The 465,803-nt window shown below is 40.5% G+C and overlaps 10 protein-coding genes and 1 long non-coding RNA gene across 18 annotated transcripts in view; 3 read left to right on the top strand and 8 right to left on the bottom strand.

The window, feature by feature from the left end:
• The window catches only part of LOC130555585 (UDP-glucuronosyltransferase-like), a 35,888-nt gene extending 20,829 nt beyond the window's left edge, over nt 1-15,059 (bottom strand). Inside the window, exon 1 of the mRNA XM_057335916.1 lies at nt 14,110-15,059. Coding sequence (XP_057191899.1) covers nt 14,110-14,958 — 849 coding nt within the window. The 5' untranslated portion in view covers nt 14,959-15,059. The remainder of the gene's footprint in view (nt 1-14,109) is intronic.
• On the bottom strand, nt 594-4,696 carry LOC130555586 (UDP-glucuronosyltransferase 1A5-like). The gene is made up of 2 exons (XM_057335917.1): nt 3,854-4,696; nt 594-1,038 (listed from the first exon to the last, which is right to left on the bottom strand). Exons 1-2 carry the CDS (start codon nt 4,694-4,696, stop codon nt 919-921), a joined length of 963 nt encoding a protein of 320 aa, XP_057191900.1. The 3' UTR covers nt 594-918.
• LOC130555252 (UDP-glucuronosyltransferase 1A5-like) lies at nt 11,867-12,760 on the bottom strand. Its single transcript, XM_057335309.1, has one exon. The coding sequence runs from the start codon at nt 12,758-12,760 to the stop codon at nt 11,867-11,869; it is 894 nt and encodes a 297-aa protein (XP_057191292.1).
• A 1,091-nt stretch (nt 15,060-16,150) lies between the features above and the next one.
• LOC130555588 (UDP-glucuronosyltransferase 1A5-like) lies at nt 16,151-16,990 on the bottom strand. The gene has a single exon (XM_057335920.1). It carries the CDS (start codon nt 16,988-16,990, stop codon nt 16,151-16,153), a length of 840 nt encoding a protein of 279 aa, XP_057191903.1.
• A 1,398-nt stretch (nt 16,991-18,388) lies between these two features.
• LOC130555587 (UDP-glucuronosyltransferase 1A5-like) lies at nt 18,389-19,315 on the bottom strand. Its single transcript, XM_057335919.1, has one exon. It carries the CDS (start codon nt 19,241-19,243, stop codon nt 18,389-18,391), a length of 855 nt encoding a protein of 284 aa, XP_057191902.1. The 5' UTR covers nt 19,244-19,315.
• Nucleotides 19,316-20,549: 1,234 nt separating this feature from the next.
• On the top strand, nt 20,550-36,194 carry nxph2a (neurexophilin 2a). The gene is made up of 4 exons (XM_057336958.1): nt 20,550-20,776; nt 22,373-22,870; nt 22,961-23,107; nt 33,522-36,194. The coding sequence occupies exons 3-4, from the start codon at nt 23,063-23,065 to the stop codon at nt 34,266-34,268; spliced, it is 792 nt and encodes a 263-aa protein (XP_057192941.1). The 5' UTR covers nt 20,550-20,776; nt 22,373-22,870; nt 22,961-23,062; the 3' UTR covers nt 34,269-36,194.
• Nucleotides 36,195-38,213: 2,019 nt separating this feature from the next.
• spopla (speckle type BTB/POZ protein like a) lies at nt 38,214-47,906 on the bottom strand. Of its 5 annotated transcripts, none has more exons than XM_057336544.1 (12): nt 47,729-47,905; nt 46,791-46,917; nt 46,019-46,155; nt 45,202-45,323; nt 44,955-45,106; nt 44,466-44,593; nt 43,278-43,455; nt 42,815-42,933; nt 42,545-42,667; nt 40,033-40,175; nt 39,882-39,935; nt 38,214-39,452 (listed from the first exon to the last, which is right to left on the bottom strand). In XM_057336544.1, exons 3-12 carry the CDS (start codon nt 46,094-46,096, stop codon nt 39,308-39,310), a joined length of 1,242 nt encoding a protein of 413 aa, XP_057192527.1. In that variant the 5' UTR covers nt 46,097-46,155; nt 46,791-46,917; nt 47,729-47,905; the 3' UTR covers nt 38,214-39,307. The 5 variants fall into 5 exon arrangements, with proteins under 5 accessions (XP_057192527.1, XP_057192528.1, XP_057192524.1 ...); XM_057336545.1 differs by adding an exon at nt 47,265-47,348 and having other exon boundaries at nt 46,019-46,917; XM_057336541.1 differs by lacking the exon at nt 46,791-46,917 and having other exon boundaries at nt 47,729-47,906.
• Nucleotides 47,907-56,441: 8,535 nt separating this feature from the next.
• On the top strand, nt 56,442-65,446 carry LOC130556170 (uncharacterized). Of its 2 annotated transcripts, none has more exons than XR_008963191.1 (5): nt 56,442-56,606; nt 57,378-57,546; nt 59,584-59,735; nt 60,626-60,671; nt 62,146-65,446. It is a non-coding gene; the product is annotated as an uncharacterized LOC130556170 (long non-coding RNA). The 2 variants fall into 2 exon arrangements; XR_008963190.1 differs by having other exon boundaries at nt 57,413-57,546.
• Nucleotides 65,447-94,318: 28,872 nt separating this feature from the next.
• On the top strand, nt 94,319-102,541 carry LOC130555823 (histamine N-methyltransferase-like). The gene is given in 7 exon segments (XM_057336311.1): nt 94,319-95,319; nt 95,943-95,995; nt 96,096-96,170; nt 96,242-96,390; nt 98,190-98,283; nt 99,210-99,487; nt 102,479-102,541. Coding segments are annotated over 7 exon segments (849 nt in total). The 5' UTR covers nt 94,319-95,182.
• Nucleotides 102,542-106,211: 3,670 nt separating this feature from the next.
• On the bottom strand, nt 106,212-111,990 carry hnmt (histamine N-methyltransferase). Of its 2 annotated transcripts, none has more exons than XM_057336245.1 (7): nt 111,953-111,990; nt 109,274-109,421; nt 109,018-109,070; nt 108,802-108,909; nt 108,566-108,696; nt 107,639-107,732; nt 106,212-107,327 (listed from the first exon to the last, which is right to left on the bottom strand). In XM_057336245.1, the coding sequence occupies exons 2-7, from the start codon at nt 109,408-109,410 to the stop codon at nt 106,972-106,974; spliced, it is 879 nt and encodes a 292-aa protein (XP_057192228.1). In that variant the 5' UTR covers nt 109,411-109,421; nt 111,953-111,990; the 3' UTR covers nt 106,212-106,971. The 2 variants fall into 2 exon arrangements, with proteins under 2 accessions (XP_057192228.1, XP_057192227.1); XM_057336244.1 differs by lacking the exon at nt 111,953-111,990 and adding an exon at nt 110,877-110,975.
• A 2,373-nt stretch (nt 111,991-114,363) lies between these two features.
• On the bottom strand, nt 114,364-415,871 carry thsd7ba (thrombospondin, type I, domain containing 7Ba). Of its 2 annotated transcripts, none has more exons than XM_057335489.1 (29): nt 415,704-415,871; nt 371,381-371,714; nt 363,466-363,642; nt 274,524-275,373; nt 271,924-272,172; nt 271,136-271,305; nt 261,121-261,276; nt 257,097-257,294; nt 214,929-215,123; nt 212,533-212,761; nt 200,107-200,222; nt 195,486-195,618; nt 194,758-194,861; nt 179,783-179,974; nt 171,298-171,564; nt 170,877-171,055; nt 144,762-144,895; nt 144,482-144,635; nt 141,701-141,842; nt 139,480-139,595; nt 139,070-139,187; nt 135,493-135,638; nt 129,712-129,886; nt 128,184-128,357; nt 126,716-126,811; nt 122,858-122,940; nt 121,953-122,148; nt 116,605-116,692; nt 114,364-116,210 (listed from the first exon to the last, which is right to left on the bottom strand). In XM_057335489.1, exons 3-29 carry the CDS (start codon nt 363,605-363,607, stop codon nt 116,129-116,131), a joined length of 4,884 nt encoding a protein of 1,627 aa, XP_057191472.1. In that variant the 5' UTR covers nt 363,608-363,642; nt 371,381-371,714; nt 415,704-415,871; the 3' UTR covers nt 114,364-116,128. The 2 variants fall into 2 exon arrangements, with proteins under 2 accessions (XP_057191472.1, XP_057191473.1); XM_057335490.1 differs by lacking the exon at nt 415,704-415,871 and adding an exon at nt 380,378-380,435.
• Between the last annotated feature and the right edge of the window lie 49,932 nt (nt 415,872-465,803).

Below are 465,803 nucleotides of genomic sequence, written 5' to 3' on the forward strand. Positions count from 1 at the left end.
GATTGTTTAAACGGGTCTCGACCCAGAGGCAGAGGTTGGTGAGGGAGTCTAAATCCCTAGGGGATTCGAGTGTGGCGATCTCGTCAGCAATGGACGCATTCACCCCGTTGAGAAATCGAGCACGTAGCGCTTCCTCGTTCCAGTTGCAGGCGGCCGCCAGCGTCTGGAACTTGATGGAATAATCCGTGATGGAGTTACGACCCTGGGTCAGGCTTGAGAGCTGGGCGGCCGCCTGCTCCCCCTGAGCTGACCTGTCGAACAGCCTGATCATCTCGGCCCGAAAGTCTGTGAACGAGTGGCAAAAGGGTGCTTGAGACTCCCATACAGCTGTACCCCACTCTCGTGCCCAACCCGTCAGCAGGGTTAAAACAAACGCCACCCTTGCCTCTTCGGTGGCATAGCGGCGTGGCTGAAGGGAAAACACCAGAGCACACTGGGCGAGGAAAGGACAGCAGGCATTGGGGTCTCCGTTGTAAGGCGGGGGGTTATTGACATGGGGCTCAGACTCAGAAGTCCACGAGACGGGCTGGAAGAAATTCAACTCGCAGTGAGTTCTCTGCGCAGCTCGGTGACTAGAGCTGTAAGTTCCGTGACTTGACCTACAAGATTTCCCACTTCCTGTGTAGTGGCATTCAGCCGTGTGACCTGCTGTCCGAGGGCGACCCCCTGTTGTTGCAGAGCATTGCGGAAGGGATCCATCCCCGCTGAATCTCCAGTTTGGTCAGACCGTTCTGTCAAGACAAGGTAGGAATAAGAAATTCGGAGACTCAAATGCGGGAAAAAAAGAGGGTTTTATTGAACACACAACTGTCCACCGGACCAGCTACAGGTACCTCGTGAGCCCGTGGGGAGATGACTCGACCCAGCGGCACTCACGGTAAGAACGGTAATAGAATCCAAACAGGAGAAACCTTGACTCTAACGGAAGCTCGGCGGGGAGGGGTCTCGACCCGCTGGCAGAATCCGGATGACTGTGGTGATCCCTTGTGAGGCGATGCCGGGAGGTGAAGAGAGCGGAGGTCCGAGACGCCAGAGAAACTGAGGAGGTACAGGGGAGAAGAGAGTAGCCAAGAGCAACAAGACACTGGAGCAATACTGGAACAAATAAACATGACTAAGAGATACTAAGACTTAGACAAAAAAACCTAAACAAGACTGTGGCAGTCAGAGCTGGCATTACACACGCAACGGTCTGACAAAAGACAAGAAAACAAGAGGGCTTAAATAGAGGGAACCTAATCAGCGGGGAATGAACAACAGGTGAATAATAATAAGGAGCCAGGGGGGACTGCTAATTAGGGACGAGCAACAGGAGTGTAGGTGATGAGGTGATGGAAACCCGGTGAGAGGAAAGCTTGAAGGGGAGACACGGGGACAGGGCTAATGACGTAGACACTAAACACGTGGAGAACCGTCAAGACGGTTCCACAAGAGTTTGACAAAACAAAACAAACACTCACACCAGACAAGAAGGTCACGACAAGACTGAGATCACGACAGATATACTATATAAAATGTACATTTACACAGTTCAACATTATGATTCTGTAGCCTAACCCTTGAGAATTATTATTGCTTTAGTTATAATGTTACTAATATTATATTAATATTAAAAAAACACGTTCCTGGTAGTATAATATAAATGTAAATTAAATTCAGTGAGCAATGTATTATTGACCATTATTGCACTTTTAAGCTATTTCTACTTTTTTATATTTTTTTGTTATTTTCAATAAAGGGAAAATGAACAGAAATTGTATGCAGGACTGTGCAATGCCACCATATACAGTATTGGGGTTGTGGGTTTACCTGGAAGTTTCTTTTCTCATGGAAGTTTTGGATTTTTAACAGATGAGCTTAAACATATTTAATCAATATTTAGTGTACAATTATTTTCTCATGTGATAATTACTAGCCGTAGGATAATGCATCCAGTCGGTTGTTATTGCTGAATAAACCTCTTCAGTGTTATACAAGAACTGATTCTGATCATTCTGATATAGGAGCCTTACACAATGACAGGCTGACTGTACATTTTCTGTTTTTAATTTTGATCATTATCGTCAGCTAACTTGCTTCAGCTAAGTTAGGTTGTTAATTAGGTTGCTAATTTATACATCACCCTTATCAGATTCAAGATCTTTATTGTCATACAGTATGTACCTGTAAAATTTTTTTATTTTGCAGATGGGGTAGAAAAGCAATAAATATATAATAAAGGACAAACATAGAACAAAGATATACTGCAGTAAATATAAAAGAGAATAAAATAGAAAAGTTAATTTATAGTAAAAAAGTGGCCGTAAGTAGTATTTTTGTTAAGGAAAATGTATTTATTGATTTAGAGTTTCATCTTAAATTAAATACTGTATTAGTGATTTAAATTGTGGTTTTTCCTGCCATTAGGGGGCGGTGTGGCTCAGCCGCGTGACGTCATCAAATGCCGTTCTTTCTCTCACCTCTGAGCTTTCAAGTGCACAAGTTAGTTTTGCAACAGGTTTATCGCGAAAGTAGTAGCAAAAGTCAAGGCGGGGAGATTTGAAACTGCAGTGACAGGTTTGAGAGGTTGTAGATGCCTATTTGTGGTTGCAATTCAAATCTGAATCTAGGAAAACGTGTAAATATGTGCTATGCATTTGTATCTGCCAATGTATTTTAGTAAATGCCAGTTTACACGTTTGTGACTATTTTTCTGCAACTTCAAATGCAGAAGACAGATTTGTGAGTTTTGTCCACGAGTGCAAATCTCAATATTCAACTTCAGTTTTTTATTTTACAAGTTTTGACATTAGGGCTGTGAGTGTACATTTTAGTGTACAGGTACAAATACTTACTTTACAAGTTCACAAATTAAAATCTACATGCTCTCAAGTTTTGCTACTGAAATACCTTCATAGTTTTGGGTCCATTTAAACTCCATAGAAATGTCCCCGCAGTAACAGACCGGTGTAAATTCACAAACGTGTCAAAAGTTAACAGCAACGATATGATTATAAGTTTATGCCGTGAACCTCACATACTATACAATAGAATTAAGCATTTAGTCGATCACGATGAATTCTTATAGCAACCGTTGTAAACATGACAGCTTACTTCTTAGGTCAGACGGCTTCGTGCTGTTTCCAGGCGGACCGTTAAAGAACGTGACACACATGTCTCCGGGAAATCCTGTGATATTCAACCAATCAGATGATGACTTCGAACATGCTGAAGTGTTTCCAGAAAAGTGTGCCTTATGCATCAGATGTTCAGCCAACGGTCCGTGGGCGAGACTAGTCGGTCTGTGACTAGGAACCAATTGTCATCAACCACCAACTTATGTATGCTCATACAACTGTTTACATTTATGTGCGCATGCCCAGCGTGTCTGAATGAACATGTGACATGCGTTTTCGATGGTGTTAGTTTAAATGCAGATTTTTTTTAAAACGCATGCGAAAACGGCGGTATAAACGAGGATCGTTTTCATTTTAAAAGGCCGTTTTTTGAACGACAACGGGCTAATGTAAACAACACCGAACACTAGCAGTTATTTCTGTTGCTTTTCTATCTTTTCCATACTTATATAAAAATAGCTATGTATGATGTGTTAAGCAAACTGAGTCCAGTTAACAATGTACTTGCACATTATTTCCCTTTTTGCCTATGTGATTGCTTCTACTGTTTGCCTCATTTGCGTCTGTTAAATGATTAAATGTAAATTTAACTCTACTGTATCCTGCACACTTATGAGTTATTTTGTATTCAAAAACGACAGCACACAGAGATTAAGAAAATAGGGTGCATCAAAATCACACCCAACAACCCTTCAATTATGTTATAGTGTCTTAAGAATTTAATTAGGAAGACTCACTTGTGACAAAGGTTTTGGTTTCTGGCTAACAGTGGCTCCAATCATGACCATGTTGGGCATCACCGGACGTGAGAATTCCAAGGCAAAGTCGAAACGCATGAACCAGAGAGCAGCACGACTCATTATGTCCACCACAGATGTTTTTCTCTGAAGTAAACGTGAGGCAATCTCATCTGCATGAGTAAATAAATATCCACAAGCCATAGGTTGCAGCAGAGACCTTACAGCGTTCACACTTCTTTGCCAAAAACTCATGTGGTCAGTAAACTGAGTAAAAATTTGAGGAACATAAGAGGCTGGAGTCGGGCATTGAGTGGCAAGAGTGTCCACACCACAAGGGTGATTTATTTGCATATATATTGCTGGAACCGAAAGATATTCACCAACAATAACCCCGACAGGCTCAAACGGATCCGTGAGGATAGCATCAAAGTTGAAGTCTTTCAGTTTCTTAATGAGGTCCTCGTTGAAAAGCAGACTCTCAGTGCTCCTCACGGTTAACGTCTGAAGAATGTTCAGTGAAAAGAGGAATCCCTGGAACTTGGCCAGGTCTGAAGTCATATCAATACTCAGAATAGTGTCTAATTCTTCTGCTATGTTCCCTTCTAGCTCAGCTTTAGTGTAGGGCACTGGGTAAGTAAGAGTGGTGGTATGTTCTGATGGACCCATACTCAGACTAGCCTCTGGGATGACGACCACCACCTGGTTACCTCTTCTCCCCAGCTCCTCCACAATAGGCTTCATCCCAAGCCAGTGACTGCCATCTGATGGAACAACCAACAGCTTTCCAGCTTCAGCTGAACCAAAGAGGAACAGAATCAAAAGCAACCGTACGATATTCATTCTATTAGTGGTGTGAAAAAAAGTCAACATCTGAATGAGATTAAGAAAGTGTGACGCCCACACAATGTCACCACACAGGTTAAGGTACTGCATTTCTGAGCTGTCTGGACTGTGCTTAAAGGTGTGTCAAAGTTTATAGCTGATAGGAAGTGCTGAGTCCAAATATGTTGACACTATAAACTACTTGTTACTCATTACACTTAAGTCACCAAAATGGCACAGTGTTTAATCTTACCTTTATAAATATAGAAAAAAAGTAAAAATAAAACTAGAGAAAAATATGCACTGCTCCTATTCAACATTTGAACTTTTGACTTTCTGTAAATAAATAACAGAGCATGTCCACTTACAAAATGATCAGATGCTCAATTTTTAAAGCCATTTATAGAAACATTTGTTGGTACATGATTGTTTAAACAACTTTTAGAGACACATACTATACCACACAAACTCTTCAGTAACAAAAAAAGATTGAATGTCTATGTAAAAAAAACAAGTTATGAATATTTGAAGTGTCTGATTAAAATGCCCCACTGTCCCGGGGTTGCCAACTCTGTGGTTTTCCCGCGGAATTGGGGTACTTTTAAACTGATTCCCAGGGGGGTTTTATTCCGCTGGTTGAAATTTGACATATTCATAAATTGTACTTGACCTAAATGCCTGTATTGAACTAATTTACTCTACCAAATGTGTATTCTAACAATAATAAGATTGAATCGGACAATAAATCTGTAAATAGCTAGTTCAATCAAATTGTTCTAAAAATGGTTAATCACCTTCCCTAAAGGATTTTGTTCATCAGCTGTAAATCTTGAGGTAAGATGACTTTATTCATATAAATATATGTCAATGATTACTACTATAAATATTTTCATTAATTGTAGTGTCTAATGCATAGCAGTGGCATATTTTCTATATAAAAATATGTACTTTAAGTATGAGAGTGGCATATTTTGACTTGTGGTGTTTAGGCTATTTTGGGCTAAAGTATTCTTCACTTTTATGGGTAAGTAAGGGCCAGCATAGTGTGTGTGATGAATATTGAATCATCATAATAGTCTGAGCGCACTACCGGGTTTTTGACCGCTTAAATGTTTTTTGCAGATATTATTTTATCTACATTGTGGAAAACATGTTTGTGTCTCAAGTGTTTTGACCTGCCTTACTGCTCTCACAGAGTCCTGTAGGCAAGGAAAGGTACTGCAATTTGTCACAATGTGCATGTTTTGAACACCTGTACACATACGAGTAAAATGAAGTATACTTTGCAAGGCTGTGTGTTCGACTGCATAAAAACTAAACTATAATGAAGCCATAAGGCTGTGGCCTATTTGCAGTTTTTCATTAATAAGCTTCATTAACCTTGTTTCCCTTTCTGTCGGTCTCTCGACGTTGTGTCGAACCGACAGATGGGGTTCGTCCCTGAGAACCAATCGTTTCCGACTGCTTAGAAAAGGCCAATGAAAATTGGCAAATGAAATTTGCATGCCGGACCCCGCCCCGGACATCCGGGTATAAAAGGGAGACGGCGTGCATCCTTCATTCACCTTTTGTTCTTCGGAGCCTTCGGTTATGAAGATCTTCTCTTGCTGCTTAGCAAAAGCTCTACATTGCCGGTTCTATGACGTGGTGCAGCGGACTGTCCCTTCCTGCAGCGACTTCCCCTGGGCGTCTCGGCGGTTCCAGAGGTGTTCGAGCCTGCAGACGGTGACTCACCGTCTGCATTCTAAAAGAGCTAATTTCTCCAGCGTGGCATGTCCCGCTGTTCTCTTGGGTGCGGTGTCCTCATCGAGGATGGGGACAAGCACGATGTCTGTGTCAGGTGTTTGGGGGTCCAACACGCTGAGACAGCCTTCGTGGACTCATCTTGCCCGCACTGCGGGCAGATGGTCATAGAGACGTTGCGGTCACGGGTGGCTGTTTTCTCCCGAGAATCAGCCACCACCTCGCATGCTTCCCGGGCTGTGACGAGGATGGCTAAGGCCATTCTGTTCGCCAAGGCGAGCGGCGAGGGTGATATGGGGATTTCTGCGAGCGCTAATCCGTCAGCCAAGTGCTCGCGGACCGCTCGCACCCCGTCTCGTTCGCCTCGTTGTTCCCCAGCTGGCGGTGCCACACCGTCAGCGTCCTCCTACACACAGTCGGACACGATGCGTGATGAGGATGAGATGTCCATCGCAGCATCGGAAGGCGAATTGCTGGCATCCGATCCCGATGACTCTCTGCAGCTCCCTCCTAGGCGGGGTCGAGCTCAGGAGGAGGCGGATGTCGAGATGTCGGCCATGCTTTCCCGGGCCGCCGTGTGCATTGGGTTAGAGTGTACTCCAGTGCCTCTCCCCCAGCGCTCACGGTTGGATACGTGGTTCTTGGGCTCTGAGCGCGACTCCAAGTCGCGCCGCGCCATTTTTCCCGGAGGTGCATGAGGAACTGGCGAAGACGTGGAACGCCCCCTTTTCGGCGCGTACACGTCAAACCGGTTCCGTTGCTCTCTCTTCCCTCGATGGTGGGGCGGCTAGGGGTTACGTCGACGTGCCCCAGGTGGAACGTGCAGTCGCGGTGCACCTGTGCCCGCAGGCAGCGTCCACCTGGAGAGGTCGACCGAAACTCCCGTCCAAGGCGTGTAGGACTTCGGCATCGCTGGTGTCGAAGGCCTACACTGCCGCGGGCCAAGCTGCCTCCTCTCTCCACGCCATGGCCATCCTGCAGGTCCATCAGGCCAAGGCGTTGAATGAGATCCACGAGGGTAAGACCGACCCGGGGTTAATGCAGGAACTCCGCACTGCCACCGACCTCGCTCTAAGGGCGACCAAGGTGACCGCGCGGGCCCTGGGTCGGGCGATGTCCACCATGGTGGTCCAGGAGAGGCATCTCTGGCTCAACCTTGCGCAGATGAGCGACGCCGAGAAAGTACGCTTTCTCGACGCGCCCATTGCGCAGGGTGGGCTGTTTGGTGACACTGTCGAGGACTTCGCTCAGCAGTTTTCGACGGTGAAGAAGCAGACGGAGGCGATTAGCCATATTCTTCCCCGCCGAGACTCGGCCGCCCGTAGGCCTTCGAGTTCCTGTGCGGCCTCTGCTTCCCAGCAGCCCCGGCCCCCCCACGGGGGCCTAGCGCCCACTTTTTCACAAAAAGAGTTTCCTATCTCCCTGGGTGTTCTTCACAGCCGCTCTCACCCTCTGTCAGACGGTGTTCGGCCACTCGACATTGCGTCTTGGTGAGGCGCAACATCGAATGTATTTTGCAGCCCTCAGCACTCTCAAATCGACGGTGCAGGGACCTGCATCGCCAGGCAGGCAAACCAGCAGAGCCAGTCTTCTTCCCGGGGGCTCCCCGGTGAGAGACCCACACTGCCAGCCATCGAACCACCCCCCGGGGGGTTGATGAAGCAGATCGTTCCCTTAGTCCCCCTGTCACGGTCCCTGGGAGCTTGGCTCGAGCTTCCCACACCATCACGGTGGCTGAGAAGGACGATCCGTCTCGGCTACGCGATCCAGTTCGCCAGAAATCCGCCCAAGTTTCGGGGCATCCTCGTCACCTCGGTCAGAGGCCGGGATGCTCCCGTACTACGGAGCGAGGTCGCCACCCTTCTGGCGAAGGGTGCGATCGAGTCCGTCCCCTTAGCCGAGATGTCCAAGGGGTTTTACAGCCCTTACTTCATCGTCCCCAAAAAAGGCGGGGGGGGGGGGTGCGCCCCATCCTAGATCTGCTTACCCTGAACAGACACCTGCACAAGCTGCCGTTCAGGATGCTCATGCAGAAGAGCATCCTGGCATCCGTCAGATGTCAGGATTGGTTCATGGCAATCGACCTGAAGGACGCTTACTTTCATGTCTCGATTCTCCCTCGTCATCGCCCGTTCCTTCGGTTCGCTTTCGAGGGTCGGGCATATCAGTACAGAGTCCTCCCCTTCGGTCTGTCTCTGTCTCCACGAGTTTTTACGAAGATCGTGGAGGCCGCCCTCTCTCCCCTCAGGGAGAAAGGGGTGCGGGTACTCAACTATCTCGACGACTGGCTTATCTTGGCTCACTCGCGAGATCTGTTGTGTGCACACAGGGACCTAGTGCTCCGGCACCTAGATCGATTTGGACTACAGGTCAACCGAGAGAAGAGTATGCTCTCCCCTGTGCAGAGCATCCTCTATCTTGGTATGGAACTCAACTCTGTCACCATGACAGCGTGGCTGTCCACAGTACGCGCCCAGTCGGTGTTGAACTGCCTGGATCATTTCACGCAGTCGGCGGTTCCCCTGAAACTATTTCAGAGGCTCCTGGGACACATGGCATCCTCGGCGGCGGTGATATCCCTTGGGTTGATGCACATGAGGCCGCTTCAACACTGTCTTCTGAGTCGAGTTCCTTGGGGAGCGTGGCACACCGGCAGCAGGCAGATGGTGATTACGCCTCGCTGCCGACGCACCCTAACCCCGTGGTCTTCCATGGTCTTCCTTTGGGCAGGGGTACCCCTAGGGCAGGTTATGAGGCATGTCGTGGTGACAACAGACGCCTCCCTGCAGGGTTGGGGTGCAGTGTGCAACGGGCACGCAGTGTCTGGGTTTTGGACGGGCCCCCGCCTGCGCTGGCATATCAATTGCCTAGAGTTTTGGGCTGTGCTACTTGCACTGAAGAAGCTGCAGCCTCTCGTGCAGGGCAAGCACGTGCTGGTCCGGTCGGACAGCACTACTGCAGTAGCGTATATCAATCGTCAGGGTGGCGTTCGCTCACTGCAGTTAACACGACTTGCCCGACGCCTCCTGACTCCACCCCCGCGCAGTCCAGCTCATTTGGGTGCAGTTCGGGCAGGCCCAGGTGGACCTGTTTGCCTCCCTCGAAACCACCCATTGCCCGCTTTGGTACTCTCTGACCGAGGGACCCCTCGGCACGGATGCCCTAGCGCACAGCTGGCCGCGGGACAAGCGGAAGTACGCCTTCCCCCCAGTGAGCCTCATTGCACAGACCCTGTGCAAGGTCAGGGAAGAGGAGCATCAAGTGTTACTCGTTGCGCCACACTGGCCAAACCGGACTTGGTTCTCGGAGCTAATGCTCTTGACGACAGCTCCCCCCTGGCCGATTCCCCTGGCGAAGGACCTGCTTTCCCAGGGGAAGGGCACGTTATGGCATCCCAGGCCAGACCTCTGGAACCTCCATGTCTGGCCCCTGGACGGGACGAGGAGATCCTGAGTGGTCTGCCCCCGGCGGTGGTAGCTACCATTTCTTAGGCTAGGGCACCTGCCACTAGGCGACTGTACGCCTACAAGTGGCGCCTCTTCTCGACCTGGTGTGCTTCTCGAGGAGAAGACCCACGGAGTTGTGCGATCGGGTCTGTGCTGTCCTTCCTACAAGAGAGACTCGAGACTAACCTCTCCCCCTCCACACTGAAAGTGTATGTAGCCACCATTGCTGCTCATCACAACTCAGTTGCTGGAAAGTCTCTAGGGCAGCATGACCTGGTTCATTAGATTACTAAGGTAATCTAATCAGCTCTTTGTCTGTTTCGGAGGTCAGCAACAGGGGAGAGCTGTCTCCAAGCAGAGGTTGGCCCACTGGATTGTGGACGCTGTCAAGACAGCTTACCAATCCCTAAATCGCCCGTGCCCCCTAGGAGTGAGGGCCCATTCCACCCGTGGTGTAGCCTCCTCTTGGGCCTTGGCACGGGGGGCCTCTCTCGCAGACATTTGCAGAGCTGCGGTTTGGGCTACACCCAACACCTTCGCGAGGTTTTACAACCTCCGCGTAGAGCCGGTGTCAGCCCGCGTCCTGCATGGCCACATGTAGGACCGGCAACTGGTAGGGTGTACGCCTGTTCGGTTTTTTCCCCCTCTCTCGAGTGGGTCAGTATACCGATTTTAGCCTCCATTCTTTCCCCACTGGGCGAAGAACAGGCACTCCATCCATCACTAAGCAAGCACCCCCTGGGGCGGGCTGGGCAGAGCAGCCCTGCCCCTTAGGCCGGGTATCACCTGAGTTATTTGCAGCATAGCTCTAACCGGACCTAGTGCTACCAGAGGTTGCAACTCCCCAGTAGGGCGGTTCCGTCTGATGTATCCTCTTGCTGGTTCCCACCTTGGTAACCCATGACCTCCCCGGGTGGACCTCCACCTCGCGGTTTTCTCTTCAGCCGCACTTTCTTCCCATGAGTTCTTCCCCATCGGTGAGACCATGTTGGTATCTCCACTAGTCTCCTCCCTGCGGTAGGAAGTGGTCTCTGTAGCGCATCCCCCACTTGAGGAAGTAGCGCTTACCCAGTGCCTTACGGTTCCGGGCGGCTTCTCGCTGTTAGAGAAACAAGGCCGCCGCCTGTGAGGCCGAAGGTAGGGGCCTTCCCACCTTTCAAGAAAGCTCTGGGACCCCCTACCTACCCACTGGTAGGTTACAATTTCGCGGTAGCGTTCACGGCTGACACGCCCAGGCCAGTCACCGTCGCTTCGTTGAGATTGTAACAGGGCACAGTGTTATGGCGTTTTCCATTGGAACCCCATCTGTCGGTTCGACACAACGTCAAGAGACCGACAGAAAGGGAACGTCTCGGTTACGTTTGTAACCTCGGTTCCCTGATGGAGGGAACGAGACGTTGTGTCCTCTTGCCACAACACGTGCTGTCCTCTGCAGCAGCCGTGAGAGGTCTCAGGCTCCTCAGAACTAAGGTGAATGAATGATGCACGCCGTCTCCCTTTTATACCCGGATGTCCGGGGCGGAGTCCGGCATGCAAATTTCATTTGCCAATTTTCATTGGCCTTTTCTAAGCAGTCGGAAACGATTGGTTCCCAGGGACGAACCCCATCTGTCGGTTCGACACAACGTCTCGTTCCCTCCATCAGGGAACCGAGGTTACAAACGTAACCGAGACGTTCTCTATAATTAGAGGATGCACAGTTGCATTTATTGGTGGAGGTTGAACGCTCAAATGAATCAATGCCATGGTGATTTTCCAACAACAACTATGTATGTTTCATGTTTTCACTCAGTTGGTGTACCAGGCAGTGGTCAAGGAAAATAAAGTTGTGGGTTAGTGAGACACCACCTTCGACATTTATAGTTAATCATTAGCAATTAAGACCTAAAAAATTAGTATAATGCAGTGACTCTGTTCAAGAATGCCTGCTGTAACTGGATGGACTGAATACTTTTTGGCAACTGCAGCCTTTCTGGCATTTGCAGTCTGTCAAGAAGAATCAGATGTACACAGTACTAATAATGTTGTAGATTTTATTATGAAGGCTTACTTGTGACAAAGGTTTTGTTTTTTTGGTCGCCATCCCTCCAATCATGACCATGTTGGGCATCAGCGGCCGTGGAAACTCAAAGGCAAAGTCAAAACGCATAAACCAAAGATCAGCACGGCTCATGATCGCCACCACAGATGTTTTTCTCTGAAGTAAGCGTGAGGCAATCTCATCTGCACGAGTAAACAAATGTCTACACGCCATGGGTTGCATCAGAGTCCTTGCCATGTTTACACTTCTTTGCCAAAAACTCATACGGTTAGTAAAATGAGTTAAAGGTTGTGGAACATAAGAGGATGGACTTGGGCATTTACTTGCAAGACTGTCAACTCCACATGGAAGGTTTATTTGCATATAAATAGCTGGAATGGAGAGATATTCACCCACAATAACTCCAACAGGCTCAAATGGATCTGTGAGAATAGCGTCAAAGTTGTAGTCTTTCAGTTTCTTCATCAGGTGCTTGTTAAAGAGCAGACTCTCTGCACTCCTCACAATAAAACTTTGTAGTAAATCCAGAGAAATGAAGAATGTCTGGATCCTGGCCAGGTCTGTAGACATATCAATACTCAAAATATTGTTCAGTTGATTTGCTAAGTCCTCTTCTACCTCAGCTTTAGTGTAGGGCACTGGGTAAGTAAGAGTGGTGGTATGTTCTGATGGACCCATGCTCATACTCGCCTCTGGGATGACAACCAACACCTGGTTCCCTCTCCTCCCCAGCTCCTCCACAATAGGCTTCATGCCAATCCAGTGGCTTCCATCTGATGGAATAACCAACAGCTTTCCAGCTTCGGACGAACCAAAGAGGAACAAAATCAAGAGCAACCGTACGGTAATCATTCTAACAGTGGTGTGAAAAAAGTCAACATCTGAATGAGATTAAGGAACTATGACGCCCACACAATGTTACCGTCCAGGTTAAAGTACTACATTTTAAAATGAGCCTGGACTGCATTCAAATGAATGTTAGTGTTTGCAGCTAGCAGGACATGCTCAGACCACTATAAACTATTAATATTTGATTCATCTTAATAAAACAACAAATATTTACCCCTTGCCATTATAAAGTATAGAAATATGGTTTAGGAAAAAGTGAAACAATATGCACTGCTCATAAAGTAAACCTTTCAGCATTCTGTAAATGTGTGAACAAATGCTCTATTTAAATGCTATTTTCAGAAACGTTAGAGTAGAGTTTAACAGTTGCAAAAACTCCCATATATTGCAAGAACGTTTTTACACTCACAAGTGGTGTTTTTTGAGGCAATTCAAAAAAGGAATATTGAAATAGATATTAGAAGTTTATACGTAAACACAAAAAAGCTTTTGTTGTCTGTTTATTGTAATCACCATTGATCTTAGGTTTGGCCAACATATGTACAGTATATACTAAATCAGTAATCATGTGAATGTGCAGTCAGGGTAGGAAATAGTTAACAGCAACTTTTCTCACAATGAAAGATGCCAACCTTTAACAAGGGTGAGGCTGCACTTTGCCTTACTGCCCAGAGATAGATAAGCTGCTTTAACGTATCATAGAAGAAGACAAAAAAGCACTTACATCTTTGTGGAGACATGTTTTGTTCTCACAAAAACCTGTACAATTCCAAGCCCACAGATTTTCTGGCTATTTCTCAGCTCATTTTGCAAAGACCCATTAGGGTTCAACTATTCAAACAAAACCCTCTCTATGTGATATATGTGCTGGCTAAAATATTGCTTATACTGTATGTCTCTATTTATGGAGTCATTTGCTTTCATTCAAACGCTACAGTACAAAAAAAGCCAAAGTAAGCATTGCCTGTCAAACTGTAATTGCATATCATAAATGGTTGTAGTAGCCTACGTGAATGAAGTGTCCATGAAATCCACAATTAGAATAATTAGAAGGAGTGTGTAGACGTGCCTATCAGCGGGTTAGTGTTAACAGCTCCAGCAAATCAACACCCTGCTAACTACCCAACCATTTCTGGCATGTTTCATATTACCACTTTAGGTGGGCCTGGCAGTGACTAATAAGCACTAATTTGCTTCAAATGAACACTACACTTTAGAATGTCGGCTGTAACTAGACAGAGAATTCTTAACTTATTGGAAAATGTGTGACCAAGAAAAATCTAATTTCATGACAAGCAGAAAGGTATAGCTCTGACAATTGTAATAATGCTAATGTTATTATGGAGGCTTACTTGAGACAACGGTTTTGGTTTCTTGGTTGCCATCCCTCCAATCATGACCATGTTGGGCATCACCGGCCGTGGAAATTCAAATGCAAAGTCGAAGCGCATAAACCAGAGAGCAGCATGGCTCATGATCTCCACCATGGATGCTTTTCGTTGAAGTACACGTGAGGCAATTTCATCTGCATGAGCGTGTAATACTTTACAAGCTGTGGGTTGCAGCAGGGTTCTTATTAGGTTTATACACCTCTGCAAAAAGTTAATCTGGTCTGTAAAGTGGGTATTACGTTGAGGAACATAAGAGGCTGGAGTTGGGCATTGGCTGGCAAGACTGTCGACACCACAAGGAAGGTTAATCTGCATGTAAATAGCTGGAATGGAGAGATATTCACCAGAAATAACTCCCACAGGCTCAAACGGGTCTGTGAGAATAGCGTCAAAGTTGTAGTCTTGTAGTTTCTTCATCAAGTCTTTGTTAAAAAGCAGACCTTCTGCATTCCTCACTATAAAGCTTCGAAGAAGTATCATTTGATAGAAGAAAAACAAAAACTTGGTCGAGTCAGAGTCCCACGAAATATCGCTACTCAGCAATGAGGTTACATTACCTTCTAAACTGTTTTGTAATTCAGCTTTGGTGTAGGGTACTGGAAAAGTAAGAGTGGTGGTATGTTTTGATGGACCCATGGACAAACTTGACTCTGGGATGACGACCACCACTTGGTTCCCTCTTCTCCCCAGCTCCTCCACAACAGGCTTCATCCCAAGCCAGTGACTGCCATCTGATGGAATAACCAACAGCTTTCCAGCTTCAGATGAACCAAAGATGAAAAGACTCAAAAGCAACTGTACGGTTAACATCCTATTAGTGGTGTGAAAAAATATCTCACAGGGCTTTTGCCAGCTGTAGGAGATTAAGGCAAATGAAGAACAACCAGTTCAAGTGAGCATGCAGCGTAAAGCTCTGCATATGTCTGAATGACTGACTGGTTTATATTCAGGTGAGGTGGAGACACAACTGGGTGGGACTTTATCTGTAATCCACCAATGAGGTAGAATGTTTTAAAATACATATTGACAGGCTGCAAAACGTAGGTATTCTTATATACATAGAATAATGAATGTAGACTTTAATGCCATACAGTATATGAAAAAATAGTTGATATACATATAGCTGAGTGATATGTATAAGCGGCCTTGAACTTTAACCTCTAAAAGCAGCTTTGACATTTGTACAGATAAAGATATTCTCTGTAAATGCTTCTGAAAAAAATGCTAATCATACCGAAAAGCAGAAAATGTTGCCAGATTCTGCCACACAGTTTTATGTTTAAAGAATGAGCACAATGGTTTTTAACAAAATTTGGAATTAGGAAAAAAAATCTGAGAGTGTGGTATATTTCTATATTATGTTTGACTTCATCTTTCAAAAGAGAGATTTCATAACGCTTATGTTATGAAACGGCATTGGCTGTCCTGCTCCAACTGCGTCACACGCTAAAACTTTAGTGTATACGTTTAAATGAGACGCCACTGCATGCGTTCCTGGAGCGCGATCATCAGTGATTAAAACCTACTGTGCTCACAAAACAATATTGTACATCTTTAGAAGAATCAAAATGCAACGCAACTTGTTAGTACTATTTTTATACTGTTTTTGGTGTGTGTTTTAATAAATACCCGTGGCTGACTTCTATTTGCTTGCTTGTCGGGAAGTGGGTAGGTTTAGGGTAGGAGTGGGGTTAAGTGCTCTAAAATATATATTTTGTACAAATAATATGTATAAAATCTTTTCAGTTTTACAAATGCAAAAAACCCGAGAGTGTCATTTTTAATCCTAGAGGAGGCAAAGCGTGACATGCATTTTCGAGTGGACCAGCGTGTCTAATACATGCTTTGCCATGATGGGTTGAAGCTACACTGCGGGACAGTGACCCTTCAAGAGCAAGACTGGGGACAACCTTGTTTTTAATAATGTAAAACCTAGCGTATTTTTGCACCAGTGTCAGCAAGAGATTCCAGAAGTCTATTAAATAGCATCTGTTAGAAATACTTACTTGTGGCAGAGGTTTCGGTTTCTTGCTATCCAGTCCTTCAACAAAGACGCATAGGTCATCACAGGTCTTGCAAATTCAAATGCAAAATCCACCCACATAAACCAGAGAGCAGCACAACTCATGATCTCCACCATGGAAGTTTTTCTCTGTAGAACACGTGAGGCAATCTCATTCGCATTAGTGAACAAATGTCTACAACCCATGGGCTGCACCAAAGTTCTTATGAGGTTAACACCGCTTTGCCAAAAACTCATGCGGTCAGAAAAATTTGTTAATGGTTGTGGAACAAAAGAGGGCGAACTTGAGCATTGACTGGCTAGACTGTCAACTCCACAAGGGTGACTTGTTTGCGTGTAAATGGCTGGAATTGAGAGATATTCACAAATAATAACACCAGTGGTGTCAAATAGATCTGTGAGAATAGCATCAAAGTTGTAGTCTTTTAGTTTCTTCATCAAATCCTTATTAAAGAGCACACTCTCGAGGTTCTGTGATGTGAGAAAGTTAAACATATCCATAGTGTTGATAAATCCTCTAAACCTCCCTAGATTTGTAGATATATCTGCATTAAAAAGGTTAGAAATGCCTGCATTTACCCTCTCCTCCAGATTGGCTTTGGTGTAGGGTACCGGATATGTCAGAATATGATCAGATGGACCCATACTCAGACTTGCTTCTAGGATAACAACGACCACATGGTTACGTCTACTTCCAAGCTCTTCCACCAAAGGCTTCATTCCTATCCAATGGCTGCCATCTGTTGGAATAACCAGTAACTTCCCAGCCTGCACTGAGCCCAGGCAGGAAAGACACAAGAGCAAAACCAAAGCAGACATCACACTGGGCTTATTTCTGCGATAACAACCGGCTGTCTGTACATTATCCCTTACATATATAATGATATTATAAATTAGGGGTTCCCAAGCACAGGTATAATCAAAGGTAGGCTATCTCATGGCACACCTTTTAAACAGAAAATAGGGAAAAAACACACATTCATTCCCTTACTTTTTATTTTTCTTGTCATGAATGAATCAGTTTAATTGAAATATCAAAATACCTTATTGTAGGGCTGCACAATTATAACATACTTGTTTATATTACTACCCTTGACATAGTAAGTGTGATAAGTAATGTTGATTATATTGTAATGTTTTAAAAAACGCGGCCACACGATACACGCTTCGCGCTGTAAATGCCCCGCTTGCGGATCCATTGTCCAAGCACAATAAACATGTGAACTATACAAGTCCAATTGTTAGTTTTCTGGAATAAACTTTTTAATACACCGCAACAGCAAGTGGCTTTGCGTGACCCTCTTTATGACCCCAAGTTTGAGAACCTTTGATATAAATGACCATACTGCCAGTTAGTGTAGCGGGTTGATACATTTGGGCATGAGATTACGGGTTCGCACAATCATTTCATAATTAAATAATATCCATGGTTGGATTTAGTTTGCAATTTGGTATATTCCTAATAAATGCAACGTTAACTATTTCTAAAGTGCTTATTTTATAAAGAACACTGCTACCTCACATAATGCAGTGAAGCAGTCCCTGTATAGAGTGAATAATTGATTGTCGAACTATCGATATCCATTAATTCAGCACCCCCTGGTAAGCACCTGGTAACGTGGGACGTAAGAAAGTAACCTCTTAAGGTAGACTACAGTTCGGGAAACACGCCTAGAAAAGGTACAACTGTAGTTAAGGTGTACCTTTAGAGTCTTCGTAGCATGCTAAGAGACAACGTGATCGGGAAACGCAGCCATGCAGCAATGATGTATTGTGTGTTCGTGCTTTAGTTCCACCCCCCTCCGCCCACGCATTCAGGAGGTCGCCTGTTTTCAGAAATAATCGTATAGCTGAATCTGTCTTTTATAAATGTGATCAAACTAAAGACTCTTCGAAGATACGAAGTATATACTACTACATAGATACTCAAGATTAATATGAGATTGGCAGAAACTGTGTGTTACATCTGCTTTAAAGAATGCTGGTAACCAAACAATGGTGGAACCCATTCACTTTTATTGTATAGACACAAAACCAATGCAAGTCAATGGGTACCTCTGTTGTTCAGTTACCAACATTCTTCGAAATATCTTCTTTTGTGTTCTGCAGAAGTCACACACATGTCAACAAGAAATGCCTGATATCTGGATACATAAAATCAATTTGCTTGTTGCCTTCATATCTGTGGATGATGAATCAATACCAAAATTACAACTGTTAAACACTTACTTGTGGCAGAGGTTTCGTTTTTTTGCTATCTAGTCCTCCAACAAGGACCATGTTGGGCATCATTGGCCGCGGAAGTTCAAAGGCAAAGTCAAACCGCATAAACCACAGAGCAGCACGACTCATGATCTCCACCATGGATGTTTTTTTCTGTAGAACACGTGAGGCAATCTCATCCGCATTAATAAACATATATGCACAACCCATGGGCTGCACCAGAGTTCTTAACAGGTTCACACTTCTTTGCCAAAAACTCATGCGGTCAGAAAAATGAGTTAAAGGTTGAGGAACATAAGAGGGCGGGTGTGGGCATTTACTGGCAAGAGTGTCGGCACCACAAGGATGACTTATTTGCGTGTAAATGGCTGGAATTGAGAGATATTCGCCAAGAATAACTCCAGTCGGCTCAAATGGATCTGTGAGAATCGCATCAAAGTTGTAGTCTTTCAGTTTCTTCATCAAATCCTTATTAAAGAGCGCACTCTCAAGGTTCCGTGATGCAAGAGTTTTAAGCAAATCCATAGTGCTGATGAAACCTCTAAACCTTGCAAGATCTGTAGATACATCTGCATTTAAAAGGTTAGAAATGCCTGTATCTACGTTCTCCTCCAGCTTGGCTTTTGTGTAGGGTACTGGATATGTCAGAGTAGTGGTATGATCAGATGGACCCATACTCAGACTTGCTTCTGGGATGACAACCACCACCTGGTTACCCCTACGTCCAAGTTCCTCCACCAAAGGCTTCATTCCTGTCCAGTGGCTGCCATCTGCTGGAATAACCAGTAACTTCCCAGCCTGCACTGAACCCAGGCAAAAAAGACACGAGAGCAACACTAAAGCAGACATCCTAACACTAATGTAGCTTAACACATACAGCTATAACTCTAAGAGGAAATCGCAAGGCCAAGAGATGGCTGTCTTGAAAGTTTGCAAGAACTCTTGATTTAGACTTCGCGGCACAGAGTTTTTATCCTAAAGATTGTCTTGGAACAAGCCACAATGAAGGAGTGGTCTGAATAGAACTGAATTCATTGGCAGGTCACACCAAGAGCAAAGGGGTGGGCAGAGCATGACAAGTCAACAAAGTTGAAAAGTCAATAGTTGTTGGTAGAAAATGATTTATGGCTTCACATTATATAACTTCAAATAAAAAACTGGAAACAGTATGAATTGTGTTCAAATTTTCAGTTTGAAAAGTGAGGCCGGAGAAAAGATTCACTTTTAACAAGGTCGGTCTGAGTAAAGTTCAGGATTAGATTACATTATCACTTTTTTCACATAAACCCTGACATTTATTTTCTGTTTTCTTCATAACCATTATGAAAAATGCAATATATCATCCAAACACCTTTTTCAATGAACTAAATGTAACCTTTAGTCATCAAAGTCTGGCTTCAAATAGTCCTATTTGAAAGTCCTATAGCTATTTTTACTATGAAAGTAAACGCAAGACATATTAATCGTGTTTTTACCCACAGTCTGCTCAGTAAACTAGCTGTTTTTTCTGGTTTATTTGTCAATAGACTGTATTGATTAAAATATGAATTATCCATCAAGTCTGTTTTCCAAGGCCACGTTAAGAGAAAAGTGGACTTTGTGCTGATATGAATTCTCTAGTCAACTATGACAAAGCACCCCAGAACCTCTCACACCATTTCAGTCTACACTCATTTATATGACTTGCCTGACAAGTTTTTACACAACACTTCAGCCAAACCCATGCACTGGAGAAAAATGAATCATTTGTACCTTGCTTACAATACATTTTTATAAAGTGCATGGTCATGCTTGCACTTCAGGATCCAAACTGTGTAAAATGTAAACAAGGTTAAGCAAAGAGATTCAGACGAATTACCCTTCTATTGAGATTCAGATTAATTACCCTTCTATTAGACTCTAATAGAAGGGTAATTCATCTGAATCTCTTTGCTTAACCTTGTTTACATTTGACTAATAATTAGAGAATGTGAAGCTACGTCACGCCGTGTTCAATGTTGCGCCATCTTGGGAGGATCGCTGCTAGTGCGTTCAATGCAGGGTTTTGTTTTTCTTGTTTGATTAGGAAATATAACTATGGTAGGTCGGTCATGCTGTGCTAAAAACTGCAATAGCATTACGCAGAGTCGTTCAGGAAAATCCCCTGGTTCTTTAACTTTCAACGGTGGAGTATGATACTCCCAAGATGGCTGCGCCACTGCAACATGCGACATCAGCTTCACGTTCTCTAAACTGCGTGTTGGTAAAACATTACTTTTATGGGTCTTTTATGGAGACTTTTATTAGGCGATTTTAAAAACAGCATTCATTTAAGGATGACAACTTCCCACCTTCTGTCCTGGGGCTGCTGGTGCTGCAGTTCGGAAAGTAGCCTACTTTTTGGTAAGATTTTGATGCCAAGCATTTCAGCGTTATCTTGGTTAGCATGGTCTGGTTAGCTCTGCTGGTAACTGTTGTAACTACAACAGTAGTCAGGTTTCCATTACAGATTTACACGATATTTTCAAAATGTTGATTAAAAAAGTACTGCGGAATGACTGCGTTTCCATTAAACAATGTTATGCGTTTAAAGGTGTCTTGAACTGGCCTTTTTTATCGTTTTATACTGTAGTATGAGGTCTACTTATGACGTTCACGTGGTTTTTACATTCAAAAACATCAAAAATCAATAAGTAATAGGCTATTTTTTATAATTTACTGACTTATTTCCCAGATGTGATGGCAAGGCTTTGTGTATTAGTTTGTATAGCCTATAGTTGTATGGTGTTTAATGATATATGACCGTACCTGTCAGCATTTGAGACCCGTGATCGTTTTGGAAGAAGGGATTTTATATAGACCGGAAGAAATCCAGTAGTTTTGTTAGAAGAGGGACAGGGTGAACAATAGACTTAAAATATGTGAAATATAAAGCGTTTTTTGAAACTAGAAACATGAACATCCACTGTTAAACACCCAAAAACATAATAAAAGCTTCAAAAACAGCAAAAGAATGGCTCTTTTAATGCAAATTCCTTACATCCTATCTTTCCAAAAGTTCTGCCAAAACATAGCGCGAATGGTCATGTGACTTTTTTTGTACGCCACGCGACTTGCAAATAAGACAAAAAGTGTTTCCATTGCAGTTTTGCGAAATATGCCTTTTTCGTATTGCCTGAAAAAACTAAAACTTTTTTGAAAAACTTTTTTGCGATACATGGGAGTTTTCTCGAAATGAACGTGTTTCCATCGTGCGTATTTTCAATGCGCTATTTCAATTTGCGCATTTTGAAGGTTAATGGAAACGCAGATACTATTTGCTATAAAGTACGGGGTAAAAGCATATTTCTCAATTGTCACTAAGTTGCCACGCATTCTTATGAAATAAAATGTTGTTTACAATCAACATAAAACGTGTAAGTTACATATGTTATATTAGAGTAAATATCTCGACATTGACTAATTTACTACAATTCGCCGCCATTCATGCCTCACACAGTTATGGCAAATGCACGTGCGTGCTTAGTGTAGATTATTTTTTTGCAAATGCAATTAGTAAGGTAATTATTTGTATATTATATTACACGTCGGCATGTGTACATGGTATTTTCAGTCTACAAAACAGTACAGTGTATTTTTATATATGCTGACGTGTGCATTACAATGCCACGTGGTGGTGCTATTGACACATATCTAATATGGAATGACAGTTTAACCGTTAAGTTTTATAATGTATAAAACTCAAGTACCTAATGCAATGCATCTTTAATAGCAGCTGTACTGTTTTACATTATAAGTTGCAATTTTCAATAAGCATTCATAAACGTAATGTCTTTATATTTAATACATCTATCTAATACTATACAGATTCATAAAATGTATGCTAAACACTTTGTTTTATAGATTGTACAGAGCAATGCACTACACGTACTGTACAATCTAATGTAATGCAGTCTAATAAGATATTAACTGTACCGTCAGTATGTTTTCTTTAACCAGAAAAAAGAAGAGAAACAAATACGGGACAACAACGGGTTAAAAGTTGACGTCTAGCTAAGCACCGAGTTCCTCACAGGCGCTAAATCTGAAGAGCACTTCAAAGAGAGACACTCACGTACCGTCACTCACTCACAAATCAAACTACAGACGAACAAGATGTGGAGCTTTTTCTGAAAGAGTTAGACTACTGTACTTGGAGTTGGTCTAAAACTTTAATCAGGACAAACTGCCGTAAACAAGACGACAAGGCGCCAGACGAGCGAGGAGTCGCATCCATCAAGCAGGATGCTGCGAAGACTCGCACCTTCACACTGATCGGACTCGCTTCGTGAGGCGCCGTTGCATCCCGTCCATCTATCGGCACTATTTTACGATATAACTTATTTATAAAGTAAGGCTTCTGTTTCAATCTTTACATTCATCAGTATCAGGACTTTCTTCAGCTGTACCTTGCTGGTCATCGTCACTTTTAAACATGATCAACATCTTTTGCCGAGGGTAAGAGACTTTGGTTTATGTAATCGCATGCCATTAAACACTTCAGAGTTGAATTATAAACGCATTCATTTCCTTTTTTCTTTAATTCAGGTAGTTGAGAGCAATGGCACTTTTTTGTCCTAAACCCCGTGAACTGGATATTTGCGTCTCCCACATCAAGTAAAAGTCGAAGATTATTTTTCTGTAGTCAAGATGCAAATTCTTTCAGCTGTTCTGCTCCTTTTTTGTTTGCGCAAGGTGGGTGCTTTTTATTTCTCCTGTTTCGTGATTAGTTGCATTGACATTGGTATTTAAATTTATATGGTGTAATTTGAATCACTTTTTGAATTTACGAGCAGTCTATTTTGTATTTATTTTCTATTTTGTATGTCTATTTCGTCAGTGGTAGCCTACTAAATGCAGCATGTCAAAATGACTTCTCAAAAGTGTCATCACAGAATGACACCACTTTTGAAATGTACACTATTTTAGTTTCAAAATGAAGGTGATATATTGATGGAAATGTGCTTCATTAGATGCTATAGCAAGATAATTAAAAGACAAATAAATGTAGCCTACTGTAAATGTATGTAATGAAATGTATGGGCGACGTATGGTGTTTTTTCAGTTTGTGGTATGTTTGTCTTTGTTTAAACATAATTTAAAGTGTATAGGCACATACACAGTATTTTAAATCAAAATAATTTAACCGTTATATTAAGACGAACTATGACAGGAACACAGAATATATCATATCTAAATCATATGTAAAGTACTACAACATTGTCAATGTCATGTATCTGTATACAAACACAATTATCAGACATGTACAGTTCAATGAGATGCACGTGTAAAGTAGTCGAACCGTGGACACGATCACATGTGTGCTTTGACTGTCACTTAACAGTGTGCTCTTGAGACACAGTACATGTAAGGATGGCTGTATGTCCTCAGCTTTGAACAATCCTCCAAAGACAGCCTCCCAATGGATTAGACTCCCAGCAGTCTCTCTCTCTCTCTCTCTCTCTCTCTTACACACATTCACACATACAGTGATTCAAATACTGGAGAAGTAGCCCAGCATCTGTGCTACTACCTGGGGACAGATAAGAGGGTCAGCCTTCACACTAGCAACTATTCATTTCATGACATCTGCTGCAGTCAACCTCCGAGTGCAGGACGGAGATCAGTGTGATCAGCACTAAATTCGCTCGATCACTACCCCATGTATCTATTGTTTAGACACAACATTGCTCATCTTTGTATGATGATGTTCTTTATATGGCTGAAGTCCAGCTCAGATGCACTTTGCTGTCAAAGCGCGGCTCTCTTTAACCCCTTCTGTCGTTCAACGTTTTGCTTCGCTCCTGTTCATGTTGCATGAGGGTATAAAGGCTGTCAATCTGTGCTCATGCTTGTCTAGAATACTTCTGTTGACTTAAAGAAGAAACAAAGAGCATTTGAGCATAATCATAAATCCTCACTGTTTTGCATTTGAAACTCTTGCCTTAAAAGAAATCAAAACTTAGAGGGCACATTCGAACACACCGACTTAAATGATTTACGGAGAGCCAATTTAAAGCTGGAATAATGATGTTGCAGTGAATTCTTTATCTCTAGGTCGTCCGCGGCTCCCGTGGTCTTTGTGCGCAATTAGGTTTGATTTTATTATTTATTTACTGGAGGAAAACTAGCGGTGGGGAATTTACAAAAATGTACAGTGCCGGGATTAGAAAGCACGCTTTAATCTTATGCCTCTGATAATGCGGCATGGGCTGATTGATTAGTTTTTCAGGAAGCTTATGTCAGAAAAACTAATCCGCCTTCGGATTGTGCCAGCTGTAAGGTTCTCCGCTCTGGTGCTGTATCACGGAGGCGAATTACAGAGCTGCTGGGCTGTGATAAGGCCCTCGTCTCTTTCACATGCCCGTCCCTCCGGACAATAAAAACGCTGTTTATATTCTTCAGAACCTGCTGCAGCGCGAGTCTTCACATCAAGCCCTTGCTGGATTTGCCATATGAGGGGAGAATTTACATCAAGCTTTAAGAATTGGGCCGAGGACACCAAATGAGTGCAAAAAGAAGTGACTGGAATGGTGAAATGTGTTTGTAGGTCCACTAACCCAGAAATTCCTGTGAGAGAGATTACACTAGGATTTCGCCGAGTCTGTCTGTAAATATGAGCCTTTCTCTCTAGATTGGCATTATCACTTCAGGGCTTATACAGTGATGTGTATCTGTGTCTATATTGCGGTCATTGCTGGTTTTAGGAAATCTGGCCTCGGTAATCCCTCCTAAACAATATTGTCTGTGGCATTTACAGCTATAAACATTGCCGTTTGCTGGTGTGAGGCTTCTGTTTTCATGTTTGTTAATTTTATGTGGAAAAGTGCAGCATATGAACACTATACCAAGCAGGTGCTATTTACTGTATACACGCTGTTCTCATTTTTTAAAAACAACCCCCAAACCCCGCATCTTTTTTTAAATTAATGATAAAAATAGCATTACTTTTCTTCTGATATTGTAAATGAACAATGTTGGACAAGTTGGATTTAATTATATTTGGATTAAACTCAAAACCAGACCAAACTGAAATATACATTTTACACTCGATCAAAGACATGAGCTCATATAGAAAAATGGAAACATGGGGGTGTATTTCTCATTTTCAATTCATTTTTATAACTAAATTACTTTTGACTGAGGGAATATGAACTAATAAATTCTATACATTTTTATACTATATTAGTTAGGTTGAATTAGTTTTATTATTAAATTTGATTTCAATAACATTTCACACAGTTCATGGCAGTGTCTTTTATTTTTGTCATAGCATGGCAGCGTTAATCATTACCAAAAGATATAAAATCAGCACTTTCCCACTGATAGACAGGAAATTTGTGATTTCAGAATGTTCATCCTTAAAGGACTGTGAATTTCAAGCTCAATCTAGATAGATGTGTTGGGTAGCATCTCTGTGGGTAATTTATGTGCTGTGGTCATGTTCTTGTACTTGTCAACCTGTGGTCATCTATTTACTTTGTCATTTGGCTTTTAGACGTTTTTGTTACACATATGGGGTGGTTTCCCAGACAGGGATTAGCTAAATCAGGACTTGGACTTAGTTTAATCAGGAAATTTAAGATGTTTTACCAAACATGCCTTACTAAAAATATTACTTGTGTGCATTTTTAGACAACACAAAAGCAATGATGTATTTTACGATTTGGCAGTGCAAGTTGTTTTCGATTTGGACAGCTCTAGCATTTATTTTAGTCTAGGACTAGTCTAATCCCTGTTCGGGAAACCGCCCCTAAAGTCTACCATGTGTAAAAGTTGTCTGTCCCTGGTTTCCCTAGGGTTTTTTAGAAAGAAAAACATTTTGATTTTATTATACAACTGTCCATTAAAGATTCTTTGTTACATGTCACTTTTAGAATTTGTTATATGTTATGATAGGAATAAGTCCCTTCTTTCATACTATACATGTTCTGACTGGAAGCTAAAATAATGTCACCATCATCATCATCACAATATTAGCACCTTTTTTCATTGTTAGTACATTTATCTTCCCTCTCAATTTTTCACTCTGATGTGGTGTTGTCAGCCGTTCTGCTGACAACTTTTCTTTTCTATGAGAAAACAAAAGAAAATACTTTTTTGCTGCTGCTTCATTGTCTTCAAGAGACGAGTACTTTACAATATATTTTAAAACACTTCTAATAAAAACAAAGACATCTGTACTGTCAGTTCTAACAGAGAGGAAGGGCGGAATGCATAACCTTTCACAAGCGTCCGCCTCGCTTGTTTATTTGTAAGGAGGTGTAACATACCGTTTCAACATCTGAATCATTTTCAGTCAGAATGTCCAAAGTCTTTTAAGATTCCGATTTTTCATTTTCACACATATTTTGACACTTTCTCTGCAGTTTTGTTTTTGCATATGAACCCTGTGTTCATCGCTGAGGAAACGTCAAACACATTTGTATGAACAAAAACCAGACAGATGGTATAATGGGATTGTAGAGGTGTTGATGGGATGATATCTCCACAAGCAGCTTGTGGAACAAAGAGCCATACTGACAGGTATTAAAAGGGAAAAAAACAAGCACCTCTTCTCACCTGATTATCCTCCTTGGCCTTATTAACAAATGGTGATGTACTGTATAATTCCACACAATATCACCTTGTCTGACTTCCTTTGCTTTGGTCCTGGATGCTTTTTCACATACTTTTCAACAGCTTGAAAAACCTGTTGACTTGAATATTTAGTAGAGCTTTCACACTAAGCGTGTTTTTGCATGCAGTTAATTAAACATGCTTCACGCCAGTAATTAAACAACAAAAAATTATTAACACGTTTTTCGCATTTATTCAATTTGACATTAGAAATTATTCATTCAGCTAGTTTTAACCAAACACCCTCCTTCTAAAACACACATTACAAAAATGTTAATGTTATTATGCACATATTCACAAGTTTCAGATTGACTGAAAGAGGGAAAGCTGCTGCGTGACATGTTTTGCTGTTTACAGAGATTACAATAGCAGCAAAAACATCTTGGTTATGGATAAATTCATTCCATAGAATGTGGGAAAGAATTAACATGATTTAAATATCGCAGGTTTGCATAAAGTTTAGGCTTTGTTTACTGTACTAGTGAAGCTGTGATTTTGTCAAATGTGACTTTTTTGTCCTGGGCTATGAAACACAAGCAGAAAAAAGTGCAGTGTCTTGTTTGTGAAGTAGAGAAAAATGTAAAATTGCAGAAATATTTATGTCCAGCCATAAACATTATTGTTAAACCCAAGAAATTGTTAAACGCAATTACACTAAAACATCCGGTTAATTAAATAGTGCGGTCTTGAAATGTTAGGTCCTCAATATTTAATTAAATAACTAATTTAATAAATGAATTTGTTTTTACTGCATTTCTTTTTTTATTGATATTTTGCGAGCCCTAAAACTGTAGTAGTCGTCAAAAGTGATGTCAGGAGGTTTATTTTTGCAATATTTGCCTTTATTGAGCACTCAGGTTCGATTTAACCATCAAGATATGAGGTTCATTAACTTACATTATATTTACTGTACAAAATTATTTGGCACAACAGCAAACCACAGCATATCAGGGAACATGAGTTCTCACTGGAAATAAAGCTTATATTTTATAATACTATCATTTTGATCATTTTTTTATATTTGTTGATCTTCTTTTGTGGTAACAAGTTATTCTTCTAGTCTTTCTAAACTTGTGTTGTGTGTAATTTATTGTCAAGGTTTCCTCAGCTTCCAACCTAAGCTTCAGGTTATACTCCAAACACACCAATGCAACATGCATACAGATTTTAAATGCATCTTTAATAACATATTTGAATAAATAGCAAAGACATAAATTGTGGCCACTACTGTATATACAAATATTTCAGGTGAAATATTATAATTATTTACAATATGCTTTACACAGCACACAAGCAAAATCTGAAGATATTTATACTGAAGAGTAGTAATAAATAAACATACAATGTACAGTCTGTTTTTTCCACTTTATCCTAAAAATTTATCATCAGGAAGTTTTTAAAGGGAAAGTTATTAAGCATCAAATTTAGCAAACATGTATTTTATTTGTCTCACATTACTTTAATTGCAATCATTGAAAGGACCGCGTCGGCGAGTTATAGCAAGCAACTATTGGCTGCAATCACGAGCAGATGATTCAATGGTCCGCTGACTGAAGCAGCCATGCATGAGGGTTTGGAGCTATAAGGGTCAGGTGTTAATGACAGTTAGGATTATGTGGCATTAGACATGCAGGACAAAATACAGTGCAGCGATCGGTCCCGCCTGAGGATTTCTCTCTTTGATCCTCTGCACAGAACACCTGTCATTTGTTAGCGGCCCGGCTCCTGATTAAGAGTGATGGGTTTCGGGTGTGAGGCTGTTTCACCCATCAGGGTAGCAATCTATTCTTCGGCCGTGTGTAGACTCACGCACCCACCTGCCTCCTCGAGGCAATCGGGAATTTCTATGGAATCTGCTATTGTGTGAATCATTACAAATGAAATGCTGTGTAACACCACAGAGAAACAGAGAGTGAAAGGAGAGACAGGGAAAATAAAGAGGGAAAGACGGGGTTTTTGTGGTATAGGGCTCTTAAAGCAGACTTTGGGGAAGGTGAGAGTGAACACTGGAACTAATGGAGAGGCAGTCGTGGCATCTATGATAAGTCAAACCATGCTCAGTTTGCTGTAGTTTCCTTGGGTAAAAACAATGGTTTAATAAATAAAATCCTAATAAAAAGTGTTATCTCTTTAAACAATGCTATTAACAGATCTCTGGGGCTGAGAAAAAGGGAGGAAGAACAAGAAAACGAATAGAGGGAAAATGACAAGAAGGTGCAGGTCTGACATCCAAACAGATTCATGGCCCGGGGCTGGAGAGCCATCACAGCTATCAGAGGTGTGCTATTGCCAGATGAAGCAAATGCATTTTAACAGCATCCTCATCCATGATCCGCCACTGAGATGTCCCTGACTTCTTAATAACTTTCTAGAGGGCTAGTTCTGGTCACCATGGCAATTACCTTTATGTCAAGCCTTAAAAGATATGTCCACCCCAGGGACCGGCAGACAGCTTGCTCCATAATGCTCATTACAGATGAACGTCTAGACTGATTTTTCTCCCACTTTGTGGATGTCAAATTATGATGCTGTCAGTAGGAAAATGGGCCACCTATTGGTATCAGAGACTGACACTTTGTACAATACGTTATCAAATTGCAGATATATATGGGAGGTTTACAGCCTTTAAAGCCTGTCTGCTTTGTCCAGTACGCACGTTTACATATAGACCAACCATTAAAAATATGAAACACAAGAACATGTCCTACTGTATGTGAATGACCCAGAAGTCAAAATGGATTTGTTGTGGCCTGTGAGACCGGTTTATAGTCACTGATATGACACTAACACAAGCAATATGTTGACTTCTGTAAAATATGAATTCTTACATGGCTCTTATGATTGCAAAAAGAGACATTTTAATGTCTAAATAATACTTAAGGCATCTGGTACAATATAACAAAATGTTTTGTCTTTAATCTTGATCTATCATTTGGGAGTTATTGTTACAGATTTTTTTCTTGTTTTAGCTGTACTTTACATATACAAGTCTGGAATTATATATGAATTATTATTATTAGCTATATTTTATTATGTTGAATACTTCATTTTGATCGGCTGACTAATGTTTTAAGGGTGTGCATTATTTTTCAGTAAAACGAATCACCTATGAAGTAGTTCCAGATCTGTCGACCAGATTACAGTGTGTCATATCACTGTGCCAAGTTTATGACATCACGTCGGGATTTGCATTATTTTCAAAGAATTCAACGGCTCGTCGTCATTCAGTCATATACAGTAAATATATTACATATATACACACTCCTTACTCTCTCCCTCCACCTCCATACAGTTATATGTATGGAGGTGGAGAGAGACATGGTTGCTATGTGTATATGGTTGCTATGTGTATATACAAAACGGTGCTCATAAATATATATTTTTTCTAAACCAGTCAATTATCAGGATAAATGACCATACAGATTGATATATAAATGTTTTACTTCAACTGTGGAATCGAAACTGGGAATCGATAAGCGGAATCGCTAAAATTCAAACGATACCCTAATGACCAGTAAGAGAGAAAACACAAAATAAACAAAATTATCAATGCAAGCTCAGGCAAAAACATAAATATTTTACGAGGTGGCTAATTCATATGAATTCGTTCAATCTCATTTGTACATTTTAGTATTATTCGCTTTCGCGCCAGTGACGTTATGGTTAGGGGTGGGGCTTCAGTATTGTTTTTTCTAGTAATCGTACGATTCACAACCTACGAATAAGCCACCTAGTAAAATAACTATGAATTCCCGTGAGATAGGTTGACATTACAGATTACCGATAGCGTTATTTCTCTGTATTTTAAACATGTCAATAAACATCATAATAAAATCGCTATCTTGAATTATTTTGCCCACAAAAATCATGTAGTGAAAATCTGATATTGTAACAGCCCTAATACACTCACACGCACACACACGTCTGCATATATTGTCGACTGCATATAAATGGTGCTTGTGAAAGATGAAAATGAAAGGTTATATGTCTGTCTATTACTCTAGCCTGCAGGAAAGCATTGTAGTTTAGTTTAAATATTAATTAATGTCTTCAGAATTTACCCTCAGCAAACCTTCCACGCTTTACCTGAAATACCAAAGTCACAGCTTTAGTTGACATCAAACACAAAATGTGTCGAATTATTGCTACCCCATACAGCGTGAGAGAGAGGGACTGAGACGATTGTCAGCAGAACCTTTTAAGTTTTCCTCTCAAGGCTGTACAGGGTTTTTTGCCTGTGATCTTCCACTTGTCACAGCAATTTCCCCAGTTGTTCATCATCCTTTAACTGCTTCCACATTAGCATTATCATCTCCTGCCTGCTTCACCTGAAGTTTTCTCTCACCACATTTTCTCTAAATGTGAACGGTATTCATCTTCCCTTGTCAAGTCATTGAGGTCTACCAAATGAATAATGTAGCGGCTTACAACCGAGAGCTAGAAAGAGATATGAGCAATCTGTTTTACTGAATATTGTACAAGGCCAGTGGGACATGAAAAGTGAATAAATGTTTCACAGCAGACGGAAATCACAATTTCTCTTTTCGCAAAACCTTTTTCTGATTTCCGTCGAGGATTAGCTTCTATCCTTGTGCGACACGTTGTGCTGTTTTCATTGCAACCGGTGTAGCTGTTATAAATATTTACTCAACATTTTCTTCCTATAAGTGTTATTTTTTACACAGAGGTCTTGTTTTATTTAAACTTTGTGAAGAATGATAGATGAACAGACCCCTCAATCCACGGGGGACCCATTGATTTCACATTATACCGAACTTTCAAATTACTGGGCTATTATTGGCCGTTTGCAACATTTATAATGGTGTGCATGATGATGACATGGACGTTTAACACCATGTACAACATTTTACATCCTTAACTAAAAGTTCACATGGATGGATGGTCAGAAACATTAATGTTTACGAAAGCTTTTAAACATGTATTTGATTAAGAACAGGCCTGAAATGCTGATGCCACAGTTTGGATAAGCTTTAGACTACTTTAGATGGAAATGTCCTCACGAATGTAGTTTTGTGCTGAATGAGTTCTCATATGCTGCTGTTAAGCTTACAGCAAAATTAGTAATTATAGAGAAAATACAGGGTTGCTCGTCTGTGCGATTTCAAACAGCCTTACTTTCACATCTGCTTCCGCAAATGATCCCCTCAGCCGTGCCTCAGGATGGCAGCATGCGCTAATTACCAGCAAAAGTAGTTTGGCTTATTTCGACAAATTATTAAGACTTTATCTTAAGTGGACCAGAACTCAATCCTGGAGCAAAAAGGTTATTTGGCACACGGGATCAGTGCTGCAGTGTACTGCAGGAATCATTGCTGCGGTGTTTACAGTTCTTCTGTACATTCGAATATTTTTAAAAACCGAAAAGACAATGGCAAGGCAAACATCACAGAGAACTTTCAGAGGACTTTGTTAAGTTTGCAACTACACTACAGGTCAAAACTTTAGGATCACAAGTATTTTTTTCCATCTATGCTGGACATTTATTGACAGCTTTTTTATTCATTATTGGTCCATATGTTGGTCCAAGAAATGAATATGTTGGCACTGTTATATTTTTTGTACGAAAGTAATTTCAAACATTGAAACAATTTTTAAATCATGAGAAACATTTTTTTTATCCCAAAGTTTTGACCGGTATAGCGTAGGGTTGTCAAAATATAGAAGTATTCCCCATAACCGTAACATACCATGATTATAGATATTGTGCTAATACTACACACATGATAATATAAATTATTCAGCATTTATTTAAATATTTGCCTAAAGAGCAACAATGGTTACCTCTCTCCCTGCTTCTCTACACTTGTATTTTCAGGATGATTCAGTGGCCCCCAAAAAATTAAGATTAATTTGACTGATAGCATTATTTACTTGAAATGATTTAACCCCTTAACATGCACAGAGCCCATGGGAAGGGCGTTTTTTGTTACCTTTGTTTTACATGAATATTCAATCAACTATCAAAAACTATGTGTCATTTAAAAGTAAAATCACTCAACATTCACATTCACTTTTTGCAAGTAGCAAGTAGGGGTAAGGTGCCTTGCTCAAGGGCACCTCAGTCGTTACCCGCCAGCCCTGAGGATCGAACCGGCAACCTTCTGGTCACGAGTCCGACTCTCTAACTCTCTCTCTAACAAGTCCATCTCTATCAGGACAATATTAATTCTTTAAATTGAAAATCTGATATCATGACAGCTCTAATATGGTAATAATAATCTCTTGCTGTGCATTCAAGGTTTACATTTAGCAGACTATGGGTCCAATAGATATCAAACCCCATGTTAATCTAATGCCATGCTAATCCAGATGAGTTACAGGAATGCATGATATGGGAATACATTTGCTCTGGTGCAGATTACACTGCACAAATTGTCAAGATGCCATGTTTCGTTCTTTTGAGCGTAACCCATAATGGTCATAGATTCACATCTTTGTGTGTTTCTGTATTTCTCTGTTTTGTTGTAAGGTCACGTGCAGAAGGGTCCAGATTCCTGAGGTGGGCCTTGCGGACTGGGGGGATGCTGAAAACAAGAAGAACCCCTCCCCCAAAAGCGCCAGCCCTCGTGTTCTCAACCCCCTGCGCCTTTTCACCCGGGGTTCCCCTGGGCTCAAGAGCAACATGAGGGAGATAACGTATTTGGAAAACATAGAGGACTCCTGGGACTGGTTATCTAACCAGACAGATGGTAGAGAGGCGCACAGCAGGACTAGACGCAGACCTATCGTGAAAACTGGCAAGTTCAAAAAAATGTTCGGCTGGGGAGACTTCAACTCCAACATCAAGACTGTTAAATTGAACCTCCTCATAACTGGAAAGATAGTGGACCATGGAAACGGTACGTTCAGTGTATACTTCCGCCACAACTCCACGGGTCTGGGGAACGTCTCCGTCAGTCTGGTGCCACCTTCTAAGGTGGTGGAGTTTGAGATCGCTCAGCAGTCGACGCTGGAGACCAAAGACTCCAAATCTTTCAACTGTCGTATCGAGTACCAGAAAACAGACCGCAGCAAAAAGACTTCACACTGCAGCTTTGACCCGTCCAACGTGTGTTACCAAGAGTCCACCCAGAGCCACGTCTCCTGGCTCTGCTCGAAACCCTTCAAAGTCATATGCATCTACATCGCTTTCTACAGCGTTGACTATAAACTGGTGCAGAAGATCTGCCCAGATTACAACTATCACAGTGAAACACCGTATGCTTCCACAGGTTAACGTTCATGTGGAGCAAAGCTTGGATCTTCAACGGTGATGTTCATGAGAAACAAAGCATGGTCCACCCAGTTATCACATGCTGATGTCGAACCTCATTTTTTCCATTTGATTTAAAAGCTATTAAAACACATCCAGATGTTTCGCATTAGGCTAAACTACTGCAATGTGCTTCAACCTTTGCTATTTGTGATAAAGCAGTCACAATGTTTTACTGGCTAAAAATTGACCAGATCTTTCAACAGAACACTTCCCATCCTACTCAGATTGGATTGGGAGGGAGTTTTTTTTCTACAGAAAAACACCATCTCTTGCTATTTGTCAAACTAATAAATCTCCAACCCACAGAGGATAGAGTATATGCGCGGAACGCCTTTTCATTGTGCGGTTTATGTGTGTGTTAGTACGTATGTGAGTTATATTGAGCAGCGTGGAAACTTTTTGCACTGTTTCAATGTGAAAAAAGCAAACAGTCATCTGAATTAGAGGTGCAATCGGGTCATATCATTCAGCGAAGACATCACATACAAATTGTTCTTAGTCATTTTGTATTTCACAAAAGATATGTTTAAATTGAGATTGTGTATAACTTCAAAGAGTAATTTGCGACGTCTCACGAGAGCACAAGTCAGCGGACAGGTGGATTTAGTGAATCTGGCAGCCGGTTAACAACCCTTTGTCATGGTCTCGCCACAGAGATCCACATTTCCAGGCTCTAATTAACATTAATTATAGTGGGAAATTTCACTTACAAACCATGACAGAAGGGACTGAAGCCAAAAACGGAAATTTAGCACGTCAGTCATAGCAAAGCTCTATTCATGCCAGTGACTTTGGACTGGAATAAAACTCTTATTCTTTTGACTGATATTTGTCCTCGAGAAGTGATCTCATATCATATAGAAGCGCACAGTTGCCAATTTATGCAAACGCAGAATAATAGATTAGATTAATTTAAAAGAAAATAATAAAGGATTATTTCATTTATTTTATCGAGTATACTGCATTCTTTTAATTTGAAACAGTATATGTACATATGAACTGATGTTGTTTTTGTTTACATTTTAGTCTAATGTCAGTGTGTCACAATGAACCAGTTGAAATGCCATAGTCTGATAATCAGAACTGCAATTCTCAGGTTCCATATGTGTGTGCCAAATAGATGATCCAGTTTATTTCATTCTTCCCATATCAGGTAAAATAGTCCGAATCAGACAGATAACTGTATTGATCACTCCGCACCACTGTCTTGCCACTGTACTTTAACATCAAGAAAACGTCAATATTATGATAGCTGTAATTAGTTGATAATCCAGTGTGCAATTTTGTGAATAGTTGTGACAATATAAATCGTGTGTATTTTGCCTTTCGAGAGAAAATTTAGTTTCTTTAATCTCAATCGTAGTTTCAATACAGTATGAACTTGTCCTACTTTTGGTGTTTTACAGTTGTTGCTAATAGACCGATTTAGTGATCTGGCTTGTCACAGCTTTAATTTCCAAACTGCAAATTGTGCTTTATGTTTGTCCTCTCTGTAAAATACAAAAAAAAAAACAAGGGAAAATGCTTGAGTTGTCAGCTTTCTTTATCAGTTATACGTAACCCTTTATGGTACATATAGTCACTGTCCTTCCAAAACCTCGGATGTCCAAATTCACTGCAGGATGACAAAGCACTTTTTAAATGATTAAATACTGTGTAGTCAAAGGTGACAAGCACTTTTTAATACTTAATTGCTTAAATATTTGCAAAACCCAGTGACAAACAAAGGGTGACTAATTAAAAATCAAAATATGATAATACGAGGTTTTAGAAAGACAGCAGTGATATGTTGTAACAATTGTGTATTGTTTGTCATTAGATTATTGGACATAAAACGTCTCCGAAAACTGAAATAAATGGAAAAAAATGAAAATGTTGGCAACTTAAAAAATGTATTTTTAAGTATAAATTTCTTGTAATGTTCAGATCTGCAAACTGAGTGAATCTTTATTATAATACTTCAAATTTGTTAAAAGCCCAGAACAACCTCATTTAATAGGAATTCAAGTAACACTTCAGCATGTGTCTTGCCTCTGGGTGACCCCAGAAAAAAGCCTAGGAGACAAAAGCAAATGCCATGTGGTTTCTTTAAAAAAAACCTTTAATTACAAAGCAGACACGGCTTAGCTTAAGCCAGGACTATACCTTAGTTGAATTAAGATATTTATGTCGCTTTTATAAAAATACCTTAGCAGAATACATTACTGGTGTGCATCTCGAGACAAAACAATGGCACTGATATATTTTAAGATATTTCTGAGCAAGTTATATTCAGTTAAGACAGGTCACACATTCATTTTAGTCTGGGACTAGCCTTAAGCCTTGTTTGTGAAACCGGGCCTATATGTTCTAGTTCTTTTTCAGAAGAACAGTGAAGGAAAAATTAAGTTGCCATATGACAACACTGTACTGTAGTGAGTTAATGTATTGCTTTTATTCAATATGACTTTCACAAAGCTAACCATAAAGCAAATCCATACAAAATATATGAGATTTGTAGTAAAAAGTTTGCATATTGTCCTTCATTTTTATGATCACATAAAATAGTGATCAGATAATTTGCAAAATCCTATTACCTCAGAATGATAATGATACATCTCAGGCCTATGTGCGTCTTTTCTTTGAGCTCCAATACATATTCAATAAATAATCTGATGGATACAATTATGTTATATTAGTATATATGGACAGGAATCATCAGTTCTTGCTTGTTAAAGAGGTCCAAATGAACCATTTAAAATGTATTTTCTCACACTCGTGTCATTCCAAACTCATATGACTTTCCTAAATGAAATACAAAAGAAGGTTGATGTTAATAGTCAAGTCAGGTAACCAGTGTTTGAATTCTGGCTTGTGGTCTCAATCCTCTGCTCACTATATTGTTGCAAACCACCCCAAAAAAATTCACTAGGAGATATTTAACCAAATGCACATTTTCACTATATAAAAGTAGATGGGGACCAACAACACATGAACACAGTCAGTATTTACCCCTGTTGTTCCACGATGTGCAACTCAGCATATATACAGTAGTTTCCACAATATGAATGCGAGTCAATAATGACAAAAATTCAGTTTTTCAGGTGAACTATCCTTTCAACCTTTTCTTCCGTTCGAGTGAACTGTCATGTTTTTTGACTGCATCTCTTTGAACGTGGACGCCCTCCTACCCACCGATTCAAAAAGAAAGCAAAAGAACAAAAGCCAAAACTGAATTGTCTGTATGAAGCCTCATTGTCTCATTAGCTCAGTGGTGCACTTACTAATTGTCTTGCAGACAGGAGTGGAGAGAGGTTTTCTAATAGTGAGATGTTATCACAGAGTTCCCTAGGAGCCATGGAAAATGGTCGGCATGAAGCGGCATGTTGGCGCGGGAACAGATCTGAGTTTGATAGCTCAGATTATAGACTGCATGCAGTTCGCTTTAATTAGCCCTGATTTCCCCATCATGGAGGGTGCGAGAGCAATGCGACGAGACTGCCGCAGAGACCACAATGGCCATGGCACCACAACTTGTGCTAATGTTTATCTGCAGTTTCAGGCCCAGGAACAAGTGCTGTGAAAAACAGAAATGTAAAAAATGTGATCTGAAACGAGATAGCGCTTCTGTATTCCATGTTTTGGTCTTTACCTTTTTTACACATTATTTAAAGGAACCACAGTAGGAAAACTGTTGTTATAAATTTCTTGGTTCTGTTAAACACAAAAGAAGATATTTTGAAGAATGTAGGAAAGCAAACTGTTCTGGGGCACTTTTGACAACCATTGTCATATTTCCTAGTCAATGGTGGCCAAGATCTTTGGTTACAAACGTTCTTCGAAATATCCTTCTCTGTGTTCATCGGAACAAAGAAATTTATACACTTGGAACATATCGAGGGTGAGTAAATAATGACAAAATCTTTATTTTTGGGTGAACTGTTCATTTAAATGTGTTATTATAATGGAGTGTCTTACAATGATTTACAAAACACCTCTGAATGCTGAAAAACTTTTAATGAGTTAATGCAGGAATTCTTGCAGACCGTATTTGTTTAAAAGATTGAACAAACTCCAGAATCTTCACAAAACATGTCCTTTAACAGAACAAGTCGGTATAGCATGATACCCCGTCCTCCAAAATTCTGTCAGTTTGACTGTAACTCAACCCATCCATACGACATACACAGTAATAATGGCACACTCTGATGCTCAGCATCCAAATATTTCCTGATTACAGAGGACAGTGTGTTTAAAGATGGATTGTCTCGACTACGGTTCGATCAGATTACACGAATGCAATTGTGGGCCAACAATTCACCTTACTAACAACAACTTGAAACTAGTCTGTATTGCAGACCATCTCCAGGGAAGCAACATTAAAAACATTGTTCATATTTAAAAGACTAAATGTCACTTTGCATGATTTAGTCATACGTTAAGGGGCGAGACACAAACAATAATCCCGTTTGTTACACACATCGATACAAACATCTGAAATGCATATTGTCCACAATATGGAATAGTACTAGCATTTTTCATCCCCACGAGATTAAACTGTGTCTTCACATAGAAATCGTGCCATCAATATGGGGCATATCTATCTTTTCCAAAACGATAAAGAAATGACCTTGCGCTCATCATGTTAACGTTATTAAATGTCTAGTTTAACAACTAAACATTAGGAATAATATATTATTTCCCTTCTGAAGCATTCCATATCAAAACAGCAAGACTTTGGGAACTATAGTGCAACAGGGAAGAGGCCTGGTCTCATGGGACAAGGCAGGCACAGAATAGAACTGAGAGAACGCTCCACACAAGAGTCATGGCAGATAGTTTAAGGCTGTTTGAAGTGACGGTAAGACTCGCAAAATAAAGCTCGACTGCCGAACCCATCGCTCGGGACTTTCTTTCCCAGTCGCGTGCTTTCGGCTTGGAGGACGATGGGATAAAGTTGGAACTCTGTGGTTTTCTGGCATTTGTCCCAAGACAGGCCCCAGAGAGCAGCAGTAATGTTGTCAGGACTGTTTTAGGCGCTTCCTTGGCAGGCCGAAGGGGGGGCACTGTGCTGACGCGAGCGCGCGGAAAGCCTCCGCCACTAAGTGAGGATGAGACTGGATCATTGACTTCCACCCTGCGGTCTCCATTATATCCGTGGCGTGGCTGTCAGGAAAGGGTGAAGATATTTTAGTATTAACACATTAAAAATCAATAACAGCTATGTGTACTCATCTACCCAAATGGAGTAAAGAAATAATAGATTTAAAGGTTAAAGAGATGAAATGTTTAAAGCACCGGTGGAGATGATAAATTCATTCAAAGCGGATACACAATGACTGCACTTGTTTCTAAAAGCAAGACGCCAGGGAACTATAATTGTGATATGTTTATAATGCAGAAATGTTCCCTTTCCTTGACGTTTCAGACAGTCACAGTCTATTAATAGCCGGTATCAAGAGATACGGAGGCTGAGGGTACCAGACGAACAGCTCGGGCTGCCCAGAACCTAAAACAATGAATTCTAATGCATCTAAGAGAGCAGATAAGAGCTAGGTATTAATCTTGTGTCACATATATCAGCTAATTACATACTTGCTATTCCAGTTTTTCCCATCTTTACAGCCCAGCTGTCGGAGGACACTGCACCTATGGATAAGATAGAAGAAAACACTTTCATTCTCAGGCTGGTAAACAGCCATGGCAGCAGGAATTTATCAAGCGGAGTTTCTTTGGCGGCGCTTGCCTGTTGATAAAATCTATGGCCTGTGCTTTGAGCTGCTCGGCGCTGTGCAAGTCGGCCAGGATGAGGGTATCTGCCACGTTCTCCACCGAGAGACTGTTGCAAAGGGCTTCCTCACACATGACCTTTAAACGCTCCAGAGCGTACTGCCAGAACAACACAAACATGCACACGCATGCAAGAGACTTTTAGAGAACAACACTAGAACAGGTTTTCGCTGTTAGTTTTAGCAGTATTTTGTTCATATCTCTTAAATTGTAACTGGGTACAGTGAGGGAAATAGTTATTTGATCCCCTGCTGATTTTGTAAGTTTGCCTGCTTACAAAGAAATGAAGGGTCTATCATTTTTATGGTGGGTTTATTTGAACTGATAGAGACAGAATATATAAATGTTATATAAAAAATGTTATATAAAGGTTATAAATTGATTTGTATTTCAGTCAGTGAAATAAGTATTTGATCCCCGAGCAAAACTTAACTGGAGAAAGCCTTGTTGGCAAGCAGAGGTAAGACATTGCTGATAGTTGGTCACCAGGTTTGCACATGTGTCAGGATACATTTTAGTCCACTCGTCTCTAAATCTTTAAGGTTTCTTGGCTGTCGCTCAGCAAATTGGGGTTTTAGCATCCTTCACAGATGTTCTATAGGACTAGGGTCTAGAGACTGGCTAGGACATTTAATGTGCTTCTCCTTAAGCCACTCTTTGGTTGTCTTGGCAATATGTTTTGGGTCTTTGTCATGTTAAAGGCACATCCATGACCCATCTTCAGTGATCTAGTTAAGGGGAGGAGGTTCTCGTCCAAGATTTTACGGTACACTGGCCCGTCCCTCAGCCCCTCAATGCGGTGAAGTCATCCTGTACCCGTAGCAGAGAAAAAGCCCTAAAGCAGAATGTTTCCAACACTGTGTTCTTGGGGTCATAGTCAGCATTTCTCTCCCTCCAAAAACAGGAGTCAATTTTGGTTTCACAGCAGTGCCAGCACTTTCGCCAAAGCCTTTCCTGAATCATCTTGATGTTCTTTGTCAAACTTCAGATGAGCCAGGCAGGCCTTCTTGGGCAGGAGGACCTTGCGGGTGCTTCAGGATTTCAATCTATTGTGGCATAGCGTGTTACCAATGGTTTGCTTGCTAACTGTGGTCCCAACTGTCTTTAAATCATTAACATGCTTCTTCCGTGTAGTTCTGCGCTGATCTTTAACCTTTCTCATGATCATCTTTACCCCATTGGGGAAATCTCGCAGGGAGCTCCAGACCAAGGGCAATTGCTAGTTATTTTGTACCTCTTCTATTTCCAATAATCACACCAACAGTTGTCTCCTTCTCACCAAGCTTCTGTCTGTAGCCTATTCAAGGTTTGTGCAGGTCTACAATCTTGTCCCTGACATCATTTGAAACCTATTTGGTCTTGACCATGGTGGTGGAGAGGTTGAAATGGAAGATACAGATTCTGTTGGCAGGCATCTTTTATATACATAACAAGCTGACTTAGGAGTACTTTCTTAAAGTGACAGTTATAGGCACATAACCAATCTGTGGAGCCAGAATTCTTGCTGGTTGGTAGGGGATCAAATACTTATTTCACTGACTGAAATGCAATTCAATTTTTAACCTTTATATAACATTTTTTCCTTTATTTTTTGGTTGATATTCGGTTTCTATCAGTTAAAATAAACCTACCATAAAAATTATAGACCCTTCATTTCTTTGTAAGCAGGCAAACTTACAAAATCAGCAGGGGATCAAATAATTATTTCCCTCACTGTATCGATATAAACAAACAACTCCTGAAAGGTTTACACCTATAAAAAATAACAAGTTTCCTTCCGGCTCTCAAATGAGGCACATATTTCCTGGTGGAAAACATCTGTCATGTTCATCAGACATATTAACAGATTTTACATTAAAAGCATCTGTACTAAAAGAAGCTAACTCTATAATAAGTTGTCATTTGCTAGATATAAACAGCTGTTTATTGTTCGGTAGAGTTAATATTGTGCATTAACTATTGTTAAAGGAATAGTTCACCCCAAAATAAAACTTTCATAATTTACTCACCCAGAAGTTGTTCCAAACCTATACATTTTCTTGTTGTGCTGAACACAAAGATATTTGACTACCATAGAAGGAAGAACACTACTATGGTTGTCAATGGTGCGCCAGAACTGATTGGTTTCCCACATTCTATAAAATATTTTGTTATGTATTCAACAGAAATTTATATAGAATTTATATAAAATTATGTAGCTTTGGAATAACTTTAGGGTGAGTAAATGACAGAATTTTTATTTTTGGGGGAACTATCCCTTTAACAGACACAATTTTTGATTATAAAATTGCAGCAGTAAATGTTAAAATTAACAAACTAAGATAGATGCTATCCATGTAATAAAATGTATATAATGAATTATGTACATGTCTTGCTTATTGTTAGTTCAAGTTAACTAATGTAGTTAAAAATGTTACCAAGTGTAACCTTAAAGTTAAAATATGGCAAATATTTATTTGCAGACTTACTTTATCAGCAGCGGCTAATAAACTATCAGCCATTTTTTCTAAATTGGGTGCTTTGCCTGTGTATATGAAGCCCATCATTTCTTTAAAAACCTCTGGTTCCACATCACTGATATCCACTCGGTTCTGTGAGACAAGAAACATGTGAAAAAATTATATATATACTGTATGTATATAGTTCACCCCCCTAAAAAAATTCTGTCATATAGATATACATATATAAAAGCAAAGTACCCAAAACAATATTGCAATATAAGAGCATCACATGCGTACCTTTTTACTCTCTTCCATTTCATGCTCAAACATGGCATTAAACACCGGTGATCTTGCTGCCAAAAAAGTAATAAATCTGTCAGTCAAATGATATGAGCTCCTCTCGACATATGGCCACACTACAGACAAATGACACAAATGTCCAGTTTTCATTATGTTATTCCCGACCAACAACTCTACTCAAAGACGAAAACAAAGCCAGAAGAAGTCACACCCGCTAGTCGTCCTCTACAGACATTAAAGGTGCATCAGAGAGTAGATTTTCAGTGATGAATCTAGATCTGTCATACTGAAGAATTACAACCTCAGAAAGTGAAAAATTACTGTCAAGGTCACACGTACTGTCTAACCGCACACACACAGCCCCTCATAAGGGTGGGTGCTGAGCTAGCGCAGCCGGGATAAAGGGGTAGGACGCGGAGCCGGTGTAGTCAGCAGGGCTGGGGGTCTGGATTAGACTCACCTGCCAGAATGGATTTGTGGGCTTTGAACTCCTGCCCGCCCACATAAAGAGAGCAGTCCGTGAACCTTGAGCATTCCCACAAGTTACCCAGGTCGTCGGACAACTGGCATTCTGGAACCTTCAGCATGTTCATATTGGACTGTCCGGAGATGTTCACTGAATCCTGGACAACACTCACCTAATAAACATGCATTATGAAGTAAATATACAGTAAGGTACAGCCATGCAATGTGACTGAATCGTTCAATTACACAAAGAACGCTGCAGCCACAATAGAAAAAATTACAAACCCTGTCTAAGTGCCAATGTACAAAAAAAGAGTGTTCTAGCAATCTGATTAACCATTAAAATCTTTAAGAGTTTTGAGTGAATTGATGTGAATTAAAGGCAAAATATTAATAAAATAAATTAATATATCTCTGCAGTTACTGGAAACACAATTGACACGGATCTCCTGCAGTTGTTTAATGGTTTTTTTTTCTGCAACACTCACCTACTATTGTCCAATTAATGAGGGGAAAACATATTATATGCAATTTGCAGTTAGTTTCTACTTTGCCTTGTGATATTGGTAATTTTCCTGCAAATATTATACCTCGTAGAGGATCTCACCAGGCATGCCAGCTATTTTTCAAGCAAGACTCATAATTGTGTTACAGTAAATTCATTTGACAACCCATTTCATTTGGCGCTCGAGGTGACGTCTCTATTCTGCTGGTTTCTGAAGAGGGGCAATCCGTCAAGCAACTACTAGCATATTCATACAAATGGCACAGGGCGCGCTACGTGCAGGAAATGCAATCTGCGATCTACATCAGGAGAATACTGTACTGTAATGTCACAGATGTTTTGGATTTCACATTTCTGAAATTTTGTGATAAATCACGTAAAAATCCTCCAAATGAACCCGTAAGCATGAGTGAAAGGCAGATTTGGATCAAGATCACGTGCTTGCTATGAAATTTGACTTAGATTTATAAACAAATGACAAACGATCAAGGCTCAGAAAATCTGCAAATCAGCTATTCAAAACGCTGAATGCCCAGTATGTATTATGATAACAATCTATCACTCAAGTCTAAAATGCATTTTTAAACATTTCATCAGACGGGCTTAACCTGAACGATACACGAGCTGAGGATTTGAATCAGAGATACTGAACACATTATGCAGTAAACGCATACTTGCCTCGCAGAATAATGTGAGTTTATCATCTGGTAGCAGCCCGTTTGCTTCATCAAGCAGAAAATCTCTTCTAATAAATTTTTTGAAGCCCCAGTCTTTGCCCTGGACGAACCGATAGGCTCTTTGGCTTTCTGCATTGGGAAGACAGGACACAAATGCTTAGTTTGCAGGTGTCAAAGAAACTGGAGGCTGGACATCACAAATTCAACTTTATTAAGAAAACTAATAAAAAAGTTGGGTTATTTTCAAACCAGTGTTGAGTCAAAAAGGAAAAGAATTTATATTTAACCCAAGCATGGGTTAAAACAACCCAGTAATTTGGAATTAAACAACCCAGCATAGGTTACTTTACAACCCAATGGTTGGGTTTGACCCTTTTTGAACCAACGCTGGGTAAAAAATATCGCAGAGTGTAAAATAAAATATTTTTGACTGGTCTAATACATAAACTAAAACAAGTCAACGTGTATGTTACAGTGATACGGGTCTTACCCATAGCCTTCGTCTCCTCTCTTTTAGCATTCAGTAAAGAAAACTTGAACTTGGCTCTGACTTCACTTTTCGGACAACTAACTAGTAGCAAATACAGCGATAGATAATCTTTACTTTCATCATCGAGTCCCTTCGGATTGACCCGCAGGCACCTGAAGACACATAAAAGAGAGATGTTTTAGAAGCGGTATGAATGAAAACAAAGCAGCATAATTAAATAAAATGAATAATGTTCAGATAACCTCACCATTTCATTTTATCATTAGGTCCTGAGGAGAAGGTAGAGCTCTTCAATACTTCACCCATCTCTTCTCGACAGAAGCTAAAGTTATTTATGGTCCACATGTAAGAAAACTTTACTACCTTGACCTAACAGACAAAATATCAACATCAGTGAGGTGAGATAATGGTCAACACATGACCATACAATGGTTACTATGACAACACATGCACTTCCTGTAACTACCTATTTTAATGGGATTATTTTTACTAATATATTATTAAATTATTTCCCTTGAACAGCATCATACAACTCTGTTGGTAACCGAACAACAGCGCTCTCATTCACTTCTATTGTATGGGCCCAAAACCAATGTAAGTCAATGGGAACCACCGTTGTTTGGTTACCAACATTCTTCAAAATATCTTCTTTTGTGTTCCGCAGAAGAAAGAAAGTTATACAGGTTTTAAATAGCGAGGGTGAGTAAATATGACAGAATTTTCATTTTTGGGTAAATTATCCCTTTTAGTCTTACAGGTCAAGTCATTTGTGTTGGTACCACATTGTGATAAGCAAAGCTCGAGTTTCATTATCGCTTGCACTATAAATTGTCATCCTATCTACTTTAATACACTGATTACCCTTTACTAGATCAAACTGTGCACACAACTGTAACACGAGATCACAACATGCAATTACTCAAACCACACCGTCACAGAGTGACATCACAAAATGTTTTAAACATAAACGTAATAAATTAACAAATGTTTTGAAAATATTACACATGTCATTTATTTTGCACACGGTTGCAACAGGAGTGAAAAAATGGACGCCGCGGTCTCACCTGGGTATAGCACCAGCTTTCTGCCACAGGGCCACTGCCCATCTCCCCTGGAGGAGGAGTCGTCGGGACCCCCGACATGGTCAGCTCTCCCCCCACTACAAGAAGCGCTGACGGTCCCAAAGCTTTCGCCACTAAACCTTTATGGAAACACAGAGCAAAGGCGTCGTTTAAGAAAAATAAACAGCAGCAATTTCTTCCCCTCCTCCTGACCTGAAAATATCAGATCCTTGACTTTGCCATCAGCAAGCCATTTCGTGGTCAAATGAGAGTTAGGGCTAACCCTGACTCAGGGCACAGAATTTATCAAAATACATTTAGGTATCTAAGCCGAAAAAAGGAAGCGAAGGAAAATAAGCCTTGTGAAGCCTAGGACATCGGAAGAATGCAATATCACAGTCTAGGTAAAGTGTGACAGAACACCAACATTGAAAATTATGTTTTTAAAAATAGTCTCTGAAAATGCAACCCCCCCCACCCCCCAAAAAACAAATGCTGCTGTGTTCGATGATGCCACAAACACTATGATCAGTTATGTCCTATGACGTTGTCTGATTGCTTGTTGGCACAGGCCTGATAGGCAGGCCTGTACTTGCCCTTGTTGACAAGGTATAGTCAAGGGCACGTTAGTTGTATTTTGATCAACCAACGGTATCTCAGACAAAGCCACCTGACTATATTTCACTCCTAACTGAACTATTTTGAGTTTGCATAATAAAAACTACAGCTTAATATGCAAAATCTGAGATGAAACCAGACAGGCCAACCAACTTACCGAAACTTCACCAAAAACCTTATATTTCATTTCTTAATGTCATTGTGATGTATGAGGTAAATACTGAGGAAACAAGTGTGTGCTTCACTGTGATACTACAGGTGTTCCAAAGATTTCACATCCCAACCTGTAAATAGAAATACACATCTTATCATATAATACACTTTGCAGTCAAAATAGTTTTAAAATTAGTAATAAAATGAGTTTTAATAGCAAAGTAGAATAGAAAAATAAAGCAACAAAATAGTAACGCAGAAGCAAATTATGGATAGGATCAGTACAGCATGCATGATGAGACCCTAGTAGTGAAATCATATAGTTTTATTGTGTAGTTGCTTCAAAAATCTGATTTGACATTTATAAATGTCAATACAAAACACACTTCTCATCATTCAACAAACATAATTACATATTAGCAATATTCACTGCACCATGTTTTGTAAATAACACGAACTCATCTGACTGTTTACAAACATTATTTGGATATTTGCAGAGTTCAGGGAGTCCAAATCCGGATTGACTGCTCTTACATTCAGTTGACAACCAATTCAACGTAACCTATTAAAAATAAATGTTTACTACATAAGCTTGAATACCAAGTAATAACAGATTCTGTGTTAGGTTTTTGTTAAATTAAGATTGTTTTCTAGGCTCGGCCACTATGGCAAAAGACACTGATTAGCTTTAAAGCAAACACCAGCATGAATCTACTTAAAAAAAACATATGGCCATTTCTATCGTTTTATTCTATATAGGCTGTATATCATTAACTAAAATCTCAGTAAACCAATAAAATAATCTTTCTCTGTTGGGACAAAAGGAATGAAGTCTTTTGTCTCGTCTCAGCTAGTCAGATTCTTGTCGGCTAGTTGGCTATGTGGTTAGCAGGCTAAACTATGTCCACAACATTGACAAAAGTAGATCGGTAAACCACAAACCTTTCCTCGCCATTCTGTCAATACTGTTAAAGTCAAAGGTCGGACGCTTCTCGAGGTCCTGCTATGTTTAATTGGCTCTATTTGAGACTGAAGTATGTTTGTATATTTTCAAAAGCAGCCCATCTCAATAGCTTGCAGTCTGCTGCTTATCCTGCCAGTGAAGGATACGAGAGCACATCAGTGTGGAGCACAGACGGCCGCGCTCACGTCTAATCGTGTGCAAGTACCTGTTACGCCGAGAGGGGGCGCGCCTCGGCCCAACAATACAGCTCCGTTTATACTTCCATGGAGTCGTGGATTTGGCAGATGCTTTTACCCAAATCAGTTCATCTACGATATAGTGCCCGGTTTCACAGACAAGGCTTAAGGCTATTCCCATACTTAAATGAATGTTTGAGCTGTCTCAACTGAAAATAACTTGCCCTAACATATACGTAAAATATGTCAGTGCCATTGTTTTGTCTAAAGATGCACACCGGTAATGTTTCTTTCTAAATCATTTTTATAAAAGTGACTCAAATATCCTAATCCAACTAAGGCTAAAACTAAGCCTCGTCTGTGAATCCGGGCCTTTAATGATAGCAGTGTGTGTTTTACTTGGGATCGAACCCATGACCTTTGCTCAACTTAGGAAATACTTTACGACTGAGCATTTTAAATATAACTCAAATGTATAAAGTTCTGCTAATGAATCGAAAATATATGCACAATATTTTTTAAATAAAAATGTAGGCTATTTAAAGCTGCAGTCTTTAGCCTCTATCACCATCTCTGTTTGAAAGATCAAATTACAGGTTGTTATACTGTTTAGCCAACTGTATTATTACATGTGAAGTCATACTGCGTAAAACATAGACAACTCAAATCATTTTTATAAGCTTACCATTGTGAAGTTATAAACAGGCAATTTTCAACACTGACTTTTATGTACTTGTTTAATAACTGATACTTGTTAATTTTTAACCAAACAATTACGGCTTGTAGCTTTAAATCCTTTCATTACTCTTAGGAGAGTGAATTATGAATGGTTTAAAATAGAAAGCAGTGGAAAAGGTTACACTTCCTTACATTGGTGTTGCTGTAACATGTTTCAACAGCATGTCCTAGCACTTAAATAGCAGCTAACCTGTTTGGTCGGTTTTGCGTTTTACAGTTTATCCAACACACTGTTAAACATTAATCAAAACATAGTTTTTGTTTTGTCCATTTAAAAAACTATTCACACATTAAAATAATTCACCAGTCTGCCCAATAGTAAAGCTGAGTAAACAAGTTAATCACCCCAATGTTGTGGGAACATCTTCTTTTGCCATATAGGTTTGGCATTATATTGGCTGTGTATACTTGTTGCTGACTTCAGACCTTCACTACACATCTGAAGCACAAATAAGCACTGCCTGTGTGGCAAGTTTCTCTTTTGATTTCCAGTGCTTCTGTGCCGATGCCTCTTCCCTCATTATGTCCTCTACAGCGCTCTGATGTCATTCTCCTGACAAACAAAAAGGAGCTTTGGTTAAGCCACTCTGAAACAATGTGCTGTGATTATACCCTGAGGCCTTGTGATAACTAATTCCCATTCACATCAGCAAAGAAGTATCACACTGTTTGTAATGGAATACCATTTTACATGGGTGCCAAGGTTCCCAAGGCGAATATTTCACGGGTTACATGCCTTGATCATAAGGTCCAAGTCTTTGTTAACTGTGAATAGTAAAGAATAATGTACATTCTGAGAGAAAAACAGGAGATTTTTATCGAAGGACAACATTTTCACCAGTCTATAAAATATTGATTTCACACAATGCAGTTTCACTGGAAAACTAACTACAGCAAATTAGCATTTACATTGCTTGTGAACATGTTGACATAATGTACCAATGAAACCACGTGCTGCATGTTTAACACAATGAGTTTAATAGATTCTCAAGTGATGGAAAAGGGTAAAACATTTTGTATTCATCAATGCCTCTGAATAATAATTACTCAATATCCACAAATACTGTAAAGTTGCAAATTGAAAATAAGTGAAAATCAAAGCAATAGAAATGAAGAATAATGTCGTAATTGCACAAATCAACCATTCTCTTAAACACTCAGCAGTGTGAAATGAACATTTTAAGATTGATGACAGGGGGCAAGGTCATGATGAATGTGAATACAGTTAAATGATCATCAAACAGTTTGACAGGCTTTGAAATGTCTAATTTTGTGTCTCATTGTAGGATGTAGCTTCTAACTAAACTGTAGATGTAGCAATTACAGCTTGTATACTGCTAGAGTGCACTGGTAGACAGACCGATCTCACTGCCATAAACATTTACAGAAGACTGTACATCACCACAAAAATAAATAAAAAGTACAACTAACATCTGTGCCACATCCAGACTGCACAACAGTCCATCAAGATGTTACTATTATTATTTTTGATATATAGCAAAAACCCTCTGAAAGGTTGATAAAAGGAAAATAAAAGCCCAGTGACCAGCTGACCCCAGACTGACCTAATCAAACCACAAATGTGACACGATGACAGCCAAATACAGACTTTTATCTCAAACTCACAGAGTGAACATTGATGAATTTGGAAGTACCTTTCTTTGTCTGCCTTCTTATTTATATTTCAATCTTTCTGTGAGACAAAATTCTTCAGTACCACTTTATTTTACGGTGCCCTTGTTACACGTTACATGTATTTACTATAGTATTTACTATACATTATGCATAATGACATGTATCTAACCTTAAACCAAACCTTAACCCTATAGTAAGTACATGTAGTTAATTTTTATTACTCCGTATGTATGGTAAATGTATAATTACACGGTAACACAGGCATTGTAAAATAAAGTGCAACCAATTCCTTTTATTTACAAAAGCTGACACAAAAGCTGCAAGCATAATTTAGTTTGACGTTGTTTGTAGTATTATAATGAAATGTAACAAAAAAACATTATGTCCGATCAATCATACCAGTTTAAAATGTTTCTCCTAAAATAGATAATCCTTATTTAGTCAGTCTCATGTAATTCCAAACTCATGTAATGTTATTTATTTTGTGGAACACGCAAGCATAAAATTAGAAAGAAATGTGCAGTTTTATGAATTAAAGGAATGAAAATTCTGTCATAATTTACTCACCCTGTTATCCATTTCAAACCTGTATGACTTTCTTTCTTCTGCAGAACACAAAAAGTATTTAAGAACTTTGGTGACCAAACAACAGCGGTACTCATTGACTTGCATTGGTTTTGTATCCATTCAATAGAAGTGAATGGGTACTGCCATTTTTCAGTGTCACGATCCCAGTCTGTGTTCTCCTGTTATTTTGGACTTTTATGTTATTTCCTGTTGCGTGCCATGTTTTTAGTCCTTCGTAGTTTTTCTTGTTAATTAGTTTCCCCAGGTGTTTCTTGTTTCCTTTGTTACCCCAGTGTACCTTTGTTTGGTGTCGGACTTTGTTATATTCTTCGTTCAGTGTTTGCATTACCTTGGTTTGTTTTTTGTCTTGTTTTATTATATTAAATTAAACGTTTTTCTGCAGGTGGATCTGCTTCCTGCCTGGTTACTCTCTGTTACAGGAAGATCAACCACTATGGATCCAGCAGTTGCCCTTGTCCGCCTTCGCCAAGGATCTCTCACCCTCGAGGACCACATTAAGGTTTTTTTGGACATTGCAAATGTAACCAGATCTACTGGCCCCGCTCTAAGCGGGACTCGAACCGGGTCGGTCCGGCATGGGAGTCGGGCGCTCTAACGAGGAGATTAAAGACCGCAGCCTCTAGCTTCTGTCGCTAGAGCACCTCTTGAGGTCGGGGAGTGAGGTTTACACACTGCACAGCTCTTCACAAACACTTCCAAACTCCCAGATTTTATGCTGATTGATTTCTTTCGTTATGGACTCAGTGACTTTTACAAATATAACTCATCCGTGATGGTCCTCGAGGGTCGCTTTGTGAATTTTTAGACTTTGCCCTTTCATGGGCCGGGTCCTCCTTCACCGTTGGCAAGGTGGAGGCTCCACCTAAATTTTTTTTGGAGGGGGCAGTTGTCCTCAGGCTCCGTTGGCCAAGGACCCAGGCCCACCACAGCGACCTGCATGGCCCACGCTGAAGGTGACGAGCCCTGTGTTTGTGGCAACAGCCAACCCTGAGCCGGTTCACAAGATGGCCGCCAGCCATGAGCCAGTTAGCAAGATGGCCGCTAGCCCTGAGCACACTCGCAAGATGGCCGCCAGCCCTGAGCCTGCTCGCAAAATGGCCGCCAGTCCAGAGCCTCCAGTCATCGTGGTCGCCACACTGGTGGTCCCTAGTCCGGTGGCCCTGGAGGCGACTGTTCCTGAGGTCCTGTCCCTGGAGTCAGCTCTGCCAGTTGTGGTTGCAGCTCTGGAGCCTTGTGGTGTGTCTGGGCTGTGTATTGCTCTCCTGCTCCAGAGGCCGCTGACTAGATGAACGACCTGGACTCTTCCGTGCCAAGTGCCTCAGATAAGATGGTCGCTCTGACTTCTCCTGCCACATCCAGGCTTCCAGCTCCGCCTTACCTCCATGTCGTCCAGCCCTGCCTGCGCCTCCATGTCGTCCAGCCCTGCCTGCGCCTCCATGGTGTCCAGCCCTGCCTGCCACACCCAGGCTTCCAGCCCCGCCTCTGCTCCACACCCAGGCTTCCAGCCCCGCCTCTGCTCCACACCAGGGTTTCCAGCCCCGCCTCTGCTCCACGCCCAGGCTTCCAGCCCCGCCTCTGCACCACAGCCCAGGTCTGCCTCTGCCCCATGCTCCTAGCCCTCTTCCCCTACACGGGTCTGGCCCTCCTTCCCTTCCCCTGTTCCGCCTCCACCACCCTCCTGGTCCATTGTGAGTGTCTGGAAGCCGCTCTTAAGGGGGGGGGGGTTCTGTCTCGATCCCAGTCTGTGTTCCCCTGTTATTTTGGACTTATGTTATTTCCTGTTGGGTGCCATATTTGTAGTTCTTTGTAGTTTTTCTTGTTAATTAGTTTTTCCAGGTGTTTCTTGTTTCCTTTGTTACCCAGTGTATTTAAACCCTAGTATTTCCTTTGTTTGGTGTCAGTCTTTGTTTTATGCTTTGGTCAGTGTTTGGATTACCTTAGTTTGTTTTTTTGTCTTGTTTTATTTCATTAAAATGTTTTCTGCAGGTGGATCCCTTTCCTGCCTGGTTACTGTTACATTCAGTTACCAATATTGTTCAAATATCTTTTTTTAATGCTGCGGAAAAGAAAGTCATACAGGTTTGAAATGACAAGAGGATGAGTAAATGACAGAATTTTCATTTTTAGGTGAACTATGACTGCAATGGTGTTTTATTTCAACGTAATTCTTAAAGTAATTCAAACAATATACTTGTTAAACTACATAAGACTATGCTTATGTGCTATATTGAAGTATGTGATATTCTTGTCTTCTGAAGTCATATGACAGATTTGTAAAAAGAACTAAAAATCATTAATGAAATTACTTACAAAGTAAAAAAACAGCACAAAGATTTAGAATCGCATAGCCTCGCTGTATGGACAACAGAATATTAACAGAATTGTAAGTTTTGGATGACCTATTTCATGCATTTTTCCCTCTTCTCAGCACTTTTAATCACAATATGTTGCTTGTAAAACACTCTCCCATTCTCTTCTTTTGTCATGACAAGTCACCTTACAGGAAAATGAGTTGCTCTGCTTATTCAAATGAACATTTCATCATCCTTGACATCACCAATGTCCCTTTGAAAGTTGAATTTCATTTAAATGCAATTAAGAGGAGTTTTACAACTTTGTTACACTAACTATACTGAAGGACAAAAAACAGTTAAATCATTGTTAGGTGAAAATATGAAAAAACTGAACACATACTGTACATTATTTATCCAATAAACACTCAGCATTATTAATTGTTGAGAAGGGTTTTATATTTTTATACATTCATCCTTATATGCAAATAAAGCAGCAATATGTTTCTCTTTTTTGTGTGTGGACAGGCAGTGATGTGCACAGCTGGATCAGTGGGAGACTAGCAGGCACACAGAACATTTCACACCCGAGCTGGCAGAGCCACACATACGCACGCGCGCACACACTAAAAGCTCTCTGCATGTATAATGAGCTTGATCCTGCTAAATCTATCATTCCCAGATTCCGTGCATGCAGGCCATTTAATCTCTTTAACAACTGTGTTGGCTGTGTAGAAGCATGGTAAACTGGCCCTGATCATCTGAGACTTGCCTCTCTACATAATCCACTGTATTACATTCCTCAGTTAAATCAAGGCATCTCAACATTAGAAACACTTAATGTTTTTAGCGATGAGTGTAAAACTATAAGTTTGAATTTAACACATCTTGAGCAAATACAAGGTTTGAGTGGTGAGACTAAAAATAGTCTCTAAAAATAGTCAATGGCGTCCACTTATAATTTTGATTCTTGTATACCATTAGCCATTTTTACTGATTTTTTAAAAATTGGCAGTTTACAGTATATGTTTGCATTGCTCCATTTTTCACTTACAGCCACTTTTGCAATGCTTGCATTACATTGTGACAGGTTCACAAAATGTACTAAAATGTCCCACTCAAACTTTTAGATTCAGACTGAAATTATTTGAGTAAACAATTTTTTTTGATGAATTCTGCTCATGTTTCATCAATGGGGCCATTGTTAGGTACACACCAAGTGAACACTGCAGCTGAGTGAGTCAAGTTTACTGGCCATTGAAGCAGTAATGTGTTTATATATTTAGTATTCTGTTGTTTTTCTTGCTTGGTTGCATTAAATGGTCTTTTTCGACTAAGGAAAATGTTTGATGACAATATGTTTACATAGTGCACAAAGCACTTTAATTTCAAAAGACCAGGGAAATGTTTGTTTTTATCATATGGCCCCTTTTAATATAGTGAAAACATCTGCTGTGTATCACTCTAAATACCACCAGGGAAGGAACGTATTGCAGATTAGCAAACATTAGATTATGCATAAAATAATAATTTAGACAAAAACATACACATAAAATAGCTGCCTCAGCAATGTACCGTGCTAAATGTGCTAAAGGCATGTAATAGGCCTACACAAAACAGAAACACCCAACTTTATTGACCTTTTTCAGACTGTCAAAATTAGCATCGCTGTTAAAACTTTGTAATCACATTCAGATCTTAAATTTAAACTTTTGAGAAAAGTGCTACTACGTGTATAGTTTAAGAAATGTTTAATATGGCATGAATTCAAAAATCGGACAAACATACTTTTTATGGAATATTGTGGTGTTTTGTGTGACTTATCTGCAAACTTTTTAAAAAATTCACGTGCCCTCATAATTTTTAATCAAAAACGTTGACCTCCTTCCCCGCTCGAAACGACTTCTCATCACTTCCTGTCATGACGAATGGCACGTGGGTCAGGTGAAGAATAATCCTCCACGATTGACTGCAAACTCATATTCAAATATGTTTCCATTTTGTTAGCAATGCCCATCTTCCAATGATCCAATCAGTTCTCGATGTGGGAAATCAAGTCCTGCCCTACATTTTCTTGCCATTTCACTCGGGTACAGCTGTTTCATGCCAACTTCAATCTAAAAATATATTTAAAATATTGTTTGCTTGACTCAGTATTTGAGGGGCATTCCTCTCTTTTGGACTACAACAGGGTTGGTTATTATGCAGCATGAAGAACCAGAGCAGATGCTCTATCATGATGAGATGTCCACTGACAATTACAATCATTCTTCATAGCTCATTTCCCATAGACTGATGAGAGAAATTGCACACATTGCTCCCTATATTAATAGAGCTTCTTTATATACGTAACTAGAATATTTTTCCTGGTTGCTTGTGACATAGAAGCACTGCACGACCTAAAAATATCTGTATAATTAGTAAAACATTAAATTGGAATCAACAATATAATAATTTAGATTATTAGCTGAAAATAAAAAATGTGTACAGATGTCTAACATTGCTTAAAGTGTTTTGCATTTGGCAGCTCATGCTACAGTAGGTTCAGATCTACACTGTAAAAAAGCCTGTAAAAATCAACAATTTTCTGTCAGAAATTTTCCGTAAAATAACATTTTTTCCAGTAAAATGACATGGGTTTCTTTGTTTTTTATGTTCTTTTTCTGTAATTTGAAAGTTTTTGACTTCCCACAAAAAAACGAATTTTTCGGCAGTTTTCTTTCTGTAATTTGACTGTTTTCACTGTATTTCAAAAACACATGAAAAACCTGTCAATAAAACAGTAAAATTTCGTACAATTACAGTTTTTTTGGACATTATACGTGAAAAATCTGTAAAAAGATAACAGTAAAATTCTGTAAAATTACAGTGTGTTTATATGAAATATTACAATTTTCACATGTAAAGCAATTCAAGTAAGCCATTTAATTTAATTAGACCATTATCTGTTGATCAAATTCAGTGTGATAACATCACTATCATTTCATCTAATACAATTTTTAAAAGATGTGACATTTTCATCTTGTTGTTGCACTCTTTATGCCATCATTATAAATTAATAAATGAATAAATTCTCCACATCCGTGCTCAGAAGATCAGAAATGTGAGAAGTTTAAGAGGAGTAGATGGCAAATCAAAGCCATGGCATGTGTACATCTTATTACTTAAGAAGGAAGCGGAGAGATAACATTCCTTTCTTCAGGTCTGACTCACGTAGCTGCTTCCTGCTAGGCTGACTGCACTCTGACAAGCTCCCTTCGGCTTCTCTCTCCCTCTAATCTCACACTATGACAGTTTAGCTCAGAGCCCGTATTTGTTTTGTGTCTAAATCTGTATTTCCACCCTGGAGTGAGGCGAACAGGGGCGGCTTAGAGCGTACAGTATGCCACAATGGTGTTTATCATTTGCTGCTACTGGATTCATAGCAGGTGAGAATCATTCCTTTTAATATGAAGACTGCTTTGAGGAGAAAATGAAGGTATGATGATGTCACAATAATAAATTACATGTTTCTTTCTCTTTTGTTCCCTGTATACATTAAATGCTAAATAAAACAGAATAGCAAGGAAACTGTGATGGTCTCTGTTACGGTAATGTGTTGGGTTCTGTTGATGGGATGTTCTCTGGTGGATGGGAACCAATACAACACCATTACATCCTACTGGAACAAGGCCGCCTTAGCAAACTAAATAAAGACATTTTGTTATGGTTTAAATGATAAACAGCTAATGGTTCATAGTGATTTTGGTAATGTAAATCATTAGAAGTTTTTTCAGCAGGTGTGTTTTGGTGTGCTGGTTTTTCAACAAGGCTTCTTGACCACCTTAAACAAGAAAGAATTCTTTAGTTGACCAGCATCACTAGAAAACCATGCTGGCGGTCAACTACTACTGTAGGATTGCAAGGTAGTCCTATAAACCAATATCAAACCAGTTTAACTAGTCTTTTCAGCATGGGTTACGATGTCTGATTGTATCTTTAAAATGTTCTTTGGAGAAAATTTCCCTTTTGAAACGTTCAATGTGCTGCTTTTCAGCCAATTCCATGCCCGAATTCAAACCATGTTAAGCACTAGCTTTCAAGAGTCAGCCTTTAATTTCAGATTCACATAAATGAATGTGCTTTGGTGAATCTTCCAGGCATTGGTCTTATCACAGAGAGACTGTCCCCTATAAAACATTCCTCCTCTCTCCCAACAGCTACTGTATTGGACTTTTTGCTATTGTATGTTCAGCGCTTCGGGAGGACCGCTGACAGCCCTTCAGACGGGATGCATTAATGTGAGAGTGGTCAGTGAGCAATTGCTGATCCTGGAGGGTGATAAAGAGTACGAGCCGACTGCAGAGGGTGCGGATCTGGAGGACACAGGTCAGTGGCTGTCTCCGCTACACCCTTCCCTGATAGCGAGTCAAGGTGGCCAATGGTATTTCAAGGCAAACAAAGTTATTTTAAGGGCGAAGTGAAACAACAACTACAGTACAACCCTGAACCCGAGTTTTAGTTTGTGCTTATCACGGCATTATACCATTCGGAAAAATAGCTTTTTTTGTTTTTGTCAATGTCTGGACTGAGTGGATGTCAAAGAAGTCCTTAGATGTAGAGATAAAGGAGTAGTTCACCCTAAAATGAAAATTCTTTCATCATTTACTTGCTGTCATATCATTCCAGATCTGTATGACTATTTTTCTTCTGCAGAACACAAAAAAAGAAAGTTGGTACCATTGGACCCCACTGACTTCCATTGCATGGACACAAAACCACTGACACATTTCTCAAAATATCTTGTCCTGTGTCTCACAGAAGAAAGATTCATTTACTGGTTTAGAATGACAATTTTTTATCTTTGGTTGAGCTGTCATTTTAAAAACGAGATGTGCTTGGTTGTTCGGTTACAACAATGGAAATATGAATGTTTGCCGAGTTTTCATTTTATGCTGCCATTGCAAAGAAAATAAACAATGAAACTGTAAAATATTACAACTACTTACAATTAAGTGGGTGTGGCTAAGAATTTTCTAGTAGTTAAAATGACTGAATGCACACATGAGCAGGACAAGCATTGATCAGATGATATGCAAATCTACTAATCCACACTACATCTTAGTTATCTCGGCTTTGGTACTGTATGGGCATTTCAGTGACAATCTTATCTTTGCCTACAGGGTTGCATTTTCTTGTTTTGTCAATACAACCTTTTCAAACATTGCACATGGCTCATCACTGCCAGACATATTGCCACAAGCACACATACAACTAAATACGGTGTGTCACTTTTCTTCAGTTATTGAAAGGAAATCCCATTCTAAAACATACAAATTCACTCCCAAAATATTCAGGTGCACAGTAAAAAAAAAACAGTTAAACTGTAATATTACGGCAGCTGGGGCAACTAAAAAAATTGAAAACAACATTTTAAATTACTTTGCAAATTTGCAATTTATTTTTTATAATTTAGCATTTTTAGCACATTTCAAAATGCAATTTTTACATTGTAGCGATAACAGTTATGATTAAATCCACTGTAGTATAGTGAACAGAACTAAACAACTTTTATTCATAAAAAAAACCACCACGGACTGGGCATCTGAGATGTGTGACTTTTCTTCTGGTTTAACATAGAAAATAATATACAACGGAGGTACACAGCATTTCTTAGTCTTTCCCCTCTTTCCTCTGCCCATAGAAGTACTCATTTTATTGTGTTTGTGTTTACTCTAAAAATCAAACTTATGATCTTGCTAGCATCATGCTCTACCAGTTTACCATATATCAGTTTAGCAGTTATAAATGGTACTGATGAGTAATCGGACAGTGCCCAGTAGAAGTCATTACCAAGTGAAACCCTTCCATGCCCTGGAAGCCATGTGATTTCCACCTCCATCTTATCACGTTTATGGGCAGGTGCACGGCTGCCCTCCACAAATTAAATGCGGACTAATTTCATATTGATTAATGCAGATGCCTTCTTTTTGGCTCATATTTACTACCTGGAGCCTCTTTTGGCGAAAATTACTGGTGCCATTTCAATGCACAAGGCAGCCCTTTCCAATAAGGTACTGGCTCATGTGTCAACTGGGGCTTCAGAAGTACCGCTCTGCCTGCAGGAAGCACTAAAGCTTTTAATTGCCTTCTGTGCAAATGGTCCTTTTGTATTTTATCAAGAGTCGGGGCATGCCTGGAGTATCTCTCGCTGCATGCGGGTGAGAGAAAGAGGAAAGATGGACAGAGGGAAAAAGCTGAAGAGAACAGAAAAAAAACTTTGTTATGTTCTGAAATGTATCGTTTTCATTATTCTTACATTTTGACAAATCTCAAAGCAGTATTTCCTCCAAGAAATATTGCGTCCAACACCACTGGAAATAAACAGCCTCTCCTCACCTTCCTTTCTTGCTTTTTCTTTTTAAGCGTTTACTCCAGTACGCTGGACGATAACCTGAGGTGCAGCGATAAACAATCAAAGTGCAGCTTCAGTGGAAACGATTGCGGCCAGTATCCCAGCCTGAGATGGGAGCCATTATTAACGCCGGCCCTGTCCTGACAACGCTATTCTCTGGAAGGTAATTGCAGATTCCGATCTCTGAGAGAGCCTGACTAGGAGTAAATGCCACCTCTTTAATTATTGTCTTCTCTACGTCTCCTCTATTGAGTGTCAGAGATGTCTATCGGCCAGCGGGATCTTGGGTAAAATGACTCTAATGGGAAATGACCAGTGTCTGTGAGACTGTCATAGATTAGAAGCGACAATTCTAATTGATAACAGCAGAATTCCCTGGATGGATGGCTGGGAAAGTCACTTTGGAGCAAACCTAATTGGAGTGATTTGTTTCTAAATGAGGATCACTGCATAATTTCCCCTCACAATGCACACCTCAGTTGTATTCAAACATCTTTTAAGTTAAATATTCTAATGGCTTAAAGGGATAGTTCACCCAAAAATGAAAATTCTGTCATTTATTCATCCTCATGTCATTCAAAATCTGTACATGACTTATTTTGTGGAACACAAAAGAAGATATTTTGAGAAATGTCACTGTGGTTTTAGGGTCCACACAATGGAAGTCATTTGGGACCAATGTTCTTGGGTTAGCAGCATGTTATCTACTTTTGTGTTCTGCAGAAAAACAAAGCCAAACAAGTTTGCAATGAAATGAGGGTGAACACATGAAGAAAGAATCTACATTCTTGTAACCCATTCACTTTACCCATATTGTACACAAAACCAGTGCAAGTCAGTGGTTGCCTTCGTTGTCCAGTTACCAACATTTTTAAAATATCTTCTTTTGTGTTCTGCAGAAGAAAGTAAGTCATACAGTTTTGAAATGAGATGAGGGTGAAAAAAATGATGACAGAATTTTCGATTTTTGGGTGGACTATCCCTTTAAGGCCCATTCACAGGATGATGATAACAATAACTGTAATTATAACTATAACGTTTTTCAATTTTTAGAGAACAACAGAGGTCACAACACAACAACCACAATGAGAATGCAGAGGTATGTTTTTGCTGGGATCAGTTTCAGAGCATTTTTCAGCTGATGAACAATAACACATTGATAGTCAATCAAAATCCATTCAAATTAATAGAGTTTTTGCATTTAAAATCAGGTTTAGTTATCATCCACTGATGTGAACACAAATATATAAATATAACAAAATAGTTAGCTTTAAAGTCATCACAGCTACAGTAGTCCTGATTTTACTATAAATAAAGATAAGTCAAACAATTTAGATATTTTTTGTTGATACAATATTTTCTGTATTGACAAAAATATAATTTTATATTTTACAAAAGTCTTTCTATTTTTAAGGAAAGTTTTGCCTGAATCAGTTTACTCGCCAAACTCCTTGCAATACTTTCTGACATTCTTTTCACAAAGGATAAATGTGACGGTGCCTCTGAATTTGGTCAAAACAAGATATCGTTCGGAAGAATGTTCACATCAGGGGTGTGTTAGTTGTTCTGGAAATATGGTAATGCCAGAAGCTCAGATTTATCACGTAATTGATTATTTAGTTGAGAAGCATGTGTGTTTTCTGCATAGTTAAGCTAAGCAATTACACAGCACACAGTAGTGCACAGTTAAGCTAATTAATGGAGCGACACACACAAATACCTCAACGTAATGGCCATTCAATACAGATGCATGTTTAACGCTCAATATTTGTGCACACCAATGTTTCTATCACTTAAATGCTGATAGCATATTGTGCTGTTCTGCTGTATTGTGTTAGCTTCTAACATAGCTTTTCAGCAGAAAATCCATCACGTTTGACTGTCATTTGTAAGAAATATGGTGCTCTTTTCTAAGCGTTCTCATAATATCTGACATTCTGTTGCCGCTGAGATGGACACTGTGGATCCCAAATCTCCTGCTAATGTTGAAATGACAAAACAATAACAACATTTGTCTTCTGTCAGGAGGAATTGACATAGCATCACAGGTGCCAAATTGTTTTGTGTTGTGAAGTGTGTCTTGGAGATATCTCAAAGCTCATGAGCAACTAGGATGCTGTTACCGATGTGCTTTTCTCAGCTAATGTTTAACTCAAAAGATGATGGACAGAACTCCTAAAGTTAGCCGAAGGGTTGTCAGGTGATAAAGCGTCTTTAAACTTTGCTTCAGAATCAGAAAGCGTTGTTCGTATTAAACGTCGATAAAACAGCTTATTTTTATAAAATAAAGCATGATAAATAAATAATTTAAAAACCTTTCGAGGCAAACACATCTGTATGTGCTTGTCTTAAAAGTCAATCCTATAAACCGGCTCTGTGTTCACATATAGGAATTAAAGACTTATTTTAACTCCTGTCTTCAAAGGTCAACATTCACCTCGTATTCAATAAAAATTTACTGACCTCGTCACCTACTTTGTATAGTTTGTGGAAGAGCAAATTAAGATTCAGGGCCAGGGTAATGGGAATGTGTTTTAATTTCCGTGTGACATTAAGATGTTTGTGCCCCACAGGCATGTGGTGGAGCGGAGAGCCGGTGTTCCCAACCCCCACTCCAATGTATTACTCGAACACTGCAGTCACAGGGAAAGATCAAATGAGAGACACTGGCAAATATGTAACGGAACAGTTTTTCTTCTCTTTTGTCTTATAATAACGCTCTTTTCTCTCATAACCCTTTTATCACACATGTCAATGCACAAACCCTTGGGTTTAATTATTTGCAACATTTCTTAGCCAGTGAGAATGAGTTGTTTCTGTTAAAACACACAAGCACACATACAGTACTTTCATAGCTGTGTTTAAGATGCATTTACACTTTCACAAGCCAGAAGACATTTGTTGACTTATGTTTTTCTATAAGAGAATGTAACAAAGACTTTGTTCAGTGATGTTTCTTATCGGTTTTCTCCAAAATCATGTTTAATATATTGTTGAGAAGCTGATTTAAATTTTTAACTTGCGCTGCATGATTATGTAAATTAGATATACAATCAATCTACTCTTTTTAAGGATTAGTTCACCACAGTCACTAACAAACATTAGATTTTGCTAATTAAAGCTACTTGGGGGAGCAAATTAAGCTTATATAAGATTACACAAATATTTACCTAAACAGATAAATGAACAGATTTACTCTATATGTAACTACTAAAAACTACAACACTCCTGAATTGTTGTATCTGCATCTAAAACATTGTAATGAATAGCAGCATTTATCTCAATTTTGGTGCAGATATGAAGACCTAAAATGCCATGCAGGGATTGAATTGGGTGCAACCAAATGTTTGAGATTATTATTTTTGTGCCAATATAAATGAACCCAAACCTTTAAAGGCCCAGTGTATGCAATTTAGCATCATCTAGCGATCACCTCCCTTTGAAGCACTACAGTGGCTGACATGCCACGAATGCCTAGTTTCCACTGAGCAGTACGGTTCAGTTCAGTACAATACGCTTCGTTTCCCAATAACGTTGTCTCTTAGCGTGCTACGAAGACTCTAAAGGTACACCTTAACTACAGTTGTACCTTTTCTAGGTGTGTTTCCTGAACTATCCCTTAAGAGGTTACTTTCTTATGTCCCATGTTACCAGGTGCTTACCATGGCGGGGGTGCTGAATTAATGGATATCAATAGTTCGGCAATCAATTATTCACTCTATACAGGGACTGTATCACTGCGTTATGTGAGGTAGCAGTGTTCTTTATAAAATAAGCAATTTAGAAATAGTAGAAGTTGCATTTATTATGTAGCCAGGTTTCCACGGATTAAATGCACTGAAATGCTCAGCGGATGGTGCCATCTTTGATTTAGTAAAACAATGTGCTGTTTCACTGCAGTTTGACTAAACTTCCTACCACAGTCTTTCTCTTTAAATATACTCAAAATTCTTTGGTTTGCCAGCTGATGCACCTTTAGATAATATCATTTAAAAGCTAACAACTATCAGTGTTAAGACAATTATATTCTTTGCATGAAAACACGTCAATATACCAGTGTATTTAACTTTAGAATTGTATTTGTATAGACTGCGATGTAAAGAAGCTTTTTTCACAGTGGCCACTAGCGTGAACATTTGATGGTGATAAGGTATTGCTAAAAGCGCTCCAGACCAACCTTCCGAACTTCTGTGTCTCAGTTTTATCAGCATAACCTTTTCTCCAACATTGTGGGATTTACTGTTCTTTCAACACTGTATGAAGAGGAACTCATCAGAGCAATATTTATGCTGTACACAACAGCCAACAACTAGTAGTCACAAGTCCAATACGGCTCTTGTTGAGGTCATGCTTTTCTTTCAAACCATACCTTAAAATAAGATGTTTTCCTTTCTGCGCACAGAAGAGAGGCAGCTAAGCATTATCTTGTTACCAGGCAACAACAATAGTGGTCTATAGCGAAAGGTCACGAGGTGATCCACCACTCATTTTCTACCATTAGTCTTAGAGTCATCGCCGCAACTTTAAATAAAGCAGTATTTATGACATACGGAGCAACTCAACAGACAGTTTCTGTTCAAATACTGTATGTGAATCGAAATTCGACAAAACACAAGATGCAGCGCACGGGAGCCCCCCGAAAGATGCGTCGTTCTCCACACAATTACATCGGATGGAAAAAAGTAATGTAGTGGAAAAGAGGTTAATTTGATTAGATTTCACATTTTGTTGGTAATTAACTAAAGGCTTCAGATGAGCACGATTGCTTAAAAAGAAGTAAAGAAAGCAAGAAAGCAGAAAGAAACAATATTGATAGCTGTAAATGCATGTCAGGACTAAAATAAACAAAAGCAACATTACGGAAATGATGAAATTCATCATCAATGACAGTAGTTCATTACTCTAATGGGACAACCGGGGGACAAGTAGTTAGTTGGTAACAATGGGACGATCATCGACGCCAGCGTCTGCTAAATCGAAATGATTTCCTCATAGTCAAAATACAATACAGTCTGTTTGATTTGACAAGCTCACTTTGCGCACCTCAGAGACCACATTATCCCAATATAACACTTCACACCACATTATTTTTCCTCACAAATCGGACGTTTCCATCTTTGTCTCTTTCTATCTTTGGCATATTCTTTCTCTCCGTCTCTGTGATTTTCATACTAAAAAACACATTCATTGAGGACGGAAGCAAATAAGAAAAAGTTTCAGTCTAATTAATATGGAAGGCTTGGTGGCACATCAGCTCTTCCCGAGTCTGCTTTGACTTTCTCTATGTCAGTTCTTCCAACAGGAAGTTAATGATCCTGGCAACAAGATGAATCACTCCAGACATGGTGCAGAGCAGCTCTGACAAGCCAGCGAGACGACTCCTGACACCTGCTCATGTCGAGCTGTAGAAAGAGAGAGAGAGAGGAAGACAGAGATGGAATAAGAAGGCTTACCTGTTGGAGTTGAGCTATGTCTGATCTAACCAAAACAATCATTTCTGTCTGGAATTAGAAAAAATACAAAGTACTTGAATGAGATAAGACTCACAGATCTCCAGAAACAAAATAAGGAATTAACAAGGTCAGTGATGTGAGAGCCATATTCAAGCTGAAGAAACGCTGGTCTTATGAAGAATAATTGTGTTCTTCAAAAGATGAGATTGCAAAGTCTGTGAGTATTACTTCAACTATGACCTTGGCTCTTTGGAAATTTCAATTTTCTTTCAATCTTTTTAATTGGTTCATTGGTCCAAACAAAACATACATAACAGCATTTGAAATGTGAACAGATTGTTATTATGTATTATTTTATGTATATAAAATACACTTTCAGGCTATAACACTTTTTGCAAAGATCTTAAATGATAGCTCGATTAGAAAAAATATTAAGACACATTACTGTCTGAATTGGTTTACAAAATCCTGACAGATTTTTTAAACAAATGTCAATATAATAGTTTATATTTTATAGTTTATATAATAACATTTATAAGAATCATTAGCTGTCAATCAGGACAACAAATAAGTTACATTTAAGAACCAACCCGAAAACATTTAGTCCTTGTCAAAAGAGCGCCCTAAGATGTGTCCAAAAACGCTCAAAGTGATATACGAGCCAAGGCCATCGGTCCTGGGGGTCTCCAGTGATGCATGCTGGGATCTATCATTTGCTCCTTTCATATTAATGATGAGATCATGATTTTGAGGGTCACAACGATACCGATAAAAGTGTAGTGTCAGATATTTATTACTGTCACCATTTGAGCGTTCATAATTCTTGAAAAGGATTTTTATTTTCTGTTCCAGCCCATGTTTTATGCATCACTCCCTAGTTTTAGCCAGGGCTGCGTTCAGCCCTGACAAAACGTTGCATAACGTTTTTTTAAACAGAAACGGTGGTGTGGTTGAACACCCTGTTGTGATGACGCAAGAGTTGAACTATGGCAGCTGAGAAGGCCATTTTTAGTGTTCTTTTTGAAGAATTTTCGGAGCCTGGTGAAATCGGTATAAATACGTGTTGAATGCTGCAAAATACATCTCTTCTAATATCTTCAATTGTTGCGTATACTGAGCTGCAGCGGACACATTTAAACGACTTTACTTGGACCCATTGTGCGAGCTATCTCTTTAACACCGCGTGGGTTACATACATGTTGCTGCTGATTGGGCTGACATTCTTGACACACCCACCAAACAAGAGAAAACGTATCTCAAACCCCGTTGCACACCGTTTCCAGGAAACGTGTCGTTCAACCCGGAAACCGTAGCAAAACGTTGCGCACCGGTTTGAGCTTGAACATGCCCCAGGTCTTGGTCATTTACAAACTGCAAAGGAATGTCATTTTTGAACTCAAACTGGATTCCGGAGCAAGGGAAATGAGTACCCAGAAGTTTAAACCGAAATGTACACTATTGTTAATTGATGACGTAGATTTACCATTTCTCTCTCATCCTAGTCCTGCTCCTGCTGTTTATCAGACACACATCAGGGTAATAAATGAATCACAGCTAGCTGTAGGCACATTTTCAATCATTTAGATTACCTTATTTCCATAGAAGTGAGAGCTGTGTTAAAGCTTTGGTCATTAATAAGAAGTGAGCGGGACAGGAAGGAGGAGAAGACAGGAAGGAAGTCACTGCAGACAGGAAGTCACATTACAGTAGATCCTAATGCATTTTAAACACACACTCACTTTGAAGTAACAGTTAAACAGTCAGGTAAATTTCAATTAAAATAAAATATGAACTTATAAGTAAATGTACACTCAGTTTGTCAGGGTAGAGGCAGAAGAACCCAAATGCAGAACAGCCAAGGTTCAACACAAAAACTTTATTAAATCAAAAACCCACGATGGGGACAAACTAAACAGGAATTCAACACAAAGACTTCACAGGAGGGGGAAAATAAGCAAAGTCCAAAAATAACTAAATAAATAAATTATTAATCCAAGGCAAGAACACGGTAAGACAAACCGGCGTGCATGGGCTTTATAGGGAAGACTAACGAGAGACGTTAACAATGGCAGGTGAGCAGGGCCAAGGCACGCGACAGGACACGTGGCGCAAAGTCACAACAAAGGCCACGTGTCTCCACACATAACACAACAAGCACAAAAGACATGGTACTGTCACGACCCTGTCCACAGAACTAGAAAACTACTGACAGGAAGGACAGGATCATGACACAGTTGGCCTCATTGATCAACATTATCCAGAAAAGAGAGCAGAAATCTTTCACCACTAATCTTATGCCACCGATCCCATCCTATAATGATGTTAATATATGTGGTGCCTGAAAAAATCATCATGACGCCCCCAAATGTACAGTTCGGAAGCCTTTAGAGTTTACGACATGTAGAAATGTGTCAGGGATGCGTGGAAAGAACCCAGATGCAGGCAGGCAGTGAAGGGGGTTAACTCAACAAGACTTTAATAACTAAAACACAAAACAAACACCCTCAATGGGGGAAATGAAACTAAGAGATATAAAGAAAACAAAGACTTCCCACGAGGGGGCAAAACGAAAACAAGAACAGCCAATAACAAATAAACTAACTAAAAACAATGACCAAACGTCTTACCAAAAATAACATGGAAGGGAACACAGGCAGGGCAAGAAACCAGGAACACAAAGACTTCTCCAACGAGAACGGGCACGGGCACAGGCACGGGCACAGGCACAGGCACAAGCACAGGCACAGGGTACAAGAACAGATACACAAACTATACACAACGCAATACACAGGACAAAGAAACATGAGGGTATATATAGGAAAGACAAACGAGGGACACGAGAAAACACATGAGATGTCAAAAACATAAATGTAACACGATTCAACAGAAGGGAAGGAAGGAGGCGGGAACCGGCGATCATTCACAAAACTTTAATCAAAATAAACCAACAATAATCCAAGAATAAAAGACCGGCAGCCACCTCACGGTCGACTGCCGGCCACACAAACATAAACAAACTTAACAGCTTCCGGGCCCGGGTCCTCTCACTCGATGGTCCCGGTCGCTCGTCCTCTTATGCTCCCGAGCTCCCCCGTGATGCATGCGGGGACCGGCGGTCGCACAGCTGACACTCGTTGCCACTTACGCCGCCGGCCCCGCCTTACTCGCCCCACGGCTCTCGCCCCGCCTTCCTCGCTACAATAAACATCTCATGGCTTTCTCACATAGAACCTAAGGGCTCCGTCCCAATCCTGCCACACGACTTGAAATACAGAACCAGGAAGACAGGACCATAACAAAATGTAACCCGGCTAAGACGAATTTCTCCATGGAGATTGAAACTTTAACCTTGCAAATGAACAATCGTATGTTATTTGACAGTTTTACAGAAAGGTAAAAATGTATAATAATTAATGCACATATGAAAACAATAAAATGAATTAGGAAACTGCAGCGAAATTACAGATCAATTAAGAGAAATTGATCTTACACCAAAAACACCTGTTAAACTTGTAAATTAAATAATTATTTAATATAAAAATACTTTTTCATGCCCACATAAAAAAGCTACTAATTTTCCATTTGTCAAAGTAAAAGAAAACATGAGCATCTTTATATATTTTTTCTTATTCACTGTAAAAAATAAATGTTGAGAGAAAATAGTTGAGAGAACGTAAAAAAATAACTCAACCTGATGCAGTAATTAGGCAGTCTAACAGTCTCTCTTTCCGCTTCGCATCGGGTCCTGTTCACACTGTCGGGGCTAATTTCTGCGATAACAACTGGCTGCTTGCACATTATCCTGCTTATAACACGGCTACTTTCCAAATGAGAAAAAAACTAGACATGAAATGTGAATTTGAAATATTTTGTTAGCTAATTTTTTCAGAATGCAGACCTTCCGCATGGAAAAGGCGTTTACTTTCGTTTTAAGGTAAGAAATTACGTTCAAATGTCACGAACGGGCAATTTAATCATTTGTAAATATAGTGTCATATATGTTATTAAAAGGCATACAGTATTTCTATTTAAAAAAAACCTGTCAAAATGATTTGCTGCATCCGGGTTACTGTTTATTATTATTTTTGAGCAGTTGTTATCTGGGAATAACGAACAGGCAAATGCCGCGACTGGCCAATTAGAATCAATCATTCCAACGAGCCGTGTAATAAGATTGTTTTAAACACATTCCTTTAAACAAAGGAATGACATCAATGAAGAATTCCAGTCTGGATTTAGAGCATGTCACAGTACAGAGACTGCTTTGATCAGAGTTACAAATGATCTGCTATTGGCGTCTGACCGAGGTTGTATCTCGTTATTGGTGCTGCTAGACCTTAGTGCTGCATTCGATACCATTGACCACAGCACACTCCTACATAGACTCGAAAATTATGTCGGCATTAAGGGAATAGCTTTGAAATGGTTTAAATCTTATTTATCCGACCGTTTTCAATTTGTAGCAATAAACAATGAGGTGTCACGCAAATCGCAAGTCCAGTACGGTGTACCACAGGGCTCAGTCTTAGGGCCTCTGCTCTTCGCATTATACATGCTACCTCTAGGAGATATAATAAAGCGACACGGAGTTAGCTTTCACTGTTATGCTGATGATACTCAACTTTATATTTCCTCGAAGCCTCATGAAACACAGCAGTTCCATCGAATAATGGAATGCATAGTCGATATAAAAAACTGGATGAGTAACAACTTTTTATTACTGAACTCGGACAAAACGGAAGTGTTACTTATTGGACCGAAAACTGCTATAAGTAACAACCAAGAATACTGTTTAACTATTGACGGATGTTCCATAAAACCCTCGTCGTCAGCAAAGAATCTTGGCGTTCTATTCGATAGTAATCTGTCATTTGAGAGCCACGTCGCCAACACCTGTAAAATTGCGTTTTTCCATTTTAAGAATATATCTAAACTACGTCATATGCTGTCAATCTCAGATGCAGAGAAGTTAATTCATGCATTCATGACATCAAGACTAGATTACTGTAATGCACTGTTAGGTGGTTGCCCTGCAGGCTTATTACAAAAACTCCAATTGGTCCAAAACGCGGCAGCTCGAGTTCTTACACGTACAAAAAAGTATGAACATATTAGCCCGGTTCTGTCAACCTTGCACTGGTTACCTATAAAGCATCGCGTTAACTTTAAAATCTTGCTTATTACCTATAAAGCCTTACATGGTTTAGCTCCTCAGTACTTGAATGAACTCCTTTTGTATTACAGTCCTTCACGTGCATTACGCTCTCAGGCGTCCTGTCAGTTGGTAATACCTAGAATTTCAAAATCAAGTGCAGGTGGTAGATCCTTTTCCTATCTAGCGCCTAAACTTTGGAATAGTCTTCCCTGCACTGTCCGGGAGGCAGACACACTCTGTCAGTTTAAATCTAGACTAAAGACGCATCTTTTTAATCTTGCATACACTACTCTTCCATAATATAAATCTTCAGAGGGTTTAGGCTGCATTAGTTAGATCAACCGGAACCAAAAACACAACTGATGTACTTGTTGCATCAAAGAGTACAGAACAGTACTCTACTCTCAGCCAGTCTTGTCTCATTGTTCCAAGGTTACCACAGCGAGCAGGATGCAGTTCATGGCCTGACCTGATGGTAGAGCGGAGAATGGGAAGTGGGGACCTGACAAGAGCTGAGATGATAGAGCTGGATAAAGAAGGACGCGGTCTCTTGACATGTCTTCACCACAAAACTTCAAATGCTATTAGATTATTAATGATAATCTTAAACTATAATTTATTTTATTATTAAGTTTATTTATTTTATTTAGCCTTGTTGTGCAAGTTCTCTGGAGCTTGTGCAGAGGCAGCAGCTTTTGCCAGAGGGGAACTGGAATCCCCTGGTTGGGCCTGGGTTCTCCTGAGGTTTTTTTTCTCGATTAGAGTTTTGGGTTCCTCGCCACCGTTTGCATACTGTTTTTGCACTATCTGCCTGACCGGGGGGGCTGCTTTAGAATTTTAAAGTTTTACTTAATTAATATTGCATATAGGAATTTATTATCTGTTATATTTGACCTGTGCTTCTCTCTCCTTTATCCTAAATGTGTGCTCTCACTGAGCGTGTGTGCGTACTTGTCCGTGTACGTACGTGTGTGTGTGTGTTGTGTGTGTGTGTGTGTGTGTGTGTGTGTGTGTGTGTGTGTGTGTGTGTGTGTGTGTGTGTGTGTGTGTGTGTGTGTGTGTGTGTGTGTGTGTGTGCGTGTGTGTGTGTGTGTGTGTGTGTTGTGTGTGTGTGCGTGCGCATCCGTGTGTGTGTGTGTGTGTCTGTGTCTGTGTGTGTTGGTGCGTGTGCGTGTTGTGTGTGTGGAGTGTTTTGTGTGTGAGTGTGTCTGTCTTCTGTGTTTTCAACCTTTTCTTGTTTTTGCAGGTACAACTTGATTGTTTTGCTTGTAGTCAATGTGTCTCATGTACAGTTGCTTTGTAACAATGAAAATTGTAAAAGCGCTATATAAATAAAGTTGAGTTGAGTTGAGTTAAACATCTAGCCAAAATAAATTTGTTCTTGCATGCAAACCTGATTTTTTTCATTTTGCTACCAAGTTGACCCACCTGAAATTTAAATTTTATTGAACTGTTATATTTTTGACTTAAGAGAGACCAAAAACATTTGCCAATTAACTGTTATTTGCTCTATACTGTAAGTCAGACTCATTTTGGGATAAAAGCATTATGCACTTAGATCTAAACCAGATTTTTTTACAGTGTTTCTTTTTTGGTACAAAAAATGGACTAATATGCAAACTCACAAACTTGTGCACACATGTTGAAACCTGATGTGAGATTTGATCTTACCCACTGCTCATGTCCACATTGACAAATGCCAATTTTTATTTGAAAACGATCTACAGTATCGCACAGTTTTCTGTCATGTGTTTGTTTTATATATGAGGACCATTTCTTTAGTCTTGATTGTGTTATGAACATGGATACTGTACCTCAAATTACTCTATGTGCCTCGCTGAGAAGAGCTATTGCTCTAAATGATCAAACCATAGCAAAAAGCATAGCAATTGCACCGCAATGCCCTGACCACCACACTAAAAAATCTAATATTGTAACTCGTATTTTCTTCAGATTATGCAAATGCATCTTTGAGATCATGATTGTCTGCTGTAAGGATCTGATCAAACTCTGGGTGTGTGTTTGTGTGAGTGACCTTATGAGTCACTAGTTCTGACATGTGACCTTACCTTCCGCCACGCTTCCTGAGACAACTCCTGACTGACATTTAAGTGCCTCTAAGTAATGAGAAAGGAAGTAAAAGTATTCACCAATCACTATTAAAAAACGCCAGCGAGGATAACAAATTAAGCTGTAACCTTGTGGCTAGACATGAACCGGACGTTCTCATGAACAACAGGGCTGACATTATTGTCCTGCCCGTTCATGATTAAATGGTTCACTGATTTGGTCAGCAAGTTGAAAGAAGAACCGGTGTGTGTCAAGGCTTAAACCAATATCCGTGCATCCTTGAAGAGCACATTTATTATGCCTCGGAGGACTGTCATCGTTACGGAGATACGGAGACAGTTATTTTGTAAGCTATTTCGTGAAGTCAAGAACGTAGACAAACAAAATTATTCCGACCCATCATTCCCCCACCTGTCTCTATAATAGGTTTTTCATATCTCCTACTCGAGAGTGCAAATGTAAACCACACTCTCCTGCTCACCAGACCATTACTTGGATTTGAAGCATGAGAGGAATCATGCAGCCAGTTTAAAGGAATAGCTCACCCGAAATTGAAAATTCTGTCATCATTCACTCACCCTCATGTTGTTTCAAAACCTGTGTGCTGTTATTTTTTTCTATCAAACACTGGGAATACAATTCCATGAGTTATTGAAGGATAATTTTATGGTGATTCATTATTATTATTTACTTCATTTTGGAGCTTGATAGCTACTGTTGCTCATATGGAAAAAATATGTTTAATGTCTTTCTTTAAATCAGCATAGGTGTTTGCAAGCATATTGTACAAGAATAAAGACAGAATTTCAATGTTATATTGACTATCATAAAATATTTCAAGAGTAGAGGAACCATATGAATGTCACTAGCAAAAAAGAAATGAGTAAAAGAGAGTAAAATAAAACTAGAGACACGGTTGGAGAGAAGATTAAAGAGTGTTTGGAGAGAAATGAACAGAGTTTAAAGAGAAGGTGAGAAAATGTAGCACTAGTGAGAGATATGGTCAGAGGGAGAGAGAGAGAGGGAAAATAAGCCGTTCTGCTTCATTTGTGCTTGAATTACCTGAGCACACAAGGAACAGATACAGAAAAAAGGAGACCAAACGCCACATATAGATAACGTGACAGACATAATGTAGAAATATATACTGTATTGTATTTACAGTATATATACTAAAGTATGCTTACAGTTTTTTTCAGAATTTATTACTATTTATAGGTACAAACCCGATTCCAAAAAAGTTGGGACACTGTACAAATTGTGAATAAAAACAGAATGCAATGATGTGGAAGTTTCAAATTTCAATATTTTATTCAGAATACAACATGGATGACATATGTTTAAACTGAGAGAATGTATCATTTTAAGGGAAAAATAAGTTGATTTTAAATTTCATGACATCAACACATCTCAAAAAAGTTGGGACAAGGCCATGTTTACCACTGTGTGGCATCCCCTCTTCTTTTTATAACAGTCTGCAAACGTCTGGGGACTGAGGATACAAGTTGCTCAAGTTTAGGAATAGGAATGTTGTCCCATTCTTGTCTAATACAGGCTTCTAGTTGCTCGACTGTCTTAGGTCTTCTTTGTCGCATCTTCCTCTTTATGATGCGCCAAATGTTTTCTATGGGTGAAAGATCTGGACTGCAGGCTGGCCATTTCAGTACCCGGATCCTTCTTCTACGCAGCCATGATGTTGTAATTGATGCAGTATGTGGTCTGGCATTGTCATGTTGGAAAATGCAAGGTCTTCCCTGAAAGAGATGACGTCTGGATGGGAGCATTTGTTGTTCTAGAACTTGGATATACCTTTCAGCATTGATGGTGCCTTTCCAGATGTGTAAGCTGCCCATGCCACACGCACTCATGCAACCCCATACCATCAGAGATGCAGGCTTCTGAACTGAGCGCTGATAACAACTTGGGTTGTCCTTGTCCTCTTTAGTCCGGATGACATGGCGTCCCAGTTTTCCAAAAAGAACTTCAAATTTAGATTCGTCTGACCACAGAACAGTTTTCCACTTTGCCACAGTCCATTTTAAATGAGCCTTGGCCCAGAGAAAACGCCTGCGCTTCTGGATCATGTTTAGATATGGCTTCTTTTTTGACCTATAGAGTTTTAGCCGGCAACGGCGAATGGCACGGTGGATTGTGTTCACCGACAATGTTTTCTGGAAGTATTCCTGAGCCCATGTTGTGATTTCCATTACAGTAGCATTCCTGTATGTGATGCAGTGCCGTCTAAGGGCCCGAAGATCACGGGCATCCAGTATGGTTTTCCGGCCTTGACCCTTACGCACAGAGATTGTTCCAGATTCTCTGAATCTTTGGATGATATTATGCACTGTAGATGATGATAACTTCAAACTCTTTGCAATTTTTCTCTGAGAAACTCCTTTCTGATATTGCTCCACTATTTTTCGCCGCAGCATTGGGGGAATTGGTGATCCTCTGCCCATCTTGACTTCTGAGAGACACTGCCACTCTGAGAGGCTCTTTTTATACCCAATCATGTTGCCAATTGACCTAATAAGTTGCAAATTGGTCCTCCAGCTGTTCCTTATATGTACATTTAACTTTTCCGGCCTCTTATTGCTACCTGTCCCAACTTTTTTGGAATGTGTAGCTCTCATGAAATCCAAAATGAGCCAATATTTGGCATGACATTTCAAAATGTCTCACTTTCAACATTTGATATGTTATCTATATTCTATTGTGAATAAAATATAAGTTTATGAGATTCGTAAATTATTGCATTCCTTTTTTATTCACAATTTGTACAGTGTCCCAACTTTTTTGGAATCGGGTTTGTAGGTAAAATCATTTTTTCTACTAACAATATTTCTCCCAAATGTCAAATCAAAAATATTATTTATTTGCATTTATCTGCAAAAAATTACAACCGGAGAAACCTGTCAAAATAACAGAAAAGTTTTTTCAGACCTCAAATACAGTAATATATTCACTTTTAAGCAATACAACAGTCATATTTACACATGTATTTATGAAAAGTAAAAAAAAATGTATGTGAGAACCTTGATTTTTTATGTGTCTTGTCATGCATGTATTCACATGGCTGTTGGATGACTTTGTCACTCCTGAGGTTTGATTTTGTTGAAATTCAACAGACACTGGACAAGAATAACGGCAAAACATCTAGAAATGCTAAATAATTCTTTTTTAGAATGGTCTCTTATTTTTTCTTTGGCTATATGTGTGTATGTGTGTGTGTAGAAAGAGAGAGCAATGGGATACAAATATGAGAGTAAGCATAGTGGCTGTAAGCAAGTCCAATGGGTCACTTTCCTTCCCTTCTTGTTATTTGTAGCCCAGTCAGTGACTCAATGAAGCGGATCTTTCATGAGGCCCGTGGGGACCGACATCACTTCTGAGAGAGAGATCATAGGTGGACCCAGACTAGACCTGCCAGAGATTAGCATGTCTGCCAGCAGGAGGACGGGGCGCTCCGCTGTTCCATTTGTTCTTAACTGATGAGATCATTTTTCTAATTAACCTTAAGAGCAACACTTGATGTCCAGTGTTGTTGTAGAGCTGAATGAAACACGCTGCCCTCGTCTCACTGCACGTTGAAAACAACAACAGTTGTCCGTCATAGATCAGCCTGAGGTGGTGGACAGCGTCAGATAATGGATGTGTGTTGAAGATGGGGGATGTTTGGACAAGCCTCATGTTTCACCTCTAACACACAATCCTTTAAAATAGGTAGAACAAAAGAAGTATTGATTTGATGTTAGATCTGTGCTGTCTGTGGTCACTGCTCATAACTAGTCACAAAAGCATCCAGATGTCAAAGTATTTTCAGAACTGTTTGCGCTATTTTGTGTTGGTGTGGAATATATGTGCCACAGTAAACGCATGGTAACACTTTACTTAAAGCCTTTATGTATTATGCATTATAAAGGTTTATTAAAGGGTATGGTGCATTATAATTGTTCGTAATGTGTTGTAATATATTAAATATTGTTGTAAAGAATTATAACCAAATTAAAAATGCAAAATGTAACAATGAATTTATAAATGTTATAATGGATTAACTGTATGCAAACACTTTTGGACACCGACTGCTCATCTGAGACCTTAACGGTTAGTTCACACAAAAATAAAAATTCTGTCATAATCTACTTACCCTCAAGTACTATATATAAACATGTACCTGTATATGAACACAACAAAACAAATGTGGTTAAGTGGTTTTATGTCCATACAATGGATAGTTGTAAACTATCTGTGTTTAGCGTGTTGACAAAATGTTATATGCTCTACTTTCAAGTCACTTTGGATAAAAGCGTCTGTCAAATGTAAATGTAAGTCAATTAGGTCCAATGTTATTTGGTCACCAACATTCAGCAAAATGTCATCTTTTATGTTCTGCGGAAGAAGGAAAGTCATACAAGTTGAGGGTGAGTAAATGATGACAGAAATATCTCAGAATCAGAATCAGAAAGAGCTTTATTGCGAAGTGTGCTTGGACACACAAGGAATTTGTCTTAGTGACAGAAGCTTCCAGTGCACATATAGGTTAAAAAAGTCACAAGGCACAGGTAACAAAAACGTAAAAAACCTTTTTGTCTGTTGACAGCGTGGAAAATGTTGGATAATATGGTCACTAATATTACTATTATTACTTTTATTATTACTATTAATACTATTATTATTATTTTTTTGTTTACAGTCACAAAATAGCAAAACACTGCTACTGTTGTGAATGTGATTTTGTTAGTTACTCGATACAAACAGGCTCATAATTTGAGGGATTCACTATCATATTTAAGTGAGCTTTTAACACTTTGCAATCTGTATTACTGTGTAGCCATTGAGCTGTGGCGCTCAGTTTCAATCCTATTTATTTCCCAGCCTCTCTCTACTATGCTATGAAAAAAGTGGTCTAAAATAAAATGTACATGAAATGTTTGTTTGAAAAAGCATAGTCAATTTACCTAATATTGTTACACTACTATAAACTGACAGACAAAACAAAATGAGATTCTGTCAAAGCAGGGTCAAGAGATGATGAGGACATCTTGTAAATTCCAACAAATCCCAGGCACATCTTATGTGTGTCTCCTTGTGATATATTTCCAAAACATTTGATCCTGAGGCAAGCATCACACACTTAGCAGCAAATAAATCCAGAATCGAAATTCCAAAAAAGATTTCCCCAAGCCAGGAGAAGTTCATGGTTTCGATTAACTGTGTTACGCGCAGTAGGCATCTGGCTGGAGAGCAGGAATTTGAGAATTTAATGCCAGTTCTGTTCCTCTTCTTGGAGGGGGTTACTGCTTCACAAATGGCTTCAGGCAAATGGGTTCTTCAAGTATTTGTGAAATGGTTTTAGCATATCTACGTTTCTCCTCACTAAGTTTAAATGTAATCTTGACTCCAAGCAGCCTGATATGATAAGTCTTAACTGGGTCAAGGACTAAAGTTGTTAAGTCATAATTACTGCATTTGTTGATCATTTACATTTATGCATTTGGCAGACGCTTTTATCCAAAGCAACTTACATTGCATTGTACTACACATTTGTTTCTGACTATGTGCAATCTACTGGGATCGAACCGTTGCCGTTGTTAACGCCATGCTCTAACCACTGAGCGACAGGAAAGCTGCGATTCCACAATTAAACAGAGAACACTATCCAGCTCATGCTGAGGACATGCATCTTTATGAGTGAATCTCATGTATGACATTACAGTTAAGTCCCTCCTCTTATCTGTCAGCCAAGGAGAGATGGTTGGGACTAGTGCATTCACTTATGAGCATGTACATGCAAGAACGTTTTGCTAACGTTCTTATTACATTGTGAAAACATTACAAAAAATAGTTGTGTATGTTTTAGAACATACAGCAATGACATATAATGATATTTAAATGTTCCAACATGAATATTTTTGATAACTTTTATTGAATTTGAGAGGATTTCGAGAATGTTAGCCAAAGTTCTGTGAAACTGGACCAGACTCTATGCTGCTTTTTACAATCATGTCAATCTCAGATTTGGTTTCAAAATGCTTTATAATACTAGTTTTTCTTTTTGAACAGAACATAAAGAGCCCTTTATCATCTTAGCTGTACAGTTAATGTCATCACTCGTTTACAAATTGATTAATTTATGGACTGATTAATTGATCATACACAACTATGGATTCAACTTTAAAAGAAAGTCTACTGATGTATCACAAAAGCACTACATCTTGTAGGATAAAAAGTATAATGACATCTGTCAAGGTTTCCCCATAATGGGTACAAAAATACAAGGCCAAAATAAACAGAGGCAAAAGTGAGACTGAAAATCAGTCCCATGAATGAATATTTATTTTTAAAAAAACACTTTAAACTGGGGTAGACACCAGCCCAAAAATATAACATTAATGAAAAATGAGCCAAAAGGAATCATCTTCATCCCAAAAGGGAAAGAAAATATAAATGGAAAAAATAACACAATAATAAAAAATAACCCAAAAAGTATGATGGGAAGACATTCCTAACATCAAAAATCAGGTGACAAAACAAGAAAGGCAAAACACAAACTTTACAAAAACAACTTCCTCGTTATAAAAATAGCAAAAATTCTCAAAGAAAGAAAAACTAGAAAAATACCTCTTATAGGGCCACCTCTACCCAGTAGCAAACAATCAAAAGACTTTGCCCGTAACAAAGACACACACACACTTATACTGGCTTGTTTACATTTCATAAACAAGCAATACTCCATTATCTTATGCAGAGGGAGAGAGATATACAAATTCAAGAGCAATGAAAAGGGATTGTAACAGGAGCAACTCGGCCACATTGTCCCTGAACACCCATTCTCAATTAAACAGTGCTGCAACAGGACAACAGGTATTTGACAATTCCTCTTTCCCTTTCTGTCGGTCTCTCGACGTTGTGTCGAACCGACAGATGGAGTTCGTCCCTGAGAACCAATCGTTTCTAACTACTTAGAAAAGGCCAATGAAAGTTGGCAAATGAAATTTGCATGCCGGACTCCGCCCCGGAAATCCGGGTATAAAAGGGAGATGGCGTGCATCATTAATTCACCTTTTGTTCTTCGGAGCCTTCGGTTATGAAGATCTTCTCTTGCTACTTAGCAAAAACTTCACATTGCCGGTTCTACGACGTGGTGCAGCGGACTGTCCCTTCCTGCAGCGACTTCCCCTGGGCGTCTCGGCGGTTCCAGAGGTGTTCGAGCCTGGAGACGGTGACTCACCGTCTGCATTCTAAAAGAGCAATTTTCTCCAGCGTGGCATGTCCCGCTGTTCTCGTGGGTGCGGTGTCCTCATCGAGGAAGGGGACAAGCACGATGTCTGTGTCAGGTGTTTGGGGGTCCAACACGCTGAGGCAGCCTTCGTGGACTCATCTTGCCCGCACTGTGGGCAGATGGTCATTGAGACGTTGCGGTCACGGGTGGCTGTCTTCTCCCGAGAACCAGCCACCACCTCGCAGGCGTCCCGGGCTGTGACGAGGATGGCTAAGGCCATTCCGTCCGCCAAGGCTAGCGGCGAGGGTGATATGGGGGTTTCTGCGAGCGCTAATCCGTCAGCCAAGTGCTCTCGGACTGCTCGCACCCCGTCTCGCTCGCCTCACCGTTCCCTAGCAGGCGGTACCACACCGGCAGCGTCCTCCTTCACGTATTCGGACACGATGCGTGATGATGATGAGATGTCTATCACAGCATCGGTGAGCAAATTGCTGGCATCCGATCCCGACGACTCTTTGCAGCTCCCCCCCAAGGGGGGGCGAGCTCAGGAGGAGGCGGTTGTTGAGATGTCGGCCATGCTTTCCCGGGCCGCCGTGTGCATTGGGTTAGAGTGCACTCCGGTGCCTCTCCCCCAGCGCTCACGGTTGGACACTTGGTTCTTGGGCTCTGAGCGCGACTCCAAGCCGCGCCCAACCCCGGTTCCTTTCTTCCCGGAAGTGCATGAGGAACTGACGAAGACGTGGAACGCACCTTTCTCGGCACGTACACGTCAAACCAGTTCCGTCGCTCTCTTTTCCCTTGATGGTGGGGCAGCTAAGGGTTACGTCGACGTGCCCCAGGTGGACGTGCAGTCACGGTGCACCTGTGCCCGCAGGCAGCATCCACCTGGAGAGGTCGACCAAAACTCCCGTCCAAGGCGTGTAGGACTTCGGCATCGCTGGTGTCGAAGGCCTACGCTCCTGCGGGCCAAGCTGCCTCCTCTCTCCACGCCATGGCCATCCTGCAGGTCCACCAGGCCAAGGCGTTGAAAGAGATCCACGAGGGTAAGACCGACCCGGGGTTAATGCAGGAACTCCGCACCACCACCGACCTCGCTCTTAGGGCGACCAAGGTGACCGCGCGGGCCCTGGGTCGGGCGATATCCACCATGGTGGTCCAGGAGAGGCACCTCTGGCTCAACCTTGCGCAGATGAGCGACGCCGAGAAAGTCCACTTTCTCGACGCGCCCATTGCGCAGGGTGGGCTGTTTGGTGACACTGTCGAGGACTTCGCTCAGCAGTTCTCGACAGTGAAGAAGCAGACGGAGGCGATTAGCCACATTCTACCCCGCCGGGACTCGGGATCTTCGAGATCCCGTGCGGCCTCTGCTCCCCAGCAGCCCCGGCCCTCTTCGAAGCCAGCTCCGGTTGCAGCGCTTCCTAACCAGGCGGCATCCCGAAAAAGGGCATCGAAGGGGAGACCACCACCCCGTCAGCAACCTTCTAGGAAGGTTGCTGATGGTTGCTAGGCTCCCTACGGGGGCCTAGCTCCCACTTTTTCACAAAAAGAGTTTCCTATCTCCCTGGGTGTTCTTCACAGCCGCTCTCACCCTCTGTCAGATGGTGTTCGGCCACTCGACGTTGCGTCTTGGCGAGGCGCAACATCGAATGTACTTTGCAGCCCTCAGCACTCTCAAATCGATGGTGCGTGGAGCTGCATCGCCAGGCAGGCAAACCAGCAGAGCCAGTCTTCTTCCCGGCGGCCCCCCGGCGAGAGACCCGCACTGCCAGCCATCGAACCACCCCCCGGGGGGTCGATGAAGCAGATCGTACCCTTAGTCCCCCTGTTGCGGTCCCTGGGAGCTTGGCGCCCCATCCTTGATCTGCGTACCCTGAACAGACACCTGCACAAGCTGTCGTTCAGGATGCTCACGCAGAAGCGCATCCTGGCATCTGTCAGATGTCAGGATTGGTTCATGGTAATCGACCTAAAGGATGCTTACTTTCATGTCTCGATTCTCCCTCGTCATCGCCCATTCCTACGGTTCGCTTTCGAGGGTCGGGCATATCAGTACAGAGTCCTCCCCTTCGGTCTGTCTCTGTCTCCACGAGTCTTTACGAAGATCGTGGAGGCCGCCCTCTCTCCCCTCAGGGAGAGAGTTGTGAGGGTACTCAACTATCTCGACGACTGGCTTATCTTGGCACACTCGCGCGATCTGTTGTGTGCACACAGGGACCTGGTGCTCCGGCACCTAGATCGATTGGGACTACAGGTCAACCGAGAAAAGAGCAAGCTCTCCCCTGTGCAGAGCATCCTCTATCTTGGTATGGAACTCAACTCTGTCACCATGACAGCGCGACTGTCTGCAGTATGCGCCCAGTCAGTGTTGAACTGCCTGGATCATTTCACGCAGTCAGCGGTTCCCCTGAAACTATTTCAGAGGCTCCTGGGACACATGGCATCCTCGGCGGCGGTGATACCCCTCGGTTTGATGCACATGAGACCGCTCCAACACTGGCCGAGTCGAGTCGAGTTCCCTGGAGAGCATGGCACACCGGCAGCAGGCGGATGGTGATTACGCCTTGCTGCCAATGCACCCTAACCCCTTGGTCTTCCATGACCTTCCTTTGGGCAGGGGTACCCCTAGGGCAGGTTACGAGGCATGTCGTGGTGACAACGGACGCCTCCATGCAGGGTTGGGGTGCAGTGTGCAAGGGGCACGCAGTGTCGGGCTTCAGACGGGCCCCCACCTGCGCTGGCATATCAATTGCCTAGAGTTGTGGACCGTGCTACTCGCACTGAAGAGGCTACAGCCTCTCGTGCAGGGCAAGCATGTGCTGGTCCGGTTGGACAGCACTACTGCAGTAGCGTATATCAATCATCAGGGTGGCGTTCGCTCACTGCAGTTAACACGACTCGCCCGACGCCTCCTCCGGTGGAGTCAGCAGGTGACCCACTCCCTGCGTGCCACGTATATCCCAGGCGACCTGAACCGGACAGCCGATGCGCTCTCTCGTCAGTCTACACCTCGCGGAGAGTGGCGACTCCACCCCCGCGCAGTCCAGCTCATTTGGGTGCAGTTCGGGCAGGCCCAGGTAGACCTGTTCGCCTCCCTCGAAACCACCCATTGCCCGCTTTGGTACTCTCTGACCGAGGGACCCCTCGGCACGGATGCCCTAGCGCACAGCTGGCCGCGGGACAAGCGGAAGTACGCCTTCCCCCCAGTGAGCCTCATTGCACAGACCCTGTGCAAGGTCAGGGAAGACGAGCAGCAAGTGTTACTCGTTGCGTCACACTGGCCCAACCGGACTTGGTTCTCGGAGCTAATGCTCTTGACGACAGTTCCCCCTTGGCCGATTCCCCTGACGAAGGACCTGCTTTCCCAGGGGAAGGGCACGTTATGGCATCCCAGGCCAGACCTCTGGAACCTCCATGTCTGGCCTCTGGATGGGACGACGAGATCCTGAGTGGTCTGCCCCCAGCGGTGGTAGCTACCATTTTTCAGGCTAGGGCACCTGCCACTAGGCCACTGTACGCCTACAAGTGGCGCCTCTTCTCGACCTGGTGTGGTTCTCGAGGAGAAGACCCACGGAGTTGTGCGATCGGGTCTGTGCTGTCCTTCCTACAAGAGAGAGTCGAGACTAACCTCTCCCCCTCCACACTGAAAGTGTATGTAGCCGCCATTGCCACTCATCACAACTCAATTGCTGGGAAGTCTCTAGGGCAGCACGACCTGGTCATTAGGTTCCTAAAGGGCGCGAGGAGGTGCAATCTGCCTCGTCCGCTCTCCATACCCTCTTGGGACCTGGATGTAGCCCTGACAGGTCTCACCAGGCCCCCCTTCGAGCCCCTAGGGGATGCCTCTCTTCCTCATCTCACGATGAAGACAGTTCTCCTTATGGCGCTTGCCTCCATCAAGAGGGTAGGGGACCTACAGGCATTCTCCGTGTCCCCTGACTGCCTAGAGTTCGGACACAAGGATTCTCACGTTATCCTGAGACCTCGGCCCGGCTACGTGCCCAAGGTTCCCACCACTCCCTTTCGGGAGCAGGTGGTGAACTTACAGGCGCTCCCCACTGGGGAGGAAGACCCAACCCCGTCCGTGTTGTGTCCAGTACGCGCACTGCGCCTTTACTTAGACCGCACACAGAGCTTCAGGAGCTCGGATCAGCTCTTTGTCTGTTTCGGAGGTCAGCAGCATGGGAGAGCTGTCTCCAAGCAGAGGTTGGCCCACTGGATTGTGGACGCTGTCAAGGCAGCCTACCAATCCCTAAATCGCCCGTGCCCCCTAGCAGTGAGGGCCCACTCCACCCGGGGTGTAGCCTCCTCTTGGGCTCTGGCACGCGGGGCCTCTCTCGCAGACATATGCAGAGCTGCGGGTTGGGCTACACCCAGCACCTTCGCGAGGTTCTACAACCTCCATGTAGAGCCGGTGTCGGCCCGCGTCCTGCATGGCCACATGTAGGATCGGCAACTGGTAGGGTGTACGCCTATATCGGTTCTTTTCCCCCTCTCTCGAGTGGGTCAGTATACCGATTCAGCCTCCCTTCTTTCCCCACTGGGCGAAGAACAGGCACTCCATCCATCACTAAGCAAGCACCTTCTGGGGCAGGCTGGGCAGAGCGGCCCTGCCCCTTAGGTCAGGTTCCCAGAGTTATTGTACGTTGCAACCCCCCAGTAGGGTGGTTCCGTCTGACGTATCCTCATGCTGGTTCCCACCTTGTTAACCCATGACCTCCCCAGGTGGACCTCCACCTCGCGGTTTTCTCTTCAGCCGCACTTCTTCCCATGAGTTCTCCCCGTTCGGTGAGACCATGTTGGTATCTCCACTAGTCTCCTCCCTGCAGTAGGAAGTGGTCTCTGTAGCGCATCCCCCACTTGAGGAAGTAGCGCTTACCCAGTGGCCTTACGGTTCCGGGCGGCTTCTCGCTGTTAGAGAAACAAGGCCGCCGCCTGTGAGGCCGAAGGTAGGGGCCTTTCCACCTTTCAAGAAAGCTCTGGGACCCCCTACCTACCCACTGGTTAGGTTACAATTTTGCGGTAGCGCTCACGGCTGACTCGCCCAGGCCAGTCACCGTCGCTTTGTTGAGATTGTGACAGGGCACAGTGTTATGGCGTTTTCCATTTGAACCCCATCTGTCGGTTCGACACAACGTCGAGAGACCGACAGAAAGGGAACGTCTCGGTTACGTTTGTAACCTCGGTTCCCTGATGGATGGAACGAGACGTTGTGTCCTCCTTGCCACAACACGTGCTGTCCTCTGCAGCAGTCGTGAGAGGTCTCAGGCTCCTCAGAACTAAGGTGAATGAATGATGCACGCCGTCTCCCTTTTATACCCGGATTTCCGGGGCGGAGTCCGGCATGCAAATTTCATTTGCCAATTTTCATTGGCCTTTTCTAAGTAGTCGGAAACGATTGGTTCTCAGGGACGAACCCCATCTGTCGGTTCGACACAATGTCTCGTTCCCTCCATCATGGAACCGAGGTTACAAACGTATCCGAGACGTTTTCATTAAGAACAATAAACACACAACTTAGTCTTGTGTCAATGTGTATATGTATGAATGCATGCATGTGTGTAAATGTGTGTGTGTATACAAAAGTCCAAAGTAAGAACAAAATTAACTATGTGGTCATTCCGTGACCATCACAACAACTCTGGATTCTGTCTTTTGAGGATGTTCCAGAAGGTTTCTGACCTTAGATTAGCTACGCTTAATAACAGTATACTGTCAGAGCTGTTTCCGAGAAAGAAAGCGATTTTCATTCTGATGTGTGATGTTGGCTTCTCTCTAGTGAACATATTGGCTCATACATCACCCGCGCACCATCGCTGACAAGCTTCTCTGATAGTAGACAATGAGAACCAAAGCTACTCCTGTAATAAATAAACAAATGAACTAGAATGACCATTACCACAGTCATTAGAGTCACCGGCAAACCTCTAAAATACTATTTAAATAATAGCAATAAGTGTTTCTTAAAGACGTGAGTTTTTGCTATTTTATTTTGAAGTAAATGTACATTGTTTCTGCATGTTTTACGAACACTTCCTGTGCCTTAAAACTCTTCCTTCTCATATCAATTTAAGTAGAAATCATTTAACATTGGCCTCTTATGAGTTTGAATCATATACACACTTTTAAGTACAGTTAAGTTAAATGTTAGCAGTTATTTTGGATTAATTTTATAATATATTTTTTGATATTCATAGTTGTTATGAACAAACTTTGTACTGTAGTTACCAAGAAGGCCTTTTTTTATTAAACCTTAGTATGTTTAAAAAATGGCATGACAGAAGGACAGATTAAATTATGCATGGATCAGACTAATGTCACATCCCCAGTGTAAAAATGTGAAGAGATTATAAGAAGGCAGATGTATTAATTTCCCTGAGAGATATCCACAAATACACAAACAAATATATGGGAGAATAGCTCCCTTAATAAGCTGTCACATGGCCATATATTTAGGGGACATCCAGCTGGCTGTGATTAGAAAATTTGAAAAACATTGCTTATGCTAAAACATTTTGTAAAATGTTTTCTAAATTTTATTTTCAAAACATTGCAGGTAGAAGAAATTTCACATGCAAGCAAAAAAATAACAATACATCACACATATTGGTCAATTGCTATTGGTGAATGCTTAAAGCTAAATTATTTGGCTAAAGATGCATAAAGTCATGCATTTTTATTATAAAAATACAAATTATTATTACAGATTGAAGCATTTGTTTATTATAGTTGTGCAGTTAGGTTAATTTGTGCCAGTGGCTCAGTGATTATATATATTAAATACTAAACTTCTTCCTGACAGGTTTGTGAATAATAATGTAGCAAAATACAACCCAGTCTCAAGGCAGTTCATGAGACTGTGTTGCAAAATAAGACATGGAATGGTATTATGCAATAGCTTATTGTTTTATTTATCATAACTTACGTTAAGTCATATTTCGGTAACACTTTACATTAAGGTACCCTTTATAAAGCATTTATAAATGTGTTCATTAATGATTACCAAGTCATTTACAAATGCATTATGAAGCAGTTATAACTGCATGAATAAAAAGAAGGATTCTAACGAAATACCTGCCAAATAGTGAGCCATTTTTAACTCACATGTTATAAATGCTTAATAAATGTATGTATTTATTCATTATTTATTTGACCCGAAAGCAGATTCATTATTATCTTGAAGTTGTTTACCATATAGGCTGTCAATCTTGACACTGTAGGGTGTTATGTTGTTTTTCTTATACCTGCTCACTATTTGGCAGGTATTTCGTTAGAATCCCCCTTTTTGTTCATGCGGTTATAACTGCTTTATAATGCATTTGAAAATTACTTATTAATCATTAATGACACCATTTATAAATGTTTCATAAAGGGTACCTTAATGTAAAGTGTTACCCATATTTCTCTGGTCCTGCAATAGATGCTTTCTTCTAATTTAACTTAATAGCAGACATCCTAAAATACAATTACATATATTAGTTTCACCTTGTTTAGAGGACAACCAAAGCAAAATGTGGCGCCAGTATATCTTCTCTCCCCAAGAATTAAACCATGCACAAACATCTTGTGACACCAGACTGTCTGCTCTTTCTAAAATTTATTTTTCATTAACTTTCAATACTGCATTTTTTCATTTTTCATCAATACTGAAACACTGCTGACATTCACCTATTTTAACAATATATATTTATAATAAATGCAATAGATATACTGTAATCTGTATACCATCGCTCTAGTAAAGCAGGGGATTCCAGCTCACAGATGCCCAGTTTTGAGCTACGGCTGCCGAAAAGCGAAAGAAATTGTGCTTTATTGAACTAGAGCTTGTCAGCATTTTCAGAGAGCTAGTAAAGTATAATTGTGTCATCCTTTACAAAGCAGTGTTGGGTTGACAGCAGCCACAGAAGCCTCATTACTCTGTGTTTTATAGGGCTGTTTGAGGATGGCAAGATCGTTTGGTGATGAATAATGTCTTTCTCATGGGGAGCTACAGTAAAACATACAACAGCACCGAGCTGCGAAGAAGATGCATGGATCATCTCAAATAAGATCAAGTCCACGGAGGAATTCAACATGGTTAATTGTTTCCGTCTGACACCCCTTGACATGCATATGGACGGGAGTCAGGAGTGAGTTGGCGAAGGGAAATATTTGGTGAGAGAGTGATGAAAAGACGTTTGATAGCTAAAATTGTATAGCAACAATTATCACCTGCATTTAAAAAACAAGCAAATGAGAAGAAGCTGCTGATAACAATATCACTTTTTCTGCAGAAAAAAAGAAATTCACACATTCTTTTGTCCACATAATTAAATAAAAAGCAGTATAGTTTGTATGATACATGCACAACAAAAAAAAATATTAGTTAGTGCATTATCATCAACATTATTATTGAATGTTATAGACAGTTACAAAGCAACAACATAAACAAACGTTACTGCGCATGGGCGCTTTTGTGTCCCAAACTTAATTTCTAGTAGAGTCCCTGCAGATTATTTTTGAAAACAAGCAAAAGAAATAAGTAAATTACATTAGCTAGCACTTTAAAAGCATGTCTGCCAGTAGTATTTTGGGTCATCAGCAGAAGAACCGTTACTTGGCTAAACTTAAATGAGACAAAGTTCACGACCCATTGAACAAATTGTTTATTTACAAAAAATGTTATAAAATAAAATTCAGCAAATTTTGTATACAATAATAAAATATGAATTTAAATGAATATAAATTAAATTAAATACAACAAAAATAGTTATATTATTAGCCACTAGCCAGACCGATCAACGAACACAGACCGGATGTTAACTTCGGGCCAGACGCGTGCTTCCGATGAAACCTTCTATTGTCCTGTTTAGTAACAGTTTGTAATAAGACAGTAAAGGATAGCTTCAGTCTAAAAAGTAATTGTGTAAAACTGTCTTTGTTGTGTTCAGACCTCAGTGGAGCTGTAAACAAGTCATACAAATCCAAAACAGGCTCATTTGACAGTTTAATGCGGTCTTCATTAATTTTATGCTGGAAGCACATACAGTGAGCTGAATCTGAAAAGAAGACCAACAGAACTTCATTACACATTATTAAGGCAGGGAGCCACTCCTGAGACCCCTGTCTTCAAATAATGTATTAAGTTTGAAACTTAATTTTGTGTGCACAATTGAACGGGGTCCCACAAGGGAGAATACATTTAAGATTCACAGAATGGATGTGGGATGGGAATGGTTTTTAATATAACCAAAGTTAAAACGCGATATGATTAAAAGAATGAAGCGGATCTTCCATTACTTCTTTGAAAGAACGCAGTCCTGGATATAAGATCCATTTAATGTGATTTGCTCCAGATTTCCCCCTGAATAGAATCAGATGGACTGACAGCTCCAGTGGCTTACAGATTGTAATGAAGTCTCATCATTAAAATGAAATTACCGCAAAAGATAAATGGTCTGATGCACATTGTTTCAAAGCTTCTTGTTAAGGTGTGTTGCATGGGACGGAAATATGAAGCTAAGATTTTTAGGTGAGAAGATCAGTGGAGCATTGTTAAGGAGGCTGGGAGTGCTCCATATTGACTAAAGGAACATCTGACGGTGAGTCTTAATTAAGTCAACAACACACCGGTGTGCCTTAAGAGTCGCCTCATGGCTCTCATTAATTAACTCCAGTAATGCACCATTGCTCAGCCCTTATACGCACATTAAAACCCCCAAAAGTTTCGCTTAAGTCACTGTCTTTGTAACTAAAGTGCTTGAAAATTACAAATTGGTCCAGGATTTATGAATCTCAGTTACAAATCAAAAGATAAATAGCCTCAATCAATAAAATTTGCGTGATGATTCCCGATTAATGCTTCATAACAGAGAACTACGCTAAGCCATGATATATTATTAACACATCGTAAATCATTGCAGTCTCTGTTAATCTACCCCATTCTTTCAAGCCATCCTGAAATAAATGTTTTTTCTTTTTCCTCTCAGTCTGGTTTTAGATAAATGAGCAAAGCAAGTCTAATCTTGATTTTGGTACCAGGTACTGCCATAATTCTATCCTTGGAAAACTTATTTCAACTCAGGATTTCAAAGTGCTTGGTTCATGAACCCAAGCGCGCTAGAGTTACACGGAGACTGTAGAAGCACCAGCCCATCGGTTTTTGATGTTACCGGCGTCCTCCAATAGGTAATAGAGGCAGAAGGCAGAAATCATCCATCAAAAGGCTGGTCACCATTCATAGCCATCTCAGGACGGGCACTATATAACGGCAGCTGCTAAACAGCACTAATTTCCCAGAATGAAATACGTCGTGGCCACAACGGCTATTTGCAGGATTTGTATCGGAGGCAATATTTCAAGGTCATGCTTCAGCTTCTGCCTATTAAAGCCTGTTTGAAACATTGAAGGGGCAGTTTATGTCTCGTCACAATCTCACCCAGGTCTCCACGCTGGCAGGTGCAGGGAGTGCTGGGTGATGAAAGAGAAGGGGGAAGGAAAAAGAAAAGAAACAGAGGTGGAGAAAATGAGTTAATAAATGTGGGTTAATGGACAGTGGTTTTTATTAACCGTCAATGAGATCTGACAATGGCCAATGTGAATAGATCTTGTGTTGATGATATCTTTGAGAATTTTTACTAAATAAAGATGCATTTTTGCATGCTTCATGATTGTAAAGTCTCCAGTTATTTGGTGTCAAATAGAATAAACTGAAAATTGAAATTCTTTACATTTTATTTATACTGTATCATATTGTGGTCACTAGCCATTCAGCTTTCCAAAGACAGAAAAGAAATAAAATGATGATTAAAATGAATGTTCCATTAATGCCTTAATGTGTACACGTTAAAATTAAAACCATTGCAGACCACGGCCCTGCACTACTGTGAAAACTCCCTTATCACGGTCAACATTCAGCTGCAATTCAAGATTTCACAGCACACTTTTATCAACCTGTCCTCGCATGCACCTGTTTGTTCCTCAGAACTTGCACTGGACACACTTAAGTATATACAAATTAGGGTGCCTGTCGTGCCGGTCCTGAGGACAGGTGCGTTTTGCATCACAGCAAACATTTAAGTCAATCAGGATTTAAAAAATTCCATGCACTTTCCTTAACAAAATGTTAAGCTGCTTGACACGTACCATTCTGCAGTTGTTAGAAGACGTTCATTAGGACCCTCAGTCATGCAATCTGTGCAGCAATAGGGAAAACTCAACTAAACCAATGGCAGATGTTGTTCTTATTGGAAATGACTGTCTAATTCCGCCACATAATTTCTACTAATGCGTCTGCGATTTCGGAAGTGAGGTATGAGATCAAAATTAGCTTCTTCCCAAGTTTACCCTTGTACACAGAGCACAAATGGGGCATGGAAGATATTAATTTTTTGGCTTTATTTGCAAAAATAGAGCACATTTCGAAATGTGTAGCAGAGAAATGTTTGGGAAACACTTCAACGCCACCTGCTGGCTATCATCGCAATCTCATGTGTGCCACAACCACAGCCATATGCAAACATATGGACAGGTTCCACGCCACTCATTTCAGAGCAACTGTGCTCATTCATCCATAGCTCAGAGCTGCAGTGTTTCAGACCCCCATCGGCAAAATGACCCCTGCACTACTGTGAAAACTACCCCATCACCGTCAAAATTCATTTGCAATATGAAAACTTTATAACACACCCAGACAAAGGAAACATATAAAACCTTTTTGGTCATGGCACATTAAATGTATCCTAAAATGTAGGTTTAGAAGGCACAGTAGTTTCTGCAGCACCATATGCCCAGATGGTGAAGCACTGAACATTAAAGTTTTATTTGGCTATTTTTAGACTAGTGCATAACACCACATAAACATTTACTCTTTATTTTGGCACTTTATAAACTACCTGTTTTTTCTTTTGCATTTTAACAGTTAGTTGTGACTTTGCATGATGGCATGTTTGATAATACAAAGACATACTGTATGCATTGCTTCTAACGTTGTTTGCATGGATGGGTACCCTGTAAGTTAGTATATACGTTTAAAATGATGTTTTATATGTGTACAATCTTTAGACACATTTTTTGCAAACTTCATAATTTAGTCAGGGATGATTCATTTTGAGGACCATTCATTCATTGTTTTCTATTGGGAACACTGATCGGGATCGCAGGAAAAAGCAAAAATGTAGACCTAGCAACTGAAAATACAAAATACTTATGTTACGCAAAGTTGCCAGTAGATGGAGACATGATATAGCTTATTTCGCTGGGTGTGCGCATTACAGTGTGTGCACCAGACGACTACAATCAAAATCAGCAAATTCAGTTGCCGAACGGAGGACATTTATAGCAAACTCATAGCAAATATTATTTTTATTTATTGCATACTTACATTAACAGTTATCAATTATTGTTTCATGCGTTCATAGTGCAGAGTGACTTTACAACTACAACAACAAGCTTTCAGTTAATTTGCTTATTCACAAAAAATGACTAAATATCACCGTAGATAAAATGCATAAAAGCAGAGTTTTTCTTCAAAGGAATAGCACTTAGGAAAGGATGCACACTCACATGAGATCTAGTCACACCAACCTCAATAAACGCTGATTGAACAAGACAACAAGTGCGAATTCATGTGAGTGAGGTTCACTGATTAGAATATCCAGGAATAGTCTAAAAAACACTTTAATATCTAAATAAAAGATGAAGATGATAAAAATATAGGCCTACCCGACAAATATTGTACTCGACGCCATGTTGAGATCACATGACTGTAACAAATATATTCTACATGGATAATAGAACAGTATGGATATGAAGATTTAAAGATTACAGTGGGAACTGTATTGGATTTATTAGAAACTAAACTATGGGCACATGGGGGTCTTTACTGTACTGTGTTGGATTTGAATAGTTTTCTGGCAGATAGGAACCATCAGACAACCCTTAAACCCTAACCCATTACATAAAGAAGTGCAATGGTTTTAATGGCAGTCAACTAATGTTTTATACTGTAAACATAATTATAATGGAACCAGAATTTGTATTTATATTTTCAGCAGAATGTCTTGCATCTTGACCGGTAAGAATATGGTCATTTATATAGGCTATGAATTTTCCAGTGTGGTTTAATAAAACATTAAACAATATAGGAAGATGCAAGTGCAGTGATGTATGAGGGATGACCGTAGATTGCATCACAGATGAAGTAAAGGTAAGTGGATATGTTTTTATTATATATGAAGAAAGCACCTGTTTATATTACTTTTTTATGTCTTATGTTAAATATATATGGGTCAGTGACGCTTGTGTCCCTATGGTTTAATTACATTTAAAAGGGTTATTTGCATACATTTTCTTTCTGAGGACCAATTTATTATTATGATTATTTGGGGGATGTTTGTAGAAATGTGGTGTAACTGTAAAATCAAAACCATTCAAAGAGCAATTTTGTTAATATTGTTTGTTTTGGCATGCCATGCACTCCCACCGGTCTCGTCTGTGTCCCTGCCCTCTCGTTTCCTCATGATTAATTATGTAATGATTTAATGCCCCGCACCTGTTCCCCTCTTGATTTGGTTCCCTATTTAATGCCCTTGTGTTTTCTCTCTTGTGCCTGAACGAGCACCTCCGGCCCGCTGAGATGCGGTTACTGAGGCCCCTGGGCTTCATCGAGATGCTAAGGTTTGCCATGAACTGGGAGGAGTCCAGGGTCTCAGCCACTGCCATCTCATCTGGTCCCTTGTCCCCGGTCCCAGAGGGTCGTGTCTTGGCAGTCACCACCCTTGAAAACCCTGGTCCGTCCACCTCGATCCCCGTCGATCCTGTCCCACCAGCGACTCGTCGTGACAAGCGGGGAAGAAGGAAGTTGTGGGAGTCGGCGTCAGACGCATCTGCGTCAGGACCCCCCACGCTCCCTGCCGCTACCCCGCTTCCAGCCAAAAGCCTCGTGGTCCAGCCCAGGAGGAAGATGAGGAGGGCTTCAACCCAGCAGCTTCAACCTTCCCCTGGGGCTTCGCCGGAATCTCCGCCGGCTGCCACGGAGCCGGCTACAGCAGCATCCGCCACCTAACCGGCAGCAGCAGTGGTCACTATCGAGTCGACAGCATCAGCAGCGGTACCCACGGAGTCTACTGCTGTCCTATCATTGTCTTCGTCTGCCTCAGTCTCCCCTGTGTCCTCTCCGTGCTCCTCATCCAGATTCCCCGTCTCAGTGTCTATGTCATCCCTGAACTCAACCTTTGTCCCCAGGAGCCCCGGACTTTCCCCACCCATACTAAGAGCCCTCCCTCAGTGAACTTGTGGTTCCCCCTCCCCCTCCCTTGTTTATTGTTTTTATTGTTTCATCCCAATCCTGTTATTATGTATTGTTTGCCTGTTTTACTTTTTACCATGTTCAGTTGGTTTATTTCTCTGTCTCAGGTTGTCTTGCCGCCAGGGGGCGTTCCTTGGGGGAGGGGTACTGTCACGATAATGCTCTCCGGTTCAGGTTTTCTAGTCTTGTGTCAGGATCGTGGCAGTACCCATGTGTTTATTGTGGAGAGAGACATGGCATTGTTTTTTTTGGCATGCCATGTGCTCTGGTCTCGTCTGTGTCCCCGCCTTCTCGTTTCCTCATGATTAATTATTAGGGATGTAACGATTCACCGTGAGCCGGTTGAAAATCGGTTATAATGAGTGACGATTCAAATCGGTTGAGGTGTGAACTGAATCGCAATACATTTTTTGAACAGCAGGGGCTGCTATTTTCACTGCAAATCTAAACGTGGACATGCTGATATTTCTTAAATGCAAAAAAATCCAAGAAAAGCTCAGACAGTATTAGTTTGTTTATATTATTATCTATTATTAATTTGTTATAAAATTGCAGTTTAGTTTTGTTATTTGAAATAAAACATTATTTTATTACACAAAGAAATGTGAAGCATTTAAGAAGGCATGCAAGGGAAGTTGTTCATTTCTAATTTGTTTCAACTCATTTTGTAAAAATAAATCGTGAGTACATCGTGAATAAATCGCATCGTGAGATCAGAATCGTGACTCGCATCCATCCTGAGCTGAGTGAATCGTTACATCCCTATTAATTATGTAATGATTTAACGCCCCGCACCTGATGCTCTCTTGATTTGGTTCCCTATTTAATGCCCCTGTGTTTTCTGCCTTTTGTCTGTTCGTTTAGATCCTAAGCCTTGTCAAGTTGTTGCATATTGTTCCTGCTCCATGAGTCTTGTTCCTGCTTCGTGAGTCATAGTCCAGTCTAGTTCAGTATATGTCAAGTGTTGTTTTAGTCCAGTCTAGTTAGTTAATTGTTCCTGTTCAGTCCGTGTGTTATATTCCCCTGTTGTTGTTGTTTTACCCCCTTGTGGGTTTTTTTGTTTTTTGTTATTAAAGTCTTTGTTTATTTGACCTTGTCTGCACTTGGGTTCTCTGTTCCGCACATCAACATGACACTTACATGCCCATTCCATTCCTCAATTTTGGGCCATATGGTGTGCTTAAGAATATAAAACTAGCTCTTTTTTGGGGCTGGGTTATTTTAATTGAAATAATAGTTTAACAAACTTTACTAAACTGTTGCACAAGAAGACTTGTGATTAACTCCCTGTTAACAGCTTAAATTAATTCAGGTCAGTGTTTGGTTAAGAGGAAACATGGCACATTCTAGGAACATGTATTTGTAGGTTTACTTATTTAATCTCTTTCTAATATCACCGCTCTTTGTGTGATTCAGCCAGCAAAACATGGCAGCTCTGCTCAGATCACTTGTCAAAGATTATTCAAGATACCTCAAATCATTTTAACTCTTTCTGGAACAATAATCAGAGCACCAGTGTATGCTGGACTTCATTCATAATACACTATCAGACATACTGGAAAGGTGATTTATTATTCTTAAGGATTTTTTCTTGTTACCGTAAATATGTGTCAGGATTTGGACAGGAGAAGAACCCAAATGCAGGCAGCAGTGCAAACAACAAATAAACTTTAACAATATAAAACAAAAACCCACGATGGGGAGTTAACAGGAATGCAACTAAAATATAAACAAGAAACAAAAGACTTCCCACAATGGGGCAAAACAAGAAACCAAAACACGGCAAGAAATCCAACAAGGGATGTAAATCCAACAAGGCAGGGTAGCAGGGTAACAGAGACACGAGCTTGAATGCAAGCAGTACAAAACAAATCCGTACAGGACAGAAAACACAAGGGCATTAAATAGGGAGACTAACAAAGGATAATTAACAAGGGACAGGTGTCCGGAATGAAACACTGATGGGAAGCTAAACGAGGAGATGAGAGGGGCGGGGCCAAAGACGAGACCGGAGACATGTTATGTCAGAACCAACAATAACATGTCTCTCTCCACACAAAACATGAGGTTCTGTCATGATCCTGCCACTAGACGAAGAAAGACATGACATGATGAGGCAGAATCATGACAATATCTGCCACATGTCCAAACATAACATCATAAAATACATGAATATCTCTTTTCAGGATTGGTGGAGGGAGGCCCATTTTTAATGTAATTGGAGTAGGGAGTGAAGCAGGTACAGTATACTTTTAGTAATAACAAATACATTTTTAACATTTTGTTTATATAAATATTTTAAATATTAGATTGAACACCTACATTTCTTCATTTTTTAGGTGAGATTGATCTGGAAATGTTTGCACAGCTACACATGAAACATCCACATGTGAAAGTTAATAATGAAGTATTATATATTATATACTAACTCTTTAAATTGATATATTGTAATACACCAATATTCATTCTGTTTCTTTTCTTTCACTGATTTTTTTTTATTTAGTTCGGGTGTCAACAGTGCCAGATCTTGATTGTATTATCTTTACATGGAATGAGATGACAGCTGCTGAACTTGAAAAGCACTGGCAAGAGAAACATATTGGAAAAAAGATGGACTTCATTCACATGATACAGGTTATGAGCTACCAACAGCGGTGATACTATTGAATTTGTGATACATTCATAACAAATCAAATCTTCAGCATACCAGCTTGAGTACAAAGTTATTTTGAAAAAAGAATGACAAAAATGAATTCCTAGTAGTTCCCAGGTTACCGTAATAACAGCAGGATCATAAACTGGTATGGATACCACAAGTTTGTTGAGAAATCTGATGATCCATATTTGATTTGTTCTGAAATACATCTTTATGAGATTTAAATGGTAAGTAGTAAGAGCATGGTGCTAACAACGGGAAGGTCGTGGGTTCGATCCCAGGGGATTGCACATAGCTAGAAACGAACTGTATAGGATAATGCAATGTAAGTCGCTTTGGATAAAAGCGTCTGCCAAATGCATAAATGTAAATGTAAATGAAGCAAGAACTTAACACATCACAAATGTACTACTTTTAATAGTGAGTTATCTTAAATCTTAATCTTAATATTACATGTTTGTTTTGCATCATAAAATAATTTACTTACAGTGGCAAGAAAAAGAAGAAAAAAAGAAAAAGTATGTGAACCTTTTGGAATTTCATTGTTTTCTGAATAAATTTGTCATAAAATGTGATCTGATCTTCTAAGTCAAGGGTATTGACAAACATAATGTGTCTAAAAATAATAACACAAAAAATTCTGATCTTTCATGTCTTTATTGAACACACTCATTCAACATTCAAAATGGCAGTGGAAAAAGTGAACCCTTAGAATTAATAACTGGTTGGCAGCAATAACCTCAACCAGGCGCTTCCTGTAGCTGTGGATCAGACCTGCACATCGTTGAGGAGGAATTTTAGCCCATTCTTCCTGGCAGAACTGCTTTAGCTCTGTCATATTCTTTGGACGTCTCATGTGTATGGCCCTCTTCAAGTCAATCCATAGCATCTCTATTGGGTTGAGGTCTGGGCTCTGACTTGGCCACTCCAAAAGGCGGATTTTGTTTTTCTGAAGCCATTCTGTTGTGGACATGCTCCGGTGTTTTGGGTCATTGTCCTGTTGCATCACCCACCTTTACACAGTTTCAGCTGACGTACAGACATTCTCACATTATCCTGAAGAATTGTTTGATATACTTGGGAATTCATCTTCCCCTCAATGATTCCAAGCTGGCCAGGCCCTGATGCAGCAAAGCAGGTCCAAATCATGATGTTTCCTCCACCATACTTTACAGTTGGGATGATGTTTTCATGATGATATGCCGTGTCCTTTCTATGGCAGATGTAGTGCTGTGTGTTTTTTCCAAATAGTTCAATCTTAGCTTCATCAGTCCACAAAATATTTTGCCAATACCGCTGTGGAGTGTCAATGTGCTCTTTCAAACTTCAGGAGTGCAGCAATGTTCTTTTTAGTAAGCAGTGGCTTCCTTCGTGGTGTCCTGCCGTGGATACCCTGCTTGTTCAGTGTTTTACGTATTGTAGACTCATGAACGGAGATGTTAGCAAGTTCCAATGATGCCTTCAAATCTTTGGCTGTCATTCGGGGTTGTTTCTTTACCTCATTGATGAGTCTTCGTTGTGCTCTTGGTGTCATTTTGACTCAAAAAAATGTTGTGTTATTATTTTAGACACATTTTATTTGTCAATACCCTTGACTTAGATGAAGATCAGATCACATTTTATTACAAATTTATTCAGAAAACCATGAAATTCCAAAAGGTTCACATACTTTTTCTTGCCACTGTATATTTAAATTAGACTTTCAATGTAATCAAAGACGTTTCGCCATCAGTCAATCAATCATGATATGGGTTACTATTTTATATCTGTTCAACAGATGCTGTATTATGTCAAAGATCCAGAGGCCACAGTCTCATTTTTCCGGAGTCTGTTAGATAAAGATGGGAAACTCTTAATCATTTTGGTGTCAGGTAAATGCTCTAACATTCTAAAATGACACAACCTCCTTTGGTTTATATCCATTTAAATAAGATCATCTAATCACAAGTCTGAAAACCCGGTTTGGGTAATAGAGAACTTGGCTAAGAAACACATCCTAAAACGTGCCATGTTGATGGTCCCCTTGAAGTTGGATTGAAACACTCTCATCTGTCATGGTTCTGCCTCACCTAGTCTTGGATTTCCTGGTCCTGTAGCAGAGCCATGACAAAGTCTTTGGTTATGTGTGGAGAGAAACATATTATTGTCCTTTTGACAATAATATGCGTTCTCTCCAGTGTCTCGTCATTGGCCCCGCCCCTCTCGTTTCCTGTATTGTTTCCCTTCCGTGTCTAATGTCTCCCACCTGCCCTCGCTCATTATCCTTCGTTTGTCTTCCCTATAAATGCCCTCATGTTTCATTGTCTTGTGCTCTTGGATTACGTTTGATGTGCGGTGTTCTGGTACTCGTGGTTGGTCTTGGGATTTTTACCGCTGAGTTCCTGTGTATGTTGTCTCTGCCTGAGGCCTGTATTAGTAAGTGTTTACTCTAGTGTTAGTTTTCATAGTTTGTCAAGTGTTGTATTTGGTGGTCTTGTTAGTTTTACGTAGTCAGTTTATGTGCCTGTCTTTTCCTGTTATCGTGTCCTGTTTTCCCCTTCGTGGGTTTTTTGTTTTGTCAATTGTTTATTAAAAGTCTTTTGTTTAACCCCTTCACTGCCGCTGCCTGCATCTGGGTTCTTCCTCCACGCAAATCCTGACACTCATCTATCTTTTATGATATGACAAAGCATGTGATTGCAAATGCATATGGGATTCCCCATTTTGAGTTGAATTCTACCTTGGATCTCTCCGACCTCCTAGTTATTCTGTTTTATCAGAGTTGACCTTAACAAAATCCTGTGTCTACTCTGCATAGGTGACAGTGGATGGGGAAAACTACGTACCATCAAAACCCAACTCTGTCACAGTAGGATCAGCCAGTGTGTAACTACAGGAGATATAAAGACTTTTTTAGATGCCAAAGGCATCCCCTACTGTAACTATGAGCTCCCATCCCAGATGGACATCACAGAGTGCTTTACAGAAGGAGATGAGGTTGGGGAGCTGCTGTTGAATTTCTTAACCGAAGTGATAGGGTTTAGTAAGAATGAAGGAGTGCTGGACTTACTAAGACATTCAGACTCATGGATTAAAGTGAAAAAATGTCTTCTGACTAAATTTCTTATAAGGCCAAGTCATATTCCTTTAACCGACACTTTATTTAAATAGTCAAGACCAATATAGTGTTTTAAGGGGAGATGTTTTAAATCGCTTTCATATTTCCAGTTTGCGTATTTTATAAGCTATTTTTAATCTATGAAAACGTACTTACACTAACAAATAATCAACCATCTACATAACTTAAGTGCATGTTTTTCGGGGCTTGACATTAAGCGTTGTCATGTGGTTGTCCTTCGGACAAGTACATTTGTCATAGCCTACTTGTACGAACATAAAAAAAAAAAACTTCATAAGAAGTGTCAGTATAATTGTTTCGGATTCCGAGTGCTCAAGTTTGCTTCTAAGCATTTTACCTAGTGTCTGAAGTTGGTTATACTCTTGCTATAGAACAAAGGCAAGCAGTAAATATTATTAGTGGCAGGGCTGTACATTAACTTTTACATAGCACTGGTGTTACAGAGGTTTTGTAGCACAGGCCAAACAGTCGTAGCTAGTGTTGCAGTCGAGACACCTAAACCAAGACCAAGACCAGAGGGTGTCGAGACCAAAACATGACCAAGACGTTGAATGGCCGAGACCGAGTCAAGACAAAGACTAGTACTCTCTAAAATTCTAAAAGATCCACTTTAAAAAGTCATAATTACAGAATCATGCGTTCTTATCTATTATTCAGTAGCAAAATACCACGTTTTCAGATCACGTCAGACTTTATAATATAAAGAAACTAATACAAGATCTAATACAAGTACCTTTTTTGCAATCACATCTTGGATATTGTGGACCTTTGTATTCATTTTGTTGACAGATTTCTTGTAGGACATTCTCCCATTCATCTGGCACAACAGTCAAGGCTTAACTTAAGCCAGGACTATGCCTTAGTTAAATTAGGATATTTAAGTCACTTTTATTAAAATACCTTGGATAAAAATACTGCTGGTGTGCATCTTGAGACAAAACAATGGCAACGACATATTTTAAGATATGTCAGGGCTATTTTTTTCCAGTTAAGACAGATCAAACTTTTATTTTAGTCTGGGACTAGTCTTAAGCCTTGTGTGTGAAACCGGGCATTAAAGTTTTACATCCAATCACATTAATAATGTTAACACTTAAATCAGACAATGCACCATCATTTTATTGTAATTCCCCCACAGTTGTGGTCTTGAAAAAAAATCCAGAGACCACTAAATCTGAGACCAAGACAAGACCGAGACCAAAGACCGTTGAGACCGAGACAAGACCATCACAAAATGGTTGAGACCGGACTCGAGACCAAGACCGGTCTCGAGTACTACAACACTAGTCGTAGCACAAGTATAAAACGTCTGTTGTCATCATTAAAAAATGTGCAAGTGCAGTTCATCACGTGAATAGGCAGGTAACTGACAAATGACATTAATGTTACATACAGATGGATAAATTAAGGCCATATATAATCTTTTTGTTTACCTACATTTTAGAAATATTAAATAAGTAACGTCACTGTGTTTTTAATTTTTTACTATACAATAGTGGTATATTTGTCCACATTACTTACTGTAGTATATTACAGTATTTACTATAGTAAACTGCAGTAAAATTCCTAGATACTAGTGTTTTTTAACTTTATTATAGTATACTATGCGTTTACTCTAGTTTATCAATTTACTACAAGGGTACTACAATTTTCCATAGCACATACTATAGTACACTACAGTATTTTTTCGTCTTGAGTGTTCAGTTTAACTGGACTTTTATTTTGACGACTTGTCGGAAATACAGCGCCAGAGTTAATATGTTTTTGACGATAGCTTCACTCAAACAGTACAACGCTGTTAAAATAAACTCTTAGCAACTGTGGAGATGAGATGAAGTTCATGTGTTCATATCCTCATATAGTGCAGACGCAGACAAATCCTAGACCAACACTTGTGTAGTATGTTAAATCGTGCACTTCATTCCCTCAGACACACAGCCAGATGACATAATTAAATAATAGGATTCAGTGTCGGCTAGCGATGCGCTATTGATTAATGTCACACACAAACAAGCACAACGACAAACGAACTTCACACAAGCACGTAGCTCTGTCTAATGCACATATTCTTATTATTCTATGTCGCACAGTGTTATTTTTTTTTAATTCTCTCTTCTCTCGAGCCCTGGTTGTGATAGGTAGCAGGATTGAGTCGGTGTCTGTCATGGCTCTGCTTCATTTAGTCATGTTTTTCTTGGTCCTGTAGCAGAGTCATGACAAAGCTTTTGGTTATGTGTGGAGAGAAACATATTATTGTCCTTTTGACAATAGTATACGTTCTCTCCAGTGTCTTGTCATTGGCCCCGCTCCTCTCGTTTCCTTGTGATCTTTCCCTGAGTGTTTGATTAACCACACCTGCCCCATGTCGTTATCCCTCGTTTGTGTTCCCTATATATACCCTCTTGTTTCTTTGTCCTGGGCTCGTGTATTACGTTTGTATGTGCTTGTATGCCTGTGCCCTGTGATACCACCTTGTTCGTCGTGTTCGTAAGTTTATATTCTGCCTGTTTTCATTGTTCCTGTCTCCCGTCTGTTGATTATCCCTGCCTGGTTTTAGTTTAGTCCTGTCAGTGTTTTGCCCCATCGAGGGAAGTGTTTTGTTTTCATTTATATTAGTCGTGTCCTCGTTATCCCCTCGTGGGTGTTATTTGTTGGTTTAGTTATTTAATAAATATGATCTGTTAACCCCTTCACTGCCTGCCTGCGCTTGGGTTCTTCTGCCGCCATCCCTGACAGTGTCTGGCTCAGTGCAAGTCAAAGCGTTGAATGTTCTAATCACACCGGTGTGATCGTACGTGTCAAAGGGTTAAAATCATGAAAAGTGAATTTATGATATTAAGGACAGGCGGGAACCCTGCAATTGACGGAAATCCATCGTAGACTCGCTGCAATTAACGGAAATCCGTCGTAGCGACGGAGAACTTTAATCCATGCAGACTGCAGTGAAGAAGGTGGTGGATGGCAGGATAATATTCAACAGCAACATGGACGTCTTTGTAGTTCAGCCGTAACTCCATGACACATTAAGTATGACATCCAAAGGTCATTTGTGTTAAGCATTTTATCTCATGGAAATGCAGAATATGTATATTAATATTTTCTGTTCTGTTTTTAACAAAATAAATGTTATGTTGTAACAAGTTTAGTTGTCAAACAAGCCAAACAACATTAATTGACATAAACATACTGTAGTTTTAAAGCTTATAGGAGATAAAACACAAACATACATATTCTTACCTCGTCATTATTTTACACACGTGTAAATGAAAGGATCTGTAGAGAATACAACCAGGTTACAAAAGGAGTCGCGTGACCTTAAAACCTTCCTATGTTGGTGAAACAGATAAAAACATACCTTGGTAACAAAGTGCAAATGTGTAATGACTTATTCACTGAGAAGGTCAAAGATTTTACTATGACATTTTTAAAACGAAACAAGATTAGACACAGTATTGTGAGGTGACTAGTTGCATTATTGTGACCTAAACATACAGGAGTTTAACACTTAACCAGAAATACACTGTAAAAAATTATTAACAATTTTTTGAGTTTGTAAATAAAGCTAGCAATGTCGCGTTTAATTCAATGTGTTACTTGAGGTTCCTTAGTAATTATTTGTGCTCTAATACATAAGTAAATTTAAATGAAAATGCCAAGTAATATTTACTTGGTGTTTTGTCATTCAGTTAAGTGATGTATAAAACTGATGAACGCAAGTAAATTATACTCCACACAGCCATATACACTTCGGACATTACAACTGGCGCGATGAGCCTGAGGAAAGCTTGCGCATTGAAACATTTTTTTCAGCGCCTGAGGGGATTAAATTATGGTAAGTCATTAAATGTTTTCTTTTTAATTCATGTAGTAACGTTTGCAGCATAGTGCAGCGTTAATAAACTTTATTTTCACTGGTTTGTTTGAGTTTGAGTTATTGAGTCTCGGTATTGCTAACATTTCTGGACAACGTTTGCAAACGCGGTTGTTTTTATTATGCACATTGATAATAGAATTAACGTGATGCTAAGTTAAGCTATTAATATGTTGACAGTGTTCAGTTTGCTAAACGTAGTGCCAAGTCTCGTATGTCTAACATTACGTAACTTAGACAAATAACTTAACCATGTAATGCATATTCATAAAGTTAAATCAAGTTTATGCTCCGTATATATAACCAATATATTGATAAACTTGCAGTAGCCTGCTGTATGTGAATGTTAACTTACCCTTAGCTAACTCTGCCTTAGCTAGCTCTGAACTAGCGTTGTTGTTACAGATAGAATGTTGGATCTTGAACTAATTTGTTCTAACATTTAAAAATTGGTATAACGTTAGCCTATGTTCAATGCATTAAGGTCAATAAATTCATTTGAATTATTAATGACAAATAATCTAATTGTGGCATTAACATCCATGTTCATCTGTTCCACATGTATTGGACTCACCATTCTCACCAATAAAACATTTTTAACTGATGCCAGAGGAAATGTGAAGGTGGTTTAATGGATCTGAATTGATTTATGTGATTACCTTTTTTTATTTGTTTCTCTGTTTTTTAAATAAGATGTTAAATATTTGAATTCAAACATTGAATAAAAGTATTTTTGTGAAATACCTGTCAGCGTTTTTGGTCTTCAGATACATTTTACTTAACACATACTGTATACCTCATATATGATTTCAAGTAATATTTACAAAAAACAAACAAGTAAAGACTACTGAGGAAAAGATAACTAGGACTCTTGTTAAAAATATTAAGTATATTTAGAAGCATTACTTAAATAAAATTTACAAACAAAGGATGAGTAAAATTTACTTGACCCCGTACTTGGGAATTTCTAGTAAAAACTTCTTATACATGGGTTTAGCATTTACTTGGACAGTTCTGATCAATTTACTAACATTTCCTGAGTGAAAAACGTTTCCTAGCTTTTTCAAGTAAACTTCACTCCAATTTTTTTTCAGTGTAAAGTAATCTTTAACGTTTAACATAAAGGCACTACAATCAAAAATTTTGAATTCATTATATCGAATAAATCTTAGTTTAATTTCAATTTAAAATACTTGTACAACTAAACAAACTTATAAATTACATACCAAAAGTCCTTCCTAAGTAAATATCATAGAACACTTTTTGACCTCTACGTAAAAAAACGCCTATATATGAAACATTTCTCACTAGCACATCAAATTTATGTCCATGTGGTAACAGGGACCAGGGAGGCCAGAGGCGGCCATCTTGGCGGTGGTAAGTGGCACAGGGAAGGTTTTGACTAGACTGGGCACGCACACTTAAATACCGCATGGTTTTTGTCACGCTGACAACATTTAATTACTATTTTGGGGGATGGGGTATTTGGGGTTGGGGTGCATTTGGGGTTGGCTGTGCATGCATACGTGTCTTTTGCATTCGCGTTGCATGCATTCGCATTTATAATACGTCCGTCTAAGCGGCAAACGCGTCCGTTACGGCCCCATACGTTAGCAGCCCACCGGGAAAATGCCCGGTACGCCAGATGGCCAATCCGCCCCTGTTTCCACCGGGTCTGTCCATTCGCATTTGTGGACGCATTACCACCTCGGGGTGTGCATTAACGTTCTAATAACGGCCCGTAGTCAATTATTCCTTACATACATTGGTTGATATTTATATTTTTATATATTTTTTATGTTTGATGTAGTTTTGTAAATGTTTTGTAAAATTCTAATATAAAATAACACAAAATAAAAACAATTAAAAATCTTAATAAAAAGTGAATATGAAAAATATGACTGTCAACACTTAATAGTGGGAGACGCCATGTTGAGATCACATGAATCACAGAAATTCTAAGGCATTTAAAAATAACACTGGGAATTGTTTTAATAGAAACTGTAAACTACAGTATAATGGAAACTGTACTGTATTGAATTTTAGTGGTTTTCAGACAGATAGGAACCATCAGACAAATCCTATTGGAATAACCCACTACATGAAAGAATGTTGTAATGTTTTTAATGGTAAACAATCAAGGCTTTACTGTATACTGTAATAGTATTTGTATCGGAAACCATTAGGCCTAGAATTTGTTTTTATTTTAAGCAGAAGTGTTTTGTAGCTTGACAGATAAGAAATGTGGTTATATTAAAGAGGCCCAATGCCTTATCCAGTGTTCAAGGTGGTTTAACAGAACATAAACTACAAATAAAGGCAACATATCAATGGAGACAGATTCAAGTGCAATCTGATGTTTGAGTGATGAAGTGAGTTCAATGATGTCCTAAAATGGACACAAAGATAGATCACGGCAGAACGGATGATCAGAACATTCCTGCTCATCCTTCCATTCACTCATCATTTCTATAATGGTCCCCTTTTGGGTTAACTGAGCATAGCTACTCTTGTCTCGCCTCATCCATCCACCGCACACATTAGACACTGAACTGAGTTTATTCTGCAAGTTCACAGCCCTGGAGCAGTGGGAAATAGGGCATTTTTGTGAAACTTACCCATTGTTAAAGCAATTTCACACATGTAGTGGGAGTAACTTTGAATGAAGGTAGACAGAGCAAACTACACCCTGCCGAACAGCTCTAAAGATGCTGCAGGGTAAACATGCAGTTACCCTACTTGTACTAATGTTGTCTTTAGTTACAACACAAGGACCAAGTGCCAAAGATCTCAATGCATTCACTGTTTAATGATATTAATGAAAGACATTTGGTATATAGCTTTTGTTTAGTTGTACACAAGTTTATTTGTTATGATGGACGGACACAAAAATTTTTACTGTATATTTGTTATATCAAAAGACTATTACGGGCAACAACAAATGAAAATTTGAAATTAATGTGTCCAACACATTAGAAACATTGACTTGATATAATGAATTCAAACAGTTTGATTTTGAGTTTTAAATGCAGATTACTTCAACCTTTGTCCTCCCTGGTTAAGTATTAAACTCCTGTCAAACTCACAAGAGGTGTAAGGTCACAATAACACATAGTCATCTAACCATACATCTTGTTTCATCATAAAGAATGTCATAGTAAAATCATACACTCTCAGTTAATAAGTCATTACACCTTTAAACTTTGTCACTGAGGTACGTCTAAGTTTTATTGAAATAGTTGCACATACAGGAGGTTTTATGGTCACGTGACGCCTTTTGTAATTCTATTATTATTAAATTTTGCATTCTATTGAGCATTTAATTTAAACAGTTAATACATAACGTGTAAATAATGATGCTTAGGGTATGTATTTAATGTTTAGTACAGTATACCCTTTGAAACAATACAATATGTTTATTTTAATTTGGATTGTTAATACAACTACTGTACAGTATGTTACAATATAACATATTTATTTAGTTAAAAACAGAACAGAAAATTTGAATGTACACTTTCTGCACTGCTATAAGACTGAATGCTAAACACAAGACATACAAGACATAAGGAGTTATGGCTCAACCACTAAGACTCCTAGATTGTTGTTGAATATGATCCTGCCGTCCATCTCTTTACTGCAGTCTGGATGTCTAAGTAAATCCAGCACTCCTTTCTTGAGGTCTTCAGGAGCATTCTTACTAAACCCTATCACCTCAGTTAAGAAATCCAACAGCAGTTCTCCAACCTCATCTCCTTCTGTAAAGCACTCTGTGATGTCCATCTGGGACGGGAGCTCATAGTTACGATAGGGGATGCCCTTGGCGTCTAAGAAGGTCTTTATATCTCCTGTAGTGACACACTGGCTTATCTCATTGTGACAGAGTTGGGTTCTGAAGGTACGCCATAATTTTCCCCATCCACTCTCATCTATGCAAACACAGGATTTTGTTAAGGTCAACTTTCATAACTAGGAGACCGGAGAGATTAACAAGGTGAAATGCAACTTAAATTGTGGATCCCATTTGCATTTGCACATGCAATCACATTCTTTATCATATCATAAAACATAGATGAGATTGTTTCAATCCTTCAAAGTGCCCTTCAACACCTTTTGGATGTGCTCCTTACCTTAGTCACAGTGCTTTATGACCCAAATCGGGTTTGTCAGACTAGTGATTAGATGATCTGATCTAAATGGATATATATAAATCGTGTAACTTTGAAGTTAGAGTATTTACCTGACACCAAAATGATTAAGAGTTTTCCATCTTTATCTAAGAGGCTCCGGAAAAATGAGACCGTGGCCTCTGGATCTTTGACATAGTACAGCATCTGTTAAACACATATAAAATATGAATAAATTACATGATTGACTGGGGGTCAAAAGTACTGTAGATTGCGCTGGGATTCAAAATCTAATTTAAATCTAAATAAAATGTTAGGATGCAAAATGAACGTGTAATATTAACATTCTGCTGTCATGGCTCTGCTTCCTTAGTCATGTTTTTCTTGGTCCTGTAGCAGAGCCATGACAAAGTCTTTGGTTATGTGTGGAGAGAAACTTATTATTGTCCGTTTGACAATAATATACGTTCTCTCCAGTGTCTCGTCATTGGCCCCATTCCTCTCATTTCCTTGTCATCTTCACCTGAGTGTTTAATTACCCACACCTGCCCCGTGTCATTATCCCTTGTTTGTCTTACCTATATATACCCTCATGTTTCTTTGTCCTGTGTTCGGTCATTGTGTTTGGAGTGTTTGTGCGTGGTGTCCTTGCTATGTACTCCAGGTTTGCTGTGGTCCTGTGTGCTGTGTATATACCAGTCCTAGTAAGTGTTTAGTCTAGTCCAGTCATTTAGTGTCTAGTGTTATGTTAGTTTAGTCCAGTCCAGTTTATTGTTCCTGTCTATGTTCGTGTATTATTTATCTGTTAGTGTTTAATCCCCTTGTGGATCTCTGTTTTGTGTTTTGTTTATTTAATAAAAGTTTTTTGTTAACCCCTTGATCTCCGCCTGCCTGCAATTGGGTTTTCTTCACACCACAACCGTGACATCTGCACTAACTCACTATTAAAAATGTTACATTTGTGACATGTTAAGTTTGTGTTTCAATTAAAGCTCATAAAAAAAATCAATAGTATCATCTTGCTGTTGGTTGCTCATAACCTGTATCATGTGAACGAAGTCCATCTTTTTTCCAAGGTGTTTCTCTTGCCAGTGCTTTTCAAATTCAGCAGCTGTCATCACATTCCATGTAAAGTTAATATAATCAAGATTTGCCGCTGTTGACACCCGAACTAAATGAAAAGAAACAAGAGAAACAGAATGAATATCTATTTATTACGATATCCATTTAAAGAGTTAAGATCAGTTTAATTGAACTTTGGTCAAATGATTAGTACCTTTATACTTGTGTAGCATATCTGAGCTCGGTTCCACCACTTCATTGTCAACTTTCATATGTGGATGTTTCATGTGTAGCTGCGCCAACATTTCCAGATCAATCTCACCTGAATATTAAATGAAATTTCAAAATGTGTAGACTTTGTAAGGTATTACATCTAATAGGTAAATATTAAGATTTAATAAACAAAATGTTAAGTATTAATTTATTGTACCTCCTCCACTCCCTACTCCCATTACATTGAAAGTGGGCCTCCCTCCACCAATCCTGAAGAAAGATATTAATGTATATGTAACCGGGTCACAAAGTTAATGCTAGAAACCTCTAAAACTAATTGATCCCTAGGAGGGGTATGGGTTACATAATATTATATATAATATTTAATATATAATATTTCTTTCTGGACACGTGACACATTTTACAGTCTTGACATGCCCCAAGAATAAAATTCCTTAAAAATAATGAATCACCTTGCCAGTATGTCTGGTAGAGTATTATGAATGAAGTCCAGCATACATTGGTGCTCTGATGAACGTTTCAAAAAGAGTTCAAATGATTTGAGGTATCTTGAATAATCTTCCACAAGTGATCTGAGTGGAGCTGCCATGGTTTTGCTGGCTGAAACATACAAAGAGTTCTAGGTAAACCCACAATATACATGTTCCTAGATTGTGCCATGTTTCCTGTTAGCCAATCACTGATGTGAAGTAATTTAAGGAGTTAAAAGGGGAGTTAATTCAATAACCCATTTGACTTATGCAACATTTTAGGTATGTTTGTTGAACTATTATTTTAATTAAAATAACCCAGCCCATGAATAGAGGGTATGTACGTGTCGTCACTTTACCACGTGAGCACACCGAAGTGCTCCCCCCTGGGTGGCAAAACACTCAGCAAAATGTCTGTTTACAATATCAGATAACACAATTCCGTGCAACATTTCGAGTCCAGCTTCTTGTAATTTCAGCAAATAATTGCTTGTTAGTCCGTTTCTTTGTTTCTCCTGTTCTCCTCAGCCATTTTGCTAGGTGTTTTGCCACCCAGGGGAGCGTATCCCAGGGCGTGTCCCGACATGTTCACGTGGGAAAGTGACGTCAATGCATACCCTCTATAGGAGCTAATTTTATATTTTAAATTCCCGTGAACTGAGAGTTGCGATCGTTTTTACTTCAGAGTGAAATGGAATTTCTAATGTGAAAAATTGTGGGCGTGGCTTCCGTCTTTCTCTGCAATTTGATTGGATGTATAAAACAGCCATTGCATTTTGAAAGGGAACAGACCACTGATCTATATAAATGACTGGATTGCGCCTAGAACACTAAACCAACAGCAGGAGGTAAAGCAACCGGAAGTGATCGCGCCGCCATCTTGGTATGCCCAACTGACAGAGAGCGCCATTGACTTACAGTCAAAATGACAATCAAAAATAACCAGTTTTTCAACTTATTAGGGGCGCGATACGTTTTTAGTTCACATGTGTGTTTAAATTAATTGTAACTTCTGATGTTTTTTCCAAAGTTTATTTTTATTTTAGGCAGAATAGCGATGTATAGAAATCAATGTATCTAGGTGTATTGCACACTGTTGTAATGGCACATGTGTAAATGTTTAGAAATAAAGCTTCATGACTTAAAGAACATATACAGCCTGTATTTATCTGTATTTAGATTTCTGAATAAGCGCATTTGTCATATATTGAGGTGTTAGTCTGCTGATCTGATATGTACGCTTGTCATGATTCTGCCGCATCATGTCATGTTTCTCATGGTCTAGTGGCAGGATCATGACAGAACCCCATGTTTCATGTGGAGAGGGGTAATTTTGGCCCTTATGGCCTTCCATACACCCTCTCCGGTCTCGACTCTGTTCCCGCCCTCTTGTCTCCTCGTTATCGCTCGTTTATTGTTTCATGCCCTTCACCTGTTCCCTCTTGATTTGTTCCCCTACTTAATGCCCTTGTGTCGGATCATCTGTGTTGTTACACTGGTCTTGTGCCTTGTCCTGTATCACCATGTATGTCTAGTTTAGTCATGTCTAGTGTGGTAATTGTCTTGTCTAGTTTAGTTAGCTTACTGTAGTTAGTTTATGTTCCTGTGTTCCCTTCCGCTGTCTGCACTTGGGTCCTCTGTCCTTGTATCCCTGTGTTCCCTCCCCGACCGTGACAACGCTACTGTAATGAAAATGAACGTAACTCACTCTATATCTAATAAGACCGGAAAATCCCAGACTTTAAATAATTAACCATTTACATGCTTAAGACATTTCCATTGTAAGAACGTACTGTGAGACTTTAGATGTAAAAACGGGGACTGGTAAGTTACTGTTTTATCATTAATATGTGATAACTCCCTATTCATTTAATAGAACGTTTGGGCATTCCAACATGGCAGCCCGGTAGTTTCAGTGTGATGACGTCACGAGCAATCCAGTCATTTATATAGAACAGTGCAGCAGACTGACAGTTGAAGGGGAGGAGTTAACGGATGCTCCGCCCAAGCCAAGTCTAACATATGCCATTTAAGATGTATAGTCATTACAGGAAGGAAGTGCATTTTCAGATTTTAACTAAAGATTATGAGGGCACACGAATTTAAAAAAAGAGAATGACCCACATTGATAAACTATTTACAATAAACGCTACAATATTTCATGAAAAAATAGGCATTGAAATTTTTATTTGCACTGGGACTTTAAACACACTATACAGCCCTCCACGTTTCTCATCATTTTGCCTAATAACATCACTTTGACGTTTAATAAAGCATCGCAAGGGTATGAACGAAAGAATCTCATTTAATTTCTCAACAGCATTTGTCAAGATCCACTCAACGCTGTTATATATATTTAAAATAAGACACAAAAGAAAATAGTCATATAAGCAGGTGCTTAATTTATTACGAATACGTACATATCTACTTTAGTTACAACAGGTGACGTCACATTAATAAAAAGCATGATTTTTCGTCATAATTCACCAACCGGTTCATTGAGAGCGTTGCATTTATTGTTATTCATTGTTATTTGACACAATTGTCTAATAATTGTAATGTATGCTTAGCACCAGGTGGTTGACACTAGGTATACACTGTCTCGTGTACACATTACCGGTCTGTCAATATTATGAAACAAGCAGAAGCGCAACAGCTTACCTTCACTCTCATCCGTGATAGAAATGAATGTGTGACGCTGAGCACAGCGCAACCAAAGAGCTCTCTGGTCCCGCCCACCCATACAAACCCGCCCTCTCTCTTAAAGCAACAAGATATAACATTAGACACTTTTAAATGATTAAATCACACATAAAATCTTAATGACTAATTTTTAACCGAATTATTAACGAATCAATTTTTTTTGTACATGTATATTGTGGAGTGCAAGCGTTTACTTAAAACTAAATGAAACTTTTATGTAAAACTTATAAAACTCACAAATTTAGTCAACTATTAGTCGTTAAAATGCTAATCTGTAAACTATGTAAAGTGATTAAAGAGATTAAAATCTACCGAGAGTTGGTAGTGATGCTAAACTGCATGCTTGAATTTGTTCACACACAATTCATTATTAATAATTGTAATTCAAAGTACTCTCAATTCTTCTCTATTTTTCATATCTTCTGCAAACATAAAGAAGAATTTAAGCAGCATATTAGTCACCATGCCACAAGTTATAAATGACTACAAATATTATTAAAATTATTAATTATTATTATTATTATTATTATTAAAAACAGATATTCAATTTCACTTTTGAAATAAATAATTCACAGACACAAGCTGTAGATGTTAACATAACAATTCACAAAATTCCATGAGACATCGCATTAATGCCCTCTTGTGTTCCTCAATGTAATTTCACATTACCATAACGTGTATGAAAGTTGAACCCAATTTAAACTGCATTTTAAAGTCACAAAACATTCATTGTATGTTTAACCATGTTGTTAAACTAGAACCATTAAAGAGTTAATGAAAAGACAAGGCTATAAGACACATCTCATGGACTGGTGCACTGATGACCTTGTCAAGACACTCAAAAGGCAATTTAACAAACTTAACAATGAATAATATGATCATGATAATTAGCCTACTAAATAATTATTTAATAATAATTAACGTAACATTGATTTAATATCAATTGCTTGTTCATTACATTTACTGTAATACTGATAATAAACTACTGCCTAAAAATGGACCCAGATTTATTCAACATTGTCTCTTAAAAAACATATCAATAATTAAACTGCATTCAAAGTTACTACCTTAAAGTCAAAACATACACCGTTTATATCTTTTGTGTAAGTCACAAAGTTTTATGTTTGGTTATGTCTCTCAACTGATGAATTTAAAGTTTATATGAGCAGCAATAGAAAAATGTCACACTAGTTTGGTGAGAACAACCAGAAATTTCAATGATCTTTCTTTAGTCTGTCTTTTACAATTACCCTAATACATATATGACACATGAAGCAATCTTCTGAATTCTTACCTCAGTCAGTTTGATCATGTCAAACTTTGTTAAACACATTTGCCTAGGTGAATGAAAAATTATGATTAAAACGAAAGTGTCTTTTTTTGCCAGCCCGCAAAGATTCATGGGAAATTCATTCATCTGCACTATTATTAGGGCTTAATGGATAAATTAAACCTGACAGAATCACACCATCCAGACACGTGTCCCCTAGGTGGCACTGACAAATCTATTTAAATTCATCTCATCCTTGAACAGAAATGACAGGCTTTACTAATAAAAACTGATTAAACAAAAGATTTAAATGATTAAACATCCTGGAGTGTAATGGGCTGCACTTTCAACACATTCAGTGTTTCACACAAAGTGCATTTGGCAGAGACAATGGGCAATACATTTAATATAATTATATTCTATAATACTATAACAGGACTGTTTCTGTCTTGTAATTTCCAGCTTTTGACTTATTATCAGTGAAGTGTATTTTAAGTTATGGCTAACAGACAGTTTTTTCATTTAAAAATTAGATAATGACCAATAATAAACTTTAAAAGCTATTATTGGGAATATACTGGATCAAAGCTAAGTTATTTATTCATTTATTTATGGCATGCTGTCAATATTTAGAAATATCTGAAACCTGACTCACAGTTTGTAAAACTATTAATTAAAAAGAATACTGATAGTTATGCCTTTACAATCACTATTTGACACACATAAAACATTGACTTCCACTGTATGCATGTAATGCATTTCAGTCAAAGTGGCTGACACTGTTATTTTGTGGCATACATTTTAGATTATACTATAGACCTTAAAGGAACAATTCACCCAAAAATGAAAATTCTGGCTTCAATTACTTACCCTAAAATTGTTAGAAGAATGTTCTGGGGCACTTTTGACCACCAATGTAATTCTGTCCTACTGTGGTAGTCAATGGTGGCCAAGAATTGTTTGGTTACATGTATTCTTCCAAATATCTTTCTCTGTGTTCATCAGAACAAATAAACGTATGCAGATTTGGAACAACTCGAGTGATTGTCAATGTCTGGTGCAGATGCTTTCACGAACAATTAATGAGCGTCATTTCCCACAGAGTATCACAATTTATTAGCGTTTTCGTTCAACTTTTCAAGTACACACAATTAAAACAGAAAGTAGCATGTAAAGTAAAGGTCAGTCTTTTACAGGCAACTGTATACAGTATAGTGCTGAGAGCATACTGAACATGTTAGAAGAAGCCATGTAAACAATGTCAGTGGGCGGCAAATAAAAATGAAAAATAAATAAACAAAAATCAAACAGAACACACTGCTAACTAGGAGGAAAATGCCCATAAAAACGCAAGGCCACTTTTGGAATAATCCAGTGTATGAGAAAATCAATCCAGCATGCACACGTACAATTGCGATTTCAAATAAACACAGATATATATTGCCATTTCTCCGCAGGGTAAAAAAACTAGCTATACACATTTTAGGTTTTCACAATGGTGGACTAGATTAGAAATATGCCGAAGTCTTTTGATTTCATAATTCTAAGAGAGGCAACATTCAGATGAATCTCATACAGACAGGACTGAAGCGGTTGTTGATGAAGTCTAACCAGTCTGCACTTACAAATAATATGAATAACAGAAGCTTCTCTCATGACACAACTTGGGTAAGTAAGAAAGATGAAACTGTTTCACCTTAAGAAGAAAATAAATAAATAAATGGATGTGCTGTATGTAATGTAACACATACATCACAGAGTGTACATTCTTTGTGATCAAGATGATTTAGAGGTCTCATGTAGTGAAGTCAGTCGTTATCATCTATAATGAAGACCACAGAGATAAAAAATAGTTTTTCACATTCGCAATACAGGGAGCAAAAGAAACCTTCTCGACGTTATGAAACAGACAATCAAGACAATTATGCCTGCAAGAACATAAAGTCAATGAAGCAAAACCAGCTTAAATAAATGTCAAACACTATTATTAAAATACAGAATCAGCACCTGTACTCTCTACAGCAAATGACAACATTCATAATAACTTCTTGCTCTCTCTTCCAGCATAATGCTCATGCAGACATAACAAACGCATTGGTCCACTGTATCTGTGCTAAATGAGCTCCTCTAACTGCAGCACATTGATGGAAGCCGCTTCGGAAACCCTACCACGCATCACAGGGACACAGTTCATTATCAGCCAGTCTCAGAGCAGACTTCATCCATTTTTCAGCTGCTAGGAGGTTAAAGGTCAAATGGAGCCGGACGGAGGAAACACAGGGGCAGATCGTCACCCGGACCTCACGGTGTGTAGTATAAATAAGCTGTGTTTTGGTTTACTGTGCGCATCACAAACACACATGTTCAGAGACATTCAATGATGAAAACAACAGTTTACAGCAGTCCTGTGCATCACAATGAAAAAACACTAGAAAATCTGTTTGAACACAAATCAGGAAACTACAGAATGACAAAAGCACTAATATAGTGCATAACACATCAGTCTTTTCTCCTTGTCTGTTCAAAAGTCACTTCCAGACCGCTATGAACGTGACTGATGCCCTCTGTGTTTATTTCATCTCGTCTTCCCCATGTAAGAAAAACACAGGAACGAAATGTCAAAGTCCTCCATCTGGTCTGTGGAATGTCAGCTGTGTCTTGTACTCTTGAATGTCACGATTTTCCATGTGATCGCTGATCCGAAGCGGTCACCCCTGACGCACAAAGTTTTGCACGTGCTGCAGATTTTGTCTGTCTGTTTATTGAAGAGGATCCCTCCTCGGTATTTATAGGAGAAATGAACATTTTTGAATGTTACAAGTAGTTCGGTTTGTGCTTTGAAAATACAGATGTAGAGAGCTCGATCACATGTCCACATCTCCGTCATAGGCCAGAGTCAAGGGCTTTTGTGGTGGAGATGTGCTTTTACTTTGCTTGGTTGGTTTGCTGTGATAGAAATGAGGAGAGAACGAGAAAAACAAATTCAACTCTTGCATTTCTATTTATAAGGTGTATTTCTAAATTGAACCGCTTGATGGCAGCAGCGAGTCACAAAAGGCTTTAATCAGACAGCAGAAAATCTGCAGTTGTTTCAACTTCTGTATAAATCTGTAATAAAATACCATGTTTTCTGTATATTTTAAAATTGAAAATCTGTTTTCCTGTTTTTCTCTACTGTCTGTACCACTATGTGTTTACTGTAAACAAAGTTGTGAAATGTGCTATAGCAAAAAGAGCAATACGTTTGAATTAAACATAATCTGTAGCACAAAAGTACAAGTATACAAAATATATCTTTTATTTGATCTTAAGTGTGCTAAATCTTTAGTAACAAACATACCAAAAGAGAAAGGCCACAGCAATTAAGAATAATATCAGAATGAATCCTCCAGCCGTTAACCCATAGACCCACAGTTTTATTCTTCCATCTGTGCAACCAGAAAACAAGAAGCAGTGATTAATGACCACACACACACACCACACTATTCTATTCTATTCTATTCTATTCTATTCTATTCTATTCTATTCTATCAATGAATCTTGATTAATCGCATTCAGAATAAAAGTTTGTGTTTACATATATACAGTATGTCTGTGTACTGTGCATATTGATTTTGTATTCATAAAAACATATATACATGCATATATTTAAGAGAAATATAAAACTTAATAAACATTTATACATAATTACTATTATTGGTAAATATAAATAAAAACTATTTCCTAAATATATATACATGTATGTGTATGATTTTGTGTTTATTAATACAAAATAATATGCACAGTACACATATATTATGTAAACACACACTTTTATTCTAAATTCATTTAATTGTTATTAATCGTCTAACAGCCCTAATTCTATTCTATCGTTTTTTACTGACCTTGTGCTATTTTCTATCCCTACCCCAAACCACACCAATAAACCTAACCCTCAAAGAAACCTTTAGCATTTTTTTGCTTCCATTCATTTCCATTTTTTTTTGCCTCACCTCATTTGTGTTGCTATAAGCATCTGATAATGACTAAATGTAACTGTACTTTTTAAAATAAGAATCATTTAGTATGTTTAATAATCAATTTTCCTTTTGGGGACTACTAGCCAGTTTCCACTATGTAGTTGGATCAGACTTCCTTGTGGTGACATTTGATAGATATCCCCGTAATGATATATAAACCTGCACAAACACAGACGCGTACACACTTTAAATTGTTTCTATTGCCCTTGGGTATATTGGTAATATGTGACAGTACCTTTAAAGATACACTCTACTGTTGATACTGCTACTTGAACCTTCTAAATCAGGTTGGTATTTAAGTGCAGTAACCATAGAAATACACAGGAGCATTTCATTGTTCAAAGCAGCCTGTGGTTACTGCACAGTCGCCTGTTGCTGCAGCAACAGATGGCACATTACCGCTCACGACATTGTACTTGAAAAGACTGTTGCACCATGTTCCACATCTCTAAGAAATTCAGAAGAGAGAATGAGGCGCATGTCACACGGCTTGCATAAGTGATATATGACGTGCCGAGGATTCATCTCTTACACAAAATCAAGACAAAGGCGCACAAAGAGATTTTCTTGCAACAGGCCTGATTCCTTTGAGACTCACATACTGAATGATGCAAAAACTACTCAAAGGAAAATAATGTCTTGATAAACTTAGCTAACATTATAACAGTGGCGGCTGGCCAATAGAGGGCGCTAGGGCGCCGCCCTCCCTGAGCTACACACACAAAACAAGAATTATATAATTTTTTTAATGTACATTTGCGTAATGTAATGTTATAGATAATCATCTGTGGAAAATATATGTTTTCATCATCGAAATATGGCCTCTCTGCACGTCTCAATTTCTGCTGAGGGGCGATCGAGAAATCGCCCACAGGAGGCGGGTCTTTGTAGAATTTAGTCAAATCCTGATTCAAGATATACATATATTTAAGACGTGACATGAAATGTACCCAATCAGCGTCCACAAATCTTATCTGAAATGGGCGATTTTTCTGTCGCCCCAAACTGCTAAAATCACGCTGGCCTGTAGTGGCGCAATTTCCAATTGTGTGACAATGGCGGGCGCAGGTAATTCCGGACACGAACCTAACTCTGTAAAATCTCTACTCCAATGTACGTTTGAGAAGAGAACTTGAGCAGAAAAACTGAAGGTAAAGGAGCTGGGTCCAGATCAGCCTGACCTCTTAATCAGACAGCAGACAAGTGAAAAAGGGAAGAAGTACACGCGAAGCTTCTCTTCCCGTTGGTACACGGAATAAACAGGTAACTAACGTTAGATGTTCTTTATATCGATGTTCCCGTATATTGAACCTGCCTGATTTGTCCCGTTTATTGACTGCTCCGCGGATTGAAGCAACAGCAGCAGCGGTGGTGATCAAGACACGTGCGAAGGATATTACTGAGTGACACCTGTCATCTAATCACAGTCCCTCTGACGCGCATCAGTTTACATTAAGTAGGCCAAAATGCGGCATTGTTTCTGAATCTGCAAAGCATGCATCAGTCACTCACACGCTCCCTCAGACCTCCGCGTCTATGGCAAGCCGATGGTGTCAGAATTACGCCATAGATTGAACGCGTTTATATCCGAACGCCGTTTTTGACTTTTTTTTAACAGTATTTGCGCCACAAAATACGGCATCGCGATTCCAAACGCCGTAAAAAACGCGCGAAAAGTCGTCCATAACGCCGTATTTAACGGCGTTCTAAGGCGCTCGAAAAGCGCCGCCTTTTGCGCCGCTGTCTTGCCATATGACGGCGTAAAAAACGCCGTTTTGGTTGCACAGAGCGCGCGTTATTTACGGCGTTTTGTGTGTTGTATAATGAGCCCCTCCCGCTGATTTCTGCAGCCAGTAAATTCTAACTGTTCTCACCCAATCACTGATGAACTGAGCCAGACCAGAGCAATTTACCACTGATCATTTTACAGGATTTTATTATGTGTGCAGTGTTACATTTGCTAACATTAAACAAACCATTGCTTGCTTTCCGAAGAAGCGACTTCTCTTTGGAAATGTAAAGTTACACAACGTGGTCAGCAATTGTATAAAGGCCAACCAATCCCATTGTAATGTATCCTGCGTATTACATATAGCGCGTATTGCCTACGTGAAAAGCAAAAAAGCAATCGGTTGAAATATTGTATTAGATAATTTCCAACACCAGAAATCTCTCCTGGTATAAGCGAGGTCAGCCAGAGTAAAAACAGAGTATGAGTACTGTGAATGGTGGTCTGCTGGTTAGTGTGATCGACTCGCAATCGCTGACAGTAACAAACGCAGTTTCGAGACCCTCTTGAACCATTAGCTAATTTTTACGTAGTTGGTCTTGTTCTGTTTATCTGTATCGCTTGGTCGTTTTTAGATTTATATTTCAGTACTTAATGCGTGGTCAGTATGAAAAGAAAGTCTGGAATGAGAGATCTTTTTATAAACCGTTATAAACCGTATCTGCACTTGATTTTTTGCTGCTGAACTCACACATCAGTGGACTTTCGTGCTATAAACAGGACGAACGAACAGTAATAGATTTTACATTTATGCATTTAGCAGACACTTTTATCCAAAGCGACTTACAGGGGCCTTTTAGTCTATGCATGTCTCTTATCAGTAGCCCATGTGATTTTAGTTTCCATATTACAAAAATTTATTGACTATAAGGAGACGCAATAATGTTGTGCAATGATTGTAATGTAACAAGCATGAACTTATTAACTAAAATATAACACAGCCCAAGTCAATGCCAAATGCCTTGCCATTTACCTCCGTGAAGAGACTGACGCTATCGTGCGTGGAACTGCAAAGAAACTTACAATGAAATGGAAAAAAATATTATTCAGCACATAGAAATAAGTGCGGGATTCAGGCCCGGCAACCCACTCATGCAGCCTAACCTGGCGAGAACATGGCAAAATGAGTCGGGATGCGGGCATGCTACTTACAAGCTACAGGAAAAAACTATTTTAAAAAGTTGGTTTGCACAAAGATGGTGGTTATAAGCCTACTGATCCCATCGCTCGAATAGTAGGCCTAATTAAACGTAATTAAATACACTGTAAAAAAATCCCGTTAAAACAGATGAAGTACTAGCAGAAAATTACCAGTACATTTTCCTTTATTTTACGGACATTTCCGTTAATGCTAAAATGTAATTTAATTCAATATTTCAACCGATTGCATTTTTGCTTTTCACGTAGGCCATACGCGCTATATGTAATACGCAGGATACATTACAATGGGATTGGTTGGCCTTTATACAATTGCTGACCATGTTGTGTAACTTTACATTTCCAAAGAGAAGAAGTCGCTTCTTCGGAAAGCAAGCAATGGTTTGTTTAATGTTAGCAAAGGTAACACTGCGCACATAATAAAATCCTGTAAAATGATCAGTGGTAAATTGCTCTGGTCTGGCTCAGTTCATCAGTGATTGGGTGAGAACAGTTCGAATTTACTGGCTGTGTAAATTAGCGGGAGGGGCTCATTAGCTATACAACACACAAAACGCCGTAAAAAACGCGCGCTCTGTGCAATTAAAACGGCGTTTTTTACGCTGTCATATGGCAAGACAGCGGCGCAAAACGCGGCGCTTTTCGAGCGCCTTAGAACGCCGTTAAATACGGCGTTATGGACGACTTTTCGCACGTTTTTTACGGCGTTTGGAATCGCGACGCCGTATTTTGCGGCGCAAATACTGTTTAAAACGCCATCAAAAACGGCGTTCGGATATAAACGCGTTTAATCTATGGCGTAATTCTGACAAGCGCATAGCAACATGAATGTAGTTTGTCTGTAGGACATATGCACGTAGTTTGTTACCCAGACGGACGCGTAGTCTACTATTTTATTAATTTATGTCTGAAAACAGAAACGGGAAATATATAAATGAGAAAGGTTTTATTGTGCATTTAGTTGTGATAAAATGTTAAAAACTATTAAGTATTTAGAGAGTAAATGCAAATACGAAGCAATGACGTCTTGCCTATGCTAATTTGCACTGCTGCACAGATCAAATTTTGTTCCGTATTTCATAGTAACAAACTTGGCAACCCACAGCCCCACTTCAAAATAATTTCACCAGCTACCACTGATAACAACTATATTGTTATATAGATGATGTTGAAGAGATCATTTGATGCAGATGTATAATATTATAAGGTAAAATTTATGAACCACATTTAACGTAATGTAATATTATTTTGTGTTCTGTCAAAGAAAGAAAGTCATACGGGTTTAAAATGTCATGAGGTTTAGTAAACAATGAAAGAATAAACATTTTTGGGTAAACTATCCCTGTAATAATCATCAGGATTTTGGCCAAACATCTTGAGGCTGAAATCCACAGGTAGTGGCAACCTGACATCACACAGCTGTTGTCCCACAGAGCGCTAAATTCAGTTCTAATCAGAAATGGCCTCCAGCCAGCAATAAAGAAACACTGTCTGTCAAGTTATGGGCAATACAAATCACGCTGTTACGAGACTCTGTACAATCCGGCTTTTCTCATGGCTCCAATAGGGCATAAACACTGAGACATTAAACAGACTTCTACACCAGCCTGTATCTGAGGTCTCATAAAGGCGTCCAGTGATTTTGCCGTAACTCAAAGCTAGCACAGATCTGAAGACTCCAGCGACCCAGATCAGCCTGATCTTCATCTGCATTTCAAGTACCTGGGCCGAGCGGCTGCAGAGACCATTCGCCGAAGAAGTCCTGGATCTGAGTCGTCCCTCCTGGTTTTAATCTTCCCGAGCTGGTCTTCACGTCCGCCTTCTTGTTGTCGGCCCCTGGGGTCTTGGTGCAGTAATCCAGGAACCCGTGTGTGTTCATGACTTCGGTGTAACCCCTCTCACACCCGCATACGCCTCTCTGGAAGAGACAGGGAATGCTATTTACAATGGCAGGAACAATAAAGACAATGCTGAGGAATATTTAGAGATATACATGCATAAAATACACACTTAAAGGGATACTTCAGACAAAAAATAAAAATTCTGTCATCATTTATTTGCCTCCTGTGCTTCAAAGCCTGTATGTGACTCTTTCTTCTGTGAAACACAAAAGGTGATATTTAGAAAAATGTCTCAGTAGTTTTGTGTCCGTACAATGGAAGTCAATGGGGGCCTGAGTTGTTCGGTGACCAACGTTCTTCAAAATATCTTCTCTTGTGTTGTGGAGAATAAAGAAAGTCCTACAGGTTTGGAATCACACGAGGGTGAATAGATGGTGACAGAATTTCATTTTTTAGTGAACTATCCTTTTAAGACACAGTATAGTTGTAGTAACATGCAATGCACTCCAAGTGGCAGTCAATGTCCAGTGTTGCGAGTTTTCTAATTTCATCCCTTTCCATTCTAGGCTTGCAGCAATTATGCAAATGTTACACATGCTTGAAATGCCTCTTATGATAACAATAATGATAACAATAATATCCAGCTATTCAGGTCATGACACTGAAAAACAGGTCACTGGTTTAAATTTGTGCCCTTTGTCCTGCATTCACACGGTGCAAGAGCATTGTGAAAAAACATTACTAACACGGGCCAGTATGTAGCACATGGGATGGCCGGCGGTTTACCTGCTTGCAGTGGGAGAACGGTTTGGTGCATGGAGGGTGACAGTGTCTCACAGTGGTTGGCCGGTTCTGTGGAAAGCAGCCCCCTTCCAGCAGGAAACAAGAAAGAGGTAATTATTGCCATTTCCCTATTGATAGGCAGATAAGAGCCCTGTCACACCTGATTAATGGCTTAAAGGAAGCATCACAGCTTCTGATCAATCAGTGAAGATTGTAATTTTGGAATGGAAAATTACATGTCAAAACATCAGAGGCTAATACTCCGGGCTCGGGCTTTTCTCACGCGAAAGAGATTACCTCTCTGAGCGAATATTTGCCCGAGACGATTCCCAACTCAGATAAGATCACCTTTATCTGTTATTTACAGCACTATGCACAACCCAAAGCTTTCATTCTCTCCCCGAACGCGACGGCGAGCTTGCCATCTGGAGTGCGTTTATTTCACTGGAATGAAACAATGTTTTATAATGTTTATATTGCGCCTTCGGTCTAGCGCTGGTTTATTGATGACTTCCTTTGAAACGGAGGGAGAGAAAATGGAAAAATGCGACATTAAACCATCCAAGACAAGGTCTGTCAAAATCAAACCACAAATTTTCAACCCGTTTTTCTTTGTTTAGGGTTATCACGCACGTTTTTAGTGTTTAGAGTTCTGCCTCTGTGTGATATTACAATATTACTGACAGTCGATTATTCAGGAGATAATAGAATCTGGTCATGTGAGGTTTATAGACGGTTTCAAAATAACAACATAAACAAACGTTACTGCGCATGCACGCTTTTGCTTTTGTGGCCCAAACTTAACTTCTGGTACACATCAGCAAAGAATAGAGTCCCTGCAGATTATTTCTGATAACAAGCAACATACATTTAAGTAAATGACATTAGCTAGGAAGTTAATAGTATGTCTAGCCAGTATTATTTTGGGTAACCAGTGGAAGAACTGTTAGGCCCGATTCACATTTCGCGTCTAAAGCCGCGCCTCTTTCTCTCATCAAAAGACCCGCGATGTGTGCACGGCACTCCGAAAAGTTGAACTAGGTCAATCTTGATGTGGCGCCGACGCACCTAGAAAAATGTCCTATTTGTGCGCGCCTGCCGCACGTTACATTTAAAATAATGAATATGCGCACTAAAATCACGCGAAATGTGAATCGGGCCTTACTTGGCTAAGCTTAAAGTTACAGTTACACGATCCGATTCAGTAAATTGTTTATTTAATAAAATTAATATACAGTCAAATTCAACTAATTGTTTATTTAATACAATTATTATATATACGTTAGGGCTGTCAAAAGATTAATCGTGATTAATCGCATCCAGAATAAAAGTTTGTGTTTACATAATATGTATCTGTGTACTGTGCATAATAATTTTGTATTTATTAACACATACACATCCATGCATATATTTAAGAAAAATCTAAATATTAATAAACATTTATATATAATTTCAATGATTGGTAAATATAAATACATACATGTAAATATTTCCTAAATATGTATACTTGTGTATGTGTTTGTATTTATAAATACAAAATTAATATGCACAGTACATAGACATATGTTATGTAAACACAAACTTTTATTCTGGATGCGATTAATCTTTTGACAGCCCTAATACGTATATATATATATATGCAGTATATATTAGGGCTGTCAACGTTAACGCGTTAATGCATGCGATACATTTTTTCAAATTAACGCGTGAAAAATATTTTACGCAATTAAAGCAGGATCCGTTTGTTTTGACATTCTTTGTCTAGCGTTACATTATGTAATCACGCTCTTATTCGTGTACAGCAGGGCTAGTCAACTGGCGGCCCGCGGGCCAAATGCGGCCCGTCAATCATCTTTACCTGGCCCGCCTTAACATTTCAAATAAGTGGAGAGACTTTAAGAACGGTGTGCTTTAAATGCACGTCCTCCTGAGACGCCACATCTTTAAAAGCCCAAAACGCTGCTACATAATTCCCGCGGCTCATAATGATTTACGTCTTATAAAGCGATTTGATCGGTCAGTCCAAGAAACTTAATGTTATTTACAACGTTATAATCAGCAATGCATTGCACAGCCAGGCAGGTTTGCGCACGCGATAGGTCGTATTCTAAAGCGCGTTTTCTGCCATTGAAAGTAGGCTAACTGTAGGAAGGGTACACTACGTGAACGGTTGTCTCAGATAAGGGGAAAACGGTGTTGTTTTTATTACTGCATTCATTATGAATAATGGCTATATTTATGAAAAACAGCTGTTCATCTCCCCCCAGAACTCGCATTATACAAAGGCTCTGCCTTGTGTGTGGGGCACATGAATACGATTGGAATTCACCCGAAGATGTGATAATAGCGTTCAGTTTCTTGCACAGATCAATTGACTGATTTTTAAGACGCTTATTTAACGTCACAAGGGGCAGGGATTACTTTTGTGTTGAATGTATTTGCGTTTTTTACTTTTATTGATTTAACTTTAATTAATTCAACCAAATATCTTCTTGAAAAAACAATGCCACCCACATCTTGGATGTACTGGAGAACTGTGGGTGAGTAAATTAGTAGCAATTTTGGGGTAAAGTATTGCATTAAGTAATATAATATACAGTTAAAAAGACAATTTCCTTTTTAATTTAATATCATGAAAAGGCACAAATACTGGATGCAATATTTGTGTGCATGTTTTAATATATGGCCTATAAATAACAGCAACAAAACCAGTATAAAAGGAACAAAACGAAATAAATAACAGAAATACAAAATAACAGAAGAAATGAGGATATGGTAAAAAAACTGGCCCACATCCTATTTATACTTTTGGAGTCTGGCCCTCAAAGAAAAGTAGTTGAAGACCCCTGGTGTACAGGCTTTTAAACCACTTAAGCGCGATTTTAAACAGTTGCTTTGACGCGTTCAATGAAGATAGACAGCTTCTAAACTGTGGGACGCGGCAAAACGCAACGCGAGGTCGAGTCTGGTGTAAATCGGTGAATCTCTGTCAGACAGCGCATCCGTGTTAAGTTCTCTTTCGTGCTTGAATGGATAAAACCATACAAGATTATGTCAGAGAGCCCGTTTTGTCTAGCATTTTCTTAAGCAAGACTTCAAAGTGTAAAATAAAATCTTAAATGAATGCAAAGAGTTGTGAAAATGGGAGTGCGATGACGGTCAGATCTGCGTACTGAGACAGCTCTTAAAGGGGCGACGTTCTTAAACGTGCTGCTGTGACTCCTGTCACTAATGTTAATCAAAGAACAAAATAAAAGAAGAAATCAATGTGATTTTGTAGCTTTAATGAGAATTCTTCTGCATTTAATTTATAATTTAGCATTAAAGACTGTAAAGTGTTTGAGAACGTCCTTCAATTTCTGTATATTTCATGATAGCTCTCAATTATATTGTTGAATGGCTATAATTAATGTTAAAATAATCAATTTAATAGAGACATCAGTTACAGTACTAATATCAAAATGATTTCTTTCATTCATAAAATGACGCTGTTAAAGAAATATGTTATTTTCAATTTGAAGATTAAATGTGAAATTATTAAAATGTAAAAGTATATTTTAAAATATTATTATGTGTGATTAATCGTGATTAATCACAGAAATTGTGTCATTAATCCGATTAATTTTTTTAATCGATTGACAGCACTATACAGTATATATATATAAAATTAAATAAAGATGGTTATATTATTAACCACTAGCCAGACCGATCAGCAAGCAGACCGGAAGGTAACTTCGGGCCAGGCATGTGCGTCCGATGTAGCAGTCTATAATGATGTGACTTTTGATTATGTATTTGTAAGCGTAGTAAGTCAAAAGGATATTTGTAATTCTCTCAGTCTTGGTGTAAGCTGTGGGCTACCTGTCACATTGACCCCATCAGAGCGCTGGCACCACACTGATCTTTCATTCTCATTCCAGGCACTTGTCCTCCACTCGTAACTGTGACATTTCCCTCCTGTGGCATCACAGAGTCACAGAGAGATGGTCAGGTGTTATAATAGCCTGAGAATTATATACTGATCTAAGTTTATACATGCACGCTCACTTAGCCTTTCAAAGCTAGCGTGGCTGCACTGACGACACGAACACTGAACCCGAAGCATTGCTTGACGAAACGTAGACAAGAGTCAGACATTTTCTTGGAGGTGCGATGCATAGAGCATTTACAAAGGGCATATTTTGAGAAAACCTCCAGAATACAGACTGGTGTCTAAAGGTCCGAGACAGCAAGACTGAAATCATGTTTTTATTTAAAACTAGAAATAAAAAGTATTTTGTGAAAAGTTACATTATGGAAAGTTTGATAAAACTCATGTCAGCTCCAAAAAGGCCAGATTTTTATTCCACTGAAGCACATCAAATGCTCTTTGGACATTTTGATATGCTCACCACAGGCTTGAGTGCAGCTCAACTGAATGTTTCATTACAGATAAAGTGAAACAAATACTACATTTATGAGTTTTCTGTGAACATACAGAAGACATTTGGAAACTCTGAAGCAAAATTTGTACTCAAATTGTTATGCAGCACAACTAATGCTAACAATACTATTTGTAATGAAAAATGTGGATTATGGTAGAAAAATTCAAAATGTATAGATACCATTTAAACGTTTAGGGTCACTTATTAATATTGTTCCACATTATAGAATAATTCAAGAGTTGTTGTCTGACATTTTTAAATGCTGTCTGACATTTTCCTTCTAAAATGATATTTTTTTATCAGGCTCTGATGTTTATATTAAAAGTTATTTCACTTTAATGGCAAAGGGGACATATTCATTGCCATTAAAGATAAATCATTGAACCTAAACATAAGAGCCTGATAAAATGCTAAGTTTAGAAGAAAATCTCAAACGGCACCTAAAAGCTTTTGCATTTAAATTCTTTAATTGTAAACTTACCAAATAACACAAGTGTAACTAAGACATCTTTAGAGAAGTCACCCTTTGTCTAGAAATGTATCTTGGTAATTTTATCATCCAGCTTCTTTATGTCTCTGTCTGAGATGCTTTTTGAACAGTGTTAAAGGATTTCCAAGCTGTGTTGAGCTCTTATTGGCTGTCATACATTTCAAAAACATTTTAATTAAATTAAATTATAATTTTGTACTGAAAGAAACTTATTTGCTTGCACAGCTACATTTTTATCTTCAAAATTCATTTCAGAAATGTATGCATTTGTCTTAAAATCAAAATGTTTCAAAAAGTAAAATCAAAAAGTAGAAAAAAACATTTCACTCAATTGACCCTAAACTTTTGAACCATAGTGTATGTTCCACATTATGTATACATTGTTCATTCATCATGACTATTTTACAGCTTGTACCTTTACATGGATGAGTCTCAAAGACCTGAGGAGGGCAGCTGTCTTGATTCTCCAGCACTTGTACAACAACGGCCCGTGAGCGAGCCTGACGCCCCACCATCTCGAAGCTCCGCCCTTCTAAACACGTCAGCTGACAGGAACTCCACAACGACCAATCGGTAAGGTGACAGTCTCCTGCAGATGATAAACAACACATATTAATTCTACGAGTCATATTAAAGGTAAAATTAGGAATAACAACTCTACTGGAAGAATTTCACAATTTCAGCAAGAACGAATACAAATGATTTGAATCACAGTTTACAGACTTTGACTAAGTATTAGAGCTACTGGGGTGGACTGGGGCGTTCAACAACTCCAGTAGCACTGATATAAGGTACATAAAGTAATATAATGGACAGTCAGAGGGCTAGGAATTCCTACATTCAGTCCAGACTAAAAGAAAAAAATAGCTTTGAACCTATACCTATCAAAGTGAATGTTGATACTACAAACCGCATAATGTACATGCTGTTAGCGATATGAGCTATAAGACTTAAAACTATTGCTGCTTAAAGTTCATGAATTGAAACCTTGAAGAACCTCTGCATTTATCTGCAAAAATCCTTACTTTGGCAATGCTATATAGTACATGTAGTATGCAAACTGGGATTCACCCTATGGCAGGCTTGTGACTAGTGCATTCATCAAATATGTCCCAAAGGTTCATCTCTTCTTAAAGTTACAACACCTGCACTCCGGCCATGTGCTAATGAAGAGATCTTGTGACAATCTGCCTCTAAGCTGCTCGTGACGGCTACTGAGATTGATCTTATTCTCCTGTCATGGAATCAAAGGCCTTACGCTACTCTTCAGATACATTTATCGCTACCTCAGCTGAAGGTCATACATCATTGGCCCTCCTAATCCCTCCGCGCAGGGAGCGTTTCACAGCGACAGTCCCCCCACCTGCACGCTAACGCTAGCACCTCAGCCATGACGTCCTTTTGATTCTGCAGCCAGGCTGGCTATTAGAGACAATCTGTGCGCCCAGGCATCTCATTATCCATCATCTTCATGAAGCCAGTCTATTTTCATCCCTCACCGGAGCCGCCGAAACACAATACAGTAGCGCTGCCACACACCATATGCCACCCGCAATCTTCAGACTCTCAGTTTCGTTTCTACCTTTCTCGCTTTGACTCTTTGTCGCTTTCGATTTTTCTTCCTATCTACATTCAGGTTCCATGTGGAGTCTGTCCTTCGCCTGGGGACTGTGTTAAAAGAGAGATGCTAACATACAGTAGATCAATGATACTGTAGCCTCAAGGTAAAGTGTGAAATAGGAGATCTTTCTGTTAAATGGCAATACTGTAAATGCACACGGCAATCATGCAAATAAAGCTTTCTTGGGTTATTTTACCAAACAATGGTGTGGCGATATTAAGTTTGTTATAATTAACGTTCAAACGACGTTTAAAAACAAAAGAGATCGTGCATGTGTGTAAAACACAAACATATGAAAAGCAGTTGTTTTGCAGCACTGCACCTGGACAGGGGACTGAACACGGCTGCAGAAGTTCCTGTTCGCTTTCCTTTCTCACGCGGTCTCCACACTTCTCGTCCTCCACCGCTTTATGAGGTTGGGGGCTGTCCGGCCAGTCCGTCCAATGCACCACACACGTCAGGTTCCTTTCCCTTCTGCCCTCTCCGCAATCTGCCCCCTGCACAACACCACACAGAGCAGATACGGTACATTCATCTGAATGAGGTGTGAGCAGGCAGTGGAGTTTCTGACCTTTGCCTGACTGAAGGACAAGATGGAAATGAATCACTTTAGATGAACTTTGAACTGATGACAGCTGAGGTTTAAACCAATGGTTTGGCTAAGTAAACCACTGGTTTTGCATACATAATTTTTCCAGGCAGACAATAGCTACATAATAAATAAATAAAATAAATTGTAAGTATATTGTAATGCTCCATTTTAAGCATCTTGGTTTACAGTTACATCTGCTAAAATGAAGGTTTCACCTCTCTGTGAAATACACAGAGGGGCGATTTCTCGGACAGGGCTTAAGCCTAGTCCATCCGAGGGTTGCCCCCCCAAATCATAAAAAATTGCACAGTCTATTGTGCTACATATATTTATGTATACCTAAACTAATTGTGTTATTAGAAAAAAATGCAAACGCAAAAAATGCGTTTTAAGTTTTTAAGTTGAGTTCCTCCTCCCCTGCCTTACAGTGGTTTGGCCCACTGACTGCTTTCCCAACACTGCTTTCCCAACACTCAGTTTATCAGTGGTTGTTGAACTCCAGTAAGAAGGCTATTTTATTCACTTTAAATGAAGTGATTCTCTTTAATGTAGTTGATGCTGATTCATTAATAAATTAGTTGTGGCAAAAAAGGCTGATTGCTGATGTGTTTTTCCATGAATCTGCTATGTTAGTGATTAAAACGTTACTTAGCTAGTTAACGTTAGCTTGTTTACAATAGCTTGTTGCATAGTGCGTCACACACTGCAACTAACACACCGAAGCCGTTTCCCATGCATTGTTGTATTTGTGGCGACCTGGCATAATGTTAACATTAGACCTTAACGGCCACAATTAGCCACCGATCCTTGGCATTCAGGTACCGTGTTACACACAGTCGCGCACGTACCGGTGACAATTTAGTGACTTTGGCACTATATTTAGTGAATTTCAGACCCCTTTTGTCCACAAAAGGTGCACAGCTTTCATTCAGTTGGAAAAGCTCGTTTTCTCAGTTATTTTGTGCAGTGTGTGCACGACGGATAAGCTAAACATTCAGTCAGAGGTGGACAGTAACGAAGTAAATTTACCTGAGTACTGTACTTAATTACACTTTTTGAGTATCTGTACTTTACTTGAGTATTATTTTTTTCTGAGTACTTGTACTTTAACTTCACTACATTTGAAAGACAAATATCATACTTTTTACTCCAATACATTTATAAAAAGGTCCAAAAGTAGAAAGTAGTGATGGGTCGTTCTTGAACGATTCGTTCATTTTGAACGAATCTTTATGTGACTAGGGAAGAACGAGTCGTCTCGGGGAGTGATTCGTCCAGTCGCGCATGCGCATTGCGCAATATTCTATGGGTCCTGTGACAAAAGAACGAACGACTCGAACCCGAAGACTCGAGAGGTGAACTAATCAATTCTCTTTCCGGCTCAGACGGCATTGGTAAAGCGTAGGGGGCTGTCACGTGATGAACTAACGACTCGAACCCGAAGACTCGAGAGGTGAACTAATCAATTCTCTTTCCTGCTCAGACTGCATTGGTTTAGCTTACGAAGCTGTCACGTCGTGAACGAACGAGTCAAACCTGAGGACTTGTCAGATAAGAGGTGTGGTGAGCTAATCATAGACTAAAGACCCAGGTAAACAATGAATTAATCTTTTCTGTTTCTTATAGCATTATAGTTTTGTATTGTTTGTAATGTGATCAACGTTTGCATAAGTAGTAGATGTGTTAGGAAAGTAACATGTAACATTTTAATTATATTTTGCTAAAATGAACGAAATGAATGATATGACTCGAAAAAAGATTTGTTCATTTTGCTGAACGAGACTCAAAGGTCCGAGTCAGTAAAATGATCCGAACTTCCCATCACTAGTAGAAAGTGGTTTCTATGCAGCAGGGTTTCCTGTGTGCGCAATTTATCTGGCTTGCGATCTGCCAGGACCTTTTACAAGCTTTGAATGGCTATTTGGCAGATTTTTTTACGCAAATCTGGCAACTCTGGGATCTTCCCCGCTAAACTAATGTAAACGACGGCGCAGCTACACCGTTGATAGCGCTCTAAAAAGGCAAATAGAACAATAAAAGACGAAAAAGGCACATGTTAAAGTGTGGTGTAATCTGTGGGTTACGATCAGTCAAAGATCATAGAAACATTGTCATGAAAATGATCGGCATAACGGCTAAACGGTAAATAAGCATCACATACACCTTGAGCTACGCGTGCGTGTTCTGATCTGCTTCTGTATCATTTAAAGCGATTTGGAAAATGAATGATGTTTTTACTGATGTAACTATAGTTGAAGTATTCCTGTTGAAATAAAAACAATAGAACCCTGCCCAAAATACAACATAAAATGTAATGGATTTAATGGTTATAATGGGAATTGTACTATGGATACTTGTTGTCTACTTGTATGTGATGGATTCTATTGGTGGGATGGTAAATCCTATTGGAATAAAACCCAAAACACACTACAAAGAGGAATTTAATTAAAAAATCTCATTCTAATTAAAAAATTCATTGTTTTTTTTCAGCAGGGATGGTATTTGCAGTAAAACCACAGTATCCACAAATTTACCATTTTCTATATATGAACCATACTCCAATTAATAATCTTTAGTAAAACCACAGCAACTAAATTATACTAGCTAAAGTTTATGTTTGTAGTTAAATTATGGTAATACAAATGGTAATAAATCCAACAAACACATGGCTTCTACACTTTACTATCTACAAGAACCTTACTACTTACTGGTAAATTGCTGCTAAAACTGGTAAAGGGAATATACAAAATAAAAGAACACTGCTCATAAATACATATAGGCCTAGGGGGCTAATGAGGATAATTAGGCTAAATGATCATACAGGATTATATCTAAACTAAACATATATGTGCTATACATATAAAGCTCTTAAAGGAGTTGCTCACTGCAAAATTTGCCCCCATTGACTTCATTCCCATTGACTTCATTCAAATTTTGAAGTGAACTACTCCTTTAATACAACTGATACTGAGCTACTCAGTGTATTCAGTAGGTTGCTTCAGAGGCATAAGGTATACGACAATAAAACAATGCACAACTGACATAAAGGAAATGTACTTTTAATACTTGAGTACTTTTAAAAGCACGTACTTCTGTACTTTTACTCAAGTAAGAATCTGTCTTTACAACTTTTACTTGTAGTGGAGTAATATTTGACCAGTAGTATGCGTACTTTCACTCAAGTAAGGAAGTTGTGTACTTCGTCCACCTCTGCATTCAGTTGACTGAAACTCGACGATTCATCAACGAGTACAACACAGAATTTAAGCATCTGTCACTGTTACTGGCTACACGAACATGAACATAGTACATCTATGCACATAGTTTGTTGGCGGAGGCAGTGCTCTACATGGGAAAATAACCACCACTCTTTAATGTAGATGTATGGTGACTTTGTCAGACGATGTTGCAGTATAAATCAGGATAAATTTTAAAAAGTGACTCATTGTTAACATGTAGTATCACGGTTAGTGTGTTTTTATACTTGTTTCCTGTCTTGACAACAGAGACATAAAAAATGTAAATGGAAACAGCTTTATTAGGCGTTCACTTGTATTACAGTAAGTGGCAGTTCGGTTCACTTATAATATGACTGCAAGTCTGCATGATAAACCAATGAACTTAACGCATATTGTCGCTTTGTGACGTAGTAAGTACAATTTTGACTGTATTATTTGTGTCCCCTTCAAAAATTGCTCTTGAGAAATTTTATGTTTATTGTTCCCCCCTACTGTTAAATGAGATTTACGCCCCTGGACGAGAATACTTTATGTGCGAAAAACAAACCAAAATAATGACTGTAATCAATATATTCTCCTCTGTCTTGTCAGTCTATGGTGCGCGTTCACGAATGCGCATTTCGGTGGGGGCAGACGCTGGCGTTCTGACTGACAACCCTGGAAGCGCAACTCTGTGTTTACAAGCAGATGCATGCTGTGTATAATCTGATCTTCGCAAAATGTCTGATTATTTCGTTATTGAGGAAGACTTGCATTTTTTGCCCATCCGAACAAACCGAATGCGCATGCGTCAAATTCAATTGAGCGGATGGACCAATTCAACGATGTCTTTAGTACTTTTCTGAACCTTGACAATAACTATAACCATGGTATAATATAGGAGGCCTGGAAATCTCTCGGATGTCACCTAAAATATCTTTATTTGTGTTCTGAAGACGCCGGGAGGTCTTAAAACATGTTGAATGTCGTGTGGGTGAGTAAAAAATAACACAATTTTGATTTTGAGATTAACCGTTCCCTTAAACTGTGCCTGTCAAAATGGTTTGCAGCATCCGGGTTACTTTGTAATATTAGTTTTGAGTGGTTGCTATCTGGTAATATCATACTTTGGAATGTAGCGACTGGCCAATCAGATTAAAGTATTCCAGAGTATCATGTAATAATATATATTAAAACATTTGTGGGGTTAATATAATGACACTTCAAATCATTGCTAAAATGTGCATATAACAGGAGGGTTAACCTCAAGGTAAGGAATCTAGTTTGTAAAAAAATTAGGGCTGTCAAAAGATTAATCACGATTAATCGCATCCAGAATAAAAGTTTGTGTTTACATAATATTTATCTGTTTACTGTGCATAATAATTTTGTATTTATTAACACATACACATCCATGCATATATTTAAGAAAAATCTAAATATTAATAAACATTTATATATAATTTCAATTATTGGTAAATATAAATAAACACATGTAAATATTTCCTAAATATGTATACTTGTGTATGTGTTTGTATTTATAAATACAAAATTAATATGCACAGTACATAGACATATGTTATGTAAACACAAACTTTTATTCTGGATGCGATTAATCGCGCTTAATCTTTTGACAGCCCTAAAAAAATACAATATTGTCCGCTGGTGTGGATGCTAATACAGTTATTGTTAAAGGTATCGTTTTTGGTTTAAACAAACAATATATTTATACTGTATACAGTATATATACAAGAAAGAAGTGTTATCACAGATGTTTCTGAATATTTAACAATTATAAATATAAAATCGTCCACACCATTTGCCAAAAAAGTGTTAAAAGTACGCAACATCTCTTTTGTTCATATTTAATATGGCGAGACTCTGGGGACACAGCCGAAACCCAGAGACATACAATTAAAATCCCTTTCAGATACAAAAGACAGAGAGAAGAAAATCAGCAGAAGGAAGATGAAAATCTGAACTCTGCCACAGTCCTCCTCTAATGATAAGACTGTAGATCCCTGCATGATTTTAATAAGCAGTTACCTCACGTTTCAATGACACAAAGTTCTCTTCTCCCGCACGGGCTTGGCATCTGCGCGTGCAATTTCCACAAAATTCAATTAAAGAACTTCAACGTGGTGCCAGTGCTATGTGGTGATGTAGAGCGGCTGGTCTCTATGCCACACATGGTTAAATAAAACACGGATTGATTGCCCTCAGGTCTGGTGGTGTGCAATATGCAGTTAGCGCAGAATACATGCAGATCCAATTATTATGCCACTGAATCTACCTCCACTCTGCAGGGGGACCAATCGCTCAGGAGCCAAGTGTAGCAGGGGCTGATGGGACAGGGTTTGGTCTGGGAGAGCTGGGAGGCGCACGGGCGTCCCTCCTCGTGAGCTTGCTGTAGCACGGTGCGAGAGCGAGTCATCACCCCTGCAATATTTAGAGACATCTGTGACTGTACAATAGAAAAAAGCAGATGCAGAAATAAAAATCTAAAAATAGAGAAAGGTTGCATTTAAGTGTGTTGTCTGGTGACTAGGAACAATGTAGTGGATGAATGCGTTATGTATACTGTTAAAATATTTATAAACTGTACATGCATGGGTAGGTGAAACACAAATTTTGTATCTGAATGCAGACATGATGCAGAGATGAGCTTGAGTTGCCTGGATTTTCTTTCTGACAAAATCTTAATGAGATCATTTACCCAAAAGTAAAAATTCTTTCATCATTTACTCACCCTGATGTCATTCCAAACCTGTTTGACACAAAACCACTGACACATTTCTCAAAATATCTTCTTTTGTGTACCACAGAAAAAAGAGTCACATACAAGTTTATCATGACACGAGGGTGAATAAAAACCATAAATGATGACACAATCCTTTATCCAATATCCTATTAAACACTGGTCTTTAAAGAAACTCATTTCTGAAGCTTAGACCAAAAACTGTAGCCACTTTTTTCCCTACCATCCACTTTCCTCATTTTAGGAGGAATCACAGGCTTAAGAAAAACCCATTTGGGGACTTTAACAGGCTGGCTGGTGTCCATGAAGTGCTTGAGTGGGCCTCTATCAAGGGCTAGAAGAACAGCAGTTTGGGAAGAGTACAATTGGAGGCATCACTGGAGACTGAGAAAGACAGAGCTTCCATCAGAACACATCTGAACTGACAAGGTGACAGTAGATCTGAACTGAGCGCCACTCCAGCGAGATAGACTTTAAAGAGCTCCGCTTGCAGTCCGGCATTAAACATTTAGCATGGAGAAAGAAAGAAATTATAGTCACAGCCAGCGCAACATAACGGCTCATCGAATCCGTGTTGCGCTGCCTTCAAGAGCACCCTCTACAGCTGGCAGTTTCAAGCACGCCATTCATTAAAACAGAAGCACCACGGCCAGATGATAAAGCCCCTGTAAATGCCTGAGCTTTGACAGCGGAAATATCTCTACTTGATCCTGGAGGGAGATGGAAGAAAAGAGAGCGTTGAAGAAAGAAAAAGTGATTTGGATTGTAGGCTGGGGGAAGCATTGGTTGTCTCCTGACAGAATTTCACAGACAGATAAAACACTGTATACATACAACACATAATGAACCCCAATCTCTGTCTCTGGCAGGAAAGCATCGCATTGAGGCAGGTTAGCTACAACCTGTATTTATTTCTATGTGGTAACTACAAACAAAAAGCGGAGAGAGTTTCCTGTTTGCTGTGCCTTGAGAATTCCCTGTAGATTTATAAAGTAAACTGAAAACTGATGCCTGAATGAAAATTAACGAAGATCGCTGAATACGTCTAATTAAGAGACTAACAAGCTGAACTTGTAAGAAGCTGGGTCATTTGAACCATAGGGACCCATCCTGTGCTTAAGATTAGTAATGAGCCTTTTTTATATTGCATAAAGCAACACTGTTACTCCATCAGACTGACAGCAAACAGGCCAACACCCTAAATGGAAAAAAAAGTCTTCATAAATTACTCCGTTCTCTGTAATCTTACTACACCTGTATGACTTTCTTTCTTCTGCAGAACACAAAAGAAGATAGTTTAAAGAAAACTAGAAAATATAGGCCCCCATTGACTTCCATTGTATGGATACAAAACCTCTGAGACATTTCTCAAAATATCTTATTTTGTGTTCCACTGATGGAAGAGTCATGAGCATGTTTGGAATGACATGTGGGTGACGGATTTTTTAATTTTGGGGTTAACTATCCCTATAATAATGGCAATTTTGAGAGCAGTAATGGAAAAATGTATAATTCTCCTAACTGATAAATAGCTCAGCGTGTTCAGGAAAGCAAAAATTTGTTAATTTCATCCTCATTAACCTGCAAGGTGATCCCTAAATATAGGATTCATGGCATAATGTCCATATTTAAAAAAGGATCCCAACGTTGCATGTTAATGATGGCAAACAAAATACGTGGCAACCGATGGCTTGAACCCAGGGCAAGCCGGATGTTTATCTCTGTAGACTTGTGTTAGGTAGCATGAGAATGAAAACGTGTCAACAAAACAACCACATTAAATATTCTGATTTGTTTGCATGTTTCTTATTAACAATTCTGCTTGTTGCTTTAAAGCTGAAGCATTCTCTCAGATGTTTTGTACTTCTTGAATTTTGCTTCTTAAAAAAAAATATTTACCTCATTTAAGTTTTATTTATGTGTACAGACTGTACACTGTATGTGTGTGTATGTGACAATGCTCATTTGTCATATAGGTTGTTTTATTATACACAAGGAATTGAGGTCAATAAGAATTCAGCTAAATATGTTTTGACATATGTGACCCTGGATCATAAAACCAGTCTTAAGTAGCACAGGAACATTTTTAGTAAAAGACAAAAATACATTGTGTGGGTCAAAATTATCGATTTTTCTTTTATACCAAAAATCATTAGGATATTAAGTAAAGATCATGTTCCATGAAGATATTTTGTAAATTTCCTACCTTAAATATATAAAAACTTTATTTTTGTGAGTGGATGGTCTGCCACAGTGCCCTGATTAACAACTTCAAAGGCGATTTTCTCAATATTTTGATTTTTTTGCGCTCTCAGATTCCAGAGTTTTAAACGGTTGTATCTCAGCCAGATATTGTCCTATTCTAACAACTCATATGTCTATAGAAATTTTATTTATTCAGCTTTCAGATTATGTAAAAATCTCAATTTCGAAAAATTGACCAATAATACAGGTTTTGTTGTCCAGGGTCACATATATGTGATAACGGGGCCTCACTAATGTCCTGTATGGGTCCTATTTTAAGTTATACTGTCCAGTAGAATGGAGTGGTGCAGAGATGACGCATATTTGTATGCAAAACCCCAGGTGGTGGCGACTTTGATATCCAGTGAATGTAGTGTAGTCTGTTTATAGCCTCATGTTAGCTTTTACCTTCTGGCGATTGTATTTAGGCTTCAAAAATAGCAAATATTGTGTTTATCTGTAAAGATTATCTTGATATCATAAATTTTTGTTAATCACAGATTTTATTTTTCGTGAGTTTTCAAGTCTATGGGTTTTTGGTCGATGGAACCAGTGCGGGGCTAACTTCCGGGTTGACCTACAAAAGGACGTCATCCCTGCACCACTCTATTAAAAAGTTTGTCCTTAACACCCATGAATTTAAAAGGATGGTTCACACAACAATGAACCTGTCATTTACTCATCCTTATATTATACCAAACCAGAACACAAGAGTAAATATTTTAAATCATTTTGCTGTATTTTCCATATTGTAAAAGTCTGAACATTTTTTTAGGCGAACTATCCCTTCTATTTTGAGGTGAACTAAGAATAAGAATATAATAAGAAAAGGTCCTGGTCATATGTGTAATTACATACTGCGACTCACCTTTGCTACCGCAGGTGTGTGAACACTCCGTCCATGATGACCAGTCAGACAGGATGCAATTAAAGGGGCAGTGCACCGCACAGTTCATCGCCAGTCTCCACGGCTGAGGCAGGCCCAGCTAAAACAGCGGGACAGCCATTAACCCCATGTCCCGACACCACACACAATTGCACTGATGAACCAGCCGTGAGCCGACGCGGGGCTATTACTGTAAAAGCTCAGATGAAAGAATCATTCTCTGGATATGGGCTAATACTGTAGGGAGTTAATGGACGGTCATGGCTGATTTGCGGTGCATGCAGCTAAAGGACATTATACAATCTCACAGTGCTTAATTCCCCCTCAGAGGACGCTTATCCGGTGAGGGGAGGGCTGGAAATGAAGGTTATACAGAGGTTTAGAAAGGTTACCTCTTCGCACACGCTCAGATCCACTATTTTGCCATCGCTACGGATGCAGTCTAAAAGGCGTGTCCTCGTGCCCTGGCCGCAGATGGCGTGTTCGCTCAGCTGACAGGTGCTCCAGTCTGTTCCATAAAGAGTATAAACACATATACAGTGTCATTCAATTATCACATTTTTCTCATTTTTACACAATAGTTTCTTTTAAATATGTCTAACATGATGAATCCTTTGCATACTATGTATGTAAAAACATTTAAATGTGTCAATGTCTATATCAAAACACAATTCTATACCAATTTTAAATATTTGAATATTGCCGTACTAGCTCACTGTACTATTGCTAGCATATGCTACATATATTGAAATGTGAATTGGGCAAAGGTCTACATGAAGTCTATCAAAGTGGCCTGCAAAATATAAAAGTCTGACGATATGCATTCTAAAGACAGAAACTAGTTATCCGCTCTTTGTGATGATAAACCGGCTTTATGCCAGTCTAATAGCTTAGTGGAGTGCTATCTGTATTGATATCATCAGCGATTTCATGGACTACGTGCAGTAAAAGGCTTATCGGCTCTCTAATATCGCCAAGCCCATTTCCTTCATTAATGTCTATCTGATGAATTACTTTCTATCTAGGAAATATATATCGCACAGCTGTACAAGAGGATATGTCACAGGGGGAGATAACCTAATAAACTCGATGTGGCCAACATGAAATGGCTGTAAGTGATTGGACGATACAAAGCATGGTGTGTTAGCAGTTCAGGAGTTCACATTTTCAATGGAAATATTGAATAGAGTACAGTGATGTGGTGGAGCAGTCTAATTCTTGTTAATTGTATGGTGGACAAAATCTCACAAAACAGCATCACAGATGAAACTGACTAATGTATGAGGGATGCTATTAAATGCACCGTTGAGGTGGGCCCTTTCATTAGATATGCTTATGTGTATGCTTAAACAAGTCCCCTAGGCATGATTTTAATTTCTCTTTGTTCAAAGTCTTTGTAACGTTTCATGAAAATTTGTTCAAACACTTAAGGGAGACATTTTTAGACTTGTTGAGCTTCTATGGCATTTAAATTCACTATGCCAAGACTGCAAATGACTTTAGTTTTGTTAAACGCCCCGTCCGGATTTGATTTTCATTTATAAACACTTTTGCCGTAAAGTCTTTCTCAGAAAGTTTTTCCATGATTTTCCCCTGGAACTGTCAAAACCTGTGCAAGTCAGACAAGCTCAGGTGTCTTGTTGAAGAGAGACGAAGCTCTCTAGTGTGTTTGTTTTTCATCCACAATTTAGACTGTGTTTTTAGATTAAATCTCCAAAATAAGATCCACTTTCTTAATGATAACAATAATGCATATTGATATATAGATTACATGAAACACATTTCTGATGTCAACAAGAGGTGCATTAGATACAGGGCTGTACAAAACAAACATGAACAGACATTTTAAGTATTGTTTACATTTTACAATAAGGTTGTATTTGTTAACATTGGTAAATGCGTTAGCTAATATGAACTAATAATAAGTAATATGGTCACACATTAACCACACATTGCATCACACATTAACTTTTTTAATATTTGTTAATGTCAATACAATTATTCATGTTAATTCATTGTGCATTAAATTATGTTAACAGATAGACATTTTGATTTAAAAATTTATTAGTAAATGCTCAAATTATCAAGATGTCTTTAGTTAGTTCATGTTAGCGAATGCATTAACTACCTTTAAAGGTCCAGTGTATGAAATTTAGCACTATCTAGCGGTGAGGTTGCGAACTGCAACCAACGAATCACTCGACTCCTCCCTTTTTAAAGCACCACAGAGGCTGACATAGAACTAAGATGTCATCATGTTTTTGCTTCTTTGATCACATTTACGAAACGCGCCCTGTAGAGCAGTTTATCCGTTTAGGGCTACTGTAGAAACAACTTGGTGAATTCCATGTAAGGAGACCCGCTGTGTATGTAGATAGAAATACTGCAGCTCGTTCTAAGGTACTGTAATAAAAACATAACGCTTCATTATGTAAGGTCTTTATACACCTCTGAAAGCATAGTTATGTATATTATATTGCATTTCTGTCAATAGATCCCTCAAAAAAGTCGCACATTGGCCCTTTAACAAATTCAACCTTATTGTGTATAAGTGTTACTAGTATATTATAAGCGGTTGTATAAGCAGCGGATTGTCAAGACTGAAAGACCCACTGGAGACATTGTAGTAATAATTGAAGCAGGTGGTGTTGAGGATGCATGTCTCTGTCTGGTTACTCTCTGGACACCCTCTGTCGTCCACCGGGGGGCGCACCATGTATCTCGTCCTCATTCTCACCACGCTTTCATCACAAGGCTACAAAAACATACAAATTACATCATACAAAACATGTCATAAAAATAAGCTTGCGCTCTTATTGCGCACGTATAAACTGGCAAGCCGAGTAGCACCGTTGTGCTGCTTCACATTGTTCAAGCGGGTGTCAGCAGCAGTTAGCCACATGGTCTTACAGCGCTAAGTGCACTGTTAGAAGCTGTTAGGCTGCAGGCAGCAACTAATCTACATCTCCATCACTGTCAGACACTAATGAGGCCCTTTAAACGGCTAGCTGGCCCTCTTCATGTGTTTCACTATTGGGGGGACCGACCATTATCAGGAACTCCTTTCGGTTATCGCCACATATCTGTAACACCCAGGTTTTTGGGAACATTTTACAATTATATATCGCTAATTAACCAAGCTCAATCACCGAACACGGGTGTTTGATATGTTCTCCGCGCTGGCTGAGCGCTTCGACAAAGCTGAGAGAACAAACATGGTTTGGAACGGGGAGCGAACAAGGTAGAATTGCGATCTAATGTGATTAGCACAGAGACCAAATTATACTGAAATGGGTTGGCAGTCTTGTGTAGGTTGGGCAGAGCCAGGAAAACTCATCCAGTTTGTTTCTGATTAGCCGACAGTGAACTGTGGAGCTGCACTTTAATGAGTCGGCAGCCCGATGGCGAAGCGTATCTGGGGTAACTTTTTATGCACAACATTAATTAGAATAACAAATGCTTCATTACCACTAGATATTTATCTGCATGCTGATTTCTTGGTATTCACCATTTGAAATTCTGCCATAGGAACTCTGAAGGAGCGCATCAAGATTTGACTTGTGAGAGCGTTAATGTAAAATATTCAAATGGATGCAGCACATCTTGACACTGTCTTATACCTTCGCCGGGTCTGAGAAAAGAATCTTGCAACAAAACTGTAATGTTTTTCTGTTCTTCTTGCACAGGCGGAATCATATGCCAACAAATTCTCAAGGGGAATATTTTAACAGCTCGTAAACATGACTGCATAATTATCACCTACAAAAGCAAAAGATGAAGATAATGTCAACACAACAATTGTTACTGAAAAAAGACCGGCATTCATTTTCAGGCTAGTTTATAGAGTTTACTACTGGCATGGATCTGGTCCACCAGAACAAATGTACTAACTTAAATGATACAGCTAGTCAAACTACGAACTACAGTATCTAGTACATTAGTACCACAGTAACATAACACAACAGGAAAAAGTTTAAACTTGGATGGTTTAAGCTAAAATCCTGTAAAAAAACTGTAATATTCCTGCAGCTGGGGTTCCAGAAAAATACAATTACATGTTATTTTGTATTTGTAAATGTTAGTTTACACCCGATTTGTAAATTTACAGTACATTCCTGCAATTTCTACATGTACACAGTCTATTTCTGTAATGTGACATTTCTTACCATATGTGACCCTGGATCACAAAACCAGTCTTAAGTAGCACGGGAACATTTTTAGTAAAAGACAAAAATACATTGTGTGGGTCAAAATTATCGATTTTTCTTTTATGCCAAAAATCATTAAGATATTAAGTAAAGATCATGTTCCATGAAGATATTTTGTCAATTTCCTACCTTAAATATATAAAAACTTTTATTTTTGTGAGTGGATGGTCTTCCATAGTGCCCGTGATTAACAACTTCAAAGGCAATTTTCTCAATATTTAGATTTTTTTGCGCTCTCAGATTCCAGAGTTTTAAACGGTTGTATCTCAGCCAGATATTGTCCTATTCTAACAACTCATATATCTATAGAAAGTTTATTTATTCAGCTTTCAGATTATGTAAAAATCTCAATTTCGAAAAATTGGCCCATAAGACTGGTTTTGTTGTCCAGGGTCACATATTTCAAAATACTAGGAACTAAAGCACATGCACACCCATTGCCAACAAAACACAGACATATGACTTAGTTTGACTTACCGCATGCGGTTCATGTCCGCTATCTTTTAGCGCTGAGACCGCGCCATCGATCAGTTTCAAACTATCTCCAAATCCGGCGTTATATCCACCGTTTATATAACATCCATCACTAAAATGCCGTGAACAAACAAACACACACCTCTCACTATCGCAAGAGTAACGAGCTGCAGCAGCAGGCCCACAGCGCAGCCAATCTTGATGGTAAGCGGGTCTCGCTCGTCGGTTGTCGCGTGGGCTGGCTATTTCTTTCGCCTTGCCGAGAATTTCCCAATAAGGGACTTATGTCCAACTCGTTTGTTGACAAGTTGACCATGTCAAGCATGAGAAGACAGCACGTTTAACTTTGTTAAATAAGTCAGAATGCATGAAACACCGTTGCACCACCCTGTAAATGTATCTTGATTTAAACATTTTTAGATATGTGTACTGGAAAAAAGATAAAAAGAACTAAGAATGTTTTTTTGCGGTGTGGCCTTTTAGCTAGGTTTAGCTAGTCATTCAAGTTTACAAGTGCCATTCAACAAGTGCCATTAACCCTCTAAAACAAGCAAAACAGACCAGACTAGAAGACCAACAAACCAATATAACCTGCTTTACAATATATTGGGGAACAGAAACTAAAACACAGACTTTTTTGTAACAAAGTCACCTCCAAACATTGCTGAATTTTCAAATTGTGCTTTTAGGATATATCAAAAGGACACCTTACCCTCGGACAGGTGCTCCATTGACTCCACTGGGACATCACACATTCATTAGGGCACGGCAGCGTGCAGGTCTGAGCTTGGGGAGGGATTTCGTCTTGGTCACAGAGTGTCACGTTCACACTGCTAACCTGATCCCCACCGCCTCGCCTCACACACCTGTCACAGAGAGAGAAAAGCACAATGACAATGTGGAGGACGAGGATGGCATATCGGAACGGGTCGTGGCCTCCAACAAAAGGCATGTGTGATGGGGTTGATCCATAAGAACGTGCCCTTACTCACCGGATCTTATGGCTTTGTACACCCTCTCCGCAGGCCGGAAGCTTGTCCACCGTATTAATGGTGCATACTGACCAGGGGTCTGTCACCCACTCGTACTGACCGCACTCACCCTGACAGGGCACAGCCTCATACACCTATAAAGACACACACAGACACAGATACATTACAGCCAAAATGAAATGATTACAGCAAAAGTAAATTAAGTTGAATATCTTTAATTGCTTTATAATTTGTTTCAAGCTTTGAGGAGTTGACGTGACTCAGAGAAACTACAGTATGATATATGAAAAATATGTTGAAAAGCTCTGCTTAATGTGTTTTCTTTTTAGTCTCATCCCTGTGGGCCTTAATCAGTGTAGATGCGAATAAAAACAAGACTGAAGAAAAACAATAAATGAGATTTCCATAAGATCTCAATGATAGGGAAGTGACAATACACTCAGATCATGATCTGATACAATAGTAGTATGATATTTTGAACAAAATATAATAAATTAAACTCAAATTCAAATCATATTTATTAAAAAAAATTAATGAATTACTAATAACCAAATCATTTACATTTAGTCATTTAGAAGATCACTATATTTTAATTAAATATCTATAATTTAAACAAAACTTGAACATACAATTTAGTTAGACAGAGCAAACATAAAAAAAAAACATTCAACCAATAAGGTTTTTTTACATTGTGTAAAAAATGCAATACATCATGATATATTATAATACCACAATATACAGGTGCTGGTCATATAATTAGAATATCATCAAAAAGTTGATTTATTTCACTAATTCCATTCAAAAGGTGAAACTTGTATATTATATTCATTCATTACACACAGACTGATATATTTCAAATGTTTATTTCTTTTAATTTGATGATTATAACTGACAGCTAATGAAAATCCCAAATTCAGTATGTCAGAAAATTAGAATATTACTTAAGACCAATACAAAGAAAGGATTTTTAGAAATCTTGGCCAACTGAAAAGTATGAACATGAAAAGTATGAGCATGTACAGCACTCAATACTTAGTTGGGGCTCCTTTTGCCTGAATTACTGCAGCAATGCGGCGTGGCATGGAGTCGATCAGTCTGTGGCACTGCTCAGGTGTTATGAGAGCCCAGGTTGCTCTGATAGTGGCCTTCAGCTCTTCTGCATTGTTGGGTCTGGCATATCGCATCTTCCTCTTCACAATACCCCATAGATTTTCTATGGGGTTAAGGTCAGGCGAGTTTGCTGGCCAATTAAGAACAGGGATACCATGGTCCTTAAACCAGGTACTGGTAGCTTTGGCACTGTGTGCAGGTGCCAAGTCCTGTTGGAAAATGAAATCTGCATCTCCATAAAGTTGGTCAGCAGCAGGAAGCGTCAGAAGCGTCTCGCCTGGGCTAAAGACAAAAAGGACTGGACTGCTGCTGAGTGGTCCAAAGTTATGTTCTCTGATGAAAGTAAATTTTGCATTTCCTTTGGAAATCAGGGTCCCAGAGTCTGGAGGAAGAGAGGAGAGGCACAGAATCCACGTTGCTTGAGGTCCAGTGTAAAGTTTCCACAGTCAGTGATGGTTTGGGGTGCCATGTCATCTGCTGGTGTTGGTCCACTGTGTTTTCTGAGGTCCAAGGTCAACGCAGCCGTATACCAGGAAGTTTTAGAGCACTTCATGCTTCCTGCTGCTGACCAACTTTATGGAGATGCAGATTTCATTTTCCAACAGGACTTGGCACCTGCACACAGTGCCAAAGCTACCAGTACCTGGTTTAAGGACCATGGTATCCCTGTTCTTAATTGGCCAGCAAACTCGCCTGACCTTAACCCCATAGAAAATCTATGGGGTATTGTGAAGAGGAAGATGCGATATGCCAGACCCAACAATGCAGAAGAGCTGAAGGCCACTATCAGAGCAACCTGGGCTCTCATAACACCTGAGCAGTGCCACAGACTGATCGACTCCATGCCACGCCGCATTGCTGCAGTAATTCAGGCAAAAGGAGCCCCAACTAAGTATTGAGTGCTGTACATGCTCATACTTTTCATGTTCATACTTTTCAGTTGGCCAAGATTTCTAAAAATCCTTTCTTTGTATTGGTCTTAAGTAATATTCTAATTTTCTGAGATACTGAATTTGGGATTTTCATTAGTTGTCAGTTATAATCATCAAATTAAAAGAAATAAACATTTGAAATATATCAGTCTGTGTGTAATGAATGAATATAATATACAAGTTTCACTTTTTGAATGGAATTAGTGAAATAAATCAACTTTTTGATGATATTCTAATTATATGACCAGCACCTGTACTGTAATCACCCCTTTTTTAATGTGATTACTGTAAAGGAAGAGAATACTGAGATATTTTAGGTCTACATATTCTGATCTACTCTCATAGTTTATTCCTTCTGTTTGAGCACACGACTAGTGATTGTTATAATGGTTCTCTAGGAATCAAAAGGGAAGTGTAGCATATTCTCTCATTTCCTCAGAAGACATGATTTTATTCACAAATGAATCCAGACGTCTTACAAGCCCACAAAACATCTGACATTCAAAGCATCAAACTCTTTAAGAAACTGGCTCATAAAAACAAACTAAACAAATGAGAGTGAACATGTATAGCATCCTCCCCAAGGTCTCTAACGCAGCCTCTCATAACATCCCATCTCCCTCTCCTCTCCCCAAATGAGTGTCATTGAAATTCCAACTAAAATAATCAAACAATTACCAAGACAATGCTCGACACATGAGAAGTGAATGAAAAGATGATGAATGAGATGGCCAGTAAATCTACAGAAGCATTATGAAAAGCGTGATTTCATTACCACAGATGAGTTTCAAACATAAGGATATCAGGAAATGGAATTGCTACGTTAAAGAAAAATCATTAGTATAGCAATACTTATACTTGGCAGCAAACAGATTTATTTTAAAGCATTTAATGGGGAATGTCGGCTTTATAGCGTGCCTGACAGTCTTTCTATGGCCACAATAAATATCCAAGCTGCTGTCTGACTTTTTACAATGCAAAGAAAGTGTTCGGCTATTGCATATTAAGGCACTCCGCCTGCACTTTAAACAGAACAAATAAAAGGTTCTTTGAGTTCCTCCTTTACGCCGACTTTTACTCCCTACAGCTTTCAAGCGGAGGTTATACTTTACGTGAAATGAACCAGCTATGCTGCTCCCAGGTCAGTTACTTTAACCTCTTTGAGAATGCGGCTACTCTGGACCGGATAATGAAGTCCCCCGCTTCCTCTGAAATGTCAGTCTGAGGGCCAGAGATGACATGAAAATGTACTTCATACTAATTCAAGTCTCAGCCCGTGATCAAAATAAACCATCTCTCCCTCTCATTGAAAGGAGGACTGCATCCACGGAGACCACCGGGGGCACTGGGGGTTAACAGATGCACAGGGAGAAACACAGAATAAGGCACTGACCTGAGCCTTTGTAGATGTCCGTATTAGCAGTGCATGACAAGCAAAAAAGAGAGAAGAGAAACGATATATATATTAGTTTCGAGCTGTAGCTTTCCCTTCGCAGTAGCCTGCAGCTGTTTTGACTAACTCTCCCTTCTGCAGATGATCAAAAGTACAGAAGAAATGAAACCTGGCTGTGAAATGTCTGGCTTTGTCTGGGTGTGTGTGATTATTTTTATATGATGGATGAGGACAATAATGACCATGGTAAATTACTAGATTGAAAATAAAATTACTCTTTAGATTGCATAAATAGGCAATAGGCACTAAACACAAGCTACACTAGAGGGAAATTAAATGAACTGTGATTCTAAATAGATGCTCAGAAGACGGGCATGAAAACGAATTAAATCTTCCAAAAATGCCCATCGTCTTCTCTTTGATGTCCGGTTCTCTCGCGTTGGACTTAAAAAGATAAAGTATAGTGAACAGATGCAGTCCCATGAAGTATTTGTACTCTACTCACACTTAAAAATGTATGAATGACATTGCATTAAATAAATATATATCAAACAGAGTCATTTATTTAAAAGAAAGCACATAGCTTTTAGCTAAAAAGTGAGTGGCTGTGACATGACAAAAGATGTAACAATTATCTATTGTTCAAAATAATGTCTGTGAATATACAGCTGCGGAAAAAACTAAGAGACCATTCTAAAATGTACATGTAATCAGAATTTCTAGATGTATTGTGGTCATTCAGGTCCAATGTCCGAACAAAATCAAACCTCAGGAGTGACAAAGTCACCCAACGGCAATGTGAAAGACTGACAGCATGTGAAAACGAGCTTATCACATTTTTTTTACTTTTAAATACATATAATTGTTGTATTGCTTAAAAGTGAACATGAACTTGTTTTCTTTGCAGTATTTGATGCAGTATTTTATTTTGACCTGTTTCTCATTTTCTGAAAATAGAAACAATATATTTATTTAAAATTTGGGAGAAATGTTGTTAGTAGTTCACAGAATGAAACAAAAATGATCATTGTACCTAAACACATACATACACTGTAAAAAAGTAGTGTTAAAAACAACACATTTTGTGTCCTTAACTGAACACACCTCTGTGTTATTTCTGGGACAACACATTCTGTGTATAACACAAATAGTGTATTAAAATGACCACATTCTTTTTAAGAGTGTATATATAGTACATTTTAAAACCAGTCTCTTATTTTTTTCCGCGGCTGTATATACCACCCATAATAATTACTTGAAACTTTGAATAAAAATTAAATATAAAAAAAGAGACAAAATATTTGACACATTCTGACTGTGTCAAGTGAATGAGCTGTGGTTACTCTGCTAGGACTCTTGTGTGAACCTAATGGGAACTGACTTCATACATTGACTAATGCATGAATAACCTTGGGAACAGAATAAAAGTCATTGCAAAAAATGTCTCAGAAAAGTGAAGTTAGTTCTAAGAAAAAGGTCATTTGTCTTAATGTGATATTTTGTTATAATACTGTGACATTTAAGAATGGCTATATCATTTTTGGGACCAATTTAAAGTAAAATGACATGAAAATTTAATACAAATTACAGAACTTTTTTATTTTTCAATTGTTATTTTCATACAAATTGACATCTCACAAGAATTCATAACTATTTTACAAGATAGCTAATTCATATGAAATTTTACGATCTTATTCTTACTTTTTAGTACGATTTGCATTCCCATGAGTGACATTAGGTTTAAGGGAGGGGCTTCAGTATTGTTTTTTCTAATAATCCTAATAATTCACATTTTACAAATTCATATGAATTCATATGAATTAGCTCGTAAAAAAGTTACACATGTCTGTGAGATCAAGTTAGATATTCAATACAGAAAAGTGTATAAACAAGCTGTTCACCCATTCAATAGAACCTTGAAATATGACCCAATGCATCATTATATAAAGTGTAAATAACATCACAGTATCGGAACATCCAACTACAAAACAAGATGTTTCTAAAAAAGGCACATAAATGTCAGTGACCCGAGCAAAGTGAGGGAGAGAGCAGTGTTAAAAGACCATAATGTAAACACATCTATGACACGTAATATATGCACACACGTACACCCACACACACCGAGCTCCTCAACGTGAGAGCATCTTTTGTATGAGGAACAGAGACGGTGGGGTGCTAAGCCTAGCAGGCAACTCTCGACTAGATAAATCTCTTTAAGTGTCACAGCCTGACTTAAACTTCAAACAGATTGGGCCATTACTGTCTCCTGGCCCCTGGAAGACAGACAAAACAATCGAGGCGCATCGAAACGTAGGGAGATAAACGTTTCCTCTGTGATGCCTTCTAATACACTTAAGATGATGTTGTGATACTGAAACGCTGATACAAGACAAAAAAGAGAAAGACGGAATAAAGGACTGTGATTTCAGGATGTACCTGTGGGCCAAAAAGCTGAAAGAATACGCAGTGGCGCACAAATAGATCAACCTAGTGTACAGTACTCAAGCTTCCAGGATTTAGGTGTTCAGACTCTTGTACATACCTTTTAACTGACAGCTAGTACGGTAAATCTGATAGTTCACCCAAAAATGAAAATTCTGTCATCATTTACTCACCCTCAGGTTGTTCCAAACCTGTATACATTTCTTTGTTGAGCTAAACCCAAAGAAAGATATTTGGAAGAATGTCAGTAACTAAACAGATCTCATCCCCCATTTACTGCCATAATAGGGAAAATAAATACTATAGACCCGTTTGTTGTCAATCACTCTCTCACCATAACCCGCAGAGACACAGATGAAAGTACATATCATGTTATATATGCTTACAGTATATTGTAAGTTTCATGTGAGGGGAAAACAATCACGGATGGTACACAGGCATGCCCAATCGCACATTACTATGAACGCTGCTCAGTGCTCATGCGACTCGAAGGCTCTGCTCATGCATCCAGTCTTAAAACAGTAGCGCACCGGACACGCATCTACTACTAATGCAAGAAGAGCCCGTTTTAACTTTATTAACAAAATGTGTCCTTTGAACGTTAATCAATGAATATGCTCTGTATCACATATGAATGTCCTTCTTCATAGTGAGCGTCCTGCATATCTTGATTGACAGGAGTTTCGTCCAATCAGCAGTAGCTATCCCATTCCAACAAAAGACCTACCTTTTCCGGATTGACTGATTTGTCATTGTGTTTTCTGACTTGTCGTTTTGTTTTCTGACTTGTTATTTCGTTTCCCAAATTGTTGCGTTTTATGGTTTGCTATTTTGTTCTTAGATTTGATATTGCGTTTTCAGATTTGTAATTGTGGTTTTAGATTTGTTATTACTTTTGTGATTTGTTTTTTTGCACTTGATTAGATTGGGGTTAGGTGCTCTTAAAATATCTTTAAATCCATAAACATTTATTAAACAATTAATTATTTTACAAAAGCAAAAATAAATGCTTCTTTATCTGACACAAAACGGCATATGGGGTCGTTTTCATATCAATCGCTAGAGGGCGCTTAAATTTAAAACGGGAACTTTTGTCGTAATAAGCTACATGCACAAACAACCTTTTGAGTCGTTTTTACTTGGAGGACAGGCTCGCATTTGGTGTGAACACAGCATAAGAGCAAATGTGACATGTTGATAACCTCAAATCTCATTGGTCCTCACGTGTCTTGTGACGAAATATCATATAAAAATTACACTGTAAACAATTCCGTAAAACAGGTAATATTCCGGCAGCTGAGGTGCCAGAAAAAAAACTTTGCATGTTTACAAATTGCATGTTTTTCACTTATTTTTTTATAACTTGTAAATTTGCTAAATTGTGTGAAATTTGTGTTTGTAAACAGTGTAGTCATGTCAAGAACTAACGAGATCTGAAGATATCAATGTGTCGTCATATTTCAATTTAGCTCTAAAGAACTCAAAATATTAATTGTTTTCTTACACATACCTATCGTTTCAGGAATTGTGATTTTTTTATCTTTGTGTTCAGCTGAAGAAAGCAAGTCATATATCCACATATCTGGGATGGCATGAGGCTGAGTATGAGAGAATTTTAATTTTAATATGAACTTTTTCTTTACAATCTTTTTCACCCTCAACCCCAAAATATTGTTACTGGGTATACAATTTTATTGGTAATTAAAAGTCTCCACACAACTTTCCCATTGACTTTTTGTTTTTATACTAAGCTAATAATATTTCTGTGAGCTCACATAAACATTTTTACATTTTAGATTTCATCAGACTTTCATCAATAATTTCTTATGTTTATCAAGATATCTCCCCATCACACACATGCACACGCACGCACACATACAGTTTGAAGATTAATTTCATCATTTACTGTGAAGCGCTGAACTGAGACTCATACATCTTTAGCACTTGATTCATCACAGGTTCAAACACCAGCTATTCATTCTAATACAGAGAGCTTTCAGTGGGTTAACATTCAGTTAGATTTTAAAACACAGCTGACCTTTTTTTCCAGCGAGGGGATTCTATTGCTTTCAAATGACAAGTGAACATTCATTATTTATATTATCACACAGTTCTTGTTTCGTTATTCTAATTAGTTGATAAAGCGATGGCTAACCTTTGTAACACAGTTAAACGCTCTGGGCCATCTGGACTGCAGAAGGAGTTTCACAATGCTGGAGAGACTCCAAGAGCAAATTGAGCACCACACCACCAGGGACCTTCTCAACGATATGCATATTCAGAATGATTGTGTGATGCATAAGGACATCTCCACCAGCCCGACGGTCACACAGATCATATTGGTTATTCCAGCTTTTCTCTAAAGAAAGTCTTTGACAGACAGCTTAGCCTGTCAATTCTCATACACATTTATCAGCTCTTAGAATTAGCTCATTAAGACTGTCTGCATTCTTTCAAAAATATAAAAAGTTCACAAATGAAAATGTGGAATTACAGTCATACCCGGGTTGCCAGGTTTGTTGTGATGTCCTATAGTTAAACTGGTAACAGCTTACAATAAGGTTTTTTAAAAGGAGTAGTTCATCTTCAAAATGCAAATCTGTCATCATTTATTCACCCTCTTGTCATTTCAAACCTGTATGACTTTCTTCCGCAGAACACAAAAGAAGATATTTTGTAGATTGTTGTTAACAGCCCCCCATTCACTTGCATTGGTTACAATGGAAGTGAATGGGGGGATGTGCTGTTCTGTTACCAACATTTTTCAAAACATCTTCCTTTGTGTTCTGCAGAAGAAAGGAAGTCATACAGGTTTGAAATGACAACATGGCGTGTAAATGATGACAGAATTTTCATTTTGAAGGTGAACTACTCCTTTAACATTAGCAAATGCATTAGCTAAAATGAAGTATCAATGATCAATATAGTTTGACATTAGCATACATTCTAGACATACAGTACTAGATCTTCCATGTTTTCATAGTCATGTGAACTGTATGTTTGTTTACCTATGACATAATATCAACCGCAAAAATAAAGGTGTTGTTAAAAAGAACATTTTACACATGAGTAATACATTTCACTTTTCTTGAAAATATCCGCCTGGCTCTCAATTCTCCATTATTTTTCATTTATTAACTTTTGAATTTGGCAGCTCACGTGGCCTCATGGGATAGAAAAGTGTCCCTCCAACTCAACTACAGGTACTTGGATTTTGGACACATTACTTTATTCACATAATGATTTCTGCATACTGCAGGGGTCTTGAACTACTTTTATTTGAAGGCCAAAATCCAAAAGTATAAATAGGATGCGGGCCAGTTTTTTTTACAATATCATTTCTTCTGTTATTTTGTATTTCTGTTAGTTTTTGCAGTTTGTCACTTTTATACTGTTTTTGTTGCTTTTACTTATTGGTCATATATTAAAACATGCCCACAAATATTGCATCCACTATTTGTGCCATTGTCTTTTTAATTGTATTTTTAATTCCTTAATGCGTTAGTCTACCCAAAAATGAAATTGCTGTTAATTTACTCACCCCCAGTCCCACAGTACTTCCAAGATGTGTGTGGCATTGTTTTTTTCAAGAAGATATTTATGAAGATATTTGGTTGAATTAGTGAAAGTCAAATGAATAAAAGTCAAAAACGCTAACTGTATGTTCACACCGCCGCCATCGAGAGCGTCAAAAATCGCTCTGGCCGCCCTGCCAACAACGCTGTAGAAAGATTCGTGGACGCTCTGGTGCTCTAACGTAGACCAATGTTTACAGGGCTGCATTCTCTGGAATCCTCTCAAGTGGTGGACCTCTATGTTCTGACTGGTTGCCGCCGATCCGCGTCATAGCTCATTACCATAAAGTTGGCCAAGATGCGCCGCTGCTCATTGCCAGCTCACATTGAAAATGAATGACTTGCGGCCACTTTGACGCTCTCGACGGCGGCTGTGTGAACGCACAGTAATACATTCAGCACAAAAGTAATCACTGTCCCTTGACGTTAAACTGAATGCTATTATCATAGATATGGCTATTATCGCATCTTTGGGTGAATTCCAATTGCATTCATGTGCCCCACGCACTTAGAAGGGCAGATCCTTTGAAGTGCAAGCTGGAGGGAGATGAACAGCTGTTTTCGTAAATATAGCTGTTTAAATCATACATAATGAATGCAGTAATAAAACAACATAGTTTTCTCCTTATCAGAGACAACAGTTCAAGTGGTGTACCCTTCCCTGCAGTTACTTTCAAGGGCAGAAGACGAGTTTTAGAACGCGACCCATCGCGTGCGCAAACTGACTGCCTTTGGCTGTGGATTGCTGATTATAACGTTGTAATTACATTAAGTTTCTTGGACAGACCATTCAAATCACTTTATAAGACGTCAATCGTCATGAGCCGCGGGAATTACTTTCTTATTGAATGTAGCAGCGTTTTGGACTTTCAAAGATGTGGCGTCTCAGGAAGTGCATATCTTACAGCACACCATTCTTAAAGTTTCTCTACTTATTTGAAATGTTAAGGGGGTTAAGTAAAGATGATTGGCGGGCCGCATTTGGCCCGTGGGCCGCCAGTTTACTAGCCCTGCTATACAGCATGGAAGCAAGCGATTTCGGACGCCGCTTCTGTGATGCTAAACTAATGCTAGCATTGTCACCTCAGGAAAGCTAGGAATCTTACACCTCCCCTTGTTGAAATGTTCTCTGATTATAAATGAGTCTAAGCGCAACTCAAGTTCACAGGAAAAATAACAACTCCGCTGGCATCAAACGTGTGTATGTGTGTGTGTGTGTGTATGTCTGCAAGAGAGAGAGAGGAGATGTGGAGAAACGCTGTGGGTCTCTTGTTAATGAAGTGAAGCAGCTTTTCCCCAAATCAAAACATCAATCTCCAAAGACTTCTCCGCTAAACAAAACTCTAAGTCAACAATTTGACACAGAGCATCAAAGCATAACATCTCTTCCGCCTAGTCATCAGCCGCAAATCATTTTTTCCACAGTTGGAAAAGCCAGATATACACATGGAGCATAGATGAAAAACGTATTGATTTTGCTGTATTCAATAAAGGAAGCAGTGATTGTTTCAGCATGGGGGCAGTGGACCGCAGTTATGGCCGTAACTGTTGCGCTGAAATATATTTCGCTGAAATGCATTGGAAGAGCGTGACACACATCATTGTCTCTAAGTGGCTGAACTGTACACCAATTACAGAGGTAGCGGTGTGGAGGAGAAGAGCTTTTCGTCTGTTGCATCGACTCTTGTTTTCAGCAATAACAGAAAATGTCACACACTCTTTAACCTGTGATTTTCAAGAGGCTTCATCTCTATAAGCCTCCATCGAGTCGATTTACACTATTACTGGAGTAAACAGACGCCAGACTCAAGAGCTACAACATAGATGCACTGTCTCAAATGTTGTGTACACAACTCTATTTTAATGAGAGGACAATATGGATAAAAGGAAATGGAGGAAAATTGTGTAACATCAGTTTTTGTAACATTGGTTCCTTTCATCAAAAATGTTCCTATATTCCTTTCTGTGTATTAGCATTGTAGAGAAAGGAATACAAAATTTAAGGAGAAAAAAAGGAAATTGACAGACATTGCATGCTGGACCTGAAAACACAATAGCCCAACAAACCTTTGTTTAGTAGCAATATGGGCATTTTAAACAATTATAATAACTGTAAAATGCTTCAAAAAGGTTTTAACAATACTTTACAATCATGTTTCTATATGCATTGCAGTGTATCTATAAACACAACATCCCCAGCATACAAAGTTTCACAGTTTCACAGTGTTTCATGGCACTGCAAAGTCTACTACTGAGGTAAAGACCTGCTTCATTTAAGAGCCATGGGAGAGGCCGAAATGCTTTAGAGGGAGATTGGTTTCTAAGCACAGATTTACAGAGGTTGTTAAATTATGCAGGCCCGGTGAACACAGGCTCGTCTCATCAGCCGAACAGTCTGCCTCAGCGCACATGATGGCTACCATATGGTACCCGGCTCTGGAGGTGGGCAAGAAGAATGTTATTTACACAGCGAGTCTAGCACCGAGCCCTGTACCGCGGGTAATGCAGACTTTCTAACTGGAGAGCTGCATCTGTTGCATTGATAGAAATATCACCATTCTCCACAGTAACTAATGAGGACCCTCACATTACAGTGAGAGGTAAAAAAAATTAACAAGCGCTTTAAAACAAGGATGATTTCATGTACGTTAAATGAGGCTTGTACTGCTACTGCGTTGTAACGAAGAACGTGAATGATGCGCTAGACGAACCAATGAAATTTGTGTAAAGCATCTTCTGCTTAACTTCAGGCTCTTTTTTTATTGTTGGTGTTGAGTGTGCTGTCATGTTTTATTATGCAGAAAGAAAGACAAGAAGATTTGAAAGCATTGGGAAGCATCTGGACTACTTTTAAGTGTCTTGTCGTTCAAAATGAATACCAAATGCAAAAAAAAAGTGGTTTAGGCAAATAAAAGTAAAAAAAGGAACTAGGTTTTGCAATCAAAATTTATAATCATAACAAGTTAAGCTTGAAATACACTACCTGACTTTTATGCAGATTTTTGCCCCGATTTCCAGTCAGGGCTAGTCGAAAGTTGTTGCAGAATGTCTGCCGATTTTGGGCAGTTGGCGCAGACTTTTTTCTCAGAAAGTTACGTAGTTGATGATGGGTATAGACTCGATATTATATCAAAGAATGTTTGATATTTTGAGCCGATTTTACAACACATACCGCGTGTATCTACACAGTACCACATTTAAACATGCATCAGAGACGTCACTGTGTATGTGCGGTGTGAGAAATCACAGGATGCGAGTGGTTACTTGCGCGTGTTGCCAGATTTTAAAAAAGCAACGGAAAACAAAAACCTTGTATAAAAAGAACAAATGTAAATGCTTTATATAGATTTTAAACTATATATTCCCGCAATTGCTTGCTTTTATATCTATATAAACCTAATCGCTTTACAAACCCAGCCTAAACTATCCTCCCAAAAAACGTGTGAAACACGCAAAAGATGGCAACACCTAAAGAGATCACTCTGCAAACATATAAAAACAGAACGCCTCTGCAGGTATAGTTTTGTTAAAATTGCAGAACATAAGTATTTTGTTGGTGTAATACTACTTTTGTGTACTGAATGGTGGGTGTTAAATACTCAAAACACATGCGAATGGCAGCCACGGCTCTGAGCTCCGCTATTCTTCTCACTATCACATATGTTTGCACTATGTGTGTACTTTCTTACGAACTGGAAGCTCCTGTCGCCAAGTCAAATTCCTTGTGTGTTTAAACATACTTGGTAATAAAGCTCCTTCTGATACAGCAGAGCATGTCTATGGTTACTCGGTGTCAATCATCACCGTTTCGGATTTTTGCAAACAAACACGTAGTAGCGTATGATACGGTGGCCCACTAGTGCACATGACAACGAAATTTAAAAAGCAAATATAAGTTCACAACGCAATCAAGTTACAACACAATGGAATCAAGTCACAACACAACGGAATAAAGCCACAACACAACGGAATAAAGCCACAACACAACGGAAATGCTCCCGACCACTAGGGGGCACCAATGTTCTTATTATTGTTCTATATTTTTATGGGCACATTCGGCACTTCCGTGCTTGGTTTAGTGCAGACAGCAGCGGGAGAGAGATCTGGGAGAGTATTAAGGATCTTCACGCTGATTATTAAAGCCAAGGACAAACATTCTAAGGGCGTTTTCTCTCTTGGTTCGATTCGTTTACGCATATGTGAACACGGCAATCGCGCTAGGATCCGCCCTAAAACAATCGCTCCGAGACCGCCTGAACAAGGTGGTCTCGACCCGATTGCAAACGAACTCTGGAGCGGTTCGGTAGACGTGTGAAAGCCATCCGACCCAACGGACCAACGAACCAGACTGTATCACAATGTATGATGGGTAATTATGTAAAGTTGCGTGACGCAAAAGGGATTGTTTTGCTAATGGCTCCCTGTAACAATGTTCAAAGTAAGGAAGGAAGGAGGCGGGAACCGGCGAACGTTAAACCAAACTTTTAATAAAATAAACAAACAACAAAACGAAAGTAAAGTGCTGACAGCTCCCTCACAGTCGACTGCCGGCCACACAAACACAATAAAACATAACATAAAATCCAGGCCTGGTTCTCTCTCGTCCTTCTCCTCCATTTATGCTTCCCGAGCTCCGCCGTGAGAGACGCGAGACAACGCGCAGCTGACGCTCATTATCACCCGCGTTACCGGCCGGAAAATAAACAGATGCACTTTGACCAATCGAATGAGAGTTTACTCGCACGTGACTTTTATTAACAAAGTTTGGTCCGTTTGGAAATATTGCCTTGTGAATGCGAACCGAACTAAAATAAATTTAAATATTGTAGCGATTTAACCCCCAGTTTCGGAACAAAGCAATCGATACACAGGTGTGAAAACGCCCTAAGACTTTTTCTTTCAACTGGAGCGGATTCTAGTCTTTGACAATCAGAAAAGAGCACACGACTGCTTCAGACCACTATACACATTAACACATTAAATTACTGATGACGACTGGACTTTCTGCTAAACCAACAAATCTATTGATCTATTTACTGATATAGATGAGCAAGCTTTGCATTATATTCCCATTTCGTTAGTCATAAAACCGCAATGCTCACGTTTTTTTACACTTGGTTATGCGTTAATTGTTTTAGAGGTTATGCATGCATAATAAAGGTTAAATAAATAAATTGGTAATGAAAGTGACCTATTAGTCAGATATGGTGACCCATACCCGAAATGTGACCTCTGCATTTAATCCATCCAGAGAGTAGTGAACACATGCACAGCAAGTGGTGAACACACGTACACCCGGAGCAGTGGGTCACTATCACTGCAGCGCCCGGGGAGCAAGTAGGGATAAGGTGCCTTGCTCAAGGGCACCTCAGTCGTTGTCCACCGGCCCTGGGAATCGAACCGGCAACCTTCTGGTCACGAGAGTCCGACTCTCTAACCATTAGGCCACAACTGCCCCAATTGCCTATTGTTAATGAAAACAATATTTAATAGAGTAATCAATTATTCGTAACAGTAAAAAAACGAATGCAGACTAAGTCCAGAGCTTGCACACTGAAACTGAGATTGGCATTGTCTGGATCTAAATGCAGACTTAAAGTTGAAAAGTACTTTAATCAAAATAATAATAAAAAATACAACGTGTTTTGATCGCTGGATCGAAATTTGATTGCTTAGCCATGTTTAAAACAAGACTGTATGTTCTTCTGTACCCTTACATACACACACACAGCGTAAATAATAGCTTTTATTTTCAATTGACAATATTTAGCTTAAGATGGCTATCCTTTTTCATGTAGGAAAACGTTTCGTTGTAATTGCACCTGCTGCTGTGTGTTTTTCTGCATTTGTAAATAATAAAACGTGTATTTTCCTCGAAATACACTCGCCGTGTTTGTCATTTAAAAACATCTGTATAATAATAACCCAATAATAGCTTATTCATTTGTATTTTTGTCAGATTTTCTCAAATTTTTCCTGTCTTGTTCCTCATCGTTTCAAGTGCATTCATAATGTCAGTCGCAGGTGGCCATGGTAAATATAAATTAAGGCAAATATAAATGGCATGGTAAATATAAATTATTTAACCAAAGGTTAAATAATGTATACAATTAGAAATAAATGTGGACACAGCCATTTATTTCCGTATTCCGTTTGACAATATTTAGCTAAAGATGGTGTAATCAAGGAAAAAAACGTTGTTTTTAATGCACATCATTGCTGTTTGTTGTTCTGCATTTACCAAAGAAAGTAAGTAATAAAATAAAATAACTAAATATTTTCCTTTCAATGCTCATCGTTTAATTTCTGATTAAATCGTTTTTGGCCATAGTCATTTAAAGTCTTGATTATTTCAATTCATATACACACAATAGAAGCAAAGCATGAAAAACATATTTGCATTTAATTCTTTAATTTCAACGTTAAAGAAATCATTTCATTTCATCAAGCGTTTAAATACGACAATGTATGTAAATACGACCAATGTATAGCTCACAATACAGTTTCTAGCATTTAAAATCATCTAAACACATATGCACAGATAAAAAAAACTCTACGAGTCTACGATACCTGGGTATGTCAGTGGAGGTTTTGGAATTCATTCTTTCAATCCAAATTATGTAGGCTAGCTATATGTTAGAAGCAGCGGAGGTAAACTCATATGCTGGTTGTTAAGGCAGAATGTCAATGCAAATAGGCGACAATGCAATGCAAATATAATCTTATGGTGTATTTACAGTATATATGATGTTTGTGTAAAGGTGATTCGAAGCACCGGGATTATCCTCTGTTGTTAGTTTTGAGCGGCAGTCGTGAATGTCTAGCTCATTTTCAGTGGGAGACAGGCGGTAAGCTACAAAACGCGATGGTTTCGTTGGCGGCACGGAGGTGGTGCTTTAACCTATCAACATTTTAGTGAGCTCAAAACATGGAGAACATAGTTTTAATAATGGAATTCCAGAAGTTATATGACCTAACAAAAAGAAGATAAATACAGAGATTTAAATAAAGAATACAGAGTGGGTTGATTTGCAAGTTAAAATACACGATACGTGCAAAATGTCATAGTAAACTGTGCCTAAAATGAGCGTCATTAGTATTAGTCATTACCCCAAAAATTGCCTGCATATTTAAAATATACATCAACTTCAGGCTGATTAGTGACCTTGAACGTCGCCCAGAGACATTTTCACTATGAGAGACAGCAGCAGCGCAGTAACTCTGTCCAACTGCCAAGTCTGGTGAAAGGGCCATAACATACATTAGAATGTCATGACTAGCCAATCAAAATCAAGCATTCAAAAGCGCTGTGCAAATTTGTTCATATGAGATTGTTTGCCATTGACATTCAGTTTTTCCACAGTAGAGCACACTTTCCTTTTAAATGCTTACACAAGCAAAACAGACTACCAAAACCACTAAAACAACCCCCAGCAAAACGCACACCTCCTACCCGGCATGACCTAGCTTTATCATGCCGAAAGTGCCCCCTAGTGGTTGGGAGCATTTCCGTTGTGTTGTGACTCGATTCCGTCGTGTTGTGGCTTTATTCCGTTGTGTTGTGACTCGATTCCGTTGCAGTGGTGTAAAGAGTACCTGAAAACCATACTTAAGTAAAAGCAGTACTCGAGATGAGGGGGGATGGCATCCCCCTTTGAATTAAAGATGATCAAAATCATCCCCCTTCTAAAACGGCCATCCCCCTTCCCATCCCCTGTTATTTTATCAATTAATGTGTAAATATTACCAGTGGTAATTTACTACTATTATTTTTGCAAATATTGAATAGGCTAAAATACTGTGGACGAGGGGAACGTGCACATAATAGGCTTGCTCGACTTCATGCGGCGCTGCAAGATCCGACAGGCGGATGACATCAAAGTACCGCAGAGCGATTCGAAACCAAACATTTTATGGTTTTCGAATGGCTCTCGCTGTACTTTGATGTCATCCGCCTGTCGGATCTTGCGGCACCGCATCAAGTCGAACAAGCCTAATGACACGACGATTTGTTTTAAATAGATGTCACATCAGTCAGCGACATAGCAGCGCAGGTGCTGGTGATTTCAGCATCATGGCCAAGCCCAAGCGACATGGACAGCTTGACCTGAGGGACTTTGGCTTTAAGAGGGCAAGAAGTAGCACTGAAGGTAAGTCAAGAGTCAGGAATACTTTTGATATGTCACCAAATGCGGAATCTCTGGACAGAGGCAATAACAACACAGTTAAAGATGTTAGTTAGTTTAGAGCTTTTTTTTCTTGTTAGCTAACGCCAGCTAGCTAGCTAATGTCAGGTTAGACTTTACATTCATAAAGTTAATGTTAGATTTGGTTTCTGTTTCACCTGGAATATCTTACTGCAGGGTTTCCCTCAGCACTTTACAGTGGCCGCCTAAGCAACACACGCCTGCCTCCTTAACTAGCCTAAGTAGAAAAAAAATCTTTTTTTATGAGCGTTATCCGCAGTTACTCTGTCCTGTCCGATCAGCGGCATCAGGTGGAATGTCATCGCTCTATCTATCATCGTTCGCCAAACATTTTACAACATATAAATGGCAAGTGCAAGGAAAGCCATTAGTAGCCATTACTTTTCCTTACATGATTATGAAACTCTTTGGAAGCTTCTATAAGATACTGTAGGGGAGAATGGGGTAGGCAGCATTGCAGCATTGAACTGTCATGGTTCTGCCTCACCTAGTCTTGGATTTCCTGGTCCTGAGGCAGAGCCATGACAAAGTCTTTGGTTATGTGTGGAGAGAAACATATTATTGTCCTTTTGACAATAATATGCGTTCTCTCCAGTGTCTCGTCATTGGCCCCGCCCCTCTCATTTCCTGTATTGTTTCCCCGGCTGTGTTGATTACCCTCACCTGCCCTGTGTCGTTATCCTTCGTTTGTCTTCCCTATTTAATGCCCTCATGTTTCATTGTCCTGTGTTTAGTCATTGTATGTGTTTGCTTTATGCTCGTGTCCAGTATCTTTGTGTGGTTACCTGTCTACCTTGTTCCTGTTGGTCGAAGCGCCTGTCAAGTCTTAGTAAGTGTTTTAGTTTAGTTTATGTCAAGTGTTGTTTAGTTCAGTTGTTTAGTTCAGTTAGTCTCGTCTTGGTTATTATACTGTATGTGCAGTTATACCCCATCGTGGGTCTTTGTTTTGTGTTTCTTGTATTTAAATAAACCCTTTTTGTTAACTCCTTAATCCCCGCTGCCTGCATTTGGGTTCTTTCCACCATGCCGAGTCGTGACAGAACTGATCAGTTATTAATTTTGCTTCCCCTTTTTTGTCTTTTGTTTGGCCACCTCAAGTTTAAGAAATGTCAGGTGATGCTATGTATTTGTATTATATGTATTATTTTCAAGATTTTGTAAATGGCACATTTGTTTAATCCATTTGTTCTTGCACTTCAATTCAAATGGATTTGACTTGAGAGGATTCATGTTCATTTACAATGTTTTGTGGGGTTTTGCTTCAACATTTAATAGATTAATTCCCAATAGATTTATAGGTATCATGAGTATGAAGTTGCACCTGCACCCAGTGGGAAAATTGATCCTCTGTATTTACCCTAACTATGTAGGAGCAGTGGTAGCCATGCCAGCCTGGGGATCAACTCCAATTCTGAGGTGCCTTGGTCAAGATCAATGACAGGAGTATCTGATACGTAATATATCAACAGCATGCATGTTGTTTTAGAGTAATATAATATAATACTTATCTTTGTGCTTAAACAATAATCAAAAGGGTACACCGTTGTCTCCCACCATATGCCCTGTCATCAGCACAAATGATCTGTCCCTAAACGTTAAATCTAATCCACCATCCCCCCTGATTTTTTTTTACAACTCGAGTACTGAGTAAAAGTACAGATACCTTCCAGCGAAAACTACTCCATTACAAGTTACAAGTCACCAATTCAAAAATGACTTAAAAAGTAAAAGTCTTAAAGTATCTGAATTTAACAGTACTTGAGTATTTTACTCGTACTGAATGTAGGCTCAAAGCAGCACTAGTCTTCAACATTTAAGAGACAGGTCAGTGAAAAACAAGAAACAGTTGATTCATGAGGAGAGCAGTTGATTCATGAGGAGAGCAATCACATTTATTTTCTTAAATCAAAATGAGACTGAACACCTAAAAATTGCAACAAATCATGGTCGACACCATAACCTACGTCTATTACAAACACTCAAGTCTCATTTAAGCTCAAGTGCTCATAATAAACCAAACTCTTTCAAAAGATTTTAATTTTATTTTATATTAATAAGTCAAAGCCTTTTTGAACTGGACATGCTGGTTTTGGCCTCATCATCAGCTGCTGTCATGTCTTCATTTCACATATAAACCGCCAGCGATTGACATTGATAACCCTATCCTAACCCTAATTGATAATACACTCGTATTCACAAAAAGAAGCCATGTTGACAAGTGTAGCGAGGAAGGCGGGACGAGAGCCGTGGGGCAAGAAGGCTGGGCCGGTGGCGTGAGTGATAATGAGTATCCCGCATTCTTGCCCCACGGCTCTCATCCCGCCTTCCTCGCTACAACAAGTTTTAGTAAGTAAGAGCAAAACCCACAAGATATAGTACCTTCAATGCCCTGTAAATGGCTATATTCATTCTTCTGTATCAAAAATAAACTGCCGCAAAAGAATGATAGGTACCAGGCGAAATGTAATGTGTAATTGCATTAGTCATTACAAATGTAGTTGAGTAAAGAGTACATATACTTGTTCAAAAATGTAGTCAAGTAGAGAGTAAAAGTTGCTAATATCTTTAATACTCAGTACAACTACAAAGTAGCCAAAAAGATACTTAAGTACAGTAACTAATTACATTTACTCCAATACTTTACACCACTTTTCCGTTGTGTTGTGACTTGATTCCGTTGTGTTGTGGCTTGATTGCGTTGTGTTGTGAACTTATATTTGCTTTTTAAATTTCGTTGTCATGTGCACTAGTGGTCCACCGTAGTATGACGAGTTGCTACGGAAACCGGACGTGGTAATACGCTGACCAAAACAGAGGCGCGCAGTTACAAGGCTACAATAACTACCTATCTTCAGCACATCCATGTTTGTTTCGTTGGTCATGCGTCTCCTAGCAAAGAGGTTCGTGTTTGTTGCGTTCGGAAACTCTGCTAGCCTTAACCGTTTACAAAGTCGGCAAGTGAATGATGCCTAGTTTTTAAAAATCTGTTCAGATCTTAAAAGTCGTGTAGTGTATTCCAGCCATTACTTGCCACCAGAATGGCACCATAGCGTGATTCAGATTATTTTAATAATAAAATTATTACAATTATTATAAGAATTACATTCAAAAACTAATGTGAAAGATGTCAAATGAAAGAAATCATGAAGAAAACATCTCTCCTCCAATGACATTTAGGAACTCACCAAGCTTATCATTTATATTTTTGAATCAGCTAGAAAACTTTATGTAGAAATGTTTTTTTTTTCAGAATTTTATGGTAATACGTCTGTAGAACATTTCTCACATTAGGCCAAATGAAAATATGAGGAAAACATACAGTGTGTCTGTACATTGGACCATTTATGTATGGAGACAGAAAGATTTAGAGTGATGCTTTTTGTCGCTATATACACAAAGAAATCCCTATTCATTGTCATAGAGAACAAAATAAATAGGCAAAATACAGGTTTTAAGTTTATTCTTAAAAATAAAGGATTCACGGAGAAGCCACAGAACTATTTTTAGTTTCCCAAAGAACCATTCAAGGAGTCTCAGGAACCAGAAAGGTTCTACAGATGTTAAAGGTTCTTTATGACGCTATAAAGCCATGATTCTCTAATGGCACTGTGTAGCATCTTCATTTTAAGAGTATAGCCTGAGGGTGAATAAAATGATGGAATTCTTTATAGTTCATGAACTATCTCTTAAAACAGAGGTCGGTAACCTTTTTGACATGGCGTGCTGTTTACATTTTTTCTTGGCAATCACTGTGCCGTATCAACAAATTGATCTCAATATAATTATCTAGGATGAAATCTGCTTACCGTAATATCAGAATCATTTTTGAAGAATGATTCTATTTTTGAGGAAAAAGCATAATGCATTGAATAGGACCTATACCTGTATAATAAATGGTGATCAAAGACATTTTTTTCCAAATTTGTTTGATCTTAACTAAGATGAGTCAATGTTGTGGAAGTATTTTTAGCCATGCTAATAATGTAGTTAACTGATGTTAACAAATAACTTGTTTTCTGTGACGGTACAAACACCAGCTGCGCCATGTGGTGTCTGGTGGTGGCGCGCCGCAACAGCTCAGGACTCTGCTCAAAACCCTGCCGCACCAGAGAGTGCCACACACATAAATACGTGTAATTTGTCAAAATCATCATTTTTTGTACAAAAAACCATCATAGAGACTGCAAGATATATTTATCTGTTTGGGAATAATGGAAAAAAAACAGCACATTAATACAAAAAGCCCTGTTACTCAATTCTACCACATTAATAGCAGACACAGAACAACAATAAGGGATTTACCAATGTGATATAGAGCTTATTGATTAATTGATTGATCAAATTCCACATAATTGTTTAATAAAAATAACATAAAAATTGGTCCAACTTGCATCAGGAGTAGATTTTGAACTTGAGCTCGCGCATACAGGATTTATGTGTCAGGTGTGCGATAGGATGCACCCTTTTTACAGTATATTTTGAAGGCTAATAATATTACCAAGCACATACCTGTTGTTCTTTAAATTCTTGAACGGGTCGGTATGCTTTGCCAAGCTCTGGCTCTGCGTGTTTGAAACATCTTTTACAGGCAGATTTTGTGATCTCAGTGATCTCGTGTTTAGTTTCAAAGTGAGGTTGGTAAAGGGCATATAAGATTAAGTGCATACATGGCTGAGCGCCAACTGCATGAATGCTAACGCCCGACGTGACAACTATAACTAAACTTGATTATAAGGATTACTATGTAGTTTGTCGTAGGAACTCGAACTGGGCTTACACATTTTCCTAAACTAAATAAATAATATTAATTTTGGAATTAAGATAACATTTAACTGCATGTGCTTGGCGTGCTTTTGATTTCCTTTCACTGTGCCAATAGTGGCACGCGTGCCTTAGGTTGCCGACCCCTGTCTTAAAACAACAGCTGGTCTGATCAGATTCTTGTTTATCAAGTTGCATGGCGCTGCGTGGCCGGTTAAATCACAGCTCCATTTTTAGAACAGCAGTAAAGCACATTGAAGGGACGACATCTCTCCACGCATCTAACTTTCTTCCGCGCCAGTCACAGCAGATGATCATCAGTACAAGAAGAGCGGGCGAGATAAGAATATCAATCTCATCTCTGTCGAGTGACTCACTGTGGGGGACCGTGCAAGAAAAAACATCTGGAGAAGGTCGCGCATCGTTCCGTCTCCCATCTGCACGGCTGACTGCCGACGATCACGGGGCAAAGACTCGCAGAGAATCATCACCATTTATCGACATAATGAGACGAAACGTTACGTGTTCAGTATAGCACCTCAGAAACGTGGGCTGCTTTGGGGTTCAAAAAGCAGAGTTTGGTACTTAAAAGGATAGTTCATACAAGAATTAATATTCTTTTTACCATTTACTCACCCTTAAGTTGTTCCAAATCTGTATTCATTTCTTTCTTGTGTTAAACAAAAAAATATATGTTTTGAAAAATGTGAAATGTCAAACAGTTCTGGGGCACCCTTGACTACCATAGTAGGTTTTCGCCTACTGTGGAAGTCAACAGTACCCCAGAACTGTTTGGTTACAAGCATTCTTCCAAATATATTTCTTTGTGTTCAGCAGAACAACAAACTTTATACAGGTTTGGAACAACTTGAGGGTGAGTGAATGATGACAGAATTTGTATGAACTATCCCCAAGATAATTATTTTGATTCCCAGGATTATAACATTTGCCAAAGTGTAAAATGTACTGAATTTGATGAATAAGTTATTGGTCGTTGATGTTCTGCATCTATGCAGATGTACAGTATAAATAGGCATACTACATCCTACATACTTTGTCCTTTGACCCCTGTATTGTTTTGACCTTCAACAACAAAACAATTTTTCAAGCACTTTACAATTTCCCACAACTTTTGAAACCCAATTGCTCTTTAGTTCTTTGCACACATGGTTGCACACACCTCAGCAGATGTAGCAGGTCGTCCGGATAATGTTCGCCTACTGAATCATGAATACTAAACATTCGGACATCCCAAACAAGCAGGAAAGGACCCCAACCATCAGCAGAGAGCAACGAGGGAAAGTGCAGTAAAACAGGGTCCAGTGTCTCGGACAGCCGATCAATATAGGTAAGTGGATGAAAGACGGCCCCGGTCCTGAAGTGAGCCAGCTGTTTACTAGTCTGAGAAAGCGCTGGAATGATCTAGTGATTGTGACAGGCCTCTTCAAGTCTGTAATACCTGAAAGTCTAAATAATGGATGAATGCAGAGTGCTGCCCTGCTCTTTGACTCCAGCAGCAGAATCCCACACTGGGGGAAAGTGAGAATTGCTTGTTAAAGGTAGAGGGCAGACATCCAGAGACAGATTATCAAAGACACATAACAAGGTAAACCTCATGAGGAACGTGGCGTGTTAACAAAGTTTCTTCGCCTGCGCCCGCTTCTAACAATTTACTTTAAAGAGACCACGACATCAAAGCCGATCCAACAACATTTGATCTGAAGTTGTTGACGTGACGGTATTGAAACCTTATTTGGGATGTTGACAGCACAAATACCCTGATAAACCTGATCTTTAGAGAACATTTGCCAGTCTTGCATTACACTTCAAGCAGCCTATTCTGATCTGCAATCAGATTCATGAAAGTTCCTAGCCCAGTGCCTCCTAAAATGTCTTATTTTTGCTTGCAAATCAAGGTCTAGATATTCAATATTCAGATGATTTTCATACAGTATAAATGCAAACCTCTCATTTCTCATTAAACTGAAAACCTCATTATGTCCTAAAGAGCAACCCCTAAGTCATAAAATTGTCCAAACACACATATGGTCTCCACTGTGGCTTTGGTGATGACATTCCACAATGCTTGTGAAAAATCTCCAACCTCCACACCTTCACATAGGTGGCCAGGTCACAAACCACCAGCTGTACAGCCCGTCTGCCATGGCCACAGAGCGGCCATTTGCAAAATGTTAACAGTGAGAGTTCATCTCCCCAGAAGATTGGAGAAGGTATAAGACAAGGCAAACTCCGCTACTGGCTGAGGGGGTATTTGGAGTCCTGTTAAACAGTGGATCCATAAAAGTTGCTAGTAGCCACTTAACCATCTGTACACACTGCCGCAAAAGAATGCATTTGAATATTTTTCACGCACGCTGAATCATCTGCATACCAACCTCTAGAGAACGGCATGTCCTCTACAGCCTATTCTAGCACACGTAGCACATTTATATTATGATTTTCCTTTAAACGTGACCCATCTGGGAGCGAGCTGTCGCAAATATTCTTAAAGATGAATGAGAATGTGTTGTGCTTTTTATGAATTTTTGCAGAAATGTTTTGCAAAACTATTTCTGTCCGAGTTGTTATGGTTCTGTGTGCGTTTGCTCAAAAATACACCACATGAACTTGCGCTAAAGCTGTTCATAAAGTGCTGATAAAGCATTCATCACTGAAACCTCGATGGCTGTGCACGCATACATGTGCGGTGCACTCTCGATGTGCGGAACACATCCTAGAGACCCGATGACCCGTGTCCGAGGCACTCTTCAAAGTTTTAGACCCTGACCCGCTCGGGTAGGATCTCAGTTTTTCGGGTCCACATTGACCCGTGAAGACCTCTAATGAGAATACGAGTTTCACATGCTCTACTAACAATATGTAAAGAGACAGTTCTCCCAAAAATGACAATCGTTATATCATTTACTCACCCTCATGTCATTCCAAACCTGTGTGACTTTCATTCTTCTGCAGAACACAAAAGACGATATTATGAAGAATGTTGATAACTAAACAACACTAGCCCCTATTGGCCACCATTGCAGAGACACAAAATCACTGATACATTTCTCAAAATATTTTCTTTTGTGTTCCACAGAAAAAAAGAGTCATACAGCGCTTTTGAATGACATGATGGGGAATAAATGATGCATTTTTAAAACAGCACAACAAAACACTCTGACTAACAGTCAATGGAGGAGAGGAGAGATCATGGGAAGACGGCCATCGCTAATGGGCGTGTTTCGCATGAAGAAAATCTACAGCAATAAGGAAAGAGCAGTATTTACACGGATACTTATTAGCATCTCTGTGCCATCTTTCTGCAAGAGAAATTGTGTTTACTTACACTTTGGCTTGGAGGCTGAAGTACATTCTGTAAACTGCATTTAATGATGAGGCATGCATTAGTCAGTGAAATGGTAATGAGTTGAACGCTAACCGTACTCATAATGCAAAATGTATCTTTAAGCTGCTTAAATATATTCCGTTGGGGATATTTCAAGCGTTCAAAAAATGTGTTTTTCTTAAACGCCCTAAATGAAACAGTTCACATGAGCGATTATCTAAATCATCATCCCCGTGATCATAGACTTTAATGGTTCTCATTATTTCATTCTCACTGTCGATTCACCATATGGCAGAGAAACTCTGCTGCAGGCACGATCTTGTTTCCCGTTCGGGACTGCGAATCTCACCTGATTCTTCAAGTCTAATTTGGGGCATGGCCGCCCGCCGTTGAACGGCTTTTCGCGTAGCCACTTAGATCTGATTTTCAGCCCGCTGCCACAGGGGGTGCTGCAGGTCGACCACGCCGACCAGTCGCTCAGTTTGCAGTCCAGAGGGCAGGGCATGTGGCACACGTCTTCTGCCAGACCTGCGAGAGAGATGGTGTTGAGTAATCAGAGTGCCGGAGCCCCTGCCTTTCAGGATCACACTAACAACTTCATAAGAAGCACCGGGTGCCTATGCTGAGACCTCTATCTAATTTACACTGACAGTTCAGGGCACCCCACAGCTTCCTTTATGACTAATGACCGCTCGCCTTCCCGGCGGAGGAAGGATAACTAAACTTAGCCCTTACCAGAGAAAGAGAGAGAAAGGAACGGGTATACGAACCTGTTTCACTGCAGAGGTCTGGGTTAACCAGTTGGTTTTGCTGGTCCAGACAGGCTACAGCTCGGTAACGCAGACCTTGACCGCAGGCACGTTCCTCCCTGCGACCTCTCCAACCCTGAAGAGATCCTTGCTCCGGGGTCTCTGACAGAATACAAGCCGACCAGTTACCATACGGCCGAGACACAAACTCATCACACGGACATGGCTCGGACTCCACCAGAGGGTACAAGTCTTCTTTCTGACAACGCTCTTGTTTTCTGCTCCGCCCTGAAAGAGAGAGAAAAACGTGCAGATTAAAAAAGATGTGCGGCGAATAACAGAGATCAGTCATATGAAATTTTAGGTGCCAAAACAACTCTTTTGCAGCCACATGGGATTCCAGATTGCACTCCGGGAGCTGGAATGTGTAATATAGCTGTCTTTGAAAATGATTAAAACATTAATGATGTATAGATAACTGGGACTATTATTCATTCTGCTGTCAACTGTGGCCTGCTAAGTGCCACTGCAAACATCCCCGGGGAATCATTACCAAACTATTCTGAGTAGATTGAAATGGAAACGGTTTTGAATTTAAAGCGACAAGCACAAGAAAGAAGAGCTTCAAATATTTATTTCAGTTAATGCTTTTAAAGAAATACCTTACCAAAAGAAATTTGATATTATTTACTCAACTTGTTGTTGTAAACCCTAAAATATGACTGAAATAAAAAATGGAAAAATGTCCTTGTGGTTGTTCTCCATGCAATAACAATGACTAGTGAATTTTGGAGCTTGCATGCTTTCAAAAGCACACAAAAGTACAATCAAATATTATAAAAATTGTTTTAATGATTTCACTAGGGAATGTACCCTGTCCTGTGGGTTTTTCGTTCTGTCCAACATTATCCTTCAGGATTCCTGTAAGGTATTTTTGGAAACTATCCCGACTTCTGACAACATCGGAAGTTCGCCCCTACGCTTATGCACATGAGTCCATTGTAGGATGGATATCAAATGTTAATTCAAAAATATGTGAAAACTTAAATTTGAGCTTAAATTTCAATGTTTTCACATACAAAGCTATGAGAAGATCTGGAAAACAGGTATGTAGCACTTTCATATTTTTGTAGAACTACCTGTGAGAATCTTTTTCAAGCTTGAAAGTTCCAGTTCCCATTTATTGAATTTACAGGTATTATTAAAAGTCCCAGTGAAATAAAACAATGTAATTCATGAAATGTTGCAGCGTCTATTGTAAATAGCTTGTAAGTGTGGGTCATTCTCTTTTTAAAATTCATGTGCCCTCATAACCTTCAACTAAGATCTGAAAATGCACTTCCGTCCTCTATTGGCTAGCCATCTCAAATGAGGTAAGTTAGACGGCATGGGCGGAGCATCCGTTAACTCCTCCCCTTCAACTGTCAGTCTGCTGCCAGTTCCATTTCAAAAGGCAACAGCTGTTTTAAACATCCAATTAATTTGCAGTAAAAAAGCAAGCCACACCCACTATTTTTCTCTTTCAAAATTCCGTTTCACTCGGAAATGCGTCAAAATACGAAGGTATAAACTAACGCAACTTCTGCTTTAAAATAATTGAAAAAAAGAACAAAAATCTGTTTGAAAAAACAATGGTGAGTAGATGATGATGACATGTAATATTTGACTAAATAATAAAAGAGATGATACTGTCTCCTGACATTTGACAAGAGAATCTCTCTCTCTACTTTCATAATTCACTTATATACAAACACAGACCCACACCACCATCTAATTTATCTAATGAGCAGAGAAATTAATAGATTTCACATTATAAAGGATTCTGTTTAAGAGGCTATTAGCTCCTCTTTGCACACTTCACTTCCCGGAACATTTCAAATTAGTCATGTCCATTAGACATGATGAAGATTATTAGGTTATAAATAAAAGGATCCGTCTGTGATGAGAGCTGCTTCTTTCAGACATGCCATCAGTGACACTGCGGACTAACTTTCAACAGGGTCCACGGGCCTGTCAAGTGCAATAACATCATCCTATTAAACCTGGACAATTATGTACAGGAATGCTGAAAAGCCATTACAGCTGACCAAGAGCTGAAACACTGTGAGATTGCTTTGATGTCAAGGATTCAGAAGTCATGTGCGCTTGATATATTAAATGAAGGATTCTGCTGTGATGTGTGAACGACATTTGTACGATTTGCTGACAGCTCAGCATTGAAGACAACACTGATGAAAAACCATCATTATGATTCAATTTTCTGTTCTTTTATTGCATCAAAGACATGCCTCTCCAACTGTTCAGTCAATAAAGGCAATTAAAAAACAAAGAATTCATGAGAATGTATAAATAATGTTGCAGAATTAGGTATATGGATCCACATGTAAAGAAAAGTGTACAGTAAACTGGTTATTGTTGAATTTAAAGCCAGTTGCATACATGAAAATGATCACACAATGTGGCAATGCGGCCAAAATGCAATGCCATAGGTCTGCGTTAAAGGGGAATTTCACCCAAAAATCTACTTTGTGTGATTTTTTTACTCACCCACATGATGTTAAACATGTTTAGAAATCTACCGGTGTCTTCACAAATAGAGATATTTAGGTGACATCCGAGAGATTTCAGTTTTTGCCAAGGTCCAGAAAAGTACACTCAAAAAAATGAACTTTCGCTGCTGTTAGTTTTACTTAACCCATTCTTGTTCACAGTACATAAAGAATTAACTTACTTAAGAATTAAGAAGTAACTGAATTAACATAAGTTAACTATGTTATTTATACTAAAAATTTAGATCTGTCAGATTTACTTAACAAATGTTTGACTGGTCAACTTAACATTGTTGAGTAGAACGCAAAATTGTTGAGTTTACTTAATATAAACAAGGTAATTCAACATGACTGGTTGAGGGGGATTATAGTGTAACTGGGGTTGTCATGGTAAACCTATTTTATGATACTACAGCTGAAGTATCACAATAGTAGTATCACGATGCTATGCCTCGTTCATAATTGAAAGCTACAAAATAAACCAAATTTCCTAATACCCAGATCTAAATGTAACATTTTGTATTTACCGTAGTAAACCGTAATATACTGCATACTTCAATATTTTGTAGTATTAACTATAGTAATTGGATAATTTAAAGCAAATACTGTATACTATAATATTTACTATGATAAGACTAAATAAACTAGTGTCTGGAATTTTGTTAATGTTTACTATAGTAAACACTAAAGTACACTAGAACAGTTTTCATGTGGAAACTAATTCAGTAGCACAAGAACATTTTTAGTAATAGCCAAAAATACATTGTATGGGTCAAAATTATTGATATTTCTTTTATGCCAAAAATCATTAGGATATTAAGTCAAGATCATGTTCATGAAGATATTTTGTAAATATACCGTAAATATACAAAACTTTATTTTTGTGAGTGGATGCAGCAAAATCGCTAACAAAAATGGCCGGAAACAAGCCTACAAACTTTGCTCGCTGCTGCCCGCTCTTCGGAAATTACTCTGAAGTTTGGTATCTATGTAAAGCTTAGAATTTCTGCTTTCGGGGTCTACTCTCCACAACCTCATTACAGCAGTAAGCCAATAGAGAGCGTTGAAACAAACTTGTTTCTTCTTAGGTAGGCCTGCTACAGCGCTTCTTTTTAACAACTTCAAAGGTGATTTTCTCAATATTTTTTGAACCCTCAGATTCCAGAGGTTTAAATAGTTGTATCTTGGCCAAATATTGTCCTATTCTAACAAATCATTCATCAATAGACAGCTTATTTATTCAGTTATTCAGATGATGTAAAAATCTCAGTTTCGAAAAATTGACCTTTGAGACCTTAAGGGTCACAAATTTAATGTATACAGCAATTTTTATCAAGGGAACTGTTAGGTTTACTTTAAATGTGAAACTAAAACGGCCTGTAGGTGGCTGCAATTTTTTTGACAAGTCAGTGAATCATTTAACCGATTCATTCCAACCGACTGAATTATTCAAGTATGAAGCAAATGTCTTGATGAATGATTTACTGAATCATTATCTCGTCCGAGTCATTCAAAACACGGATTCATTTAGGAGAGAAACACCGCAAAAAGGCAGATGTAAATGTTTAAATTAATGTTAATGTGCATATGCAACATTACTTACAGTACTACAATACTACCGTTTAGAAAATAGAGTGGCATGGCAATTTTTTTAACCTTTACCGTAGCACCGGTACACCGTGCAACCCTATTACTAGCTGTGTATAAAAACAATAGAACAATTTTATAGAATAGTAAATGTGTGTGTGAAATGCTACCTCTGAAAAAAATTTTACATCCTTTTTTTTCGCCAATTTGCCTAGCCAGCATACTTGTTTCTGGATCTTGCTAGTGAATGCTGCATGGCTCTTTGAAGTTCAAATAATTTGGCAATGACATGGAGCTAATGTGGTCAACAAACCTGGAACTACTTCATAACCATACTTTCACTAAAAATAAACAGTGCATTGGAATCTGTCATCCAGTCAAACCCACTGATCGGTAGGTAGGTGGATGACTGGATTTGATTGGTTGACAGATTCCAAGGGGGTTCATTTTTAGTAACTGTATGCCTATAAAATAGTTCCTGATTTGTTGAAGATTTGAAGTATTTTAGGGAGCAAGAATGTGCCAGTGTGCTGACTCAAAAATACCTAAAGAGTCAAAAGTATGATCTATTATTACAGAAGAGAAAGAGAGAGAGAGAATGGGAGAGAATGATGGGTACTGTCAGAGAGGTGTAGAGAAGAGAAACGTACTCTCTGACTGTTGTCCAGAAGACTCCCCGCTGAGTGTTTGCCAGCCTCCATCTGTTTTTGGTGTTCAGAGGCGGCCAGTGATAGAAAACATCCTTATGGTGTGAAATCACTGTCAGTGCGCTGCAACCTTACTGACAGTCTGCTCCCTGCTTTCACTGCACACCTATGCGTGTGTGTGTGTGTGTAGCCTACTTGTGCATATGTATATAACAAACACACATGAACGCGCATGCACGCACACACACAGCAATGATTCATTATTGATGACACCTTCAGAAACCAACACCTGCTGGATATTGTGCATTCAGTTAAGCAAGCGACACGATCACCCTTACCGTGCAGTTTTCTTGCTTTAATTCCTGTTTTTAGGATCGAATCTGACATTTTAGCTTTTGATCGCCTTTGATGTGGGAAGCATCAGGTATAGCAGGCGTTTGAAACTCTACCTGATGTGGACAGGCCGTGTCATAAGATGTGAGGGATCTTAATAAGACAATCATGATTTTTGTAGGAACAACCTAACTAAAGCAGAAAGTAATACCCTGCAGTAATGCAATAATTGACAGCTCGAAATATGCCTGTAGAGAAGTTCACAGCACGGCTCTGATTTCTAACGATAGACAGAACTGTCATAACAAGTTGGCTTTCAGCAGTAATGTTAACAGAAGAAAACAGATGAAAGTTCAGATATAGAGGACAGTTAATGAAAAAATGAAGGTAAATTCTCTTCTAACTACCAAGGCACCATACACACACTTAAAATAATGGCCATTTCCAAATCTACTGTATTTCATCACTAAGGAAAATACCAACACTTACTTGAAATATACGTACCTTGTTATACTGATATTTCTCAATTGTGACACTCTTGAATTCATTTGGCATGAGCTTACTAAAACTCTGCCACTAATTTGTGTCTGTACTTGACAGGATTTAAACAAGCTTTTCTACTTCAGCATTTTCATATTCATGTATTCACTACACTAAAACCCTAGTGACGGCAATGAATGAAGGCATTAAAGCTAGTTCTTTTATTTCCTCAAATAGTAACAATTGCTCTTTCATAGCTCATTCCAGCACTCTTCAACACATACACATTTTTAAAGTGCTTGTATTAAAAAAGGGAATGGTAACATGTTAAAGGTGATTTTTTCGATAATAAAATTTTATATGCAGAGTCAGCGATAAGTGAAGCAACCATCTATCCATCTAAACATTATGGCTCTTTGGTTATTTCAAAGCATTTTCAAAGCATGACAGAAATGTCAACTACTGGCAAACCAATAGCTAATGTGGGGCCGGATGACCTTTTATGCCTGAACGATGGTAGGCGGGACAAGCAGGGCAGACGGGGCAGAAGACTTGTTTGAGTAACCTGTTTGGAAATTATCATTATTCTTCCTATTTTGTCTGGTGCCTCAAGTGGTTCAGAAATGACACATCCTACTTTATTCTCTTTCCATCTACAGCAGTGGCCAAAACTGATGCCCGACTTTGGAAAACTGTCATCTGTAATCTTAACTCAAAACTTTTACTTAAGATGTATTAAAAACTTGCGTATGCATTTTGATGTAAACTGAAGCTCAGTGTAGCGAATTTAGCATAAGCCAAATGGTTGGAGTCATTGAAAGAAGAGCCATCAACCCCCACTCCCTTTTGTCCTGGTTTCTTTTGCTATCATCATCAAAAGACCATAGCAAAAACCTGGCTCCAGGGATCTGGTTTTAGAGTTTTGATAACGTTTTGTCTCTCTGTTGGATATTTACGACCACTATGCTTCAAAGCATTGGTGAGAAGTCTCTGTCTCATCTCTAACTTAACATCTGAGGCTAACCAGAGAAATGTCCCTGACAATAGGAACTTATGTGATTAAACTGTCATTTTCTATACATATATCTAACTATCTAGGTTGTGTGTTGGCACTCGTGCCATTTTAAATAGTCTGTCACAGTTAGATATACAAGTTTAATTCAGGCTTTGTTTGTATGCGTTCCATCTGAATGAATCATGACTTGTTGCAATTCAAACCCGTCCATTTTTGATATCTAAATGTTTGTCTTTACAATTCCTCCTTGTATATATACCTTGTGTGACCATAGAACACTTTCTTTTCATTATGTTATAATTGGGAATGATATTTTGTAAAGTTGCCAGGAGGTCATAAAGATGCAAATTAGCTGTTGAGTGGACAAAGAACCTCTTCCCTGCTCAACTCTGATTGGTTGATTCAAACTCAGGTGGACATGCCCTCTCATGAGGTTAAATATCGAGCCTGCTCTGAAAACCCTCTCTTGTCGCTTCTCTTCCGGCTTCGTCTCTTCCTCTCTTCTCTTCGGAGACTGCCCTTCCCCCCCCCCCTTGGGGAAAGGATGGAACAATGGATTTCTACTGCCACGTGGTTAAGCCATGCGGGCCGATCACGAGGCCCGCAACTTTCTGCAGGGCTGCCTTTCTGAAACCTTTTGAACAATTCCATCTCTACAAGCGCATACGGATATCGGTCCAGCACAGAGCTTGCAAGTATCCGTTTCTATTTATAGAATAGCTGCGTTAAGTCTGTGCCTCTTTCTTAAAGATGATTTTTATTGGTGTTCAGAAATCGCTGCCATGCCCTCTCTCTCTCTCTCTCTCTCTCTCTCTCCTTCTCCCTCCGCGCTACCAAGCGTATTTGTGCTTAAATGTTTTGTTCGTTTTATGTGATCGTCATTGTTTTGTTATCATGTAGAGTAGAGTTTAATAAACGACCATATATATTCATTTGTGATGGATTTTCTGTATTCACGCTCACAAACGTGGTCCCTTCTACTGTGTTTCGATTTGCTACCTTTGCTCTTAAATCCTGTTTGGTAAAGTCACCTTACTTACTTACTTATTTACTTAAATGTAAAGTATATAATATCATTGAGGCATTCGCTGGACGAATGCATACAAGTATTGTTATGCTTTATATTACTAATCAGAGACCGTAAAATATGTATATTTGATCACTAAACTAAACTAAACTAAACTAAACTAAACTAAACTAAACTAAACTAATTCCTTGACTGAAATTGATGTTTTAAATAACTCATTTCATGGATATGATCTTGAAAGATCTGGTGGAGAACCATATTTGGTGAGCTTTGCTCATCAATATAATAATGTTAGCTAAAACCGCTACATCAGTTTTGTTTTATCATTACAAGGATCAACAAAATTATAATAAATGATACAAATTAGAGTACATTTTTGCTTTAATTCCATTGAGCTTTTTGTGCATTTTTTTGTATATTAAAATAAAACATATCCCCCCCATATCTTTTGATTTGTTGTAGTTTTCCTTTTGCCAAACAATTTTGTCCAATAAATACATTTAAACATAAGTGTTTTGTCCATTTCATAAAATAGATACAAAATAACTCGTATTTAATCTAACCTGAGAGAGCATTAAAAGCTAATAGAAATATTCCCCCCTGGACATCACATTTGGCCACTGCTGTTGGTTTGTGAACTAGAGAAATTAGATTTCTTTAAAGCATTTCATAACTGCTCAGTTTTGAGGTGCTTTATAAATAAACTCTTTCTTACAAAAGCTACATCCCCCTTACTTACCAAAGTTTGCTCGGTGATTCAGAGATCGCCCTTGTTGCAGACCTGGGCACCACCCTGATCTTTAACCATTAAGACACATCATCTCATAGTTTTTGCTCATTAATTTAATGAACAGTGGCAGTTTCTCACCTGTCAGGGTACGTTTACGGGTACGTTGGCTCCCGCAGCCGGTGCACTCTGTGAATTTAGACCAGGCACTGAAAGTGCAGTCATCCCTGCATGGCACCCAACAGCTCCTGAAGCGTGACGGCATCGGCCCGGCCCACCGCAGACACTCAGACACAGCGGCTACTTCATCGTACTCGTCCACACAGCTTACTCCTATGAGGAGACACATATTCAGGCTATAATACAATAGCTACAGTCATTTAAGACTTAGACTATGATCTGTCTTGTGGCAAAAAGGTTTGGCTTTAACTATACTTTTAGAAAATTGAAAATTGCAGTAATTACCAAAATCACACCAAACCACACTAAACCTTTTTTTCGGTTACTCCGTTTTGCCTTTAATATACTTCTACCCACATAAATCAAATCAGCTTCAATAAAATGATAGAAAATGTTGCACTCTCTCAGTTTTTCAAACACAAGATAACAAATGAATGGAAACTGCTGCTGAATTAAAGCACGGTGACAAAAAGACATAAACTTTTCTCCATCATTGTTCCTCCACAGTGCTGATGTAAGATCATCTCACAAGACAACAGTCCTCCTCTGCATCAATGGCACTTGAGGACGATAAATGATATGCTTGGCAAATGTGAAGCCGGCTGTTACCTTTTCAGCATACTGCTGCACCCATTCCACCCACAAGGTGAAGTATTCCTAGCAGACAGCGGAGATTGTGCAGAGGACTTTTTGCTCACTGACTTAAATTTGCCAGTCTGCCTTACATGGTGACATGTTTTGACACAGTCCTCCACAGTGTGGCTGGATTCCACTCAGCGGAGGCTTTTCATGAGAGTTCAGTTAACACACCTGTATAACGATGACACTTGAAGAAAACTTTTCTAACTAAATGGCAAAGCTTATTAGTGGTTGCGCTAACATTGTTTGATAGTGAATGTGGTTTAAAAACATAATTACAGCTGGCTGTAAACGTTCCTAATGATTAACATAAAGCATAAAAAAGTGAACTACATTGACTTTACCATGTTTAAAGGGTGCTACAGTAGTGGCCAAAATTGATGTCTAACTTTGGACAATTGGCATCTTAACTATTTATTTAAATATTCTTGATATGTATTAAACACTGTATTTATGTTACACAGTTGTTCTTGGGGTACACAGTAAAAAGAAAAAGTGCCTCAAATATCCTGTTGTGTACTCAAAGAACCTTAAACTGTATTTTAAGTGCTCCAAAGCTCTTTTTCTCAATAAAAGGGTTATGGTGGAACCATCTATAGTCTTTGTGGTTCTTCCAGGAACCTAGAAGATTCTTGAATAACCCCATATTCAGTTGTGAAGTTCTGGAGTCACCTTTTCACTACACTGGGACCTCAAAGTGCTTTGCGGGTTATTGAAGGAACTCAAATTCTAAAAAATGATTATTGTAAGATCTGTAAACTTGTAAGTGGTTCCTGGAGAATCTCTCTTGTACAAGACAGTATCTAGAGGAACCCCCCAAAATTCTGCATGAAATAGGGATTTTTAGTGTCTGATCATTTTGATGTTTTATGAGAATAAGAATAGTCCAAAGTTTGGTTTTTGGCCCCTGCTAAGTGAACACACATTTTAAAATCATGCACATGATTAGAAAAGGCTAAATGTTATTTAGAAAAAATTCAGCAAGCTTTTTGATTATTTTATATTTCTTACTATTTGTATTATATAATTAATTATATTAATATATTATAAATAAACATTTTTATGCTATATTAGATCCTAAGTCACTGAAATCTTTTGAAAATGTAAAGGTTGTTGTGCTTTCCATCCAAACAAACTGCAGCTGCTCTGTGTGTTTATTGTGCAGTCTCGCCCTCCACAGTACTGTGGCGCTGTTGGCCCAATGTCGCAGCGTCAATGCATGTGTCATGTGGCGCTTTCGTTAGTATGTGTGTTTAACTTTTTCCAGCTCTGCGCAGACCGATCACCTTATGACAAAACGCATTCGGACTTAGAATAACATCTCTAAAGCATACAGAGCAGTCAGTTCACAAATAGCTCTCACTGTGCTTTGATGTCGCCGATCCGTCTGCGATCAAACATCATTGGCACGAGTGTTCACCGGTGTTGTTCCGCTCGCGCGACAGGCGGGAATTCAAAATAACGGATCGCAACAACCTCTCGACTGTCCCATTGGATGTAAGTAAAGTCAAAATATATAAATAACTTAAATATACTAACTTTATACTATTTATATAAATGTATACTCTGACACGTCTAATTGTATGGCCGCTTTTGGCTGTTTAAACCATTTATTTACACAGTGTAGGCAGCGCATGTTTTAGCCGAGATGCTAACGAATATAAGTTAAGATGAAGCTTGTTTGGCTAACGTTAAATGGGTAACGCTAGTGTTAAATGACAAACAATGACTTTTAGCCACTTTTAGCTATTATGTTCACTTTTAGTGAATGTATAGCTCTTTTTTAACTTATTGATGTTTGTGTTGAATGGTTTTCCCACCCATGTTACATAAATTGTCCTTAATTAAATATTTTTATCATTCAGTTCTGTGTAGGCCTTGCTATGAGAGACTACTTTTTGCTGGACTTTTTTACAATTGTACATTTGTACAAAGTACCTGAAATATTTCTGTATGTACAGTATATTTTAAATTAAGGCAAATTATTTGGTTAGTTTTGTTAAGATAAAGACTTTTCATTTATAACAATATCACCAACACAATATTAATTATACATGTGATTTCATGAATTTAGAATGGTAATGTTCAATATTGACCATTCTGTAAATATTTATTCAATGTAAATTGTTGTTGCTTATCAATAAACTGTTGTATTTGATTTAGTATTTCTTCTTATTAAAATATTGTGAATAGCAAATATAAACTGTGAAATGGTGCCTTGAAGCACCCAAGATGTTTCCAGACCATTTTAATAAAAGGGATCCCCAAGAAGCCTTGAAGGTTCCTCAGAGAACCGCCCTTCATTAAGCGGTGCCTTGAGTTTCCCCTGAGGGTTCCGCCGGCGTGGCAATGAGAAGAACCCCAAATGGTTCCTCGAAGTACCTTTAATTTTTACAGTGTATAAACTAAAGCTCAGCTTTGAGAAGAATTTTAAGTCGAAATATGAAGGATTAAGGAGGATCTATTGACAGAAATGCAATATATTATACATACAGTAACTGTCTTCAGAGGTGTATAAAGACATTTCATAATGAAGTGTTATGTTTTATTACCTTGATGAGCTATTTCTATCTACGTACACCGCAGGTCCCCTTATATGGAATTTGCCATGTTGTTTCTACAGAAGCTCTAACTGAGCATTCACATCAGACGTGGTAAATCGTGCTATTTGCGTGTAGTTGGACGCTTGAAAATTTTGAGTTTACTCGCCTCATTCGCGAGCAGTGTTGGGTGTAACTAGTTACTAAGTAATTAGTTACTGTAATTTAATTACTTTTCCCTTGAAAAAGTAAAGTAAGGGATTACTCTTATTTGTTCTGTAATTTAATTACAGTTACTTCTGATGTAATTAAACTAAATACTTTGTGTAATATGTGTGTGTGCAGAAAAGGAATTGACATCAAAATTTAAAGTCTAACTTTAAAATCTGTGCTTTATTGTATAATTCTCACATTTGTAATTAATAATAATACTTTATGTAGTTTTATATTATTTATTTGAATGCATTAAAAGAGCCGTTTCATGTCTATCCTTGAATCACTTAACTCATCAAGGTTGATGTAGGATATAGAAAGTAATTAGTAATAAGTAATTAAATACTTTTTGAAGAGAGTAACTTGTACAGTAATCTAATTACATTTTCGAATGTGTAATAAGTAACTAGTAATGAATTACTTTTTCAGAGTAACTTACCCAACACTGTTCGCGAGTGATATTCACTTCGCAACAGACGTGAATTCTTGTCATGGGAGGGGCTTCTGCCAGGCGGCTCCAGTCTCGTTGCGAAATGGATGACATGGATTTTGTCGAGACTTACCAGATTGTCCGACCTCCTCACTCACTTTCTTCGAAGCAAGATCCTTTTTATTCCTTTTTCGATAAAAGTAAGAAGATGTATCGTACAGCTCCGGCTATCCACATACAGCGACTATGATTTTGTCCTCCATTGTTGTTTCGGGTTTCTGCCTCCGCTCGCTACGTCATAATCACGTCACTACTCGAGCAAGCTCCTGATTGGTTAACGCGGTGCGAATATTCGCCAAAGTTCAAAATTTTCAACTCGCGCTTCAAACGCCTGAAACGCTCAATTCGCGGTGCAGGATGTCTATCACGTCTTTGCATTGACTTAACATGTAAATCACTCGCGCTTAACGCTTCATTCGCGTCTGGTGGGAACGCAGCATTACCGGACAAACTGCTCTACAGAATGCGTTCCGTAAATACATTATCTTAAAGAAGCAAAAAAAAGTGACGACATTGCACCTTTAAGGCCTGATTCACATTTCGCGTCTTTTCCGCGCGCATATTCGTTACTTTAAATGTAGACGCGCGGCAGGCGCACACAAATAGGGGACGACATTTTTCTAGGCGCGTCGGCGTCACATCGAGATGGAAATAGTTCAATTTTTCAGAGTGCCGCGCACGCACCACGGTTATTTGAAGAGAAAAAGAGGCGCGGCACACGTTTTCCACACGGTTTTAGACGCGAAATGTGAATCGGACCTAAGGAGGATTGGCAAAACTTATACACAACACATGTGCAAAGTTTATAAAGATATAGTTGGGTTAGGATTAGGAGAATGGCTGCAAAATATTACTACATGAGGACCAACAAATATTAATAACTGATCAAATTGTTATTCTAGCGGAATTGGTAGATTGTAGCTTATAGATACAACTGTAGTCAGTGTATGCGTAATTTCCAGTGAGCTTTTTATGTTTATTCGAACTAAATCCATATTCTATGATATGCCTTTTTGCCAAATAATTTTGTCTAATATATACCATACATGATTTTGTACCACACATATCATATTTTGATGGTTTCTTTGAACATAAGGGAGCATTAAAAGCTAATATTGTGCAAATATACCCCCTTGGATATCACTTTTGTCCACTACTGTATTATGTCTGATGAATTGCTGTAAAGCACAGCCTTTTTACTTAATGCTTGCGTGAAACAGTGGCGAAAACACTGTGATGAAATGACTCATGTTTGACAAACAGTACGAAGTTCTAAACCTCGAATATGATTGGATGAGGCATCCCAAGTGCTAATACTGTACTGAGACACTGTTTTGTAATATTCAGACCATAAAAACAATACTATGACAAAGTCAGCGATTTCATTAGTGTAAATGCCGCAGAAAACACAGGTAAACACTGTCTCACTGTCAGTTCAGCTGTTTTTTAGAAGAAGAAAAAAACACTAAAGTGACTGGACCAGTAACAGTTCAGAACTAGCAAGTTATTGCAAAATTATTTTGTAAAAATTGGGTGCTAGGCTTTTGAGCCAACAATGGCATATCCTGAAGTTCCACACACAAGGCTTTATCACACTCTATTTTTCTCTATTCATATATCATACATTGTCCATTCAGCTGTTGTATAAAAGCAGCATCACACTCGCAATCATGCTGTTGTACTGAATATGAGCACAGCCAGACTGTGAAGTATTACTGAATTTTATCAAAGCTGTTGATAAAATTGTCCCAGACAACCTCTTTTTTAATATTCAAGCTTTAATATACTTGTAATTGCAAATTCTCAACTGAACATAAGTGGCTCAGCAGGGTTTGGAACGATATAATAACATAAATGCAAAGCTGAGTAGTGCCAAACGCAATAAAGAATTCCTCAGAAGCCGCTCGTATTTTATTACTCACCAGCATTCACACAGAGACTACTGACAGGGTGTCTAACAGAGCCGTGCCTTTTGTTACACTAAATGAATCGAGAAGATCTATTCCGAACTAATTCAACACAGCATGTATACAGACTGATGAACGCCAGAGCATTACACCTCGTTAACTACAGAAAAAGCTGTTCAGGAGTCTATGTGCATTCAACATTCAAACATAGTCAAGGATTAAAGGAATATTGTGGACAAAAGCAGAGAAAGTAATAAATGAAGAAAAGATGAGTCCGTATCACCGTAACTGTTAAATTAATTTCTGTCAAAATTCTCAGACCTATAAAGTAATGGCGCTAGTGCAAGGAAATGCTGACAAAATGTATTCTTTTCTTTAGCTTATTGTAAGGTTTTTCCTTTTTTAATTTATTATTAGCAAAAAGATTTATACGCCAAATAACGACTGACACTAGACTAACTGAAACACAAGGGCTACAGAGAACTTAACAATATGACAAGGCACACCTGGGGAAGACTAATTAACACCAAAAACTACAAAACACATGACATAGACAGGAAGTAACAGAAAAGTTCACAAACACAGGGGAAACACAGTGTGGGATCGTGACATATTAAGACAATTATTTTACCAGCTAACCGTAAAAAGTACCATAAAGTACCACAGTATTACCATTTGTTTTGAAAATTTACACATGTAAATTTACAGGAAATGTACTGTAAAATCACAAAGTACTTTGGAGTACAATGTTTTACGGCATGATACCGCTGCTGTACAATGGTACCACATCAATGCTGTTTTGTAAGATAAAAAACCCCACTAATTTATCCAAACAAGACACATGACCATACAAAGAACAGTGTGATTATTTGTGTATTTTTTCAAGACTTTCATTTCTTTTACAAGCTTATTTTAAAAAAGACTATGAAAAATGTTTTAAAAAACACAAAACGTTGCCAGACTTCCATTTTATTTTGTCCTGTCTGCAGATTTTGTACTGATACTTTATACTTTTTTTTGTGTACCCAGATGAGATTCAGCTCTTTCATCCCAAATCATCTACATGATCTTTCCTTGTATTTATTTGATTCAGAAGTTCACCGGCTGGTTAGATAAGCCTGTTTACAAAACAGCCTGTAAGAGTTGCATACGTTTATCCCCACAGTTTACATACAGAGTAACATCGATAATTGAGCTTAATGCATTGATTCAGATTTGCAAGAAACGATCACGATCTCCTCCAGATTTGTGTCTGACAGGGTTGATCGCAGGACAGAGGGATTTGACTTTAGAACAAAGACATCGAACATGTTAAGACCCTTAAATCACATCCGTGTGGCTGTCACCTTCCACACAGCCATGTCATGCTCTCAGATCAGTGACCTTGTGATGTCTTTCAAGAGGAACAGATGTAGAAACATGACTTTAACACATCTTATTGATTCCTATTTGAATTTCAAATCTTGCTCTCTAACCAGATCGTTTGCTCTTTTCAGTTCAGAGCAACGTGGGCGGAGACTGTATAAAGCAGATGAGGGATGGTGTGAATATTACAGTTTGCATTTGTTTTTCTACCGATATGAAAATTTATACAATCAATTACCACAAGTATGTTCCTTGTTATATGCTTACAAAACAAAAAAGCTACATATATACAGACTAATCACAATAATAACATACTGTTAATAAACCTTAAAATACAAAGCTTTCCAGTATTGTTGAATATTCTTTGTTCAATCCTGGCCATTTGTAATTCAGCTTCAAATGTTGAAGGTCCAGTGTGTGAAATTTAGCGGCATCTAGATGTGAGGTTTCTAATTGCAACCAATGGCTCACTCCACCTCTCCCCTTCGAAGCACTACGGTGGCTGACATAGTACTAAGATGTTGTCACATTTTTGCTTCTTTGCAGAAGAAGATAACGTATTTACGAAATGCGCTCTGTAGAGAAGTTGGTCCGTTTAGGGCTACTGTAGAAACAACACGATGAATTCCATGTAAGGAGACCCGCTGTGTAAGTAGATAGAGATAGCTCATTCTAAGATAAAAACATAACGCTTCATTATGTAAGGTCTTTATACACCTCTGAAGACATAGTTATGCATATTATATTGCATTTCTGTCAATAGATCCTCCAACAAATTACACATTGGACCTTTAAATGCATTCTTGAGAATTTTTGTCTTTCCATTTTATTTGCCTCCCATGGTAGAACTCTGATTCTCCTCCCCCCTCTCTCTCTCTACCACCCTCCCCTTTCTTTCTCACCCTTGTTCCCTTTTCCCACATTCCCTTAGAGACAGAAAGGTTGACAGTGGTGACATTCTGATTGGGGCGTCAGGTTGCCCATTTTTAGCACAATTATTTCCCCTCGCTCCTCCATCCCTACAGCTCTCCCATTCAATTCAACTTCACTCCCAATTGTTCACATTTTATTCTTATCTCGGCTCATGACAGAGACCATCTTAATAATGCAGCCACTTACAAAGGTGACAATGTTTGCTGACTACTCAAAAGGACACGGCGGAGAACTTTCTAGCCCTTAAAAGACTCTGTCACACTTGCCAGCTAAGCTCTTCAGCACTCATTAACTGCACACACTGAAAGTGCAAAAAATCCTGAAGATTCCTCGTTTCATTAGAGTAACCCTTTCATGTGCTGCTAATATTACTGCTTCGATATGTGGGGATCTAAGCCCAGTCAAATGGCTAGTGGAGTTCTGCACAATACCAAGGGCACTGTGGACAGTGCTCCTGTGGCCACCCCATAACAATGTGAATTGAATAAATGAGACGTTTCAATCCATAATGCGAGACAAAGATTAGTATGTGTGGTATAATCGATACATCTGCCATCTTAAATACTCATGCCAAGATTTAGTGAGGTAAATCAGACTGTGCTAAATAACTGCGGTGGAGTTTTTAATTCAAAACATGCAAAATACGATTGCTAAATGAAAAACAGGCTGAAGGCTTTCAGAAAAGTGTCAAAAACTTGTTTTTATGAATTAACAAGCATATAAAATTTAGACTTTCTACAAACTGCAGTTAGTAATTATTAGTTATTGGAATTTCTAAAGTAGACCATTGAAATAAAGTGTAATACAACCATAACTTACAAAAGCTGTACATAACAGTGATTTTACCATTGGTAAGATTACCACAGACCTGAGTGGCATCCATTTAAACTTCACCTTAAAGGTCCAGTGTGTACAACTTTGGAGGATCTATTGACAGAAATGCAATATAATATAAATAACAATGTCTTCAGAGGTGTGTAAAGACCTTATTAAGGGTTATGTTTTTATTACCTTAAAATGAGTTTTTTCTATCAACATAAACCGCAGGACCCCTTACATTTCTACAATAGCCCTAAACGGACACACTGCTCTACAAAGCGTGCTTCATAAATACGTTATCTCCTTCACCAAATGTGAACAACGTGACAACATATTAGTTCTGTGTCAGCCTCCGTAGCGCTACGATAGGGAGAGGTGGAGTGAGCCGTTGGTTGCAATTTGCAAACCCAACCGCCAGATGCAGCTAAATTTCATACAGTGGACCTTTTAAAGTGTGCAGACAATTTTTTCAAAGTGCCTTGCATTGCATTCACTGAAAACATGTTTTTATTAGTATGTGTTTTCTTTGTGAATAAAACACATCATCTTTATGGTGCTAACACAATGTTCTACCACTCAGCTGAAGGAATACATGGGCTTATTGCTACCATAAAATACGCAATTTACTAAAAAGTACCGACTTTCAACAAATAACCTAGTTCAGCCACAAAACTCTCTAGAAATGCTGGCTGTTCCTAACCTTGCGATTTGTGAGCTGATTCAATTTCATTTATATAGCGCTTTTCACAATGTGCATTGTACCAAAGCAGCTTTACAGGATAAAATAGTAAAGGAGAAAAGGTCAAACACAGCACAGTGCATGGTGTTTATATAACAAGCAAGATAATTCTAGTAAATTATATCTATGCAGTCTCCCGGTGAGCAAGCCAACACTGCCCTGTGGCGAGGAACCCAAACTCCAATGATAAATAAATGGAGAAAAAAAAACCTCGGGAGAAAGGCTCAGCCGGGAGGGCCAGATCTCCTCTGACGTGTCACAGTTGCACTCAGTGACTTTGATTAAAAGTTACTGAGTAAATGTTTATGAAGAATAGGGAGAGCTTATTAGAATCAACCAATCAGCTAGTACACCATTGTGATTGAAACTGATCGACTGTCAGGTAATTCATATTATGAATTTCATAACCAATGGTAACACTTTATTTTACCTCTACATTTAAGTAGTCTCATTGGCATGCGGCTAGTACAGAGCAAGGCGCTATCAGAGGCCTAACAGTGACCCACCTCCATCCCAATATCCAGCTGTCTAGATTACTATCTAGATTATATTGTGCCTAACATTGCAGCGGCATCGTTTGCATGCTCACAGCATCATGTGTATTAGTAGTAGCAAGTCTTCATTCTTGCTCTGCAACAGCAGTGTAAGCAGATCTAGAACAGACTAATACATTGACATGTCATGATCACTAACATGTATCCCAAGGTTTAAATGTTTGTAAGGCTGTTGTTTACCAAGGGACATAACAACTTGTTGCATTACTATAGAATGAACAGTCACAGATGTTTACAAACAGCTTTTAATGTGACTCATCCAATAAGAATTTAGTAGGCACTATTAATTTCATGCAAAGCACAACCCATGTAACAATAAAGATTTCCAGCTGTACACCTGCAGTGTAGACAGCATTGTTGACTGTAACAGGTGCGCTCAGGTTTTGATGCGTCTCGGTGCTCGCTGTCAGCATAGACAGGCCGTCAAAGGACAGACTGACAGACAGCAATGAAATTGTTGGAGGTCATCAAACTGCTGTACATCTTTCGACTGTACCAGATGCATCAGTTCCACTGTCTGCAATCCCATTGGTAGTTGCTGCATTATGTCACTGCTCATTTGCATAAAATTAGGCTTTACTGTCGCTTTCAACTCACAAGTCTCAAGACACCAACCCTCATAGAAAACAAATGAGTTTAGTCGCTTTGTGGCGGCAAATATGTATAAGGAAGCTCAATATGTGTGTGGTTCGTGTTAGTTTTGCAAAGGTGTCTGTCTTTCTGGTTCATTTAGTGTAATTTACTGCATCGCCTTCTACCCCAGTTATTTTTGAGGATGCTGATAGAGCATGCCTTCACAAACCTAGTCGGCTGGCTCATTTGCATCCGCATGGCAAAGAGAGTTTGTGTGCTCGTCTCAAGCCACCACTTCACCTGAGAACGCCCAGCATAATCAAATTACAGCAGCTGGGGAGCCTGCCTAAAGTAAAACAATAAATCATCCAGGTACATAAACAACCTGCGTAATTTTTAATCACCAGACTAAAGTAAAAACAAGAGCTTATTGCAATCGCAATATTCGCTGATGGATTTTGTGGAGCAAAAAGCAGGAAGAATCGGCAAACGTTTGTAAATTAGCCAAGATTTATTGTTGGCTTTTAATTCATGCGCTGTGTTGGAGACATCCAGCGGGAGGTCAACGCGATGTCAAATGCTTGTTTAAATAAACCATGAAATTGAATCCGCGCAAAGGCAACTGCCTGCTGCTGTCCGTCTTCATGCGATCCGTATTCTAACCTTGCTCTCTCTGTAGTGGCTACATACTAGTGGATATTTGAATCTTCTCAAGCAAGATAACATTTACACAGACTTATTATTTCTAATGAATGGCCCCATTAATTTTAATGAATGCACTCAATATCTGGAATAATACTGACCTTTGACTTCGCACATAAATGTCAGCTTTCTTCCATTGTACCAATATGATATTCTGATAAATCGGGGAAGGTCAGCAAAATGTCATATTACGCTACGTCCAAAAGTAATAACTTTTGGTTACAATCATTTAGTTAAATCTAATCCTGACAAATGTCTGTGAAATGTGGAAAGTTGGAATACTATTTAAAACTGCATTCAAAGTAATTTGAAGTCATTCACTTCTATAATAACACTTTATAACAACTTCAATAATTCACTAAATTCCAAAAAGAATTATATATGAATTATATATTTTCTCAAGATCTTAAAAATCTTGTTTCATTGTTTGAAATTACATTTGTAGACAAAAATATAATTGTGCCAACATATCAATTTCTTTCATAGTTTTTTTTTAACTTATTTTTGTAAGTAATGAATTAAAAAAAAAAAAAAAAATATATATATATATATATATATAGATATATATACACTCACCTAAAGGATTATTAGGAACACCTGTTCAATTTCTCATTAATGCAATTATCTAATCAACCAATCACATGGCAGTTGCTTCAATGCATTTAGGGGTGTGGTCCTGGTCAAGACAATCTCCTGAACTCCAAACTGAATGTCAGAATGGGAAAGAAAGGTGATTTAAGCAATTTTGAGCGTGGCATGGTTGTTGGTGCCAGACGGGCCGGTCTGAGTATTTCACAATCTGCTCAGTTACTGGGATTTTCACGCACAACCATTTCTAGGGTTTACAAAGAATGGTGTGAAAAGGGAAAAACATCCAGTATGCGGCAGTCCTGTGGGCGAAAATGCCTTGTTGATGCTAGAGGTCAGAGGAGAATGGGCCGACTGATTCAAGCTGATAGAAGAGCAACTTTGACTGAAATAACCACTCGTTACAACCGAGGTATGCAGCAAAGCATTTGTGAAGCCACAACACGCACAACCTTGAGGCAGATGGGCTACAACAGCAGAAGACCCCACCGGGTACCACTCATCTCCACTACAAATAGGAAAAAGAGGCTACAATTTGCACGAGCTCACCAAAATTGGACAGTTGAAGACTGGAAAAATGTTGCCTGGTCTGATGAGTCTCGATTTCTGTTGAGACATTCAAATGGTAGAGTCAGAATTTGGCGTAAACAGAATGAGAACATGGATCCATCATGCCTTGTTACCACTGTGCAGGCTGGTGGTGGTGGTGTAATGGTGTGGGGGATGTTTTCTTGGCACACTTTAGGCCCCTTAGTGCCAATTGGGCATCGTTTAAATGCCACGGCCTACCTGAGCATTGTTTCTGACCATGTCCATCCCTTTATGACCACCATGTACCCATCCTCTAATGGCTACTTCCAGCAGGATAATGCACCATGTCACAAAGCTCGAATCATTTCAAATTGGTTTCTTGAACATGACAATGAGTTCACTGTACTAGAATGGCCCCCACAGTCACCAGATCTCAACCCGATAGAACATCTTTGGGATGTGGTGGAACGGGAGCTTCGTGCCCTGGATGTGCATCCCACAAATCTCCATCAACTGCAAGATGCTATCCTATCAATATGGGCCAACATTTCTAAAGAATGCTTTCAGCACCTTGTTGAATCAATGCCACGTAGAATTAAGGCAGTTCTGAAGGCGAAAGGGGGTCAAACACCATATTAGTATGGTGTTCCTAATAATCCTTTAGGTGAGTGTATATATTTCTATATATAGAAATTCCTTCAATAACTGTTTAAAAAGCTTTCCAGGTTGAGACCTCAAGAAGCTGGATGATAAAATGCCAAGAGTACAATTTCTTGAAGATGCTAAAATATAACATAGAATTCATGCATTATGGATGCTTTAGTCACAACATAATTCCCACAGTTACAGTTGTGTTATTTCATGATTTTGATTGGTCTACTTATATTCTAAAATGTGGAAAAATATAAATAAAGAATGAGTAAGTGATTCAAAAATTTTGAAAGGTAGTCTCAAAAATCATGTATTGAGCTGTTATAAATGATAATTAATCGGTAATTAAATAAATTCCATTCCTCATGCTACCAGGACACCAGGTTACAAGTAACCCAGGCACATCTTTTATACTTTTTGTAGCATAAAACACCATACAACCGATGAGAGCTTCAGATCTTATAATGATTCTCTATGGCGATTTAACCTAAAGTTGTCCGAGTTCCGGTGTTGTGCCGAGAAATGCACCCCCGCCATATTATGCACCCCCCTCAATGACATGGCTATCCGATTGGCTAATTCTAATCTTAGAATTAATCTTAGGTAGGGGTGCATTTCTCGGCATTACACGGTCCCCGTGCAACTCGTATTCCACTGCCATTGGCTCATCTACGTTCGAGGGGAGGGGCTTACCGATAGGTCAATTGAGAATGAGCAGAGAATTACTCACCCAGAGGCTGTGTCCACCGAGGCGTTTACGCCTGCGGACGGCGTGTTTTTTCAATTGTTTCCTATGGAAATGCCGCGCTTTTTAAAAAAGCCATCAACTGATGTTTTTTTTCCATGCTCTGCGCTGGTGCTATGCGTTTTTTTCACGCTCAGTGCCGGCGTTCGACCGAGCGCCCTGAGTTGAAAAATGCTCAACTTTGGGCAGAACGCTGCGCCTGCAGCGGCGTTTTCAGCCGAGTAAATGCGCCTCGGTGGACACAGCCTCTTAGGCCCGGTTTCACAGACACAGTTTAGTTTAAGCCAGGACTATGCCTTAGTTGAATTAAGATATTTATGTCGCTTTTATAAAAATGCCTTAGAAGAATACATTACTGGTGTGCATCTCAAAACAAAACAATGGCACTGATAGATTTTAACTGATATATTGTATTTTATTTCTGGGCAAGTTATATTCAGTTAAGACAGGTCACACATTCATTGTAGTCTTGGACTAGCCTTAAGCCTTGTCTGTGAAACCGGGCCTTAATGTATTCAATTTACAGTATTTTTAAAAGTTTCAGAATATTATTACCAAGAATTTGTTTTGTTTAACATTTCTACCACACTCTCTAACAATGTTTTTTTGACACACAGTAAGTGGGACCGGAGAAAGGATCTACACTGTAAATGAAAAATGCATGTGACTTTTATGCCAAAGTAATGCTACATGTGCCACAGAGACCACAGAGTTTCTCTTCTCACTGTCTTTGATTGACAGCTTTTACTTCCATTCTGACATATAAGAGCATAAATGCGTCATGCAACATTAACAATTCAAACACCATGCAAACCCAAGTAAACACAATCATATATGCGCACAGTAATGCACCCGGCTCAGAGGGATTGAAAAAACTGGCGGAATGCCTGTGGAACAAACATATCAGAACTCAAAGATTTACAGGCGGAAAACATCTCTTACCGTACCTCTCATCTCTAATCCTTTCCCACATGATTCCGTTGCTCCCGTCATTCCCTGCTGAACAGAGTCTGGGACCAGAGTACATGGATGCCATTGGTGCGTCTTCCACCTGCAAAAGAGAAAAATATTTATAGTTTGCTGTGATTTGCGACAGCCAAGAAACCTTAAAGATTTAGAGACGAGTGGACTAAAATGTATCCTGACACATGTGCAAACCTGGTGACCAACTATCAGCAATGTCTTACCTCTGCTTGCCAACAAGGCTTTCTCCAGTTAAGTTTTGCTCGGGGATCAAATACTTATTTCACTGACTGAAATGCAAATCAATTTATAACCTTTATATAACATTTTCCCCCATTTATCTTTTTTTTAAAAATATATATTCTGTCTCTATCAGTTAAAATAAACCCACCATAAAAATGATAGACCCTTCATTTCTTTGTAAGCAGGCAAACTTACAAAATCAGCAGGGGATCAAATAATTATTTCCCTCACTGATTTTGTTATGTTAACACAGAATTGTTAAAACTGGGCAGATGATTTTTTTAGTTCCAAGAATGCTTTGTGTAAGACTGCATTAAGAGAGATGTTTCTTAAATTGAGTGTTATTTTATGTTTTTTTTTCCATTTATTTGAGCATTAAATTACAGATACAATGTGTGACCCATGTACCTCCATTTGTGGACCGTACTGTAAGTTCACAAAACAGCACATTACAATTCAGTTTATTCACCTGTAAGTAGGACAAACCGAAAGCGCCTCGCATTCTCTCTCCTCGTACAGCGTGTCTGGACACTCTTGACCGCCGTTGACAGGCAGCTGGATAATGATCCTGTATCGTGACTGTGTGTGCACGCTGCCGTTCCCTGCATGACAGACACACATAAAACATTATTTTCACAGATCTTTCATTTTATTAGCATTCTGTCAGTGATTATCACAGCAGGAAGAAATGCACAAGCTCTTTTGATAAGAGGCCTGTGCTGGAGTTGACTACATACTCTCTCTGCTCTGTGGATTGAAAGTTGATGTAACAACTTCATTTAACAGCCGATGTACGGCTCATTACACATTGCTAATTACTAAAAGACTGATAATAGCACAATTAAGAGGGCAATCACATCAACAGAAAACTCAACAGGGTAAAGCGCATTATTTACACCCGGGACATCGCTTATTTTAAAATATTTCTTCTAAAAGCGTTACCATTTCGTTCAATCATAATAAACGTCCGTTCGCTTCTGTTCGGTGGGAGTAATTGTTAATTAATAGTCCCATTAAAGCATAATAAAACTGTTCTACTAGTAAAAGAAAAAAGTCTTTCTGAGAGCGATCTACTCTGGGTTTTATTGCTTCTGCAGGGGAGATATTTGACATAGCCAGAAGTCTGTGCAATACTGCGATCGTGTGAAAATCTGGTCTTAACACACACTGTAATCCCCACAGCTATCCTGTTTTCATTACCGACGCACACACCTCGTGGCAGAAATGAATTCTAGTTTTTAATAAATAACTCCGTGAATGTAATGCTTTTCCTAAAGGAAAGGAAGAATATTATTATATTATAGAGGGTTTGTGGGAGTCAAAATATTGTATTTTGATAGTTTGGTATTGCAGTTTTGTAAAAGCTGATAGATAGGATCTGAATTTCTTAAATGCAACCTGTTTGTGTGTATATTTTCTAAAGATGATGAAATTCTGACTTGAGAGTACAGACATACATTTTGTGTTGTATTTAATTTCTTATTCCTTTATCCTTATTATTATTTCTTATAATTCTTTACTATTTTTTCCTATGTGTTTACTTTATTAGTTATAGATTATTACATTTTTACATTTACATTTATGCATTTGGCAGACGCTTTTATCCAAAGCGACTTACATTGCATTGGACTATACATTTGTTTCTGATATATGTGCAATCCCTGGGATCGAACCTTGGCGTTGCTAGCACCATGCTCTAACCACTGAGCCACAGGAAAGCTATTATATTCATTTCTATAGTTATTGTATTCTATATTACTTTTCTTAAATATATATTCTACATTCTGTTGGATACTGCATACTTGTCTTCACAAATATATATAAGTTTGCAGTTGTCTCATTCTCAAGGTTCATAATAACGTCACGAGACGATGTTGTGAAGCAGTAATTTTCCACTGTCTATGTTGGTATAATTACATTTTTACATTACATTACATTTAATCATTTAGCAGACGCTTTTATCCAAAGCGACTTACAAAGAGTTCAGGGAGCAATAAGCGATATGTCATACAGGAGCAATAATACAATAGGTGCTAATACCAAGTTACTAGTTTAAACAAAAGCTAGACCAATACCTGTTGAGAGAAAGAGAGAGAGTTAGTGTTTTTTTTTCCATTTGTCTGTCAAGTATTCACAGAAGAGATGGGTTTTAAGTAGTTTGTTTTAATGTTGTGAGAGATGTGGTTGACCGGACCGAATTAGGAAGAATGTTCCACCAGGAAGGAAGAATGAAGGAGTGAAGGAGAATGAGCGGGAAAGCGATTTACTGCCCTTCTGAGAAGGCAATACAAGACGCCGCTGGTTTGCTGAACGCAGGGATCTTGATGGGGTGTAGGAGTGTAGGAGGGTGTGAAAGTATGCTGGTGCAGATCCAGTGATAGTCCTGTAGGCAAGCATTAGTGACTTGAATCTGATACGGGCTTCGACTGGTAGCCAGTATAATAACACCTGCTCGAGGTGTTTCTAGTCAGAAGAAGTCAGACAAAGTTAGACGGAGGTAGAGTGAACTCTAGATAGAGTTCTAGGCAGAGTTAGAATGGGCATCTGAACGCAACTATGTTTTCTCTCAACAATAAACTTTGTTCATTTTATTATAACATCACTTCGGCTCCTGCCTGCTGTTCTTCCCGTTTTACATACAAGTCTGCAGGATAGTTAGATCTATCAGTTTTGGTGTATGAACAAGTTGGAACAACACTACGGTATCATTTTGGAGCAATAACAAGATAGTAGAATCTATCAGACCTATCAAAGCGTATATAGAAACATTTTTGGTTCAGTAGCCGATAAAGCTCTTTGAGCGGCTTTTGTGGCATAATGCTGATTTCCAAAGACTTGTAAAAAGACTTGTTTAGTAAATAAATAAATAATTATTCATTTTATTATACAAAAATAAAGTAAATAATATTTAGTACATAAATAAATCCAATTAAATCCGATTACCTTTATTAATTTACTTTAATAATTAAGTTATTTAATGTAAAATTAAATGTATTAACTTTATTATTTATTAAAAGTTAATTATTTATTTATTAAAAGTGAAATAAAGGTACATATATTGCTGTTGTATTGCTGTTCATTGAATATGAACTTGTTTTCTTTGCAGTATTTGAGGTCTGATAAAATATAGAGCATCTTTTCTGTTATTTTTACCTGTTTCTATTTCATTATAGCAACAATAGTATAATCATGATATTTACAGTTAAACTATCGTAATACAAATGGTAATAAATCCGACAAAGTATGGTATAAACATGGATAAATAGTAACCACAGTTACAATTACTATGTATATGCACACAAAACGGTGCTCATAAATATATACAGAATATATATATATATATATATATATATATATATAGAAATATATACACTCACCTAAAGGATTATTAGGAACACCATACTAATAGGTGTTTGACCCCCTTTCGCCTTCAGAACTGCCTTAATTCTACGTGGCATTGATTCAACAAGGTGCTGAAAGCATTCTTTAGAAATGTTGGCCCATATTGATAGGATAGCATCTTGCAGTTGATGGAGATTTGTGGGATGCACATCCAGGGCACGAAGCTCCCGTTCCACCACATCCCAAAGATGTTCTATCGGGTTGAGATCTGGTGACTGTGGGGGCCATTCTAGTACAGTGAACTCATTGTCATGTTCAAGAAACCAATTTGAAATGATTCGAGCTTTGTGACATGGTGCATTATCCTGCTGGAAGTAGCCATTAGAGGATGGGTACATGGTGGTCATAAAGGGATGGACATGGTCAGAAACAATGCTCAGGTAGGCCGTGGCATTTAAACGATGCCCAATTGGCACTAAGGGGCCTAAAGTGTGCCAAGAAAACATCCCCCACACCATTACACCACCACCACCAGCCTGCACAGTGGTAACAAGGCATGATGGATCCATGTTCTCATTCTGTTTACGCCAAATTCTGACTCTACCATTTGAATGTCTCAACAGAAATCGAGACTCATCAGACCAGGCAACATTTTTCCAGTCTTCAACTGTCCAATTTTGGTGAGCTCGTGCAAATTGTAGCCTCTTTTTCCTATTTGTAGTGGAGATGAGTGGTACCCGGTGGGGTCTTCTGCTGTTGTAGCCCATCTGCCTCAAGGTTGTGCGTGTTGTGGCTTCACAAATGCTTTGCTGCATACCTCGGTTGTAACGAGTGGTTATTTCAGTCAAAGTTGCTCTTCTATCAGCTTGAATCAGTCGGCCCATTCTCCTCTGACCTCTAGCATCAACAAGGCATTTTCGCCCACAGGACTGCCGCATACTGGATGTTTTTCCCTTTTCACACCATTCTTTGTAAACCCTAGAAATGGTTGTGCGTGAAAATCCCAGTAACTGAGCAGATTGTGAAATACTCAGACCGGCCCGTCTGGCACCAACAACCATGCCACGCTCAAAATTGCTTAAATCACCTTTCTTTCCCATTCTGACATTCAGTTTGGAGTTCAGGAGATTGTCTTGACCAGGACCACACCCCTAAATGCATTGAAGCAACTGCCATGTGATTGGTTGATTAGATAATTGCATTAATGAGAAATTGAACAGGTGTTCCTAATAATCCTTTAGGTGAGTGTATATATATACAGTATATAAGAAGAGTTTTGTTTCAAAATGAGATAACTCCCTTTAAAAAAACAGCGAAAAATCATGATTTTTATTATGTTATCATGTTTTTATTGTGTTTTATTGTGTTAATTAGCTGTATTTTTTTAGTTATTATGGCTTAAATAAAGTGTTATCTCGTTTTGGAACCAGACTCTTCATATATATATATATACAGTATATATATACAGTATATATATATATATATATATATATATAAGCAGACTAAATTACCATACATGTTAATATCTAAATGTTTTACTTTTTTACAACTTTGGAATTTAATCTGGGCAATGGAATTGATGAAATTAAAACGATGCCCAACCTTACTTATAAGCGCATTAAAGTTAGCATGATTTTTTTTTAATCCTATAAATTATGCCAAAAATGTGTCTGCGTATCAAACCCCAAATGTTTTTTATACCCGGTGCACAAAGTGCACATTGGGTCCAGTGATTGTATCAGTTGTACCTGGCAGACATATGTTTGGGCAGGCTGTCCATTCGCTGAAAAGCGTCACAATGCAATCTTTCTTACAAGGCAACAAACAGGGCCGAAACGTGTCTGGTCGAGCAGAATCTGGACACCTGTGACACAAACAGAAAAAAGAAAAAAACATTTGTCTGATGTTTACTGTTAGCAATCAATGATGAGGTGTCTTGGGTCAAATTGTAATGAGCGGATAAAACTGCACTGTCCTTGACTGCCTGTGATGGGAGAATCCTCACAGCAGATATCTACCACGGCCTTACGTGCTGCTGGATTTACTGAACCCCACAAACGCAAACATTAATGTGTGCTGATACACTACAGATACTGTGACACATCCATTTCTGTACGATAGAAGATCAAGACTGCAACGTAAAAGATGTTTATATAATATTCATCATATCTCAGCAGTTAAAAATAGACTGTAGTGTAGACTGAAGGAACATAGGGTAAAAGGGAGTTATTTTGGTATTATTGACATTGAAAGACAGAGGTTATATTAGGTTCCTACAAGGAAGAGATAGCCCAAATTGTTCTTACAGACTATGTACTGTATATCCGCTAAGGCAATTGCTTTTAAAATGTGGAGGTACTGTATTAAAAGAGTAAGTCTTTCAGTTCTCAATTTCAGATCTGCTGTGTTGACGATACACGTGAGAACCAAATAGGTCTGTGTGCAGTTTCTTCATCTCATTATATGTCAAGCGAGCTCACTGTGCTTCATTCACCTAAAGATGCTGTCACATGTGCAATTAATATGTTAGACGGGAATGGTAGAGAGGAAGATCAAAGACTTTCTGTAAAAAACGACTTCTCACACAAATCCATCATGGCTTCAGAAGAACTGTAATACAGACCTCTTTTAAGAAAGTTTCGTTATAAGATTTTGTGCACTTCACACCAATGACGACATACTTTAGAAAACGATCACGATGATATTGTAGCGCACAGAAATGTGTCATTCATGAATGAAGTGCTGTTTTATTTATACTAGTTATAGAGAGCTGATGGTAATTTTGAGAGCCCAGGAAAGACGATGGGCAAATAGAGTTAGTTTAGACTGGTGCGGCTGTGTTATTTATTGTTCTGAGTTCCGAGTAGGGCTGTAGTCAAGTCCACCTTTGTCGAGTCCAAGACCAGGACTAGTCGAGACCGAGTCAAGACCGAGTCCAAATGAGACGGTCCAGACAGAGACAGAAAAAAGAATCCTCTTCAAAAATCAAGACCACATTCTTTATTTGTAATGAACAAAAGCGGATCAAATTAGGTAATTTTATTTACTTTAGGTATAGAAATTTCACCAGTCACATAAAGCCGCAGTGCAACTTCAGATTTTCAGTCTTTTTATTGTAGTGTAACAACAACAAGTCTTGTTGTTGGGCTTCCAAGGGAAAATGTGCCCATTCTCAGCTTGTTGACTTGTTGACACTCAGTGATAACTGCATTGAATCAACATCACTTTTGCCACCTCAATTAATGTTGATAGAATGTAGAAGTTTCAACAAACATCATTATTGTGATCAGTATTTTCTTTAGTTGGGTTCTTGATTCTTGTGTTTTAACATTTGGTTTTCATTGTCTGTTATAACAGTGTGCTAAAATACAACTGTTGAGGCACAGTATCACAGTAACAGTTTAATTTGGCACAGTATCTTAGCGTTGTGAACCAGAACACTCAAATCAGTCATTTAGTATAATTTAATTTAGTATTATTTATCATCTTTTTTTACAGCTTGACACCCATCACAAAAAGTAACCTACTCCAAGAGGAAAGAGAATTAACTTAATGATAGTCAAGAGTCCAACTAAAGCAAACATAAATGCTTCATCAATGGTTTTGTTTGGAAGGAGAAAATATCATCGGACTCAGTCGAGACCAACAAAAACACTTGGCGAGTCCAGTGACCGAGTCCGAGACAAGTCCGAGTGCAGATACCAACGAGTCCAAGACAAGTCCGAGACCACAGAAAAACGTCTCGAGTCCGGACTCAAGTACTACAGCACTGGTTCCGAGTTAACAAAAGTTTTTCAGATGCTTCAGTGTTTTTCTTATTCATTTAAAACATATTGTGGATGTGATAGATGAACACGCAGTCATGCACAGGAGTGACAGCGCTCGTGCTAATCAGAATGAATGGCAGGGAAACAACATATCAAGTTAGTCCTTCTACTAAATAAGGACTCAGCAGTTGATTGTGACATTTATTATATGGTTTTTGGATTTGTGGCTGTTGTTGTCACTTTAAATTATAAATGTTGCAGATTGATCGATTAATGTGATATTCATTTAAATAACAATAACTGGTCTTTATCCTGCATACTCTTTCTTAATTATTTATTTTAGTAATGTATACAGTATGTGGTGCTTAGAGAGTGGCTATAAAATATATATATATATATATATATATCTCCTCATTTGTGGCTGAGCCCCCCTAGTATTGAAAACCTAGAATCGTCCCTGATCCAAGCCGTCAAACTGACATCATCAGAAAAGGATCAGTACTCCAGAGCAGAAGTACATTTTCAGATTGTAAAGATTAAAGATTATGAGAGCACATAAATAACAAAATAAACAATGACCCACACAAATAAATAAATCATTTATAATAAAAATACAATATTCCCTTAAAAGAATTAGATTTTTCAGTTCTGAGTGGTACGTTACTTTATTAGTCCTGTGTGTTTCCGTACAGATTTTTTTTTTAAATGTTGATTTTCTACATGCAGTACATTTAATATCACACACACTCTTACTTTTAAGTTTCACGTCACTCAGCGGATTAATGCTTAGTAAATTGAGAAAGTTCTCAGACGGTCTGAGCCATGAGAGTAAATGATTTTAGCTAAACGCACCCTTTTATATCATTTCAGTGCTCAAGTTTTTCTCGCTTCAAGTAAACCTTCACTTCAACTAGGGTGTATGTCCTGCTGAGAAGATACGATTGTGGCCATATTCATGATTTCGTTTGAGATCGTGTTGCTCTTTGGAAAATGTCAATGTCTGTGAGCTGGATTCCAGACATATCATTCCAGACTCAGTTTCCTTCCCAGCATGTAGCAGCTATAAAGAGAGGAAGGCTGGACACAGCAGGACTCTACCAACTACAGGCTGCAGAGCCAAGCAAACAGGACAGATCAAAGGAAGGGACAACCAAGAACAGAAGCATGCATCTTTTCAGTTTTTTCTCTCTTTTGTGCTCTGTGCAGCAGAATGTCATTACGGAGGGCAAACACCTAAAGGCAATGACGCTACAGAGTTTCAAGAAAAAAAACAGAACAGAGAAACTGAGTGGGAGGAGAGATGCAAGACATCAGTTGAAAGGAACACAGAACAGGAGATCTTACTGAAGTCAACAGGTAGGCCCTTTCCTTTCCTCTTTACTGAATCAAACAGATAGATCGTCCTGTATTATCTGATCAAAGCTGTCATCAGGGAGAACAACTGGGAAAATTATTGCGGCGCCTTAGATGAAGGCCACCAAGGTACATGACACCATCAAGTAGTCCTCAAATGTTCTCATAATACACATGAATAATATATATTTAGATTTATAAAAGGCATAAGATATTTCATACACAAATATGTGATATATTTTTGAGTAATTTTCTGTTTTCTGCATAAAATCAATCTACACAGTTCAAAGAACGTTCGGTGAAAATATAATTATAATATCTGTAGTATTAACTGAGTAAGACAATGTTAAAGATTGAAATCAATATTTATGACCCCAGCTTCTATTTTTTTTGTGCAAAACAAAAAAACGTACTACTGTAAATAATTTATTTCAGTATTTAAAATCATTAACATAGTTAGTTCCGGTAAGTTTCAGTCCTTGATTCTGATTGGTCAATAGCTGCGCTTTATTCACTAGTGGTTTATCGTGAATATATCACGGCTGAAGGGGCTGCAGGTATTCTGCTTCTATCATTTACAGCAATAAAAACACATTTTTATTTTTGTCATTTTTGACTACTACTTTGATGATTTTAATGTCATAATTACATTTTGAGACTTTAGCCTGGATTTTACAGGTTAACAACCTGATCTCATGGGAATTTGTATGTATTTTACGACGAGGCTAATTCCTATGAATTCATACAATGTGAATTGTACAAAAATGTATGAAAAATGCCACACTGAAGCTCCGCCCCTAACCCCACCCCAGTAGAGAGAAAGCAACTCGTGCTGAAACATACGAAAAAGATCGTACAAATTCATACGAATTAGCCACCTCATTAAATAGTTATGAATTCACAGGATTGTGTAAACTTATTTATTCAGTTATACAAATCAAGCCAGCGTGTACGACTTTGTGATCTGGGAACATCTTGCTTTTTACTTTCTAGTACATTCACATGAAGTATAAATATCTCAACCAGTAAATAACTGACGAAATTTACCATAAATTTCAGAAATCAAATTACCTGTCATTTCATCTTAACTGAAATTCAAGTGTGTGAATTTCGTAAATACATCGTTAAAGTCCCAGTGAAATAAAAAATGACATTGTCTATTTTTTCTTGAAATATTGCAGCGTTTATTGTAAATAGTTCATCAATGCGGGTCATTCTCTTTTTAAAATCAGTTCACTAAAATCGTGTGGCCCATTAATCTTTATTTAAAATCTGAAAATGCATTTCCGTCCTGTAATGACTATCCATCTTAGATGATGTATGTTAGACAGCTTGGACGGAGTATCTGTTAACTCCTCCCCTTCAACTGTAAGTCTACTGCCAGTTCCATTTTAAAATGCAGAGGCTGTTTTTATTCATCCAATCAAATCGCAAAGAAAGACCAAAGCCATGGCTATATTTCTCATTCAAATTCCATTTCTCTCGGAAATGCGTCAAAATACGGAAGTAAAAACGATCGCAACTTCCGGGTTCACGGGGACTTTAAATTGAAAGTAATTTTAGTGATTGACACACAAATAATATCATTGTACTGTTTCAATCTGTTGCGTGTCTTTATTTTGATCAAAATCAGTTCACTAAAAGCTCAGACTTCTCACAGCGTTTTCTTTGACAGCAGCAGTATTCAAGCTGGTAATTGGCAGTGGCTTTTTAATCAGTCAGAAAGCAGCATGGAACAGCGCAGGGGTCATTTTCAAGACATTTTGGATCTACTTTAGACTTGACACATTGTCTTAAAAATGTGTCTTGCGACACAGCATGATGACCAAAAAAACGTATGCATGGTTACATAGACAATTAAAAATTGACGCAGACTAAATGGAAGATATTCTGTTTTAATCACCCATGTTTGTCTCTTTTCTGTTATCAAACTCATTTTTTCATTCAGCTGTGAAAGATCTGTGTTTAAAGAGCACATTATTTGACTTCAAACATTATTAGGACTATACAAACAAATTTGAAGCTTTGTTATATATTGTGAATCACAAGTTGGGAAACGGTGCAAGCTATTTATTTAATCTGCAGACCGACAAGACCCACCCAAAATCATTTCATACCAGGCGCTGTGAGTTTCAGCGGTGGTCCTGCCAAACGGCTCTGAGAAGCTCTGAGTCTATCTATTCCACTCTATAGAGGCAAATCATAAAAAGCGCATTAATATAGCGCGGGTTTAGCTTCTGAAAGCTGAAGATAAATAAACATCCCGCTTTTGTGCCTTTTCATAAATCATGGTGTTTAAATAGCTCAGCCCTGGTGTTTTAAATGAATTGTGAAATAATGCGCTTTTGATAGAGAGCTATCTGAAGCACACTCGACCTACATGTGAACCTTCAGCAGGGCCCTGGTAATAACAGAACATGAGCCATAACTGATGCGCTCTGCTCTTTCCCTCCAGCGCATGCAGCAAAGCAGAAGAGCAATGATGTGTGTGTGTGTGTGTGTGTGTGTGTGTCTGAGAAAAACTCATAAATTAACTCACACGCTCAAACACATACATGCCACATGCGCACACCTGTGATTTATATGTTTGGGTGAATCTGTGAGCGAGGGAGTATGTGATTACTGCACACTTCACAAGAGCGGCGTGATCTGTTCTTTTTAAGCTGTGTCTGATGTATTTACAATGCAATGGAATGAAACAATTACAAAGCATGTCACAAAACACTCACAATACACTCGATGCCATAGAAGAACCTTTTGGTTCCACAAAGAACCTTTAACATCTGAAAAAGTTCTTTGTGGCGAAAAAAGGTTCTTCAGATTATAAAAAAGAAAGAAAGAGATGGTTCTTTAAAGAACCTTTTGCTGAATGGTTCTTCTATGGCATCGCTGTGAAGACCCTTTTAAGCACCTTTATTTTTAAGAGTGTATTGGCAATAACTGTGATAATAAAAGGCATGATTATAAATATTGTGATAATTCTATACGATAATATTGTGAGTAATTCAGCCACCGTTTAAAGTTTCCTTTAAGAGCCGCAATGGTTACAGGCTCTCTCTAATCCTTAGTCGAATTCTGCGAAAGTGTGATTCGTGGGCCAACAAGGAGAAAACAAAATAAAATTAAATATTAAGTTGACTGATATTGTCAGTTATATTCTGTTCTGTTTTGGTTTTGTCTCCTGTGTTCCCTTTGTCTGATTTCCTTATTATTTAATTAATCCCATACCAGTCTGATTATGTTGCCCATGTCCCCCATGTATTAATTTTTAAACGTTTTCCTCAGTTCCCTGTCGGCTATTGTTTATGATTTTGTGTGGTTCTGTTCTTGTGTTTTCTCCCGTGTGCTGCTGTGGATTTATTAAATACCTTTTGAAAGTAAAAAAATACTGTTTTTCTCCGTCTGCCCCGCTGAGGACATATCCAGCCCCACTCCCAAACCAGAGACCAGCCAGCCATCACCCAGATGCACAAAGCGTCTGCACGAGCCCACCGCAGACAGAGAGCCCAAGACTTCTGCGACACTAGAGCCAGTGTGCACAACTGCGACTGAGCCCATTATCGCCCCGGAGCCTAAGCCTGAAGATCCTTCTGACCAGGTGCGGGAGACGGCAACACCGTGCTTTGCCGTGGGAGTGCTGGTGGAGATCGAGGGCTTAGTCCACACTCCCACTGCTGAGGGTGAGCTGCAACTGGCCTCTGGCATTATGGACTGTGTTATTGAAGAGGATTTAATTGACTGGTTTGGAGAGGTTGTTCTCAGATCCCCTGAACCTCCAGTGTCTCCTGTATCTCCCATGTCTCCCGAGTCTCTGCTGGTCCCGCCCGGCTCTCCTTCGTCTCCTGAGTCTCCGCTGGCCCTGTCCAGCTCTCCTTCGTCTCCCGAGTCTCCGCCGGTCCTGTCCAGCTCTCCTTCGTCTCCCGAGTCTCCGCTGGTCCTGTCCAGCTCTCCTTCGTCTCCCGAGTCTCCGCTGGTCCTGTCCAGCTCTCTGTCAGCCAGCACCTCCTCTCCAGCCTCCAAGAAGATCCCACCCAGCCTCCCTATCCCGCCTCCTCTGTTGCTGCCAAGCCAGTCCATCAGCCCTGGGTCCTCTGACATCTGAAGACACCTCAGCTCACCCTCAGCACGCCAATGCCATTGGGTCGGATAAGCTTTGGGATCTCCAGCTGCCAGCTACCTCGGGGTTGAGTATCCCATGTCTCCATCAGGCTCCCTTGTCCCTCTGGCTCCGTCTTGGTCAGGCGTCGACCATCCTCTGGACTCCAATCCTTCAGCTACGCCTCGTCCCTCCGTCCCTGTGGCTCTGTCAGGCTCCTCCTTCCCTTCGGCTGCACCTTCATCCTCGGTCGCTCTGGCTCCGCGGTCTTCCGGATCCCCGCCTCTGCCTCAATCGTCTGAGCTCAGTTGGGCGGCGAACTGTCACAGTTATATTATGTTCTGTTTTGGGTTTGTCTTCTGCGTTCCCTTTGCCTGATTTCCTTATTAGTTTATTTATCCCACACCTGTTTCTGTTTAGTCTGATTATGTTCCCCATGTATTTAAACCCCATGTTTTCCTCCGTTCCCTGTCGGCTATTGTTTATGATTTTGTGTGGTTCTTGTGTTTTCTCCCGTGTGCTGCTATAGATTCATTAAGAACCTTTTGTGGAATACTTCTCCTTGCCGTGCGCTTACTATAACTACACGTGACCGATATAATTATTTTTTCATTTAAAAAATACAGATTAAACGGACATCATGATTAATATCGTACTGTGAATTCTTTTGGTCACGATATCCGCAAAGTGTAAATCTGATATCTGAAATATGCTTGTTCAGCTATGACTAATATAAATATAATTTACAAAAAGATAATACAGTACAATAATTTCTTAGTATCTATAAGAAAACTTACACTTGATAAGAGTTTCCCAGAAATGATTAATTTGTGACCTCTCTGAATTTGGCGTCTCTTCAGCCCCCGTGCCCTCATGGGATATACAGTTTCCATTCAATGCATACTGAGAAATCCTTTTTAACACCTACACTCTTAAAAATAAAAATAATTCTGTTTCACAAAAGGTTCTTTGTGAAGGAAAAAAGGCTCTTCAGATTAGAAAAAGGTAAGAAAGAGATGGTTCTTTAGAGAACCTTTGACTGAATGGTTCTCTGTGGAACCAAAAATGGTTAATATCTAAAATATAATAAAAATTAATATCTAGTCTTGTCTTGTAGTGCGTGTACACTTTATTTGATAGCTTCCTGTCTTGTCTAGGCTCCAGAGCATTTTGACCACACCGGGTGTCTGCCTCTGCCTTGCTTTCTGTTTTACTCCAGTGCTGCCGGCTCTTCCACACGAGGGATCCCTCTACCACCACTGCAGATTACAACTGTTTGCCCTCTGCTCTGGGAGACCTCCGGTTATCTGCACGAGTCTTCGCAGCTCTGCTTTTCTGCTCCGTTGATCTCTTCTGGTTCTGGGTCGGTTGGATCAAAGCAGTGGACTTCTCCGTCGATTAAGGGGGATCGCCGGTGTTGCTCTCATTCCGTCTGGCATCACGTGAGTTTTGAGTGGCCTTGTTGGCTGCCGCCCTGTTTTGCATCAAGTGGATTTTGCCCTGTCTTTCATCAAGTATTTGAGTGGCCTTGTTGGCTCCTGCCCTGTACCTGCATCAAGTGGATTCTCTTTGTCCCTTGCTGGGTGGATTTAATCAAGTGGATTTTTGCCCTGTCTTGCATCTCGTGAGTTTGAGTGGCCTTGTTGGCTTCTGACCTGTCCCTGCATCAAGTGGATTTTCATTGTCCCTTCGCTGGGTGGATTTACTTTTACCTTTTGCTGGTTTATTGCTCGGACACTATCCCATCGCCTCCCATTGCTGGATCAAATGTCTTTTGTGCCTTCTCCTGGTCCTCACGGCCGAGCGCTCGAGCCCTTGTTGACATTTTTGGTTTTGCCCCTGGAATTATTTCCTGTTACTGCCCTCCCTATCTGCTGTGTGTGTACTCAACTCAACTTTATTTATATAGCGCTTTTACAATTTTCATTGTTACAAAGCAGCTGCACATGAGACACATTGACTACAAGCAAAACAATCAAAGTTGTACCTGCAAAAACAAGAAAAGGTTGAAAACACAGAAGACAGACATACCCACACACAAAACACTCCACACACACAACACGCACACGCACCAACACACACAGACACAGAGACACACACACACACACGGATGCGCACGCACACACACACAACACACACACACGTACGTACACAGACAAGTACGCACACACACACACACACACACACGCACACACACGCACACGCACACACACACACGCTCAGTGACAGCACACATTTAGGATAAAGGAGAGAGAAGCACAGGTCAAATATAACAGATAATAAATTCCTATATGCAATATTAATTAAGTAAAACTTTAAAATTCTAAAGCAGCCCCCCCGGTCAGGCAGATAGTGCAAAAACAGTATGCAAACGGTGGCGAGGAACCCAAAACTCTAATCGAGAAAAAAAACCTCAGGAGATCCCAGGCCCAACCAGGGGATTCCAGTTCCCCTCTGGCAAAAGCTGCTGCCTCTGCACAAGCTCCAGAGATCTTGCACAACAAGGCTAAATAAAATAAATAAACTTAATAATAAAATAAATTATAGTTTATGATTATCATTAATAATCTAATAGCATTTGAAATTTTGTGGTGAAGACATGTCAAGAGACCGCGTCCTTCTTTATCCAGCTCTATCATCTCAGCTCTTGTCAGGTCCCCCATTCTCCGCTCTACCATCAGGTCAGGCCATGAACTGCATCCTGCTCGCTGTGGTAACCTTAGAACAATGAGACAAGACTACTCTATAGGGGGTTTAATAAAGATTCGATTACCCTGCACTTGGCTCTTGAGTCGTTCATAACAGAATATATTATGCAAATTTACACAATCAAAACGGCATCAGAGCCAGCTTTCATGCAGTATAGCATCGTTCCACAGAATTATGAGCAGGCACTGTGCAAAAAGCACCTCTAGATTATCAATTAATTTGTAAACATAACATTTTGACACTTCTTGCTCCTTCACACACATTAAACTTTCAAGCTCTTTCACAAGTTCTCCTACTGTGAACTCAACAGAGAGTCAGAAATCTCCTCCAGAATGAGATTCCACACAGCAAGATTCTTATTACAAAACCAGTGAAATACACCGGCCCATAAGCACCCTGTACGTCTGTGTCATTATTATAAAAGAACGAAATGGATAAACACCTCCATTATTTAGGAGTCTCATTTCCTGATGCACAACACAATATCCTCTCCATGCAATGCAATTGTGCGTTTTATTCTAACCCAGTGCACCATTACAGGACTCCCTCAGGAAACATTTATCAAGAAAATACCTAGAGCAACATGAACCTCAACGCTTCAGATTCAGGACATGGAAAGAAGAGCCCAGTCATGTCTGCATTCACATCCATTCACAACAGATGACTGAGAATATTAACAGACTGAATTTTTACAAGACAAGCTCAAAAACTTCAGTGAAAGGTCAAAGAAATGAGAACAACTGTTACGAAAACACTTTCAGTTTTTACTGTACAGCGCATTCTCACTGTGTAAAAGTATCACAAGCCATAGCAAGTGAAGCCAAAATCTTAGAAGAATTCGCTGCTGTTTGAACTAGGATTTTTCAATAATACCAGCTGGTACTACAGAAATGGAAAACCATCAAAGTGGCTGTTGCAAGATCGCTTAGCGATTGTGAAGCAGGAATATGTGGACTTGCACTAACATCCTGATTTGAAACACTGAGCGACGAGACATGTTTAAAGACATTCTAGAGTGAAAATATTGAATAAGTAAATCGAGTGCTGTGACCAAACAAAATATGCAAATTTGCCAAAGTTGGCGGGGAAAATAGGTAACACTTATGGTATATTTTAAAATCACATTTCATGTCCAGTTTTTTTCTCATGTGGCAAGTAGCCGTGTAATAAGCGGGATAATGTACAATCAGCTTCGCTTCGCATCGCGTCCTGATCACACTGTCGGGGCTTATTTCTGCAATAACAACTGGCTGCCTGTACATTATCCCTTACTTAAAAGACACACATTTTGATTTAAAAATGTATTAGTAAATGTTGAAATTAACATGAACTAAGATTAATAAATGCTGTAGAAGTATTGTTCATTCTTAGTTCATGTTATCTAATGTATTAACTAATTTTTAACAAATACAACCTTATTGTAAAGTGTTATTGAATATTGATTGTACACCATACAGTGTGTCTTACTGTGATCATACATTCCACTGCCTCCTCTTTTTAAAAATATGGAGATATTATATGGAGAATATGGAGAAAATATTGGAGAACAAAATGCTGACAGTGCGTTAGGGAGAAAGCTATAAAAATGTATAGTCCCATAAAGAGAACTATAGCTATACTGTACTGTGAATTGTGGTAACATACTCCTATATAGTAATTTTGAATGTAATATTGTTCATGTCAGCACAAATGTGATGAGATATTTGAATGCGTCATTGTCTGTTTTTTGAAACATTTGTAATGATAAAACCAAAGCGTTTCTTTGAATAGCATGAGGGGTTGTGTATCTCTGTACATTAGTTTACAACTAACTGTCCTTGCTGTCATTTTTCAAGCAATGAGATTGGACCCGCTTGTTCAGACAGTGTGGTTGATATCTGGAACTTCTACATTGGTTGCAATAGCAATTCTGTTAATGTTCAGACTTCAAACAACTAAACAGATTCAATATGGCAAATCCTGTATATGACAAAACTGTTGCTGCCTGTCTGAACAAAGTCTTATTGCTTGTGTCAGAAAAAGTACAAACAAGCAGATACAGTAGATGATTTCTGTTATTTCAAATACAAACATACATCTCTGAACTTCTGAATATACAATTTTTACTCCATTCTGCATGCAATGGTGGAAAATCTACATTCTTTACAATCTAACCTCTACGAAACACCACCATAATACTTTTACTTGCATGCAAAAATATACAAATCAATGATTTATACATTTTTTACATAAATATTAAAACAAAGCACCTTTTGGGAACAACCGGCCCGACGCCCATTTTCATGCAGACCACTTTACGTATCTGCACCCCGGCAGCGCAGGTGTCCGTTCCGTTCCAGTAGCCCGTTCCATTTACATTCATGGAGGAATCTTCAATGCACGGTCCCCATGACGACGCTTCCCAGTAGAATATGACGCATGGATGATCATTACAAGTTCTCCACTCCTCCAGAGCAGTAGCAGCTGGACACGTCTTATCTGGGAATGGGAAAGATCATTAACCGCATTACGGATTGAAAAGCCTCTCTTAAGTTTGCTTTAATGCTCCATGGAATATTAACAAGCTACATGATGACAAGAGACGTGAATGGGAACTCTACTGGGACATATGTGCAAGGATGTACATATACTGTTTGAATAGGGGAAATTGTAGTATATTATGAGGTGAATAAACTGTGTAAAAAGTAGCCTTACCCCAGTCAATTATGGCAAAACGTTGATACCTTTAAATCTCATTGGTTTTATGTGTTTTGTAACTAGATGTCATACAAAATTTCGTCATGAGACATGCGATAACCAATTAGATTTCAAGTTATCCGAATTTAGTGCAGAGGTATGCTTGTTTTTGTTTTAATTTCTACATATACTCAAAATATTCAGGATTTTTTCACAAACACCTATTCACTTCATAAAAGATTTATTAACAAACTAAAGTTGCATGGATTACTATTATGATACTGTTTATAAAAATTTAGTAACAATAGTATAGAGCCGATAGCCTAGTGGACAGTGCTCTGACATGTGGTGCGGTTGCGCATCGGGCGACCTGAGTTCGATTCCCATCTCGTGGTGCTTTCCTGAACCCACCCCCACTTTGCTTCCCGTCCTCTCTACCGTTAAAAGCTGTACAATTAAAGCTAAAATGGCAAAAAAACAACAACTTTAAATTATTATAAACTATTCCGTCCATCTGAGATGAAAGTATTTTAACATCTAAAAAACTACATACATCCCTTTAAACAACATAATATTTGTAAGTTTTGTTCTATTGTTATGCTGCGTTTGAAAGAGCTCGGATTTAGGATATTTCCCAAACTGGAAAATAAAATCTGTAACGGTGCTTGAAGTCAGACATCCGACCTCTGAACTCGGGGCACATCGATCAACACCGATCTTAGGAAGATGCGTCATTTGAAGTCACGTCCAAAATGCTTCCAGTTAGATAGGGGCAGAGCTACCTTATGTATAAACGTAAAACCAAACTTTAAGGTATTTTTACAGCAGAAAACAATGAAAAACAGCCGTGACACGTGACGACTGGAAGCATTGAGGTCAGTGTTAGGACATTTAAACTCCCACCTCCGATCGCAGCATAAATCATGTGAAAGCATCTTTAAAATAATCCTCCACACCTGATGCAGGAAATAGAATGAGTAGCTCACACCTGATTCAGAAACACCTGCAACAAGTTCTGCTGGATCAGCCTCTAAATGTACTTCTGCACTTTCTATAATTAAAAGTAATTCCTGCACCATCTGCCCTTGAAGCTAATGACATTGTATTGACATTCAGCCTTTCTCCATAACACAGGGACTCATTATGAGTCTAACTTAGACCAGCTGAATATTAATAAGGGCTTGTCTGATTAATGACACTCGGTGGATGGTGTGTAGAGAATGTGAGGCTGGGACATTATTTGTATTTTCAGAGGATGCACGGAAAAGTGTGTGTGTTTGAGATGTGAGTGTTTCACAGCGTGTGTGTGGCGGTAGAGGGGGCGGCAGTAGTCTCTTGGCTAAGGTATATTTAAGTCTTAATTATACCATTCTTTCTGTCATTCCAGAAGGACTGCATGTGATTGGAAAAGCCCACAGCTGGATGTCAGCAGACAGAAAAATGAGATACAAAAAAGGCATTTTTATCACCGTTCCTGCAAATTAAATCTACAGAATGCAAAATTGCTCCTCCGCTCACAAAACAAAAATCGACTCACGTTGAGAGTATTACTGTTTGTCACCCTCAGAGTGAGTTTTAACTATGTCCCCTGTGAAATCAACTTCAAAGCATTATCTCAGTTTTCATTTTATTAAAGTTGTTTGAATAAATAGGATGATAGCGAAAGAGCAAAAAAAAAAAAGAACGAAACCAGAGAAAAATTACACCTGCGTCCCCAGAGGTTTCCAACATTCCAAATTCATAAAAAAGTATGTGCACTTCCCAGACGGCATGGGTTTGCCAGTTCCAGTAACAAGCCCGTTCAACATTCTTCAATTATAAAATGAATTTATGTCAAATATCTGAGCTCATGATAAAAATCAATATGTCATCTCACAAAACTCTAAAATATGTGAAAATATTTTATAAATAAAATATGGAATCGCTATGGGTTTTTGTGGCATATATTTGCATGAAAGAGTTGACTGACCTTCCCCTGGTAATCCCAATACGGTTCGTGTGCGGCTCTGCCTCCCTTCTGAGTTTTTACTGGAACAACTGTGAGAGCAGGAGGACCAGTCGGACCATGAGCTGAGCACACAGTCACCTGGACACGCCATCTCACAGGACACCTCTTTAGGAGGTGGGTCATCTTCACAGAGATCTTCAGGGATAAGCTGCCCTGCTGATTGAAGGATATAAAGCGTTTTAATGTCACTTCATGTTTTAATCTAAAAAGTGTTGTTAAACATGTACAGTACAAGCTTCGCAAATGGATTTTAAAGGGAGTTCATCATTTACTCAGCCTCATATCTTTCCAAACATGTTTGACTTTCTTTCTTCTGCAGAACACAAAAGTAGATATTTTTGAAGAATGCCGGTAACCGAACAACATTGGACCCTATTGACTTCCATTGTATGGACACAAAACCACTAACACCTTTCTCAAAATATCTTCTTGTGTGTCATCTACAGGTTTTGAATGACATGAAGGGGAATAGATGATGAATTATCCCTTTAATATCTTTATCAAGTCATCTGGCTTGAGGGATATCATGAACTTCTTTAGGAAAGATTTTTCTAGTTGCCCACTTCTAAGTTAAAAGTCATATAATCAATTTTTATTATTGAATTATCATTTATTATTCATTTTGTATTATTGTAAGCTGCAACATCGTATACCAATCTTGACACATCCTTTTACCTATTTTATATTTTCATATTTTCATATCCTTTTTCCTATTTTTACCTTTGGAAGAAGCCATTCAGTAAAATATGAACAGAAGAGTAAACCATGATTACCGAGAGGTCACACATAACAAATGCTCTTATTTTGCCTGCTTTCATCTTTTGAGTACCTTTGATGAAGACAAAATGGATTTCATCCAATTAAGAGACTTCATCTGCTTTTATGTGTTCAAGCACCGAAACAGGAAATGTGCAAATATGGAGGGCAAATGAAATGACTTTATTCACGACGAACACAACCCAGCCTTGAACAATGACATGATTCTCCAAACCCTTATTAGCGCCTGACAGAGTGACATAATCAACGCTGTCAAAGCTGCAACAGCACATCACATTGTAATGATAATTTCTCTATAATAAGGTTCCACTCTGCGATCTTCAAACAAATTAAGCAAAAGAAATATTTGCTCTGTGTGTTCGCACTGATTTCACTAATGACTGCTTGATCGCATGAGCGGGGTTTGTTTTCCCGTTCTCTTCAAGAACAGGAAATAGTATTTGAGTGCAAGAACTGCCATTTTGTTTATTGGCTGTCAGTGAGCTATCAATCGAAAAGAGGAGAAAAAGAGTGCTTTCTGCTGAGGATGGTAAAAGGAAAACACTACTGTCACGCATGAAAGAGAGACATTAATCCTTTCATTCACTTGTCTGAGATTACACAAAACATCCGTATAAAGATTAAACCTTAAAAACATTCAGACACAACAGACACACACCCCTCTTATGCAGGATAGATCAACAGATCAATTACCTAAAAAATAGAAGTTGGTTTACAATGTCAAAACATTTTTGTGAGCAAAGAACTTTGTATCCGACAAGGCCGCATCATTATTTCCATTGAACACTGTCAGTCACTTTCAAACATGGAGTTCAGCAATAACAACCCAGGGGCAGATGTCTTATCTATTTATTTTCCCCCCTGCTATAACTGTTTCCATGCCAAGAGGCCAAGAAATGAGAAAGCGTGATGTTCTCTGTCAAATGAGGCATTGATGTAAGATATTCCCTAAGGCGGATCTTCAGCCCACCACCTCCAACCCTGAGCGCAATGGTTCCTTGAGTCATCAAAGCACAAAGGCTGGTGAAGGAAGGTTGCGGGCGTATTCCTGGCCACCGAAGTGCTACAGAAAAACGCTGCCGGTGATCACGTGACCCGAACTTCAATGAATCTAAAGATAATTGTTGTGTGTATGAGGTGGAGAGCCCTGGAGCACAATTTAACAAACTGCAGACAACACACGAAACCTCCAACTGCCACGTATCCTTGTTGAGGTTTTTACATCATGGAAAGACTGGTTTGGAAAAGAGGCATTTTGTCTGCTCCTGACAGGAGATCTGAGAGATGGTGGGGATTTATTGACCACTTGAATTGAGTTCATTAGAATTCCTGCCGGCTCCTGGAGATCAGGTTTTTCATATTATTGAGAAATGTGAGGAAAGTAAGACAGATATATGAAACTAAATAAATAGTAAGGTTTAGCGTAAATATGCATCTCTAACTTCCAATGAGGTGTCCGCTGTTAACGCACAGCCTACACAACAGAAAATACAGAAAACAATGCAAAACTAAATATAAAATTCCTATTGTAAGATGGCATTTCAGCAAAGGATAAGGTCAGCCAAAAACACAAATCCTGTCATCATTTATTCGCTCGCATGTGGAGCAAAAGCTGTATATGACTCTGTATATGAATTCTGTGGAACACAAAAGAAGATATTTTGAGAAATGTCTTAGTGGTTTTGTGCCCATACAATGGAAGTCAATGGGGCCCCAATGTTTTTTGGTTACCAACATTTTTAAAATATCTTCTTTTGTGTTCTGCAGATAAAAGAATGTCACAAAGGTTTGAAATGACGTCGAGACAGTAAGCTCGCAGATAAACTCTAGAGCAAGAAAATAACACATATTACAGTACAAAAACGACAGTTCAAAAGCCCAAAATAAAAAATAATAAAAGTGAATATTTTCATTTTATCCAACAGGCAAAGGGCTTCTATTCTCTTCTGAATGACACACACTCCGGTAATACCATAACAGGTGCACACCAATTTGGAACAACTGACGGTAATAAGCTAAATTGCAGAAAGAAAAATGCTCTGCCTCTCAACAAAAGCACAGAGTTACAGGTTATACTGCAGACATCAAATGATTCCAGCTTCCCACCTTCCTAAATCAATCCTCAGTTTGCCTCTGTGATACAATATATCAGAAATAATTGTAAAAGTTTGAAAGGAACATTTCGCCCCACGAGAGCCGGATGAAAATGTGCATGTAGATTGTAGAAATTAACCTTAACAACCTACACAAAGCAAAATTCATTGCAAGGGCCACCTACAGTATTTCTGACTGAAATCTCTTCGGCTCACTTGCATTTAAAAGAAAAGAGAATAAATAAATAGAATACTGTCGCTTTTGAGTGCCCCTTAATCGGTGTGCCATTTCATGCTACGTTGTTCAGAAAGTACATCCTCCACGCGAAAATGAAAAAGAGTAGGAGGAAGAGAGAGAGAAAAATGGAAAAACATGTGATACTGAATTTATTACCTCATAGATTAAATACAACTGACAGTCGTGTTATAAGATCTGAACACTGACAAAGTTAAAACTGGTAGCCGTAATGATAAAGTGTAACACAAGACCTGTTGTGCGACCCCGGTGATCTCTCAGTGGGCACATCATGTAAGTGGATGAAGGTTGAACTGACTTATGTCAAATTCTTCATACACTCAAGGACAAATTCATTCTTCAACAGCTCACTGGGGATTGCAGTAAATTAGTTGTTTTGTGATATTTTAAAGTGTACAGAGAACAGAAATAAATTTGAAATACACATTGTTTTTTCAGTTTAGCCCCAAAACCATATTATATCATCACAAATAAAACTATAAGTCACAGTGTTTTGCATTAGTCTTTGCATGAGAACAGCTGGAAAAAGCCATTTTTACCCTGAGGAAAATTATACACTTCACCTTTAAAGACTATATTGCTTAAAGCTTGATTTGGAATTAAAGGAGTCATCGGATGAAAATCCAAAATTTTCTGTGTTTAAGTGCTCGGGTCCCCGGTGCATCTAGCAACCCAGAAAACGTAAAAAACAGTTTGTAAGTTTGTTGTGATGAGCCTTTCCCTGCAAGCATGTGAGAAATCGAGCCGTTCAGATTTCGCTCCTGTTGTGACATAAAAGCAGGATCTTATTTGTAATAAGGTTCAATAAAACGGAAGGAAGGAGGCAGGAACCGGTGAACATTTAACACTAAACTTTAATAAAAAATAAACAAACAATAATACGGAAGTAAAAGTAGGCCGGCAGCCCCTCACGGACGACTGCCGGCCACACAAACATAAACAAAACTTAACATATATCCGGGCCCGGTCCTCTCTCGTCGGCAGTCCCGTTGATTCCTCCCTTTATGCTCCCAATCTCCTCTGTGGGCGATGCGGGACCGGCACACGCACAGCTGATTTCCATTATCACTCGCGCCACCTGCCCCACACCACGGCTCCCGTCCCGCCTTCCTCGCCACATTATTATAATATTACCGGCCCTCAATCTACACAATTCCACCCACAGCGCTGCCGCCATTGTTGTTTTCATAAGTGACAGTGGTGTACATGACGCCATGGCCAAAGTTTGTGGACAACATGCAACATGCAACGTAGTCGCTGCACAGAGTGCTAACCTCGGAAGAGACAGGGGTGGATTTATTTTATTTTTAGTGGAAATCCCTCAGAAACCATAAGTAAAAACGTGCTTGTTTGCGTGAATAACTTCAAGCCGGAGTGCTTTATCAACCTGGGACAGTACACGCAGGTTTAGCTTCAAAGTTGTTCCTCAAGAGGGATCGAGACCAACTGAACGAGACAAAGCTGCTGATGTAAGTAATATTTATCAACAGTCTGAATTGACGTACATTTACCATTTATATAGGAGGATAACGTTAGCATACGATAGCGAAGGGAGCCAAGTCAGTCACGGGTTAAATAAAACATTCAAAGCCAGTGTTAAACTTATTCTATATTTATGTTATTTGGCAAATGGGCACTTGGAGCTTAGCTGTATGTGCGTTAATATGTTCAGCTGCGGCAAGCTGTTTGTTTTGCTAATGAACAGGGGCGAACACTGCGTTTAGTTGTGTCTCAAATCATTCGTCCTTAGGCTGAAAAATCTGTCACTGCAAACTAGTTATGTCTCACGTTGTGTGTGTAACGTTATAACTTGTCAATAACAAGTGCTCAACTCCGCTGAGATCTGCAGGTGTGCATTCCGTGAATTTTAGGCAAGCATACACGCACAACGTGAGTGCATTAGGGTGCGCTGTTTGCTGTGACGGATTTTTTAGTCTCTGGACGAATGATTTAAAATGTTTAAAATGAAACTTACCGCAGAGGAGTTCAGGAAACACAATTTAGCTAAACCATTGCCATGGTAGTACTACACGTGTGTTGTGTTGACACACCGGACGGAAGGGCGGTAGGGTGCGCTGTAACTCATCATTTAAAGAGACATGCACCAAAACGGGTTGCTGTGAGCACAGCTGTTTTTGACAAGGCAAAAGGGGTTCCCTTTCTGTCGGTCTCTCGACGTTGTGTCGAACAGACAGAATGGGGTTTGTCTTGAGAACCTATCATCTTCTGAGTATTTAGAAAAGGCCAATGAAAATTGGCGAATGAAATTTGCATGCCGGGCTCCTCCCCGGATGTCCGGGTATAAGAGGGAAGCCGGCGTGCTCATTCATTCACCTTTTGTTCTTCAGAGCCTACGCATCTGATGAGCAGCTCCAGGTCTTCGCTGATCTTCCAGATCTTCGCTGATCTTCCAGTTCTTCGCTGGTATCCTGCTGGAATCTACGACGTGGTGCAGCGGACGGTCCCTTCCTGCAGCGACTTTCCCTTGGGCGTCTCGGCAGTTCCAGAAGTGTCTGAGCACTTTTTTTCTAAAAGAGCAAATTTCTCCAGCGTGGCATGTCCCGCTGTTCTCTTGGGTGCGACGCGCTCATTGAGGAAGGGGATGTACACGATGTCTGTCTCACGTGTTTGGGTCTCCAGCACGCTGAGGCAGCCTTCGTGGATACATCTTGTCCGCACTGCGGGAAGATGCCTATCCAGACGTTGCGGTCACGGGTGGCTGTATTCTTTATGGGTAAAGCCATCACCTCGTCTGTTACCCGATCCGTGACGGCAGTGACTATGGCCCTGCCGCCCGTTTCAGTTAACACCGGGGGTGATATGGGGATCACCGTGAACGTTAGACCGCCAGCCACAGGCTCACGGACCGTTCACGCCCCGTCACGCTTGTCTGACCATCCCTTAAGAGACGGTCCTACCCCGTCTTGTTCCTCCGCCACGTACTCGGGAGTGCGTGACGAAGATGAGATGTCGATCACAGCATCGGAGGGCGACCTCTTGGCATCCGACCCCGACGATTCCTCGGAGCTCCCTCCCCCGGGGGGACGAGCCCAGGAAGAGGCGGACGTTGAGATGTCAACCATGCTCTTCCGGGCCGCCGCGAGCATTGGGCTGCAGTGCACAGCACCGCCTTTACCCCAGCGCTCGCGGTTGGATACGTGGTACCTGGGGTCTGAGCGCGGCTCCAAGCCGCGCCCAGCGCCGGTCCCGTATTTCCCGGAGGTACATGAGGAGCTGAGTAAGACTTGGAACGCGCCCCTCACGGCTCGTTCCAGTCAGAAAGGCTCAGTCGCCCTTACTTCCCTCGATGGTGGGGCGGCCAGGGGCTATGTCGAGATCCCCCAGGTGGAGCGTGCTGTCGCGGTGCACCTATGCCCGCAGACAGCGGCCACCTGGAGGGCTCGGCCTAGACTCCCATCCAAGGCGTGTAAGTTTTCGGCATCGCTGGTGTCGAAGGCTTACATGGCTGCGGGCCAGGCCGCCTCCTCCCTCCACGCCATGGCCATCCTGCAGGTGCACCAGGCCAAGGCGTTGAAGGAGCTCCACGAGGGTAAGACCGACCCAACGGTTATGCAGGAACTCCGTACCGCCACTGATCTCGCTCTACGGGCGACTAAGGTGACGGCACGGGCCTTGGGTCGGGCGATGTCCACCATGGTGGTCCAAGAGAGGCACCTCTGGCTCAACCTTGCGCAGATGCGGGACGCTGAGAAGGTTCGCTTTCTCGACGCCCCCATCTCGCAGGGAGGGCTGTTTGGTGACACCGTTGAGGATTTCTCTCAGCAGTTCTCAACGGTGAAGAAGCAGACGGAGGCTATCAAGCACATCTTGCCCCGCCGTGACTCGGCCGTCGTCAGGCCTCCGAGATCCCGAGCGGCGTCTGCTTCCCGGCAGCCCCGGACCTCATCGACTCCGGATCCGGCTCCAGTGCCCCCTTCTCAGGCTGCCTCCCGGAGAAGGACGTCGAAGAGGAAACCGCCTCCCCGTCAGCAGCCGTCGCGGAAGCAGAAGCGGCCCTGACGGAGAGACCCCAGGGAGATTGAGAGTACCATCGGGCCCGATTCCAGCCATCACATCGCTGGATCGGAGAGGGACGGTTCCTGCCCCGTCCTTCCATCAGCTGGTCCCCCCCGGGGGGCCAGCGCCCACTTCCTCACGAAAGGAGCTTCCTCTCTCTCTGGGTATTCACAGCCGTTCCCACCCTCTGGTCGACGGTGGACGGCAACTCGACGTTGCGTCATGGCGAAGCGCAATGTCGAGTATAAACACTGGCCTTCAGCACTCTCAGACAGACAGTGCGTCGAGCCAGACAATCGCCAGGCAGGAAAAACAGCAGAGCCGATCTCCTCCCCGGGGGTCCGCCCTCGGCAAGGAATCCGTACTGCTAGCCATCGAACCACCCTCCGGGGGGACGATGAAGCAGATCAAACCTCTAGTCCCCCTGTCACAGTTTCTGGGTGCCTGGTCTCAGCTTCCCAGACTGTCAGGTTGGCTGAGGAAGACGATCCGTCTCGGCTACGCGATTCAGTTTGCGAAACGTCCGCCCAAGTTCCGGGGCGTCCTCTTTACCTCAGTCAGAGGCAGGGATGCCCCCGTGCTTCGGGCGGAGGTCGCCTCCCTTCTGGTGAAGGGAGCGATCGAGCCCGTCCCACTGGCCGAGATGTTCAGCGGGTTCTACAGCCCGTACTTCATTGTCCCCAAGAAAGGCGGGGGGTTGCGCCCTATCTTGGATTTGCGTGTTCTGAACAGGCACCTACACAAGCTGCCTTTCAGGATGGTCACGCAGAAGCGCATCCTGGCGTCCGTCAGGCGTCAGGACTGGTTCATGGCAATCGACCTGAAGGATGCGTACTTTCATGTCTCGATCCTCCCTCGACACCGGCCGTTCCTGCGGTTCGCGTTCGAGGGACAGGCATATCAGTACAGGGTCCTCCCCTTCGGTCTGTCCCTGTCTCCACGTGTCTTTACGAAGGTCGTGGAGGCCGCCCTTCTTCCCCTCAAGGAAGAAGGTGTGCGGATACTCAACTATCTCGACGACTGGCTTGTCTTGGCTCACTCGCGAGATCTGCTGTGTACACACAGGGACCTGGTGCTCCGGCACCTGGATCGGTTGGGGCTACAGGTCAACTGGGAAAAGAGCGAGCTCTCCCCCGCGCAGAGCATCTCCTTTCTCGGTATGGAACTCGACTCTGTCTCCATGACAGCACGACTGACTACAGAGCGTGCCCGGTCAGTGTTACGCTGCCTGAAGGTTTTCAGGCAGCCGGCGGTCTCCCTGAAACATTTTCAGAGGCTCCTGGGGCACATGGCATCCTCGGCGGGGGTGGTCCCCCTCGGGTTGATGCACATGCGACCGCTCCAACACTGGCTACAGAGTCGGGTTCCTTGGAGAGCGTGGCACACCGGCAGCAGGCGTATGGTCATCACGTCCTTCTGCCGGCGCACCCTGACCCCTTGGTCATCTATGGCCTTCCTACGGGAGGGGGTCCCCCTAGGGCAGGTATCAAGGCACGTCGTGGTAACGACGGATGCCTCCCTTCAGGGCTGGGGTGCTGTGTGCAACGGGCACGCAGTAGCGGGGCGGTGGACGGGCCCCCGCCTGCGATGGCACATCAACTGCCTAGAGTTGTGGGCTGTGCTACTTGCGCTGAAGAGGTTCCAACCCTTCGTGCAGGGCAGACACGTGCTGGTCCGGGTGGACAGCACAGCTGCCGTGGCGTATATCAACCACCAGGGTGGTATTCGATCACGGCAGCTAACACGACTCGCCCGACGCCTCCTCCTGTGGAGTCAGCAGGTGATCAGTTCCCTGCGAGCCATACACATCCCGGGTGTCCTGAACCAGACAGCAGACAGGCTCTCTCGTCAGTGGTCACCTCGCGGAGAGTGGCGACTCCACCCTCACGCGGTTCAGCTCATATGGGAGCAGTTCGGTCGGGCGCAGGTGGACCTGTTTGCCTCCCCGGACTCCACCCATTGTCCGCTTTGGTACTCCCTATCCGACGGTCCCCTCGGTACGGATGCCCTTGCGCACAGCTGGCCGCGGGACAAGAGGAAGTACGCCTTCCCCCCAGTGAGCCTCATTGCACAGACCCTGTGCAAGGTCAGGGAAGAGGAGCATCAAGTGCTACTAGTTGCGCCCTATTGGCCCAACCGGACTTGGTTCTCAGAGCTGGTGAGCCTGACAACAACTCCCCCCTGGCCGATTCCCTTGAGGAAGGACCTCCTTTCTCAGGGGAAGGGCACGTTTTGGCATCCCAGGCCAGACCTCTGGAGCCTCCATGTCTGGCCCCTGGACGGGACGAGGAGATCCTGAGCGACCTACCCCCGGCGGTGGTAGAGACCCTCATACAGGCTAGGGCTCCGGCCACTAGGAGACTGTATGCCTTCAAGTGGCGCATCTTCTCGTCTTGGTGCTCTTCTCACGGAGAAGACCCGCAGAGATGCTCGATCAGGTACGTACTGTCCTTTCTCCAGGAGAGACTTGAGAAGAACCTCTCCCCTTCCACACTGAAAGTGTATGTTGCCGCTATAGCCGCACATCACGACCCAGTTGCTGGTAAGTCTCTAGGGCAGCACGACCTGGTCACCAGGTTCCTGAGGGGCGCGAGACGGTTGAATCCGCCTCGCCCGCGCCCCGTACCCTCTTGGGACCTCGAAGTGGTCCTGGAGGGCCTCCAGAGGCCCCCCTTCGAGCCCCTAGGAGAGGCCGATCTTTCTCGCCTGTCGATAAAGACGGCCCTCCTGGTAGCGCTCGCCTCCTTCAAGAGGGTAGGGGACCTACAAGCATTCTCTGTGTCCTCGGGTTGCCTAGAATTCGGGCCTGGAGACTCTCACGTTATCCTGAGACCACGGCCCGGCTACGTGCCCAAGGTTCCCACCACTCCCTTCCGGGACCAGGTGGTGAACTTGCAGGCGCTCCCCACCGGGGAGGAAGACCCAACCCCTTCCGTGTTGTGTCCAGTACGCGCACTGCGCCTCTACTTGGACCGCACGCAGGGCTTCAGAAGCTCTGAGCAGCTCTTTGTCTGTTTTGGAGGTCAGCAGAAGGGGAGAGCTGTCTCCAAACAGAGACTGGCGCACTGGATCGTGGATGCCATATCCTTGGCATACCGGTCGCAAGATCGCCCCTGCCCCTTAGGAGTTAAGGCGCACTCCACTCGGGGTGTCGCCTCCTCGTGGGCACTGGCTCAGGGCGCCTCTCTGGCAGACATCTGCAGAGCTGCGGGTTGGGCTACGCCCAATACCTTCGCGAGGTTCTACAACCTCCGCGTTGAACCGGTGTCAGCCCGCGTCCTGCAGGGCAACAGGTAGGACCGGCAGCCGTTGGGCGTACGCCTGCGGAAGCCCTTCCCCCTTCGGGGGGAGCAGTGGCGATCCAGCCTCACTTCTTTCCCCTCGGGTAAAGAATAGGCATTCCATCCATCACTAAGCACCCTTCCAGGGGACAGGCTGGGCAGAGCAGCCCTGCCCCCTTAGGCCGGGGAACAGTTGAGTTATTCCACATAGCTCTAACCGGACCTAGTGCTCCAGACGTGGTAACCCCCCCTCCGTGGGCTGTTCCGTCTGATGTATCCTCATGAATGGTTCCCACCTTGGCAACCCATGACCTCCCTAGGTGGACTCCCACCTTGCGGTTAACTCCTGCAGTCCGCACATTCCTCCCATGAGTTCTCCCCTGATGGTGAGACCATGTGGTGTCTCCACTAATTCCTCCCTACGGTAGGTAGTGGCCTCTGCAGCGTTTTTCCCCCCGGGGGGGATAATGCTTACCCAGTGGCCCGTACGGTGCCGGGCGGCTTCTCGCCATTTAGAGAATTAGGCCTCCGCCCGTGACGGCCGGCGTTAGGGGGCTTCCCAACTTTTTGTGGAAAGCTCTGGGTCCCCCTTCCTCTCCACTGGAAGGTCATAATTTCGCGCTAGCGTGTTCGTCTGACTCGCCCAGGCCAGTCAACGTCGCTCCGCAGAGATTGTGACGCGGCTCAGTGCTGTGGCGTTTTCCATAGGAACCCCATTCTGTCGGTTCGACACAACGTCGAGAGACCGACAGAAAGGGAACGTCTTGGTTACGGATGTAACCTCGGTTCCCTGATGGAGGGAACGAGACGTTGTGTCCCTCATGCCACAACACTGGCCGCCCACCCCAGCGGTCGGGGGAGGATGCTTAGGCTCCTCAGACCAAAGGTGAATGAATGAGCACGCCGGCTTCCCTCTTATACCCGGACATCCGGGGAGGAGCCCGGCATGCAAATTTCATTCGCCAATTTTCATTGGCCTTTTCTAAATACTCAGAAGATGATAGGTTCTCAAGACAAACCCCATTCTGTCGGTTCGACACAACGTCTCGTTCCCTCCATCAGGGAACCGAGGTTACATCCGTAACCAAGACGTTTTGTTTACACAGCCATCAAGTGTTTTTAAGTCAAATATGTTCCAGACATTTCATGAAGACGCTAATAAATCATACCAACTTATTGAAAGTGCTCATTTTATGAGTCCTTTAAAAGACAATATGCGACTCTTAAAAATTTACAGCTTTGGCGCTCACATCACTTCATTGACACATCAGGAAAACATAAATATTAATGTTGAAAGGTTCATGTAAACACTGAATCCTCATTATCGACAGAGGTGTGTACAAACAGCAGCTGCATATTCAGTGCAGTACACCAGAGAGAATCCTGGAGATGAAAAGTGAATGATGAAGTGTCAGACTGCTCTGAGACAGACCACACTTCACACTTTGCCTGTCAAGCTATATTAAAGGTGTGCTGAACTGGCCGTTTTTATTATTTTATACTGTTGTCTGAGGTGTACTTATGACGTTCGCGTGGTTTTTACATTCGAAAACATCAAAATCAATAAGTAATTTTCTACCCTGGTTTTGCGGCCGGCCGGAGAAACGCTCGGTTTTTATGGGCGTTCCGCCATGAAGGCTTGGAAGTAAACGCCCACTGCTATGATTGGATAGCAGTTTGCGTAGTAAACTTAAGTTGGAGCCTTCTGTGAATTTGGTTAGATACTTAACAGACTTATTTCCCGGATGTGATGGCAAGTGTTACATTCCGGGAAAGCTTTGCGTATAGTTTGTATAGCCTATAGCTGTATGGTGTTTAATGATATATGACCGTACCTGTCAGCATTTGAGACCCGTGATCGCGAACTGGACAGAAGATCACCGCGATCGCAGGACTCAAATGTTACGAGAGTTTACATGATAAATAAACAAACGGGAGACTCCCGGCCAAAATGACAGTGTTGGCAGATATGGATATGACCCAGCACCCGAAATAATAACAAAACACTTCAACACAGCCTCCATTATTCACAAACGGTGGATAAAACCTTGAAAAATGATATATGAGCCCGCCATAGTACAAAAATGTTTTACTCACATAAGATTGCTGAGGAATTCCTATCGGATCCAATATTGACGTTACAGCACTGCTTTTTAATTTTAGTCTCTCCACAAATCTAGCGTCGATCTGTGGCTTGTTCACAAAGGAATCCACGGTAATGTTTTACCCACGTGAGCTGGAATGACTTTAAAAATAAACTTCAACCATGCATAACTAATGTCGGAATCCGAAGGAAGGTTAAGCAGCGACTGTGTTCTTTCACAACCAGGCACTGACTGCGCAATATTTTGTGATCTTTAACTGCATGTTTATTGCTTGCTCGCTCTGGTTCCGCGCAACTTGTGTTACTTCAGTACTGTCATGCACGAACCAGTGGGCGGGGCTAGAGAAGTAGTCATTGATATTTTTCTGTGGAGGTGCATTCCAGAACCTGGCGTTCGCTGGGCCTGGTGTCAATAACAGTTGTAATCTCAGTAACAAGGGCGATTTCAGTTCTGACACTTACAGGATGTTCGCTTGAATATGATTCCCTCTTATATAACAAAAGCTTGGGTTAAAATTGAGGTCTTAATTCATTGCCCCTTTAATGTTTATATTAGCGACAAATAATCACATTAAGGAACTCTGTACATGACTATATGCAAAGAAGCGTATATACTTCCAAATACAGAAAATAACGTGCAGGCGAGTGGGAGAAATGTCAAAGGGGCTCATCACTCTAGAATAGACTGATGATTAAATGTTACCCTTAGAGATATCAAAACTATGACCTATAGAGAATGTGAATAAACAATAAACCTGTGAGATATGAGAATGAAAGAACATCTCAGCTCATAAAATGTGTGTCTAGCTGGAGTAACAGCACCAAAGGTCAAAGACAGACAACAAACGTCATTTAAATATAAACAAGATACAGTTAAAATGAAAAGAGACACACGTCTGTTGTTTGCAACAGTCTTGAATATGATGATGGCCATAAATATTGTGTGGATGTAACAAAACATATTGTACTTCCTAGCAAACAAAGGAAATTTAAAATATGTTATATATACTGTATAGCATGTTCACAGTTCACCCAAAAAATACAAATTCTGTCATCATTTATTCACACTAATGTCATTCAAAACCTGTATATGCACAACCGTGTTGTTTCTGACGAAGTATTTTGTTCTGATACAATTTAGAACGTGATGTTGGGTAAACTCCACATGCAAAACAAGATGCTTCTGTTGTAGCTTACTTGTTTAGAATGGTTTAGAATTATCAGCCTAGCTAAAAATTAAACATTTTAAGCTTGTTTGCAATATTGAGAGTCTTAAAAACGCACATCACACATAGTACAGCACAATGATTGACAGACTGTCACATGTTGCTCTTATCATCATCTCAAAAGATGAAAGAAGAATGATATCATCATTATACAAAATGTTTACAATATAAATCGGTTTCACAGACAAGGCTCAGCTTAAACCGGGAGTAGATGTGGAACAACTTGAGGATGAGCAAATGATGACAGTAAATGATGCGAGTAAATGATTCATTTTTAGGTGAACTATCCCTTAGCTTTCTGAAAAAATGTCATCGCTATGAAACAGTGAGCTTTCCATAAACTGTATTATTTCTTTGTCTTTGTCCTTGTTCAAAGTTGTTGTTAGTTTATCTCCATCTATCACTTCTTTAAATGCTTTAGGGTCTTAAGATAGACCTGTGGTTTATGTCAGTGAGAAATGATTCTGAGAATTGATCAGAATTAGCTCTCCTCAACCCAGATATTGACATTCGTGACATGCTGGTAGAAGGTCATTTACCAGATTACTGTCACCTGCATTGATCAGACACACTGATAACTGGCACTTTGACTGATCACGCAGTCTGTGAGAAAACATGTAGTTCCCACCCTCTTCCCTCATGCTTTAAAAAAATTACCACCAGTTCCGTCTGCACTTTATGCCACTGTGATCTCAAAAACAGCCCGAATTAAAGGCACTCACAATCTTTCTGATCATAACTCTGTTTTAGGCCACTTTAAGCGCAAGTAAGGTAGGGTGAAATCATTACAACTTTTTTAAAGTACAAAGTGGGCTAGCAAAGGTTCGTTTAATGGCTTCTTCAAACCTTTGGAGATGCGACTGCATGAACATCCTGAAAGAGACTTAACAACTCTCTCTAAATGAGTGTTGGAATGGCTCTTGATCTGCCTGGAGGCTGAGGTCCACGACATGAAACAACATTGGAACAGTTGGACGACTGCTAGCCCCGTTTTTAACGTAATAAAGAGAATGACGAAAGTCCATCTGCGTTTCACACATGTCTCAGTAGGGGCACATGCCACATCCAGGCAACTGCCAAGACTGATTCATGATCATAAAAACTATAATGCTGATGGGCAAAGGCGAGCATGTGATGAACTATTCTGACCAATTATTTCATCGTCATTTGTCAGAAGGAATTCCAAGGACTCATTAGATTGTTGCACTATTAAAGTAATGCCTGTGTTAAACAGAACACGATTAACCATACAGCAGCTTTTGTACATTTAAACCTTTCAATTCAACATGAAGAAGCTGCAAGTCATAGATGCACATTAACTAGAGCTTTATTTATATTGCTTGTTGGTTGCTCTTTCATTTCTCAGAGGACTTCTTTTAAGTATCAGAATAAATGAAATATGAATCCATCAATAAATACTTCAAATTAAAAAGGGAATTAAAAAAACAACATAAAACACTCAATAAGTACATCGTTTTAAAGTGCATTAATGAATTCCTAAATAAATAGTGGAATTTCAAAATGTATTTGAAAATGCGATTTAAAAAAAGGAATAAATAATTGGATTTACAAATAAAAGTACTTTAATCAGTCATTTAAAAGGCGATTTATTTTACCATTTGCATTTCCACGCTGCCTTTCCTTTTCCGATTTGCTATTCGATTAGCTTAGTCATTTGGCTTTTCCTTTTAGCCTCTCCATTTAGCATTTCCCTGACACTTTGGGTCCTTGCATTGGTAAAACGAGGTTAAACAATGCAAATTAGCTTTGGTGAGAGAGATGTAACAAGCTCTCTGTTTGGCTAGTTCCTTGTACGTCATGTTCAGAGGTATGTTAGATGAGCAGTGGAGAAGAGGATAGACCTGTTGTTCACTGCACGTGTAACCAGCGCGTTATCAGCGCCTGCTTTTTCTCGAACAGAAATCATAGAAAAGGAAACGTATTGTTAGAACAGGTTAGAACATTCACACTGCACGTGGAAGCTGCAGATGCTACTGTGTACTGTCTATGTGTGAGGGCAGGACTAAGATGTGACCCTGGACATTTTCTCTCAAGAGCAGCGCACCACACACCCCCTTGCGTTCCGGTTCCCCCGGTCTGCTCGGCAGTGGCCCACCGGTGCTGAGGGAAACAACTGCATCATGCTGTCAATCGAACTAAGCAAAGCCTTGTCTTTCATTGCAACAGATAAAATGTGATGATGACTATAATTCACAGTACACGGATAAAATTAGTTGTATTATCTATATAATCTTTAGAAGCTTTAATTCATGTGTTTTAAACAACATCCGAGCACACTGTTCTAGTGGTACAAACAGTAAACAACAAACAGTTCTACTTCTACTCGCATCATTTCGCACTCAAGTTTTATTTTATGCAGATGCGTGGCCAGGGCATTCAAGACAGAGTAGTATATAGACACGCCTGAAGAAAAGAAAACTTGTGTGTTCACAGCGAGTGCGAGCAACGGATGGTGAGCGCTTTGGCAAGTAGAGAAAGCGGCGCATCCTGCATTTTCCATGAGTTTTAGACGTTAATGGCCCGTAAAAAAAACACACCTTCTGCAAGCATTTTTTTCTAAAAGTGGTGGGGACATGTACATGTATGTCCCACCTATCCCACCCGCAAATTATGACTATGCTCATCTGACATACCTCAGCAGACGACATACAGTACGTTACTTGGAAATGTTAGTAAAACGATGATGAAGACCGACAACGAAGATTTGCTCAGCAGAAGAAAATTATTGACAGCGCAATGCAATCACTTCCCCTCCAACATAAAGCACATCACATGCTGTGTGTATTCCGTTTTATTAGTTTCTCTGAATGTTATATTGAGATGGAGAGTTCGCTTAGATTATTGATAGTGTGATGCAATCGTTTTCCCCTCACTCATAGTATGAGTCTCATTACTCTCATACAATAACATAAATGCAAATACAATAACATAAGCAATGAACATGATGTGTAAATGTGGTGTTGGTTTTCTGAAGATTACAATGAAAGACAAGGCTTTGCTTAGTTTCGATTGACAGCATGATGCAGTTGTTTCCCTCAGCACCGGTGGGCCACTGCCGAGCAGACCGGGGGAACCGGAACGCGAGGGGGTGTGTGGTGCGCTGCTCTTGGAGAAAATGTCCAGGGTCACATCTTAGTTCTGCCCTCACACATAAACAGTACACAGTAGCATCTGCTGCTTCCACGTGTAGTGCGAATGTTCTAACCTGTTCTAACAATACGTTTCCTTTTCTATAATTTCTGTTAGAGAAAAAGCAGGCGCTGATAACACGCTGGTTACACGTGCAGTGAACAACAGATCTATCCTCTTCTCCATTGCTCATCTAACATACCTCTGAACATGACGTACAAGTAACTATCCAATCAGAGAGCTTGTTACATTTCTCTCGCCAAAGCTAATTTGCATTGTTTAACCTCATTTTACCAATGCAAGGATCCAAAGTGTCAGGGAAATGCTAAATGGAGAGGCTAAAAGGAAAAGCTAAATGACTAAGCTAATCAAATAGCAAATCGGAAAAGGAAAGGCAGCGTGGTAATGGAAATGCAAATGGTAAAAGAAATCGCCTTTTAAATGACTGATTAAAGTAGTTTAATTTGTAAATCCAATTATTTATTCCTCTTTTTAAATCGCATTTTCAAATGCATTTTGAAATTCCACTATTTGTTTAGGAATTCATTAATGCACTTTAAAACGATGTACTCATTGAGTGTTTTATGTTGTTTTTTTAATTCCCTTTTTAATTTGAAGTATTTATTGATGGATTAATATTTCATTTATTAATTATTTTTATAATCACGCTTTTTATTGCCCATTAAAACGTTAAATAATGAATGACTTTATCAATTTTCCTATTTATATTTGGATAAATAAATGAAGTTGTAAACAAATGTATTAATGCCTATTTTTATTGTAGAATTACTTATTAAACTATGAAATGCTTTATTACTTTACACATGACTCTTCCGGTCCGCCATAGAAAACAAAATAATTGAGGTAAAACAATTATTTGCTGGATTCGGTTTCACAGTGTTTGTCTAATCTCTTGAACAGTGCCCTATTTTCATTTACAGCGTGCACTTTCGCCCCTCCCTAACAGCCCAAATTTACTCTCTGCAAGGCTTCGGCATGTTTAGTCAGATATGATGGATGTACTGTAGTTTTCCAAATTATGGTATGTCTTGGAGTTTTAAGTAAGTGTCAGTGCACAATATATCTAAATGTATTTTAATGGTCAGTAATTGACTTTATTATTGATTATATTATTTATTTAAATGTATAAATTCATACTTTATTCATTTATCAATTTATTTTTGTACATTTTATTTTTACATTATTTACTTGAATTCAGGGTTAAAGTCGCATTGTTTATTTATTTAGTTTGTTAGTTATTACAGTATTTAAAATTACATTTCCAAAGTCATTGAACTAAATGTATTGTAATGTATAATCTACTTTTATTTATTATTATTTTATATTATTTAAATGTATGCATTCATACTTGATTAATTTATCATTTTATTTTACTTTTACATTGTTATTCAGTTGAATTCAGGGTTAAAAAGTCAAGTTATTTATTTAGTTAGTTAGTTAATTATTATTTCAATAAATTACATTTACAAAGTCATTGATCTAACTTTATTGTAATGTATAGTAATTTACTTTTATTTTTATTTAAATGTACTCATTGATACTTTATTCATTTTATTTATGTTTTACATTTATTGACTATTTGTTATTCAGTTAAATCCAATTATTATTTTCAATAAATTACATTTACAATGTCATTGAGCAATCGTGTTAAATAATCGTGATCTCAATATTGACTAAAATAATTGTGACTGTGACTTTTTGTAATAATCAGCAGCCCTAACCCTGATCATCTATATTGATCTTTTTTATCTTTTAAAACACCATACATTTGATTACTAGCGTCTACTTCTCAAGAGAAAACCTTGTTAAGCAGACTTAAACAAATCTCCAGTTTCCATTGCTGTCTAACAACATTCCAGAGATGCCCTTTGTGATATTTCTTATCTTTGGGAATAAAATACAGTAAATAAAGAGCACAGGGGCCATTGGTCTCCCTTCCCACATCAGTTATCAGCGTGATGCAGTTCTTTGGTCACCCGCGGTGAAATTGCATCTATGCACTCAATCATTTCAGCTAACTCGCAACACTCATAATTTAGCGCTGCAGAACGCCGGCCCGACACATCACTTACTAAGTGACAACCGAAAAGCTGTACAAAGTAGAAACCACATCCACCTTCTCCCTCCCCAACAGAGCAATCAGTGCCAGTCTGCCCACGGGCACCAAAAGACATCTGTGATGCAGATGCGAGGGTCAGCATGCCAGTGAGTCAAATGGATGTGTTATTTTAATGTTTTCATGCTGGAAAGACCAGATGCTCCAAGGATATTGTGTTTGGGATGCAGGGATTGAATATGGATGCTGGCATCTTCAGAAGGCTTCTTAAAGGGATGGTTCACCCAGAAATGATAATTCTTTCTTCAATTACTGACCCTCATGTTGTTTAAAACCTGTATGACTTTCTTCAGCATAACACAAAAGAAGATATTTTGAAGAATGCTGGTAACCAACCATCATTGGCCCCCATTGACTTCCATTGTATGAACACAAAACCATTTCTCAAAATATTTTCTTTTGGGCTGAGTTATCTAGAATAAAGCTGCTACGTATATTTCATACAATGAAAATGGGTGGAGAAAAGAGACAGCCATGGTATCCATTCACTTTTACATATCCTACACAGTAGCAGTGCCTTTTTGTCCAAGCTGTTGTTTACATCTGGTCTCTTTCAATGAAGCACAACTAAAAAGATTCATACTCTTCCCACATGTACTGTATTCCAAGCAGCGCTCATGAGAGAAGGAGAAGATGTTGTGAGATCCATCAAATGCATCCCTGATTACACCAAGCTCACAGAAGATAAATGGCATTATTGGGACCGACCACACGGCAGCATACCTTTAATCTGCTGCATATATTACCGTTCCCATTGATCAGCGGGTCACACCGTCACCTCACACAGCCACCTGGCAGATGTTAGCATTTTAATAGCAGAAAAGACTAAAACGGGCCAAAAAGAGAATAAGCAACCCGGGGGCTCATGTAAGGTCCCATGGTGCATCGGTGCTGGTGTTTGGAGGGGGCGGGCTGTTATGTAATAACTGATCCATACTTTATCAGAACTGCAACCTTGGAAGGGCATCGCTCTGCACAGTGAAGATATGAGCTAGGAGATGAAAAGATGAAAGATGTCATTAATTACTAAGACCTCAGCTAGAAAGCAATATAAATAAAAAACATGGATTTTACACATATTTTTCAATATGTATCGATTCCAGTTGTCCTCGTGTATGACATTAGCTATAATTACACAGATTGTCATGTGGATTAGCCGGAGGTCAGAACGGTTTTGGTTGAAATTTAAGGTTTGAAAAAACATACAGAAGGAAGGTGACCTTGTTCCTTATATTATATTGGCGCTCTCTTGTGCTGCGTGCTTTTCTGGCAGTGCGGGAGACATACAATGAAAAGGTCATAAACCAGCATAAAATTACAACCAGTGCTGCGGGTTTCAATGAATTTGAGTAACGTCCCGCTGACACAAAGTTAAATGATCGAGGCCCTCGATATGTTGCTTTAAGGACGGACCTTGGCTGTGCTGTGTTGGCAGAGAAGCTGAAAATAAAGCTGTGACATCACACCGCCGCCACCACATGGCAGATCGACAGATGCCAAACAGTGAAAACAGTGGGAAATAAATAAAAGCATTTCTAATAGGATGCCGCAAAACATTCCCGGTTGGCAGTGGGACATACATTATTTATGACTTCTCGGTGTAACAGAGCCTCTGTCATCGGGGTAAATGAACACAGAACCTGAAGTGCCGTGGAAATAATGAACAAATTCTGTTTCTCATAGGACTTTGCTAGTCTATTTGAATTCCTTTAAGGAAATGTGGAATTGCTCCAGAGTACAGAGATGGAATCTGCCACTCCGCATTTGCCAGACGGAGTTGAACTCCTAAGAGGATCCGGCAAGCAGAAACACCTGGAATGATATTCAGAGATCCGCATTGACAAGAGCCCTTATTAGACTGCCCGCAGCCAGGGTTAGATGCTGGAGAACCAAGGCTTTGGACAATTGGAGAAGTTCACGAACAGAAGTTATTGCAGGGGCTGAGGCATTGTTTTAGCTTCACTGAAAACGGGCATTCTTTGACTTTGATGGAACGCTTCACAGTAGCCATTATAAAAGCACTGTCTTCTTCGTTCTGCTCCCTGGAGTCTACAAAAACTGCAGCGCTTCTGAGATATCCACCAGATTTGAGCTATTCGGTCTTTCCATTTTGTTAATCAAATGTCAGCAAATGCTATTTTGTAAATAAGGGGGCATGACTCTTTTTATGTTCTTAATGTATCTCTAAGACAATAAGGGCATTTAACACTTGTATGAACTACTATGGCTAGACACACTTATTAACAATTGATCATTTAGCTCTTATCAAAAGCAATTTACATTGCATACAGTAATACAGTATGCATTTCCACTACTACTACACTTCTACTAAAGTAAAGTTGAAAAAATAAAATATAATAATGAATAAATACAATTAAATGATAAAATTAAAAATACATGATAAAATAATAAAATATAACATAATATGAAATAAAATCATAAGATAAAATAAAATGTATTCTTGAGCACATGCACATCCCATTTTATTCACATGGTTATGTCTGGTTTCAGTTGTATCTGCCCTTAAAATTTACATGAACAAAATGACCTGATGCTGGTCAGTTTACATCATACCTGTCATCACTCCCGTTTTGGCCGTGAGTCTCCCATTTTTCACACCCATCTCCTGCCACCCTCCCGTTTTTGTTATTTCTCCTGTGAAACTCACGTATTTCAGTCATTTCTCCCGTGAAACTCCCAGACCAATTGGGAACGGAATGCATTCGCGAACGGCCCTGGGAAGTGCTTATTTGAGCCGGGTCCTGTTCCGGAAAATGTCTAAATGTGAACTTTTGCATTCTGGTATTTGTTTTTAAATGATACGGAATCCGGAGTGCGTGCATGTGTGTGTGTCGGTACGTTCCGAATGGGATATATCGCCCTCTGAAGGGTACTTCGGGAAGGGAACACCACACAAAACGTTGCTCCAAATAAAGAGAAAATGACGATGTTGTTATTGCTCCTATCGCCAAGGTTCAGACTGGGCAGGTTTATGCATATGTTTTCTAAGGCTATGATTTGCTAATGGCTCTCAACATGTATTTTTGACCAATCAGCCCTCTTAAGTTCAAAATCACTCTCACTGGTTCGTTCGTGCGCAGCCAACAGCAGAATATTTTGAGATCTAGACGTGATGCTGTATTATATATATATGTATAAAAAAGATCATGTCGCTTAAAAATCCCTAGAAAAGACAGTCAAGCATAGTTTTATTTTTTCAAACCAGCGAGTTAATCGGTTGATGGTGTTTCTGATCAAAAGAGACTCAAAGAAAAGATGGACCTGCAGCACATCTGGATCAGGATATTGGGTTGTGGGCTCTTCTTGAATGGAAAGGTACATTATGTAATTCATTTTACTTTTTACGACGAGTAAAATGTCATTAGTTAATTAATTAATATGTTCCAGGAAAACTGAAGCTGTATGGTCAGTATCGGTCACTGAGCCTTTAAATATCCTTTTGATTCGGAAATTATTGGCAATATTCATGTACAAATTAAGCACTGGCCCCGGGGGACCCCGCAGAATGTGATCGCGGGTCTCCTGGATTTTGGTACCCAAATGACAGGTATGCGTTACATGTTGGTCAGATGTTCTCTTGTTTCCTTAGCATGCAGTTGTGCAAAATAAGCTTTACTATTCATGCAGAGGGTCAAATGTCTGGCAACATGAGAACATAAATGCTAGGTCTGTTTTAAAACAGTCAAGCCTGTAGCCGGATTTCAATCAGTGTGAAATGTACGACAGGCGTCTCTTATGAGTTTTGCCAAGTTGTGAAAAGAGTTCAGCTCTGCCCTTGAATACAGAATAGAGGGATTTGGAGTATAATACATCACAATGTGTTTTAACCGGCCTGCAAACTGGAGCACGCTGAACATCAGGGTAGACAAAAATGCTCCATTTCATGGCCAGAGTGGAACAGCCCTTGATATTCATGCATCGATATGTTCATTCTTGGGGAGATAAAATAGGAGCCTAGATTTGTCCTCCAGAGCCCAATTAACTCCAGCAAAAGGAAGTCTTTGAGGCTGTGTTGAAAATAACATGTGCCGACAAATGCTTCATTATTCTGCCAGTCTCCTCCTTAGATTTGGGATGAAATGTTAAACAATAGAGTGACTGATTCACTTCATGCTTAATTGAACCAGACTTCTCATCAACATAATTATCAAAATCAAGAGAGTCATTTAGATGCTGTTAGCTATCATTACTAAAATTTGTTTTACCTATAAATAAAGGGTAATTAAATTTCTTACAGCACTGATGTATTCAAACGAGAGTGAAAATTAGGTCAAACCAAATTTGTAAGGTAACACAGAAGAGTCCCTTTATAATGATAGACAGGAATGAACGAGAAACAAATAAAAAAATAAAAGTCACTATTCCTCATGCCAAAACACCTTATTATATCAAATTAAAAAACGCAATGGAAGATAAAAGGGAATATCTGATATTTAAGATCACAGGCTTGTCATCACATTTGATGTTATTTTCTATTGAAATTATCACAGTGAAGAGCTGACCGTGAAAAATTATTTACTGTTTTACTAAAAGCCCTCAAACGTGTCAGTTATCCTGACACATAATTCATTAATAAACTGCAATGAATTCTTCACGCCTTCCTAAAATATCCACCCATAATCTGTTATGACACGATAATAAAGTATGCATAAAAGCTGAAGACAGTTTGTTTTGTAGGTTGTAAAGATGGCCTATTAAGGTTCATGACAGGCTTAATGAAGTTCAGAATGCAGTTACTCATCTTAAAGCATTCACATTTCTCATACATTACAGAGTTGGGTTAAATAGGTCACACTAGCTGATCTCCAAAGCATGCTGCTAAAAGAAAAGCTCTCAAACAGCTTTACAGCCAAAAATATAGATTAATGCCCTGCTAAAAGAGTGTGACACTGAAATGACATGAGGGGATGCCTCCGGCTGCTCTTTAATGGACACTTAAAAGCATTTTTCTATATTTGATATCACTTGCAATAATAGCATCTTTTACAGAAATTCAGAAAGTCCAGAAGTCTAACAGGATATACAGACAAAGTGGTCTTTAATTATTGACAAAAAAAAAAATTCCTGCAGCTAGACTTTTACAGTAGCTTGAATCAGGGGCGGAGCTACATGTGGACCTATGTCCACCCAGATTGACAGCTGACCCACCCAAGAAATTTTTATTTTATTTCAAATATTATTAAATAAAAAAATAACCTTAATTCTAAATTTGAATTGCATGAATTAAATAAAAACATTTGAATTGTTTGTTTATGTCATGATTCTGCCCTGTCTTGTCACGCTTTTTGAGCCTTGAGGCAGAATCATGACAGACCCACGTGTTTCAAGTGGAGAGAGGTAATTTTGACCCTATGGCTTGCCGTGCACTCTTTCCGGTCTCGTCTCTGTTCCCGCCCTCTCGTCTCCTCATTATTGCTCGTTTATTGTTTCATGCCCGACAGCTGTCCCCCTCTTGATTTGATCCCTTTATAATGCCCTTGTGTTTTCTGTCCTGTGCTGGGTCATTTTGATTAGTGTGGTGTAGTTGCTATGTCTTGTTCAGTTCAGTTTAGTCTAGTTTAGTTATTTGTAATTTAATTCAAGTGTTGTCTTAGTCTTGTCTAGTGTAGTTAGTCCGTGTTCCTGTTTATATGTCATGTTTATATTTTTGTTATTTTACCCCCTTGTGGGTTTTTGTTTTGTTTTATATTAAACGTCTTGTTAACCCCTTACCCGCTGTCTGCACCTGGGTCCACTGTCCTTGCTCACCCCCCGTTCGTGACAGTTTATTAATAATAATATCCAAATATTATTAAGACTGTGCTCACGTGACCGCAGTTACGTTACGGCCATTACGCTGTGCACCAATATCACTGTCTGTAGATTCTCGTTCAATGATCATGTAAACATGGCTAAACAGCTATCCATTTCTAGACAATGATGCTGAAAAATCACACACTGGGGCACCTGGAAATGAAGGTGACAGCAACATCCAATGATTCGAGTGCTAACGGCAGCATTTGTGCTTCCGCCTCCACTGATATTCTCACTCAGGCGGCTTCCGAATTAATAAATCAAAATTATCCACCTCTGTCCGCAGTAGAAGAACAGAAAGTATCCAATTACGGTAATTGATGGAAAGCCATGCCCCTTCAGTTCTTATTGGTATGAACAGTTTGAATATCAATACAAAAAATGCCATATTTTGTAAAGCATGCAGACAATTTCCTTAGGTACACAAAGAGTTTACTTTCACAAGAGACGGTGATAAAAATTGGAGATGCCTCTGACAGGCCTGTAACAAAAACAAGGCTAGTAAACCACACGCAGTTGCGCTGACTTTTGATGCATACAGGGAAAGCCATGCACCGCAAAGTCGTGGGACCGTGTTAAATCAACTGCATGGTGATGCCGTTTCATTTGTAGAGAGAAGTTTAGTGAATTGCATTTGACGCCATGGGACAGAACACCGGTCGATCAATTTTTCTTAAAAATTACTCCGGTTGAAAGGATGATGCAAATTATTCCGGCCCACCCACAATTTTACAGGCCCACCTATCATCTACTTTCTGTATCCGCCTCTGGCTCGAATAATCAGCATGTAGTGCTAGTAATGCAAATGTCAATGGCTTAGCATATAGTTAGTTAATTATGTCTAGCCAGTATTATTTTGGGTTACTGTTACGTCCCAAGACATAATTATTATTTATTTTGTTATATTTTTGAAGAAGTTAATGCTTCTAATACACTGTATCAGAACTGACAGAACTGATCACTGATTGAGGTTGCGCATGCGAGAGAGAAAAATTAAAGGGTTGTGGTCAGTATTAACTACCAATGGCATACAATTACCACCGACGTAAACTTCAAAATGTTTGAGTGCCAACACGAGCGAGAGCCTCCTTCTCGATGGTACTGTAGTTGAGTTGATACCTGGAGAATTTTTTAGAGAAGTAACAGACTGCACCAGCTCCCACAGCACTTGCATCGACTTGCAACTTAAATGGAAGAGAGAAGTTAGGAGCAGAGAGAATTGGGGCATGGCAGAGCAGGTCTTTTGCAGCAAGAAAAGCACTCTCACACTGAGGACTCCAAACAAATTTCTTCTGAGCACTAAGCAGGTCAGTAAGGGGCGATACCACTGTTGTAAAGTTTTTACAAAACTCACGTTAGTATCTTGCCATTTCCAAAAATCGGCGTAATTGACTTTTGGTAATGGGTGCAGGAAATTCAACAATTGCTACTACTTTTGCCGACATTGGCCGTACTCAACCTTGACCCACCTTTTTCCCAAGGTAAGTTACTACCGCCTTAGCAAACTCACATTTTGCTAGATTCATAGTCAATTTAGCATCATTCAATCTACTAAATACATTTTCTACCCCACGGATGTGGTCTTCCCAATTATGTGAATAGACCACAATGTCATCCAAGTATGCTTCACAGTTGCCCAACCCTGACAAAACTTTCTGCATAAGTCTCTGGAATGTTGCTGGGGCATTTCGCATCCCAAAAGCCATACAATTGTATTGGAGGAAGTTGTCAGGGGTGACAAATGCAGAGATTTCACATGCACGTGCAGTTAAAGTGACTTGCCAATAGCCCTTTAGCAAATCTAATTTTGTGACAAACTTTGAAGCACCAACCTTATCCACGCAATCTTCCATTTGGGTTAAGGGAAAGGAATCAGGCTTTGTGACTTGGTTTACCTTTCAATAATCAGTGCAAAAACGGAAGGTAGAATCAGGTTTTGGGACCAATAGGCATGGAGAACTCCAGGGACTTTGGCTAGGAGCAGCTAGCCCCTTCTGAAGCAGATAGTCGACCTCAGCCTTCATGAGCTCCCGTTTTGCAGGATTTACTCTGTACGGGTGCTGTTTGATAGGGACAGAGCAACCTACATCAATATCATGAGACAACACTGTGGTTCTTCCTGGAACATCAGAGAACAGTGTGGGATATTTTTGTAACAACCTTACAATATCTTCACGCTGACTCCTAGGTAAATAGGACAGATGTGAATCTATATTACCCAAGATAACAGAATTGTTTATACGCATACTAGGAGTCTGAGGCTCAGCCAGCATCAAATCACCATCAATTGAGACAGAGTCAGAAACGGTTGAAACACAAGGTTTACATTGTGGTACAGAGAGAAGAGTGGGTTTAGTTACCTCACGTGCAACATAGGACTTTAACATGTTTACATGACACACCCTTTTTTTCCGTCTGCGATCGGGGGTACCCACAACATAATCTGTCTCACTAAGCTTCTGTTCAATGACATAAGAACCAGAAAACTTGGGAGTAACACAAAAAGAGAGTCAACCAGCTGAAAACTGCGCAGTACTGTCTTTTTATCAAAGTGAGCCTTCATCTTAGATTGTTTCTCTGAAAGGTGAGTCTTTGCCAGTTCACAGGCTTTGTGCAGATGATCACGGATAGAACTAACATAGTCTAGAACAGAAATAGGTGCAGTATCTTTACCTATTAGCTGTTTTTTTAACAACTTTAAGGGACTCCGAACAGTGTGGGCAAATACAAGCTCAGCAGGACTAAATCCTAGTGACTCCTGAACAGACTCTCTCACAGCAAACATGAGTAATGGTAAGCCATCCACCCAGTCTTTTCCAGTCTCAATACAAAAGGTGCGGAGCAAAGTTTTTAGGGTTTGGTGAAAGCGCTCCACTGCTCCCTGTGACTCAGGATGGTATGCACTAGACAGGTGATGTTTTATGCCTAACTCCTTTAACATTTGTCCAAACACTTTTGAGGTGAAGTTTGATCCCTGGTCGGTCTGAATAACCCTAGGCAAACCAAATGTGGTGCAAAATTTGACAACTTCTTTCAGCACTACTTGTGCTTTCAATGTACGCAATGGCAGGGCTTCGGGGTAACGTGTAGCAGTACACATTAATGTTAAAATATACTGGTGCCCATGTTTCGACTTCGGAAGGGGCCCTACACAGTCAATCACCAACCTCTCAAAAGGCTCTCCAATGACAGGAATTGGCTGAAGAGGAGCCTTAGGAATGGTTTGATTTGGTTTACCCACACGTTGGCAGACGTCACAATACCTGCAGAAATCAGATACAGCAGATTTAATTCCAGGCTAGTAGAAATGTTTAACTATCTGCTGAAATGTTTTAGTGACACCGAGGTGCCCCGCGTGAACATTGTCGGGTGCCAAACTCAAAACATGGGAACGGTAACTGGAAGGCAAAACGATCTGATATACCGTCTGCCAATCATCCCCACTGGAAGATCGTGGGGACCACTTGCGCATCAGAACCCCACCATCCCAAAAGTATCCTACTCTTGCCAACAGAAGTTTGCAGCTGTCAACTGCAGCACTGATGCAGTTTTTGAGTGAAGGGTCCAACTTCTGGGCAACAATCAAATGTTCCCTTCCCAGCTTAGTACGAACTTCAGGTGGAAGCTGGGAGTCATGCTCAGAGACCAACTCATTCTCAATAAATAACTTGCACTCCACTGGTTTAGGTTGCACACTCAGGTAAGAATCAGAGAGATCAACAACATCTTGAAAGCTTCTTGACTGAGACTGTGTAACAGCACAAGCTGGGAAAGCTAGAGGAAATGTCGCAGAGAGATCAGGGGAATCACACACTACCAGCTTGTTAACGACTATTGGACTGGGAAAAACATTACCACCAGCAAGGTCATTTCCCAGTATTAGGCTGACATTGTCTACTGGCAACTTTTTACAGACAGCCAACTGGACCAAGCCCGTAACCAAGTCAGATTTCAAGTTTACTGTGTGTAATGGAACACTAATGCACCCTATCTCTATACCACGTACAAGGACATTTGCACCAGCACAGGACTCCTCAGAAAAGGGCAAAACATCCTCTAACACGAAGGACTGAGCAGACCCTGTATCTCTCAGAACCTGCACACACTTATCTGCAGAGTCAACAGCTAGGGAGACGTAACCTGTCAGAAGAAAGGGACCATAGGACGACGTGTCAGCAGTAAACAAATCAGAAACTGCCTGTACAGATGCAACGCTTTTTGCTTTTGCATTTGTTGTCTTTTGCTTCCAAGCCTTACATTCTGAGATCACATGGCCAGGATCGAGACAGTAAAAGCAAACCCTCTTTCTGTCAACAGCTTTTGAGATCAACCTTCCTCCACCACTAGGCTTACTGACATTAACTTTGAGTGCATCTTGCACTATAGGTTCTTTAGCCAAGGAAGTTTTGGATTGACGTCCATAGACAAAAACCATTCGGTGGGTAAGGGTACAGCCTTTTTTTCTCTTGCTAACTCAACATAAGTCTGTTTGGCTTGCTTTGAACAAGCCCTAAATAAACAAAATAAGCATCTACCTCTGATTCATGAAAGGGTGGTACTAATTTGATATACCTGCCAACATCAAATTCAGATTTAGGTGCAATACTATCACTAGAGGAAGGCGGTCTAGAACGAGGTGTAGGAACTGGACGACTATGCAGAGTTTGTACCTCTACCTCAAGCGTATGCAACTTGATGTCACGATCTGCTTGGATTTCAAGAGCTCTCAGCCGAAGACGCTGTGTCTCATACTCCTGCTTTTTTAATGCAAGATCAAGCTCTTTTAATTTCAGAGCTACTTGAGGGTCTACTGAAGCTGCGCTTTTATGGCTAGTTACCGAACTTGAGTCAGCTTCTGTGCCAATTTCAACTTCATCCCCCTGCTCTAGAGTTTGCTCTGGGAAGATACCTGCCTCAACTAACTTGTCACACAATTCATCTCTTAACACTTGTTTACTCACACCTCTAGAAACAGTCAAGTTATAAAAACCAGTTATTACAAGCAAATCTTTTATTCGACAATGGACGAATTCCTCCAAAGAAGGAGACAATTATTATAATTTATCAAATCGAAATCCATATTTTCAATAACATAGGATTCCTTCACCCACTAAAGTTCAAAGCAGCCAAACAATTAACTCATACATCCAAGAACACAGTAGAGCAGTGGTCACCAACCCTGCTCCTGGAGATCGACCGTCCACAATATTTCAGCTCTAACCCCAATCAAACACACCTGAACTATCTAATCTAGGTGTTCAGGTTTGCTTGATAATGACAGACAGGTGTGCTGAAGCAGGGTTGGAGATGCAGTCTGCAGGACGGTCGATCTCCAGGAACAGGGTTGGTGACCACTGCAGTAGAGCATGCGCAAAAAAAACCCCCATCTCATTTCCACAAATGTAATTCCTATAATAAACAGATGGTTGAGCCCCCAATTGTTACGAGCCTCCCCCAGTGTAGGGGTAAGGGAGGTCGTAACAAGGAATTTTACAAGGTTTAGTCAACAAAAAAAAACTTAACAGTCAGACAAGAGCCCTTTTCTCCTGTTCCAGCACTCCCCAAAAATCACACAGATTTTTGTAATTTAAAAAAAAGGTTTATTTTGACAAAAACAAAGAAATAGTGTTGCCTTGCTCCCTTTCTGACAAAAAACAGGAAAACATGAACCTTAAAGAAAAAGTTATCCACCTCCCTACTGCTCCAAAAAAAACTATAATAAAGCTTCTGCTTATGTCTCCAGTTCTTACTTAACCCACGAGTAAGTGGGTTAGTCTGTTTAAGCTGTACACCAACAACTACACAAACAGGCAACAGCTATCACACATGCTACTGTCTGGAACAGGAGAAGACCGCTCAGAAGGCAGCAAAGTCAAAAAGAAGCGGCATCTCCACACAAGGTTTCCAGCTTTATCCACAAGTGGTCTTCTCCTGTTCCAGACAGTAGCACATGTAGCAGTAGCAGTACCAAAAATACAAGCACCATTCAACCCCTCCACACTCCCTTTCTCTACCCTAAAAAAATGGCTGCCTTTTAAAGCTTTGGCTCCTCCTATATTTGGAACATACATTTTAGGGTGGGAAACCTATAAGTTACAAACAGGTAACAAGACAAAACAATCATACTTTCACTATAGTTAGACTCTACAACATACATAATTTACATCTATTACCGCTTGAAGTGCTCACAACAATAAAACAGGACATATAAGAAAACACTTACATTCACAGTTCTCTCCCTCCCCTATGAGGTCAGAACCAGATGGAGAAATCTGCCATGAGCACATGTTTACTTAAAAATGGTTACTTTTCATGTGGACAGTTTTGGCAAGTGAGAGGAGCACCAGAAGGTATGTCTAGCTGTTTGAAAATACATTGAAGTTAACTTGATAACTAAATGAAATGAAATAAACAGTTATTGTGTAAAGTATTTTTGTTATTCTTTTCTGTGTAATGATATTAGAACAGCACGCATCACTGAACATTAAACAAGTAAACAAATAACATTTAACAGACCAAAAACCAAAACTAACAACTGGGGATGATAAATGGGATATCACAACACCAAAATTAGGGCTACAAACTATATGCCGGCAAAATATATAATCCTTATGTAGTTGTATGTATAGTATGTGTAATGGTGGAAAAAGTTTGTTGTGTGCACATACCCATGCTCAGTCCCTTCTAAATAAATGTCCTAGGTCACAGTCAGTCTGTGACATTTCCCCCTCCTTCTCCAGACACCTCGTGAGGTGTCCTTGAGAGGAAGTCTGCTGTGCAATTTTGAGTTCCAGTTTTATAAAGCACTTCGAAATCAAAAGGCTGAATGGCCAGAAACCACCTAGTGATTCGAGCATTGGTGTCTCTCATCTGGCCTAACCAGGCCAGAGCACGATGATCAGTCTCTAGGCGGAACTTACGTCCAAGTAAATAATAGCGCAGAGAGTCCAACGCCCATTTAACTGCAAGGCATTCCTTCTCCACTGTTGAGTACTTTGTCTCACGGGAAAGGAGTTTCCTGCTTATATAGGCAATTGGTTTTAGATGTCTTTGTTCACCCTGCAACAGCACAGCTCCCAGGCCATGCTCTGAAGCATCAGTCTGCACAGTGAACAGTTTCTCAAAGTCAGGACTCTGAAGCACTGGTTCCTTACATAATAAGTCCTTCAAATCCTGAAAGGCCTTTTCACAGTCCATAGTCCAATTCACCTTGATTGGGTGGCACTTTTTGTTGAGATTAGTCAGTGCAACTGCCCGGGCTGAGAAGTTTGGTACAAACCGTCGGTACCAGCCAACCAGTCCCAAGAAGGACCATACCTGCTTTTTGGTCACAGGCCTCTCAGCATTCTTAATGGCTTCGATTTTTCCAAATTGTGGTCGGACCACACCATGTCCCAGTACATACCCCAAGTATTGGGTCTCAGTCTTGCCCAGGGCACACTTGTCTGGGAGAATGGACAATCCAGCACTCTGTATCCTCTTTAGCACCTCTTGGAGATGCCCTAGGTGTTCCTCCCAGCTCTGGCTAAAAATAATAATATCATCTAAGTAGGCTGCAGCAAACCTTTCTGTCCCCTGGAGAATCTGGTTCATCATTCTCTGAAATGTTGCTGGAGCCCCATGAAGCCCAAATGGAAGAACCTGGAACTGAAAGTGTCCAAATGGGGTCTTAAATTCTGTAACCTCCTTGCATTCTGGCTTCAACGGAACTTGCCAATACCCCTTGCAGAGATTGAGAGTGCTGAGGTATTTTGCTCTTCCAAGTCTTTCAACCAGTTCATCCACTCTTGGCATGGGGTAAGGGTCAAACTTACTGACACTATTCAGTTTACGGAAGTCCAGGCAGAACCGGAGCGTGCCATCCTTCTTGAGTACCAGCACGATAGGGCTGCTCCACTCACTGGTGGATGGTTCTATTACCTCCAGACTCTGCATGGTCTCCAGCTCCTCTTTCATCACCCACAGCAGTCTTTCAGGCACACGATAGACAGGCTGTCGGATGGGTTTAGGGTCATTCAGGATGATAGAGCGACAGATGAGGTCTGTCCTACCAGGTGAGTCCATGAAAAGTTGGTCAGGTAAGCATCCCATCAGCTGTTGTTTCTGGTTCTCAATCAGGTGATCGAGATTCAACTCGCTCTTACATGGATGTCCAGGGATGTATTGCTCCTCAACCTCCTCTTCCTCTTCTACTGCTCTCACAAACATAGCGTTGTCAGTCACTAGGACTGGTGTGCCTTCGGCCATATCTGACGATGGTTTATGGGAATGCCATTTCTTTAGCATGTTCATATGGAAGACCTGCAGAGGTTGGCTTCTTGAAGGAATCTAAATTTCGTAGGTCACCGGACCCACTTTCCGCTTCACTTCATAGGGGCCTTGCCGCCTTATCATACCACACTTTCTGCTGAGCTTGGGACTGGAGCAAATTCTTTTTAGCTTGAGCTGTTGTCTTTTGGAGCTGCTCCCTCATCTTGAGGACATAAGTGAGGATGTTCTGCTTACTGGGCTTATGCGTGTCCTCCCAGCTCTCTTTTAGTATATCCAAGGGTCCTCTAACATGATGGCCATAAATGAGCTCAAAAGGGGAGAATCCTCCTGAGGCCTGGGGTACTTCCCGACAGGCAAAAAGAAGGAAAGGTAGCCACTTGTCCCAGTCTTTGCCTGTTTCAGAGACAAACTTTTCGAGCATGGATTTTAGGGTTGGGTTAAAACGGTCTACCAGGCCATCAGTGTGAGGATGATACGGGGTGGTTCGCACTCTCTTAATCCCTAGCAGCTGATATACCTGGTGTAGGGTATGGCTCATGAAGTTAGGACCTTGGTCTGTGAGAACCTCTTGTGGTATGCCTACTTGTGAAAAAAATCTCAAAAGTGCTGTGGATATCTGTTTGGCAGTGACCTCTCTAAGTGGATAAGCCTCAGGGTACCTTGTGGCATAGTCACAAATTACTAAAATGAATCGGTTCCCTGCCTGACTTCTCTCCAGTGGGCCAACAATATCCACTCCTATCCTTTCTAATGGTGAGTCAACCACAGGCAATGGTATGAGCGGGGCATAAGCAGGGGTACGACCCACAGCAAACTGACACCCAGGGCATGTCTTACAGTACTCCTTAACTTCACTGTACATTCTGGGCCAGTAAAACCTCTTGGCAATCCGCATCAAGGTTTTCATAAATCCCAAGTGACCTGCCCAAGGGATGGAGTGTCCTAGATCAAATATCTCCCTTCTCTGTGTCTTTGGCACAACCAACTGCATGCCGTCCTCCTTACTTCCTCTGTACAAGAGTCCATTACTCAATACAAAGCTCTCACCCAACAAAACTTTTACCCCTTGCTTCTCCGTTACCTGCCTAAAACAGACAGCTAAGGCGGGATCGTCATTCTGGAGTTTAGCAAGATTATTTGGAATGACAATGTCTGTATCACTCAATTCAGGTTCCTCTGCCTCTACCTCAGCTTGCTCTGTGTTCTCCATCAAACTTTCAACATGCTCTCTACGTAGCTGTAGCCTATCCTCCTCTGTAGGTTTTGGTTCTGCAACAGTAACCTCAGCATAAAAAGGCATTGATTGCAGTGCCTCATCAATACCTTGGGTTGGTGTGTTTTGTACTTGCTGCTTAGCCTGAGCTCTTGTCACTACTCCACACCATGCAGTTGATCTTTTGTCGGGTTCACGATCACGGGTCTCAAATGCTGACAGGTACGGTCATATATCATTAAACGCAATACAAGTAGGCTATAGGCTATACAAACTATACGCAAAGCCCAGCCATCACATCCGCGAATGCGTCACATGAAATCCTGATGTGGGGAGGTAATTTTGGAGGAACACAGGAGGTCTCCAGATAATACTAATGACCTGCGAAAACTGTGAATGGTGCTAATGTGTAACCTAACGTTACGTCTCTAACCAAATTCACAGAAGGCTCCAACTACGCAAACTGCTATCCAATCAAAGCGGTGGGTGTTTACTTATAAAGTCTTCAATGCGGCACGGCTATTAAAACCGAGCGTTTGCAGAGCTGGCCTCAAAACCTGGGTAGAAAATAGCCTATTACTTATTGATTTTGATGATTTTGAATGTAAAAACCACGCGAACATCATAAGTAGACCTCATACAACAGTATAAAACAATAAACAACACCACGTCATCGCACCTTTAACGTTACATGTTTTTACTTGCTAAGTGTGTCCCATGCGGTTAGAAATACTACATGCTCACTTGGGATCTTCACATCCACTAGAACACTTGGGCCAAAAACAGGAAATACGTCATGACAGTAGTCAAGTGGTCAAGTGCAAAGACCGCAAGTGGGGGTATTTGGACGCAGCCTCTGGCTCTTATGATGCTTTTTAATGCCTCGTTGTAAATTCTTCTTCGCTGAAGCAGCGGCGTGCGACCAAGGAATTAGTGTAGCTCAAAGTCCCCTCTGCTGGTGCAAATAATCACTACATGATTGATCTGGTACTTTGCATGTTGATCTGGCTTTTTCAGCATATTTGCTGGTTGTTTTGGACGTGCTGTAAAACGGGGACGTCTGGTCACCTTATTATAAATGTTCTGTTGGCTGTTTTCTGTTCAAACGTTTTTGTAGTGTTAACTGAAACAGGAAGTTCTTCTGGACCAATGTTGTTTACATCTTTTGAAGTGGTCTATAGCTGTAAAATATATGCATTAAATGCACAGCCAGGCATTTGCCAAATGCATAAATACAAAATGTAAATACACATTCTTAAACAACTTTACAATACTTTCTTCTATAAAAGCACTGTGATTGTTTAATAAATCATAAATAAATCATCTTTTTAAAATGACAACTTATTAGTGCTGCTTCTGTCTCTTTTTCTATTGGTCATGCTTTTTGAAACTTCTCATAATTCATTTCACCACAAAACATATTCAACATATGCCCTGGACTTCAAGATACCTCAAAAGGCCTTTTCACACTGCACTTAACACCGGGTTATCTTCATTCTAAATGGGTTATCCCTGCATTTTACTCGGGGTTATGATGCTTCAAAGCAGGGTTAGCACCAGGCCCGGCTCCACAGGGGGGCCAGGGTAATCTTTGCCCACCTTATCAGAAGCTTTGCCAACCCTGCCTCCACCCAGAGCCGTTAAGAGAGAGTATCCGTGAACCGCCGTTGCTGTGAAAAAACTGTTCCATTGCAGTGAACGGACTTGGTGCGACTCTCTCTCTCAGCGACTCTGCGTTAGAGTCCAGCACAGGTCCTGGTTGATAAACCCGCACCCGCAGTAAAGAACACCCGACATCCGTACTAATTTAATTCCGTACCCGACCCTATCTGTTTGACAAAAATGCTGCAACCCGAACCGCATTACATCTACATAATGTAGACAAAACCATTTATTTTCTCACGCAACAAGTAACAAAATATTAGGAATTCCTGGGTAATGCACTTTTAAACATGTAGTAACTAAATATGGCCAAATAAAAAGCAACATGGCAGCAGAAAGTGCTTGAGAGCGAGGCACACTTTCCGCTCTCCATACAGTGGATTTACTAATGTGCTTTAATGTGTAAATGACTTAAGTTTAAATTGATAAAAAGATAAATGTACCAATAAACAAACAAATTAATCACCAAATGAATGAATAAATAAATGAAACAACAGAAATAAATGAGTACTCTAGTGAGGCTTGTGAGACATCATTGTGTATGGGACATTTGTTAGTGTGTTAGACTCTTTTGTTAGAAGTCAGAGTGATCATCGGTCCGAACCCTGCTCCGAGCAGTTTTGGGTAGGAATGGCTGCACGTCTAAATTAATTGTTTTTTTACCTTTATCACTGCATTTGTCTGTATTTATTAATTTCTTTATTCATGCACTTTATTAAGTCATTTCTTATCCTCTATAGAAAACTAACATTTGTGAGAACATGTTAGGGAAAGAATCTGCTCTGATGTAATACACGGCCACGATGGCTGATGTTATTGATGTAAGGATGGATGAGATATATTTTGATATATCTAATTCACTGTAAAGAAAAATGTTACAGTTTAATAAAAATGCACAGGGAAATGACAAAATTCCACTCGGGTTCTAAATTCCTCTCCTGAAATCAAAGAACATCCCTATGAATTAATGCAGCCTCTTCACATACAGGATCCTCTATAAAAGCACATATGACATTTTAGTCACTGAGATGGTCTCTGTGTGTTCAAAATGCGTGCCATGAATGACTGTATTAATGAAAGAATGAATGAGGTACACCACTTGCGCTTTAAAAGGGGAGGAGATCGAAAGAAACTCTGGGTTTACCAAAGAAAACCTGCTCCCGAACAGGTTAGGTTCACAGAGTAAGTTACTACGGTTACTGACTCTGAGTGTAAGTTACCTCTCTTTTAGAAACGGGCTTGAGTTACCCCGCTTTTTCGGGTTTGACATACCTCACATTCTGAAACGTAAAAACCCAGAGTTTCCCTCATTTCAGGGTTAATACAGTGCATCCGGAAAGTATTCACAGCGTTTCTGTCGTGATTCTGCCTCATCTTGTCATGTCTGTCTTGATCTTGTGGCAGAATCCCTTGTTATGTGTGGAGAGAGTCATTTTGACCCTGTCGGCCTTCGATTCTCTCTCCGGTCCTTGTCTGTGTTCCCGCCCTTTTGTATCTCTCGTTATTGGTTGTTTATTAGTTCATGCCCCACACCTGTTCCCCTTTGATTTGACCCTCTATTTAATGCCCCTGTGTTCTCTGTCTGGTGTCGGATCATTGTACTGTTATGTTGCACTGTGTCGTGTGGGTGAGTTCTTGTCTTGTCTTGTCATGTTAGTTAGTCTAGTTTGAAGTGGTCCTTTGTGATGTGTTATTAGTTTAGTCTTGTCAGTTTAGTTAATCTTGTTCTTGTTTCTCTGTTTTGTTATGTTTACCCCCACGTGGGTCTTTGTTTTGAGTTTTGTTAATTATTTATTAAAAGTCTTGGTAACCCCTTACCCGCTGTCTGCGTTTGGGTCCTCTCTCCTTGTCACTGTGTCTCACCTCACCCGAGAATCATGACAGTTTCACTTTTTCCACATTTTGTTATGTTACAGCCTTATTCCAAAATGGATTAAATTCATTATTTTCCTCAAAATTCTACAAACAATACCCCATAATGACATCATGAAAGAAGTTTGTTTGAAATCTTTGCAAATTTAATCAAAATAAAAAATGAAAAAAGCACATGTACATACGTATTCACAGCCTTTTCCATGACACTCAAAATTGAGCTCAGGTGCATCCTGTTTCCACAACTTGATTGGAGTCCACCTGTGGTAAATTCAGTTGATTGGACATGATTTGGAAAGGCACACACCTGTCTATATATACGGTCCCACAGTTAACAGTGCATGTCAGAGCACAAACCAAGCCATGAAGTCCAAGGAATTGTCTGTAGACCTCCGAGACAGGATTGTATCGAGGCACAGATCTGGGGAAGGGTACAGAAACATTTCTGCAGCATTGAAGGTCCCAATGAGCACAGTGGCCTCCATCATCTGTAAATGGAAGAAGTTTGGAACCACCAGGACCCTTCCTGGAGCTGGCCGCCCAGCCAAACTGAGCGATCGGGGGAGAAGGGCATTAGTCAGGGAGGTGACCAAGAACCCGATGGTCACTCTGACAGAGCTCCAGCATGTCTCTGTGGAGAGAGGAGAACCTTCCAGAAGAACAACCATCTCTGCAGCACTCCACCAATCAGGCCTGTATGCCAGAGTGGCCAGACGGAAGCCACTCCTCAGTAAAAGGCACATGACGGCCTGCCTGGAATTTGCCAAAAGGCACCTGAAGGACTCTCAGACCATGAGAAATAAAATTCTCTGGTCTGATGAAACAAAGATTGAACTCTTTGGCCTGCATGGCAAGCGTCATGTCTGGAGGAAACCAGGCACCGCTCATCACCTGGCCAATACCATCCCTACAGTGAAGCATGGTGGTGGCAGCATCATGCTGTGAGGATGTTTTTCAGCTGCAGGAACTAGGAGACTAGTCAGGATCGAGGGAAAGATGAATGCAGCAATGTACAGAGACATCCTCGATGAAAACCTGCTACAGAGCGCTCTGGACCTCAGACTGGGGCGAAGGTTCATCTTCCAACAGGACAATGACCCTAAGCACACAGCCAAGATAACAAAGGAGTGGCTACAGGACAACTCTGTGAATGTCCTTGAGTGGCCCAGCCAGAGCCCAGACTAGAACCCGATTGAACATCTCTGGAGAGATCTGAAAATGGCTGTGCACCGACGCTCCCCATCCAACCTGATGGAGCTTGAGAGGTCCTGCAGAGAAGAATGGTAGAATCTGCCCCAAAATAGGTGCGACAAGCTTGTAGTATCATACTCAAAAAGACTTCAGGCTGTTATTGGTGCCAAAGGTGCTTCAACAAAAGCAAACAAAGAGCAAAAGCTGTGAATACTTATGTATATATGCTAAAACGTTTATTTAAATTGTGATAAGAGTATTGAGTCCTCACTATAGCTGTCCATCAGGTGCACGTGATTGGCTACAATGCTCAACGCCAAGCGCGCTGCAATTAGAAACCAGCTCTTCAGACAGAGCTTGAACACAAATAAGCACAGGCCCGTGTAAAAGTAGCGTCGTATCAGCTGAGGTGAGTCGAAATAGTCTTGGCTACTGGATCCGCATTCTGCCCGCGCGTATTATTTCCCGACCCGAACCCCAAATGACACATGAATAATTATTCCACCCATTACATCAAATAATAGCGGTTTACCCGATGGGTGATGGTTTTGACAGAAAATGACACCATTCTGCCGAACAATACTTCATGAGAGGAAAAAAACAGAATTCTCTAAAATGAGCAGAAAGTTAATGCTGTGAATATTATAGTGATATGAATGGCTCTTTTTATGGTTTAATCAAATTTACTTTATCAAAAGTTACTAAATTGTAAAATGTAAATTAAATGTAAAAAAAATATATATACATAAGAATGTAAAAAATAAAAATGTTATACAATATTAATACTAGAAGTAAGAATTATTCAAAAAGCAAAATGGTTATTTTGCAAATAGTTTGTTTATAGTAAATAGTTTGGGGGAAAAATATATAGGAGGCTTAAACCAGCCAAAAAGGATTTGCGTTATGTAAAGGTATTCGGTTATGTAAATGGACCACGCACTATTTTTATTCAGTCAGTTTGACGCTGCAGTATTTATCCAATCATGACTGTTGACACAGCAAATATACAAATAAGAATGTTAACCCAGGGTTTAGTGATGTGCAGTGTGAAACATCAGGTTATGAATACTCAGGGTATCTCTTAACCAGTGGTGAATTTGTAAATTCCGAGGTGCCGGAATAAGGGGGCGTGGCAGATCCGGCAAGTTAGTGGGGTGGGGAGAAGTAAAGGAATGTACAATATCTGAGGTGTTTTCTATCCAACTATTTAGATATTTTGAAAATTTGCATAAAAAAGTCTAAATGGAAACGGACACGCGAAGATAATCTCAGATTTATCATATGTGACCCTGGACAACAAAACCTGTTTTATTGGTCAATTTTTCGAAATTGAGATTTTTACATAATCTGAAAGCTGAATAAATAAAATTTCTATAGACATATGAGTTGTTAGAATAGGACAATATCTGGCTGAGATACAACCGTTTAAAACTCTGGAATCTGAGAGCGCAAAAAAATCAAAATATTGAGAAAATCGCCTTTGAAGTTGTTAATCAGGGCACTGTGGCAGACCATCCACTCACAAAAATAAAGTTTTTATATATTTAAGGTAGGACATTTACAAAATATCTTCATGGAACATGATCTTTACTTAATATCCTAATGATTTTTGGTATAAAAGAAAAATCGATAATTTTGACCCACACAATGTATTTTTGTCTTTTACTAAAAATGTTCCTGTGCTACTTAAGACTGGTTTTGTGATCCAGGGTCACATATAACAAAATCTTTGTTCAAATGCGTGTTAAGGTGATGGAAACGGTGTATTGTCATAATGATGATGTTGTGAATATTTGTGCACGTAAATAAATTAAACAGCCCTCAACATTTGTGTAGAATTCAGAAACTCAACGTTAAACTTAAATTATGCATGCGGTCCAAGTGGAGGCTGCCGTGTATAACGTTAATCATCAGTTAACCGTATCAGTTAACAGTTCTTCTGCGTTTCTTCGCAGCATTTGTCCAACAACACACATCTCTCTCTCTCTGAAGTGTCCATCACGACAAGTTCCCTTCAATATACGTATAATGCAAAACATGTGACGCGAATAAATATACGCAGAATATTTGACAATTAACAGATTAACAAAACGAAAGGGAAAAAACGGTGACAATATGCTGCTGAGTTTGGTTCAGTTTGTGAGGTGCAGCACAAATAGTTAAAGGGAAGGAGATGACAGGGCGCATGTAAGTTTTCTTTATTTTGCAAATGTTCAGTTTTTAGTGCAAGTGTGTACACAACTAAAAGTAGCTAACTTTGCAATATCTAATGACGTACTCATAGTCATATCTGTTTGACCATAAATCATCACAGAGTTTTTTTTAAGTTGTTTCTGCCATTAAAAGTAACAGCTCAAGCAATTGCGCTGGCGCCTTATGCGCACACACAATATTCCAGCATCTCAAATTTGACAGCCTGTTCATTATCAAAATAAAATAGTTATTGCAATTATAATGAGTGCTTTTTAATTGAATATATGCAAGCAACAGGTCAGCACGAACGTTTTCCATTAGCGCTTGAGGAGAGGGATCTGCCAAATGAGGCTTGTCCCGGGAACAACCCCTGGTCAGTGTGAAACATGAAACAGATAACCCAGGATTCTGTTTACCTGGGGTTAAGAATAACCTGGGGTTAACGATTTCAAGTGTGAAAAGCCCTAAAGTGTGCTGCTTGTTAAAGTGTTTTCACTTGATGGACAGTAAAATGCATGGAAAATCGTACAGATTTTCAGTGCATAGAGGGAGATCAATATGCAAGGGTCAGAATATCAATGACACCATGTGCCCTCTAGCAACCACCTACACCGCTATAGAAAATGCATATATTGTATACTAACACCCACTCTGAAAACCTTAGCAACAGCATCTCAATGCCTTAACAACCACCCACATCACTCCAGCAACTGCAAAGCACTGTTCTCCCAACCACTCAGAATCCCTTAGCAACCACATAGCAACACCCGGACGAGCCTTATAGCTCCCTATCATCACTACACATGAGTTTATAATGGCAAGCAAAATATAGCAATGCTTGGCATGACACACACTATGATTATATAATATACCTTGAGAGTTGACGCAAGCGGCAATTTGAGTCCTGGTGCCATTTCCACAGTTTCCATTGCTGGGCACACATGCGCTCTCAGACTGTATCTGCCACTGAAAGCACACGGGATCCTCACAGGGCATGGAGTCCAGGAGGTGGGCACAGTTATCTGTTCCAGAGCCCTCCTCCAGCACCTCTCTCCTCCTCTGCCTGTAGCCTGTGAAGAGAGAGACAGGTGGATTAAGGGTATTGTGAGGCGAAATGAGTGCCAGTTTCTGGTCAGTGAGTTTTGGACTGTAATTCTAGAGGCGGCTGAACATGCCTGCAATAGAAACTGATTTGAAAAGACTTTCTGTCAAACAGTTTTTGTTACAGAATGAAATTCTCATCCTGCTTTGCTCGTAATTTGCCTGAATACACTTCATTCGGTCATTTGTGATGCTATTATGAACGACTGCAAACTGAGACACAAATTATGACTGAATACTGTTAGATTATGAATGTTGAAAACATTAAAGCTAAACTTTTTAAAAAGAAATGGCAGTGTGCCATGCTGTTTAAAAGATCATTATTTTTTAGGAAATATTTTAGAAAGCAATATGTAGGCCGTTTTTAATTAATTCATTAATATTTAAAAAATTGACAAATGTTCCTTTAGCCATCCTTTGGACGATATGAAAAAGCATTACAGTAGAGTACATTGATGAGAAAAAAAGTGATGAATCAGGCAATCCAAGCATCATTTATTAAATCGCAGCAGACTTTTTAAACATGAGGGCCGGACTAATAGCTGTCTGTATACCATCTGATTTTGTTTTCTTCTCTATGATGGATTGATATTAACTGCCCAGATCTTTCCTCTCGAGTATGTTCATGCCAAAGGTGGGGTTGGTTCGGTTCACACCCCCGCAGGGGTTCTTGACTCAACAGTCCTGGGAAAATCATAGTGTCAGCCAAGATAGAAAGCCTTTGAAATAACACCCCACAGCTCTCAACACTGCTTTGACACAAAAAGCCTCAAACTCTGTAAGACATTAGTGTATTGTATGATGACAGCCTTGAATGTATCAAATACAGTACATAATTAAAACCTAGGATTTACATATTTTACCGGCTTGCTTCTACGTAAATAACTAAGCATCTAAATTCTGTAAATCCAAGTATAGCCTAGATGTATGCCATACTGGTCTGCAGACTTGTATGTATACTGTAAATCCTTAAATCTGTGTCACAAATCATACAGCATGAAGGGTCGATAGAATTTTCTATTTATAAGTCACAACATCAAAGGCATTTTCTGTGTGCCTGCAAGAAAACTTTCTCTTTTTAGCTATTTTCTTTTTAATCCATGTAATATGTATACTAAATTCTGTCTTATGTAAAGAGGGGTTTATGTTGCATTATTTCACAGCACAGAATACTTGATATATGTGCTTTATACAATACTTGATCAATATTTAATATCTAATAATATACTTATGAGGTAAGCAGATGGTTAGCTGTACAGTATCTCTAATGGTTGGTAGACTCTACATTATCCCATTTATTACACAGCTAAATTCTAAATAAATACAAAAATAAGTAAGGTTTTGTACTTTGAAGAACATGACAAGTTATGGATTTAAAAAAGCAGCATTTTTTCCCTTAGACTTCAAAGGCCAAATCCCATGACACCAAAAGAGCAAATACAACAACCAATCTTTCCGAAACGACACCTGAGCTGCACACCAGTGGACGTCCTATATGCCATATCTTTGCTCGTACAGTACACAAATACAGGTCATGCCTGCAGTCCTGTCTACAGATCAATCGGAAGGAATGCCTGGATGCCCAATCCCTCCTCCAAACTGTGAAAAACAATTTGGTGGAGACACATCCCTGTGTATATTAATAATTGAAAGGTTCACAGAAGCTATCGGATTCATTCATGGGAAAGACCTGTGGGCTACGGTTCACATCTAATACTTCAGAAGCTTATCAGTCCCACTTCAATGCTCCCAACTCACATTAATGCAGGATAGAATTTGCCATTTACAATCATTACCAACCCCATGTTCAATTCATTTCTCTGCATGCTTACACTCCCGGTTAAAGATCACACAAAGAGGACAAAAAATGTAACTCTGGGCAATTGGAGATTTGTAATACAGTAGAAAGGTTAATAAACAACAAAAAAACAAACCCACAAGGCCCTTCAGATGAAATTTGTTCTTTGTGTGTAGGACAGAAGTTCATTTTTCTATTTACGAATGCGCTAGGGCTGAGTTCTGCATATATCATCCAATATCAAGATCAAACGATCCTCCGAGCACACTCAGGTAAAACACTAGAGAGCAGTAAATACTGTATACTCTTTTTAACAAGGTGCTTTCTAAACTATAAATACAAGTAAACCCAGGCGCCGAAATTAGATGTGATCCCGTAGGAGCAGAAAATGAAATTTCCTTAATATCTAATTTGTTTTTTCTAGATGCGTTGAAATAAAGAACAAATAGATTTTTTGCTGCAGCCTGCTGTTTCGCAACTATTTCTCGCTGGAGTTTCAGAAGTGAGCTTAAGTGACACACGGTGTTCTGAATATAAATACATTTCTCACCGGCTTCTTCATCAAGATATCTGAGCAATGCATTAAGATATAATAGATAATTCCTTTAGGTTTTTTTAATTCATAAATGAATGGTGATGACTGATATACTTGTTGATACTGCACATTACAAATCAGCATCAGTATCACTAACATTATTAACTGACTGATATCCCAAGAGACATACTGGATAAATTTGAATGAAAACTCCATTAGGTGTAAAAGAGGAACTTCTGAAAATATTTGGGAGAGGTTTCCTTTAGGATTACCATAACTTATTATATAAAAAATTACTAGCAAAACGTTCATATTTAACCAAAGATTGCCTAAACCAAGTAAATTATAAGACTGTACCTTTGATAAAATAAAAATTATTCTTATGACTGGCCATAATAGGACATTTCGGACAATTATATAGATTACATATGGCTTCGAGTTGTGTGATATTACTCTGTCCTCTGTTAAATTCTCTCATTATAAAAGCTTTCTCTGGCAGCTCAACACAGCAACAGATGGTATCACCTTCAACAGTGTTGTCTCACACCAGGACAAGTGGTGTCTCTTAAAAATACTCTGTTAACTTCAGTTTAGCTGAGTGGAGACATAACTGTGCAGTGTTCTTAAAATAATACACTTCATGTGCAGATATGAATCCTATTAAATGTTTTTATTTTAAAGCATTTTAAAAGCTTTTGTAACCCTTCCATGTTGTTACCATTTAAGATCCAGCAGGCCTATAGTTAGGGTTTATGATCCCTGAACCTTAAAAAAACAAGAACCCAGTAGGAAAAATGGTCGAAGGCGGTCACCAGGGCGGTACCCTTTTGAAAAGAACACCTTTGCACCTAAAGAGTGCATATTAGTACCTCGGAGGTACGTATTGGTACCAAAAAGTGTGTCTGGTATCTAATGCATACATACAGTATCTGTACTGTATATGAGGACCATATAGACGGTTTCAGTGCCAAAAACATAAGCAAACGTTATGTGGCCCAATCTTAACTTCTGGAAGACCTCCACAAAGAATCAATAACTTGAATTGAATACAAGTACTACAGTATACAATAAAATATGAATATAAATTTATATTAATATAAATTAAATATAAAATAAATTGTTATATTATAAACAAACACAGACCACAAGGTAACTTCGGGCCAGGCGCGTGCGTCCGATGAAACCGTTTATAGTGTACTGTCGCAGTGACAGCTTGGGGACATTTTTGACCATTTTTCTGACAGTGTCCGTGTCAAAGCACGGCTACGGCCTATTACAAGAAATATTCAGGCTTACAAGTTGATGTTAAATTGCAAAAAATCTTTTCAATCTTTCAAAGTTTAAAACTGGGTCGAAATGACCTGCAACAGCACCAAAGTGCTAACGTGGATTTAATAGCTTCTATTATTAAGAGCGTTGAGTATTTCTATTGATGCCGGTTCACTTTGTTATGTTCTCCTACCCTTCCGTCCTTGGGTTTCCATGCAGTTGTCGTGGAGACAGGTCCCCCAGGAGGACCAGGATGAAAGCAGGCATTGCTGTGGGCATGGTTTGGAGCAGGGCTGTACTGCAGAGGGTAAATCTCCTGCACACAGATGCCCACTCACTGGCCGAGACACTGCAAAACAAGAGAGAGAGAAAGAGAGAGAGTTAAAGGCCTAGATGAAAGTAGATTAAAACTGTCCTGCTGAGGGCCAATTCACAACCTTTTGTCAAACCAAGTAATGCAAATTGATTTCATTCTCATTTTTAACACAGAAAAGTGTACAAGTGTTATTTAAGTTTTCTGGTTAAAAAACTGTATTAAAGAAAGGACTGCAACAACATCTTTATTTCACTTTATTCATAATTGTGCATTCACCAAGGGCCGTCTCGTCCTCTCACATTTACTGTGGTTTATTAACATAGTGTGAGTTCTCGGCGTCAGATGGAAAGCAAACAGTACTGTTGATTTTCATTGATCTTTATCCCCAAACATAATTGATTGAAGAGAGCCACCTTCATCTGTATGCCTTTCCCGACCCAACCTGTTTAAAACCAATCCAAATACGGCTTTCGTTGGCTAAAGTGGCTCCTTGAAATTAATTTCAGAACAAGGTGACTCTCTCTGATTACCTCTAATCTTAGAAACACGCTTCTAACAGGCGAGGTTACTTGTGGTTTTACAGCAAATGGCTGGAATGCTTTGATAATCGAAAAGCCTTCAAACCAAAATTCTTAAGCCAAGGATAATTTTGTCAATTTGGTTTAAGAACCCAAAGATGACCATTGTGTGACCTTTATTAAAGGCGGGGTGTCCGATTTCCAAATTACGCTTGTTTAGACAAAGTCGGGCCGAGCACCAAAACAACCTTGTAGCCAATCAGCAGCAGCAGTGCACAGGACGGACATTAGTCGAGCCGAGCGCTGACGAAAGCGAAAGATGGGGGTAGGTGTGTCTGTTTTGGTGATTTGAACATCAACAACGGCTAAGAGAAATCGGACACCCCGCCTTTAAGTTATTTAAGAGTTTAAAGTAATACAGTAGATATTCTTTCAGAACAATGGATTTAAAGATATGCCCTTTCACGTTTGCAACTATATTACAGTCTCTGTTTGAAATAGAAGATTGCAGGTTACTTTACATATTTTTAAGTGGGCTGAGATTACTGTAAATGACATTAAACATTTTCATACCTAACATCTCAATTTATAAATAATTATTTATTTTTGTGTACGAAGTAAATTTACCTGAGTACTGCACTTAAGTACACTTTTTGAGTATCTGTACTTTACTTGAGTATTCTTTTTTCTGAGTACTTGTACTTTAATTTCACTACATTTGAAAGACAAATATCATACTTTTACTCCAATACATTTATAAAAAGGTTTAAAAGCAGAAAATGGTTTCTATGCAGCGGGGTTTCCTGTTTGCGCAATTTATCTGGCTTGCGATCTGCAGGACCTTTTACTGTTGCCAAGTATTTCAGTTTTTCTAAGCTCGCGGTTTTCTGACAAGCTTTGAAGGGACATTTGGCATTTTTACTCAAATCTGGCAACTCTGGGATCTTCCCCACTAAACTAATGTAAACGTAGGTGCTGCTACACCATTCATAGCGCTCTAAAAAGGCAAATAGAAGAATAAAAGACGAAAAAGGCACATGCACATCAGTCGAAGATCGTAGAAACATTGTCATGAAAATGATCGGCATAACGGCTAAACAGTAAATAAGCATCACATACACGTTGAGCTATGCGTGCGTGTTAACTTTTGATCAGCTGCTATATCATTTAAAGCGATTTGGAAAATGAATGAAGTTTTTACTGAAGTAACTATAGTTGAAGTATTCCTGTTGAAATAAAAACTATAGAACCCTGCCCAAAATACAACATAAAATGTAATGGATTTGTGGTTTAACTTGTTGTCTAGTTGTATGTGATGGATTCTATTGGTGGGATGGTAAATCCTATTGGAATAAAACTCCAAACACACTACAAAGAGGAATTTAATTTAAAAAGATCTAATTCAAAAATTCATTGTTTTTTTTCCTCAGGGATGGTATTTGAAGTAAAACCACAGTATCCACAAATTTACCATTTTCTATATAGGAACCATACTCCAATTAATAATCTTTAGTAAAACCACAGCAACTAAACCTAGTTTCATTATACTAGCTATGGTTTATGTTTGTAGTTAAATTATGGTAATACAAATGGTAATAATCCAACAAACACATGGCTTATACTTTACTATTTACAAGAACCTTACTACTTACTGGTAAATTGCTGCTAAAACTGGTAAAGGGAATATACAAAAACACTGCTCATAAATACATATAGGCCTAGAGGGATAATGAGGATAATTATGCTAAATGATCATACAGGATTATATCTAAACTAAACATATACTGTATGTGCTAAACATATAAAGCTCTTAAAGGAGTTGCCCACTGGAAAATTTGCCCACATTGACTTTCCATAGTAGGAATAAAAATGACTATGGAAATCAATGGGGGCAAATTTTGAAGTGAACTACTCCTTTAATACCACTGATACTGTGAGCTACTCAGTGTATTCAGTAGGTTGCTTCAGAGGCATAAGGTATACGACAATAAAACAATGCACAACTGACATAACGGAAATTTACTTTTAATACTTGAGTACTTTTAAAAGCACGTACTTCTGTACTTTTACTCAAGTAAGAATCTGTCTTTACAACTTTTACTTGTAGTGGAGTAATATTTGACCAGTAGTATGCGTACTTTCACTCAAGTAAGGATGTTGTGTACTTCGTCCACCTCTGATTTTTAACCAAAAAGTTAGTGATTGCAGCTTTAAAACTGACATGAAACTAATGTTGCATTGGTGTTTTCTTCCTAATGTTGATGTATATCTGAGTTTAACAGATTCTGGAATGATAAAAATATAAGGTGGATCTTGACATCAACCTTAGGGATTTGATTGGATTGTTGGTATTTGGAAGCTTAGCTATTGGACAGTAAATAAAATACTGCCCTCAGTTCGAAACATACATCATGCCAAGGAGAGATGCCAATTGGACTGAAAGGGGAAATTTTGCTTATTATTAAGATTTTGATGACCTACAGGGATAAATCATTTCTAATAAACACTGCAATATTCGGATAAAAATAAGCATTGACATTTCATGGGGACTTAAAAAGTCCCCTCCCCACATTGACTCCCATAGAAGGAAAATGTCTTAGTTACGGATGTAACCTCGGTTCCCTGATGGAGGGAACGAGACGTTGTGTCGAACTGACAGAATGGGGTTTGTCTTGAGAACCTATCATCTTCTGAGTATTTAGAAAAGGCCAATGAAAATTGGCGAATGAAATTTGCATGCCGGGCTCCTCCCCGGATGTCCGGGTATAAGAGGGAAGCCGGCGTGCTCATTCATTCACCTTTGGTCTGAGGAGCCTAAAGCATCCTCCCCCGACCGCTGGGGTGGGCGGCCAGTGTTGTGGCATGAGGGACACAACGTCTCATTCCCTCCATCAGGGAACCGAAGTTACATCCGTAACCAAGATGTTCCCTTTCTGTCGGTCTCTCGACGTTGTGTCGAACCGACAGAATGGGGTTCCTATGGAAAACGCCACAGCACTGAGCCGCGTCACAATCTCTGCGGAGCGACGTTGACTGGCCTGGGCGAGTCAGATGAACACGCTAACGCGAAATTATGACCCTCCAGTGGAGTGGAAGGGGGACCTAGAGCTTTACACAAAGTTGGGAAGCCCCTGTCACCGGCCGTCACGGGTGGAGGCCTAGTTCTCTAAATGGCGAGAAAAATGCTGCAGAGGCCACTACCTACCGTAGGGAGGAATAGTGGAGACACCACATGGTCTCACCATCAGCGGAGAACTCATGGGAGGAATGTGAACACCATGCCAGGATGCGGGCTGACACCGGTTCCGCGCGTAGGTATTAGAACCTCACGGAGTTGTTGGGCATATCCCAACCCGCAGCTCTGCAGATGTCTGCCAGAGAGGCGCCCTGAGCCAGTGCCCATGAGGGGTGTGCCTCACTCCCAATGGGCAGGGCCGAATAGAGATCTGTATGCCCTAACGAGGGCATCCACGATCCAGTGCACCAGCCTCTGTTTGGAGACAGCCCTCCCTTCTGCTGACCTCCGAAACAGACAAAGAGCTGCTCGGAGCTTCTGGGCTCTGCGTGCGGTCGAAGTAGAGGCGCTGTGCGCGTACTGGACACAACACGGATAGGTTGGGTCTTCCTCCCCGGTGGGGAGCGCCTGCAGGTTCACCACCTGGTCTCTCGGGAGAGTGGTGGGAACCTTGGGCACGTAGCCGGGGCAGGGTCTCAAGATAACGTGAGAATCCCGGCCCCGAGTTCTAGGCAATCTGTGGACACGGAGGGTGCTTGCAGATCCCCTACCCTCTTGGAGGTGAGCGCCATGCGGAAAGCCGTCTTTATCAGGACTGAGAAAGAGCGGCAACCCCGAGAGGCTCGAAGGGGGCGGGGCCTCTTGAGGCCTGCCACCTAGGTCGCAAGAGGGTACGGAGCGCGGAAGGTGGTCACCCTCTCGCGCCCCTTAGGAACCTAATGACCAGGCCGTGCTGTCCCAGAGGCTACCCAGCACTTGGGTCATGATGAGCGGCCGACGCGGCTATATACATTCCCAGTGTGGAGGGGGAGAGGTTACTCCACAGTCTCTCTTGAGGACGGGACAGCTCGTACCCGACCGAGCAACTCCGCGGGTCTTCTCGCCGAGAAGAGCACCAGGATGAGAAGAGGCGCCACCTATGGGTGTATAGCCGCCCAGTGGCCGAAGCCCTAGCCTGAGTGACGTCCCAACCAGACCGGGGGTGGGTGGGTCACTCAGGATCTCCTTGTCCCATCCAGACATGGAGACCAGGTTCTGCCTGGGATGCCGTAACGTGCCCCTTCCCCTGGGGAAGCAGTTCGCCAGGGGGAGCGGCCAGGGGGGAGTTGTTGTCAGAGCCTTAGCTCTGAGAACCAAGTTTTGGTTAGGCCAAGGGGCGTAACTAGTACCACTTGATGCTCCTCTTCCCTGGCCTTGGACAGGACCTGTGCAATGAGGCTCACTGGGGGGAAGCGTACTTCCGCTTGTCCCGCGGCCAGCTGTGCGCAAGGGCATCCGTGCCAAGGGTTGCCTCGGACAGGGAGTGCCAAAGCGGACAATGGGTGGAGTCTGGGGAGGCTACAGGACCACCTGTGCCTGGCCGAACCTCTCCCAAATGAGCTGGCTGCGCGGGGATGGAGTCGCCACTCCCCGCGAGGCGTCGACTGACGAGAGAGCGCATTGGCTGTCTGGTTCAGGACACCTGGGATGTGTGTGGCTCGCAGGGAACTGATCACCTGCTGACTCCAGAGGAGGAGGCGCCGGGCGAGTCATGTTTAGCTGCCTTGAGCGAATCCAATGATATACGCCACAGCAGCTGTGCTGTCCGACCGGACCAGCACGTGCCTGCCCTGCACGAGAGGTAGTAGCCTCCTCAATGCAAGTAGCACAACCAACAACTCTAGGCAGTTGAAATGCCAACTCAGGTGGGGGCCCGTCCACCACCCCGACACTGCTTGCCCGTTTGCACACGGCACCCCAACCCCAAGAAGGTCATGGAGACCAGGGGGTAGGGTGTGTCGGCAGAAAGCGTGTGACCATACGCCTGCTGCCGGTGTGCCACGCTCTCCAAGGAACTTGACTCTGTAGCCAGTGTTGGAGCGGTCGTATGTGCATCGACCCGAGGGGGACCACCCCCGCCGAGGATGCGATGTATCCCAGGAGCCTCTGAAATTGTTTCAGGGGGACCGCTGACTGTCTAAAAGCTTCAGGCAGTTCAACACTGATCGGGCGCACTCTGTAGTCAGTCGCACTGCCTCTGGGAGGCCGCGTGGGTGTGGGCTTCCTTGTCGTGGGATTCGCGCCCCCCGCGGGGGGTGAGCAGGGCCGCTCATGAGGACAGAGTCGAGTTCCCTACCGAGAAAGAGGACGCTCTGCACCGGGGAGAGCTTGCTCTTTTCTCAGTTGACCTGTAGCCCCACCGATCTAGGTGCCGGAGCACCAGGTCCCTGTGTGTACACAACAGATCTCGAGAGTGTGCCAAAACTTCAGCCAGTCGTCGAGATAGTTAGTACCCGCACACCCCCTTCCCTACGGGGAAGGAGGGTGGCTTCCACGACCTTCGTAAAGACTAGTGGAGACAGGGACAGACCGAAGGGGAGGACCCTGTACTGATATGCCCGTCCCTCGAACGCGAACCGTCGGAACGGCCAATGTCTAGGGAGGATCGAGACATGAAGTACGTGTCCTTCAGGTCGACTGCCATGAACCGGTCCTGACACCTGACGGACGTCAGGATGCGCTTCTGCGTGAACAACCTGAAAGGCAGCTATAGTGTAGGTGCCTGTTAAGAACACACAGACCCAAGATAGGGCGCAACCCCCCGCCTTTCTTGGGGACAATGAAGTACAGGCTGTAAAACCCGTTGCACATCTCGGCTGGTGAGACGGGCTTGATCACTCCCTTCACCAGAAGGGTGGCGACCTCGGCCCGAAGTATGGGAATATCCTCTGACTGAGGTATATCGCCTTGAACTTGACGGGCGTGAGGCGACTGGATCGCGTAGCTGAGACGGATCGTCTTCCCTAGCCAGCCTGACAGTCTGGGAAGCCGGACAGGCCCCCAGAAATGAGACGAAACTAAAGGTACGATCTTTTTCATCGTCCCCCCGGGGGGTGGTTCGATGGCTAGCAGTACGGATTCCTTGCCGGGGGAGGTCCCCCAGGGAGGAGATCAGCTCTGCTGTTTTTCCTGCCTGGTGACTGCGCAGCTCAACGCACTGTCTGACTGAGAGTGCTGAGGGCTGGTGTTTATACTCGATATTGCGCTTCACCATGACGCAACGTCGAGTTTGCCGTTCACCGTCGTGCAGAGGGTGGGAGCGGCTGTGATAACCCTGAGAGAGAGGAAACTCTCCTTAGAGAGTAAGTGGGCGCTAGCCCCACGGAGGGGGCCAGCAGATGGAGAGACGGGGCAGGATCCGTCCCTATCCGACTACCCAGCGATTTGGCTGGGGTCGGGCCCAATGGTAGCCTCGATCCTCCTGAGGTCTTCCCATGAGGGCCGCTTCGCCGCGGCCTGATGGGGCGATGGTCTCCTCTTCGCTGTCGCCTCCAGGGGGGGCCGCCTGAGTGGGGGGCGCCAGAGCTGGAGGGCGTCGAAGAGGACCAGGGCTGCCGGGAAGCAGACATTGCACGGGACTCGACGGCCGAGGCGGCCGAGTCGAGGCACGGAGGACTGCTTCTTTACTGTCGAGTGCGGGTCTCGCGCCCCCCCGACGGGTGGGGGGTGAGCGGAGCCGCAGCGGCTCGACAGTAACACCAACCAGCCCCCCCTTGCGAGACGGGTGCGTCGAGAAAGCGGACCTTCTCGGCGTTACTCATCTGCGCAAGGATCGGCCAGAGGAGTTTCTCATGGACCACAAGTGTGGACATCGTCCGACCCAGGGCCTGTGTGGTCACCTTGGTCGCCTGTAGAGGGAGGTCGGTGGTGGCGTGGAGTACCTGCATAAGCGCTGGGTCGGTCTTACCCTCGTGGAGCTCTCTCAACGCCCTGGCCTGGCAGGAGCCCATAGCGTGGAGAGAGGAGGCAGCTTGGTCCGCCGCAATGTAAGCTCTCGACACCAGAGATGCCGAGACCCCACATGCTTTGGACCGGAGTCTAGGTCGAGCCCCCCCCCCAGGTGGCCGCCGCCTACGGGCACGAGTGCACCGCGGCGGCATACTCCACCTGGGGGACATCGACGTATCCTCTAGCTGTCTCAACTTCGAGGGAAGAGAGGGTGACGGAACTTTGTTTGACGTGAAACGTGCCGGAAATGGGCGTTCCAGGTCTTACTAAGTTCCTCATGCACTTCCGGTAAACACGGCACTGGGTGCGGGCGCGGCTTGGAGCCGCGCTCAAACCCGAAGCGCCATGTAGTCAGCCGCGAATGCCGGGACAGGCAGTGCGGGCACTGCAACCCAACACTCACGGCGGCCCGGGAAAGCATGGCTGACATTTCGACGTCCGCTTCTTCCTGGGCTCGACCCCCCGAGGGAGGGAGCCCGAGGAATCGTCGGAGTCGGATGGCAGTACGTCACCCCCCGATGCTGCAAGAGACATCTCATCATCACGCATCGTGTCCGAATACGTGATTGAGGAATAAGACGGTGGACCGTCTCCTGGGGAACGGTCAGATGAGCGAGACGAGGTGTGAACGGTCCTTGAGCCCGTGCCTGGCGGATTATCGCTCACAGTAATCCTCATATCACCCTCGCTGCTTGCCGTAGCGGACGGCAGGGCCGTAGTCCTGCCGCCACGGAACGGGGAGCAAACGAGTTGGTGGCTGAGTCCCGTGGGAACACAGCCACCTGTGACGCAACGTCTAAATCGTCACCGCCCGCAGTGCGGGCAGGACGTATCCACAACATCTGCCCCAGCGTACTGGAAGCAGGCATTGTGTCCGTCCCCCTCCTCGATGAGTGTGTTGCACCCATGAGAACAGCGGGGCAAGCCATGCTGGAGAAATTTGCTCTTTTAGAAAAGGAAATTTGCTTGAACACCTCCGGAACTGCCGAGACGCCCAGAGGAGAGTCACTGCAGGAAGGGACCCTCCGCTGTCCACGTCGTAGATTCCAGCAGAAAGAATGATCACCAAGATCGTAGAGAAGCTCATCAGATGCGTAGGCTCTGAAGAACAAAAGGTGAATGAATGAGCACGCCGGCTTCCCTCTTATACCCGGACATCCGGGCAGGAGCCCGGCATGCAAATTTCATTCGCCAATTTTCATTGGCCTTTTCTAAATACTCAGAAGATGATAGGTTCTCAAGACAAACCCCATTCTGTCGGTTCGACACAACGTCGAGAGACCGACAGAAAGGGAAATTACTTTATGATTTTTTTGTTCTGTTGAACACAAAATAAGACATTTTGAAGAATGTAGGACAGCAAAGAATGTAGGACAGCAAACAGTTCTGGCGCACTTTTGACTGCCGTTGCATTTCTCCTACTATGGTAGTCAATGGGGGGAAAAATCTGTCTGGTTATAAGAATTCTTCCAAATATCTTTCTCTGTGTTCACCAGAACAAAGACATTTATACAGATTTGGAACAACTCGAAGGTGAGTAAATGATGACAGAATTTCCATTTTTGGGTGAAGTATCCCTTTCAGAATTAGTTCTAGTCTATTACTTTTTTCTGCATATATACTTGAAGTTTTGGTTCCTTGCCACTTTGGCATGCTCAGTGGGAGCAAATATCACTTTTAATCTAATCTTTTAATCTTAATAATATCTTAAACAGACTGCTTCTTTTTTATTTCTTCAATGTCTGTGTAGCAGGGCAGTGTTGGCTTGCTCACCGGGAGACTGCATTTATTTATTTATTAGATATTATTTATTAGAATGATCTTGCTAGGTCTATAAACACCATGCACTGTGCTGTGTTTTACCTTTCTGTGTTTTTCTGTTTTTCTTATTTGCTCCTGTAAAGCTGCTTTGGAACAATGCACATAGTGAAAAGCGCTATATAAATAAATGGAATTGAATTGTGTGTTTTCTGTAAAGGTGCTTCGCAACAATGTAAATTGTAAAAAGTGGTTGAGGAGGATTGGTGGAGGTTGAGGAGATTCCTGCTTCCATGTAAAGTGCTTTGAGTACCCAGAAAAGCGCTATATAAATCGAATGAATTATAATTATTATTAAAATCGCTTTATGAATGAACTTGATTTTAACTGAATTAAGAATGGAGTCAGTCCAGCTAGATTTAAAAGTACCACAGTTACATGCTCATTGTGGATCACATTGACTTGACTATACAAGATAACCTGTGATGAATAAGCTAATAAAAAGATTCACAGAATGCACTGCACAAGGCTTAGCTGCTGAATCACACTGCATAGCCTTTATTTAGCACATATAGTTCATTATTCACTCAGCTTGATGCTGAAGACACCATACCCTCTTTTCTGTGGTGAGGGGTGGAGTTATCTGGAACCTGCACACAGTACAGCTGTCTGATCTGAATTCCTCCACCGCAGAGAACGCTAACATTGTTAAGCCTTCTGTCCTGTTGGCTGAGGAGCGGGGCCACCTGACAGTCTCCCCAGTCTGTGCTCTTCCAAATATACCTGCAGAACAAAAGACACACATACGTACACCCGCTGCGGTTAAACACACTTCTTTTGTTTAGACCCTATTGTGTCATTTTAGATCCTGCTGGGCTCCTCTTAGAAACCGAGTTGGATAAATGGACACAGCGTGCTGGCGCTGAAAGATACTAATAGGCTTAGCTTCCTGTTTTCCGGCAGGAAACTAGTATCTACTAATGAAAAAGCATTGACTTGGTAAAAGTGTTATGATGCATAAAGCGGGCTTTTAATGAAATAACAGCCGGCTGCAATTGATCAAACACATAATCCCATTAATTAGCTTCTCACAATCTTTTAAACGTTTGGACGCAACAGAGGTTTATTAAATAAATACTTGATCACAACACTTGAGAAATCGTTTAGTACTGAAAAAACCCAAGCTGTTTACTACTTTTGCTTAAGGTTGAATTATTATGAGTCATTTGGATGTCAAGCTGATATTGTCAATACAAACCTACACAGTGTTCCTGCGGCTCATTTGTTACATACATTATTAATGCACAGGTCATGGGTTCAACACCCAGAACATCCATAGTGATAAAATCTGTACTTTGAATGCAAGGCGGATGAAAGTGTCTAAATGTAAATGTAACAAACCTAGGACAGTTCGGAAGCAAATCTCCGATGATGTTGCAGGCCTCCTTTTCTTCAAGAGTGGGACATTCTTTCCCGTGACCAATGGGATTTTGCGTTATTCCTCGGCTCCGGACGCGAAAACCTGGAGACATATCTGACGCCCTGCACGTCTTTGAACATGGGCTCCAAGCTGACCAATCAGACGTCTCACAGTCCCTGGGCATAATGCAGGACTGGAACGTTCCAGGGCCATTGTCAAGGGTACAAAGACTATAGACGAGAAAAAAATAAAAATAAAATGGAGATAAACAGGGGAAGTAACATATTTTAATAAGGCAGTGTAGTACTTGTAAACTAACGGTACTGTTTAGCGTGTTGACAAAATGTTTATGCTCTCCTACTTGTAAGTCGCTTTGGATAAAAGCGTCTGCCAAGTGAATAAATGTAAATGTGATGTATGTAAATGTAGTATGTTTTTTTCTGGTTCAAAGTTTGTCAACTTTAGTAAACAAAAAGTCAACTTTGATCATAATTTGCATATACTGTATAATAATAGCAGATCAGTATTTGAGGAACTTAATTCTTAGACAAAAATGTTAATTCTTCTATATTTTTAACATACAGCAATGGTTCAGTGATCTTAAAGCAACTAAAGCGTCTGACATTTCTCAGGCAGTATAATGACTCTGAAGTGAAGTATATTTAAATGAGTTATTCTTATTCCCCGTCGTATTCAGCAAAGCGAAGTCCACATGCAATATGAAATGCACGAAACACCTAATTACAGATTCATCCGCACAAGTCACCCGATTCAATTACTTGTATATCATAATCTGTTTGTGTAGCATTCATTCGCTCCATTTTAAATGATAATTAGACTATAATTGGAAAAACTGCAGAAATTGAACTCAGGTGGGAAATATTCCAATCACCACGTTTCATTAAGCATGCACGCAGAATACACAAATGAATATGCTAAGTAGCGCGAATGCTCGCTCTCACTGTAAAATAACACAGCGGTCTCTCGCTTGTTATGCTACACCTGCAGTAAACCTGTCAGTTCCTATTCTGCTCTACAGATCCCTACAACCCCCCCACTTTGAACTGTGAATGATGTCTGCGATTCGTGTTCAACTAATGCAGAATGAGAAACCCACTCCTTGAAAACAAAGAGGTTCCTGTTGCTTTACCAACAACATCTGCTTTGCCAAAGACAAAAGACATTTCAACAGCTGAACCAACGCAGATTCATATTTAAAACACAATACTGACAGAATACAGGCACAAAGTCAGATCTTACTGTCAAACGCAGATTTGCTCCCAGTCTTGTCACACAAAGGAAAAAAATACACCTCATGAATGCAAAGTTGCACTTGTGTCTTTATAAGCCAATGGCAGATGACAACGCTATGATATTTGTATATCAAAGCACCTATTTTCACCTCAAATGAGGATTAATTTAGGATGATCCCTATTTTACACTCTTTGTTCAATATGACACACAAGGCGGTGGTGCTTTACATTCTGAGGGCTTAGATCGCACCATGGCATGTTGCAAATCCCAGATAGCACAGGTACGTCTGTAAGATGTCTGCTAAAGATCTGGAAAACATCTGCTGTGTAAAAACATCTTAGAAAAGGAAGTTTTACATACATTCTAAATCTACATCTTCTGGATGTCTATATGACATCTTACAGGAGACATCTCAGAGACGTACTGCAGATGAGCAAACAATAAAAAAATATGTCTTGCAGATGTTAATGCAGACATCCAGTAGTCGTCTCCCTGATGTATGTGTGCTATCAGGGATGACATCATTCCAGGTGATCACATGCAATTTCGATCAAAGGGTCAAGGTTTGGCTGGGTGACATGTCCCCTTAAGCCCATTCTACACACATTCCAACCTGGCACACATCTAAAGCTCCTCTAAACAACACCACCAAAGGTAAAAAAGAGCCAAGACATGAAAGTCTACATTTGAGACTTAAAACCTTTATCAGGAGAGCCTGCCTGTGAATCAATATTTTGCAAAAGGAGGCATTTTTAAAGTCATGTTCAAAGCCAGACTTAGTTACAGCATTCATTATCCTCGGTTTGTGGGAAATCCATACTCTTTGTGAGAGAAAGACGAGCCGCGTCCCAGACGACATCTAACTCTACCTCAGATTGAGAGCGCAACGAGAATAATGCACAAACCGTCCCGTAACAGGGATTGACCGCTTCTCCAAACTCACGCTGTGAATCCAGAGATTGCCGCAACAGAGTAAATTTAATCCTTTCCATCACACTGCAGTCCGTTCTGCTCAGGGGGGCAGCTCTCCCATGCCGCTGCCAGGCATGTCTCTCCGCTCACCTTGTACGGTTTGGCAGCGAAACGGAGATTAATGGAAGACTAACCGATTTAGGTAGGCCCACTTCACAGAGCTGTCTCAGAAATCCTACTTTCTCACAGGAAGCGGCGGTACCTTGCTTTTAAGAGCATAATCTGGGATTTAGACCTTAAAGGGGTTTATTCTCACAGGGTTTGTCTTTTCAGGTATGCATTCATTGTACATAGATTATTGTAAATTGGATAGATGAATAGATAAATTGGCTTGAAGCGTCTTTGCGCATTTTACCTCAGCATTGTATTCTTCCCATCACTGCGCACGCAACGAACTTGTCGCGTCTGGTACCCAATCTCTACATCCAGGCCCTTCAGGCCGTGGTGATGATGGTGGAGATGGTGATGATGGTGGTGATGCTGGGAACTCTGGATATGCCGTTTCACCGTATTCCTCTCAGTTTCTCCCGTGCTAAAGTCCAGCATGGTCCTACCACCCATCCAGAGTCCCTTATGTTGCGGCTGCCTGCACTCACTCCACGAACCGACTTTAAGGCTGTGCTGATGCTCGCTCTCGCCAACCGGGCAAGGTGACAAGTTTGCACAAGTCCTTGTTTGGGTGAGGTTGGGGCAGTTGGCTCCTCCGTACATCGGTGCCGCCAGCACGTGGCGGGTCTGATGCTGGAGACCCGAGCCGCACGTTCTACTGCAGCCAGACCAGGAGGAGAATTCAGAAACGACGCAGTCGTGTGGACACGGGATCAAGCAGGCCTGCTCCAGTGCCGGGCGAGGGGAGAAGAAATCGCATATTCTCCCCGTGACGGCCGTGCGGTTTGAGGTGCGGACGCAGTGGACCTTCCGTCTCTGAATGCCATGCTGAGCTGTGATGCACTCTGATGTTCGCAGCCTGAGCTCGTTGGACTGGAAGGGGGCTAGAACGCACAGTCCCCATTCGGTCACATCCCATTCAAAGAGTTCTTGGTGCCACTCACACACTTTGAAACAAGGCCTCTGGCTCTCAGGTTTGTTTGCGTGGCGGCAGTTGGAGTGGTGCGTGGTCCAGCCCTCGGTGTGGATGCACCACACGGTCCTGGACTGAACTCCACCTGTTCCACATTCCTCTCCAATACACCTACCCCATTGACCTGAAAAGGAGAAGTGAAATTTTAGCTCACAAAATCGGAAGGGATAGTTTAACCAAAAATTTTAATATTTTATCATTTATTCACCCTCATTTTCTTTATTCAGCAGAAATCAAAAGAAGATTTATTTGAAGAATGCTGGTAACCAAACAACATTGGCCCCATTGACTTCCACTGTATGGATACAAAACCATTTCTCAAAATATCTTCTTTTGTGTTCCACAGAAGATAAAAAGGCAAGCAGGTTTGGAATGACATGAGGGTGAGTAAATGGTGACAGATTTTTATTTTTGAGATAATTTTCCCTTTAAGGCTAATTCATTTCATTAACATGTCTTTTTGTATGAGCTAACCACGCTAGTATAAAAGCAACATTCTCAGGCGTAGATCTTAAACTGCTGAACAGTATTTGTAGCTCACTGGAGCACATCATTATCTTGTTTTCATGAGACTGCAACATCACCACGTTTATTTATTTAACTGAGGGAATTGTAGGTTTCTCACACATTGAACTAAAATAGCTTATCATCGTAGGTTTATCCACCTCAAGAATCCACGCTAATATTAACATTTAGGGACATTTCATTGCCTCACACCAGCTCTCTCCCTGACTGGCTACACATGCACAAATGGATTAAGATTGATTTTCCAGTCAGATATTGTACCTGCATATGTAAATCTGCAGGCTGAAACCGCAAGTGAATGCAGCTGTTGTGTTCTTTGAAATCATCTACAGCTCAAGTGTGTCATTTCTGTACCACTGGTGTAACACAACAAAATGGCAAAAATAATGACATATGTTTTCAAAGAGGGGGTTCACCCATGCACATTCTTCCATTGATGACAAACAGACCAACAACTTCCACCAACCTCTCACAATTGGTTGTTGCTCTGTTAGGCTGATAAACAGAATCCAAAGTATATAATAGCCACAGTATTTTCATTTTTCGTTGGAATTCACATATAACTTACTTTCATATTTTTCACACTTTCAGGGGGACAGGAGAATACATTTCAATATTCAAAATGAAAAAAAAATATATATATTGAATACATTAAAATTCAAAGTTATATTTAAGTTATATTCTTGGGCATCAAAGTGGGAGCTGCGGCTTTTATAGAGAAATGAGCAGACACACTACTCATGGTTGTTTGGAACGCTGAGAAGAACCCATTTCAAACTGAACGATCAAGAGCGTGGCAAATGTCTGGAATACAGACGCTACACTACAGATCCACTTCATGTGGTGAGAGGTGAAATTGTCCTTCTATTGTATATGCATATATTCAATATGATGCATACTGTAAAAAATTACATACAATATTGTGATGCTTTCTTATAAAAACAAATTCTAATCTGATTGGCTGGATTTACTTTCTAGGAATCAGAGAATTTTACTATCTCTGGTTTTGCTAACAAAGTTTTGTTTACAAAATACATGGTTATTGCAACAAACACTGAACAAAAACTTATTGTGTCTAAATTGGCTGGTTTAGTGCCGAACAAGTCTATGAAAGACACCATACATCGAATTCACCATGTTGTTTCTACAGTAGACTAACTGGTCAAACTGCTCTACAGAGCGTGTTGCATAAATACATTATCTCCTTCAGCAAAGAAGCGAAAACGTGAGAACATCTTAAATCTGTGTGAGCCTCCGTAGTGCTTTGAAAGAGAGGGGTGAGCGGTGGAGTGAGCCGTTGGTTGCAATTCGCAACCTCCCCTCTAGATGCCACTAAAATCTCCACATTGCATCTTTAAGCTTTTTTTGTTTCTTTCGTAATGTCTGGTCCATGCACAGACACTGCATTGCTATTATTTTAATTCTTTTCATGCAATTAGAGCTGCACGATTAATCGTACTTTAATCGTGATACTGATTTCTACCTCCCACGATTAATCACAATGTGTTTAAATTGTTCATTTTGGGCACTTTGAAATACAGTTTCGCAGAAGTTCAGCAGCAGATTATAACATGCATCAAATTTCTCCAGAGTGTAATACATATGCTGAAATGAAATAAAAAATATAAAGTAAAATAATTATCATGACTATAAATTGTCATGGTTGAAATTTTGACAAATAATTATGATGCTCATTTTGCCCATTAACATTAAGCCATAGCCGCCGCGGGAACGTATTTTGAGCAGGGGGTGCTGTGATTTTTTTTATGACTGTGCCATGGGTGAGCCGCTTAAGTTTAATGTTAATAAATAACGGAGGCAAAAATTAGTTGCTTCCGAGAATAAAGAAGATCCCAGTGTGAAAAACAACCATATAAATGCATGTATGTTATATGTATGCCTATAGCCAAAGCACAATCTGTTGTACGAAAACTAGCTGCGCGGCGGCATCTTAACAACCCAAACAAAAACCATGTGCAAACCGGTCACGCGATTAAACACAACTGCATGCTGCACGGCAACAGCACAGAAATCAACCCGTAACGTTACATATTCTGCCTGTAGACCTATTAGCCATAATCTCAAATCAAGAAATAACTGTCTTACATTTCTGCTGGCCTGCATGCAAAACTCCGAAAGTGGCATTTCTTTCTGGGTTGACGCTGCTGAAGTCCTGCATGAGGTAAAAAAAAGTCTGAAATTCATTTTTGCGCCATTTGGACAAGACCGCTCATGACACTTGACCTTCACTAACGCCGTGACATCATAAGACACTTGCGTCATTGTAACAGTAACGTTATTAAAGCAAAAACAGTGACGTTATTAATGTTTTCAATGGATATTAGTGAATAGACGCATTAATAAAATGTATTATATTTATTTTTGATAAAACATTTCATTTACGGAGTGTCTATTTACACAGAGTAATGTTACAAATAGCCCACCCAAGGCAGCAATGCTTTTTACTCTAACCGAAAATAGCTGTATTTTCTTTGGATTAAATAGAAATAGTAGTTAGATGCTATAAATAGTGGCAAATAACGTTACTTTACCCTAAACTTTATGAATACATTTTTTATTGAAAACAAATGCATGAGTTTGATTAGAACCCCGGCCTACACCTTACGCCACTGCAGTCATTATTCAAAATGAAGTCGTTCTTACATATTCTCTATTCCAATCACATATTGGTGGGCGGACCTGGTGCAAATGGTCTCTGCCTTTATTTATTTATCTTTCACACTGTTTCAGTTTTTCAAATTAACTCTCACAGTGTTTATATAATCCACACTTTGAGAGTGTGGATTATATATACAATGTGAGTGTTAATTTGACCTTTTTAACACTGGCGATTTTACTGTGTATATGCATATAGACAAAACAAGCCAGTTGCTTTACATGCCAGTCAAACAATTGCATGTTCTAAGGGGCCAGTTCTGAGCCAACAAAAGTGCAAAGTGGACTGGACTACATGCCGACTGTCAAAAGTTTTGCTTACAAGAATCGCATAAGCCTTGATCCCACTGCTTGTTGGGGTAAATGCATTCCGTTTGCACAACTGTTTGTACACACCTGCAGACACACAGCTGTTGACTGCCGACGCTCCAGCAAACTCATAAAATCAGCACATCGCTGATGTCTAACAAGCCACTCGCTTCCATTAGTCCTTAGCACCTGGTCAACTGGAGGCATTATTCTGCACAGTCTCGCCACGGCCAGCGTGGCTGTTCCAGCGGCAGCTGTGGCGTGTGGGTGATTTATAGCAGTGTGATTCAGAGTGATTACACTGACAGTGCAGCAGCAAACACAACAAACCGTTCCCTTCCAGAGATCTACGCCTCCAGGGCTGAATAATCACACAGTCCATCGCGGGCCAGACTCTCCTCATCTTGCTGGCCCTCCTTTCACGCCGCCTGTTTTTCGTTTGGTCTCACCTGCACCCTGTGGCATCGCCCCATTCTTCACAGCTTTTGTAACTAGATCAAGAGACCGGCGGGGGTCACGGGATATCTGACATATTCCCTTGCCACACATAAACTGATTGTCGACAGACCTGAAGGGTCTTTGCATGTTAAATATTATTCACCATATATGCTAACACATTTATGTTGTGTAGATGTTTTGGTTGGGAGCTCGTGCATTGTGAGCTTGTCTACTGAGACGGCTGCATTCTGGCCAGATGTTTGGAATATTTCATAGCAATAGAGTTTTATTGATGACTCATATTTTCTTCCTTAAAAACTTGTGAATTCATTCTCTATTCTCTTATGGTTAAAACAATAAGCAACATTTTACAATTTCCATCAATATGTAAATTATTGTGATGCTTTGAATTAACTGTTATACGCGAGGTACTACGTTACTCATGAATACATCTCCGCGTTGAATGCTGTCGCATTTAATTTATTCAGTCTAGCAAAGTGTTTAATTATTGAATTCGTATGTACGGCACCTTGTGTGCTTATAAACTGGTAGTCCATCCATCTTTTACTGCTCTTAATTTCATCCAGGTGTCTGTCTGGACTGAGGAGAAATATTGATGACTGATGTTTAATTACTTAATAATTGACTGGAGTTCAGTCAGCTGTGGAGCAATGCTGGGAGACGTTCTCATCTGCTGAACACAAACTTCTCATCCTCACCCAGCCAGATGGAGCTACAGTTAACACACCAGATGTAGAAGGTGAGGTACAGGCAAAAAGTGTTCAAATCCCACTTTTCCCTGGCAAGTTTGACAGTACGAAAAGATAAGTGTTCAATTTTAGCTGAAATGTAAATGTACAATTTCAAGTTAGCACGATCCTTCTTGTTAGACAGCTTGCATTTATAAAAACAAACACGTGGTGCTAAAATCTAATTCAGAAAATCTGTTTACACCTGGGATAATACTGTGAAGAAGATTTATGCAAATTATTAAAATCACTCAGATTCTTATAGCTAACACAATTTATTTTAAGGTATCTTGGTTAAATAAATGATATGCATAATTTAAAACCTTACTTTAAAACACACACAAAACCTTTCAAATTTGACTTTAGTCCACATAAGTGCACACATCTCACTTGGCACTGAATCACATGGAATGTTAAAGGCTCAAAATATTTTAAACAGTTATTAATTTTTATAAAAATTGCATTTTATAAATAGCTCTACCAGAATGTTTAATTTTGTTTTTCTTCCATATGATTGTATGTTTGAAACATTGCAATGAACCAATAACCGCATGAAGCAACTCGGTCACATTCAGTTCGAATGGTGCAAAACAATTTGCTGACCTCAAAGATCATTCCAGTTACAGTTGACCTGTTGTCCATGAACACTAATGCCAATGTGTTTCTTTTCAATATTTTTTAATGTTGCCTGATTTAACACACACACACACATACGCAGTTACCAAATGATTAATACAAATATGAAAGCAAACACATGGGTGCTTTTGTTTTGAGAAAATGGGTGGGTTTTGCTTACGCCGTTTATGAGCTTTCCCCGATAAAAGAAAAACGTTTTACGCGTTTACATTATCTTACTTGTTATCAGCTTATTAAGCATAATCGGAGTAAGACTGTGCATGTAAACGTACTAAATGATTACAGAATTTAAATTTTTGGGTGAACTATCCAATATAAAAAATCATTTGGTGTCAGTGTTTGGGCAAATCTCAAAAGCCTGCATGTATAAATGACAGAGAATTTTTTGGCATGAAACTGTACATGGTGCAGTCCTAAACATAATAGGTGTGTTCGACTTCATGCTGTGATTAGCAGACCGATCGGCAAGATTAGCCGCTTGCAGTGGAGGGAGGAGTTGAAAAAGGCGCAGTCAAGTCGGAGTGTTACCTAGTATACGTTTGTTACCTAGTACACATATTGATGTCTGGCGATCTTTGTGGTTACCATCAGCGAGTGTTGAGGGCCGTAGTGAGAGAAATACGCTAAATAGCATTAGCATTTGCAGCCTACTATACTGTGTCACACGTGTGTTTACATTTATAACTTGTTATTGCCCAACTACACCATTCCTATTTGCATTGATTAGGTACAATTTCCGTAATGACGCAGATTGATTGTCTTATGTTTATTTGTATAGCATGTCAGTGTGTGAATGGTTCTCAGTATATATGGTTGTAATTATACTTCTTGTCAAGCGTGGTGAGTGTGTGCAATGGCAGAAGTGTGTGCAATGGCAGAAGCATGTGCTTCATCGATTTTTAATGGCTCAACAATAAGTATCAATGACAACAATAAGTATTTATGACTTAAATCATGATAATTTGCTCAGGTGGATGCTGTGGTCTCATCTTTTGGACTGCAACGTGTCATTGTTATTTAACGTTGCACTTAGTGCGCGTGAGAGACCATCCTCTCTCAATTAGCCCATGGTTGGCAGTTCTCTCGTGTCAAGAGTCGTCAGAGAGCTGTTAGAATTAAGCCAGTCGATGTGGTAACCAAGGCACACATAGTCATAGGCCATCAGTGTTAAGCCAGTAGGCTTGGTAGTCAAGGCTCACATAGTCATAAGCCACTAGCGTTAAGACGGTCGGCGCGGTAGCCAAGGCACACATAGTCATAGGCCACTAGTGTTTAGCTGGTCGGCATGGTAGCCGAGGCACACATAGCCCATAGGTCATTAGCGTTAAGCCGGTCGGCACGGTAGCCCAGGCACACATAGATAGTAATACATATGGTTCACACAGCCCTTCAAGGTAACAACAGGACATATGTCTTGGCGATAGATCTGTTGGGGGGGGGGGGCTTTCTGTTTCTTGGCTTGCATTGTTCATTCTGTGTCTCCTGCTTTGATGGGGGTTCATTCATATATGTTATATATGCAGCAGCATGTTGTTGATGTTTTGGCAGTTGCAAGTAGTGTTGTCACGATACTGGAATTTCTAACTTCGATTCAACACCTAAACAAAATTGATATTCGATACCATTTTCGATACCACAGGGAAAATACTGTCATAAAATTAAAAAAATGTAGGGCCTTATTGTTATTTACAGTTAAATAAAACCCTCTCTCTTTCTCTCAACAGGTATTGTTCTGGCTTTTGTTGAAACTAGTAACTTGGTATTAGCACCTATTGTTTTATTGGTCCTGTATGACATATCACTTTATTGCTCCCTGAACTCTCTTTAATTCGCTTTGGATAAAAGTGTCTGCTAAATGTAAATATAAATTGAACAAGACTAGACAATGAGGTATAGTTTTACATTATTTATTAATTTTGAATCTAATGTCAATTTTACTTATACATTTACTATTTAAAATCAAAGTTGTATTTCTCAGTATTAATGGACCAGAGCTTACATAAATAGTTGTAATTTTTAAATGACATTAAAATGAGATTAATAAATACTTGAACAAATGTATTGCTCATTCATTGTTCGTTAATGTTAGTTTATAGCCTACATTTAAATTATTTTAAAGTTTTAATTAGGCTTTTATTCACATATAATCATCGATCAGCGCACATATAGACAGAAATGCAAACTTTAAACGCAAGAACTGTTGCAGAGACTCCGCACTGGCTATCTTTCTAACATTAACAACTTTAACCGGAGCGAATGAGACGAGTGGATGAAATCATTCATCAGCGCACACTGTTTAACTGCCGCAAACGAGTCAAGTCTGTGAGAGGAGGTGGGGCTCTGTTGTCAATGTGCGCCAACTCACTGTCGGAAAAGAGAGAGAGAGAGCGAGAACGCACAGCTGGTATCGATACGTGGGACCTGCGTATTGGAACCGTTTCAGATTTTTCAGTACCGATACCTATCGAAATATCTATATTTTTGACAACACTAGTAGCAAGTCTCCTTACTTGCCCCGCCGTAGCAGGTCTATTCCGCCAAGACCAAATACATGTATATGTAATGTACACTACCATGCTAAACCCTCTGAGAGTTGTCATGACAGATACGACAGAGAAAGTTCTGGCATGAAACTCTAGATGGCGCAGTCCTGAAGTCTAAACCAATCTGACATAATAACTTCACTTCACGGCGCAGCTGATTGGTTTCTTCAGAATCAGCAGCCAATGAGATTGCTGCTCTATGTTTAAATCTTGGCTAGTGATTGTTGTAGCAGTGAAGCGCGTTTCAGAAACCCTCCTCCTTCCCCAGCTCCACAGGTATAGATCTGCTACAAGGTGATCACGTAAGCTATGCAGGGTTTATTCATATATGTTATATGTGCAGCAGCAGCATTCCTTATATGCACACAGCAGCATGTTGTGGATGTTTTGGCAGTAGCAAGTCTCCGTACTTGCTCTGCCATATCAGCAGCAGCAGCAGCGTAGCAGATCTATTCCGCCAAGACCAAATACATTTATATGTCATGTATTCTACCATGCTAAACCCCCTTGAGTGTTGTCATGACAAAAAACATATTATTGTTTAGCATTGCAGTAATGAAAGTTTAATTAAATTAATAACGATAAGTTATTCATTTTATTATGACTATTATAACAATAATACATTTCTATTGCATTATAGTAATTAAAAACACAGGTTGAATGTTGTTACTGTCACAATCTATGCAAATAGCTGAAATCCTTATAGCTTAAAACTGTAATTTACTCAAAAACTTCTATGTTTTACCTTTTATTGTTTAGTGTTCTTGAGATACTCTGTGAAATTCACCCATATACTGTATAGTCTAAGATCACTTGTCATGTACTCTTCAACCACATCAGACGTTATAAGAGAAGACAGTTTTTCTTGAAAATTGAGGCGGCAAAAATAAATAAATGAGAGGATAATAATTGTGGCCAGTGTGTATTAAACAAAAACATTTATTTCATAATGCGTTTTCCCCCCATTTTTAATTGTTTTACTTCAATGAAACATGCTAATATTTAACAAGGCAGCAAATATTTTTGTCCCCAACTGCCTATTAATCAATTTAACTTAAGTTCCCTTTCTGTTGGTCTCTCGACGTTGTGTCAAACCGACAGATGGGGTTTGACTTGAGAACCTATCATCTTCTGACTAGCTTTGAAAAGGCCAATGAAATTGGCGAATTAAATTTGTATGCCGGACTCCGCCCCGGACATCCGGGTATAAAAGCACTGCGGGCGGATGGCGATCCAGACGTTGCGGTCACGGGTGGCTGTGTTCTTTATGGACCCAGCCAGCCACCACCTTGTCTGCTTCCTGTTCCATGACAGCAGCGGCTTCGGCCCTGACGTCCATTACGGCGAGCAGCGAGGGTGATATGGGGATTACCGTGAGCATTAATCGGTCAGCGACAGGATCGCGGACCGTTCGCACCCCGTCTCGCTCGTCTGACCGTTCCCCAAGAAGCGGTCCTACCCCGAAAATTTGCTTTGTCGACGCACCCATCTCGCAAGGTGGGCTGTTTGGCGATACTGTCGAGGACTTCCCACAGCTGTTCTCGGCAGTGAAGAAGCAGACGGAAACGATTAAACACATCCTGCCCCGCCGCAACCCGGCCACCTTCCGGCCGTCAAGGTCCCATGCGGCGTCTGCTACCCAGCAACCCCGGCCCTCTTCGACGCCGGCTCCTATCCAGGCACCCCCCCGGACGAACACAATGAGGAAGAGACCACCGTCCCGACACCAGTCACCACGAAAGCAGAAGCGGGATGACGGGATGAGCCCTGAGCCCAGGGAGATCGAGACCACCATTGGGCCCAACCCCAGCCATTCCATCGTTGGTCGGTCAGTCTGGGACGCTCCCTGCCCTGTTCCAGCACCTGCTGGGCCCCTTCATGTATGCGATCCAATTCTCCAGACGCCCGCCCAAGTTTCGGGGCATCCTCTCCCCCTCCATGCGAGGCAAGGATGCTCCCGTGCTTCGGGCCGAGGTCGCAACCCTTCTGGTGAAGGAAGCGATCGAGCTTGTCTCTCCAGCCGAGATGTGTACTTCATCGTCCCCAGGAAAGGTGGAGGGTTGCGCCCTATTCTAGATCTGCGTACCCTGAACAGGCACCTACACAAGCTGCCGTTCAGGATGCTCACACAGAAGCGCATCCTGATGTCTGTCAGATGTCAGGATTGGTTCATGGCAATCAATCTGAAAGACACGTACTTTCATGTCTCGATTCTCCCTCGTCATCGATCATACCTGCGGTTTGCTTTCGAGGGGCGGGCATATCAGTACATTGTCCTCCCCTTCGGTCTGTCCCTGTCTACGGATGTCGTGGAAGCTGCTCTCGCTCCCCTCAGGGAGAGGGGCATGCGCATACTCAACTATCTCGACGACTGGCTCATCTTGGCACACTCGCGAGAGTGTGGCGCCTCACAGGGACCTGGTGCTTCGGCACCTAGATCGTTTGGGATTACAGGTCAACCGGGAAAAGAGCAAGCTCTCCCCCATGCAGAGCATCTTTTTTCTCGGCATGGAACTCGACTCTGTCTCTAACTGCCTGGAGTTGTTGGCTGTGCTACTTGCACTGAAGAGGCTGCAACCTCTCATGCAGGACAATCACGTGCTGGTCCGGTCGGAGATCACAACTGCCGTGGCGTATATCAACCATCAGGGTGGTATTCGCTCACGACAGTTAACACAACTCGCCCGACGCCTCCATTTGTGGAGTCAACAGGTGACGAAGTCCCTGCGGGCCACACACATCACGGGCGACCTGAACCAGACAGTCGATGCACTCTCTCGTCAGTCGACGCCTCGCGGAGAGTGGCGACTCCATCCATGCGCAGTCAAGCTCATTTGGCAGAAGTTCAGGCGGGCACAGGTAGACCTGTTCGCCTCCCTGGACACCACCCATTGCCTGCTATGGTACTCCCTGTCTGAGGGAAGTACGCCTTCCCCCCAGTGAGCCTCATTGCACAGGTCCCGTGCAAGGTCAGGGAAGAGGAGCATCAAGTGCTACTAGTTGCGCCATACTGGCGATTCCCCTGACGAAGGACCTTCTTTCGCAGGGGAAGGGCACGTTGTGGCATCCGAGACCAGACCTCTGGAACCTCCATGTCTGGCTCCTGGATGGGACGAGGAGATCCTGAGTGGCCTACCCCCTGCGGTGGTTGAGACCATCACTCGGGCTAGGGCCGCCTGCCACTAGGCGGCTACATGCCTTCAAGTGGCACCTCGTCTCGTCCTGGTGCTCTTCTCGAGGAGAAGATCCGTGGAGTTGCTCAATCGGGAACGTGCTGTCCTTCCTGCAAGAGAGACTTGAGAGTAATCTCTCCCCTTCCACACTGAAAGTGTATGTAGCCGCCATTGCCGCTCATCACAAACCAGTCGCTGGTAAGTCTCTGGGACAGCATGACCTGATCATTAGGTTCCTAAGGGTTGCAAGAAGGCTGAATCCGCCTCGTCCATGCTCCGTACGGTCTTGGGACCTCGATGTGGTCCTGGCAGGCCTCCAGAGGCCCCCTTTCGAGCCCCTGGGAGATGCCGCTCTTTCGCATCTTACGATGAAGACGGCTCTCCTGGTAGCGCTCGCCTCCATCAAAAGGGTAGGGGACCTACAAGCATTCTCCATGTCCACTGATTGCCTAGAGTTCGGGCCTGGAGACTCTCATGTTATCCTGAGACCCCGGTCCGGCTATGTGCCCACAGTTCCCACCACTCCCTTTCGGGACCAGGTGGTGAACTTGCAGGCGCTTCCCACCAGAGAGGAAGACCCAACCCCATCCGTGTTGTGTCCAGTACGCGCACTGCGCCTCTACTTGGGCCGCACGCAGAGCTTCAGGAGCTCTGAGCAGCTCTTTGTCTGTTTTGGTGGTCAGCAGAAGGGGAGGGCTGTCTCCAAACAGAGATTGGTGCACTGGATCGTGGATGCCGTCGCTACGGCGTACTGGTCCCAAGATCGCCCGTGCCCGCTGGAACCGGTGTCAGCCCGAGTCTTGCAAGGTACCAACAGGTGAGACCGGCGGCCGGTAGGGCGTACGCCTGTGAAAGCACCTTCCCCCGTCCTAGGTGGGTCAGTGTGATATTTCCGCATCCCTTCTTCCCCCACCAGGTGAAAAATAGGCATTCCACCCCCAGCACTTCCTGGTGGCGGGCTGGGCGGAGCAGCCCTGTCTCCTTAGGCCGGGTATCAGCTGAGTTATCTAGCGCATAGCTCTAACCGGACCTAGTGCCCCACACGAAGTAACCCCCCCAGTAGGGTGGTTCCGTCTGATGTGTCCTCATGATCTGGTTCCCATCTTGGTAACCCATGACCTCCCCTAGGTGGGCCTCCACCTCACGGTACTCCCTTCAGTCCGCACATTCCTCCCATGAGTTCTCCCCTGCCGGCGAGACCATGTTGGTGTCTCCACTAAACTCCACCCTATGGTAGGAAGTGGTCTCCGTTAGAGGTGTAACGGTTCAAATTACTCACGGTTCGGTTTGTGTCACAGTTTTAGGGTCACGGTTTCGGTTCAGTTTGTGCTATGCAGAGGCAGATTAACCATATGGGCAATTGGGCGAGTGCCCAGGGGCACCAAGACTTTAGGGGCACCAAATAAACCCGCAATACAAAATATATATTTCTTATAAATGTACATAAGCACTTGTTTTTTAAGACTTAAGTCACGCATCTGCGCTAAATAGGTGTGGCACCATGTGCGGGAATACCCCCACTTTCAGATAAAAATGGTTCTGTCCTCCGCACTTTTTCGACACACCTCTGCCAACATTCCCGCCCATGTTATCTGGTTATTTACATAGATTTGAGTGAATTACCATTCAGTCAATCACAAGTGACTGCTATGAGGTGAGTTGTCTTTCGTGTACACTTTAATCTTCAAACAGATGGAAGCGGGAACGATGCAGCACGCATTGTTGTAGCGGAGACTAAAAATGCGGGGATTAGCACTGATTAATAAAGGTATACGTATATACATGGCATGCGTCAGAAATAAGATGTTATAGTGCCGATAATGTATGCTAATAATAGTACGTGGAGGTAAGGCCACTATTGAAGATCCAAACCTGGGTTTTAAAGTGAAAGTGAAGAACGGTGTCATCACTATAGCAATCAATTCATATGTGTCCTTTTTAGTGGAGTACACTTTTATCTTAGTACTTATGTGATCGTTTAGTAAGAAGAATATACACATACTGTGCTTAAAAAGAGCGTTTGAATAGCTTAAAATAGTAACAATAACGTTTCATGTTATTTTTATGAATAACCTTGCTATACATTGTAATCTGGTGAATGCCACTTTGGTGAATTAAAGTCCCAATGTCCTGAAAATCTGTACATTGTTCCATTGTCCCCCTAATGTGAATACATACATGCAAACTATAGTGTGTGTGTGTGTCCCTGTACCCCCACTTTGTGGCACGCACAACATTTACACCTGTTAAAAAAATGTTAGTGATTTTTTTCACTATCATCAAAACCTGAAATGTAACATTACATAGAAGAGGTGCCCCTTAACTACAGTAGGCCTAATTGTTTAAAATACTCATGGAAAGAGTTGTTTTTGTGTTCTATTCTACAAAAGTGTCATGATAATGTGTAATTCTTGTAAAATAGTATATTGATATACACCGGTTTTCTAAATAATATTTGACAAATTATGTAAAGATGGCTACTAGGGGGTTGTAACGGTTCAAATTACTCACGGTTCGGTTTGTGTTGCGTTTTTACGGCACGGTTTCGGTTCGGTTTGTGCTATGTTCAGAGAAAAGGGACTACTGACAAATAAAAATAAGAACAAATAATCAAGCTACAAGTAACAGCACCAATAAAACAACAGAGCAAAGCAGAAAATAAAATAAGATACTGTATATATACCTTTTAAGGTAGAAATGGATTAAAGTAATCAAATAAAACATAACATTGCATATGTACAAATTAAATAAAGATGAATCATAATTTAAGTTACAGAAGCTATTGAGTCACAAGCAGTGAGTGATTTCCTTGACTTTTAACAGACAGCAGGAATATGCTGCTGTCGCTTTAAGAGGAATGAAACAGATACAGTACACTGATACTGTACACATGCGTTGTTTTTCGTCTGTTTCGTCCATTCACTTAAGACGTAACCTACTATGTTTGTTAAGATACTCGACAAGAGGGGCATGTTGACCTACATCGTGTGTGAATTTGTCAGCTTCAAAGACAACTCAATATTTGCGCCATGTCTGAGACTTTCCTTATGCGCTCTTCGGATCTTCTCACAGCGCGCAAGCGAGTTTTTTTGTGCATCATCTTGCACTTAAATGTTTAAATTGGCAAGGCTTGAATGAGTGTAGTTTAAACAGCAACATGTGCTGTTCAGGTCTCACCTGCACTCACAACACCCAGGTGATGAAAGCATAAATGACTGTACCACATACGTCAATCCTTTCGAAATTTGTCTACGTTATTTGATTTGTTGTAGGTTTTAAATTTGTATCCATTGACAAACATACATTAGCTGAACTTTGTCTGTTTTACGCATTATAATTTTTAACAAACCACATTATAAATGCGTAGTCAGATTTAAGATGAGCCGCAGTTCAAGCGCGTTGGACTGCATGCCGAACCGTTGGTGGAGAACCGTGCGGTAATTTTTTTTACTGAGAACCGTTACATCTCCGTATTGCATTTCCTTAGTGAGGAAATAGCGCTTCCCCAGTGGCCCCTACGGTACCGGGCGGCTTCTCGGCATTAGAGAAACAAGGCCTCTGCCCGTGACGGCCGGTGGCAGGAGCTTCCCACCTTTCCAAAGCTCTGGGACCCCCTACCTCTCCACTGGATGGTTACAATTTCGCGCTGGTGCTCACATCTGACACGCCCAGGCCAGTCAGCGTCGCTTTGCTAGAGATTGTGACACGGCACAGTGCCGTGGCGTTTTCAATAGGAACCACATCTGTCCGACACAACGTCGAGAGACCGACAGAAAGGGAACGTCCCGGTTAAGTATGTAACCTCCATTTGAATTTCATTGGCCTTTTTAATGCTAGTCAGAAGATGATAGGTCCTCAAGTCATACCCCATCTGTCGGTTCGACACAACGTCTCGTTCCCTCCATCAGGGAACGGAGGTTACATACGTAACCGGGACGATTTGTGCAGTAGTCTTGGCCCACAAACCTAACTGTAGCGTCATATTCTAATGCATTCACCAACAGCACTGCTACAGCATCTACACAATAAACTGGTCTGACGAAATTCCACTCACTGCCACCGCACTGCCCAACAGCTTCAGTCAAAGTGGCATTATTCCTCAGGTGTAATTGCTTGACTTCTGTAGTGTGAACGACTCTTGACACGAGAGCACTACCAGCCAAGGGCTAATTGAGAGAGGATGCTCTCTCAGCTCACTATCAGAAACACCAGCACCACACCACTGAAGAGGATGAAGAGCTGCAGAAGGTGCAGACAGCAAGAGACATTGAAAGCTAGGGACACAAATCCTAGTAAGAAATTTAAAAAGGTGCGCTTACAATAAGAACATGCCTTTGTTCAAAGACACTGTCAGCTGGTTGCTTTATTTGAACAAATAAGGCTCTTCGTGTCTGTTACAGTATTCAGATGCTGTACAGTACGAATTTAGTATCTGCTGCTATTGTTCAGAACTGCAAGTACAGTCTGAATGAGAGAAAAGACTGGAGTGAAATGTAAGTGGGAAGATTTCCGTGACAGCGGCGAGATTAAGATGAAGATCGTCTGTCACGCTGATCCGTGCCTCTAAATACAATCTAAATCTCTGTCAGGCAGCAAGAAACAGCCATGACAACACTTTGAATTCGAGGGATCCTGCGCTGACCCCAGGAACCGATGTGGTATTTGAATTGAGACTTTAAAAGATGAAATAACTTTGGCTTTACTTGAAGGACCACACTTTTCTGGCACTTCAAAACAGTCTCAAGGCTGAGGCGGAATTTACTAGGAATGAATTGTGGTTTTAGCACCCCATTCACTGAAGGAATTATGTAAATATGTTAACAACACAACGTGCCTAAAAACTCAGCATGGCACAGTTCTCCATTTAGCAGGGTTTAACTGTGGACAATGCAGCAGGCTGTCATACTTTTTACAGGGTCTGAAAATCATTGCCTCTGATTTGTTTCTAAATGTGCAAGTCTAGTTACTGTATGTGGTAAATTATGACTGTCTTGAATGTACACATGCATCATTTTTCAAGGAAAATTGTGTTTAATGCTTGCTACTTTTCACTTAGATGCCAGGAAAGTTTATCCTGAAACTGATGATGACTTAATATACCAATGACTCTGTAACACATTTTAATGCTGAAACACTAAATAATTTCGCTGTTAAGTGGGACAGTTCACCCAAAAGTAAAAATTCGCTCATCAATTACTCACCCTCAAGTTGTTTCAAATCTGTATAATTATCTTTGTTCTGATGACACAGAGAAAGATATTTGAAAGAATGTTTGCAACCAAACAGTTCTTGGCCACCACTGTCAACCATAGTAGGAAAAATTTGCATTATAAATTTCTTTGTTCTGTTGAACACAAAATAATATCTTTTGAAGAATGTAGGAAAGCAAACAGTTCTGGGGCACTTTTGATTACCTTGTATTTTTTCTACTATGGTTGTCAATGGTGCCCCAGAACGGTTTGTTTACAAGCATTCTTCCAAATATCTTTCTCTGTGTTCATCGGAACAAACTAATTGATACAGATTTGGAACAACTTGAGGGTGAGTAATTTATGACCAAATTTTTTTTTTGGGTGAACTGTTCCTTCAAAGGGGATGTGCAACGGTGTTTCATGCATTCTGACTTCTTTACAATGTTAAACATGCTGGTCTCATGCTTGACATGGTCAACTTGTCAAAAAACGAGTTAGACGTATGACTTAGCATTTCTGTTCTCGATACACTCCCCCAGAATTCGTATAAGTTTCTGGAAGTTTTTTTTCAAACATTAAATTCCCTTACTTAACAACTTTTCTTAGTCCCTTATTCGACAATTCTCCCGGAAAAGCACGCACACGCGTCAACCCGCGAAAGTGAGATGAAAGAGCATGCCTACGCGTCAACCATGGAGAGCGGGAGAAGGAGCATGCGCATGCAACCAGCTGAAGCAATAGAGAGAGGGAGCACTGCCTTTGCGAAGTTCAGCTGTGTTTGTTTGTTCACTGTATTTCGGTGATGAATGTTACATAAACGGTGGATATAATGTTGGATTTGGAGATCGTTTGAAACTGATAGATGGAGCGGTCCCAGCGCTTAAACATGCCGGTCATGAACCGCACGCAGTAAGTGAAACTGAGTCATATGTCTGTGTTTTGTTGGCAATCGGTACGTACGTGCATAAGCTACACAACACTAACTTATAGTGAATCAACAGTTATGCAGGGAAAATGCAGATCTGTCTCCAGATGAGCATATAGTACACACTGATGTATATGATGATGGTACCATTGATGGTGCTTTCTACAGCAATATCATGCGATCATCTTTCATTGTCTGTTTCTCATGGGGAAAAATCTAACCATCAGCCACCACTGGTGCCAGCTGTTATCTCCAGAACCATTAGAAGAGACAGGGACTGTACCAGCGGTGGTTGGGGTAGAAGATGAATGGAGTCCTTCACAGCTTCCATGCATCAGATGGGACGTTCACCTTCATCTTGCTCTAAATAAGATATGTGGAGCCACAACAGCAAAAGCACACCGGGAGAAAGTTACAGCCCAGAACGCATAAAATGGAGGGGAAACCCTGTGTCCAAGGGCAAAAAGAACGGGGAAAGCTTATTCATGGGCAGAAGTAAAACTAATGAAAAATGAATGGAGTTGGAATATGACAGATTCAAGAGATGCTCAGATCGATTGACAGATATTCACAATCGGACTTGATCAGCACTAAATTTGGCCGATCTCATGAACTGACTCACGTTGAAATTTCCACCTTTTATGTTCAATTATAGGGTACAATTACGTTCTCTTTGATATTATCTTGTTTGATCAAGTAGTCTAATATGGATAGTGTTTTGTATTAGCCCTGTTAAATGTTATCCAAAGATTTTATTAAACTTTTATTAAAGTCATTGTAGAATGACTACTTGTTGTGCTTATTTTTAGTTTCTCTATTAAAACAATAATATCGCATCTATTTTTCTAAAACCTTGTATATCCATATTTTGTGATTTAATTTTTTTTGCCATGTATCATTGTTCTGTCAGGTTCACTACTGTCAAAAATGATTGACAATTAGCATACAGTTTAGATTTCAGATTCATAATCAGAATTTCCGGTGCCTGTCTGCATCGCTGCCGGGGGTTTGTTTGTATCCATGCACTTGCACTTCGTTTTAATATTAGTGTATTTTATTATCGTTACTTATCACAGTCATTTCTAACTTATCCTGATATCTCAATAACATTGTTCTTGTTATTTACTTGAAGATTCTAAATCAAAATTGATTGTTAACTTGCTTTCTGTGTCATGGCTGTGCTTCATTTAGTCATGTTTTTCTTGGTCCTGTAGCAGAGTCATGACAAAGCCTTTGGTTATGTGTGGAGAGAAACATATTATTGTCCTTTTGACAATAATATACGTTCTCTCCAGTGTCTCGTCTCTGTTCCCGCCATCTAGTTTCCTCGTTAACTTTCCCTGAGTGTTTTATTACCCACACCTACCCCGTGTCGTTATCCCTCGTTTGTCTTCCCTATATATACCCTCTTGTTTCTTTGTCCTGTGCTCGTGTATTACGTTGTGTCTGCGTTGTGTTTGTGCTCATGTTCCTGTGTTACCCTGGTTCCTGTTCTGTGCCTAGTCCTTTATTCGTGAGTTGTGTTTTTAGTCTGTCACCCTGCCGTGTTGTTTTTTTGTAAGACGTTGTGTCGTGCCTTGTTTTGTTAGTTTGTTTTTGCCCCCCCGTGGGAAGTGTTTTGTTTCAGTTTTTTATCTCAGTTTCGTTTTCCCCATTGTGGGTGTTTTTGTTTTGTGTAAAAATAAATATTATCTGTTAACCCCTTCACTGCTGCCTGCGCTTGGGTTCTTCTTTCCTTCATTGTGATTCGTGACAGAATACACAGCCAAACAAAGAACCCAGTAGGCGGCATGGACACTGGACGGTCCCACCTAGCTCGCCTCCTCTGCGGAATCCGCCAGGGGAGCGAGAGCTTGGACGAATATGTGGAGAGGTTCCTGGAGTCGCCGAGAATGGCGTCTTTGGGGAGGAGGAGTTGCCGTGCTTTTCAACTCCGGTCTCAGGAATCCACTCTCGAGGGCGAGATGAGGGCGTTGGGGCCGCTGGACTTCAACGCTGTGTGGCTGTCCGCCGTGGAGCGGTCAGAGTCCACGGTTTCAACATATTCCAATTACCCATCTTCGCTGGTCACGATCCCTGAGGGTGGTTCCCTGCAGATCGGGGTTGTGGGCATCGCCACGCCATCCCCCTCACTCTCGGCAGCCTCTCCACCGTCCACCAGCCTCGTTGGCAAGCGGGGGAGGCGAGCGTCCTGGGGATCCACCTCCGAGGAGTCCCAGCCGGAGCCAGCCGTTCCGTATACCTCCTTCCATCACCCGACCATCAGCCGGGTGGCTCGCCGGAAGAAGAAGAGGCAACGGCGGGCAGCGTGGACTCCAACCCGTGCCGGTGCAGCAACGCTCCAGTCCGGTGCAGCCGGCGTCCAGTCCGGTGATCCAGCTGCTGTCCAGTCCTTGTGCACTGTTCCAGCGTGTCAGCCGTGTCCAGTCTGGCCTTCCAGCCGGCGTCAAGCCCTGTCCGCCGGCCCCTGGGAAACTGCCAGGGCCAAAGACTTCCCAGGCTCCCCAAGCCCAGGACTCGCCCCTCGAGCGCAGCCGGGGACTGGTTCTACCTTCCCCCTCAACCCTTATGGACTGCCCCCATGGAGCCTGTGTTTGGACCACCCGCCTCCCTTGTTTGTTATTTTTAGTTAAGTCACACCCTAACCCTGTGAGTCTTGTTGTCCTTGTCTGCCCCTTGTCATGTTCACCATGTTTGTCTGGTTTTTGTCACTGTCTCAGTCGGTCTTGTCTCGTCCGTCTACCCCTTGGTGAGCACCTGGGGGTGCTCATTAAAGGGGGGGCTTCTTCATGGCTGTGCTTCATTTAGTCATGTTTTTCTTGGTCCTGTAGCAGAGTCATGACAAAGCCTTTGGTTATGTGTGGAGAGAAACATATTATTGTCCTTTTGACAATAATATACGTTCTCTCCAGTGTCTCGTCTCTGTTCCCGCCATCTTGTTTCCTCGTTAACTTTCCCTGAGTGTTTTATTACCCACACCTTCCCCGTGTCGTTATCCCTCGTTTGTCTTCCCTATATATACCCTCTTGTTTCTTTGTCCTGTGCTCGTGTATTACGTTGTGTCTGCGTTGTGTTTGTGCTCATGTTCCTGTGTTACCCTGGTTCCTGTTCTGTGCCTAGTCCTTTATTCGTGAGTTGTGTTTTTAGTCTGTCACCCTGCCGTGTTGTTTTTTTGTAAGACGTTGTGTCGTGCCTTGTTTTGTTAGTTTGTTTTTGCCCCCCCGTGGGAAGTGTTTTGTTTCAGTTTTTTATCTCAGTTTCGTTTTCCCCATTGTGGGTGTTTTTGTTTTGTGTAAAAATAAATATTATCTGTTAACCCCTTCACTGCTGCCTGCGCTTGGGTTCTTCTTTCCTTCATTGTGATTCGTGACATTCTGTTTACACTGTGGAATATCATCTTGCCTCTATTTTGTCTTGTGTGCTAACTGTTTCTCTTTTTAAGCATATATACTACGATTCATCGAGCAACCTTGGTAAGTTGGAATTGCACTTCAAATCCGGTGAGTTATGGCTTCTATTCCTATTATTGTTACTTGCACCATATGTCATATGTTCAGCTTAGCCTTCTCTGTCAGCTGCGGGGGTTTTATATGCGATAAATGCAGGGAAATAGTTAGGCTGACAGAGAAGATCTTAGAATTAGAGTCTCGCATCCAATCTTTATCTTAGGATAGTAAGAGTGTAAGAACCATAGAAAACACTTTGGATGCGAGCAACATTAGCGCACACAGCTCGGTTCCGGTTGAAAATCCCCCGCAGCTGGGAAACTTTGTGACTGTGAGACGGTGTAGTCGCAGGACAAAACATCACTCTACCGTTCCGATTACAGTCTCGAACAGGTTTGCCCCGCTCAGTGATGCACCGACTGAGAAACCTGCTGAAAGTGCCCTAGTTATTGGTGATTCTATTGTTCGGAACGTTAACATAGAGGCTTCAGCCACCATAGTAAAATGTTTACCGGGAGCCAGAGCGCCTGACATCAAGTCAAATTTAAATGTGCTGGCTAAGGCTAATTGTAAATTCAGTAAGATTGTTATTCACGTCAAATTTAAATGTGCTGGCTAAGGCTAATTGTAAATTCAGTAAGATTGTTATTCACGTCGGCACAAATGATGTTCGACTCCGTCAATCGGAGATCACAAAATATAACATTAAAGAGATGTGTGAGCTCGCAAGCACGATGTCAGACACTGTAATATTCTCTGGCCCCCTTATTGCTTATCGTGGCGATGAGATTTATAGCAGATTATCATCACTAAATGGCTGGTTGTCTGAGTGGTGCATGCAGAATGATATAGTTATTATAAATAACTGGAAGAGTTTTGAGGGCAGACCTGACCTGTTGAAACAAGATTGTCTCCATCCCTCCTGGGATGGGGCTTTCCTCTTGTCTAGAAATATGGTACAAAGTCTTAATAATGCTAAAGCTTGACTCACTGGGGCCCAGGTCAGGGAGCAGACAGAATGGCTTAACCAACTGTATACAAGAATACACAAAATGTACAACATGTAATGATCCCTTCTCCCAAACATCATAAAATAGAGACTGTGTCTGTCCCCCGGATTAGCAAACATAACATAATGCGTAAACCTCCTTAAAGTAATTTAATAAACGTTAAACAAATTATTCGTTTAAAGATAGATCTCTATCTAATAAAGCACTTTTTGTTAAAGATATGATAGCAGATCATGAAATAGACATGCTCTGTTTGACAGAAACATGGCTAAAACCAGATGGTTATATTACTTTAAATGAATCTGTCGCCCAAGATTATTATTATTATAAACATGAGCCTCATCTAAAAGGCAGAGGGGGAGGTGTAGCAGCACTGTACAATACCTCTTTTAGCATTTCCCAGAAGTCTAACTCTAAATACAATTATTTTAAAGTCATGGTACTTCATGTATCAACACCTAATACTAAGGATAAAACATTTAAAAAATGTATTCTGGCTATTGTATATAGGCCTCCAGGGCACCACACAGATTTTATTAAAGAATTTGGTGGGTTCTTAACAGAACTAGTACTGGCCACAGATAGAGTTCTTGTCGTTGGTGACTTTAACATCCATGTAGATAACGATACAGATGCCTTAGGAATGGCTTTCAAAGACACTCTTAACTCCATGGGCTTTAGTCAACATGTGTCAGGACCCACTCACCTCCGTAATCATACTTTAGATTTAATACTGTTTTACGGTATAAATGTGGACGGCGTTAAAATCCTTCAGCAGAGTGAAGACATTTTGGATCATTATCTGGTATTATGTTTGCTTCACTGGCCTATGGCTGCAAATCAAACTCCTTGTTACAAATATGGTAGAACAATAACTTCAACTACCAAAGATGCGTTTCTCGATAATCTGCCCGAATTGTCTCAAATCATGAGAAATAACGTTGAAGATCTTGACATTACCATTGAAAATTTTAACTCCACCTTCTCGGAAATGCTAGACACAGTTGCTCCTCTGCGTTTAAAGAAGATTAAAAATGGCAGCCCAACACCGTGGTATAATGAACACACTCAGGCTCTAAAGAAAGCGGCCTGAAAAATGGAGCGCAACTTTAAGAAAGCTAAATAGAGGTATTTCGTACAGCATGGAAGGATAGTATTCGAAAATACAGGAAAGTCCTAAAAAGGTCTAGATCCGCCTACTTTTCATCACTAATAGAAGAAAACCAGCACTAGGTTTTTATTTAACACACTGGCTAAATTAACAAAAAAAAAAAAATCATCAGCGACTTCAGATTCTGGATATCAGCATAACAGTGATGAATTTATGAACTACTTCACATATAAAATCCAAGATATTAGAGAAAAAAATATAACACTGCAACCAGAAGTGAAACCCGCTGAGCAAACTAACTACAGCGCCCCTAAGGAGAAATTGCTATTATTTTCTACCGTAGATCACGATGAACTGTCTAAAATCATTAGATCATCTAAATCAACAACATGCATGCTAGACCCTATACCTACAAATCTACTGAAAGAGATGCTCCCAGAAATTATAGATCCTCTTCTTGGTATTATTAACTCATCTCTGACATTAGGACATGTGCCTAAAGCATATAAGGTGGCTGTTATAAGGCCCCTTGTCAAAAAATCCCAACTCGACCCTAGAGAACTAGGGAGCTACAGGCCTATATCGAATCTACCTTTCATATCTAAAGTTCTGGAAAAAGTAGTTTCATCTCAATTATGCTCCTTCCTCCAAAGGAATGACATCAATGAAGAATTCCAGTCTGGATTTAGAGCATGTCACAGTACAGAGACTGCTTTGATCAGAGTCACAAATGATCTGCTATTGGTGTCTGACCGAGGTTGTATCTCGTTATTGGTGCTGCTAGACCTTAGTGCTGCATTCGATACCATTGACCACAGCACACTCCTACATATACTCGAAAATTATGTTGACATTAAGGGAATAGCTTTGAAATGGTTTAAATCTTATTTATATTTTTAGTTTTCAATTTGTAGCAATAAACAATGAGGTGTCACGCAAATCGCAAGTCCAGTACGGTGTACCACAGGGCTCAGTCTTAGGGCCTCTGCTCTTCGCATTACACATGCTACCTCTAGGAGATATAATAAAGCGACAAGGAGTAGCTTTCACTATTATGCTGATGATACTCAACTTTATATTTCCTGGAAGCCTCATGAAACACAGCAGTTCCATCGAATAATGGAATGCATAGTCGATATAAAAAACTGGATGAGTAACAACTTTTTATTACTGAACTCGGACAAAACAGAAGTGTTACTTACTGGATCAAAAACCGCCACGTAACAACCAAGAATACTGCTTAACTATTGACGGATGTTCCATAAAACCCTCGTCTTCAGCTAAGAATCTTGGCGTTCTATTCGATAGTAATCTGTCATTTGAGAGCCACGTCGCCAACACCTGTAAAATTGCGTTTTTCCATTTTAAGAATATATCTAAACTACGTCATATGCTGTCACTGTCAGATGCAGAGAAGTTAATTCATGCATTCATGACATCAAGACTAGATTACTGTAATGCACTGTTAGGTGGTTGCCCTGCAGGCTTATTACAAAAACTCCAACTGGTCCAAAACGCGGCAGCTCGAGTTCTTACACGTACCAAAAAAGTATGAACATATTAGCCCGGTTCTGTCAACCTTGCACTGGTTACCTATAAAGCATCAAGATTAACTTAAAAATCTTGCTTTACCTATAAAGACCTACATGGTTTAGCACCTCAGTTCTTGAGTGAACTCCTCTTGTATCCTTCACGTGCATTACACTCTCAGGCATCCTGTCAGTTGGTAATACCTTGAATTTCAAAATCAAGTGCAGGTGGTAGATCCTTTTCCTATCTGCCTAAACTTTGGAATAGTCTTCCCTGCACTGTCCGGGAGGCAGACACACTCTGTCAGTTTAAATCTAGACTAAAGATGCATCTTTTTAATCTTGCATACACTACACTTCCATAATATAAATCCTCTGAGGGTTTAGGCTGCATTAGTTAGATCAACCAGAACCAGGAACACTTCCAACAACACCGATGTACTTGTTGCATCAAAGAGTGCAGAACAGTATTCTACTCTCAGCCAGTCATTGTTCCAAGGTTACCACAGCAAGCAGGATGCCCAGACCTGATGGTAGAGCGGAGAATGGGAATCGGCGACCTGACAAGAGCTGAGATAATAGAGCTGGATAAAGAAGGACACGGCGACTTGACACGTCTTCACTACAAAATTTCAAATGCTATTAGATTATTAATGATAATTTTAAATCTATAATTTACCTTATTAGTAAGTTTATTTATTTTTTATTTAGCCTTGTTGTGCAAGGAATGTCGAGCTTGTGCAGAGGCAGCAGCTTTTGCCAGAGGGGAACTGGAATCCCCTGGCTGGGCCTGGGTTCTCCTGAGGTTTTTTTTCTCGATTGGAGTTTAGGGTTCCTCGCCACCATTTGCATACTGTTTTGCACTATTTACCTGGCCGGGGGGCTGCTTTAGAATTTTAAAGTTTTACTTAAGTAATATTGCATATAGGAATTTATTGTCACGGCTCGTGGTGGGAAGGACCCAATTGCAGGCAGGCGTGAAGGGGTTAACAAAACACTTTTATTATAAACAAAGAACAAAACAAAAACCCACGAGGGGGTAACGAGGACAGACTTATATATATGAATATATAACTGAAACCAAAAAACTTTCCACGAGGGGAACACAAAAATAGCAGGACAAGGATAAACTAAAACTCACACGACACAACGTCTCACAGACAGGCAAGGTAACCTAAGGGAGCTCACATCAAACACGGTACAGGAACACAGTACATACAGCGTAATCCAAGAGCACAAGTCAAAGAAACATGAGGGCATTTATAGGGAAGACAAACGAAGGATAATGAGCGAGGGCAGGTGGGAGACATTAGACACGGATGGGAAACAATACAGGAAATGAGAGGGTCGGGGCCAATGACGAGACACTGGAGAGAACGCATATTATTGTCAAAAGGACAATAATATGTTTCTCTCCACACATAACCAAAGACTTTGTCATGGCTCTGCCTCAGGACCAGGAAATCCAAGACTAGGTGAGGCAGAGCCATGACCAGGTGCACCTCCAGGTGAGCCATGAGCCAGAGCACCTCCAGGTGCTCACCAAGGGGTAGACAGACGATACAAGGCGGACTGTGTGACAGACAACACAAGGCAATACATAGAAAACAAAATCAGGGGCAGACATGACAAGATAACAATAGGACTTGGGTGGGACAATAAAAATAACAAACAAGGGAGGGGGGTGGGGCCAAACAAGGGCTCATAGGGGGCAGTCCATGGGGGTAGGGAGAAGGGGGAATAGTCTTAGTCCCCGGCTGCGCCCGCGCTCGTCGGTGGGACAAGGCTGGGACCTGGCTGGAAGGCCGGCTGGACAGGGCTTGACGCCGGCTGGACAGGGCTTGACGCTGGCTGGAAGGCCGGCTGGACAGGGCTTGATGCCGGCTGGAAGGCCGGCTGGACAGGGCTTGATGCCAGCTGGAAGGCCGGCTGGACAGGGCTTGACGCCGGCTGGAAGGCCGGCTGGACAGGGCTTGACGCCGGCTGGAAGGCCGGCTGAAAGGCCGGCTGGAAGCCGGCTGGATCACCGCCTGGGACGCCGGCTGGATCGCCAGCTGGATCGCCGGCTGGGACGCCGGCTGGGACGCCGGCTGGATTGCCGGCTGGGACTCCGGCTGGGACGCCGGCTGGATTGCCGGCTGGGACTCCGGCTGGATCACCGAGGACCGGTGCTAACTCAACTCCAAACACCTGATGAGTGCAAATCTGCGGAAGGATTATGCTTTCTTCACCTCAATGTGCGTAGTTTAATTAACAAGATGGACAATGTAAGAATTTGGGCTGATATGACTGATGCAGATATAATGGTTTTCACAGAGACATGGTTGAACCCATCGATTACAAACGATATGATTAACATCGATGCACATAATATCTTTAGATCTGATCGTGCTAAGAAAGGGGGAGGAGTTGCAATATAAGTGAAAACCAGTTTAAGCTGTTCCTGCATACAGTCATTAAGCAAACCAAAGGGAATCGAACTATTAGCACTAAAATTAAATCTTTCACCTAGCTCTGACATCATGGTGGTAGGCTGTTACCGTCCACCCTCATCTTCTACAAGTGAAATATGTACTTTACTTGCAGATTTGTTTCATGAGTGGGATAAAGCTGAACTAATTATATTAGGAGATTTGAATTGGGACTGGCTATCACCTTTATCGGATACATTTAAGGAGATTTGTGACTCTTTTCACCTGGAACTGGTAAATTCAGCAACACGAGTTAATCAAAAGGCCTTGGACAGATCAACTTTACTGGATTTAATCTTAACTAATGCTCTTCACAAGTTCACAGCAGTTGGTGTTTTTTGTAATGACATTAGTGATCATTGTGCAGTTGTTTGTGTGAGAAATTGCAAGATATCGAAGAGATCACCACGTTTTATTTTTAAGAGTTTTTAAACATTTTGAAGAACAGGCTTTTTTATATGATCTTTATAATAGTGACTTGGGTAGTGTTGTATACATACCTGATGTAAACTTAGCCTGGGATTCTTTTAAAGAGACCTTTTTAATTTGTGACAAGCATGCCCCTTGTAGACGCTTTAGGATAAGTGGTAAAGACAACCCCTGGTTTAATGATACTATCTCTACCCTTATCAGACAGAGAAATGTAGCTTGGGCCAAGGCAAAGAAAACTAACGATCCATTAGATTGGAGTTGTTACAGACTACTACGAAATAAATGCACCAAAATAATAAAAAAGTCAAAACGCGAATACTATCTTTCTATGGTAAATGAAAATTTAAATAACCCTATAAAGTTTTGTAAGTTAATAAAATCTATGTCGACATTAAGCTTATCACCTAAAGTTCCAGATAATTTAACTGTCAATCAAACGGTAGTGAAGGGTAGAGAAGATATTGCTGATACTTTTAACTATTTTTCTGCTGGCTTAAATTCAAAGAATTCTAACACTGGTATCTGTTCTTCTTTGAAATCTGTAGCTGCTGCTAGTTATCACTCGGAACAAATGTTCAATTTCTCCACTATTACTACTCAGCAGGTTTATAATGCCCTATTGAAACTAGATACAAAAAAGTCAGCAGGAGTTGATCAAATAGAGCCTTATTTTTTTTTAAATATCAGCTGCTTTTGTGGCTGAGCCAATTGCCTCTATTTTTAGTTCAAGCCTAATTTCTAATACCGTACCAAAATTGTGGAAATCGTCAATAATCATTCCACTATTAAAAGGTGGAGACCCCTCAGATCTTAATAATTATCATCCTATCTCCAAATTAACGGTTCTAGCTAAAGTTTTTGAATCATTGGTAAACGATCAATTAAAGCAATTTTTAGCTGAAAACAATATTCTTAATAATTACCAATCAGGTTTTAGAGCAGGCCATAGCACTATAACCGCATCTTTGTTAGTTACAAATGACATTATAAAATCTCTAGACTGCAAAAAGTCTTGCGCAGCACTATTCATTGACCTTTCGAAAGCTTTTGATTCTGTAGACCACAATCTACCTGTTACAGAAACTCATGTCTTTAGGGTTTAGTGAAGCTGCTCTAAAATGGTTCGAAAACTATTTTTTGAGCACACTCAATGTGTTTGTTTAGACAATTACAACTCCACTTTTTGTCAAGTAAAAAAAGGGGTACCCCAAGGATCTATTTTAGCTCCTCTTTTGTTTTCCATATTTATCAATGATTTAGGACTTTGAGTGGCTGCTGCTAATATACATTTGTATGCAGATGATACAATCATATATACTGCAGCATCATCTATTAATGAAGCTCTACTAAATTTACAAAATGCATTTAATGTTATACAACATTCATTGGTACGGCTAAAACTGGTATTAAATTAAAAAAGACACAGTATATGATTTTTAGTCGTACTAACTCTAAAACAATGGATAAGGTGATTTCAACATTGGATGGTACCACTATTGAAAGAGTAGAATCATATAAATACTTGGGGGTATGGTTGGATGAAAAACTTGCTTTTAATGTACACATTGATAATGTGTTGAAGAAGCTTAAACCAAAACTGGGGTTCTTTTATCGTTTAAAAAACTGCTTTCCCTTTGAGGCTAGGAGAAAACTATTGGAGAGTACTTTTTAATCTGTAATTGATTATGGTGATCTATTATATATGCATGCGCCCTCATCTTTACTAAGGTTACTGGATTCCATCTACCATGCAGCGCTATGTTTTGTTTGTGCTGCATATTCACGTACTCATCATTGTGTACTTTATGAAGCATTGGCATGGTCTTCTTTATATCATAGGAGGAAAGCACATATGTATTTATTTATTGTTAAAGAATAAGTAGCATTAGATCATGAAAATTACATTTCATGCAGTGTGTTATGTTTCTGTGTTTGAAAGTAAGCTGTCTGCCAAGTTGTAAGTCCGAAGGTCAATAAATAACAAAGTTATTGGCTTGTAAAAATGGGAGTCGACTCTGAATCATGCAAACAAGACAAACTAGTCCAAATCTCTAACCGCCGCGTATCTACGTCACTACACATAGTCCCCGCCTACGTTTTGCTGGGACTGCCGCGAAAACTTCACTACTAGTCTCTCCTCCCCCAAAACACTGTCGCTCGTTTGTGATGCGTGTTTATCATGTCTAGAACCTGTGTTCTACGTTGTGAAACTAAGTCTGTCTTATTTCAACTACCAAAGGAGGAACTTCTGAGGGAACAATGGTTACAATTCATTTTTCAAACGATACCAAAGGAGTATAACCCCAGGGTTTTACTGTGCATGCGTCACTGCAGGATATGTGAAATGACTATCCTTGAAAGAGGGGGCAATACCAACCTTATTTGGACCTCTTAGCTCCAACGAATCACAACCTGTAAGTGTGAATATTTATTTTTGTCTTAACTTCAAGAAATATTTGTGTACCTTATGTTTGTGTTTAGCTAATGCATATAACGCTATCATTAGCATGTACCATTATTTCTGGGGTATTACAGTTTGTTTATCTTGCTATTAACTCGGCTAATTTAATTGTTCAATCTATTAACTCTCAAAGTATTTATTTCAAAAACTGAGTCGAGTACTATCTGTATTGTAATAACATCTGAAGATACGAACACTGTACACTGTATGGCGTGTCAACTAGTCCAAGTATAATACTGTTACAAGAGAATTGTAAATGTCCTTCTTCTTACTGGCATCTGCAGAAGGATCAATTAATTTTCAAAATACTTTCAACGTTTATGAACTTAATAGAATGTTTTATGAAATAATTTTTATGACATCCAACCACCTATAAACCGTAATCCAGTAATGATTTGTAGGCGTTCCATTTGCGACACATGATGAACGCGTTTGACCAATCACAACAGACTACACCATCTGACCAATCACATGACACTAGGCTAGCGGATAGGAGGGGACTAGACGGATGAATCGCGGAACGAATCATTTACAAGTCAGACAAGAAGTATGGTAAGAATAACTGCCTATTATTACGACATAATAGTGTTTTTACACCTTGTATGTACATAAACTTGTTGTTGGACACTCCATAAACCAAAGTAGGACCTTAAAAATCATATGCTACTTGCTCTTTAAGGCACTTTTAGGTAAGCTGCCCTCCTATATTTCAAATCTTTTAATGTCTTACACAAATAGTTACTATACTAGATCTCAGTCATGCATTCGTTTAAAAGTGCCAAAAGTTCTCTCAGAATTTGGAAAATGTGCTTTCTCCTTTTATGCCCCCTGGGCTTGGAATGTTCTGCAAAGTACTGTGAAATTAGAGTCTTTGCCATCTCTGGGTACTTTTAAACGTCTTCTGCAATCTGTTTTAAAAGAGTCTTGTACGTGTTTGCTTGATCTTACCTTTATTAACTGTCTTGTATTGTAATTGATTGTGGATGTAACTTTATGTGCGGCCATCTTGACCGGGTCTCCCTGGAAGAAGAGACTGTAAAGTCTCAATGGGATCTTTCCTGTGAAGTTTGATTGGCGGTATGGTTCTGTTCTGGGCAAAAAAACCCTGCCCATCCATGTAGCCAGCATGAATAACCCCTCTTAGGGTAAACAGAACAGAACAACAGATGTCGTTAGTTCTTAATGACATTTAAGTGTAACACATTATGTAAAGTAATTGAGACATAAGAAAAGTAATAACAGAAGTCGAGTCCCGATTGTAAATGTGAGTTGGAGCTGGGGATGGAGGAGGGTAATTTGCTCCTGAGCAACGCGATAAGCTGCTGTTAGCTGAATTAATTTTAAAACAGAAGCTGTGATAGCATCATATTTCTATAGGTAGATGAGGATCAGCTCATCCGAGACCTGCCAGAACTAACACTATACGATTTATTTATTTGTCACCCTTTATGTGTGTCGCTAGGTTTTGCAAATATATAACCAATAAAAAGCATTAAAAGTGCTTATCAACTTTGACAACACAATATCCACAAGTAAACACAATCATTTAAAATTGCAGTGTTTTTCTATTTCAACATCTGAGGTTTCGGAAGGACAGCGACAAATACATAGTTACTGTATATAACATAACCAAAGCAACAATAATGATGAGAGCATCCCTAATTCAAACCCGATGAGCCCCACAGTTCCATATATTTGGAGCACACACCGCACATCATACTAACCACCGCGCCATGTTTCCAACCCAAATTATACTTTGAAGTATTTACGTTGGTCTCTTTAAGCCATGCAACGAAATCACAGCTCCGGAAAACTGAGGTATTTTCAGAGCAGCTTATATGATATATGAATTTGAAAGATGCGCGTTAAACTGAAGCCCGCTGCGAAGAGAACGAGAATCGGCTCTGTGAAGCTCCTGATACATGACAAAAGCTGAGACAAGACATTCAGGAAGGTACTCTATAATTTGGGACAGATGGCGCCTCAGCAGCACCAGCTGCATGCTGAGAGAAATATGCTGGGTAGAGAAATACAGCAAGCATATAAGGAACACTCAAGCCAAACAGTTATATTTACAGCAAACTCTTTTAGAAACATCTGACAACTTGTGAAGACGCAGGGCATGATGGGATCTTTTATTATTTATTCTTCTCCTACTTTGATTGGAAGTTTTAGACAAATAAAGACTTGTGAATCATTTACATCAATGTTCATAGCCTGCAATCTCAGATCAAAAGTAGAATATAAAATGGAATACAAATAGTCATAATTTGTAGTCAAGTAAAAAATCATAAGATCTGTCAAATAAAAACATTGCGCTGTTACATGTGCGACCCCCAAGATGTGGCATCTGTAAACGGCAGCATTTGTAGAGGTGGATGGAGGTGAAGACATGAAAATATGACTAAAATGTTATTTTGCAGCTATTGGCAGAGGTGGCCTTTTGAAATGGAAAGCAAGATATAACATGTGATCTTTAACAATGAGAATACTGACAGCGTAATTCACACTTGTCAGCCGTAATGGAGCTATGTATGACGGCACTTTAAGGTCTTTAAAGTGATAAAAAAGGAATTGCTATCATTCCCTCACTCCATCTTACTGAAGGGAATGCAAAGGGAGGAATACATTACACCACTGTTTACTTTGCAGTGACCCTTATATCCGCTGTTCTGGATGTCGGGCTTCAAATCCAGATTTTACATCTGACACAATATGAAAACGAACCCTTCTTTCAAATAAAAATGTCCTTAAAAAATGAAAAAACATTTTTCCAAAGCTCTCTTGAATTTCTGTGGTTTCATGCCTTTGACAGCCAATGATTAACTGCACAAAGCACATGGTGAGCACAAACGATGTTTGTCTTTGTTGCACATATACTTGTATTTAATGTAGTCAGGTTTGTGTTTGCTTTATCTTTCATCAATGTGTTTTTGAGAGTTCAGATGCATAAGCCAAAGTACCACAGAGTTTGCATGAACATCCTTTAATGAACCTTTTCCTGTCTTGTAAAGTCTTATATAAATGGTTAAATGTATTTCCTCAGTTGCATTTAACTTAGTTTTCCCTTAAAGAACTAAACCAGATTCTGATCAGCCCTAATTTAACTCTCATTTTGTAATGACATCATTTAAAACACAGAAAACGCTGATGCACAAATATATCAAGTCATAACAAGAGCTTAGGGGATTGGATTACAAACTGAGCAACATCTTTATATTCAGAGCGACAAGATATATTTTCAGTTACGGTTTCCAAACCGAGGTGTTTCACTGAGCTCCAGTCTGTCTGTGATCACAGTTCTAAATGCAAACTACATGCAGAAGCATATGTAGACCATGCTAACAAAATCCTCATGTGCTGCAGTTATAATTGGGAGCTAATTGTGCTGTTTTAGAGGACGAGCCTCACAGGACTTACAAGTGAGAGAGAAAATGTGAGAAAACACATGACAACAGATCTGTTACACTCAGGAACAACACACTACAGTACAACCTCACTAAGGTGTGAACTTCATGTAGTATAGTTTTCACTTTATCTTTAGCTTGAACTTTATTCAGCTGAAAGCAAAAAATGTCAGGATCCGTGGGTAGCACTCGTCTGTTCTGTCATTATTGGGTTAATGTGTGTGTATGCCTCGCCAGCCGCTAATCATCTGTCCCTCGTTACCTTCAGTGTTTTCACCTGGTGTCCATTAGTTTTTCCCTATATATTCTCTACCACTCCTCACTCCCTTTGTGCGATCGTTGACTCTAGTCATACCCGTTCCTTGCGCTCAGATAATTTACTTCCAGTTTGGTCTAGTCTTGTCTTGCCGTAGATTCTGGTTTCTGTCTTGTCATGTGTATGCGTTCTGTTGGATGTTGGATTACCATTTCCTCTTGCACTGTCTAGTATTAAGGCCTCTTCACCCCAAGCTCTTCAAGGATTGTTCACCGCCCTCAGTCCCACGCTCAGTCGACCACGCCGGCCAGAACGGGTCCTGGATTACGGTACCGGTTGTGTTTACCGACGACTGATTGCCGGCTCAGCCCACGGAGGTACTCGGACCGTTGGTGGCCTACTCTGCCCTCGTCCTCATTCCCGGGGGGTTCTTCGCCTACCTCCTCTCTGCGCTGGGACAGTCGATGACTTTCTGCTGCCGTCGCCCTGCACCTCTGCTGGCGCTGTCGTACGCTGGGTTTTCTCAGTTTGCCTCTTAGCCAGCTAAGACTGTTGGGTCCTCGGCTAATTCCGTCTGTGTGGTCTTTTTCCGGTGCAGAGCCTGGTGTTTGACTCTAATAAAACTCTTGTTTCACCCCGCAACTGAATCTGTGTGTTTCTGCTTCCTGACAGAACGATCGCACCACTGATGGATTCAGCGGGGACAAATCCGCTGCATTCGGCCGTCACGCAGCAAGGAGTGTTGCTCGGGCAGCAAGTAACCCGTCTCAATACCGCTGCACAACAGATCGGTGTGCTGCACGCCCAGGTAACGGACCTTATGGCTCGCCTTCAAGCGGCACAGACCGCCACCGCCTCCCAGGCCGGGCCGTTTCGACCCGAACCCGAACCTCATGTTAACAACCCTCCTATCTACGACGGGGACTCCAACTCCTGTCGTGCCTTCTTGTCCCAATGTTCTCTGGTCTTCAACCTCCAGCCCCGGCGTTACACTTCCGAGGCATCCAGGGTGAGCTTCGTCCTCACAGACCTTTCTGGTCCAGCCCAGGAGTGGGGTATGGCAGTTTGGGATGCCCAAAGTCCTTGCTGTGCGTCTTTCGAGGAGTTTCGGAAGGAGATGGAGAGGCTGTTCGACCGCTCGGTTCGGGGAGATGAAGCGGCCGCCAAACTTTCACGCCTGACACAGGGGCGGGCGTCCATTACGGAATACGCCATCAAGTTCCAGACACTCACTGCCGCCTGTGAATGGAACGCGGCGGCGCTGCGAGCACGATTCTTGGAAGGACTCAGCAGCACCATTGCAGACGAGCTAGCCGTTATGGATGTTCCCACAGAACTTGAGAGTCTCATTTCCCTCGCACTTCGAGTAGAATCTCGACTGGAGTTACGCCGCTGACGACAGACTACCAGCTCTTGGCACCGAATGGATTCTCCGGATCCCACGGGTCCCGACTCTCACCCTCCGCCCTCCTTGGATTCTGAGCCTATGCAGCTGGGGCGGCTTCGACTCTCTCCTCTCCAGAAACAGCAACGGCTGGCACAGGGACTCTGCCTCTACTGTGGGAAGCCTGGTCATTTCGCCATCAATTGCCCACTAAAAGCCAACGCCCGCTAGTAGAGAAGAGGATACTGGTGGGCAAGCTTTTCTGTCCTCTTCCTGGCACCTCCCGCATCCAGCTGTCTTTCAACCTGGAATACCAGGGAGTCACGCACTCCGGCCTTGCCCTGTTAGATTCGGGGGCGGAGGGCAACTTCATTGACCGCGAGACGGTTCGACGATGGCAGCTTCCCTCTGTGCCAGCTTCCCTCTGTGCCACTCTCCAATCCAGTTTCGGTCTGGTCACTGAGTGGGGCTCTCCTCTTCACCGTCACTCACTGCACCCCTAGCGTAAGTTTTTTCATTTCTGGGAATCATCGTGAGAACATCTTGCTGTACATACTCGAGTCCCCCAGCAATGTCATTGTCCTCGGGCATCCGTGGTTGTTACAGCACGGTCCTCACGTTGATTGGGTAAATAGTACTATTCTTTCTTGGAGCCCATCCTGTCATGTATCTTGTCTTGGTCCTGCCTTGTCTCCTGTCTCTGTCTCTTGTGCTCTTCAGATGGATCCGGTCGATCTGACCTCTGTCCCGGCGGAGTACCACGATCTCGGTGGGGTCTTCAGCAAGTCCCGGGCCACCTCGCTTCCTCCTCATCGCCCCTACGACTGCGTCATCGACCTCCTTCCCGGCACTTCTCCACCCAGGGGTTGCTTATTTTCCCTGTCCGGTCCTGAGAGAGAGGCCATGGACCAGTACATTCGCGATTCGCTACAGGCTGGACTCATCCGCCGCTCCTCTTCTCCCGCTGGCGCCGGTTTCTTCTTTGTTCAAAAGAAGGATGGCTCTCTTCGTCCTTGTATTGACTATCGAGGTTTGAACGACATTACGGTTAAGAACAGGTACCCCTTACCTCTCATGTCTTCTGCCTTTGAATTGTTGCAGGGAGCCAAGGTCTTCACCAAGTTAGACCTCCGTAACGCCTATCACCTCGTCCGCATTCGGGAGGGAGATGAGTGGAAGACAGCATTTAACACTCCTATGGGACACTACGAGTATTTGGTGCTTCCCTTCGGTCTCACCAATGCTCCGGCTGTCTTCCAGGGCCTGGTCAATAGCGTTCTGGGCGACATGATCAATCAGTTTGTCTTTGTGTACCTGGATGATATTTTGATATTTTCCTCTTCTCCTCAGGAACACACCCAGCACGTTAGACGGGTTCTCCAACGCCTGCTCGAGAATCGACTCTTTGTCAAAGCGGAGAAGTGCGAGTTCCATGCCGAGTCTGTGACATTCCTTGGCCACATAGTATCCACTTCGGGTATCCAGGCTGATCCCGTCAAGACAGAGGCCGTCGCCAAGTGGCCCATACCCGACTCCCATAAGGAACTGCAGCGTTTCCTGGGATTCGCCAACTTTTACCGGCGATTCGTCAGAAATTTTGGTCAAATTGCTGCACCCTTTACCATGTTGACCTCCACTAAGAACCCTTTCAGGTGGAATCAGCAGGCTCAGGTTGCCTTTGATAGATTAAGGTCTCGTTTTATCTCTGCTCCTGTCTTGTCTGTTCCAGATCCTGTTTGCCAGTTCATCGTCGAGGTTGACGCTTCTGACGTCGGAGTAGGCGCGGTCTTGTCTCAGCGGTCTGCCCACGATGGGAAGGTGCATCCTTGCGCCTATTTTTCCCATCGGCTCAGTCCGGCAGAATGTAACTACGACATCGGCAATCGGGAGCTGCTGGCGGTCAAGCTAGCTCTGGAGGAGTGGCGTCACTGGTTGGAGGGAGCGGCGCAGCCCTTCCTGGTCTGGACGGACCATAAGAACTTGGAGTATATCCGTTCGGCCAGGAGGTTAAGCTCACGTCAGGCCCGCTGGGCACTCTTTTTTGGTCGCTTTAACTTCACCCTCTCGTTTCGGCCCGGGTCTAAGAACACTAAACCCGACGCCCTTTCCCGCTTGTTCGCGACTCCAGGGGATAGATTTTCGACTGACACCATCCTCCCCAGGGGAGTGGTGATCGGGGCTATCTCCTGGGGAATCGAACAGCGGGTAAAGGAGGCCGGCCAAGGGGTGCAAGTACCAACCGAGTGCCCAGCGGGCAGACTGTTTGTGCCTGCTGCGCTGCGATCTGAGGTCCTTCAGTGGGGTCACTCATCCAGACTGGTTTGCCATCCAGGGACTCGGGGAACATCGGCTTCGGTCCGTCAACACTTCTGGTGGCCGTCATGGTCCAACGATGTCAGACAGTTCGTGTTGGCCTGCCCGACATGCGCTCAATCCAAACCCAGTAACCGCCCTGCCGCTGGTCTGCTTCGCCCTCTCCCCATCCCCTCCCGCCCCTGGTCACATATTGCCCTTGATTTTGTCACTGGGCTCCCCTCCTCTGGCGGTAACACTGTGGTCCTCACAGTGGTGGATCGCTTCTCCAAGGCGGTTCATTTCATTCCCCTACCAAGCTCCCCTCCTCACGGGAGACCGCGCAACTGCTCATTGACCACGTTTTCCGGCTCCACGGCTTGCCGGTCGACTTGGTCTCTGATAGGGGTCCGCAGTTCACCTCCCGTTTTTGGAAAGAATTTTGTAGACAGATCGGGGCCTCAGCGAGTCTGTCTTCCGCGTTCCACCCTCAGACCAATGGGCAGTGCGAGCGGGCCAACCAGGATCTCGGAAGAATGCTCCGCTGTCTGACATCGTCCAATCCGAGTTCCTGGAGCAACAGCTCTCATGGGTGGAATACGCCCACAACTCCCTTCCTCGGCTGCCTCAGGTTTGTCCCCTTTCGAGTGTTCTCTTGGTTATAACCCTCCTCTCTTCCCCTCACAGGAACCCGACGCGCGGTACCGTCCGCTCTGGCTTTCATCCAGCGCTGCCGACGCACCTGGCGGAGAGCCAGAGAGGTTTTGGCTCGAACCTCAAGACGTACCAAGGCGGCTGCCGACCGCCACCGGTCCTCTCCTCCTACCAATGTGTGTGGCAAGAGTTTGGCTCGCTACTAAGGACCTGCCTCTCCGGGCCCTTCTCGCAAGCTGGCACCCAGGTTCATAGGGCCCTTTCGCATCACTAAGGTGGTTAATCCGGTGGCCATCAGGCTCAGACTTCCTCCCTCCCTCCCCGGTCGGGTTCACCCGGTTTTTCATGTCTCCCGGGTTAAACCTGTGTTCTCTTCTCCCCTCAATCCTGCCTGCAGCCGACCACCCCCTCCCCCACCACGCTCGTGGATGGTTCTCCTTCCTACTCGTTCGGAGACTCCTTGACTGCGTCGGCGGGGTAGGGGGTTTCAATATCTAGTGGACTGGGAGGGCTATGGCGCAGAGGAAAGGAGCTGGGTGCCTCTCGGGATATTCTGGACCCATCGCTGATCGTGGATCTCCATCGTAGACAAGGTAATCTCCCCTCCTAGACCGCCTGGGGGCGTTCGTGGGGGGTAAACTTAGTCAGGATCGCGGAGGGGGGGGGGGGGGGGGGGGTTTTGGAGTATTGCACTCGCTCTCGGTATTGTCATTATTGGGTTAATGTGTGTGTATGCCTCGCCAGCCGCTAATCATCTGTCCCTCGTTACCTTCAGTGTTTTCACCTGGTGTCCATTAGTTTTTCCCTATATATTCTCTACCACTCCTCACTCCCTTTGTGCGATCGTTGACTCTAGTCATACCCGTACCTTGCGCTCAGATAATTTACTTCCAGTTTGGTCTAGTCTTGTCTTGCCGTAGATTCTGGTTTCTGTCTTGTCATGTGTATGCGTTCTGTTGGATGTTGGATTACCATTTCCTCTTGCACTGTCTAGTATTAAGGCCTCTTCACCCCAAGCTCTTCAAGGATTGTTCACCGCCCTCAGTCCCACGCTCAGTCGACCACGCCGGCCAGAACGGGTCCTGGATTACGGTACCGGTTGTGTTTACCGACGACTGATTGCCGGCTCAGCCCACGGAGGTACTCGGACCGTTGGTGGCCTACTCTGCCCTCGTCCTCATTCCCGGGGGGTTCTTCGCCTACCTCCTCTCTGCGCTGGGACAGTCGATGACTTTCTGCTGCCGTCGCCCTGCACCTCTGCTGGCGCTGTCGTACGCTGGGTTTTCTCAGTTGGCCTCGTAGCCAGCTAAGACTGTTGGGTCCTCGGCTAATTCCGTCTGTGTGGTCTTTTTCCGGTGCAGAGCCTGGTGTTTGACTCTAATAAAACTCTTGTTTCACCCCGCAACTGAATCTGTGTGTTTCTGCTTCCTGACAAAAAATAAATACAAACTAAAAAACAGTCTTGAAAATTAATTTAATTATTTTAATATAAGGATCTTAATGTCATACTAAGAATATGACATTTTTCTTTCTCTACAGTCTGCAAGTTTTTAATCCAGTTAAATATACATTATTTACAGATCACATGCACATTCCTACTTCTGCTATGACATGAATACATATACTGTATGTATCACAGAGGTAAATCTTAATTGACGTTTTTCTTTAGATTCGTTTTTTTAGCGTAAACTTTTTTTCTTCATCATTTTGCTTTTGAAGATTTTACAGTATATCTAGATTTTCTATTTTTTAGATATTTGTACTGCAAAACAAGAAAACAATACATATTTTTTTGTGGAGTTGTGGAACTCTCTAGTGCCCTATAGATGGTTTCAGCGGCAACAACATAAACAAATGTTATGTGTATAATCTAGAACCTCAGGAACTGAACATATTACTCCTATACTGGAACAATTGCATTGGCTCCCGGTCAAATACCGCATTGATTTTAAAATTATTATTTTTGTTAACAAAACACTTAATAATCTTGCTCCCTCTTACTTGTCAGATTTGCTCCATAACTATACCCCGACTCGTACTTTAAGATCATCTACTGCACATAATCTTGTTCCTCTTCGAGATCGCACAACATCTTTTGGGTCCAGATGCTTTAGTTATGCCGCTCCACACCTTTGGAACTCGTTACCCCAAGACATTCGAGAAAGTGAAAATCTTTCCACTTTTAGATCTCGTCTTAAAACTTACCTGTTTAGGCAGGCTTTTCGATGATTATATCACTTGTTTTAGGGTTACTTATGGTCTTAATGATTGTTTTGTTTTATTTATTTTAATGTTTACTTTTGTATGCTTGTTTATGATTACTTCGAGTTATGTCAGTTAGATCATATGTTGTATTAATGGTTTTATGAATTGTTGTTCTATTCAAGTACGGTGTCCTTGAGTGTCTAGTAAGGCGCCTTGAAATAATAATAATAATGTGGCCCCAATTTAACTTCCGGTAGACCTCCACAAAGAATCAATAACTGTTGAGTAGTCTTAATTTAATTTAATTTTTAATTTAATTCAATGCAATAATATACCATAACATATTAATAAAAATTCATCTTAATATAAATTAAATTGTTATATAATAACCAAATACAAACACACCACCGTAAGTTAACTTCAGGCACGCATGTCCGATGAAACTTTCAACAGTAGGCTGTATTACTATTGTATGGTACAGTACATAGTCTGATTATAAATCTCCTTAATTTGAAAACCAACCCGTTCTCACTCCCGACTCGTCACATATTTACGCTCGGTCAGCACCCCACGGCGTCACTTTTGAACGCGCAGGGTAACGTTACCCCATTGGCGCCGTTTTTCGACGAACAGGGAACTGCGTTGCTGTTTTCTAAATGCTCCAGACCGAGATGCGTGCAATTCTTAGCACTTCATAATTATTTATGGTTTTAATATTTTGTAGTACCTAACCCTAACCACTTCTCAGCCATATAAAACACAGCACGCTAATAAAAGTACAGTAACGGGTATTTATTGCATAAACTGACCAAAAGCATTACAAAATATAACAAATAACTCGTTTCTAAGTCCTTTTTGCACCAAAGCCGTACGATAACTTTACATGAAGATGCCGTGCGTGTCCGTGAATGCATGAGGTCGGCTCCCATTTAGATAAACCGGAACAGCTAGATGCAGTCGGTTGCGGGAGCCAATACCGTTTCACATTCAAAGCCAACGGAATGACGCGATCGGTCACGAGATACGGGAGAGCCAATGGCATCTAAGCTGACGTAACTTCCTCTGGCGGCAAATTTTGAACGTCGTTCTTCACTGGATTTGAGATTTATGGCGGACGGTGATCGCTTTCGCATCTGTTCCTCATACAAATCGATCGTTTCGCGTTGGTACCCTTGGAATATCTGTATTTTTGAACGACATTGTGACTGCTTGTATTATGTGTTTAATATTACGATAAATGTTACATTACTTGCAGTGGCGTAACTTTGTTTTGAAAAGTGGTGGGGACAAAGACGACACAAACAATACTTTAATAAATTGTTTCTCTAAGAACTCGTTGGGAATATTCATGGACGTCACAAGCGCGAAACATGTAGGTAACTCCTCCAGAAAATAATATAAAAACTGCGCCGCTTTATTGACGGCTTCAGTGGTGTGACGCATGACAAATAATATTGACACTGCCGTGAAGCAGGTTCGAATCTGCTGAACTCACTGCACATATCAGACCTGCTTCCATTTGTTTTTAAACTACATCATGTTTTCATCAATATACTGTATAATTGAAAGCATGTTGTGCTTTATTATATGTAAGGATGGCTGTTGCCGTACGTAATTAAACGTATTAATTCGTGATGAAACAAAAACTACTGAAACGAATGTGTGTTTTCCCCATGTTAAAAATTTGGTGTTTGACACAGATGACCTGTCCGTGGGTCAAGGATTGAGAGTTTGGGAACCCCCTGCTAATAAGTAAAACATTCAAGTATACAGGGGAAACAGATGGAAAATAATATCTTTAAAATATCTTATTTCACTAATTACTACGGGCATTGCCTGATAGGCTACAAATATACAAAAAACGTTCTAAATTTTGTTTTGAACTCATGAAACTACAAAGTTGTGACTTTTTCCATTTATTGGAGTTTTCTATCAAGTATCAAAATGTAATTAATCTTGCAATAGACGATAGCAACCGCATGTCGAGAACAATAAGGACGAATATATAGCACCAAAGTGCAATTAAGCGAAACATGTTTGATACATGTATGACTTGAACAGCCATTTTCAAATATTTTTTTAATTTTATTAAAAATAAATACCTTTACAATCTGATATGTGATAGGGAAAAAGTTCAGCAAACAGCAGTCGCGAACCCACGACGACATGAAGCTGGTAACACATGCTTTACGCTCTACATCAACAGAGCAGTTAATGTTCGTGTGCCTTTCTTACATTTTGTCTATTCCAATCTGAAACTGATGGGCGGAGTTAGTATAAATAGCCTCTGCTTACAAAGCGGGCTACTTGCACGGTAAATAGACACTCCGTATTTTTTATTTCTTCCAAAAAGTGGTGGGGACATGACCCACCCATCCACCTGCAAATTACGCCTATGATTACTTGCTCAAACTGTCTGGATAGTGTCATGTAAACAATTATCCTAGCCATTAAACTTAAATTAAACCCCGAAACATCATCTTTGCAAATTATATCTAATATACATTTTCATAATGACGGTGAAATTCGCGTGCCCTTCACGTCGAAAAACAACGCCAAAGGGGTACCTCGCGCGTTCAAAAGTGAAGCTGAAGGGCGCTGACCGAGAGTAAATATGTGACGAGTCGGGAGTGAGAATGTGTTGCGAAAACATTCACATCAGCTACTTTGACGATACACATGAAAGCCATTGAAGTTTGTCCAGTTTCTTTTACTTCTCTGAGAACATGACAACTTTGTTTGACATTAAACCTGACATTACTGGTTTTCATTGTTCATTCTTTAATGTTTTCTATTGAGCAAAGAAAACACAGTGAACATATCCACGACAGTTATCCAAAGTAAAACTTCACAGAAGTTGCTGCTAACCTTGTTCGCTCCATTGTGTTTAATTGCTTGTGTTTTCCCATAAACAAAACATGCAAGCAAGTCACTTTAAAAACACCTGCCAAGTGAAAAGGTGCATGTCTATCTCTCTGAGTATTTGACAAAATAAATACTGATGTATGTTTCAGTAAAACTTTAAATTGTGACGTTTTTTTATCTTTAATTTTAATGTTGCATATCTACACTGTGGGGCAGAAACCTCATGTCTCCATTTTTCATATTTATTTTATAAATCATAACCTTTGGTTACTCTTCTTGTTCATCTGTGGGTTTTGAAAATATTTAACCAATATAGGCCCGGTTTCACAGACAAGGCTTAAAATGAATGTGTGACCAGTCTTAACTGAATATAACTTGCCTGGAAATATCTTAAAATATATCAGTGCCATTGTTTTGTCTCGAGATGTATTCTTCTACGGTATTTTTATAAAAGCGACATAAATATCTTAATTCAACTAAGGCACAGTCCTGGTTTAAGCTAAGCTGTGTCTGTGAAACCGGGCCTTAAAGTATTAAAAAGTGCTTGTCAATCTTGACAACAGTGACAAAAGCATTAAATTATTCTTAAAAATACTTTTTTTATTCCCTGGAGAGTAGCAGTCTTGGAGATAAAAGGTTTTCCCAGACAGTGACAATATGTTAAAATTTAAAGGTTTACCTAAACAAGACATGAAAATATATGTATTGTTCAATATACAGACTATTGACAGTTTGCTAGTGAGTAAAGAATACAATTTATTACCAGCGTGTCTCTTTCAACAGTGCTCTCTCAGTCTAAGGCATTTTCCCCAATATCTAAACATACTGTGTACATGACCTTCTCATATATGAAAACAAACCCATTCCCCTCGAAGGAGAGTTGCCCTGATCAAATGTAAAAGCAAAAACCCAGCGGAGTCGACAGGTTTAGCTCTGTTTATCATTACAGCTGTGTGCTCTCTGCAGCTCATTGAGATGCCTCTTATTTAGGTTTTCCGTCTGTCCTTCTGAGACGCACATTCCCAGCAGAACACCATGCACAGCTGTAAAGACCTGCATGTTTGCGCAGAAACATATGATCTGGGACTAGTTAAAGTAAAGTCTCCTTATTTAAGAACAAATTAATTTAAAATATTTTAGTGACATTTTAAGCAGAATATGTTAGCTGCTGCTGCACTATACAAAAACCTTTTTTCAGATACTCTAAACATGTTTCATTCAGTAAAATGACCTAACCTAACTCAAATTTACTAGTCTTATTCAAGAGCAAAAAACTCTTTAACACAACTTGGCTCTACATTGTCTAATTTTAGTCAGTAGAAAAGCAGTGGATTAGAAAAATCAGTGGGTCAATGATACCCTATGGAAATGACTCGCAATATGACATCAGCAGCCTTTGTCGGTGCAACACTGGACTTGCCAGAAACGGCAGCGTCTGAACACAGACAATGTCTGCACCCCTTGAAAATGGAGGTGTGCACTTCATGACAGATCCATGCTGTTTGCATTGTAATGAACAGTGCAAAGAGCGGTCATGTATCACACAGTTGTGTCAGCCTCTTAACTACTAATACAATAACTGAGAAATTAAGAAATTCTTGAAAGTTGTAAGCAAACTTCTTTTCAGATGACTGCAGAGCTATTCTCTATAACATGCTTTGTGAACGCATTTCAAGTTTTTTTTTTTGTACAGTACATAACTCTAAAAATATGGTAACATTAACAAATGTACAAATGCTAATTGTGCCATAAAAACAAATCTCGAAAAAAAAACTGTTTATGGAAAAAGACATTTTTCAACTTCGGTCAGCATGTATTGAACAAGCACATTTGAGGTCATGTGATCAGCAGCTCAGTGATCAGTGACATAGATCCATTCCAAACTGCCGACTAATAACAAAACTAGGCTAATTGTAACTAGACTAAACGTCTCCGGTTACGTATGTAACCTCGGTTCCCTGAAAGGATGGAACGAGACATTGCATAGCTATGCAACGGGTTTCCCCCTCCTTCTCAAATACTGAAGCCTTATTGCATCGCGCCGGTAATCTTACCGGCCAATGACGCTTCAGTGTTGGACTATGGGCAGGGCCTATGGCTATATAGTCCGACGCCGAGCGGCATTGCCTCAGAATCTTTCGACCAACGAACATGAGTAAGACCCTGAGAAATACAACACAGCAGCTTATGCAATGTCTCGTTCCCTCCTTTCAGGGAACCGAGGTTACATACGTAACCGGAGACGTTCCCTTTCAAGTCGGTCTCTCGACATTGATTAGCTATGCTAGGGGACGATTAAAATCCTGCTGTGTTGTGTCCCCACCTCCATAAATAGCCTAAGGGCTAGACCCAAAGCATCGAACCCGTTGACTGCTTTCCTGGGGATACGAATGCCCTCTGGCTCAGGCCGAGCGAGACTAAGCACATAACAGTATCCGCTACTCCTTACGGGCCGCAGTACCACTGGAGCCTTATGTAAAAGTGTAGCATAACACTACAATTATATATAAAATAACAGCACACTTACCGCGGTTGGTGCAGCCCAAGCGCATAAGCGGCTATAGAGAAACGTAGTATACCTGGCTACCGGACCTAGTCGAAACCACCCGCTAAACGAGGGGCGTGGACAAACGCCGGCAACCTCCAATCCTAAATTATATCACTGCACCAATAGGACGTGCGGTGCAAAAGATGGAATCTGGAGATTGTAAAATCTCGCAAAGGTGTTCTGCGAAGCCCATCCTGCTGCCATACGAATGTCCTGAATTGACATACCTTTTGCCCAAGCCCATGATGAAGCCACCTTTCTAGTAGAATTTGCGCGTACTCCCCATGGACAGGGCTGGACGTGTAAGCCAGCTCAATCGCTTCCACGATCCAATGCGACAGTCTCTGTTTCGAAACCGGCAGCCCTCTAGAGCGGCCCCCGAAACAGACAAATAGCTGCTCTTCCAGTCTGAACATGCTGGTGCTATTCAGGTAAATCCGCAACGCACGAACTGGACAGATAGGATGTGACGGTGACACCGAGCTCTGAGGGGCAAAAGCCTGGAGCGTAATGACCTGTGCTCTATATGAAGTGGAAAGCACTTTAGGCACATACCCTCGCCTAGGCTGCAGCCTGACCATACAGTCATCCTGACCGAACTCCAAACAGGCATCGTTTGCCGACAGTCCCTGTAAATCACCCATTCTCTTATCACACGCCAACGCGAGTAAATGCGCCATCTTAAATGTGAGCACTTTCAACTCCGCTGTATGCAGTGGCTCATAAGGTTGTCCTGAGTGCGCATCAAGCACTAGTGAAAGTTCCCATACCGGCATCATGATGGGACGCGACGGGCGTAATCGCCGCGCTCCTCTTAAGAAGCCAGCAACGAGACGAAGCTTTCCGACAGTACGACCATCGATGGGCAAATGAAACGCCGAGATAGCAGCCATATACACTTTGAGCGTAGATGGCATACGTCCCGCGTCCAGACGATCCTGTAAAAACGATAGTACAATCAATACATCGCAGCTATCTGCATTCTCGTCGATCGCTTTACACCATGAAGCGAAAACTCGCCATTTCAGGTAATACAGGTGCCTGGTCGACAGGGCTCTCGCTTCGTCAATAGTATCCAAAATCTGTCTGGAAACTTTCAGCTCCCGCCTTTTGCGCTGACCTGCCAGACATGCAGGTTCCATAGTTCTGGCCTGGGGTGCCACACCGTGCTGCTCGCTTGAGACAGGAGATCTCTCCGCAGAGGAATCGGCCATGGGGGAGCCGTTATCATCTCCATCAGCTCCGGGAACCAAGGCTGGCCATCTCGGCGCTACCAGCAACAAAGTCTCCCTCTCTTCTCTGACTTTGTACAGCACTAGCAGCATAATTTTCGGTGGGGGAAAAGCATACTTGCGACCTTACGGCCAGCGGCTCGATAGAGCATCTCCCTCCAAGGGAGCGTTCGTCAGCGAGAAAAACAACCGGCAGTGCGCATTCTCTGCTGAGGCAAACAGATTGATCTCCGCTTCTCTGAACAGGTTCCAGATTAGCCGCACCATCAGCGGATGTAGTCTCCACTCCCCGAAGATCGGGCCGCCCCTGGACAACATGTCCGTGCCACAGTTCTGAATACCGGGAACATGCACTGCTCGGATTGATAGCAGGTGTCTGTCCGCCCATAAGAGGAGGCGCTCCGCTAGCCTTTGAAGCAGCCGTGAGTGGACTCCTCCTTGGTGGTTGATATATGAAACCACTGTCATGTTGTCCGTGCGAACCAGGACATGTCGATCCTCTACGAGGGGAAGGAAGCTTTGCAAAGCTAAAGATACCGCTTCTAGCTCCAGACAGTTTATGTGCCATAAGGTTTGGGCATCTGTCCAAGTGCCGAACGCCGGCTCACCATCGCAGAGGGCTCCCCAGCCCGTCAGCGATGCGTCCGTAGTGACAACTTTCCTGCTGACCACTCTGCCCGTCTGAACTCCCTGCTCGAACATAATCATGCTGAACCAGGGGATCAGCGTCCGAGCGCAGCCACGAGTCACCACTATGCACAGCCGGCCCTCTCGCCATGCTCTGTGTGGCACTCGGGATTTCAGCCATAACTGAAGCGGTCTCATATGCAAAACTCCAATCCAGCATATCGGCGCCGCTGCCGCCATCAGCCCCAGCAGCTGCTGAAAGTTTTTTAGCGACATCACTCTTCCCGGCGACTGAGCAATGACCAGCCATTCGTCCAGATAATTCATGATGTGTATGCCGCTCTGTTTGAGAGGGGCCAGAGCTGCATTCATACACTTTGTGAACGTTCTCGGAGCCAACGCCAAACCAAATGGAAGGACTCTGAGCTGATATGCTCTGTCGTCGAATGCAAATCTCAGGAATCGCCTGTGACGGTGGGCTATTTGGATTTGAAAATAGGCATCTTTTAAGTCCACTGATATAAACCAGTCCCCGAGCTGAATGTGCGCAAGGATCTGTTGCACAGTTATCATTTTGAATGAGCGCTTTGCTAACAAATCCAGAATAGGACGAAGACCCCCGTTTTTCTTGGGAACAAGAAAATAACAACTGTAAAGACCGCTCTTCATGCTCTCTGCGGGGACTTCTATCGCCTGCTTGCTCAGGAGAGAACGGATCTCTGCTCACAGAACAGTCGCATCCCCGTCCGGCACATCTGACATTATCACGCCGCTGAAGCGGGGTGGTCTGCGTGCAAACTGAATTGTATATCCGTTTGTGATCCTCTTCATTACCCATTCCAACACTCCTGGAAGTGCGTGCCACGCGTCCATATAGTGTGACAGGGGCTGAAATGTGTTGTGATACGTTCGTAATGAGCCGCCGTCTGATGACAGAGAGCGGTTGACCATCCAGCAAACGGGTGATGTCTGCCACACCGGCCACTCTGTCGGCATGTGTCGAGGGGACAATCCTCTTTAGACTGGGAAAGTGCGGCGGGTTTGTAACCCGTGGAGCGCCGTTCGAATGCGGGACTCTGCTTATCTCGCACAGTTGGGAACAACAGTGAGGAGGAAAAGGGCCCTGATTGTGAGTGCTGTTTGATTTGTTTTTTTATGGCAAACTTTATTGGCATATAATGCATCAAAAATCTTCCCATACCGCCAGTAACATGCCAGGGGGCAGGCAGATTTAACACAGCACGACGAACATTTTTGCATGCCGGCTCCTCACTCGTCTTTCCCCCTCAGACCACTCCCATGAGGAACGCTGCTGCTCCGATACCGGCATCGGAGAACGGGGCCCCGTCTTCCTCGGGTATCGCTGCTGCCTTGGCCGCTCCGAGCCCGTCCTCACGCCGGATGAGGATCTGGATCCCGGTGGGGGAGCCACCGGCCTCTCTCGCTTTGGCAGGAAGTGACTCAGGGCTTTTGACTGCTTTTGAGCCTCGAAAAACTTCTCAGATAAAGTGCCCACAGCGTCGCTGAACAAGCCCTGTGGGGAGATCGGGGTATCCAGCAGCATAGCTCTCTCTGATTCTCTCATATACGCCAGCGTCAGCCACAGGTGTCTCCGCAGCGTGACCAAGCTGCCCATACAGCGACCGATCCCCTGAGCCGTCATCTTAGTAGCCTTGAGCGCTAAATCGGTAGCCGAGGGCAGCTTTTTAAAGGACTCCGAGTCTGGGTCCGCCTCATGCAGTGTTTGCAGCATCCTGGCTTGAAACGCTTGGAGGACAGCCATAGTGTGAACCACTGACGCTGCTTGGCCGGCTGCCAAGTACGCTTTCTCGGCCAGGTGGTTTGTAGTGCGGCATGGCTTAGACGGGAGAAGCGGCGTGGATTTCCACCCACGTGCGGTCGGCAGAGGTGTGCCGCTACAGCTTCCTCGATGGGTGGCGGTTTCGAATATCCCACTCGGTCGGCCCCATCCACAGAGTGGGACATTTTAGATCCCACCGGCTGAGCGTGAGTAGAATAGGGGCAGTGCCAAGAGCGTGATATTTCCTCGTGCAGCTCAGGGAAGAAAGGTACAAGTCTCTGGGGTGCGGCGGGCTGGCGGATGGATTGCAGATACCTCATATCCAGCCTGTTTTTGGTCGGCTGCTCAGGCGGCGACCACTCAAGCCCCAAGTCCCGGACTGCTTCGGAGAGGATCCTCTCCAGCTCATCATCGACCAGGGTAGGCGACTCACGTGGCTCGGTGCAGCGGGACGCCCAATCGTCCGACTCCGATGCCACAAGCGACAAGGCCTTGTCGCTGTCGCCTTCTTCACGTTCGGTCACGAACGACATTATATCTCTCGCATAATTTTCCGGGCTAAGGCCAGGCTTTGCGAAGGATACCGGAGGCCCGCCCACGTGTCTAGCATGTGCAGCCATGCGGTCATCGTGGGGGCCTAGAGCACGTGGCCTCCCGGTACTTTCCTCCCGTGGCCCGGAGGCGACGGGGGGACTAGGGTTAGTGCTGTTGAGGATCACGGAAATCCTAGCACGGAGGGTTTTGACCGACATCTGCTCGCAGCAGGGGCAGTCAGACCCATCCAGCGCGGCTTCCACGTGGGCTCGGCCCAACTCAACTCAACTCTCAACTCAACTCAACTTTATTTATATAGCGCTTTTACAATTTTCATTGTTACAAAGCAGCTGTACATGAGACACATTGACTACAAGCAAAACAATCAAAGTTGTACCTGCAAAAACAAGAAAAAGACAGAAGACACACGCATCGTGCGCGTCGGGGAGCTCAATGGGTCCACCGCATGCGCAACACTCCTTAATTGACATCTCTTCCTCTTCTTGCCGGATCGCCGAAGGGGAACCGGTGATCGTCGTCCTCTAGTAGTGTGGTCAATGGCGAGAAGAATGTAGGTAAGTCCACAGATGCTTGCTTCGTGAAGGAGAAAGATTTTGAGGCAATGCCGCTCGGCGTCGGACTACATAGCCGTAGGCCCCACCCATAGTCCGACGCTGAAGCGTCATTGGCCGGTAAGATTACCAGCGCGATGCAATAAGGCTTCAGTATTTGAGAAGGAGGGGGAAACCCCTAGCATAGCTATGCGATGTCGAGAGACCGACTTGAAAGGGAACTAGACGTGTGCCGATATTTAGTAATATGCCTATGAACCTTCACAATATTGTTATTTTGCACATGAAAAATGACAGTAAATAACTAACAATATCTTATTATCAGTACATTAGCTTCTTTTCCAGCTTTACTCCTCACTCAGACTGAGAAACTACTAAGATGTTTATAATAAAACAGAAGTCAAATATTTTCTTCAAACATTTTATTCTGGAATAAAACATGCCGGCCAAGAAAAAATTTGTTGAAAATGTTCTCATTGTTTATAATAGTTTCTTCCAGATGTGTTTTGCATTTAAATCAGTGTAAAACAGTTGCTGATTACATATATTTTTATTTATAATTATTTATTTACATTTATACATAAATATTCAATTTATTAAGTTGACAAATTTTAAAGGTACTAATGCTGTATACCATGACGCAAGATCCAGCAATTATTGTAAACTGAAAACCTGATACTGTCACATGGTGTAACCACAACACCAATTATATTTTTAAGGCTCAGACGAGGTAAAAAACCCCACCCTGCTCATTTTCACTTGTTACAGTGGTAGAAGCCTTTGATTTCAGAGACTTTTTGGTCTTTTCTCCTAATCAAAGGTCTAGCTTTCAGACAAACATCTCTCAACAATAAAGTGTAGCTTTAATGACATGACAGTAGTCTGTCTCTCCACTGCTAATGACCTGAAAAGACTCACACACACTAGCACAAAAAACAAAGTCTTAAAAGGCAAAAGCCGTTCACAGATAACTTAAAAATCCAGGACACAGCTTTCAGTTACAGCTACATACAGTATATAGGCCTATATTATGTAGGCTACTATCTGTATACAGTAGAGTATGTAAATTAGGAATTGCCGTGAAGTACAGAACAGTAGCATTACCATACTCTCTAGCTGTGGACAGCATGGTGACAGGAGGACATTGACATCCACTGCAGCTTAGCCACGGCTCTCGCAAGGGCCCCTGGAGTGGCCCCAGGGCCATGTAATACCATGTTAATTACCACACACACCACATAGGGTTTCAAAAAGGAGTGTGTGGGTGAGAGGAGAAAATCTAATCATAGGGGAACCAATTTCACTGAATATGTCACTGTAGTGACTGGGTAGGTAATTTGTGATGACACACAGAAAACATTACTGCCATAACAGTTGCTGAGCTGTAAATTCCTACCTGATGGAAAGTGATGGCTTTTTGACAATGTTTTCGTGTCACTCTCCCAAGTCAAGCAGTTTATTTTTCTCTGCATCAGCGATGTCACAGTTACACTGACTGTCATATTAATTTCCGGCGAGCGAGAAGGATCAAGAGATTGTGCTGTCAAGTTACAGTACTTAAACCATCAGTTTGTAATCACAGTTCGCCACATTCCTCTTATCAAGAGTTGAAAGCTACTTGGTGAATTTCACAAATCGTTACTTCTTCAAAACATTAGAGCAGGACTGTCCAGCTCTGCTCCCGAAGGTCCACTGTCTTACAGCTCCAAGTCTAATCAAACACACCTGAACAATCTTATGAAAGGTCTTCAGGATTACTTGAAAATGACAGGTAGGAGTGTTTGATCAGGGTTATAGCAAACTCTGCAGGACAGTACTGTGGCCCTAATGAAGGAGACTGTGCAATAGAGGGAGATTGTTTTGTTTTAAGAAGTGTTAGATTAGTTTGATACGTTAGTCAGAGCTGAAGACATATCCCTGCTGAAAAAAACATAGAAACCATCACAGACATTTCAATGGTTTCCTTAAGAATACTATTAGCTCTGAAACCATTGAAAAGTCTTTTTTGCACAAAGTCCTCCTTCATCAGCGCCACAATACTGTCCTGCAGAGTTTGCTATAACCCTGATCAAACACTTCTACCTGTTATTTTCAAGTAATCCTGAAGACCTTTCATAAGGCGTGTTTGATTAGACTTGGAGCTGTAAGACAGTGGACCTTCGGCAGCTTGCTTATTAGACCCCATAACCAACTAAATTATTAAAAGAGTTATTACCCATTGCAATACTTTTATAACATTATCAACTCATCAATTAATCTAGGCCATGTCCCAGGACCCTTTAAACTGGCCGTCATTAAGCCTTTTATCAAGAAACCAAACTTAGACCCCAATGAACTAGGAAACTATAGACCGATTTCAAATCTCCCTTACCTGTCTAAAATACTAGAAAAAGTAGTGTCCACTCAGTTGTGCTCTTTCTTACAAAATAATGACATACAAAAAAAAATTCAGTCAGGCTTTAGACCGCATCATAGTACTGAAACTGCGTTTGTTAAAATTACAAACGACCTGCTTATAGCATCAGATAAAGGTAACATCTCACTCCTAGTCCTGCTTGACCTTAGTGCTGCGTTCGATACTGTAGACTATAAAATACTTCTAGATCGCTTACACAATTATACCGCTATTCAGGGACAGGCACTACAATGGTTCAGAACTTACTTATCAGACAGACATCAGTTTGTCCATTTAAATGGGGAATCATCAAATCTAACGCAAGTAAATTATGGATTACCTCAGGGATTGGTTTTAGGACCCTTGGTATTCTCCATATACATGCTGCCCCTTGGAAACATTATTAGAAAACATGGAATTAGCTTCCACTGTTATGCAGATGATACTCAGCTATATATCTCATCAAGACCAGATGATTCCTTCCAGCTATCCAAATTGGCAGAGTGCATCGAAGATATAAAACATTGGATGACTTGTAATTTCCTTCTTTTAAATTCTAATAAAACAGAAATATTACTTATCGGACCAAAAACACGTGAGCAGAATATTTTGGATTATTACCTGCAATTTGAAGGCTGCACTGTTACTCCAACAAATACAGTTAAAGACCTTGGCGTTTTATTAGACAGCAACCTGTCATTTAAAAATCACATCTCAAATGTCACAAAAACAGCCTTCTTCCACCTTAGAAATGTTGCCAAATTACGAAATATTTTATGTGTTGCTGACGCAGAGAAGCTTATTCATGCATTTGTGACCTCAAGACTTGACCACTGCTTAGTGGTTGTCCTGCATCATCAATAAACAAACTACAGTTAGTTCAGAATTCAGCTGCCAGAGTTCTAACCAGGTCCAGAAAATACAATCACATAACCCCAATGTTATCAATCCTTCACTGGTTACCCATTAAGTATCGTATTGACTTTAAAGTTCTTTTAATCACTTATAAAGCCTTAAACGGTTTAGCCCCTACCTACATAACAGAGCTTCTACCACACTACAGCCCATCACGCTCTCTAAGATCTCAAAACTCCAGACTTTTGATAACACCTAGAATAACTAAATCCACCAAAGGGGGTAGAGCTTTCTCATACGTAGAACCTAAACTCTGGAATAGCCTTCCCGATACTATTCGAGTGTCAGACACACTTTCCCAATTTTAATCTAGATTAAAGACACATCTTTTCAGCAAAGCATTCACTTAATGCAAAATATGCGAAATAAACCACTGGGAGACTGTATTTATTAGATATTATTTACTAGAATAATCTTGCTTTTTCTATAAACACCATGCACTGTGCTCTGTTTTAATTTTTTTGTGTGTTTTTCAGTTTTTCTTATTTTCTCCTGTAAAGCTGCTTTGGAACAATGCACATTGTGAAAAGCGCTATATAAATAAAATAGAATTTAATTGAATTATTGAATTGAATTGAACTATTACAACCCAATAGCTTTTTCCATTTAAACCATTACACAATTCCTTTATAGTTTTTTGGGGGGCATTATTCTAGTAGGATTTAACATCCCACCAATAGAATCCATCATATACCAGTAGACATAATTACAGTTTCCATCAAAACCAATACAAATCCTTTTAAAACCATTAAAACCATTACAACTTCTTTAATAGTTTGTATTGTTTTTTCAGCAGGGATGTTTGATAAACTGTATCAAATAATGTAGTGACCAAAAGTGATGTCCAAGTGTGATTTCCCTGCTGAAAAAAACAATAAAAACCATTAAAGTTGACTACGATGATCAAAAACTATAGAGAATCAACAACATATACTGTAAATAACTGATTCTGCTTTATTTCCTGCAATATATTTGCTTTAATATGCAATTTGTGTGGAATATGAGAATAAAATTTATGCATCTGTAATGTAATTTTGTCAAAAAAATCTTTCAACCAAGTTTAGTGGGTTTTTTATTTTATTTTGAACCACACTCAAATTTTGATGAGCTAAAATAAAATATAGTATATATATATCATATCTAAAGGATATTCTTCTGAATATCACTTTTGCCCACTACTGTATAAAATTAATACAGTATGAAAAGTAAATGGTTTTCACATTATGCCTGTATCGCTATTTAAAACAAACAAAAAAATAAATTTTGAAAACGTTTTTAAGAGTTTCAGGGTCTATTTTGTACACTTATGGTAAAATGTGGACTGTGTTTCCCGATAACGTTGTCTCTTAGCGCGCTACGAAGACTCTAAAATTACACCTTAACTCAAGTCATACCTTTTCTAGGCGTGTTCCCCGAACTTTACCTTTTGAGGTTACTTAAGGTAAACCTTCTTAAGTGCGACGTTAGCAGGCGCTATCCATGGCGGTGGTGCTGAATAGGTTGATATCGTTGCCTCGAGAATCGATTGTTCGCTCTCGCTCTTGAGAAAACGTCTCGGTTACGTTTGTAACCTCGGTTCCCTGATGGAGGGAACGAGACGTTGTGTCGAACCGACAGATGGGGTTCGTCCCTGAGAACCAATCGTTTCCGACTGCTTAGAAAAGGCCAATGAAAATTGGCAAATGAAATTTGCATGCCGGACTCCGCCCCGGACATCCGGGTATAAAAGGGAGACGGCGTGCATCATTCATTCACCTTAGTTCTGAGGAGCCTGAGACCTCTCACGACTGCTGCAGAGGACAGCACGTGTTGTGGCAAGAGGACACAACGTCTCGTTCCCTCCATCAGGGAACCGAGGTTACAAACGTAACCGAGACGTTCCCTTTCTGTCGGTCTCTCGACGTTGTGTCGAACCGACAGATGGGGTTCCAATGGAAAACGCCATAACACTGTGCCCTGTCACAATCTCAACGAAGCGACGGTGACTGGCCTGGGCGTGTCAGCCGTGAACGCTACCGCGAAATTGTAACCTACCAGTGGGTAGGTAGGGGGTCCCAGAGCTTTCTTGAAAGGTGGGAAGGCCCCTACCTTCGGCCTCACAGGCGGCGGCCTTGTTTCTCTAACAGCGAGAAGCCGCCCGGAACCGTAAGGCACTGGGTAAGCGCTACTTCCTCAAGTGGGGGATGCGCTACAGAGACCACTTCCTACCGCAGGGAGGAGAATAGTGGAGATACCAACATGGTCTCACCGATGGGGAAGAACTCATGGGAAGAAAGTGCGGCTGAAGAGAAAACCGCGAGGTGGAGGTCCACCCGGGGAGGTCATGGGTTACCAAGGTGGGAACCAGCATGAGGATACATCAGACGGAACCGCCCTACTGGGGGGTTGCAACGTCTGGTAGCACTAGGTCCGGTTAGAGCTATGTTGCGAATAACTCCGGAGATACCCGGCCTAAGGGGCAGGGCTGCTCTGCCCAGCCCGCCCCAGAGGGTGCTTGCTTAGTGATGGATGGAGTGCCTGTTCTTCGCCCAGTGGGGAAAGAATGGAGGCTGAATCGGTATACTGACCCACTCGAGAGAGGGGGAAAAAACCGAACAGGCGTACACCCTACCAGTTGCCGGTCCTACATGTGACCATGCAGGACGCGGGCTGACACCGGCTCTACGCGGAGGTTGTAAAACCTCGCGAAGGTGTTGGGTGTAGCCCAACCCGCAGCTCTGCAAATGTCTGCGAGAGAGGCCCCCCGTGCCAAGGCCCAAGAGGAGGCAACACCCCGGGTGGAGTGGGCCCTCACTCCTAGGGGGCACGGGCGATTTAGGGATTGGTAAGCTGCCTTGACAGCGTCCACAATCCAGTGGGCCAACCTCTGCTTGGAGACAGCTCTCCCCTGTTGCTGACCTCCGAAACAGACAAAGAGCTGATCCGAGCTCCTGAAACTCTGTGTGCGGTCTAAGTAGAGGCGCAGCGCGCGTACTGGACACAACACGGACGGGGTTGGGTCTTCCTCCCCAGTGGGGAGCGCCTGTAAGTTCACCACCTGGTCCCGAAAGGGAGCGGTGGGAACCTTGGGCACGTAGCCGGGCCGAGGTCTCAGGATAACGTGAGAATCCCTGGGTCCGAATTCTAGGCAGTCAGGGGACACGGAGAAAGCCTGTAGATCCCCTACCCTCTTGATGGAGGCGAGCGCCAAAAGGAGAACCGTCTTCATCGTAAGATGAGGAAGAGAGGCATCCCCTAGGGGCTCGAAGGGGGGCCTGGTGAGACCTGACAGGGCTACATCCAGGTCCCAAGAGGGTATGGAGTGCGGACGAGGCGGGTTACGCCTCCTCGCACCCCTTAGGAATCTAATGACCAGGTCGTGCTGCCCTAGAGACTTTCCAGCAACTGAGTTGTGATGAGCAGCAATGGCGGCTACATACACTTTCAGTGTGGAGGGGGAGAGGTTAGTCTCGAGTCTCTCTTGTAGGAAGGACAGCACGGACCCGATCGCACAACTCCGTGGGTCTTCTCCTCGAGAAGCACACCAGGTCGAGAAGAGGCGCCACTTGTAGGCGTACAGTCGCCTAGTGGCAGGTGCCCTAGCCTGAGAAATGGTAGCTACCACCGCCGGGGGCAGACCACTCAGGATCTCCTCGTCCCGTCCAGGGGCCAGACATGGAGGTTCCAGAGGTCTGGCCTGGGATGCCATAACGTGCCCTTCCCCTGGGAAAGCAGGTCCTTCGTCAGGGGAATCGGCCAGGGGGGAGCTGTCGTCAAGAGCATTAGCTCCGAGAACCAAGTCCGGTTGGGCCAGTGTGGCGCAACGAGTAACACTTGATGCTCCTCTTCCCTGACCTTGCACAGGGTCTGTGCAATGAGGCTCACTGGGGGGAAGGCGTACTTCCGCTTGTCCCGCGGCCAGCTGTGCGCTAGGGCATCCGTGCCGAGGGGTCCCTCGGTCAGAGAGTACCAAAGCGGGCAATGGGTGGTTTCGAGGGAGGCAAACAGGTCCACCTGGGCCTGCCCGAACTGCACCCAAATGAGCTGGACTGCGCGGGGGTGGAGTCGCCACTCTCCGCGAGGCGTAGACTGACGAGAGAGCGCGTCGGCTGTCTGGTTCAGGTCGCCTGGGATATACGTGGCACGCAGGGAGCGGATCACCTGCTGACTCCACCGGAGGAGGCGTCGGGCAAGTCGTGTTAACTGCAGAGAGCGAACGCCACCCTGACGATTGATATACGCTACTGCAGTAGTGCTGTCCGACCGGACCAGCACGTGCTTGCCCTGCACGAGAGGTTGTAGCCTCTTCAGTGCGAGTAGCACGGTCCACAACTCTAGGCAATTGATATGCCAGCGCAGGCGGGGGCCCGTCCAAAGCCCCGACACTGCGTGCCCGTTGCACACTGCACCCCAACCCTGCAGGGAGGCGTCTGTTGTCACCACGACATGCCTCGTAACCTGCCCTAGGGGTACCCCTGCCCGAAGGAAGGCCATGGAAGACCACGGGGTTAGGGTGCGTCGGCAGCGAGGCGTAATCACCATCTGCCTGCTGCCGGTGTGCCACGCTCCCCAAGGAACTCGACTCAGGAGCCAGTGTTGAAGCGGCCTCATGTGCATCAACCCGAGGGGTATCACCGCCGCCGAGGATGCCATGTGTCCCAGGAGCCTCTGAAATAGTTTCAGGGGAACCGCCGACTGCGTGAAATGATCCAGGCAGTTCAACACCGACTGGGCGCGTACTGCGGACAGTCGCGCTGTCATGGTGACAGAGTTGAGTTCCATACCAAGATAGAGGATGCTCTGCACAGGGGAGAGCATGCTCTTCTCTCGGTTGACCTGTAGTCCCAATCGATCTAGGTGCCGGAGCACCAGGTCCCTGTGTGCACACAACAGATCTCGCGAGTGAGCCAAGATAAGCCAGTCGTCGAGATAGTTGAGTACCCGCACACCTCTCCCCCTGAGGGGAGAGAGGGCGGCCTCCACGATCTTCGTAAAGACTCGTGGAGACAGAGACAGACCGAAGGGGAGGACTCTGTACTGATATGCCCGACCCTCGAAAGCGAACCGTAGGAACGGGCGATGACGAGGGAGAATCGAGACATGAAAGTAAGCGTCCTTCAGGTCGATTGCCATGAACCAATCCTGACATCTGACGGATACCAGGATGCTCACGCAGAAGAGGCAGCTTGTGCAGGTGTCTGTTCAGGATACGCAGATCTAGGATGGGGCGCACCCCCCCGCCTTTTTTGGGGACGATGAAGTAAGGGCTGTAAAACCCCTTGGACATCTCGGCTAAGGGGACGGGCTCGATCGCACCCTTCTCCAGAAGGGTGGTGACCTCGCTCCATAGTACGGGAGCATCCCGGCCTCTGACCGAGGTGACGAGGATGCCCCGAAACTTGGGCGGGTTTCTGGCGAACTGGATCGCGTAGCCGAGACGGATCGTCCTTCTTAGCCACCGTGACGGTGTGGGAAGCTCGAGCCAAGCTCCCAGGGACCGTGACAGGGGGACTAAGGGAACGATCTGCTTCATCGACCCCCCAGGGGGTGGTTCGATGGCTGGCAGTGCGGGTCTCTCACCGGGGTGGGCCCCCGGGAAGAAGACTGGCTCTGCTGGCTTGCCTGCCTGGCGATGCAGACCCCAGCACCGTCGATTTCAGAGTGCTGAGGACTGCAAAATAGTTAATGCAAAATAATTCGAGTGGCCGAACACCGTCTGACAGAGGGTGAGATCGGCTGTGAAGAACACCCAGGGAGATAGGAAACTCTTTTCGTGAAAAAGTGGGCGCTAGGCCCCCGTGGGGACCTAGCTGATGTAGGAATGGGGCAGGAACCGTCCCGGATCGACCGTCCAACGATGTCATGGCTGGATACGGGCCTATGGTGTTAACCTCCCTGGGGTCTTCCCGTCAGGAACGCTTCTTCCTCGAAGGTTGTTGACGGGGTGGTGGTCTCCCCTTCGACGCCCTCTTCCGGGATGCCGCCTGGGTAGGGAGCGCTGGAACCGGAGCTGGCTTCGAAGGGGGCCGGGGCTGCTGGGAAGCAGAGGCCGCACGGGAACTCGAAGCCCTATGGGCGGCCGAGTCTCGGCGGGGAAGAATATGGCTAATCGCCTCCGTCTGCTTCTTCACCGTCGAGAACTGCTGAGCGAAGTCCTCGACAGTGTCACCAAACAGCCCACCCTGCGCAATGGGCGCGTCGAGAAAGCGGACTTTCTCTGCGTCGCTCATTTGCGCAAGGTTGAGCCAGAGCTGCTTCTCCTGGACCACCATGGTGGACATCGCCCGACCCAGGGCCCGCGCGGTCACCTTGGTCGCCCTTAGAGCGAGGTCAGTGGCGGTGCGGAGTTCCTGCATTAACCCAGGGTCGGTCTTACCCTCGTGGATCTCTTTCAACGCCTTGGCCTGATGGACCTGCAGGATGGCCATGGCGTGGAGAGAGGAGGCAGCTTGGCCCGCGGCAGTGTAGGCCTTCGACACCAGCGATGCCGAAGTCCTACATGCTTTGGATGGGAGTTTCGGTCGACCTCTCCAGGGTCACGACGACGTAACCCCTAGCCGCCCCACCATCGAGGGAAGAGAGAGCGACGGAACCAGTTTGACGTGTACGCGCCGAAAAGGGGGCGTTCCACGTCTTCGCCAGTTCCTCATGCACTTCCGGGAAAAATGGAACCGGGGTTGGGCGCGGCTTGGAGTCGCGCTCAGAGCCCAAGAACCACGTATCCAACCGTGAGCGCTGGGGGAGAGGCACCGGAGTACACTCTAACCCAATGCACACGGCGGCCCGGGAAAGCATGGCCGACATCTCGACATCCGCCTCCTCCTGAGCTCATCCCCCCCTAGGGGGGAGCTGCAGAGAGTTGTCGGGATCGGATGCCAGCAATTCGCCCTCCGATGCTGCGATGGACATCTCATCATCATCACGCATCGTGTCCGACTGCGTGAAGGAGGACACTGACGGTGTGGCACCGCCAGCTAGGGAATAATGAGGCGAGCGAGACGGGGTGCGAGCGGTCCGCGAGCACTTGGCTGACGGATAAGCGCTCGCAGAAATCCCCATATCACCCTCGCCGCTCACCTTGGCGGACGGAATGGCCTTAGCCATCCTAGTCACAGCCCGGGAAGCATGCGAGGTGGTGGCTAATTTTCCGGAGAAAACAGCCGCCCGTGACCGCAACGTCTCTATGACCATCTGCCCGCAGTGCGGGCAAGATGAGTCCACGAAGGCTGCCTCAGCATGTTGGACCCCCAAACACCTGACACAGACATCGTGTTTGGTGAGGCACCGTCTGCAGCTCGAACACCTCTGGAACCGCCGAGACGCCCAGGGGAAATCGCTGCAGGAAGGGACAGTCCGCTGCACCACGTCGTAGAACCGGCAATGTAGAGAGTCTTTGCTAAGCAGCAAGAGAAGATCTTCATAACCGAAGGCTCCGAAGAGCAAAAGGTGAATGAATGATGCACGCCGTCTCCCTTTTATACCCGGATGTCCAGGGCGGAGTCCGGCATGCAAATTTCATTTGCCAATTTTCATTGACCTTTTCTAAGCAGTCGGAAACGATTGGTTCTCAGGGACGAACCCCATCTGTCGGTTCGACACAACGTTGAGAGACCGACAGAAAGGGAACAATGTTTATTATAAAGAAACGCTTTAGAAATATTAGAAATTGCATTTATCAGGGCTCACTGAAATAGTATAAATAAAGAAAGAAATATGTGTGTGTGTGCGTGTGTGTGTGTGCGTTCATGTTTGTATATCCCTGTGGGGACCTAAACCTGAATACACACCAACACATGGGGACTCGTGTCACCGTGGGGACCAAAATTGAGGTCCCCAGGGGCAAAAAAGCTAATAAATTGTACAGAACAATATTTTTTACAAATCTAAAAATGCAAAAAGTGTTCTATGATCTTTAGGTTTAGGGATAGGGTTAGGGGATAGAATATACAGTTTATACAGTATAAAAACATTACGCCTATGGACTGTCCCCACGGGGATAGTCAACCAAAGCCGTGCTTGAGTGTGTGTGCGTGTGTGTGTGTGTGTGTGTGTGTGTGTGTGTGTGTGTGTGTTTGTGTGTGTCTGTGTGTGTGTGTGTGTGTGTGTATATATGTATGTATTTATAATTTTGCAAGTGTCCGATCCCACACCCTCACGGCCAAAGGTTTTCTGCGTTAATCAGCTACATTAACTGGCTATTTGGCTTCGCTTGTTTTTGAAAGGGTCATTTATATTCTCATAGTTTGCCATCATGTGTTAATGTTTTCCACGATCTGTGTTGATTCACATTATTGGCGTAAATCACTCATTTGTGTATAGGGATAATTGTCCCATCCAGAATACCAATCACTCCTGGGTCACCCGCAATGGCATGGAAGCCTTGATGTGCCTCCATCCCGTCGTGCCTGGCGAAAGGCATACGTAGCCTATGTAATCAGTGGCATGACGGAGCAGGATGTTTGTCACTGAGTGAACGCACCGCCACACCGAGGTCTTTCTCAGCCCATATTCATCCCCAAACACCTCCAGAAAACTCCTCACGGCATAAAAACGAAGAGCCGCCATGCAGCAGCTGATTTTTGGGGCTGAGGGGGTAGCTCCGTCGAGTTTGTCTCAACAAAGTTGGGCCAACAAGATTCAAGAGCTGCAGAATTTGCTCCCGTGGCAGGCTAACTTTGTGTAGAATTTTCTCTTCTGACATGGTAGCCAGGGGACTAAAATGTTCTCTAATGAAATTGTACAAATACACTAACTGGCTCCGCGGACGGTGCCGTCTTTGATTTAAGACAACTATTCACTGTCTCGCTGCCATAGTTTGACCAAACTCCCCATAACATTCATTCCCTTTACATAGTCTACACCTTTCCTGTCAAATGGTTTGCCAGCTGATGTGCCTTGGGATAATAGGCTGTAATTAAAAACGCTAACAACCATCAGTGTATGACAATTTTATTCATGAAAACACTTCAATAGCCTACACTGAGTGTATTAAACCCGAGTATTTTATTTGCAAAATTAAAACTAAGTTAAAGTAAAAATGTAAATTTAATACTAAATAGAATTTTATATTACATTTTATATGTGAAATTAAACTGCGATGTAGAAAAGCTTTTTGCATAGCGGTATGAACCATCAAAGGCGATAAGGTATAGCTAAGAGCGGTCCAGACCAACCTTACGAAAGTATGACTTACAGAAGATATACTTAACTAAGAAGGTTTCGAGAAACACGTATTAACGATAAGGTACAGCTTAAGGTATAAATAAAGAACGACGTAGCGTTAAGAAGGTTTCGGGAAACGCAGCCCTGTTCAGGTCACATTAAAAACATCCCATGGCAGCTGATTAAATAACTATGTAGAGTTTTGTAGGTGATACAGTGACATTCTGCCTCCTCTAGAAGCATATGGACACATCCTCCTGTCCCTTCCTGTTACACATCACTTGGCCTTTTACCAATGCAGCAGCTAGTTTGATAGCCATGCCAACACCTTCATTGCAGAGCGTGTCTGTCACATTCCTTCTGGCATTCTCTGTCGGTGGTTCACACCTCTACCTGTCGTGTTTAGAGCTGAACTGACCTTGCAGACACTGACAACCAAGACCATTTACAATCTCTTCAAGGGGGCAAAAAATTATGGATGAGAAAAATATCAACTGAAACAACCAAATAAAATCATATAAAATCGCGTAAATCACTTGATTTTGATTATAAAGTACCAATGTAGGACAGTGACAAAGTAGATAAAGTTTTAAGAGGTGAAATATCTCTTTTGCCTTTGGGGTGGGGGGCAGTAACAGTGAAATACAGCCAATTACACCATCTTATCACATTTGGCAACTGGTGGAAATGGACGGGAAAATTACAGAATAAACCATTCACCCGCTCGGACATTGCAACTCACGGCTGAATTCAAATGAACTGAGCCTTTTAGAGGCACATGTGGTATTTGTTGATCATTTGTTAATTTTCTAGAAAAAGATGGCTATTAACCACTGAGCAATCGCTAATATTAACAAAATATGTTTGTTACTGCAAAGTAGTTAAACCTTGATGTGACTTAAATTAAATCATGCTAATATACAGCCACAGGAAAAAATAGAGACCATTTCAAAGTTCGAAAACAGTTTTTCTGAATTTACTATATGTAGTAAATAGGTATGTGTTTAGGTAAAATTATAATTTTTGTTTTATTCTGTGAACTACTACCAATATTTCTCCCAAATTTCAAATAAAAATATTAGTTCTATTTGCAAAAAATGAAAACTGGAGAAATGGGTCAAAATAGAAAATATGCTCTACATTTTGTCAGACCTCAAATACTGCAAAGACAAAAGTTGACATTCACTTTTAAGCAATACAACAGTAATATTTTGTTAATTTCACAATTAGTTTTTTATGTCAATACCTTATCACAGTTTTCACGTGTCTTGTCATGCTGTCAGTCTTTCACATTGCTGTTGGATGACTTTATGTCACTCTTGAGGTTTGATTTAGCTGAAATTCAACAGATACTAGACTGGAATGGCCACAATACATCTAAAAATACTGATTAAATTAAAATTTGGAATGGTTTTCCGTGGCTGTACATATACAAAAAAAAGTATGACACTTCACTCTAAACAACCCATAAAAATAGGGCACAATGTACTGTATTAAAAGAAGAAACTTTTTGATTATTCCAGAAGCCATAACAATCAACTGGAAAATAAAGGTACATTAAACTAAAAACCCAAACATGAAGAGTGAGTTGTACTTTCTCATTTCAGAAGTCATTCACACGTCCCTCTCTAAACAACATGTTATTTGTGCAGTTTATGACAAAGAAAGACTTGTTGTTTCCCTGTTTATGAATACACCAACACTGTGGTATTTATCACAGGTGACATGTGGTGATTTATCATATGTGACATATGGTAATATGAGTCCCATATAGACACACTTTCACACTGAAATCTGACTAAAATATTACTGAAGACTTAATAATCCGAAACTCAAATTCTTATCTCTAGAGAATGTTGTGGAAACTAACAGATAATAAGGTTGTGGGAAATGTGTGTGTGGCTTGTGCTGACAAAGTGCAGAAAAACAAAACAAGCGGGAGTGTGCTTCCACATAAATCACGGTCATTAAAACATAAGGTCTTTCTGAATCGAGCCTTATGGCCTAAATGAGCGGTTTGACAATGTGTGTCAAAATGCTATATGCTGTAAAACGTGAATATGTGCAGTAGTTACTTTAACAACTACATGCGTCCACATTTTACTGGCCAGTATTTTGACACACATTGTCAAAATGCTCATTTAGGCCATGAAACTTGAGTAAAACCAGTTAATTTAGATGTTTTCAGTAGGTGTGTATGTTTGTTTTATTTCACTAAAAACGTAAACTCTTTCTAAATACACCTTAGGAAGCTCAACACTTTGCATGCTGTTGATGAAATAACCTTCAGAGCCTAACAAAACTTCAGAGGCACAAGGATTTCTGAAATCTGTATCTTGGCATAGAACGCTCTGTTGGGAATGAAAACGGCTTGGAAAATTCCTGACTGATGGGACTGTGGAGACTGAATGCAAAGCTTTTAAGACAACCTCAATCAGCTCTTGTGCTCATGAAGATAGCGCCGCGCTGGCTACATCTTGCGATCGCGTGATCAATGCTAGAAGAGCTTTGAAGACTCCGACTGCAGACTGTTTCAAGGTTGCTTTGATAAGCAACCCATACAGATGACCGTATAGCAGAAGAAGTGACTGCTGCTAATGCGATTTGTGAACTGTACTGTAAGTCGTGCTGATAAGAAAGTGTCTGTTAAGAAGTCATGTTTGTTTTAGCGAAAGGGTAAATATCGCAGAACTCATGGCATGGTTTTAGTTCACCTGTTTGTATTATTTACTCATTATGACTCATAATTCTCCAGTGATTATGTGATATGTCATGCATCCAGTCAAACTCTAGGGTGTTCTGGCACAAATTTAGAAATATATAGAAAAATATGTTTATATTAACTCTTTCCTCGCCATTGACATCATTTCCGACATTTAAAACACAACACTTCTTCACTATTAATTTAAGTTTTCAGCTTTTTGCGTTTTCACAATTATACAGTGGGAGGCGTGCAATATAAGTAATGCTTATGTAGAAGAAAATATTATTGGGGCCATCACAAGGTAGTTAAAAGCAAAGCTAAATTATAAATTTCTGATGAATATTGCATTATTTTTTTAATTCAAACACAATATTGGCATACATCTTATTATTAAAATACATTTAAATTAGAAATGTTGCCCCCGGGGATAAACTGAAATACATTTAAATTGAGGCACTAAAATTATTAACTCAAAATAAATAAAAACTAAACTATACATACTGTATACTGTATATACATAAATATACAGTATATATATTAGGGGTGACCCCGAATCGTCGACGATTCGATGCTTTGATCGGAGGAGCCTGATTCGACTACCAATCTCACAGTCAAATCTTCGCAGAGGTGTTATGCAATCGGAATCATGTCATTTTGGTTATATGGGCAGTGGCGTAGCATTTTACATTTATGATGTAAAGAAATTGGACATTTTTAGGGTTGGGTACCGAAACCCCTGCGTCTATCCGCGTATTCTGTGCTGTGAGACTGATAAAGAGAAGCAGCACGTTCCGCACACACCCGCAGATGAATGTGTACACCATTTCCAAACATTTGTCACTTACTAAATGTTTGGGCATTTAAATATGAATTAACACCTTCTATTTAAATGCACGTAGTCCATTACTTAGACTGAACTTTGCGCTGCATGGTAAAAAAATAAAGTAAAATAACCAAAATCACCATATATAGCAAGTACGGCGCAGACTTTTGGAACTGAAAGCAAGCGTGCGTGTTGGGGGACGGAGAAAGAGTTCGCAGGAAAAAAGGTGAAATGGACTTTTTGACTGTTTAAATGGTAAGATGCTTTATTGCATTCCTCCTTTACATGTGGTAAATAAAGTCACTTAATTGGTAGTTCATTGGTAATGAACGTGCTGTATTCCCGTTTGTAAAGAATAATTCATTATTATAGAGTAGTTTTAAAAATAGTTTTGAGGCGAGATCTGGTCTAGTATTGTATGGCACAGCATTGTTACGTGATGTTTAAGGAAAATTAATTTTAGTATTTGTGACTTGTGTTTTGAAAATGATGTTCCCCTGCATTTCAAACATTTTGCCTAAACACATTTATTTTGCACATTGTGACTTAATTCTGGCTTATTTCGTTTATTTATTATAAATGTATATTCTGTTCTAACAAATTCTGTAAATTAATGTTTGATTGTTATTTGGTGCATCAATGTTGCGCTGTTCCCTTAACCACCTGGTGTCATCCACACATGCACTGGCACGCACACACACACAAACACACACACGTCTGATTCGACTATCAGTCGACTATAGGCAAGACGTGACAATTCTGATTCGACTGTTTAAATTCTTAGTCGGGGACACCCCTAATATATATATATAACTAAAGCTATATACATTTATCCGCCCAGCTCTTCCTAGTCTCCGCTGGTCCCGCCCAGCTCCTCCTCATCTCCGCTGGTTCCGTCCAGCTCTCCCCTTCAGCAGCCAGCGTCTCATTGCCAGTCTTCAACAAGGTCCCGTCCAGCCTCCCTCTCCCGCCTCCTCTGTCATTGCCAGTCAGTCCTTCAGCCCTGGGTCTGCTGGCATCTGGAGACACCTCAGCTCACCCTCTGCACACCAGCGCCGTTGGGTCGGTTGAGCTTCGGGATCTCCAGCGGCCAGCTACCTTGGGGTTTGAGTATCCCATGTCTCCGCCTCCAGCCTCCAAGACCCGGACTCCACCTCGGGCCCTCTGACCCAGCGGCTACACCTTGGTCAGTCGTCGACCATCCGCCGCCTCGGGCCTCCAATCCTCTGGCTACGCCTCGTCACTCCACCCCTATGGCTCTATCAGGCTCCTCCTTCCCTCCGGCTCCACCTTCATCCTCGGTCGCTCTGGCTGTGCCACGGTCTTCCGGATCCCCGCCTCAGTCGCCTGACCTGCCGGTTCTGCCTTGGACTTTGGATCCTCGGTGTCACCCTGGCTCTCTGTCTGCTTGTCTCTACCCTGGGCTCCTCCTCCACCGGCCTCCTCCACCGGCTCCTGTGTTATCCTCCGTCAGTCGGCCCGTTGGTGTCACCACTACTACCTCAACCATGGCTCCTCTCTCTGTCAACGCCCCCATGAACTCATAAACGGACTCTTTTTTTTGTTTTTGCCCCTCTCCTGCTCAACGTCCCCCTCCAGAGCCCCATCGCTCCCTCAGCGGCTGGACTTGGCGGTGCGAGGATGCGCCTTCCGGGAGGGGGGCGACCTGTCACGGTTCTGTTATGTTTTAGTTCTGGTTTTCGTGTCTGTTCATTCCTGTGTTAATTAGTCGTCATTAGTTCATCAGTTTCACCTGTGTTCAATTAGTTCATTAGTTCCCTTTTTTGCCATCTGTATTAACCCTGTGTTATCCTCAGTTCTTTGTCGGTTATTGTTTGTGGTTACGTGTGCTTGTGTTCCTGTGTTGTTCTCAGAGGTGAAAAGAGTACCTGAAAACCATACTTGAGTAAAAGTACAGATACCCTGCATTGAAAATGACTCCATTGCAAGTTACACGTTACAAATTTCAAAACGACTTGAGTAAAAGTCTTAGAGAATCTGATTTTAACAGTACTTGACTATTTTACTGAATGTAGGCTCAAAGAAGCACTAGTCCTCAACACTTAAGAGACATGTCAGTGAAAAACAAGAAACAGTTGATTCATGATGAGAGCAATCGCATCAAACTGAACACCTCAAAATTGCAACAAATCAAGGTCGACACCATAGCCTACGTCTATTGCAAACACCCAAGTCTCGGTTAAGCTCAAGTGCTCATAAGGAAACCATTATCCTTCAAAAGGGTCTCTTCAGTAAAACGGATAAATAAAATAATGTTAAGTAAAATTACAAAAGTCAAAGCCTTTTTGCACTGGACATATCGCCGGCTGCAGTCATGTCCTCTTCCCAATGTGTAATTGCATTAGTCATAACAAATGTAGTGGAGTAAAGAGTACATATACTTCTTATTAAAAAAATGTAGTCAAATAGAGACTAAAAGTTGCTAATATCTTTAATACTCAGTACAACTAGCCAAAAAGATACTTAAGTACAGTAACTAATTACATTTACTACAATATTTACACCACGGGTTGTTCTGCCTTTGGACTCATTAAACAATACCCTTTTGGAATATACTCCTTGTCGTGCTCTTCTATATAGGCTACAAGTGACAAGAACCCTTTAATAAAACTACAATAAAACAGAAAACAAAACTGTAACTCTGAGCCATCAAAGCTTCAAAAAGGCTGGCGCAGACTGACAACTTTTTTAACAATGGCGGGGAAAGAATTAATACAGCATGCATGGGAAAGAATTAATACAGCATGCATGTGTCCTGTCAGCCATTACCGGTTTTCTTTTTTTGTCTGTGTGTATGTGTTTTGTTTCAGGTAATTGTCTTACTAATTATGGATTGGGACCACTGTCACAAGGGTTTCCCGTTCTATTTAAACTGCGTTCTCCCATCAGATGGTGTGTCCATTCCTCTTTGGACTTTGACTTTTATGTTTATTCTGTTGTTTTGTTTACTTTTTGGCTCGAGCTGTGTTTATTTCTTGGTTGCAGATCTTTCCTTCATTATGTTTTGTTATAAATAAAACGTTATCTTTTCTGCAAATTCATCATTGGAATCACAACAATGCAACATATGTAATTTTTACTTTCAATTTGCTCTGATGACACTTTGATGTCATACGCCGTTCAGTCTGTGCAGCGTCGCATAAGGTGAACATAGATAATGTGAACATGATGTCACTGACAGCCGATGCAATGGAGAGTAACAATGGCTAAAATTCTCTGTCTTAAAAGAAATGGAAAATTATTTGAATGTAATTTCAGTATGTACTAATAAGAAAGCTATAAGGACTGTTAGGATTTGCTCTGCCTTTGATCTTGTCACGGATGTGGCAAAAATGAACCCAGATGCAGGCAGGCAGTGATGGGGTTAACAGAAGACGTTTATTTAAATAACCAAAACACAAAACAAAGACCCACGGTGGGGTAAAACAGCACATACCGGATAACCAACAGGACAAAGACTAACTGACACTAAACTAAAAAATAAACAACACTAGACACAAACTTGACTAAACACTTACTACTGGACAAGGGATACACAGCAAACAGGAACACAGCAAACAAGGAGCACATGGAATGTAATCGAAGACACCATAAACAGGTAAGCACATCAAACATAATACACAAGCAACAAGACAATGAAACAAGAGGGCATTTTAAAGGAGAGACAAACGAGGGATAATTACACAGGGCAGGTGGGAAACATTAGACACGGCAGGGAAGCAATACAATAAACGAGAGGGGTGGGGCCAATGACAAGACACGAGAAAACACATGAGATGTCAAAAACATAAACATCTCATGGCTTTCTCACATAGAACCTAAGGGCTTCGTCCCGATCCTGCCACACGACTAGAAATACAGAACCAGGAAGGCAGGACCGTGACAGATCTCTTCTTGTAATTATCTTTAGATGATTGCCCTCTTATCTTTACTTTTTATTTTTTTGTGACTCATTTTCATGTTTTTGTGGTTGATATTATGTGTTGTAAGCTTATTCTTATGTATGTTTCTGTTCTCTGCAAATGAAATAATAATAATAACAATGGCTAAAATCGGTTAGAATTCCGTGGGATTCAAACATTGTTGAAAACATCTGTGGCCTGTATCACGAGGCCGGTTTCGGTTTTTACCCAGGTAAGTTTGCGTTTTGTTTGAGCATACTCCGAGTTTTCGGGCTCAAGAAGGTGGATTGGTTTTGAGCGGGTTTCGTCGCCATGGTATCTTAGGCTACACGGCTAACATGCTCCGGAGCAGGTTTTATTCTGGGTTAGAGATCGCAAACCAAAGCTGGACCAATCAGCTGTGAGAAAGTGACGTATATCTGAAGCAGTAAAGCCACCCCCCGCGTATCTCTTGCTCCAAATTAAAAAAAACGTTAAAGTGATAAGATGTTCAAAAAACGTTTATTTGTATTGTATATTTATATTTATGGATTATAATTTGGAACACGTTCATATAATTATTATATGAGTTGATAATTAATATTAATTCATTAATATCAAACGTAGCATTTAAATTAATATAACAATATTCGTATAAAAACAAACGTCAATATATAAAGCATTTTAAAGTAATGAAGCGTACATATTTTCTTTTGATATTATTGTACACCCTCCAAAATAATTTAAATTCAATTGATTCTAAGGTTTTTAGGAGGATCTATTGACAGAAATGCAATATAATATACAAAACTATTTCTTCAGAGGTGTATAAAGACCTTACATAATGAAGCGTTATGTTTCTAATACCTTAGAATAAGCTGTTTATATCTACATACAGAGCGGGCCTACATACATTGAATTCGTCGCCATGTTTTGTACAGCAGCCCTAAACGGACAAACAACTCTGCGTTTCCTCTCCCCTGCGGTGTAGTGGTGAAACGGATCACAGATGATCCTCTGCTAAAAGCCTTAGTACCGCGGGTCCTAACGCGTCTCTGCTGGAAAGACTGTATAATATTAACGCAGGTCCTAGCTCCTGCCTGATTTTTGCCTTCTTTTATACTTAAAATCCACAGACCTTTTATTTTATGTAATAAATAAGACATCGCTCTTTCTACAGTCTTTCTAATGCCCGCATGATCTCTTCCCTGCGTCAACATGAGAACGACATCTTTTTGTACTATGGTGGCCACCTTCATGTTTGGACTGAGCGATTCGTTGCAAATCTATAATACAACGCTAGTGGCCGCTGTAAATCAAAAACTGCACCTTTAACTTCAGCTTTAGTTGAATTCTCATTTCCATTTGTAAGGGGATGTTCATTACCAGTCTGTTACTGTTGAGTGCTGTGATTATACAGTAACACCTCCACCTCTCTGTATTCATTCTCATTTTCTTATCTTCATGATCGGCAGCAGCCATTGACTGCTGAATGATACATGACGAAAGGCCCGAGATGAACTCTGCCTCCTTAATGAAACCCTCATTGATTTCTCATTCCAGCGAATCATTGCCTCTTTTATCATGCTCTCGACCTCAAGTTCCCACATTTAATCTCAACGCGCACTGTCTGGAAACACTACTGTTCAGATCTCTAGAGGATCCTAGGGAGATTCGTCAGCGTAATACAGGCAAACACAAACTTGTTTACCTCATTGAACTTCATTAAATTGCTCCGGTTTAAACAAACTACTCTGCCAAACCTGTGGTTGCTAGAAATTCACTGTACAGAATACATTGAATAGGATTTTGGTGCCTGTTTATGTGTTTATGTTACAGTCCTTAATATTTGTTTCATTAATTGAAATACAATTAATATACAAACTACCTAAACAACTGCTTTGTATCATTAAATATACTGTTACCACCATAAATAACAAATGGCTAAATAAAAGTCAATATGATAACATGATCAAAATTTCTATGAAATGAACTTTATGCTAAAGCAATAAACAATAGCAACAATTAGCATTAGCATCCATTTTATTACAGTAAAAGTTCAGTGAATGTTCCTGTTCTGAACATTTCTACAATGTGTAGTAGGCAAGCAGGCCTACTGAACAGTCCAAGAGGGGAGACTGTTTAATGTCTGCTGAAAATGATGTCAAGCTTTGAGAATAATGTGGATAAATGTGCCACAAATCTCCATGAGAGAATGGATTGGTGTAATTGCTGTGGGTGTCACTTGCAGTAATTTACAGTAGAGCTGATTCTCACTGCGCTCTAAGAGAAGCTGCCGAACAAACCTACCCACAGAGACACCCATGGCGTTATTCTGCTTCTTCAAATGCCAGTCCACTCCTCAAAGAGTAATAAGTAACACAATCCTATTCTGTGCTATACTTGCTATTTTTTAAGAGGAAAATATTCAAAATGTCAATCTGTCACTTCTTTTCAAAGCTGAACACAGACACCAATCATTTGGCTTTTCCTTTCACCTCAGAGACAACTCTGCATAATGATAATAAAAGAAAATTAAACTGTGTTTTTTTCTAAATAATCATAGCACATTTTAAACACATTTTTGGTTTTAAATAGTTAAACATTGTTCAAAATAAAAATATTTTTTAACACTTTCTGGTTGATAAATATTATGGGACATGTCTATGAGTAATGTGAAAAAAAATTCTTAATGTCTCAAAAAATGACAAAAATAGAAAACCAAATAGAAAAAGCTTACTCTAAAAAAAATGGTGCTATATAGCACTAAAAGTGGTTATCGGCTCGTAATCATAGGGGAACCACTTTAAGTGCTATAGAACCATATCTTGGTGCTTCCCGTGAGATTACGAGCCAAGAGCCACTTTTAGTGCTATATAACACCTTTTTTTTTTTTAGTGTAGCACCATTGTTTTGCAGATGTCACTTGTCTTAAAATTTTTTGTATAATGCAATGAAAAGGAGACATTTTCATTTTTGTGAATTGTTGACACATTGTTCTGTCTTCATATAGGCCTACTCATCTTCATGTTGCTTGAAACCCTTATAGTATCATTCAGTATCTTACAAATACTGAAAGTTACTGACAGCCTCAATCACCATTCGCTTTTACTGCATAGACCAACAAGCAAGAACTTCTACAGACAAAAGATCAATAGTCTTCATAATTTCTCCTCTTATTTTCCACCGAAGACAGAAAACCCCACAGGTTCTAAACAACGTGAGCAACAGCGTTTTCATTTTTGGGTGAACTATCCCTTTAAATGTCTTTGCAAATGAATTATCAACCTATTTTTTCCATCATAAACAATGTCAGATATATTATGGATCTAAAATAGCTACATACCAAACCAATAAATGTCTTTTAAAAAAATAAAACCCTTTGATGTATGGCACGGCTCTAATTCATCCCTGCTCGGTTATGAGTAACCATGAATATAAAAAACACAGAACAAATTTAAGCCCTCATGTCTTAGATAAGCTTTTGGGATTGAGATGAGACATTTTCTAATATGGCAAATTCAGACCTTAAGAAAATCGGTTAACATCCGTGAGGAGACAATAACAGATATGCTAATAGACAGTGTATTGCCATGTGTGTTTATTCGATTATTCCTACTGATGTAGAAAAGCAGCCCAACTCCGGAATGCTCTGTTTTTCAAGATAAGCTTTATCAACAGTGCAAACAACCAGGACTTTGAAGAACAGGAGATAATGTGATATTTGGGAATAGAATAAGTAATGTCTCCCATTGTCCTTCCCCTAACCAGTTAACTAAAAAGCACCTTTACACTAAGTGTTATCTTGTTTACTAGGCTACTAAGTAACCCACCTCCTGAATATCAATTAAAATGCCATGTCTATGTCTTCCTGATTGGATCAGCCAGATATTTGCAAACAATACTTTATTTATTGGCAATCTGATAAAAACCCTGTTCAGTTTGACTTTCTAGAAAATTGCAAAAAGCCAGACTATCAGATACTGGAAATTGTGATTTTCAAACGCACTTGACATTTTTATGTGCAGTATGGATCAGTGAATAGTCTGCAAAGCGGGGCTAGAAGTACTGCCATATTAATCAATGTACTTTATTGCATTCTTGAAGTGTTGTGTGAAGTGAAGTTGCATTCTGGTGTCTCACTGTATACTCACATTCAAATAAGAAACTGAATGAGTGATGCAACCGATTATTTTATCAGATTTAGAATCACATGTGATTTCAAACCATCTTAACTGCAATCAATCACTAGATCAAATGTGATGCAACAACATGCTGACATGTTTGTTTTAAATCATATACTGTATAAGCGTTGAAAAAGTAAGGAGGACAGAATGAAGCAAAAGTTCAATAGAGAGACATTCTAGCAAATTTGTTTAAATGAGATCTTTTGAACAACAAACCACTGCAAGATTGGTCTATTATGCTTAAAGTCTGATTTCTAATGTGTCTGTCTATACTGAGTTTGCTGTGTTGTTCATGCAGGAAAATTACATAGCCAATTTCACTGGATTGTTTGAAACAAAACTGCATTTGTTTATTCTGTCTCTTCTAAACAAAAGAGTGTCAGCAGCGATCATAGATAATATGCAAAAATAAACCAAAAGCAGGACACTGCTGTCTTAAAAAATATGTTAAACAAACGATCACATAAACTGCACATTCATTAAAAATAGACCATCTGGACTCTGAGAAAACAATATTTATATTGTTAATGAAGCACTTTCTTCTACAAGATAGATACAATAATGTGCTGATGAATAGCACAGCATCGCTTTGGTGAATTGTGAGGCGTTTTACTCAAGATTATTGGTAAGAAGCATTTGAGAATAAACCACTGAATTTATTTCAGGTGCCAGTGAAGTTATACCCAAACTGCATGCATTATATAAACAGAAATCTGCACTATAATTGCACAGAAAATGTTTAAAATAGGGCTGTCAACGTTAACGCGTTAACGCATGCGATTAATTTTTTCAAATTAACGCGTGAGAAAATATTTATCGCAATTAACGCAGCATCCGTTTGTTTTGACATCCTTTGTCTAGCGTTACATTATGTAATCACGCTCTTATTCGTGTACAGGCTTTTAAACCACTTAAGCGCGATTTGAAACAGTTGCTTTGACGTGTTCAATGAAGATAGACAGCTTCTAAACTGTGGGACGCGGCAAACGCAACGCGAGGTCCAGTCTGGTGTAAACAGTCACCTGCTAAGGGCTGCGTCGGTGAATCTCTGTCAGACAGTGCATCCGTGTTAAGTTCTCTTTCGTGCTTGAATGGATAAAACCACACAAGATTATGTCAGAAAGCCCGTTTTGTCTAGCATTTTCTTAAGCACAGACTTCAAAGTGTAAAATAAAATCTTAAATGAATGCAAAGAGTTGTGAAAATGGGAGTGCGGTGACGGTCAGATCTGCGAACTGAGACAGCTCTTAAAGGGGCCGCGTTCTTAAACGTGCTGCTCTGACTCCTGTCACTAATGTTAATCAAAGAACAAAATAAAAGAAGAAATCAATGTGATTTTGTAGCTTTAATGAGAATTCTCAGAGTGTTTGAAGGCATCGGTCCTCCACCAAAACTTTCGACGGGGGGGGGGTGGTTGTATGTAACGTGTGCATTGCGTTACATCAGGGGTCTTCAACTACTTTTCTTTGAGGGTCAGATTCCAAAAGTATAAATAGGATGTGGGCCAGTTTTTACCATATCCTCATTTCTTCTGTTAATTTGTATTTCTGGTATTTATTGCGTTTTGTTCCTTTTATACTGTTTTTGTTGCTGTTACTTATAGGCCATAATTAAAACATGCACACAAATATTGCATCCAGTATTTGTGCCTTTCATGATATTAAATTAAAAGGGACATTATCTTCTTAATTGTATTTTATATTCCTTAATGCGTTACTTTACCCAAAAATTGCTACTAATTTACTCACCCACAGTCCTCCAGTACATCGAGATGTGGGTGGCATAGTTTTTTCAAGAAGATATTTATGAAGATATTTGGTTGAATTAATTAAAGTTAAATCAATAAAAGTAAAAACGCAAATACATTCAACACAAAAGTAATCCCTGCCCCTTGTGACGTTAAATTAGCGTCTTATAAAACGAGTCAATTGATCTGTGCAAGAAACTGGACTCTATTATCACATCTTCGGGTGAATTCCAATCGCATTCATGTGCCCCACGCACTTATAGGGCAGATCCTTTGTATAGTGCGAGTTCTGGGGGAGATGAACAGCTGTTTTTCGTAAATATAGCCGTTATACATAATGAATGCAGTAATAAAAACAACACCGTTTTCCCCTTATCTGAGACAACCGTTCACATGGTGTACCCTTCCTACAGTTAGCCTACTTCCAATGTTACAAAACGCGTTTTAGAACGCGACCTATCGCGTGTGCAAACCGATTGCCTGTGGCTGTGCAATGCATTGCTGATTATAATGTTGTAAATAACATTGGACTGACCGATCAAATCGCTTTATAAGACGTAAATCATTATGAGCCGCGGGAATTACTTTCGTATTGAATGTAGCAGCGTTTTGGACTTTTAAAGATGTGGCGTCTCGGGAGGACGTGCATTTAAAGCACACCGTTCTTAAAGTCTCTCCACTTATTTGAAATGTTAAGGCGGGCCACCAGTGTTACATGCATACGTGTCCGACTCGCTAATGCCTTCGCGTTGCGTGCATTCGCGTTTATAATAAGTCCGCAAGTCCGCCACTGGTCGCGGCCGTAGGCCGTCGGTGGGACGGCCGTTCTGGACTTTGACAAAATGTCCTACTGGTCAGTCCGCCCCTGATGGTGAGTAAATAAAAACAGAATTTTCATTTTGGGGTGAACTGTTTCTTTAAGACAGTCTAATCTACCCGTTCTCATCGATCTGCGTATAAATAGGCTGTTGCAATATAATGTGTATAATGTGTATAATTGTGAGTGCATATGATACGCCAATGTTTGCATGCACCTCGGTGGAGAGCAGCCATTTTGAAACGTACAAGAGGAAACACTGAAATAATTAAAATAATACTGTTAGGTTTAGGGTTTGGGCAATGGTACAGGTTAGTAGGACAAATTGCCATTTAATATGCATGCAGGCTAAAATTGGCGTATCATATGCACACAAAAATAGGCGTATTGTATGCATGCACAATTGAACTTAGGTGTAGGTATTATACGATATTGCAAAAGCGTGTGTTATTTATACGCAATTGATGAGAATGGGTTCGTCTAATAGCAAAAGTAGCAAACCATTACAGAATATATAAATGGGGGTTGACAAAAAACATACAGAACATCTTGCTTTGAGGCATACCATTTAAATAATAATATATTCACTAACACTAATGTTTCTAAATTGAAATTATTCAAAGCATTCCATTTATGGCTCTTGCTTGTTTTCATATTACTATGTGCATTATATACTGTATGGACCACTTTTTAAGATGCAAACAATGCTGGTCCAACGCTGGTTATAACTGAATTAAAATATTAAACACATTTCTTTAAGATGTTATTATTAAAATCAAATATTAAAATTCAATAAATAAAACTGAAACTCTTTCTGGACCAGGTTTTACTGCAAAGTATATTATGTATATATTATGGGAAAACAATTACATATCATTTTCTATACACCCTGTTTTCCATTATTAAGATGGAAATTTGGATGGCTACACGGTTCGGTTGCACAACTACACAATTATTTGGAGAAAAATCATCATTTTCAAATGACAGTCATGCAAATGATATATATCAATATGAAACATAGCTTAAAATTTCTACTAAGCCTGACATTCAGATATCCTGTGGTATTCTGCATAGTCAGATTAGTGATCAATCTCATTCTCTATCTCTTCAGGTAGTCGCTGGTGAAAAATGAAGCAGAGGGGATTGTTCCTTACATGCCCTAATGAGAGTGCTTTGTTTTAATCGTAAATGATGCTTCCATTACCTACAGCTTTGGGTTCCCCCTTTTTCCACGACAATGATGAAGGTCAAGCCCAAAGCACACACATCAGCCCTCCATAACATGCAGTGTCACACACAGTTCCTCCAAATCTAAAAGAATGATTTCACGTGCGACAGTGGAACAGTAATTGAAACTCAGCTCCTTCTGTAGTTAAGCGTGTCAAAGAATTATAGGTGACATATTACTGCAAGTATAAATCCATACAAGCTGATAAAAGCCTATAAAATGTTTTGCAAAGCTCAAAATTTACAGCGTCTTTACATATCTGCTGACTCGGTGCAGTTTGGAGCTAAAGAATGGCAAAGGTGGGCTCTCAAACACCGCTAACAACCACATGATAAAATCTATTCTATCTATTAAATCTATTAAAGTTCTAATCTATAAAAGTTCTAACTACACCCTGATAATTCAAGCATGGGTAAATGAAACTCGGTTGAGTTTTGATGAAGTATTTAATAATTCAAAGCACGCATTTGTAATTCTCTGGAAGGCACCGCTAATTGCTTCAACCATATGATAATCCTAACTATAAAAGTTTTATGTTGATCTGAATGGTTATACAGTATAGAGTAGATTAGAAATGCATGTACAGCAGTGGCCAAAAGTGATGTTATTATTGCATATTTGACCACACGAGTTAGATTAACTCTTGTCAGCTGTTCGGGTCTGTTAGACCCATTTTCGATGTGTAGTAAAATATGTAACTATAACTAATTGTTTTTTTCAACCTCAGAAATTTATATATATTTAATAAAAATGTTTTCACTGTTATCATACTGTAGATTTTTCTTTTTGGTAAAAATAACTTTAGATAAAAGCGTCTGTCAAATGCATAATTGTAAATGTACAAAAAATATATATTTTTAACTTTACTTTAAAGTTTGTGCAGTTCTATGTGGACAGGTAAACTGTTCCAGAGTTTAGATGTGGCTACCGCAAAAGCGTGGCCACCCCTGAATTTTAGTTTGGACTTTGGAACAGTTAACAGTCTATGATTGGCAGATCTAAGACTTCTTCCCGGATGGTGTTCACACAGCAGATCAGAAAGATATGGGGGGCAAGACCATTTAAACATTGAAAAACAAGCAAAAGCACTTTGAACTCAATTCTCGAGCAGACTGGAAGCCAGTGTAGGGACATTAAAACAAGAGTGATAATCTTGCGTTTACGAACACCAGTGAAAAGTCTTGCAGCCGCATTTTGGACCTTTTGTAGTCTGGATAACGAAGAGTTATTTATACCCAAATAAAGGGAATTACAGTAGTCTATTATAGAAGAAATGAAAGCATGAATCGCAGTTTAAACGTGTTTAAAAGAAAGAAAATACATTACTTTAGCCTGCGCTCTTAATTGGTAAAAACTTGATTTTACAACTGAATTTATTCTGAAATTATATCAAATTTAAGTGCACTATCAAAGACCACACCCAAGTTTTTTTACACATGGTATTGTTGACGATGATAAAACACCAGAACTTATCTGAGCAATGTTTGGAATATCAGAGGAGCCGAACACAATGATCTCCGTTTTACTCTCATTTAAATGTAAGAAATTTGCCGACATCCAAGCTTGTAGCCATTCTTTTTGACTCATTGAGTTGTGTGTAATGTTTTGTCAGGCCTCCTTAAATTCTCAAAGCTGAGCTTCAGTTTACACAACCACACAAAACGCATACATTTTTAAAATAAATCTTTAATAATATGTTTGAATAAAGAGTGAATACCTTACTTGGACATCACTTTTGGCCACTCCTGTACCTGTTTGTACAGTTGTCTCTGAATTGGATTTCATCCGGTGATGTGCTGTCTCAAAGGAACAGTTCACCCTAATATGCCATTTTGAGTGATAAGAGTGATAATCTTGTTACATCCAAACGTGAATAAATTAGCTCGAAAATGAATCGTTTTTGCTCACACGTATCGTTTTGCATCATGAGACATGTGATAACCATGGACATGTAACCCTGGAGCTGTGGGGATTACTTTTATGATGGATATATGCGCATTTTGGAGTGGGTCACTGGGTCTCTATTCACTTGCATTACAAAGCCAGAAACAGCCAGCATTTGGATTAGTATTATTTAAAATGTGTTCGCCAGAAGACAGGAAGACATGTATACCTATGACAGTATGAGGGTGAGTAAATTACGGCAAAAATGTCATTCTAGGGTGAACTGTTTCTTCAAGCTACCCTATCCATCGTCCAACACTGCTCAGCAGAGATGTCACAGAGCCCCGCCTGAAGATCTGATTATTTTTTTTTGCATGCAGACCACTTTTCCACTGTACTTCATCAATCTCTTTATCTTTTGAGCGGTACCATCGCCATACAGACAGAAACCACATGAAAGCGCTGATCACAAAGACAATGAGGCCTCAAAAAAAAACGCAGTCGCCGTGACAGAAAGAGCAACCAAGACTGCGAGTTAAATTCATTAGTTAATTTTCCACACGGCTGATCTGAGGGAGAGAGTTATTTATTCCGGGGGTTATATAAGTCAGTCTTCAGGTCTGTATCTCAGATGTGACGCTAGGACAACAATCAGGCTCAAATTGAATCACCTTTGGGTATTTTAAATCATTTATGGAATGCAAATGAGGCTCTTTGCATTTCATTCTTCAAACATTTTGACGTCAACAGCTGCATAAAGTTGCATGCCCTGAGGGCCAAGTTCTTATCTGGAATCAATCACGGCAGCTGGGGAAAATTCTGACCCGCTCTGACAGAACCAGAGAGATTAAGACTTCCAAATCAGATTTTCTTGTCTGGGAATCTGAGCCCAACATGTAGAAAATCCTGTCTTTACAATGCCTCGGCGTGGACCATAAATCTGGAGCTAGGCATAGCGGTAGGTAATTACTCCAGCTTTGAGGACTAGGAATAGATTACTATATACATCATTATATGTGATTACACTTTCTGCAGTAGGCCCTGTCACTGTTCAGAGAGAGATGGATAATCATTCTCACAGCATACATTATGCTAACAGAAACGTGATGCCCGAGTTGTAAGGTGTAAGATGAGGGCATGGGTGACTCTGGGAGCTATGTCAATGACCGTTGCTCATTAAAGAACAAATGAAGTCATCTGCCAAAAATTTGTGAAAACAACAATTAATAACAGACGCAAGAGAAATGTGCTTGTTATGAACGTTAAGAAACCTCAGTCAAAAGCTTATTTTCATTTTGGTTGACTTCTTACTTAATACACCCTGAAAAATGCAACCCCACAGTAAAATCGACAGTGTTAAAAAATGTCAAATTAACACTCACAGTGCATATATAATCCACACTCTCAAAGTGTAGATTATATATACACTGTAAAAAATTGCTGTTAAAAAACAGCCAAATTCTGACAGTAACATACTGTTTTTTGTTAAAACAGTAATATACTGTAGAAAACAATGCATCCTGGGCTTGCTGTTAAAAAACAGCCAAATTCTGACAGTAACATACTTTTTTTGTTAAAACAGTAATATACTGTAGAAAAAAATGCATCCTGGGCTTGCTGTTAAAAAACAGCCAAATTCTGACAGTAACATACTGTTTTTTTGTTAAAACAGTAATATACTGTAGAAAACAATGCACCCTGGGCAATATTTTGCAGTTTAAGAAACTACTGTTAATTTACAGCCATCTGTCAACAGTAATCTACTGTTCTACTGTATGCAATGCATTGTGGGTTGTGTTAACCCCTTCAGACTCTGCTTCAATAAGAATGGACATTATGTCTTTTTTGGTTTAGACCAATAAAACTGCATGTTTCTATCATTTTAATAATACCTCACAGATTGGTTACCAAGTTAATGGTAACCTCATTGTCTTACCCCTGTTATATTTTATTTTATTTGATTATGTTATGTTTTTCAAAAAAATCTAAAGATATTTTAGAGTTGTACAACACAGGATTTTATTCATTTAATGTCCATCCCAGTGGACATGCTGTCTTAAAAATTATAAAATGGCAGACTTTTTTGCACTCCAGCTCATTACACACAATTGGCATTTCACAAACATTGATCCCTTGATTACCAAGCACAAGCATAAATATGATCAAATCAGCCATCAAGTATACGCAGAAACCCAACAGGCACAATCAGACATATAGGGCCTATATATAGGCTACACATGTGGTACACAGACTGAAATACTGCAAAAAATATGTTTTTTTCTATTTACTTATTGTATTACTCAGTCCTACAATAAATATGTATTTTGTTAGCAATTTTGTTTACTTTGACTTCTATCACACTGTTTAGATTTAAATTATAATTCACATGGTTAAAACATGCAATTTTATGTTGCTTCAGTTGGGGTTTCCAGTGTTGTGGACTTGAAAAAAAACATACAAAATCGTGAAAGTTACCACAAATACTATGTTTTACATTTGTTTCTAAATTAAAGAACAGTTAATGTCAACTGAATATTTTTGCATATCCTTTTAGCATAGGAAAATATCAGAGGGTAAATAACAGTACAATGCAGTATTTTTCTGGAGCATGAGAATTAGTTTTGTGAAAGTTTGTGATTGTTTCGTCAGTTCAGTAACTTCACAATTCTTTAGCGTCCCGAATCATTTTCAGTCAGGTACTTTTGGCCAGGTGGAGTTTCCCCACAAATGTCAGACTTTTCTGCCCGAAGAGGACCCACGCGAGGATGGATCATCCGTAGCGGATTCATCTGCACCAACCTGCATTTGCACGTTCAAATTACACGGTAAATAAAGCATTTTTTACTTAGATTTAAAAAGGGCTCGTCATCTCCGAGATATAACCCAAATGTTCATATTTCCTTGCATTTTACAGACCCCAAGTTTTATCGGCTTGTTTTGTCATCTCTGAACTTTCAAAACTGTGGTTATTGCAAACTGGCTAACGTTAGTTATCTTAAACAGTCTATTGCTAATGCTTATAACAGTAGCTGCAAATCACCACTAAACGTAATGTCTGAAATTGCGATGATTTTCCGTTTAAATGTGGCTTATGTTTGATAGGAAAGCAAACTGATAGTTTGAGTGTCTAGCAAATACAGATTGATTTAGCATCACTTGTGTAATGATTAGACATGATGGTGGAAAAAAATGAGAGGGAAGACAAAAATATTTTTTAAAGCTTTTGCGTTATCTTGCAAAACTTTTGCGTTCACGCGAGAAACATTGCATTCTCTCGCAAAGATATTTGCGTTCCCTCGCAAACATATTTGCGTTATCTTGCAAAACATTCAAACGTCCTGTTGTCCCGCTCCGTACATTAACAATGGAGCGGTTTATAGTAGATTCCTAATACCTCGTGAGCTAAACGTTGTTATAACACAAATAACACACAATTCCTTAGATTAGGATCTACAACCCAGTCTTCCTCAAAACGAGAATATAAATTGATATCATCTGAGCAGGCGACATGGACAAGTCCAAAGGAATCGTCTGCAAAGTGACTGTAAATCCGAAAAGCACACTTTTCGCCTTTTTCCCCACCCCAGCGACTCCTACTGAGTTGTTGAGAGACGGACAAGCAAGTTAGTGTGATCATTCTCCAGGGGAATGTCCATTGTACAGTTCACACTTTGTGTCACGAATCACAGTGGGAAGAACCCAGATGCAGGCAGGCAGGGTTGAAGGGGTTAACAAACAAGACTTTAATGTAAACACAAAGGGACAGAAACAAAACACCCACGAGGGGGTAAACGACAAGGTGACAAAATAATAATACAAACAACAGGACCAAGGCTAACTAAACACTAAACTAGACAATACTTTGACAAAGACTAAACTAAACACTTACTAAGACAGGGGAAACAGGAACAGGGAGCACATGGAACGTAAAGCAGACATCAACCACGGGTAAACTCGACAAACGTAATCCAAGAGCACGAGACAAAGAAACATGAGGGCATTAAATAGGGAAGACAAACGAAGGATAACGACACAGGGCAGGTGAGGGTAATCAAACACAGCCGGGAAACAATACAGGAAACGAGAGGGGCGGGGCCAATGACGAGACACTGTAGAGAACGCATATTATCAAAAGGACAACAATATGTTTCTCTCCACACATAACCAAAGGCTTTGTCATGGCTCTGCCACAGGACCAAGAAAAACATGACTAATAGAGGCAGAGCCATGACAGAAGCCCCCCCTTTAATGAGCACCACCAGGTGCTCACCAAGGGGTAGACTAACGGGACAAGACAGACTGAGACAGTGACCAAAACAGACAAAACATGGAAAACAAAATCAGAGGCAGACAAGCAAGAATAACCAAGAGACTAGGGTGTGACAACAAAAACAACAAACATGGGAGGGGGGTGGGGAAACAAAAGAGTCCATAGGAGGAAGTCCAAAAGGGTTGGGACAGGGTGGGGCAGTTTTAATCCCCGGCTGCGCTCGAGGGCGCGGAGTCCTGGGGGATTCTGTGGGGGAAGTGAAAGGCCGGCTGGACAGGGCTTGACGCTGGCTGGAAGGCCGGCTGGACAGGGCTTGACGCCGGCTGAAAAGGCTAATGCTTCCCACCATACCGGATTGCCGGTACACGGCCACCGGCTGGTTGAGTGTCTGTCCATGGGCTGCCTGCTGGGTTCAGCTTTGGTGCTCTTGGATTCTGTCAAGGTATCTCGAGGGAAGAACCCAGATGCAGGCAGGCAGGGGTGAAGGGGGTAACAAGCAAGACTTTAATGTAAACACAAAGGGACAGAAACAAAACACCCACGAGGGGGTAAACGACAAGGTAACAAAATAATAATACAAACAACAGGACCAAGGCTAACTAAACACTAAACTAGACAATACTTTGACAAAGACTAAACTAAACACTTACTAAGACAGGGGAAACAGGAACAGGGAGCACATGGAACGTAAAGCAGACATCAACCACAGGTAAGCTCGACAAACGTAATCCAAGAGCACAAGACAAAGAAACATGACGGCATTAAATAGGGAAGACAAACGAAGGATAACGACACAGGGCAGGTGAGGGTAATCAAACACGGCCGGGAAACAATACAGGAAACGAGAGGGGCGGGGCCAATGATGAGACACTGGAGAGAACACATATTATTGTCAAAAGGACAATAATATGTTTCTCTCCACACATAACCAAAGGCTTTGTCATGGCTCTGCCACAGGACCAAGAAAAACATGATTAATAGAGGCAGAGCCATGACACGTTGATTGATGTCTTTTGGACCAATAGTTTTTAAGAAAAGTGGGGAAAAGTAACTCCTCCGCACGTGTACGGAAGATGATAAGGGTTAACAGTGTTCCGTATAGGCTTGCAATGATGTTCCGTACAGAGTGCATAACTTGATTTAAACTGCGAAAATGGACATTTAACTGAACAAATGTGAGCTATTTAGTTGTTAACTTCAAATGGTTGTAAATAAAATTGCCTGTATCCACACAGTTTTGTAATAAACTGTTATATAACTTGATGTATTCGAAGTCGTATTAAATATGTGTGAATTTTCTATCATTGTGTTTAACTTTGACTTTTTATGAAAAGTTGGCAATAAAAACATCACAATCAATTGAGTTAAATTTAATGTTTAATTTGTTAAAACATGACAATTCATTAATATAACGTAAACATAATCACTGGTCGCAGAATGATGGTCAAACGTGCTGCCTGTCTCAGGCTGTGAGTGAAGCCAAGCATCGCCCGCAATTTAAGTTTAAATATTTCCTTTCAAAACATTTATTCAACAAAAGCTAATATATTTAGCAATTTGTGATAACATATTATTCATTTCATAAAGATTTTAGGACTATGAGAAGCATAAATTAAATGGAAATGCACATTTTCGCTGCTCTTGTTGTCTCCCCACCTAAGCTGCAGTGTGGGGTGAAAGCTTGCCCACCGTTCATTTTCAAGTGCAGTCGGCGCACCGAGCAAACTTATTGAAATATCATTGGAACAAATGTCGGGAGGGTCTCTGTCTTGGTCGTGTGAAAGAAGGAGAATTAAGGATAACATAGATATATAGTTTATTTATGACACTGAAATATTTATTCAGCTATCAGCGGTAAAAGGTCATATGTACGGAACATCGTTTTGTACGGAACACAGTTAGTCTACGTTAATCAATAACTTAAATGTTACACACTGAAGTCTCACCAAATTCAGTTTACACAATAATGCTCTCCTGCTGAATTTAAACTGGTTTTAGTTATACTACAGTATGTAACACTGAAGTTAATGACTATTATTAGTAGCCTAATGATATTGGGGTTTTGCACTTTGCAGACGATCCCTTCGGTATTGTCTCAGCCAGCTCCCGCCTGAGATCAATAAAAGGCTCGATTTGTGGAAAATTAAGTTAAAGTTCATTGTTTACGTTACATAGAATGAGGTGTAATTTGTGTTATAAGAACGTTTAGCTCACGAGTTATTGGTCTGGGAATCTGCGACTATAGACCAATGTTTATGTAGCCTACGGAGCTAGTCTTAAATTCTGCCAGCGGGACATTAAACATGAAGTGTTTGCGAGATAACGTAAATATGTTTGCGAGGGAACGCAAATATCTTTGCGAGAGAACGCAATGTTTCTCGCATGACCGCAAAAGCTTTAAAAAATATTTTTCTCTTCCCTCTCATTTTTTTCCACCACCATGTCCCTAAAAGGGCTCCGTATAATACTGATATTGGTCACATGGAAAATTAGCCATTTATTCTCGTCTCATTTCCGACATATTTGAGCCTTATATCGCTGCATATTTAGTGTCAACGCTTATCTAAATGTTGATTAAATTTAATTTGAGAATTTTCTTTTTCTGCTGTTTTACAGTGTTCCATGGAATACATCAGGGAGAAAAACAAGCAACCAACGTTATGGTCATCGGCAACAGATGGTTGATGGATAGTTCCTAATTACATTTTTGAATGCCAGCACCTTCAGTATCTCATAAGACTCTTAATAAAAGTACTCTCATGTTTTAAATATTTCAAGTTTAGAGGGGGTAGCCTCTGTTATTTAACCTGTTTTATTGCCATTGTTTTATTTGTAAGTTTCAATTATTTGTTTTGCTACTGAAAAACTTGACTTGGTTGCTTGGTACTTGAGTCATTCTTTTTTGTGTGTTGCTGCTCTTAAATAAAAAAAGTTGTTTATGTCCTTTCTAAAACATTTGCTTATAATTTTATTAATATTTTTTTATTATAGATATTTTATGTTAAGCAGACATGCGTAGCCCAAAGGACAATATTGTGCAATAAAGATGAAGTTAAAAAACAGCTATGTACTGTCGTTAATTCAGCGTTTTTACAGCAATATACCGTAAAATAATTTCACAGCATGAATAACGTAAAATTACAATAAACTACTGGCGTCTCTGCTGCCAGTATTTAACTGTTAAATATGGGATAAACAGCAATGCACTGTATTTCGTTTTTACAGCAATATACCGTAAAATAATTTCACAGCATGAATAACGTAAAATTACAATAAACTACTGGCGTCTCTGCTGCCAGTATTTAACTGTTAAATATGGGATAAACAGCAATGCACTGTATTTCGTTTTTACAGCAATATACCGTAAAATAATTTCACAGCATGAATAACGTAAAATTACAGTAAATTACTGGCGTCTCTGCTGCCAGCATTTTTTACAGTGTACACTCTGAGAATTAATATGACCTTTTTAAAAACTTTCGATTTTGCATCACGCCGAAGCATGTAACAGACATGCTGGTCCACTCGAAAATGTGTGTCAGTGTCACGCTTTGCCTTCTCTAGGCAAGAACATGACACGCATGTATGACGGTGGAGTAACATTAGTGGAACGGGTTGCTGAAAATAATTGTATCATTTACTCGCCCTTCTTTATTCTGCAGAACACAAAAGATATTGTGAAGAATGTTGACAACCAAACAACACCCCATTGACTGACTTTCATTGTATGAACAGAAAACCACCAAGACATTTCTCAAAATATCTTCTTTTGTGTTCAACAGAGGACCACAGAGGAAAGAGTCAAACACAACATGAGTTTTTAACAACATGAGGGTGAATAAATGACAGCATTTTCATTTTTTGGGTGAACTATCCCTTCAAGACCATTAGTAGTCATTCAGTCAACCCCGCAACCAGTCCGTTTAAAAAATACATGCAACTTTGTACATCCCTTCCCACCTCCAAGCCACTTTCCTTACAGCAAAGTAATAATTAAACATGAAATATAAATGATGAAACTCCGAGTTATTTATCGCAAGACATCCTGATAAACACCTTACAGCTCGGGTCCAGGGAAGATAAAATCCTGAATGGATGCGTGCCGCGTCATGTTAAACATCAAAGCCGAGCCATAAAAAGAGATCTATCGGCGAGATGGGTATCTCCATATCACCAGGATGATAAACACAGATCTCTTACCAGTTTTCCATGTATAGTGCCTGTGCTTTGGGAATTCCAGGTCCGACCGCACTTGCATGGCAATGAGAGACACAGAAAGCAGCAGGTAGTTCCCCACTCGCCATTTCCAGCCCGTCACACCAGAGTCATCTTTAAGAATCATAGTCCAGCCAATTGACTTCCTGTCCACTTTTAGTCCTGAAACAACAAGAAAGCAAGCAAACACAACGTTAGGAGAATGCACCAGCCGTGCGTGATAAACAGCTCAAGGGAATCATTACGGTAATCACCGGTAGAAGTTTGACTGGTAATCCTTTGAGGGACGTGAAATCGAGTGCATGTGCTATTCACAACACAGAATGATCAGGATTGCTCCGTCTTAACAATGCCATTAATAGCATGTTATTAAAAGCGTACGCAATGATGCGGTAAGTATCAAGGTAAACACAGGCAGAGCCTCAAGTCTTCCAGCCTTGAAATAATTGAAGGTATTAACACCTTTTTATTGCAACATTTAATTCTGTCCCCCGCCGTTGTAATTCATATCCTTGGGGTGAAGGATTAGAACTGGAATCGCTGGCTCTCAAAGCATGTGAGCAGGAATGTCAATGCATATGATTTTCAATACACACGAGCAGTTCTTTTCGAGCAGTAAAGCAAGTGTTCGGACTCTGAACCATCTCAACGCGTCCGGCATGTTTCATCACAGGGTGATGGATAGAAATCTACACCACATTCAAATGGCAAAAAAAAACCAATGGACCGGATCCACGTTACGGCGCTCACATGTAATAAACTTTCCCATTGACAACCGAAATGGGAAAGTAACTCATTTAAACAGCTCGGCAGCGCAAACCAAGGGTATTCATTCGTAACAGTCCCGCGGCGAGAGGAGAAATGGGAGCCTCTATATTTTATAGCATCATTGTTTCAGTGATTGGACAACTCTGCATAGACGGGTGTATTACAGTATTATCTGAATTAAAATTTTGATTGATTTTTCTCTTATGGAGGGTGCACACAATGCATTACCTGCACACAATCTGTTCGAGATGGCTAGACAGAATCGGTATATTGATGGATGAATTGCTATCAAACTCAAATGTGTGTTTGGAATGTGGAATTATTTTGATGTGATTTCTCGGGGAACGGCTGCAGCTCCCAATTGGTTTTTGGTTGATTTCATTTTGGAAAATTAGATTTTTATTTCATTGCTTCGGCGGTGTTTCTTCGGTGGGAAAATCTGATTTGAGAGGAATATGGTGAGAAGCATTGACAGTGTTGAAAAAAGATCTCTTATCCTTTAACTGCCCCCACAAGTAAACGTCTTGATCAAATTAGTTTCAAACAGGGACATAGTTTTGTTCTTTGAGAGGCTACAGCCGGTTGTTTGGGGGTTTGGGCCTTGGTCCATTTATTATTGATAGCGGATTTCATTTAGTGTTTGTTTTTAGGTCTATAGATGATGGTTACCTACAATCTTAAACCTACAAACCTCAATCTTAAAACTTTTTAAAAATTCCTGAAGCTGAAAGTTGAATTAGAACAAAACGCTGCATTGTGAGGCATAGAGAACTGTGGGTCAATATCTTAGCTGTTACGAGTGAATTCCAATATCTGAGATGTTTGGTTAATCGGTTTAGATATGTGTATGTTTATACAAAGTATGAATCACTAATCAATACTGCTGCTTGTCACGTGTGTGGATGGTGGGTGAGACAACAGACAAGGATACACAGACAGAGGACCCAGATGCAGACAGCGGGTAAGAGGTTAACATGGACGTTTAATAAAAATAAAACACTAAATACAAAACAAAGACCCACGTGGGGGTAAACAGAGGGAAAAAGAACAAGACTAACTAAACTGACAAGACTAGACTAATAACATCACATAACTACAAAATAAACCAGACTAACTAAAAGACAGGAACTCAGCAACTCACCCACACGACAAACGCAACACAGTGTAATGACCCGACACAAGACAGAGAACACAGGTGCATTAAATAAAGGGACAAATCAAAGGGGAACAGGTGTGGGGCATGAACTAATAAACAACCATTAACGAGAGATACAAAAGGGCGGGAACAGAGACGCCTCACCGGAGAGAGGGAGTATATGGAATGCCAAAACTGTCTCTCTCCACATAAAACAAGAGGTTCTATCATGGTTCTGCCACTAGGTCAAGAAAAGCAAGACAAGGTGGGGCAGAACCATGACAGCTGCTAGTCTCTTTGACACTGATCTGACCAACACAAACAAACACCAACATTATAAGTTGGCTTTTGGGTTTATAACATTATCATAACATGTTTCTACCTACAGTATATTTCAGAACGAGTCTCATCCATACAATCTGTTGATCCAAACTCTAACAAATATTCTTTTTTTTATTACTTAAAAGGTCTTGAGTGATTTAGTTCACTAGAATATTTTTGTTTATTTATTTGTCCCATTATCTCACATATGCAGATTCAACACGGTAAGCCAGTGAAAAACCAATGCCAACAAGCACCAACAAACAGCAACAGAAGCTTCACACTGCATTTGTTGAATCAGTGCAAATGTACCTAAAATCCATGCATGTTTTTAGACAATGGCATAATGACATTTGCTTGCCATGTCTTTGACTAACAGCAGTCTTAAATGTTTTACTGATTTACAATTAGCAGATTCAACAGTAAAACAATAAATCAATGTCTGATGTTTTATTCATGAAGATTCTTTTCTCTTCATCACATAATTTCAGTCTTTGGTCCCCTTTAAGGTATGCCACAAAGTCATTTCAAGTATCCAAACACTTTAAGGAAACAAACAATTCCCTTATTTTTCCTTAAACTGTCGAATTACGCTCCTGGAGGGCCACTAGACAGGTTAGCTGTGGTGTTAGTTCAGGTGTGTTGCCATACAGTATACTCAGTAACACTTTACAATAAGGCTATTTACAATTAGTAATTGAATTAACTAACAATGAGCAATATAGTTTTTCAGCATGTAATATTCCTTGTTAATGTAGTTAATGTTTTTTGCTTTTCTCATTTTATTATTTATTATTTATTTTTATGTTGCTATTAAGATTCATTTATCTTAGTTTTAGTTTTATTTTAATTTTTGTTTATTATTATACGTTTAGTGACTTAAACTTATTTAAGTTTCCCTTACAGAAAAGTCACATGGATTTCACATGTCTTTTACATGTTTTTCGCATGTGATCACATGTATACAACATGTGTTTAACGTGCAAAAAAACACATGTGATCACATGTGAAATGTGTGTTTTTGGAACATTTTGGTGTGAATTCCCACGTGAAACCCATGGGATTACATGTAAAAACCCATGGGATGACATGTGCAACATGTGGTGACGTGAAGAACATGTGATCACATGTGGAGACATGTCGTATATGTTATCCCATGGGTTTTTACATGTTATCCCATGGGTTTCACGTGGGAATTCACATGGAATTCACACCAAAATGTTCCAAAAACACACATTTCACATGTGATCACATGTGTTTTTTGCACATGTGAATTTCGTGTGTCTTTTCTTCTCAGACAACATTTCAAATTTTCGTTTATTTTAAGTTTTTTCAATATTTTTTAGGACAATATTTTATTTGATTTCAATCAATTTTAGTCAACTAAAATAACGTTGGTTCATATAACTTTTTATTTTTGTCATATTTACCAAGCCACATGATTTATGTGTTTATAGTGTTTAACATATATTGTAACTATATGTCCAATTTTAATGAGGAACTTTCAAGAATGAATAGTTGAAAAACCCATACAGATACAGGCAGTAAACATCGGGGCAGCTATGTATATAAGTTATATACACATACTGCACACACACATACACAGACCACCAAATAGTGTGTAGGTAAAAATGCCACACACCTACAAGCAGGCAAATACAGAAACACAAATAAATGAAAACACATCAAAGCAAAACAATATTTACAGTGAAGATTAACAAAAGGTTACAAACACTTGAGCAAGCATTAGTGTACCGGGAGTAAAAACCCTCCCCGTGATGGACATGGCCTTTCCTGTAGCCTGTCTGCCGCAGGGAGGACGTGAATACCGATGCACCTTGCCGCATATGCATGTCACCAGCTGCAGCTACTGTATCCTAGAAATATTGTGCTTCAAAGTCCTGCGCTGCTTTTCTAGAATAACTAGGTCAAATAAAGCTTGTGGGCTCAAACTGGAACACAGTGTGCAGTCTCAAGAACCTGCGAGAGTTTCTCATTTCCAGGACTCGTGACTCTCAACTCAAGAGTTTCTCAAAAAGCGCACAGTTTCCATCTTTAAAAGTAGCATTATGATTTCGAACCATCAGCTGGGAATGCAGATCTATCTGTAAACAGGTGAGTGGGGTAATTAACCCTCCATTATGACTCCGCAATGCTCTGTAACGTGCGTCTGCAACAGGTCTGTGGTGGCTTCAGCCAGCGGATCTCTGCAGGACATCACCAGCTCTGACAGCAAAGGAAACAAAAGCTCTTAATCCTGTTTGGTGTAACATGCATGTGCATTTCCGTCGCTCGAATTTCCATACAGTAAAGCGTACAATTGGCATTAGTTTGACAAACCAAGCAAATCTTTAAAGCGGCCCTAACACACACGGTTTCTGCCAATCTCATATTAATCTTGAGTACCTATAGAGTAGTACTGCATACTTCGTATCTTCGAAGAGTATTTAGTTTGATCACATTTATGAAAGATAGATACAGCTGTACGATTATTTCCGAAAGCATACGGCGCGTGCGGGTGGGAGGGGTAGGCTGAACTACAGCACGTGCGCACCCATTGCCAACAAAACACAGACATCAGTTTCACTCACTGCATGTGGTTCATGTCCGGCATCTTTTAGCACTGGGGCGGCTCCATATATCAGTTTCAAACAATCTCCAAATCCAGTGTTATATCCACCGTTTATATAACATTCGTCACCCAAATGCAGTGAACAAACAAACACCTGAACTTCGTGAACAAATGCTCTCTCTCTCTCCTGCACACAAGTGAAAGTGACGTCTGTGCATGCTCCTTCTCCTGCTCTCCTTGCTGCCGAGTGCTTTTCTGGGAGAATTGTCCAATAAGGGACTAAGAAAAATTGTAACGAAACAGTTTTAGATGTTCGAAAAAAACTTTCCGAAACCTGTGCGATCGGTGGGGGAGTGTATCGAGCACAGAAATACTACGTAATACGCCCAACTCGTTTTTTTGACAAGTTGACCATGTTAAGCATGAGAAGACAGCATGTTTAACATTGTAAAGAAGTCAGAATGCATGACACACCGTTGCACCACCCCTTTAAATAGTACCCTGTATTTCTGCCTGATTTAGTTATCCTTATAGAAAAACTTAACTTTATAATGCATTTACCTCTACTGCATTAGCGAGAAAAGATTTTGTAAAAGAATACAAGAACTAAAAAGAGTTCACGAAACAATTGAGGCATCTTGCACAGTTCACCAAAAATACACATTTTGTCACTATTTATCAACCCTCATGTCATTCAAAACCTGTACGTGCCTCTTTCTTCTGTGGGACACAGAAGAAGATATTAAAAATCTCAGTGGTTTTGTGTCCATGAAAGTCAATAGGGCCAGTGTTGTTTGGTTACCTACATTCTTCAAATGATCTTCTTTTGTGTTCTGCAGAAGAGAGAAAATCATACAGGTTTGAAATGACATGAGAATGAGTGAATGATAAAAGAAATTTCTTTTTTGGTTGAACTATCCCTTTAAAGCATTACGAAACACTAAACAACAGGTTAACAGAGTTGGTTGTGTTGCACATCATTGAAAACAATCTTAGCAACTGTAAATTATTAAGGTAGAGAAAACTAGTTAATTTTGATCTTTTTTGCACTATTTTTGCCTTCCGGGATTAAAATCCTCATCTGGCCAACGTCAAAGGATGTGAAGTGGCGATGTATAATAGTACATTGATGACGCGTCGATGTCTCATAATTATTCATGAGACTGTGTTTTCTTGACCAATGAGAAGACATTTATCCTAATTATTCATGACAGAGCCTGGTGTGTTTCTATCTGACCCTTCAGAGAGAAGCGTTCATGGCACATGGATAAATTAAGAAAAAGCAGAACACTTACCAGGATTTGCAAAAATACATATTCCGATAATTATAAATAAAAGTATATTTTTATGTGAAATACACATAGGGATTCTCCACTGAAAGTGATAAATACATGACAGTTTTTGAAATTGTGACGCACAGAAACAGCTGCGGATGGCCATTTGGAGCTCTCGGTGGGCCGGAGCTCATGTGGACCAGTACAGCTCAATGTGTCACATTCGGAACTCAAACAGCGGAATGCGAGTTGCCTCGTTAGAGCGACTGTCTGCCATGCCGGAACATTCACCGGTTTGATGCCCGCTCATCATGGTGGACATTCCTGCAGTCAGCATGCCAAGTGCACGCTCCCTCAAAACTTGCGACATCTGTGGCATTGTGCTGTGTGATAAAACTGCACATTTCAGAGTGGCCTTTTATTGTGGCCAGCCTAAGGCACACCTGTGAAATAATCATGCTGTCTAATCAGCATCTTGATATGCCACACCTGTGAGTTGGATGGATGCAAAGGAGAAGTGCTCACTAACACAGATTTAGACAGATTTGTGAACAATATTTGAGAGAAATAAGCCTTTTGTTTACGTAGAAAAAGTCTTAGAACTTTGAGTTCAGCTCATGAAAAATCGGGGCAAAAACAAAAGTGTTGCGTTTATAATTTTGTTCAGTGTATATTTAATTTGTCAAAAAAAAATCTGTCAAATGATTTGCTGCATCCGGGTTACCGTGTGTTATTAGTTTTGAGAGGTTGTAATCTGGGAATAACGAACCTGTAAATGTCGCGATTGGCCAATCAGAATCAAGCATTCCAATGAGCCGTGTAATAAGTGTTTTGAAAAAAAGGTTTGAAATGACAAGAAGGTGTGTAAAATAATGTGAACCATTCCTTTAAAACCATATCAATAATCATATTGCAATCATATTCAGAATCGACCTTAAAATTGCCTGTGCAAAGTGCAGATTCTGTGAGCGCATTTATAACATTACCTTTTTTGCATTAATTTATTTGCATGACTCAGAAATATCAGACAAAAATCAATCTTTCCAACTTCCAGATTTTTTTAAGGCTGAAAATGATGTTTGCCACATTGATCCCGCTTTAGTATAACATTACAATAATCATCAGCTTTGTAAAATACAATTATACTTCAAAATGAAAAATATATGCACAGTGAACTTGTCTTTCTCAAAGTTTTTATGTCAGGTCATTTTTTATCATGAGCCAGAGGTGCAATCTGCTTTAGAAATAATAAGACATAATGCAGCAGACAAGGTCTACCTCAAGGAACACTCATTCAAATTATCGCTGAGCCTCTCTTCTGCAGATGACCCAGAAGAAACTGGAGCTGCAATTCATACAAATAATCATTCCTACTGAATACTCACTTTCAAAGTAAACTTTGGGCACATCAGAGGCGAAGACTAAAAGAGACCTTGTTAGTTCTATATTCAGTAATATTGGAATGCTTACTTTATAAAAACTACTGTACCTTTCCAATGTGACATTCATTACAAAGTACATAATAGTCCAATTATTATATAACTAATAAAGAAGTCATATGTTGGGATAAGCCCTCAAATCGCCCGCCTTGTCAAAGCTGTCTTATAATTGAATGAATAGATGTGACACTCAGTGAGCATTGGGAGCGCAAATGGCAGCTATTCCTCTTCATTAGTTTTAGTTGTACAAGAGAAGAAGCGAGCAAAACTTGTCAGACACCTCTTGCACCATACAGTACCTCAAACCATTACAGGCTCAAGGAGACAGTGAAGACGCTCGAGCCCAAACTGGAAAATTGGTCAATTAGGCTGACGGCACAGTAGTATCTACCTGAAAGCAAAGGCTGGGACTCATCACTTTAGCTGTGATGGTAAGGTAAACAGCTGGATGGTTGAGGCCTGCTGATGTTGCTGGCAGCTGAATGCTCCTCAGAAGCTCTCTGTGACACGAGGACAGCAGATAAACACGGCCTTTCGTCCTTTCCCTGATGCATCATCTGCTGGCTAATCTTCGGTGGCTTCCCCTCGGGAAGATCAGAGTGTGAAAGATGCGTCTGTCACACCATCACCGGCCGGCCTTGAGAACCGATAACCCTTTGGCGATCACTGGATGTAGTATCCACTGATGCAAATTTCTCCCAGGAAAAATCCTGAAGCCAGAGAGACTGAAGAAACAAACAAAAGAAAGAGAGAAAGACTTTGGGTTAGACAAAAGAAGTGAATTGCATCTTAAAACCCGCCCTTAAAGGCAGCGACATGTCCTACATGGATGACTAGATTACAACCAGCAGAATATAAGAAAGTTATGCTTGGTTTAGCAAATAGTCGCTGTCGGGCAGAACCGCTCCAAAACCACTACTTATTTTTCTAATAATAATTAAACTGTGTTGTTAATGCTAACAAGCTCTTCTTAATACTTTTCATTGGTTAAACATCTGCAAAACCCACAGACAAACATGGGATGACCAATAGTAATATTTTTGTAAAAATGAAGAAACAAGGTTTCCGCCGAACAGCAAGAATGCAGTCCTTTATAAAGAGAAATGGCATGAAAAACTGCATTTTCCTCGCACAACCTGAGGAGCATCATAGTCCAAAAACAGATTATAGTGCTCATGTCAGAAACATGAACACATTATGAGATGACTGTCCATGTTTATATATCAGTTGTTATTTTGTATTGTGTAATTTCAGAGGGGCTTTTTGCTTAAGATTTGACAATTTCATTTAGCTTGAGACAAGCACTTTTTCTCCATCCATGCATGTGTGCAGCTTCACTCAGTGAGTAAATACTGTGCAAATGCTCATGCTGTAACCATTCAGCACCATTCATTTCATAAGGTAAAATTAAAAGAAGCTTTTTTTGCATTTGTCCTGAAGCATTTGAAGTTAATTGGAAAAACACAAATGAATTATTTTCAGGTGATATTTAATAAAATAAATTGAATGAACTTGTGCGTACAATTCACATGGTATAAGTTTAGATAAAGTAATGAAAATGTGTGGAAATAGGTGTCATGATTTAATTCAATTAAACCAACAACTTTTTGAATGCACACACACACACAAAATACAGTCATAACATAGACCATTTACATACAAAAGTATTTACAGCAGGAAAACCCATTTACTTTAGCGGGAAAGTGAGAATAATGGTCATTTTTGTGGTGAATTTTTAATATAAAAGTGTAAATATCCCCTAAATAAAGCAAACATTGACTGCAAGTGTATATGCTGATTATCTCTTGTGGTACAGTAATGTTCTGTAGTAATTATTTTGGGCTATCATTATTAACTTGGCAAGTGTTGTAGTTTTTTGTCAAGCCTCCTCAAAGGGATCCTCCACCAAAAAATGAAAATTCTGTCATGAATTACTCCCCCCAAGTTGTTCCAAACATAAATTTATTTTTTCTGTTGAACACACTAAAAAGATATTTGGAAGAATGTTAGCAACTGACATTTCTGGGACATCATTGACTACCACAGGACATTTTAAAATGGTACTCAAAAGTGCCCCAGAATTGTTGTTTTTCTTCAATTCAATGGTTCAACAGAACCAAAAAACAATACCATTTTCTACGATGGTAGTCAATGGTGCCTCAGAACTGTCAGTTGCTAACATTCTTTCAAACATCTTTCTTTGTGTTCAACAGAACAGAGAAATGTATAAAGGTTTGGAACAACTTAAGGGTGAGTAAATCATGACAGAATTTTCATTTTGGGTGAACTATCCCTTTAAATCCTTCTCAAAGTTGAGCTTCAGTAATATTCCAAACACACCAATGCAACCTGCATACATTTTTCTAATAATCTTCAATGAAATATTTAAATAAATTATGTGATGTCATATCCAATGTTGGACATTACTTTTGGTCTCTAGTATTTGGTTTCTAGCTGATTTTTGGCTGGACGGCTGGCCGTCATGATGATCCAAGCTTGAGTTGGTATGGCCAGCTGGTAGCCGGTTTGTTACTTGTCCAAGATGATCTACCAGCTTGGATCAACTAGAAACCATCTACTATTCCAAACCACAGCACCTTTGTGGCTTATTCCGATACAAAAGACCTCAAGTTCTGAGAATAAAAATCTGTGATGGTAAATGTATCATGATATCTTCCGGCTTTTAGCTGCTAATAGTCTTCGTCTGTATCATTTCATAGCATTGTCTTATTATAGGTTATTGTGTGGTTATTGTGGCAGTTTATCGGCTGTCATCCCCCATCAGAGAAACTAAAAACAGTACAGAGACAGAGCTGTGCTGCATCTGGTTGACGTTCAATGATTACCTGTCAACACGGCATGCAGGACCGGCTAGCTCATCCTGCTCATTCTTTCGTTCTATTAACACCACATGCCCTCCTTCCATCTCTCTTCTCTCTAACCCACTGCCACGTATTGACTTTCAATGCTATGCTCTACCTCCCTCCGCCAACTCTGACCTCAGCCTTATTTCCCAGGGCTTTTAAGTGCCCAGCATAGTGTCCAAAATGGTTTTCTAAACTTCAAGAATGTGACATGCTTCAGTCTGGCCGACAGCAAAAATAAAGATGCAGAGCCGCAAAGGAAAAGCCGGATCGATTCTGTTCATGCGATTTCAGTCACACTCCAGTGGTGGGGAGATAGCATGAAGGGATCGGTCTTTCGACATTCCTTCTTACAGTATACAAATCTTCACGGAGAATGGTGGGTTCAACTTTCTGCCGACTCAATTTTGCATGTTTATGCGCCGAAACATCCTGAAGATTTAATTTTCAACTAGCTCTCCAATCCTCCATTTCATCTTTTATTTGGGATAAAAAGTTCTGCTGGCTTGGCTTTTATAAATGGGAGGATCTTGCTTGTTCTCATCCTATAAAGCCTAAGTCTGATCAGTTCTTATTTAATCTATGCCAATTCTAATGCAAGCATACACGACGCATTCAATGTAACAGACGGATTGAATGAGTGACATAATGGAATTATTGATGTTAGGATGAAAAAACACGTTTTTAAATGAGGTTTCTCTATTTTGGACAGCATTGAGCAGCTCAGTTACAACAGTGAAAATGAATCACTGTCATTTTAGCTCAAACGTAAATGTACATTTAATCTGGGTACGGTGTAAACACAGACACAGTCATTCAATACAACCACCAAATCCCTCACAGACAGACTCTTCATTCAGTCCTGAAAATCTATTCTGGTAAATCTCCCAGATAATGCAGATCTCCCTCACCAACGCAGAAAAATCAATTAAACGGCCAGAGATCACGGGAAAAGGCCATTACACTTTATCACGAGTTTGCTGGGAAGTCAGCTCTGTAGACGAGCAGAGTACTGGAGGGGTCAAGGTTGTGAACTCAATCAGTTCACTGGTTATTGCGAGACCCTCAAACCCAGGGGGCCACTGTCGTCCTGTCGCCATTGACCGGCCCTGTTGCAGGTGCTTAGACATGGATGGTTAAACAAGTGTAGGTAAGGGTCGGGTCACGCTGGACTTGATAGCCTAAGGGACGAGGAGGGAATACTTCATATGAGGATGGACAGTTAAGTTGTTCTGTACTTAAGATCAAACTGTAAATGGGAAATAACCGTTGTGTGTAAGTGGTATGGAGATGGTGTCTCTCATAACACTTCATTATGTCACATTATACCAAAATGAAGCAACGGTTCATTATATATAATCCCATTTCCTGGTTTCCTGACAACACCTGCAGCGAACATCACAGTAAACTAATATAATGTAATCACATCCAGTATAGCATAACTGTCAAGATGTCGTTCTTATTTTTATGTCTTCCTTTCAAAACAATTAAAGGCATCCAAATGAAGTTACATCGGTAATGCTTTGGGAGGACAAGAAACTGCTATTTACAATGGACACTATAACACTATTTGTAGCCTTATTACTCTGCCAGACTGTAAAAAAAAACAGAAATTGTCTGGCAGCTGGGGAGCCATAAATATTCAGTAAAATATGTTTCCCCTGTAAAATTATTTGTTTTCCCTGTAAAATACACTTTTCCCTGTTTTTTCTTGTGAATTTGTGGTCTTTTTCTGTAGTTTGATGGTTTTGACTGAATTTCATAAGTGGACTGTAAAAAAATCTTGTTAAAAATATTCCGGAAGCTGAGGCACCAGGAATATACCTTCATTTCTTTCCTAAAATTACACGTTTATCCAGTTTTTATTGTAATTTTGCTGTTTTATTCTGTAATATGTTTTTGACCATATTTTAAAAATCTGTGAAAAAACAGTTACATTTTTTGGGACATTATACCTGAAATATCTGTCAAAGAAAAATGACAGGAAAATTCTATAAAATTACAGGTTGTCGTTGAAAGGGCATTCCACAACATACTGAAGGTCAAAGTGGGAACCAATGAAAATACAGAAGAGCCAGCATTCCCAAGTAGTCCTTTCCCAGCTGCATGGCATTTAAAACCGTTCACACCTCATAAGGATTGTGTTTTATACACATTCATTTCAGCATAACAGGAAGAAATGCAGATGTATCCCTCTTTAATGTAAAACCTGTGGATTTTACTATACGGTAGCTCACAGCATGCTACACTCTCTAGAAGTGGGTCGAAATTTAAATCTGACACGAGCTGAGAAAATTGATGGATACAATTAGCTTTGTCGACTAGCATATGCTTTGCTCCCAGAATTCAAATTGGTACGATTAATTGTGAGGCAAATGTGTTCAGACAGGCGGACTTTAAAGAGACAAGGCTGCGGTATAGAGTTTAAACATGAATGGACTTAAAGCTTTACTGCATGAAATCAATTTCACCCAAATATAAGGAAATTAATTTTGAGACAGTTTAATCAAATAGTAAGCCTTTTCAATTAATCTGATGAAAAGTCTTTGTGAACTAGCCACCGTTAACAATTACATGCAAGTGTATAAACAAGTAGTCCCTGGACAGCAATTATATTAAACAGAACAGCGGGGAGGGAAAACTTAATAATTTTGTCACGAATGGTAAGGGGAAGAAGAACCCAAGCGCAGGCAACGGTAGTGAAGGGGTAAACAGATATCTTTATTTTACAAAAAAACACAAACAAAAACACCCACAATGGGGAAAACGGAACTCAGAAACAGTGTTGGGTAAGTTACTCTCAAAAAGTAATTAATTACTAGTTACTAATTACATATTCAAAAGTGTAATTAGATTACTGTACAAATTACTCTCTCCAAAAAGTATTTAATTACTTATTACTAATTACTTTCTATATCCTACATCAACCTTGGTTAGTTAAGTGATTCAAGGATAGGCATGAAAGGGCTCTTTTTATTCATTCAAATAAATAATATTAAACTACATAAGGTACTCTTATTAACTGACCAAAGTATTACAAATGTGAGAATTATACATTAACGCACAGATTTTAAAGTTAGACTTTGCATTTTGATGTCAATTCCACTATTGCACACACATATAATACACACAGTATTTAGTTTAATTACATCAAAAGTAACTAATTAAATTACAGAAAAAAATAAGAGTAATCCCTTACTTTTCCCTTAAAGTAAAGTAATTAAATTACAGTAACTAGTTACTAAGTAATTAGTTACACCCAACACTGCTCAGAAATATATATATAAAACAAAAGACTTCCCACGAGGGGGCAAAATGAAAACAAGACAAATAACTAAACTCAAGGAACTCGACACAACGTCTTAAACTAAAACAAGGCAGGATAAAACTAAAGCAAAAACACAAGACTCACAGTTCTCACACTACACAGGAGACGGCATGAACACATACACAATACACGAGCACAGGACAAAGAAACATGAGGGTAAATATAGGAACACAAACGAGGGATAACGACATGGGACAGGTGTGGGACATTAAACACTCAGGGAAACATAACGAGGAAACGAGAGGAATGGGGCCAATGACAAGACACTGGAGAGAACGTATATTATAGTCAAACGGACAACAATATGTTTCTCTCCACACATAACCAAAGACTTTGTCATGGCTCTGCTACAGGACCAAGAAAAACATGACTAAGGAAGCAGAGCCATGACAGAAGCCCCCCCTTTAATGAGCACCTCCAGGTGCTCACCAAGGGGTAGACGGACAAGACAAGGCAGACTGAGACAAAGACAAGACCAGACAAAACATGGAGAACAGAATCAGTGGCAAACAAGACAAAATTACAATGGGGTTGGGGTGCGACAATAAAAATAACAAACATGGGAGGGGGGGTGGGGCAAAACAAGGGCCCATAGGGGGCAGTTCATGGGGGTGGGGAGAAGTCCCAGTCCCCGGCTGCGCTCTAGGGCGCGAAGTCCTGGGGGACTTAGGGGGAGTCCTGGGGGGAACAGTCCTTGGCCCTGGGAGTTTCCCAGGGGCCGGCTGGACAGGGCTTGACGCCGGCTGGAAGGCCGGCTGGACAGGGCTTGACGCCGGCTGGAAGGCCGGCTGGACAGGGCTTGACGCCGGCTGGAAGGCCGGCTGGACAGGGCTTGACGCCGGCTGGAAGGCCGGCTGGACAGGGCTTGACGCCGGCTGGAAGGCCGGCTGGACAGGGCTTGACGCCGGCTGGAAGGCCGGCTGGACAGGGCTTGACGCCGGCTGGAAGGCCGGCTGGACAGGGCTTGACGCCGGCTGGAAGGCCGGCTGGACAGGGCTTGACGCCGGCTGGAAGGCCGGCTGGACAGGCTTGACGCCGGCTGGAAGGCCGGCTGGACAGGGCTTGACGCCGGCTGGAAGGCCGGCTGGGCGCCGGCTGAATGACCGGCTGGGAGGCGAGCCGGCTGGGACAGCCGGCTGGAGCCGGCTGGCGCCGGCTAAGACGGTGACGCCGGCTGTGGACGGCCTACGGACGCCGGCTGGATGCACCGGCTGGATCACCGGACTGGAGCCGGCTAGGATCACCCGGCTGGACCTGGCTGACCGGCACTCTGCTTCCCCCTCCTCGGCTTCTTTTTCCTGGACCGGCCCACAGGACATGTGGCCGGTTGCTGGGAAGCGGTGGGAGGCCCGAGATACTCCGCACCGGAGGAGTCGGACGGGGAGTCCCACGACTCCCTTCGTCTCCGCCGGCCACGGGTGTCGCTGGTGGTGCAGCAGAGTGCCCCGAGGCAGATGGATCGGAGGGACCCAAGGTAATGGTGTCAAAGTTAAGGACACGTTACTCCGGAATCACCTCCAGCGGGTCGGAGAGGCAAGACGTGCTGAGGCACCTGGCGGTCCCGATTGTTAGCGTAACATACGAGATTTCCAAAACCCAGGGGTCTCAGCATCCGCATTTCCGAACCGGGAGAGTGGTTCCGCAAGACAGCCATTGAACATCACCTTGAGCTCCTCTCCCCAAAGCAGCCTCGCTCTGCTACATCCAGGAACTGATAGGCGAACACCCAGATGTTAGTGTCTCCCTGGCGGAGGGAAAGGAGGGGTGGGTCTCCCTAGCCCGGCTCCCCATGTCCACAGAGCTTGCCTGCTGGGCTCAGTAGTGGTCGTGATTCTGTCAAGGATGAGGTGTGGAGAGAACCCAAGCGCAGGCAACGGCAGTGAAGGGGTTAACAGATATATTTATTAAATGATAGACAAAACAGAAACAAAACACCCACAATGGGGAAAACGGAACTCAGAAATATATATATAAAACAAAAGACTTCCCACGAGGGGGCAAAATGAAAACAAGACAAATAACTAAACTCAAGGAACTCGACACAACGTCTTAAACTAAAACAAGGCAGGATAAAACTAAAGCAAAAACACAAGACTCACAGTTCTCACACTACACAGGAACACGGGCGATGGCATGAACACATACACAATACACGAGCACAGGACAAAGAAACATGAGGGTAAATATAGGAACACAAACGAGGGATAACGACATGGGACAGGTGTGGGACATTAAACACTCAGGGAGACATAACGAGGAAACGAGAGGAATGGGGCCAATGACAAGACACTGGAGAGAACGTATATTATAGTCAAACGGACAACAATATGTTTCTCTCCACACATAACCAAAGACTTTGTCATGGCTCTGCTACAGGACCAAGAAAAACATGACTAAGGAAGCAGAGCCATGACACATTTACTATTAACTATCCCATTTGGAGTCAAACTTGACATTTAAGTCTCAGCGTCTGTCTGAAATTGATCAATGTCCTAATGTCATTAACTAAACCAAATTTGTTTAATTTCATTGGATTTATAAAAGAATTCCGCAAAGTGGCGTCATAAGTTTTACTTCACACTTGCAGAGTAAATTTTAAAATGAAACAAAGACAAAGCTAGTCTTCTTCTTTAGAAAAATTTCTTAAGACAGCCATTTCAGAATCCTATCAATCTTGGTTTTGAGTTGGTAAGGGAATTTTCTGTACCAAGTACCAAAGAATTGTTTTCTTCTTTTCTCCTTCTGTATTTTATAGCCTATGACTAAACCTTTCTTTTTATCTTAACATGAGATTGTTCCGTTTGGTCTGAGAACATGGAGTGAACAATAGCTTTAATGATTGCAGCAGCGTGTCCTCACCGCTCGCAGAAGACAGCTGGAATTCACCATTCAACTGATGTACCAATACTAAACCACTTTGCCTGCATTGAATGCTGATTTAAAAATAGGTCGATCTTTATCTCAATCTGTATGAAGCAAAATTCCAGACTCTGTGTTCTTATCATAGAATCCCAGTTGGACTGCAGCAGGCTTCCTAATCCCAGTCAATGCTTTCATGCTTTTGAATGGACAGAGAACAGCTTGTGGCAAGCCATTGATTGCATAAGACCTATTGTCTGTTTTTCTGTGCAGTTTGAATACAGCTGTGCAATATCATTCATGAAAAAAGTCACAAATGAGAGCTCTTTAAACTCACCTGCTGTTTTTGAGATGGAATGAGATTAAATGGAGACACCTCTTGGAGTCTCCAGAAACATGTAGCCTATGACTTTCTTCTGCAGAACACAAAAAGAAGATATTTTGAAGAATGTTGGTAACCAAACAACACTGGCCCCCTTTGACTTCCATTGTGTGGACATAAAACCACAGAGACATTTCTTAAAATATCTAATACTCCAAATAATCCAAGACCAAATAATCTGAACTATACTGTATATCAACAAGTGTCTTTATCCTGCCTGATTTTATTTCTCCTCATTTTAAAAAATATTTTAGAAAAAACATCAAACGCACAGTTGACACTTGAATAATCGTAATGGAGAACTCCATTAAGTCTCCTGAACTATGAAAAAGAAACCTAGAGCAATAAAACATTTCCTCTGGGACGGCAATACAATCCTCACACTCCATTTGACTTTCTCCTTAGTCTATTAATGGTTCTATGAAGGATATTCTCATTGTGATGACAGAAAGCAGCCAAGTGTAACAATTCTAATGATATGGGTGTCAAATATGCCAAGCAAGAAGCCAACATGTGTGGTCTTCATTAGCTGCCATTAAAAGCTTTAATCTGTGAAAGTCAAAAACAGACTGAAATAATGAGGGCCCGAGAGCAGGTGCCAAGACTGAGAAAAGCGTGACGTCTCCTGAAGAACTAGTTAAAAAATAAAAGAGAGGTATGACACATGAGAACAAACAGCTGGAGCTCCTCAGGTGAGGGGACAGTGATCCTGTCAGCACACGAAAAAAGGACTTGTCGGCGCTGATTTTAATTGGGCGCTTTTGAGGTGGCTGGTTTTATATGGGAAGTAGAAAGCGTCTCCCTTCAAGTGGCAGAGGAGGCAGTACGCGAAGGAAAGCAGAGAACATCCAGACAGGAAAGCAGAAACCAAAAATAAATGATCCGCTCACTCAGAATTCTGGAGAGGGAAGGCAGAGAGGATGAAAGAGCGAGCCGGTGTGTGACAAGAGAGACGGTTGCTCCAAACCGAGCGAGTTGCCTCTGCAGGCGGCATGTCAAGGCATCATAGATGTGAGGCATTTTAATTATGCTGCCTCCTCAGGTGCCTTGTTGACATTAGCATCACATGTGTCCTTTGCAAAAGATAAAGGTTGCCGTGTGATGAACTTGGAAGGAGAAATAAACCTAAGATGGCAGATGAGTTGTTGATTAAAAGTAAGCTCAAAATTATGAATATATTTAACAAGACACGTAATGGTGAAATGTCATTTATTGTGACAATAATTTCAAATAACAAAACAAAAGCACCCATATCTACTTAAGTGGGTTCTTCATCAAAAGCATTTTTAAAAATCATTGCACATTATGTGAGAGTGCACAGAATTTTTCATACTTTGGAAGCTTTGGTGTGTCGACATTATATATATTTTAAAATGTTAAAAATATATACAAATTGGTATAGTAAAGCAATTCGTAATGTCTGCCTCTATATCGCCATCTCTGTTTAAAACACAAAATTGCAAGTTACTTTACTTCATATCGGCTGAAGTCAAAATGACATTTCTTGCCAATTGTACCTGACATCTTAAATTGTAAATCATTATTATATTGGCACTGCCCTTGGATGTCCAAATCCGCTGTTTTTCAGGAAATGGAAAAAACACTGTAATTTTTAAATGATTAAATAGGGTGTAGTCAAAGTTGACAAGCACTTTTTAATACTTCTTATGTGAAACCACTGAAACATCATGGCAGTAAAGATTTTAATATTTGGTAACACAATAAAATGATCCTAATAAACATAATTGTGTTCTTTACTGTGCACAAAGCATCATTTTAACACAGGAATGAATAATTTATTTATTTTATTGCTTTTTCAGCAAAAATTCTCATTACCGCAACATGTCCCGGTGTTACGGTAAGTGCATTATGTTGTCATTTTAACAGAGTAAAATGAAAACATTCTGGAAAAAAACAATTTGATGTTCTACTAGATGTTCACAACATTACAAAAACAGATCAGATAACAGAATATTCATGTATAATAAAAATGAAAAAATAGCGCAAATAAAGAAATGTCCACGTTCTTATCCTCCCTAACATTTTTAAAGGAATGTTTACACACACACACAAAGATTTTTACATTATGTTTGATTTTATGTGAAGAAACACATCTACCGGTTAACAGATTACTTATATATTTATATTTTTCTAGTTAAAAACTTAAAGGGGTCATATGACAGGGCTAAAACTAATATTATGGTTTGTTTTAGATGTAATGCAATGTGTATACACAATTTAAAATTCAAAAACGCTGTATTTTCCACATACCGTGCATGTTTGTATCTCCTCTTTGCTCAGCCTCTCTGAAACGCGCTGATTTTTTACAAAGCTCATCGCTCTGTAAAGCGAGATGTGCTATGATTGGCCAGTTAACCAGTGCATAGTGATTGGTCGAATACTGCAAGCGTTTCGCAGAAATGTAACGCCTCTTACCGTATTCGGAACATCATGCTCCCACGCAATTGTACTGACAGGTGATAAAATGTCATCGGTACTTCCTCATATCAATTCGAGCGCGAATCTGATAGGGAAAATGAAGATGATCAAGCCGATACATCAACTTTGCCAGCGCAACTTGAGCAGGATGTAAAGGATTGGTAAGGTTTCATTAAAAAAATATGATGTTAAATAGTTAAAAACTATAGCTAACTGTTTTACCTTTTACATACGACGTTATAAAGACTATAAACAAACAACCATATACATCATACAGAGTTTGTGTGAGATAGAAACAAGCTCGCATTACAGCAGGGAGGCCCCAAGATGGATCCAGGGGGCCACAGATTTTGTGGCATTTTATGAAATATAGAAATTTATCATAGATTTTATGCAATCGAACATCAGAAAAATGACACCACCAACCAAAAGAATTGAGGTTCCAGCATTGTATAACTGAATGTTTTTGGTTTAATAAAAATTCTAAGTTTAAGATTATATGTCTTTATATGGGGGGCCGCAAAGCGATGCACTTAACACAAAGGGGGCCTTACAACGAAAAAGTTTGAGAACCACTGGTATAAATAACGCGAGGGCTTTGGCCCTTCTTGATCAACCAGTGTTACGCCACATCTCGTCGCGACTCAACAAAGACAATAAACCCAAAATAAATACTAAATATAAAAAGACATTATAAAAACGACATTTGTTGCCTCTAGTGGGAACATTATTACTGATTATTAGGACTTATGTTGTCTTTTTTCACGTTGCGCGCGTGTCTGCATTTGCAGATCACAAACACACGACAAACTCAACTCGCGTTAGTCCGTAACAAAGTCTTTTACAATAAATATATACTTACAGGTTGCGAATCTGAAGCGCCAGCGAAGTTTTAATGGTTGGAATGGCCCCACTTTTTAACCAAAACTTTCGTGCACTGCCGGCCTTGAACTCTCCCAGGTTCATGAAGCAATCATCTGTGAAATGCGCTGCACAAACTTGAACATTCGGATTGTACTTTTCTGGAACAGTGTTGTAAATAAAATGTAACCATTCGTTTTTAGTCGTCTCATCTTTTGGCATTTCAAACAAAGAGTCTTTCTTTTCGCAATGAAACACACAGCGTCTCCGCGACATGGCTGCGGCGGTGACGATACAATGAGATTTACAAGTACGCCCACCTCACTTGCGTTTAGATTTGGGCGGTCTTAAGTCAAATCATGTTACGAAGTAACGTACATTCGTCGGGGTGTGGTTACACGAGGCGTTTCAGGCAGGTCTGGGTTCGCATTTGCTTTTAGATAGAATGCATCTTTTGTTCCGACACTTTAATTTTCATATGACCCCTTTCATATGACCGCCATATGACCCCTTTAATATTCTCGTCACGATGCGTACAAAACTTTTTTCATTCTCATTACCGATACAGGTAGTTTTACGCATTTAAAAAAAATACATATATCATTTTCTATGAGTTTCATTAATGTCTCAATGAAAACATGCTATGGGATTGACAGTTCTAAACCTCTTGACGCGCACCCCCACTCTAGGCCCAACACATGAAAAAGACCTGCCTACACTTAAATGGCTGTTTTTCTCGAACCCTTTGGAACATGAGCACAGTTGTTGTATCATTTAAAACAAGACACTTTGGGCTACGTTCAACATGTTTTAAAATTGTTATAAGTTAAAAAATAAAGGCTGAAGTACATTGAAATAAAAATATTTACTTTATATCATTAAAAAATGTTCATGATTAATGATTTGTTAATCTTATTAACGTTATTAGATAGCAATCTATATAGACATTGTAAGCAGACAAAAAAAAGTGACGCAAATACCGTCCACGAACGGGTGTGTCTCAAGAGGTTAAGGCCTTTGTTTGTAAAAAACAAACATTGTGACATTGTGACATGTCAACATTGTGTTAAACTGTCAGTGAAAGTTTTTTAATTAGTTCTTTGAAACATGTCATACCTTATTTTTAATGAATTAAAAGAAAAAGGGTTGATGCGAGTGTTTTTAATAAAATCATGTTTTGAAACCAAGATTTTGTGAGAATCACCTACAACAAATTGCCCACATTAAAAACTGACTTGTGAAAAGATGTATGCAGTCTTCACTTGAAAAGAAACACAATCAAAGCTTCAAATAATGTGAACCTGTTTGAGTAAGGGTCAAGTTTAACATTTGGGATAGAAAATATCATTAGTCTGGTATATGAAAACAACAAGAGCCTAGGAGACATCCTCAATGTGTGAAAGAGAATGGAAATGTGTTCATGAGAAAGAGTGATACAAGAGGAAAGCAGAGAAAAGACACATGCTTGAGTTTAGAACAGAGAGGAAAATGCGAAATTGTAATTAAACCCTCCGCTCTGCTGTTCCACCTGACTGCCTTTCTTCGTTAAGCAATTCGTAATTAACACAGCACAGGCAAATACATTTTCTCCGCCCTCTGTGTGATATGATAACTTAAGGTGTTTCTGTGTGCGTGTGGGGTTGGGATATGTGTGGGTTGGTACAGAGTGATGGCTGTCCATCGCATGTCCACAGGGAACCGGGATTATTCTTAAGCAGGTCTGTTCTGTACGGCTGCCTGATAACGCCAGACCCCTGGTTGAACAGACACCTGGCTGGGTGGAGGAAACCAGCAACCCTCCCCTCTGGAGCGGACCACTAATAAGCCGCTATAGAAAGAGAGAAAGATAGAGCCAGCACGAGTCGCCCAGAGTCCCAATACAGACTACAGCTGAGCTGAAACCTGTTAAAGTCAATTATGCTGGGGAAGAGTTCCAGGAAAGGGGAGCCATGGGTGAAATTAAAGTTCAAATTTGAGGTGACAGAAAGCCTTGCCCGAGTGATGGGATAATCTTATAAACATGTGAAAAAGAATCAAAATAAGACATGACAAATGCATCCTGTTAGGGGTGTTTAGGGGTTGCGTTGATTTAATGGTCATGTTTTTCAGCACAAAAACATCGCTTTCTGTATAGATCGTGCTGGATTAACAAACATCAGTATTTGTCTGGTGCAATTAACACGATTCCATCAGCATAGTGAAAGCAGGTACATTAGGGTTTGTTAAAAGGGATGTTTGTGTACATTTTCTGTAGATATAATCGATTGCATTTGTGTGTCTGGTGTGGGCCAGGTAATTACAGAATACTGACACTTTTGGCCATATAAACCTGTGATTGTCAAACTGATAAATACAAAAATGAATAAGCCACAGTCCAAATACACTTTTAGAATGTGAATTTTTTATGCAGACTAATATGGGCAGCAACCAGATATATCATGCAGCAAGGCATTTGGTTTTATGGATTTCAGTGTATTTGTCCTGTTACCATTGTTTTTACTACTTTTAACCTCCTGTTATGTCTAGGGTCAAACTGACCCCAAAGCAACTTTGATATCTTTTCAAAAGTATCCTGATTGTATTTTAAACTTTGAGTTTTGAAATAGTCAGCAAGAAAACCTTTTTTATAATAACATAAATATATGAAAATAATAGTTATGTTTTCAGTTATTGTTTTTATACTTTCTGGAAGTAGAGCTTGAATTTTTTTGTTTTCTTATAAGAATCTAAATCATGAGATCAAAGTACAAAATAAAATACAGTATAACGTATATTACAATTTGAGTAATTTATCATATATTAAATTTGCACATAACAGCAGGGTTAAAACTATAGTACAAAATTAGATTATGCAATACTGTTGGAATCAGTTTTTTTTTATTTTAAGTGAGAAGGTCACGCCCTGCCGTATCAATCTGATCAATGTGACGCCGCCATGTGATACAAATTTTCAGGTCAGAGTTCACAAAACTTGATTTTCAGAACACAGCGAAATATGAATTTTACGGTCTGCCGCATTTGCATGCACAGGAATAGAAGTCAAAGGAAAGAAGAGCCTAGTGTGACTGCGGCATAAGATACCAAATCCCATTATCATTTATTACACTGCAGTTCAAAATAATGGATATTTATTTACGTATTTATATCTAAACACATTGCAAATTTATAATTTAAATAAATAAACAGATAAATGTCAAATATGAAACATTTTTTGCACATCGGAAATATTTACCAGTTTGCAATTCGCCCCGTGCACACCTTGAATGTGTGTGTGTTTATATGCCATGATCTGATTTACATAATTACTTCAGTGAATTGGGCGGTAAAACAACGCAGACAGCACATGCAAATAGACAATGCTGTCAGGTGACCTTCTTAGTGGATTTCCTCCTAAATATTTTTAGTGCAGTGAGGTGGTCAAAAAGCTAGAATATTCTATTTTCACAACACATTAGTGTTCGTGTTCAAAATAAATTCCTCATTCAGTTTTATAAGCTAAAGCTGTGATCATTAAAGCAGTATCTGTGTCTAACAAACCACAATGTATTCCGATTCAGCTAACAATCACTCGCGTTTAACTAACATCTAGCTTGTTAGCAAGTTTAATGAGATGTCTTAAGTCTCAACAGTGGCCAATGTTAATGTATTTTATATCCTAAGGTATTGTAAAGTAAATCTTTATTTGCCATAAAGTAACAGTGCTAATACTCACTTTCCCACATTGAAAACTGCTGTGAAAATGTTGATAGTGGAAAACTTTATGCATCAACATAAAAAATGTTGATGTTTGGAAAAAATATCTAGCACTAAAAATAATCCCGGCTCTGATAAAACATGACCCGTCCATTACAAGAAAGAACGTTTATATCCTGAGGTATCCGCTTTAGTAATAGTTTGCCCTTTTAATGGTATCAAAACAAGCATTATGCCTAAAAAGTGCAAATTCGAACCTTTAAAGTGGAAGCGCTGTTGTTATCTCGAGGTTAATTCATTCATAATTGAAATTTCATTTGAAGAGCACGATATATAAAATATGTATATCTGAAGCTTAGCATGCAAAAGACCCTAGCAGTGTGCTTTAATAGTGAATGTGCATAAAAATCCAATTCTGTGTTTTTACGACACAACTCTTTTGTCTTTTTTATTCTCTTTATAACCTGAATGTCAATAGGAAGCATGTGTGACCTTTAAACTGCGGCATGATGGGACTGATTAAATAGGTTGAGAATATCATTATCATTTCCTGAGTACATTCCCTCCCCTCCCCTGTAATAAAGCTTTGATATACATGTCTTATAAATTTAGTTAACCTTTATCTGATGCGTGAGAGCTTGTCTCATCTGAGATGAATTCTCAAGACATAATGCGACAAAATAAGAGTCTGACAACACTAAGCAACGGTACAGAAAAGCAAAAATTCATTAAAAGCTCTTTATCTGTATCGGCTTCCCATTTCTTAACAACAGCATGGGCCAGAAATCAATCCAAATTAAAAGAACAACCAATAATTTGTCCAAAGACAGACAAACAAGCCTCACGTCTTGTATTAGAACTGTAATTAGAATTGGAAATAACAGTAGTCAGACACGCATGACTGACAGCCGTGCAGGAGGTCTGCGATAAGAATGGGGCACAAGGATGGCAGGTGAGGCACAGCTCCCTGACCGAGTGTTTGTGGCAGCTGCCATACAGCTTGTGTCTGGAGAAAGACTGCTTCTTCATGGTTGGCTTCATCTATTGATCTCTGTATTAGTAAATAGGGGATTAGATTTTAACCCTTTTTATTCATGATCCATTTAGAGGATTCTGCAAGATGGACACCAACCAAAGGATGTTTTCTCCTGCCAAGGATGGGAAAGAGCCCTTTCAAACACCCACAAACCTAAAGCACAAAATCTTAGTATTGACCTATCCAAACTTGAATGAGAATCACATTGGTAAACAAGATTCTACTTTACAGCCGAAATCTCCTATTTCGTTTTCCCAGTGTGGACTCTCATTGATCGCTTTGGGTCAGAAATTCATGCTGTTTTAGTTATTGAGGGTTTCAAAATGAATTGGCATTAAACGTGTTCAGATTCTTTTGTGACCTGATTGAACAAAAACCAAAAGATAAGTCAATAAAAATAACGTTATATGCATCACAACATACATTTTGTTTAATGCACTATCGCCTTCATCTTTAAAAATGTGCATCCTTTATGAGGACGGAATGACAATAAGATTGGCTTTGTCAAACAAAGCGTCCTGAGAACAGTGAAATAGATCTGCACTTCAGGGTTAAAATTATATGGAAAATGTGTGACACAAATGTTAGAGAAAGATGTAAAGTCATGCGGCAAGTTAAAAAGAAGACCTCTGAGAAAACTTGGGCAGATATCCAGACCTTTATCTATTACTTTTTCTAGCCACTCAGAACAATCGATACAAGGCAAACGTTGCGATGTGTCGTGAAATTGGCGTGGGTCGTTCTCTTAGCGTGGGTCGTTCATTGGCGTGGGTCGTTCTCTGAGCGGTGACCCTGCTGAGAATGGAGTCAGAAACCGTGTACTCACACGGTTGTGCTTATAATTATCCAGTTTCAGAGGTTTGGCAATTTTCTGAGTTCCCCTGACAGGTGCATCATGCTGTTACGGTTTATCATAACAGTTATCACTCGGCAGTACTATGCTGAGGAAACGCTGAAAATGTTCTATATTGTTCTACACTGTGAAAATATTAAAATGTAATTTTACAGAATTTTCGGTTATTTTTACAGTTTCCACGTAAAATGCAAAAACGGGGAAAAAATGTTATTTTAAAGTTTAATACTGGTGCCCCAGCTTCCAGAAATTTTCATTTTTTCACGTTTTTTTTAAATGAGGTCAAAAACTATAAAATTACAGAAAAAGACAACACATTTACAAGAAATACTGGGAAAACAATTTAATATATATTCTTATATCCTATAATTTTACAGGAAAAAAACATGTTACGGTATATTTCTGTTTTTCCAGTTTACAGAAAATTTCCAGGGTTTTTTTCTGGATTTTTTTTAAGTGTTAAACTCTACTCAGTCAAGTTTATTTCTATTGCACTATTCATATTTTTTATTGTTGCAAAGTAGCTGTACAAAAACCACAATGTGGAACAAACTGACAATAAATATAGAGAAAGTGCTAATTATAATATAGAAACATTATAATATAGACATACAGTACAGTACAAAAACATTTTAAATATTTTTAAGATATAAATGTAATATATTTATAAATGATAGATTTCTAAACATTATTTCAGAGTTAATTATAATTATAAAAATGTAATTTTTGCATGTACAAGAAGTCCTCTGGCCCACACAGACATCTGATCTATCATCGAGTCAATTTGGGATTACATGAAGAGACAAAAACTGAGGATACTGTGACAACATCTCCAAGTGTTTTCTTGGAACAAACTACCTGAAGAAATCAGATCAGATTTCTGTATGGACCACACCAGCTGTTGTATCCCGCAAAAAAAAAATCCAGCCATAAATTATTATGTACAATCAAACTAGCTAAACAAGTTCTTTTAAATGATAAATCTTGGGTCACAAGATCTACACGTATAGTTGGATCTATCACAACTTATTAAAAAAAAAAAAAGTACATTTTTACATTCTAGGTTACAGCACTCGCCACTAGTCATTTTTTTACAATGTACATAAATGATGTGTACAAAAACTGTTATATACATAACTCATTGTCTTTTGACAATATTGTATCAGCCATTTTTTTCATTTAATTTGAATAATATGGCACAACGTATGGCACAACGTATGACGCAACATATGGCACATATGGTGCAATGTTTACACTTTGTCTTTATCATACATTTTCTTCTTTCTGAAGAGATTTTTGGTGTTTTCTGTTGATAGAGGCTGTATAAAATGAAGAGGATACTGATGGGGAAATGAGTATGTGCTGCCAACACCATGGCTCAACATATGCACATGTGCACAACCCCAAGCCATGTTTCCAGTGAACGGAGGCTTTGTTTCACATATTCTATAGTAATTGCAGGAACAGTGTCAAACAAGTGACCGTAACATAATTGTGCCTTGCTTAACGGCTCAAAGGGGTCTATACACCTGACCTGGTGTCTTGCTTCTAATATGAGATCAGACCTTCAATGGTTGCAGTACAAGTCCAATCATCTCCCACATTTCAAACACTGCGATAAGTTATATAAATATCTCAACAATGCCCATTCCCTTATCAAAGCCAACGGGTTTCTCCGACCCTCCTTGCCGCCGGCCCATTACGCTGCAATTAGCAGCCGCAGCCAGAGGCACAGCTGCCGCACCCGCATGGCGGTAATTCAATAAGAGCCCCCCGCAGGGTGCGCGGAAACACGAGTGCACCTCTTACACACCTCATAGAGGGCGATATACACACTGAGTGGGCTCTTTCAACAGGAAACATTGACCCTGTGCCATGAAGATTTCTCCGATGTGTGGAGGCAGCAGGAAATATTGCTGAGCTTTGCCATATGGCTGATTGGATTTCTTTTTGGCGAAATTGGATTATAGGTTCTCGTCAGAAGTGATGCAAACTCTTTAGTGTGACGATGCGCGACAATCGGGGGAGAGAAATTTTGACGTAATTGCATTATTCACGAGTTTATTATGATGTTGGTAGCTGTACAGCACGCATTTACGGTTATACCGTGCCATTCGGTGTAGTACCATAGTAATAAAACTCTATTGAAACTGTTTGAGCTGATAAGGTAGTATTAGGTGTGAATACTGTAAACAATGACAATCTAAACCGATTCAAAAAGGCTTTGAGTGTTTTGAATGAGCACTCATAAAGTACATCTCATGTTGTGAATGATCCTGAATGTTGTGAAAATCCTCTTTAACAGATTGTAATTATTGCACCAGAAGCTTCCATTATAATCCGAGGTAATTATCAACAGGAAATGTATTATTGACTACTAATAGCTTTGCGCTGGAAAAAAATAAACAAAAGAAACCAAAACATTACCACTGCAGCAATATTACTGCGCCTAACCGAGGAAACATGCAAGAAATTGCTCAATAAATCACAGCCCTCCCTCGAAGTTGGAGGCAAAGCTTATGATGGTGTCATTTCAGTCGCCTATTCATCAGTAAATATGAGGACTCTTTCGCTAGGAGGTATCTTCATCAAACGCACAACTTCTCACAACGCTGTCACAACTTCTGTCTGATAGCTCAATTTCAATGTAAATTTTTAAAAATGCACAAGATGAGATCTTTTTGTCTTCGACGTGATAAATGAACTAAACCTTGAACTCTGGGTTTACTTACGCACGAGTGTGTGTGTGTGTCAGAATGTGAATGGAGCAGGATAGAAGATGCAGTGTGAATGTGAAAGAAAAATAAAAAAAGCTGAAAGGGGAGGCAGGAAGAACTGAGAAAACCTGCATAGAACAAATAGGCAAAGGTGCTCATTTTGAACAATATTGAGGAACATTTATTATTTGAATGATTCTGAGTCAAGGGCAAGGTAAATAACTCACAATATAGGAAACTGAACAAAGGTGCAATCAACCTTTTCTGCATTCTGGTGTTGAGCTTGGATGCCCCATACACACTGCCAGCAACTCGGAGCAACAGAGCGATGTGATGTTGTTTATTTTCATCTGGAATTACAGAATTCTAGCATCATGTGGCAGTGACAGGATACAGGCAAGTCAAGTGACGAAATCAAACCTATAGACTACTTCGGGCGACATAAACAAAACTGCTCCAGAAGAACTTCCTGTTTCAGTTTTTAACACTACACAAATGTTTTATCAAAATGCAACCAACAGAACATATATAACCAAATCGAAATTTTAAATAAATATGTTTTAATTTTGTAAATGTCCTACCTTAAATATATAAAAACTTTATTTTTGTGAGTGGATGGTCTGCCACAGTGCCCCTGATTAACAACTTCAAAGGCAATTTTCTATATATTTTGATTTTTTTGCGCTCTCAGATTCCTGAGTTTTAAACGGTTGTATCTCAGCCAGATATTGTCCTATTCTAACAACTCATATATCTATAGAAAGTTTATTTATTCAGCTTTCAGATTATGTAAAAATCTCAATTTCGAAAAATTGACCCATAAGACTGGTTTTGTTGTCCAGGGTCACATATATGTAAGATTTAAAGGTCCTGTGTATGAAATTTAGCGGCATCTAGCGGTGAGGTTGAAAATTGCAACCAACGGCTCACTCCTTTCGAAGCACTATGGTGGCTGACAGTAACAGTTTTGTGAAGGCTTGCGATTAGACATGCGTAGGAGAGAAACGTTACCACAACATCATCATTGCTTGTGTCATGAAGTACCCGCACAAAAATGAATATTTGGAATTACATGTCAAATTTAAAGTGTACCTGCAGAGCTTTGCAAGCATTTGTGCGAGTTAAACAGTGCAGAGCTTCATAAACTTAAAAGCAACAGCTGAGAATTTCAGAGTTTATCTGAAGTGTGCACACTCAAGACTAAATTCTTGCCAACTGTTTTCATACTTATAAGAAGAAAGAGTGAATACTGCATTTAAATGTCACTGCTAATATGTAATTATTACAAAATTCATCTTTCAAATCACTTTTAAAGATTAAAGTTGAATGGGATCATTTCAACAAAGAAGCCAAGATCTGCAGGGTTATTGCCACAGACCTTCTGCAAAAGCAAACAAAATTTTAAAAAATTGTTATGATGCACTGCATTTATCTTCTGATTTGTCTGGCAAAATCACATAAAGTATAATTACATTTGGGCCACCAGGCATGACTTAAAGCTCAGTAAAGCTCAGCGAGGTAAGAGTACGCAGGAGTTTAGATTACATCTGACCTTGACTTCACCTTTGGAACTGAAAGAAACTCAGACGGAAAGCGTCTCCAAGGGAACAATGCATTACTTAATCAACTGATAACAAAGTCAGATACGGTCCCAATTCCATTAGGGACCAAAATAACTCACCAAGTTCTTGTTTGTATCTTTGAGTTAGTGGAGCTATATTTTCAGGCTTCAGAAGGGTGCGTTTGAGCTTCTAATGAGGTCTTCTGTTAGATGTGTCAGCAGAATTGGACAGTGAGATGGAGGTACTATCATTACAGCCGTTTTATGATGTCTGCAGTGTCACTAATAACTCTCTAAGTTTCACAAACATTTCCAACAAATAATCAGCGTTAGAAATCCCTGTCCAGACAGAGACTTCTTTTAATGGCCATTTTGGAGTTCATTTAAATGAGTGCGAGCATTAAACTAATGTTAAAAACAGCGGTTGCTCTGTCCACTTTATCAGGATGACATATAACCGTTACGGCAAAAAATACACTCTAATATCTTCTTGCACGCTTTGTTCGAGAAAAGTGCAAGGAGGTAAGGCGGCAGAATGAAAACAAGTGCTTTTTTACTGTTTGTTAGATATCATCTCGGCTGCTGTTATCTTTTAATAATTGAGGATAAAGTCGGAAATGGAGCAACTTGGATCAAAAGCAATGAACTGATGGCAGTTGTTAATAAATAATGCAATCAGAGCCTCATGCACTGGGGGAATACACGGCCCGCTGTGATCAGAATAGTAATTGAAAAGCCAACAAGTAATGAAGAGCAAAGAGGAACGTTTGAGCTGTTTTAACCTGCACTTTAGTTCTCTCATTGTGTGTTGAATGTACTGTATGTATCTCAGGATTAAACGAATAAAGAGTCATTTAAATACAAAATGTAAAAAAGTCAGAACAGTTAATTTAAAATGAGCAAGTTTCACATCTAAAGCAAGCCCTGCTTACTGTCATGGTCTAACACCATATTCTATTGAGACTGCTATTGTTAACAACAGTAATTGCTTACATACACATATTACACACACAGACACACACAGTACACAAAAAAGTCTACATTAAGCTACTCTAAAACTAAACTACGAATTTGTTTGTTTGGAGTCTTCCTCTTACTGTGTAAAGTCTCCCATTAAGACAAAAAAGGGGCATCTGATCAATATGCAACAACCAATCAAACTTTTGTACTATACGTGACATTCAGGGCTGGATAAACTCAATAATATTTTATTAATAAAAGACAACAATAAACAGTAATTACAGCAGATACAAATGCAGCTGTCTATGTGAAGTGTTTCATAGACGACACAAAATCGGTCACGTTTGGTTGATCCAAACAGCATCTAACAAAATCAAGAACATATTTCTGTGTCATGAACTTTGAACAGACCTAGTCTCTGTTTCTGTATTTCAAATACCCCAGTATAATGCCAAAGTGAAGTTGGTTATAGTTTATAGCTAAAGTAAATGTAATCGTAATGAAATATTATAGCATGTTTCAACTGTCAGCAAAACTACAGTGTACTGTGTTGTAATAAAATAATTACATGACAAATAAAACCTTGAATAAAGACATTGATGGCGTTATATACACTGAACAAAATTATAAACGCAACACTTTTGTTTTTGCCCCCATTTTTCATGAACTCAACTCAAGGATCTAAGACTTTTTCTACGTACACGAAAGGCTTATTTCTCTCAAATTTTGTTCACAAATCTGTCTAAATCTGTGTTAGTGAGCACTTCTCCTTTGCCGAGATAATCCATCCACCTCACAGGCATATCACGATGCTGATTAGACAGCATGATTATTGCACAGGTGTTGCCTTAGGCTGGCCGCAATAAAAGGCCACTCTAAAATGTGCTGTTTTACTTATGCACGGCCCCATGTTGCAAGGATCTGTACACAATTCCTGGAAGCTGTAAACATCCCAGTTCTTGCATGTCCAGCATACTCATTGGACATGTCACCCATTGAGCATGTTTGGGATGCTCTGGATCGGCGTATACGACAGCGTGTTCCAGTTACTGCCAATATCCAGCAACTTCGCACAGCCATTGAAGAGGAGTGGACCAGCATTCCACAGGCCACAATCAACAACCTGATCAACTCTATTCGAAGGAGATGTGCTGCACTGCGTGAGGCAAATGGTGGTCACACCAGATACTGACTGGTTTTCGGACCCCCCAATACTGTAAAATTGCACATTTTAGAGTGGCCTTTTATTGTGGCCAGCCTAAGGCACACCTGTGCAATAATCATGCTGTCTAATCAAGGTATGTCAAATATATGTTATACATAAATATTAACTATATTTATAAATTACCTACAGCATATGAATATTGAATATACTGTCTGAAATAGGTCTACATTTACAAAAATAGAATGGTTAATTATCACATTAATGTGTGTTTGAATATGATCTAAAGATGTGACGATGTGCAGGGGAAGGAGGATTTATACGCGCGTCAGGTTTAGTCGATTAAACACTTCCGCAATGACTCCTCAGAAAGCCTCCTCTCTCCTCGATCTTCTCCTCCTCCCGGTGCAATTAGAGAATTGAGATGTCCTTAAGCTCGATCGGTTTCCGGGTCATAGGATGGAGGAGCGATGAAACGAGGAGGCACATTGAGAAGCACCCATAGAAGTTTGAGACTTGCCAGGTTCCTTGCGTGCAGTGACGTCACCATCGATAGTCCGTCAAGTAGGCTAATTAAAAATGCAGCGGGAAATCGGTCAGAATCTGTATTTTTATATCTCTTCTCATGTCCGCAGTACCTGCATATGCAACAATAGTTGCCGTTTTTACATCAACTGCATGATTCGAGAGCGGACTTTTATGTTTTTTTACTGTTACTTCCGTTTGGGACTTTTACTATTGCGCTGTCAGACATGCGCACATAAACAAAACTGAGAGAAAACAGGTAAAGGCAATTCAAAATTGGAGTGATGGGCAAAAAACTACCTCTGCTTAGTGGTTTTTGCTTACGCCGTTTATGAGCTTTCCCCATATAAAAGAAAACCATTTACACGTTTACATGACCTTACTTGTTATCAGCTTAATAAGTATAATCGGAGTAAGACTGTGTATGTAAACGCACTCAGTTTGTGTCATGTAATAAAAAGTGTATGGTACTAAATGGAATCAAACAAAAATGACTATATGAAAAATTCTAATTGACATAACAGTCATTCAAATTACAGGGGACCCTGTAATGTGGAGGGACCCAAAAACGGCAACAACATAAACAAACAGCCCAAACGTAACTTCCGGTAGACCTCCACGAAGAATAATAACTGTTGAGTAGTTAAAATTGGATTTCATACAATTAATATACAACATATTCATACAAATGAATATAAATGAAATATAAAATAAGCTTTTATATTACAATCAAACACAGACCCGAAGTTAACTTATGGCCAGGTGTGTGCGTCCGATGAAACTGTCTATAGCCCAGCCATAAATATCATGTCCCACCAAGGTCTGCCTAAAAACAATTATGTCACGTTGTAGGTTTGCTTTTATACTGTATGTTCAGAGAACGTCAGAGTCATTTACTACATGTTTAAGACCAATTACGTTTCAGTAAGGGTGGGTTGCCCAACGCATCACAGCTGATCAAAATAAAATATGGACGCTTTAATTTATTGTTGCGTTCTCATGTTATGGGTCTAAATGCTATAATTGTACAGTAAATTCTACTCTTTGTATCCAATTATTTTAATAACTAATTAGACATTCTAATACATTCTGAAATATTCATTAAAGTCTGCCCTCAAAGGGTTTAAACATTTGAATGTTTCAAAAAACCTACAAATGCACCATGGAATGCTTTTCATTATCTGTCTTAAGTGTTTTTTTTTTGTTGTTGTTATTATTTCGGGAATTAACAAAGTCTTGCTCCTATTAACTCACGTCTCTTTTTAGAATCTGTGGAATGCAGCTATTAACACAACCTGACGCTTAAATCCTCTGAAGGTCTGAGTCAGAGGAATGTTTTAACACTGTAATGTGATACAACAGTAAGCATTACTTACTAAACTGAAAATGCTTAAAAAAACATGAACCTTTATAAATAGTATTCATTAAATAAGAGAATAATATGATGAATGAGTAGAAAATGAATGAAAGCAATATGAGAGGATTACAGTTTTAAAAAAACATGCTATTAAATTCGTCAGGTTCAGGTTTCTATAAGATTTTTATAGAAGTCCCTGAATCCATAATAAACATATTGACTATATGCAAATACCATATGACTCATTCCTGACCAGTATATGAGCGCATTTGAAAATCAACAGGCTGATACATGACAGATCTCCAACCGCAAACATGTCACACGTCAACGACTCTCTGCATCTATGCTTATGACAGACACCAGACACAACACCATGTCATCCATCTACCCGTGGCATCTTTTTACAAGATGGCTACAGACAGTCACCTAGATGAGACAGGTGGAGACATTATCAAGCTTCTCTTTATTCTTCGGCTTGCCTGCCAAACGGCGATATTGTAGCGGTGCGGTGAAGAAGCTGCGGGGTAAATTTAATCTGAGGAGGGTAAGGTGACAGGTTCAATCAGTCACCACCTGATTGTGCCTTTTCTCGGATTGAGGTCTGGAGGTGAGACGAAAAATAACACAGTAATTTGTTTCTGAAGCATCTCTGTTAGGTCTCTTAAACTCCGAGTGCCAATATCTTGAAAAAGCCCAATGGCAAATATAAAGCAAGATGTTCACCTGATGATTACTTACAGTGCTACCATTTACAGTGGGGGGTTTGTTGAGCGCTTCAAATTTATGAATCAACCTTTCTGTCTGGCTTTGAGATAAATACCATCGAAACTCGCTGCTGATCTGTCAGAGTTAATCTACTTTACCAAAAAACATTCTAGCTGCAAACAGCTCCACTTTAAAGCAATTTTGAAGGAGATGGTTTTACAAAATCCATAGAATTGCCCGACTCATGTTGAATCACTGCTGGGTGTGATGCTGAAATGTTTACACCCTTCTTCTGAGATAGATTTCAAACTCCATTTCTCTGGTGTTAGAAAATACTACTGAATGAAGGCTGTGCTTGGATAGTTACAAGTTATTCATACGAAATCTTTGAATAATGAAACCTCAAGGCAACATACAGAATTACACCAAACTGTTATTCTTTGCACTATGTCAGCATCAAAGATGTCAAGAAGCGAGGCAGGATGAACCCAATTGCAGGCAGGCAATGACGGGGTTAACAAACAAGATTTTATTTTTAACAAAAACAGAAACCTAAACACCCACAATGGGGAGAAAACTAAACTGAGGCTAATACAACAAACAAAAACTTCCCACGAGGGGGCAAGACAAAACAAGGTCAAAAAATAATAAGAATAATATAATAACAAATACAAACACTAGACGGGGAACATGATGAGGAACAAGACATGAGACTGGGTAAGCACAGCACGTACAAGGCACACATGGAACGAACACAGTACAATCCACCAGCACAGGACAAAGAAACATGAGGGTATATATAGGAAAGACAAACTAGGGATAACGAGCGAGGGCAGGTGTGGAACATAAGACACAGAGGAAAGCAATACAAGAAACGAGAGGGGCGGGGCCAATGACGAGACACTGGAGAGAACTTATATTATTGTCAAAAGGACAATAATATGTTTCTCTCCACACATAACCAAAGGCTCTGCCATGGCTCTGCTACAGGACCAAGACTAAATGAAGCAGAGCCATGACAAAAGAATGAATGTTATATGCATTCATCCCAGTCAGAGAACCAGCCTAAGATCTAACATTATATATATATATATATATATATATATATATACTCTAAGTGCACTTGCGCCCTGCGCTGTAGACCATGCGCTTAGATCGTTAAAATAGAGCCCAAAGTGTGACTCGAGTCACATTTATGATGCAAAACAACTGATTTAAATGAACTGGCACAAAATATTAGCTGTTCATAAATCATTGCTTAACAAAATGACATTGTCTAGATTATAGTATACTGACATTGTATTATTATAACAATTTGAATTAAAACATTTAGTATAATGTAGATATAAGTAGAAACATTCATTGATTATTTATTGTAGCAATATTTTATTATTTATTGAAGAATAATTAAATCTCTACAAAAAAATCTGTTATGATTAAAGTAGATCGTAATGTAGAATAATTCCTGCACAAGGAATAAGTCTAGATAAATTAGATCTGGCCCTGGACTTCACCCCAGGGACATGTGAACATGTGTGCTGGTGAATCTAAAAAGAATGGTATAAAAATGTTTTTGAAATATTCTGAAATTATTTGCCAGTTTGATTTCAAAATTAACACAGTTCTGTTTCTTATTGTTAAATGTGTATCTGCATTTTTTTCTAGTGATATATACTGTATATGAAGAGTTTGGTTCCAAAACGAGATTACTTCGTTTTTTTTTCTTCTCAAAAATCATGGTTTTTTTTGTTGTGCATTCCAATTTCAGTTGGTTTGTTTTAATTTATGCCACAATAACTGAAAAAATACAGCTAATTAACACAATAAAACACATTAAAAACATGATAACGTAATATATATATTTTTTAAATGGAGTCTCATTTTTTAAAAATCTAATTTTGGAACCAAACTCTTCATATACTTAGGGCATGTCCGAATCCACTTTTGCTAGTTAAAGGATGGGAAAAACGTCAGCGCACCAGGCGCATGGTCTAAACGGGTTGCCCCATTCTCTTAATGAGTCATGGGTGTGTTTTGGGCAAAACGTTCAGTAAACCAATCAGAGTCTCATCTCCCATTCCTTTTAAGAACAAGTTGCATTCTCGCCATGGCGGATTCGCTATTTACAGAGAGGAATTTGCAAGAGCTTAACGAGGTTAAAGTGCGCGAGCAGACCACCTGGACAAGCCGAATTTTTTAATCTTTATGTACACAATAATAATCTTTACATTGTAATCCATATATTTTTTAATATTTGGGCATGTTTGTGTGCTGCTGTGCGTCCCTCTGTGTGTAATAAGCAGAATGTACGCGCGTTGTGCACCCGCCTATAGGCACATTTACTAACATGCTCTGAAAAGATGGGGATCAGTGTTTTTTGGTTACTAAAGATATCTTCTTTTGTGTTCTGCAGAAGAAATGACAAGAGGGTAAAAAAATATGAAAGAATTAGTATTTTTGGGTGAACCATCCCTTTAACAAACATATTTTTTAGATCCTCAAATATAAAAAAAGTATAGTACAAAGACCTACGGAGGCAAGGCAGCTGAAAAGGTGGGTAGTCAGTCACTGTTATGCTATAGGGGAATCATTTATATGAGGAAAAGAAAAATCTGTGGCCAGACAACCACGACCAGACACGTTATATCAAAGTGAATTACAAGAAGGAACCACACAGACGCCATACATACACCCACGATCCTTCCTATCTACCTCATAATATCAGATTCATCAGTCAAATGGCCTCCTAGATTTGTCCGTTAAGTGCTTCCAACAGATGACACAGGTACTATTACCTCTACCTCTAGGTCATTTAGTTCTTCTTTACTTTTTCCGCAATTTAGAATAACAGTAAACTCATCACAACTGTTGAATAACACAAATGTAACTAGAATTATGCTGTGATTTAAAAATCCATTAAATAGACACTATGTTATATTTTAACATGTTCAACTTTAAGAAATTATTTGTATCATTTATAACCTTGAGTTCTTAGCTTGATATGCCTTGTACAGTACTGAAGTAACTCCCCTCTATTCTGGGCTCTTTTTTGACGCATTTTCTAAATTATTTGGTCCAATAACATTTTTAAATCAAACAAAATGTTTATAAAAATGCAGGAAATTGGCTCATTTATTGTATTATATATTTGTTTTCTCCACTTAACTAATTAGGACTCCACAACAATTAGTCGCGACTAATCATTTGCAGAATAAAAGTTTTTGTTTACATAGTATATGTCTATGTAATGTGTATAAATAATACACACACATGCATGCACAAGTCCCAGTGAAATTAAAAATTACAATGCCAATTTTTTCATGAAATATTGCAGCGTTTATTGTAAATAGTAAATATTGTAAAAAGAGAGGTCAAACTCCTTTTAAAATTTGTGTGCCCTTATCATCTTTAGTTAAAATCAGAAAAAGCAATGTAATGACTATCCATCTTAAATGAAGTATGTTAGATGGCTTGAGCGTAGCATCCGTTAACTCCTCGACTTCAACTGTCAGTCTGCTGCCAGTTCCATTTCAAAATGCAACGGCTGTTTTTATACATCCAATCAAATCGCAGAGAAAGACGAAAGCCCACTGTTTTCTCATTAGAAATTCCATTTCACTCTGAAATGCTTCAAAATACGGAAGTAAAAATGATCGCAACTTAAGGTTCACAGGGACTTTAAGAAATATTTAAATGTGTATATACATTTGTATATTTGTATATTATTTATATTATATATAAATATTTAATATATAAAAAAATCCTCAAATATATACTGTACATGCATGTTTGTGTATTTATATATACATAATTATTATACACAGTACATACACAAAAATTATATAAACAAAAACCTTAATTTTGCAAACGAACAGTCGAGACTAATTGTTATGCAGCCATAACTCATTTGAAACCATTAGACATATACCTTCATATTATATATTCCAGTCAAGTGACCCTAAACTTTCGACCAGTAGTGCATGTGAACACATTATTCTGTTGAACTTGATAAATACCAGACCAAAAGATGCAGGTGTCTGAAGGACTGTTCCATTATGCAAACAGCAAACCAGTCCTTGACTGTTCCTTGCCTTTACGCTTTCACACTTGCATGTTTTGCCACGTCTGCGGTTTAACATGCAGATTCAATGGTTTTCTCTCAAGTTCAAAGCTATCATTAAATACATTTTACTGCATACGTCAAAAAGTGTTGAAGCTTGTAAATGTTTGTATGTAGCCTATGTGCAGGTTTGATTCCAAAGAACAGAATTCTGAATTCAGAATTCAGCTCATTCTAAATCACTCATTAAATTAAACATGAGCCAATTTTGCAAAACTCCCCATTTGTGCCCATACAATGGAGGTTAATGGGGGCCAGTGTTGTTTGGTTACTGATATAGTTTAAAATATCTTCTTGTGTGTTCTGCAGAAGAAAGTAAGTCATACAGGTTTGCCAATGACATGAGCGTGAATAAATGATGAAAGAATTTTCATGTTTGAGTGAACTATCCCTTTACCAATGAGGAAATAAAGAGTGTGTGTTTTTACAGCCAGTTGGTTATATATCCTTTTTTACTTAAAACTACACTTTAAATTGCTGGCTCGGCAATGAAGCCCAGAGCAGATTCCCATGATTAACTCAGCAAACAAAATTCTCTAAACATGTAAAGAGAAACCTGCAAACAGCTGTCGACTGCAAACCCATCTCATTCTGTAATGCATCTCCCTCTTTGCTTGCAGTCAAAATGCATCCGTCACTCTAATGAGAAAGCAATCAATATTACATAGCAAGCTATTGACCTGTGGATTGTTCTGCAAAACTGCCAAAGACGCAATTTTCTCCACAACGGTGGCGTTGCTTGTCAACACATGTGCGTGCCGACCACCATCTTCTAATGCGCGTCTGTAAACAAAGAATCAGGTAGATGCTGAGGGCCAAATCTATTAATCGTGGAAACGTTTTTCTAGCAATAGCTCCCGCTTTCACAACATTGCGAAGACACAGCCTTTGATCTCTGTAACTAATGCCGAGGGCTGTCTGACGCTTTCGGAAGCCATTGTTGCTCTAGCTGCTGATATTTTACCACCACGTTCTGTTTCTATTTATACAGAGCAACACTGAGCAGTCCCATGTGAGTTTATGATAGCCTCTCACTTTCAGTTATGTTTCAGCACAATCCCCACAGCCATAAATTAGGGACACACAGTTTAATGTGTAGCTGCTAATGGCCGTATCGCCAAACACTTTTTTGCATATTCTGAGACCCTGAATTCCCGACAATGGGCATTTGGCTGGGAAACAATAGAGAGCAGGGAGTGTCATTATTTCATTGTTTGTAGGCAGACTGCGTGTTAATTGGATGCAAGATGCTGCAAATGTTAAGGAGGATGTTAAGAGCCATCACAAGGCACACAGCCCGAAGTAATGATCTACCAGGGGAAACTTTTCAGGGCAATGTGGGAAAAACAGTATTTTTAACAGGCCCGCTGGCAATCATACGAGCGTACGCGTAAGCCAACTTCAGAAGCAATCCGATGGGGGGAATGGTTTGATAACATCCAGGTTGTGGAAGGCAGAGGGTCTAATGCAATCACCATAAACAAATGTTTTTCACAGCAGTTCAGCCACATATCTCAAGAGAAGTAGCAGCCCCTCTGCCAGGCTCTAAAATTGCAAGTCATTTTCTTATTTTGCAGATATAACTCCCATCCCCTCAGTGGACGGACCCCTATCTGTATTTGACAAGCGCTGCAAAGCTGTCCGCTAAACTGAAACAACTTTTTCAAACGCATGTGCCAATGCTTGGAATCAGAACATCTAATGCAAGCTTAAAAATATAGGACCTCTTTTTGTCTGTAGGTGAAGGCATTACTCAATGCACTATTGAGCGGCGAGATACTGTAAGAATAAAGATAGCTGTCAGGCATAACAATGTGTCCTGAGGTTTCGGGTCAGCCCAGATCCCGATGGATTTAGTCAACTCCAAGAAATTCACATTGTGCGCAAAAGCTCCTCCTTATTCCCATAAGTCTTATCTCTTTAAGTTATTAAATGGAACGCTTGTCTGTCACTTTCTTTGTGGAGGGAGGAGGGGCAAAACGCAAACTACTCCAACAGGGATTAAGGACTTCACATGAATGCGGCTAATGGAGGGAAGAATGGAGGACTAATTTTGTGTGTGTGCTGGGGAAGGCGCTACCAGTGCATGATGGGATATATTGAAGCAGGCTGCTGGAAGCTGGAAATGGCAATACATCCATCTGTATGTGGTTGTTCTACTGTTTACACATAATTATGCAGCGCCAAAACTGGCAGTTAATAATAAGGGTAATTAACAGATGCTAAGATATGTAACAGACAGAAAAACATTAAAAAATAATTAGCTTTAACTATCACAGGCATGCAAAGACTGTGTATGGATCTTAAAGGGATAGTTCATCCAAAAATAAAAATGCTGTCATCATTTACACACCCTCTTGTCATTTCAAACCTGTATGACTTTCTTCTGCAAAACACAAAAGTTATTTTGAAGAATGTTGGTAACCGAACAACGGCAGTACCCATTCATTTCGATTGTATGGACACAAAACCAATGCAAATCAATGGGTAACGCCGTTATTCAGTTACCAACATTCATCAAAATATAGTGTTCTTCATAAGAAAGGAAATCATAGGGTTACTTCATCCAAACAAAATTTAGTCAGCCTCTTGTTATTCCAAAACTTTATAACTTTCTTTTTTCTACAGAACACAAAAGAAGATATTTTGAAGAACGTTGGTAACCAAAGAACATTGTCTTCCATTGATTTCCAATCTAAGGTCACAGAAGAAAAAATCATATGCAGGTTTAAACAACATAAGGGTAAATAAATATTGACAGAATTTTCCTCTGTGTGTGAACTACAGTATCCCTTTTAATTTGAAATATGTGCATTTGTAACATCACTGGTGTAAACCATCGCAAGATAAATTAGCCTCCAGAAATCTCACACAATTAAACACTTGGCACATCTTAAATTCTGAACACAGGCACACAGGCACACACGCAAATACATCAAACAATAGTGACAGCCTTAAAGATGTTTTTATCCCATCCCCAAAGCATTTCAACACCAACATCACTTGCGGCACCCAATGAGATCAAGCGCACGGGGATGAAAAGCAATTAGACATAAATGAGAATGTGGTAGAACGCAGCAGCTCGAAATGATTATTTCGTAAGCATCAGGGAGCTCCATTGAGTGTCTATGATCCTGAACTAATAGAGGTGATGGACACGCAGGGCTTAACGCAGTGCGGAGCACATAAAGGTGAGTTATCCCCAGCGTCCTGCCCGCTGAAATCAGTGTCAATGGATGGATTGCAGGAGCAGTTGCTTAGGTCTGGAGATCCCTGAACCAATAAGACAGCCACTTCACAAGTCCCTGTGAGATCATGCCGCCACCAACCGGAGGCATTAGCATTCCGTCGTCTGGTGGGGGGTGATGTAATTGAAAAGTGTGGTGCAGCCTACAGATCTAGTCGTACAGCTCTGCTCTCCGGGGTAATTGCAGCAAAGACACCTAGCACAAAGTCATGGATCTACTCAAATACGAACATATTGTACTGTGTGCTATGCAGCAGCTCTTTCCAATACTAAGCTATATCTTCCTACTGTCTACATACAACAGAGATTATCATTATTGTTTACTAATAAATAAAAATGATTTTGTCATTTCTTCACCCTCATGTTGACTTTCTTTCATCTTTGGAACACAATTTTGAGAAATGTCCATATAATGGAAGTCAATGGGGTCCATTCTTGATTGGTTACCGACATTCTTCAAAATATCTTCTTTGTGTTCTACAGAAGAAAATAAGTCAGTTTGGAATGACATGAGGATGACAGGGTTTTCATTTTTAAATGAACTATCCCTTTAAGAAAACTAACCATGGTTTTACTATAGTACATGCGTAGTAAGCATGTTTCTGGCAGATTGATTAGCATTTGTAATACCATAGTTTTCCTATAAATACGAAGGTGAAACTGTAAGAGCACAGTAAATTTGTGACTACCACATAGTCACCATCACTTTGTACAACAAAATTGACCCTTCATTTACAGGAGAGTTAGCTACAGTAGACTTTAACAGTTTGACTTTAGCATGTTGCTAAGCTAATGTCAAGACAAGTATAAACACACACCACACATAAAAACTGAATAAATTAGAGTGAACTATATGATATTAATACTTTAAAAAGTATGGAACAATAGTTAGTGAAATATAATTTTAGCCAAAAAAACACCAGAACCAAGCTTGTCACAGTGTATTCTGGGATCGATTTAAATGATAAATTCAATGCATTTTATATTCTAGCTAAATTAAGTACCTTATAAGCAGCATAATTGTGTAATTAACCCACCTATTGAAGCATCTCAAGTTAAAACGACCCACTAGGCATCTCACCGGGTTAGCAGTTATGCTAATGCTGCTACACAAAGGCCATACATATGCACATGCAGTCTATATGCCTGAAGGCTGTATGTCACAAATCTATTATTTAAAAGACTTCATCGTGTGTTTGGGACTCTCCTGTTCTGTTGTCAGAGGGCATGATGGGATTGAGAGATCTCTGGTCTCCATGCCTGCAATCTTAATGTTGCCCCAGGCAGCATCCTTCAGCCGAGACTGACACATGCCTACAGTACACCATGAGTGAGACCCTTTGCTGCGCCACCTCAGACTCCCTGTGCTATTAATTATCTAGGGCCGATGACAGCACACTGGACAAACATGATCGATATATCGGCACAGAGTGACACCTCCAACAGTGCAGAGCGTAAACGCATTTTAAGCTAAATCTCACCAGTTTACAGTAAAAAGGGTAAAAATAGCAGGGAATTACTGAGGGATGTGAAGAGCCAGAAGTAATTACCACTAATTTTGCTCATATTTACAGTAAGGGATTTGGATAAATGTAGAAACCTTAATATTAAATTTGGCATGAAATGGAAGTTGCGTAGGTCTTTTCATTGGACCCCTAAGATGAGACGTAATGTCATGCAGAGAAGAACTATTATTTGGGGGGGAAGTTCAATTCAATTCAATTCAATTCAAAGCAGTTCTATAGAATTAAATGTGATTCAATTAATTTCAATGCGATTCAATCAAATTCAATTCAATGCGATTCAATTCATTTCGATGCGATTCGATTCGATTTGATTCGATTAATATAATTTCACTTGGTTTCATTTCAACTCCATTTAAATCTATTTAATTTATGACAATGTTGCATTGTAAAAAAACTGTTTTACATCAAAAATAAATCAGAAACCACATAATTATTACATTTTTTGAATACATACAGAGAAGAATACAATATATGGTAGTACTGCAATAATATAAAACTTTTCCAATGACTAAAGGACACGTAATCACATAACATGATACATGGCAGGTATATTAAAGGGGTCATATGGCACGAACACACGTTTTTCTGTGTCTTTGGTGTGTTATAAGTTGCCCATGCATGTATTATTAGACACGTAAAATTGCAAAAATTAATGTGTCGGAACACAAGATGCATTCTATCTAAAAGAGAATGCTCACCCAGACCTGCCTGAAACGCCTCGTGTAACCACACCCCCACAAATCTATGTCAGTTCTTGGTAAGATTTGACTAAGACCGCACAAATGTATACGTAAGTAAGGTGGTAATCTGTCAGTACAATTGCTTTGGAACCTGATGTTCCAAATATGGTAAGAGGCGTTACATTTCCGTCACACGCTTGCAGTATTCGACAAATCACTACACACTGGTTAAATGGCCAATCATAGCACACCTCGCTTTTCAGAGTGATGAGCTTTGTCAAAAATCTGTGCAGTTCAGAGAGGCGGGGCAAAGAGGAGATACAAACATGCATGGTATGTGGAAAATACAGCGTTTTTGAACTTTAAACCGCGTATACACATTGCATTAGATCTAAAACAAACAATAATATTTGTTTTAGCCGTGTCATTTGACCCCTTTAAACCAAGTTAATATTTTCAATGACAGATTATGAGGGCACATTAATGAAAAATAATGGATAGCATGAATAAATCATATATAATAAACACTGCAATATTACATAAAAATATTAATTATCTTTTTTAACTTCATGGTGACTTTAGAGTTTCAGTGAATAACTCACCCTGCCACCTTTGTGATCCGGACATGAATGTTAACTCACATAATGTGGCTTGGTGAGAAAAGGCCTGCATGTACAATTCGGTCATCACAGGTAACAGAAGGAAGCTGCCAGGGATGCAGCATGTGTAGCAACAACCTAGCAACATATCCAAAACAGCCTTTTTTACATTTACATTTTCTTATGAAAAAGAAAAGTCTAGACCAGACTAAATTTGCACTACTATAGCGAAATCATCCCATCTTACTGGCTCACTGTGAGACAGCTGGGGGTGATATCTCTTCACATCAGTGGGTTTGGTTTAAAATGATAAAGGTATCTGATCTTAAGCCAAACAGAGGCAGTAGCACATGTAGAGGAGGTCATTAAAATGCACAGGAATCAGGCCGGTCACTTCGCTTGTCATTGACAAATAGCTTCCCACATGCCGATTCCATCTTTGTGTTTGTTAGAGCAGCTGTACACAGATCCATTACAAAGACAGCTAAATATGCATGTTTAAAGCCTTCATCTTCCTTTCATCATCGCAGGCTCAAAAGCAAAGCTCTGATTCAAACACACACACAGAAGATTAAAAAAGCCTTTTCCGTTTCAAAAACACATTCAGATGTTCCCCACTGGTCAACATCATTCTTGAGAAATGGTTAATCGCCAAATTCATTTTGGTGTCTCAGTTCCAGTTTTTAACTTTACTTCTGGGCTTCTTCACACTGTCTGCGAGGTTCAGACGCAATAAACAAGCTCCCAGTAGACGTACAGTGCAATCAAACCACATCAAGAAACAGCAGGCCAAAAAAAACGTGTCATTTCCTGGTTTCTGATGAGACCGCACTTATGTGTACTTACGCTTAAACATGCTCCGATTCTAAAGGTCATCTGACGTCGGGCTGATATGCGGGGAGGAGGCATTTTCCAGCTAAGTGGGCCATGTAATTACCATAATTTTCATAATATTACTTGTTTTTAAAGCGCCAGCTCCGGGAGGAACTTCTGCTCCGTGAGACACTGATGGACTCGGCAGACGTACGGCAGTCGCGCTAACCTCTTCTTACGCCTGAAGGACGAATTCATAGATAATTGCTGATGGCTTTCTCTGCTCTTTCTGTATTCATGCTTCTCTTGCCATTACGATTTTCATGAGAAGAAATGCAACGGTCATAAGAGGCAACTAAAGAAGGGGGCACGATCGGATGTCTGAGAGAGTTGATCGATAAACACTGGAGCGCAACACTGTTTGCACGGAGGCCAGATGGAGAGAGATGTTGAAACCTCATACGGGCTGAAATCATGTTCCGAGCCACCAGGGACACATCGTGTTTATCTGTGAGGGCAGGGAGTGGTGGGGGCTTCGGCTTTCCTGGCAATCCTCGCCCATTACTGACTCACAGAGGAACCTGTCTGCCAAGACCTTAAACGCTGCAATACATCTCAGCAATATTTGCGCAGAGATGTGTTCAGCATTTAATTCCAGTGTTAATCAATTGCTTTTCATCAACAAACAAATGAGTCTGTCACTGTCACGAATGAGCAACAGGGGAAAAATGAACGACTTTCCGTGTTTTCAATTAAATTACACGTTTTTTTATTAAAAGACTGACTAATCGTGGTGTTGTTTCATTTTTTCTATTAGAGAGTGAGCGAACTTCAATCGCTCGCTCTCTCTCTAATAGGTGGAATTCAGCTTGGCTTGAGTCAATAAACGTGATAAAGTTTTACATTTAAAGGTGCCATGAATTAAAACCACAATTCTAACCCAAGCTTTTGTTATATAAGAGGGAATCGTATTCACTCGAACATCATGTAAGTGTCAGAACTGAAAACGCCCTTGTTACTGAGATTACAACTGTTATTGACAACAGGCCCAGCGAACGGCAGGTTCTGAAATGCACCTATCTATGATAGGTTGAACACCGCCTCCACAGAAAGAATATCAACGACTACTTCTCTAGCCCCGCCCACTGGTTCGCGCATGACAGAACTGAAGTAACACAAGAGGCGCGGAACCAGATAGAGCGAGCAAGCAATAAACAAACATGCCGTTAAAGATAGCTAAATATTGTGCCATCCCTGGTTGTGGAAGAACACAGTCGCTGCATAACCTTCCTTCGGATTCTGATATTTGGAATGCGTGGTTAAAGTTTATTTTTAAAGATGTTCCAGCTCACATGGGAAAAACACGTTGGATCGTTTCATTTCTCCGAGGATTACTTCGTGAACAAGGCACAGGTCGACGCTGGATTTGCGGAGAGACAAAAATTAAAAAGCAGTGCTGTGCCGTCAATATTGAATCTAATAGGAATGGCACAGCAATCTATGTAAGTAAAACATTTTTGTACCATGTGTCACTATTGATTTGTTAGAGATCGCTTGATATGCCCACGGGATTAAGTTAGTATTACCTGTGGACCTGTAACGTTAGTCACTAGTCATTTGTAATAATTGCAGAGGTTGTCTGTTGTCTGCGAATTGGTGGGCTCATATATAATTTTTCAAGGTTTTATCCACCGTTTGCGAATAATGGAGGCTGTTTTGAAGTGTTTTGGTATTATTTCGGGTGCTGGGTGATATCCATAAATTACCGGGAGTCTCCCGTTTGTTTATTTATCATGGAAACTCTCGTAACATTTGAGACCCGCGATGACCGCGGTGATCACGGGTCTCAAATGCTGACAGGTACGGTCATATATCATTAAACGCAATACAACTATAGGCTATACAAACTATACGCAAAGCCTTGCCATCACATCCGGGAAATCAGTCAGTAAATTTGAGTAAAATCATCCCGTGCGAATGCGTCACATGAAATACTGATGTGGGGAGGTAATTTATAAATCACACGAGGTCCCCAGATAATGCTAATCTCGTATGAATGGTGCTAATGTGTAACCTAACGTTACGTCTCTAACCAAATTCACAGAAGGCTCCAACTAAGTTTACTACGAAACTGCTATCCAATCATAGCAGTGGGCGTTTACTTCCAAGTCTCCATGGCGCAACGCTCATTCAAACCGAGCATTTGTAGAGCCGGCCTCAAAACCCGGGTAGAAAATAGCCTATTACTTATTGATTTTGATGTTTTTGAATGTAAAAAACACACGAACTACATAAGTAGACCTCATACTACAGTATAAAACAATAAACAAGCCCAGTTCATCACACCTTTAAGTAACCAACAAGGGTGATGTTTATTAAGAGCCAAAGAGAGGAAACAGCCAGTCGTGTCTAATATTTCAGCTTAGACGTTGCTTTTTTATCATTTACATTTCAGTTGTTTCATTTAATTTTGTTTCAGATTTTACCGGGGTCGGGTCTGAGAGGGCTAAGTAAAATCTCACCCCCAGATTTTCCTTGGGCCCTTCCGAAAATATCCAGTTGACCATTCAAAATAAATAAATACTTCCTATTACTTTTATCTATTAAACCAAGATCTGTTAATTTAATCACAAAAAAATCTAAAAATTATGCATGCATCAACTATAATTATATATTGTTGCCCAACCAGAATGTCTCATTGCCCACCCAATTGAGCCAGCCTAGTATCAGGCCTAAATGTATCTTATGACTTTACAGTAAGAGTACAGGGCTATTGCATGAATGTGAGAAGCACATGTCAGATAATTCAGTTTTAGAAGAACTGAAATTTTCAATGTAATGTTTGACTCGCCAGACTTTCCTGTCTTTTTCAGATCTGAGCACAGTTTGTGACACTGTTGAGATCTTTTCCAAAACCCTTCAAGCACACATGAGAAAAATCTAAGAAGCAACACACTTTATCAACCATCTCTAATTAATATCTGTAGCATCTAAGAGAGATACGTGAGATATTAAAAAGAACCCATCTGTAATGCTGTGCACAAAGTTAGCTGTGTGACATAACTGGAACACTCAAGTCACAATCAACTGCTGTACACACTGCAAATCACTCGCTCGCACTGTAGACTGTTTTGTTGACTATAACGGGAACGTTTTATTGTATCGCTGGTTCTCAGTGTTGATGGGGTGTTATAGAGTGATTCACTGAACCAGTATCAGAGCCTCTGCATGGTCGGGGCCCGGGCTCTCCATCTTATTTATACGGACGCTTCAAGTAAGAGAATATGCATAGGTTCACACCTGCTATTACTCTGCCTGAGAGGCCTCTAAAACGAACTTCAAATACACACTTCAAATATACACTTTCAAAGGAAAGCAGGTTTATTTAAAGGGGTCATATGACAGGGCTAAAACGAATATTATCGTTTGTTTTAGATGGAATGCAATGTGTATACACTATTTAAGGTTAAAAACGCTGTATTTTCCACATACCGTGCATGTTTGCATCTCCTCTTTGCCCCGCCTTTTTGAAACGTGCAGATTTTTTACAAAGCTCATCGCTGTGAAAAGCGAGGTGTGCTATGATTGGCCAGGTAACCAGTGCGTAGTGATTGGTCGAATACTGCGTGACAGAAATGTAACGCCTCTTACCATATTCGGAACATCATGCTCCCAAGCACTTGTATTGACAGTTGATAAAATGTCATCGTACTCTCCTTATCAATTCAAGCACGAATCTGATCCGGAAAATGAAGATGATCAAGCCGATACATCAACTTTGCCAGCGCGATTTGATCAGGATGTAAAGGATTGGTAAGGTTTTTAAAAAAAAATTATGTCAAATAGTTAAAAACTATAGCTAACTGTTTTACCTTTTATATACGACGTTACAAAGATTTGCCATTAGTGATCAACCAGTGTTACGCCATGTCTCGCCATTATAAACACAACATTTGTTGCCTCTAGTTGGAACATAATTAATGATTATTAGGACTTATGTTGTCTTTTTCACGTTGCGCATGATAAATAAAATTTAACCATTCGTTTTTAGTTGTTTCATCTTTTGGAAGGGCAAACAAAGAGGCTTTCTTTTCACAACGAAACACACAGTGTCTATATGACATGGCTGCGGCAGCGACTATACAATGAGATTTACAAGTACGCCCACCTTACATATAGATTTGGGCAGTCTTAGTCAAGTCATACCACCAACTGATGTAGATTTGTGGGGATGTGGTTACACGAGGGGTTTCAGGCAGGTCTGGGTGAGCATTCTCTTTTAGATAGAATGCATCTTTTGTTCCGACACTTTCATTTTTGCAATTTTACTTGTCTAATACATGCATGAGCAACTTATAACACGCCAAAGACATAGAAAAACACGTATTCGCGCCATATGACCCCTTTAAATGATGCGATTTATAAGCAATCGTAAGTCGGTTTACTTTTTTTTTATGTTGTTCCAAACTGATTTGACTTTTAGGTTGTAAGTTATGGATTATAACAGCCTCAGTCACCATTTCCTTTCCCTTCTCGAAATTTTTAACAAATTTCACCAAAGAAAGGAGGTCATGCAGGTTTGGAACAACATGAGAGTGAGCAAACAACGACAACATTTTAATTTCTGGTGTGCTGTCCTTTTAACTTAAAGCTCTGAAAACAAGCCGCGTGAAGACGTATATCTGCTACCTATGTGAGAAAGGAAAGCTCAGCTGTGCTTGGTTAATCACAGTTAGAGATGGCTCTCTGGTGGGGAGATATATCTACATCCTGGTTGGTTGAAGGCTTACATTCTTCAGACAATAGAGACAACATCGGATGATCAAACGTCTGTTGGTTGACACTGATTAAAGCGAAATACTGAAGCTTTTCCACCAATGCCTTGGATTTCTTTGCACAGACTCACGTACCAAGAAAATAGATGCACATATGTTACAAGTGAAAGGGGAGTTTAAAAAGACCAAACAGAGCTGTTTCTCAGCTGTGAGTTGTATTGAGAGATCCAAAACAACTAGAGATGAAAACATATTCATTGAGTAAAATGAAAGAACTCTAATTGTTTTTAAAGAAATTAACTTTTCTGAAAAATTAAAAGCATGAACTCATGGGACAAATTCATGGGAATGATTGCCATTTGGTGTAGGGTTTACAGAACAGATTCTCTCTAAAAATTGTTCATACAGACTTGCATTAATACCAAGCAAAATGAAAATTTAAGTTGCACCTGACATCTCTATATAAATCCATCTCTTTTTGCCTACTTTGCACCAAATAACGCAACGCAATTTCACATTTTAAAAGTTCTTGAAACTTACATTCTTCAGAAAATGCTTCACATGCAATGCCTATAAAATATTGAGAAGCTTTCATCATAAACCTACAAGAAATATATATATATATATATATATATATATACATATATATATATATATATAATACATAATACTTTATCATCCTTTTCTAGGGCAGGTATGCGAAAGTGAGTCAGACAAACTTAAAAGTTCAAAGACACACTTCAACATCCGGCTCAGGAGATGAAAATACACATCACAACAACAACAACAGCCCACAATATACCTGCTGAGTGATCGCTGAAGATTTTTACAGGATCTAAGAGGGCAAAGGCACACCGCTCACCTATTAGTTTTTCATAACAGCGGCGCGAAAAACTAATTGCAGTTTGCTGTCGTGGCCCCTAAATGTATTCGGCGTTAATGTTGCATGCGTAGAGAGCAACAACTAATGACAACCAAAGCGAGCGCTGAAAAACACCCTGCAGTGTGGGCAGACGCACACCTTGCCACATTGTAGTCGGCTTCACGCGTAATGGAATTGATCAGTCTAAGCACACCTCCCATTATTCGCCCCAAATAAAAGGAATTAGGGATTGGGAGAAAGAGACCGGGTGCTCAAAAGCATTTCTTATGGGAAAAGATAAAACACAATTAATACAGAGAAAGGCAGATTTCGTATCGGACCCCTCATGAGCATGAATCCCAGCTGTCGCTTTAACTTCTGCAGGTGACATTTAACGAGGTTTAGAATTGTGAAAGAGTGGACAGTACCTGAAACCATGAGACTCCAAGTGACTCCATTAATTCAGTGCCTTTATTTAAAATTCATGCGCTGAGGAATGACAGATCTCTCAGCTGCCACTGTGACTCCTCGCCTTGGCACTCCTTTCCTTCCTGCTCCTATCAAAGTTTCTACAATATCAGATCCATGGCTCCATCCAGCCCGCTACTTATGCCAGAACCCTCTCAGTTTATCCCGCCGTACCTCATTCAGTAGAAACTCAAGTGGTTTGTGCATCTCGCATCATCACTCACTCACAAAACAGCACTGCGATGCAAATCACATTCACTTGAATAAAATGGTCCAGGGATCCTGTGCTAATGTACAGTCAGATAAAACATGCGAGTCTTACCTATGCTGATGCTTCCCGTTGACAGCCGGCGAGAGGGAGTGAGAGAACGTACACGGTTGAGAGAGAGGGGCGAGTGAAGCCGACACACAGGAGAGGGAGAAGATAGCGAGTGGCGATGTGACAGCGCACAGCTTACTGCTCTCTCTTCACCCGGAGTGCTTGAGTTTGTGGAGGTGGTCCTTCTCGCTCCTGTGACATCTGCTTCTCTCTTTAAACTCATTGGCTAAGAGGGATGATTCCTATTAAGCCAGCCCTGCTCCTCTCAAGTAACCCCCTCCCTTTGCAAACAATCGCTTCTATCTCTCTCTCTCATGCACACACACACAGTTTTTCTTTCATGTTCTTCTGCCCGTTTTCATCCGAGTCTCAGTTGCTCACTGTCATCTGGTTCGGTGGCACTCACATGGTGCTTCATCACTAAAGTGCAGCACTATTGTTTCATTACCTATGTTTTTCTCGCAGTAAGTATTTTATTTTTCACACACACTGCATACAGTATTTTCTATATAGTTCTTTCACAATGCCTTAAACTAATGTTCAACACGAATTGAACATCTGAACACAGATTTGCTCTCTTTCTTTTTGATCCTGACGATTCGCTTAATAGGACTAGGTGTTATAATCCCACTATTTCATCACAGTTAAATTGCCCAATAAGACATTTCCCACGCCTTATGCATGACAGGGGGAGCAGTCAAGAATATGAATAGAGGAAAGGAGGTTCGAGGTTTCACTGGGTTCGTCGGTAGGCATCCTCCCCGATATATGATTATAGAAATAAATAGCATGTTTACTTTTCATTTTTATTTTATTTATATTTAAGGAATCATCTTTGCTTTTGGAAAAAAAGGACACATGGCAGAAAATGAAAGGAGCTTTTTAAACTAAGTTTTTGAAATGACCAAGAGATGTGAAACGTTCTCAGTTTCTCCATTTTTATTTTGCAAAAGGAGCCTTTTTGAGGAGCTGTGCCATATTTGTGCCTTTAACATGGTAAGTTATTACATGAATTATCCATCACTTACAGCATTATCTATAAAGCACCAGATTCAAAACACGTTACCATTTACATATGGGCTGTATTGAGCTGGAGCAGAACTAACATCATATTTTTATTTTCAGGGCTCTATCGATTGGATATGCATTCAATTCATTGTACATTATGTGTCCATTAGTTTCCATGTACATTATATGCAAATAAGCAGCATTTGGGGGTCCTGTATATTTTGTCAAAAAGGGAGACCCATTGTTTTTGAAAAGTCCTAAATGGCTCAGTACCACCTCTAGATGTTTTTGATCAGTTGGTAGAGCATTGTGTTAGCAGCACAAAGGGTCAGAGTTTGCATTTCAAGGGTTATGGATGTGACAATTTCAGTCAAAACTTGAAATATAAATTCTCAAAGAATGTATTTATTACAAATATATTGAATTATCATTTTATAGCCAACATACTTTCGTGAAGAATTTCTGTGCATTAAAATGTACAAATCAGAAGCAATAACACCCAACAAAGTGAAGGGATGCCTCTTCAAAAAATATAAAATATTTTAATTTCATTTGCCCATTTATGAGGAATATGGACCGTTATGGATGTGACAATTCACTTACCTGACTATGTAAAACTATGCTTTAAACACAACACAACAGGACTTTACATGGATATTTAAGCCACAAAATATTGACATCTGACCTACTGTACTAGTATCAGTAAATTTGAGTTCCCTTTCTGTCGGTCTCTCAACGTTGTGTCGAACCGACAGATGGGGTTCGTCCCTGAGAACCAATCGCTTCCGACTACTTCGAAAAGGCCAATGAAAATTGGCAAATGAAATTTGCATGCCGGACTCTGCCCCGGACATCCGGGTATAAAAGGGAGACGGCTTGCATCATTCATTCACCTTTTGTTCTTCGGAGCCTTCGCTGATGAAGATCAACTCTTGCTACTTAGCAAAAATATCTACATTGCCGGTTCTACGACGTGGTGCAGCGGACTGTCCCTTCCTGCAGCGACTTCCCCTGGGCGTTTCGGCGGTTCGAGAGGTGTTAGAGTTGCAGACGGTGACTCACCGTCTGCGTTCTAAAAGAGCTAATTTCTCCAGCGTGGCATGTCCCGCTGTTCTCGTGGGTGCGGTGTCCTCATCGAGGAAGTGGACAAGCACGATGTCTGTGTCAGGTGTTTGGGGGTCCAACACGCTGAGGCAGCCTTCGTGGACTCATCTTGCCCGCACTGCGGGCAGATGGTCATAGAGACGTTGCGGTCACAGGTGGCTGTCTTCTCTCGAGAACCAGCCACCACCTCGCAGGCTTCCCGGGCTGTGACGAGATGGCTAAGGCCATTCCGTTCGCCAAGGCGAGCGGCGAGGGTGATATGGGGGTTTCTGCGAGCGCTAATCCGTCAGCCAAGTGCTCGCGGACCGCTCGCACCCCGTCTCGCTCGCCTCATCGTTCCCTAGCTGGCGGTGCCACACCGTCAGCGTCCTCCTTCACGCATTCGGACATGATGCGTGATGATGATGAGATGTCCATCGCAGCATCGGAGAGTGAATTGCTGGCATCCGATCTCGACGACTCTCTGCAGCTCCCCCCCAAGGGGGGACGAGCTCAGGAGGAAGCGGATGTCGAGATGTCGGCTATGCTTTCCCGGGCCGCCGTGTGCATTGGGTTAGAGTGCACTCCGGTGCCTCTCCCCCAGTGCTCACGGTTGGACACGTGGTTCTTGGGATCTGAGCGCGACACCAAGCCACGCCCAACCCCGGTTCCATTCTTCCCGGAAGTGCATGAGGAACTGACGAAGACGTGGTACGCCCCTTTCTCGGGGCGTACACGTCAAACCGGTTCCGTCGCACTCTCTTCCCTTGATGGTGGGGCGGCTAGGGGTTACGTCGACGTGCCCGAGGTGGAACGTGCAGTCGCGGTGCACCTGTGCCCGCAGGCGGTGTCCACCTGGAGAGGTCGACTTAAACTCCCTTCCAAGGCATGTAGGACCTCGGCATCGCTGGTGTCGAAGGCCTACACTGCCGCGGGCCAAGCTGCCTCCTCTCTCAACGCCATGGCCATCCTGCAGGTCCATCAGGCCAAGGCGTTGAAAGAGAGGGTAAGACCGACCCGGGGTTAATGCAGGAACTCCGCACCGCCACCGACCTCGCTCTAAGGGCGACCATGGTGACCGCGCGGGCCCTGGGTCGGGCGATGTCCACCATGGTGGTCCAGGAGAGGCATCTCTGGCTCAACCTTGCACAGATGAGCGACGCTGAGAAAGTCCGCTTTCTCGACGCGCCCATTGCGCAGAGTGGGCTGTTTGGTGACACTGTCGAGGACTTCGCTCAGCAGTTCTTGACAGTGAAGAAGCAGACGGAGGCGATCAGCCATATTCTACCCCGCCGGGACTCGGCCGCCCGTAGGCCTTCGAGTTCCCGTGCGGCCTCTGCTCCCCAGCAGCCCCGGCCCCCTTCGAAGCCAGCTCCGGTTCCAGCGCTCCCTACCCAGGCGGCACCCCGGAAAAGGGCGTCGAAGGGGAGACCACCACCCCGTCAGCAACCTTCGAGGAAGAAGCGACCCTGACGGGAAGACCCCAGGGAGGTTAACACCATCGGGCCCGTTTCCAGCCATATCATCGCTGGACGGTCGATCCGGGACGGTTCCTGCCCCGTTCCAACATCGTTCCCACGGGGGCCTAGCGCCCACTTTTTCAAAAAAAGAGTTTCCTATCTCCCTGGGTGTTCTTCACAGCCGCTCTCACCCTCTGTCAGACGGTGTTCGGCCACTCGACGTTGCGTCTTGGCGAGGCGCAACATCGAATGTATTTTGCAGCCCTCAGCACTCTCAAATCGACGGTGCAGGGACCTGTATCGCCAGGCAGGCAAACCAGCAGAACCAGTCTTCTTCCCGGGGGACCCCCGGCGAGAGACCCGCACTGCCAGCCATCGAACCACCCCCCGGTGGGTCGATGAAGCAGATCGTTCCCTTAGTCCCCCTGTCACGGTCCCTGGGAGCTTGGCTCGAGCTTCCCACACCGTCACGGTGGCTGAGAAGGACGATCCGTCTCAGCTACGCGATCCAGTTCGCCAGAAACTCGCCCAAGTTTCGGGGCATCCTCGCCACCTCGGTCAGTGACCGGGATGCTCCCGTACTACGGGGCGAGGTCGCCACCCTTCTGGCGAAGGGTGCGATCGAGTCCGTCCCCTTAGCCGAGATGTCCAAGGGGTTTTACAGCCCTGACTTCATCGTCCCCCAAAAAAGCGGGGGGGTGCACCCCATCCTAGATCTGCGTACCCTGAACAGACACCTGCACAAGCTGCCATTCAGAATGCTCACGCAGAAACGCATCCTGGCATCTGTCAGATGTCAGGATTGGTTCATGGCAATCGACCTGAAGGACACTTACTTTCATGTCTCGATTCTCCCTCGTCATCGCCCATTCCTACGGTTCGCTTTCTAGGGTCGGGCATATCAGTACAGAGTCCTCCCCTTCGAGTCTTTATGAAGATCGTGGAGGCCGCCCTCTCTCCCCTCAGGGAGAGTGGTGTGCGGGCACTCAACTATCTCGATGACTGGCTTATCTTGGCACACTCGCGAGATCTGTTGTGTGCACACAGGGACCTGGTGCTCCGGCATCTAGATCGATTGGGACTACAGGTCAACCGAGAGAAGAGCAAGCTCTCCCCCGTGCAGAGCATCCTCTATCTTGGTATGGAACTCAACTCTGTCACCATGACAGCGCGACTGTCCGCAGTACGCGCCCAGTCGGTGTTGAACTGCCTGGATCATTTCACGCAGTCAGCGGTTCCCCTGAAACTATTTCAGAGGCTCCTGGGACACATGGCATCCTCGGCGGCGGTGATACCCCTCGGGTTGATGCACATGAGGCCGCTTCAACACTGGCTCCTGAGTCGAGTTCCCTGGAGAGCGTGGCACACCGGCAGCAGGCAGATGGTGATTACGCCTCGCTGCCGACGCACCCTAACCCCGTGGTCTTCCATGGCCTTCCTTCGGGCAGGGGTACCCCTAGGGCAGGTTACGAGGCATGTCGTGGTGACAACAGATGCCTCCCTGCAGGGTTGGGGTGCAGTGTGCAACGGGCACGCAGTGTCGGGGCTTTGGACGGGCCCCCGCCTGCGCTGGCATATCAATTGCCTAGAGTTGTGGGCTGTGCTACTTGCACTGAAGAGGCTGCAGCCTCTCGTGCAGGGCAAGCACGTGCTGGTCCGGTCGGACAGCACTACTGCAGTAGCGTATATCAATCGTCAGGGTGGCGTTCGCTCTCTGCAGTTAACACGACTTGCCCGACGCCTCCTCCGGTGGAGTCAGCAGGTGACCCGCTCCCTGCGTGCCACGTATATCCCAGGCGACCTGAACCAGACAGCCGACGCGCTCTCTCGTCAGTCTACGCCTCGCGGAGAGTGGCGACTCCACCCCCGCGCAGTCCAGCTCATTTGGGTGCAGTTCGGGCAGGCCCAGGTAGACCTGTTTGCCTCCCTCGAAACCACCCATTGCCCGCTTTGGTACTCTCTGACCGAGGGACCCCTCGGCACGGATGCCCTAGCGCACAGCTGGCCGCGGGACAAGCGGAAGTACGCCTTCCCCCCAGTGAGCCTCATTGCACAGACCCTGTGCAAGGTCAGGGAAGAGGAGCATCAAGTGTTACTCGTTGCGCCACACTGGCCCAACCGGACTTGGTTCTCGGAGCTAATGCTCTTGACGACAGCTCCCCCCTGGCCGATTCCCCTGACGAAGGACCTGCTTTCCCAGGGGAAGGGCACGTTATGGCATCCCAGGCCAGACCTCTGGAACCTCCATGTCTGGCCCCTGGACGGGACGAGGAGATCCTGAGTGGTCTGCCCCCGGCGGTGGTAGCTACCATTTCTCAGGCTAGGGCACCTGCCACTAGGCGACTGTACGCCTACAAGTGGCGCCTCTTCTCGACCTGGTGTGCTTCTCGAGGAGAAGACCCACGGAGTTGTGCGATCGGGTCCGTGCTGTCCTTCCTACAAGAGAGACTCGAGACTAACCTCTCCCCCTCCACACTGAAAGTGTATGTAGCCGCCATTGCTGCTCATCACAACTCAGTTGCTGGAAAGTCTCTAGGGCAGCACGACCTGGTCATTAGATTCCTAAGGGGTGCGAGGAGGCGTAACCCGCCTCGTCCGCACTCCATACCCTCTTGGGACCTGGATGTAGCCCTGTCAGGTCTCACCAGGCCCCCCTTCGAGCCCCTAGGGGATGCCTCTCTTCCTCATCTTACGATGAAGACGGTTCTCCTTTTGGCGCTCGCCTCCATCAAGAGGGTAGGGGATCTACAGGCTTTCTCCGTGTCCCCTGACTGCCTAGAATTCGGACCCAGGGATTCTCACGTTATCCTGAGACCTCGGCCCGGCTACGTGCCCAAGGTTCCCACCGCTCCCTTTCGGGACCAGGTGGTGAACTTACAGGCGCTCCCCACTGGGGAGGAAGACCCAACCCCGTCCGTGTTGTGTCCAGTACGCGCGCTGCGCCTCTACTTAGACCGCACACAGAGTTTCAGGAGCTCGGATCAGCTCTTTGTCTGTTTCGGAGGTCAGCAACAGGGGAGAGCTGTCTCCAAGCAGAGGTTGGCCCACTGGATTGTGGACGCTGTCAAGGCAGTTTACCAATCCCTAAATCGCCCGTGCCCCCTAGGAGTGAGGGCCCACTCCACCCGGGGTGTTGCCTCCTCTTGGGCCTTGGCACGGGGGGCCTCTCTCGCAGACATTTGCAGAGCTGCGGGTTGGGCTACACCCAACACCTTCGCGAGGTTTTACAACCTCCGCGTAGAGCCGGTGTCAGCCCGCGTCCTGCATGGCCACATGTAGGACCGGCAACTGGTAGGGTGTACGCCTGTTCGGTTCTTTTCCCCCTCTCTCGAGTGGGTCAGTATACCGATTTAGCCTCCATTCTTTCCCCACTGGGCGAAGAACAGGCACTCCATCCATCACTAAGCAAGCACCCCCTGGGGCGGGCTGGGCAGAGCAGCCCTGCCCCTTAGGCCGGGTATCACCTGAGTTATTCGCAGCATAGCTCTAACCGGACCTAGTGCTACCAGACGTTGCAACTCCCCAGTAGGGCGGTTCCGTCTGATGTATCCTCATGCTGGTTCCCACCTTGGTAACCCATGACCTCCCCGGGTGGACCTCCACCTCGCGGTGTTTCTTCAGCCGCACTTTCTTCCCATGAGTTCTTCCCTATCGGTGAGACCATGTTGGTATCTCCACTATTCTCCTCCCTGCGGTAGGAAGTGGTCTCTGTAGCGCATCCCCCACTTGAGGAAGTAGCGCTTACCCAGTGCCTTACGGTTCCGGGCGGCTTCTCGCTGTTAGAGAAACAAGGCCGCCGCCTGTGAGGCCGAAGGTAGGGGCCTTCCCACCTTTCAAGAAAGCTCTGGGACCCCCTACCTACCCACTGGTAGGTTACAATTTCGCGGTAGCGTTCACGGCTGACACGCCCAGGCCAGTCACCGTCGCTTCGTTGAGATTGTGACAGGGCACAGTGTTATGGCGTTTTCCATTGGAACCCCATCTGTCGGTTCGACACAACGTCGAGAGACCGACAGAAAGGGAACGTCTCGGTTACGTTTGTAACCTCGGTTCCCTGATGGAGGGAACGAGACATTGTGTCCTCTTGCCACAACACGTGCTGTCCTCTGCAGCAGTCGTGAGAGGTCTCAGGCTCCTCAGAACTAAGGTGAATGAATGATGCACGCCGTCTCCCTTTTATACCCGGTTGTCATTTGCCAATTTTCATTGGCCTTTTCTAAGTAGTCGGAAGCGATTGGTTCTCAGGAACGAACCCCATCTGTCAGTTCGACACAACGTCTCGTTCCCTCCATCAGGAAACCAAGGTTACAAACGTAACCGAGACGTTTTTCATCTGCCCAAATGCAATTTTAAAGTGGCCGTGCAACGGTGTTTCATGCATTCTGACTTCTTTACAATGTTAAACGTGATGTCTTCTCATGCTTAACATGGTCAACTTGTCAAAAAACGAGCGGCAGCAAGGAGAGCAGGAGATGGAGCATGCGCAGACGTCATTTTCACTTGTGTGCAGGAGAGAGAGAGCATACGTTCGCGAAGTTCAGGTGTTTGCTTGTACATTGCACTTGGGTGATGAATGTTATATAAACGGTGGCTATAATGCTGCATTTGGAGATCGTTTGAAACTGATACATGGAGCTGTCCCAGCGCTAAAAGATGCCGGATAAAAGATAACTGATGTCTGTGTTTTGTTGGCAACGGGTGCGCACGTGTTTTAGTTCAGCCTACCCCTCCCCCCTGCACGCGCCGTATGCTTTCGGAAATAATCGTACAGCTGTATCTATCTTTTATAAATGTGATCAAACTAAATACTCTTCGAAGATACGAAGTATGCAATACTACTCTATAGGTACTCAAGATTAATATGAGATTGGCAGAAACCGCATGTGTTACGGCCGCTTTAACGTTCCTCCACCTCAATATCCTCATGTAACCACTACTGTAGTGCTCCGCCATAGTAAACCAATAATGCTGGAGCCAGTACTGTTTATAGACAATGCCAAATGCATCTATTCAACTGAAGAACAGACTGGTTCTCAAAATATGATGAATTTTGTCAGTTATTTAACACTACAGAGAAATACCACAGCACAACTTCAAATGGCTATAGCGCAGTGGTCTGCCGTATTTCAGAGGGACCAAATTATTTTATGACATTTATTTTATCTTACTATTGTTTATGTATTTTTTGTAGCAGCAGGGATGCCACTTATGCACACCCACAGTCAACAATCACACAGAGAAGCAATCAAATATTTGGTCAAGAACTGGTTTGCATTAAAAAAAAGCGGTAGCCTATTGCCATTGCAATCGCAGGGTTGAGGTTTAAATTCCCATGCCCGGGGATTACATTTTTAAAGGGTGTTTTGATGCATGGGCTCCCAAACTTTTCAGCCCGTGACCCCCAAAATAACAATGCCAGTGACTCAAGACCCCCATTATCCTCGGGGGTGGTTAAATTATACAAACTATGGGCCTCATTCATGAAACACGAGCAGAACGATTTTTTGTGTAAATCGATCGTAAAGTCGTTTTGATGTAAATGTTCGGATTCATGACAATGTTCGTATTTTCAAAAAGTTAGTTGGTACGAAAGAAATTTACACCTGCTCCTTACCACATGTAAATGGTGCGTAAAATATTCAAACGTTCTGTATTCTTTTAGACAAATTGATGACAGTGCATTTTGATGCACTGTGTATCATAATGATAGTTAACAAGTTCTTTTGCCCTATCTTTTTTCATTTTTTAGCTCGTCACTCTCCTTTGTTGCACAACTGTCCAACCACAGTGAAGGAGAGGCGGGACAAACACTACATTGACCAACCATCATACACAACAATGTACAAGTCAATATTGCTGGTTACTGCATTTTTATAATGGTCTATTCAGTAATATTCTTTAAAATAAGACACTAGTAACCAGTGGTGCAGTCTAGTTTTTTGTAGTGAGTGTACTCTGATTCCCCCCAGCCTACTCATCCGTCCCAGATCGACAACCCATGAGCACCACCACATTCACGAATGCATAGAGTATGCATCTATATATAATCAAGAGCATTCTGAAAGATTTATTGCAAGCAAGATTTCAATAGCCAACGACGGCTGGGGAGACTTGCTGGTTTTGTTAATCACTGTCTAAATCAGTCAGTTAAGAGTTATATTTAGCCTAAGATAGTAGCCCTATATACAGTATATACAGTCCCCAAAGCACAGGTTTTATCAGCTGGCAATTTTCAATACACGATTGTGATCCATGTGAAAACTAGGGCTGTGCAAAAATATCAATACATGTAACTATCGCAACATTTTTTTTTCCGGTAGTGTATCGATAGTGATACCTCTACTATCGATATATTTTTTTAAATCATGTCGTATACATACGGCCAAAAGTAAGTGGAAGCGAGCGTGGTGAAAATTATAAGAACGCTTGGAGCTCTCAGAGCTGATGTGTGGGTGTGCTTTGGTTTTCAAAATAAGTAATGGAGTAATGAGTTATATAAAATAATGCTGTTTGTAGTCTTCGCAAGTCATGACACAAGTCACTTGGCTACTGCAGTGCATTAGACAAAAAGTTTATTAAGAAAAGTAACAATGGCATTTATTGTGCTTTCACGGATGTGACACCAGCGCATTCACAGCACGGATGAACCAGGGGTTTTATACTGCCAATGTTCATTGTTTTAATTGTAATGCACCACAACAGCCAAGTGACTTGCGTTACCCACCTTATTCCCCTGTGCTACCCACTTGAGGGGCGCAATCCACAGTTTGAGAACCCAAACATCTGATCTTAAGGTCCGTGCATCGCACATCATGACCACTCTGCAGAGGTAAGGGATGTTTTTACACTTATCCTTACAGAAAACCCCCGGTGGTGCGAAGCATGTTGTATTTCTAGCTCTATACTTTTTACATTTTCTGTTTAAAATATTGCAATATATTGTAAATGTGTATCATATCAAAATACATAGCAATATATTGTATCGTGACCCATCTATCGTGATATGTATCGTATCGGGAGGCACTTGCCAATACACAGCCCTAGTGAAAACCCAGCTATAAAGTAATTTATTTGTGATGTACTATTTCTACGTAAACCCTGCTAAAAAATAGTATTACATTAATTCTAGTGGTGTTCTATTGATTCCCATCTGCATCTATTGTGTTTCGGGCAGGGTTCTATAAATTTTTCAGCAAGGCAACCAACATAATGTAAAGAATATCCTGTGAAAGTATAATCTTAAGATTTTGATTTAGTTTGACTAAGGCCATGTCAAAGACTTACAGTAAAACATATTGAAATAAATGGTTAAAATCAAACTCTGATGCTGGTCACTAATAACTAGATTTTAAGCCTAGTTTTCACACACTGGGTCACACGAGTTCAAGTTACGCCTATTATTGACATTGATAGTTAACTATAATAACTGACAATGAACATTTGTGCAGTTTTATCAAGCACCCGTTGCACTTATAGATTGCTGGCAGTGTCTCTAGCCTAACTTTCACAAGGCTGTCCAGGAGTTCATTGTAGTAGCGATCTCTCCCTTTCTCCCTCATGTATTGATACACCACCACACAAACTAACGTTTGTGAAGTTGGCTAGTTAGATACAATTTAATATGACAACAATCCCCTTACAGTTATGATAATGATAACAAATATGCTCGTTTTATTAAAGACTACGCAGTGGTTTTAAAAGTGTGTGTGTGGGGGGGGGTTATCAGCAGAAAGTATAATACACCGGCGAACAGAGTGTGCAATTGCGACCCTGGGACACCATCGCGAGGAATGGGGACCCCGCATAAAGCGTAGCATGAGCCTCGTCTGACTCATTTTCTGTAACACCTGCTGCAGCATCACCTGAGGCCCTGTCCCAAATGGCGCACTCCGGTCTTGTGGATCTCCGAGTCCACACTTGATGACGTCAGGAAGTGCAGACCTATAGGGCACTAGGCACGAGTCCACAAGGGTACATGGGAGTGCATTTTCGGACAGACTTGAGGACATCACGCCGGAAAGAGCAAGCGGTGCTTTCTAATCACTCTCGCGGTACTTTGTTGTCATTCGCTGATCAGTCTGCGCAGCGCCGCGTGAAGTCGACCACTTGTTGTGTTTCATATGTTTGTATTTCATATGTTGATATGCCATAATGCAATAGATACTTATTTTTGTAATGCATTCATTTGTCATGACGTCATGAATGTATATTTATTAATTTGTTTACACTATACCTAATGTGCATAATGTGTTCTTAATATGCATATATGTTGTTATTTAACATTTCTCCATAATACAGGAGCTGTGTTGTTCAGCTTTACAGAGCCCAGAGACAACTAGATATAAATCTACAACAAAACATGGCTTAATACCTTAAGTAAGAAAATGCACTGCATTAAAACATTTTATTTTTGAATAGCTGGCTTAATAGAAAATAAATAAGCAATAATACAAATAAGTAACTAATTAATAATTAATTTTGAATTTTTCAAAACATACATTTAAAAATGTATCCGTCATGTTTACGTATATGTCTGACATCCACGACACTCCTCCCATCCGTTCTGTGATTGGGCGTTCACAAGGATTCCTGGGTAGGGGACTTCAGTGGAGTCTGCATCAATGCGGGCTTCGCCGAAGACTGCATCAAGGCACAGAGGATTCGCTCGCGAGCAGACTTCTGAGCGCTAAAAAGACAAATGGGACACCCTACGGACTGGTCCCCCATTGGCCCCCCAACAAGAATGAGATTTTTTAAATATCTATATTTTTTATATTAGAATAATAGTATTAATATTTATTAATTAAAATGTACATTATTGAAGCACATGTAAAAAAATAACTTGTATAATGTGCTATGTAGAATACGATCTCAACCCCTCCTCTCTCGTTTAACCTGCGAAACAGCGACTAATATGCGCACGGCAGCCACAGTACCACGCACGTGACGTCATGTTTGCTCCTGTTCAGTCAGCACGCATGAAAGGGGTAGAGGGTTGGAGACGAAATTCACAAACTAGTAAGTAAAACGTGGTTTATTGTATGATAAAACTTATTGTATCAAACTCTAATACGGGTTGGCTAACTGAGATTAAGCTAGTCGGTAAGGCATTGGATTTGAATTTTTCTGCTGCTCATACTCGCATTTTGATCGATCACTATACATGTTTGGTTAATAGATTACTTCATCGGCTGATCTTTAAATTGTTGGATTTGCAGTTTTTGGCATCTATTACTATCATATTTTTTTATAGTCAAATATATGTAGAACAGTTAGCGAATTAGCATGTATCGATCAAACACTGAAAATATTAGTAAATTAAATTAGAAATTAAATCGTAATACTAGTAATAACTTTATATGATCCCAGTAGTATTAATGGCAATGCCAAAACTCTTAACCATTAGATTCAGGCATAATATATATTTTTTAATGTGCCACCCTAAGATTTGTACTGGCCTCTATGGAAGCCCAATTCCGCCACGTGATAAAAAAAATCAGGCTCTAAAAAGTCATAATTATGAGATACAAAATCGAAATTATGAGATACAAAAATCGAAATTATGAGATAAAAAATCGAAATTATGAGATAAAAAGTCATAATTATGAGATAAAAAGTCAAAATTATGTGATAAAAAGTCAAAATTATGAGATAAAAAAATCAAAATTATGACTTAACGTGCACATGCGCAGTGCAACCAGGACACCGCATGCTGGTGACATCCGCTGGTTAGAATGGTGTAAATTCAACTCAGTGGTTTTACAAACCAATTGCGATTGGTTATATATATATATTTTAGTTATTTGTTTTCAGTTTTCAGTATTTTTTTTAAGCTTCCAGTGCAGACATCCAAATGCATCAGCAGACACATAATAATAAAACAGAGTACAAAATATATAAAAATATAAATAAAATACAACTGTAAATAGACAGTTGTACAGAAGTAATATACTGTATGTAAAATAGATTGGAAATTTGCGAATATTCAAATTAATTAAAAGCAATATGTCCAGATGCTCTAGTACTCCTTCTGAAGCACAGGCCAGAGGGCAACAGTTCAAATATGTTGTGTCCAGGGTGTATCAAGTCTGTAATGATTGCACTTTACAAGAGTGGGAAAGAAAGCACCAATGATCTTTTCAGCAATCTGGACTATCCGTTCTTGCCCACTTGCAGAGGTGGGTAGAGTAGCCAAAATCTTTACTCAAGTAAAAGTACAAGTAACTAGAGAAATTGTTACTCAAGTAAAAGTAAAAGTCACTATTTTAAAATTTACTTGAGTAAAAGTAAAAAAGTATGCAATGAAAAAACTACTCAAGTAGCTAGTTACTTAGTTACTTTGTATCTGATTATATAGGCCTACTACATAAAATTAATATTAACGCCAATATTTTAATATGACATTTTGATCAATATTTTTAATTATCATAAGCAGATATCTTTGCAATATACTAGAGAGACTAAAGAATAGACAAACACAGAAGAGACAAGCATTTCTGTAAATTTCATCTAGTCCTGATGTCAATGTAGTTTACACAACTTATTTAGAATAATAGACCATGTCAAACTAAAGCATGAACTAAACTCAGAGCATTTCCTAAGATGATCTAGAACATCTGCAGTGCTCTCTTAAATGAAATACACATTTTTGAACAAAGCTCGTCTTTTCTCGTGTTGTGTCACGTGTGTGTTGTGAAACGCTCTTACTTGTAAACAAACAGTAAACAGTGAACCACACGCCCATCAACAAGTTTTCTTCCTTCTGTTCTTCAAATGTATATTTCTGCAAGCCCACGTCTCTGTGTCTGACAGGTAACGCGCATGTTGCTGTGTCTGACGAACAGGTCGCGCGGGTGCGCGCATATGGCGGGCATTTATCATTGCTGGCAAACAATATGACACATTTGCAGTTTTGATTGTATAGATATAGATTAATATCCACTTCATCCAACGCTCTTTGTGTTCTGCGTGTTCTTAAGTTTCGCGCTACGAGGAGTGAGTAATCCTGCTTCAGATGATTCAGATCGTGCTGCGAACTGAACAAATCATTTGAACTGATTCATTAGCCTATTCAAATGGTTTTGCCCATTGTTCAATTAATGCTTTCAAAAGAATCGACTCAAAAGAATCGATCACTCGGGAATGCCCGTAAAAAGAGACGACAACCTTGAAATAAACAACGCGTTTTAAAAAGCATATTTTAAAATGAAGGAACGAAGGAACGTCACGCAATGTAAGTTATGTAACGAAGTAAAAGTACAGATTTTCTATTAGAAATTTACTCAAGTAAGAGTAAAAGTACACACTTTTAATTTTACTTAAAAAGTACATATTTTCCAAAATGTTACTCAAGTAAATGTAACGAAGTAAATGTAGCACGTTACTACCCACCTCTGCCCACTTGTGATCAACTGAGTAGCCGAGGCAAACCTGACAGGGATTAAAGCACACAGAACAACCTTTGTTGGGCCCTATGTGGGTCTCCCACTTCAGGTCCTTTGAGATGGTGGAGCCCAGGAACCTGAAGGACTCCACAGCCAAACAATTACAAAATATTGTGTGTTTTGGGCCACAATGTACAATGTATATGGAATCCTTTCAACAATAAATCTATGAGCTACTGAAAAGTATTTCACTGGTTCCTATCTACCAGATAACATGCCTGCTGAAGCCAACAAACTACCAGTAAAAACCCAGAGAGGTTTCTATTGTGAAACATTCAGTAGTAGTAATATCATAGATTTGTGAAGCCATCTCTTAAATGCATAATTTTTGATGTATGATTTTGGAGGGCAAAAAATACACTGCTGTTTAAAAGTTCTAAAACACTTGAATGTTTGACTGAAATGTTTCTCATGGTTTTAAAATCGTTTAATCTGAAGATGTATGTTTAAATGTTTGAAATGACTTTAGTAGACAAAAATATAATCGTGGCAACATATTAATTTATTTTATTAGACAACAAAAATTGAGGACCAAATAAAAAAGCAGCCAAGAAATGAATAGATGCAATTTCTGCCAATACTATTGAAAAATCTTCCTACAAGGTGAAATTTCAAGAAGCTGCTCAATCATGCCAAGAGTACAATTTTGGAAAAGGGTGGTTACTTTGAATATGCTACATATATTCTTTAGTCCTATCTCATAATTTTGACTTTTTATCTCATAATTAATAACTGTACATAATTATGACTTTTTATCCCATAATTATGTATCTCATAAATAATCTCATAAAATACGGAACGTTTGATTTTTACTTTGATAGACTTTCAAACGCTTCCGTGTGTATCTGTGTAAGCGCTCGGTAGAGAGTGCAATGCAATGATCATTTCACGCGCTTCCGGGTTTGGTTGCGCAAGCGCTCGGTAAGGAGCCATTAGAAGACATATCCGATGACCTTAGAAACACAATAGCCAATCAGAGGTCTCTGATAATTTGCTCAACAGCGCTCAAAATGATAGCGGGAAATGCAAGTATCATCACATTTAGTACTGACTGGTACCGAAATTTGGTATCGTGACAACACTAGTCCAGATACTGGAGAGAGAGAGCGCGTTGGAGCTGAAACTGGAGAGCGAACGAGAGTGCGTTTTATTCTTTTACTCAATGATGAATAAACTTTCAGTTAATCCGCGGGTCACATGTGTTCCGCACCGGAGAGCACGATCCGTATGGATCACGGATCTTCCCCCAATCCGTTTCATCACAATACCGCAGCAGAGAGGAAGAGAAAATGCGCATGGAGAGTTGTTTGTCCGTTTAGGGCTGCTGTACAAAACGAGGCGGCGAATTCAATGTATGTAGGGCCGCTCTGTATGTAGATATAAATAGCTTATTCTAAGGTATTACAAACTTAATGGTTCATTACGTAAGGTCTTTCTACACCTCTGAAGAAATAGTTTGTATATTATATTGTATTTCTTTCGATAGATCCTCCTAAAAATGCCGTATTGTTCCTTTAATGGTAAGCATATAGCCTATTATGCATTTATCCAATAATGTTGACAAAACATAGTAAAGTTTTCGGGAAGGTACTGAAGTTTTCAGGATTGCCGGCTGACACACGGACTGGATTGCCGGCTGACACACAGACTGGATTGCCGGCTGACACACGGACTGGAATCCGGCTGGGCAACAGTCTAAGCAGGGCTGGGCATCGACAGGACAGGACAGGATGTCGGTGGCTGGGCAGCGCTCTCTGGCAGCTGGGCAACATTCCCCGACGGCTGGGCAGGGCTCTCTGGCAGCTGGGCAGCAAACAAGGACACCGGCTGGATCACCGGTGGAACAGGAACAACACAAAGACAGGGTGTCGACTCAACAGACCTGGGTACCAGCTGGGATGCCGGCAGGGATCTGTGGCGGGAACAGGACACCGGCAGTCTCGACCCTGAAGGGGAACCCGACGACTTCAACCCTGGAAGGGTTGACCCTGGAGGGGAGCCCGCAAAGACAGGGTGTCGACCTGGTACCTGGCCTGGGTACCCCTCCCGCTGCGATCCCTCTGTCTGCTGGGTCCTGGGTTGGCTGGTTCATTCTGTCACGAACGTGGAGGTGAGACACGGACAGAGGACCCAAGTGCAGACAGCGGGTAAGGGGTTAACAAGACATTTTAATAACAAACATACAAAACAAAGACCCATGTGGGGGTAACGTAACAAAACAGGGGAATCTACAACAGGACAGGACTAAGACTAATTACACCTAACAAGACTAAGATTAACATAAACATGAACTACATATGATTACACTAGACTAGACTGACACGGAACAGGCACTCACCATACAAGTGACAATGAACCAGCCCAGGACAGAGAACAAAGGGGCATTAAATAAGGGATCAAATCAAGAGGGGACAGGTGTGGGGCATGAACTAATAACGAGCACTAACGAGGAAACAAGAGGACAGGAACAATGACGAGACCTGGAGAGAGTATGGCAAGCCATAAGGGCCAAAATTACCTCCCTTCACATGAAACAAGAGGTTCTGCCATGGCTCTGCCACACGATCAAGAAAAGCAAGACAAGATGGGGCAGAACCATGACACTAGTATCTTATTTTAAAGAATATTACTTAATATGAAAATGCAGTAACCATTAATATTAACTTCTGCATTGTTGAGTATAATGGTTGGTCAATGTAGTGTTTGTCCCGCCTCTTCTCCACTGTGATTCGATGGCTGTGTAAAAAAGGACAGTGACGAGCTCTGCATTTTCCTCAAAGTTAAAAAGTAAATAAATCATAAAAGACAAAGCAAAAGAACTCGTGAAATATCATTATGATACATAGTGCATCAGCAACAAATGCAGTGTCATCAGTTTGTCTAAAAGAATACAGAAAGTTACGTGTGGTTTTACGCACTATTTACACTTGGTATTGAGCAGGTGTACATTTCTTTCGGAACAACTAACATTTTGAAAATACAAACATTTTCATGAATCCGAAAATTTGTGTCAAAACGACTTTACGAACGATTTACACAAAAAATCGTTCTGCTCGTGTTTCATTAATGAGGCCCATTAGGTCTACCCAAACAGACGCATAACGACAACACAAAAGAGCAGTCTAACATAATTTATATTTTTTAGTTATTTACTCATTACTTTTTGTTGTTATACATAAATGAACTATTACTACAGATGGTCGAATTTCATCAAACTGATTCGAGTGCTGATGGATGTACTCGGCCTCTTTTCGTACCTGAGGACGATGGCCTTTCTGACTGCGGCGCTTCTCCGCCCTCCTCCGCTGGCCTCCCTGCATTGTCTTTGGTCAATATTAACCAATGTTTCATTTCGACAAATAAAAATATCCTTAACTTGAAGCCTGAAAAATAATCTGCGTGCACATGGGACTGTTTAACATGGTGCTGTAAATTGACTTTCTGGACCTAACCTAATGCGTCGTTAATGTTGTCAATGTGACATAATCAGGGACGCAATCAAATTCCATCGGCTGATGGCTTTTTATTTGCATGGATTTAGTTTTAACTTACCTATGTAATATGTTTATGTTTTGTTACACTTATTGAATGAATACGCTATTTCTAATAAAAAAAAGATTTCTGGAAATCATCTTGCGACTCTGCCCTCGCGGCCTTGCAACCCCTACTTTGGGAACCCCTGTTTTAATGGATAACATTTCAATGACTGTACTATAAGCTGTACTATAGTACTGTCACTGCCATTGCATAGGTCATACAGTATAGACAATGTTTTGAGGCATTTGTTTATCTTTTCCTCCAAGCTGCTTTTTGTGGCTTAATTGTATAAAACCACTTAACGCTTATGCATTTTTATGTATTTAAAATTAATATTATTATAATATTTTTAAAAAATTGTTAAAAGAATTATTCACAAAAAAATATTCTCTCCTAATTTACTTAAAAACAAAATGTAATTTAATTACTTTAAAAGGATAGTTCACCCAAGAATGAAGATGCTGTCATAATTTACTAGTCATTTACAAGTTGTTTCAAATTTGTGTAAACTTCATTATTTTGCTGAATACAAAGAAAGATATTCGGAAGAAACAGACATGGGGAACTGTTTAGTTTCCCACATTCTTTAAAATTTCTTCTTTCGTGTTTAGCAGAACAAAGATTTTTATACAGTTTTGAAACAACTTGAGGGTGATTAAATGATGACAGAATGTTATTTTTGGTGAACTATCCCTTTAATTCAATTAAAAGTCATTTAAAGGTAATGCAATGACTCCAGTGGGTTAATAAATGTTCTCTTAGACAAAATGATGCAAGAAAACTATTAATATTTTTTACCTTATTAAGCGAAACTGAGAAAAGTACTAAATGTAAATATGGCAACACATCCATAACTTCAAACCTCACTTGTTCTTGCTTGTCTTGTGACTACACAGGAGTATGTCGGGACCTATAGACCATTTCATCGGACGCGCGCGCCTGACCCCCGTTTACTTCCGGTGTGTGTTTGGATAGTATATAATAATAACTATTTATATTTTATTTTATTTTATTTATGTTAATATTAATTATTATTATTATTTTACTGTATAATAATTGTATTAAATAAACGATTTGTTGAATTTTGTTGTATGTTCATTTTATTAAAAAAATACAATTTGTTGAATGGGTCCTGTAGTTTGGTCGTATTTAAATTATGTTTTAGTAACAAAGTTCGGGAGGAGCACGTGCTGATAACTAACCCCGCTGGCTTGCTATGACCAATCTCACCAATCAGATAATTAACCCGGCCGGCTTTCCATGACCAATCTCACAAATCAGATAACTAACCTGGCTGGTTTCCTATAACCAATCTCAACAATCATCCTTTTAGCTCGGGAGAACACCCCTACAAATAGACAAGATGTCTTACCCTCATTCTCTCTACATTTTCGCAGCATCCCTCCTCCACCACAACGCGTCACCATCAGCCCATTTTTACCGCAATATAACGGGGTGAAGGACCTGAGTCCGGGCACATACCGGGCCCGGGGGCCCTCTACCCGGACAAGGGATGGGCGCTTCAAGTTCGGAGCAACTACCAAGCTCGGAGCCCTCTCCCCGGGGCAGCACTCCAAGTACGCATACTATCCGTCCCTTATTATCCGTACTTTTATTTGCTAGGCGAACTCGTTAAACAAACCATGTGGTACACTGACATCTGAGCTTGGTATCGCAGTCTAAATTCAAAATATTGGAGAGACAAGTTTAGCCAAGTAACGGTTCTTCCTGGTTTCTTTTGATCGTTATCATAAATAATATACAGGCACTCTATTGTTTGTGAATGTGTACCGGAAGTTCAGTTGGGGTCTCAAAAGTGCGCATGCACAGTAAGATGATTGTTTTTAAGATGAAACCGCCTATATAAAACACAAGTTGCGAAAACAGTAATCGTCTACTTTTCTGTATCGTGTCGTACATATGAGTGAAACGGTTTCTAAAATAAGAAAAACATGTAGGGTGGGACTTAATTCTGTCCATCAGTAACTAATTGGATTGGTGTCAATTGCTAATTGCTGCAAAAATGTGGGAGTCCTAGTAGATTCCTCCCTAAAGTTTGATCAACATATCAACACAATAGTGATGTTTCTTTGAAGTCTGAAGTTTCTTTCAGTTAAAACTTCTTTCCAGAGTTAAGTCTTGGTTATCTCAAGATTTTGAAAGAGTCATGCATGCCCTTCTTTTGGACTATTGTAATTAATTATATGTTGGTTTAACTAAGCATTCCATAATATCACGACTCCTGTTGTTTCAAAATGCAGCAACAAGGTTTTTAACTGGGGTCTGCAAGCGAGAGCATATTCATTCGATTTTAAAAACATTAAACTAGCTACCAGTGTGTTATAGAATTGATTCCAAGATATTGAGATCTACAAAAGAACTACACTATGTCTCAGCCAAGATCACGTTTAAAGGCAAGAGGTGATCAAAAGGTGCATTTGCAAAAGTTGGACCCAAGCTAAGGAATAATCTAATTTTCTGTGAAAACCTCTAATTATGTATTAGTTTAAAACTAAATTGACATCTTATTTTCTTGCCTTTTTAAATTATTTAAATTTTCTCACTGTTCTCATTTTATTTGTACAGCACTATGGTCAACTGCTGCTGTGTTTAATAATTGTGCTTACTAAATACAAATATGTCATGGTACATAAGGTGAGTAGACTCAATTGCAGGGAAAAAATGTTAGAATTTATTAAGGCACACACAAATACCACAGAACGTCTGTGTAATAAAGTTCAATGAAACGGAAGGAAGGAGGCAGGAACCGGCATCATTCACAAAACTTTAATCAAAATAAATAAACAATAATCCAACAAATAAAAGGCCGGCAGCCACCTCACGGTCGACTGCTGGCCACACGTACATAAACAAGGAACATAAAACATTCGACAAAGGCTACAAATTGTCTTTTAGTCCAAGAGATTCTGTCAACATGAAAGCAAGACACAGTCTGTTAAAGCCTCAGAGATTCCCTAGACGCAAACACCGGCAATAGTTCGTAGAAGTCCCAGGGATTCCAGAGAGTCATGAACTGCAGTGCGGCGGACGATAAATCGCTACCTCCAGAGCGGCGACTAGGGGACAGCCGGTGGGGAGAGGCTCGACCCACCGGAGAGATGAGTGCAGCGCCGCAGAGGTTGTTTACCACCACAGGAGAGGCATAGGACCTGGTGAAACTCTTGGGACAGGAGAGTGGATGCCCGGCCGTAGGACGGCTCAGACCCTCGGAAGAGGAGACTCCACCTGAGGTGTAAACGTCTGTGGATAGGAGTGGTGCCAGCGGGTGGAGAGTGAAGCAAGCCGGGACGCCAACTGGAACTGGAAAGAAGTAGAGAGATAAAACAGGACCAAACAACTAGAGAGAACACGGACAAGAGTTAATCTAAGAAACTGGGTAATAATATACTTTGAGGAAACTACTAGACAGGATAAGGTTTGCATAAAGCACTAGAAAATAAAGCCGAGACGGCAGTGCTAACTGATCAGAGGGTTTACACTGAAACGGTCCGACACAAGACAAGAGGACAAGAGGGACTAAATAGGAAAACCTAACAAGCAACAGGTGGCGGGGAATTAGAGAAAGCGATAATAATGATGGTTGGGAAAATCTACAGGTGGACAGGGTGAGGAGGTAATGAGAAACAGGTGAGGGAAACGCCTAACAGGGGAACACGAAGGCGAGGTAAGTGACGCAGACACTAAACACACACAGACGTAGTGACAGGAAGAGAACCCACGTGACCAGGATCACAACACAAATATACATGTGGGATGGCATGTGGTAAATTGTGTGAGAATTTCATTTTTTGGTGAACTATTCCATTAGGCAAAAATCAATTTGTTGATATTTATTGTTTAAGCAAACTTATAGAGGATTACATTTGGATAAAAACATCAATGAGCAAATGTACTATTAGCATTAGCAAAACATTTGAAGGGTTACATATAAAAGTTTTTCTCAAAGCACGTATTTCCATGTGCAATGCATTTTGCAAGTTGATTTTCCAGGAACTCATTCAAGTAAAGTCTGAGAGGGAAAGAGATGCAGCAAAAAAGACTAAAGGCTTCTAAATAAAGCAAAGCACCAGTAGAGCACAATACAGAGTCCAGAATGACACAAGGTTGATTACACACACAACCACTATAACCACAGACGATTTTTATAAGAAATAACCATATTTTTAACCATTCAGACCATTCAGTGTGGTTCAGTCATAAAGCAAGATAAGAGTCACACATGACTCAGCTAGTCTAAAAAGCCTCTTATGCCATACAGTAAAGTAGCACTAGTTAACAGTTCAAAGTTTTCTCGAACAAATACTTTGAGGTTCTTTGATCTCCCCAATGTTTCTTGGGTAACGTTGTAATTGGCAATTCTAAAGATAACCCCCTTGAATTCCCGTCACTTTTGTTTGATATCCATCTGCTCTTTCAGCCTTTTATGCAAAAGAAAAAATATGCTTTGCTATAATTGGAACGTCCTCCGATGCCTTAGAAGGCTCCAACTTGTCGTTTGCAAGTAGGACATGTCCCGGTGCCTGTTCGACAGCCGGGAGATAAAGCGGACAGGCGCTTGGGCGTGCTGAGTACTGCCCAGCCATGATATATACACCGACTCAGCAAATTAATGAGACGATGACACAGCGTCTGCTTAATGTGGCACTTAAAAGCAGGGTTCAGTATAAAACTACAAAAATCTCTACACATTTACTGTATGCATCTGGCAGATCCTTTAATGTCAAGTGACATTCCCTGGAATCCCGAACCCATGATCCTGATGATAGAAACAATATTGTATGTGTCTGCAAACTCAGATTTCTAACTCAGATTTTCTAAGGTCAAATTGAGAATCTATATCATCTTCCACCAGTATGACTCATCAGATGCAACTGTCATGTAATGTCATTAATTCTTGACATATTATCATAGTCGAGAAGGCCAGAAATATTACACCCCCTCAATGGCTGCAGACTAGGCAACACAAAGTACATACAGTATCTTAACCAATATAGACTAAACAAAACCAAGTAAATTAAAGGGACAGTTCACCCAAAATTAAAAATTCTGTCTTCATTTACTCACCCTCAAGTTGTTCCAACTCTGTATAAATTTCTTTGCTTTGATGAACACAGAGAAAGATATTTGGAAGAATGCTTGTAACTAGGGTTGTTCCGATACCGATACTAGTATCGGAAATTCCACCGATACCACATAAAATTCTGGTATCGGAATCGGCGAGTACTTGAATCCATGTACCGATCCGATACCAATTTCTTAAACAGGACCTAGTTATGCCCGCTAGCTTTGCTTAACGCTGCAAATGGCAAGGCTTCTTCGCTGCTCAGAATGCAAACACAGAAAGTTGTGCTGTGAAGAAGAAATGAAAATGTGCTAGGGACATGCACGAATATTCGATCCGCAATAATTATTAGAAAATTAAAAATGCTATTTGAATATTTTTATTTTTCATAAAAAAAACTGCATCATCACCACAGGTTTAAAATTGTCTTGTCTTATTTAACGCTTCTTCACTTCATCTATAATGACTTTATAATTTACAGAAAATATAAAAATAATTTGCATGTGTCCTAAATCTTTCTACAGTCAGATCGCAAGCTAATTTAAATATTTTAAGTCCACACACGACGGCCTGACGGATCGCTTGTTATGTTCAGCTCACATCACCAAAAATGTTTTAAAAACTGGTAAGCCACAGAATTCGTTAACAGTACATTACTTATAAGTTGGTATAAAAATACCAACGTAATATTAAATGATTCGATGATTCATTTATTTATTACCATGACTTTTTCGGAGCGGTTGTTTGTTCGTTAGAAATATGTTGGGCTAACTAATGCTGATTTCAATAACTTTAAACATTAAAATGTACATTTCACTTTAACTAATGTTAATAAATTTGGCCTTAGCATAAGACTGGTACCTTTGTCCATACCTAAAGCCTGCACTTTCCTCCTAAGAACTTCAGGGTCGTCGCCTTCAAGTTATAGCCTGTAAATAAATCCGCACGGGTGTTTGTTTTAAAACGCGTTGAAATTCTTTAGTTAGGCTTAGTTGAATTTACTTATTGATGTTAATGCAATGCAAAGCTAAACAAGACAGACACTGACCATGAAACGACAAAGAAAACAATATTTGCGGTGGTGATCAGCAGAATTAGTCATTCTTCCTCAAATGCCGGTCACGTAATAAACAACAAGTACTAAAATGGCTCCGTCTTTGTTTTTAGGATCAATTAACAGTCGGTATGTCATGACAGAACCACGGGAGACCCAAGTGCGGGGGAAAAAAACAGAGTCTTTATTTGTCACAGGTGTAGGCAAGGGAAAATATAAATACAGGTCGCGAACTTCTCCCTCCAGGGAAGCAGAGAGACTGAACGGAGAGTCGAGGATGGGCTGCCGGTGCTGAGATGGGCGGAAGCGCCTGGTGGCCTCACTCGACTCAGAGTCCACGTAGCCTGGGAGGTGAGAAGCTGCGCCTGGAGATGTAGTCGGTTAGTTCTCTCAAGAAGACCGCTGACTGTGATGACCACTGACCGGAGCGCTGATGCAAACTGCTGAGGAAGACAGATCAGAAGGAGAAGCGAAAAGAACAAGGAAGGTGAATATAAATACCAGGAAGCAAGACTTGACTTTGACTAAGGTGGAATCTCTCCAGTGAGAAAACACAAAACAAGGAACTTCTTCAGGAGAGCCGCAGCAACCCCTGGGGCAGTCTGGGCAGACAAAATCTACAACGAACAGACACTGGACAACAAACACAGAGGGAATTATAAAGAGAACGTAACGAGGAGATCATAATCAGGTGTGGAGTAATTAAGGGAACGATGAAGTCTAACGAGTGAAGAGCCAACAGGCGTGTGAGCACGGAGTGGAAAAACACCAGTGCAAGATAAGTCATACGAAAACACGAGGGTGGGGCAAATGACGCAGACACAAGCACGAGGCCAGCCGAAGTTCGGTGACAGCCATGTGCTCGACAAAAAACAAAACAATCCCCTTGCCAGGTGATGACCCGACCAAACCGTAACACGGTATGGAGGTATCAAGAAGCCTGTTTACTTTATTTATTATCAACATTATAAACAATAAAGCCAGATATTCTTGTCAGATCTGGGTTTTGTTACCGGGAGTTAGAGAAGAGCAACGCAACGCATTATTCACATTCTCCGCTGTCGGCTTGTAAACTGTCGGCTTGTTGAACAGACTTTCAACAGAGTAAAATAGACCTACTGTATTATACTTGTTTTTCTTATCAAGAACATGTTAAACAAAATAAACAAGATAACCATATATCACAGACTTTCAATATGCGTTTTGTTTTGTATGTTTGGTTTTTGTATGATTTCGCTTCGCGCGGGTTTAAATGCAGTTTATTTTTTTTCAACGTTGCTAATCTTTTCAACATTAAAAACCCTATATACAGGATCTAATATTAGTGCATTATGAATATTTAATGATAGTTATTAGCTTGATGTGAAATTGTGACTAAATAAAAACAAAACAAATTACGTATTTTTTCACTTAATTTAAATAAACGAATATTCGTTTTTTATGAGCTCAAATATTCTAATATGAAATTATTGAAAAATGCCCATCCCCAGTGCTAGCGCTGTTTGGCAGTATTTCAGAGTGGACCAACCAGCCAGTAAAACTGCGACTTAAGCAAAATAAATAATATTACTGTCAAATGTCTGTCAGATAATAAATATACTTTCTAATTTACTGTATGTATTTGTTCATGTTTTATTAAGAGATAAGTCTAAAGCACACCATAAAATAATTATATCAATTCACACAGGGCTAGTATATACAGCTGTATACAGAGATACACACCATGGTATCGGATCAGTACTCTGTATCGGCTGAAACCCTGAGCCCAGGTATCGGATTCGGTATAGGGAAGGAAAAAAGGGTATCGGAACATCCCTACTTGTAACCAAACAGTTCTTGGCCACCATTGACTACCATAGCAGGAAAGATTACAATGTCAAAAGTGCTCCAGAACTGTTGGCTTTCCTACATTTTTCAAAATATCTTCTTTTGTGTGTAGCAGAGAAATGACATTTATACAGATTTGGAACAACTTAAGGGTGAGTAAATGAAGACAGAATTTTCCTTTTTGGGTGAACTGTTCCTTTAAAAACAGTGTAATAGCATCTGAGGAAATTGGAGGAAGAGTTGGCCCGAAATGTTTTTTTTTATCATTTACTCACCCAATGACATTGTTTAAAACCTGTATATGACACAAAATAAGATATTTTGAGAAATGTATCAGCGGTTTTGTGTCCATACAATGTACCATAAGTCAATTGGGGCCAGTGTTGTTTGCTTAGCAACGTTATTCAAAATATCTTCCTTTGTTGTCGTGATTCTGCCTCATCATGTCATGTCTTTCTTGGTTATGTGGCAGAATCACGGCAGGATCCCTTGTTATGTGTGGAGAGAGTCATTTTGACCCTTTCGGCCTATGATACTCTCTCCGGTCCTTGTCTCTGTTCCCGCCCTTTCGTCTCATTATTGCTTGTTATTAGTTCATGTCCTGCACCTGTTCCCTCTTGATTTGCTCCCCTTTAAATAGTCCTCATGTTTCATTGTCCTGTGTTCGGTCATTGTGTGTGTTAGTATCTCGTGCTTACCTGTGTTTATACCTCTGTGCATGTTTCTCTGTGGAGGATATTTCCCATGTCAAAGTAAGTCTAGTTTAGTGTGAGTTTATTGTAGTCCTGTCTAGTGTTATATTTAGTCTTTGTTTGTTTAGAGAGAGATTCGGGGACGACGTCTGCTGTCTCCTCTGACGCGGAACTCCCTCCGGTCCCCACGGTTCGGCCAAAGTTGGCAACGGACCCGGTGGTGCGGAGAAGGAGGGAGAGGCGTCATGGAGGAGCGTCCAAGCCGGTGCAGCCGGTTTCCAGTCCGGTGCATCCGGTGTTCCAGCCGGCTTTGCAGCCGGTGATCCAGCCAGTGTCCAGTCCGGTGCAGCCGGCGTCCAGTCTGGTATCCAGTCCGGGTGCAGCCGGCGTCCAGTCCGGTGCAGCCAGCGTCTAGTCCGGTTTCCAGTCCGGTGTCCAGTCCAGTGCTGCCGGCGTCCAGTCCGGTTCAGCCAGCATCCCGTCCAGTGTTCAGTCCAGTGTCCAGTCCGGCAGTCCAGCCGGTCTTCCAGCCGGTGACTCAGCCAGCCTTCAGGCCGAGAACTCAGCCAGTCTTCCAGTCGGCGACTCAGCCGATCTTCCAGCCGGCGACTCAGCCAGCCTTCAGGCCGATAACTCAGCCGGTCTTCTAGCCGGTGACAAAGCCGGCCCCCAGCCTTGTTCCTCCCAGGACTTCCCCTGTTAAGTCCCCAGGGAACAAAACTGTCACCCCTGTGGACTTCGTTGTTCCCTCTCCCTCCCTATGTAACCCCTTCATCCTCGCTGCCTGCAATTGGGTTCTTCCCTAGTGTTTCATGACATTTGTGTTCTGCAGAGGAACATCATACAGGTTCAGAATGAAATGAGGTGAACTCATTGGGTGAACTATCCCTTTAATGAATGTATACTGTATGTCAAAAGGACTCTGTTGTATCTCTCTCAAAATACTCTAAGGTGCACACTGAAGTGCAGGTTTCACAAGATTTACGCTGAAATTCCAACAGATAAACATAAAAACCTGATTAAACTTTGACCGATCAATAAGGAGAATTAATCACTCTCAATGAATCCAGCTAAAGCGTAACATAAAGCAAAGTAATGTTTACTCTAGTCTCACTTTACAGTCAGTCTCACCGACTGAGGGTGAATAGCGATTGTAATAACAGCACAATGGCCAAGGGAATGTGTTTTTCTATAATGTTTGACTAAGAAAGGCTCTTTCTTGCAAATATACACACACACACACACAGACCACCAGCGCCTGTTTCTTTGCATGCTTGCATGCTTTAAGCCATTTCTGCGCCTCAAACTCTGCTTCCATCATTTTTGAAGAGTAATGACTTGATGAAAATGAATTTTTGCATTAGACACACCTACACTAGATGAAAGCCATTTTGAAAGTGGATGCGAGCACTAAGACAGAAAACAACAGGCGCTGGCTGAAAACGGTGGTTGCGGGCACCCGAACAGCATTTTTTATTTCAAGCGGAGGTTCATTTGTTACTATGATACACTGAGCGTGAAAAAAAACGCTAAGCACCGGCGCTGAGTCTGCGGAAAAGAACGCCAGCTGAATTCAAAAAGCTTTTTCGTTGTTTGTTTGTTTGTTTTATTTGTTTCGTTGGAATCAATAAAAAAACACGCCGTACGCAGTCAGAAACGCCTCGGTGGACACAAGGCTGTCACAATATCAGGCTTTTACCACACGATTATTGTGGTCATAAAAATTCACTCTAAGAAAATGAACGCAATATCTGTTGTACGGGCTTTTGAAAATTAAATAAATAATGCTTTTACTTTCTTTTATTATGTTTTATTTTGTTTATTTTGTCTCTTTTTTGGCCATTGAATCACACTCAAATTACGAGTGTAAGGGAGGCAGAGAGGGAAAGTTTATCACCATTGTGGCTCTTAAGGTAAAATTTTAAACAGGTGCTGAATTATTTACAATATTTACAAATTGTTATGTATAGTAGCATTAAACATCCAATAATATACATAGGCCTACGACAAACTGCTCTACAGAGCACATTTTGTAAATACGTCATCTCCTTCGGCATACAATCGAGAACGTGACGTCCTGTGTCAGCCATCATAGTGCTTTGAAAGGGAGGGGGAGCCACCAACCTGGACCTTTAACACTATTTCATAATCACGGTTATTGACAATATTGCAACACTGTTATTGTGAGCAGTAAAAATTTTGTGAGACAATGTTTTCTAATATAGTTTGTGTACACCCTACAGCCTCATCGGCACTGTTTAAGAATCCCTACACCAACACTAAACCAAAAATGTGTAACTTGTATTATATTGGATATCATTATTATTAACAAAGTGCCCATTACAACAATGATTTGCTTTTAAATGAAATCCAATCAATTCTGTGAGTGAAAATAGACTGACCACATAAGTAGCTTTCTCTCCTTTTAATGAAACACCTGAGCCTGTTTAAGAAATAAGAGACACCTAACAGCAAATTTATTTCTAAATCAAATGCAGATGGGACATTTAATGCAAGACATTTGCAGCCCTTTCACGGTGGAATTTAAATAAGAGACATTTATATGAAATACTAACCAAGAGCTATTTGTAAAAACTTTAATGCAACAGGGAAAATGTACTTCTTGCTTTAGGATATAAAAAATAAATAAATAAATGAATTGGCAAAATTAGGACTAGAAAGAGTTCTTTATCTTAAGAGCCTAAATTTTCTTTATCAGCACTTAAGTGTAAGCAAATCTTTCTAATTAAGTATTCTGCACTGTGAGTGAGACAGATAGGTTATCATTTGTTTGGATATAAAACAAATCACTAAGCTGTTTACTTTCACAGAGTCATTGAATATCATCATGGAGGAAATGAATTTATCATCTATGCCAATCAGTCAGAGCCGCTCTGAATATAAAGTCAAGGCTCAACGTTTTAACTAATGTCTTCCTAAATTACAGCCATGTATATATTTAGACGAATGATGTCTTGCAAACAGATACTTGTTTTTGTTTTTTTCTTATAGGAAGGTAAACAACATTTAATAGTTGCTCCCGTAATTGCTTGTAGCTTTTTACATAATTTAATTGAAATATAAAATACAGCCAGTTGAGGCTTGTAGCATGGCAGAACTGTACATTCACACATTTTAATTTCTCGGTTTTAATCAACAACATTTATGCCTTTATGACTTTCATACTATTTCAATTTGCATTATGAATTTTTATGTAATTTCCTTTTAAGTGGCTCCTTCTGGCACTGCTCAATTCAACAATTTCTCCCCACGATATTTAATAAATGGACCGGAGGGAGAGAAGGCTGGCGGATATACTGTATAACAGCCATAAATTCACGTCACCACATAGGCAGGGTGGCAATGTATTTTACTTAAGAAAGGCTAGTTTTGTGTATCAAAGGCCGAGAAAGGCAATTACCTCTAATGGAATTATAAATGCAAGTTATGGGATATCATTTCATTTAGAAATTAATTACACTCGTACATCTATTTAAGCATCATGTCTCATTTTATGTCACGTCTTGTAATGAAAGTATGAATCATGTGCTTTTCAACAGTGAAAAATGGGGAATTATGAGGCGAAATCAATGTACATTTTAATAAAAATTTGCAAAAACCTCTTCAGTGTGTTAATGGAGTCACGTAAATGTAAGTATTAGTGACTATTACTTTCAATAGTTCTGTAAAGTACATTGTGTTACCCGGCACGTTCTCATTAAATCATAACCCTTGCTCTTTTGCTAACCTTGAATTAATATATATACCTGTATATGCGGCTTTCAAACTACCATTAATTAGCCTCGGCGAGAACAGCGATTTTGTGTGATTTTAGCACCTGCCCGCTAAACAAACACTTAACAGGCACTCTATCTGAATGGAGGAAGGGAAGGGCAGGCGGGTGAGGTGAGGTGAGGGGTGTTGTAGGAAATAAGACATCATTGGGATTTGTAGAAAGTGAAGCTGGCTCCACAGAGATTTGTATTCATATGCATCTCGCTGCTGTTTACATACGTCATGCACGCACGGTTTCCTGCTGGCCTAGTTTTCATCGTTGTTTCCCGTCGTAACATCTCTCTCACCTACGCTGCATATCTTACTTAGTTCATGTTTACTAGGATATGATGAAGTAAAGTACATTGCGGATTAAGAGTCCATCCTTGTCCTGTGATTTTAATGCAAAGTAAAAACGTTCCTGTAGTTTGGTTGGTACAGCATGGCACTAACACGATCACGGTTTGATTGGAAATCACAAACTGATAAAAATGTTTAGTTCAACTGCACTGTAAGTTGCTTAGGCTTAGCCTATAGTGTATGACAAATGCATAAATTACTGTAAAACAGTTTAGCTGCCCTAATATTGTTCAACATTTTTATAAACCAATATGACTAAAATAGATCGAAGAGCATTATGATTCAGGCTTTAACGGATAAATTGAAAAAGTAACGTTTGCAACGAAGAAAATATTAATGAAGCTTCCATGCACATGTTAAAAAATGTTGAGACCAGGCGATCTGCACAAAGCCTGAAAAGTAAAGCCAAAGCAATTCAATCTCCCCCTGGTGGCTGGCTGCAGGAGGTCATAAACCCCGCCCTCTCCATGTAAATGTACGGGAATCACACCGAACTAAAAAATCAAATTCGCTAGTTGCACAAGATGGCGCCGGTGAGATTTTGGGACACCAGAGTCGGCAGAGTAATTTCCGGTCGTATGACAATGTATGCCCAGCTAACACATTACGTTCTGACAACATCGCCAGTTCGTCTTCATTTGGTCAAGGTGACATTACATTGTGACCACATTCTGAGGACGTCTTGGCAATGTTCCATTTCTTAGAATTTTTGCTTACGTTCCAGAAACATCCTAGCCACGTCCTCTAATAACGTCGTGAATTAATCCCATGGAGAACGTTGTAGCGACGTGATGTACTTGTCCTCAGATAACAGGGACACTGGTCATTTGATTAATTAATCTGGTCATTTTGCTTACGTTCCAGAAACGTCTGAGCCACGTCCTCAAATAACGTCATGAATTGATCCCGTTGAGAACGTTGTAGCGACGTGATGTACTCGTCTTCAGATGACCTGGACACTGGTCATTTGATTAATGAATCTGGTAATTTCTGTTTATTATTTTATTGTATGGAAAATTTATGATCAGAATAAAATCTGTTATAATGTCAAAACGAATGCTATTAATCTGACTTCAGACAGCTATTAAACTAGTATAATTCGATATTACAATTATAACTATTTATTTTGTGCGCGTGTGTCTGATATGTGCGTGCGCGTCTCCAGCACGCACATGCCTTTATTCTGCAAAGATTCGCGGGCTCTCGTCATTTAAACGTTAACGGTCATTTCTTTTTACCTCACTGCCTGATTTTACTTGCCTGGTTTATTAATATTCTTTCTTTACTTTATACCTAAACAGATGTGAGAGTAAACAAATATTTTAGTGATTAGCGTTTAAATGAACGGACCCTGATGTTTGTGAGTGCCGTTTGTGAGTGTTATTAAAGAAACTTTTGGTTGTTGTTTCTAAAAACGGACAACCTGCTAAACTTATGTGGTAAGACAAAAATATAATGTTAAGCCTAAACATAATGTTATTCATCTCTGTCAATAAATATTTGCTTTAAATCCTCTATATTGTGTTGAAGTCTTTGATTTTTTTATGTCATGCACTACAGCAGGGCTAGTTAACTGGCGGCCCGCGGGCCAAATGCGGCCCGTCAATCATCTTGACCTGGCCCGCCTTAACATTTCAAATAAGTGGAGAGACTTTAATTTGGGATGAATTTCATCTCATCACTCCGTCAGACTGCCATCTAGTGGTAGGCCGTAGTTTATGCACGGTTGTGCGTGGATCTGAAGTTGTTTGTGTGTGGATTGTCCAATGCAAAACCGCGTAAAGAACGTCTCAAAATCCAAATGCACAGAACAGGATGAATGGACGCACGCTGCAGGATACACAAATGCACAACTTCTCATTGGTATGCGCAAAATGATTATACATGAACACAAAATAAAACATTGTATTCACAAATCTGTCTCTATTTGTACAAATCACCTCATGTTTATTACAATCTAAATTTCACAAATTCAAATCATACGGTATGTGTTTGTGAATAGTAAAATAAAAGTGTAACTTGTATCATGCTCAGGGATGACTGTGCATGCATTTGTTAATCATTTTGAGATGAAATTCATCCCATACCCACATGGGTTGTCCTACTCTTTAGCCAATCAGATTCAACCTTACCATTCAACCAATCATAAACGCGGAGAGCACAGGACTCAAGGAAAACGGCTCTGCGCACCTTTTGCGCAGCTACAAATCTATGCGCCTATACAAAACAATGTTTCCAAGAACTAGTTATTTATTGTCCTTGTTCATTTAAAACATACATTGTATGGACATACAAACATGAACACATCTCATCTATCAGGCACAGTTTGTTACCCAGACGGATTTTAGCAGTTTAGTGGAAGTGACTGCTGGTGGTGTAGTTTTTAAGTGGTCATGTTCACTCACTATTTCATACTTTTCTCCTACAAAATAAATTAATAAAAACAGATTTATTGCGTGGCTGTATTATGTTTTAATACAGCATCATAGCTCAGAGAGTAGATTAGCGAAGCTGTACAAACGAGCCTTTAGTGCTAACACTAGAGCTCCTTGTGCTCTCCACAATTATGATTGGTTGAATGGTAAGGTTGAATCTGATTGGCTAAAGAGTACGACAACCCACGTGGGAGGGGTTGCGCTGCCAGGAGAGTCTCAAAACACACACACACACACACACACATCCAAGGCGATTCACACATGAGTGACGATTTGCACATTCACATAACATGATAAACGTGTACATTTTAAACTTTCAAAATATTTGTGCACAGTCGTATGTTTGCGAAACGTACTTTATGAGAAAATAGTTTTGTTTTACGCACATGAATTGCTTTTTGTAAATGTATATTTATACATTGTGCACGTAAATTAGGTTTTGTTCATGTGAAACTGTTTACGCATGTGTGTATCTTGTTTTATGCGTGAATAATTAATGAGACTAAAATCGCTCCATATTCCCGCGGCTCATAATGTTTTACGTCTTAAAGCGATTTGATCGTTCAGTCCAAGGAACCTAATGTTATTTACAACGTTATAATCAGCAATGCATTGCACAGCCACAGGCAATCGGTTTGCGCACGCGATAGGTCGTGTTCTAAAACGCGTTTTGTGCCCTTGAAAGTAGGCTAACTGTAGGAAGGATACACCACGTGAACGGTTGTCTCAGATAAGGGGGAAACGGTGTTGTTATTATTATTGCATCCATTATGAATAACGGCTATATTTACGAAAAACAGCTGTTCATCTCCCCCCAGAACTCGCACTATACAAAGGCTCTGCCCTATAAGTGCGTGGGGCACATGAATGCGATTGGAATTCACCCGAAGATGTGATAATAGCGTTCAGTTTCTTGCACAGATCAATTGACTCGCTTTATAAGACGCGAATTTAACGTCACAAGGGGCAGGGATTACTTTTGTGTTGAATGTATTTGCGTTTTTTACTTTTATTGATTTAACTTTAATTAATTCAACCAAATATCTTCAAAAATATCTTCTTGAAAAAACAATGCCACCCACATCTCGATGTACTGGAGGGCTGTGGGTGAGTAAATTAGTAGCAATTTTTGGGAAAAGTAACGCATTAAGTAATATAAAATACAATTAAAAAGACAATATCCCTTTTAATTGAATATCATGAAAAGGCACAAATACTGTATGCAATATTTGTGTGCATGTTTTAATCATGGCCTATAAGTAACAGCAACAAAAACAGTATAAAAGGAACAAAACACAATAACAGAAAAACAAAATAACAGAAGAAATGAGAATATGGTAAAAAAACTGGCCCGCATCCTATTTATACTTTTGGAATCTGGCCCTCAAAGAAAAGAAGTTGAAGACCCCTGGTGTACAGTATAAATAAAATATCTGATTGTGATGTACAGTGCTGTGTTGAGTTTTATAATCATTATACTCTGCTTTATACATATTTGAATAGAGAATTACTCCAATTATGCATAAAATTTAATCTTTAATGCACAGATTAAATCACAAATTAATTTAATCTTCCATGTGAGGGATGATAATTGTTTAAATTAACTAAAATAAAAAGATTTTAACAACGTGACTGTTTGGTCATTAGGATGTGCTCATCACGTCTCAGAAACGTTATTTGGTACGTTGCTGCGACGAATATGGTACGATCCAGGTATGTCTTCAGCACGTAATCACCATGTCCCAACAACATCAAATGTTACGTCGTCACGACGAATATGGGAATCACAAAGTTACGTCACTGGAACGTTATTATGGTACGTCGTGGCAACGAATATGGTCCGGTCCAGGTACGTTGTCACAGCGTAACTGTGTTAGCTGGGTGGCCAGTGCCATTGAGAGAAAGAGTCGCGACAACGGAAGTTCAACATTTTCTCATGTTTAAATGCTTTATTTCTTTCATTTTTTAATTCATTAAATGACTTGCATCTTTAAATGGGTTAAAACTTTACCTTTGGTAAAATTGGTCGGTTTATCCTCAGCTCCATGCGTTACTAGTAACTTCCGTGAACTATTTAGAGGCTCCATGAACCGCCATTGCTGTGAAAAAACTGTTCCACTGGAGTCAATGGAGTTGACGCAACTCTCTCTCTCAATGGCTCTGTGTATGGGAAAAGGAGGCAAATATGGGTGTTTTTTAGAAAAAATAGAAGTAATATATAAGCGATATGACAGACCCTCTTTACATTGCTGAGCAGTTCATTAAGCCAAAACAACTCGATAGTGTTATACAACCGGAAATTACTCAAGATGCTCAAGATGGTTTCTGTCAACGTTTAAATGTTCGTTTTTCTAATTAGTTTGGTTTTAGTTACAAGATGTTATAAAAATGTGCTATTTATACACTTGAAGTAACTCTATAAACAAAGTTGCCATATTTGCTTATCATAAGTGTGTCATGAGTACGAGGTGAAGAACCCAAGCGCAGGCAGGCAGTGAAGGGGTTAACAGACAAGACTTTATTTTTAACAAAAAAACAGAAACTAAACACCCACGAGGGGGTAAACAAAAAGTAACGAAATAATACAACGAGCAACAGGACCAAGACTAACTTAACAATAAACTAGACAATACTTTGACAGAAACTAAACTAACACTTACTAAGACAGGACCGGGTTCTATAAACAGGATCACAGGAACAATGACTGGCACGATACACATACAATGACCGACACAGGACAATGAAACATGAGGGTATTATATAGGGTAAGACAAACGAGGGATAACGACACNCCCTATAAGTGCGTGGGGCACATGAATGCGATTGGAATTCACCCGAAGATGTGATAATAGCGTTCAGTTTCTTGCACAGATCAATTGACTCGCTTTATAAGACGCGAATTTAACGTCACAAGGGGCAGGGATTACTTTTGTGTTGAATGTATTTGCGTTTTTTACTTTTATTGATTTAACTTTAATTAATTCAACCAAATATCTTCAAAAATATCTTCTTGAAAAAACAATGCCACCCACATCTCGATGTACTGGAGGGCTGTGGGTGAGTAAATTAGTAGCAATTTTTGGGAAAAGTAACGCATTAAGTAATATAAAATACAATTAAAAAGACAATATCCCTTTTAATTGAATATCATGAAAAGGCACAAATACTGTATGCAATATTTGTGTGCATGTTTTAATCATGGCCTATAAGTAACAGCAACAAAAACAGTATAAAAGGAACAAAACACAATAACAGAAAAACAAAATAACAGAAGAAATGAGAATATGGTAAAAAAACTGGCCCGCATCCTATTTATACTTTTGGAATCTGGCCCTCAAAGAAAAGAAGTTGAAGACCCCTGGTGTACAGTATAAATAAAATATCTGATTGTGATGTACAGTGCTGTGTTGAGTTTTATAATCATTATACTCTGCTTTATACATATTTGAATAGAGAATTACTCCAATTATGCATAAAATTTAATCTTTAATGCACAGATTAAATCACAAATTAATTTAATCTTCCATGTGAGGGATGATAATTGTTTAAATTAACTAAAATAAAAAGATTTTAACAACGTGACTGTTTGGTCATTAGGATGTGCTCATCACGTCTCAGAAACGTTATTTGGTACGTTGCTGCGACGAATATGGTACGATCCAGGTATGTCTTCAGCACGTAATCACCATGTCCCAACAACATCAAATGTTACGTCGTCACGACGAATATGGGAATCACAAAGTTACGTCGCTGGAACGTTATTATGGTACGTCGTGGCAACGAATATGGTCCGGTCCAGGTACGTTGTCACAGCGTAACTGTGTTAGCTGGGTGGCCAGTGCCATTGAGAGAAAGAGTCGCGACAACGGAAGTTCAACATTTTCTCATGTTTAAATGCTTTATTTCTTTCATTTTTTAATTCATTAAATGACTTGCATCTTTAAATGGGTTAAAACTTTACCTTTGGTAAAATTGGTCGGTTTATCCTCAGCTCCATGCGTTACTAGTAACTTCCGTGAACTATTTAGAGGCTCCATGAACCGCCATTGCTGTGAAAAAACTGTTCCACTGGAGTCAATGGAGTTGACGCAACTCTCTCTCTCAATGGCTCTGTGTATGGGAAAAGGAGGCAAATATGGGTGTTTTTTAGAAAAAATAGAAGTAATATATAAGCGATATGACAGACCCTCTTTACATTGCTGAGCAGTTCATTAAGCCAAAACAACTCGATAGTGTTATACAACCGGAAATTACTCAAGATGCTCAAGATGGTTTCTGTCAACGTTTAAATGTTCGTTTTTCTAATTAGTTTGGTTTTAGTTACAAGATGTTATAAAAATGTGCTATTTATACACTTGAAGTAACTCTATAAACAAAGTTGCCATATTTGCTTATCATAAGTGTGTCATGAGTACGAGGTGAAGAACCCAAGCGCAGGCAGGCAGTGAAGGGGTTAACAGACAAGACTTTATTTTTAACAAAAAACAGAAACTAAACACCCACGAGGGGGTAAACAAAAAGTAACGAAATAATACAACGAGCAACAGGACCAAGACTAACTTTACAATAAACTAGACAATACTTTGACAGAAACTAAACTAACACTTACTAAGACAGGACTGGGTTCTATAAACAGGATCACAGGAACAATGACTGGCACGATACACATACAATGACCGACACAGGACAATGAAACATGAAGGTATTATATAGGGTAAGACAAACGAGTGATAACGACACAGGGCAGGTGTGGGTAATGAAACACTCAGGGAAGGATAACAAGGAAACGAGATGGCGGGAACAGAGACGAGACACTGGAGAGAACGTATATTATTGTCAAAAGGACAATAATATGTTTCTCTCCACACATAACCAAAGGCTTTGTCATGACTCTGCTACAGGACCAAGAAAAACATGACTAAATGAAGCAGAGCCATGACAAAGTGATTTTTGGTTCACTGATGTTGTCTTTGGTAGAACACTTCTTTACCTTTGATGTACAGTACTATAACAAAAGATGAGTTCAGGCAAAGCGGGCCACTTATATGACATTGACGACTAATCCCTAAGAATTCACAAATGGAGCTCTTGAGCTAGTATAGAGGGGATAAAAAGATTATATTCACAAGTCATTGTCTCTGAAGGATGCAACAACATCTTGCAAGACAGGATAATCCTACACCCTTGCACACTTCACTTTGGGGACAAAAAAAGTAGATTTCTGAACATACAAAACTAGCTACTAAAAGTAATAAAAAACATCAACTGCTACAGCAAAATTTCCTGATAATATTAATTCAATACAGCTGAATAATTCATGACACAATGCATACCGTGTGCCAGCAGAGTTTAACCTAACATAACTCTTCACATCAATAGTCAATAGAAAGTCAGTAGAACACGGTTACAAGTGTTGTAAGTTCAATAAACAAATCACTTTTCAAAACATTTCACTTCAACTGTGTGTACAGAAAATTGTATCTTTATCTTCCAGTCCTGCAAGTACGATGTGCTTGTTGTGTTATTGTATTAATAGGAACCAGCCCTGAACCTAAAGCTAACCCATAATACAGTAAGTATGTGCAGTTAACAGTATTTTGTTGGGTAAGTCACTGAAAGTACACCATAAGTGCATGTACTGTAGAAAAAAATGCAACACAGAAAAGGCATTCAAATGTGCGTATGAAATTTTTTATGCACTAATTTGCATTGTCAAAAAAGTCTATCGTGTCTATGTTGCTCATCCTAGGTTCACCTCTAGTCCTTTTTGTAAGCATGCCTTTGTAGACTACACTTATTGCACAAAATGGCGCCGGTGAGCTTTTGGGTCGGCAGAGTAATTTCCGGTCGTATAACACTGTATGGGAAAAGGAGGATTTTTGGCCAGCAAATAGGGTTTTTTTTAGATTAAAAAAAAGAAAGTAATATATATACGTGATATGACAGATCCTCTTTACATTGCTGAGCACTTCGTTAAGTTAATACAACTCAATAGTGTTATACGACCGGAAATTACTCTGCCGACTCTGCTCACCGGCGCCATCTTGTGCAACTAACGTTAGCCCAAATTGCATTATGTAAGGTCGACAAGGTTACGGCTTGGCTTCCTGACCTAGTTATGATTATGACGTGTTGCAGCATGTTCCATCTGACTCTATATAAGGCACTCCATCTCAGTAGTCTGTGTAGGTTGTTTGTAGGCAAGCATGGCGTGTTTTAATCTTCTTGAAGAGCAAAGCTTTCCCATTGCGTTTCATGTCTAGTGTGTTTTTGGTGTGTTTTTTGGATTGTTTTTCTGCTGGTTAGTTATTCGTACGTGATGAAGTTGAGACCGAAGGGTAACTGAAAGGTACTTATTCGTTGACTCCTCTCCGATCGTTAGCAAAGCTACCACAGTTTACCGTCAGCGACGGTGTTGAATTCGACCGTTGAAGATCTCGGCATGTATTTACTAGTTTTTTGTCGTTCTCCTGAAGCTTTCGACATCTTCGACTGTCATCAGCCCATGCTATCACTTTTTCTTGTATTTGTAGAAGGAATCCACCCCAAACCACAAGGTCTGGTCAAAACCAAGAACCCCTGTCACACCAGCTCCTGTACCTTCAGCTCCTCAGTGAGTTAAACATAATGTCTCAATGTATAAGTGTTCAAATGTCTGCAGAAAAAAATGGTACTTAAAAGTACTTTTATCTATTTTTAGGCATCGTCCTCCTACCAGAGGGCTCTTTAAAAGACAGGAATCCCTTGTCACACCAGCTCCTATAGCTCCAGCTCCTCAGTGAGTTAAACAAAATGTATCAATGTATAAGTGTTCAAATGTCTGCAGAAAAAATGGTACTTAAAAGTACTTTTTTCAAATTTAAGGCTTCGTCCTCCTGTCACGGGGCTCTTTAAAAAACAGGATCCCTTGTCACACCAGCTGCTCCATCTCAGTGAGTCTCGATTTATAAGTGTATGAATGTTTGCAGAAATGGTACTTAAAATACTTAAATATTTTTCTTGTATTTTAGGCATAATCCTCCTCCACCTGATGTGATGACATTTCAATTCAAATTGCCTCCAACATTTGGTAAGTTGAGTTACATTCTCTTCTCTCTGACCAACAATGTCAATGCTCTTTTATTTCTCAAAACGGTTTGAAAACAGTTTTATTATTTATCTGCTCTGGTTTGTTTTCTTAACAGCTTTTGCACAAAATAAGACATTGGGGGAGAAGAGACGACTACCAAGCCCCCTACCACAACTGCTCCAGCTGCTCCATCTCAGTGAGTTGAACCCATTCTCACAACTGTTCAAATGTTTGCAGAAATGGTACATGAAGTACTTTCTCTTGTATTATTAGGAATCCTGCTCCCGCCTCAAGCTCCTTTCAGAGGCGTTACCGGAGCTTTCCAGAAAACCAAATGTCTACTGTATTTGGTAAGTTGGGTTACAACTTGTTCTCTTTGTCCAACAGTTCCAATGCCCTTTTTATTTTTTGAAACAGTTTGAAAATACTAAATTGTGGTCAAACTTTTCATATAAATAATTGGATGAAAGCAGTGTTGGGTAAGTTACTCTCAAAAAGTAATTAATTACTAGTTACTAATTACATATTCAAAAGTGTAATTAGATTACTGTACAAATTACTCTCTCCAAAAAGTATTTAATTACTTATTACTAATTACTTTTTATATCCTACATCAACCTTGGTTAGTTAAGTGATTCAAGGATAGGCATGAAGGGGCTCTTTTTATTCATTCAAATAAATAATATTAAAGTACTCTTATTAACTGACCAAAGTATTACAAATGTGAGAATTATACATTAAAGCACAGATTTTAAAGTTAGACTTTGCATTTTGATGTCAATTCCACTATTGCACACACATATAATACACAAAGTATTTAGTTTAATTACATCAAAAGTAACTGTAATTAAATTACAGAAAAAATAAGAGTAATCCCTTACTTTACTTTTTCAAGGGAAAAGTTATTAAATTACAGTAACTAATTACTTAGTAACTAGTTACACCCAACACTGGATGAACGTGTGTGTCATTTATCTACTCTGATTTGTTCTCAACAGGTTCTGCATAAAATAAGGGGTGGGGTGGAGACAAAACATCCACCAAGCCACCTGCCACAGCAACAGCAGCTCCTGTATCTCAGTGAGTTAAACACAATGTCTCGATTTATAAGTACACGAATGTTTGCAGAAACAGTACTTAAAGTACTTTTTCTTGTATTTATAGCAGTCTTCCTCCTGCCTCAAATCCTCCACCCAACGTATCGACATTTCAATTCAAATTGCTTCTAACATTTGGTAAGATGAGTTATATTCTCTTCTCTCTGACCAACAATGTTAATGCTCTTTTATTTTTCAAAACTCTTCGAAAATCCTAAATTTTGGTCAAAAATTTTGGATGGACAGTTTTGTTATTCATCTACTCTGATTTGTTTTCTACAGGTTTTGCACAAAATAAGACATGGGGAGGAGAAGTGACAACCACCAAGCCACTCGCCACACACTAACTCCTGTATCTCAGTGAGTTGAACAAATTCTCTCAATTTATAAGTGCTCGAATGTTTCCAGAAACCAGTTAAAAAGTACTTTTTTCTTGTATTTTTAGGCGTCATCCTCCTGCATCAGGGTTCTTTAGAAAACAGGACCACCCTGTAACACCTGCACCTGTACCTCAGAGTTAAACAAATTGTCCCGACTTTGCAGAATCGGTACATAAAGTACTATTTCTTGTATTTTTAGCCATTGTCCTCCTCCATCAGGCATCTTTATAAACCATGATCGCTCTTTCAAGCGAGCTTCACCACTCCAGTGACTCGATTTTTTTTAATCGTGTGAATGTTTGCAGAAATTGTAAAAAGTACTTTTTCTTGTATTTATAGCCAACATCCTCCTGCCTCAAATCCTCCACCCGATGTATCAACATATGAATTTAAAATGCCTTACATTTTCTTCCCTCTGACCAACAGTGTCAATGCTCTTTTATTTTTCAAAACCGTTGAAAAATCCAAAATTTTGGTCAAATTTTTTGGATAAACAGTTTTGTTATTTATGTACTATGATTTGTTCTCAACAGCTTTTGCCCAAAATAAAACATGGGGTGGACAAGAACTCCCCTCAAGCCCCCCACCACAACTGCACCAGCCACTCAACCTCAGTAGGTTGAACACATTTTCTGTTTATAAGTGCTCAAATGTTTGCAGAAACGATACTTAAAAGTAGTTTCTCTTGTTTTTTTAGGAATCATAATCCATTTCAGAGGTGTTATTTTTAGCCTACCAGACAATCTGGAGCATTGTAGTTGGTAAGGTTTTGTTCTCTGACCAACTGTTTCAATGCTCATTTAAAACTGTATTAAAAATAATACTTTTTGATATCAGTTAATAGTTTTGATTAATAGCCTCAATTTAGCAAATGCTGTTTATTACAATTCTTTTTGTTTTGTTTGCACTGCAGTTCGTTAATGGAGATGCACCAGAAATCCAGCCAGACTTCAATCATGTGGAGGAAATTAGACAAGCAGCAATAAAAATTCTTGAAGCGGCATCTGAAATCATTCACTTGATCACACATTTACTATTTTTGTATACAGTGAACGGCACATACTGTAGAGTACTTCATAAGGGATAAGGAAACGAATCATAACAATCCTAAAGATTTATATAACACAGAGCGAGAACAGACTACAGAGTAACCTGCTAAAAAAAGATGGGTCTTGTGTTTTGTGTATTTCCCCAAATGTGCATATTTTTGGACTAAAAGTCCAAATGGATGCTGTTTAGTAATGGCCTGATGATTTGGCTGATGCTTGACAGTATTTACTGTTAGTTTTTAAAAACTTTTTTTTGATATTTCAAATGACATGTTAACAATTGTAAATTTTATCGCGGTTAAACTTGAAACCGTTTAAATATGAATACATGCACATTTTAAATAGGAATAAATATAAACATAAACATGCAGTCAGAGCAAATAGATGATGGACAGATCAGATCATATGAATGTAACAGGTGCTGTAAGATTTTAGGAAGGTCTTTCACTCCTCAGTTTCTATTACCTGCTCTTTTACGGCTGTGGCTCTTTCTTGCTTCTGTTACTGTATTATGAGCGTGCGTCACTACCATGTTTTTAAACTGTCTTTTATGTTTGCAGGTCACATGCGTTCCGAGTCTTTTGGTACAATCCTTACGGATCACGGATAAACTAAAACGTTTGTTATATTGTGTCATTTTTACATTATGTGAGTGGCCTCTGCACTAATAAGTTTGTCTTGGTTCTTTGTTTCTCGGGACATCTGAGTCTGACAGAACCAGCTCCAGTTTGACTGGATGCTCAGTATCATGAGTGATGACCACAACTAAAGCCTGCATCAACCAGAAGGTAATGGATGTCCTCAGTGAGTCAGGGTGGAGAAGAGATGCCAGAAGTACTGACATCCCTTCATTTATACTTAAGAAAATTATAATGGTTAACAAATTTGGTCTTAAAGACAATAATAATAATAGAAAATCTGACTGCACACAATAACATTATAGATAACTGGTTTAAAAACTCTTGAAAAAGTTTTTTACACCAAAGCACCCATTAACCTTGTAATTTCAAACAATTAAATGATCATATAGGAAAATACTTTATTAATGTAATGAAAATAAGGAATCGCATCTGAATCTATTTTTACATTTGTTATACTAAACGGAAAAAAAAACAAATCTTTCTATTTGTCTTTATTCCTTTTCAGTTATCAAAAGGGTAAAGTGTACACAGACCTTCACCCTATCTCAAAACTGAACGAAATGAGACCTGTCGTGAGATTTGATCGTAGCAACCGCTCACATCCAAATTGATAAATGCAAAGTTTTGCGTGGAAACGACCGTATGCCCAGTTTTCGGTAGTACGCTCGTTTCATAAATGAGGCCCATTAGCTCATGGACAATTGTGAATGTTCTTACATTTGTAAGTCGCTTTGGATAAAAGTGTCTGTTAAATAAATATAAATGTAGTAAATGAAACAGAACGTAAACATATGCACACCCGACGTGCGCTCTTGACACACACTTTAAAGATTACATAGATATGCAAAGTTTTATACATGCAGCCGGGGCTGATTTTTGCTAGTTATCTACTATTTTTTATTCATCACTTCTTAAGATCTTGCTGGTTAAGCTAGTAAAGAATCTGGTGAAGACACTAGCTCAGAGCAACATCAGTTGTGCTTGTGTCTTTTCAACAGTCAAAGCTACCTGTCAATCAATGTCAATAAATGATTACATCACTTTTTTTCACACTTAAAGGTACAGTGCGGGATGTTTTGTATGATCTATTAACAGAAATGCAATATAACATACAAAACTGTGTCTTTAGATGTGTATAAAAACCTTACGTAATGAAAAGATATGTTTTTATTACCTTAGAATAAACCAGTTGTATCTACATAGGGAGTGGGCCTATCTACATGGAATTTGTTATGTTGCGCAGCCATGTTTTGTACAGTAAGCTCTAACGGACAAACAGCGCTACAGAGCGCGTTTCGTATATGTTGGTCTTCGTGTGTGTTTTTAGACGCAGCTTGCGTCATCACTGAGTTGAAGACACACAAAGTAGTAAGTCGTAGTACGGAGAGGAGGAGGAGTAGTCATCGTCTAGCTGAAGCAACTGATTGTTCTGTCTTAGAAGTTTTGATAAAAATGGAGGACCATGCGTATTGTGCACAAGCGCCGACAGAGCGTGAATCTCCGTCGTCAAAGAAGCACAAACGTGATGCTGCCAGACGAATTAGAGACAAACAGCGGCATACTGTAAATCCAGGATAAACATCGGTGTATCTATTACCAGATGGAAGGCACTGTTGAAAGACAAATGTTTTCAAGGCGGTGCAGAAGTTGCCTGTTTTCTGCTAGACTGGTAAGATAATTCAACATTTTCAATGTTTCCACTTTTTCAATGTTTACCAAACAACTGTTTTGTTGAAACGGTAACGTTAGCATTTTATACAAATGGCCATATAACCTCAGAATAATAATGTATTTCCGTCCCTGCGGTACGTACTCCAGTTGTTCCTGACTTTACAAAGGGGGAGACAAACGTCTACTAACTTACACCTAACTGCCTATGTCGCTGTCAGATCAAACGCTTTGAACAGCGTTGCTATTTACGATTAGCTAACTTTAGTTACTTCACTACTCGCAGCGTGTACTAGATAGCACGCAAGAAATATATCTAATTATAGAATTGTAACAGTAACTTTCGCAATAGAATACATGTTAAATTATTAATTACGTTAATATATTGCCTTACCTGCTTGTATCACTGCTATCCGCTGTCTCAGTAGACGACATCTTTTTTTACTGTTGCGGCCACCGTCGTAATTCGAAAGGGAGGGGTGGGCAAATGACTCAGAGATTCGTTGCAAAACTATAATACAACGCTAGTGGCCGCTGATTTTCAAGAACTGCGCCTTTAAAGGAATAGTTCACCTTCAATATGAAAATTCTGTCATCATTTACTCACCATGTTGTCATTTTAAACCTGTGTGATTTTCTTTCTTTTGCAAAACACAAAAGAGGACATTTTGAAAAATGTTGGTTACCAAAAACCTTACCAGCAAGCAATAGCCATCATTTCAACGTCTCGGTTAAGCATAGATAATATATTCCAGCTATGACTAACCCACTTCTAGCCCAAATAACCTTGAATTTGGTCACATGTCGTTCTTGCCTAAAAAAACTTGTATGATGTATGCTATTCCATCATGTAAACAAAACTAACAGTGTTAAAGGCGTTTGGTTTAATTTATTTGACATGTTTTCTGCATAGCCACGATTTAGCTCCAATTCAGACCCAGTTGTAGCCCACGTATAGTCAAGACTGATTCATTTTCGTTCTTTGGCCAGTTAGCAGAGATTGTTGATGTATCTAATGATTAGGGCTGTGTATTGGCAAGTGCCTCCTGATACGATACAATATATTGCTATGTATTTCGATACGATACACATTTGCGATATATTAAAAAGTAGAGCTAGAAATACAACATGCTGCGTACCACCGGGGGTTTTCTGTAAGGATAAGTGTAAAAACATCCCTTACCTCTGCAGAGTGGCCATGATGTGCGATGCATGGACCCTTAAGATCAGAGGTTTGGGTTCTCAAACTGTGGATTGCGCCCCTCAAGTGGGTAGCACAGGGGATTAAGGTGGGTAACATGAGTCACTTGGCTGTTGTGGTGCATTACAGTTAAAACAATGAAAATGGGCAGTATAAAACCCCTGGTTCATCCGTGCTGTAAATGTGCTGGTGTCACATCCATGAAAGCACAATAAATGCCATTGTTACTTTTCTTAATAAACTTTTTGTCTAATGCACTGCAGTAGCCAAGTGACTTGTGTCATGACTTGCGAAGCCTACAAACAGCATTATTTTATATAACTCATTACTCCATTACTTAGTAGTTAGCTTTAAATGCTAACCTAACTTACGTGCTCCTGTACTGTAACACCAGTGTTTCTTTGTGCCCTTAAACTGTGCCCTTTGTACATTTATCTGAATTCAAGAGTGTAAACATGATTCATGAGGAACATTTTATAATTCGTTATGAAATCCACAAATATTGTGCACTCTTTAGATCAGCATAAGAAGGGTTAGATGCTTCATAACGTAGCAGAAGATTATAAATGTACTTTGGGCTTAAACCATTTAGTTCTTTATAAAACTGTAATCAAAATTTGAATAACACGAAACCAGTGTAACGACTTCAGAATTGTAGTGATGTTATCCATTGGATTTAATGACTTTAAGTGTCAGGAACTGGCAGAAAGAACCCAAGCGCAGGCAGGCAGTGACGGGGTTAACAAACAAACAGTTTATTTAAATAATAAAATACAAAACAAGAACCCACGATGGGGCAAAACACAAACAGGATAAATAATAGTATGAAGACTAACTGACATTAAACTGAATAAACACTTGAAAAAACTNTGTGTTCATTTTCTGTGTGGAAAGATGACTGAGTTTACAACAAATAGATCAAATTGAACCCTGAAATTAAGTGGAAATACCTGAAAAATACCTTAAGTAGAAAAGTGAACAACTCTTTCCCTACATTCGTTCACTACGTTTTACCCACAATGCATTTTGATTTTGAGAAAAAACTCGCTCGCTCACTATTTTCCACGACACATATACAATAAACGTAACAAATAAGGTAAAACTTTCAATCTTACAAATCAAACCATAACGCCACAGGTGTAATGTAAGCGTTATGACGGATGTCCGCGACAGTAATGTCAGGCGCAGGATATATTACGTCATTGTCTGAAATCGTTCAGTCATTTTCATTCACTTCTTCCCCATATATTGGACTATTTATAATTCGGTATACAGGGAATAGTGAATGAGTGAACGAATTCAGAAGCAGCTCCGGTGAACTGGAAGTTGCGATCATATTAACTTCCATATTCTGACGCATTTCCGAGTGAAACGGAATTTCAAATGAGAAAAAACAGTGGGCGTGAATAGCGTTTCCACTCCAAATTGATAGGATGTAAAAAAACTGATGTTGTATTTTGAAATGGAACTGGCAGCAGACTGACAGTTGGAGGGGTGCACTGTAAAATTGAACAGTTGGATCAACTTAAAAAGTCCAAATGGTCCAAATGGTAACACCTAAAAAAGTTAAGTTGTTTCAACTTAAATTTCCCAGCTAACAAAACTGTAAAAAATGAAATTTAAGATTAAATTTGCATCCAGTTTTCATGAATCATTTTAGACATCAAAATGCAAGCAAATCCCCTTCCACTACAATGTTCTTTCAGCAGCACAGCATGCAATCTAGATGAGATCAGTGAATCAAACTACAGGATTTTCACACACCATTCAATAAAATTCTCATTTGCATTGCCATACCACACTGTAAACACACACACACACACGCACACGCACACACACACACACGCACACGCACACGCACACACACACGAGACTGATATTGCACTTCTTGTTGAATTAACTTGTTGAAATTAAGTTAAACTAACTCAAAAGTAAGAATTAGTTACAGGAACTCAAAACATTTAAGTTAGGATTTTTTTTATATAAAATTAAGTTTACACTACTTAAACTGTTTAATTTCTTTGAACATTCGGGTTTACAGTGCAAGTATACTTTTAAATCACAGTTTTTTATTTTTTTATTCTTGAACATAATACAATAGAACAACGAACACATATCACAATTACATTCCAATATAAATCATAAATGCATACATTCTCGAAAAAATAATAATAATAATGAAAGTTCACAACCAGACAATTTAGGTTTATGTTGACCTGCCAATATTTTGCAAGATGATGCGTGAATTCCTGGGACCTATATAATTAAAAAAGGGGGTCCATATCTGGTAAATATATCTATTTTCCCTTTTGACCAGTAGGTAATATATTCCAGTGGTAGTGAGTCAAATATCACTTTATGCCACTCTGAAACTGTCGGTGGTTTATCAGAGATCATTTAAGAAAAATGCTCTTACGGGCAGCATAAGTAAGGACATTAAATAACCTTCTGCTTGGAGTACTCTTTATATTATTATCAGTAATACCTAACAAGAAATAAAGTGGATTGAAGTCACATTCTGTATTAAATATCAGACTTAGTCTCCTACAAATCTGTACCCAGTAAGCTTCAATATATCTACATTTCCATGTGCAGTGAACAAAGTCACCCTCTTCGACCTTGCACTTTAGACAATAAGGTGAATTATTTGAGTTGAACTTATGTCTACGCAGAGGAGTAATTTGAAGTCGATGTAGAAGTTTGTACTGCAGTTCTTTAGTTCTATTACAGATTGATATATTGCCAGCATGCTGCCAAATTTGTGTCCAACTATCTGCATCAATTGAAATCCCCAAATCTTGCCCCCAAGTAGTTTGGGTTGTTTCAGTATTGACTTTTGCTCCTTGTACACTGAAAAAAATGATTCTTGAAGGTAAGTAAATACTACCCATGCAAATCAGCAAATCAACAATTTGCACTCAATTAGATTGAGTAGATTTTATTCTGTTTTTAAGTAAAGAGTACCTACATTTATCAGCTATGAGTCGTGACACACTTAAAGAAATTAGATAAAGTCTACCTAATATTTCTCAATATTAATTACTTATAAAAATTGAGTTACATTAGTTAATATAACCGACAACAGTTCCTCTACTTATTATGAATGATAAATATAGAATAATTAAACAATTAATATGACTTATTCAGAGAAGCTTGAATTTACCTAAAAATGGTCAGAAACATTAGATCGCATCAATTGTTTTTATTGACCAAATAATAAACGTCTATAAAACCCCTGAAC

Source organism: Triplophysa rosa, linkage group LG6 (genome assembly GCF_024868665.1).
Source record: "Triplophysa rosa linkage group LG6, Trosa_1v2, whole genome shotgun sequence".
In the NCBI taxonomy this organism is placed as follows: domain Eukaryota; kingdom Metazoa; phylum Chordata; class Actinopteri; order Cypriniformes; family Nemacheilidae; genus Triplophysa; species Triplophysa rosa.

Excerpts from the sequence above, each read along its gene's own strand:
- LOC130555586 (XM_057335917.1), bottom strand. The coding sequence starts at position 4,696 with ATGAATATCGTACGGTTGCTTTTGATTCTGTTCCTCTTTGGTTCAGCT. Across the intron at positions 1,039-3,853 it reads AACCAAAACCTTTGTCACAA|TTTCTCTGGCGTCTCGGACC; the intron begins GTGAGTCTTCCT and ends GTACCTCCTCAG.
- LOC130555252 (XM_057335309.1), bottom strand. The coding sequence starts at position 12,760 with ATGATTACCGTACGGTTGCTCTTGATTTTGTTCCTCTTTGGTTCGTCC.
- LOC130555588 (XM_057335920.1), bottom strand. The coding sequence starts at position 16,990 with ATGTCTGCTTTGGTTTTGCTCTTGTGTCTTTCCTGCCTGGGCTCAGTG.
- LOC130555587 (XM_057335919.1), bottom strand. The coding sequence starts at position 19,243 with ATGTCTGCTTTAGTGTTGCTCTCGTGTCTTTTTTGCCTGGGTTCAGTG.
- nxph2a (XM_057336958.1), top strand. The coding sequence starts at position 23,063 with ATGCAAATTCTTTCAGCTGTTCTGCTCCTTTTTTGTTTGCGCAAG. Across the intron at positions 23,108-33,521 it reads TCCTTTTTTGTTTGCGCAAG|GTCACGTGCAGAAGGGTCCA; the intron begins GTGGGTGCTTTT and ends TTTTGTTGTAAG.
- spopla (XM_057336541.1), bottom strand. Across the intron at positions 42,668-42,814 it reads AAATGGAAGAGAGTAAAAAG|AACCGAGTGGATATCAGTGA; the intron begins GTACGCATGTGA and ends CTTGTCTCACAG. Across the intron at positions 40,176-42,544 it reads TATTAGCCGCTGCTGATAAA|TACGCTCTGGAGCGTTTAAA; the intron begins GTAAGTCTGCAA and ends TTGTTCTGGCAG.
- hnmt (XM_057336245.1), bottom strand. The coding sequence starts at position 109,410 with ATGGCAGCTCCACTCAGATCACTTGTGGAAGATTATTCAAGATACCTC. Across the intron at positions 109,071-109,273 it reads CTACCAGACATACTGGCAAG|GATTGGTGGAGGGAGGCCCA; the intron begins GTGATTCATTAT and ends ATCTTTCTTCAG. Across the intron at positions 108,910-109,017 it reads GGGAGTAGGGAGTGGAGGAG|GTGAGATTGATCTGGAAATG; the intron begins GTACAATAAATT and ends TTTAATATTCAG.
- thsd7ba (XM_057335489.1), bottom strand. The coding sequence starts at position 363,607 with ATGATTCTTAAAGATGACTCTGGTGTGACGGGCTGGAAATGGCGAGTG. Across the intron at positions 215,124-257,096 it reads CGCTTGCGTCAACTCTCAAG|CAGGGCAGCTTATCCCTGAA; the intron begins GTATATTATATA and ends TCCTTCAATCAG. Across the intron at positions 116,693-121,952 it reads TCTGCAGCCGCTCGGCCCAG|ATGGAAGAATAAAACTGTGG; the intron begins GTACTTGAAATG and ends CTGGTTGCACAG.